The sequence below is a fragment of the Mchenga conophoros genome, linkage group LG19 (genome assembly GCF_057382185.1).
Source record: "Mchenga conophoros isolate Kocher_MC1m ecotype Shallow Benthic linkage group LG19, M_conophoros_male_GT1.1, whole genome shotgun sequence".
Taxonomy (NCBI): domain Eukaryota; kingdom Metazoa; phylum Chordata; class Actinopteri; order Cichliformes; family Cichlidae; genus Mchenga; species Mchenga conophoros.
The window spans coordinates 6980746-7462091 of record NC_140544.1 but is presented as its reverse complement, the minus strand read 5'-3'; the positions used below and the strand labels follow the sequence as shown (position 1 = coordinate 7462091).

The 481346-nt window shown below is 40.2% G+C and overlaps 10 protein-coding genes and 2 long non-coding RNA genes across 24 annotated transcripts; 4 read left to right on the top strand and 8 right to left on the bottom strand.

Moving 5' to 3' along the window:
* Positions 1–11905: 11905 nt before the first annotated feature.
* atrn (attractin) lies at positions 11906–146538 on the bottom strand. Of its 3 annotated transcripts, XM_085258069.1 has the most exons (29): positions 146066–146538; positions 133988–134071; positions 130040–130153; positions 129818–129946; positions 124831–125027; positions 122077–122245; positions 120574–120664; positions 119364–119613; positions 118817–119000; positions 117833–117987; positions 113905–113989; positions 111746–111966; positions 109219–109340; positions 106604–106742; positions 105443–105624; positions 103271–103490; positions 101250–101438; positions 99195–99440; positions 98519–98656; positions 95930–96023; positions 93371–93423; positions 90559–90653; positions 89207–89285; positions 88473–88630; positions 74864–74925; positions 58464–58542; positions 29821–29928; positions 19556–19670; positions 11906–16363 (listed from the first exon to the last, which is right to left on the bottom strand). In XM_085258069.1, the coding sequence occupies exons 1-29, from the start codon at positions 146302–146304 to the stop codon at positions 16239–16241; spliced, it is 4122 nt and encodes a 1373-aa protein (XP_085114195.1). In that variant the 5' UTR covers positions 146305–146538; the 3' UTR covers positions 11906–16238. The 3 variants fall into 3 exon arrangements, with proteins under 3 accessions (XP_085114195.1, XP_085114196.1, XP_085114197.1); XM_085258070.1 differs by lacking the exons at positions 11906–16363; positions 19556–19670; positions 29821–29928 and adding an exon at positions 32884–38344; XM_085258071.1 differs by lacking the exons at positions 11906–16363; positions 19556–19670; positions 29821–29928; positions 58464–58542 and adding an exon at positions 65585–66235.
* LOC146551586 (uncharacterized) lies at positions 77152–81260 on the top strand. The gene is made up of 3 exons (XR_014889927.1): positions 77152–77297; positions 77986–78074; positions 78272–81260. It is a non-coding gene; the product is annotated as an uncharacterized LOC146551586 (long non-coding RNA).
* Positions 146539–149736: 3198 nt separating the features above from the next.
* Positions 149737–177365, bottom strand: eif2ak3 (eukaryotic translation initiation factor 2-alpha kinase 3). Its single transcript, XM_085256359.1, has 18 exons — positions 176584–177365; positions 168263–168392; positions 161619–161813; positions 161359–161489; positions 160897–161164; positions 160595–160760; positions 160369–160494; positions 159990–160112; positions 159657–159886; positions 158171–158283; positions 156718–156840; positions 156157–156306; positions 155122–155671; positions 154832–155005; positions 154439–154612; positions 154231–154332; positions 153473–153535; positions 149737–152369 (listed from the first exon to the last, which is right to left on the bottom strand). The coding sequence occupies exons 1-18, from the start codon at positions 176883–176885 to the stop codon at positions 152187–152189; spliced, it is 3303 nt and encodes a 1100-aa protein (XP_085112485.1). The 5' UTR covers positions 176886–177365; the 3' UTR covers positions 149737–152186.
* Positions 177366–178845: 1480 nt separating this feature from the next.
* Positions 178846–186733, bottom strand: rpia (ribose 5-phosphate isomerase A (ribose 5-phosphate epimerase)). 4 transcript variants are annotated; one of them, XM_085256361.1, is made up of 10 exons: positions 186640–186733; positions 186471–186543; positions 185528–185588; positions 185260–185315; positions 185083–185142; positions 184782–184846; positions 184633–184701; positions 182140–182281; positions 180771–180870; positions 178846–180676 (listed from the first exon to the last, which is right to left on the bottom strand). In XM_085256361.1, exons 1-10 carry the CDS (start codon positions 186651–186653, stop codon positions 180579–180581), a joined length of 738 nt encoding a protein of 245 aa, XP_085112487.1. In that variant the 5' UTR covers positions 186654–186733; the 3' UTR covers positions 178846–180578. The 4 variants fall into 4 exon arrangements, with proteins under 4 accessions (XP_085112487.1, XP_085112486.1, XP_085112489.1 ...); XM_085256360.1 differs by having other exon boundaries at positions 186471–186729; XM_085256363.1 differs by lacking the exons at positions 185260–185315; positions 185528–185588.
* LOC146551582 (uncharacterized) lies at positions 185892–188001 on the top strand. The gene is made up of 3 exons (XR_014889877.1): positions 185892–186137; positions 187253–187461; positions 187692–188001. It is a non-coding gene; the product is annotated as an uncharacterized LOC146551582 (long non-coding RNA).
* A 2031-nt stretch (positions 188002–190032) lies between these two features.
* Positions 190033–293017, bottom strand: slc4a11 (solute carrier family 4 member 11). Of its 5 annotated transcripts, none has more exons than XM_085256425.1 (21): positions 292799–293017; positions 240057–240107; positions 237172–237288; positions 229609–229652; positions 225323–225551; positions 221639–221671; positions 217727–217808; positions 216116–216239; positions 213870–214079; positions 210871–210955; positions 209783–209908; positions 207990–208103; positions 206793–206925; positions 205263–205336; positions 202247–202466; positions 201714–201820; positions 198775–198940; positions 196887–197060; positions 195231–195426; positions 193947–194116; positions 190033–192906 (listed from the first exon to the last, which is right to left on the bottom strand). In XM_085256425.1, the coding sequence occupies exons 1-21, from the start codon at positions 292857–292859 to the stop codon at positions 192840–192842; spliced, it is 2583 nt and encodes an 860-aa protein (XP_085112551.1). In that variant the 5' UTR covers positions 292860–293017; the 3' UTR covers positions 190033–192839. The 5 variants fall into 5 exon arrangements, with proteins under 5 accessions (XP_085112551.1, XP_085112556.1, XP_085112552.1 ...); XM_085256430.1 differs by having other exon boundaries at positions 237172–237283; positions 292799–292999; XM_085256426.1 differs by lacking the exon at positions 292799–293017 and adding an exon at positions 262561–262684.
* Positions 293018–298100: 5083 nt separating this feature from the next.
* ky (kyphoscoliosis peptidase) lies at positions 298101–304119 on the top strand. Of its 2 annotated transcripts, none has more exons than XM_085257785.1 (7): positions 298101–298185; positions 298996–299597; positions 299973–300087; positions 300235–300352; positions 300510–300701; positions 300887–301077; positions 301255–304119. In XM_085257785.1, the coding sequence occupies exons 2-7, from the start codon at positions 299016–299018 to the stop codon at positions 302580–302582; spliced, it is 2526 nt and encodes an 841-aa protein (XP_085113911.1). In that variant the 5' UTR covers positions 298101–298185; positions 298996–299015; the 3' UTR covers positions 302583–304119. The 2 variants fall into 2 exon arrangements, with proteins under 2 accessions (XP_085113911.1, XP_085113912.1); XM_085257786.1 differs by having other exon boundaries at positions 298120–298185; positions 298849–299597.
* A 1038-nt stretch (positions 304120–305157) lies between these two features.
* On the bottom strand, positions 305158–328422 carry dnaaf9 (dynein axonemal assembly factor 9). 3 transcript variants are annotated; one of them, XM_085256854.1, is made up of 38 exons: positions 328255–328422; positions 327345–327424; positions 327078–327203; positions 326866–326990; positions 326496–326592; positions 326218–326324; positions 326034–326111; positions 324439–324540; positions 324000–324055; positions 323749–323884; positions 323198–323279; positions 322999–323035; positions 322821–322905; positions 322657–322733; positions 322506–322550; positions 321803–321848; positions 321588–321699; positions 321271–321341; positions 321094–321141; positions 320910–321000; positions 320712–320812; positions 320354–320497; positions 320033–320112; positions 319816–319917; positions 318479–318596; positions 318215–318303; positions 318003–318128; positions 317678–317803; positions 314812–314849; positions 313570–313705; positions 313136–313222; positions 312367–312473; positions 312035–312109; positions 311037–311224; positions 310859–310924; positions 310155–310248; positions 309798–309947; positions 305158–307734 (listed from the first exon to the last, which is right to left on the bottom strand). In XM_085256854.1, exons 1-37 carry the CDS (start codon positions 328308–328310, stop codon positions 309841–309843), a joined length of 3441 nt encoding a protein of 1146 aa, XP_085112980.1. In that variant the 5' UTR covers positions 328311–328422; the 3' UTR covers positions 305158–307734; positions 309798–309840. The 3 variants fall into 3 exon arrangements, with proteins under 3 accessions (XP_085112980.1, XP_085112979.1, XP_085112978.1); XM_085256853.1 differs by having other exon boundaries at positions 309829–309947; XM_085256852.1 differs by having other exon boundaries at positions 305158–307730; positions 309829–309947.
* A 1034-nt stretch (positions 328423–329456) lies between these two features.
* Positions 329457–332197, top strand: LOC146551578 (uncharacterized). Its single transcript, XM_085257789.1, has 3 exons — positions 329457–329546; positions 329678–330517; positions 330929–332197. The coding sequence occupies exons 1-3, from the start codon at positions 329537–329539 to the stop codon at positions 331639–331641; spliced, it is 1563 nt and encodes a 520-aa protein (XP_085113915.1). The 5' UTR covers positions 329457–329536; the 3' UTR covers positions 331642–332197.
* A 1095-nt stretch (positions 332198–333292) lies between these two features.
* On the bottom strand, positions 333293–335122 carry cfd (complement factor D (adipsin)). Its single transcript, XM_085257790.1, has 5 exons — positions 334997–335122; positions 334729–334885; positions 334312–334453; positions 333908–334198; positions 333293–333771 (listed from the first exon to the last, which is right to left on the bottom strand). Exons 1-5 carry the CDS (start codon positions 335052–335054, stop codon positions 333592–333594), a joined length of 828 nt encoding a protein of 275 aa, XP_085113916.1. The 5' UTR covers positions 335055–335122; the 3' UTR covers positions 333293–333591.
* Positions 335123–365858: 30736 nt separating this feature from the next.
* On the bottom strand, positions 365859–369957 carry foxi2 (forkhead box I2). Its single transcript, XM_085257970.1, has 2 exons — positions 369256–369957; positions 365859–368432 (listed from the first exon to the last, which is right to left on the bottom strand). The coding sequence occupies exons 1-2, from the start codon at positions 369857–369859 to the stop codon at positions 367843–367845; spliced, it is 1194 nt and encodes a 397-aa protein (XP_085114096.1). The 5' UTR covers positions 369860–369957; the 3' UTR covers positions 365859–367842.
* A 15791-nt stretch (positions 369958–385748) lies between these two features.
* LOC146551575 (phospholipase A and acyltransferase 3-like) lies at positions 385749–389267 on the bottom strand. The gene is made up of 4 exons (XM_085257741.1): positions 389112–389267; positions 388686–388794; positions 388298–388575; positions 385749–387690 (listed from the first exon to the last, which is right to left on the bottom strand). The coding sequence occupies exons 1-4, from the start codon at positions 389124–389126 to the stop codon at positions 387568–387570; spliced, it is 525 nt and encodes a 174-aa protein (XP_085113867.1). The 5' UTR covers positions 389127–389267; the 3' UTR covers positions 385749–387567.
* Positions 389268–481346: the final 92079 nt, after the last annotated feature.

Below are 481346 nucleotides of genomic sequence, written 5' to 3'. Positions count from 1 at the left end.
CGGCTGTAATTGGCGCCGTTCTCCATGTTTTGGGTCAACAGCTATGTGGGACAGACCTCCTGCTGTCCCACATACTGGAGCTGTTAGTTCTGTGGCTGCTGCTGCTGCTGCTGCTGCTAGTGAAGGCTGATAAAAAGCTAAAAATCTGACCACCAACGGGCAGCTAAGTACTGCACGACGTCCTAAACTGACTTCTGAAGTTCAGAAACAAATATCTGCAAGAGTGTTTACTGACTTGTGACACTTTATGGCTACTTAAACTCAACTGTAGAATTATTACATTTAAAGAGATCAAAATAGGCTCAAAACAAACTAAATGCTAAGTGAAGAAACAGATTCTCTTAAATCGGAGGTCAGCAAGCTGTTTTTGTTGCCACTGGACCATAAAATCCATAATGAAATATCAAAATAGTCAAAATCTTGCTTCTGTTGAGGTCACTGATTACTTTAATATACATGGTCAACTCAGTGACTATAAGGTGCTCAGGACCTGTGGCTGCAAAACGAGTCCAAACCATTACTCCTCTCCTACTGTGTTGAAAATTACCGTAGGATGTTTGTGCTGATATGCTGTGTTTTCACCAAATGTGGTGCAATGCATGTTGACCGAACATCTCTACTTTTGAAGTACTTGAGATACTTGAGGTACTTGAAGTAAACGGTGTTGGCAGATTCTTTTTAAAGATGAGAGTGTTTCTCCTTGCCATATTTCAAAAATAAGCCATACTTGAACATGAACTTTAACATGTAACGTGCTAACTGAGGCCTGTAGAGTCTGAGATGTAAGTTTGGGGTTTTTGCAGTTTCTGAGCGTTGCACAGTCTGAGCTCAGGATGAAGATCTAGTGAAGATTGGAGCGTTGTGCTGACGCAAACCTGAATGCTTTAGTCCAGAAATGTGTCAAAACATCTTCTTTTACAGAAGTGCTCACACTTGCTGATAAGCAATTAATCAAGTGCTTTTGATTAGCAGGACCTGGCTGCTACTTACCATTTTAAACCCTATTGAACCAGTAATGTGGAGGCATTGTAGGGAAGAAGGCTTTGAAGGTGGAGAGCTATGTTTATTTCAAATTTTGCAATTTTTCCACATTAAAAAGTTTGTTTACTTGAGGCATGTGCATACGCAGACACTTCCAAACACTTTCAGCATATTAGTTACAAGACAAAGCAGCATCATAAAGACAAACAAGCCCATGATCGATGTGAGCTGCTTCCCACTGGTCACAGAGTTGTTTCTACTCATTTTATGATGACACATTTCTGCTTGTAGCTGCTGTTACGTGTAGGTTTTCCTGTCATATCACAAAGGGCAAGTTTTATCAACCAGACGTCACAGATCTTAGAAACTTCCTCTCATCCACTGTTGCAGACATATTACTTTACTGGCATTTTGCGATACTGGCAACATCTTGGACAAGCTATCATATTAAAGGCCTTTTGTTTGGGAGCTACAGCACATGAGCAAACAGGGATTTTCCTCACATGATGGATTTATTGCAGATTGTTAATGAGTGAAGTCCTTTAACATCACAAGAGGGTGGAGGGGTGGGTATCAGCATCAGCCAGAATCTGGCAAGCCAGCATAAAGAAGGAAACTAAAGACGGACCGATGGAAGAAACTTCCCTGAGAAACATTTACTAATTGTCATAATGTGTCAGAACGACACACGAGAAGAAGGGAAAAAAGACGTCTGTGACAGAAAAACACAAATGCAGCATTTCTGAGAATTCCATCTCACCGTGTAACCTTTGTTCAGCAAATTTGAAACACGACGGGAGGATTTTTTTTTCTCTTCCCCCCCCAGACGTTATTGTCCCTGACAGCTCTGCTGAAAAACCAGCCGAATCAAAGCTGAGGAGAGATAATTACATTAGACTGTTTGATGTAAGCAATAAAGTCTGGATGACCCGAAAATGGGCAGACGCATGTAAAGTCTGCAAACAATATCTGCTTACACGGAATTAGACTCAGATGATGATGAGGAGGAGAGGGAGGAGGAGGAGGAGAGGGGAGGATGGTTTCATAAACAGCATTGCTGTAATGTGAAGGAGGAAAAAAGAAAGAGAGGAAAAAGTCTGGATGATAAAAAGTTTTATTATCATCCAGCTGCTACAGAGCAGAGTGTGCAGCCTGTCATAATGATCAGGATGGATTTAGTCAAAGATTTGGAATCAAAGGACAGCACCTAATCATCTGTTTACACCGTATAGGAGCTCCTCGGGCGGAGAGAGAACAGGGTCGGAGCAGGTAGTGAGGAGAGAGAGGTAGGGAAGGAGAGGGAGGGAGGGAGAAGAGAAACAGAGTGAGAGATGAATAGATAGGGGGGCAGAAAGGAGGTGCATTGGAGGATAGAAGAGAGAAAGGAATTAAGTGAGTGGGACTGGGAACATTTAGGACGCGAAAGAGGCAGAAAAGAGAAGGAATAAATAGAAATAAATCAGAGAGGGAACGGCAAAAGAGGACAACGAGAAAAAAAAGGATTAAGAGAGAGGCAACAGAAGACCGAAACAACGAGGAGAACAGACGTGACAGGGATTAAAAACAAGAGTAGGTGAGAGAGAGAAAGAGAGATGGAAAGGTGAGATGACAGGAAGGAAGGTAGTGGGAGGAAGAGGGGGGAGAGTGAGAGAAACTGAAAAGGAGATATAAAAAAAAGAGAGAGAGCGAGGAAAGGATTTAAGGGAAGGAAAGATTAGAGAAAAGCAAGAAGAAAGGAGCATCAAAGCGAAGAGGGGTGCCAGGAATCAGGGAAAGAGGAGATATGAGCAGAAGAGTTGAGAAATGACAGATGAACATAAGTGTGTGATGTATGGAGGAAAATAATTAGGAAGGGAAAGAATCAAAGAAAGATGGACAGCAAAAAGGAGGGGAGACAGACATGAGAAGAGAAGGAGAAAGGAAGGGAGGGGAAAGACAAACAAAAAGGGGAAGGATGTGAAAGATGAGACGAGGGATCTGTGTGTGAAAGGGAATATGGGAGGAATGAAAAAAGAGGACAGAGGAGAAGAGAGAGACGAATGGAACTGGGAAAGGAGGGGAAATGGGGAGAAAGATGCAGGGAACGTGGAGATGAAAGAGAAGAAAATGGAAAGGAGGAGTATGGAAAGAAGAAAGGAAAAGAAGGAGAGAGGAAAAAGTTGAGGGATCAAAGACAGAAATAGATGAGAAGAGGAAAGGGACACAAAATAAGGGACATGGGGGGGGGGGGGGGGGGGGGGCAACAGCAAAAAAAAATTTAAAAAATGGGTTAAATGAGAAGAGTGGATGAACAACACATGAGGGGGGAAAGGAAGAAACATGAAGATGGGCCATGACTCAAAAAAGAAAAGAAAACAGATCAGGAAGGAAGTGAAAAGAGGAGAGTGAGAGATGGCAACAAAAGGAGACATGAAGTGAGTGAGAGGGAGGGAGGGAGTGGCAGACACAGAGATTAAAGGGAGAGAAAGAATAAAGGAGAGATGGAGAAAGACTGGTGATGAATAATTGCTGGTGAGAACACAGCAGCTCAGCGACACTCAGCCTCTCCTGCCGCCGCTTACCTCGAGGGCTCGGCAACATCAACCGCGGCATTAAAAATAGGAGTGATTATTTGAAAACAGGCCCGGGGAAAAGTGTATTTACAAATAATAATTCTCAACATTTGTTTTTGTCTTACTTGAAGCAGCAGATGGGAGGGGGTGGATCACAATCTGACAACTGAACGTGGGGGAAACTTTTTGTCTTTCTAAAGCGACACTTTTAACCCACAGACACACATTGTGACACCTAAACAAGTAAAACAAGTCAGGACTAGGAACAGTAACAAATCTGTGTTACAATAAGTCGAAGTTTATGGAGCAGAGTGACATGAAAGACTGTTATGATGGATTTTCATTGCAGTTCCAGTTACTACTGCCTGCTTACTTTTGCCACATGAGGCCAGGCAATGCTGTGCACCAGGAGGAACCCAGGACCCACTGCACCAGTGTCCGACTACACTGGTGCAGTGGGTCCTGGGTTCCTCTGAGGTCTGAGAAGGACTTCACGCCAATACCTACGGGTAGTGTCTAGCACCGCCTTAAAACAGGATGGTTCTTGGGCTCGATTCCACCATGTGTCCAGGATCTTTCTGTGTGAAGTTTCCATGTTTGCACATCTGCATGGGCTCCCTCCCACAGTCCAAAGTCATCTCGTTGTTGGGGTTAGGTTAACTGGTGATTCTAAATTGCTCATAGCGTGAGTGTGAATGCTTGTGTCCCTGTGGCAGGGTCTGTGTCTTGCTACAATAGCTGGGATAGGATCCAGCCCTCCACAACTGTGAACTGAACAAGTGAAAGAGAATGGATGGACCTAATAGCAGTCACCAAACCAGCCATGCTGAACCATGTAGCAGGCAGCTCTGGGTGAACCTGCTCTTACCTGGGAAAAGCAGAGGGGGCCCGTGGGGGCCCTAATTCTTCTATGCTGTGGCAAATGCCAATCGGGCTCACTGTCAAGCCACCAAGTCTGTTTCTGATCATTTTGGAGACATCAGCATCGGTGTCCTGCTGGAGGTCATTTTGTAGCTCATCATGAGTTAAGGACCTTCCAATTTTTTTGTAGTTTATTGCATTTTTTGCAATTTATGTAATTACTATGCACTTAATGCATACATATTATTAAAATATGGGCTTTAATGGTTGTATTGATGTATAGCGATTTGAAATGCTCCCAAAAATGGCACTACAGCATGTAAAAATATAATATGAGCTCTGGCGGCCTTGGTTCTTTACAGGGAGTGCAGAATTATTAGGCAAATGAGTATTTTGTCCACATCATCCTCTTCATGCATGTTGTCTTACTCCAAGCTGTATAGGCTCGAAAGCCTACTACCAATTAAGCATATTAGGTGATGTGCATCTCTTTAATGAGAAGGGGTGTGGTCTAATGACATCAACACCCTATATCAGGTGTGCATAATTATTAGGCAACGCCCTTTCCTTTGGCAAAATGGGTCAAAAGAAGGACTTGACAGGCTCAGAAAAGTCAAAAATAGTGAGATATCTTGCAGAGGGATGCAGCAGTCTCAAAATTGCAAAGCTTCTGAAGCGTGATCATCGAACAATCAAGCGTTTCATTCAAAATAGTCAACAGGGTCGCAAGAAGCGTGTGGAAAAACCAAGGCGCAAAATAACTGCCCATGAACTGAGAAAAGTCAAGCGTGCAGCTGCCAAGATGCCACTTGCCACCAGTTTGGCCATATTTCAGAGCTGCAACATCACTGGAGTGCCCAAAAACACAAGGTGTGCAATACTCAGAGACATGGCCAAGGTAAGAAAGGCTAAAAGACGACCACCACTGAACAAGACACACAAGCTGAAACGTCAAGACTGGGCCAAGAAATATCTCAAGACTGGTTTTTCTAAGGTTTTATGGACTGATGAAATGAGAGTGAGTCTTGATGGGCCAGATGGATGGGCCCGTGGCTGGATTGGTAAAGGGCAGAGAGCTCCAGTCCGACTCAGACGCCAGCAAGGTGGAGGTGGAGTACTGGTTTGGGCTGGTATCATCAAAGATGAGCTTGTGGGGCCTTTTCGGCTTGAGGATGGAGTCAAGCTCAGTGGGGGTCTGATTTGCAGTAAAGTAGGCTGATTGGACATTCCTGCCGTTTGTATCATAGGTTTATTATCACAGCGCGTGCTGTGTTGCTTTGTAATTTCATCTGGAAATGATTGGCAATGCTTGCGGAGAATGTTGGAATATTTCCAGTGATTTAGCAAAGGGACGAGGACTCGTTATCTGGAGAAAAGGTGAGTAAACGCTGTTAAAAGCCGACCGAGTCTCTGCATCATCACAAAGCAGAAGCAGGGAGGAACATACAGCATACTGTAGATTACCACTGAGACAGCGCTACAGACACAACCTTTAAAACAAGAATATCTCACTTTAATTTGCGAGAGGATGCGCGAGCTGTGTACTAAAGTTATCTTTCCAGGAAAACGGAACATTCTTGCATGAAAGAAACAAACTGAAGGGAAAAAATGCTCCAAATCCAACCACTTCAGAAAGGACTGATAAATAAATGCATGCTGACAAACACAAATGCACATATGCACATCTTACACGTTATCTAAAAAAAAATAAAAAAAACCCCTGTTGCATTACAGGCTGAAAAACAGTGAAAAAGTTCCCATCTTTAAATTACTGTGTGTTTGGAATACAGGTTCATCATCCTGTCAGTGGCAGCTCTGCCTCAACAACTGGTCAAGGTGTACTGCCCGTAGGTCATTATCAGTCTGCACTACCACCTCAGAGCCCCCTTTGCCTACAACTAATAGGACAGAGCATGCAACACGCACATTATGTGTCATGCTCAAGTATTTTCAAGCACTGAAATCTGTCCTTTAATTGTAAAGTGATCACTTTATTACCAGGTCTTGTCCCAGCGAGAGCTACATTATGATGCATTTGTGCACCTGAGTAAGTGTTGGAGTCGTTAACAATGCCTGGAGGTATAGCTTGTTTCTCCAACCAAGTTCTTGCCACGATGACTTATGGAGCACATTATTGTTTATTAATAGGAAGCAGACTTCACCCCGATTATTTGGTTTGCAAAGGCACGAATGCGTTCACCACATTTCCACAGGCTTAGTGGGTATTGCAGGTTTTTATATTAGCTGCTTCGAAGCTCCAAAGTCCCCTCTTCTGGGAGCTGACGAAGTCGTGATTTGGAGTTGGGTGAGGTCCGATGATCCTGCTGTAACTGGAAATCCTAGCCATGTGAAATCATTAGTGTGACTTTTTGGGAGGTTTCTTTTCAGGGTGAATCCCTGAAAAGCACACAACCAGATTTTCTGCACTGTCTGCAGAACAAAGGTTGTTTGTTAAAATAAACAAATAAATTCAGATTTCTTTACCTTTTCTTGTGTTCCTAAACACACCAGGCTCTCCAGAACATGCACCTATTTTTGGAGTTTTACGCTGTAACTCAACTTCTGCTTTCAAGTCAAATGATGATGGTGCTCTATTTTAAAAAGCCCGATGGATCACAGAGCTGATATGTTCTATATGATTCGTCTTTCCTTGCATTATAGATGCCCTCTGTCCACTAGCAACAGTCCCAAAGTGCCAGAAGCCATCAGAATTATTCAAAGAAAAAAAATTCAATTGACAACTTATAAAAATTGTTCTTTTATTCTTTATACATTATGCATGTAAAATCTTAAATATATTCCATGCATTGAAGTAATAGAAGTACTTAGCATCCAAACCTTGAGTCAGTTGAAGTTCTGGTCAGTGCACTTTGTATTCTGTGGGATTTCATTCAAAAACCCGAAGTCTTATCTCAAAGAGACTCACCCTGTGTGAAAGAGGACAAAATTGGCTTCATCTCAATTTAAAATTGTGCTTGCTTTTGTTCAGGACAAGTATTTTGCTGTGGTTAACCAGCATATGTTGTCTTACAACGCACAGTCATGGTAAAAAGAAAGCATGCCTCCTGTCAACTCTAAGCTTTCACCTAACAGGGGAATATTTTACAATCCAGGGCAGCATTAACCTTAAAATGACAACGTGAAACAAACACCACGAGACATTTGACACCGTGTCGTTATTTATTTATTATTTTAAAAACATAAGCCAAACTTGAGAACCAACTATTGGAAAACCTGTGGATCGATTCAAATATCTATAGTATCAATACCAATGCTGGAGCGATACTAGCACGGTAGGATACTTTGTTTCTATCCTCTAACTTCAGTAAGTGAAGCCCACAAACCGCCTTTAGGTTATAGCAGCTGTGTTGGCTACAGTGGTCCTGTGTTTACTTGGTATCGGATCAATACCAACATTTACAGTATTGCGCAGCACTAACATACATTTTTTAAAACCATCTTTTTGCACCGATACCTTGAATTGTTTCCTGTATGACTTTTCCAAACTCCTGCATCACTGCAGAGGAATTTTGACCTACTTTTGTTTACAACGGTGAACTTTTGTTGATGCACAGCTCTCCTACAGTCCCGCCAAAGCACTTCAATCAGATTAAAGTCTGGACTTTGGCCATTTGAACAACTTGATTCATTTCTTTTTCAGCCATTCTGTTGTAGATCTGCTGCTTTGCTTGGGATCATTGCATGATAGTGGTTGGGCCAAGCTTTAGCTGTCAGACAGATAGCCTCACGTCTGAATACTCTGGTATACAGAGGAGCTCATTGTTGACAAAATGACTGCAAGGTGCCAAGAACCTGTAGCTGCTAAACAAACCCAAATCATCATCCATCCACCACCGTGCTTGACAGTTGGTACGAGGTGTTTGTGTCGATATTCCGCCTTTGGTTTTCCATATAAACAGCGCTGTGCGTTGGCTCTACTGTAATCAAAAGAAGTGTTGTGGTGTGTTCACATATAACGTTGCACACCCCGTATTAAGCAGCAGGTAGGAAAGTATTTTAAAATTTCAGAACTTAGAACGGGAGTGGAGATGAAATTTTGTAATTTTACAGCACAGGAGGAACCCCGCCTTCACTCTGATCCATCCCTAAGCTGATTTGTCATATTTTCCACAGCTTTTAAATTCATCCTGCTGTAAACATAAATTTTTCAATACCGGCTCCTTTCATTGCGAGGCGAACATTACATCCTCTAGGGGATGCAAAAGGGGCTTGTTTTGGAATTACAGCATCAAAGACAATCGTTTCAAGTTGAGTGTACTTACTTGAAAGACATCTTAGCCGAATTTGTGCACAGTCTGAAGCACCATCCCTCTGGCACCGAACGAGCACATTCAAATAAGCGTTGCAGGAGATTTCCAAAATTAATTATTCGTAGTTATCGAGACAAACAGCAATGGCTGGATTTCCACATTTAATAATAGACAAAAAAAAATGTTCTGTCATTCTTTTATGTACATCAATAATTACAAGGTCAGTAAGCTATTATCCTCAAGTTTTACATGTAGTTGTCATCAGCTTCTAGTAATGCTTGTTCATCCTACTCTGCTGTCTTACATACAAAATATGCACTGTAGTCACATTTTTAAAAGCCGAGAGAGGTTCGCCATAAATGATTTTTTTAAACCATTCAACAAATATCATTCACAATACTTTCTCATTATTTACAAAAGAACAGCAACTGCTAAATTATACATATTAACAGCCTACTTCCTCAAGATATATAATGCCTCTATACAAAAAGGAAGGAGGAGGAAAAACTAGAGGGGGTAATGCCTGAATTTACAATGACCTTATTCAGATGCTTTAACCTAGGTGTTACAGCATTTTAAGTACAGGTTAATGCAGCTAGTGTCTACTTGTGAATATTAGGAACGTTTCCAGTTACTAAACAGACTTCATGAACATGTATCTGCTGTACATTTCTACCAGCGAATACAGAGATTAATAAAGTGAAATAAGGCCACTGTAAAGTTTCAGTGTTACCCTAGTAAAGTTTGAGGCCTGGAAAGCAGAGCAAAATAGAGAAAGCTGCCCATCTATTCGAATCAAAAACAAAAAAAATGGACAGGTAAACAGGGCAGTGACAGTGTACACGCTTTAAACGTTTCCCTTTGCAAACTTCCACACTCCCTCTCAGATATTTTGAGCTGCTCAGGAGCACTTCACACCCTGGTAACACCGAATGGTAGCGGGAGGTAATCGGCTGGAAAATCTGAACTTTAGGATGCAGGAATCTTGTAATGCGGCATCAGCAGAGTGCCCACGCTAAAGTTCATGTTTACCAACAGAGCTGGGCTTTAACGCGTTTAGACCAAGGGGAGAAAGTCAACAGATTTAGCTTCGGCCTGCCCACGTTGACGTTAAAACGGAGTGTATTGTGCTCTTAGGTTTTGATTTGTCGCATCAATTTGGTCTTACAAAAAACACAGGACACATACTGGAGCTGGATTTCTGACTTTTTAAAAAAAAGGCATTTCATATATATATTCTCATGCCATGCTGGCACAGATTCCTCAACACATAACGAGGAAAAAAAGCCAGTGATTCCACGTTTGACGGTTGAAAACAAAAAGCAGCTTTCCTGCAGCTTTAAAACCTTCCTCCAAGCAATATTTAATACTAATCCACCAAACAAAATAGGGCACACTGAGGCCATCTTCCAGCTCTGTAGAGGTATAATCATTTACTATTTAAGGATGGCAAGACTAAATTAGCAAACGCAGGCCCTTTTCCCCCATAGATGCTTTACAATAAATGCCTTACAGATAGATTCAAACTATTATATTCCAAGTAAAGGTTTTGATTAAAATGTGACTCCAAAAATAAATAAGAGGGGAAGAAAATGAATGTGCAGGTATGTTTCTTAGTAATTTGAAAGGACGGTTATGTTTGACTGGTTTTAATCTGGGATGGTTAAATATTTTCCCTGTTGCTGCCAAAAATTATTTTAGCACAAATTTGAATGATTACGTTTTGTATTTACACTTGAAATTTTTCCGCTACAAATACATAACATTTTTTGAGTACAGTTTCCAGTTTTGCGCTTAAATGACTGCTAGCTTATCCTGATTGCACAGACACCAGAGTAGCTCCACCCCCACTGGTCTACAGGTGGAAACCTTTCTGTAAAGCATCGACTGCAGGACGCAATCGATTTCCATCATGAGCCGTGTTTAAAGGTACCCTGTAGGGTTTTTTTTTTTTTAATCATTAATGCTACGCATCAGCAATTTTTTTAAATTGTACACAAACACATCTGTCCCAGTGATTTGATGCTAATCCACTGGGGAAAAACAAAAGAAAAAAAAGCAGCAATGCATCAGAGCAAAAACATGCCGTGCAGGTTAGCACATTTAAAGGTGCAATATGTTTAGATTTAATTATTCCAAAGAAGTGTATGCATCACACATATCGACCGAATTTGGCATGCTAACCTGCCAACACTGACCCGTACTTTTACACAATTGCACTTTGCACTAAAGCATCCAGTCTGCACTCGGCACAGCATCAGAGAAACACCCCCCCCCCCCCCCAAAAAAAAAACCAACCCAACTTTTCTTTTATACGGACACTGAGGACCGGGAACTTTGAGCAGCAGACGGCAGACATGAGCACTGTTTGTGCCTCATTGTGAGTTTTAAAGAAAGTCAGGCTAAGAAAAAAAACAAAACAAGGCTGCTTAGGATCCAGACTAGCTGCTAACGCTAATGCTAATGCAAAAACACTGACCTTCCCACTGCCACCCTAGAGTAAGGTGTTCTACATATTGCACCTTTAAAATTTGGCTTTGCAAAAGAAAAAGTAAAATCCTTCAGTATGTTTGCAAGCCGTCAAAGGTACATGTGATGCATCTGAGGAATACTGACTAAAAATCCAAGGCGGTGCTTTTAACACTAACGAAAGGCGACTAAATGCAGACAGAAGACCACAAAAAGTGGCTAATCTCAAAAATTAGTTATTAGTTGTTCATTTATAAGATACAGGCTACGCTCACACGTACACAGATATTTTTGAAAACACAGATTTTTCTATGCGTTTGCGCCTTTCGTCCGCACGTAAACGGCGTTTTCGGTCACTGAAAACTGAGATTTTTAAAAACGCCTGCCAGGGTGGATATTTTCGAAAACTTTGTTTTTGCATTTATGTGCGGACGAGGAAAACGGAGAAAACGCAGCGTCAAAGATGTGCGCCTATTTTGAGGCTACACTGTGCGCCGCGTTTTTGTTTCGGTGAAATGAATTTCTGCCATGGTGGACTTAGACAAAATACTGTTACTGTTAATTTTACTCTCTGTAGTGTTTAAACGCTAACATATACACACACAGTTACTGTCCCTACACACATAGGACTCAGTTCTGCTTCTATGCGCCATCTTTGTTTACTCTTTCCCACCCAGGCTTCTAGACTTCTGATTGGCCAACATTTCTACATGGTTAGGAATATATCGCCACCTGTTGCTTTGGCATGTTCCTAGCAGCGTTTTCCTTCAATTTTGCATTTACGTGTGGACAGGATTTTTTTTTAAAAACAAAAACGGAAAATCTCCGTTTTCAAAAATACCCGTATACGTGTGGACGTAGCCACAATGTAGCTGAGATGAAAACAGCAAGACCTTTTTGTCCATCAGTCATCATTGGGGGGAGATGAGGTTATCATGGGGCGACCTAACTGGACAACAGTAGCTGCAGCTGGGCGTGGCTTCACCCTGCTGAGTGCAAATGAGTTTGCTGCTCGGCATGGCTGAAGCACACTAAGTAGGGCCTTTAAAGCATTAGTTGGCTGAATGGACTTCTCTTCAAGTTCTGTAGAGCTAAATATGCTTTGAATGTGCGCACAGGCCAAATTTATCCAATTACAGCATACAGTCTGGGCCACAAGCCCAGAATTATGAACCCGACAAACTGCAATTAGCCAAGACCAAGAATGAGGCATCGTGCTCTAATGATACATGAAACATGTCGTTACATTTATTATTAAAGTGATAAAAGTAATGACATGCTTTAGATATCAGGTCATACTGTCCAGCCCTACCATTAGCTGTAAGTCAGTACTGTCCTAACAGGTGCAAACGCACAACTCGGAGTCTGTACACGCCAACACAGTCCTGAGAAGATGCCTGATCGGCAAAACAAAATTAATAAAAACAGCCGTGTGGGTGGACCAGGGATGAACTGCCCTGCATAAATGTTGAAACTGCAATATTACTTCTAAATTTATCTAATTGCTGAATGCTTGGGACTTGTGTAGGAGTCCGGTGTGAGGCTGCTGACAACAAACATGTTTACAGATAAACAGGTTTCATATACATGTCAAAAATCTGGAAAAACTTTAGTCTCGTTTGGGTTTCTTAAGCCAATCATAGCACAGAGGTTAAAGACAAAAACACAAACATTCAACATTATCTCAAAGACATCAGTATCCGACACAGGATCCGTGTCGTTTGAACCATCAAGCAGAAGAAGATCACAGTGGGCTGACTGGGCATGCAGAGCTCACATCTTCTTTACAAGCTCAGTGTCTTTCTTAAAAAAGGGGAAAAAAAAAACTTCAAAGTGACAACTCGCTCTTTAATGGTCTGAACCCATCATCCCACAGTTCCTCTGCCGTCTGCATTAACCACTGCACCGCCCTGTCACCCACGGCCAAAGAAAGAAAGTGGCGACAAACCGTCCCCGGTGAGTTACAGTTTACAGATTTACCTTGGCTGCACAGATTTTACATTCATTTATAGAAAACAAAACAAACAATCTTTATGAAATTATTACTGCAGTACAGTCGAAGCAGTTGTACACCACACTCGTATGGAGAGAGTCAATGCAACAAAATCATATTTGCAATGATGAAAACGACTGCCGTTGTAGGTTTTGTCACTGGAGAGTACAGTAAAGCGATTGAGCATCGTGAACAGCTAGTATTTTATGTTAAACAGAAACAGGCCTGCTGCGGAGTGAAAACGTTAACCTGCAGAGAAATCAAAAACGCAAAGGTGCTGGCAGATCTCAGAGCTGCTGACGCTGCAGAGGAAAGACAGATGTAGTTCATGTGCCGTTCGGGCATTTTAGTGTTGGGAGCACATCGCCACCTTTGATGGCGGTTAATTGGAGTTTGCGAGCCGCGTGTCTGTCGTGTCTCTGCCACACTTTTGCCTCACAGGTTATTGTAAAGTCTCACTTTTAAGCCAAATCTCACACAAAGCGTAATTTTCTTCTTCCAATGGCCAACATAGCATGTTTTATCAGAGTTTCTTGAACTGAACTCCACCTTCAAATGGTTGGAGGTGAAAGAACTCCTTCATTCTGAGACAGGGTGGTAGGTGTTTTCAAAGGGACTGAAAAAGTACTAAATAAAAATACTCTGTGGAACTCAGAAGGACTCTTTGTGATCATCACATTCATGTAATAATAGTTGGTTATTACCAAAACGCCCTACAAGATCCAGAGCCTCAGCTTAATATAAATAATAATAATTAATATTATTTTATTCTGTAAAAACAACCCAACAAAACATCAAACTACCCATGTTGGGTAAAAAAACAAACCCTTTATTCTAGCAGAGGAAAATTGATAAAGACTGCAGGTGAAGCACTTTGATTCCTCAAAGCACGAGCACGAACGGAGCCGCTTCTCCGCGCCATGACGCTCGCCGAGCGGAGTCACAAGCGCACGCGGCACTCTATAATTACAGAATGTCAGCTTTGTTCATGCTTTCTGTTCTGACCTTTTCCCAGTGCTAAAAGTGTGCCCTTTAACCAGGCGGTGTGAAGTTCTAGTATGCTGCGCACATGTGAGAGCCAGGAACTAAACACAACGAGCTCTTTAGGGTAGAATGCAAACTATTAAATTGTTCTATTGCTGCACTTCCCAGAGAGCGGGAAGTTTACAACCTTACGAGACTGCAGGAGACGCACCATATTTCCTATAGGTTGATACACCAACAAATGTGTCGAAGGCCTAAAAGTGCTGCAGTGTACAACTTATATCCTGTATATGTGAACAATAAGATACATATATAGCTACATGCAAAATTGAACAAAGAAAGAAAAACTAAAGCAAAAAATGGCACAAACCCAAATTTGATGCTTTAGTTGTGACATCTCTGTTTTAATCTACCAATCTCAGTTTTTCTGTGTTTGCCTTGAGATTTTTTATTCTGCATTTTCCCTCATTTTCCCACTTGAAGTAATGCTGCTTTAAAAGCAGGACCGATATTTTAGATGTAGACTGTAGACAAGTGCAGGGAAAAGCAGCTGAGGGACCAGACGACAACATAAGAGACATGGAGGCCAATTCAAAAGTCCATTTTTAAAAAACGATGCTCTTAAAGAAACAGGCACTGACTCATGCATTCTGGCTGCTAACAAAAGTAAAAAAACACTGCACTTTACCATTTAAACGCTGGGGTTTAGCAGCTCCACTGTAGCCGCATCGATAAGGGCACAGACGTCGCTGCTGTATGGGCTAATTGGGCGGTTGTAGATAGATCACAGATGTGGAACGATCGCAATCGAATGGCACAATAAGAGCGGCGGAGATGCTGGTATCCCGGGGGTAGGAGGGATGCATTGCATTTTGGGAAATGAGAGCAGTAATTAGAAGGTATGGATTTCTTAGGCAACAGTCTCAGAGCTCAACAGTTGCCCTGGCAGCGGTCACTAACATCAGCCAAATCACTTCAGTCAGAGTCACGTGATCTATAGGAAGCCTGTGTCACAATGGTTTCGAGGACAATTTTTAATTGCCAGAGGTCCCCCCCCACCCCACCACTACTTCTAGCTCTGTGTGTGAGTGAGCTTTGCATGCTGCCATTGGCTTTCATTAGAACTGGAAGAGTAATTAGCTGGAAAAGTTTCAATTGCACTGGCGATCCAGCAGCCAGCCGGCCAGCACGGGTGAGGCATTGCAGCAGTCTTGCCTTGTGCGGCGGACGGCTCGGCAGCCAAATGGCCAAAGACAGAGAGACGAAGCTCCAGACAGGCCGCAAGAGTGGGCAGCGGGAGAAGACACATAGGCCGATTGAAATGTCACACACTCTTTAAATGGGCTCTGGCTACACAGGCAACCTCCTACAGTGGATCCTCATTAAAGGAAGACTGAACATGCTGTTAGCTTGCTCGGAGGCCAAACTGTGCAGGACTCCAGTGACAACAGCCCTCAGTGCTGAGCTGTGAACATGACAGCAGGTGACAATGGGCTACAAATGGGTACAAGGGCTTGCTGAAGTGTGTGTTATGCGTTTTTGTGTGTGCATGTCCAACTGAGCGTGTCCAGTTTTGTTCCTGCCTCTGAAATAACACAATACAAAAGAAAGAACAACAATAACTTAAATAAAATGCGAACATAGACGGTCGCAAAGTCTCTGGATTTTTTTTGTTTTGTTTTTTGTTTTGTCAAAAACTACGAGACAAGGATCTCTTCTAGCAGCAAGCCGTGGCCGCCTCGACTAACGAGGTGGTGTCGACAAATGTAAAATGTTTCGCTGAGGGGGAGGGGAGGGGTCAGCACCTGCTCTGTCCCTTCCTTCCTTCCTTCCTCCCTCCCTCCCCCCTCTCTGTGTCTAGTTTCTGTCGATCAGTTCGAGGGGACTCCAAGCATCAAAGTTCCTGTAGGAGGACAGGAAGGGGGAGACCTCTGAGGCTGCAGTCTGCCAGATGTCTCGGCCCCCTTCACCAAAACGTTCAAGTCCTGCGTCCCAGCATGCACCTCTCCCTGCCAGAGCGGAGCTGGTGGGAGTCTCTGAAGGATGGGGCTGAGGCGAGGGGAGGGTGGGGGAGGCTGATGGGAGAGCTTTTGGTGTTGGGATGGTAGAAGAGGACAGGGGATGCAGTCAGATGCAGGTGGATGGCTGTGCTGTGGGCTGCTGTTTACGGTTCCTCAGTCCGCCAGACTTCTCCTTGTACCCCACACACATCTGCTGAGATACATCGACCAGCGCGCTGGCCACGGCCAAACCTGCGCACACAGGAGGACTCGTTTAGTTAAAGTAAAAGATATAAAACTACAAACATGAATTACTTTTATTACGCTTTTCCTTATTTTCTGTCATATCAACCTGTGAACTTTGTATAACATATAAAACATGTCCAAAGTTTCAAACATGTGCAAATAATCACACTGCTCCACAAAAGACAAGGTACGATCTACTATGATCAGGGGTGCACATGAGTGGTCCACAGGTGTGCATGCGACATGTGCACCCCTGAATATGATCACCTCAAGCACAGAGCTTTGTTTTTCTTTTTCTTTTTTTTGCGAGAGGCAGCCAATCAGAAGACAACTTTAAAAAACCTAAAAAACACAGTGTGACCTTTAAGACAGAGGATGAACTGCGATGTTAGCACTTTTAACCTCCAAGAATACAAATGTGGAGCTGGGAATGAGGATAAATGATCAAGTTTAAGGTAGAAACTGACCCATAAATAAGGAAATCGATGCATATAAGTTAAATTAGAGGGAGGTTAAATGCTAAGCCATGTTAAAATGGCGAGGAGATCGTTTATAATTAAGGAAAAAAATTAAGACACTGAAATGTAAGCACTGGTAACAGTCTCAAAAACCCAGCATTAATTAGGCTACACTTGCAATATGAGGCTAACTTTGAATGCAGTAACTGTAATGTGGGGAAAGCTGCTGATGTGTGGAAAGCAAAACACACAACTGCCAACTCACAACCGCGTACACAAACGTGCAGAGCTGGCAATCATTAACTTACACCACACTTCATCAACATTTAATAACATTCTCTGAGCCATGAAATACCAGTAAACTCCATTTATCACCAATATTAGACGCATTTATTGCAATCAAGTAAACACTGAAGGCATAAAAAAGAGAAAACGGCTGCGCTAGGGGTCGCATGCTGAGAAATCATACAGATACTACTAGTTTCTTATTGGTTGAAAAAGAGAAAAAAAAGCAGGATGGCTCAAATCACCTAAACGAGCCGAAGATAGAAATCAGTGATAATCTGTGGTGGTGATATCCTTTTGGTTGCTATGAAATGAGCTAAAGAGTGCTGTGAGGCTGGGATGCTGAAAAACTGAAAGCAGTTTAAAGATCTGAAAGCAACACGGCTGGATGGGGAGCAAGTTAAAAGCATTATAACGGTAGACCCCCCCCCCCCAGGGCACGAGGAGATGGGAGGAACACGGCTAACATGGTCTCAACAAAAGCTGCCCAAGGGAAAGCTCCATCGAGAGCCGCGGCAGTTTTGTTATGACAAAAGGACAATGTGGTAATTAATAAGGGCCTTAGGCATGCTGATGGTCTGGGGATTGCAACTGTGGGAGGCAAAGAGCTATACAACACAGAGGAGGAAAAAAATACTGAAAGAAAGGCGAGTTGAATTATTGAGACAGTAAAAGAAAGAGAACAGGAAACAAAAACTAAGAAAAGGTAAGGGAAGCAGCACTTGGGTCTTATCAGAGGATCTTGAAAAGAAAGATAAGGAAAACAGATGAAGCATGGGTGGGAATGTGAAGACAGCAAGTGACAGAGCAGAGGATGAAAGAAAGTAATGGACTCAATTCTCAGTGCAGTCAGAAGTTGGGCAAAAAAAAGGAGGAGGAAGGGAAAGAAGGGAGCAGAGGGAAACAGGAAAAACACTAGATTGCACTTTAAAGCAACGAGGATGAGAAGAGGATAGAGAGGAATCAAGCACAGAATGAGTCTGCATGGATATAGCTGCAGTATGCTTCCTAACACACCAAGTAGATGAAGGTAGGAAAGCAACAAGCAGTCTTCATTTCGCCACAGGAAGAGGAAAAAAGGAGGGAGTGAAGAGCAGTAACTGAGGAAAACCAGGAATAGCACTGCTGCTTTCAAGCTGCAGCGTTTTTAAAAATGAATACATCCACATCAAAACGATGGTGCTACATGAAGTAATTACTGTAAACATGTTAGACCACTGTCGAGATGGATGTGCATGATTTTGCTGAGACTAAAAATCACGCAATCCCCAAGTAGCACTCAGAGGTGTGGTTGGTTCTGCGAGTAATTTACAACTGTTGTGCTGTTTTCCAAACACAGGCACAGTCAGCTGATGTCCAAAAACAGGCAGTTAGTGAGGTCGGGTTAATTGGTGATCCTAAATTGCACATAGGTGTGAATGAGAGTGCGAATGCCCCGTGAGAGGCTGGCGACTGGTCCAAAGTGCACGCAGCTGAATTTGAGTAGGTCCACCACTAAAAATCAGTCATGTGGTCAAGTAGAGCTCATGAGATCACTGTGAAACCTTGAGTGCTCTCCATGGTCCTGAAATCGCAACGGTTCAATTTGAGTGTAATTAAATTTAATATTTTACGTAAAGGTATTGATCCAGACTGACGTCCATCCAAGGCCTGATTATTGTCAGGATGGGGTCCAAAATCCACATCGTGATCCCTCCGTTCTCTCCTTTCTCCAACTGCTAAAAACTAAAGAGTGGCTGGAAGGTTTTGCTGCCGCAAGTGAGCTAATACAGGGCGCAATACATGCTTTTTTCCAGCGTTAAATATCAGTGCAAATAGCACGTCACAAATCAGTTTGCACGCTTGATTTAAATATTCTCTCCTTCCTATATTTTGAAAAAGGAACCAAGAAATCTCTAAATTCCTAATTTTTATGTCATCTTCTCACTGTGCTCTGTTTCTAAATGCTGATAGTGCTTTTTTACCTCCCACCAAAACCCAAATCTGGTCCTTGCATCCTAATTTTTTTTTTATTTAAATATATAGGCCTGGGGGAAAAAATAGATGCGTGAGCTCTCAATTATTTTTTATCCATGTATATTAAATGCATTAACTTGAAAGCATTTTGCAGGTTTATCCTGTACAAATATTAAATAAAAATTTAACTAATCTATAGATTAAGAATCAAGATCACCAGTTTCATTTTCTTAAAACTGAAGCTGGTGTGTGTGTGTATACACTGGAGGCTGGATCATAAAGTCAGTGTTGGATAACAAAAGAAAGAGGAAGTGAACCACGTTGAAAAAAGACTGAAAGGCTCAAAATTGTCATGGACCGACTAAGACCAAAGCTACAGTACATAACAGAGGGGGGAGGAAGTCAGATCAAGGAAAGATGATGTAAAAAAGTGAGGCTCAATCAAACAAACAAGTCAGGAAAGAAAAACAAGTGAAGGATTTTAAAGGCTGCGTCTTACCAGACTGTCCTGGAGGAGGGATTCCGCCGGTGCCCCTGGGTAACCGTACAAAGATGGAGAGCACGGCGGCTTTGTTGCCAAAGCAAGGCTCGAGGGCGATGGGTTTTGGGACGGACTGTGGAAAGAAAATGGGAAAAGAAGAAAAAAGTATACATCACAAGGCTCTCAAATCCTGGTGAACACACACCATTTTCAAAGCCGTGGATAACAGAGGCTTTACTGTTACTGTTCTTGTTTGTGTCAGCAACATGCACAGAAACACAAAAAACCCACCTTTCTATCCCGTGCTGAGATGCAACTACTGATCTGCAGGCACAAATTGCCCACCCCTCCAACCTTCAAAATCCCCAACTGAGCACAATTTCATGACAATGCCGCATGTGTGCAGCGTTGGCAATGAGTGGCTATCAAGCGAAGACGCCTGAATGGAGATTTGGGTCGGCGGTGCGCTCCGGTCGCTGCAGGCCGTCTGACACGCCTGACTCTCTAATACCAATATCTCCTTTTTATCAGCGACTCATCCATATGTGGGGGATGAGTCCCCCCCCCTCCACCCTGTAAACACTGTCTGGATCTGCTGCTGATGCTAGCCTCGTACAATATTTATAGTTTTACCTCGACAGAGGATATGGATATGGAGAATGCCACCATCTTGCCTGCATACAGATAACTTCCTGTGTCTCTCTGGCTTTGTGTTTTGAATTCCTGAGCCGGACAAGAAAAATTGGGCCATGGCATGGCTTCACACACTACTGACACTGCCTCTCAATGTGCTCAAACACAAAACCTTCCAAAACAGACAAGTTGAGATCCTTCCCATGGCAGTCTTTATACTCTGGAGAGTTGAGTTTAACTCCCCGAGTGGGAATGCAGCTAAAGTGACACACGCACGCACATACAGCACTAGGCACACACTCTTTTCGCCTTTTCACTCACAAATTCATCACAGCTTGTCTTTCTCACACACACACACACACACACACACACACACACACACACACACACACACACACACACACACACACAGTAAGTATACACATGGGGAGCAGGGCAGTAATGATATTCAGGCTCTGACCCATTTTACACATTTATTCTCTGCTCCGTCTCTCTGAGGCTTACCTTTCATACCAGCAGGATACACAGGCTGTCTCGCAGGTAGCTAGGGAAGTGGCACAAAGACCTGGATGCCTCTGGGTGTCTGTATGTATGTGTGTGTCTGAGTAGGGATTCAGTTCAGCTGGTGCTGTAACAGAAGGGAGTCTGTATTTGTTTATGCCCGCACACATGTGTGTCTGTCTGTTTATGGCACGTGTGCTTTCGGAGGTGTGTCTGTGCAATTGGCCGTGCTCAGGTACAACCTGACAGAGAAGGGCATTTTATGCCCAGTTATGTGCACTGTATACAGTACGCCTTAGTGGATACCATCATGCCTTCCAGACACTCCATAAATGTGCTGGTGATTTTACACGTCGGCCTCATGCATGGATAAACCATCATATCCGTTTTTCTCTAAAAGCAATGACTGCAATTTGACTGGGTAGGACACTCTGGCACTCCCGTAACATTTTCACACAGCTGTACCCTCTTATGGGAGATGTCCCAAGACGGGGTTCTTGCACGCAAGAGATCGCAATGCTTCGCAGCACTGGACGCTTGATGGACAGGCCACTAGGGCGGTGTCGTAACAGATAATCGACAGGGCCTATCTCTCTTCTACGGCCTCGTGCAACCATGCAAATGCAAACCATGCTCCTAGATTTTGGGCAAAAACCAACATGGCGGCCTGCTAGCAAACTTTCTCTTACATTTAACAGTCATTTTTACTATTTTTGTCCAGCAAAATGCACCTCTAAAAATAACACCATTTAATGCAAGAAATAAGTTAGTATTCCAAGATGCATTCAGCCAAAGCCTATGTTCATATAACAACTGGCTAAACAGAAAAACTGGCTTTACACTTTGCGCTGCGTGTGCATAACACCAATGTGTGTGTATATAAGAGCTCGCAACACTTTCTCCTCTCACATTTACACACACACACAGCATTAAAGCCCTTCCTGAGAACTGACGGGGTGTTGGCGTGTCACCCTCTGGAAACACTGCAGTCGAACCAGCAGCAGCAAATAAATTTCCAGACACTAAAGCTGTGGCCTGCTTCTCAACTCTGACACGCAATAAATAAATTACTGTAACAGTGGCACGGCTTTGAGAAATTAATCTGACTAATGTAGACAAAGAGGCCCAAAGATAATAGGATGGGTCACTGCTTTGTTTTGCATTCTCTTCTCCTTCAGCCTCCTTCTTCACCTCCACCCCACTCTTGTAAAGATATTTTTAAAAGGCTAAAATCACAGAGAGTTTATGCTTTACAATCCATATAGTGTGCCACAGCGTCTCCTTCATGACCTCTGACCCAGACAAGGGAAAACTTCACAACAGCTTATCACGGTGAAGACAGAGCTCCTTCTTCCATGTAATGTTCTCTATTAATGTTCTCTGCTTTTGCCATTTGTTTGTCTTTTAAATCGCTTGCCTCGGTGGTGCTCACTGTCACATTTCAACATCAACCCCAAGTTGTAAAAGAACATGTAAAAATGCTGAAAAATCTCACAAAAGACAAGCAAAGTTTTTTTGGGAGACGATAATGTGACGTAACAGCTGTAGAAGTGACAAGTTAACAGCTAATAACAAAAGTCTACTGTAGTATATAACATGTAGTATTATATGAATAGAAACATATGACCTGCGCTTACTCTCTCTCTGCTTTTTTAAACACGTCTCAGTGCAATACTTTGCATGTTTTGGTTTATGCCACTTTCACAGCTGTTCAGTGACGCTATTGTCTCCCCAAAACTACTGTAGTGTTTTTGTTTTATGTACTTTGTGTTTTATCCAACTCCCTGTGTTTTATTCATCTTTTGTGTATCTTTAACGTTGTCTTTGTGTTTTATTCCATTTCTGTTGTTTACTGGTGTTTTCTGTGTGTTTGACATCTGAGGGCTACCACAGCTATCACATAACGCAGCCCCTTTATATGTTTGCATTTAATAAGACTAAAGGATTTTTCTCAAAAACGAGCACTAAATGCCTCACTAAACGTGAAAAAATGATTTCCGAAACTCTTAAACAGTCTTGCCTCCCAACATCTGTGGTTACTGTGGAAACTGTAAGTGTGCTACGCTTCATCCCATGTGAGACACGAGGCTGCTAAACTCTGCAAGCTGTCAAGTTTCTGACACTTGTGTCTGAAATGACACGTATGAACCAATCAGTTTATCTTCAAGGAATTCCCCTTACACATATTACACTATTTATAGGCACAGCTCTTTCTCTCTTTCCTTTCAGTGAGTTCACGAAAACAGAGGCTGAGCAAGAATAGAAAAAAAGCACGAGTCCTTCTCTAAGAGTGGATTTCAATGGCAAATACAGACGAATTCACAGCACAGATATCATGTTTAATGCATGTGTATGATGACCTTGTCAGCTAGTGTTCTGATTTTTGAAATAAATAAATAAAAATCAGGTCTGACTTTGATTACTATCAATTTTCTGGAGCACCTCAAACACTGTATACTGTATAGAAACAGAAAATATCCAATTAAGGTTTTTACAGAGAATGAAAAAAATAGATTTAAATGAACTACACATTAATTTACTTTTTGTGAAGGTTGCTGTGGGACGCAGTCAGAGGTGTCTATAGCGCTCCAAAGGCACTTTAGAAAAGCAAAATTAAAGACTCACAAGAGAGGTGGCAGAGAACCAGATAAAAGCATCCTATTTTTCATTTGATTAAAGTAAAAGCCAATATTTTCCCCCAAGGCAACAAAGAGAAGAAGAAAAAAAACCCAACCATAATATCCCTTACAGCTTTGTGTGATAAATGAGTGATGACTCAATAACGAGATAAGACAACAAAGCACTCACTATAAGGATCATTTCTTCCCATTTTCAAAATCACGGTGCCAGAACATCATTATATTCTGCTGACACGGATTGCTAAAAAAAATGGGAATAAAAATACCGACAACTGACAACCAATACAACATAAGGTAGAGCAATACCACACTTGGCTAAGTTTGCTCCTCGATGCCTTGGTACAAGAAAAGATGAAACAATTATTTTGGCCTTGCCAGAAGCACTTCAACTAGGCTGGGTTTGCTCCAGTCCACGGGCCTGTTTTTGCCTCGGGCAGAATGGATTTCTCATCCAATGTTTTTACAACTGAAAAATAAGTGGCGCCGTGATGACTCGAGCACATCTGTATTCTGTGTAAAAATAAATAAACAAAAAAAAAGAAAAGAAGAAAAAGACTGGCAGCTTTTAATTTCACAGCTTAGAGTCCAAGTCCAATTTCCACCGCAGCAGCTGCAAGCTGCTCTTAGGTTGTGACTTGTTTTCGTGTCGTTTCTCATTTTATAACACCGGTATCTCATATTCAGACCGAAGAGGGAGTAGACACTGCGAATAAGTGTGGTATTGGAAGAGACTCGCTATCAGACTGATGTGACAATGGGATCATTTTGATTTCAACAGGCCTTGTTGCATTGTCAATTGCGGTGTTCATCAGCACTGCATCCAGTGTACAACCTCAATTTCAACTTGACGCTACTAGGCAGGTGCTTCACTTTCTATTTTTGAGAAAAACAAAACAGGAAAAACCAAAAACCCCAAAACAAACAAACACACCTAATTTATCTTCCACAACATACATTTTATTTTGTCCTATGCAGAAATTAAGGGATGGGGGGGATCAAAAAAACAACACCTTGAAAAATTCAATTATCCATCCTTTCAAACTCTTTGAGCGTGCTTTGTCTTTGCCTAAGATGTTCCCCGAAGGAGGTGTCTTTTTCTGTGGTCTTCTTCAGAAGCTGCATGTTAATAACATTCCCCAGCAGATGCCTTTGTTATATGGTGTTGAAGCGCTCTCCCCCAACTCCGCCGGCTCCCCCTTGCTCAACCTCCCTCACCAGCCGCCACTCTGGAGAGTTATCTAGAGTGGCCAGGCAGAGCGGCAAAAGGTTTTGTTAAATTACCTCCAGTAATTAGCCCAGTAGGAAGAATTGCCCACACACACACAAAAACACACATACGTTCACATTGATGTGGGCATACAAAGCAACCGCGTGCTGCTCCGCTTTCATCCACTGCATTCGTTTCTACTTTAGCAGCAGCCAGGGGATAGTTTTCCCCTAGCAGCAACAAGAGCAAGCCAGTCTCCCTGTTGTGGTGACTCACTAGGTACAGCCGCACCACTGAGCCAACTTTGAGTTTTTAGTGAGTTGGTTTCTTTCCACCAAAAATCATTTGGCACCCTGTAATGGCAACATATGGTGATGGATTTGAACTAAATCCTCCAGAGAAGTTTATATATAAGTGCAGTACTGTGCAAAAGCCTCCAACCACACATATTTCTTTATGTTTTGCTGGGCAAATAGGCAATATGTGCAGCAATTTATTCAAATATGCAATTATAAATGGAAAAAGCATGTAAGTATACTAATTAAAAGTACCTGCCCCGTTCCCAATGTAACATTTACATGTTTTCAAATCACCAAACTGGTTTTAATATTAGACCACGATGAAAATGAGTAAATACAAAACAATCTTGATGGACATTCAAAGCTCTTCTTTGAACTTTGGATGCCTTTTGTTCGGTTCTCTGTCAAGTTGATCCCGCTGAGCTTCAAAAATGTTCAAGTACAATCCGTGACTGATAATGTTCCAAAAAATGCTTTTACTGCACTTACAGTCAGATCAAGCAAAATAAATATTGCTTGGTGGAGCCAATTTGGATGGTTTTTTTCAGCATTCATAACTCAAAAAGATTCCCAGCATCCCCGGCTGAAATGCAGCCCCAAACCATGATACAGCCTCCACTGTGTTTTACAGATGGCTGTAGACACTCGCTGCTGACCTCCTCCATACATACATGAACCAAGTTTAAATTTGGTTTAAATTTGAATTTGAACCAAAACATGCAAGTATAGGATCTGTTGCCACTAATTTTCAGTCCAGTTCTTGTCTAATTTAGAGGGTTTTTTTCACTGAAGCGTATGTGCAGTAATGCCAACCGCATGCTAATTTTATTTGAAGACTAAAGACAGCGGAAGAGAACAATGGCTGTCATTTTTAATACAAACGCACGCACACACAAGCTCAAACAAACTGAGGTATCTGATGTGCTGGCCAAAACAAACAAAAGGCACATACTTTTCTTCTAGTGCTCCCTCATCTTTCAGCCCATTTCTGTTTGTTGGTTTTTACATAAGTGCCAGAACAGAAACACTGATTACTGACAAAACAACATAAAACACCTCAGGAAATATAACCTCAGACATCAAAAATGTGTAATTGCATGTAATTGTAATTCAATCTGGGAGGAAAAGTCCTTTTTTTTCCCATTTCACAATGAAATACAGAAAGGACCTAAAAAATGAGGTACACAATGAATATCTTGTCTTTCATAAAGAAAAAACAAACCCTAGCAAATAAAAATAACTGAGCACTGATCTGCGCTGATTGATTTTGCCTCATTAAGACAGAATGTGACGACCTTCTCTGTACCTTTAAGGGCAAGTATTGATAACTCAGTATATCTCAACAAAGATGTGGGTTGATGACCATTAGATTCCAGGTTATTTGAAGGGTAATTAAATAACTTCTGATGCACAACCAGTCATTTTGTCCTATAATCAGGCCTGAAATGTGGCAGACTCCACTCTGATCAGAAAACACTACTCCTAGTAGGGTTTTAATAGGTAAAGACACCAACATTAGTAGAATACGCCTGACCTGCAGCTTAGAATGACATATCATAAACACAGGGGATAGGGATAGCTCAGTAGGTAAAGTGGTCGCCCCATGATCGGAAGGTCGGCGGTTCGAATCCACTTAACGGCTACCCTGAGGTACCCCTGAGCAAGGTACCGTCCCTACACACTGCTCCCCGGGCGCCTGCTTAGTGGGCTGCCCACTGCTTCACTGAGTGAATGGGTCAAATGCAGAGAAAAACAAGTAATTTCCCCATGGGGATCAATAAAGTATCCATTATTATTATTATTATTATTATTATTATTATTATTATTATTATCATAAACACGTTAGATAAAACAATACTTTTCCCTCCCAATAGCAAACACTACTTTTTTTTGCCTCACATGTCCTGATTTCCTCTCTTCACACAGTATCTATGAATAAAAGCAAAGCAGAAGGCGTCACAAAGGTAATCATCTGCCTGCTATGCTGGGACCGCAGGCTCCATTTGGCAGGAGCTGAGTGAATATATCTCATCGGCAGAGCAAGTTTGGACTTCCCATCATGACTATAAACAACTTTAATGATCTTGAGCTTGCTGTGCGGCGCCTGGCCTCCCGTATACTCTGACTGTGGGCCTTAATACACAACTGTAGCATCCTGATAAAACAGCATGGAAACAAGGGGAAGAACCTGCTCCGAGTCGCTCAATCTGAGCTGGGAGGAGATAGGATAGCGCACACTCACTGTGAGCAGGTTAAGGCACAGAAAGCTGAGGAGGAAGATCTAAATTGGATCTCTGCTCCTGGGCTGCTCCTACCCTGATGGAGAGGAGGAGAGCAGGCTGGGAAGAATAGAAGAAACAAGAAAAAAAAGACCAGGAAGAAGAAAAGGTAATGCAGAGCAGGAAGAGTCTGATTCTGCAGCATCTTTTCTTTCTCCGCCACAGCGACACACAGGAGTGCACACAGAATGCACATAAACACACACAATAAAGGGGAAAAAACAGATAAGGCCAATAGAAAATCCTAGACAGCTGATAGGATCATTTAAGGGCTAGTAAATTAGAGGAGAACACTACAGTGAAGTAAGGATGTCAGACAGGGCACAAGAGCGACGAAAAGAAAAAGAAAAGATACAAAGCAGAGGACAGAATGAGTCAAAATGGAGAAAAAAGTGAAAATAAAGAGGACAAAAGGAGGACAAAACTGGAGGCAAAATATAAGAAGACAAGAACAGAAGAAGCAATATAAATAAAGAAATGGGAAAATATACTGAATAGATTTGAATAAATGACATGAGAAGAGAAACGACAAACGGAAGCCATCAAGAAAAGAGTAAAAGTAGAGACGAGAACCACTGCTGGGTAAAGGGGAAAAAAATCGAAATGTAGAAAATGCAAGAATGCATTAAAAGGGGAGAGAGGGCATAAAACAGAGAAAAGTGGAAGAGGCTAACCAAGGAAATTACAATGAAGAGCAGACAAAGGAAAGACAAAATAAGATAATAAAAGCCCGAGATTAACAGAAGAGATGAAAACAGGACATTAAAAAAATGAAAAGAAAGGGCAAATGATAAAGCAAAGAAAGCAAAATGAATAAAATGAAGATAGAAGAGAAAAAACAGTAAAAGATGGTAAATTACAAAGAAGTTAAAAGAAGGCGAGAAGAAGAAAGAGGGACGAAGAAGGAGGCAGTAGGGAAGGGAATATTTAAAGGAAAGGAAAGATGAGAAGAGGAGAGAAGAAGTGAGGACAGAGGAGCAGAGATGTGAAGAGGCGGCATAGTTTCTGTTCAAGCAGGGGTTTGATTAGCTGCTGATCTTCCCGAGGGGCCCCGCAGCCTTTGCTAGAAGTAACCTTGTGCTCATGATCCAAGCCCCTTGAGATGCATGGACCCTGTCAGAGCCGAGGGGCCCTGAGCTAGCCTGCTGCACAGTCCTATAATTCTGAGCTGCATCTGCATTCAGGGGTCATTCATCACAAAGCGCACAGTCACAGGTATGCCTGCCTGCGGCTCTGTGCCGTTGTATACTAAACTGCAATTTCTATAAGTGCACGATTCCTACTTTTAAATGTTTTCTGCTACTGCATCTATTCTCGGCATCTGCATTTAAATCCACTCCGACTTCTACTGCCGGCACGTTAAACTCCGCTCTATAATGAAGTCTTCTAAACCTCCATCTCTACCTCACCTTGACCTTTATGTTTAAATCTACCCTTCTACTACTTTCAGCACTTTCTCTCTACACAGATTTCTTTTCACCGTACCTATAATTCAGAATGTTGTGTGTGTGTTTGGAGGGGTGGCGGGGATGTTTTCACTCAAAAAGCCGTCAGGATAATCAAGTCACGACTCTGTCTGAAGTATTCGGTTCCCACATGTAGCACGCAACAGGAGATGGTCTGCATCAGCGGGAATCTCACTAGTGGAAATATGCCCTTTGAGTTATTTGAGAGTGTGCAAGTAGCAGGATGCAACCCTTTGGTAACAGTAAAAACACTGAATCATTACCAATGGTCTCATATAGGCACAAATTGGTGCAATCTCACATCGCGCAGACTGTGCAACAGAGCTACCGAAGTCGCTATACCGAAGTCCACTGAGCGATGATCAAACTGAAATGGACGGTATCTGTCACGGCTGAAGTGCATGCATGTGCAAAAAAACGGCTGTGCAGTCACTTGCCAGAGTACTCAAAACTGCCTTTAAGGTAGTTCCCGAATGAAATCTTTACCAGTTTTTATGCTGCACTCCAAATATGAACGAGTAAACTTGCTACCTTTATTTTCTGCTTGTCCATCAAACACACTGATGCACTAAAACAAGTGTGTTTTCTAAGATGAAGATTATGATTTTATTGTTACCCCCTAATTGTTTCATTATCTTCATGTCTGCAAACACTTTGCGTGAGAAGGTGTCAATTTTTTTTAATCAAATGAAGAATATCTCAATGTGGGAGGTAAGTACTGTCTTAATCAGCAGAACCGTATTCTTGTCTGCATGTATTTAACTCCTGGGTTAACTCAATTCATTTCCATTAGAATTCACAGGCTACCCACATAACCTGGAAATAACTGGTATAATGTGCTGTGTTACTCATTGGCAGCCCACATTCAACATCATCCAACCCTCGCACTGTCCCGGCAAATGCACACTGCATTGACCCTCATTAGATGTACTAGACCTGTAATGCACTTCAAACTCTTCTTCATAAGAGAGCTCAATTTGGCCTTCTTGGCTTGCTGAAAACTAATGAGATCTCCTTAAAAAAAAACATTCTTCAGAGCCAACATTGACGTAAAGCAGATGACGTGCAGTACATCTCTCCCTGAGCATAATCAAAAAAGCAGCCAAAAGACACAAGACTGAGCTCCCACTTGAGGGCAGATGAGTGACACGGGCAAACATAGATGGAACTTTCCTGCCTGCGGTAACCGTCAACCCAGACAAGAGAAGTAGATCTCTGGGGTTCTGTGTTGATTGCTTTAAGGAAAAGGTTGCGCTAACCTTGACGTTTCCTCCTATGAGGTCAGGCGGCTCCTCCTCAGTCTCCAAGGCGACGTTGATGGTGGCAAAAGGCCGGCTGGCCATCTGCTGCATCTCCCTCAGCAGTTGCTAAGAAAAAGGAAGGAGAGTAATGCGAAGGTCAGTGACAGATAAATACCATCTACTGTCCATTCTCCAGACAACTGCCCATCAGGAGGTGGGCTTTTTTTATTTTTAAAAATGACTTTTCACACACACAACCCAGCTAGCAGAAAACATTTAGATCGTTCACTGAAGTAAAAGAGTGAGAAGTCCACTTTGACCGCCATTAATTTAATTTGTATCCACTTGGTTGTACAGCCACGATCTGTGTACGTCTCTGTGTGTATTCTTTAGTTGTGTGAAGTTTGATTTCACACTCGGGGGATCTTTTCGAACAGTGGTTCGTGTGTTTTGTTCAGTGAGCAAATTGTAGCCACGCCACCAACAACACAAAATTGGAAACTGTCAATCTAAACACTGTGGTGAAACATATGTACGACAGTAACAAATAACAGCTAACCCTAGCACTGCTCACCAAGCTGTGAGTATTTCACTATGGAGCTGAATTTAACCAGTACAGAGGTACTCATTTTCTTCCATGCAGTGAAATAAAGGTTAGCACAATGACTTTACGTTAAATCATTGAGGCCACTGTTGTTGTGATTTGGCGCTATACAAATTGAATTGAATTGAATCCTGGTAATCCATCCTACAGTCCTGCAAATCAATCAATGCGTGTTTGACTGATCTCCATTTATCTCATCAACATCCACCTGTGAGTGTGACACCTTTGAATTTGGCAGATAGTGTGGATTAAACCTTTATTGACTGTGACATCCACCTTAATGCTGACATGTGACAGCAGACACTGAATCAGGTTTTAAAGTTCATGTGACGAATATCCGAGAAGCTTATTTCAACATTAAGCAGGCAGGGAGACACATTAATCAATCACACACAAATACAAGAACAAGACTGACTTTGAGAGAAATACCTGCCTCTTTTAAATGCATCACTATTGCACCATCTGGTTTCTAACTGTAATTGCCTGCTGCCTGGTGGATGGCCTGAACTTTTGTCCAGCGTGATTCTGTGTTTAATCAGAGTTGCATCCATCGATTCATTTGTAAATAAATGTTTAAATTTAAAAATAAATGTTAAATCAGTGGATCCTTAAGTATGGAAAGAATTTATTACCCAGACCCGGCAGGCTGGTTTGATCAATGACTTTTAATATTAAGAACTTTTCAACCCAAAGGCAGATTTTATAAAATCTTTAAACTGACATATAATGTATTTAATGAGGCAAGAAGCCTGTAGCCTAAACTATTTGTAAAGTTTGCCCGATTAGAAGGTTTCTAACAAGCTTTGTTATCCTTCAGTATAATTTATACGTAAAACCTGCAGAATACTGCAGGTAGTGAAAAGCATTTCTAAATTTCCCTGTATAGCTGTCAGAAGCACAAATTGTATGATGGTAGCCATCACTGACAAGTAGAATACCTTAAAAGTGCAGTTGAGGAACTTTTTCAGTAACTTTCCTCCACTGCAAAACAGAGGAACAGGCTCATTTTCTTCTGATTTATAGCATGGACCTTGGCCAAAGGGAAAGGAGGAGGGAGGTGATTATGAGGAATAGGAGGAGAAAAAGGACAAGAAACAGAAGCTAAAGAATGAGAGCAGACAAGGAAATAAGGAGGATTGCAATAAGAGGAAATAGGGAAGGTGAAAGATGGGAAGTGTAGCGGTGCAAAAGATGCAGACTGTGAGCAGCAGAAAGGTAGGTCAAAGCAAGGAGAGATACAGATCAAGAGGTTGAGGAAAGCAAGAGACAACAGTAAACAAGGTGATGCACCCATGTCTTCGACTGTCAAAGCAGCCAAAGCGCTACGAGTGCAGAAACAAACGGCCTCGACTGTCAAGGAACCGGGACCTGAACCCAGGCAGCAAAACCAGTGAAAGAAAAACACCTGTAGCTGTCGTAAGAGCAGGAACAACATCGGCAGAAATGAGGCAAAATAATATTAATAATGATAAAAAAAACATTTGTTTGAAATGTATTTGTTATATACAGGATATAATAAGTCAAACACCTACAACATAGCTTTGTGTGTGTGGAGTTAGAAGTTAGGCTTCTGTCTCATTACAGTGGGCTCTTGTCAAAAAAAAAACCAAAAGGTGCAAGTAAAGGGCAGGACTGAGATTCAACTAGAAAGCGCACACAGAGTAGAAATCACACATGGCGCTGGTGTGACAGGAGGATGCTGATCCTTCTGTGAACCCTTCAACAGCTTTCAATTAATATGCCGAGTGTTTTCATCCTCTCTGAGGATGTCGATTCTCGTTATTGGCATTGTTAGCGTTTTTTCCCTAAATGCGACGCCTTATAATGATATTCTTAACACGGGATACAGAAATTGCTTGAGGGAAAGTCTCTTTTTCTTTGTATAGTAAAGCCAAATGAAGAAAAACGGGCTCTAAATATAACGTCCTGGATTCTCTTTGTGGCGCAAGCCAGCTCATTAAATTCTCGTATGCGTCTGTGGATGCGTGCCCATATCCAAATCTCCTCTGCTGTAACAGCTGGGCTAGGAGGAGCTGGGATGGAGCTGCATCTTATAAGGTAATGGTTTTATCTTAAAATGGTAAAAAGTTTTAGAAATATTAGCATTCTTGCCATTTAATAAATGAGACTAACAATGTCCTACTCTCTACTTAATTTTTTAGCTCTAGCCAGGAATCAGTTACCTAAAGAAAGAGCTCCACTGATTCTGTCATGTTGAGTTTCTCAACCCATCACCTACCCCACAGCTCGTGTTTTACTGTCTATTTTCCTGTATCCGTCTTATCACAGGTAGCTTCTCAATTGAAGACGAGCAGAAAGAAAGTAGGAAGCTGTGACTTGCAGCCTGGAAATACTGTAGCAATTAATCCCCCCATAAACCATAACCTGTCCTATTTCCACTTTCCACAGTTATTATACGCAACACAAAAAAAAACAAGACAAGATGCTAATAAGTGAGCTTTACAAAAACTAGCAAGTAGATTTTCTCCTTTATTAACACTTTACAGAGCCAGGGTTTCAAATATTTATGAAAAAGACCATTTCAAACCGTCGCCTACCCCTAACTTTATATTAAAAAGACACACCTCCGTAATATATCTTTCTCATGTAACATTTACAGTCAGTCAGGGAGCAGCTGACGAATGAACAGAAAGGTTACACGATTGTGACAAGTCTTAAGAAATGCATCAAAGAAGAAAAAAAAAGTGCAATTTCCTCATCTTTGTTTTTTCCAGAGTTCATAAGTCTGTTTTTGACAAGAAAATTCTTGTCATTTTGTATTATTATAACAGGTTTTACAAATGTTTAGTTTGTCATAAAAAAAAATTAGCTGGTATGTATTAAAAAAAAATCAGTTTAATATGTAACACACATGAGTGCAAACACACACACCATATGGTGAGAACATGTGCTTTTTCAGAAGTACTCTGTGAAATGACTGCAGACGGTTTAATCTCATCTGATAGACACAACCTAACAGTTACCTGGATCCTGCCTTCATGAATGACTCATCGTTTTCCTTTTTTTCCCCTCACATTTCCCAACTGCCCACACGGTCATTCACGTTTTATGAATCGACAGTGTTGGCGCAGCTCGTTTATCATACGAGTTATCAAACAGCTTTGTTAAGAGAACTTAAAAATAGTTCTGGCAACAGGAAGTTTGCATATTAGCAAATTAGTAAAAACATTAAACTGCTTAACAAAAGGCGGTAATAAAAGGACATTTTATGGAGGAGGTACTGCATCGAGGAGGGGGGTTTATAAAAAGCTGGCAGCTCTAACAAAAAGAAACCAGAAACCAAATCAATCATTACAAGCTAAACTGCAAGAAGATCCTATAAATAGAAATGGTGTGCCGTATGATCGCAGACTGACGCCCATAAAGTATGCATGAATACAAACACAAAAGCAGATAGTTGCCTCGTTACCATGAACACAAATAAAAAGAACAGGCTTAAGCATCTGATGTGCCCAGTCTTAGTTTTCCCACTCTTCACTGCCACTGCAGCAGCAGCAGCCGCAGCCCAAGAACAAATGAGAACACAAACCAGCAACTCATTGTGCTGAGTCGCGATTTGTCATGATTAGATACCCCGCTGTGTGAAACATCTGAGAGCCAAAATATGTAGCCTTTGTGGGTGTGATGAATGGCGGGGTCCGTGGCGACGCAACGTGCGGAGAGGTGCAGAATCACATTTCACCACGCGTGTTACAGGTGCACATGCCTGTGCACATTATGAGCAGTGACAGGCAGATTCACTTTTGTTTTCTCGCGTCCTTTTTTTTGCAAAAAACAATCATTAATTCATGTACACAATATTAGGCAAGTGTTTTTAATGTGGCTGATCACAATAATGGCATGGCTCTTGTAACCTGCTGTCAAACTGTAACAGGAATAAAAAATTAAAGGTAGGTAACAGGTAGGCTGAGAGTTGTGATAGGCTCTGCCCCCCGCAACGCCGAACTGGATAGGCGGTTCTGAAAATGGACCGATGGGGACGCATTTTGACAGTTGCACCAATTTTGTCCTCTCATCTGCTCGTTGTGACAGAGTTTCGGGATGAGCGAGGGTCACACAGCTTCTTTACACGATGCCTTCTGAAGTGCAGGTAATATTTAGAGGTATTTCCTGACAGCTGCACAAGTCCAGCTAGAAACTTTGTCTTTGAAATGGGAACATTTTAGGTTTAATTAGAATGAATTGAAGAGAATGTGATCCCATTATTGGCGACAAATCAGTGAGCGATGAAAAAAAATTACCTAAACCAATGAGAGACAGCCCATTAAGGAGTGAATGACACTATATTTCCCTCATGATAACCATGTATTATTGTTAACAGAGCCAACTGCGTGCCAATTAGCCATTTAAATTAGAGTGTGCGCGCGTGTGGTTTTATTTTTTGTTTGTTTTGCGATTGTTGTTCTTGAGATTAGTGAGAGTGTCTTCTGGCTAACATAGAAAGCATTATCCAACAGTGTTCTGTCAATGGTGGGAGAAACCAGAGCTCCTTGTTTTAACAAACCTCTGCAAACTCCACAAATAGAAAAAAAAATCAATTATATTATACACTAGGGCTGCCATAATCGATGATGTTTACTATAAAAATGAGTTGAAATGTCTGTGACAAGGGTGTGGTCTCTGGCTCTGCAGCAGGCTCAAGGCCAGTGCAGGCTGATGGGGCAGGTGGAGATGATTGTGCTAACAAGGTCTCCTTCCTTTTAGTGACCTGAGATGAGAGCGCTTGGAGTGTGCAGCTGCAAAGCTGACTGCCTGGAAAAGACCTTGTTGCCAAACCACAAAGTAACATTTCTGTGTGTGAAATAAAAATGAAAAACAGTCCCCTGAACACTGTGTGGGCTCCACAGTGTCATATTCATGTAACTGCAATACCCTCGTATCATTGATCAGTCAACTATCACAATAATTGTTAGTTGCAGCCATACTGTACACTCACTGGCCACTTTATTTGTTCTTGTTAATGCAAATGTCTAATAAACCAGTCACACGGCATTGACTCACAACATTTAGGCATATACTGTAGACATGGTTAAGACGACCTGCTCAAGTTCAAATCGGGCATCAGAACAAGGAAGAAAGATGATAAAAGTGACTTTGAACGTGGCGTGGTTGTTGGTGCAACACAGGCCGCTCCAAATATTTCAGAAAGTGCTGATCTACTGGGATTTTCCCCACACCACCATCTTTAGGGTTTGTAGAGTGAGCGGCAGTGAAAATGCCTTGTTGATACAAGAAGTCAAGGGAGAATGGCCAGACTGCTTAAAGCTGATAAGAAGGCAGCAGTAACTCAAATAACCACTGAATATAACAGAGTTATGCAGACCAGCATCCCTGAATGCACAACAAGAGAAACCTTGAAGCAGATTGTGTCAGCGAAGAACACCTTCAGGGTATGGCGAATCATGGATGTGCAGCTGACAAATCTGCAGTAAATATATGATGCCATCATGTGAATATGGACCAAAATCTCTGAGGAATGTTCCCAGCAATTTGTTGAATCTGTGCCATGAAGCATGAAGCGAGTTCTGAAGGCAAAAGGGTTCTAGCATGGTACTAGCAAGGTGTGCCTAAGAGAGTGGCTAATGATTGTGCATCAACTACTTAAAGCTAATCAAACATGGCCAAGTTAAATGTAATACCCCCCTGCTCTCACACTTAAAGTAGTTCTGCATTCTGAATCAACATCATTCATACTAATGCAACTGGCTGAACCAGGCAGCAACATCATAGTCTGGATCTGCGTAGTAAACAGCATGCAGAGAAAGTGAGAATCTGCATGCAGACAACATCCTTTTTCATAAGCACAGCACACCTTGAACAGCACAAAGCAGCAGAATTGATTTACTGGATAAAAAGCAGATGGAGGAGCATCTGAATGTTGCGGTAAACAAACTTTATTCAGTCCACCTCCCTCAACCTACCTGCAAACACCCTGGTCTCACGTTTAAGATGCAGGTAACCTTTGTTTAAAAATTCACATTTACCTCAAATTATGTGGTTTTATTATTATATTCACAATTAGAATTTTCAATTTTACCCCTGGGAACTTTGCACAATTTATGGCCTTTACTACTGAGCAATGAGCTGCTGCAAGTCAAAGGATTTTTATCTAAATTTGAGAATGACAGCAGGGACAAAAGGCTCGTGTTCAAGGACAATCAGACTTCTACAAGTTTAATCAGGTCAGATTTAAAACACATTTGTTGGAAAATAGAATTTAAAAAAATTATCCTATAGACTATTAAAGCTTAGTTAGTGTTTAAGAGGGCAGTTTGTATGACCAGTTTTTGTCAAAACAAAAGTATTCACCAATTCATCATCTGAAATATTCAGGGGTTTGTTTTTTTATCTTTTAAATGAACGAGCTTTAATTATGTTTTGACATGATGAAAGTAATATTCAGTCTTCACTACTTTGCTTTGTATTTGCACTTGTTTTGCTAATGACTAACAAAGACTTGATCTGTGAGCTGCAAGAATTGTGGTTTTATGACTTCATTACTGTCACCGAGCTCAAATGATGACCAAAAAGTAGTACTGTCATTTTATACAGACCCTTAATGGACTATTGGCATAATTTTGTTCTTCCAAATCGTGTCTTTTGTGTCATCTTCCACTGCTCCCTTAGCCTGGTTCTGCCGGAGGATTCTTCTTGGTAAAATGTTTTTCCTTCCCACTGTTGCTATGTGTTTGCTCATAGCTAGGAGATTTCTCTCGATTAGGCTCTCTATTTAAGTTATTACAATATAAGTAACTATTAAGCAACTATTGTTGGGATTTGGAGCTATATAAATAAAACTAAATCTAATTACATTTGATACATTTTTAAAAAATTATTCATTTTGATCCTCCACCTAAATCTATTTTCTCTGACCTCTGAAGAGTTTCCCCATTTTTTTGTTGGTTTTTTTTTTATTGTTTTTTTGTCCCATGCCCCCCTCTCTAACCTATAATCAGGTTAAGCAGAAAGCAGAATATGCAGAATACCCATCCAGGAAGGAGTCCTATAGAAGATATAATTTGCTGAAATCTTATTATGTGCTGCGAGTAGGAAGCCGCTGTACAGCAAACACTCAGCACTCCAAAGATAACCAGACGCCAGAGGAGTTACAGTGCAAGTCGCTTACTTCTTAAATTGGCTCTTGGTTTTCTGCAGGGCAGTTAGTGTGTGTGTGTGTGTGTGTGTGTGGATGGGAGTAATATCTGACTATGGAAGAGAAAACTATGCATATATAAACCTAGTTATAGGATGAGTGCACAGAGGTGGGCACGCACAAGCATGGATGCAGACAGGTTGGAGATACGTGCACATGACCAGTCATGTATGTGTGCGTATTTTCTCAGCTGCAAATGAATTATCTCAAGCACACAGAGGGAATTTCATTCCAAAGGGACAACTGAGTAAAGCAACAGGCACTAGGATGAGTGTCAAACCTGCAAGTACTGAAACAATTATTCATCAGCTGGTCACCAACAATTCAGTTTACAAGATGCATGTCAGTTATTACTAATCATTTACTAAGAAAGGTGCAATAACTAAACAGTTATTGGTTAGATTTCTTGTAAGTTAGTAGGACAAAGCAGGGTACAACATTAACTCAGAAGTGAGTATTTTCCAGCCAAAATCTAGTAAATGGTAAATGCTTGCAGCGAGAAAGCAAAAAATATATTCTGTATAATTCTAACAAGCTTGAAAACCAACATTTCTCATGACCACTTTTATTCTCAACACAGCCTGAACTCTTTCAGGCCGTGTTGAGCTGTGTTTATAATTTCTTTAAGTAGTCTTCAGTAATAGAGTAGTTCTCCAGGCTTCTTGAACGACATTCAAAGCTCCTCCTTGGATGTTGGCTGTCATTTGTTCCATTCACTGTCAAGACGATCCCACACTCCCTCAATAAAGTTGAGGTCCAGGCAACTGCAACAATTAACAATTATAATTAGAAACAAAAGATTCAAACCTAGATTCCCCACTCCATGAGACTTGCTTTCATTGATTTTCATAATATTTTTTGTCTTATTTGGTATACCTCAGCCTTTTCCCCCTGTTTCCCTTCATTACAAATGGCTTCTTGACAGCCACCCTTCCAAAAACAATTTCTGATGAGAAATTGGTCCTGCGTCAGATCTTTTCCTATTTCTTAAGGATATGGCTTTCATGTATTTTTCATCTGCTGTAGAAAGTTTTTGGCCTACCACTTCTTTTGTCCCCCCACAGGTCCTGTTTCCCCATTATTTGCACATCATGCCAAATTTAAAAAGTACTATATTATATTATCCCTCTCAAACTACATTATCTTTGGCATTTTCCATAGAATCAGCAAAAGAAATGGGAATGATGTATATGATTTTGCAAAAAGCTGTTAGCAGCAAAGCTCTGAAAGACTTTCAGAAAGACCTATTGCTCAAGACTACAAGAGTCTGGCGTCTTGAAAGCAAAGTATAGATTTTTCCATAGTACTGTAGTTACTTTACCTTCCGTTTCTATCCATGATTCTATCCAGTGAGGGAATTTATGTCCAATATTCGCTTTCTTTTAGCCTTCTTTTGATGAGATGTGTGGCTTTTTAGGTGCTCCCACTAACCCCACTCTCTAGTTACCAGGTTTGTTTCCTTCTCTGTACTCCTCTTGTAATATATTGTGGATGTTTTTTTCTTTTTCTGAAAGCTAACTACCTGCTACAGCAAGAAGCACCACTAATAAGAGGCATGAGAGTGAACTAAAAGACTAAATTAGCAGGCTAATGAATTGAAAAGACAAACACTTCTTAAAGCTAAGGGAAACCAATGAAATGGGCTATAATTGCATTTGGATTCCAGTGAGCAAAACCCTTTTCACACTGAACAGACACTTGAACAATTGTTCGCATGCAAATAGTGAGAAGTTTTTAAAATAATCTGTTGGCTGACCAATATTGTTAAAAGATGGTAATTGCATCTCTGGAACAAAACTGTCAATTCAGAAACGCTTGTATTTGCTCGATCACACACACACACACACGGGCGTGCGGAAACTATCTGAGGGAATTGTGTTTGAGCATTTTCAAAGTGAGCAGTACTGTGCCAAAGAGATTGAGTGCGTCAGCAGAGCATGCATATATGGGAGGGAGGGGGCAATAGGAAAAAAAATAAAAGGAGGATGCGGGAGAGGAATAGAAAGAGGGAAATTAGACTAAAAAGAAATTTTTAAGCCTGTTGGTGAAGCAGAAGTGAAGTGAACGTAGAGGAGGAGGGAGGTGAAGTGAGGTGAAAGACAAAGGTGTACAAAGTGTTTGCCCCTGGGAAGAGATGGAGGGGATGGAGTGTTAGATCGCTCGAGTGCAGAGAACGTACACACAGGCACACACACTGTGTACAATCACAGATGCACATACAGTACACATGGCGCACATCTTAGAGCACTACACCAAACCGTTTATTTATTGATGCGTCTGTTTAAAAAAAGAAGAAGAAGAAGAAAAAACGCAGATACAGAGAGAGTTCTCAATCATCCTTCGGAATCACTGAAGGAAAACTGCAGTGAGCGGCATGCGGGGGAGGGGAGGGAGAGGGAAGAAGAGGAGGGAGGAAGGAAAGTAGGAAGCGGGCAGGGGGATTTCTTTAGCAACGCAGGAATGTTAGCTACTTGCTGCTTCTCTCTCTCGCTTCATCGTTCCATCTCTCCGGTGGTGAGGTGGGGGGGGGGGGAAGATGCACGCTGTGAATACTGACATGGGAGAAGGCTTTGATCCCTCTCTACATCTTTCTCTCTTTCCTGCTACCCAACTCTTCCTTGTTCCTCACTCCTGGCCTCCCACTCTATGTTCTTCTCCTCTTTGTCCATCGCATTCAAATAATCCTAAGTTAGTGTTTGCTTGGTATACTGTTAAAAACTGCACTGCTTCATACAGCGTGCACCATCAAAAAGGAACAGCCTTTCAGATTATAAATAAATAAAAGAGAAAAGGAAACTGAACAGACGGAAGCATTGGAAACCTTCAAAAGAATCAAAGGGCTGAGATTCACTGAAAGAGCATTTAACCAATCGATAAAGGAACCACACACACACCAGATCTGTTCGAAACAGCTCATGTGAACTCTCATGGTGAGGTGCTGAAACCGGACCAAAATCACAAAAATTTGTTAAACTGCAAAACACTGACTACTGCAATGAAGGGGGGCAGCATTTGATACAAGTCTGCAATAAAAAAAGCTCTAAGCCAAGTTTACCTATCAAAATGCATACAGTCACGCGCAGAAGTCCTGAGCCACACAACATTTTTTTATTTTCCGTCCAACGAGCTAAACTTTCTTGTAATCCCCCCCCTGGACACTGGCTACTTTTTCACTCATTTTCCCTTCCGTCCTTGTACCTGACCATTTTCAGAGGAATACTGACCTATGAATTGTTCAAATATAAAATGCACCTAGCTCGAGGTTTGAACCAGCACCGTATCTAGATGCAACTGACAGCTTAGCAATGAACCAATTTTTTTAGGTATTTTCTTCCTAACGACGAAAACGCATACAAATCAGCAAGGTGTTTTCCAAAGAGCTATTTGTTGACAATTATTATCTGAACGTGGTGTGCAGCGTCTCCTTCTAAAAATTTGAGGAAACCATACTGCTAGGGGACAAAAGAAGTAGCAGACCTAAAACAAAAACAATGCACAGCAAATGAACTGTGGTCCTAATCCATCTACTGTTTACTAAAGCCTCCACAGAAGTGGTCTCAGTGGAACGTTAGCTGTCAAGAAGCCATTCTTAATGAAGGGAAACACTGAGAATTAAACAAGAACTGGACTGAAAATCAGTGGCAACAGGCCTTACTCAGCGATGAATCCAAATGTGACATTTTTGTATCAAATCGTTGTCAGTGGTGTGGTTCAAAATATTTTTTGATCTGTGTATAAGCAGAGGATTGGCAGTTCTGGGAATATAGTATATCAAGGTGGCTGAGTAACAACGGGCCCAGCTCCAGCATGCCTCTGTTCTTTTTACATATTAGATTTGACCAGTAAACAACCAAATCAATAAAGCCAAGTACACCATTTAAATCAGCACAACTTGTTTTCTCTGGCCAATCTCTTTACAACTTGGCTGGCACTAAATGGGAACAAACATAGCAGCTAATTGGCCAGATTATAACAGGTCTCGTTCAAATGTAAGCAAATGTTTAATCGCAGCTAATATTTAACCTATGAGAGGCCAGCGTCTGTGGTCAGCATAAGCAATTAAAGCATCTTAAAAGAAAATATAGTATTATAATGTCGAAATGCTGTACTGCACAAGGCTAAATTGCCAGGGAAATGAAATCATTTTATTTGTAGCACTTTCAGCTCAGAGGACAAAGTACTTTGAGCAGACATAAATAAAAACAACCAATATAAATGAACAACACAATAATAGCCTAACACATGACTAAAAGCAAACCAAAACACCATATGGCTGGAAAAAGCAATCTGATTAGCTTCACTACATCACATCATCTGACAGCTATGGCGCACACAACAATGCACTGAAGGGACAGGGGAAGCAGTCGGTGCGCAGAAGTGACTTTCAGGGAGAGAACGGGAATAGTGGCATAGACAGGAAACAGGTGAGCAGAGATTTCCCAATATAGAAACAGGACGTGTCATGTTAGGAAATTATACCTTAATACAGATGCAGCAAGCTCTGTGCAAAGATGTGCTGTAGAGGGGGAGAGCATCCGAGGTGACGCACAGCTCTCTGTTTAATGAACATCCTTACTTCAGAATCCACAGTACGTATTAAAGTTGCTGACTTTAGGATGACTAGAGTAAACCGAGGTGCCTTGGAGGTTAAAACAAAGACTGCACAAAGATGGAGGAGCTGAGACAGATGCAGGAGGAAGAACCAGATAAAAGTAAAGAAAGCAAAGACAGTCTGTAATAAGATGAAACAGAATTTAAAAAGTGTAGGAGTGGCGCTTTGACAGAGGTTCTGGGCTTGTACCAGTGCCATGATGGATGGCTGAGGGGTGGGAGGGGGTGCTAGATGTTATTAGATCAAATGGGGGTCAACCACAGTGTAGTAGGGTTGAGATGCTAAGACAGCCTGTATATTGTGAGCAATAAGACACTGGCACTGATCCAAACTCTAATTATATGCACCATCTCTGCAGAATTAAGATTAGGAGGATTTAGAAGTGTCTCGGGAACACTGACAGACAAAAAAGCCTCGTGTTCACACGAACAGTCAGATTTCCTACATACGCAGAAAATGAAAATGACACGAGGGAAAAATCTGCACTGACACAGAATACACTGCTGAAATACAATTCAGCCAACCCACACACACTGATCTGGTATTCATTCGCTTGCACCCGAACACTGTAGAAACAAACGGTATCTGTTCACGAATGCAGAATATGCCCCCGGACTCATGCAGGACTTGTACAAACACACAAATGTATTATTAGTACTCTTTCACTTCTGCACACACAGTCTATCATTTGCATGCTAGTGATTTTCCTTTTAAAAACCAAAGCTAATATTTGCTCTGGAGTTGGCACGGACAGCTAAAGCAGGAGTCTTCTAACACTGTTGCAGAGATAGCTTGCTGCCAGCGCTGCAGCTCTGCTCTTGATTCTTTTTCATCACATTTTGATGAATCCGCATCCTGTCAAGTGCAAAGAAAGTCTTAGATTGACTATGTGGAGGATACCCATTAACGAGACCTTTCCTTTAAGCGGGATGTACGTTTTCCTAAATATTCTCATAATCCTCTTTGAGTGACTGTGACTCATCCTTACCCTCTCTCACCCTCATCTTTCTCTCCACCTCTCACTTCAGGATTGATCACCTCTGAAGTAGGCCTTTTGTTCTGTGCGGTGGTGCAGCGAACATTGACCTCAGGAGAGAAAAGGAGATGGAAGACATCTCTCAAAGAATCTTAAAGCATCTCTCTAGTTAATCTACAGAGGCCTTGCAGTGCTTTAAGGAAGAGCACAGTTGATGTTGCTGCCTCAGTACTCACACAACAGATTTTTCTTACATGTCCGCTTGCCCCCGGTTCGCTGCATCATAATGTGCAGTCAAAATAATGTCAATTACTTGTTGAAAACGTTATGAAGTATGTGCCAAGAAGCACTCTCTGAGACTGGAAAATTGAGAGAATGAGAAAAAAGGTGCAGAGACCTGTAGTTCATCAAATGGTCAGCGGTTGGCTCTGAAAGCGAGTCAATCTGCATAGACTCTTGTGTCAAACATAGAAGAGAAATCATTTTTATTTTACATCTTTGTGAAGAAACAGTTCCGCATAGAAAATCCCAAAAGGAGTAAAATTTTAGATAACTATCTTTGGAGATGAAACCCCCCGTAAAACTGTAAGATTAAAATTAGTATTTTAATGCATTTTAAGTACCCTATAACAACCATGGACGGGCTCTCTCCATTTCACCCGCAATGGACTGCTGACACGATACGGAGGTCAGTTACTGAGGAAAACCTAAATGTCTGTGTCAGTAAGAGCTGCTGATTTAGCTGCTGTTAGCGGTAAGTGGATCCGACTCTGGTAATTATGCTAGCTGACATGACGTTAGCTTAGAACTAGCTGCGGGCGTTGCTATTATTGGCTCATTGTCAGCTTTTCAGAGACAGAAGGGTCGCGTGTCTGATCTGTTAACAATAAGTAACTGTGGAATAAATAAGCACGAGAGGAGACGAATGAAAAAGAGAAAGAGGTGATGAAAGTCTATCATATACAGATTAAGCTAGCTTAAAGCTAACTTGTGATTTACATATCAATAGTTTCAAAGTATTTAATGGATTTCTCCTCTATTATGAAATTCTTGGGAAACTGGAGCATTGTAATCAAATTCTATTGGGATATAGAGGGTTAAAAATCAAAGTAATTTATATAAGTGCCTTTTTAATCAACCAAGCTAGCATTAGCTTAAAAGTCTCCACCTCTACAGTCACATTCAAATATGGTCATACCTGGTTTAAATAAGGGAGGGGAAAGCTGATAAAAGCAAAAAGACAGATTGAAGGCAATGAAACCATCCAATGACGTCTCAGTGGCTCAGGCCAGCCATTACATACAGCATATGTTTTTAACAGTTTACTACTTGAGGTCCATAAAAATAACATTGGTTTCCTATCGTTTTATTTTAAACATGCTGCAGGCAGTTGGATCCAAACTTGTTTCTGTGAAGAGTTTATAACTTGTATGGTATAAAATTCATTATCAGTAGTTTCAAGTTAGTCTTCTGATTAGATTATCAGGGGCAGGTCTGCAGTGCTTTCTCTGAACCGTTATTCCATATTTAGAGGTGACTCAAACAACACTGTTCAGTTACGTATGGGCAGCGAGCCTTGGTATTTGCAGGGGTATGAATGAACATAATATATATCTATGTAGGCAAATTGAAAGTATTAGGATTTATAACAAATGTTTGGGGTAAAAAAAGGACACATGGATGCTAAAAGTTGTATGTGTAATAATGTTTGTGCAGAGTTTCAGTCAAAAACCCACCCGTTAAAGAGGAGATTGGGTACAGGACATATATACATGCATATGCAGCATTTGTTATAGTATGATGCTATTTATCATAACCTAATTCCTTTTGATGTTAAATGTTTATGCTGTCTCACAAACCTAGAACAGCGCTGCTTTTCAAAAAGCAGTTTCCAGAGTTTCCAGTTATGTCTGGAGACATTTGCTGGTAAATGACTGTAATTAACATAACTCAGTATTACAGCTTTAACCCATTAGGAGACTAGTCTGGGACTTTTACATCATCTGCTCATGAAGAAACAAGGCTGCACGGCAGCAGAGAGGGAAAACGTGGTTCGGGGGTGGGGGATCTCAGCTAAGAAGCTGCTAGAGGCAGCTCTGAAGAATGCCGCCTGGGGTACTGGCAACGTGCGAGACGAAAGAAGAGAATGAGTAAGTGTGAAGAATGGTGGCATGAGAGCGGTCGGGCTGAGCAGACAGTGTGCCAGTTGGGGTCACCTTGAGCAATCCATCTCCCCACCTCCAGCAGGGATGCAGACTGCAGGAGCGGGGAGGACTGAACAGGTTTCCCCCCCTTAATAGCATTCTGCAGAGAGTGAGACAAGGCGATGCCTTCTCCCTCTCTGAACTTGTCCGGCAAGGATTTGGCCACAGCTGAACTGCTGGAAGGTGAGATAACCGGACACCCCTAACAGCTGAGACAAACAACGCGAGACAACACTAGCCGAGACAAACAACACAATTCTGTCAATGCTGAAATGAGCTTTCATTCTGTAAAAAAGGGAAAAGGTGAAACTTTGGCTTCTTTGTCTTCACAAGGCTATGCTTGCTACATAAAGGAAAAGAAGGGAAATCAAGCCTTTTATTTCTTTTGTTTCATTCTGTTGGTAGTCAACGGTGAGGAGACAAATACTCTTACAACAGAAAGAGCTATTAAACTAAAGTAGATTTATCACCTACGCAATCCTTAATGTTTCAGGAGCACGACACTCTCCCCGGAGAATCACGTGGCAATCTGCTATGATGTCAGCTGTTCACACTACATGTGTTTCTGTTTTTTCAGAGACAGGAGGAAGTAGCATGAGGAGAGACAATTTTTTCCTCGTGTGCACACCAAAAAGCAAGGAAATAAAGGGGGAGAGGGACATTTTTAACCCAAAGGATTGTTACAGTAGTCGTATGAATGCCCTCTGTATTTCCTAAAGCTGAGATACACTTCTGGAGCACAATCCCAGAGCATTTCACTCTACCACAGAGCCATAACAATGACCATGGCCTCAAAAGTCTGCCTTCAAGGGCACAATTATTCTTACTGAGAGCAGGCATGGTTGAATCCATTTTCAAGGGTACACAAAAGTAATACTAATCTACCTCTGTGTTCAAACAACGTAACAGACTTTCTTTCATCAAGAACACAGTGATTGACATGGAGGCCTTTCGCTCCTTTATTGTTTAAGTCACAAAGCTTATGCTGTTTGGAGTCTCCACAAATTACACAGAAATGATTCTACACTAAGCTACCTGAGCAGAAATCTTTAATCTTCAACCTGCCACTGACAAAAAAGTTCAGGTGGTCAAGTTTACACTGCAAAGCTGCATTTGCAAAGAGCTGCTCAGGTCAGCCACTATTCACTCCATCAGCCTTTGGAGTGGCCTAATGCTTTAATCTGAAATGAATTTCATTACCTATAAAATACCAGTTAGCACCATAGTGAGCAGGTAGTAGCTGGGGACCAGCATGACAATAAAAACACGTTCAAGCCGAAATAATAAATAAAGTCATTTCACTTGACTTCTTTTTGTCCATTCTCCTTTATCTCTGTCATAATTTGGTTCCCAAACCCTCTGCTTTTAATTTCAGTTACTGCCACATGAAGAGAGGAATCCAAATTACAAACTGAAAAGTCTTTGTTGGTTTAACATTACCAGTGGATCTTTTCCAAAGCACTGCAGGTGATCTGTACTGGAGGTTCCACCAGTTAAACTACTGATCGGGCTAATTAAACACTTTAAACATTATTGACCAAGTCAGTGGATTACAGGAGTGATACAGATGTTGAGCTGTGGATGTGCTGCTAATTCCTCCGCCTGATCCTTGCGGGGGGGGGGGGGGGGTTAACAGATGCAAGTTTGCTGGATTTTAAAGTTTTCATCCAAGTTGAACTGAAATTGCTCCATTTTTACTGAATGTCTGGGCTGATGATAAAAAAAGCTGAGCTGATTATTAATCATCTCTGCTTGTCCCCAGGCTATGTTAGTCCTGCACTAATAATGTTTAGCTGGATCAAACTCCAGCTAAACACTGCCAGCAACAGAAAAACATCTTTTTACAACTTGGGAGCGTTTACATTTCATTCCAAAATTCTCACCACAGACCTGTTTTTATATTATAATAAACTGCGATGTAGCTGGTGGCCTGTAGCCTGGCTATATCTCAAAAGGATAAACCAGCTCAGTTTTCAATGAGAGAAAGCCTTCACTTTAATAATAAACACCAACATCGGCATTAGAAATGAATATTCTTGCTGAAGCGGAACAAGATAAGAGGCTGTTCACCTTAAACCGCTAACCTTTTGCACAGGTGCCACAAAACAATAATGAGCTGAGCACAATTACTGAGAGCAGGTAGCCCAGGGTGTCTCAATAATCTCCTGCTCAGCATAAGCAAAACAGGACTTCATGCGCCCCAAACAAAATGTGAACCCATAACTTTGACAGATTGATTCAAATTTCTTGGAACAAATATGAGCAACACACAGAAAAGTAATATTTATGGAGCTAATTTCCTGCCAAAAATGAAAGAAAACATGTTTTCCAAATGCCTGATGATTCATTATCAAACTGTGCAAAACATCACTAACAAATTCATGCATTTAGTTTCGCACATACAAAACGCACCTATTAAGATTAATAGAACAACAATGCTTCATAAAAGGAATGCAGAATTTATAAAATAAACTGTATTTTTTTTTAGAGAAAAAATATGACTTTGTGCACAACCAGTGTGCTGTGAAGGTCCCAAAAAGAGCAGATATTAAACACTCAAACACAGCGATAATTTCCAGTCTGTCAGCATTAGCAGTGAATAATAGCGACGGACAAATGAAAAATTAGCAAGATAAACAAGAATGCCCGCTCATGTTGACGTTGGCGTTGCAGAGTTGCACTTCTAACTTCTGTGGGGGTAACGCACGTGTTTGGAACAACACAAACAACTAGATTATCTGGGAAAAGAGCTTAAACATGTACATAACTTCAAATAACAAATGTGAATATCAGAAAATTGGATTTTTAAATCAATAAATATTTATCACAGTTGCAAAATTCTAATGCAGACTTCATGTTTTTAAAGATATTTTTGATATTTCTGATTGCTTTCCAACATTACAACTACATGGCTGACTTGTATGTTTCTCCTCAGCAGAGACTGCATATGTAATGTGGACAGTGTAAGAGTACATAATTAAGTTTTATTAGCTTGGTCTTCATTTATTACACACTAATTATTGGATGCAAACATGTGGCACATTAAGTTGAAGCTCTGTGTATTAAAGCACCGTCAGGGGACGCGCACAGATACTCTCTGGATCGCGTTGCGGACTGCTCCTGGCGTGCAGAAGCGAAGAGGCTCCAAGCTACAGTGCATTCCCATGATTCTAAAATTATAATATATTACAGAGCATCATCGGGAAGTGCTTTGTAAGGGGGTAACAGCTGCAAGGTAAAGGTGGAAAGATAGTTTTTTCCTTTCTTCCTTGCTCATGTGTGAACCGCATTCACATCTAGCCATCTGCTTCTGGGCCTGGGTGTGTATGTGTGGGAGCTGCCATGCTAGCGGAGAGGATCCGATTTATCATTACAGATGATTCTGGAAACAAAACCGATGTGTGGAGCCTACGTGGCTCCTTGATATCTTCATTGTATTCCAGGTTTCTGCCTATTCAAATGATACGTGTGCCAATCTCTCCCAATCTACTGCGCTTTCACACCGAACCATCTGCTGCAGACCTTTTTTCGCACGCGAGGCCGGCGTGTACGAGTCAACGCAGGAGTCGGTGAGAGTGGAGCGAAGGTGGTGAGTGTCTGAGACTGTGGGCTTGTGTGGCCGCGCATGTATAACAACGAGTTGTTTTGAAAGCTTCTAACAATGACTGCATGACTGATTATGGAGATGCAATTTACAAACTTCCTGATGATGTTGTACACTAGACTGAGTTTCATTACAGACTTAACTGCCAACACACACCTTTGTGTTCTGCTTGATGTGCAGGACTGGGTTCAGAAACCTAGTTCTATATCATGAAAATGCAGAAAGCCGCCTTAGTTTACTGCAAAGAAATAGAATAGATTTTATGCATATTTCTTAAGGAATAATGTTGGTATTTCATTGTTAGCCTGCACTGCGGTACATGTACAACAAAACACAATCATGCAGTGCACTGAAAGAAAAATGACAACTGCAATATCTGGGATTTCATTCCTTCATCCAAAGCATTCCTACTCGGTACTTTGGGAAGTTACATAGAGTTTAATATGGTTTTAATGACAGTGATGAATGCCCGTATTTATTTAGCCAACACTGATGTGTAATCTTTAAACCGTGTGACAACTACGATGTAATTAAAAGTAGCCACTATAGTAGTGTTTTGTTGTTAAGCTCCCTATATATTACCTTTGCAGCAAGTATGAACGAACGATTTTTCTTCCTGAGCGACCACTGCATAGAGCGGTTTTATGGATTTTTAATACATTCTGAGGTCCTTTGTTTGTACAGTAGCAGGGTGACTGCTGATATTCAACGTGCTACGTGGCCTTAACCTCTTAAATGTCCCTCTCTGTTAGATTATACTGCAAGTCTGTGTGTGGGTGAGTGTGTGTGCTTGTGTATTCATGCACAATTCTGAAGACAAAGTGAAAGAGAGTACACAAGTGTGCTCACGTTGAAGTACATGAAGCAGCACAAGTGCAGGGATTGCTGAAAGCTTCAGACAGAGTCAGCGAAGGCGTCTGTAAAAGGTCACCGTTCTCTCCATCAACAGAGTTTGGAATGGACGGGGGCGGACCGGAGAGGAGAGGACAGGGCAAAACGAGGGGGCCCAGTGGAAAAAGTCACCCACCCAAAAATGTGGGTCAGCAGTTTGCTGTGACTAAGGGCACAACCATAAGGAGACAGCCAGGGAACCATTTAACAACCTTATTGCCGGCTCTTCATCCTCACGCCTGGCATGAGATGGCAAGGAAAGGTCCCGCGCGAGCCGTGCTTCAGACTTTAATAGTGTGCAAATATGTCAGGTGGGGAACTATGCACATGTTAGGTTAGACAGGTAAGGAAAGGGTTTAGGAATGAATCTGAAACTATTTATACTTCACACTTTTCTTGTCTTATCTGCCAGCAGTTCATTTTAAATTAACCTAATTTTGTACTGCTTCAGTGAAAACGTGACATACTGTGTGAGAGGAATCAGGAACAAATCTGACAAATCCCGTTAGAGTTTTCTGAACATTACTATAAAAGTGCTTAAGATGACTACAGGCGCTTAAACCTAAGCTAGGTATTTAAACTTTAGAAATACTCTTTAGCTCACAGCCATCATTGCATGAAAATTTACATAAATGTTGTAGGATGTAATTACCTGAAGCCCAAGGTCAAATTCTATACAGGTGTGCAAAAATTATAGCCTGCTACACTCTTGGGTATCTCAGGTAAAACTTTTGATGTGAAGCAAAAAATCTGAACGCCTGAAACTTTATGCACACAGTTTTGAACCTTTCTTATACATTTTGAATGCCACATTTGTTGCTTTTTCACATGTCAACTCACAGGTAATATCCTTCAATAAAACGAGTGAAAGGTCTTACATAAGAGATCATAGCTTTTTCACATCGTCACCTCTGGTTAAGGTCTCAGACCTCATCTCTGATCTGCTTTTTAAAAAAATAGACTTTCATGTGTGGACGGCGTACTTTCCCACTCACCGAATCATCAAAGAGATGAGGGAAACCGTGGCCATTTCAAGCAAGAAAATATGTTTATGTTTAACCTGAGTTAGGCAACCTTTGATGCTAAAATATTAGGTTTAAACGTTGTAGCCTATTTCGCAGCTGCGGTTCATTTTATGATGGGGCCTGAGCCTCGACGCCTTGACTGACATCCTTCTTTGCTTTTTCATAGTTGAGAGGAGGTAGTAGTGGGAGGGCAGCTTAATGGCTGATAATAAATATGTGAAGGTATCTAAGAGACATTTATCCCATTTCTGCTCCCTCCCTGCCTTCTTCCTGCAGGCAGCCTGCGTCTTGCGTAACGTAAATGTGGAACACAGCACAAATGATCAGGGACATTATCACATTCTGCATTTCTGTCAATACCTCAGGGTGCAATACGCGTCTAATATATGTCAAGTTATATGTGATATATATCTGAGTAAGTGCGACAGTGGATGTTGGATAAATTCACACTTTGTCATCGGGAGGATATTTTTGGGAAGCTACAGTGGAGGAGGAGGATCTCCAGGGGAATGTAACTGTATGAGATCCCAGTGATGGTGAAAAAGAGAATACTGGGAAAACTGACAATGAACATCAAAGGCTCACTCTATGCATTACAATGTCATTCAAAAGGGGCTCCATCTCTGAACATATGACTCAACTCTCACGCAGCCAGGTGCAGAAAATTCTGTCTTTCAGCCCTCCCATTCTGGCCTAAAATCTCTGCTACAATCTAGCGAAATTAGATATTCTGTCCTTAGGCAAAGAAGGGGAAAGTGGCACCATTATTACAGTATTTTGCATCATGATATATTACCCTTTCAATAGATCTGCTTGCTGGATTTTCGCTTTAATTAGCCAGCTTGCTAAAAGAATAGAAAAAAAGAGAGAAGGAACAACTTTAATCATTTGTGTCTGTCACAGGCCTGCGTAAGCTGTGCTCGAAACCTGTCTGTGACGCTGTAATTGTTGGCCGCTCAAAAGAGAAAACTGTAACTCTCATTTTAGCACTCTGTCACTTCGATTAACTTTAGGACAGTAAATATAGACATAGCGCAAAAAGATAAAAGTGAGAATCAATTTAGAACTACAGCCATTTAAGTCCTGCTGTTGCTAAAACGTTACCACAGGAATAATCAACTTGCATTAACAACGTTGCTCAAGCACTGCTTATTCTGACTAAAATGCCAGAGCCCGCTATGGTACCGGCTGTGGTGGGGTCCATCTAATGCCATCTGGCAGCTCCAGCTTCCTTCAAAGGAACTGTCAGGTCTCAAAGGAAGGCTTTGATTTAGATTCAGACACTACAGACCACACACCGCAAGCACGCACATGTATGCAAACAGATGCAGGGTGCAGACACACATGAGGAACGAAATCCATCGCAATACTTTGAAACGTGCACAAACAAGCCACACGCAGTGACCAACAGGTGGAACCGACATTCTTAGCAGGTGTTAGCCTACGCCTACAATAACAGCAACTTCAGACACAGTCCTCGAGTCATTAATACTCCTGGCACCAAATTAACACCTGGATGCCTTCCAAATGAAAAAGTTGAATTTTGGAGAACTGCGAGATTATAGTTTGTCATGCTAAAGAATAAAAAGAAATACTCTGTTTCTGCTAAAATGTTCCCTTTATATATATATAACCTCTATTAATATCTCCTAATATACATTTTTTATTAAAGTTTTTGGATGGGGTTAATAAAAATCTTCTCAACAAACCCATTTTTAAGAATAAATGTAACGTTTCAAAGTCAGTTTCACTCAACAAACATGTCATTCTAAAAAAGCTGATTTCAATCCCTGTGCCAACAGCCACATCTTTAAAAAGAAAGGGAAAAAAGTCTCAGTGACATTTGCATTATAGGGCTCGCACTAACACTGTTATCCCGAGCGACTTACAATGCCTGTGACAGCACAATGAGCTTAAACTCCTTAAAGTCAAATGACAAGCAGCCAGCGGTGGGGAATAAAAGGACTCGAGGCCATCGGCTTAAACTCCTCTGACCCTGCAATGACCACATAAAATGCAACGGCCACCACTTTCCACTGCGTCGGGCCTAAGTGGGGTGAACGTGGGCATAATTAGATGCAAATGTGTGTCACTGTACAGCTGATGCAAGCACCAAGTAACATGGAGGAATCAAGGATAAATGTGAAAAGCCAAGCCTTGAGGGACAGTGCTGAAAAGAACAGAACGGTCTCGATGTCAAGGAAGCGAACGGCTGTAACGGAGACAGTCGACCTCGTGGAAAAACATGATTAGCTTTCTGTTTGCGTGAATTGTGTGTCACGCTGTGTTCACATGGAACATGAGCATGCGTGAAAGCAGGTTGCCTGTGCTGCTAGATTAAGTCACATTTGATGGAAATTTGCCATCTTTGGTTTGTTTATACGATACTCCTTATGAACACTAGATGAAGATAAGTGGCAAGAATTTAGGAGATGGTGAGTGTGTGTATGAGCAGCATAAAATAAACTCCACGAGTGAACAGAACATGTCCAAACATTTTTAATTTAAATAAATAAATAATAATGACATTTCTATCCTTACTATTCTGAGTGGTTTTGTAGAGAGGAGGGTATTAGATCCCAAACCTGTTGAGCATTTCCCAATCCTAATTCAGTTGACATCTGTGCTTGACATCTGTGCTAGGAAGAGCTCACTATATAACTAATGTTTTGGGGGGGGATTTTCCCCCACAGTGGTTTATAAAAAGGCTGCTGAGCCAGTGATGTCATTGCTAAATTTGTGATTCTGCCTGGCAACAACTACTATCTTTATAAATTGGCTCGTCTTTCCTGCAGATTCTTCACAGAAGAATGTATGACTCGGGTGAGATGATACTCGGGGTATCATCTCACAGCATTTTACCAAAATGTGACTTCACAAATAGCACTAGGACCGAGCTTCATTTGCTCAGATTGCAACTAAAATTGCAACTTTTTTTTTGCTTTGCTTATATAATGAGTTAACTGTATAGTGTTTACCATCTTCCATTAACTACTGATTGGTAAAATATCTGTAATAGGTTTATTTAACTGTGGTTTTTTAAAAAAAATGAGATTAACCGCTAATATAGATGAATAGAAAAGAACAATTATTAATAACAAGAATACCTGGCATTTAATAAAAATGTGTACTGTATAATGGGCATAATTTATCCAGTTAACCTATCATGAATAGATGACTGGCATTACATCATCATCATATGGCTCTTTCAGAGTTATGGACGAGTTAAAAAAAAAGTTAAAAGCTTGTCACTGTTCAAAATTAATCGAGCGCTTTTATAACTGTTGCTCAAGGTTTGTAAATGTATTCAGATGATGAAGTACAAAGGAGACGTGATACACTGAGATTCTTACATAAAGACAAAAACCAAAGTTCTTCCACAGGTCATGTTTGTGACATTACCAGACAGTCATCTGACATGTATTAAAGTACTCTGAGTGAATGGGGAGAGATTTTCAACATTAGTTTCTTTCGTTACATAAAACCTGCATGTATTGAATCACAAGTCACGACTCGTTACAAAAAAAGTCGATCTTTTATTATATCTATAAATAAATATTTTATATTTATAATTGATATTTCAACTATGCATTTTCACATTACTGCAGTTTCATTAACAGATTAATTAAAAGCATTACCACGATGACCATCTCTGCTTATTCTGCTACAGCACACAAAAAACGAGGTAAAACTGACCTGTGGGCATCATCTGACACAACCAACGTCGAAAAGGAATATGGTCGAGGCATGTATCGCCTCTACCGTATTTGACAGCTGATCTGTTATGCTTTGGATGCAAAATAGTCCCTCTTAGTTAGGGTGTGCCACAAGGCTCAATTTCGGGTCCAGTCTTGTTTGCACGTCACATGTTGACACTGGGGTCTATTTTTTCCCAGCATAACCTTTTATTTCACTGATTTGCACATGACTTGCAGATTTGACTTTGTGAGTAAATACATTGACAGTGCTCTGGATCCTTTATCTTCCCATTATAAGACAAATGTTAAAAACCTCATTGTGTACCTTGATGGTTACTTTAAACTGTGTAGGCAGGTATGCAGCAGTCCATTTTCCCCATCACTTTGACATGAGCCCAGGTTTGTTCTACAAAAGTGAAACATTTTAGTAAAACCTACAAGCTTTTTCAGGTGTTGGGGAGTTTAGCACAGGCCACAGTTTTCAGGTGGCCACCAATCCTCTTAACAAAGTTCCACTTTTAATTTTGTGTAAAGGTTAGAGTGTACAGCGTCCAGATGGACAACTGTGGTTTTATGATGAAGAGAGGGCAGAGCGGGTGCAGGTAAAAGGGGGATGCTAAGAGGCACAATAGGTGAGGCTGATTACAGCACTTTCGGACGATGTTACAGGCAAAAGGCACTTCAACCGACACGACGAGTGTAAAAAGCACAGACCAAAAGTTCACATTAAGCACAACATTAGCGTGTATGCTCTTAGTCACTGACACATATGCACTCGCACACACGCACATAAAATGCAGAAACACAGTGCCACCAGTACACAACCTTTCAGCCACTCATTCAAAAGGTGGTCCAAACCCTTCTGGAAGCACACGTGAAAAAGCATTTTATCATTTTCCCAGCGAGGCAGTATTCAACATGCAAAAACTGCACTGACTTTTCATACTTCTCACATCTCGTTAGTGCTCCACATGCAGAAAGCAAATGCAATGCTTGGCAATCTGTCTGAACAGCTAGTCAGGCCAGACTGTTAGTTAAGCATTTGTTGAGTCTTAATCATGCAAACACCGAGCTTACAGAGAGAGATGTGACAAGTTAAAAGCAATCTGAATTCTTGCTGATAATTAACTAGTAAGCCATCCAACTCTTCCTCAGCCAGCTAGTGAAGGTTTATTTATATGTCTGATGTTGAACAATGATTTTGAAAACGTATTCATTTAATCCTTCTAACTGTAGAGATTACTTGTTGCTTAACAGGACACTGATGACTTTGCAATGACTTGTAACTTGCAGCATGACTGCACATTTTCATTAGTCTTAGCAGTTACTTTAAACCAAAAGGACCATTGCAATCAACACGTGATATGTTATATGTTATAATGATATAAAACCCAAGGTTAATTGAAATATGAGTGACTACACAAGTCAAGTTTAAAAATGCATTACACCCAAGATCCTTTTAATATTCTCTCCTGATTATTTCTGTGTCCTGAGGAGACAGGGGCAAGCATGACTCTAAATACTGGAGTCATAATACTGCTAATACCTGCTGCTTTATGAAAGACCACTGATGAATGTCTGCCTCAATACATTAACAACAACCAAACACTTAATGGTTGCAGGGCTGTTGTGATTCAAATTACTTAGTGTGCACATTGATAATACTAGAAGGAGCCAAGAGTTTAGCGTTGCCTGGAAGTTGCCTGTAGTGTTGATTGCTTTAACTCTTTCCCCTATAAAGACGACCTCCCCTGTATCCTTCATGATCAATTTTGACAGCTCAGTATGTATATCGATACAGATGTGGTTTGACAACCTCTAGAATAGTTTCTAGAGGATCCTGACCTCAGTCCAACACAAGAGTGGAGACCACGAACCAGTCCATCATCAGTTTCTGACCTCACAAATCCACTTCTGGAACAATGTCCAGAAATTCCCATAAACACTCTTCTAAACCACGTGGAAAGCCTTCCCAGAAGAGTTTGGCCGACATAAAAAAACCCTATGGATTAAGAACAGGACGTCCCTCAAGTTTATATGTGTGTGAAGACGGATGAGGGAATACTTCTGGCAATATAGTGCATGACAGAATCAACGCAATCACACTTCTTTGTGATTGTGGACAAAAACGAACTTGATATACAGTGGGGCAAAAAAGTATTTAGTCAGCCACCGATTGTGCAAGTTCCCCCACTTAAAATGATGACAGAGGTCAGTAATTTGCACCAGAGGTACACTTCAACTGTGAGAGACAGAATGTGAAAAAAAAATCCATGAATCCACATGGTAGGATTTGTAAAGAATTTATTCGTAAATCAGGGTGGAAAATAAGTATTTGGTCACCTCAAACAAGGAAAATCTCTGGCTCTCACAGACCTGTAACGTCTTCTGTAAGAAGCTTTTCTGTCCCCCACTTGTTACCTGTATGAATGGCACCTGTTTGAACTCATCATCTGTATAAAAGACACCTGTCCACAGCCTCAAACAGTCAGACTCCAAACTCCGCCATGGCCAAGACCAAAGAGCTTTCGAAGGACACCAGGAAAAGTATTGTAGACCTGCACCAGACTGGGAAGAGTGAATCTACAATAGGCAAGCAGCTTGGTGTGAAAAAATCAACTGTGGGAGCAATCATCAGAAAATGGAAGACATACAAGACCACTGATAATCTCCCTCGATCTGGGGCTCCACGCAAGATCTCATCCCGTGGGGTCAAAATGATCATGAGAACGGTGAGCAAAGATCCCAGAACCACACGGGGGGACCTGGTGAATGACCTGCAGAGAGCTGGGACCAAAGTAACAAAGGTCACCATCAGTAACACACTACAACGGCAGGGAATCAAATCCCGCAGTGCCAGACGTGTTCCGCTGCTGAAGCCAGTGCATGTCCAGGCCCGTCTGAAGTTTGCCAGAGAGCACATGGATGATACAGCAGAGGATTGGGAGAATGTCATGTGGTCAGATGAAACCAAAGTAGAACTTTTTGGTATAAACTCAACTCGTCGTGTTTGGAGGAAGAAGAATACTGAGTTGCATCCCAAGAACACCATACCTACTGTGAAGTATGGGGGTGGAAACATCATGCTATGGGGCTGTTTTTCTGCCAAGGGGACAGGACGACTGATCCGTGTTAAGGACAGAATGAATGGGGCCATGTATCGTGAGATTTTGAGCCAAAACCTCCTTCCATCAGTGAGAACTTTGAAGATGAAACGAGGCTGGGTCTTCCAACATGACAATGATCCAAAACACACCGCCCGGGCAACAAAGGAGTGGCTCCGTAAGAAGCATTTGAAAGTCCTGGAGTGCCCTAGCCAGTCTCCAGACCTCAACCCCATAGAAAATCTGTGGCGGGAGTTGAAAGTCCGTGTTGCTCGGCGACAGCCCCAAAACATCACTGCTCTCGAGAAGATCTGCATGGAGGAATGGGCCAAAATACCAGCTACTGTGTGTGCAAACCTGGTAAAGACCTATAGTAAACGTTTGACCTCTGTTATTGCCAACAAAGGTTATGTTACAAAGTATTGAGTTGTATTTTTGTTATTGACCAAATACTTATTTTCCACCCTGATTTACGAATAAATTCTTTACAAATCCTACCATGTGGATTCATGGATTTTTTTTTTCACATTCTGTCTCTCACAGTTGAAGTGTACCTCTGGTGCAAATTACTGACCTCTGTCATCATTTTAGGTGGGGGAACTTGCACAATCGGTGGCTGACTAAATACTTTTTTGCCCCACTGTATTTATTCCACTGGAAAATCCACAAAACAAAGCAACTTTTACAGCAGCAATAACTTTAACCAGAAATGAGTTGATGTGACTGTGGCAACTTAAAATCAATTGTAAGCATGGAGTCAAACGCTTACCTCTCGCCGCCGTGACGCCCAGCAGCTCTGTTTGATCTTCCAAACTACGGCGGCCACCAGGAGCAGGGACAGGAAGCAGCTGTGGGTGGAAAAGACAGAGGAAGAGATGAGTCCAAAATATATTAAAAAAAGAAATAAAAACAGATAAATGAAGCGATGAGAAGACAAAACCTATAAGCTTTTGTCTTTTCATCAAAAGCTATAAGGATGGTTTGATGTTAACTTTATAGGAAAGAAGTATTTGACTACGAGTTTTATTTTCTGTCACCGATAAATATATTAACAAACAGATTTTTGACATCAAACATATACATGTGTGCATTTTAAACTGACAGCAAGTAGGGGAGGAAAATAAAGCAAAATAAAACGAGGTGATGCCAGCCCACACTGAACAGCATTAAAGAGCGACAGGTCTGAAACTCGAAGGGTAACATTAATTATCATAAGCGATGAATCTGCCACAATATGCACAACCTTTGAAGTCAATTTGACACGTCACTGCAGCCTTTTCCATCTGTACTGGAAATCCAGGAAAACTGCTTGACAAATATGGGCAGCTGACAAAGTTACACAAATTTTCATTTTACTGGAATTAGTCCTTTTTTTCAAGATCAAAAGAATCAAAACGATACATTCTCAGCTATAGAAAAAGAGCTGATGATGTCACTTCTTAACGGGATACAAAGTGATCGTGCTAAACGTCAAAAGAAACAAGCTAAAAAACAAAAGGTTAGCAAAAAAAAAATGGATGTACACTTTGCGCTTTTCTTCAGATTGTTTAGGAGGGTGGTCACACATGATGATTTTCTGCTTAAATACTTTTAAACAACACACACACACACAGACGGTCTTCAACCACCATTCCATTTTATGCCCTCGAGCTCCAAGTGTTGGCATCAAGCACCATCTTTGTCATCCTGTTATGTTTCTGTTCTGTTTTACTCTACACTCGCTTCCTTTCATTCTTCAGCACTTTGTGAAATGTTTTTTCATGTTTTTTCTTGAACACATAATGTGTTTTTCTTGGTTCATTTCAAGAACCGCCCTCCCCCCTCAACACACGCGCACACAAACACACACAAATAAAATATACAAAGAATCAAAACGCTTAGCGCTATTTACGCTCTACAGAAAAACACCTTGAGGTGATGATGATTGTGGTGACATGTCTGGGTGACATGGTTTGTTAGCATCAGCGTGTGTGTGCGCGTCTGCTCTCCCTGGCTTCCAGACGTGTACTTAGACAAGATGGAGTGAGTGTGTGTGCGCGCGCGCACGTGTAAACACATCAGGGACAACATCTTTAGCACTCAGCTTCACTCTCAGCCTGTCACGGCTCTTGCTGATCTTCAGTCAAAGCTATCAGAAGTACGATGGCAAAATGCCTAAATATGAGTGATTCGTGACACAGTTTCCTCCAGGACGGGAGAAAAAGACAAAAAAAACCATCTAGCCTTAAGAAAAGAGATACGTGAGATTAAATATTAAGTCTCATGTAATTTATTTTCATATATGGGTCAATTTAAAAGTCCACATAGGTTAGAACTTTAAAAAAAGGAGCATACTCTGGTGTTTTGTCCTAGCTAAAGGCATTTCTATCAGAGACACAAAGCTGGCAAGCTTCATGGCACTATGTGTCACATCTAATTTAAAAATACAGAACAGTACAAAGTAAGTGAAGCCGTGTTTCTAGTTTACACCGTGGCATATCGGCCTCCAGGTCTCTATGTACTGCAGTATTCAACACAAGACTGAGTCCTCAATGATTAATGGGCTCAGAGCTAACTGTCTGAAAGACTGAAAACTCCTGGCTTTGACTTTCATAAATACATTTATGCTTTATTGTCTCAAGTGTAGTTTTTTTTGCTAGTGTTTATCGCATAAAGAATATTTGTGAATAAACTTTCTGGGCTTTGAAGTGGATTTAATTAGTCCACATTGAAGCGTAACTTCTTCAGACACAGGGCCTTCCAGTCAGACCCCTCGCAGGGTTTTCTCCAACGTTCTACCACTTTTTCCATCTAAATGCCTTTGCCTATTTTAATAGTGGCTGTGAAGCGTCAGATCTTCATTCATCGCTCCCGACCCCATCCGAGCCCCCGCCCACCCTGTGTGACTCTTTAAAGTGCCATTTATTTAAAAAAAGAAGAAGAAAAAAAGATTCCCTTATCTCTCTGGGCTGAAGAAGCCCCTTAAGAGATCCATCCGTTCAGCCATCTTACTGATCTGGCTTCCTGCTCATTGCTTTAAAAGCAACACGGTGCTGATGAATGACTTGCATGAATAGATATCGGCTTCACATCAAAGGCTTCCCTGCTCAGCAGGGTGGCAGGGAAAAGGAGAGAGAAACGAAGGACAAGAAGAGAAGGAAAGACAATGATGAAGAAAATGGACAGCGATGGTGAAAGACAACGTGAAACACAGACAGATTGGAAAGTGTAAGCTGAAGTCTAAACAATGGTATAAGTTTAGAGTTAAGGAGGAGAAAATGGAGCAAGAGACAAAGACTGAAGGAATCGAAAGTAACACCGGAGAGACAAACACTAAGAGAAGCAGACGGAGACCGACACAGAGAAATGTGCTTCATTTGATCTCAACCTCTGCAAGGGATGCTGGGAAAGTTAGTCAAGCTTCAGCTCCCACCTCAACCCATACGTCACACCAGCATCTCTCACTTTCAATGAAAATAGAAAAGAATATTCACCAGCAGATGCTGCCTCACCAAAGCCACTTGTGACAATCGCACTTCACCTTCACTAAAGTCTCAATAAAAGCAACTCTGAGCCAACGGATTACGGATTTCGGGGGTTATATTTATGCGAATTCCTGTACAGTTAGAAGATGGTGATCTAAACGGAGCATCTGTTTGCCTTTGTGTAGCAGACTCCAGCAATACCCTTAACAAAATGACACAAAGTACCGAACACATGAAAAACAAAACAAAACATCAGACAACTGATAGTGGGGTAAAGTTAACCCTACTAAGCTACAGATACAAATTTACATTACTGCACCCTTCAGGTTCAACGGTGCACACATACACATTACGTACAAGGAAGTTTATGTTGCCCTAACAACACAGTTGCATTAACATTACTGTTTCTTGTGTCGAGATTAATTCAAATCAGCGCAGATTGCTACTTCCTGTGAGATCTGTCTCGGTTATTTTCATGCTTTTTAAGAGCACCGAGCGAGCCAGGTAAAGCAGGTTAAAGAGAATCACTCTGATGGCATGTTCAAGGGAGGTTCCCTCTACTGAAAAATACCTAATGGGGAAAAGATCTAAATCAACTTTGTAGCAGGAACTCACCAGTACGATTTCTTTTATCCAGTTTCCTCAGATATCTAACGTGTAATGAAAAGTGACGGAATCAAAGTTTGAAAGTTTACGAAGGAAAAAATACTGACTCTCTAAACACATTAAATGATTATTTCAGTTTCCTGAAAACAAAACCGTTTGAATTTAATTAGTGCGATGAGCAAAAAGTCACTTTAAAACAAGACCCGAAACTAATTAACATTTTACCAAATATTCAGGTTAAATTAACCAGTTTCATCAAACTCATCGTATTCAGCTGCAATTAAGTTGAATTTTAAAAACAGCAGAAAGTATTGTTCTGACACTGACAGTGATTTATGGAACAGACTGTAAACTACAGCTCCAAAAACATAAAATAAAATGTTTTAAAAAGATCATTTGGTATGGATTCTTATGATATTTGATACCATGTTAGTGAATGTCCAGTACTAGTACTTAAAATTTGCTTGATGATCTGAAATTTTTTTATGAAAAATGTGCAACAAACTAAGAAATCAAGAAGAGGGAAAACACTTTTTCACAGCACCCGATGTTTAGAAAGAGTGTCAGCATGCCATTATTCACATTTTCTGGATGCTATTAATGCTTTTCCTACTTTAAACAAGATTAATTTCAGGCAAAAATATCAGACAGACATTTATTCTAGAGTAAAAGATTACTTATATCGCAGTTTTACCTTCAAATGCATTCTAAAATGAGAACATCGTGAGCATATTTCAATGTTGTTCCATTTAGAAATGTGGAATTTTCTCACTTCTAGCTTGAATTTAAAAAAGTTTAGCTGCTCAGTCCATAATAAGGCAGTCCAAAGTTTGATGGCATAACAGAAGACGCTAAAACGCTGGCAAAAAAAAGAATACTGTGTGCAAAGCTCTTGAGTGTCTCGGGTAAAAAAAAAAAAAAAAAAGATGGATGCCGTCTATTTTAAGTGGCAGAGTGGAAAGCGGAAAAAGAGCCAGGCGAAGTGTATTATAGCCATCGGCTGCTGAGGCCAGAGAGGTGAGCTCTGACGTGTCATTGGCTAACCTGACAGCAAGACAACAGCCACAGGGCAAACACCAGCACACTGGTTCTGTTGTCCACAGCCAGCTGAATACTAATCCTGCAGTCTGCCTGCTGCTGGCTTTTACTCCGGGGTGGGAAATGAAACCTGCTCACTAGCCAAACAGCATTTCATTTTCGCTATGACTGATAAGTTTTGTCCGCTGAACCACACACACTAATCAGCAGTTGCTCAGAGGTCCTATTCTGCCATGCACTTGTCGCCACTAAACCCTGCAGCGCTGCGGGTGATGGGACCCTTCAAAGAAAGGCTAACCTACCTGAAATAAAATGAGGACCTGAACATGTCACAGAATACAAATTTGGGTATAATCTGTGCAGCTCCAGATCATTTCTTTACTCTCTGCTCTAACAATGGAAGCAGCGGTTATTTTCGGTACGAGGGCAAAACCAAATACGGTCTAAGAAAGCAGAATGAGAAGCATGCAACCAAAGCCGTGGGCTGCACTTGTTTCTGGACAGGGAGGGGTACGGGCCTGAGGAGCGGTCCTGGATTCAGAGTTCGTTTATTGAGGACCCTGAGCTTATTGCTGACTTTTACAGGAGGCACCCTGATAAGCCCAGAGAGGGGGGGGGGGGGGGGGGGGGGGGGTACTATTAGGAGTTGGTGGGGTTTCTCTGGTGTGGTGTCACGGGGTCTGCTTCTGTTTTCAGCACACCTCCCCACCTACCCGAGTGGTAACGTGTCTGTTAATTCTCCGCGGTGTGCATTACGGCCAACCTATGTCTTGGATTTTGTTTGTTTACCTGTTGTCCTGTATCCTCAGCCGGATCCATCACCCGCTTACCTGTCAGCTGTTTGTGAAGCCGCATTTCCGGGATCACTACAGAGATCAATCTCAGCGTTTCTCCCACATCCCGAGAATCCTCGCCCAAGCAGCCAGTGTGACAAGTGAGCTCTCCAACTCTCCCCATGTTTATTGCCGTTTCTTACCGGTTGTTTGGCATCTCCCCCTAAAGTTTCGTTTTTCTTTTTCTCATAGATCCACCCTGCGTGCACAGGTAACCCCTTTCCCTCCGAATGCGTGTCAGCCCCCTCCCCTGGTTTCCTTCTGTTTATTTATCAGCATACATATCTCATCCCGTGTAAATAAGTTTGACACTGTAAATAAAGAGCACTCCCTGCATTTTCTGCACTTCTGTGTGTTCTGCCATAGAGTCCGTTCACTCCTCATAACAGTTTCACACAGGCCTGTTGACTTCCCCAATGCGAATTATGAATTAATTAATTAATTGATAATTAAACTGGCCACCCTCAGTTATTGTTTCATCCCTTAGAGCTTGTTAAGATGACAGGGTGAAGCTAATTAGAATTGTGCTTCTTTGAAACTGGAAGTTCAATAAGAGGATGATTAATCGTGCTGTGGAAATAATCATTTAATGTTGTACGTTTGGCCACTGGGGCTGCAATGTGAGGGCTGATATTTACTGAAAATACCAAAGCACAGAACTTGCTAAATGCAAGTTTGGGAGTGTCTTACCATCTGCCTTAGATGTCATTCGGATTAAGATGGTAGTGACAAACTCAAGGATGAAAACAAAAAGCTTCTTAGGGAATAGGATTTAGAAATTGATTAATGGAAAGGGAAGAGATTTCCTTTGAAAAAAAAAAAAAAAACCTACGCAGTTTGAGTTTTTGCACCATCGAACCTCACCAGGTAATAAACTGCAGAAATGAGAGCTATTCAACAAGTCGCATTATATTTCAGACAATCCTGAGCTGAGGCCCGCAGCATGAAAACTCCAATTCCACATCATCTTTTGTCCTGCGAGCTTTTTTGCTTTTGCTTGTATAACCCTGCCAAAACTCATTGTTATGGGAAAAAAAAGCAGCCCTGAGCGCAAACGTGCTAGACGTAGAGGAAGGGGGTAGACACGAGGCTGATCAGATGGGGAGGAGAAACAAACAAACAAAAACATTGCCCTTCTCTTGGGACTTTTTCCCCTCGTGTCGTGGCCTCGGTCACATTCCTCGTACCCTCCTCCCAACTCATTACAGGTGAGGGAAAGTGGTGAGGAGGAGGAGGAGTGTAGGCTTCGAGTCAAATCTACTGATCTCAGTGATTTATTATTAATGGGACGCAGAGGGGCTTTCAGCTTCTCACAGACACACCAGGAGGGATTTGCCACAAGGTGCTTCTTGCACTCTATCTGCTGCATCTTACACTTGTATCGCTCTCGCTCCTCACTGATGACCTGGCCTAGATGAATATCGATGCAAAGATCGCTAAGAAAGCAAGAGAGGGGTGGGAAGAAGGGGCGAGAAGTTAAGAAAACAATGCTGTGAGGAAAGGAGGCAGAGGTGAAGATGAAGAGAAGGTTAGAAATGTGGAGATAACGCAGACAGAAGAAGAGAAGACAGTAGGTAAACAGGCAGTTTTGCAGCAGCCCACGTTCAGAATATGAGAAGGCAGAAATCCAGAGACAGAAAGAAAGTGAGGACTAAAAAGCTCGGAGAGGAGAGAGAGTGTGTGTGTGTGTGTGTGTGTGGGGGGGGGGGGGGGGGGGGGGGGGGTGAGCACCGGGGGGAGGCCCCTTAGGACAGACAGGCCAGGTTTGGATGAGTGTTCAGTATCTCTCTCTGCTTCTCTTTTTCAGGTGTTCCTAAAGGGTGAAAGTGAATCTGCCTGTCAGTGCACACCACAAGAAGTAATCTGTGGGCAAACACTACACTGGGTCTGAACCAGTGTTAGTGTGTGTTTAGAGAAACACGGAAGCAGCTGGTTTCCAAACTGTTTAAAACCATACAAACAGGCACGTTTACTTTTTTCTTTTATTGATAAAAGAATGCAGACCATACAGCATCTTGACAGTATATAAATGGCCTGTATTTGTATAGTGCTTTACTCAGTCCCTAAGGACCCCAAAGTGCTTTACACTACATTCAGTCATTCACCCATTCCCACACACATTCACACACTGGTGATGGCAGCTACATTGTAGCCACAGCTGCACTGACAGAGACGAGGCTGCCCGACACTGGCGCCACCGGGCCCTCTGACCACGAACAGAAGGCAACGGGTGAAGTGTCTTGACCAAGGACACAACGACCAAGCTGGGGCTCGAACTGGCAACCTTCCGATTACAAGACGAACTGCCAACTCTTGAGCCACGATCGCCCTATATAAGCAACCTTAGTCTGTTTAACTGTTTGATATTAGTTAGAATTAGAATCTCCAGAAGTCGATTTTGTTCATCTAGACGTAGCGTTTTCAGTGGGAGAAACGTTTCGTCACTCATCCAAGTGGCTTTTTATGTCTCAGCTGACACCTGGATGAGCGTGCATCAAGACAAGTAAATCTCCAGAAGTTGATTCTGTTCATCGGACCGGAGCGTTTTTCAGCTTAACAGATGAGTCTGGACAGAGGAGGTCTGTTCCTTCCAGGACTGCCTGGGGAAACAGATGAGAAGAGCTTTAAACAAGGTAGATATACCAGACAGGAACCATCTAGTAATGCAAATAATCAATACCAATTTCACCTAAATTGCTGTACAGTTTTTACAGAACTCTGTGCAATCCTGTGATAAACTAAGCACAACCTTGCTACTTGCATAGGAATTAAGAGGGGGAGTCGCAGGCATGCTGCTAATAAAATGCTCATAAGAAACTTTCAGCAAGATCATAACTGCAGACGTTTCAGTGGTGTGCGGCTCCGAAGCATTCAGATGCTTTAACACAATGCCACTATCTTCCAACGAGTCAAGAGTCTCTACGGGCCTCTACAAAACATCTGGACAGACCCCGTTTGAACAGACAAGAACAAAGTGGAAATGTTGGGCATTGCACAGAGCCATGTATGGTGTTGTCACTTTATCGAGCATTGTGGTGGAGGGGTGAAGATTTGGGTTTGCAATCGCGGGACCTCGACACTGACTCCTCTGTACCAGCTGTCTCAATCACACAATCAAAGTGAAAACATCAACCAGACTGAAACACTGGGACTTAATTCTTTCACAGTAATGTGAGAGATTGATCAAGTTATACAGAAAGCAGCTACTGAATCATGGGGTGTGTTGTGAAAACTCGTACAGAGCGGCACTTATTCGTTTTTAAAAAAAACGAAAACATTTAAAATAAATTACATTTATGACTAAAAATTATAACATGACATCTTCCAACAAAACAAACATAAATTTCATTTAAGGTAAAATTACAATTTGTACTATTACAACTGCCATTAAAATTACAAGTTTTTTACATTCATGCAAATATGTGAACGAATTGAGTATTAACATAAAACATTAATGTGAATATGAATTAATATTAAATTAGATTCAATTAAATTAGGCAACTCACCTGGTAGTGGAAGGGCTTTAATTTCGTCTGATCCCTTTGGTGACTTTCCATTTGAATTAATGTCATTAGAAGGCGCATTTCAAGTGACGCTAGAAAATGCTCTTGATTGGATGCAGTATACAAATGGTTAGTGTTTGCCTGATTATTTTTCTAGACAGTTTAACATTTTTGTTCATACAATTATTTTTCTTCCTCAAAAACGTGATTGGTTGGAGGGTTTTGATAGAAAAGAAAAAAATGAATTGCTCCATCGCTCATTTTCAAACTTAAAGCAGAAAGCAGCCTTTGGCCTGCCGCCTACATTGTTAGAAAATGAGGGAGAAATTATTAAATCATGTGGGTAAAGATTTTGCCCACTGAGGTCCAAAGACACATATCTGACCCCGGATATTTCTGCTATATTAATATAGCTGAATATTCATAAAGGGCCTTATTACCCAGCTCAATAATTTCAGAAGTTTGCATGACCCAAGTTCTGCTTTTGCACTGCAGACTCTTCCACAATCTGTGCTTCTGTCAATCATCCATCACCCGTCCTGTCAATGCGACGCGAGACGCTCATCCAGATGGACATTTGTGTACAAACACAAACATGTGTCAGAGGGAGAGCCGAGTGCACGCTCTGCACGGTGCATATCCCTGTTGGGATCAATGTCACATTCTTTTCCAACCAATTACAGTGATCGAATCTGAAGACAGAAATGCTCTGGGCTCCACAGTGAAGCCAATGAGGACAAATGTCACAGGATAATAATGGAGAATGATTTGTCTTAAGTTAACAGGCTGCAGCTTAAATTGACATTTGGATTTGATGATATTGACCCAACTCCGTGCGCGTTCAGTCATCCGCGCGCCCGTCTGAAGCTTTAAAGATGCAGCGGACAGAAAGCGCAGCCACTCGTTGCATTGTGAGGTTTGAAGGACAATCACTCAGCTCAGAAGGCACGTAGCGCTAGTGAGCAGCCAGCTGCCTCATATATGAACAAAGAGTGCTTCTGAGTGCGTGTTTAAGGGTGAAAGACCGAGCGCGTGCTTTGAGAGACTTTCTGTGCCAGCGTCCGAACCTGCAGATGTGTTTGAGAGGCTCAATAGTGAGATGATGATCACAAAAACAGAATCATTTGTGATGTGCTGCAATCCACTTCCAGCTGCAAACATATGCAAGAGTGGCCATTAGGTTCCTATCAAAGTCTGGAGCCAACGCAGAGAACCCTGAGAGTGTGTGTGCGTGTGCATGTGTGTGTGGTTGCGTCCATAGTTAAGAGGATAGTCTTGCTTTTATTTCTTTCTGTGGCTCGCTAAACGCTGGGCACCAAAACACAGAGAAATAACAGAAATATGACGAGTTATCAAATAATACATCAACACACTTAACTCCCATTATGTGCAAGTAGGTGCTGCTGACTACAACACACATGGATCATACATTTGAGGTCCACTTCATCTTAGAGGAGTTCTTGAGATGAAAGAAGAAAGGTGTTTTTTGTTTTGTTTGCACATGGCGTCAAACAAAACATTAATAAAATATTAATAAACCTGATTACTGAACACTGAAAACACAGAACTTTAGGTACAAGAAAGGCAAGAGTGTTATTTTAGCACTGACAATGGAGGGGGAGAAAAAAATAAGAAAAAAGCAGAAGGGAGGAAAGAACAGACAAACTGGTGTGCAACTGGGACAGGCTCAGCACAGAGCCAGTGGTGAAATGCAAAGATTAGACTGCTGCGGCTTCAGCAGAAGAGAGGAAAGGCGCGACGGGGGGGGCAGAGGGAGCAGGAGAGAGTTAGTTGACTGTGGGAGCTGGTGCGACACGCAAGGTTGAGATACTGACCGAAGAGACCTGGGATTGACGACACAAATCACCTCTCTGCTTTAATCAGGTAAATGGTTTAGAACAAGGTCAGCAGGTGCAAATAACACTGCTGCCCACTTTCTGCTGCTGCATGCTGATTGTGGTAGTGCTGAAAGTCGAGATCTCGCAGTTGTTCTGAATTACTTCTGGTTGATTTTGATTTCTAGTGTTAAGATATTCGTCCAGGAAAGCAAACAAAACCTAAGGAAGCTGTCAGCTGGTGACTTGACAGAGGTACATCTGTAAAGACATACGTTTCTGATGTAGGGGAAGAAAAAAGACAGAGAGGAGAAAAAAAAAACAGCCCCGAGTGAAAGCTAGTCTTCACTCTGATGTGCATTTTCAGTCAAACTCGTCTGTCTCGCAGGAGAGAATTTAAGTCTCTTTGGTGGCAGTGGCATGATTCATTCAGCACCCACACATCCACCCAGACTTGGCCCAGGGTGGGAAGCCTGCTGGTACCCAGTCTTTTAATGCCTCAGTCCCAAGCAAATTACATTTCCCCTCTGTTAAGAAACAAATCGCTAATCATTTTAAATGCACAACCATGCTAACACACTGCAAAGTGAGGTGAAATGCGATTTTTAAAATGTGTTTTGCGATATTAATAATTAATCTCTCCGAGCATGACATGTCGCATGGGTGACTCCGTGTTGCTGATTCACATAAGCTCCATGTGGATCTGTCATCCTTGCTGCTGCACCGTTATGTTGGCAAACATTTTTAAAGTTGGGAATTTCTGTGGTGCTTTCAAAGACGGCTTTTCTTGTTAACACGCAGATACAGATTAGTCATTCTCAATACGTTCTAAGGCAAATCTTACTCTGAACGACACTACTGCAGGCTGTGGGCTGATGTGCATTAGGTGCTCTAATGAGTATTTTCAGTAACAGGGCATTTGTCATTCTAGCTAGCAATTTGTTAAGGTTATCTGGAGACATTTGCCCTGCTGCTTTACGAAGCGGCACTTGTTTGACGGACACTTTGTTGCAGTTTGTTGTCCTCCTGAAGAGAGAAATTGGCACCAATCAGTCATACACAGGGGCATGGCCATGCAAACTGAAATGATAGCTGTCCTTTTATAATTCTAAGACTTTACCGTTCTCAAACAACCCTTAACTAGCCGATGTACTACTGCGGTTTCCAGCAGTGCCAACATAATTGGAAATGCTTTTGCTTTTATTCCTGTAGTAACTAAATAGCCTTTGTGCCGTTACCAAAGTGGATTGATAAAGATATTTGATTAAATACCACTAATGACTTATAATGAATGATTTCATGAATTGGGCAGCTTGGCAGCACAGTGGTTAACGCGGTTGCCTCACAGCAGGAAGGTCCTGAGTTTGAATCCACCCTACTTGTTCTCCTTGTGCATGCATTCAGCTTTCTCCCCTTTTATGGTGAATTTAAACTTAAAAAAACAAAAACAAGGACATGTCCAGGTGACTTTACAGTAACAGTAACAGTTTAAATATGAACATGTCATTCGCTGATGTGCCGAATCATTTTTAGACAACAATGCGAGTCTGTAGGACAGAAACGGCTTGCGTCACCCTGCACAGACAAAAGCTGATAAAAGAATTTGTTACTAAAAATACCAAATATTGCCAGTCTTGTCTATTAATGTTGCTAAGTGGGCGGTTGTATCAGTGTTTTACACCTTCTAGAGCTCAAGTTTGAAAATTCTTGCATTTGTTAAGCTATTAAAGCAGCAATGAAACCCACCACAAACCTTTCATTGGGGATCTCATAGGTGGCAGAGCAAACACCATATTTTAATATGTGAAACACATGATTAGCCCCACTTAACACACCAGGTTTCCTGTCATTTACAAAATTTGTAATGTGTTTACCTCGAGCAGGACTTCCAATGGAAAGAACAGAGTGTCACTTTCCAAAGATAAGTGTGTCTTAACAAGCAATAACAAATTAGATTTGGAGCCAGGTGCTGTTGACTTTACTAGATTTGACAGGTACTTAGGATATCAATTGTAAGAAAAATGTGAACAGGTTAAACACGACGATGATTGTCTGCTCGCTCAAATATTATTTGTAACACAAAAGATGAGCTCAAAGCAGCGATTATTAGCTATACCTACACTCAGTGACTTCGTGAACTTATTCATATGCAGCGAAGGGAGCAAAGCACTCTTAGCACCAGGGTTTTAGCCTCCACTGGGAACAGCCATGTGCTAAAATATATGCAAGAAACCGTGCCGAATAGAGGTGCCCACCAGATAGCCCAAGTTATTTTAATATTAGCTATCAAGCAACAGAGATGTGTCTGTAGTCTCCCCCATGGGAAGCCAAATTTTCTAGGACATCAGGCCTGAGTGCCGCACTGACCATTATGAGGTTAAGTCGAGTTTTTTTTTTAAGAAGTAAACACCGCGCCGGGTGGACGTGCAGTCAGTGTTCTAGAACATTTTCTTCTGTTACTTTCTCGTCTCCACAGGAACGAAAATAAAAAGCAGCTCCCAGAGCAGAACAAGTGCGATCTCACTGCAGGTTAAACAAGTTGAATGTTGTCTCAAACACTTGACAGTTTCATTGCCGTGCCTTGACCTTGTTCTTTATGCCAGATTGTAGTTACTTCAAAACACCATCTCTCTCTTGTTTAGCCCACACTGCTGCGAGCTGTAGAACTCAGTGCTAACGCTGAAATATCTGCATCTGGCTGAACAGGATATTAAAGTGGTTTTATGTCATTTTGCTTATTATCTATTCAAGTACCATCAGTTCCCCAAGACACAGATGTAACCTCTGTGGGTCTTACTTCTGTACACACCTTTGCTAAACGTTTCCTTTGTATATAAGATAAAGTATAAAGAAAAAAACTTTTTGCTTTCCTTTTGCAGGAGTGAGAAATGTAGGTTATATGATGTGTAGTGTCAGACTTCCAAATAAGAAGAAGCCAAAACTGCACTAATATTTCCATGACGAATGTGCTCCCGTGTGCAAATGTTAAAATGTTGCAAATTTTTTTTGTGGCAGTTCTTTAGCCTCTTCTACTCAACCAGTTTGGTAGCCAAGAAATTTGTCATTCAGGTCACTATTACTTCAAAGACCGCTTGCTTTAGCAGCAGCCAAGTTTAAAATTAAAAACATGACAGCTAGGGAGAAAGTGAGAATACATTTTCATTGCATTTCCAAAAAAAAAAAAAAAAAAAGTTTTTATGAAATTTCACATTCTCCAGGGCTTTTCCAGGCCTGGAAGAAAACACTCAATTTGCACAGCTAGAGACAACATTCATACTTGTTAAACATTCATGAAAGGAAAAAAAGCTTAAAATTATTCAGAAATGTTGGAGAAGACCCTGACTCTGCTCCATCTGAAACGTTTGGGGGGGGTTGTCTGCTTTAAAGAGCCTAGGAAGCCTAAAGGTGAGAAAGGGCTGGAAGACTGGACACGAGTATGTGGATGCATCTGTTTGCTGTTAACGCTGATGTTTAATGCATCTCTTCTGTTCTGCTCTGTGGCTGGAGAACGCTCGTGGGGGTATCTGTGCTGGCACTGCAGATAACAGAATGGCACTACCTTCATCTGTCCCCACAGGGAACATGGCAGCGAGAGGAGCAAGAAAGAGAGATTAAGACACCGAGAAAGACTGAGTGAAGGAGAGCAAACAATTTTCACGTTAATTAGCATCCCTCTCCTCCCCCGCAACGCAAACAATGCAGAACCCACAGAACGGGAAGCAAACAGGGACACGGCTGCTGCAAGCTTGCTAACTTTAAGTCTCCTCATCTTGTGCTGAATCAGTGGCAGGCGGCAAAACACATCAAAAAGGACAGCGCTGTGGGATTAAGAGCAAGTCAGAGGGAGTGGTGGGAGGCTAGGAGTAAAAAAAAAAACAAAAAACAAAACACAAGCCAGGGGAAGGTGGGGAGGGCTGTGGAGACAGGCGAGGGAAAACTAGGCAAGGGACAGAGGGGAAAAATGGAGGAGGCAAACAGAAGGGGAAGATGGGAGAGCCAGACATGAAAGGAGAAAGACAGAGGAGAACATGGTGGGAAGGTGGGAAATGGGGAGGATAAGAAAGAGGCAGGGGACAAGAAAAGCGGGGATAGGGAAAAAAAGAAAAGAGAGCAGCTAGAAGGAAGGCGGGGGAATCTAAAAAATGATGAATGAAGGAGAGACAGAAAGGGGAAGAGTAGAGAAATAGGGAGCACAACGGGAAGATGGTTCTGTTTATGAATCGCTGTGACTCTGCTTCCTACACACAGCTGCTCTGCTGACATGCAAACACCCAAATGCTGACGCATGTCAATAAACGTACCAGCATCACAATCCAGTAACCGCGGGGTTTCTAAGTGAAAGCAGAGGAAGTGAGGTGCACAATGCCGTCCTACTGCCTTTAATGGCGAACGCATCCAAAATAAACCTCAGGAGAGAAAGGCGGTTTATTCAGCTGATGCTGAAACACGTTGTCGAACAGCCGAACGGCCGGTCAGAAAAATAAAAAAAGGATCCATCAAAGCAGCTTGATCAAATCTATCATGGCTGCCGGATCGATAAAAACAGCACGACTCGGAACAGCTGGCAATTTCTTCAACGCAATGTGGCGAGCACACAAACATGAAAAGAGTCCTACAATTCTCCTCTGGGTTGGAGGCGCGCAAACACAAACCCGCACGCTGGATACTCGAGAGAAATACCATACATGCAGTCGAGCATGCAAGGACACAGTTGTGTATCCAATTTTTGTTCCATCTCATTTTTGAATCGATAACACATTACAGCAGTTTCTGAAGACGTCGAGCACAGACTCGGGGATTCGTCCAAGCCGAACATATGCACATTTTTAGACCTGCCAGGGAAAAAAATCAAAACAAACTGCATCTCCATCATTACAAAGTAGCGCATCACTGTGCCAACAATACTCCAGAAATTCATTTTAAATTCCAGTCAAGACACAGAGGTGAGTCACTCAAACATAACAGATACATCACAGGAAGATGTGTGCAAACTCATGTGCAAGACGGCAAAAAACAGTTCCGTCTCCGTGCCATCGCACATTTTAACATCTGAGTCAACACGGCATCATAAACTGCAGAAGTAAGCCGATACAGGGGCTACTGTATGTGCCTGACTTCAAAGCAAAGCAAACATTATGAATGTGGAATTAACTCTGATTCTAACGATGCTTCTTTTGAATTTTAGGCTCATGTATCTTTTAAGTGAGTAGCTGCCATACAAACATGAGCATGTAGCTGCAGTTTAAGATACCATCAACAGAATATCTTCAATTCTTCAAATGACTGAAGTCATCTCCACTTCTTGTAAGAGTGTCTTAAGGCATATACTAAGGGTGATCTCACACCAGCCACGGCTGCCTTGCACCGTGCTTTCATATAACTGCTCCCCACTCCCTACGATGCCCTTACCAGTCCAGGCCAGAGCGCCACAGTTTGTCTCAACGTCTCTACTCCACTCTCGAGCTCACAGCTTCTTTCTCACAGACACATACTTTTAAAATAACCTTGCATTGCATAATGAGGTTCATCACGTTACATATTTTGTGGGTTATTTGGGGAAGTGGTGCTACGCTGTTTCTTTAACATTTGTTAATTGCTTAACACAGTGATTAACAGGAGGGTCAAACGAACACACACACACACAAATAGCACATTTTACTATCACGTTTGCCACAAAATAATGTTTTTACACTGTACGTCAGGCTGTGTAAGGCACAGCAGAATCAAAAATGGCTGGTATAAAAAGGGGAAAGCAGCTTTGGTAATCCATCACCATCGTTCACGTTGAACACAGGCACATGTATGTACACATTAAGGGTGAGTGCAGCAACATTAACGCCCGGCATCTCTGGTGGAGGAGCGGGCGAGTTGACAGGGGACGGCCGCTTACCTGAAGAACGTGACGAAGAACTGCACCAGATCCATGAAGTTACTATGCTGGGAGAAGGCAATCTGTTAAAACAGGAAACAGAGGGCACAGGAGTGAGTCAGAAATCTGCTTTAATAGAGGAGATTTTGAAGCAGGTCAGCGTTATACATTCAAAAAAATAAATAAATCAAGCTTTTGACCAGCGCTGACCTTGCAGATCTGAGGAGAGCAGGAGGGATGCTCCTGCTCTCACTATGCATGTTTGCATTGCATACTGTGAACCATCTATATGATCAACACTTTACAGTGTGTCTAAAACATTTATTATTATTATTCTTATCAGTGACATTTCTCCTTCGCTGAGGCTACCCATACACGGCTATCCCCAACTGCTGGGAGGTTGCCAGTCGGTTGGCTTATCTGTGCTCCCGACTACACGCCTGTCAGAGACAACGACCCAGCCGCCGGACCTCTCAGCTGCCCACAGCCTGCACAAAAAAAAGCATTCCTGCACATGTGGGCAGAAATATTCACTATGTAATCATCACAAGAGCAATTGTGCTAACATAATCCTGTCTTAATCAAGGTTGCCAGGGGTAACATTGGCAGTGAGGTACCAACTCCCCAATGCCCCCTCCTCTTCTTACGCCTACAACTCCACCCCCCACCCCCAAGCAAAATGCCTTACATCCACCTGTTCCTACAACAACACAACACTGCCTCTATCTGGCAAACCAGAGGTAATGTAGCTGCTGCCATGTTTCTGTTATGTGGGAACTTGAACCAAAACTCCTCACTGCTTATAATTTGTATGAAAAGCTGGTGCAGCATAGCATTCCTCGGAGGGTAAATATATATATATATATATATAAACAAAAACAAAAAAACAAACAAAAAAAAACCCCAACACAAACCACCTGTCATACTCAGATTAGTCCATGAATATGCAATAGGTGGGGGGGAAAAAAAACAGACAGGTCAGATTGCAAAAATATCTACAGTGTCTTTACACCAGACCTCAACCAGGCCAAAGGCACCGGGCTTTACAGTGAGGTGACAGGGGGTGTGGGGTGCTGTGGGATCGGCCTGGGGTCTAATTTACTTGTGGAGTCAGCGCCATCTGGATTGCTAATGTGTTGCCGTTGATTACTGTTGAGCACAGATTCCTCAGTGTAATCATTTTGCTCCAGACTGTTGAACACTGAAGATAAGTTCAGGGTACCAGTATAGTCAGGGAAAAGTTTTAAAACGATGACATCAGCACAGATCGGGATAGGCGACCAACACTGGAGCAGTTTAGGAATTAACCACAGAGTACTATAATGGACAATATGTGCCACTAATGCTTTAAAAATCAGTGATTTGATGTTTATCCAGGTACAAATAGGCCACTGACTGTGAGCCATCAACAAGTAATGTACGCTTTCTACAACAAATGTCTTCTTTTTCCTGTGCATCACCAGTCCCCCTTCATTTCAAACCATTATCAGTCAATAGACCGGACCCCTACCAGCATCTTTTCCCAAACCATAACCACTCCAAGCCCCGTCTGGATTTCACAAAACCTACCCAGGAAAGTTATACAAGCTGACTCAGAATGACCTGAAATGCACTCCCCCAAAGTACGGTAGGTTGACTCGGGACTGACAAAAAAAAAAAAAAAAAAAAAACCTCTCTCAAAGTGGGTCTTGTCACATATCTATTAACTTGGGACCCTGCGGAAACACCCTGTACTCCTGCACTTAGCATCCTGCAACCTTCCTGACGAGGTTATGAGCTAAAGTTTCCCTCGTTATCACCCATTTCCTTCATATCTCTAGAACCGTACATGCGATTGGCACGTGGGTGGTAATGTTTGATTTGGGGTACAACTATTCAACCTACAAAAAGTTCTATACAGGCTGATTACTTCCAGCTATTCATACTTAGTGTAATTCTGTCTAGTTACTTTTAGGGATTAAATAACTATGGATGCTTTAAGATGTGGAATCAGAACGATGCCACCTTGAAACGAAACCGGAAAAAAAAAAAATTGTAACTGAAATAAATGTACTGAAAAATCTTGTATTGAAACCGAAAAGAAATTGATAGTGAAAAACAATTAATTGAAACTAATTTTTTTGTTTTATACGCTTACAATTTTTTTTTTCAGTTTCAATCCATTTTTCAGTTTCACTCTGCTGGCACTGTTTTGGCGTCCGGGGGCGCGCTGGGAGGGGGGCGGGGATTCCGACCCGCATGTATTTGCATATATTATAATGCTGACCAATGACTGGAGAAAACACTGACGACGCGGCTGCGGTCACGGACAAACATGCACGTGTCTGTTCGGGAATGGCAGATGCAGAGGTCCAGCGTTTACATTACCGAGTATTTCAAAGTGACAGCCTGAGGTGTTCTTCAGTAAATTGGACTACCGGACAGGAGGACCTGAGGCCCCACCGCATTATTTTTGGTAAGTTAAATGTGTTTGTAAACTAATCCGTAATTTAGGTCCTTAGCTAGCTACCTAGCTAGTGCTCACCTTAGCTAGCTAAGATGAGCACTCGGCTGTCGGGGAAACGTGTTTTGTATAGTTCGTTTAGCTAACCCGTGCAGGTGAATGAATTTACCCTGACTAAAGAAATCAAGAGAAACGCACCGGGCTGCTCAGTGACTAACCACGGTTACTGTACTTTTATTATACTGTAAGAGCAACAGGCTGGACTCTGCTTCTGCTCCTGTGCAGAGCTGATTATTAAATATGTGGAAACAGCAGCATGTTTTCTGTCGCTTTCCACATGTGGAAGGACATTAACGCCAACTTTTAAAAACCTGGCACTTCAGTAACCCCACATTAGTCAATAGCTACGGATTAAAGAGCAAAGCCCGATACTTATGTACTGAAACCAAACTACTTCCGCTTGTCAGTTTAAGTTAAAATGTTACATTTTTTCCTCTGATTATTTTTGCTTTTTTTTTTTTTTTTACTGAGTTTGTTACAAATATTCAGGTTAAAAAACTGTCTGAATTATTTTTAATGAGTTATGTTCACAAAGTCACATGTGCAGTACTCTGTACAGCTTGCATCCTTTAGGACAAATAATTTGAAGCATTAATATTTCTTGTTCACTGCTGATAACACCTCCGTATGTTGTGACCAGGATGCAGCAGCAGACTGAACCAGAACTGAAACCTGCTCCATCATCTCATCTTTGCAGATGTCCATTTATAAAGCATCAACAACTCAAAGGTAAACATAATATTAGAAAATGTGTTAGTATATAAGGCCTTTAAAACAAATAAAAATAAACAGCTGTCGGCAGAACTGTAGACTGAACAACTTCAGATCCCGAGTGTGTGAGGACAGAAGGATCAGCTCTATTTCAGATTTGAGAGATAAACTTTATATTTCAGTTTGTAATGATTCTGTTCTGTTTGTGATTACAGGAGCCGTCCTCAGATTCAGACCTCAGCACCACCCAGTGACAGCAGACAGATCATCCTATATCTTCAATCTTTGTAGTAACTCCAAAATTAACTGAAGAAAACAGTACAAAGGTTAAAGTACCACACGTGCTGTCAGTGAAAGCTGCAGCTGTTTTATTGATAAAGTTAAAGACAAAAAGTCAAAAGGATTAATCACCCCAGTGTTGGGAAGGTTAATTTTAAAATGTATTCCACCAAAGATTATAGAAGTAATGTATTCTGAATACTTTATAACTACATGAATGTACTATTGCTGTGTGATTTATTACTATTACTGAAGGCTACTCGCCATACCAATACCAACTAGATGTTAAAATCTTAATATAAATGAGTAACAGTAGGTGGACATTAGGTAAGGCTGCACTTTTTGCAACGATCTCGTGTAGAAAACTATTCCGCGTGTATATAAAACAGGTCAGCGGCTCCGAACCGTAGTAAAGGGACCTCTGGCTAATACGTCGGGTTCGTGTCGGGCTCGTAGCTGAAAACTAGCTTTACTTTGTTGTCTGGGTCGACTTTGCTAGCTAGAGACAGAGAGAGGCGTTGAAAGGCTGCTCCAGCGGGACTTATTGTTTCAGAGGAAAACACGAACACAGTCGAGTCTTAACAACTTACTTACAGCTGGGCTCGTCAGGCACTCTTTTTGGCTGCAGTAGTTATTATTATATTTACATGCTTCCAGCTCCCGTTTCTGCTCCGTGACAGCTCGTACTTTTCCTTCCTCCTCACTCACAGACACATCACGGGTATGGCAGTCCATTCTCCCTGCAGCACGGACTACGCTGAGGCCTGAGGCTACATTGTTTAGGGCAATGCCTTTAACACTCTGCCTGTTGCCTTCATATTAAATCATTTTTGTATAATAATTTTTAGAGGCTCTTATTGTTTTGTTTGGGTTTCCACTGGCGTGGAATTACCAAAAATAGAGAGACCATAGCCTAACATATGAAACAGGAAAATACCGCCATGTAATCCATTTATTTCAACAAACTAACTGTATTCTCAATATCACCTATTGAACGGTAACTGTAACGGATACATTTACTCATATTTTGTATTTTAAATACGTAACGCTTCTGCATGTATTACGTTACTGCCCAACACTGCCTGTTGATGAGATCTTGTGCCGCTCCTAAAACACCGGCCTCCAACTCCTAAAGAGACACGGGTGTCCCTAAATTTAGCAGATATTAGCTTCAGGCTAGCTTGCTACGACGAATAGGCTAACACCAGCATTTTACCACAAGTTCACCAGATGTAGCAAAAAAAAAAACCTAAACTAATGTCCAGTCCAGTGGGACAGCAAGGAAAAATGACAAAAAATGATTACTTACTTGCGGTTTGTAGAAATGACTGAAAGATTAATTTGCTCTGTTTTGAGTTTTGTTCAAAAAAGAATGACTTCATATAGGGAAAAATATATATCATATGCAGGACACTTTAAACTAGTTTTTTAATTAAGCAGCAAGGCAGAACTAAATCAGGGCTGCATCAAGACACGAGGACTAAACTCCAATTCAACCAGACCCAGAACTGATCCAGAATTAAAACAGGACTACAACAGTTCAAAGTCAGGACTACTTAGGATTTAACCAAGACAGAACCAGAATCAAAACTAGATGATAGTAGCACTAAAAATCATCATAGAGCTGCACTACACTTATTTTTTAATTCTACTAAAGTCCACTATTTAGATTGAGAAAAGTTTATATAATTATTTAGCCTTGTTGTACAAACAAGCCTGCAAAACTTAATAAATATATAACTTGAAAAATAACAAACCTAAAAAGAAACGAGTACCTATGATACGGTGATACTTTTGGTAAACAACCATTTGACTAACATGTGTGTCTCACCTGCTCTTGTTCATCTCTGTTCTGTCCTCATTCTCTCTGTCCCTCTCTGTTCCTCTCTCTCCCTCTTTGTGCTGACAATCATCAAATATACAGTTGAAACCAGATATTTACAAACTCTTCAGATCAAAACACAAACACTTTTTTAATTGTAACATCAAATCAGACTAAATGTTTATTTTTTTTAGATTGATAAATATAAAAAACATTTGTTAACTTTAAGAGTAAAGAGAGAAACTGTCTGTATTTCTTAATTGTAAATGGCACCAAATTGTATTCAAACTGAGCCACACTTATGGAGCTCCACAGTTCTTTTCCTGGTGTTTTGGTTGACATCTCTTGATTTTCCCATGTCAAAGAAACAGGCTCTGTGTTTTGCCTTATATGCATCCACAGCTGTGCCACCAGTTTACTCACATGGACTCTACTGACCTATCAGAAGCTTCTTCAGCTCAGAATGGAATCGTCTGGAGTTTTCTTATTAATTAACAATAAACTGAGTGTATATGTACTCCTACATTTGATCAAAGTGATAAAATTAGAAGCTCTGTCTCTCTTTATTCTGACATTTAACTAATTCAAAAGATATTTCAATATTTATTTATCTAAAACAAAACAAGTTTACTCTAAATTGATGTTGTACAGTAAAAAAAATGTTCTTGTGTTTTCCATAAAGTGTAAATATCTGGTTTAAACTGTGAATATACTGCTGTGTATTGAAATTCCTCTTGTTTTGCATAGAAATATACTGAACAAGGTACAAAGCATAATATATAAAATACTTCCAGAGTTTTTTCTTTGAAAGCTCCTTATGTCCATTCTTCTATATCAGTACATTACTGAAACAGATTTATTTAGCCGTGGAGGGTAACAACTGAAAATATGAAATAAACACACATGTAAGCTAAGACTCTCTAAAGAAACAGCATTGTTGTTGTTCGGCTTTTCATTTCGCTATTTGTTGATTCACTTGAAGAATAAAGTAACGTAATATGGGTCAAGTGATCAGTTTAACATCAATCTTTTGTGATACACCGTCATATTTACATTATTTGTACAGTACGAATGATTTGCTTTGGTACCTGGTCGAACTTCAGTTCTCCTCTGTCTGCCTGGCTCAGTTTCTCTAACAGCGCGCAGGCAGCAGCTGCCCCGCCCCCTCGCTCAGTCACTTAGTGTCTGAGGTCGGATCATACCAATATTAGGGGGGATTTACGCACAGTCGTAAATTCCCACAGTGTGCACTATGTGCTTCGAATATTGTGTGTAGTTTTTTGTTTTATACAGTTGTCAGCCAGGCATCTAACTATGAAAAAATTACACTCCAAAAGACCCCGGGCTTCTGAAAAAACAACCCGGGCTTAAGCCCAGTAAGCCACCCCCCCGCTCCGCCACTGGTTTGGAGGGTAAAGCTGAAATTGAAGCAGCCATTGAAAGACGGGAAGAGAGAAAGATGGCAGCTTGGTCAGCACCATTGACTGTTCTACAGTCAATGGTCAGCACTAGTGGCCTCTATAATGTGTGCAAATACATGCGGGCCGGAATCCCCGCCCCCCCCCCAGCGCGCCCCTGGACGCCAAAACCGTGCCAGCAGATTGAAACTGGAAAAAAAAAAAAATTGTAAGCGAAGAATTGTTTTTCACTATCATTTTTTTTTTTTTCGGTTTCAATACAAGATTTTTCAGTTCATTTATTTTCGGTTTCAATATTTTTTTCGGTTTCGTTTCAAGGTGGCATCGTTCTGATTCCAAACTAAGAGACCAAATGTTTGAATATGCTGTTTGTCTGTTCATTAAAATGTTTGCCAATCTTTGGCAGGACACATGAACGCCTCATTTTAACTAAAAGTACAAGACTATGTTTAACTTACTGCAGTGTAATATATGTGATTTTGACATTACACAATGCAGCATTGTCAAACTCTTAGGCTTAAAATTCATCCATGCATCTTCAATAAAAACCCTGCGGAGGCATTTCAGGAAATTATTCCATTTTTAAAGAAGCCAATTAGGTTATTTGCAATTAAGAGAAAAATGTTTGGAGGAAATATTTTACTTCCTCGTCCTCATGAATGTAAAGTGGGGGTAAAAGTGAAAGGCTGAGAGAAAACGCACCGGAGAGCTTATGAACCTGCGAATTGCAGGAATTCTTTAAAGAGCGAAGCATAGAATTATCAAAGAAGCCCTGTCGGTCGGGGCACTGAAACCCAGCATGCCTTATGACAACGTCCTAACAAAGCCGTCGCATTTTTTTTCTTTTTCGTTGATTAGAGATTCATAATTCTCTGCCCCCACCCCATCAAAACCAACGCCAATTTGTCCAGCACAAGAAAAAGCAGCGACATAACTCCGTGCCATTAGTGCTTCGACTCAATTTTGAACAGTGTGAGGAGGCTGTGGCACTGGGAAGATGTGCGATAACAGTTATTGTAGCGGCTAATCTCAAGTGTCAGCAATGTGCGGTTCTCTGTCAGTGACAGGCAGGCTGAAGGTGGCAGCAGGCGGCCTGGGCGACGCTCTAGTTATGTGCCCAGCAGAGGGTGAATTCTTTAGGGATTGTAAAGGATCTCACAGCAGGGTCTGTCAGCCTGCCGCCGGGCATTAGGATTGGAAATATTCTGCCTTAATGGATTCTGACAGCTGCTTGAAGTATATTGGAGTTTTGAAGGAAAGTGTCGTTATCATTGCGAGGGATGCCTGCTCAACAGGTTCTGCTATAAAGGAAGGGGTCTGAGAGGAAAGTCATTTTAAATGTGCTGGACTGTGTAGAACTTTGGATTCTATCGTGCTGCTGTGAACGACATCTGAAAACAAACCAGCTGATTGTGACAAGCGGTCGATCAGATCGTCAAACTTACACGAATGTTGTGTAGTAAATGAAAAATCTATCAACACAAATAATAAATGTAGAAAATTGCAGAAAAGTTTATGGTAGAAATTACAAACACAGGAGAGTAATTTACATTAATTCACCAAAAACTCCTCAAAGACAGAAATTGACAGGAGATAAGAAAGTTCCTGTTTTTTCACTGTGTTTTAACTAGAGATGGCATTTTTAATATCTTGCTGCATTTAGTATAAGTTCATACTCAAGTTTAAATAAACAACAACACTAAAGCTATTCTGTTATACCTGTGTGCAAAAAATACACTGCACCCAAACTATCTCATAGTTCAATCTAATAAACTTAAACCTAGTCTATCCTCCCTATTCTGGTATTTTAAAGAGTACTTAGCAGAAATATTAAGCAACCTAACTAATAGGGTTGCAAACTCCCGGGGGGGGGAACCACCCTCCACCTCATGATGCTTAATCGACGTAATCAACTTTAATTTGATGCAGGGTGGGGAAAAAAAAATGCACAGAAATCAATTATTTTTCAAGAATAATTAAATAGATTCAACATCTTTCTTCAACAGAGAAAAAGATCCTGGTGTACAAAGTAAAATTAAATAAATTCTAACAACAGATTATCAAGCTGTTGTTAGATGCCGGTTTGGTAGCGAGGCTCCAGACCGCTGACAGTCTTGCACGCCACAGCCGCTCTATCACGTGATGCATACTGCTCCGACGTGCTACGGTTATGAGCAGAGTTACGCCATGTCGCAAGTTTTGTGAGGTGCTTTTGTGATATTTAATGGATCTGATTACATTTTTTATTTCTCTCCGATATCCGATCCAGTAATTTAGGTCAGTATCGGACCGATACAGATACGTAATTTCGGATCGGTCCATCTCTAGTTTTAACTGTTGTTCATCTATTACTTAATTTGGTGTAGTATGAATGGCAATAGGTGTTGTCACATTTTCCAAAGATGGGGGTCAAAGTGGGCCACATTGGAGTCTTTGCTGGGCCGATTCTGGCCCCAGGGCCTTATGTTTGACAACCCTGGTGTATACAAATGATGTATGATGATGTTGGTGAACTCTGGACTTTTGCTGTAACAGTACTGGAGGGTTTTCTCTCTTTCTGTTTTTTGGTGTGAAATGACTTAACCATCTAATGAATCTGACATCTTCTGAGGAACAATCAAGAGTCCAGCGCTTTGTGTTTGTGACCAAATACTTGGAGAAGTAATAATACTCCCATCAAACTCAGACTGATTTAATCCTGATACAGGGGCAAAAACAACACCACAAAAAGAACCGTCATCAACAAAACAACACTATACCTGCTAAACCTCAGCATGGCAGCTCTGTCACTGCAGCCATACACTGCAGAAAAATTTACATTTTTCTCAAAACAGCACAGTCAAAGTGAAGCCTCAAAGGTCAGTAAACAGTTTTACTTTACTGTACTGAGCAAGTTAGATTAGCTGGAAAATAATGAGTAGCTGGCTGATTTTCAATTGTACAGTAAACAACAAAATCCGTAAGTAAAATCTGTGCAAACTTACTTCAGTGTCAAATGTTTTAAAATGTTTCTGAGCCAAAACAAAGGAGTACTGCCATTTTATGAACAAGCACGATCCTTTAGAATGACTAAACTGACAAACACACACCAAAATGGAAAGTCGAGGCAACAACAATGTGATTTAAAAAAAGGGAAAGCTAAAAAAGTAAAAAGCCTAAAAGATGACTCCAAGTCACATGAACATTTGGCACGATAATCTCCAGCATGCTGCCAAAATGACAGATTTTAAAAAGAAGTAAAGCTTCTGAGCTGAACAGGAATATGTTCAAAAACATTGGGCATATTTTAAAGAGAAACACAGAGCCACACCTCCGATCACGCCAGGAGGAACTTAAAAAGGAAGAAAGAATCTAACGATTAGTCTTTAAATCTAAATTAAGACTAAATTACCTGCTTTACAAACTAGAAATGAGTTATGCAATTACTGCAAGGTGACGCAATTATCAATTTCTGTAAGTGGTATTCCTAAGGAAAGTACTTACTCCTGTTATCTTAGTGCATCTCAGATTAAGGTGTTAAACATGTAGATTTTTTTAAAGGTAGAATACTTTCATATATAACCACTATATTAATGTGCATGGTACCTTTTTAAGTTTTCATTTTCCTTTAGTTTTTATACAGTAATTTTATGTTGTATCAGTCACTGCAAAAACCACTGCTTCTGTTTTCCAACCTCTCTGCGATCACTATCAAGACACACCCACCAGGCAGCGAGGCATGGCCCAGATAAACGCTACACGGGTCCGTACAGATATGCAGAGCAGCAGTCAGCTGATAGCTACAGATGCTGCTACTCCACGGCGGGGTATTAAATTGCAGGCCGTTGTAATCTCTACCATATCATGACATGTTCACTAAGGCACGGAACAGGAGATCACAGGTCTTTAATGTAATTAGTCTGGGATTTGTTTCATTACAAACATCATTAAAATCTGATCTATTCTTCATCAGGAAAAAAGGGAGAAAAGAGGTGTGTGAGAACTCTGGGCTTACTAATCTCCCTGCAATTGATTCTGCTTTGATGATCCGAGCAGCTCGACGGTTGATGAACTCATCACGGAATTCACTCCGACCACTGGGAAAGATCTCATTTGGTAAATGAGACTAATTACAACGGGGTGTGTCCTGTAATCCAATTCAGGGCTTTTAGAAGTTTTTGATCTGATGTGAAGAAATGTGTAATAATTCCAAAAAGCTTGAACTCAACCGTGTGTTCGGACAAAGTGGAGCGAAGGTAAAACGAGCAAAAAACAAATTCCCTTCAAAATGATGCGCCTGCTGTTCGAGCGCCACTTCCAACCCTGTGAAAGCAAACAGAAGCAACCTTGAGGTGGCGTGTGAAGAGAGGGAGCAAGAGAAAGACAGAGAGCCCTGTATAGCTCAGAGAGAGAGCTTAGCTTCGCGCACTCTGAATGCAGCATGTGTTTCAACTTAACATTCCACTTTGCCCTTGCTCTTTCTAAGTTGCTGTTTATGAACCATTTTCCAGCATGCCGATCTCTGCCTGCCAACACCAGAGGACCTGCCGCCTACGGTTCCACACACAAGCGCGCTCACGTATCCAAGTGTCACACTGCAGCAGACCGCTGAATGCGAGGAGAGCGAGAAAAGGCAAAGGAAAAATCAAGAACTATTAGTCAGAAGAAGTGGTTTAAAAAAAAACAACAAAAAAAACCCAAACAGAAATTGTTACCTCGCTGACGAAGATAAAACTCCACGAGTGCAAAGTAGGGGGCAAGAAACCCAAAAAACATAGCAACAGACCTGTGTTTTAGTTTCAAAATAGGGGTGATCTTCTACATGATCCCACCCAGGAAGGCAGAAGGTGAGGTGGACCTAAAAGAGGCCGAGTGGGGTGTGGGGGGAGCTAAGTCAGCTAAGCTCTCTGCTCTGCTGTGGAGCTGCACCTCCTGAGGCTGGTTGGCAGCAGTTTGGGTGTTCTAAACTAAAAGCCCTCACAAGGCAGGATATGGTAGATGGAGGCAGGATTTTATTTTTTTCCTCCCCTACAGGAGGAGGGCGAGAGGTGGGGGAAGAAGCTTGCAAGGGGGGCAACCACCGAAAATCATTCCCAGAACTGTTTGGAGAGGCACACAGTCGGGCACAGGAAGCCAGGCCCAGAGTGACTCTCCCCCTCCAGCAGCGCGCAGTCCTGGCAGAACATTCATTTATTACACCAACAGGTTGTATTGATGCAGGAGTTTATACCACCCTGCACAAACACCCATGTACACACGGCACATTTTCAGATGCAATTTCCTGAAATGCTTTATTAGAACTCTACGAATCTACACAGAAAACAAGCCACATCCTACATCAGTGACAACTACACGTGTAAGGATGTCGATACAAAGCTGTATGAGGCGTTTCAAACACAACACAGTCGTTAAGCATAAGGCAACTGAGTACAGCTGCATTTTAATCAGGGCCGAGTCTGTGTTACAGTGTTACTTGAATCAAAGCCGCTGAGTACTGAGACGTAAAGTGTTGTATTGATTACCATTTTGATAACTATGTCAGCAATAAAGCCAATAAGAACTCATTTCAGGTGAAAAGAAAAGGCTTACTTTCTGAAAAAACAACACAGCTCCATTACATGCTGCACAATAACAAAAACGAGCAAAAATTAAACACCACTGCTGTTTTGTCTGTACAGTCAAACCAAGCTGGTTTAATTTTAATAATTCAGAGGCCTGGAACAAAGTCAGCAAACTGTCCTCTGTCCTGGTGACAGAGGAAATTTCAAATTGACATAGATAATTGTTCTAAAAGTTAAAAAAAAACAAAACTGCAGTAACCACTACAACACACAGCTAACACATAAATTACAACTCTATAAAGGTGTCTTTGGCTTTTAAAGTGTCATGTTTGTATGTTGTTTTAGCATTGCGGATACTGCTTATCTCAGAGTTGTCTAAGGAGCTTGGAAAGAAAAGCCTCTGGACTTATTTAAGTGTCTTAAAGACGTTTCACCTCTTATCCGAGAAGCTTCTTCAGTTCTAAGAGCAACAGGTGGAGAGCCCTGGATTTAAGCCCTATGGGAGTGTCCCCAACAGGGTCATGGACGCCCTGTATTGATCCGCTACGTCAGCGGTCCCCAACCCCCGGGCCGAGTCATTTAGCACTGGGCCACGAGAGTTTAGGCTCAGGTGTGAAATTTATTTTTTAAATTTATCGTTAACTTGGTTAACTCATATTGCAGTTGTGTCTTATTTTGAAAGAAATATTCACACGTTACCATAGCGACCAAAAGAGCGTTAAGGGGTAGAGAGGAGGATGTTACTTTCGATGTTGTTGGCGCATTTCAGGAGGACGCTGCTAATAAAGTTACACAATTGCACAGCAAATTCACGTTTATTATTATATTTGCAAAATACCAGTGAATTTGACTTAAAGCTACATTTGGTAAACTCGTCCCCTTTTTCATATATGTGACACAGAAACAAAGCAACCTTCTCTACCTGTCACGTTTAAGGTTTCCGGCCATCATTAATTCTACTTCCCACACTTTGTCATACACCAAGCTTCTCATTTTAACACTTTTAAATTCATATCTAACATTCTTTTCACTTTCATCAAACCAGTGAATGAATGCTGATTCTTAGATGTCACATGAATGACTTACTCTGTCTGGCAGAAGTAAATGTGCCCAGATAAGAGCACTCCATAAACTGACAATCGATCACGCTTCTTTGGCATTTGAGTCATCAATACATGTCAGTTTTTATGTAAATGTATTGCTCACAGTGGAGCTGTATCATAAATATAGAGTTACAAATTGAACAGAATTTTAGTATTGCATTAATCTGTAGTGAGCCTGTCTTTACCTCCCTGCTTTACAAATATGTATGGTAACAAAAACGGATCAGTTATCGTTAAGCGTACGAGTTGCTTACTTGGATCTTGATGGGCCACGTGAAGTTACTGACGTAGACGAAGAAAGTAATGTTGGGGCTGTTTCGGAAATCAAAGTTCTCATTGGAAAAGCTTTCTTTGAACTCTTTAATGTTGCTCCGAGAGACGATGGGGATCTCCTCTCCGGCCTGGGTGCCCGCTGGGTGACACAAAAAAGGGACAGAGATGGAGGGAGAAAATAGGAATACAGAAAATAGAAATAACAGGATGATAAAGAAAAGAGGAGAAGAAAGGGGAAAGGGAAGACAGGACAAAAATGTCAAATCATACAAAAGTTATAGATGATGGAGGAAATTATTTTTAAAAAAAAGAAAAAACAAGACAAGACAAAAAGAAAAAGGAGAATTTCTCATTTCTGCTCCAGTGTCTGGTGGAATTTTATTGACACAACAAATGTGAAATATCTGCATTACTTCACATTTGTAAATCTCCTGGTGCAGAAACTACTACAATGGAAAGACAGGTGACTTTTCATATCATTTTTAAACAGCTGTGAACATGGTGACAAAAAACAAAACAAAACCTTGTCATTAACTTGTTATTACATGAATATAAAACCAGTCATCTTCACTTTCTTTGTCTGAGAAAATCAGTAATATTTATCATTTTAAGCCTTAATTTAAACACTTGAGTGCATATTTCAATCACTGGCCAATCATTAGCTCATTGACTAATTCGTTGAGCAGCACTAATAAGGGGCTTTGTTGAGACTTACCGGTGAAGCTGGTGGCCCAGGTTACATTCAGATTGAAGTTCTTGGAGGCATTTATGAACATGTCTAGATCTCGGTTTGGCTGAGGACAGAAACACGGACAAGTCATCATCATCAGTTTACTGGTGTCATTTCCCCCACGTGCCCCATAGTGGTCGAACCGCAATTCAGTGAAGATGGGCGAGTCCGTTTTTTACTGCAGCCACCAGAGTAAACGAAAAACAAACTGCTCGTAGCACACAGACCAGGAAAGCCCTTACGTTTTACTGTAACTGCAGAGCAGCGACTTTGTTCACTCCTCCGGTATCACTTTGTAGCTGCACAAGCACTTACTGTATTGCAGACCAGAGCAAATTTGCAGAGCTAATGGGAGGCCGAATTAACAAATCAAATGTTTGAATAAGCACCGCAGCTGAACACTGTATGTATCACATTCACTGTAAGTGAAGCTCAAATAATGTCAAACGGATGTAAGCTGAGATGTAATTGATGTTTACTCACTAACTGAAAGCCGGCGTTCATGAATCAATCATTTATTAAAGAAAAAAAAGGCAACAATTAACATTTCAACAGCTTCAGGGAAGCCGGCTGAAGCTAGACGGCGAGAAATCCAGATGTCTTCACTATTTATTGTTACACATGTGCGTCACAGATGTTATCATCGCTTTGTCTGGACTTTGAAATCGTCTGCTCAATTCTATATTTTGTAAACGATCTTTTGGTTTCTGATTTACTAAATAACTGCGGAACAACTCAAACAGCTAAAAATTCAACTTCACCACAAGTTTCCTGGATTTGCTAAATATATATCGAAATATGTTGTGATTTGCTGTAAGAGTTGAGCTTCCCCTGTAGCCGATTGTGTATTTGTAAATCTTTAGTAGAAGCTTTGTCAGGGGAAAAATACCATCTGGAGCATTTAATCAGATGCTTATGTTTCAATTTTGGCCCCAGATGCTGCAGCCAGGTAAACACGACCAGACAAGCTTTTGTTTGCTGTAAAAACATCTGTGTGACTGACTCTCTGATGAGTGGCCACATTACTCTTCGCTCTGATCACCAGCTTATCAGCGAGGAAACTTTCCTGCAGGGAACATAGTAAACCAGTCGACTCAGTTTGTTGAGTGATTATTAAATACTGATTCTTATTTTATTTTGAAGTTAGTTTTGGCGTCACCGTGCTTCCTGCCTGTCCAGTACAATCGGTGTGCATGTAAACTACTGAACTACCATCTAAGTTATCCCTAAAATGACAAAGAAGTGAGCCTATTTGTTCGACAACAACTGTAAACTTTCTAATCCTCACAGAAGTGACAGCTGCTGTGGCGGTGGGGTGCTCACTGTTAGACACATACCTCCTCAGGTGTGGCCACAAAGTTGATGGCCGTGTAGTAGCGGTCGTCTTCCTGCGACAGGCTGAAGGTGAACTGGTAGTCGATGAGGAGCGTGTCTGTTTGAAGCCAGTGAGCCAGCGTGGGAGGAATGTGGTGGGGATTACAAAAAGAAGCAGAAGAACAACTCAATCAGTCTAGTTTGAAAGTCACACAAGAACATGGTTTCAGAAAATTACTCCCATTCTTTCCCCGTTTCAAACATTCGATTCGAGACCTGAGGATTTTGGAGCGTGCTCTGTGATGAAGGTCAGGACAGAGGATGGGTTACATGACAGCGTGTCAGCTAGCGGTAAATTACAGCTGAAGGTCACTTTCAGGACAGCGCAACAAAACACGGGAGACGGACGCATTCAGACGCCAGGGGTTATTCTGCAGTTACAGTTCCACTCAAATAATCTGGATAAGAGCGATTTAGATGGGGCCAAATCTCGAAAATAAGTAAACATAAAATAATCCCACCTCAACAAAAAGTTCAACAAAAAAGTTCAACTTCAGTCAAAAATCAATTTAAACAGCTGGATCACGTACTTGGAAAAATTGGAGGGTTTTATTTGTTAGTTTGTTTCCTCTCCATACAGCAAGGGTAACACTGATCAAAAGCTTTATAGATATTTGAATAATAGTACATGGTGCTGTCATTAAAAAACACTAATGTAATTAACGTCTAATGTACAGAAAACATTCCCAACTGCTTCAACTTCACATTAAAAGGAATGTAACCGGCAGACATGAGTTTATTTTTATTATTAGGTAGTAACAGGAAATGCAGCTTGTGTCAGGAACCGAGCGCTTGCCACTACTGTTCCCCACCAACGCACATACAAAACAACAGTCCCTGCTGGCATTTTTTTGACAGCAGGTCGTTTTGAAATATTACAGGGAGTAATGGGACAAGAAGGAGCAGCCACGGTGAGCTGGCAGTGACTGGCAGCACGCCTCTAAGCTCCCAGCAAGGTAACCGAACGAACACAGTGGGGACGTAGACTCATATTGTGCGAAGCAGAAAATCAGATCACCGTGGCTCACAGGCTGATTGAAAATTCCCAATTACAAATTACTGCCCGACTTCTTTATTAAAGTTGCAGTGTGTTTGGATGACGGGGGCGTTTGCTACAACCACAAATAGCAACAGCTGCTACCAAAAATAAGCTGTGTCTGAACACTAGCTGTTAAATTCCATTATAGATTAATAATCTGATGAGGAATGAATTTACAGTTGATTGATTTTTAACAAACTATCCAATTAATTCAGGGTAAATATGGATAACACTTAATGTTCCTGCTCATTTATGCCTTAGAAACATTTTCACACCTTAGCAGAATACAGGGTAATAAAAACAAATACTTTTTTTTTTTTTTTTTTTTTTTAAAGCAGCACAATGGATGACCTAGTTCCTCCATCAGTGTGAAAATTTAACACTATACAGTCCAACATGATTTATAGCTTGTTTGGGTTAGAAAGTACTGATGATTAGACAAACGTGACATCACTTTAGCCTCCATAATCATCAGATAATGAGATTAAAAATGGCAGGACCGCTGTACTGCAATCTGTCTGCAAAATGACTTATCACAGGTGCAAAAAGAGCAAGACGGTCCTTTATAAGCTTACATGCATTTTTTTGGCAATTTCATCTGCGTCTCACTTTCAATTCTTTCCACCTGCGACTTGTTTAACCCTTTAAGACCTACCATAGAACCAAGTCCGCCAGAGCTTATATTATATTTTTACATGTTGTAGTGCCATTTTTTGGAGCATTTCAAGTTGCTATACATCAATACAACCATTACAGCCTAAATTTTAATAATATGCATGCATTAAGTGCATAGTAATTACATAAATTGCAAAAAAGTGCAATAAACTTCAAAAAAATTGAAAATCGTTTTTGTTTTTTAACATATATTTCTAGTTAGAGAAATTTAAGAGGCTCAAAACTGTAAATACAAAAAAGTTGCACAAACTAGTTTCCCACCACAGGAAATTTATTTTGAGTGTCTTCATAGTTTTATTTTTGAAATACACCAATTTTTATACACTGCAGGAAAAACGAAAATAAATATTATAATGCAAATTTGCAAAAAAGCAGCATATGCATCAAAATAAACTATTTCCAGCAGTGCAATTTGAGTCCTAAGCATCCCAGAAACGACACAGAAAGTCATAAAGTCAAACATAACTTTTAAAAACATCAGTATAAGCTCATGAGGCCTTGATGGTAAAAAACTACATTTCCGCGAAAATGACGTCACTTCCGGTTTCGGGCAGGTCATGGCGGACATGCGATAGTTCACGCTGATGGACGTAGGAAGTGTTACGAACAGCTGATCGGATTGGCAAAGCGAGTTTCTGGAATATTATGTTTTTGTTCCTGCAAGCGCTTTTTATGCAGTTTTTGGCAAAGCTATATGTGGAAGGAAACCGATCGAGGACAAGCTGATGGCATAAGATGTAAGTACAACTCCTCCGGTTTCATATGCAAAAAAAATTATTGCGCTAGCTCACGTGGTCGCAGTGCTACCGGGATTTAAAAATAGTTACGCAAAACGGAGCGTGCCCGCTCTGACCGGTTTTAAAGGGTTAAAAGAGCAGCTCTGGCTCTGGATGTTATTTTTTAAACATCAAACTGCTTTGATTTAGGAGCCGTGTTGCTGTCTTGCCACTGACATGAACAAGGAAGAGATTCAGACCTCATAGTGCTCTCTTAATGTGACACCGCACACGCACGCACACACAAACCCCTTTACTGACGTTAGTAATTGTAATTCCACTTACAATAGCATGTTCCTTTGAGGGGGTTGCCTTGGTAGCGGTTCTCGACTTCACACCTGAAGAGAGGAGAGGGAAAGATGAACAAGGATGGTAGAAAAGTCAGAAAGAAAGGAAAGAGGGAAGAGAAGTGTTAACCTTCAGCCAGGAAGTAACACCACAGTGTAAAAGAATAAAAAAAAAAAAGATTAAAAGGAGACCGAGTGAGCGTGATGGGAATTCACAGGAAACGTGTGCCTACGAAATCTTTAAAGAAATTTAATAAGGCGAAAAAAAGGCCTCATTTTCATACTGATGACCAATCATTTGTGAAACCTTATCTCAACTTTTTAAATGGATTTTGGAAAACCTTCTGATAATGAAGTCCAGGGTTAAGACAAGTACTAAAAATATAGCTGCAAGCGCTAATGAACAGCTGCTGCTGCGCTGTGCCATGGTTAGAGTTTCTCATTTTGAAATCTCAACATGTGGCTTTACAGGTCTGGAAAATAACATTTCAGGGGAGGAAAAAAACCCACTGAAGTTCATGTGGTTCAGCAATTTTGCACATAAAGGTTGTCGATTACTGGAAACCCATTTCTCAATCTGCTGGTGGTTTGACAGGCTCGTTCTTGGGTTAGCTCAACAACTGACAAATACATGTATGCTGTTAATTTTTGGAGAAGTTGACTAAATCATTAAAAGGAATTCACACTTTTACTCGTCACTGAATGTTGTTTTCACGGTACACAGATTGCAGAAGCCTTGATGCCTGTGATTGACCAGTTACCAGCTTTGATCCCCAAAGTGCTGAACTACAAGCCCGTACTATCTAGGGCTGAACGATATATCGCATTTGCGATAATATCGCGACATGATCAAGTGCAATTTTCTAACCGCAAAGGCTGCGATTATACTCTGGACATGTCCAAATTCATGGGCTGCATCCTCCTGAGGCCGCATTTGTAGACCGATTACGTCACAGCGACGTGCCGAAGGCTGTCCAAATTACTACCATATCCCAGAATTCATAGCGCGGCCCAGCCAAACTCCAGTTTCCAGCAATGGCGGCCGCTACTAAGTTTTAAAATTACTCATACTAATCTTTCTGGGTCACAAAATAAACTTTTAACATATTTTCAGGCGAGAAAGTAGTTGTGTAAACATCAAATATCTGCTCGGTTTATCAAGATATCCCATATTTGCAAAAGTGCTTCGACGTTTTCAGAGGCGTCTGCTACCCACCAGCTCGACAGCTAGCCGGGAGCTCGAGGGTTACTGATGCGGCCGAGAACGGCACAACTCCCGGCACATCATTTTCAGATCACCGCGGAGTTTCGCTGCTCGGGTTAAACGTAATATATAAGTCACTTAGACAACCTAAAAATGTTATTGTTGGGCTTTTTTCAGTGTTTTGTTTGTTCGTGAGTAAATCGGTTTGGCTGAGATTAAAGTTATTAGATTAGATAAAATAAAACTTTATTAATCCCCCGGGTGGGTTCCTCCTTGGTTTTCACACAGCTGACTAAACGTCAAACAGAAAACTTATTAAACAGAAGTATGAGACAGTCGAGAATTTACGCCAGTGTCTGGTTATATTTTAGATAGCAAGAAGCAGACGGCCGAGTTTATTAAACTCCACCGAGACAGCGGTGACGCTAATCAGAACTAGACCGTCCAGTTTCACGCCTTTAAATTTTTAAGGCGTGTTTGTGTGTGTGTTTATACAATTGCTATTATGTTTGCACTTTATGTGTAATGTTACTGACTGCAGAGATCAGTAAGATGTGTGTATTTTTTATTTATTAGTTTTATTTATTTAATATTATTTTTTAATTGAATGACTGTCTAGTAGTTCACAGATGTCGAAAAACTGAGTGTGGTAAAGCCACTGATTTTGTTTATGTATATTTCTGCAATCTGCACATTGTACTGACTTTCATTTTAATGTTTACACCAGGGTTCCTTGTCAGCACTTTATGCTCAGATGTTTGTAAGCTAAAAATAAACTATTGTGTATGTTCAAATATACTGTTGTGATTGAAGAAGTTAAATAAAAATGTCAGTCATCAATTCATGCATCACCTCATGTCATCATAACAGAGGTCTGTCTTCCAGGAAAGAACAGTTTAAAATTAATGTAATATAGTATTGGCCATACTATATGATGTATTGCTTGTCTTTGTTTAATAATACAGAAGACAAAGACCTTAAAAAAATAATCGCATATCGCATCGCAATCACAATATTGGGGCAAAAAAAATCGCAATTAGATTATTTTCCATAATCGTTCAGCCCTAGTACTATCACAAAGGACCATCTTCAAGAAAAAAAATCCTAGAAAAAGTTAAAAAAGGCTATTTGAGGGTTTTCTATAGACCGGTACCACTACTGTGCTGTCAGATTCTCTGGGTGTAACACATAATGGATCTGCTGCACAGAGACAAACTAGAAAATAAAGTCTACGGTACCCCACAAGCAATCTGAATTCTAGGGGTGCAAAATATTACAGTAAAGACTTCAGACATCGCATGAGTGAAAAAGAGGACAGAGAGACAGGCGAGCATCATGAAATGTGAAACTCACAGGTGGCATCTGTCTCCTTTGATGCCCTTGGTGGTACAGAAGCACTTGCCATTGTTAGGGTTGCACATGCTTGCGTGGCCATTGCACTTGCAGGCTGAAAAAATAAATAAATAGATAAATAAATTATTTTACTTATCATTGCAGCAACCACACACAAGACTTGCACAGTAGAGTGAATATATTACACATATATAAATAATCTAATGACTGATTAACTTGATTCAGCACATTCATAACCTATAAGACCTACAGACTCCATTAATGGCCTCTTCCTGTATTAAATCATTTTGCCCTGCGTGATAATAGTGAAGCTCTGTTTTTTATCTTGTCACTTCCAGCTTGGTGGTCAGGATGAGGATTCAAAGTCCGCCGCTAATATTTCATTGGACCGCCTCTGCTGCATTAAGTCTTCTCATGTACATCCCAAAGATTCTCAGTGGGGTTAAAGTCTGCGCTCTGTGCTGGCTAATCCATGTGTGACAATGTCTCATGCTCTCTGAACCAAACAATGTGAGGATGATGAATTCTGACATTGTCATCTTGGAATATGTCCGTGATATCTTGGATGAAAAAAAAAAGAATCCATCGTGCAGTATATCCAGGTGGTCCAGCTGACCCTGCATAATAACACCGTCCCCACAGGCTGTGAGCATGAGGCATGAGGGGTGCTTCACCTCATCGGCTTCACTTCTTACCCTGATGTACAAACCACTATGGAAAAGGTCAATTTAATTCAATTCAATTTATATATTGCTAAATCACAACAGTCACCTCAAGGAGCTTTATATTGCAAGGCAAAGACACTACAATAATACAAATGACTGCATGATCTTTTCCATTGCTCTAGTGTCCAGTCTTCAAGCTTACTGGCAAACTGAACCAGATTAATATCACAGAGAAGTGCTTTTCTTAAGGCTACACACCTTTGAGTTCTCATAATATTGCGCAAGTGAAAAAGCTCTTATTTCATCTATTAAACACAGTTATGAGTTCTACAGTTGATTTTTTTTACAATATGACTGAATGTTTAACGTATCTCTGATAACAATCATTCCAGATGAATCATTACTGTCAGTGCATATAAAAATATTCTGCACAAACAGCATCCAGCACATTATTTAGTTCATTTAAACCCGGGTTGTCAAACATGTGTCCCACGAGCCAGAACAGGCCCTTTACAGGTCAAACCTGGACAAATGGATGGGAATCAGCAAAGATTCAGGATATAGTTTTTACCTTTAGACTGTTTTGCACCAGGAAGTATAGATTTTGCTTTATGTGTTGTTGTCCAAACAGTACTTGCATTAGAGCCAGAGGCCAGAATTACTGTCAGTTTTTTGAATTTATTTATGTGACCCTTGGTCTGCCATACACCAAAGTAAGGTGGTGAAGCCATACATGAACATACATGTATGTGCAACTCTAACATCTGTGCTTTAAAAAATAAAGCATTGCACAGCACCACCTCTCAGCTTCCCCATGCTGTTTAAAGCTTAACATCTAATTCTTACATCTTTTTAAGCTAGCTTGTGGCCAATAATTTGCAACGGTGGCTACGCAACGGTTTTTCCCACCACTATCATCGGATTGTGTTCGGAAGGTGTACGAAGCACGTGAGTCCAGGATTTGAAATCTAACTGAAAAGCTCAAAGATTCCCATGAGGCCGCTGCACCTAGAGACTCAAAAAAAAGGCCTCATCCTCTGAAACTATGTTAACTACACGGGCACACCAGCAGTCATGGCAATCTGGCCCATCACATCGCAACGAGGCAGCACTCTCCAGGAGAAGAACAACTTTCCATCTCCCAAGAGAGAACCGTCTTGTATGTGAACACGTGTGAAATGTCTATTAGGCTTGGTGATTTTTAAAAGACCCATTTTAAGGTGCCTGCACAAACATTAATGCGCATCATCCTTTATATTAATTCATCCTCATTTATCATTCTTAAAATGACTCACCCCTTTGGTAGAAACAGCTGTGAAATACATACAAGTCTGCTAACAGTGGGGGACTTGGAAGAAAAGAGCCACCTTATGATTTATCATCATTTAGTCACACGTGTCATCTTGATTATTTGATAATAATCTCCATTTTGAGGCACTGACTGTGTACTTTTTACTTGTCCACATAATGCCTCTTGAGTCAAACCAATTAGCTGTGAAGTAAAGCATGCCTTTAATGTCCCCGAGGGGGCACGCTGCCAAGATAGCGATGCTGAATGGAGACAGGACAGGTTATTGATTGACTGTCACAGACGCAGAACTTAATAAATATATGTACATACCAGAGGGAGGCATAAAAAGTAAAAATCACACAACATACACTGTGGCTGTAATATACCTGTAATCTAAATTAACCTGTCAAAGGAATAGACAATTGATTTGTTGTCCGACTGACTGACTGTCAGCATTAGCTGTAAAGGAGTAAATCTTTAATATCCCTGGGAAGGCTTTACGGTGCAGCGAGGAATCAGGAAAACGGCTGACATAAAAATGGACTGTAAAATACTGACAAGTTAAATGAAGTCTCGTGCCGAAATACCGACTGGCTGATTTAGCGTCATGCCGAACGGCCCACGGATACTCACGCTGGCAGCTGCCCCCGTTGGTCGGATCTCCGTAGAAGCCGGAGATGCAGCTCTCGCAGTGTCGGCCGGTTGTCAGGTCCTCGCACTTCTCACAGATGCTTTCGTTGACACACTGGCTGTGACCATTACACTGACAAGCTGCAAAAGAGTAAACAAACATACTGCATAAACATCACACCCCGAGACGAGAGGGGGGTACGATAAAGACAGAACATGAAGGAATGAGTAGATTATTCTGAGCAGAGAAATTTATGTAAATTTATGTAAAAAAACAAAACGCTGTTTGTTGTCCAGTGCTCGAGTGTGTCATAAGAGGCATCAGAGCAGCCAGAAGTCTCTTTAAAGCAGCATTTCAATCATTTTAGATGAGAAGATCACTATAGTTATTAAGCTAAGTGAGTAATTCCTTCAAATGCAAGTCCGCCTGTCTGTACCACATAATGAGGAACAATTATAAACCAAAGTGACAATACAGAAACACATTTTCCCAAAATGCAACATAAACACATACTTTCTTTGGATGCCTATTGTCTGATAAATTCACATTTAGGTTTTTGTTACAACGCAGATTTAACAGACAACCATTTTTGTAATCCCCACAACATGTGTGTGTGAAATTAATTTGCATGAATGTCATTTAATGTCACATAACTAATATCTTAGATTACGTTCCTACCTGGGCAGTGAATGAAGGACCAGTTGTACTTTGATTCGCTCGGGCACATGCTGGCGTTGAGGGCTGGCTGAGGATTGGCGGGCAGACCAGGAAGGGTGGAAGGGGCCGGGACAGAGGTCTGGAAGGGCCCGCGGTAGGAACCCTCGATGCACTGACCTTTGCCCGTGTTACTGGGGTCAGTGCACCAACCGCAGCCCGGCTGATCCAGACACTGCCCGCACGTTCTGTATCCAGAACAGTTCTCCGCTGAAGTGAAACACAACGCAGCACCAGGTGATTAAAAAGGTATTTATATTTCTGAATTCTTTGACTGTAAAAATAAAAACGGCTTTTAAAAATGATTCTGTGTTGGAAGGTACAAACAAAACCATCAGTATTTCAACAATCAGAGCTCTGAATTCTCGACATACCGGTACTCAGAAAATTGTGCTTATATGAGAATAAAACACTAGTCAGTAGCAGCAAGCGATAGCGTGATCATTTTTGAGTTAGCTTAAAATAAAGCTAAGACACTGGAACTGGAGGGAAATGGCTATAATATAATCTCCTCACACATTACAGGTTACATCATGTTAGCTCTCGACCTTTAGCAGGGTCGTGCCAGCTGGTTTCACCAGATTTCACTCTTTAAATCAAAGCTAGCCTCTTTGCTTTTAGCTTCAAAGTGGACAGCTGGATTGATCTTCACATCTATAGCCCGGCAAGAATGTGGTTGTCAAAAAATGTCAAACAGTTTCTTCAGAAAAACTGAATGTGTGTTCTATTCAAAAAAAAAAAATCTGGCTTAATTTCCACTTAATTTGGAAAGGAAGAGAGTTTCAAAAGCTATCTATAAGCTGGATAACCATTTAACATGTAATCATCATCAGTCAACATGGCACATGAATGTGTGCCTTTAATTTCCATCTCTCGCCCCATGAGCAGTTCATCCATCGATGGCTATAATAACTTGATTCACCTGCTAGGTTTCATAAAAGAAAATTGTTCTCTGCTGCAAAGACGAAATCCAAAAAGTACCAGGTTTCAAACTATCAAACCAGATTATCGATCCCCATCGGATCGATAATCTGGAGGGCAGTGGAGGGCTACAATTTTATTTGTTCAGCTAAATGGAGGTTAACCCCCCCATTTAGCAGTCCAAAGTTGCTCTACTCTACAGACCAATAATCAACAAGCCTTTTTTGTAAATTTGGTGAAGATCTCCAGAGCAGCATATGGTTGAATGATTGAGTATATTAACTGCAGCTACAGTACTACATACACAGATTTCAGATTTATGCTTTATTTTTCGCCGGGTTTTCCTCGTTTCTTAAATTGCAACTAATGAATCGTGACTGAAGGGCTGGTAGTTATACATGTAGCTGCTTGCAGCTTCAGAGCTTTAAATGAAATGCTGCAACGGTTTCAAGTGTCGGGCTCTTCTTCTAGAGTGTTTTTGCTATGGCAGAAGCTGCAATTTGTTCAAAGTAGGAGAATGACTGGGCAGCCGGCATGAGCTGGCAACTCTTAAAAGTAAACATTTTACGTGCAATCAATGGGATTTTAAATGAGAGACGCAGAGATCAAGGAGATCAGTGATGCACCGCTGATCGGAATCCAAAACATTTACGAATTGCAGCAGCAAAGACGACGGTAAGGGTGCCCAATTTTACTGCTGTGCTCTGACTAAAACATAAATTAGTCATTAAGTGGAGCAATTAGATGAAACTCCTTTACTCCCCTTGAAATTCAATTCATTACATATTTCATTCTAAGAAATAACTCTGTTAAATAAAGTATTACTAAAAGGAGATTAAGAATTTAAACTGTGAAGGGCTACATTAAACGGCTAAAGGTTTTAAAACTTGGTTTTAGCCTCAATCCCACTTTAATGTGGTTAGTTGGTTTCTCATCTTGATTGTTTGGTCATGAAATGACCCTCAGGCCAAAACTGCTTGCCAGAAGTCCTTGGGCAAAAAAGGGAGGAACAGTGAAACTATTGAGGAGCTATACTTTTATAACATGTAGGCAGATGAAATGAAATCGAATTGCAATAACGGGAAAATGATCTCTTACGTGGACAAGTGTTCATGGTGTACCACTCCATACACTGGCCAAAGGGGAAGGAGGCTACATAGGCGTTGGAGTCGACGCACTGCTTCATGTTGCTGCACCACATGCACTCTGAGCTGCTGCTGCTGGTGCATTCGCTGCAGGTGGTTCTCATGGCGCAGGGTGTCCGGCACTGCTTGGCACTGTGGTTGGCTGTAAAATGCAACAAACTCTTTTAGCACAGATGCCTCTGTGGGACATCAGCCTCTGCTGAACTCCAGGGCATTATAAAGCAGCAGCTATAAGTCTCTTAAGCTTATTTTAAAGGGTGAGAAATGAACACAAGTGAATTTTAAAAGGTGTCATTGTTACAGCAAGAGGTATAATGAGCCTCATAGCTATTCACAAATCCATTTAGGCCTCCATCTGCCTTTTGTGTACCCAGTATCAGCCTAATGACAGCCTCATCAGGCAGACATGAGGCATCTGCAACAAAAATGAGCATCAGGCATGACAATCTACTTGTGCAGCCTCAACAAGAACGGACAGAAAGGTTACAGAGGAAAAAAACCCTTTCTCTTCAGCTAGTTCTTAGACATGGCATTACTCATGCATGCAACTTCTTTTTTCTGTTATGTAAAAATACATGTGCATTAAAAGACTTTAAAATACACTGAACAAAAATATAAACGCAACACTTTTGTTTTTGCTCCCATTCCCCATGGGATGGACGTAGAGACCTAAAATTCATTCCAGATACACAATATAACCATCCCTCCCAAACAGTGGTCACAAATCAGTCCAAATGTGTGGTAGTGGGCACATCTGCTATATTGAGATAATCCATCCCACCTCACAGGTGTGCCACATCAGGATGCTGATCTGACATCATGAGTAGTGCACAGGTGTACCTCAGACTGCCCACAACAAAAGGCCACCCTGGAATGTGCAGTTTTGTCTCACAGCAAAATGCCACAGATGCCACAAGCAATGAGGGAGCGTGCAATTGGCATGCTGACAGCAGGAATGTCAACCAGATCTGTCGCCCGTGCATTGAATGTTCATTTCTCAACCATAAGCCGTCTCCACAGGCGTTTCAGAGAATATGGCAGCACATCCAACCGGCCTCACAACCGCAGACCTCGTGTAACCACACCAGCCCAGGACCTCCACATCCAGCAGGTTCACCTCCAAGATCGTCTGAGACCAGCCACCCAGACAGCTGCTGGAACAATTGGTTTGCACAACCAAACAATTTCTGCACAAACTGTCAGAAACCGTCTCAGGGACGCTCAACTGCATGCCCGTCGTCCTCATCGGGGTCTTGACCTGACTCCAGCTCGTCGCCATAACAGACTTGTGTGGGCAAATGCTCACATTCGATGGCGTCTGGCACGTTGGAGAGGTGTGCGCTTCACGGATGAATCATGGTTCACATTGTTCAGGGCAGATGGCAGCTGAGAATGTCCCAGTTCTTGCATGGCCAGCATACTCACCGGACATGTCACCCATTGAGCATGTTCGGGATGTGCTTGACCGGCGTATACGACAGCGTGTACCAGTTCCCACGAATATCCAACAACCTCGCACAGCCATTGAAGTGGAGCGGACCAACATTCCCCAGGCCACAATTGACAATCTGATAGACTCCATGCGACGATGTGTTGCACTGCATGAGGAAAATGGTGGTCACACCAGATACTGACTGGTTCTGGGTCCCCAGACCCCCAATAGCGCAAAAAACTGCACATTCCAGGGTGGCCTTTTGTTGTGGGCAGTCTGAGGTACACCTGTGCACTACTCATGATGTCAGATCAGCATCCTGATGTGGCACACCTGTGAGGTGGGATGGATTATCTCAATATAGCAGATGTGCCCACTACCACACATTTGGACTGATTTGTGACCACTGTTTGGGAGGGATGGTTATATTGTGTATCTGGAATGAATTTTAGGTCTCTACGTCCATCCCATGGGGAATGGGAGCAGTAACAAAAGGTGTTGCGTTTATATTTTTGTTGAGTGTATAAACATAGTGAGCTCACCTGGTCGTTCGCACAGGCTGCCATTCACCGGGCTTATGCAGGTTTGAGCTTTCAGTCCGGTGGCTGCCGGCTCGGCCAGGTAGCCGCAAAACCCGGCGTCGCTTGGCTCACCCGGCAGCCATTGCAGGGTGGTGTTGGTGAACGGCGACATGTCCTCCCAGCACCAGTAGGACACGTTGATTTTCCTGAGCCCTACCCACGGCGTCACAGTGGCCTTGTACTGTAAACACCAAACCAAAGGAGGATTTCACACGATGGCTCTTTGCTCTGATCGAATTTGGTAACAGATTGCTGCCAGATTTTTCTGGAAAACATCTCAAACGTAAGCATCAGTTACACTTATGCTGAAGATTAAATCAGTTTACCTAAATCAATTCCAAAACACATGTTTTTACTACAACACAAAGAGAAAATGTCAGTGCAGCTTTTCATTCATTCTGACGTGCAACACACTGCACCAGGCGCAGTGGCAATAAAGGCAGCTTTACCTCAGTTGACTTGAGAAGCTCCGTTATCCAACTCATCTCTAATCAATGGTTTTAATATTGCAATAGTAGCAAACAAAAAGACTTTTCTCTCTCTCGCAGGCATGAGAGGGATAACTGTACCTTTGAGATCGAATACAATCGCCATTTCTCGGATTGATTAAACCTGCCTGGAAACCGTTGGAACTACTGAACTGGATGAACACCATCAATACAACAAGGGAGCCTGTTCTCAAATCTCTGCGCCCGTATCATTGAAAACCAATGTTATTCCAGAGCGGTTAAGCTTCCATTATTCTCTACCCTTAAGCACAAAGATTACCGAAAAGCAACCACCAGAACAAATTTAGACCAGCAGGGGAAATCTACACGATTTCATTAGAATGGATGAAAGACACTTCTTTAATTCCAGCCTGACTTTGTGATTTAGACCCCTTTTGTCTTATTTAGCTTCAGCATTAGATTTGCCGTGTGGTGGCTGCAAGGCACTTTGCAGGATCGCTTTTTTTGCATGGGTGGCCTAAGTTAAAGGAGGCAGTATTTGCATTTGGTATGTAATTAGAAACTACATTACTTTTTTTCTTTTCTTTTTTTGTAGGGACTTCCCTGATATTACAAAATACTTTTTGTATTATCTACACATCTTCTTCTCGTCTATTTATGAATGAACTGATTGATTTCTTAATGGTTTAATGTGCAAAATGTAATAAAATCATTTCATGTCAAACATTTCAAAATAAGGGGAAAAAAAATCAGATAATTCTACTATTGGAGAAGATAAAACTTCTGTTAAATCTTCTGCTTAACTTGGTAAGATGCACAAATTTTTACAAACCTAAGGAAGTTTAACCCCAACTAACTTAAAAACTGAATTCAGACTTTACAACCCGATACCCAACAGTGCGTCCGGTCCATCCTCCGTCCATATCTGCGGATACGTGAACAGAATAAAGACGGCAGCTTGCGATGGTTGATTGATCGCAGGGATAGATTTTTGTGCATGTGCTCTAATGGAGCGAGTAAGAGATGTCTGAGCTCTGAGGAAGAGATCTGTTAATGGGAGATTTGTTTCACACTTAATGGTTCAAAAATCTCTCTCACACGCACGCACACACACACACACACACACACACACACACACACACACACACACACACACACACACACACACACACACAGAATCCAACCAGAGCTCATTCAGATTAAGAAGGAAAAGAGAAGATTTCAAAAGCTACTGAAAAGACAGCCAAGGGCAAAAACTAGAGAAAGGGCACAAGAGTCCATTTATGCTCATCAATCAGAGAAAAACATGAGAAATAAAAATCTTTCTTACAGTGGACTTCAGATGTGCTGGTCTTTTGAACCCGTGTGTAACTTATTGATTTAGTCTTCTAATGTGTCCACATCCGCTTACTTCAACAAGACTGTATATCAAGGAAGGCTCTTTGTAGACGACATCATTAGTTGTCTAAGTAGTGTATCATTCTTCAGTCATTGCCTGATTTGATCTTTTTGCTGTAATTATCCATTTTTATCTCCGGCACTCTCAGCGCATCTCAAGTCTTATCGGTATCTTTCTCTCTGCTAGTCTGATGACCCAATTTCCCCAAGGAGAATATCACATTTTCTCTAATCCGATAATTAATATCCTGGCTACTTCCCCCTCCAATCGCCCCCTTCTCCTTACCACCACGCTCATTATCTGCAGCTCCTTCAGGACAAAGTCCACCTTCTTTTGTGTGGTCAGAGAGGCCAGGACGGCGTTGTGGTTCCTGCAGGTCAGCTTGGCGTTATCGTACGAGTCCTTGGTCGTGATGAATTTCAGACAAGAGTTGCCCACCAGGTGCCAGCTTTCACCACACACGTTCTCTGCAGGGGAGAGAGTAGACGTCAATACTTCTGATATGCAATATGCAAGCTGACTGTATATCTACTGGAAAAACTGGCCACCTTCAGTTTATGTATGTCAGAAGCAGTACAGGTATTATAATAAAATACAGAACTTTTTAAAAAGCAGTTGTCTCCGTCTTGTAGACATGCAAAGTTTCAAACACGTCCATCAATGCCTCATCAGGTAACTTGTAAACTAAAACCAAGAATATTTCTGCTGTGTTTTTAATTCTATTCTTTGTTCATTTTCCAAGTTCACAACTGATTTTGTAAAATTTGTAATTTTTCTTCACAAATCTATTTTTTTATTTTAGTTAAAAATGTTTTAATTTCCAGTTTAGTTTCAGTTGGCTGTAATATTTTTAGTCTATATTTCTGTCATTCACCAAAACAGAGCTTTCATCACTGTGTAGCATGTGGCTAATTATTTTTAATAGATTTCAGAGGGGGCAGCACGGTGGCTCGGTGGTTAGCACTGTTGCCTCTCAGAAAGAAGTTCAATTCCAACATCAGGCCAGGGTCTTTCTGTTAGTGGGGATTCATAGGTAACTCTAAATTGCCCATAGGTGTGAATGGTTGTCTGTCTCTGTGTGTCAGCCCTGTGATAGACTGGCGACCTGTCCAGGGTGTACCCTGGCTCTCGCGTAGGAGTGACTTTCCTTCTGACAGACTTTATCTGATATATGAACAGTTAACTTGGGTTTGATAACTAGAGAGATAAAATTGGTGAATATCTGTTCAGCACTTCCTGCTTATCTGTGCTGTGTATCAATATTTGACTATTTAAATTCTGTTATCAGTTTTGCACCTCTAGATTTCAGAAACTAAGTATGATTCGTGTTGCCTTTTGCCTGTGTGTGTGTGTGTGTGTGTGTGTGTGTGTGTGTGTGTGTGTGTGTGTGTTGTCGTAATCTTTTCAAATTAAAACTGCTTTATTTCTTCCAAGCATCCCTGTTACCTGGCAGCGAGATGCACTCTTGGTTGCGAGAATCCCACTGACAGTTTTGGTCCACAGCACAGCTCTTGCAGCTTGTTTTCTTGTTGCACACGTACGACGGGTTGTCCTTGGGGCAAACTTCATACTCTGCTATGGCCCCCTGAGAAAAGAAACCCGAAAACAACAGACATCAACACTTTGGACTCTAAACTGCAAAACAATTACATTTCATGATGCGTAAATGATATTCATTCAGATGAAACAAAAAACAACAAAACAAAAAGAAAGGAAACATTTTTTATTAGTCACGCAGAATAAAGGGGAACAGATATATGAGGACCAGACAGATCTTTTCAAATTCGTTCAAAAAGATTTAAACTTCGGATGCGCTGGGAAAAAAAAAAAAAAAAAAAAAAATCAAAGTCTTCTTTTTCCTACAACACAGCTATTTGAATTTAAATATTCGATTATTTAATAACTGAAGTCAGAGATATTGAGACTCATTTCTCACATATTGTGCAGATAAGAGTGCTGAAAGAGACATTTGAACTGTGCGAGTCTGCCGGCGGCTAACAGAGGAGTAATCTGATCATAGATTGACAAACCAGATCCAGCAAACATGAAAATGTTTCATTAGTTGTCACACAAAGCACTGAATTCTGCTCAAGTCTATCCATTTAGTAGACATGGCTGATTATTTTAGTAATAGTATATTTGCTTGCACAGAAAGCCCGAGTCCTTTTTTCTTATTAAACAAGAATTTTATCTTAGAAACGTTTCTTCTTTCTTCCCCCCACATTACTTATATAAAACAATCCACTTACATGTTATATAAACCTTTAAATTAGCCTACATCTTACTGCTCGGGTCGCTAATGAAACACATTATATTATGTTATAAATATGGACTCACGACAAACTGTAAAAACCATTACTCGACATACCTGCTTCAATAAAAAGGAAGAAAATATTAATGTTGACCTTCTTATTATGAATAAATACATTGTGGTAATCATACAATGAAAGAACGGATGAAACGTTTTTACTTGTAGAAGCTGAGATACCACCGCAGCACATATCAGCATCACCATTTGATGAAAACACATTTTTGGGCTCCGCGAGTGCTGGGTTGAACTAAGTGCCTTAATTCCATATTGACAGTGACAGCATCACACAGCTGCTGTGAACCTCTTGTTCCACCTCACTCCAAAGATGTTCCATTGGACTGAGATCTGATGACTGCGGAGGCCGCTTGAGTACACTGGATTGAGATCATTTCAGGTTTGTGACATGGTGTGATACCCTGCTGGAAGCAGCCATCAGATGATGAGAACACTGTAGTCATAAAAGGACCACATCGTGTGCACATGATTATAATCAGAAACCATACTCTGGTAAGGCTTTGGCATCCACACAATATTCACTTGCTATGAATGAACCTAAAGCGTGCCAAGAAAATATCAACAACACCATTACGCCACACCACCGTGGTTTTAACGACTGGTTATTTGAGTTACTGTTGCGGTCCTATCAGATCGAAGCAGTGTGGCCTCTGTTCTCTGACCTCAGGCATCAACAAGGTATTTTTGCCCAAACTGCTGCTCACTGGATCTTTTACATACAAACATGCCATTCAAAGTTCCTCAAATCACTCAAACACACTCACACGCTTATGCTCACTTTGAATTTCTGCAGGTCATTTTGATCATGTCTAAAATGCCTAAATGCATTGAGTAGCTTGCAGTTATATTGGCAGACTAAGATATTTGCATTACCTAGCAGCTGAACAGGTGCAGTGAGTGTACATTATAACAGAGCTGCAAGATGGAAAGGTGTGTGTAGGGTGCTACTGACCATCACAGAAAATCCCCAAAAAGGTTCGTTTGCACGCATACATGGAGCGTCCTATTCTGGAGCATTGTTGCATGGCAGTGAGTGTAGACTCAAAAAAGTAATTTGCCATTAACATAATGTAAGCACTCAGATTCTAGGGATCAGGGTTATTTTGATTTCTTTTAAGGACACATGGGCTGGACTGAGACAGGCTGTATTTTTCCCTCTGATGTGTGTTTTAAGATGAAATAACCTTTGGAGAAAAATGGAAAAAGTTTGTGTAGTCCATTGAAAGCAACAAAAAGTTGCCAAAATTAGTGAAGCTGCACTGGAATTGGCTCCAGGAAACTATTGTGTCTGAGCATTCATTATTCTGTGCTTCAAAGAGCCTCTGACTGCTCGAGATCATAACAACACTACCTATTCATGTATTACAATAAGTTGCAAAATTGCACTCGGCTTGCGTGGCAACAAAATGTTAGTTGGCAATGTTTGCTGAAGTGAATACACATCCACGCATGTAAACATCAGATTGTGAAGTTCTGCAGCTTGCAGAAAAACCACTGGTGTCCAACAAAACCATTACTTTGTGTGTTTAATGTCCAACAAAGGGTTTTTTCTCCCCCAAGCAATGAGGTGACTGCAGGCAGTAAGCCCAGCAGGCCCCTTCTCTACAACCTGATATATCCTGCTTTCTGGATCCTCCCAGGCTTATAAGAAGCACCTCTTCAGCTCCTATATGTAACACAGTTAGAGGCGATGTCCCCAAATGCTCTGGGCAGGGTGGAGAGCAAGTTTTCTTACCGATGCAGAGGTGCAGTTACTTCCAAGAGACACGCATTGGCTCGAACACCACTGGCAGCCGTTGGTGTTGGCAGTGCAGCTGTAACAGTCGGTATACTGGTCACATCTCTCAGCATCACCGTCTGCAAAATGTAGAACAGGGTGCACTTTTTTTTTTTTAATTTATAAGAACAGAGACAGAAATCTTCCAGTCAGTTCAAAAGTCAAAGCAACCAGTAACTCTGTTTCTGCCATTAACCACAGCTCAGTCAAAACATTTGCCGTCTCTTTCGGGGTATCCAGTGTTGACTGCCAGATCGCATCCCTTGTATTTAATGTGCCGGAAAGAGATGCCATGGAGCGGTTTCCATCTGCCAGCACTGCTGTAGAAGCAAGACCGGAAAATAAGACAGCCGTGCCGAGGAGAAAGACTGATGTTTCTGGGTTTTCCTCTTTGTGTGACAACTGACAAACAAACGGAAGACAACTCTCAACAGGAACCAGAGAGAGAAGGCTGGACTGTCCTTCGTGATTACCTCACTGACACACACGCTCACATGTAAGAAATTGTGTGTGGGTGCATCAGTGTCACGAGTGTTAGCGTTGGGGGTTGTTTATAATTAGAAATCAAAATGTAATAAAACCTCAATGCAATTAAAAACCAAACAAACACATTTGCACATCACACAAAATGTAAACAAAAACAGAATCCAGGATTTTATTTGGTAGAGAAAACAGAAACCATAATGAGTGTTGAAATTGGGAAAATGTACTACTATATTAGCTAATTTTGAGCAGCAATACATCTTTAAAAAGTTGGAACGGAGGCAAAAAAAAAAAAAAAAAAGACTGGTAAAAAGTAAAAGTAAAAAAGTAAGTGGTCCTAAAATGAAACAGCCGGTGGGACATTTTGCAACTAATTAATTGAATTAGCACCAGGTCAATTCCTGTTTTTACTGCCAGAGTTTCTCAGAAGGTGGGCAGAGGTTCTCCAATTAGCAAAAAACTGTCAACAACAATCAGAATGTTCTCAACATAAGATGGTGAAGTCCTTGAATATCTCATCATCTACATAGTATGCTTGCACTAGTGCACCAGTGGCCAGTCGTGCTCCTGTATGCATTTCCCCCAGCGGAAATAATATCTCCAGTTCTAGAGAGAGTGTGTCGACAGCAGCTCTCTCTGATTCTAGTGGCCCCTTGATGGATGTGGATATAATGAGTCTTTTAGCACCAAGGCCTTGGCAGTTTCATCTCTGAAGGGACCTCCTCTCTCAGGTGGGAGGAGAAGTGGTTCATCCGCGCCCGGATCTGGCGCCTTCATGCTTACCTGCTGAGAGGTCTAATGTGATAGATAAGCAAGCATAGTAGCAACAATCTAGGGCCTCAACCAGACCTTCAAGCAATGGTGCTAGGACCGGCGCAATCCTCCATTCCAGTGGTCTATTCTGGATATTTTGACATTGCTGCAGGAGATTCAGCAATATTTGCTCATCTTATTGGTTTTGATTGGGTTGCACATCTCCTTGTCATAAGTTTTTGTAAAAGGGTTTGCCGCCCGAGACCCGTGGTTAGGTTCAGTGTCCCTGCATGGGTCTTTGGTGCTGGAGCCCCCTTGTAGACCCCTTTGAACCCACCGAGTCCATGTATACAAAATTTCTTTCATATAAGACTGCACTGGTTCTCCCATTGGCTTCTGAAAAGCGAGTAGGTGACCTTCACGCTCTGTCTGTGCATCCCTCCTGCACACAGTTCTCTCCTGATGGCCTCAGGGTCGTATTGTACCCGAATGCGGCATGTTTACCCAAGGTCATTCCTGCATCTTATAGCTCAATGGAATTTGAGCATCTGAGCTTTTGCTCCTCTTCTTTTGCATCTAAGAAGCAGAAGAGGATGCACGTGTGCTATGTACAAACATTAAGAGCACTCAGAATGTGCTTTTATGAGACCAGTTGTCTGCTTCGCTAATCCGACTACAGGTAGACCCCCCCTGTTTAAACAGAGGCTGCCCCACTGGATTATAGAAGCTATCTCACTGGCATACAGCACCAAGGATCCCGCTTTGTCCCGCTTCTTTGTGCTGGGTCTACTGCACACTGGTGATGCTGGTGGTCCGACTCCAGTTTGATGGCTGCTCTATGGGGTGCATATATATGTTCCATACTTATGTGTTGCACCTCATTCCTCTCCTTCAGGGAACAGAAGTTATAGGTATAACTGTTTGTTTCTGGATGATGCATGAGGGCCATATTTTCCACATTCCAAAACTTACCACACATACACAAACACGCACAAGCACACACAGAGGAAAACACCCAGGTGACATATTTTTTCGCTCATTTTCCCTCTTTGATGTGAGGAACTGTGTTGGCAGCCCATGACAAACAAGCCGTTTCTGGCAGCGTATGCATCTCATCGGACATCAGTGAAGCGAATGCAGATGAGTTCTGCACACACTGAAGGAAAGCATCGAGAACCCCAAATTATCTTGGATTAGCTTCACGTGTCACGTCCGTGCGGCATTTCAATGCAACTGCAGCGTCACCTACATGATCTCGTGTTGCAGGAGGGCTGCTGCTGCTGTTCAGTGCCGATAACGTCGCTTTCCCAAGGCAGACAGGCCTCCTGGGTGGCGTTCCACACGCAGTGAATTCCTGGCCAGGCCTGGCTGCAGGACGTCGGGCTGGAAAAGGCCGAGCAGCTGGGCGAGGTGTACGTGAGGACATCGCGGAGCAGTAGACTGTTAAAGCCACCGAACACGTACATAACGCTGCAGGAGAACAGAAGAAAAGAATTAGAGGACTACAGGTGAAATAGATGTTAGGAGGGAAGGGATTCAGGAAGTAAGACAAGTGAATTTCCTCCCTACTATTTTGCCCAATTTCAACCCTTTTTGCACACTCCAAGTGATCCTCCTCTTCTCTGGGCTTCAACCTGCCTCTTAAGTCTGCTAAATCCCCAACAAGCGCTCTCTTCCTGTGCAGATGGACCTGACAGGACCCCCTACTGTGCGCGTGTTAGAGTGCATTTTGATGATGGGTCCAGGTCGTTTCTGAAGATGTTTCTCCACTGGCCTATGTTCAGCTACTGGGATTACTCTGCGAGCGTGGGCCTAAGCGTATGCATGCTCTCAGACTCATCCACCAATTACCCATTCACAGGCTGCCCGGCCGGGTAGATGGGTAATTTGCACAAGTCTGATCAAAAGCCACCCCCACTCCACTGGATCGTGGAGGGCACACTTCAAACTGCACGCTGAGGACATCCTGCTGAGTGCCTAGATCGGGAGGAGGAGAACATGGTAGTCTTGCAGGGGACTACATCAGTTAACCACTTTCTTTTCTTCTCATTTAAAAGATGTGAGTCATTGTAGAGAAAAAGTCTTACGGATAGTGAAAGCGTGTGTTTTCCCTCCCAATCATTTTCTTTCAAAAATATTATGAAAACTGTTTTTTAACAGAGAATTTAAAGAAACTGAGATAGCAAGACACAGTTCAAAGGAAAGACTGTGCCAGGTTTTTTTGGGGGGGCCTGAAAGCAAATGCAGATCCTTTACTTTAAAGTTCAGACCAAAGGATGCTTGGAGAGTTTTGCTGTAGTACTTAAGTTAATGTGGAGCAGGTACATCAGTCTCTGTCTTCAATATAACAACTCAAACCTGACATTAAGGACTACAGCAGTAGAGCCTGTTTTTTTAAACCTTATTACGGCTTCTCGTAAACTTGCTTATCGTCATTTAATACATTTAAAAAAAATACCGCTCAGTTCAACTGCTGTGAACTTTTGATTGCGCTGAACTCGAACAGTTAATGAATGCATGAACAAACTTTGAACTGCTCCCAAGGAAGTGGAGTCATGAGTAATACAAGGACTGCCCCAAACAGGGGTAGTGATTAATGTTAATATTTAATGTCTTCTATACAACAGGATGTATAATGTAATATGGATCGCAGCGTCTTGCTCTGCTGGCAGAGCAGATCATATTTAGTGATGACTCATCGCTTCTGCTCGCAGCACCATCCCCATCACAATCTATTCATATTGCAGACTGATAATGAAATGTCATGTATGGATCCACACAGCTTTTCCCAAGGCAACAAGGGTTTGATTTTTCCCTGTGATGCATTGTTTGCTCGTTTTCCTTTGCTTCAAGTGTTTCCCCTTTGTCCCCGCTCTGTGCTGCCATAGTGCAAGACCATTTCCTTATGCTACACCATAAATTCAACACAATTTAAGAAGCAACAATAACCCCACGTGTGTTGCAATTGTCCCCTATCAAGCAAAGGACGTGTATTTGAAGGGTTTAAGCCAACAAAGGAACTCTGAGGACTCCCTTTTATCAAAAAGTCTGCTGCCAATACTTGAAAATCTCTTGTTCTGTTCTCAACTGTCACTCTGAATGCCAAAGCATCCATTCATGAATTCAGCTTCTCTTTCTTAACAATCCTTTTTAATCGTTTTTCGACAACAAACGGCAGCTTTCTACGTTTTTGCGTTCCTCATTTCCTCTCTGCTGATGTTTTGTGGTTGTTCCATCATCCATCTAACAAGTCCACAGCGATCATAAATAAAACAAACAGGAAAGGAATGGAGTGAAGAAGAAAAATCATACAGGAGCTCATGTTTAATGAGATTCATATATGTACTGCAGAGGATTTTCCACTTTTAATCCGGTGAGTTTTCAATTACGTAATTAATTAAAGATTACCCATCACTGAAGATTGCAGAGTGTCCGAAGCGGTTGACATCGTGGTACAGGTCCGGTCGAGGTAAGACTGTCCACTCATCACACGCTGCAATGAAAAGAAGACAGAAGTTAAACCCTTCACCTGCTCCCACTCGTTATAACATACATGTCTTCAGCTGTGGCAAACTCCGCTGACACGCTCTGGGTGGTTAGCGAGGCTCATCTTCTCGTGTCAGACAAGCTAATGGCCGAAGTGACTGAGACACTGATCACAGGTAGTGGAATGCCATAGCTGAATGTAAAGGCAGGTAAAAGGTGCAGAAGGGGACAGAGAGTCAGTGATGGTTTTGTTTGACCCACATAAGCAGACGTAAGTGACCAATTTCCAACAGTCTGATGGTTCAAACGAAGTCTGAACTGGTATCCCTGGATTTGACTTGCATGTCTCTAAGCCTGGCCTTTCCATTTTTGGTGGTGGAAACTGCAATAGGGTGTTTTGAACCTGCGACACACTAACAAGTTATTCTGGGTCCTTTCTGCAATTTGCAGGTGGAAGAATTCACAATCTGTTAAACGATTAGGCTCTCAGAAAGCTTCAGACCCACAGATTTTGCATATTCATATGCAGATCTGTCAGTCTGAAGTTACACATATGGATGTTGTTATCCGAACTAGTGCTACCCAACTTGTTTGTCTAGTAACTAATAAAATGAAGCAAAGGAGAAATGTTTCTATTCTTACTGCAACTTACCTACAGTTTGAAATTCAGCCACTGGAAAGCCGCCGTGATGTCATGACCTCTAAATTTCTGTATTGGTGTTTAGCAGGTAAATGAATAACTGAATGGTTTGATTCCTTTATGTTTGTTTTAATGGAAAGCAGCAGCAGTATGTGCAGCTATAAAATCTTAATGGAAAAAAAAGAATGAGCTTGAAAGTCAAAGCCTAAAGAAGCCAGCACAGTGACTGTGGTAAATCACATTCACACGGTACAATGCAGTGCAAGTCATCATAGTCTCCCAGAGGAGATGGACGGACATCTGTGAGAGCTCCACGTTCACGAGCAGACAGTGCCCTCTGGTGTCAGAGGATGGCACTGCAGCTGGTGTGGTGCATTGCCCCTCACGGTGGTTATGTTACAACACGATTTACCAATGTCAGGACAGTGGACAGCTCTTGAATTCTATGCTCTAATTGAGTTCAGCTTGTTAAGGAGAGACAATTAGTTCTCGGTGCGGGGTCATCTTGACTCTAATTACCACTGCGGCTGCTGACACCGACCCTACAGCTGGCTGGTGCTGGAGTAATATAGTGAGCTAGTACTTTCAGTCCAATTACAAAATCATAGAGAGGATGAGGAGTGGCAGGCAGAGGTCAGAAACAAGGAGGGGAGGGGTTGGTGGGCTTAAAGTTTATTAAATCTAAAAGTTTGGCTCGAATAATCTCTGGGGAAATCCCAAAAACAATTTGTCGCCAGGGTCAGATGAGCTAGTCTCATTTCGCCAGGCAAGACACAGCATGCGGTAACTTAAACATATGTGGCACATGTTGCCTCATCATCCGTTCTTCATACCACAAAGGGATGTCTTAGTCCGAACCTGCAATTCTCGAGAACAAAAGCTGTGAGAGATCGGAGGACGTGTGTGTGTGTGTGTCTGTGCCCCTGAGAGATAGTTTCACTGCTTGTCAATCATGATGGAAATGACACAGCAAACCCTCACATGTCCCGGGGCAATTTTCTGCCTCCGGGGAATTCTCCCATCCGGAGAGAGTGAAGTCTCTCATTAATGAGCAGCTTGCGACGGCACTGCGGAAGGAGGCAGACTCAATTTATGACAACGTTTATAGGCAGTTAACAGAATGAGGAAGCCGGGATGGTTTGTGACAAAGCTGTGTTAGCTTACATTAGGACAAAGAGGAGAACTTGAAACAGGATTATAATTAGTTCTCAAAAATCAACTCTGATCTCAGTATTTTACTTGTAAAAGGAAAGAAATCTGATTTTCTACTCTGCCAGCAGTCTGCACAGGGGCTCTGCTGTCAAGTAATAATTTACAAACCTAAGGTATCCCGAAGAATTGCAACATAGCATTCAGAAAAGAGACTGCATGAATAAACACGAATAAATATAGTTTATGTCCCCAAAGCTATGAGTAGGAATGCCCACCCTGCTTTACAGACACCCTGAAATCCTCACAGAGCAGCTTGGAGGGGAAGGTCCATAAAATTGAACTTGCTAGTTTTCAACCCTGAAGCCCAGGTTTTCCTTTATGTCACTAATTTGTATGAGAAGTGCACATCAGACACACTAATTAAAAATTGATTTAATATCATAACTCCCTCACAGCAGGTAGGTTGGAGCAGCAGGCCCCAGCCTTTGCATCACGGACCGGTTTAATGTCAGACAATGTTTTCACTGACCGGCCTTTAAGGTGTCGCGGATAAATACAACAAAATAAAATGATACGACCAAGACAAAAACTGTGGTATTTTGTAAATATAATATTAAATGCAAATTCACTGTATAATTGTGTAACTTTATTAGCAGCATCCTCCTGAAATGCACCAACAACATTGAGAGTAACGTCCTCCTCTCTCTGGTCGCTATGGTATCACGTAAATATTTCTTTCAAAATAATACACACAACTACAACACAGGAAAAGACCCAGGGAAACAGAGTTAGTGATGAAAACCCTGAGAACCATAAATTTCACACCCAAGCCTCAACTCTCGCAGCGAAGTACCAAACGACTCCGTCCCCAGCCCCCGGGTCCGGGGCTGCGGACCGCTGGGGTAGAGGATTGGATCTTACTGGGGGCGACTTCCCGTTTTGTCCAGGAAAGCCCTTAAAGCCACTCAAGAGGAGTGGCTCTTTTTTTGCAACACGAACTGCAGTAAACACCTTTGTGTGCCTTCCAGTACAATCACTGGTAAACCAGTATGACTGCGTCTGAGAAAAATCCCAGACGACAATTAACTACATATGTCAGGTGTTTAAGAAAACACAAAACAAAACCTGCTCGTGCTCACCCTTCCAGGGACGGGGCTAACACCACAGACTTCCTAATACCGTCATGTTGAAATGAGCAAAAGGAAAGAGCTAGAAGCTTCCAAATACTTAGGCGATATTATTTCAAAAGCCCGAACTTCAAGAAACAAACTAACTGTCTGGGCAAACGGACAAAGTTTGCATCCCTAGCCAAGGCAAATTCCCAATTTTCACCTTTTAAAGATGATCCAGAGCCACATCAAAACTTTATGGATCGTTTCTTTTTTTCCCCTTCTTCCTATGCTCCCCCTTTGCAGGTAGTTTTAATGAAATATCGTTTGCAGTTTTGCAGTTTTTGATCTCGCTGACAAACAAAGAGTGCGTATCGCGTACTTCTGCCAGAGCTCTCGCCTTAGCGGAGGAGTAATTCCAAGCGCCAACTCATTCGACTGGTAATTTAAAGCAAAGTGTTTCTTCTGAAACGGTGAAAATCAAAAGCTATCTGGAGGAACAATAAATATTTTGAAATCAAAACCCCACAGGATTCAGCTTTTCCAAAGCATTAAGAATTATGAAGAACAGGATTGTTATGCACATAAATAAAGTGAGAAGTCAAAAAGCACCTTCACTCTCTCAGTTAGCTTTAATTTCTCTCTTTTTATACCAAGATCCAGCATAATAATACTAGTGTGAATATGACAAAAACACCACAGTGCTGGAAAGCTTAACAACATCTCGTTATGAGTATTTATTTATTATTTTATTCCAGTTATGAATAGAAGATGCGTTTTTATTGAGTCTGCAAGTTGCAAAAATCTGACCTTCTGTTGCTCCAGTGGAGCTTCCTAGTGACAACAAGAAGCCTGCCGCTGTACTAAGCAGCTCTCAGGTGTGAATGCATGTAGATGGGTGTAAGCAAAGAGCCTTAGTGAAAGGAAAAAGTCTGTGTGTGTTACTGACCTAAATTGTAGGCCAAGAAGTCCGATGAGAAGCACTTGGCGCCGTGGCTCATGGAGGTGTCGTTGTGGGTATTTCCACCAAACACCAGCATCATCCCACTAACCATCACTGCTGTGTGGAGGTACCGGAAGAAGCCGCTGTCTCTCAGAATGGTCCTGCACAGCCACAGTTTGGATTGTTGTTAAGCACTTGAACGCCACACGGCCCTTATTTTCAGAGCACCAGCGAGTTTCATTTTAAAATGTCGTCACGTGAACGCTTTTTGTAACTCAAGAGAGTTAAGTTTGTTTTCCTTACACATGCAAACTTTGCCTTAAGTACTGAATGTTGAACCTTGGCTTGTTCAAAGATGCTTCATCCGCAGAGTGCAACCTCCTGCCATTAGCAGAGGTTTAGACATGTGAAGGCTGCGCGGCACTTCTGTGACTAATTCTATCAAAATAAGGCAAAATCTCTGCAAGGTCAAAGTGCTGATTACCAAAATAGTTTTTACAAAGGTATCAGCTGAAGAAAAAGGGAAGTCAGTAAAAGAAGGCAGTGCATTTAAGTTATTACTGTAATGTAAATGGCATTTAAGTACCTGTATATCCTTACAGTGAAAGGTTTGGAAAGTGATAATTAAAAATAATTTGGGGGCTTATCAGGTCGACATATTTTCCGCAGTTGCTGGCCAGCTCCACACGTGTTCACGCTACTTAAAAAACTTTTGCGGTACAGCGTGCACATAGGCAGGACACGTCATGCACATTTGCTAGCTGTAAATGCTCCAGACTGCTACCTGGGATTTTCACACACCCACACATTCACATCATGCCGACTTTGTACTCAGGAGGTTGTAGTTTGACTGCATATTTTCGATCCAACTGCTTGCACTCTCGCACGTAACTGTGTTGGGTATGATCAGAGGTGCAGTACATGTGTGAAAACCCTGCTACTGTAGCATTTAAGCAAGCATATTTCATAACAAAACAGAAAATCTCTCACCATTTCCTCTTGCCCACATCAAACTTGTAAAGGTCTCCTGCTAGGCCATACTTGTTGGCGCTGAAGGCTTTGTAGCCTCCGTGGATGTAGATGGCTCTGGTGCTGGGGTCAAACACACTGCTGTGGCCATAGCCCCCCTGGACCAGGGCACCATCTGTGGACACGATGCTCCATGTGTTCTTGGCTGGAGGGTCACATAATAGGATTTTACTGGACAATTAAAATCTAAATTCAAGTTTTCACAATGTAATGAAATACTCAAATACAAGAGTTTTTACTAGAGATCATTACTGCTGGGCTTTGCAGTGTGTGAAAGACGTAGCAGACTGCCATCACTTCTTATTGCTGATAGCTCAGGTAAAGATAACATCCAAGTTTAAAATGTGCTCGTCCATCAGCCACAGCCGCAATTGAATTCACCCAGTTTTCTCAGGCAGATTGCGTCTCAGATGACGACGAGACCTCTTAAGCATCTTCACTTTCTTTTCATAAACATGTATATTTTTAGTTTAGTTTGACCACATTCTCACAAGTGCCTAAAACCTACCAATGTTGTACTCTTGCACCTGGCTGATGTAACCGTACAGAGGACAGTGCCCGAACAGAACTAGCATGACGGGACCGTCCCCCTCGTGGACAGGAGGCACAATGTGGGCAGAGTGTCCCACCACGGCGTACTGCTCCTTGGCCCTGGGGCTTAAAAGGACCCAGGTCTGATTCTGGATGTGGAAAACCCACAGCTGGCTCGAGACATTTCCTGTAGCATCGATCTTTCCGCCATACATGTAGATCTTACCCTGGAGGGAACAAAGAGTGAAGCAGGATTATATGCACACTCCAAAGACTTTTTGCAGAATTTTGCTAACAAATTAAGTTAAACTTTCTTATAATTCACTGGAATAACTCACGGCAACAACACTACAGAGTCTGTATCGCTTGCATGTTACATATAAGAAGAATTATTATAATCCAGCAAATTGATGACTATTTTCATGTCTTGTTTGATATAACAAAAATAACAATACGCCTACTGCTGTTTCGCCTTCTCCTATGAATAAGCTGAAGATGGCCTGGAGGTCACACAGAATAATGGCTCTTCAAATTAAGAGCAGGCCATTTGACAGTGTTGGCTCCAGACTAAAAGTAGACATGATGAACATTTACGTAGGTGCAGCCAAGTTGGGAATTTTATTTTAATGCAGGAGCCAGTTTAGCTCAACCATATGACACGTGGCCATGTTCAAGTCCGGCTTATGGCCCTTTGCTGTGTGTCTTCCACTTCTCTCTCTCCCCACCTACCAATCTGTATTCACTGTTTTATTATCACATAAAGGCCAAAAAAATTTTTTTTTTAAATGCATCATATAATTTTAACGAAACAGACCTTTTGAGGCATCATGTGCAGTTTTCTATAAATCCGTTATGAGTAATGTCCTGAGAGTATGACGTCATGGTACATGACGTCAAAAATTAAAATGATTTAAATTCTGTTTGTTAATCATCAATGGACCTCCTCCTCTTGTTATTATTCCACCAGAAATCCCTAAAAGTCTTTTTGCAGAGAGTAAACTGCCTCATTTCTGCATAAAAACACCCTGAGATTTATTTATATCCAAGCTGCAGATAACAAAAGGTTATCTAAAAGGCATAAAGAAAGAATAGGGAGGTTGTAAGATTTGTAAAATGCACCGCAGTACGAAGATGTAGTTAAGAGCATACACTCACTTTGTGCTTTCAATGACTTTAGCTTCACATACCTCGTGCAGGGCTAGCGAGTGGCCGTATCGTGGTGTGACAGTGTTGACGGAGGGGTCGAGGCTCATCCATGTCTTGCTGCTGACGTTATACCTGCAGGAACGAAGAAGCGGCTTTGCTCAGATTTACAGAAGGATTTCCCAGCTCGCTTTAAAATTGTATATGAAAGTGTTCAAAGTCTTTCACAAAGTAACCAAACAAAGCACAGCAAAGATTCTATTAATCACTTGACTCGCTGCATGAGATTATGCATTTAGCTGATTTAAAGTGTGATCGTAAATGCCGGCCCTGCAGCAAACAGTTTAGAGTTACTGCCTCGCTGCTTTTGCCTCTGCCAGCCTTTTAAGTTCCAGTTTTACATCAATCTCTCCTTCTGTTCCTGACTTATGTTGTTGTAGTACTGGCCAAACAATGTTTTTGCAGCACGTAAGGGCATCGCAGCAAGACGGCCTTCGGAATATAAACTGATCGCTTCATTCAATCCCACGATATTTGTTTGGAATCTTGTCACGGTTCGTGACATTTTGAGTTTTGAAGAAACCAAATGTTGAATTCAAATCATTTTTTGTCATATAGAGCCAAGTTACAACATCACTTTAAGGGACTTTTACTGTAAAGCAAAGGATATTAGATGAGCAAGCAAACATAAGGCTTCAAGTCTTCACATGTTAACGTGCTTTGATTTAATAAATCTCCAAAATTCGACAGTATTTGAGGAATGTGTGCTTGTTTAGGCAACCTGGTAGTTCAGTGTTTTAGGACCTCTGCTTTGGAAACTCAAGGGTCATAATAAATAAATAATTAAAATAAGATTGCAGCACCTTTGACAGATACCAGTGTATAACAAATATCTGGATCGCCAAGGCCTGACAGTAGGCCAGCAATCAAAGTGGATCTTATGTTCAGGTATAACAATAAGAAAGCATTGTTACACTGGGTACAAGGTAACTAGTTACACTTAGGGGGATTATATATGTGTTCTAATTCAATTAAATAGGTTGTGCAAGGCGGACAAAATGATCATTTATAGTTTCACATGACCTAAGTTTAGGGAAAAAAAAGACGAAGAAAAAAACCACACCTTGGCTTACAGGCAATCTAATAAACCAAAACTTGAGCCGAGGGCATGTGTGTGATTGTCCTGGGTGGAGTTCAGGGTGATAACTTTGAGCCAGTGCTGTAATTTTATGGTTTTAATTACATGCCGTCTGTGTCCGAGACACACTGTCTGTACGGAGCTGTGTTCTTCTTCATGTCGATTTTCAGGAGGCGGGAAGTCCTGCGGCTTCTTCCTGACAGCCAAGTACAGCTTTAGCCCTCAGTACACTGGGCGTAAGTTTTAAATACTCAAATATTCTCCAAAAAAGACACTGTGTTTGAAAAGAACAAACCCTGCAGTCGCATAGCAACAAGGAGAACCAGTGTCTCGCAGCTCTTTTGGACGAGAGCTGCAGCCAATGCCTACAAATCAAAGCGAAGATGTTCGCTGGGGGGAGTCAACTTACGCTTTGACCATGTGATAGTCGGAGGCATTAAAGACGTAGCCTCCGATGACCCACATGACGCCCAGCTCAACTACAGCCTTGTGGGAAGCCCTGGCCAGCCCGGCCTCGGTGTACTCCTCTCGGCTCCAAAAAGAGGAATTGGCAGGAACCGAGACGGAGCAGTCAGGACCTGAGAGGGGAGGGAAAAACCACAGAGTTAAGGCTCCACAGGAAACTAGCCGATGTAGGAGGCTTGGTTAACTCAGGTCATTCCTTTAATTTCTACTTTTACAGGGACATAAAAAATATGACTGTACTAAAATAAAATCAGCATGAAGCAGGAAGCAGAAAACAAATTTGTTTGCTTGTTTGTTAAAAAGTCTTCACATTAAGAGGATAAAACTTCCAAGGATTTTATTCATTTAGAGCAAAGGAAAAGACATTGGGGACATGCAGAAGAATATATTTTTCCCACATTTACTCCCATCTAGTTATTTATTTGACGGTAACAGTGTGACTGTGCTTTAAAAGAGTTCTCCTTACGTGCTAATTTTTTGCCAAAACCTCTGCTTCAATCTACCTGATTGTCACAGAGCTTTCAAGAAAGAGGTTAAAGCAGGCGTGCTGCCATAAACTAGATCATAAAGTTTTTGGAGTTCAGAAAAACACTGACGTGATGCAGACGCTTTAGCTAATGGTGGAGACTATTCTTTAAGGAAACCATAACTATTAAAGCTTCATTGTTTTCACTGAAATAAATCTTTAAAAAGACAGATGGCTGTGGCCAGAGCTGCCTTCCTCTGTTTATGGACGAGAACAATATAGCCACCATAAACCGGAATCGCTCCTGAATGAAGGGAAAACTTTTCTGGCAAACAGAGACCAGGACAGGAATACAAAGATTGGCCTTTTCCTGTCAATCCTGCAGGCAGCGGCCGGGTCAGAGGGCTCTTTGATGACCCTTTTCATCTACAGTCCGTCCATCCTACCCGATGAGATGAATCCTCATCGGAATAAAACATTTACCAACCATTTAGCGCACATCGCTCTACCCCACAGCACAAACTGGATGTTCACCGCTGGACTAAAAACATTACACATGCGATCGTGTGCCAGGAAAGGAAGTTCTCTGCTTCACTCCGACAATCAAGGTCACTTTACTTGTTCTGCTTTTTGTTCAGCAGCTAAATGAATCCCCAGTAGCTAATATTCTCAAACCTCTTCCTGCAGTGCTTAAATAACAACATTACTTTCACACCACAGTGGCATTTCCATAAATAAAAACAAACACGGTGTTACCACCTTTAAAAACATGTTACTTTTTAAGTCTATGAGTCTGTGAAAGAGAGATTAAAGACCGGGGTGGCTTGACTAAACAAGCATCTGTCTCTGCTTTTTGCACTGCCTGGTGTAGAAAATGAGTTAATTTGGAAGCTGGCAGCATAAAGTACACCAAGAGTGCTATTCCTCTGCTAAAACACCATGACAGGGTAATAAAGGCTAAAGAACAACGCCAGTCTGTTTCTCAACTCCCTCAGCTTTGGTAATTAGATTGTGAGCACACTGCGCTGCTGATATAACTGCGGTTAAATTAAGCCGTTGTCTCTGCTTGTGCAAGGCAGCGCAGTGGAGCTGTTTAAGAACTAACAGAGCGGTTAGAGGGGCCATATGGTCCGGCACAAAAAGCATACAGCGGCGTTGGGTCATGACCAAATAAAATAAGTGAATAGTCATGACTCGACCAGAACTATGAGGAAGCTGATCGTGCTAAAAGTTCATTTCAAGTCCATCGGGTGACGGCAGATGGATGCCGTGGGGGCTGCAGAAACCTCAATAACAGCGCGGGAGGCTTAAAGCTTAAAGAGGACCCGGTTTGAATCACCAGATAAACAGGCAAAATCTGGACGGATGAAAGAAAACACTCTCTTTGCTAAACCTCCAACTGCTCTGCTGGAGCTGCTCAGTGCTCGACTGCACTGAGGTTTCCTCTAATTTACACTGAGTTTGCTTTTAGAAATCAACACAAATTCCTGATATTGTTAAAAAAAAAAGGTTAGAAAAATACATAAATCAGAATTAACTGGTACCTTAAAAGTCTCAGCATATAGGCCAAAGACAGTCTTTTCATTACCTATAACAGGCTAAACAACTGTCATGCAGACCAGTGAAACTCTCCTTTCTCACAGTCTGAAGTTTAGCTCAGTATTTAACTAACTATACTACTAAGTATTTAACCAAGAAGTTTAATTACTTTGGTGTAGTAGGAACAGCCATGGGGGAAGTCTTTATCCGTCCTTCTCAATATCCAAAGCTGTCCAGTGAACCGGAGTCTTTGGGTCAATTCTGGCCCCTGGGCCTTATGTTTGACACCCCCCGATTTAGGCTAGATATCTCCTTAAAATGTTGATTTATACCGAGACTATACAAAAACCAGCCTTCTTCAGTTAATGGGGGGGTTGGGTGACCAAAGAGAGAACTCAACAACAATAATCCTGCTGTGATTTGTTCATTAAGATCTAAACACAGTTATTCCCGCTTTTATTAAATGAGTGTGACAGTCTGGGTACCTGATCACACCTGACGGACATACTGTTAAGTTTATTGTCACTGTTCATTGTTGATAGCCAGTCAAAGGCTTATTTTAGTCCCTTGGGAGGATTTGGGTTGTATGAGAAAGCTGAGGCCAACTTGCTGTGGATAGTAACACCAGCAAAGCATATGTGAAGATGAAGTCGCACATCTGCTAAAGTGTTCCCGCCAAGCTGCCAGCCCTACCTTGCCACCCAGCCGTACAGACGCAGGTCTTGTCCTTGCAACTGCCTCTTTCAGGTTCCCCGCAGTCAGCCAGGCAGTACGGGATGTCACAGGCTTCCCCCTTCCAGTAATTTTCGCACTCGCAGTACACAGAAGAAGTGGAGTTCCCCACATGACACTCTCCGTGGCCAGAGCAGTTGTTAGGACAGGTGTTCACTCTTGGAAGGTAGAAAGAGAAGGAAACAGTCAGAGAGAAAAACTGGAATTTCGATCTAAAAACCCTGAATAAAACATCAGGAAACCCTTTCAGCAACTGCATTACTTCTGATTCTGTGGCCTCCGTCTCCACGCTTAAAGCTAAAATATGCAACACCCCCCCCTCAAGAAAGCAGAATGTATTGTTATTGGCATCGTCCTTCCCTCATCGGGTGGTCAAGCACCTGTCTCAACACTTGCCAGTCATCTCAGAGGGATATCTACACTCAAACAGCACTGAGCTAGAAGCTGAGGCAAAGGAAGTTTCCCCAGGCACTGCAGAGCAGATGGCAAACACACTCAGTCTGCAGTAGAACTGTAACACCGGTGCTCTCAATGTCAAACAGGCTCCTTATATTATAACAGCTCAATGACAGTTTGAGGCAACTCTTCAGTCACATCAAAATATCAATTAGTTAGGAATCAGCACTCACTCCATCCACTAAAAGTAAGCAAGTATCTCATACTGTGGCAGCTGGCTGCTGAGGAATAGACGCAAATGCCTGTCCTGTGGTGCAGAGGTATACAGTTATAACTGGATATTAGTATGCATGCTGCATGCCAGTGTATTAACAAATAATGAATGAGAATATAGTTTTAATAAGATAAACATCTGTCTTCATTTGAAGCATTACAGGTGTACACCGAAGCCTAGGGATACCACATTGTGTTGTGTGGCCAGCAGAGGCTTAAACAGATTAAATGCATCTGTACAACACAGCTGCAGATCAGTGAAATAAGCACCAAGCTCCTGCACAAACACCATATCACAAAATGAGACACTACTTAAAACACTGCTCTACTAACTGGAGGAAAAAAAATAAATAAATAAATAAATATATATATATATATATATATATATATATATATATATATATATATATATATATATATATATATATATATATATATATATATATATATATATATATATATATATATATATATATATAAAAACAGGAAGACTCAGTCCTAAGCGTAAACAAACAAGTATTACCAATCAAAGGTGGACACAGAGGCATTCGTTTCTTTCCTCCTGCAAACACACTTGTTGAGAGCGATGACACAAAAGGCGCTCGTGATTCTTTCATGTTCCTGCGGTGCCAGATAGTTTGATGTTTCGGCTCCTCCACCTCTCCCAGACACCAAGGGCTGCAGGTGGGGGGGGTTGGAAAGGGGGGCACTTTGCTTTCATCCAGCTGTCCTCAGCACAACATCAGTCCCATTGCTATGGCGACTGTAGCAGGGGTCTACTGTGCCATTTACAATTGTTTACAATGTTTAAAGCATTTCCCCCCCCCTTATAAATTTGAAGTTTAGTAATGATTAACCCACATATGGATGTGTTACTTATGCTAAACCTTCTGTCTGGAATAAAAAGAGGCATATATAAGAAGATTTTTGCTTTGTAGACAGAGGCATCCACAATATGAATATCTGTAATGGCTCGTGTCAAACAAGGGGTAAAGAGTAAGGTTAGTCATGAACGTGGATCTAGGGCTGAACGATATATCGCATTTGCGATAATATCGCGACATGATCAAGTGCAATTTTCTAACCGCAAAGGCTGCGATTATACTCTGGACATGTCCAAATTCATGGGCTGCATCCTCCTGAGGCCGCATTTGTAGACCGATTACGTCACAGCGACGTGCCGAAGGCTGTCCAAATTACTACCATATCCCAGAATTCATAGCGCGGCCCAGCCAAACTCCAGTTTCCAGCAATGGCGGCCGCTACTAAGTTTTAAAATTACTCATACTAATCTTTCTGGGTCACAAAATAAACTTTTAACATATTTTCAGGCGAGAAAGTAGTTGTGTAAACATCAAATATCTGCTCGGTTTATCAAGATATCCCATATTTGCAAAAGTGCTTCGACGTTTTCAGAGGCGTCTGCTACCCACCAGCTCGACAGCTAGCCGGGAGCTCGAGGGTTACTGATGCGGCCGAGAACGGCACAACTCCCGGCACATCATTTTCAGATCACCGCGGAGTTTCGCTTCTCGGGTTAAACGTAATATATAAGTCACTTAGACAACCTAAAAATGTTATTGTTGGGCTTTTTTCAGTGTTTTGTTTGTTCGTGAGTAAATCGGTTTGGCTGAGATTAAAGTTATTAGATTAGATAAAATAAAACTTTATTAATCCCCCGGGTGGGTTCCTCCTTGGTTTTCACACAGCTGACTAAACGTCAAACAGAAAACTTATTAAACAGAAGTATGAGACAGTCGAGAATTTACACCAGTGTCTGGTTATATTTTAGATAGCAAGAAGCAGACGGCCGAGTTTATTAAACTCCACCGAGACAGCGGTGACGCTAATCAGAACTAGCCTTCTGATTAGCTAATCAGAACTAGCCTTCTGATTAGCTAATCAGAAGGCTAGACCGTCCAATTTCACGCCTTTAAATTTTAAAGGCGTGTTTGTGTGTGTGTTTATACAATTGCTATTATGTTTGCACTTTATGTGTAATGTTACTGACTGCAGAGATCAGTAAGATGTGTGTATTTTTTATTTATTAGTTTTATTTATTTAATATTATTTTTTAATTGAATGACTGTCTAGTAGTTCACAGATGTCGAAAAACTGAGTGTGGTAAAGCCACTGATTTTGTTTATGTATATTTCTGCAATCTGCACATTGTACTGACTTTCATTTTAATGTTTACACCAGGGTTCCTTGTCAGCACTTTATGCTCAGATGTTTGTAAGCTAAAAATAAACTATTGTGTATGTTCAAATATACTGTTGTGATTGAAGAAGTTAAATAAAAATGTCAGTCATCAATTCATGCATCACCTCATGTCATCATAACAGAGGTCTGTCTTCCAGGAAAGAACAGTTTAAAATTAATGTAATATAGTATTGGCCATACTATATGATGTATTGCTTGTCTTTGTTTAATAATACAGAAGACAAAGACCTTAAAAAATAATCGCATATCGCATCGCAATCGCAATATTGGGGCAAAAAAAAATCGCAATTAGATTATTTTCCATAATCGTTCAGCCCTACGTGGATCCACAATCTAATTTTATAATTTTGTCACAGCTGTTTGTTTTCTGCATTATCAGCTGTTTGCTGATGTGTTGATCAAACCTTTTTAGGTGTGTCCCCATTACATTTGGCCTCTGCTCTGCCTCAGGTATTTCAGGTTATAATATTTAATCATGCAATGTAGCATAGTTACCATAAGTAATACAGAAACTCAACTCTGGACCTGCACACAGCGTCGATACCAGACTGCAGAGCAAAGAGCAGCATCATTACACTACACCAAATGGAGCCATTAAAAGCATGTTAAAGAGGAGAGAAATGAACTGCTGGCATAGGCCCAAAGTACTGACAGAGGCAAAGAGCGGCCTTAAAAGTTCACTCCTTTTACTTATGTATAATAATATTTGCAGTACTTTCAGCTTAAATTTGTGTTTGGTTTCCTAGAGTTGCACTGAGTCAGAGCATAAGATAAAAGATATAAAAGTCAGCCAGGGTGCTGCATCAGCATTGATGTCCCCGGCAGATATGCTGAACACAGAGGTGAGCTGAGAGGAAAACAGTTCAGTTTACAAGCCAATCCAAGCTCCAACCCTCACCGACAGCTATGAGACAGCTGAAGAAGAAATAAACATGCAAAAGATCCTGCATCTGACTCTGCTTAGACAAGCAGAGGAAACTAGGTGGATTAAAAATGGGCATTCAAGCTTTTTAATTACTTATCTCCGTTACTTTTTTTTTTTTTTTTGTAACAAATTCATTATAAATTCCACAAACGACTGCAATGCCACATACATGGAGACAGTTTAAGATAAAATAAATCAAATGGGCACCACCATAGCTCACCTGGTTGAGCAGGAAACCCATACACTGAAGGCCTACAAGCAGTTCCTCAGTGTTATTTCTCTCCTCCCACCCTCCTGTAAACCCTTTGTACTAGTCTAACAGTCTAATAAAAAGTTAAAATGCCAATAATAAATCTTAAGCTTAAATAAAATCAATGGTTGCATTACATGATGAGATGTTCAGCGGCTAATAACACGCGTGTTAGTATGGCCACTCTATCCGTCCAGTCCCTGAAAAGCAGGGAGGAACCACATATTCGTTACACAAACAAAAAGACAGCAAAAGTGCCACAGTGTGTCTGAACAATAACAGGAGTACTGATGCTGCAACAACACACTGCAGCAAATGGACAGCAGTAACCTGACATGATCCTCCGCTAAAATGCTCTCCACCAATCGTGCCAGCACACCGGCTGAATCATGTAGCGAGTGAGAGGTTTGTATGCGTCATCGTGTCCCAAGGAAGGGTGTGAAGTGGGCCCTTCACCTAAATTAATCTCAGCCAGTGAAACAGAAATGATTTGCACAGAGGCTCTCCTGTCAGGGCTCAGTATCCAGGCATTTGTCATTTAGTAGATACTTTCTATCGAGTGACTGACAACACGAACACATTTGCGGACCCCGAGAGTTGCAAACCCTGAGGCATGACAGGACTGCACAGTCAGCTCAGAGGATTATGAACAAGTCGATATGCGGGAGCTGCCACTCCAGCTAAAATATCAAATATGAAGAAGAAGAAAAAAAATGACAGACGAAGCCAACAACACATCTAGTTTCTGTATTTGTTTTGTGGTCTGGCCAGTCAGCGGAGAAACCTCGACTTCCCTGAAGCGAAAGCCGAATCCTTGTTTGTTTAAAAATAAATAAGAAAATGCAGGATGTGGTACTTTGTTTTTTCAGAGATTCTCTCACCGGTAGGAAATGTTGAAGCCGGTCAGGTTGTAGGCAGCATCGCTGAAGAAGTGCAACAGGGCGTAGCCAGATTGAGACACCACCTCCGGGACGGTCTCGTTCCCATATCGCTCAGGAACAATCAGACCGCTACAATAATAACCCAAAAGAAGAGTTTAAGGTGTTTTTATTACCATTTATACTCAAGCGTGTTGCAAGCCGGTCACATATTTGAAGCTTTACCTGAAAGCCGCCAGAAGGGGCGCATAGATGGAGTCGCCGTCGTACACGTAGAGGTGGTCCCAGCTGCATTCAGTAGCAAAGTGGTTGAACCGTAATCGCAGAATGGTGTTGGGCCTGTAAAACACAGACAAGTTCTCAGACCTCACAGCTACATACATGTCAAACCTTATGCAGAGCAGTCGAAGACAGACCAGACATACAAGCCTGAACAGATAGCCGGTCTTTTTCAGATATCCATTTCTTTGAGCAGAGGTCGGGAACTGCTCGCAAGATTTTTAGGTTAGCAGATCCAAACTTGTCTGAGCGCAAACCTTCGCCAAGGAAGCTCACTCTCTGGGCAGAATTTTTTTTACCTTTTACATATTCATCTGGTTTTCTTTGTTCTTTTAAAATGTACTTTAAGTTTGCAGTGCAGTAAAAATCAGATAAGTACAGCATGACAGATGTTTACTGTAGGTGAAGGAGGTAATGGATAAGAGGTATTAATCTGCAAATAACTGGGCATGAATTATTTCAGCCCATTATATAATATTATACCACAGTATAGTTCTAACTAACGAGGCAGCTCATTCTCTTTGTCTTAAAAATACTTTCTTTAAAGATCGAACCCATCCTGAGGTGATATTTGGATCCAAACTATAATATTATATTTATAATCCCCATATATCAGCATCACTTCCTAAATGTTGCCAATCTAAACAAAGGCAGCAGCATTAAAGCAGTTTTGAAGATAAGACGTTTGACCTTTATTTGAACTTGTAGAAGAGGTCAGAAGTCCAAAGTAACAGGATATTTAATTCCCATATATCGGCCCTGTATGCCTATATGGTGTCAATACAAAACGTGGTTTTAAAGAGTTCTACATTCCATTATTTTCACTTTGACCTTGAAGGAGAAGTCGAGAAGAGGTCAAATCTTTATACAATGCTTTCTATATTACCCTAACCCTAAACCTAACAATAACCCAATTGTAACCCTGACACTAAAACCACATTTTGAGTCTCAAAAATGCCTTCAAACTAGTGGGGACCTGGATTTTGGTCCCCATAAGGGGTGTTGGTCCCCACAAGTATAGTGAACTTCCAACTTTTGGTCCCCACAAAGATATAAATACACGCTCAATCACACACACAGACTCGCGTGTAAGAATCATAGTTCATGTTAATTTTTGACCAATAAATCAATAATTTGCCCTTGGTGGATGTGAGCCATATTTGAATAGACTGGTAACATGAGCTTTACATGCTTACAAAGTTTTCACAGAATTCACCCAAAACGCTAAGCTATCGTGTTTACAGACAGACAGAATGGCACGCACACAAACGCTGGTGGTAACGAGGCCTGTGGCGTGTCCAGTTAAAGAGCTTTGTACCTGCATTATGTTTAAAGAACCATGCAGCATTACTATTCTCAGTGCTGTGATCCCATTGCAAGATAACTATGGGTTTGTGTTGAGGCTAGCCTCTAAAAATCACAGCATCAACATACCAAATGTAAAATCGCTAAAGATAAAAAACAAAACAAAACAGGGTAACAGCAGCATTATAATCTTAAATGCATCAAAACCCTGGAATGGACTACTTAACAAGCACAAGCTGAAGGTTTTGGCATGCCTCTCACAGTGTCCTGAATTACATGTCATAAAAAAACAAAAAAGTTGCCAGACAACAAAAGAGAAGTGCATTCAAGGCCACCAGACAAAAATTAACTAAACAGGAATCATGTGACTCTTCTGGCTACAGAAAATCTCTGCAAGCTAAGATACTTAGAAAAATGGCTGTAAGTCCTGAAGAAGTAGCGCTTTGGGAACTTTGCACACTGTTATTCAAAACTGTAAAAGACAGAAATAAAGAATCAATCTTGCTTACAATTAACACAATGCACAGATTTCAATTTTAAGCCCTCTGGAAATCATCTCCTGTCTTTGGTTTTCACACTAAGAGAACATTTGACCAGAGGTGCCCCAACGTTTCCACTCCATTGCACTTAATTGTGTTTGGAAACAAACAGTTTCTCCAGGAAACGTGTAATTTTTTATTAGATAGGACCTACTCTAAGGTTTTTGCTTTGTTTAGATTTTTACATAGTTTTATTATGTGCAATAAAAAATATTTCCTTGTTGACTGGGTCACATTTAGCTTTGCACTCTTCCAACAGCTGAACTTGTGGAATGATACTTTCAGGACAATAAAAGGTGGATGATTAACTGGGTGATATGGTAGAAACAGTCACCACCTACAGCAACATTTTTACTAGCGTTTGTGTGTGGCCAACCACCAACTACACCTTTATATTCGAATCACATTGCAGTGTTCTGCACAAATCGGCTATGTTTTCCGTATCAAGTGTAAAAACCATACTGCGGCGTGCATCCCAGTTATTTAGTCTACCAGCAAAACACGATTACATCAAGCGAATTATATGGCAGACAAGTTTCGCTGTTGCACAATGTGTGCTACAGAGACAGTGAATAAACCAAGTATCTGTGGCCGGATGTTTTTATGCACGGGCAGTGTTCAGCAAAACAGGAAAAAAGCTGGCTTAATCTGATTTTGATTGAAGACATTCATGAGATCCTTTAAAAAACAAAAAACAAACTCTGCTCTAAATTTGGGGAAACATGGCTAAATGAAATCATTCAAAAGAGGAGGGAAGAAGACAAAGACCCATTCAGTGCATCTACGATGAGAAACTGAGACATACAGGATGTGTTATGAATAGTCACATTTTTCTCTTTATAATTATATTTATTAGAGTGAAGCGATGGCTCCTCCTTAATGACCTAGCAGACAAACTGGGGAATGGCAGCAGCCCCTGGGGTTCGAGTACAGAGGACTTGTGACTGGTAAATTGTTAATCTAATGTAAGCCCTTATTTTTGTAGGAAGCACTGGGACCCCTTTGAGCAAGGCATCGAGCAAAGCCACATTTTAGTAGTTATTTCATTGGCTTTCAGGAGATAAAGTCACTTCAAGCCACTAGAAATGGATTCGATACACTTAGCTGCAGAGGGAGCTTTTGAAGGTTCAAAGTGAGAGCATATCTGAAGCCCATAAAACCTCTTCAACAGTATTCTTGTCAGTGTGACGCATATAGCGGATATGTCACTACATTAACCTCTTGTTGAAGATGGGCTAAAGTCTCAAGATGGCATATAAAATGAGCCATCAGTATGTAATGAAACACTGGACGGCAGGGTGACATGGTGATTAGAGAAGCCATCCGGGAAAACGAAGGTCAGAAGTTCAAAACTGTGTAAGATGTGCACGGCGAGCAGAAGCGCGATCTCCTGAGCCTTACGTGTTCGTTCTTAGTTAGCCCCGCCTTCCCCCGAATGAGCATGCTGGCTATCTGCCTGGAATGCAAATGCAAGCGGCGGGTTTAAAGTTTGGATAAGCTCGAAGCCAAAAAATCAATTTAAAAAAATAAATTAAAAAAAATCAAGAATCGTCGCTTTAAATCGATACTCGGTGGCGTGGATGTGCTGACTGAAACGATAGAGAAAGGAGGCTATTGGATTTCTTACACTTGCTTTGCCATTCATTTTTATCCACATTACCAGGGGCTGGAGCACAGCAGGAGTCTGCAATGTATACTGTGCACAAACTAATCATTATAAATCCCGCCTGCAACATTGAGTTGCGGCCTCAGTTTGCACAATCCTAATCCCATCAGTCTCAACGTTTTTAGGGTTCCTTCCCACTGTTCCCACTGTTTCCCCTAATGGCAAAAGCTAATGATCAACAGGATTGTGCCAGTTTTCCCAATGGTTTTTTGTTTGTTTTTTTAAATCCAGGATGATATAATATATTCAAAGCTGTTAAACTTCAATTGAAAAAGTACTCCTATTGCTAGTGCTATTTAGGACGTGGAACAAATGTGTTCTGAGCTAATTAATTCGGCGCCTCTGAAGAAGAACTTGCTTTCCCATGGCGTTGTCTGTACTTACTGTCCCTCAATGAGCCAGGTGCACTTGGTCTTGTATTTGTAGTTTCCTGGACCGTCAGTCAGATAACCAGAGGGCCCCGTCAATCTGAAAGGAACAGGAAAAAGAGAGAGAGGTCCAAGGTTACTGGTGAACATGTAACTTTTTAGTAGCTGACATTTAGCTGAAAGCGCGGCTGTGCCCATGTACAGCCTCACGGAGCGCATAGAACAGCTGTATGCTTGTCCTGGAATTTGATTACTTAGGAAAACCTGCAGCTGAAAGACTTCGTGGAAAACTTCAATTGAAAAGAAGATTGCTTATCAAACAATTACTTCCATTTCTGTCTTTTTAAAATGTGAGGATTGATGTTTTTATATTGTTATAACTTTGACATGTTTGGAATTTGCTGTGAACATTTTGCTGGTGGACTTTTAACATCAGGGACTCAAGATGGGCCTGGTAATAACTCAGATAATCGTTTTATGATTGCTTTGTGTCCAAAATCCTAATTCTTTGCAAGAGAAAACATTCTTTACATCTTTTTTTTAAGACTCAATCCCTCTAGCAGCTCTTCTTTATCCTGTTGCCAACTAGTTGCAAATAACTTTTCCGTTTTGTAGCATTATTACACAACTTTCGCAGCCTTTTGCTGCCTTGTTCTCAACTTGGGATTCAAGTTTGTATAGGAAAAGTACCATATGTAGAGGTACAATTAAAAAAAAAAAAAAGTGCAGTACTAATGTTTCATGACTGCATGAAACAAGAGGTTAGAAAAGAGCCACTAAGCAGAGAGTGTGCAGTTAAACACGGTCTTCTTCAAGCAGCACCGTGGTTGAGCAAGCAACAAATAGGACAAAGACAAAGCAAAGACAGCTAATTATTGTCCGAGGCCAACACCATGAGGGGCATCCACAAGCACTAATGGTACAGTATGGCATACGGCCTGTTATTGCCAATTCAATTGCAGTCTCATGACACAGCACCGGTCGGGAGATGAATTACGCAAGGGACACTTAGATGCATACAGACATTGTATCATTACTGATGCAGGTCTCAAGGTGCGAGGAGTCTGCCAACACACCCAGTCGCTCTCTTGTTCCAAAACAGTCTCTCAGCAACATTTCACACCGACGTCTGCTGAGGAAGCTGCAGAGAACACACTGCTCCCATGTGCAGTTAAAGAAGCGATTTATAGATGTCTGCAGCACAAGTAGAACATTTTAAAAAAAGCGCTTTTAGCAAAATTAATCAATCGATACAAGCTGAGCAGTTTGACATTTTGCTACAGGTCCGAACTTGTGTCTTATAATATGAGTGATTTTTTTAATTTCATGTCTTTTTTTTTAATGGAAAATAGAAGTATTTATATCCTTTCACTTAAAAAAACAAAAACCAAAAAGCAGGATGTTCTCCTTTCAGTGTGATGTTTTTGTGTTTTTTTAAATATTCATCTCTATATTGAGAGCTTCTGGGGAGATTCCATATTGCACAACTCAGGTTTGTTTGTAGCTAGGCAACAAGAAGTGCTGCACATTACTGAAGACTTAAGCCTGCTCCAATTACTGCAGAGGTTCAGGCCTATAGTCCCAGCTGTGTGAATTGGAGGCTCATGGTCCAAGGCTAAGGGTGTTGTTAAGGGCGGTTAACAGGCCAAATGCATGACGCTATATGACAACAATGCTCTTTGTGCTGTCGCTGCAACTTGTGGATGAAAGTTTTTAACAGAACAGCAAATCTTGGCTTGATTTTTTTTTTTTTTTTTTACACTGAGTCCATGCTGAATGTTGATGGCTCACCGATTCCTTTAAGAGAATACTTTCAACACATACGGTGAGACTTGTGGCAGGTTTGCAAATGTGTACACCATGTCTATAATTACAGATCAGCCAGCGATAATAAAGCCAGGCCAACAGGGACTTTCAGCTTTTGCAGCAAGCAGACAAACAGCTTCTCCCCCCTGTGAGAGTGATAAGAAAGTCATGAACTCAACACACTGATGCATGTGCAGTTAACATACTGTACTGTTGTTAAAACACAATTATCATACTTACAAGGTAAACAATATTTAAAAACAACAACAACAACAGGAACAGATCTGCAACCAAAGGGAAACTCATCAACCTTACAGTCGAACAACATTAGAGGAAGTCAAGGGTGACACTTGAGTAACCGAGTGATAGGACTGGCTTTGTGTTATGCCTCAACTCTAAATGAGCAAATTCAGTAGTTTCAGTTGGGCTCGTCAGAAATCCAGCAGCATCAACAAGTATCTGCTCCAGACGTAAGAGTGGCCTCTAACCAGCTTGAAACTAATTCTAACAGCAACTGAGGGCCAAAATATATACTAGGATTAAGCTGCACAATTAATTGGATTTTAGGTCTGATCACTATTTTGGCTTCCAATAATTAAATGAGCATGATCGAGTATGCTTTTGCGGTTTTAAAACACAAAGCAAATCAAATGCACTCTAAATCGCTGCCCAGCCACATGCATGCATGGGCCAATCACAGTCACTCCCACACTGCACAGCAAAGTTTCTGGACAAGTATATAACAAATGCAAATTTGTGGCACAACAGAAGGCAAAGAGCTTGCCCCTTGAAGAAGATCATTACTGTTGTTTGGAAATACTTCAGATTTAGTGCACGTGAGGTAACCAAGAAGAAATCATATCCAAAGAGTGCTGTGCGTCTGCACCCCAAAGCAACACAAGTAACACATCTGAAGGCCTGAAAGACACTAATTTGGAGTCTAGCTGATGCATGAACTTTGCTACGAGTTTTAGTCACATTCATCATGTAGGTTCAGTCGAGTGAAAAACCTTATATTATTATTTGTCTGCAAAATTTAGGATAATCCAAAAGTAAAAGCAGTGCTCCTCTGATTCATTTTGTCTTACAACGATTTATATAGATCTGAAGATGTGTTATGTTTACATTTTTGTCATAAACTTAATGAATAATCGTGACAAATAATCATAATCTTTGATTAATTAGGAAAACGTCTCTCTAAATAGGATCACCGGCTATTCAGCTAGCAACCAAACATGCTAACAAAGAGAGAAAATTCTAAATTTAAATATTGTTTAAAAGCATTTCAAAGTATTTGGTGAATAAACAAATAAATACTGATTCACTGGCTGTGATGTAACATTTTCATATATTTTTTTATCCTATTAGATGCTTCTGTGAAAGCGACATACCCAGAATTAGGTTACACATTTACAGCTTATCAGCTGCACCCTCTGAGTTTGTATTATGTTGGGACTTGGAAAGGGTCATTTAGGACGCGACTGTGTACCTAAAGCATACCTGGGAGCAAAACACTGAACTGAGCTGGTAGTTGTTTCACTATAAATTCCTTGTTTTCGTTAAAGCTTATAATATACGAAATGAGCTGGTAAACTGCAACAAAAATATATATTTTCAAATGATATTTTTATACTTTAAAGTGGTGTAAAAGTATAAAAACGATATTGAGGCTCTTTAAGCCCTTAGGCACATTATAGCATGTAGTTATAATAATAATAGATTGCATTTATATAGCGCTTTTTCGGGACCCCTCAAAGCGCTTTACAATTCCACTATTCATTCACACTCACATTCATACACTGGTGGAGGCAAGCTACAGTTGTAGCCACAGCTGCCCTGGGACAGACCGACAGAGGCGAGGCTGCCATATCGCGCCATCGGCCCCTCTGGCCAACACCAGCAGGCGGTAGGTGAAGTGTCTTGCCCAAGGACACAACGACCGAGACTGTCCGAGCCGGGGCTCGAACCGGCAACCTTCCGATTACAAGGCGAACACCCAACTCTTGAGCCACGATCACCCCAGTATTAGAAATAACAACACCTTATCTTTACTTTCAGACAAAATACACCCTGATTTTAAGATTTAAAAAATCCCTTAGTGTCTGTGCTTTTTGCTAGTGGCAAAAATTGATATTAGATAAAATGCTTCATTTCACAGAGTCTATTCTAATACAAATGGTATTCGTGCAGCTGAGCCAAGTGGTCTGCAAAGGGTAAAGTGGTGCAGCTTGAGAGCAAAGCAAACAACTGCTTATTCAAAGGCGACAACAGTCCTGTTTCAGTGGTACAGCCTGGAGAGGCACGCTCAGAGCATGCTCAGACAGAGTGTAAATGCTACAGAGGCAAAAAGCTTTTTGCCTCTGTAGCAAAGAGAAGAAAGCGGCCGATTACAGAATATTAGAGGGGCGATGTCACATTTTCATTGGTGGTCATGATTTAAAAATTTGATATGACTTTGAATGTCATCGGGAAGAAATTTACCACGACATTTAAAGCAGACAAAAATCAGTAGCGCAGCAGTGTGGCCATTAGTTAACTGGAGGAGAGGTGGCTTTTGTAAAGAGGGGCTAATCGACTAATATTTAAGCTACACAAGAGACTGAACTCCATCCATCTTCACCCGCTTTATTCGAGGCCGGGTCGTGGGGGCAGCAGCCTAAGCAAAGAGGCCCAGACCTCCCTCTCCCCAGCCACCTCCTCCAGCTTATCCGGGGGAACACCAAGGCGTTCCCAGGCCAGCCGAGAGATATAATCTCTCCAGCGTGTCCTGGGTCTGCCCCGGGGCCTCCTCCCGGTGGGACATGGCTGGAACACCTCACCCAGGAGGCACCCAGGAGGCATCCTTGTCAGATGCCCGAACCACCTCAGCTGGCTCCTTTCGATGTGGAGCAGCAGCAGCTCTACTCTGAGCCCCTCCCGAATGGCCGAACCTCTCACCCCATCTCTAAGGGAGAGGCCAGCCAGCCTTCGGAGGAAGCTCATTTCTGCCGCTTGTATCCGCGATCTCGTTCTGTCGGTCACTACCCACTACCCAAACTAAAATGATCAACAACCAACACTAAGATATACGCATACATCAGCAGTGCATTAATGGAAGGGACTCTTTTTAAAGTTGTTGTTTCTTTCCCATACCTGGAAACAAAATCCTAATAGATATACATTTGAATGAATAGATTCATTCAGTCACTAACACATAAAAGGATACACTGGGCAGTTTAGATCATGACAGCTCATAAAATTGGAGGAAACCCGATGGGAGAACAAAAAAGAAAAAACGGTTTCATTTATTACAAAGCAGTTCTAAACATTTATTAAGGACATTTCAAAGGAGCTCTTTAACACACAATCAACTATTAATCTGTCGTTTCAGCAGTTCCATTACTGTCATTATTTGATGAGAAAGCTTAGCGTGAGAACGAGTGAAAAACCAAAGGACTACAGCAGGAGTTTAGGAAACTAAAACAAAGCACAGTCACTAATATCCCCCTCATTTTGCTTTTATTAGATACGTGTAGTAGAGCAAGATGTGATGAATGTGGGGAAAGCAAGCAAGCATCCGAGCCTACGTAATATATTCCCCAACTACTCCGCTATCAGTTCACCCAAATTACATTAAAGCATTTCCAGAAGCCACTTTAAAGTTGAGAAACAAGCAAGAACTCCCAAACACTGAGGGGGTGGCACTATGAGAGCACTTAGGATTCAATATGCGCTCTTTACATAAAATTATTAAAAAATAAGCAGGTAAATTGAGACACTTCCAGGTTTCACATTAATTGCAACCAAAACTGGTACTCAAACCAGTGCCAGAACATGAACAGGCATCAGACTCTTTATGCACCACCCCGTCCTGCTGCGTATGAAAACTGGTTGGGAATCCCCATTCTATGAAAAAAAATTAAATAAATTATCTCCGCAAGAATTTTATGTCATGCTAATAAAAATGTGCATTTGTGTCCAAGAGTCTTCAAACCAACAGGCGTGAAGCAGCCTTTTGTTGACACTATGTGATAGAGATCAGCCTCATGGCTACAGTCGTTAATATGACAAGCAAGGATAGTAGCTACAACTTACAGTTATAACTGTCACTTTATTAGTTTTTAAAGCTTTTTAAAGCTTCTCTAACACAGTGAGCCTGCATCCTAGTTTAACAGCTCCAGTCAGGCAGGAGAGGAAGAACATCCATCCATCAGCTACAGCAGCTAATGAACTGTTCTTCCCAATCTCTTGCTCCACTCGTTTCCTGTCAACTATTTGCTTTCATCTATTAAATGAAACCATACAATTAGCAAAATGTACAAGAGGAAAAAACCCTAGAAGCAATTTACAGTGACTGAAGGTCCCAGGTGAGCAAACAACAGCATAAAAGTAGAAATCTGCAGCCATTACAGTACTCAGAAAGGAGGCGAATCTGCCTCTGAGAACAATTTTTAAAAGCACCTTAACAAGATTCTGCAGAACTCAAGTGTTCAGAATGAAACCAGTCCTTACATGCAAACAAAGATCTTACAATTTTCTATTGCTCTTGTCTGATGAAACTACTTTGACTGTTTGGCCGTAACGGCGATCATATTGGTTGGAGAAGAAAAGAGTTTGCAAGTATAGGAACACCAACCCAGCATGGTGGAGGTGCCATCAAGCTGTGGCCTGCTTGTTGTGGGACTTGGGGAGAAATTTAATTTGAGCGGAAAAAGGTTTTTAATGTGTTTGAAATATAAAATTCTGATAAATATTTATAAGACACTTCAAATTAAAATTTCCCCACCGTGGAATCAATAAAGTCTGATCTTATCTTTTATTAAACATTAGTTTTGTCAGCATCAACAGTTATGGGGGGTTACAAAACCTTTCCAAAGACTTTTAAAGAAAATTTAACTCACTAACAGTTATTACCAACTGACAGGTCCCTCCTGATTCCAAAGGTGGAACGTAAGCAGATGTCCACATGTAAGACGTGAATTGTCGGAGAAGAAATTATTAGAAATAAGAAGTTAAAGGTTTGTGATAAAGTCTCAAGCTAAAGACTTTTTTTTTTATTATCCATTTGCTTTAATCCTCTGTGGACCTCGCACACCCAGGGACGTATAGTACAATCGTTGAACAATAGATTTTAAAGACAGCAAGCATTTGTAATTGAATGTTTTAATTTCAAATATGAAGAATTAAATAAGGAACCTGTACTTTGTTAGTGGCTATCACAAAGCCCTAAACTCAGATAGAAATTTAAAACGAAGAAGAAGGTGGCTGCCTGAAACTTTGAAGTCAACACGACCAAAGGTTAACAAAATGTACATAAACTGGTGATGCAGTAGGATTAATATTAAAGTTTCCCTGACCCAAAACAGGGGAATAACAGAATTAAATATCCATGGAAAACTAAGTTAAACTATATGTAGGAAAATGGGAAATGAGTAGTCTCAAGTTCTTCAATAGTCCTTCAAGGCTTCTCGAAGAACATTCAAAGCTCTTCTTTGGATGTTGCCTGCATTTGTTCTGTTCTCTGTAAAGATGACCGAACACTGCTACAATAATGTTCAGGTCCTTGCTCTAGGGAGGTCAATCCATAAATAAACCATTGACAATCGGATGCTTACCCAATAGTATGGCATGGATCACCAGAATCTGCCCTCTTAGATCCATCAAGTTCAACAAGATCCTCAACACCAATGACTGTAATGCAGCCCCAAACCACGACAGAGCATCCAGTGTGTTTTACAGACGGCTGCAAACAGTCATTATTGTAACTCTACACAATCGACACATGTTGAAACTTCAAATTTCGATCAATTATTCTGCAAGACCTGTTGTTACTGTTTTTAAGATAAGATAAGCTTTATTAGTCCCACACGTGGGAAATTTGTTTTGTCACAGCAGGAAGTGGACAGTGCAAATGTTATATAGCAAAAATTAGAATACAATCCGGTTGTTCAGTGATGACGCGACGAATCCTACTTCCGGGTCTAAAGTAGTCTGCGTTTAATATGGCTTTTGTGTTGTTAACATGTTTAATGTTATGTATTTTCTTCTATTTGATCTCAAAAAGCTCCTAAAACAGTCAGTGATCCCTGTTGACCTCCCTCGGCTTTTATTACCGCTAATCATTTATTTAAGCTCAGTTTTTAAAACCTTAGGATGTAACTACAGCCCAGCCCATGCAGCAGTATATGAATGACTAACCTCGTATTGTGGATGGATTATCTCAGTTGTTCTCCTGGCTGAAGTTTGGTCCTTTTACAGCATCCTGCCATGCGATTACATTTGTTCCTGACCACCGAGAACACTCACGGTAACTTTTATCGAGTGGGAAAAAAAAGTTAGCTTGTTTATATTATGCTAACGTAGCTGTGTCGCTAGCGGTCACGCAGCACATCATTATATACCAGCTAGCCCAACTTCAGTAACCCTACAAACGTTACTGCTGTTTAGTTTTCTGTCTTCATTTATGCTGGAAGTGATAACAGAGCTGTACGTTTTAATTTGTTTCCAAAACCCTGCAGTCAGGACATGCTATATTGTATTTAGATAGAAGCTAGCGAGCTAACTCCCTGCTAACTTCTAACTCCGTTAAATGTCATAAATTCCGTTTTCATGGATGCCTGGATGTTAAACTCAATTGTTACACCTGGTAGAGCAGAACGCTGATCATTTTATTAAAGATGAAAGACTTTAGACAGTTTTTCAACTCTCAGTAATGCCACAGTGATCGTTTGATATATGGACCTGCAGCGGAGTTTAGACCCAGACACGGCTAGTGACGTCAGACTGAACAACCGGATAAGAATAAAATAGTGTACATAACTGTACAGAATAGAATAATAAAATAATATATACAGTAGAATAAAATATACAATAGGATAAAAATAAAATACAAATGCTTTATACAACTGAGTAAAAATACAACTTTGTCAGAAAAAGAGTATTGCACTTAGTGTTATTGCACATGTGTGGATGTGTGTTTGATCAGATGGAAGTCCAGTTCTTGTGTCATTATGCATACCTCAGTCTTTTCTCCCATCTTACTTACAGTTTATTTGCCGTAGACAGATTTTTAGGCCTTCTTTTGTCCTGCACTAGTCCAGCTTCCTCCACATACTTAAGAATAAACAGTACACCTTGTAGAGATATGCTAAGCGTGCAGCTAATTATTGTTTAGGAATCACTTTGTTGGTGCAAAAATAATATTCTGTCTCAGTCAAACCGTTATCTTTGGGATTTTTTTCCCCAGAAGGCTGCTAGTAACAAAGCGCCTAAAGATACAAATCAAGTTTTCTGTCATGTGCAGACAACAGTAGTGCGTCCCTTGTTTTGGGTGGTTTTTTTAATACTTGGATGATTCATAAGTCAGCATTAAGTGGCTCCAAAAAAAAAAATCCCCTGAAAATTTCCATGAACAAGAACTGGACTGAAAATGAGTGAAAAGGATGTGCAAAGAAAAACCCAGAAAGCCTGGAGACCTAATGTTAAGACCACTCTAAAACAAAAGAAATGAGGGGTGCTTCAAGGCTTTTGCACAGTAGTGTATATCAAAAGAACAACAACAACGACCCCCTTCTTCATGTTGATTTTTGGCCCTCAAAGCTAGAATAGGGACTCCATTTTGGCACACCCCTGTCACAGAAAGCTGCTTTTACCAGCATTCACCGAGCCTTGTATGGCAGCATTGTCTGTATGCTAAACACGGCCTCAGACCACAGGCTCTCCGTGAAAAACTATCAGCACTTTGACCGTGTTAACAAAGTAACACAGCGCCGATTCCAAGCAAATGTGGAATCACAGCAGCAGTACGTTTACCGTTCCACTTCAAGATGATTAGCCTAGGGTGATGTGGCTTCAGTATCACTTTTAATGCTGGACCCACTGACACAGGAGCGCTGACAGCTGAACATTACACTGTACGAGAGTGGCCTGTTCTGCTATTAGCGAAGTTCACAGTCAGACAAGCAGCACCACAACCAGTCTGGAAGCACTGTGAAACAAAGAGAGATCTCCGTTTTTTTCCACTTATCAGCAGAGTTTTTCTTCTGATGCCAGGATGAAGCTTTTAAAAGAAGCTGGAAAAGACAAACGTAGCAGCCTTAGAAAAAACGGATTAACTTTAATGAGCCCCGTAGGGAGGTTCATCCTAGCAGTTGACCCCCGGGTTGTATTAAAGCAGTCCTGAAAAAGAACCTAAAGCTTTGGTATTTTGATCAAGGGCGACTGAAAGAGTATGTCTTATACTTTTAATGCATGCCAGTCAACCACCACCCTACAATAAAAGAGCGTGGCGTACAAATAAAGATCTACATAAAAGCCAACCACTGGGTTTGTCAGCTGTTTAGGACAAAATAAGCAAATTCCATTGACTTTAGCCTCTTCTCTATTACACATTACTAACTAATGAGAGAAAAATCATAAATATTAATAAACAGAGTTTAACTCCATTCAAACCCAGCGTTCTTAGAGACGGGTACCCTGAACGCAGCTGGTGGTCAGCGATGATTTCCCACACTGATAGACTGTCGAGGCTGATACTCGAGTGCAACAGAATCACAGTTTTTATTCACAGCCAAGATGAGCCATTTCACCCAGAGACCACTTAAGCCCAGTGTTCTGAAACATTAGACACTCAGCAGCCATTCAGCCTTCATTTCACCTGCTCAGATGTGCTCACCAATCGGCTGCACTAATGTGGAAATTGTTCCAGCTTCCCTTCCCTTCATCATGACCGACTTGTGAGCACGCATAACACAGCAGGCCTCCCGCTGGCTCTGCTTTATGACCTGGCAAGACTGATCACAAGCAGAGGGAGCATGACACAGTATTAAATAAAATGCTCTGGACTCCCTTTACGAAAAAAGAGACGAAAATCCGCTGCCTACAGGGTGGACCCGACTCACACGTTCTTAGCTGCACAGACACGCTAGCTCATCAGAACAAGATCACCTTGCTTAACAGCGAAAAGAAAGAAAGCAGAAGTGTAAAATTACTTCAAGAGGTCACATTTGAGCTCTGTCAAGGAAAAAAATGATTTGGGGAACAAGATGTTTTTCTAATTCGGTGCTTGCTAAATGTCATAGTTGAAGGATGAGCAGAAGGGCGCGATGCTATGGAAAGTGATCAATAATATAGTCGTGACTGATTCCGAGTGAAACTGTCATCAAGTACTGCGGGATAATTTCCAGATCAGAGGACAAACTCCAGTAATGCAAAGTGACAGTAAAATGGGAACAGAGGACGGGCACAGCGGTAATAATTGCCAGTTTACAACTTTCGAAAATGTGCAGCTTTGGCATTCACACACTCGCACACAAACTAGTGGCACTCATGGTTTAAATCAGAGTTAAAGAAAGCCAACACGGATGTGGGCAGATACGAGGGGGGTGTGGGGGGCGATTGAGAGATGATGCAATAATGGGTTTGTCAAGTGGTACCTTCCTCCCACCTCTCACTAACCTGGGCAGCTCAGCTATAAAAGCACAAAGTGCTTCAGTGCCCCCCATCCCATCCCATACTTTGACCCTGAGCTGCTGCTGTCCTGGCATCAGCACACAATATCAGTTATCTGAACGTTTCAGTGGGCCAAACATCATGCAGGCAGCTTTTCAAAGAGTCCCGTGAAGCTGAAGAATGCAAAGCGTCTCACCTACTGGCCTGAAAAAGTGGGACACTACCAACAGAACAGCAGTCTGGTTTAGTCAGAGATAAATTACTTGGTTAGATTGAAAAAAAAAAACAGAGGCTAGCAGAGAGTGCTACAAGTCAAAATGGTTTTGAGGGGCAGTCTGTCTGTCTGTGCTGTCAGATTTTCTAAAGAATAATGTCAGACTACAGAGGAAACATGCAGCCCGGCTACTCCTCATGGTTCCGTCCTTTCTGATAGGTGATCTTAGTCAAGAAACGGTGTGTACGAAAACAGGCTGATGATCTGCGTGAATGAGTGGCAAGATGTGACACTAATTCGGATTAAAAAGCTCTGAAGCTCAATGTTGGTCAAATGTTAAATACCACATTCACACAGGCATAGCCGTCCAACCCACACACTTGAATCATTCAGCAAACACATGCTGCATTTAAACAAGGAGGACTGTGGCCTTTGGGGGGAACCGCTTCGCTTGTAGCTGGGGCAGAGGTAGTAGCAGACCGGTACTTGAACGCCTCGAGTGTGGGCTGCTCGCCATCTCCAGACAAGGACTGTCAGGTCTGAATTAGCAAACATTTGGCGCAAAACAAGGCAGACGTAGACTCCACATTCAGCTTATGTCACTGCTAACAGTAGGCTATAATCTGCCAGTGTGTTTTACATTACCTGAATCGCCCTCCGCAGTGCTGGCATTGGTCCCCAACCCAGCCGGGGAAACATACACATTCGCCAGTGGCGGTGTTACACTGGCCGTTCATACACGGCTTATCGCACTCCTTGGCCTCGGTGAAGCCAGGCAAGCCGGACAGCAGCCCGATAACCGAGAGAAGGAGCGCGGTGGTCAGCATCAGCGAGCTCCGGTCCCGACCAGAGCCCGAGCAGGCCCGCCGCGTCGCCCCGTACATTCTCTCACAAAAGATGGCTGCTAGAGGCAGGCGCTCCGCTGACTTCGGAGGTAGCGAGCCGACGAGCTACCTGTTGATGTAGTTCCGTTTATTGGACCAGAGGTACGGTTTCCCTGGAGGGAAGGTTTAGTGTCTTCGCTGAACCTGGTTTCTGCCGGTTAGTTGGTTTACATCTTTCCAGTGGTTGTGTTTCCCAGCGCCGCACCAAGCCGCATATTTACATCCAGAAGTGACGTCACGACAACGGAAATGCGCAACGGAAGGAGGCAGAGCGCGCAGGGCTTTAAACGTTTATGTTGGAAGACAGGAAAAGTCCTTTCGTTTTCTCAGACAGCTCCTTAGCAGCTTTCTCTTATTATTTTTTTCTCTAAAATAATCACCGTCGTCCGTTTGCTGCTCGTGTTCTAAGCGTAGTTCGATGTTTATTTTAATATTTTTAATACAAAATAATGATATATAAGAAATATGACCTCCTTCCTCCGCTCCCACTACAGGACATAGTTCACATAAAATCAGACTATTTACGATTTAAATGTTTATGCTCTTGAGAACAGCAGCTGTTGATATTAAATTCATATCGTGGGTTTATTTATTCATTTCATTTTAACCCTCTCAGGCTCAAATTAAACTTTGTGTTGCTAATGCACAACTAAGTCCTGCAGTGGTACTTCTGAGTTAAAAAAAAAAAAACTCATAAAATATGTATGTGGGGTAATCAGGTTGTTAGTTTTTAACTGTTGCAAATAGGCAAAGCCTGCCTTGAGAGGGTTAAATCAGATAATTGATAAGCCTATACAATATTGCCTCTTAAATGTTATGATTTTATAGCCATATTCTAAGCTTAAGTTAAGTTAACCTATTTGGCTATTTAGCTTAAACTTTATAATCATGCGTCACTGAATATGAGGAAAAGTGTATACCACTATGATTGTTATAGTACTATAACTAGACTTTCCATGATGCTTTGCGCACACAACAGGACACCGTTTTTAGTTATAGCTTGTGAAACTAAGACTATTACCCTTGAATTCTAATCCGAGATGCAGAATCTCACAAATCATCTTACATGTTGTGGTAGAGAGACAAGACACTGAAGGCAGAATCCTAAACCATAAGTGAGCCTTTGTATATCTGATAAATGGTCCCAAACAAAATGCAAAAGTTTCACTTGGATTTATAATCCAAAGAAAAAGAAGTCCAAAAGAAATGTAAAGACCAGATGGGCAGAATGCCTCCTGCAAGCTCTGCTTTATGATGTAGACACACCATAATACTTCCACTTAAGCTTCTCCATTCTTTCTCTGTGTCCAAACAGCTGTACTTTTCATCTCTCATAATCTTTCTCTCGGCTGTCCTTCATGTTCTTCTGTCTATAACCTCATAGTCAATTACTGTGCAGAGTTCTAGCGATTGTGTTCTTTGAGACTACAATTCCCATCATTCACTCATGTCGTGGCAGATGTTCTGGGGTTATTTGCCATTTTTCTCTGGCTAGTATTCTTTCCAGAGTCTTTGAAATGTTCTTCTCCCTACCTCTGCCATGCTCATTCTGTACAGTGTGGCTCTCTTTGAGTTTCTTGGTGATACTTCTCTCTCCAGTTCTTGACACTTGGAAACCTTGTGATAACTTTGTATGTCCATCCCCTGCTTTCTGATCATCAACAATTCTCTTTCTGAGACTAACCTGATTTGTTTTTGGCACGGTACTTCCTCAGTGACAGCTAAAAAGCCTTGCTGAAGTTTTTATTGGAAGATAACCTCCAGTTTTAACTTGATTTTACAAGCGTTGAGGATTACAAAGCTAAAGCGCATAGTTATCCCTATCTGTAAGTGGCTGAATACATCAAGTTACGCCAAAAAGAGGCCTTCCCTTTATACACAATTTGATATAAGGGTTATCTTCAAGGTGTTCGTCCTGTATCAACACTGTATTATATGGAATGACCTGGTAAATTTTGTTTGTTTTTTTAAATCCTGTCTTGTCTGGCAGCTTTTGCAATTAAGATTTATGATGAATGCACTGTTGTGCCAAACACATTGTGTTTTTCCAAGATCAGCTGTATAAATCTCTATATGCTCCTCTTTTTCATGTATTTCTTTTATCTTTTTATTTATTCATTTCTATTTGTGTTATTTCAGTTATTACATTATGTGGTATACTATGTCTAAAGAAGGGCAGGCAGGAGAGAGAGAGAAAAGATGGGAGGAGAAAATAGGGGAAAATATAACAAAAGGATAGAGTACAAATCGAAATGCACAATGTTTCCCCAACTGCTGGACCTCTAAGAAAAAACAAAGATGAATAACCTGGAACACAAAAATATGAAAACGCACAGATACATATATCCACATATATTTAAAGCCACTCAAGGTCAAGGTATATTTACTCCCCTTACCTCAGTCTCAAAGTGTATATTTATTCTTACTCTTCCTATATTTATTGTTGTTCTTTTGCACTGCTGTAACTGGAGCCTCTCTATATACTGTACTGTATATAGCAGAGATGACAAGAAAGTTTATTTTGACTTTGACAATCTCCGTGTGGTGTGTGTGTGTGTCACAAATGTACTCGATAATGAGGTTGGGAAACCACAATAACGCCCTCCAGGGGTCAGAGGCAGACTGAACTGGATCCAGGAGGCCATCCGCAGCCCCCAAGTTTACTGAAGAGCAGATACCACACATCTTGGTGATGTTTAAATTTTGAGAACATGTGTAGCGTCACCTTATGCCATACAGAACGTTACGTCACTGGGATGGTTGGTTGGTTGTGGCTCATAGACTTACATTTGTTTATTTTAGCTAACTAGTGAGAGAATCATTAACTGAGGGGATCACTCTTGTGCTGCCCGTCTGTAACAATGAGTTTTACACTAAGAAACAGAGGATATACTGTCCACTTTTACTGTCTCTTTAGCTGTAATTGTCTCTTTGGTCAGCTGCACTGAAACGGGAAATTCCAGCTGTTCACTGTAATGTTCAGGTTTGTAAAGCACTTTATAAAAAACAAAGTGTGAAGGAGCATCATGAAATATTTCAGATGTCATACAGTTTTGTCTGTCTCAGCTTTTAAGGCTATACTGAATTCATCTTTATTGATTTACAGCCTTGCTGGCGCTTACTTTGATATAATACTCTCATCACTCTTACTCACTCTCACTTTGTAAAATGTATGAAAGCACATTATTAGATGAGCTCTGTCACGTTGTAATCTTCTATTTCAGTGCATCATATACATGTGAGAAAATATGTCAAGTAAGAGACAGCAAAATGATTTATAGGCCTGCTGCTTCAAGAAATATTCATGTTTGTGTCTGAATTTCTTAGCAGTCATCCCGACTGATGAACAGGTGATTTTTTTTTTTAAATAACAAAAACAACAACAACCCCCCAACACACTGACCCAGAGACTCCAGACGAAGGACACAAAACTTTACAAACGGTATAGAACAGTTTATTAAATTTAGACTTTTAAGAAGTCATCATATTCCAATGCACTCCATCGAATGAAGCGCATTTGTAATAACACCAACCCCAAAAGGATTGATCACGGCATCAAAAACATAAATAAAGCAAATGAACATATTTACAATTTAACATGGGAGTTGTGCACAAGAACACGCAACTACATGTCTAGGAGGAGAGATCAGACGCCGAGGAGAAGGGTCTGACTTTTCAACGAAACCATCCGGACGCCTGGAGTGGAAGGAGGAGAAACACGATTTAACAAAGCGCGAGAGAAGACCTACACTGTAATCACATTTTCTTGGATTGACAGAAAAGAGGGAAAAGCGCAGAACCTCTGACAATACTCTATAATGCTGTTTTCAGTATTAATGGTATAAAGATGACAAGCCATCTCCTGCTGTAGGTGATTACAGTCCCCATCCTTGTCCATGAATAATCACAGTTCACTCTGGAATTAAAACAGGGGACGAAACGTTTTCTCCGCTAGAAGAATTTGCCCCGAATCAAATGTCTGAATCAGATATGAAACATTTAGTCTACAAAAGGTGTGACGAAAGAACACCTTCTTTATACAGTCCTTAAAGCAATTTCCACCTCTGTCGTGGTAGGTTTACAGTTCGTTTTAATCATCGTCGAGAGAATTGGATTTGGACATGAATGGCTTGTCTTCAGTGAGCCGAGTGGATGGATGAGCAAACATCACTATGACTTCCTGTAACAGTCAGGATTTTACAGTAATCAAAAACCCTGAAGATAATCAAAAAACTGTGCTTTAAAAAGAAAAAGACAAGAGCCTTAAAAAAGTACAATCATTGAAAGCATGTTACAATTAGTGAGTGTGTAGTTACAAATGGGTCATGTGATTCAGCACTTCTAATGCACATAAAAAAAAATGTGGATCACATAACCAACATCAGGTCCAGGTCCCCCAGTACACAGTGTAGAGGGGTATCGACAGTATCGACTTATTAGCTAAATGCTATTTTTCTGCATCACAGGAGGGCTGCAGACCTCAGTATTTGTGTTTTTGTGCTTCACTGGGAACACCAGCTGGATGGGGTCGGAGCACAGTAGCACAATTCCAAAAACGTGAGGCGAGTTATCCGTCGAAGAAAAGTACACTTAACTGACTTTCAAATGGCACTCTGGTTCATGCAGATTCTCCTCCGGCAAACCCCTTCCACTTGGGTCCCCTAACGTGTGAAAACAAACACTGAGAATAATTTCAAAGAGGCAACCACCATCATCTCGTCTCTGGAGGTCACGCAGTAACATTCAGCTATCAGAGATCGTCTCCTCTTTGTTTCCTCTCTCACAGTATATCACACTATCTTACAGTAGCTTAATGAAAAAGCCATTTACAAGCAACAATATGTACAAGATTGGTCTTAGGAATGACAAAGAAAAGCATATAAACAGGGTTTTCTCTTCAGTTCTGTACAGAGAGCAAAGAGGAGGTGTTAGAAAATGATTGAGCACCTCAGAGTCATTGTGTAGAATTTACACAGATAAACTCACATTCACCCCTTCTTTTTCCTAACAGGTACATACAAAAGGACAAGAGCCACAGGCTCAGCATTCATTCAGAAGGGGCCAAAGGCCCTTTCTAAAGGCAAGTCATATCTGATGGAAAGGACTCATAAACTCTTTCTATGCAACACATCACCTTCTCGCATTAAAAAAACAAAACAAAAACAGGGAAAAAAAAAGTGGTCTCTTTTTTTTGGTCTCCCGTATCAGGCATGTTGGGTGTCAGAACACCAATTAGTGCTCGTACTAGTGACCAGTACAAATCACTAGTAGATAGGATGATCAAGCATCAAAGGCCCCTTTGGAGTGTCCTCTTGGTTTTGATACCTGAGGTGTAGTGTGAGTGAGTGAACACTGGCTGAACGTTGGGAGGAAGCAGCATGTTCTTAGCACGTGTGCCATGTCAGAGTCAGGAGAACGGCAACGCTTTAGGATAATCACAGGTAAACACTGCGAAATAAATCACAAGCCGAGTCTACTCCGAGCTGTCTGGATACAGTAAACGCTGCCCGTCAGGTAATCAGGGCTGTTTTAAAATAGCCACTGATAATTATTCGCAAGTACTAAGTACCACTCGAGCCAAGCCTGGCAGTGAACGTTACGGAACGGCTGTCGCTTTTAAAATATCCCTTCATTTGTAAGCAAGATTAAAATTGGAAGCCTAGGCAACAAAATGTAACGGCATGTGTATTTACTAAGAAACGTAGCTGTGCAGGATGTGTGCCTCACTACCGTAAAGAGAGCGCGACGCCATCCAGCACATCTGCTGTTCTTAGTGTTCAATGTGATTGTGTCCGAAGCGCAATGGGATGGCAGGGCACCGAGGGGTTTCAGTAGGGTGGCAGACCACAAGGTGGGGGTGGGGGTCACATGTTGTAAGGTTTTCAGTTAGTTGATGTCTGGCGTGAGGGGCGGCCCATCGAAGAGGCGCTGTAAGTGCGGGAGCGCTGCCTCACGGCCAATCGGCAAGGCAGCTCGAGCTCCTGGAAGAGGGGCATCCCTGTGATATCAGCCGCCTCGGGACGCTTGTTGGGGTTCGGTGACAGCATGCTGTGGACCATGGCCAGCTAAACAGGGAGGAAACAGACAGTAAAAATCTGTCAGATAACATTATCATCCATTTCTTCAACTGCTTTGCTTATAAAAACATTAGAATAATACAATACTAAATTAAATAATTAAAAAACAACAACAACAACAACAACAACTTAAATACTACGGCTCAGAACTACTACTAGCACAGTGAGATACTCAGGTAAGAAGTAATTTCCAGTGTCAGAGAATCACAGCTTATGCTCTGGGATTATGTTAATCCAATTACAAAGAAAACAGGTAAACAAGATCATAGGACCACACAAACAACAAATTACAGCCTCAGTTTGTAGTTCGGTGGTCAGTCCCATGCTTAATACAGAGCAGTAATTTAAAAAAAATGCTCATCTGTGTATTTGATTAAATAAGTCATTCTAATTGTAATTCGAGTATTAATATAAATCAGCAAATGAGTCATGCTGCTTTTAACTTTTCAGTGTGCAAACGGATTTTCATTTATTTTATAGTCTATTTAAATCTGTGACTGACTTCATTATAAGTGCTAGCGGCAACAGAAGCTATAATCCTGCATGGATTGTGCATACAGAAGACTTTCACTTAAACACTTGTAACAACATTCCCTTGGATTCTTTCGTTGATTAATTTTGACAGCTTCCTCTGTTATGATGCAAATGTATTGCAAGCTGGATTGTTTCGAATTAATTTGCCAACATTTCTGGCACTTAATAGACACTCTGGCTGTGTTGGATTTTGCTGATGTCATCCTTTGGGGGTTGCGTCAGGAAAGGGCATCCAGCGTGAAAATCTCCCAAATCAAACATGGGGAGCGACCCGCTGTTGCGACCCCTTGTGAATAAGGAATTAGACAAAAGTAACTTTTATGTGTTTGGAAGCAAATAAGCTCAGACAACAGAATCTTTTTTAGGCTTTTGAAAATGAAGCACTGCTAAAGTTAGAGTTAGGGCTCCTAATATTATTATAGAGAGCTCAAATTATGAATTGGAGTCCTGCTGGCACCACTGATGAGAAGAAACCTCCCAATCCTGTATATCTTACATTTCTGGCTCAGATGCAGTGCATATTTACAGCCACTAGGTGGCAGCAGATAACAACTCACCTCCTGAACATTGTTTTTGGAGAAAACCTCTGGGAAGCGCAGGACTCTCACTTCTGTCAGTGTCTGGAAGAAAGGATGTAAACACCTGTGAGCCGAGCTGTGCTAATGGCTTACCAGGTCCTTTGTTGCTGAGACAAAGACTTCATGGCTACTAAGAAACTGCCTGTGCATGCCTCACGTGAGCACTCGTGGGTAAAGCCAACACATAAACAAACGGCAACGACGAGAGAAATAACAATAATCAGCAATCGTGAATTCTTGATTTCTCAACACATAATGACATTGTAGGAGGCAGGAAGATAAACGGCCTCACTAGCTTACACACAATTGGCCAGCTGGGCTTCTTACTGAAGCCAAAATGAGATCATTTCATTTCAATCCGAATCATCCGGTCATTGAATCATTTCTTACGTTTTTCAAAAGTTCCACAACACATTTTATTCAAACCTTCATAGGCGCTGCAGCTCAGTAAGAACAAGTAAATAAGATGAACAGTAAATGTTTTTCATTATTTTTTAAGCTCAAAATTGTTTTTGGATGTTGAGATGTTTAACAGGATCCAGACAGCAAATATGCACAATTTGCAAAGGAACTCAAACCAGTTTTAGATCATGTTAAATACAAATTAATCCTACAATAATATTAATCTCTTGGTTGTTAAGGAAACCTAATTACAATGTAATTCACAACCCTTTTACAGATCCTAAAATAAAGTAATAATAAGCCAGGTTTATAAGGATATGTGTTTTCTGACTCACCCTCACTCTCTCCATCTGAGTCCTGAAAGGATACAGCAACTCAAACAGGATCAGACCCAGAGAGTATATATCCACTTTATGAGAGTAGGAGTTTCCAGAGAGCTGCAAGGACAAAAAGGAAAGCACATAATTAGTCTTGACTGCAGAAGCAGGAAACCAAGAACTAAATGTTGTTGTTTTTTTTCTTTAATGAACGGCGCTTCCTCACCTGCTCTGGGCTCATGTAGAGTTTGGTGCCGACCTGGCCCGTGTGGCGGGTGAGGAGTGGGGCAGGCGTGAGGGCGCTCGGTTCATCTTCATCTTCCTCCTGGTCCATTGCCGTCACCAGGCCGAAGTCTCCCACTTTCACTACGTCGTCCATGGTGAAGAAGATGTTGGAGGGCTGCAGGATCAGCAGTTACAGGTTACATCACGCGCACCACACAAAGAACGACGACAGCAGAGTGGTTTACAAAGCTCTACTTCACATGCTGCCCATAAAACAAACACAGTAACACACAACACTCTAATCCAGTCAAGTCTGAAGGAAAGTTTTTCTTCCTTAACTGAAGCTGCAGAATTTAGATGGTCACACACGCACAGACAATGTGTACATGTTCACCTTGAGGTCCCTGTGCATAAGCCCCTTGCTGTGCAGGAAGTCGACAGCTTCTGCAATCTGCAAGAAGATGTCCAGACACTGGTTGTGCTCCCTTTGCTCCAGCAGGCAGCGCTGAGCCATCCAGTCCTTCAGGTTCTCCTTCCGACAGAGCTGCATCTGGATGTACAGGTAGACCTGGAGACGGGGCGAGAGGATTCACCACATTACAATTTCACACTGCACTCTTAAAAACAGTGGATATATTGTTAAAAAAAAAAACAAAAAACAAGAACCCAAAACTATTCACAAACCTTAGGTGAAGGTTGAACCCGCGGATTTGGAGGTGTTGTGGGGAGAGCCAGGGCGAGCGAGGTTGGCCGAGGAGGAGAGGAAGAGACGGGGGGGACAGATTCCTGTCGTCTGGTGTGTGACGAGGACGAACTGTTCTTCTCCGTCACCGTGCCAGGACTGGCTGGGCCAGAGGCAGAGTCCGTGTCTGCGTCGGCATCTCGATCGCAGCCCGAATCCTCGAACACAATATCAAAGGAAGAGGAAGTGCAGTCACTGGGACCGCGGGGAGGGCAGAGCTCGAACGAGTGGGGGGTGTCTGACGCGTCAGGGTCGGCCTGGCTGTCCCTCTCAGACATTAGGCTGTCGTGGCCCAGCAGCGGGGGGAAGGACAGGTTGGTGCCAAAGCCCACAATGCTGCCTGTGCTGCTGGAAAACAGCACATGATCTTTGGCTGATGCTTCATGAGCATCTCCTTGAGGGTTGAGGACAGGGGACACTGAGCTGGACACGGGTACTTTGACTGACAGAGCCTCCATGTGATCGAGGAAGCTCATTGGCCAGTCAGTGGTACTGAAAGAGAAAAAGGATTGTTGTTTCTCCCAATATTGATGCAAGACAAACAGAAGATGTGTGCCAATCATTTCAGCAGTTAAATAAGGACTCATGAACAACAGGCAGAAGGTGCTTTCAATGTAGCTCTTTCAGATTTTTGTCATGTGAGCTGTAAAAACAGCACAGTAGTAATATTACATGTGTAGTGCACGGGGACATGGTTCTAATCAATACATATCCACCAAAGCAATTAAAAGCAGCACACAGCAGACATCAAATTAAATTTTAAATACTCAATTTTAATGCGCACAAGATTTTTTTATCCCGTGGCATTTTAACATCTGTGAATCAAATTAGCCAAGTGGGATAAAGATGTGTGGTGCACCATTTGTCACAAATGTCACTAATTAATGATTCCAGAGGGGACAGCTAGATTTTCATTGGATGTCCGCACGCTGGTTCGGCCAGCTGAGCTACAAAAGGTTTAAAAACATCTGGCTCACCTTGCATCTTTCAGCCACCTCTGGTCCATTTCCTCCTGCCAGCCCTCAGGAGGGCTCTCTTGCCAGGCGTTGAAGTAGCGAATGATCCCCGGGTGCTCCAGCTTTGCTAAAGCCTTCACCTCTCGCATCACCTTCTCCCGGGCCAGCTCCCTGAACGACAGAAAAACGAAAAAATGAAAAAAAAAAAAAAACCCCACTGAGGTTGTAATAAGCCACAAGTCTCCACCAAAGGTTGAATAAGCACAGCAGGCCTGAAAATAATTAGCCCCTTTCACACGAGGATCAAACTATAATGCCACTTTTGCTTATTTATGTAGAACAAAAACACACAGAGCTACTGCAGCTAAACATTTATTACCCATGCTTGTCAGCATAAATTATAGCGCACAGATAATATTTGTTCTGAAATGTCAGCTTCCTCTGCATGGGTTTCTGTGTTTAGACCAGTGGGCTGCTGCTTACATAACTCAGTTTAACAGCTTTAGAGAAAACAGAGATAAAGGAAGAGCTAATAGCCTCCAGCTAAGGAAGTCTGGCGCAGCCTAGCGAGAGATGCGCTACCTATTGGGCAAGCGGATTCTTTTGATGGCGTAGTTGCAGTCGTCCACTTTGTTGCGGGCTTCAAACACGACGCCAAACCCCCCGCGGCCGAGGCACTGCACTGGCTCAAAGTCTGTCAGGTACCTGAGGAGAGACACTTTGGTTAGCAGTGTGGAAAGACGACTCGCGGCCCTCCAAGTGCTTTAAAATTATCATCTGGATCTCTGATAATTTAAAAAAGACCAAGAAGGAGGCCTTTTAAATTATAAATCCCAATTATCAGAGAGGGAATTACAACCAGTGTGTAAGATAAGTGCTTTGTTTTTTCACTGCCTTGGCCACACTCCACTTTAAGGTCAGCAAAAATACATTTCTACAAACCAAAGAGAAACTTTAAACTTTATGACTTTCTGGCAGGTTTACTTCCCACTTAATCTCTTAAAGAGAAGACATTATTTGCAGTTGCAGAAGTTTTCAAAAGCAAGCATAGCTTGCCTTTAAACTAAAGCAACAGCTGTCACAGTGTTGCATATTACATGTATCTCACGGTTTGGCACGTCAAACAGTTCCAGCAAGGATCATTATAAAGTTCTTTTTATGCAAAATCATTGTGTTTACTGCTGCGTAAGACACAGGCGCACACCGACTCCATCCCCTCCACCCTGTCAAAACATCCCTGCTCGGTTTGCTCAGGGGGATTAAAAGGCTCTTATTAGGATGTGTGTGGGCAGCATGCGATTCAAGGTTCCTGATCCCAATCTGCCTCCTAATGATCCTGACTCATGCCCGCCGCAGCTGCTGCAACAGCCGCCGGTTTTATTTAAGGAAAGTTGTTCGGCAAAAGTGATTTGCATGGACTGCAGAAGCAGCAGCAGCTTTGAAGGAAGGGGAGGGGGTGGGGTGGGGTGTTTGTCATTTTCGGGTGGATCAAAAAGAAGAGAATGTGCAAGTGGTGACACCAAGAGGACAGAAATTTGCAGATTAAAATCAGTTTTCACTTCTGTTCCAGGAGGGTGAGGCTCACAGATGTAAACACGCAAAAACCCTCATCGATCACACTGCGGGAGGGCAGCGGCAGCCCATAAATTACGGCTCCTGATCATATTTAGAAATTCTGACAATGTCCTGACAGTGATGTAAAACGACACTCTGACCCTGAGGCAGATGCTGCTGTTGTAGGGTGCGGTCTGAGGGGACCGAGGCCATTTTCATTTGATGCCAAACAGCTGAGTTACCCAATCATGAACTACTACGATTCATATCGCCCATCTCTGCCTTGTCCTATCAAGGCAGGTTGGAAGACCACTGGTCACCATGGTAACAGAGCCGAATCTGTAGCTACACCTTGAAAAAGTGATGCTGGCATCTGACTGAACTGTACAGAGCACTCCCGGCACATTGCTAAGTGAAGTTCTCCCGAATCATTGCAAATATTTTTGACACGGGACACGTTTTGTTTAACGGTGCGCCTTACCTGGATACATATTCGCTGGAACGGGTCTCCATGGCAACCGGCTCTTTGGATTCCACAACTTCAAGGTCAAACTTGCTGTCTGTCTGGCACTGTGTCTCCGACTCTTTCCGTTGCTTTTAGGGACAGGAGGATGACAAAAATGACACGTTACAAACACGACAAACAACAAACAAACAACAAGTTTACCTTGTTTGTGGCGTATTGGGCAAGAAACACTTAAAGATTTAACAGTCGCAAGAAAAAGAAGGTGGAAATGTATACAGCTAACCCCTATAAACATGAAAACAAAAAGAAGTATCCCACATAGACACTAGACCCTGTTTCTTGCTTTCGGATGGCATGGATGGGGATCGTGAGTGAACAGCTGGGTTCAGGTGTTAAAAGTTCGACTGGGATCAAATCAGGCCTGGCAGAGAAACATTCATAGAGTAATCAATGATGTTGACTGCAAGTTTAGGATCACTGTTCTGTTTAAAGGCGAGTTTCAAGTCAGGTACGAGGCCCCACTAAAGCAAAACTAGTTTTCTTTCTTGAAAGTATCGCTGCCCTTTGCACAGTTTAGCTTTAGTTTTCCTGTCATTTCTGCAGAAAAACAGCCGTGAAGCACATTGCTGCCACCACTGGGTTTACCTGCTGTGCTACTGTTGATGAACTGGTTCAGATTGACAGAATTGAGGTCAGTCACATTTTCAATCTTGTGTCTTTCCACCATGACAAAATCCCTGCCACTCACTGCAGCACTCCAACAATCATTAAAAAAATCCTGATTGGTGGAGTGCTGCAGTGATGATTGTCCTTCTGATTTTTCTCACATTTTCACATAGGATCACTGGAGTTCAGACAAAGTGACCTTCAATTTCTCCATGAACTCTTTTACCAAGGCTCTTCTCCCCCACTGCTTATTTTTTTATCCTTTTAAATATTCCTCTTGGGATCTTTAATCCAGCTGAAACTGCATTGCAACATTTCCCAGATCTGTGTGATGACACAAAGCTGTCCATCAGCTCAGCAGGCTTTTCTTTCAAACTAATGACTGGCTTTTTGCATTTGTGAGCCTATTAGACAGCAAGGTATCTGACATCCAACGAAATGAATTTCCACAAGTCTACCTCAATAAACATACAGTGATTCAGAGAAATTAAAAGGGAAGATAATCTTTTTTAGATTTCATAAGGAAGTCTGAACACTTTCTGATCACACAGTAAAACTAACAGTATCCAGTTTTTGTTTGAAACTAACTTTTTAAGCAATCAAGCTATCCATCCTCCAGCCCCTGGGAACCCTGAACTAGATAAGTGGAAGAACATGGATGTTTCCTGATGAAGAAATCATTTTGTCATCCATACCAGCTCATTATTGCAACAGTAATTGTGAAAAAAATTGAGACAAAAGATCTAAAATGTTACAAACATTACACAGCAAACATAATGACCAGTAGGCACCGTCGGTGCGGCATTAATGTTGCGGACTGTGTCTTGGCTCTTACCCTCACGTAGGCCACAGGAGCAGGAGGGTGGAAAAACTTGCGTACAATGTAAGTGGTGGTGGCAATGCAAAAGATGATGGTGCCCAGAATCTCCTTCCACCAGGGTAATAGCAGCACGGGATCCTTTCTTCTTCGATTCTCACCTCCTGCCCCGTTTCCATTTATGAGACTTATGGCGGTGTCACGCTTCTCTCGGTAACGCTTGCTGTAGGGGAAGTAGTAGCCATTGTCTGGAGCAAGAAGAAGCAAAAATCCTTCAGTCCACTTCAAATCATTTCAACTTTAACAGCTAGAATGTGCGTACGGAGTAACATTGCACAATTAAACTCTTACCGTATGGATACTGGAGGATGGACAAGGCTCCATTGCTGTATTCGTCGTGGGAGAACTTGTCGTTATTTAGACACTTGTCGAATTCATCAGAGCCGACCAGAGCTGGTGTCCGAGATGGAGAATCTGCATCAAGGACAAGATGAATAACTTCTTGTATCTCACAAGAAAGACTGATCAATATGGAATAAAAGGTTTTGGACGATGAAGAATGAAGGGCAAAGCTTTGGGCTACAGGGAGCATGGTGATAGATTGTGTCCACGTGACATCAAATACTTCTTGGAACATGGTGTAACTTTGTTCTTAAAGATGGGCTTTGGCCGTTCTGCCCTGACTCTGCATGTAATCATGAATTTAGTCCCTTTGGTGCTGCAAACTTACGTATTAGAGGCTTCCATTTGACAGTGGGTAGTGGAATTATGTCCTTCTCTGAACCGATGGCTTTGGAGGGAAATTTTTCCGTGATTTTTACCGATGACTGAAGGTAGAGCTGCCCCTGAAACATCCCTAAAAAAAAACCCCAACAGTCAACACGGTTATCCACAATCACTGGTTCCTAACCCTTACAGGAATAGTGAAGCATCTGTATACATGTGTAAGAAGTTACCTAGGTAAACACTGGACTCTGCAGATTCCCGCGCTTTCTCTGGATCTTCGTCTTCCTCGTCTTCCTCTGTTTTGGACTGGCTGCTGTAGGTGGTGTCGTCGAACAGGCTGATTGGCGTAACTTTACCACCCCCCACCAGCCAAGCTGAGGCGATGGGAGTGCAGAACTACACGACACACGTGAGAATGAGTAGAAATACTTTAATGAGCTCCACAGTCAAAGTCATGAAGCACTGAACTCCATTAAAGCACTAAAACTCGCTAATAAATAAGTGACCAGAGGATTTATTTTAAGCATCTAACCTGATGTTCCCAGACCAGCTGTGCATCAGGCCCGGTGCTGAAAGCCATGACCTTCCAATCAGGAACAGACACTTTGATAACTAGGTCCAAATGCTGGTTTTGATTCTGGTGGTTCTCGGCCTGCCGTTTCTCTGTTGGCTCATCAGCGATGACCCGCTGACTCTCCTTCCAGCTGTCACCATTTGCTAGTTCGCCCTCCAGGAAGTTAATTCCAGGCTGCATCTCCGGAACGAGTTTCAGCTCAAAGTTTCCGACACTAAAGTTCCACCTTGCACAAACAGCGAAGATGCATGATTTAAATAAAAATCCCTGCCTTATACGTTTCTGGTCTTTCATGTTACCCTGTGGTTTCCTTCTACTTACTACTGCTTGTTGTTCACTACTGTTAGTGACTAAATAGCCAACTTTGTTAATAAAAACAACGTCAGTAGCTGCTCTGTGAATTAGCTTTGATTGACTCACTTCTCCATCCCCGATCGAGGCCTGATGGCTCGCACAGTCTTCTGAGTCCTCTGCAGCAGGAGCACATCTTCGGTCTCCACCTCGTCCTCTTCCCAGCGACTGCAGCCCCCCGCAGAGCAGATGTACCGAAGCTGAGGAAAGCAACAGGGGGGAAATTACAAAAGTCGGTTATCCTACTGCGCCGGACTGGTTAGTATGCTAATAGATTTGACACGTGTTAACCTGTCCTATCAGGTTGTTCTTGAAATTGTTTCACAGACCTTGCCACTGTAGGCCCCCAGGCCATAGGTGGTGAGGGATTTCCCCCCGACCAGGACTGTGTCCTCTCCAATGCGATATGACGACTCCAGCAGGGACTCGACGCTGAAAGGCACTGCCTCCATGCTCTCTCTGTCCCGGTTCCACTGAAACAAGGCACCATCCAGGGAAGGTATTACCATCTTATTGCCAAACACCTGCAACAACAAAAAACAAACAAACAAAACGCAGAGTCAGGTTAGTTTTGGTTTCTAGAAGAAGACCGCTCTAAATAAAATAAAAGGAACTTCTGAAAACAGAAAAGATGTGGCAATGACTTATATTGATATTTTTTAAAATAAGCATCTTAAATTCAGTCTCTAAATTGCCAGGTCAGCGTTGCTAATCAAAATTGGGACAATGTTTATATTTGTTATGAGTTTGGCAACAAAATAACTGCCTGTGAGCCCCCACAAGTGGCAGCTGTATAAAACCACAATGAGCGACAATTTATCAAAACGCCACTACCAATAAAACAAACTAAAAAAAAAAATTCATTGGGGTTATATGTATAAATTTTGTTTGTTTGTTTTTTACAAATACTATAAAAGCTCTAGAGCTGCTGCATAAGTTACCAGCACTCCTCTAACATTGTGTTTCAATGCCACACAGACAAATCACTAAAAACAAAATGATTCATTAGGAATGTTGTTTTTTTGGCCCACGCAGTTTTCCTTTCGTACACACGGCTGTTTTAAACTAGCAGTTTTTATGTATTTCTTTATTTCTTTTCTCCCAGCTTAAAAAGACAATCCTTAAAAAACACAAAAACACTTTGCCACACAGACAGTGCTGGCCGACACACATCCACCCACACAGCAGCAGCTCCGGCCTCCACACGCTTGGACTCAATCCACAGACGTGGAACCATTATACAACTCAAAGCCGGAGTAATTAACTCAAATCTTTATAAAAGTGTGCTACCCTCAACTCTGTGTGTGTGTGTGTGTGTGTGTGTGTGTGTGTGTGTGTGTGTGTGTGTGTGTGTGTGTGTGTGTGTGTGTGTGTGTGCGCGCGCGCGCGCTCTATTAGGTGCTGGTTCAACAAGGATGACATCATTGCCAAAACCCTGAGCCTAATCCTGATTTAACCTCTGCAGATTTAGCTGTCAAAAGAGAGTCTTTTTCATTCGATGTCCAACTTGTGACTCACTTCTATCAACAAACTCACGAGTGACATAACAGCAGTTTTGGGTCCAATTCTTGGCCTTGTTGATGCTAAACAGGTGCTATTGAGGTTAAAACTGCAACCAATCAGTCAGTAGCCTTGCTTCGGAAATCCTATCAGACTCGAAAAAAGTCAGAGCTTTGTGGCGGATTAAGAAAAATGCCAGCGGGGAGCAACGTGTGGCAGTTTGATTTATTAGAGAGCACAGGCAGGAGAAGCGGTGATGTCATCTTTTCTTTCAGAGGGAGGGGCTGGTTTAGACACAAGATGGGGATAAATTTAGCAAGTGAAAGGAGGAAGGGTTAGCAATCTGACCATCACATCACACCACACTGGTACTACTGAGGAGCTATACAGCCGGGGGTGGGGGGTATTCTTATAGCCGTGGATGAGTCATCCTGCTCCCGATGGTTTAATCCATCTCTCTGATCCAGCCCAGTTAGCTTCATCTCAGCTGTTCATCTTGTCAATGTCCTCTAAGTCAGAAACACGGTCCCCATATGTACTCTGAGTGACTGTCCTACAAACCACGAGCTCAGCAAATTACTGAAAGTCAATCACATTATCATTATCTCAGACTTATTGTAAAACTTTCTCCAGTGGCTTTTACTTGTAAATAACTTTTTTAAAAAGTGCTTAAGCATATTTTTTTCTGCATTATCACAGTAAATTTAGCTTTAAGGACCCAGCTGAGATGCCTAATTATTGTTTAGAAATGTAATTATTTATTTAACTAATATTTAACAGGGCTTAAAAATCATTAGATCTCAAGTGGTATAGCTTTAGAGCTCCTTCGGGGTTCCTTTATCAGGTATCACTGAGTGTGCACCTTGTGTTTCACTCACTTTATGCACCATGCTACATTTAATCATTTGTTATTATTAATCTCTGGCTGCCAGAGGTTCCTTCCTGCTAAAAGGGAGTTTTTCTTTCCCACTGTCGCCAAAGGGTTTGCTCATAGGGGCCATCTGATTGTTGGGGTTTTCAGTGTTTTCTCAGTATTAGGTGTAAGGTGTTATAGGGTCTTGGTCTAATAACCTAAAGTGCATTGAGGCAACGGTTGTTGTGATTTGGCACTATATAAATAAAATTAAACTGAACTGAATCAGGAGTTTTGTGGTGTGATTTACTTTGACAACTCTCTAATGATGAACGCCACTTAAAGCTGGCAGTTAAACGATTAAGACGAGTTGAGCTGAGTTCTTAAGGTATTTACAGCTAAGTGACTTTGCTAACAGCTCTCTTTTTATTACTGGGGTATGCTGCCTACAATGATCTGAAACTGTACATTTTAATGTATTTGTAATTTTTTTTTTTTTTTAAATACGCTTTCATTATTTAATTTGGAAATATTCAGATTTAGATGAACACACGATGTTGATAAGGGAAGCTTCCTACAAACCAGCTGGCAGTGTCACAAATTTTGATGTTTTTGGCAACAGACCCGCATAACATTATCAGAGATTCATGGTATTACTCACCACTCAGTCGACCTTGATATATATTTGTTAGGAAAATTTGCCAATTAAAATCTGAGCCATAAGGATTACAGAGATCTCGCTATAACTCACAATATGTTTGATTGAAATAACAGTCTGTCGCTCTACAGTTGGAATTAGATTATTCGAAAAGTAAAAAAAGCTTTAAGGATGGGAAAGTAATTTTATAATCTGTGCCAACTCGTATTTGATTATATGATCACCAAAGTATAAAGATATCAAGTGATGCTTATGAACATCCCACCTCCACAATCTGTTTTGTTCCCATGTCTTTGTCTGCTGTGTTTGCCCTGGTCTATTTTTGTGAGAGAGCTTCAGTATCTTTTATAGTCAAACTATTGGTTATTAAAATAACAAGGTCTTAGATTAAATGCATTTAATTTGTAGGATGTGATAAAATATTCAAGAGTTAACTTAAAAAAAAAAAAACCCAAAAAACTGACTTCTCAGCACAAACGTTTTCCTTCTCTTTGTGCCTCATTTACTATGAATTTTAAGAGCTTATTAATCTTTAAAGAGCTATAAGACAGACTCATTCAGGAAAAATATGCACCATTACTGAGAGACCAGAGCCATTCACTTATTTAAGATACTCATCTACTGGCTAAAAGAAACATCCAGCCTCCAGCGTGCACGCTCAAATTATAGTTATCATTTTTCTTTATATAACCACTTCTTCATGAAGGCATTCATCCAAATGTGCTTGATGATTATTTGATGTCACTGATCATACCATCATATTCCACCCCCGGGGCGTGGGGGGCAGATTAAGGGTGGGGGTGGGGGGGGGGGGAGTGTGGGGAGCCGTAATGTGCGCAATTGTTTGTGTGTAAGCTGCTGCCTACGCTCCGGTGAGCCTGTCAAACAGTGTCCCCTCTTACCCACCGCTAATATGCCATGTTTGGTCCACGAGGCTACTGCTCTACTTCAAGGTGGCAGACCGACCGCGCGAGAGAAACGCTAACACCGCGGGTTCAGATAAAACACACGAAGCAAAACAATCAAAACTAAATCAGAGCAGCTGGAAGGCGGCTCTGGGAGATTTATTGCGAGTATTTGTCCCCGTGTTGTAATCAATCAAATTCTCCCAATTCATTCATTCGCACTGCATGCCAGCAGAGAGAGTGTGTGTGTGTGTGTGTGTTGGAGTGAGCATGTGTCTATTATGTGATGACATCATCTCTGCTCTGAGGCATTACCTCACCTCCCTAATCACCCAACCTCTTCTTTCTTCATTCCTTTAGCCCCACCCCCACCCCCCTGTGTGAGTCACTCCACATTGGCACCGACTCTACTGTCTAATGTGCCCACACCCACACACACACACACACACACACACACACACACTTGAACCCCCCTCTAAGCTCAGGGGTAACTTTGCTTTTTGAAGTGATGGCTGCTTTTTCTGCAGACAATGCTGTTTGTGGGTCTGTCTCTCATTTTATTACTTAAAGAAAAAAAAGACACACTCTACAAGATGCAGCAGGCGACTGGTTGTTTCCGGCCCGGTGTGTGGAGGCCAGCCAATAGTATAGCATGAGACCCAACCCCCCAGCCTCTGATCACTGAGCAGAGTGGTGTCTCAGGGACCCGGCAAGCACCACCGAAATTCTTGCTTACTGCTCAGCAGGCAGGCGGGGTGGGGGGGGTGGGGGGGGAATAGAGGTTGCAGGAGCAACTGGCAATGCTTCCCACCTGCCTTTGCCCCCACCCACACCCCCTCACCCCAGGGTAAGAGAGAGAGGAATCACAGGTAAACAAGGACAGAGAGGGTAAGGCTGGATTAAAACTTAGAAAGTATATTAGAAAAAACAAACAACACCAACACACACACACACACACACACACACACACACACACACACACACACACACACACAAAAACAAACGAAAAACAAAACAAAAACACAAACAGCCCACACTCGACAGATCACAACAAGTGACGTCACATCGCAGCAAGTCACCGAGTTCAGAGCTGACAGGCATCTCTCCTCGTTCCGCTCCGTCAGCCAAATGAAAGCCAACAGGTGAAAAAAGAAAGCACACAAACACACACCATACTCCATCACAACAGAAGCACACTGGAAGATGACAGGAGGATGTTACATGTGTGCATGCCCATGAATTTCATGACACTTCTTATGAAGTGTCAGCATACTGTTATAGTGAGTATAACTGCTTTTAATTCTTTATATTTAGAAAAGTTTGCATTCATTTATGAGAGAACTAAAAGCCTTTGTAACTGCGCAACTCATTTAATGTTGTAAACAATACACGTTAAACCAAATTAACATCATACATCGTCAACCCAGCTGGAAAACATTCTTTACATAGTTTGCCAGTTTCTGAGTTTTATAAGTGAATAATAAACAATTTCGATTTAAAATTTAAATTTAAAAATTGATTCTCCTCAGCGTGCAGAGAACCATGCAGGACATCGAGTCATTTAAATTTAAAAGGGTTGATTCCGATGACGCTGGTGGAGAAGCTATCTTATGCATACTGTACATACTGTATGTGCATCACAGAATCTCTAGAGGTTCTCCACACTTGCAAGAATCCCAGATTTTGAAAGAAAATGGTAATGAAGCTCGATTCATTTTCCAAATCTCACAGACGGCACGTTTCAACCACATGCCCACGAGATGCTCGAGTCTAAAGGCTGCCTTTGAAATGCAACCCAGCATTATAGCAGCTGATTTCAGTGATTAGTTCCCTTCTTCTAATTGTAGCTTTACTAATCAATGAAGTCAGCAGCTGTAGTTTTAAAAGCTGGAACCAAAAAGAAAATTAAGCATGTGTCATTCAGACTTTTCAGGCTGAATGACACATGCTTGAGTATCACTTCACCCTTCATTATGAAAGGTCCTTAAATATTTGAATGAAAGTCTCCCACAGTGAGTAACTCTGAATTGCTATTTTGGGACTGCAGCTGCTTATTTTACACTTTCATTTTATACACACTGTTACACCAGTTGTATTTCCTTTATCATTTGGTGAATAAATACATATATATATCTGTGCTATACACCACATAATCAAAGAAATTTCTAGGAAACATTTACAGCAAACTGCAACGCGACCCCTAGAAAAACAGGATATCAGAAATGTTTTAAACTTAATGAACTACGTCTGGATCGCTCTGTTATTGTTACCTCAGTAATGAAGCAGTCAGAGTTCCTTACATTCAGACATGCTCTACCAGCACCAGCAGACTAACATTAAACTGATCTCAGCAGCCACCCAGACCCTTGTTAGTATCAGAGGCTTTTTCCCTGAGGCAAAACTCTCGCAGAGAGCGAGTCCACATCAAAGTGAACCATGGGCATGTTTCTAGCATGCAACACTCTGGTCTCGCTCTGGGCTCCACTTCACTTTCAGCACGTCTGTGTGGGTGGTTTAAGCTTCAGTATACATGTAGAGGCGAGGGTCTTGCTGTGCTTGTATGTGTAAACTACTACAGTCAACAAAGAGGCTAATCCTCCAGGCGAATCAGCTACTCTCAGATTTACGCGGGGGTGTGAAGCATGTCTGGTGTCTATTGCGCTGTGTGTGTGTGTGTGTACATATGAAATGTATGTAAGCAACAACAACCCTTGCTTGACTGTTTAAAGTGCAGAGAGTTCAATTACTAGTCTTGGAGTCTGCAGAGAGAGAGCCAGGAGGGACAGTGTTTGTTTTGAGGAAGAGACAGAGATGAGACTGCATCCTTAACCTCCCCCTGACATGTAGATTTTGGAAATCATCTTTTAGTAGATATTAATAACACAAACAAAGGTGTTTTAACCTGTGTAAGTGGCTTAAGTTGACCTTTGCTTATTCCTTAAGGCTGGTATTTAAATTTTAATTCCTGCAGTGGCATTTAGTCAGACTAAAGCTAAGTTTTCCTCCTATTTTCCACTGAAATGAAAAGAAAGTAGGGAAACAAAGACATGGATTTACCTCAGGTTTGCTGAGGCTGGAGGACACTAAGGAACCTGAACCGACATCTAGGTCCCACTGCTTCCTGCCCTGGTTGTGAGGATCTAAAGCAGAGATCCGTCCATCCAGGGTACTGATGATTACCAGAGACCTGTGGATAGAACATACACATACTTTGAAATACTTTCCAAATGAGGGTTCATAGAGCTATCACCGCACATCAACACAAGGGCGCCGGTATACCGCTGTTGAAAAGACTGCTTAAGGCTCGTCTGTGCACTCATGAGCACTCTGCGAGCTGATTTTAAATTTCAAAAGACATTAAAGCCGACGTTGCCCTTTAATGCAGTCCTATAAGTGTGTGTGTGTGTGTGTGTGTGTGTGTGGGGGGGGGGGGGGGGGGGTGTTTTCTAACCCCTTCACAGATAAGACACTAAAGGGCAAACTGTGAAGGGGTGTCTTCTCTTTTCTAGTCTGCACTTGTTTAGGAATCAAGGTGACCTTCAACAGCAGCTAACAGCACATCTGTGCCATGACAAACCCCTTTGTTTTAGTTTTTGGGGGGTGGGGGGCATACTAACTACAGAGGATGATCACCATATGTACCACACACACTGTGACTGTGTGAAACCATGAATTTTCAGTTATGGTTTATCATATCTATCAAGTATGTCAAAGGGGCTAAAGTCTTTCACCAATAGGAGAGAAGATTTTATAAATTATTGTTATGATAGTATTGTAATCATCCCCCAGCTCTATAGCTATACCAAATTACTTTATCTAAGGTAAGAAAAATAATAATAAAAGTACTTTTATTCCCCATTGATGTGCAAACGCAGCAATATTTAATAACAACTCTGTTTTCTTTTTCCTCTCATTTTCCTAGTAACAGCCTGACTGAAACATTATTGAGACATCCCGCCCCACCCCTCCACTCGGTTCTTAGGTCTTCTGCCGCATTGCTTGTCAATCATGTCCAGAGCTCCGGTGGGGGCAACATCCCAGCTATTGATCTGTATCAGTCTCGAGGAGCTGCTGTCAACAGGGCATTTAGCTTTATTTAACTGGTGAGGGTCTGCCGTGTACACATGCAGTTTCTGAGAACCCACTGCTCTCACATCCACACAGCTGGGACCCAGGCAGCTTCCCTCTGTTGGCCACCAGAGCACACTGGGATTTCAACCATCTCCCTCAAGGGCAACTAGACAGAAGTTGCTGAGGGAAACTAGTGAATACAATATTACAATATTATGTGTTCACTTTCCCGTGTTGCGCTGTCACATCCAGTTTGGTTCATTTACATGCACAGTGACATCTATCAACTAGCTTGAGTACATTTAATAATAGCATCATCCACTGCATCTATCACTTAGACTGCTAATGATTGGCCATAATGCCTTATTGATTTCTGCTATCGAACAGTCTTCAGTCATGAAGGGGAAGGAGCATGTTGGAGGATGTTAAAGCTTTTGGACAACTTACAAATTGATTGTTTCTGAGAGTGCAAATCAATTTTAGGAAGGTTTCTCTTCTGTTACGCCGCAGTCGCTGACACATTCACGGGGAGCTGCACGCGCCGCTGTGGAGCAGCAAGACTGCAAGTCTGCATAAAAATGCAAATAAGATCACTTAACAGTAATGGGCCATGTGTCTTTCAGGCCTATCGAAGCCAAGATTATCTCCCCCAAATCTGCTCCGAGCATTATCAGCTTCGCCACTTGCGCTCAAGAGTAGCGTACTGAGAAAAACATTGTTTTTTTTCCTTTTCTTTCTTTTCTTTTCTTTTTTTAAATCCTCCAAGCCACCAATAAAAACAGAGCGCTAAAGCCCGCTCTCACTCTCTCAATTGGCTGCGAGACCCTGCCAAAAATATTTGGCTGATTGGTTGTTGCTAAGCAGTCGAGTCTCTGAGAAGGCGGAAGCTTTCGGCGGCCTTCGCTCGGCCAGACCCGCCCCCACCACCACGGAGTCATGCTGTGAATGTAGAAAGTGATGAAGAAGTCGCTCAAGTTCAACTTCAGAGATGGAAGAAGAGTAATCAGGAGATATAAGAATTTCACTCGGCGAGGGAGATCAAAGGCTTTTGTGGACTCTTTGTACTCCAGATAAAGGATAAGAATGAGTAGATTTGAGGGTGCGGGCTGGGGGAGGCACTTAATTTTACAACTTAGGTACCAGGATAGAGATGGAGAAAACGAGCTGTGGGGGAGGGAGCAGCTACGAAAATAGCAGTTAACCAAAAACTGTGACACAAAACAAATAGCCCTACTGTATCATTTAGAGCTGGAGGCAATTTATTTTCCACGTCTGAGCCCTGAGACGCTGCAGCACTGCTCATCACCAAAGGGATAACATGTAGCCTGTGGGGCTGCTGCTGCCAGCTGTGACAGACGCAGGCGGTGGAGACACTGAAGAGTATGTTTGAATGGAGACTGAGCAAAATAAAATAAAATTTAAAAAAAAGGAGAAAAAAGGGAAAGAGAGTGTTGTGAGGCTGCCAACACACTGGGGGTTGTTAGTGTCCTCGCCTGTAATGTTGTCAAAAGTGTCATAATAGTCCTGACTGCTTCTTCAATCACAGAGCGTATGGCGGAGCAGGGAGCCAATTAGCCTCACTCTCGCAAGACTCTACTCCTCAGAGACGCTCGGCCTCAGTCTGCTCACACCGGCAAAGCTGAGCTGCTGGTAAACACACTCCCATTGAAGGAAACAACCAGGATGTTTACACAGGCTGAGTCTCCAAGGATGCGAGGAACCGCCGAACCGGGCCAATCTCAGCAAGCCTGCCGTGTCCCGGCAGCCAATGGAAGCTCTGTTTTTCCCTGCTCGTTTAGCCAATGGGTGGCGAGCTCTGCGGACTTCGAGCCAATGGCGGAGCACGGATGCTTGTAACCATGCAACAGCAAAGCAGCCCGGGCTGTGGAGTTCTGCTGCCGCGCTGCTGCCGCTCAGCCGAACTCACAGCCACTGAGAGGCAGAGAAAAAAAAAAATATGAGAGCATGGGGAGCACGTGGTGAGAAAGTTATGGATGCAGCTCTGAGCCGGCCGCACCCAATACCAACACAGCTGCACCAGCAGGAGGAAAGGAAAAAAAATGGGTCATGTGCAATCCTTTAAACAGTGCACTGTCTGACGGGCAACGCCACAGAAAAGCTCTAAATATGACATTGTCGATTACCACGGCAATGCAAGCAGAGCTGGCCGCTTCAAAAGAGACAGCAAAGGGTGTCGCAAATGTGCTTGACATGACATCAAAATGCCACTTACCCTAAGGTGACATCTTTCATGAAAGGTCACATAACACCAGAGCTTAATCACAGATTAATGTGATCTGAAGGTTTACATAACTGTCCCTGGACCTGCTAAATAAACAAGTGATCATGTTTGTAGGTCTTTGTCCCAGCAGGAGAAAGCCTTCAGTGGCCTCAAGTGGAAAAGCTGTGGCGAATAGTTGGCCATACATGCATGGCGAGTGCAGCACAGAGAGCACAGGGTGTGGTTTTTTAACAGAAAAAAAAACAACTTCTAGTACAAGCATAAAAACACACACACACCATTTAAAAGTGTCACTATCTCTCTCCTCCTCTTTTCTCTCCTGCAGAAGTGCGCTCTTCTCTCCAGCCTCACACGTGGTAAAATATAAACTCTATGGCGCCACGCTCCTGCCGCCCGATTGGCTGGGGCGCAGCTCCGATCCGCGGATGTGATTCGTTGTTGCTAAGCAGTGAGGAGCTGTTGAGAGTGAAAACAAGACAGCGTGGTCCTGCTAACTACCAGCCAACTCTGGAGTTTTCATCCTCCCCTCCCTCCTTTTCTCGCTCCCGTTCTCTCAGAGTATCGCACCTTTTTTTTTTTGCCTCTGCCCCACCCATACTGCAGTGCTGCTAGACGGGGGTCCTGCCGACTTACCGAAATAGCCACTGACCTAATAAATTCACTCATTCTGATAATCGGATTCGAACAACACTGCTGTCAAGCAGTCACACGTTCAAAAGACTGTTTACAGTTTCTACCTCTGTACATGCGAGCATCTTCTATGATCTCGGACTGTGTTCATCAAGTGCAGAGAAATTCAGGAGGTCAGACACAAAGACTCTAAAGGTCAGCATTAAAAAGCACCAGGCAGCACTTAAAAAACAAAACATGGTTACATAAGGAACGGACAATGAGGATAAAACAGGTAAAAAGATCTTATATAAGCTCGTTTAAAGCCACTGTGAGCTTGGTAAGTGGAGTTATATATTCAGACCTCTGCAGGAAAACAAGTGCCGGGTTTAAAGAAGCCAGTTTTGAGCGATCAATTACGAGCTTCTCCAGTGATGGAGTTCAATCAGCTTCATCGCGACCTGTTATTTTTGGGGACAGTAGTGTCTATTATTAAAACGCACTCAGCAGCTCCCTGGTTACACAGAGCAGACTAAAGATACAATGTGAGGAAAATGAAAAAAAATAAAAACTCTTCACTTCATCCTTTACCTAACTATAGCCAGACCCGTGCAGTCAACTCAAATTCTGAGCACCAGCCCGTCTACGACGCAATTGGCCGCCAAGTCGCCCAGCTTGGCCGATTGGCTGTTGCTAAGCAGTAGGCTGGTGGGAGCCAGCCTGCGAGCACGGCGGCCCAGAAGAGCTGTTGCAGCTACGGGGCCCTGAGGGTGGGTGGGGCGGGGAGGGGGCAGTCGGGGGAGCACGTTCAAACAGAGCTGCTGTCCTCTCACCTCCAAGTGCTCCCGAAGGTGCTGAAGGGCCCCGTGGAGCACTTGCTGGCAGAGGCTTTAAACTTGGCAGGGCAAACACACACACGGTTCGCACATATACACACACTAAAGGGTTAAATCCTATATGTACACATATACGTGTGCCGAGACAGACGTAAACACCACGTCTCCAGGGCGACGTTTACAGCACGAGGATGAAAGCGTTAAAGGTGAAGCGACAGCCGACACAACAGCAGGCTCGTCGCACGCTGAATGCCGGATCAAAGCAAACATCTACAATATTTATAGATTACAGGATAGAGAAGTGGAAGGAGGGGCTTTTATAAATGACAGAAATTGAAAAACGCTGACATCTGAGCGCTGACTGGTTTTCAAGAGTTTGCCTTTGAAGTGCTCGACTCCCAAATCTCAATCAGAAGTAGAAGAAAACAACAACAACAAAAAGAAAAGCAGGTCTTTACTCGAGATCTATTATACTTTATATAAAATGGGATCCAGATGTGAGAGTTATGATGTTCTTAACAAAGCACTAAAGTTACTGGGATGCTTGAAAAGTAGAAAGAGTAGTTAAATCCAGAGCAGTACAGGGTGCCACTTACTGCCACAGGGTCTGTTTGACTTGGAAAGTCAAGCAGGTAAAAGTCCCAAAAGGTCGCAGAATGTTTTCAAAAAGCTGACCTAATTAACGGTGGGAGATGTTCAACTTCACCGTTTCACATTCATTTTAACCAAATACAAGTTCACTGTCGCTATTATAAATATAAGCAACACATTTCAAACAACTTCCTTTAAAAACAGGCAATTTCCACGCTTCCTGAAAATGTGTTTTCTGACATTTAAGGCGCCTCTTATTTGTTTATTTTTTTAGTTAAATTAGCCCCTTTACAAGAGAAACCTACCTAAAAATCACTCTTTTTTGTTTCTTGTGACATTTCTAAAGTTCAGCAACAACTCTGTAGGCGGACAGATGCAAATGGAGCACTCGGCAGTGTATACTCAAGGGATGACATTAAAAAGCAGCGTGTGTGTGAGGATAAGGGGTGTCAGAGAAGAAGCAGGGGGAGACTTAAATTCAAGGGCGAGAGACAAAGAGAATAAATGCAAAGGAGAGACTGGTGTGGTCGGGCTTGCTGCGCTGTAACCCTGGAAAAACAAAACCTTACAAACAACAACTACTAAAGTCGAGAGACCATTAGTCCACAACTTCTAAACATACTGCTCAAAAGACTTATTTATATAAGGTGACAAAAAAACAGAAAAGAAAAAAGCCGGTAGTTTGTGGCGAAAAAGCCTGGAAATATGTAAGAGAGCGAACAGAAAGCAAGTAGAGAGTGTGACACGGCAGGGAGAAAGCGAGCAGTGGAAGGGTGTGACCAGCACCAGGGTGAACGCTCAGGAGTTTTCCTGCAGCAGCTGAGGTGGCTGGCAGGGGAATATTCTGCTTCTACCTGTTAATTACGTTCATCTTGATATTGTACGGCAGATGCCAGGCAGGAGCTTTTGTGTTGCCCTCGTGCCACGAGTTTACCCTGGTAAAACTGTGGCTTTGTGCAGGGTGTAAAAAAAAAAAAGAGTGCGGCAGTACTCTGAAAGATTTTGGGAAATCTTTCATTTTTCCCAACCAAGTAACTACACCTCTTGACTTGAGTATGGCGGGACAGACTACACAGCATGCCGAGTTGCCCCCTGCTGTGAAAGAGCATTGTTTATATAGCACCTCGAACACCCAGGGCTAGCACGCGGTGCTTCGGGTCTTGTCAGAAAACTTTAAAGTGAGCCTGGGGTGTAAAAAAGGTTGGCAGAAAATTGGCGGCACGCTGCGTTTCAGCTGTCAAGTAGATACAATGGCAGCAAGCTCGAACATTAAGGTGATGAAACGACACCGCGCATCTTCAAAAGGTTCGACTCTAACAAGGTTTTCGATGTTATGACTCCCTCAGGAAAACAGACAGCGTATTCAGAATAATACATAGGGAATAATTTATTACAGGACCTCAGGACCTTGGATACCTAAAGCAAGAAAGCGTGCTGATATAATCCTGATTCAAGGAGCTATATTACACTCAAAAAGTGGGTGTAATGGACTTGTAAAGGTAAAAATAAGATGAAAGAACAGAAAAGGAACACACTGCGCCAAACATCTAAGGTGGGCGTCAAACCTACTGTTTACCAAGGAAGACAAAATCAATGCCCTCCCCACTGTGAGATGCAGCGAGAACTGCATCTCACTTTGGGCAGCAGCAGCAGCAGTAATCTAACAGGACTGGGTAAACATGTGGTCTGTGTCAGACTGTAAACTTTTCACTGGCGGCATCCAGGGGACTTTCTCAGCAGTGCCGCATGCCTTTTCAAGGTGTTATGTGAAAATGTAACTGCGCTAAACACGTTAGAGTTGTATTTTATGTCTGAGGTTAAAGCACTGACATGCAGCATGGTCTCAGGTGCGTCTGAGACACCGCCCTCCCTCCCACAGCAGCAGCAGCAGCAGCAAGGTGTAGCAAACCTGAGCTCCTTCTGTCAAACAAACAACAGCTTGTCATTTTGCATACTTTTACATGTATCTTCTCCGGGGCCACTTTGCTACAGCTTTAAACCGCTAAGATCAACACAAACGCTTTATGCAAAGTGTCCAACTCAACGGTTAAGAGCATAATAAACAGACTGGTGCATGTAAATGTGATGCAGATTATCTGCAGACAGGAGGGGGACGTCACCAGTTACCGCTGTTATCCTGCTCTATCGTTTTATAATAAACGAATCTTGCATTTTAAATCTGCAAAGAAAGCAGCAGCTGCATCTTCACTTGGAACATAAATTCCATTCAATGTAACTTGGGGCTGCTTTCAGATCGCTTTTCGGATTAACTCAACCGGGTTTAGGACGGCAGAGCGCATGTGCTCATAGTTGCCTGTATTTCTCCGCAGAGAGAATCAAAAGTTCCAGCAACCATGGCATTTCAGCTCATAACGTGTTCCCCTTTCGCGGTTGGAAAATAACAACAGACTATAGAAAAGCCACTTTCTCCATAAACTGCAAGAAGAAGCTATTCGTCGTACACCAAACTTTCCTGTCAGTTATCTGGGGCGCGTTTTGCCCTGACATGTAACCCACATGTTAGCAACTTACCTAAAACTGCCGACACCAGATAAATACATTAAAACAGCTAGCTCTAGTTAGCGGGGCATTAGCGCATCTGCTACGGTGTGCGTCCATTATCGGACACGAAGCCAAACTCGCTCACAAACGCTTCATTTTCCTGTTCTGCGCTGTGACACTCCACTTAACCTTTCTGTCGCATTATTTTCTTGGCACCGTTTGTAAGGCTGCATATTATAACACGCAGTAAAACGAGGTTTATGAGCAAAGTGGACACAAACAACTAGTTCCCCAGCAACTTCGGAATGCGCCGCTTCGGCGGAGGAATACTAAACAAGAAGTGTCGCTTGACAAAAAAAGTAATAAGTTTAAAATGACTTTACAAATACATTGGGGGAGGGAGGCGTTACTAGTTTGTGTGTTTGTTATTTTAGGGGTCGTCTTTATTTTGTAGGCGCTAGAGTGGTGTTGCGATATAATTAATGTGTAGTTACTTACTATCAGTTGGCAGCTGTTTCTATAATTACCTCGTCTTTCTGACGCTTCCGTTACTTTCTCCATGTGATTCGTCTGCCTCTGACCCATTGTCGTCGTCCTCCACGGTAACGTCTGCTCCAATGACCGAGGTGCCTACGTTCTCCAAGCCACGCTTCATGACTCCTGCACCATCTTGCCCCGCGGTCGAACCTGAATCCCCGGTTGTGGACAGCGGCACCCTCCCGATGGTGGAGCCCTGAGCTTGCGAAGTCCCAAATCCGATAAGCGCTTTCAGCAACAAGAGGAGCACCAGGGAAATGCTCACGTTTCCAAAGTGAAACCCCCTTTCCATTTGTGAGACTGGCACATTAGTGATTAGATTTACATGCCACTGGCCTTGTAAATCTTAACATAAAAAAAACTTAAGGTCCAAAAAAACCTGTAGTTAAAACAGAAATCAAAGCTGTGTCTTCTAAAACGCCCTTTTCGGAGATGTTCTTTAAGTAAACATAAACAGCCACTGGGAAACCATGTTATTGCCTTTATACTGGACTCGACTTGCCTTGGTAACGCTGAATCCCGCCTTGTTTCTACTCTAGGATTGGTTAGTGGAATCGCCGAGTTTGTTAAAAATTCATGTATCCGCCTCTCGTTGGATAATTTGCTGTCAATCATCTAGACTCGCACACTAAGCAGAATACTATTGCACTACCCATCTGTCACTCAAAGAGGTGGGCTCAGGAAGTCCCAGCCTCCCAAACAGTGTACTGCATTGGCTAATCCGCTGTCTGTCACAGCCACGCAGGCGCATTGACGGCTGCCCGACGACCAGAGCAAAAGGTGACGCAAAAATGTCCTCGATGGCGAATTCCGTAGCGGAGCTGTGATTGGTCCGAGTTGACGTCCTCTAACCAAGAACACAGGTTGGTCTGACAGGCAGGGACGTTATTGGTCAGTTTGCGTCCTGGGTGACTGAATGGAACAACTAGATTCGACATTTAGGCTGTCATTCATGAATTGTTGTCAAGACAGCCAACATGAAAGCATCAACGTGGCTATAGAAGATCGGTGCAGTTCCTGGTCCTGGTCACGAGTTATCGTTCTCAGTTTCATTTACACAGAGATAACAATGACATAATGTCTATAACTCAAGTCACAGGCGAAAAGCTCAAAGCTCTCCATGACATTACAGAACATTTTTTTGTGTTATAAATATATATTACACAAGTTATTATAAACATGTCAAAGCATTTAATATACAAAAGACGAATTTAGCTATGTATTGTACATAAGGGTATTAGCGCATAATCTGTATATAGAACATTTTGTTGTGCTGGCATTAAACTACCTTAAGTACACCAAGCAGATTGAATATCTAGCGCCTCCCTGTGGTCAAAAAGGAGGGTGGTACTTTCCTGCATTCTGCACAAACTCGAGCACAGCTTGTTATATTCATTCCCGTGTGCCCAGTGACTAAACTGCTCCACCGAGGACACCATCTCCTCTTCTCTTTACTGAAGCCTGCACACCTGGAAAACACCACTCTGAGCACTTTGCTGTTCACGCTGATGACTGACACATGACCACCAACCACACTATGAAGTTTGCGGGCAATGCAACAGCAGTGGGCCTCATCAGGGATGACCACCTGGCTTACAGAGAGGTGGTATAACAGTTGGTGTGGAGTCAACAACCTGATCCTGAACGTCGGACTTTGAACATGGTGTCACTGGTCAAGAGGGCACAACATTAGGCTGCACTTCCTGCGCAGGATGACGAGAGCCCCCCTAGTCCCACCCATCCTCACTACATTCTAGAGCGGTACCATAGAGGGCATTTTGACCAGCTGCATCTATGTGTGGAGTGGCTGCTGCAGTACCTCTGATTGGAAGACTGAAGAGAGGCGAGGATGGTGGAAGAAAATCACTGAGGCTCGCCTTCCCTCCATTTAAGACACTGCACCCAAGCGCTGCTTGTTTCGAGGCACAGACATCATCACTGCATCCTCATCCCTCTTTCATGCTCTGTTGTCCCAACCCTCGCATGTTACAGGATTTCTGCTGCTATACAATTTTATATTTCACAATATTTCACCAACTGTAATGAAATTTTGTTCCTTGTATACCTGTTGTACAGTGACTGACAAGGTCAAAGTCAAATAATGTTCAGAAATCACACATTGGTACGGATATCATCTTAATATTTTAACTATTATTCAATTTGCTATTTTGTTAATAGCTTTAAATAAAGGGAAATAAGTGTCAACAAGTATGCTCACACTAAATCACAAAAAAATAAAACAAGACATTGAGTTATAATTTTGGTCCTGTATTGACAAAGAAATTAGAACCTTTGCAGCAAAAATAATAATAATCACAGTCAACTGGTAAAGAAAAGAATTGAGAAAAATACCATGCTGGTGCAAAAATATTCCAAACACATTCCCAGATCGCTTAACCTTTCATCTCCAGGCCACTTGAATTTGATTTATGAGACTGGAATAACATTAGAACAGGATCCAAGTGTGTGCACTTCACAGTGTTTTTTTTTTTTTTTTAAACATATTTGCCAACTGACTGCATTTGCATGACTTGATCTTGAATTTCGCAGCTCTGCCCATGTCCAGAGTCTCTCAGAGTTTTACATTGAAACAAACACATTCACAAAAATAAAACCACAGTGTAAGGCATAGTAAAGTCGAAGGAACGGCTGAATTTGAAAACCATAAGAACAACATGTGATGGCTGATGCAGGCAGAGACAGTAACTTGGCCACAAAATAACATAAGGGATCATTTCTTCAAGGGACAGACTCCATGCTATAAACTGAACTACGAAGATGCAGTTTCACCAACACTGACAACGCTTTTGTCTTAAACTAAAATATTTTAAAGGCATTCAACTATGAAAATGTATTAACTTTTGCTACTTGAATCATAAAGAACATTCTATTACTTTGGTATTACAAGACACAAAATGTACTCATGGTTCTAGTGAAACTTACATAATCTACAGCACGCCAAAGTTAAATAGCATGGCTGTCTACCATCATTACCTACTTCAAGTTACGTTAGTGGGAGGCGTTCAGTGTCCAGATGACTCGTGTAAAGGATAAGTAACGGTCATGCAGGTGACATACAGGCACAAAAAGAACAGAGACAGAGGAAGGAGATGTGTACGTGCATTAGCTTTGCTTTTTTCCTGGACAAACAGCGAGGCTGAGGACTTTAACCTTCAATGATTAGTCTAACTTTACAGGAGCAGTTGTGAAACCTCAGAGGAAACCACATATATTTCCCCAATCTGTCCTCATTCAGGACTGTTGTGTCATGTTAGGCTTCTTCAACAAGGAAACTTGCATTACACTCCACCTTTATATTGTGCATCTTTGTAACACATTACCAGAGGCTTCATAGCTGCACTAGATCATTTTATGCCTCTTGCTGCTTAAATTGGGATATTCATTAGTAGTTCTTGCCATCCCTCCAAAAGCAGGGAGACTAGTGCTGACTGCTTACAGGGTTTTTTTGGTTTTGTCGGCCTAGCAGATGTTTTGACATATAATTATGATATTTATTTTATTATTATTTTATTTTTTTAAATGTGCCTTTAAAAAGGTCTTCTTTTTTTAAATCTCAAGGCACTCCTTAATCTGGCTGTGCAGCACTGCAGTGGTTCACCTTAATACTTGAGAACCACAACTCTGCAGAGACTCTGTCAAACCTGCTAACTGCAGAAGAGCCAAAATTCCCAGTGTGACCGGGAAGACAAACTGGGGACATTACAGGCTAAGAAAGAAGATGCGACGCACTTGATTTTACTCATCAGGCACTTTAAAACTCTGAAGCACCACCAGCAGGATGAGAAAACCAAGTGATCTTCAGTGAGATCCTAGTGAGATGTGTGAAAACTGCCTTGCTTTGCAGGAGGTGCAGCTCAACCCAAACAGTAGGGCACCTGGAGGAAATCAAGACTATGGCACTTGTGGGAGCGGTGAGGTCATTCGGAAAGATGAGCAGAGAGAGATTGTGTTGATGGTGGAAAACTCAGTTGACCGCGGGATCTCGAACCTGCACGCTTCCGTCCTCCATGCCAAAGTAGGCCCTTTCGGCCATCCCTACGAAGAGCCCGGTCTCTACCACACCTGTAAGCACACGGAGACAGGCTGAGCACTCTGAACACTGATGGATGGACCAATATACTTACAACAACAATGAGACACGCCCCAAGCTCCTCACCCGGGATCATCTTGATTGCAGTGTTCACTTCCTTCCAGTTCTGAGCATGCTCAAACTTCCAGTCCAGGATGAAGTTGCTATTATCAGTGACCACGGGACCCTGAAAGCCACAAATACATAACCCAGTCACTCCAGCAAAGTACGGGAACACACGCAAAGCTTGTTATCTCAGGCGCTGGAAATATAATTGTTCTCCTTAGCAGTTTACAAAACGCTTGAGTGTGGTCTGCCACATGTAATTACTAAGTGATCGTGCGCGATTATAAAGGAAGTTTTAATTAAATAACAGCATGTCTGATCGTCAAGGATCTGTGAGTAAACAAACTGTCCCACTCATTAGCACTCAAAACAGTTTCCAGGCTCAACAGCATAAAAAAGGAAAAACAAAAAAAGAGCAATGAAAACATTAAGAGCTGGAATAATAAACAGAGGCTCCCGTCTCTCGCTGGATGTTGTTCATTTGAAAGAACAGAGTAGGAGGCAAATCATTAAAGTCTGCAGAGTGTTAATGAGGCAGTTACGGCGCCTGTGTAGGCGGCTTTGCCCTCCGCTTTCAGTGTAAACTTTCCTCAGTTTCACACAGTTGTCACAAGCCTCTAACGAAGCCGACTCACGAGGCCACGCAGTTAGTTAATTGCACTGGATTGACACTACAGGCACTGCAGCCAATGAGCTGGTCCACAGCAGCACTAAGTCTTCCTCAAAGTTACTCAAAAACCGTTTAACTATGTGCTCCTCGCTTCACCAAGTTCAGTAAACGACTTATAGAAAAATGTAAAGTCCCGGTTATTGTTTGTGGGTTCAACTCCTTCATGTGAAGCCCAGTGTAATGCTTCACTGTCACTGATGAGGTAGTATCACCATCCATCATCACATCCTTCAATTTGGACACACTTAAAGATAAAAATACTAGTAGGTAGGATAAGTGAAATGAGATGATCAGAGGGTAAAATCACCTTTTACACTGAGGCCAGCTACACAGGCAACATCAGGCTGATATACACGGCAGCATTTTTGATTCTGTTTTATGGGAAGGGTTAAAATGTTGCTAATAAAAGTAGAAAATGGGGCTCAGTGACTGCGGTGTAGCACCTATGGAAGTCTGGTCGGGACAAACAACAGGCACAAGTCCCCAGAAGCAAACAAAGGCTATTAACCAATATGCTGCCACTGAAATGTCTCTTTTATGCACAGCCTATGGCTAAATTTAAACTTAAATTCTTTTTTAACTGTTGATTAACGCTAAAAGTTCAATGGTAAGTTTGAGAACCACTGAATGAAAATCCAGGAGGAAAACCAAAGCAAAGCTGTGAGCAATGAAACAGAGGTGCAGCTGAGATGTCACAGATGTTAGAGTCAGTCCACTTACTGCTTTGCTGACAGCCATTCTTAAGTTAGCCTCGCCTCCAAAACGCTTGGCTATTGTTCTGGAGACGGGAACATGCGCCATGGGGATAACCTCAACGGGAACTCCTTTCTTCCACTGTTGGCCCAGAGCTTTGGAGTCCTTCCTGGAGTTGTGGAGAAAGGGAACGAATCAAATCTGGACGAATGATCCTCACATAGATACAGATCAGTCTAAAACCTGTTTTTATTTTAGTAAAAGAAAATGAATACAAATATTTAATACTTAAAGTGTCTTATTTTGTACCCGATGTGGCTGTGATAGCTGATGTGGCAGCAGCGAGTGTCAGTTTACTTAGAATGAAAGGACACATTTCCATCACTGGTTCAAAGCTGTGGTAAAACTGGTGCTGTCTTGGAATTACAAGCACTCGTACACGGTAACGCTACAAACACACTTTCCTATCATATTGAACCGTCTGCCAAAACATAACGATTAATGACACCTCAACAGATCTCTGAATTCTACGATATTTTAATAAACAGTAGGATTACATGGTTCCTGAGGCCAAAGTCACCTGGATTTAAACTTGTCCAAAGATTTTTAATAGATTCAAGTTAAATTTGCAAACATGGGTTTCCACACCACTCACCTGCCTGGCAGGGTGGCCAGACCCCATCACCCTAAAAAGCCCAAGTGTGCACCTTTAATTATACCCAGATAGTCAAGATCTTCATATGAATAATTTTTCATGTCCTGTACATCCTAAAGGTCGGGTCAGGTTTATATGGTGGATGTTTGGAATCATGCACAGGTTAAGTCCAGTGCAGTTCATTTTTTCTGTTGTAACAGAGTAATTTAATCAACCCTGGTTTTAAAAAAAAAAGTACACTGCTGAGCAATGTTCCCTCTAATTTTTCATGTGTCTGAGCGAACACACAAACTCCCTGAGCGGTCCCTTGGACCCCTGTGAGCAACAGCAGACGTGTGCACTGTGGTCACGCCAGCATCGAATCCATCCAAGTTACACGGTTTATTAAAATAATCAAATTACAGCATTTACATTTATGTTAGACTACTTTATCCCACTTACAATGAAAATAAAAATCTTGTTCATGATCTGTGTAGTATGTTAACACTATTAGATAGATAGATATATCTATCTATATCAAACTGACTTGTATTACGAGTCTGTGGTCTGGGAGAGAGTCTGTAACTCTCTCTCTGCAAAATGCAGTATATAATGACCAATGTTGGGCAATTAATTATGTAGTTACTTCTTCAAAAAAGTAACTGAGTTTTGCAAACAAAGTTTTTGCAGCTGTTTACCTAAAAATGCAGCCAAGGCGTTTTTTAAATAAACATTTCAAACTATTTACAGAACAATCAGCTGTTCTGCATCAAATTTGATGCCACACAAATTATTTGTGCCACTCCAAAAAATAATTTCTGTCCACTAAGAGATAAAGGAGAACAACAGCCTGATACCTGCAGGCCTGACAACAGGAGCTGTATCACTGCTGTAACACCTGTAACACTCAGCAGTCGCCTCATTGTTCTGACACACACAACAAAACTAGTGACTACACTACACACTAACTACACAAGATTTGCGCTAAATGTCGGAAATCTCTCACATCTCAAAACACACCATCACTCCTAAAACTTCCCCCTTCCTAAACAACTAAATGCAATGTTGCCATGTCATTTTTTGATTGGTCGACATGGTACATTTTTCCACCAATAGGAAAAGGTGGGGTTTTTTTGCTCATAGGCTTTCGAGCGTTTTCCTTATAAAACGCAGTTTTTAACCATTTCCTCCCGCAGTAAATAGAAACAACGATAGTATTCAGGAAGAAAACCAAACATTGCAGATATATTTATCATAACTCTGGTTTTACGTGGCCGATCAACACAATTCAAAAACTGGTATAAAGTCCACACTTTTTCCCGTCAGTTGTTCCGTCCGTCCTGCTCACATCTCCAATGGTTGTACACGTTGTCATTAACGTGGCTTCACTCCACATCAGCCGGTGTCGGCACATAAGGACGCTGTCATAGCCTGTCAACGACGCTGATTAGCTGCGTATATACGAATGTGAATCGCATCATTGGCTGGACTATGGGATAAGGTGGCATCTTCTAATCCCATACGGGAGCAGCCAGTCACTTATTGACTTACACTGCAAAACAGAGTTGTTAACGTATTAATTTTAATTTCAATTAAGCGTAGATTTTTTTTTTCTGTGCACAACGCAGATTTTCTGTGCACAAAGAGCGTGCCAGCAGTGCGCAATTGCGCATGCGTGCAGCTTAGAGGGAACATTGCTGCTGAACTACCCGCTTTCATTTCCTTATATTTTGCTAAGAAAATGGAAACATACAACATTCAAAACAGCATGTCAACACAGCCTTAACTCTTAGGCAAGATAGGCCATGTTTAAAAGCTCACTACACCTCTGAATGACCACACCACACTTTCTCTAACATCTGACATTTAGGTTCACTGATACACACCTGTAATCGGCAATTACAACAAAATGTTTAGCACAGCCGGCTACAATCTTCTCCTGAGTCAGGCAGCCACTGGTGAAGAAGAAGAAGAGGATGAATGAGAGAAAACACGACAGATGCTGCTTGCAATCAGACATCTGTACTGTACTCACCCTCCACCTTTTATCAGCGTGAGGTCTTTGTCCACTTCATCTGCTCCGTCAATTGCCACGTCCAGCTGCAAAAGCAAAGGCGGTGATTTTTTATGCAAGCAGACCACTGAGCACAGATACCGGTATATACAAAAGAAACTCCTGAACCATTCCCTAAATGTAGAAAATGCTATAGTCAGCTCTCCCAATCATGTTTTATTTATTTGGTTGGGCTTTGCCCCCTTTTTATTTTTATTGATAGTAAGTAGAGATAGACAGGAAATCAGGGCTTTCAGATTGATTTCCAATGAGCTCATCATACCTCGGGGTGCCTGTCCAGATCTGACAGAGTGAGGCCATGCTGTAGAATCAGCTGACGAGCCTGTGGGACAAAAAACAAAAGAAAAGCACAGAGGAAAGAAAAACACAGTTTTAAGTAAGGGGAAATGATGTTTCAAAGCCATATTGCTCCACACTGTTGTGAAATATGCAAACCAACCTGGAAGGAGGTGGGAACACAAACAATATTGAGTTTCTCCTGACGCACTCTCTCAGCTAGAAGAGAGAGGGATAAAACACAAGGGCCATTAGTGCTTCTATTTTATGAATTCTAATAAAGACCCAAATGGTGCTGCATTTAGGAATTTGCTTGTGTTGTTAAGACAGAAAAAAAACTGTGCTCTGTGTCACAACTGGAGCAGAGCTTCAAATCTTCCTGTAGAGCTCAAAGTTGGTGTATTATCTTCTGACGTACAGGTTTCCCTCACCTAATCTATCCACAGCGTAGACGATAGTTGACCCGCTGCCCACACCAACAACCTGATTATTCTAGAAAAACACAAATAAAGTCAAACAAATGCAGTGAGGCTAAATATCCTGAGGATGTGTGGAGAAAAACAAACAACATCAAAAGATGCATAAGGGTTTAATTGACTGCAATCATAATAACAATGATCATATCATGAATCTACTTTGTTAGGACTGCTGAGTGTTTAATTCATGTATCGGCATACTAAAAATGACTAAAACACAAGATACCAAGATTTTAGGTTTCAGCAGGTAGAAAGCTCTCTCCTGTCTCATCTAAGCCCCTCCCACTAGAAGAGCCTGGACACGTGCTTCAGACCTGCTGGTTTGGGCTCTTCTGTTCAACCCAACGTGCAGACAGCTCACTTCTTAAGCAGACTTGTTTGCTCTGTATTGCTCAGCAGCGTTTTGCTTCATGAGATTGACTTTCTAAACCCTGAACACAGAGGCGATCGGAGGTGCAGGAGTGTACATACAAATCGTAATTGCACAACAGTAAAAGGTTATTATGGACGCCCCTCATCATCATCGGCCCAAATGGATACCGGAGAGACTTTAATGTGACATTTGGTGAGCGGTCATGCCGTGTTAAATCAGCAGTGTACGGCTCTGTCAAATACAGCGACCGCTTAGCTAGCGGCTTACTATGTGTTGCAACATGTAACATGCACTGCTTAATGCTAAGCAAAGTTAGCTAGCTAACTCAGCTAATTCGCTTCCAAACCGTGCAAGTTAGATAACGGTAACAAATCACTAAGCTGGTCTTCTAGCTGTATATTTAGCCAACTTTACTAGCACGCTGTTATCTAAACACGCAGATAAGACTATATACTGCTGTTTCAAATCCTGTTAATAGTAAGCGACAAACTAGCAGAGAGTGAACGGTAACAGAACCTGCTGTACCTGAATGTGGTTATCCACGGCGGCGTAAGCAGCTAGCTTCTTCGCCTCCTCTGCCATGTTAGCTGCAGACTGACTGAAAAGACACACGTGCTTATAGTTATTGGGAACCGCCAGCCTCCGGGATGCTAGATACACAAATCCAGCTGCGTGTTTCTTGAAGGAGACCCACCCCTGAAGTGTCATGACCCGGCCCACAAGACACGGAGACAGACAGGTCCACCAAAGACAGCGCCGCGGACAGCTTTCCCCTCAAACAACATAGATCTGCAGTATAAGTCATAAACCCCGCCTCCTCCGTGTTAGTGGATAAAATACAAATTTCTCCTCGAACTTTTGTTTAGCAAATATTCTTTCTTTGATTATCAATATTTATCATCATTTATATTCAAGGGGTCTCCTTTCCCATAAGTTTGATTCTAATTACTACTATAATGCTTTTAAATTGGGGTGCAACGTCATCATATCAACTTTGACTGGCAGCTGCAATCACGGTGAAACTTGTGAAAACCTCTGTATATATATATATATATATATATATATATATATATATATATATATACGTATATATGTATATATACATATATATATATATATATATATATATATGTATATATGTATATATATATAATATACATGTATATTTACAGAGTTTGTTTCAAATATTCAGGTTAAAAAAACGAATCTGAATTCATGTTAATGGTCACAAAGTTATATGTGCAGCACTCTGGACAGCTTACATCCTTTAAGAGAAATAATTTGTAGCATTATTATTTGTTTTTCAGTACTCAGGCAGCAGCTTTAACATTGCTGTATGTCAGTGACCACAATGCAGGAGCAGACTGAACCAGGACTACAAACTAAAAACTGCATTTCGTTGCCCTGTACCTGTGACATGTGCAATGACAATAAAGTTGAATTCTATTCTATTCTAAACCTGCTCCATCTTCTCATCTCTGGAGATTTCCATTTACAAAGCACCAACAACTCAAAGGTAAATATTATATTGGAAAATCTGTTTATATATGTTGTTTATATAGTATGTATGGTATATAAGGCTTTGGCCTTTTTTAATAAGCAGCTCGTATGTCAGCAGAACTGTAGAACTGAAAGAATGCAAGAGTAGAACTCTGTGAGGACCAAGAAGGATCAGCTTTATTTCATATTTGAGAGATAAACTTTATATTTCAGTTTGTGATGATTCTGTTCTCTTCGTGATTACAGGAGCTCCCCTCAGACTCAGACCTCTGTACCACCCAGTGAAAGCAGACAGATATCCAACATGTTCATGTTAACTCCAGAATTAACTGATAAAAAAAAAACAGTACAAAGGTTAAAGTACCACATGTGCTGTCAGTGAAAGCTGCAGCTGTTTTATTGATAAAGTTAAAGACAAAAAGTCAAAAGGATTAATCACCCATGTAACCGTGTGTGTCACTACATATCAGCAGTTTGGTGTTTCAGAAAGCTGCTGATCTGAGACCTGCAGAGGTTCTATTTTAAACACTGAATGCACTCAGACACAGGAAGAGCACATGAGATTTTCTCTGACACAATTAAATAAAACCTGATGACTAAAAACTAGTGATCTGGAATTCTTTCACTGTGGGTTTTTTTTTTGCCAATAGTGTGTTATTTACCACAAAATAATTCAGAGTCATTCATACCAGTGACCAGAGAGGAAAATAAATAAATATATAAATAAATAAATATATATATATATATATATATATATATATATATATATATATATATATATATATATATATATATATATATATATATTTATATTTCTACAAGACTGAATATAATATCTTTATGTAAGAGTTCAGTCCAAGTATTTATAACATTAAACAAACCAAAGGTCTCTTCTGGAGTGGGCCTACAGTGGAGTTCTGAAGATTTCTCTGTAAGGGAGCTGGTGGTGAAGATCATGAGGTCCTCCTTGATCCCTGCGATGAACTTCAGTTCTTCTGATGTTTCTGAAATGATGCCTCTCTCAGTGGGTCAACAGAACATCTGGATTTCTCCAAACCTCTAGACCCAGGAAACCCAGCTTGGTCCTGATGGTCTCTCTCACCAGTTTCTCCCATGGTGGGTGTAGCTGGTAATAATTATGTGGACTCTATTATTAAATAAAAAGAACAAATTACAATACACTACTGAAACCTTCTGCTGCTGTTGTTACCAGGCTGTAGAGTGCTCTGAAGATTTAAACAGTTTTAGATCCATTACACTCACAGTCTTCTGTTAAAATCTCAAAGGACAGCATTACATTTTTGATATTAACAGTAACTCTGGGTCTCTGTGGAGTATGCAGCTGATGTCATCTGTTAAAAAATGGATAACAAAAACTAAGGAATCATTCAAAAATACAGACTTTGCGGTCACGTCCAGCGGGTGTGTGGGTGGGAGCGTGACGCAGTCGCTCCACCTCAAGTCACTCCTCCGCACTCTGGCTCCAAAAGCGCAATATGGCAGCTTCCACGAGGGGAATATTTTGGCTTCATTTTTGCACCATGGGAGAAAGTGCTGTCGCGTCGTCCATCGTTTATACAGTCAGAGCTCCGCACCATGCAGCCCAGAGCGGCAGAGCGACTTAACTGATTTAACGCGACTCTGTCCGCGTACCTTTAATAACCCCACAGAGCTGATCACCTGCACTGCCAGGTTTCTTATGACTTAAGAGATCTGCGGTCATCTGCGCAGGTGCAGTGCAACAGAGACGATGTTATACTCTAAAAATTGATATTTTTTTCTGCCTATACATCAGTTCGAGATAAATATTTATTAAAACACGTAATTACTCATTCAGTAATTATGGTACCAATACACACAGGATCCCCTTTCAGTGAAGTTGGGAATATAAAAACAGTCCTGAAGGCGGCGCTGTAAATACATCTACTGGTTAAAGAGCGGTTGAAGCGTTTTATCCCCATGCGAGGATGAATGTCAGTAACATTGATAATAGCGCTTACACCGAGGTTTGTTTCAATGGAAGGATGATACTTAAAGCACCAACAATGCCTATTAATTCCCCACAGAGCAGGAAATTTATAGGTGAAATAACAGATAACTTAAAATTTTTGGAAACGTGTTAAGATACATAAAAATCTCTCTCTGTAATTTATAAATATAGGAGTGGGTTTTTATTTTTATTAAAACAAGATTGTGACAAAAAAAAAAAAAATAGAAACATAAGTAGAAATAGATGCATGTTTGCAGCATGGAGCTGTATTTCACACACGGTCCTACAGCTGCATTACTTGGCACAACCCAGAAGTTATTTTGAGTCGATTACCTTCTTACTTCCACAGCAGATTAGCATACTGAAAATACACTGCATTCTTTATGTAACCATGTGGCACATAATGTCTTGACCTTTTGTAATATCCTCTAAATGAACAAGGCTGCTGAGGGGAACGTTTTGTCCTGGTAGTGGCCGTAGATAAATGGTCAAGGTGGTCAATAACATTAGAAGGAACCTTTGTCTAAAGGGCACTAATATAAATATCAAACATTACGACAATCTGATCACCAATTCACAGTGAGCACAAGCACACACTTATTTACATCACTACTACTTTTTATTTGGCAAACAGCTTGAGATAATCTCTCTTTTTCAGCGTAGAGTGTGTGTGTGTGTGTGTGTGTATATATATACACATATATATATATATATACACACACACACACACACACACACACACACACACTATAGTAAACCAACACATTCTGTTTTGATAACCATTTTTTCTCATTTTACATCTTACAGCTTACAAATATAGCTGATCTTTTTGACAAAATTACAGATTCTGTTTGACACCTAAATTAGTATGCTATATAAAAATCCACACATCATACATTCATGATTAGAAAAAGTAGGCTATATGAAATCAGAAAAGAGGGGTGGTTAACCTAAACAAAACATCACAGTACGCAATTTCAAACAAATCCAATTAGGAGGAAGGGGAAGTCAAGGTTTCACAAACTGAGTAGTATCTTTCATCCCAAATCCAATATCAAGTCCTCTGAGAGAAGTTTGCTGCTATTCCAAAATGATCAGTACAGTGAGGATATCAAGGAACAACAACAGTACTGTCACATAAGAAGAAGAATCAGTAAATCTCAGTCCAAAGTTAGAAACTAATACCTTGCGTTGGATTATAATGGATAGTTAATAAAAACTAAACTTTGCATTGCAAACTGTACATATTCCTTCATACCTCACAATCTCATCCTGCTTTCACCAGTGCTGTCTTAAGGCTTAGTCCAAGGATTATGCAAATGCTTGCAGGCTTTTATGCCTTGCTATCTCAGCATGAGACATCCATCTGCTTAAATTGGACATCTTTCTCACATCTGTAAGACAAAGTTGAACAGAAGTGCGGGAGCTGCCATTTGGATATTGGGAAAGCAACAAAATCTGCCACTGTGGATGCCTCTTTGACAGGCAAATATATATATATTTTTTTATTTATTTTTTCCTCTTGATGTGTAACGTAATCAAATCAGCGCAGAGCAGCGTTTGTACCATGAGGATGGACTGAAAAGGTGCTGTTGTAAAAATACAGCTGGCCTGTCATTGCTTCAGTGATGGGTCCGCCTTTGCTGATTCACCCCAATATCACTGGTGAAGTTCTGCTTTATACACAGTATTGCTAAATATTGAGCATTGCATTCGTTTTAATGAGAAGTTACTGTTTGACTTGCTACTTTTTTTTCTCATGTAGGATACATGTCCATTGGCATCACATTGTATTAAAAACCCAGGTGACATGCTTTAAGCAAATCAGTGCTTAGAATCTTTTTTTTCTTTTTGAGCTGTAGATAACAATATTAATCTCTCCAGACACCTGGATTATTACATGACAACATCTGCAAGCACTGATCTAATCATAACATCTAAATAGAAAACAAGACTTGGTTATTCTAAAACTCATTTTTGAACACTTGATCACAGGAAAAAAAAATGCATTTTGTTCAGTCCAAAGCTCTCAGATGCTTTGTTTTGTTTTTTTTAACCTGACTTTACTAGCAATGCACCAGAACTGTGACATGGAACTGGAAGGGACTTTGATATGTAAACTGTGGGAGAGTCATATGTGAGACACACTCTGAATACAACATTTGGTATCTGTGGGATGAAAAAGAGCAAAAAGAGAACAACAGGTCAGGGCAAACACACAAAATGATCATTCTCCACTTGACAAACGGTCATCATGATAAATAAATAATCCTAGATTTGAACAATAATAAGTTTTATATACTGCCATAATATATTCTAATATATTCATAATTTCATAAAGACTTTACTATATGATTTGGTTTGTGCTGTCTTTCTAAATAATTACACATAATATATACCCGTGGAATGTATTTTTTAAAATTCATCTGAGCACTTAAATTCCACCTTAAAAATTCGGTTTTCTAAGACCCGGCAGAAAGCTAGATGATGGCGCACACACGCACACACAGACGCACACGCACACACACCTTAATGAATACTAACGTTTTTGGAATGACTTAGAATCAAAACATGTAAGGACGCACGTGTCCTACATAGATAAAAGGGAGGATCACAGCTAAAAGGTGTAGGAATGTGAAGGTTTTAACACTGCACAATGATTAAGGTAAAGATTTTCTTTACAGTGGCCTAAACGCGGTATTACTTTCATGTAAGTGGTCCATGGAAAAGATTTTCAATACTTAACACAGTGTACAGATGGCAAACCTCCCTGTATGGCAGTGTAAAAACACAATGTGAGTGCAAAGTGTCAAAAATAGATAATGTTCATACTGACATTGTGCCATTACACCTTTCTAATTAATACGCAATTTCCACTGGCAGCAGTTTTATTACTTGAGCAGTATTAGTGAATACTTGAAGCAGTTGCCCACAGGTTAAAACACAGATGTACACACTGCAGTAGGATATTGTAAAGTGTTACCATAGAAAAGTAAAAGGTGTGAATGGAGAAGATGGAGGTATATGGCACTGAACAATCTGAGAGGGTCAAACAGAAGTGAAACAGGGAGTTCTGGATGGTCCCGTTTTATGTTTCATTTTTTTTCCTCCTTCCTTTTTTTCGGTAGAATTTCCCCTTCAGAGAGATGCTGTCCGTTTAATGTTTGGAAAATATTTCCCACGACTCTCGTCCCTCTTCACATGACTTGCCACTTTTCCAGTGTTTCACCTAAAAGAATGTTCTTATCGGATACAAAAATCAAAACAGTCGATATATATTTCCTTTTTGCTTTCCATACAGTTTTGCATTGAAAAATATGTTTTTGTTAATTTTCTTTTTTTTTTTTTTTTTTGTTTAAATTCCAGATGTCTTTATGTGGATCCAGAGCTTATTCCATCTGTAGCTACATGTGTTGGGCATCCATTATGTCCAAGTATTTGGCCTCAATGATATGAGGGAGCACGTTGTTCCTAAACACAGAGCAGAGATAATTCATGTCAGTTGGTGCTTGTTAGAGCAGAAAGAAAGCATAAGAAGAAAATAAACCCCAAAGCCTTTACAGTGTCTGATTTTACCAGATAAAACTGACCGCCTTCTTATCAGTGCTACCAGTGATCAAGAGCGCATTTCTACAGTGGCTAATTTACGAGCCCCCAAACTTTAAAAGATGCACTTTATGGTTTCAGGATATTATTATTTTATACACATTTACCTTCATGGTGATTAAGTGTCAACATTTGCACTATAAAATCAGACTGAAAAAAGAATGACTGAGAATTTTCCCCCTATATTTTTAACTCATTAATGTAACCTGATTTTTATTACAATCCAGTTGGAAAAACAAAGTTGGAGGGAACCAAAACAAACAAGTGAAAAGGGGAATATTGAATTAGCTCGCACCCAGTAACCTGAAGCACAACTTTGCTGAATATCAATGCTGTGTCGTGTCTCAAGCATATGTGTAATACTTCTTCCCCACACAAAAATGTACTAATGCAGGTCACCTCATGAAAAATGTATTTTTTCAGTGTATTTATCCACTGTGATCATCTAATAAATAATTGAAACTTTGTTTTTTAAATTCAGGTATTTCCAGTAGGCTTGTATGCTGTGCTTTAGTTCTGCATCTGATCATTATGGTAAAAGCCTCCATACAGTGTGTTTCAAAGTTTTATCAATCTGATCAATATTTGGGTATCGTTCAGTCAGACGTTGCAGTTTTTTTCCATTCCACATTATTCTGTTTTTAAACTTTAACATTTAAAGATAATCCATCATCTTGTCTACTTTATTCCCCATAATAGCACTTTTTAGAGAGATATGAAGATTTTTGAAAGAAAAAAAAAAGACAGCAGAAACCAGACTTCACTGTAATTTAAAGCTTTTTTCATCTAGAGGGCAGATTTAGGTCAGACACAGCTCTTGTTATTACCCGTGTGGTGCTGAATGTCACCCTGGTTTAAAGCACCCGAGAAAACAATTTTACGGGACAAAGTGGTCACAGTCGTACCTGATTGGGATTAGGAGGATCATGACCAGAGGGAAGATCATTTTCATGTACGGTATCGGGTACATGCCAAATGTACACAGCACCAGCAGCTGCATCATCTGCAGGAAGGTGAAGTAGTGGATCTTCCTCTGGGGCACTTTGCGGATGTAGTGGGTAGGTGGGTAAGACGTCTGCAGGAGGTGAGAGGATCAAGACAGATTAAAAAACAATCTCCCCTGTGGCTCTTCTTCTTCACTGTCCTCAGGTCTCCTGCAAACTTAAAGGAATGACTAAGGGAAGTGGGCAACCCACACGCATTTAAGAAGTGCACTCTGGATTTTAAATCACAACGAACATTTAGCATTCATTCCTACAACGTACAATAACTGCATTTATAGTATCTCCTGTGTGACTGTATACCACAATAACATTGATTGTTGGTAGGACATGCAGTCCCAGTCGAGCTGCAGCAAAAACTAATTTAGCTCCACCAACTGATCTGGTGTATAACAAACAAAGAGCAAATAAATTAAAAAAAAAAATGACAGGACAAATCTGCATCTTCTAAAGCTTGGTTGGTACCTGTACAGTCAGTAAATTGGAATTATCTACAGGTGAGGACAGAAAATGTATTTATGTGAAGAAGAAAACAGACAAAGATCTGGATTTCATACGAAGCAAAAAAAATGTGGTCATTAAATTGAACAATGTTTATATGAGATTTTTTAAGGTTTGGTTTTACTTTTATTTAATTAATACATTTATTTTATTTTCAGTTTAATCTTTGCATGATTGTATATGTACATGAGCATAAATGCTTCTACAACACTAAGATTTACACTTATGCAGGCTTTCTACACAGCGAAACCTGTAAATTTTGAGTCATTTCCTCATATCGTCATTAGGAGGCGCCAGTGTGTGACATTACCAAGCGTAGGGAAAAATGGCAAGCCTTGCTTTACATCTTTACTGAGAGAGAAGGAAGGTTAAATCGGACACAAAGGATAAAACACTCAAGACAAACAATCAGCATTCTCTTTTAGTATTGTTATGTGTTTGATACACTATACTAGAATAAAAATGTTAATTTATCAGCTTATCTGTCTTAATTCACTAAACACTACCCACCTCGTACTGTGAATATACGAGCACAAAAATTATATTTGCAAATACCATTTCACTCGTGTCTGGTCCTCCAGCACCGGGCACACAGTCAACCGTTTGATCTGCAGAGCCCTGCTATCGACATATGGACACGGACACACACATTTATTCAACTGTTACTTCCACCACACACTTTCTGACCTGCTCCTTCAGAAGGAGAGCCATTCGGTCGCACATCTGGTTTCCGTCGATGGAGGTGAGGGCGATGTAGAGGAAGAGGCCATAGAGGACAGGTTTGGGTATCCACTGCAGCGGGAGAGGCAACAGCAACACTGATATGCCAATGAAGATGTTGGCAGCCAGAGACGTCAGACGGGTCTCCTTAACCTGGACGATACTGAGAAAACGCACACAATAACATACAAATGAATGGTTACTGGAAAGCCCCCAATTGATTCATACAATGCAACAGACAATGTATTTTCTGGGATTTTGTTATCAGTATTGCAGCATATTTTTTCATTTGAAAAATCAGGAATTTTCCAGACCCACTTCCCAGAGTTTAAGGGGCCTGAGCAGTGGGGAAAAGACATGCTATATATTTTTTCCAATATCTCATTAACAGATCCTGTTTTTAAAACCACAAAAAGGATGAAGATTTCTGCTATTACTGATAACTCTCTTCTTACAGATTAAAAATATTAACCACTCTTTTTGAACAATAAAATAACAAAAATGATCAGGACTTATGAGTCGCCTGTGTGATAATAAGAACATCTCTTCATCCGCATTATGAACAAACACAAGTTTAAATTAATAAAATACAAATAAGCTTTTTGCTAGAGTATAGTTGATTTAAAAAATTTGCAGAGTTGTTTGGAAAAAAGTAAGGAAAGCCCTAGGCTAATGACATCTACAAAAGCTAATTGAAGTCAGGCACCAGCAATCCTGCACTCCAATTAATGGAACATGATTGGAGGTGTCGGCTAGACTTAAAAAAAAACAAAACATGTGAGCATTTTGAATTTGCTATTTAAAAATGCATCTGCTTTGCAAAGTGAAATATGACAAAGATTACTTTTGATTTGTATAAAGCTGGAAAAGCTTTAAAGTATTTAGTATTAATCAATAAGAACCTGCACAATTATATATGTTTTCTGAAGTTGAAAATGGACCTCACCATCATTTTAAGGAAACAATCAAAGCAACGTGAGGGATTGCATCTGTGACCTTGGAATGACCTCATTTGGACTCTCAACCTGTGGAGCTGAAACCTCACATTTTTCTCGTTGTGTAATTTTTATTTATTTTACCTTGTGTTTATCTTATTCTTGAGTCTTTTTAATTTAATGTCACCTGTTCAGGACTAGTAAGCACCTCCTAATAAAGATGCAATAAAAATACTTTATGTAGTACACCTTCAAAAACACTGGAAATAACAGCTGTTCATAAACAGTCAGTGATACTAATATTCGAAATTTTCAGACATACACACTTTCAAAATTCCTGAAATGGCACACTTTTCTCCAGCTTATATCTCTAATTAAATCTTCTGAACTTATATAAGACCGTCCCCCCTAGTCTCCATTAATCATACTCAACTACTTTCTTAATCCCGAATATATGCAAACTGTAATTTTGCACATATCTGTGTGGCCAGAATGATGAACATAATCCTCTCATCTATTAAAAACTCCCTCACCTCTTCCACCCCGAGGGAAAATCTTTAGTTACATAGTAATCACGCAATCAGGGAAGAACAGGATACAACTCAAGATTACAGTCGCCACACGCTCTGAAGACGAGCTTTAATTAAGAATCTGATTAGCACTGGAAGTGAGAGGGTGGGTAACTCACGTCTCGTAGAGGTGCCCCCCCTCAACGCGCTGCTCCACAAAAGCCAGCTGGCGCACATGGAGGGTGGAGTGGGGAAAGGCGGCATGCATCCAGGGCAACCCCAGCACTGACATTAGGATGTTAATGAGCCCAGAGAGCATTAGGTCCCAGTGATATGCAGTACCCTTCAGCAATCTGAGGAGTAACGCAACCATTACAGTCAACAGCATAATGCAGCACAAAAACAGGTTAAAGCTGCCTCTAAAACCATAAAGGGACAAATTACATACAAATGTAAAAAAGCAACAGAGTACATTTACCATAAGTTCTATAAATAGGTTTAAAGGCACGCACAAGAAAACTGCCATACACAAATTTTTAGAAGTAAGTCCACGTGACAGTAGTCTGCCTGTACACTCTACAACTACTAGTACACTTCTGCTAAAACCAAAAAGGGCATCTTTCTCCTAAGGTCAGTGATGCCCTTCGACAAACCTCGCTCACGTTTCACTAACTTTTTCCCATTAAACATAAAAGAAAAAATCCTGTACATTTTTGTGGATTCGTTCTCTTTTCTTTTTTTACAGAATGAAAAGCACAACCAATATGTCACTGATGATGACATCATAAGCCGAGCATGACATTACAGTAATGTTACACAAAAACAAGGCTGAGACCTTTTTGATGCCACCAAACTTTTTTTTTGCCTCTGTTAGTGAGGGATCACTGCAATGCATCATCTCTGAGGTGGTATGAGGGGGACTGTGTGTGTGTGTGTGTGTGTGTGTGTGTGTGTGTGTGTGTGTGTGTGTGTGTGTGTAGCCTAAAACTGTAAATATGCTGCCTGAAGGCAGACAGCAGCAGTGTTGTAAAGAAATATGAACACACTGATCACTAGTCGTGCCTCCTGCTCTATGCCCTTGCATATGACATTGGCACCGCTGCATACTGTAAATTACAGTGCATAGGAAACTTTAGGTCATCAAGCATAAATCTAAGTGAAAGAGGATTTTATTGGTGAAGAAGCCTTTAGCTTCATTTTCATTTATATCCACTCAACAACCATATATATAACTTTGTAAGTTGGGATCATGCTGAGAGCCTGTAAAGTCTTTATTCATTTTCAAAATGTTGTCATATTTTTTAAACTAACACGACTGATGGAATCAAATATCTGTGCGGGTGGGGAAAAAAAGTTCAAATGCTTCAAAAAAGATGTAAAGCAAATAAAGGAATGGACCAGATAAAATAACACAAAGAACAAAGCTGCAGCAGAAATAGCTTCAGCTGTTTGGGACTCTTTTATTAATGACATATGAAGGAAGACATGAGGTATAAACAAAGTGAATTCTGTTTACCACTCTTTTTCATCTCACAATGAGTCCCATTTTTAGATATCTTTAATTCTTTTTCTGAATTTTGAGGACTAGTGGATATCTGCCCTCTGGGGAATTCTTCCATATTTAGAGCAGACATTTAGATCCAATTAATCTCTGTCCAACAAATGTACAAGCTAATGCCAGAAATTCCATCATTATATGTTTTCATTGTAGGGCTGCTAGATGGTTGATGGCTCTAAATTGGCCCATCCAATGGAAATTTAGAAGAACTGGGTAAAAGCTCACATTGTGTTTTGGCTCCGAGGCTTCTTTAGAGCTCTCTGACTGTGACAATTTGACTTCCACCCTCCCCAACAGACTGGAAAATATCCGGTTGAAGCAAATTCCAAAGTGGAGGAGTGGATCTCTAAAAGTCTGACAGCATTCCGAATGGTCACAGGAAGAGTGCTAAGCAAATACTAGAATCAACTCAACTTTTCCCTTGGTGTTGTTAAGCTATTTTCAGTGAAGAGAGTTTTGCAATCATATCTCTTAGATGTCCAACGTCTGCTCAGCATATAAGGATTTACCTGTTTTCTGGTGCGTTCGTCAGTGAAACGACGATGTTCTGGTCGATGAAGATAAGGAGGGCCAGGAGAAAGCCGAGTCCCATGGCGCTGACAACGTTCATGGGCGACAGCCGCTCAAATGGTGCCACGTTGAAGGTGGGCCGGTTATGAACTTTAAACACTGGAACTGTTTCAAAGGAAGAAAATTAAACAAAAAAAAAAACAACCACGAGTTTAAGTTTATATTACAAAATGATGCCTTAAACCGCCATCATAACTCATATTTAACTTTAGCCTGGGACATGAGAAACATCTGCTTCCAACAAGATTCTTGTATGTGTGAATATACTGAAATTCATTAAGAATATTCTCAAGAAAAGAGCTGTGTAAAATTCATTAGCATTACTCCTATCTCATCACATTCAATCATTACAAACACGACTGTCTCTTAAACTCCTGTAATGACTCATGTTTTTTTCACACCAATAATCATAAGAGAGGCTGGATTTTTTTTTTTCCAAATGCTGAACATCTTTTTTGGCACACTCTCCTGTCAAAGGCGGTTGAATTAAGTGCAGTTGGTTAAATTTAGGAAGGAATGACAATACAATAATGGCTCTATTATCTTATGACTTATTGTCTCTGGAGGTAAAGCACTTATATTTAAATTCATTTGAGGGTTTGGCACTGATCTCTTTGTTTCTATGTCGACCTCTAGAGAACAGCTGCTGCCTTGGCAACAATGAATGGGGACACAAAATGATGCTAAACAATAGAGGATAAAAATTGAAAATCTCCAATGTGTTTTGGCCTGTGCCTTGATTGGGGAACATAAAAAGACAATAAAGGCGTTAAATAAGAGGGGCCTCGCAGTTAGAAAACATGTTTTGGAAATAAAAAGGTTATAAGTTTGGGAGTATCTTCAAGTAAGTTTAGGATATCTTCAAATTCCTTAAATGGAGCTCAAAAAATACCACAGTATGTCACAAAGTAAGAGATTGAGCAATCACTGTTTACACTTAGGTTGCTTCAACAATTTTATTTCATAATTGTGTAAAAATGTTAAATGTCTATTCCTGACAAACCAGATGCTCAAAAAAGCTCTCAAGAGTAAATTATTAAAATATATATTTATAGATGCATTCAAGAAACGATTTAATGTCTCAGTTATCTTCTATTAAAATGCCGTGACAGACTATAGAGATAAATAAAGTTTTCACAGGCCTTCATAGGAATTAAGAGGATAAGTAGTAGCATAGTGCTGCAAATCACATGCACTTGATTATTGATCATCCGCATGTGCGAGCTCCTCTCTAAAAGCACAAGTTTCGACAGTTTGCAGGTCTGGAGTATTCATGTGTTTGTTAACACAATGCAACAATCCTCCCATGAGTGACCGTCCCAGCAAATTCACCCCAAGGTCAGACTGCAAGACTGCAGAGATACTATTAAAAGCAAAGAGCTACACTGCAGACTCTTCAGGGCTCCATTAGCCATGTTAAATATTAAAGTTAATGACAGTACAATTAGAAAAATAATGAAACCTCTTATTTCTAAAAAGAGCATGGTAGCACAGGTTAAGAATAATGCACAGCGCCTGTTTTGGCAAAAACCACAACGTATCAGGACAAATACCTTCTACCAACTTTCTAGTATGGTGACAGAGTGCTGATGATTTGGGCTTGTTTTGCAGTCACTAGATCTGGGCAGTTTACAGTTACTGAGTCAACCATGAACTCTGTAGTGGACTGTATCCTTATGTTAAATATGAAGCTGTCTGTCTGCCGGCTAAAACTTGGCCAAACAGTCTCACTCGACAGGATGGTCATCTCAACAATACCAGCAAATCTACAACAGAAAAAGAAAAGAATCCTAGTATTTCAATGGTCCCTGACACAGCCTGACTGAAACGCTATAGTGAGACTTGAAGGGGGTTGTTGCCATTGCACATTGTACTTTTTTGATGACAAATATAGGTTGTTTTCTCAGGCTTATATTATATTATTTTGGAGTGTGTATGTGATGTGTTGGTTGTCTGTTTGTTTGTTTGTACGGACATACTGCAAATCAATTTCCCGTTAGGGACAATAAAGTTACCAAAGTAAAGTTACCAAAGAAGAGAGCTACCTACAAACCTCAATCAAGTGAAACAGCCCTAAAAAGAAGACTGAGCCAAAATTTCTCCACAACAGCGCGAGAGACTGACAAAGTCAAAGTAAACAATTACTTCAAGTTATTGCTGTTGAAGGTGGTTCTAAAAGCCAGTGAATCATGGGGTGTACTTATTTTTTCACAGAATTGCATAGAGTCCTGTGAACACTCACTTTATCACATGATTATGTAGTAATTTGAAATGGAATTTGTGTGGGCATTCAAGGTTTAAAGAGTTTTAAGAACATGAATCTCCCCTTACTAAATAGAAAAAAACATGTGCAAGGTTTAATAAATACACAATTACTGAGAAAAGAGAAAACTAATTAACCACTAACCAAGTATTAGGGACAGTTTCAAGTTTTATTTTGGGGTCTCTTTTGAATGAAGTGGACATTATATAGCTGTCGAGCTATACCGCAAGTCTTCCACTAATCACACAGACAATTGATGGTTTAGTTCTTGACTACTCGCAGTAACATCCTTGACCAAGGCAATGAACCTCTATCGCTTTGCGTGTGTGAGAATTGCAAGATACGTTTTCCTCCACCTGTGTCAATGACTTGAATTTACTGGTACAGGCCAAAGTCACAACACCTTCTCCAAAATAAAAGTGTTAGAAATAGGGTGAAAAAAAAGTGCTGCACGTGGTCACATTATTCAAACATTTTTAGTTTTAAAACAGTTTTAAAGTAAGAAACACACTATATTACACTGCATAGTATTATTTATAATGAACATCTCAAATGCACTCTATAACTGCAATAAATAAATTATATTAACACTACCAAGCAATAAATGATACTGACGTTCAATGTCACTGAAAATGTAGGAGCCGATGAAGGAGAACATGAGCACTGAGATTGGCAGGGCACAGTCCGACAGCACCTCCCTCACTTTGGCATGCAGGAACGGACTTGAAGAGAGAGAGGGAGAAAGGAGAAGGGAGTGAGGAGGGAGAGACAAATAATAGAGGAATACAATTACTGTGGACAAGACAAGGACAATGGCTGCAATCCTGACACTGCTTAAGTACCTTGGTCCGCCTTTTACTTGCACAATTGAATCGAGCTTTGAGGTTGATTTGATTACTGGGAGCAATCAGAAGTAGAATATTAATGCTTATTAAATCACAGGCTGGAACAGAAGCTTCGACTGAAAAGTGAGCTTTGTAAGAGCTGTCTGGAAAGTTCCTGTAAGCTCTGTCACTCCTGCAATCTTTAGAGTCAAGGCCCTACTCAGCGGTATTCATGCTAGCAGGCAGTGCTCCAATCCAAACACAATTTAAACTTCTCCAGTGATTTATGTTAAGACTGCTGCAGCACTGCAGTGCTGCACATACCTCCTTTTGAACTGGTAGAGAGTATAGCCCATCCATAATGTCCCGAGCATCAGCAGGAGGCAGAGGACAGGTCTCTCTCGACTGCACTGGATGAAGGATTCAGTAAGTGCAAACCCCGCGACCACCTCACTCCTGTTTCCCCCCAGCAGGTCTCCACCTTGAGGAAAGTCCCCTATGCTTCTGTTGGCCAGTGTTGGAGCGTGGTAGTACCTATGAAAGACTGAAATCACATTCACAGTGTTTAGCTATAAACAGTGTTGGGGAGTAACGAAATACATGTTCTGGGGTTACGTATTTAAAATACAAAATAAGTAACTGTATTCCATTACAGTTACCGCTTAAATTGGTGATAATTACAATACAATTACTTTGTTGAAATCAATGTATTACACGGCTGTCTTTTCCTGTTTCATATTTTAGGCTATGCCCTCTCTATCCCCTCTCTAATTTTTGTAATACCACGCACTGCCGGAAACCCAAACAAAAGAGGCTCTAATGCAAGCGTCCTGTTAATGTTGGTGGTGTCAGTTACACAATGGACCCGGAGCCAGCACAACAGAGCCAGCAGTGCACGGGCAGGAATGCGTTTCTTACTTGGAAATTCCAACACCACTTCACATTTAAAGAACAAAGGGATGGGCGAAATCTGACCGTGCAATGCAAACTCTGTTTATCAGCAACCATCTGGAAGTCAGTTTGTTTTTAAAAACAAACGTTAACCTACTGCAACTACCTTGTTTTAGTTGTGGTAGCTACCTGGGTTATGTGCTACTTCAGTATCGTCAATGTACTATTGCTGTGTGATTTATTACTATTAATGAAGGCTGCATTACAATCTGGTAGCTAACAATGTTAGCTCGGTGGCGAGTATTCTTCAGTAATAGTAACAAATCACACAGGAATAGTGCATTCATGTAGTTGTGAAAAGCATGACAATATATCAAGTAATCCAAAGTATTCAGAATACATTACTCACATTGAGTAACTTAACCGAATACGTTACAAACTACATTTTGGGCATGTATTCTGTAATCTGTATTGGAATACATTTTAAAAGTAACCTTTGCAACACTGGCTATAAAATGCATCGTTAGTGCCAACAGATTCCATGTGAACCATCAGAGATACAATGAACGGAAAATAACAACAAGTATGCTGCCAAAGTCTGGTATAGTAAATGAAGCAATATCACAGATCTCAAATGAAATCCAAAACTTACAGCTGACATATTTATAATCCTTTAAAAAAATATTGATTGGATTCCTATTAAACAGGAAAATCTTGAAATCTTTCAAGAAGCCTTGTATATAACCTAACCAAAGCTACAAAAAAATGTCCATCATGCTCAGGTTGCATTGTTCATGTTGCAGTCAACACAAAAAAGGCAAAGAAACAAGTCTTTTAATAATGTTTAAATCTTTCATGAAGAGACACGTGAGAGTAACTGTCAGTACTGCTGGGGATAAAACTTTGAAAGCGAGATAAATCTCATCTGAGTTATGCCTCTACACTGAATGCCCATCAACCAGGCTGTAAAATACTCAAGGTGCTATTTTTCTTGTATGTTTGGGTGTTTGATGCCAGTGTTCTCTGTCCAACCACTAAATGAACCAGTAACCTTTGTGATAATCTAAACTAATCAAATTTAGCAGAATAGGCCGAGTCTGGATTAGGGGTGAAATGATGGGGAAACAGCACAGAATACGTTATCTACACCTGCTTTAACAAACTCTGCCTAGTTTGCTTAAATCAGTCTTTGCACCCATAAGGACTGCAGAATAAATAGCTCACCAACTGTAATGTGTGGCTAAAGGCTGGGATTTTAAGCTCAGTGGAGATGGTTTTCCTGCCATTGTGACTTAGAATGAATGCACAACTTTGTCTCTATTAATTTCATAATGAGTGCAACATAATACCTTCTAACATCACTTGAGGAATAGTGTGCGAGATGACTAGCTCCCTCCACAGGTCTTTTCATCAAACAGGGATAAAGTTACAGGCTAGGCGAGGTTGTGCAGGTGACTAGATACAGCCCCAAACTGTATTCATTTGTGTTAGTGGAAAATATTTTGGAGGAACAGTGTCAGCAAAATAGCATAGGTTAATGTTATAGTAATGGCATATGAGCTCGGAGCGTATTTTACAAATGGCTTCTGAAAATTGAACTACTGCACTGGCAATCTACAAAACAGGAGAACACTGCATTCAAAATAAATTACATTCAGCTATCGTCATCTCATTTTTGTGAAATTAAATTGTGTAAAATATTTATGATATGGGACCATAGAAGCTGGGGTGGTATAATATAGCTGCAGATGGGGTTCAAAATCTGGACTGATTAATTTCTAAAGCCTCTCAACCTGCTGACCCACAACAGTAACAAATGACCTCGTATGGTATTTCTGTCTCCCTACTATTTTAAAAGGTAATATTTCTCAACATATGCTTGTTTATCTAAATTTACTAATTGAGATCATATTATTATATTACCCGTGGTTCACTAGTAAGTCATTTGGCAGGTGACTGTCTAACACTCTTTTGGTCTTTTGTTTTGCTGTCAGGGTATTAAATATAAGTCTTTAGCTGTTATTATGAAAGAATTCTATCTGGCCTCACCATCACAATAAACACAGTTTGTTTCTTGATAAGTATTCGATTTTAAGAGGTGCAGAGGACTGCAGAAGGAATATAGAAACACTGGAAGAAACTATTTGACAGTTTTTAATTAAAAGGACTAAATGATTAGTTGAAGAGATCTTATGACTCTCAGCTGCCCACTTAAATGATAATCTCAAAATTCACTTACACATAATAATGTGTATGTATGTGGCAGTGAAGGCCTTTATTTTCTTTATCTTTCGGGGCTTAGAAATCACATCAGACACGAGCTTGCGGCAGATTCGACAGCAGGTGTGTTGAGTTAGCCGACTACTTGATTTGATTTTCACCACAGAAAAGCAACGTGTAAACAACTCACAGAAAAAAAAGATATTTCTCGTGTGTGTCATGAACTTACTTTTGACTGTGCCTTTCACAGCATCAACCACAAAAGCAATGGAAATGAACAGGGCAATGACCTCCTCTGTTGACCTAAACACATTACACAATTAAGACCGTTGTAAGACAGTAAAAACTAATATAAATACATATAAATAAAAAGGACACCCATAATAAAAAAAACACATAAGAAGGAAATGAAAATTAATGAATTAACAAACATATTTTCAGAATAAAGTGTGCATTACTGTTTTCTTATAATTGATACTTTTTTACAGTCTTGTGTTTTTAGGGTACATGAAAGGGTTTTCTTGTATTAGCTGCATTAGTCCAATTAGAGATCATAGGTGGCGCAGCTGTGGTTACCAAGTTTCTTTGTTAACCCGGGTTTTCATAGAGAGCTCAAATAGAACGGCTGTTTGACGGCTTGTTTGAACCTCCTTCCATAGAAAATGCAGCGACTATTCAGTCAAGAGGAACACGTCACAGAGCTCGACTATGACACAAACACGCATTGTCTAAAGGCAAGACAGGAATGTCGCAAACATTGTTAATGTTATAAATTCATTAGTTAAATATTTATTTCAACACAGAACACACTATCAGCATTGTCATTTAACCTTAAGGTTCCACATTAGAGCTTATAAATACTTCAAATGGAAGCTCAGGAATACTCAGGAAGTCCATTTAAGTCTGACACTGACCAATAATGCAGAATAACCCTCCATGGAAATTACTTTAATCTCTGGCCAACATGAAGTTAATTTCACTGCCTATATAAGACACTGTGATAAATACATGTAATTCATTTTATAATCTCCATTAGCTGATATACTGGCAGTATGACACCAACTTTGCAATAAAATACAACTATAATGCATCACCAACTAAATGGATGCGGTTCCTAAGATAACACAGTAGCAGGATTTACAGGTCAGTATCATAAAACCAGCCGAACAGCAAATTGCTGCAAGTCCCATAACGAGAGTTGGCGCTGTTAGCCAAGTACCGAGTGGGAAGTGCATTACAGCTGGTAGGTGTTTGAATGCATGCTGGTCTGGCAGAATTTGAGTATAAATATATTTATTAATCAAAATTATGGACTCTTATGTATGGAAATTTCAATGCAAGATATTTCCCAATCTGTGAACCAAAACAAAACTAAAAACTGTGTTTCAAATTTACTCAAACTGTGTAACACATACTTTTTTCAAATTAACCAGAGTTGCACTGATTGCAATGTTATGCCACACATGCCTGGAGAGTAAACATAAACTACCTTTAAAATAAGTAAATGGAGCACATAGCAGTTAAAACTACTTAAAAATACTAGAATATAATAATAATAATACATTTCAAACATTGATTGTGTGCATTCTTTAAAAACATCCTGCTGTCCCATAAAGTTTTCTGTTGTTACAAGACAATTTAAAACATTTTTCTATATGACAGAAAGCAACCAAAATAAAAGGAAACTCAAAGTGATTAAAAAATTGGACTTTAAAAATTAAAATACTCCAACATATAAAATTAGGAATATGAAGGACACCTTTTGAAGAGCTTCATGAGCAGACTGACATTGAAGATTCCTCCCAGGATGAGAAAGAGGCAGTTCCACAACCCAATGCAGGCGTAGAAAGCTGGGAAATCCAGGTTGTAGTCGTCACAGATTCCTCGGATCACTGTGTTCCAGTTGCACATGTGCACATGTAAACAGACAGACAAATAAACCACATATAATAAATACACATTATGAAACTAAGTAACACAACTGCTATGCTAATTTTGTGATAGTGAGAAAAAAAATGTTACAAAAGAACTTCATTACAGATTTCTCTCCCAGCAAAGACTGACTTGTACACACACAAGTACAGACACATAAACAATGACTGGAAAAAAATTAAATTCATTCAAACATGAAAGGACAAAAAGAACTGTAATAGGTTTGATAAAACCATAACAATTTTAGTTGTAATCTTGAGCAGATTTGTACGCAGATGAGTTACAGCTTTACAAACAAGCCATTGTTCTGCTCAGACAGGCTGCTGGAAATGTGCTATAATTATGCCCATGAGAATGCGCATAGCACAGTTCTAACCCATTTACTTCAAAGATCATCACACCACAAACCTAACAAACAGCCTTGGTATTAAAACTACATCTTGGCATCGGAGTTGCTGCTTTTCCTCATCATGGCCTGATACTGCAGCTTCCAGCCGTCAAGATCGTTTAAATTCCAACCAACAAAACATCGCTGTTGGGTAAAAACCATGTAACAGTTTATGCGCTGTCTCTCTCTGAACTGAACCTAAAGTTTACATGTTTGTGAATGCGATGAGTGACTCTCCTGACCCGCAGGCCCCTGGAACCAATCATTACATAACCACAGTGCGCAAAAAAAAAAAAAAAGTTCTGCTCCTCATTCTTGAAAAAAAAGAAACAAGTTTTTGAAGATTTGTGCTTTTTGCTTGACTGCACCAGGAACACTCATTAAGGGCACATGTGTGAGCTAACAGCCTAATTACTCTAGCGGTACCGCTTTCTGGTAAAAGCAAGAGCAGATGAGGACAAGAGTTTTTGGCTGGTGTTCGACATGGTTGGGTGCTTCTTTTTCTTGATTTTTGACGTAATCTTCTTAGTACTCCACCCACTCTCAGCCTTCCATTCAAACTGGCTGTCAGCAGAAACTGTGAAAAGATAAGTGCATCTTGATTGAGATGAGCTGAATGACAGCGGGGAAGCCTACCGCTGATGAAAATGGCGAGGGGAGCTGTGGTTAGAGGGATGACTAGAGGAGAGCCGGCAAACAACGAGTAGATGACCCCACCGATACTCTGGCCAATGATGGTCTTCCGAACATCTGGAGAGAGATGACACACAGAGAACACACAGCGTGAAGCTCTGATTAATGTGCATGAGTGACTGCTAGGGTTCCTTTGAAGCTGAAGTAAGTTACATATTAATTTTTCAGATAAGATACGTTAACTTTGGAAATAATATGTATATTTTTTCCCTTTTCGTTTTTTTAAACAAAACAGCTAACGTGATGCCTTTTCCACCCCCACCGAGTACATAATTATGTGAATATTTTCCAAAAAAGAGGCTTCAATGTTTCACTGTTTTACTATGTGTATGGTCACCTGAAACTTGCAAGTACTTTTGAACAATCATCAGCTCACAACTATATGTCTTAAACTCAGACTTAAAACAGAAAAAAGTGAAGGTCAAACATACAAGAGAAAAATACTTAGTAAGGAAAGTGCTTACTCATATAGCACAATGAATAAAGGAGAATTACTACTAGATTTTGGCACTACTTACAGAGACCAAACGTAGCCCTTTCTGGTCTTATCCAACAGTATCGTGCAACAGTCTTGAGCCACTACTCATTTGTTTAGATTTTTCTCTCAAGGAGCTAGAAATTCTTGTGATTTAAGAAAAAAAAAAAAAAAAAAGTAGTCTTACAAATTGGCACCATTGAGTCTATTCTGTATTTCCCCATATGTCTGCATGTTTCGATAAATTACTGTAAGTTTTTCCAATTTTCCTAGCCAAATATAAAGAAATAAGACTTGAACACTAATGTGTTACTATTTAGTAACTCAGTGCATTCATTAGCCATGTTATCAGCTAGAAGGTAAAGAAAGTAGCTAAATCACATTTTTCTGAGCTAAAAACGTAAAAACTGGGTATTGTGAATTTTAAACAGGTGCTAATATTTGCTTATTACTTGTCAACTATGGAAATAAGGAACTGCTTTGTTTATTTTGAAATGTCCAGTAGTGGAAAGTTATAAAATTAATTTTTTTTTTAAGTGATTGGCTGTTTATGTTCTCTAAATATTTTTGTACAAAAGGAAGATTATTTTCAGTTGAATTAATTTTATTTATTTAGCGCAAATTCACAACAGTCACCTCGTGGCATTTTACATTGTTGGGTAAATGCCCTAAAATACTAGACTTGCTAACCATGTCATAGGTCTGTTGTGGGTGTGTGTGTGTGGGCTGTTCATTGCTTTGTGTGTGTACTGAACTGTTTGACATTCTTTGTTAAAACTTCATTAAAATTATTTTTAAAAAAATGTGTACTGTGTTTCATAATACTGCCTCAAGGAATTGTTTATCATGTAAAAAAGTGTTTTAATGTGTGAAAATACCCCATATACATGAAATGGAGATTATCATATAGATATGATTCAAAACATTGCAGTATATTCTAATCTATGTAGTAAAATACTGTGGTCAGTGGTTTTGCACTGAAGTCTAGCAGGACAAGCACAGAGATGACAGAGACCAAAAGAAGATCATTGGCAACCTTAATTAATGCTGCTTCTGTGTTATAATGAACTCTAAATCCTGACTAAAACTCTTCTTTCTAATTTTAAACTTTTATTTTTCAACAGTTATTTTCTTAAACAATTGATAAAATAGCTGTTTTTACACCCAGCACTTGATACTGACATGGAAAAATTTGCAGGAGCTCAAGAATCCCAATCTGAGAAAAGCGTTCATGTTTCTAGATTTAAGTACATGTTCATACCGATCTCGCCACGTGTGCTCTCATCATTGAGGGAGCCGAAAGCAATGGCAGGGAGGAGGATGGCAATGTAGAGGAAGATGGCTGTGGTCATGTACTTCAGCAGGGTTTTATTACTGCCAACTATACCTGAGGGGAGACAAACACAAACACATGAGTCATATTCCCCTCATAATGGAGCGGAGGAGGCTGAACACTTTAATTTCAAAACGGCAAGAACATTAGCACAGTTCATCATTCAGTGCCTCTACATCTATAAACACCCAGTTCATACAGTAAAAATATTCTACGGAGGATTACGCTACCTGCTGCCCTTTTAAAATATGAGTCATTTGTTTTGGTTTCGTGTCATCCATCATTTTGCAAGAGCAGTTACCCAAATGATGGATAACTCATTTTGGAATAAAACACTTTAATTGGGCTCTAATGTGATCACAACAATTTTGGTCCTGTGACCTTCATCAGATAATCATTCTCTGATGACGCTCACAAGACAGAAATATCTTGATTTTGTTACTGCCCAGTCAATGTGTTTGGTTGGTGTGACACGAGGAAAGACTGAAAGAAAACAGCTGAAGAGGAAATGCTCCTAGAAAACTCTTTACTCTGTCGGCTTTTCTTTACAACAGACAACCATATTGAATTACACAGATTAATCTAAAATATTTCTACACAAGCTATTCTAGCAACTAATTAACTAACATTAAAAAAAAAATACTCAACACTGAGTAAGATGTACATTTATTTGACTTGAGACACAAAAGCTCTTTCATATTTGGCAGCAGTGTGACTTGATGAGTCGATAAAACCACCAGCTGGATGCGTTTGCAATGAGAATGTATAGTATGCGACGTGTGTGAAAGTCTCGTGTCTGATGACTGAATACTGGACATATGGAAACATATGAGAGCAGTAAGGCATCCGAGATTTTATGTCATTTTAGCAGGAGATGACCCTAGACGTGACACAGATGCAGCACAGATGTAACTGAGGCAAAGGGTGACAGACAAATGAGGAGCTGCCAGAAGTACCACAGTGTGCCATAATAAGCAAGATGATTCATTTTCACTACAAGTTCAGGTCCAGCCTACCATCTGTGAAGTCAGAGGGGTAGAAAGGCAGCCTGCGGCAAAAGTCCTCATAAATTCCCCGGCCAGCTTTGAAGAAATCTTTACACTGTGAAGACAAAAGATTACTTTTTAAAAATGAGAAATAGTCTCACTGATGGAGTCCCACCTGCACCACCTTTCGTCAGGAGAATTACGTATCACACTGTAGAACAAGAGCAAAGGAATCAACGCTGTGATATAAAATGAAATAATGTTAAACAAACCAACATATGTTCCACATTATAGAAGAAAAAGCCACTCTATGGCTTGATGACGACACACTAGCGGCAGTATCTTCACGATGATGTGAGCTGGGATGTTTTCCAATGAGAACTGTACCTTTTTACAACGCAAAGTATCAGACACTTAGATGAAGATGCCTCTCATACAGACCACTTGAAGAAAGGAAGACAAAGAGTTTCCCTGCTGCAGAGTTTAAGTTCATTAGAGTTACCAGCTTTAGAAAGCAGCAATTAACAGCAACTCAGATTAGTGCCAGGAGTTCAAATAGCAGATACATCTCAGCATCAGCTGCTTAGAGGAAAACCTGCTGCACAGACGCCACTATTGAGGAAGAACAATGATAAGAATTTGGCTCAGTCAAGGAGCACAAGGAGTAGAAATCTTTTTTTTTTTCCATCCTAGTCCGATTACGATGTCAACTAGGTGAATCGTTGGTATCTGACATTAAAGAAAAGATGGTGGCACAGGGGTCCAACGACTAAAGGGGTCAAACGACTAAAATCGGCCAACACACAACCCCAGGGAGATAGGGGTTGTGTGGCTGTTGATTTACAGGTCCAGGCTGGTTACCTAATGGCCAGATACTGTTTCTAATGAAGAAGCAAAACTGATGGAGTGACTTTTTCTCTGTCGAATCTGGATTTGGGTGCACAGTAAGATCACTGTATCACATGTAGGTCGTTCTGCCAGTATTATTTTCCCTGTCTATAGGAGGCATCGCCCCAAAGTAGCTGAAACTAAACGGAGATGAGCATTTCAATTAAACCCATAATCTTAAATTATGTCCCTCTTGATGCATATGGCTCTGTTTTGCTTTTAGGCATTTTGCTAATTTAGTCTGCCTTATCCACAGTGACCTTGAAGAGTAATAAAAGCCAGAGGCTGTATCCAGCTCTGAAACCTCGTTTTATTTTAAACACGCATTGCAGTGGACAATGACACATTTAGATTAAAAGTTGCACATTTGATGATTCAGCTAAGACGCTGGTGATTCCACTGGGGGGGGATCTTTGAAAGATCATTTGAGTCATGACCATTAATGGCGTAGTTCTTAAAAATCATATAATCTAAAACATAGCAAGTAAAGCAGCATATTTGGATTTGGATGTACATTTAATGGGATCCCCGTGTCTCCAAAAATGACTGGGAAAGACAGAGAGACGACAGCATCAGTGACGGAGAGAAGTATAATTTTACACAAGACAGGAAGAGAATGGTTATAAAGAGCCATGTGATTTAAAAGGAGACGTGAAGTGTTTCATTTTAAAAGATGAGCTTTCAGGTTACACCAGACAGGGAGTAAATGTGTAGCCCTGATTAAGCTTATTAAGCAAATTATCCAATTACCCAGTGTTTCATTTTCTTGTTGAACATAGTATTACGCAATAAAGTGGAACGGATGATGATAGGGGGTGGCTGAGTGGGAAAAGCTCCCAGGAAAATCATTCTGGCCTCATTTGTCATCCTAAAAAGTTTGGATGGTCTATGACAGATCAAAGGTATTTACATCACATGTAAACAACTTTTTTTCTCCAAGCTGGCTAGTTTTAGCTACACATGCTTGCTCGACAATGACTGTTCATTCATTAAATCCCTATACATCATGGAATTATTTATTATTGCAAGGAACAATGTGTGTGTTTGTGTGTGTGGGGTGAGGGCGTTGCAATCACCAGCTTTTGGCTCAAGTTCGATAAACAAAAGTCTCAGAGAGGAATTACCGTCCACCTGTTTGCCATTCGTTCTGATGGAGTGAGGCAACAGAAAGGAAAAACATAAAAACACAGCAGCAATTTGACCTTTTTTCTTAAAGTACTGGAAAGTGGTTTGCTGTTGCGGGTGGTCCAGTGTCAATTTTGGATGTGGAACAAGGAGAAGGCGGACTGGCTGGCTTTTTCCCTGTAATTTTCTTTCTTATTTTATCATTTTCCGTTTCCTCTTTATTCCACCTGCTCCCCCTCCCCCATCACTTCTTTCCCTTTTCACTCCATCTGTCTTTCCCCATATAGCCCTCTGTCTCTGAGTGGCACTGAGCCTTTCAAGCCCTGGGATAAACACCTAACAAAATCCTTTGCTGTATAAAAAACAAACAAAAAAAACAAGGGGAAATGTCTAGGAGCTGTGGCATGCCAGTGGCAACATTAGGAAGAGATGTCGGTCCGTGGCATTGAGCAGAGCCCCTCTGGAGGTGTGTGTGTGTGTGTGTGTGTGCCGGCGAGCACATGCACATGTAACTAAGGCGTGGGGAGTTCTGACAGGACTGTGAGAGATGTAAGGTCATTTACCCACTGAGGAGGCCTGGCAGGAGTTGATGCTGATTGATTAGGGGGAGAGAAAAGATTGAAGAGTCAAGCCAGTCGAGCGAGGAGGAGAGGAGGAGTGAAGGGGGAGGAGGAAATGGTGCTGAAGGTTGACGAAGGGAGAGAAAGAAAGAAATACAAAAGAAATAAAAATAATAATAATTGTACTGTATGTGCGCAGTTCTCTGTTCTATACACAATCATAAGGATGTGAGATGATCAAGAAATAAGCGAAAGGTAAGGGGGGATGAGGCAAACGGAGGAAAGGAAGAAGACCTCAAATATAACATCATCACAAGTTCTAACCAATCACAGGCACCATTTCAGGGCACCAAGCACGACTCATAATGCCTTCACATCACTTCAAAATGTGCGGAAACGTGTCTAATCACCCAGCACTGACACACACTCGCACACTCATAGATTTTCCTTGCTGACCTTGAGGGGTTTATGACTGCGAGGGTCAGTCTCCTCCTTCCCCAGAGCCGTTGGCTTCTGGTTGGCTGCCGTGAGCTGGTGCCTCTGGAACACCAACGCTTCCTTAAACTCCTCCTGTGTCTTTGTCTCCAGGAGCTTCTGCCTGAAGGAGATGTCAGAGAAGAGGGTGGCGAATGTGCGACCCAGCTCCATCGCCGTCTTGGTACTTTTCTACAAAAAAAAAAAAAAAAAAAAAAAATGCAAAGTGATACAAAATGTAAATCACGAATACCTCCTACATTTCTTTGCTGATCATCCGTTTGTTCTATACAGTTGTTTGTATACCGATCAATCACTACATGTGTAACTGCCTGTTTAAAAAAAATATATAGGTAAATAGAAAGGCAAAGGTGGGCGAGGGGTGGGTGCATACTGTCTTTAACTAGATTATTTTAAAACTGTGTTTGCGACATACCAAATATTAGAATTAATACCAGCTGCAGAGGTGTTATTGATATGTTTTTCTGTGATGCACTGCAGATATACAAAACTTCAAAATCTCTTTTACAAAGGAGAGACTTTTTCATACTAAAGAAATACTTTTTAATTGCAAAACATATTTAAGTATTTAAGGTCAATAGTTTGCCCATGCCAACTGGAAAAATGTGCTTGTAGAAATTGATGAGCACCCTGCTGCCAACATAAAACTCAGAGGGCAGCATGTCAGACAGGCAAAAAGCTAGAGGAGTTTCTTTGAGGGTAACATTACATGAAACAGTTAATGAAAACAGAACTTTTTTTTAAACAAGGGTCATGTCTTTATACCATATTCAGTCTGGTTAAAGAGAGGAAGGAAAAACAGGGGGAAACAGTTTCTAGACAGCTCTGTAAATGGTGGTTGATGGAAACGGTCCATTCTTACACATGCTAGATCACATACATTTGCCAACCAAAGGAATTTCTATCATCATTACCATCATGCCCCTTCAAAGATTTTTCTCTGAGAAGCATTCACCATCAAGGATAATTGAGGCATAATAATGCTTTATGTTTACTTGGGGCTTAGATTAATGTCTCTGAAAATACCATTAGTGGTTCTGATTGCTGCCAATAAGACTGGCGAGGAGGGTGCTGTAGGCACCACTGAAAGAAATAAACATAAATGAGGGTTCATGGGAAAAGAGATAGAAACAAGCAAATATACAGAAAACATAATGCAACAAGCTGAAGCATAACCGATAACCAGGTTTCCTCTTCCTCGACTGACCACCTACCCAGTGGTGAAAATTACATACTTGGGAGGATACCAAAGTAAAAGTGAGGAAAGCATGAAATCTCTCTTCTTCCCAGCAGGATGGGGGTTGGGAAGTCGAGGGTTTTCACCTGGTTTGGGGCAACAATCAGAGTCAACTGAAGGAGGGAGTGAAGTGTGTGTATGCGAGTCGAAAGCTGAGGATGAAGCAGTGGAGGACAGAAGGGATGAGTGGGTTGATGGGAAGGAGAAAGAGTTCATGGTTTTGATGGGAGGGAGGGACATTACAGGATATGTGTCTCTCCAGAAGCTCTTCAGAGCTGAAGAAAAACAGCAAACACAAACACAACAGTGACCCGAAAAGTTCAGCAACAGAGAGGCCCTTGAACTGATTTCAGTTCAGGAGTCAATTTGGCCATTTAGCAGTTCTGACATCATATCTGTCAGTGTTTCAGGTATTTTCAGATACATATCTAAATATATGTATATAACGCAGAAATAGACAGATTATATCTTCACAAATAACAACCATATAGACCCTAAACATCATGCGGCCTAACCAATATTTAATTTGTGGTGCTACAATTATGTAACATTATATAATAATATAATAGATTTGTGGTTTCTTCTGCTTTGCATTTTGAATTAAAATAGCAGAAAATCCTTTAAAGCCAATCTGTGCATTTTTTGTACAAAAAACAAACAAACAAACAATAAAGATAAGAATTATACTGATTTTATAATTTTATTCAAAAATGAATTTGCTTTGAATTATTTTTTTAACCTAAATGAACAGGTTGACGGGCAGCTCACAATAAGTGATTTTGCAAGAGCAGAATAATAAAACAGATTTTTAATTACCAGGAAAAATATTTTGTTAAATCACACTGGGCTACAAGTGAACATGAAATGAAATAATCAAAATGAATAAATGAAATAGGAACTAATTAACAAGTGACTAACCAGCGAAGACATAAATCTCATGTATCATTCCCTATGCCTGTGGGTTAGTTACCATTTTGAGAGGGGCCAGTATCAGGATGACATAGCGGACCTCGCAGCAGTTCTCCCCCCAGTTTTGTGGCCTCTCCAGGCGGGAGATGCACACATGACGTTTCTGGAGATGCTTCACGTTGCAGCTGGAGCACAGAGGGAAAAGAAGGAGGTTTTATAAATGTCAACACCTCACTTCACCGCCAGCGCCCTTCATTTCCATAGATTAACCTCTTTCTCGACAGCAACACTTAGACAATATTCAAATATGCCAGGTGAGCTTGCATTCACATTATAGGAATGCATGTGAACATACATACATAATATTTAAATATCACGTCATGCATATTTAAACATGGTCAGTGTAAAAAGGCTTTTTAAAGATTCATATAATTTCCATGCTCAGAAAACCACTCAGTGATGCTTCCTGGCTTATCATCCTCAAATATGGCACTCCCATGTGGTAATGTTTGATCATAATATGACGGGTATCACTCAAAACTTTGCATTTCTGTTTATTTTACTTGCCCCCTTTCCTCTAAGAAGGAAAGTATACAAACCACACCAGTGAAAACGCCACCTAGTTCCCAAGATCCCTACCTTACTAAATTTTCACCTCTCAATCCTAGTCTCAGTCGCCTGAGGTTACTTCTTCCTTCCATCCTTACGAATGTCTTTTTCACAGATCTAAATCCAAATGTCACTTGAGTCACTAGTCCCAGTAAAACACTAGCCAATTGAACAGTCTTTGTTACTGAAACTCCTGCCATCTGTTCCCCCCAAAATGAACACACTTTCAAAGTCTCTTAGATCTTTTCCTCTTGGCATCTTGATACAAAATCAGAATATGCTTTAGCATTTTTAGACCTGCAACAGAGAATGATTGGATATCAACTGCCTAATTATAACAAGCGGCACACACGTGGAAGCATCTGCATTTCTGTGTTTCGCCGTTTGTTCATTTATACTTTTTTCCCCCTGATTTGTTACTCGTTTGTATTATTGACATTTATGCACAGCTGACCCTGGATACATTTTTTTAAAAAGAGATTATATATTATTTCAGTTGTACTTGATTTGGTGATGATGTCATCCTTTCCTTTGCATTACGTTTACCACCAGGAAGCCTGTTAACATGACACGAGAAGAAAAAAATATCCACCTGCAGTGACTGAATGCTCCAGAGCGCACTTTGCGATTGTTCTCTGCTTCTTCAGCGTGGAGATGACCACCAATTTGAAAGGTAGGGAAGTAAGTGCAAGTAATTTACTAACTTGCACATTCAGTCAGATAATCGACTATAGGACAGAGCAGAGAAGGCTGTGTTGCAACACAGGTAGGGTGACTTCATTCTCTATGAAGGACACCATACCGCGGCAGCTGTATTCAGCACTTATTGTAATATGCTAAAATCAAAATCTTGTTTTCAATGTGAGTAGTAATGTATGTAACATAAAATACACCTATAATCTATAGTGATGATGAGCGTGAATGTTAAAAATAATCAATTTATAACTACATAAAAGCATAAATGAGTAATAAGAGAAAGCATCTTATAACACATTATTATAAATACAACTCTTTCTCTCGGCTCCCTCACACACATGTACATACACACATATATTTTGCTTACAGGATGCAAAGCCAGGACTGCTGGTACTGGACCCCTGTGGCGGTTGCTGTAACTCCCTGGATCGTCTCTGAAAGCAGGTGAACTGCAGACCAAAAAGTCAGAAGTCAAACAAATGATCTGAGATCAAGTGTCACATACTCGAAGCCCCCCTGAAAAGTGTTTAACTCCTGTGTGTGCGCGCGTCTTAGAAATCCATGTCAACCCTTAAGAGTAGCTGACTGTAACAGTGTTAAACTCTATAAAAACGCGTCACCACATTAATAGGAGTACCTACTGTTTAAGTTTACAAAATTCATGCATTTGAAAACACAAATTAGCTTAGATTTCATTTTTTTATATGGCCCAAAAGGCATCATTTAAAAGCCTAAAAACATTCAACTGAAATCTTGTGCCTTTTCTGCTGCGCCAAACCTCTCGATGTGTCGTCTACATCAGAAGTGTCTAACAAGCTCGCCTTCTGGTTTAGACAGTATCGCCAGGCTGCGCTGTGTGCACCAAGACAAGCTAATAAGGGTGTCCATCCAACCTTGGAAAACACCACGCTCATGTTCAGATTAAAAAAAACATTTCATTATGCTGCCATGTTTACAGAGCACAAATCATTAAACATGGGCAACTGGGGGCACTGCTGAAGCCAGCTCATTGCTTCCTAATAAGAGGAATCTCCCTTCCGCTGTCTCCCGCTGAGAGTGATGAATAATAGTGTTTTGGGGGACATTCTTCAGCAGCCCCGAATATCCCAAACCCCTCTAGAAGATTCAGTATGTTTTGCTTCGCAACATCCTCTTCAACTCATTAGTACTGAGAAAATTACAGGGTGGAAATGTTTTGTATCGTAAGCAGCGGGGACGATCATTTCCATATCATTCTGATTTTCCCTGCCAGTGGTTTTTCCTCTCTCTTATTCCATCTGTCTTTGTCTTTCTCTCCATCACTCTTCTTTTCTCTCCCTCTGCCTTGCCGTCTCATCAATAAAGTATCCTCCATTCATGCCAGAAAATGATGGGCGTCACCATGACAACAGTATCACAGTGCTCAAGGAGTGAGAGAGCCAGGAGGGGAGAAATGGGGTGGGGGGGGGGCAGAAAGATACACAAAAAGAGAGAGAGAGAGAACGCATGTAGATAAAGAATAAGGGGGGAAAGAAGTCTTTAGAGACAGAATGACAAGGATGAAAATGAAACCAGCACGTGGTGAAGAAGAGCGAGAAAGAGGTGTAGGAAAAGGAAAAACAAGGGGCAAAGAGAGAAAAAAGAAAGAAAAGAGAACAAGAGAGACGATGCATGCAGCAAGAAGGCATTAAACTCTGAAAGAAGAAAATAAAAATAAGTCATACAAAAAGTAAGACTTAAACGAAATGACAAGAAGAGCTTGAGACAGAGGGAGGAAAAAGGGAAGGAGAAGTAGAGGAGATGGACTGGGATTCAATTCAATTAATAGCAGTAAGCCTGACAGCCATGTAATAATCAAAAACCATCCAATTTCTCATTGACGTCAGGGATGAGAAGAGGAGAGAGAGACAGAAAGAGAACAAAAGAAAGATTAAAAGATAAAGAAAGGGGGATGAGGATAAAAGCAAGAAGAGAGAGGTAACAGAAGAGCAAAAGACAAGAAAAAAAACAGAAAGAGGTAAATGTGTGTAGTGAGGTTATCTGTTGTCCTCTATATCGACAGACTACGTTGTCAATGTCATGCTAAAAGAAGAGAAGCTAATGGCTAAATCTGCTAGCTGCAAGCCTCAATATCACATCATCCACTTCAGTGTGTTTTGTTTTGTTAGCTGCATATGCCTTTTCCAACAGAGGCTGCTGCAGTGTAGAAGGAATGGTCATCTTTAGAGTTAAATGCAACAACAGCTAAAAGTATAAAAGCTCTATACAATTATGAGCAATGCAAGTGGTCAATGAGGTGCGTTAAAGAAGGCATTTTTATGATAAACACATTAAAATAGAAGATTGTGTAACATCTATGACTTAGTCTAGGTCATTACTGGATCAGATGATCTGCAAAAGTTTATATATTAGAATAACTACCAGCTGTGTAATGAGTGACAGCCAGTCAGAAGGTGTACACTGCACTCCCTTTGCAGAAGACTGTGACACAGAATTAAATATGACCAGAAAGGCAAGCGACGGCAGGTCACTCAGTGCAAACCAAAATGAATGGGGAGCAAAATGCGATGTCATAGTTCGTTCAGTTTGTTGATTATCTCGTAGAAGCAGAAAAAAAAAAAAAAAGATTAAGTGTAGTGCAAGGGAATAAATTGTGTCTTATGTCTCCAGCTCAGGTGATGACAGGAAGAAGAGAACAAGTATTTGTGAGTGATTGCTGACATGATCAGGACAGAGACTAATTAAGAGATGTACATTTGATACTTGTCAGTTATGTGAAGATTTCTGCACGGTTTCATCAGCTTTTGCTATGCAAACACTTCTATTTCCACACAGAAAAGAAAAAAAAACCTGATTCTTACACGCAGCATATCAAATGTGACAAACTTCAATGGAAAATGAGGAAAAAATATGAGGAAGGCAAGACCGGATGGCTGGATTGGTCCCTTTGATCTTTCTGTATTCTTGGTGAATTCTTTAACTGTGTTATTCACAGTTTGGTTGGAGGGAGAAAAACAGATTGCAATTTCTGCAAATCACATGAGGATAAAGCCGTCTGTCATAAATAAGGGAGCGAGGAATCAATAAATATGCTAAACCAGTGAAAAAGATGTGATATTCATATTTTTTTCGGTTTATGTGACAGAAAATCTGCAGAGATGTGCAGGTACAAAAACGCATCGATTCATTAGTTTCCCAGTTGATGTCTGAAAACGGTACAAGATCTTTTGGCAAGGTGACTCCTTGCATTACGCTCAGAGGTGACCTCCAGAAAGCCTCCTCTGTCTACGATGCCTAAAAGATTAACTGTGGTCTTAGCCACTGGTAGACTCGCATCATACATACACAAAACCCCTCAGTCACACACACTAACACACAAAGAGAAAACGATTGGTTTCCTTCAAAGAGTGTGAATGTTGCAAAGGGCACTATGAAGGAGGTGATGAAAACATATAGGTATCCATCACAGCCAATCACAAGGCACAAATGCTATGGTCACATGGTGAGGAAGGGGCCACTAGGACTGGGTCAATAGTGAAACTTCATATTTAGAGAGATTTAAATTGCAGTGATTTCTTTGGATAGAAACAAATTAAATGTGCAGTAAAATAATTAGTTATATAATTAGCTTATTAATTAAAAAAAATACCTGAATATAAAACCTCTGAAAAATAGGTCATTTTTTCCTAGCAAGGACATAATGTCTATTCTAAACTAAAAAATTTTAATTATTTTGATTTTATGCTTTAACCTCGTAAGACCCAAACTCTTTCATGGCATGCATTTTTAATTTCTCTTTGATATTTAGGCATATTTTTACCTGATTTTTGTACGAAGAAAAATGAGAGCCACATATGAGGATATTAGTTTAAAATTTTGATAAAACAGAGGCAGTATATTGTCCTCGTAAGTGGATATCAGGCCCTTGTAGAGCAAAATTTAGTATTTTGGTCTAGACAACCCAAAATGTGATGTCCACATATGTGGACACCAGGTCCTAGGAGGTTAAATCTCATTTAGATGTATGAATTATTCGATCACTTTACAGAACTATCAGTTTTCTTTTTACGCAGAACTGATAACTGCTGATTGGACCCAGCGTTGACTTGAGGGGCCAATGAAGAGGCATCGATATCTTGCTGGTGTCTCTAATCATTTGATGACTCAGTGGATCGACCCAGTCCTGAGCACGGAGAGGAACACAAACGGAATACTGATGGTGATTGGTACAGGAGCAAACGACTGATTGCAGCCTCACGGCGGCTGATGCTGACATTTTCATCCAATTAGCACAGCTTACCGTCATCAAAGAAAACGAAACTTTGAGACTTGTCTGCATGGGGAGAAGGAGGAAGAAAAACCAAGAGGAGAGACAAAGAGTCAGTTCAGTCACCTTTTCTGGGCAACAGGCTAGCAGTTTTCAGCAAGAAAATGACACGCATACACACACTTTCCTACCGAGCAGGCACACACATAAATATCTCTACTGAACAGAAGCTTCATTTCCTGCCCTCCTTTACCTCATACATATTAAATATCATTTTCCAGAGAAAATCTCGTCTTTGTTAGGCACAGAGAGATCCCATCTTGATTACCGTCTACAGGCTATTAACAAAAATTGGATTTTATCTCCGATAACGGTCGTGTGTTCAGCTGGTCCAAGAAGCCCAAAGACGTCACTGATGAGATCAAGATGAGAAAACTGGCATGTATGGCCACCATATATCATGATAAGTAAAGTGGTTAAATTAATGGTTTCAAATTAGTATTCTGATCTTTCCTGAAAAATGTGCCACAATGAAAACTCATGTGTCTTGCTGTGATATAATAAGGGTAAAACAAAGTCCAAAGGAAAAGCAGCATTCATGGCAGTACTCTCAGGTTAAAAACACGAATCTGTGCAAAATATGTTCTTTGCAAACACACAAAAAAAAGACAAGCAGTAATAATCCCCTCCTGGTTGAACAGATGGTCAAGTATTTCTGAATTTCTGAAGAGTTTAAGGGTGACAAAACTCACAGCGTACACAGATGGAGATATACATTTAAATAAGGCACTTACAAAAAAACAAAAACAAAAGAGAGAGACCTACCCTAAGTTTTCGTACTTAAAATAATAAATATGTTGCAGTCTAAATTCAACTGGCAGAAAATAAAAAATACAGCAACACAGGAGGATTATGCAAATCGAGACCAAGTAAAGAGCCAGCAAGATCGATCAAAGGTGACAGCAATTTAGGGAGAAATTATGCTACAGTCATCACAGACAGGGCACACAATCAGCAGCACACAGAGCACTGTGGCTATGAACATCACAGAGGAAGAGGGGAAAATATATTTATACATTATCATACAAAACACTGTCAGTTATTCTGTGGTAGCGGATCATCATTTTGGTCAGCATCCTAAAATCATTTAGTTCTTCAAGTACTCCTAGTTTGTCAAAAAATTATACATTACTTTTAAATTTTGGTGTACATATTAAAAGCGGAAGTAATATTATCATGCGTTGCATCATCGTCAGCGTTGTTCATTATTCCTCTGCACAATCCCGCTCTCCATCGCTGAATCCCAAGACAAAAGCAAAGCAAAAAAACAAAAAAACAGCTCAAGTTGGCCTCCAAAAAGAAAAATACTCCTCTGTACAAGTAGGAGCAGGACTAATTATCTCTGTGGGCTTTCATCTTTTTCATTTCTGTAATTCTCTGTTCTTTCGGTGCCTGTTATAATCTTGCCCTGTTCTCTTTATCTCACAGCTGTACAGTATTACACTCCAAATGAGCTGGTCTGCTCGCCAGCCGTAATACCCCACTGTGGCAGAGGGAACCTTGATATGGCAGAAATTAATACCTGAAGAGATATGTCCCGTTGATAACATACTTACGTGCAATATGAATGTATTCCCCCAGGAAAAGCCTTTGTTCCTTCCCAAGAGATATTTTTTCCCCTCAGCGCTGACACGAGTGTTTCACTGGTGAATTCAGGGATTCTACCAGCAATGTGAAAATTCAAACTTTGTTTGAAATGCACCGCTGAACCACTGCCATTGTTATTAATTTATTAGGACAACCAAATCAAAGAGGTGAAATCCACAGACTACTTGGTAAACATTGTGTAATGCATACTTGAAAGACTAAACTAATTATGAACATTTCTGTATGTTCACATCCTTCTTTGAGCATATTATAGTAGCCTCTGTAAAGTTTTCGTGTAAATGTTTTCTGAATAGCTTCACTATGCTTATTATTAATGACCCCCACAGTTCAGTCTATTATTACCCTATTCTGTCTGCTGCAACTGATGCGTCCCTGCTGCGTGATGAGTTTCAGCCTATTTTTAAAATAGTATTTTGTGTCGCATAATAAAACAAAGAAATTATTGATTATTCGTTGTTTAATTCATAAATAAGTTCAAAAAGAATGTAATACTGACTGCTGCTACTCTGTTTTCACAATCAAGCATCACTTGAACAAAATGTCATCCCTTCATTTATGTATTTTTTTCATTGATTTTAGAAGCACACAGCCCAGACTTACAGAGGAATCATTTTTGTCAAGATGACAGCCATAAAAAAAGGGAAACAAAAAGGGAAAAAACCTTCCTTAGCCTCTTTGTGGGATATTCTTGAAGAGCAAAAGTGAAAACGCAGCTGCAGTGACCACAGGTTGAGAGTCTTGGAAAGCCATTTGAAAAACTAAGTGAGTGATCGATGACAGAAGTCAATTATCACCTTGCGGATCTGTCAGAGGCGGCTCTGCAGGGTGAGCGTCACACACCGCCCACCTCTGACTATCCATCAACAACTGCAGACACCAGCCCAGCCAGACAGGAAAACACTGGACACCGAGTACATGACAGGAAGCCCTTACACTAGGATTACCTCCACATGCTCTTACAGTGGTGAAATCCCACTTATATTTACTCCTATATCGGCACGGCATTAAATCGAATGTACTTAAAGAAACCATTTTCCACGATTCTTCACGACTTTAACTAGATAGAAAGCAAAGTTTCATTTGCCAAACAATTACTTTTGTGAATGTTCTGTACAGCTTGCGGCAGAAAGCAATGCTTCAACAATAGCTACATATTATTATGTAAGAGGGCGGATTTCTCTTGCTCTAATGGGCTGAAGAGATTCGCCTTAACCAAGAGGCTTTGCTACTCAGCCAAGAGGACCTGTGCTGAGGGGACTAAACTAATGTGACAGGGATCTGTAAGCTGACAAATGGGCACCAAACCTAGAAACATGGGTACATTTACAATTGCATTCATGCATTACAATATAATATTTTAGGTACAACCGTTACTGAACATAGTTTCAGGTCAAAATAGAAAAAAAAATGTTTAAATGTATGTGAGACTTAATAAAGCTGTTACTTTTTTGCTTTTGCTTCCCCAATTAATTCTGCACTTCGAAACTGTAGCCTTCCCTTTAATATTTAATTGCTTTAATATTCAGGAGGAAAAAAAGCGAACGCCTGCTTTAAATTGCACAAAAAAGTAAAAACGATAAAGCTAAACTACCTAAAAATAAAAAGGAACATTGGTGTCTGTGTGTGCAGTATATGGTGGTGTGTTGAAGTGTAAAACATCCACTTTTCGCCACGCTGAGTGCTATTTTTGTCCACCTAAAAAAGCTGTGGGTCAAATTGGCATCCTTGGTACAAACATCAAAAACGTTCCTTTGGGTATTCAAAGCTCCTTGAACCATTCTCAAGTCTATCTGACAATTCTGCTGCAGAGCCTGAGGTACAGCTTATTTATTTATTTAATTTTAGGTAGGCGATGACATGTGCAGACGTCAGATGTTTTTAGGTCAAGTGTCAGATGCTATGGGTCCTGGTCTGATTGTGGTTAGGCACAGATGATGCATTGTACTTCTCCATCTTGTGGTTTGCATATCTCTGTATCAACTGTATCTCAAAACAAATTAGACAACATATGACTGTGTTTACATGCATGTCGACAGAATCCTTGCTCACCGTTGACCTCCTGTGCTCCTGCATCTGTGAAAAGCATGCTCATCACCTCCTCGAAGTTGCACCCGGGCTCTAAAGCATGGCTGTCCTGGCCCACGTGGTGCAACATTCTCTTCAGAACATCGTCCAGGGACGCGGCTGTCTCATCCAGCAAGATGCTGGCCCTCGCCAGGAAGCCATCCAGGTCACGGTGTGCCCGAACCTCCTCCTCAAAATTCATCAGCTTCACATACTGTGGAAAAACAATAATTATTTCAAGTCTGAAATAGTTTTAAACGAGATCCCGTGTTGAGAATGCAAATAAGTTCAATTATAAAAGAGAAGAAAACAGTGTCAAAATGCATCTAGCCTAGTTTCTGCAGAATTGTACCCAAAGGAAAAAAAAACTAGATTTAGTTTTAATGTTTATATGGCAGGGTTTATTCTCTAAGGCAATTTTCAGTTTCAACTTTATTTATATAGCATCTAACCACAAGTTATGTGAGTACACTTTACCAAGAAAGCTTGAAAATTGTCAAGGTAAACTGAATATCAGGGTAAACCCTGGCTATAAAACTGAGCTAAGCGTTCTTTTTTTTATATATATATATATATATATATATATATATATATATATATATATATATATATATATATATATATATATATATATATATATATATATATATATATATATATATATATATATATATATATATATATATATATATTTTTTATTTTATTTTATTTAATATCTTAAGATATAAAGAAATTAAATTTCTAGATATAATATCTAATGTTTATCAAATTACATTTTTGACAATCAAGAATACAATAAATAAGCCTTTAAGGTGATTTTAGTTGTTAAAAAAACAAAACTGTATAACTATAAAACTGTTACAAACTGTTACTTTAAAGACAAACTGCTGAACCCCAATTTATTTTAGAATTAGATCACATTTCTTACCTATTTCAGAATGAGGGCAGATGTAAGATCTTACTGACTTTTTGGATTGCAGTCAAATATAAAAGAACCCTAATAGGTTTGAGTTTATTGCCTTAAATCCTTCTGAGCTCTTCAAAATAGCAGAACACTGCCAACAATCAAAATTTTATCAAAACTGTACTAGTGCTGTCCACGATTCAGCTCAAGGGAGACGGCTGGACAAAGAAACCAACACAGCTCCATTAAGAGCCCAGACACCCACCAGTCATTGATTGTGTGATTGACAGAAATTCTGAAGATGAGTGGATTTCCTGCTGTTTCTTTTAAGCACCAAGCAGAAAGTCTCCGTGCTCTTTACAGAAAAAAAACATGTATAGGTATTTCTGCAAAGAGCTCTCTATATAAATTTGATTTTGCTTTGTTTGTGCAATCACAGAAAGCATCGGTCCTGGGGCTCTTATGCAACTCGAATGAAATGATAAAAAAAAAGTAAGAAACAAATAGAGTTCATTTTGCACTTTTTAAAAGAAATTATAAAGCGAGTCATACAGGGCAGAATGTGTGGTCCAGTAGTTCATGTGTTAATTCAAAGGTTATATTTTAAATTGCTCATGAAGGAAGTGAAAAATATCCACCTGCAAGCACAAGCATAAATGAAAATCTATTTATGGACCATTGCAAATAAAAAAGATCCATAACAAAATTCTTGGCTAGGACTTAAGGACGGGAACATGTGAAATTAATAAAAAGCAGAGGGAGAGAGCAAACAAACGGAACTGTGATACAGAATGAGGAGATTAGAGAAAAGAACCAGGCAAGCTGTTGGTAGGAATGAGGCACAACAAACCGAAATCTCTGACAGGCTCATAACGGGGAAGACTAACTCTTGACAGGTTTGGTCACCAGTTCAAACTAATGCCCTCTCGGGGTTGCTTTAAACCCTTTTACCTAATTGGCACAGAGACATTTGTTTACTGCATCACTAATGATTTACAAACCTGTAGTAATAGTAATCTTATTCCCCTAAATTTTGTAAAAATACAATTTTTCTTATACATGTAACATATGTGCCTCAACTGTGGGACTCCTGCACAAAACAATGCCGACGATAAGAGGCTACATTTGTGGTCCAAACTTTACATGCACTTATCATGGGCACGAATGACACAGTAATTTGGGGGGGTTTAATAATTTCTTTCAACTGTTCTACTTCCAGGGTGGAATGCTTGTACAGCGTACATCTTTAAAAGCTTTAAAATGCAAATTTCATCCAATTTGCATGTGGTCAAAAACATGCAGACTCAAATATATACATACACTCACTTAAATCTTTTAATAAGAAGTGCTGAAGGTTTTACTCCAGGTCTCACCTTCACAAGGCCAAGAACTATTAAATTCTTGTTAGGGACCATGATTCACTACAACTGGTAGTTTCTCTTTGCAAACATAAAAATGATTTGTTTGACAGCAGCCTGGAAATAGAACAGTTCAAAGAAATCATTAAAAGTCACAAATTACCATGACACTGATGCCCATGATGAGTACACATACTCTATGTGCCACAACTGCATCCTGCTACTACTACATTCACTGTGTGGTTCTCATCAGCCCATAATTTTAACAGAAATCCATCAACTTATCAAAACTGATTGGTGAAGGGAACTGGTGAAGATTATCATTCTCCGCTTTGAAATTTGTGTCTAAGCATTCATGTGAATAATATTAAGATGTACCACCATTGTTCAGATTGTTCAGAACAAACCCACCAACCCATGGCAGCAGCACTGTACAGCAGCTATGGTCCTCCCCAGCATGACAGCATGACAAAGCACAACGTCCCACCACAAAACTGCTCAAGGGTGGCTTGAGGACGTCAAAAACGTGCTCCGAGTATTGACCTGGTCGATGTAACGACAGATCCCTGCTATGAAAATATGGACTAACAAGACTGCTGCCAACTTTTAACTGGGGACAAACAAAATTAATCAGGTAATTCTTTTAATCAAAACATAAAATTAAGGTTTTTGGGTTTGAGTCCTTTACAAAGAGGGCTCATGATGCCACATGAATGAAAACGTCTGGCTTTAATCCAGTGCAAAAATAAAGTTTGCTGGAATTCGAAAAGAATGACGCACAAATAGATGAATGGTAAAAACAAAGGTCCTCAGGCTAGCCATCACATCTACAGGATCATCAAGCACAATAAAACCATTACAGATGTTTCATTTAGACCCTCTATAGCTGGAGAGCAATTCTTAATATCCCGAACTGCCTCGGCAAATAATAATTGCAATTTCCTTCCTGCAAGATCCATATGTGCATTATTCAGTTATTTTATGTTTGAAATGATTGCAATAATTCATAATTGCATAATTTACTTTAGCCCATCACAACATGTAGCTATTGTACAGGTATAACACTGCGACTCTCTAAGCAAAACCCCAAAACTAACCCGTAACAAAATGAGTGAGCCAGCAGTAAAGATGCATGAAAAGATTAACACTAGCAGTTTTACAGAAAATATTCAATATAGCAGAGCTATTCATTTATCAAGCACATCTTACACAGATTGGATTGTTTTTACAAATCTTGGTGTACTTCGAGTGTGCTCAGTGGAACTGTGGGCTGTTAAAACACATAGGAAAATAAGCGCAGCACGTTTTGGTTCCATATAGAATGAGACTCAATATTAAACCAATCAGGAAAAGATGTTTATTCTTTAATTTACTGCCCAAACTTACTTTAATATAAAATCATCTCTGTACCTTTATGCACAGCCAGCAGTGGGTAAGCAGGTATTTCAAATGCCTTCTTCAGTTGTTCCTCATTCAGTTTGACAACTGAGATTTTGGTCCTGTGTATATTCATAGAGGTCTACATACACTAGGCTTAAAATTTTAGATCATATTTGTTTTTCTTTCTTGATAAAAGCACTGGGTGCATTATATGTTGCTGACCCGTACTGCTAAATTACTGAGCCCTTAACTGGAAAAAGAACTGGAAGTTCTGTTGCTTCAGAACAAGAACGTTCTCAGTTTGAATCTTCTGGTCATTTTGGGGCCTTTCTGTGCAGGGCTTGCATGCTCTCCTCGTCGCTGCAAGTATTTTCTCTGGATGCTTCAGCTTCCTCTCTCAGTCCAAAGACATGTAGATTAAATCAACTGGTGAATTTAACATAGGTGTGGATGTAAGCATGACAGATTGACTCTCTACGTTAGACGTGTGATCGGCTGGTGACTTGCTCCGGGTTTAATCTGCCTCTGACGCTATACTCTGCAGCCCTGACAGATGGTTAAAAAGGTCAAATAGATATAATAAATAAACAGTAATATCAGACTTCTAGTTGATAAACATCCATCCTTACCCTTCTTGATGTATTGAGTAACACACAACCAGAATCGTCAGTTTCTGAGAAAGAAATAAAAAGCGATATAATTAGACACTCAAAGTGTACATCAATAAAGACTTGACATGTGTTTATATTAAACAGATTTATCCACAATAAGGGTGAACACATATATATCTGCTCAAAGGGCTTGAACCCATAAGTGCACTCTGCAATTGATCATCACAAATGAAAAATGAAAACGCAAACTGCTTTAAAAGATTAGAGCCAACATTATGTAGTTCTAGCAAATTATTTTACTTTATATACTTAACCTCCTAAGACCTGAACTCTTACATGGCATGCATTTTTTATTTCTCTTTGATATTTGGGCTGATTGGGGCCCGATGAATGTAAAAACAAAGAATTACCAGATTTTTTTTTACCTTATTTTTGTTTTTAAGAAAAATAAGAGCCACATATGAGGATATTTGTTTAAAATTTTGATAGAACAGTAGCAGTATAATGTCTTTGTAAGAGGATATCAGGCCCATGTAGAGCAAAGTTGAGTATTTTAGTCTAAATAACCCAAAATGTGATGTCCACATATGTGGACGCCAGGTCCTAGGAGGTTAAAAAAAAAAAAACTAAGAAATTACAGAACTGACAGCAAAGGTGAAACAGAAGATGAGACATTGAGTGATGAAGAATTACAGAACATGAAAGCAGACTTTGTTTTGAACCATTTCGTGTTCAGTGTCTTAAACTCCTGGGCCACTAAATATCAACATTTCCTTCGTTTGAATAGACTATGTTAAAGTTTTAACACCAATATGGTCATTATAATGTTCTGTATTTTCAGGACAGGCATTAATTCTGAAATCACAAGTAACAGCCACTCGAAGAAAAACAGCCTGAGACCCCTTTTTTCTAAAAGTGATGAAAATGTCAAGAGGCATGTCTTTAAATGCTCTCATTGAATAAGGATTGAAAATTCTCTTCTGATAAGGCTTTAATATGCGCATGTGGAGCTAAGGCAAGAGCTCAGATAAAGTACAAAGGTTTGGATTTTCCCAGTGTTGGGAAGAGGGGAAAAACCTTTTATGTTAGAAAACAATATAGGGACAAACGGAGGGAATGTGGTTTTCAACACACTCCCGTCCCTTAACTAGCAGACTGTCAGTACCCTGCTGACTCTCATAAAACAGTCCGCCACCACAGATACATAACACGGTTATCGCCGTTTACTGTGGGGACAACATTATTAGGTTACCATGGGCTTTCCTCCTCTGCTCCACGTGATGCATACTGTCGACTCGGTCTGGAAATCAATCAGTGCTTTAACTCCTCCCTCCAGCAACAAAGAAGCAAGAACACCCCCCCGACACACACGCGCGCACATACACTCTGACAAGCCAATAAGCCTTAGGAAAGTGCCAGGATATTATAAATAATCCTGCGACGAGTGAACGCGTTTGAGTGTGAGTCTGCAGAAAAGGGTGAGGGGCTTTGATCGAAACACCAAACACCTTGCCACAAAAACCCTGCAGGCAGTGTAGGAAAAAAAAAAAAAAAGAGCCCCAACCCCTGCCTTTCTGTCTCTGATGAGACTATAGCAGGGGGCACGTGTCATGTGCAGTGGATTTGGTTCATCAAAGCCGCACAATCAAAAAGCACACGGCCAGGCTGATCTGTTCCCTTAGGGGAGAGGAAGCTCCGGCTCTAATTGCTGTCAGGCTGTAGCTGTAAGGAGATATTCGAATATTCATATTAAGATTACCTCGTCCCCGATGATCACCTCCTTCTAATGGACTCTGTATGTCTCAATATAGCTTAAAGTAATCCAGAAGAATTTCATTTTCTTTGGATTAGGTAAAAGAAGTGTTAAAATGTGTTCTTTATTTGAGCAATGTGCCACTATGACTGAGGATACCAGATTAACAACCTTGTACTTAGGCTAAGGTTGGGGATCTCCCATACTCTGCCTTAAACATCCAGTGTTTTTGCACCAGATGAAACTATAAACCTAAAAAGGATTCATGGATTACATCTGCATCTGGCAGATTTTACCCACAGGTCAACAATCTTACAGATTAAAATGAAAAATATTCATTATTTAACTTCTTGAGTTTTGAACAAGAACACTTGGCATCAAACTGGAAATTAGTATCAGATGTTACTCTTAGTTGAGTGTCTAAAAATGTATTTATCGCAGAGTTTCCTTTAAGAAACCTCATGGAAGCAGTGACAGTCAATAAAGAGGTGGAAAACAAGTGGGACAATAAGGTTTGATTATAGTGTAAAGGTACAACAGTATTTTTAGCTGTTGGCTTCAAAAGGCATTCAACAGTCCCTTTCAAAAGCAATTATAATCCTTCAAACAAATATGACCAGTACCTATTTAAGAGGCTTTGTTGCGGGTATTTATATTTAATACCTGAAAAAAAACCTGAAAAATAATATAAACCTAAAACGACGCCTTAAACATTAACCTAAGAAAACTAATGTTCTTGCATGTATGTCATTACTGTTAATACCACATGAGTCAGCGTCTCAGGCAGGTCTTACTCTTTCTGTTTATCACACACCCCAAAGGTTTTTTTCTTAGGGTTTTTTTTTCATGAAAATGTCCAATTCCTACCCAGGTCTTAAAAGAAGTTGCACTATTACTTCTGTATAAAAGTATTAACTATAAAAAGATTAGACTGACTACCTTAAGACAGTCTATACCCAAGTTAGAAAACATAGCATTACCTCTGGACTCTTTTTGCAGATATCTCATCCATAAATAGTCAAATCTTTATAGTAAAAAGAAAAGAGGGGAAAAAAAAAAAAAAAAAAAAGTATTTTTGTCAATCCCCTCTCCACACTCATCATACATTCATGAAACTAACTTCGCTCCAGGTTATCAAGGTCAAGTCAGGACCTTGGTAAAAACCAAAATGTCTTTTCCAGCGTCAAAGACGGCTGTCCTTCCTCGTGACTTTTCCACATCAGCATTCAGCCAAATTGATTGAAGTGAAGTGGAACTGAGCCCAGCGCTGGCTGAAAAATGTATAATCAAGATATCAATTGTATTTATGGAGGGAATTTGACAGCTTTATGACAAAGAGAGAAGAATGGATGAGATCATGTCAAAGTGATATAATAACAGAAGGAGACAAACAAACAAGTCTGTATTACTGTGATACAACAGTACTGGTAACCTCTTCATTTTCATATCTTTAATATTCCCTTCAATAACCACCATCAGTCACCTTTTTTGATGTTGCTACAGCCACGTTGAGACAGTGAGCCTTCTTCAGATACTTTCAGTGACAGTGTATACTGACAGACTGGGCAGATAACTAACACGACTAACACTCTATTCTCACTGGGGGGCTGCAGCTATATGCTAAAGTCACAATAATGGCACAGCAGATCTATAATAGGTTTGTTTTTCTTGTTTATTGTTCCAGTTTAGCGTGCCAGCATTTCCTAATTAGCAATAAGTCACAACTTACAGATGATGAAACCAAGGTACTGGACATATTTATAATGTGGGCTTGACACAAAGCCACAGGATCACCCGAATTCTTAAACCAACTTGAATCTACTGACAGATTGACGAGTCCCTCTTTGGTTTACTCTCCCTGAGGCACTGCTCAGTAAAGAATCACTTTTTGTACAAGAAAAAAAAGACTAACTTTTGAAAACACCCACCTATTTTCAAAAACTCAGACACTCAAACTTCTAAATCTATTTATTTGTTTTAGCTAAACTTCGTTTAAACCTTACTCTACTTTTTCAATGAAAAGGGAGTCTGTGGAATTTGGCCCCTTCTCTTACATTAGAGATAATGGAGCGGATCATTCAGTTTGTAGTACAAGGAGGAATAATAGTACCTCAGAACCGACAGAAAGTGCACTCTCTTTTTACCATATCAGGACATTCATTACCAGGAATCAGTATTAGAAACAACAGCACACAATGTCAGCTGTTGTTTGGGGTTTTTTCTTTCGTTTTGCAAAAACTATGAATTGAAGAAAATGAAACAACTTGTAGAACCACCTTTAACAGCAATAACTTGAAGTAATGGTTTTCTGTGTGACTATCGGTCTCTGCAAAGTCATGAAGCAAGTTTAACCCACCCTTCCTGCTTCAGTTTTTTGAAGTTTGCAGACATTATTATTTATACACAGATCTCTGCACACCCGTTCTGTTGTAGATTTGGTGCTGTGCTTGGGTCACTGTCCCGCTGATTGACCCAATTTGGTCAACCTTTAGCTCTGCAATGCTTTGGTATACAGAGTTCTTCTTGGTGGACTCAAGGTGCTCAGGCCCTGTGGCTGCAAAACAAACCCAAACCCCATCCACCAGATGCTTGTAGATAACTTCAGTGTTTGCAGTTTCACTGAGCGTTGTCTGACCTTGGAGTGGGTTTGCTTGGACATCCAGTTCTGGGAAGATCAGCAGCTGTCTTGAATGTTTTTCATTTGAGAACATTTGTTTTAGTTGGTGATATCTTTCTTTCTTGGTTTTGTATAAATGCAGATTTGAATACTCCAGAAGTGCAAACTGCCAAAGCGTTTTTATAGAGGCGGTCACTGCTGCTGCTGATTAATTCGAGTGCCATCAAATATCAGCACCTGGCTCACTACACATTTTCTGTATTTTGGCTTAATTTTTGCTAAATAAATAATGACACAGTGTAATATGTCACGTTTGTTATTCATTTGACGTTTTATTTATGTAATTTTAAGAACCGGGTTATTTGTCTTATGTCTTGGTATGTAAAACCTCAGAACTGATAAAGGGTTTTACTGATAAAGGCCACGTTTGTCAGTAATATTCTGAAACCAGGCATGAATCAAGAAAGGGGAAATAAAAATGAAAATAGAAACCCCTCCTCCTGCAGCTCTTGCTCTTTTGAGATTAAGCACAGCACATGCCTGTGCCCGTGCTTAATACACTTAAAAATAAGAGGACTTTTTCATTGTTGACCTTTGGCCTCACATGGAATTTAAACCCCACTCTCCAAGATCAAGATCCTCTGCTTAATTCATTGTGCTGCCACATCCAACTTTCTTTCTGACTTTCATGCTCATTATACTGCTTTCTGCTGCTCATCTCATCTGGTCTAAAGACTGATTGGTAGGAAGGTAGAAACGGTCTAGTTAAATATATATAAAAACATATAATGGTGAATATGGTGGAGTTACACACAATTGAATGCTGTCCTAGAAAACGGGCTGGAAAGATACATTTGAAACAAACATTTTCTCATGAATTAATTAAACAGACAGATGTTTTTAAAATTAGATTAAGATAGGAGCTGCTGTCTCTTGGTATGACGTAATCACTGAGTTATTTGCTTTTCCAAACCACTGCTTGTTCAGGCAGACAGGATGTGATTAAAAGTCTTAGTCAGTCTTAGATTAATTTGACATGGTGGACATATTCCACAGTGGTCTGTGATAATTTGTGACACAAATTAAAAGCAAAAATAAGATGCAAACAACTAATGATACTGGGATCAAATGTATGTGACAGCTACACTTGTGAGGCTGGGGGCAGCCAGGAACGAAAACAAAACACTCTAATCAGCATTCAGCTGTGCTGTCAATGAGTAATGCACTGAAAATCTGTGAGCAGGAACTGCTGTGCATGACAAACATTCTGCACCTGCAGGTGAGAATTTTGACAGCAGCGAGATTTCAACATATTACAGCTGTATAGAGAGAGAGGAATATTACACAAATCACTGGAGCTCAGGATGTGAACATACTCACTGAGATTAAGGATGAACAGGAAGACAATTACATAACTTGAGATTATATCAATTCATCCTACCCTTCCATAGACTTACCTATACTTAACTGTAGCATCTACCCCCTTGCAATAATTCTTGGATGTTTGGGAAGGCTGTCAGCAGTTTTATAATTTACTGAAGACACTGGATATAAAGTTAATTTTTTTCAATCAATTCCATAAATGCTTCCTGTTTTGTTCATCCTGATAGTTCATTAGTCTGGAACTGACTGTCACACTGGCGTATAGACAGATACAAAACCGATAATTGAGGTGAGTAAAAATGAGGTATTTTATGCTTTTATTTTAGGCCCGACATAAGTACAAGCTGTTCAACGTGAAGAGCAGCATTATCACAGCCGTTTTGTTTTTCTAACTTGTCCCCAGCTTGCACCACTACAGCTCTCTTGTCAGATGCCTTAAGTGTTACTATGTATGGAGACCCAGCCTAAGTGGCATGGTCACCTGTCACATTCAAAGCAAATGGGCATCTCTGTCTTTCCTCCTCTCCCTATGGTGCACCTGGGACTGTTACCATGGCAACAATAACCTGGGTTGACCCACCGGGATTGTGGTGATGGGGTCAAAATCATCTGCACCTGCAGCTGAGTAGCCGTCCATCAAGTCAACACCATCATGCCACCGGTCTGTGGAAGGGCAGCGCCCACCAGAACTCCACAGAAATTATTGAAATGTTTCTCACGCGGCTTTATTCAACAGGTTTTCTTTTTCTTCCTTCCTATATGATGCTGTATTGATTATGATTATGCTGACTGGAAGACAGTGGTCTCCTTTAAAAAAAACCCACCTATCCAAGTTTATTTATTTCATGTAAACTTCAACTTTCATGTAAATGTTTAGCTTAAAAGATGAAAAAAAATGTTCCTTGTCATAAAATGCTAATAGATAACATGTATTATATATGTATGTACTCTGTATCTGACAGTTTATGGATGTAATTCCTTATGCATGTAGCATTTTCAAGCCCTAGGCAAAGTTTGACAGCACCAGATTCAGAATGAGTTTGATGCTGGTGACTGTATAAACAACATTAGTCAGTGAGACAAGATGTTAACCCTTATGAAGCTTAATTGTCTCTCATTTTCTACCTGTATGTCCACCTGTATCCATATCAACTTACTAACAACTTCAACAACATATTGGCATTCACATAGATTCATGTGTCCGGCCAGTTTAGCACGTGTCATGATTGCTATAAGACTCACTTTAGCTGCTGTTAGTTGTGCCACTATGTTTTTAGAAGGTGGTCTCCGACTCTGTTTTTTGCTATCTGGTGCTGGTAAAAGGGCACACAGCTTTTTTTCTAAAACATGATGCTTGTTGCAGCTGGTAATGATGTTGATGTGAGTGACAAAGAAACCAAAAGTAAACTAATGGCTGCAAAACTAAAAGAGAAAGCTCAGCTGAACACGAGCAGAAACTATTGCAGGGGACTGCAGATTATCCTGGGATTTGCCTGTGGGTTCAGTATATTCGAATCTTATATGTACAGTATTGTTTAAACCTAACAAAAGTGTTAAATTAATATTTGATGAGGTTTAAGTTAATCTTTAGCATTTTCTTTCTAACAGTTTGTTTTACAGATTAAACAACAGATCAAGCTTTCAGCTTTTCTATAAAACCAAAGAATTATTTTTATTTATGGAGTCTATCGCCTTTAATTTCCAACTCACTTAAAAATCCTTATCAGTGGCTTCATCAAGTTTATTTTTCTTCCTCCTTGTCCAGACTGCATACTCTAACCCCTGCTGCCCTCTCACTTTCTTTCCCTCTCTCTCTCTCTGTACTGACCTGGCCCAGGGCTGATCTGGTTGTCATAGAGGTGGATGTCATCTCCGCAGGCGATCGGCGAATCTTGTCCCTCCTCTCGGCCCTCGCTGCCCTCCTCCTGCTCCACCTCCCGCTGCTCTGGGGACACAACAGCACAGGGTCACCTCCTGGACTTCACCGGCTACCAGGCAGGGTAGCAAACTGACTTTAATTATTGTTGTTATCCTCAGCCAAAGTCACAAAATCCAACAGTCAAATTTATTTTAGTGCTTTGTAGATGTTTATGGCACACTTTCAAAATGAGGAATAAATAAAAGAATGTGAAAGGAATAAATAAAATTTCTGAGTGAAGTTTTTCACAAAATAAATCTAGTCCAAAAATCACTCAAAAAAGGTAAAGCTTTAGACAGTGACAGGAAATTATTACAGCAATTATGCTTCTCTGTGACAACTCATCTGACAGTCAGTGAACCATCCAGACTGTAATAAACATCTGCTGCTTAAAACAAAAACCCTGAAAATTATAAGAAAATATTGCTCAAGTGTCACCTGAAGTATGACTAGAGAGCTTCTATCTTCCAGACAGTCTCTTTCATTGTCAGATGATATGGTTGAGAATGACAGTGTGTTCAAGTGAAAAACAGGAAAAAAAAAGTTATGTCTAGATATTATTAGACATAACTAGTCGTATACATGTCAGTGTTTTAAGGTGTAATATACACCTTAAAACACTGACATGTATACATACTATCAGTCTAAATACCAAATACTTCTCCTTCCTCTACATCTTTTAAAATAGGCAAACTATGGACCTAAAATTTGTGTCGGTGTACATTAAGAGATGAATCTAACCATTTTCGGATGGACAATGTCCAAAATATCCAGACTTAGTCAAACAAAACCAGTGTACAGGATGTGCCCTTTAAGGTGCAAAAGCTGAAATTTGTTTTTTCAGCTCACGATTCCTCTCCTGTTCATATGAATACATAAGAGTAGTGTTTTAATGTCAATGGAAGCAGCAACAACTACTAAAAGGTGCTTTCAATTAGTGTAACGCACAAATAGCTGCAAGCAGCGGTCCTTTATGCCTAAAAACCTAAAAATGCCACAAATTGTCAAAGAATATTAAGAAAATTAAGCTGTTAGACAAGTGAGACATGACGAGTCTTTTATGAATCAGCAGGTAAACGCTGTTTTTCGCAGGGTTTTGGTGTGTAACGGTCAGGACTTTGCATGTTGGAAAGCATCACAGGACTGAGCCTGGAGCTTGTTTGGATGACTCATTCCTTTCCCTCTTCCCGAGACAGCGGCCCCCTTAAATCCAAAGCTCCAGTAACTGGTGGGCTCCCAAATATCATCCAGCGATCGGCTTGATGCGACAAGAACAATATCTCACTTGCTCTTTATCTGCTGACCTTATACGTGAGGAGCCCCAAATTTCAGTTCATTCAGTTTGTCTTGCATCAGGATCAACCCTCAGCATTTGACATTATTTGAACTTCACTGTGTAGTTGCCTTCCCTGCATCCCTCTGTGCCTCAGACTTACCAGCTGGGCTCTGACTTTCAAATCACCTTGGAGGAGAGAAGCAACTGCTAAACTGCAAGCACTAAATTAGAGGGTTAAAAAAAAGGAATGGCATTAATTTTAGGGAAATGTATTAAAACTTATTTATAAACTAATGCATGAAAAATATTCCAATCTCTCCATGTAGCAATCATGTAATTTATCTTTATATAACATATAACTAGAACTCCAAGTATGCAAAACGTCACAATTAGAGCTTCTTGTATTAAAAATAAATAAACTATGATTGAAATAAACGAATCACTGCTTCCTAAATGTAAAGCTATGCTGCCCTGCAGAACTTTGATCGGTGAATACAACATCTAGAAAGAACAAGAGCTAAGGGACGAGGAATGTTGAAAACGTTAAACGATTGATGTGCATCCTTCAAACGGTGTGCAGGGTTTTGCTGCTGCCTTTGAGACGCCGTGGGACATAAAGAAACAACAATCACACGGTAGCATGTTCGGATCATTAAAAGAAAGTTTGGAACTTTCTTGCTTCGTGTTTGGAGAAAAAAAAGATACATAACTGCCATGTTTGGTGAATAACACCACTGTGTCTCAGTAACCTGTTCACTTCTAACACCACAGCAAAGAACTAAATGACACAGATAGCATATGCACAGCAGAGCTGCTTCTGCAGCACAAGACACACTTCAAATATTGTTTACTGTGCGACCGTGATTCACCCTTTAATTGCAAAGTTCACAACAAGAGCACTGACGTTCCAAAACAACCTTTGCTAATGAACCACTAAAGATAACAGTGGTTTGTAATGCCTACTTGCCAACAGTATTGTAATTACATTAATATCTGATAAAAGGTCGCATAATAAAGACATTTATGTTGAGCTGCGGCAGGGGGTCTTCTGTGAATGTGCCGAATGAGACGGTGTGTTGCAGGAGGGGAATAATTGGCTGGGGGAGACGGGGAGATCCAATGCAAGTGTATTCTGTCTTGACTGCCTGTGCTGCACATACTAATTGGGAGCTTCTCCTTGGCTTGAAGGTAATGAAACTGCCGTTATCATAACACAAAGTTTGTTGTTTATATCCAAATGGAGGAGAGTGTGTAAGCTGGGAGAGGTTTGGGTTGTTTTTTTGTTTTTAATTTTACGTGTGCTGCAGCTCCAATCTTTAAATCACATCTTTCACTCTAAATATACCTTACACAATACACATTACTGGTAGGAAGATGTTCAAAGACATCGATGACAGCGGCTATATTCACTTTGAGGATTAGGCTTTTAGGTTCCATGCTTTTCTTTCCATTTTTAATACACAGTGGAAGAGGAACAAATGTTGAAAATTTTGTCCTTGTGCTGGTGGTTCACACTCACCCATTTCTTGAAAGAAGTATCCATTCTTGGACATCCCAGAGGGAGGCGCCTCTGTGAGAGCAAAACAGAAAGACTGTAATTACTGAGCTGAATCTAGGCAACGGTAACAGGCCCGGCAGGGAGCAATTACTCGTTATTATTTTTACACAGCAATTGCTGGTATGAGAAATGTTATGAATACAAATACGCATCATTTTCAGACCTCTTTGTCATTCAGGGTTATTATACATGGAAAAGATCTATGCATTTAAAGGTAAAACACAAAGTAATCCACGGATTATTTGCTTACAAGCAAAAGTATTTGTTCTGTAATGGCCGCTAGAAGATGTAACAATGACTTCTTATAACACACTGCATGCGCACACGTAAATAACCCAGGAAGGCCTAAAATATGTTTGTCCTTGACATGAACTTTATCCTAACGAGTGCGGTCTATTTATTGTAAAGATGATCCACCCAGTCATCAAATATTTATCTTTTAATTAAACTATAGCTCTGCAGTATTCACAGTTAAAAAAAAAAAACAAAAAAACAAACCACATTTAGCTCTTAATGAGCCCATCTATTCATTCTCTCGATAAAAAGAAAAAAAAAAAAAAGAAAAAAAAAAGCCCTGTCCATCTAGGTCAGCTGTCTCCTGAAAGTCTATCCCTTGCATTTGGTACTTTATTAATCATTAAGTGCCAAACCAATGTCCTATTATTTTGCATCTTGCTTTCAAGAAACAGCAGGTACTAATACATTCATGGTACCCACAGGATGAAAAATACAGCAGCGTTACATTAAATGAAATTCCACGCATCACTAGAAAATATTTTAGAGTTGCAATTTTGATCTTGACATATTTTGTTGATGGTTATACGTACGGATTGTTATAAAGCACACTCTGTGTACATTTACATTTTAATTCAGTCTGAGCACATATACCAGGCTGAAAGCTGCATAAGAAAAAATACGCTGCTAGACGCCAGAAATAAAATACGCTGTACAAAAGTGAATGACGGAAACACTTTTGTTTGCCTACTGCAAGGAGAGCCATGAATGCAAATGTGGTACAGATGAAACAAATATTACCATTTGGGTATGGGTGTGGGAACCAAGGAATACAAATAACAAAAATTTGTAAAACTTATTTTAGGTATTGTACAGACTTGAGGTTTAAAAATGCTTATTTTGACCATGAGGAATGGTGTATAAAAAAATTCCAACCCCAAAAAACTCAACCCCTGTATAACACATCAGTTTCATTATTTTCCCATTACTTAATTGCCTCATCAGCACAAACATGTGTATCTCTGTTTCTTGTGTACATAGATCAACTTGCAATGAGACCTTGTAATATAAGATTTTGATAGCAAAATTTTCCACTCAGTGCAGGACAATGATCAGACTAAAAGTGAGCATAAATTGGATGACCATGTAGTTCAACCAGAAGGCAAAGAGTTCCCCTAAGGAAGAAACATTATCAGTAAAACGCAAGGGCTTCCTTCATTACATCTAAAACATGTTAACAGGCAGTGATTATGAGCAGTGCACATCCTTTCATCAGCAAAGGTCTTGACTTTTCTAATACATTCAGCGATAATCCACATTGAGTTTCGCTTCCAGGCCAGCACTCATTTTGCATTGGTGGTGTGCAGCATTTTTTAAAATGGTGGATATCTCATTTTGGAATTAAACTTAATCTGGTGAAGAGCTCCACTACAAATGCACTGAGGGAATTTAGAGTACAACATTTCAGAGTGTTTGTCACGCGGCCCTGTGGATGTGTGCAGCATGCGGATTGCGCAGAAAAAAAGAGAGATATGGAGCAGGGATACTTTGAAGGTTATTGAGACATTGTGAAGGAAGAGAGGTGGCCCTGCCATGCTACCAGACTTCAGTGAGGCTCTTATTGAGCATTAAGCAAACATGTTTACATACTCATCCCATAACCACAGATCAACGGCACGTCGCGCGGGTAGTTTTCTGATTTGACTACTAAAAATCACAGCATCCTGGACAAAGGGACACACACTGGGAAAGAAATTGCACAAATACTCACAGATGTGCACAAGCACATACACAACCACTTTCACACAGACAAAAAAAAAAAAAAAAAATCATTATACAAGAACCGAGTGCCTCTTTTAACATGGCGACTGTCATAGAAGAGGGAAGTAAAGACTTACAACAGCTTTCTCTTCTGGAAAGGATTCTTTGATGTGACAACATCTAGCATACAAATACAGCATGCAACTTTAATTACACAAAATGCTCTTTCACTCTTGGGATAGGACACACAAAGCAAAACAATTTCAGAGTTAAAAGACCCAGGGATTCATTTATCCTCAAAACAATCAACTTTTTTTAATCCATACAGGTTCCTGCCTCAGTCTGCCACACATGCATACATTCAATCTTCTTAAGATTTCACCTCCTGCACTTTGACTGATATGGTTAATGCTGTGTTGATTTTTTTTTTTTTTTTTTTTTTTCATGATTTCAAATAGTTTCTAAACCAACCGTTACCTGTTGAAAACATACAAAAGACCACTGATACATTTTTATACCTTTAAAGTGCAGTGAAGCTACAGTACTGTGCAAAAGGTTTTAGGCAGATGAGAAAAAATGCTGTAAACACAGAATGCTTTCAAAAATGGGAGTGTTAATCCTTTATTTACAATCAACAAAATGTAGCAAATGAACAAAAGAGAAATGGAATGAATAAAATCAATATTCGGTGTGACCACCCTTTGCCTTCTTCTAGGTACACTTGCACACAAGTTTTGAAGGAACTCTGTTTCCGGGTTGTTCCAAACATCTTGGGGAATCAACCACAGATCGTCTGCGAATGTAGGCTTCCTCAGATCCTTCTGTCTCTTCATTAATCCCAGACACACTCGATGATGTGTGGGGGCCATACCATCACTTCTAGTACTTCTTGTTCTTCTAGTACTTCTGAAGATAGTTCTTAATGACTTTGGCTGTATGTTTGGGGTCGTTGTCCTGCTGCAGGATATATTTGGGGCCAATAAACAATCATTTATATTTCTGGAAGCATTCTTTGTTTACAGCATTTTTTCCACACATGCCTAAAACTTTTGCACAGTACTGTAAATGGTTGGAAATCATGGCTCAAGTTGACCAGATAAAGCTTTGAATCTCAATTATTTCATTTAAAGCATGTGTCTAACTATCTTGCTTCACTTACTAAGAAATAGTCACCAACACAGTATATCTGACAGATTAACTAGTGGGTCTGTATTTTCAATAGTCATGCTGGTATTGGCATTCATAAAGGCAGATAAATGAAAATTTAAAAGGTAAATAAGACGCCGGAGAATCACCCTTCGCCAAGTTATGAGTGTCGAAACTGCATAATTTATCCACCCGAAGGCACTCTGCAACTTCCCTGTTGGCAAAATATGTGCAGAAACACAACAATGAGCTGATCTAAGCAAAGCGTAAAAGCAAGTAAGCAATTACACAGAACGAATGTTAAGGAAATCTTATTATATTCTGTATGTCTGAAAGAAAGAATATCAGCTGTATACATTGGTCGCTAGCACATACACCCTCTTAAATCTACCTTGTCCTTTTTTATGTTTAGCTTTTCTAATAATCGTTATTTGCTTTTCAAGTGTTGGCAGGCATATAGATTCTTGTTTACATGCGGACAGAGCCACAGCGATAGCTACCCAGTATTTGTGTTATGCTAAGCTACTCTTGCACTTCTATACTGCTTCAAAATTTATGCCATGCAGCTGGTTGTATGATAAATGTACACATACATAAAATGTCTTTTTAAGAAGATATTTACACATTTCCCATAACTTTTCATAACTAAAAAATACAAAAAATAAATAGCTCCCTGTACTTCCTTAGAAAACCTGCATGATTAAAACCTATCGGTTACTAATGTAAGATATTTTTGTGATTTCTTATGATAACTGTCACTGCACAAGAAAAAAAAAAAGAAAAATCGGTTGTGACAAGTCTGCTTATCGGAACATTTTTGGTTGTGTTTCATTCTGATGCATAAAAGAAGTCAGCAGAAGCAAGTTTGTAAAACTAAACACCCTAGTGGTATTTATTCTCCAGGCTTTCTTTCTAACACTTTATCCTCAAGCATTAGGGGGGAAAAAAAAATCAGTTCTGTCATCTGAGTTTTTTTGTGCTAAAGAAAAAAAATGTATGTGGCATAATTCACCAACATCCTGCTACTGAACTATCCTCTGCTTCTCCAGGGTATGTGTTGGATTGTTATGGCAGTCATGCAAACATTATTTTTCTCATCTTTGTACCCAACACACACATATGCATCATCCCCATGCAGCCCGTTTATCTGCAGCTATTACATCAAACATATCTTGAATAGCAGACGACGAACATGGATGCACTGAAATATGTAGCTTTTATATTTTTGCATAGCCAGCTTTATTTCAGCTTAACTGTGACATCTGTTATTTTTTCTACTGTTTAGTCATTTTACATGTGCAGCAAAATAAACCCTGTAAACACAGACATGCTCACCGCTTAGCAGCCTGAGGTGGTGCTAGTATTCCTGCGTCATAATCTGCTCCGATCCAAATCATTTTTCTTTTACTCGTCTTCGCACATGCGTCTCTCTCCTAGCTATAATGAAGATAATGATGATGATGATAATGTAACTATCATTATGGCTTCATTAACCTTCTTTTAGCCATAAAACAACAAGCCTTTTTATATAAACGTGACGTTAGTCTCATAACTGAGTAAGTACAAGTCATAGGTGTCAAATAAAAATGGGAAAATTCATCCGATATCACTGTATCTCTAATTTATGCACAATGACATCAGTGTACTAAAGACCAGCTACAGCAATGTATAATACCTAGAGGTTAAAAGGGTGAAAGATATACATCCTACTTGGAAGCTTAGTGTTTCTCATGGTTTCACTTGGCATTCAGTCCTAGATTTGTTTCTCGCATTTTTTGTGTTTCCCCCCCCCAACTTTGTACAAATGGAACCCCGACTTACGAAATTAATTCGTTCCCGACTTCCTTTCGTAAGTCAAAAATTTTCATATGTTGAAGCACCCATTGGGCCTTTTGAGTGAACGATAGGCTATAGGCTAATTGCTAACTAACGACGTAACAACAATACGTCGTTCAAGTGGAACAGCGAAGCGCAAGTACGAACGCCAAGGGGGTTGTTTATATTTTTATGCAGTGTCTGGCTTCACTCCAATAATATGATCAATAGCAGAAAACCCTGTAATATATTATAGTTGAAATTAGTAGCACTAAGGCCATCTATAACAAAAACGATTCATGAAATGCATATCAGCACAGACAGAGATGTTTAGAAAATTATTGAACAAAGCCAAATCTTTTTTTTCTGTATCCTGGAGGGTTGCTCTGTTGACTGCTCTTTTATTTATGTGTCACATCATGCCAGCCTCCTGTGGATGCTGTGCTTCTCTGAACTGTGTCTTACTCTGAGTGTTGTGATCAGGAGCAGCATCATGAAGATTCATGTGCTCTGCTTGTATTGAGCTGTTTGGCACTGACAGATGCAGGAAGAGATTTAGAAGGATTGGAGGGAATGCACGTTATCCATATTGCCGGCTTTGCTAGATCAATGAAAATACACCAAGAAGATTTCTCTGTTGTGAGACACTAAACTTCCCTTCATGATCAAATAGAGGGCTTTGTATCCAAATATAACCCTGTTTCCCCAGACAGCTGAAATCTTGTGTAAAATGTAAAGAAAAATGAAACCTCAGTAATAAGAAAATAATTTAAACACTTTCATGTTTGACTATTTTCAGTTAAAGACAACTAAAGCTGAGAAATAAGATGACAGATATGTGATCAATTTGAATATGACACCAGAAAAATGTTTAAATCTTTACAGAACACATGTCCCAAAATGTATTTTGTAACGTATTCTGTTATGTTACTCAATGAGAGTAATGTATTCTGAATACTTTGGATTACTTAATACATTATTAAGCTTTTTACAATTATATGAATGTACTATTGCTGTGTGATTCTTTACTATTACTGAAGAATACTCGCCATACCAACACCAACTAGATTTTTAAATCTTAATATAAAATGAGTAACAGTAGGGTGGACATTAGGTAAGGCTGCACTTTTTGCAGCGATCTTGTATAGAAAACTATTCCGCACATATATAAAACAGGTCCGCGGCTCCGAACCGCAGTAAAGGGGCCTCTGGCTAATACGTCGGGTTCTGTGTCGGGCTCGTAGCGGAAAAATAGCTTTACTTTGCTAGCGGCAGGCATTTAGTCTCTTAATGCGTGTTTTGTTCCAGCGTGGAATTATCAAAAACAGAGAGGGCATAGCCTAACATACGAAACAGGAAAAGGCCGCCGTGTAATCCCTGCATTTCAACAAAGTAACTGTATACTAAATACCACCTTTTTAAACAGTAACTGTGACAGAATACAGTTACTCATATTTTGTATTTTAAATACGTAACGCCGGCACATGTATTCCGTTACTCCCCAACACTGTCTATGCATTGTAGTAGTGCTTTACCTTGCATGCATGGATGCACCAACAAATTTGTTTTTAAATGTCTCTCCGAGCCCATGCAGTGATTACATACAGAAGTGTTTTAGTACTGTCTGAGGCCCTAAAGATCATGGATATTCAATACTGTTTTCAGACTCTTATTTAGAGGAAGTTATCTGAATTCCTGCACTCTTAATAATATTATGTAAAGCAGATGACAAAATTATTTCTTTGCAATTTTAAATTGTTGCATATTTCTCCAGCACCCACTCATCTTTACTTCTGAAAAACAGAAAGAATGATGTCTCTTTTCTATGTGAATTTTTAAAATAGGGAATTATTCAGTTAGACATAGGGGTAAAATGATTTGCACAGCCTTTTTTGTTGATTTATATTTTTATGCAGTGTCTGGCTTCGGTATATCTAACTCTAATATGATCAATGGCAAACCCTGCAATATATTATAGTTGAAATTAGTAGCACTAAGGCCATCTACAACTAATCTATAAATTTGAATTATTTGTTATCATGAGCTAAAGACACACACATGTGCTGTCAGATGCAACTGATTTAGAGCCAGTGGTCCTTTAGGGACAGGTTTATTAGTCGTCATAAAGGTTATTTTATTGTCAAAGAACATGAAAGTGATATATTTAATTTGTGTCAACTCAGACCGATAAGTAAAGGTCACTGAAAAAAAAGATGAAAAGATGCAGCAGGTTCATTCACTGCCCGATTCCATGTATGACTTCCTCATTTTGCACTTTCATAAACAACATTAGTTTCATAATCATGAAATGTCTAACGTGTGATGTCTTAAAAATAAAAATGCTAAATATATTTAGGGATATTTTAGAGACTGAGGCTGATCTGAAACCTAAACAGGCTCAATTCCCCCCCCCCCCCTCCCAAACTGGTGGCGGCAGATGGCTGGTTGTGCCAGAGGTTTCTTCCTGTCAAAAAGGAGTAGTCCTTCCCACTGCCACTAAGTGGTTGCTCATAGGGGGTGGCCTGATTGTTGGGGACTTTACCCTGAAGTATAAAACACAGGTTGTTGTGATGTGGTGCAAAATGAATGAAACTAAACTGAACTGTATACCACTACAGAACAACAATACATAGTAAATTATTATATGTACACAACTTCTTACTATAATGATCATAGTTTATGTACATATGCACCCCGTCTCCTCCTTAAAAGGTGAGCCAACCTAAAAGAAACTTCGTCACACAAAGATTTATTATTTTCATTTAATCTTTTCTCTGCAAATGCAACGTTATGCTCTCCATTTCCGGGTCTTACGTGTCTCACATATGTTTGTTTAACAAATTCTGTATCCACGTAGAATTTTGTTCCCATCATCACTAAATACAGAATAAAGACTTTAAAAAAAGCAACACAGGCCTGGCTAGTATTATACAGGCACGAAGAAAAAAATGGAGGTGTCTGTATGTGTATTTGGTGGTTTGTAGTTCTATGGTACTGAGTGCCAGTCACTGACAAAATATAAGCTCTAGAACAACAATTATAGCAGATGCGTCTTAACTTTGAGTTTTGTAGATCAAATGTTGATATTAACATGAAAATATTCCATCTTTCCAAAAATTACATTACTTATGAAAATGAATAATAAAACTACTCTATATGATGAGAAGGTATGTCAAGATAAAATTAAGCATGTAGCTGGTGAAAAAGTGCTGTTTGTTTTGTAGTTGAGAGTGAAAAGAGTAAAGACAGTTTCATTTCACCAAAAAGGTAGAGAGTATAACAAGACACCAAAGACCTTCCTAGAAAATACCACAGCAGATACAAACAGCAAGAACTGTTCTGAACAAGTGTAGATTTGTGAGGACAATGTAGAAAAACATGTCTAACTGATAACCTTGATAAGTCTGAAACAAATGCGTCGGTGCTCAGCACACTAAGATCAGTTAACAAACAAGGCATTCGTGGGTTACTTAATACATCCCACTCCTGACCGAGAAGCAAAACAAGGGTCGGCGGTGATATATCAGAAGAAATTCTGAAATGCTTGCTGGGTGATAGGAGACAGTTTTGCAGAGTGACAAAACAAAACAGGAACTGTTTGGCCACATGGATCACTGGTTTGTCTAGCAAAAGAATAGCCTGGAGCAGCCTTCTTAGGCTGCAGATTTCGATCCCAAAGAACATCTTTGGTGGGATTTAAGGAGAGCATTTGCAGCACGGAAGCCATCAACTTCAATAAGATGGAAGCTTTTGGAAGGGAACAAAAGGCAAAGACTTCACAAGAGAGACGTCTGAAGCTTGTCTTACCAAAAAACGCTCATTAGAGGTCAATCAAGGTCTATGGAGGTAAAAAGGAGCTTCAGGAGTGCTGAGGTTGGGAGCTGAATACTAGTGCATGGGGCGTTTTTATTTATTTATTTTAACTTAAACTCAAAATGTCAGCTTATGTTATTAAAATTGCTGTTGCATGAATACATATTACGTCTCCATTTACTGAGACTTCATGCATATTTGTCTATACACATCAACATGATACATATTAAGGTGAGAGGATTTGAATACTATTGCCTCTCTGCATAGTGTATATAGAGATCCGGAACATAACATGAATGCATGTTTTTGTTTTGCAAGTTTATCTTTTCATCAAAGCATCAAAACTGTTACCAGAACACAAAAATGCACAGAAACAGACCTAAAAACAAGCCCAAACTGCTGTTTTAAATACTATTTTCAGTATGGCCACATTTATAATTAGTGTTAGGTGTGCATTAAATATATACAAACAGTGCTTAAACAGAAGTGACTTTCAAAACCACTCTCACAGGAAGAGAAACATTTAAAAAAAAAAAAAAAAAAAAAAAATGCCTGATAACATTCTTCAGAAATCAGGAAGCTGTCGACTTGCAAGCAGGAAGTCAGATCTGGTTAGCACAGTATCACACATACGCCTCATCACTTTCATTGATCTGCTGCATGTGCATTTGTTTGTGTATGCGAGTGTCTTGTTTAGAGTCAGTGCTTTCATCATTGCCCAGCATACACATGAGGGAAATATCTGTCAGTCAGCTGAGTTTACATGTCACAAACCCACAAGCAAGGCAACATCTGCTCTGCTTGACACTCGATATAACGTCTTATATGTCAAATGACAAGCTCTCTCTCTCTCTCTGATAAACCAAGACCTTGGACTGATACTAGCTATCTTAAAAAAAAAAAAAAAAAGGGTAGAAAAAAAAGATGGCAGGCAGCTGCTTGTTGCCTTTGCGATTGTGGGTTAGCATCAGATTGAGGACGACTGACAAAGTAACAGCTGTCTGACAGAGACAGACAGAGGGGGTTTCAGCAGGGAAATTTTTTTTTACTTGCGATCCTCTTATGATTTTTATCACCAGAACAACAAATATCCCTGTGGGTTTTAAATCAAAACACCAGCCGACCTTTACTACTTCTTTGAATTCTCTTTTTTGATCTGGTTTTTAAAGAGAAAAAAGTGAAAGGAACGTAACTTCCCACCATTCTTTCCAGGACAAAAAATTTCTTAAGGTAAATTCACGAGATGACTTTATAATTTCCATGTTCTAAGATGAACCCCTGTGGCTATATGCATGTGCACACAGTTAGTAAGATCTACCACTTCTCTTATCAAGTCACAGAGCACCATTGCAGCTGAAAACTGCGGGAAACCCAGCTCTTCCCTACCAGGCATGACAAACTCACAGAGAGAACAAAGCTTGTTTCAGTAAACAAAGCCTACTGAGAATTCTCCAAGAAGAGCTGCCAATGCTCTTTGCTCAAAAAACAATTGGGCAAGAAAAATATTGCAACTATATGCTATAGGTTTACAATTTCCTGGGTGGTTGGTGTGCAAACCAAAGCCAAAGAAGAAGAAAAAAAACCCTGAGGGAACAGGTTTGTGTAATTTCTTTTCTTTTTTTTCCCTTTAACCCGAGTCACAAGTGCCATCCTACTGAAGTATGACACAATCTAAAAGAGGCTAAAGCAGGATGAATATATTGTTAGTAAGAAAAGTATCAGCAGGTGAAGTCGGGTGGAGCTTAAATAATGCCCATTACCATTAATCCCCTTTTAAAAGAAGCACCAGCAGCAGGACAAATACTAATATGAAGCAATCCCCAAAGCTTGAAAAGTTGAATTAACATTTCATGAGAGATAAGTTCAAGTCTGCAATTTTACATAACATCATTACCGCTTCACATTTACTTTGTTCCATTTATACTCACTCAATTCATGCCCCAACTGTTTTAGTTCACTCATATTTCATTATATTTACATGTGCACAATAGTGACATACTGAGGGGGCAACAGGCTGGCTACTCAATGTCAGAAATACATTATTTCTCTAGCAGGGAGAAGGTAGGCAGTGCACCACTAAAAGGAAGGAGATATAAACACATCTTAAGATGCCTCCATATGTTGGCTACAGGTATTTAATCAACTGCAAGGGACTGATGCATTCTCCGCACAGTTGTGCATGACTTTATAGGTAAGGATCACTCGTTATTCTAATCTGGTACAGATGCAGCCTTTATTTCTGTCTTGATGTGAATTCAAAATGCTTCAAGACAAGAGGAAGTCAACTTATACGACCCTTTATGTGTCTATAAACTGAGGCAACCCTTTTGTCCATATAAACTGAGCTAACATTCCTCTACATGTAGGTTGATATATTGTACAGCTGTGTGCTGCAGGTACATGCAAAACAAATGCCAGAACCCCCAGGAGGGACAACCCTGGAATTTACAGGAGAGGTGAGGCTGAAAGTCTTAAGTGAAGAGGGCAAGAGATTAAAAGGAGCTCCTGCTGCGTTAATATGGGAATCTACGAGGTCTGGGCCAGCACAGGAGAGGAGGCCGGGCCTTTTGTTGGCTAATTGTGCCCACAGGCTCTTCTGGCAACCGTCCACTGGATCTGTGGTCGCTGAGAGAGCCCAGGCAGAGAGGGAATTCCTCCCGACGCTCTGCTCCGGGCAAACAAGCTTGATCATATACACATTTTAAACAACATGCCAACATTTAGCCTCTCTGTTTTTAAATTTTGCAACAAATTAAATAAAACTTAAGCCAGCAGACTTTTTACACACACACATTGTAAATGATAATTTCCTGTATATGCTGGCATTTTGCTTTCCAAGAGAAGTGGTGGCATGCAGGTAAGAAAGCACAATGATGCATTTTGTATTTTTAAACCATACTGGAAGCATAAACTTTGATGCATCTCTTTATTTCATTAAGGTGAAGTTCATTTTCAATATGAGACTTTTATTTTAGTAACACAGGGAACAGTTTCATGACATTCTTTGAAATTTCACTTATGAACTTTCTCAATCTACTCTTCTACAACTCCCATATGTTTCTTATATAGACTATAGATGACCCCATTGAAACAAAGGGCTGAAAGCAGTCAGTCAACTTTGCATATGGCAGAGCCTAAGAGTACAGCACTAGTGTGCTCATTCAAACACCATCATTCTATTTCAAATGGTGGTCTTTGACAGCAAACTGCAGTTTCAGTGGCTATATTAGAAATGCGAGAAGCCACCGCAGCATTCTACAAGGAGTATAAGCGGCTGCAGTAAACAGAGCCATTTAAGACAACTACAAGGCATAGAGAAGATTCAAACCAAATGTCATTTGTGTGACGTAATATGTGAAGAAACATGATTTGGCTTGATAATTAAACTCATCGCAACTTTACAAGGTCACAGTCAAGTTCAATCCCAGCTCCATCAGGACAGGTCCTCTCTGGTCTCTCACCAGATTCACACACTCACACTGTGAGTGCAATATTCCACTCAGCTGTCAGCTTCACTCGTCAACAAAAGCCTTCATGCAGTTTTCCCACGCAGGAGCCACAAACCGAGTCAATAAAATCTTTCCAGAGGGAACGCATTTACTGTATATGTAAGGTTGCAATTTTCAATGAATTTTCAAAATCTGAATATTTATCCCGGTGGGGGATAAATAGTTGGAGCTTCTACAGTTTAAGGTTTTCTGTGTTATATTAAAACGTATTACCAGTAATACAACACATAAAAAATGTAAAGATCTAAGTCAATCTTTAGACTGAATGTCACCGCATATATATTATGGAGGAGATTTCATAATAACGTGTTTACCAGTACTGATTCAGCAAGCTTCTACTGCACAGCTGTCCAGGTGGTATCCTGGATAAATCACATTATTTGATGTTTTTGTCCAATGGACCTTGAAATACAATGAGTTACATCAGAAGAAAAAAAATCTATTTTTTCTTTTGGTTTCCTTGAAAGAGATTGGTAGAAATCTCGTTATTCTAACTTAAGGATATAATGGTCTTCATGTTTCCATCAAGCTCTCTCTGTTGTGTTTCACCAAGTCATGCTGCTCTAAATAAATAAATAAATAAATAAATAGATTCACAGGCATTTCAGTTGCTACACTGACAAGTGATCGAGAAAAAAAAAAAAAAAAAAAAAAAAAATCACAACTATCACATTTAAGTTTGAAGACTTCTTTCTGTATCTTCTTGCAGCTTTAGATCCAGATTTCTTCACATCAAGTTATACTTTTCTAAATAGCTGCAGACAGCTGTGTCCTCAGGCTCTTGTCTGACGTTGATGATGTCACAACAGACCCTTGACTGCGAGGCTCGCTACGGCCAAGCTGTCTGGCAAGCAGGTGGACTGTGGCTGTGTTGATGCTGGACAGCAGTGTGCGTGGGTGCACTCAGCCATATGCTCTTGATGTGTGTGTGTCTTTATATGTATCTGTTTCAGCACCTTTTCACATTAATAAATTAACATCTATAAATTGTCTTTTTGCTTTGGGGAATCTACAGGTGTTTTCATTTTGTGTATGTGTGTGTATAAGTGACTCGCCTTGAGTACCATTTGTTCACATGTAAATTTAGCAAAAGAATATGTGGAAAGCAGAGTTACTTCAGGCTGATTTGCAGCAAAACAAAATGTTCAAGAAACATTTCCTGTGTTTAGAAATAAAGAAAATAACCTGACGAAGCTAGCAACAACAAAATACAATTTTGCAAATGAAAACTCAATTAAATTTATTTTGAATAATTAGTAGTAGTAATTGAGTTTATACACACACACACACACACACACACACACACACACACACACACACACACACACACACACGAATTGAATATTTAACTCTTGGTGTAAGGTCTGTGGACCGAAAAGCTGTGTAGTAATCCTCTGGTCTTTTCACCAGAGAGGGATTGATGGTTACAGTGAGCTGGCTGGTGTGGGTTCACGTACTCTGCGGCGTGGCAGAACAAGACATCGTGACTGAGGTTAGGCACAGGAAGAATCTACAGTCTAAACCTCTCCACCATTTCATCATTATTTCACCTCGTTTCCTCTTTCTGTCCATCCACCATTTGTTGCTACATCTCATTTTCCATTTTCACATCTTTCTCTCTTCCTTTTCTTTCTTCTCTGCATTTTCACCTGATTTCCTGGTATAGGATTAAGCTCAGGTGCTGAAGCACAGACACCCTGTGTGTGTTTATAGGAAGCCAGGCAGTGAATGAGCAAGTTAGTGACTGAGGATGTAATTCCAATATATAAACAAAACACACACACACCAGCCAACCACTCGCTACAGAAATTGGCTGCCTCGATTTTCATAGAAGGGGGGAATGAGAGAAAAAAAAAAAAAAAAAAAAAAAAAAAAAAAAGGGCCAGTGCTCGGGGATTCCTGCTAATTGCTTGCACATTCCCTTCTTCCTCTGGCTCGATTAAAGCCAGGCCACCATCTCCCTTTCAAGTCTGCTGTTCTCCACACAGCCATGTAGGCTGCTCAAGCCTGCCCACTATCCGACAGCATATCTCATTGCCTTTCATTTGTGGTGTTCCCCCACGGAACTACTCTGACAGTTTCAGACTTAATCAACGTGAAGCAGCAAAAGAGAAAAAAAGTCCATTACATTATATATGCAACATGCTTTAAGTTTACTTGCATCAAGTCTCTTCATGTTTACACAGTATTGTGTGAAATATTATTATATTTAGGATTTTTTACCTACAATTAACATACACTTAGCATTTTAGTGGGTAAAGTGTAAAATTGAATGGCTGTTTTAATTAAATAAGCCTTTAAAGCTGTCCGTTCACCCCCCCGGTGAGAATCAAACCACTAACCTGAGCAGTGTCAGTGGCCTGCCCTGCTCTGCTCACTAGCTGTCTCTTTGCTTAGCTCAATTGCATCCTGCAACACATTGACAGAATTTAAATTATGCAACCTTGGATCTGCATTGTTCTCCTCAATATTTTTTATGCCATTACTCACTTCTAGCCATCTCGTTTAATCCTCCATCTGACACTCACTGTAGATTGGGTTTGTGTAGTCCTCTGTACGTTTTATTTCTTTAGCTTTCTTCATTGCAATGCTGTGAGACCTTTTGCTCTTCTCATTTACTTGTTATGCTTCTATACGTCTCTGAACAGGTGCTTGCCATTAAGTAACTGTCCAAGTTTACTTACAGTTTAGGCAGATCCAGCTTTCTAGATACTATATGTGCAAAAATAACGACGCAATTTTGGTGCTGCAGCACCCGGCCTTTATGACTTATACGGTTGCATGCGGCAAGGACAAAAAGGACATTAGACACAGGGTGAAGGAAGTGTGCAAAAGAATTCCAAGTGTAATCTCTGCATTTAACAGCTGTATGCAAACAGCAGCATGGCACAACTAACCTCAGCATGAACAGGGAGGAGGAAACTATCTGCAGTACTCATCGTGACGCAACCTATTTCTGCAGTTCTCTATACATCCTGTCTCAGCTGTGTGGGTCATACATGACAGGACATGCGCTTGTGTGTGTGCACATGTATGGGTATCATTCAAATTATAATACAGTGAAAATAAACATTCAATCTAGCTTCCATGCAAGCCTACAATACAGCTTTGCATATATAATGCTACTTTTTAGCATGCTGATGTTTTTGCTCACTCACATCAAAAGGGAAGGTTTACAATCAATGTTCAGGAATTCATCAACATGGGTATCTTTAGTAATTATTCCAAGATGTCTTTGTTGGAGAAGGGGTGTACATATCAAGAGGAGGGGAGGTGCAGTATAGCAGCATTTCTACAAGTTGATTCAGTTTTGTTTGCTGGTTTTAAATTAAATTCACTGCAAAGGAGAAAATACCCTGCACAGTACAAGCTGTTCTGTGCTGCGGAGCCTGTGCCGTCTTGGTTGAATATACAAAAGTGATAATAAATGGGAACTGAAATAAATGCCTCGGCCGTGCTCAGTACTGCTTCCTGTGTTTATAACCTGAAAATATCTCTGCATATGCAGAATGTGCAGGCAGCGGTACCAGAAGGGTTTGTTCCCAAAGTCATACTGTTATTACTCATACTATTATTAGTTGTAACAGTATGAGTAGTGTTAACTAATCATGTTTGACTACATGCAGGGAAATGAAAAATGAAAAAAAGCTTTGGCCAGAATGTTGTTGCATTTTGCTAGCGTGTATCTGCATTCTTGCCCGACTCTAAACAAAGACCAGCACTTGGAACAAGAGGTCTTGGCCTGGATATCGATTATCTGTTAGTCTGAAAACTGCTAGATTGTCTGTGTTATGACATGTGGACTAATCCTCTGTTTTCCGTGTATGTGTGTACAGTCTGAAGACTGTCAGCACCAACACCAAAGATGGGAGGAGACTTCCAGTTCTGTTTTTTCTATTTTCGAAATTTAAAAAAAAGAAACGGCTCTATACAAATATGTGGGAGATGATGGCAGCTGACAACTGGCTCCGAGTTAAAAGCATCTATTGTGTTTTGAATGAGATTAAGTCATGCCCTCTGTGTTAAAAGTGGATCAAATCTGCACTAAAGAGCCGTTAATATCATCTTTGACTTTCACTCTCTGAAAGCCACTTATACATCATCATGAATCCAAACATACAATCTGCTACTAAAAACAAAGAATACTTGAGTAGAGAAACAAGGGCTTTACATCCATTTTTGAGAATAAAATGAGACTTCCCCATAATTGCCAACGCCTGCGAGACTTCCCGCCTTTATAATCAGGGTTAAAAATATCTCCAAATGGTATAAGTAGATTCAGCTTCACTTGATATGCAGCACACTAGTATTTACACCCATTTTTATCTGAACATTGAAAAAACTCTTTAGAGATCTTTTTCATGCTTCCACATCTGGGCTGCTATAAAGCAGTGAGGACATGTGAAATTAAAAGATCTGCAATTGTAACATGAAAAATACCATGTTGGGACTACAGGGCTTTTTTTGTACAGTGCTAATGAAGCTAATAGACACAGCTGCCTAAATAGCTTGTAAATACCACATTAAGGTCCTCCCTAATGTGGAATTTACAAGCTAGCAGACTAGATTTAGTTCATGTAGCATGTTGTGCCTACTATTAAAAAAAACATAACGAAATTCAAAGCTTCAAAGTATCAGTCAAAAATCTCAATTTGACTCAGATTCTTTATATGTGATATATTTATTTATATATATTTGAAAAATTATAGTAAATGATCATATCATATCTGACTGCTTATATTTTGATTTGTGGAGGTGAGGGCTGGACTAATAGACTAGATTTTGTTAACAAGCATAGTAAGGTTGCTTTATTCACTACTGTTTGGCTCGACGCTTTTAAGATATACACGAGTACTTGAGTGTTTTATTTATCCTTTTCAGGTCTCGTAATCCAATTTAGTGAACTGATGTTTGGCTAACGACATCACTAAAGTGAGTAATTTAATTTAGATGTTAAAAGGAATGCAACAGAGCTTGTGTTAAAGTATCAATATGTTCTGCTCCTTAGACCTTAAGTCCACATTTGAAAATATACGTCCTATAACTTAGCTTAGTCCTGACCTTAAAGGACAAAATTCAAAGAAGGCTGTCAGAGGGTTTTGCAACATACAGTAGGGCTGCACGATTTTGCATAAAATGAGAATCACGATTTTTTGGCTTAGAATTGAGATCACGATTCTCTCACGATTTTCTTTTCCAGTATAAATATTTATTGCGCTTATTAACTGCACATCAACTTCGTAACAGTTGAGACTGAACATAAAAACAATAAATATAAAAACAATAAATAAATATAAAAACAACAAATGTCTCACGTTTTGTTGTTGCCGCAAAATGTTGTACTGCTTGAAATTCCGTCTCCACCGTTGCTCGACACTGCGTGTATAGAGCAGGTAGTGCAACAATAGAAAAATAGTTGCGGGACGGCACTGTGTAGCGTTTGTCTAGGGTGTTGATCATTTTCCTAAATCCCTCGTTTTGCACAGTGTTGATGGGAGCCATATCTTTGGTCAGGTGATAAGTGATAGCCTCCGTAATTTCTTTGTGCCTGCGGGAGTTCGACGGGTATAGGGAAGCGCTGTATAAGGTTCCCGTTATTGATGTTTGGGTGGTTGACCGGGACGGATTTTCTCCTGTCACTCTCTCGTCATCCCTGACGTGCTCTCCGTTGTTTTTTCCCTGCTAATGTTAGCATCACACGGCACAGCTTCTGTATCACGTGGTATAAGGCTCCGCCCTTGTCATTTGTTGAGCAGGAAGAGTGAGCGCTTGTTTTCATGCAGAGTACGTCCCGGATCAAAATGCGGTACAATCGTCGTTGTCTTTTTTTTTTTTTTTTTTTTTTTTTTTTTTTTTTTAAATCGTTGTCATTTGGAAATGAGATCGCACATAAGTATGAATCGAGATCGCGATTTTCTAACGATTAATCGTGCAGCTCTAACATATAGTATAGCAAAATTAATTAAAAGAAAAGAAAAAACAACAACAAAAGAAGAATTTGGTCGGTTGCTGTTAAACACTTCCACAAAGGCAAGTCAAGGTAAAATTACATCATCAGTGTTGCCTCACTGTTAAAAAATTATTGCAAGCTAGACCATTGGTCTTGTTGGTGGATACCACTAAATTCTTTTTTGTTTCTTTCTTTTTTGCCTTTTTTAAACCACAAGATCTAGTTTAAATGGGTATTTAGTATTTAATTTAATACCCATTATGCTGTAGAAAATGTAATGGCCAAGAGGTGTGAGGTGCACCTGATTAATTTGAAAACGCAGTAAGGTGCTAGGCCACACCTGGTACCACATCTCATTTTGTAACGTTGGCCTGAAAATAGCAAGTTTTGTTAAAAAATAAAGAATAAAAAAAATAAAAATCTCACAAAAGCCACACAGATTAAAATTGCAAGAAAATATAAAATCTGCAATACGGATTTTAAAGTCATTCATTTTTCCCTGATTGTTTCCCAACTGCAAAAATATCCATTATAGCATTTTCTAATCTCAATCTAAGTATAGTAAATGTCAGCAGTTAAGTTCTCTTAGCTTTCTTAATACTACTTTTAATGGCAAACAGAGTTTTTTTTAGCTTTCTATTTTCCAGTTATATATTATTTCCATTTCATTTTGATTTTTGTTTTTAATATTTAGCTTTTATTAGTCTTTGAAATTACAAAGATTGTAAGGTAATTTGTCAAGGACAAAGATTAAGAAATGACAATCGATATTAGAATACAACACCTGAAGACAGCTGACCAACAGTGATGTATATATTTTAGTATAAATAAAAAAATATCATCTTCTTCCCCCAAAAATGCACACCTACCCATTGTACAATTCTGCAAACGTGCCTGCATATTTTATGGAATTTAACATGCATGTAAAAGGAGTGCATATACGTGTGTGTGTGTGTGTGTGTGTGTGTGTGTGTGTGTGTGTGTGTGTGTGTGTGTGTATAAACTAACAAATGTATGTAGATGCATGTAGATAAGATGAATTGTGTATATAATTATGTGGAGTGCGTGAACATTATCTGACATAACTGGTATGTGAGTGTACTTTAGTGTGTGCAAATACACAGAGCGTGCGTGAATTTTCAAACGATGCCTATGTGTGACAGCGCTGCATGTGTGGCTGTCTTGTCGTGTCTTGCAAGGACGTGTTTTTGTGACATTTCAGTGCTTGTGCGTATTAGTATTTGTATGTGTGGTACTGTATAATAATTTGTATGTGTGTGTCACTGTGTGTTTCTCCTCTGCCCAGATGGCTGTGCTCAGAGGCTGGAGCTTCTGAGATCTGTTGCCAGCGGTGAATACTGATCAGAGATCACTGTCACATCTACAGCACAAACACGCACGCATGCACACAGGAACACGTCATCCATCTTCTTCCCCACACACCTCCACTTCCACATGGTCGAACTACTAATTCACACATCCACTGTGTGTCCTCCATGCTGATATCTTCTGGCACTGCAGGTCACGGATGCAACACTGATTATCTGACTCTGTCCCACCTGAAGATCGACACGCTACCAGCATGACTCGAGGTTGAGTTTTAAGTCACGGTTATTTGTGTTAAAATGAACTGTTTAAAAACACAGCAGACATGAGCATTTCCCTGTGAAGGCTGGACTTACAGGTCTTAATAATTTGTTTTGCAAATCAACTGCAATGTTTTTATTCATTCATAACAAGTCACATATTAATGATGTACTTAATTTATCCTAATGCAAATATGCTGAGCTTCTGTTCTAAATTACGCCAACATATTTTAAGCTTGCGCTGGCTGAAATGATGCTTGTAATTTACTAATAAAAACATTTCGTATTCCAAAAGTCACATAAGAAACAAAGAGGATGATTTTGAATGGAACTTGCATACTGCATGCATATTGCTTTTGCTTGAAGAGTAGCATGTTGGGTTGTCTCAACCACTGTATTGGTCATGGACCAAATTATTAACTGAAAAAAGTCTACAGAATACCTTTTAATAAAAATACTTTTCAACTGCTGTTCTTTTTGTTTAAATCAAAGTATTCCTGCACAAATTTAAAAAAAACAAAAACAACTATAATACATTTCAATTTATATCACCATCATATCCGTCATCATTGCACCATTCTGCATGCTGTTAGACTGCACTCCTACAAGCTGCAGGAATTTGCTAGCGTGTGATGAACAGGGAACAAAAACCAGTGAGGTTAAACTATGCCTCAGTATTGAAACCCACTGCAATATGTCCACACTGTGCAATTAGATTTGGACGTTCTGTGGTAATTTACTACTCCATAAAGTAAAAATTAATTTCTGAACTCTTTTATATAACAGTTTTTTTTTTTTCTTTTCTTTCAACTGTCAGCAGTTTGCCACTGATAATGACACAATTTGGGTGCTTACCCCAAACTACGCAGCAATAGAGCTTTGTTAATGCTCACATAAGACAAAAGCAATATAAAGGTCTGCAGTCAGCTTCAGACGAACATTATTTTGGACTCCATGTTCCTGTTAAGTATGCTGAGTTTTGCTGCATGGAACAGCTTGCTCTGCTTTATTCAAAAATACAGAGGGCAGTAAAGTGAGGGTTGAAAGCAAGAAAGAAAAATCCTCTGGAAAGGTAATTGTTGAGTCACCAGTGGAGCTAAATATCTGCTGTCAGATTTCTGAACATGTACCTTTTTGACAGCATTTTTGATTCCTGACAGAGATCAATAATGCTACCAAATTTTTTATAAATGTACAGTTATGTTTAGAGAGGTTTTGTTTTATTAAAATCTGCTGTTAAAGCCAAGGTTACATTACACAACACACAAACACAAAAGTAATTTCCGATAAGCCATTACTATAGCAGACTTTCTCCTATTAATACCCGCAATTTTTAAAAACCTCTCCCTCTCCCTAGTAAGAAATCTTTTGAATACCTTTATGTTCACACCACCAAATTGTTCTGCTGTAAGAATCAAATCTGCCCTCTCTGCCTGTAATCAGCTAATGCAAATTATTTTTTAGAGGACAAGCCACAGCAGTGTCCATCACACCCCAGCACATACTCAGGGATGTAGTTAGTGTGCAAAAAGCATGTTCACTCGTGTACGCACAAACACATATGTAGACACAAAACACATCTGAACTGTGAAAAACACAAAAATGAGCGCCCCCCCCCCCCCCAAAAACAAAAAAAACAAACAAAAACAACACAGCTATATAAATGCATTCTTACAAAATACTGTAGACTACAAACAAAAACACACTGATATACACGCTAACACACAGATTCCCACACTTGTATTATCCTCAAAACATCCTATTCTCTCTCTCTCTAACACACACACACACACACACACACACAGCATCCTGCTCCGTCTTCCCAGACAAAATGAAAGTGAAGCGGCAGCCGCATCACACCTCCAAATGGGCTATGGACTCTCAGAGGACTTTCAGTGAGGAGAGAACTCGCTGCTCTCCTGTGGCTGTCACCAACACTAATCTGTCATTCTTTATCTCACACACATAAACACACGTTTCAAGAGGCAAAAAAGAGAAAGAAAAACACATGCAGGCACTACACATGGATCCATGCACACACGCACACATGAATGCAAATGCACACAGTCTTACATTCATGAGCCGCACCAGTGCAACACTGAGAAAGTGCATTGTGATCCCAGGTTTCCTCTGCATGCCTTCTGTACATGCTCGACAGGTACACTGGCTTTCTATGGGTGGGTTTGCAATGCGATTGTTTCTCAAGGTTCAGTTCCTTAACTGATAATATACGACACAGGAACCTCTTGTGCCGCATACCAGACATAAACAAGTACAAGACAGAAAACCCCCCACAAATGCATACCAATACAAAAAGGCAAAAAAACAAAAAAAAAAAAAACAACATCTGCGATCTGTCTTCCAAAACCCCTCCTCCCCTCAGAAGAAAATAAAAAATTAGATTTCTGTCACAAGTGGAACATTGCCACATTCCTAAGTACACAGAAAGGGCAAACACGAAAACAAGTATGTACAGTAGAGCACATGCACAAAAACATCTGCCATCCCTCAGAGCAGAGGTGGAAGTGGGCTGCACATGTTTTGCACAAGGGGTTCTCAGGTTTCACTAGGTAGGGAACCCCAAGGTTCTCCCAGTGAACGATGTGTCGTGCACAGCTGAGAAGCAGCTTTCGGAGCTTTGATCCACTTACCCGAAGGCACAAAATGAAGAACTTTGTTGGTCTCCATAGCTGAGCAAGTGGTGGCGAATGCACACTTCCTCTCTCCAACCGCCCCCCCTCCCCCCAAGTCAACCCATCATGGTTGTGTTATCCTGTGCTGATGAGTGTGAGATCACCTCTGCTCCCTTGCTCTGCTCTGTTTCTGACTGCCTCTCAGACACATGCAGTGACTCAGCCCCACTCTGCCTGCCTACTCACTCACTTGTCTGGGTCCTAGTGCCTTCCCCTTTACTCCTTTACTGCTTTACACCAGGCCCACCAGTCAGCGGCGTATGGCAGGGCATCATGCTGCAAGGCAAACCCAACATCAGGACACACCTCCTCAGCACAGTTCTCTTAACAATAACACAATAACAAATGGCTGACAAGCCATCTTGTCAGCCATTTGTCCCTACACTTTCACAGAGCTTAAAATTCCCAAACTAGTTTCATAATGAATGTGAGATATTGCTTCACACTGACGTATGCATGTTCACTCACAGTGGCTGGTGTTATTAAACCAACAGTGGAACAGTGATGCAACAAAACCATCATGCATTTTTGCTGTGTGATCATTTTGATAAGCCAGTATTAAAGCTTGCTGCTATATTTGATTTCCTCAGTTTTCACTAACAATAAAGTATATTAAAATCAACTATAGCTATACAGACACTAGTATCTATGGGGAATGACTGTATTTGCCCAGCAGAACACACATTTATAAATCTCTCTTTCAACATGCTAAAACCGCTTTTTGCCAGTTTCAGTTTTTCTTCCAAGACATAATTAAAAGCATATAGAAACAACAATACAATTTAACTTTTCCCCCCCAATGCGAAATATTATTTTCATAATAAATTAAGTACAACTGTAATTACAGGATCTTCTCTTACTAAAACACCTGAAAATAAAGTGCTCTGCTACTGGAAAGAGGTACAAATAAATGAAAAATAAATCAAAATGATTTGCATTTCCAATACTTTTAGACCATGTCTTTAACCTCAGTCTTTTTTTTATAAGATTATAGTTTTATGATCTGGTAAAATATTCTGTTCTGTTGTTGATATTTTTTATTTTGTGATTGGTCACATAGTGTTTAACGCATTAGCTGATGCTAGTGTAAGTAAAGCCAGGTAAGGAAAAGGTATCCTGGTCATTCTGAACCTGACTGCCGCAACTAAAAAAAAAAAAAAAAAAAAAAAAAAAAAAAAAAAAAAAAAAAAAAAAAAACACACAACAAAAACATATGTAAAGACAGCCTTTTAAAGGTCAAGCTGAGTTCTAACTAATAATTTGTATATATTTTCCATGTTTTGAAACAAAATACTATTCAGACATCATATTTATATATCTTCTATTTGTGTTTTCATTTACTAATATCAGCTTGCAAAGCTGAATGCATATTACGATTTTTAACATATCTGATCACATGCAAATGTACTGAGGTAGTTACAAAAATAATGAAAATACATTAAAAAAAAAAAATCACCATACAGATTTGCAAATGATTCTCTTTATTTGTTTAAACTGTATCCCTTAAAGTTTTTACTTCATTAACAGTTGGGCTTTATGAAAGAAATGGATGCATGTCATGCCCATCTCTCTCTTTGCATGTTTTCAATAAGTAGCTGCACTGTGTTTTAGCATTTTCTTCTATAGTTGACAATCTCAGTTGCTACCCTGATCACATTTGACTCACAATTAATTTTGCCTTGGTATGAAAGAAACATGATGGCACAGATGTGACGATGTTGGGAGTCAGAAGAAGAAAGCAATTGTGATAAAACAACTGAAGAACAAAAACTAGGTGCTTGTGGCTAGATAAAAAGACAGAGCCTGGGACCAGATTTGTGTTCACACCTCTTCATTCAGCAGCCGTCATCTTTGTCCAGAAAACAAGCTCCTGCTAAGAGTATGTGACCTTTCAGATCCCTGTTCAGCTGTAAATACTATAATGCAAAAACTAAAAATATGCTAATTTAATCAAGTTTTTTTATTTAAAGAACACAAACTGAAGACGTGCTTGCACATTTGGGTTCAATTTAAAAGGCAATCAACCAAGCTCATTCCTTTCTTTTTATGAGTTGTTTTCACTCATGAGATTGTCCTCACAAGTTGCATACAGCTGATCTTGCAAGATAAAATCCTACGACTTACAAAAAAACCCAACCAAACAAAAAAAACTAAACATACATTGATTTCGATGAGGCTGCTGCCTCGGTTAAGTACAGCCTCCAAGAGACAGGACAACTTCTTGCTCATAGGACTCAAGCTAAAGTCACAGTGAAACAAATAAGGGCTATCGATAATCACATGGACCCACATAGCAAAACTGGTATGGCCCGGATCTGGCCCACACAATGTGCTTACACATGGCCTACATACTGCAAAGAATGACGGCCCTTTGGTGGCCCAGATCTGGTTTGCTAGATGTGGCCCACACATGGGCGAGCACAAGGCCAGTTGCAGGCACTGGTGGTCCTGTGCTGGCCCATGTGTGGATTACCTCTGCTAAACCTACCTTAATCAAACCATGTATTAACAACATGTGGCAGAACATGCAAAAGTTTTATAGTATTACAACATGGCATTTAGGTCTTCTAACTAAAATAGGAACATAAATAGTACCATCATTGTCAGACCTGGCACACATCTGGTTGACATACACCCTGCCTTGACACCAGTCAGTCCGAAGTGCCAGCTTGATGCCACATCCAGGGAAGACCTGTTTTCTGTGGGCCTGGGCCTCATACACCAAACCATAATCAGGCCAGATATGGCATACCATTGCATAAACAGTGGCGTCATTGCCAGACATGGCGCACATCTGGTTGACATACACTCTGCCATGACACGAGTCAGTCCGAAGTGCCAGCTTGATGCCAGATCCGGGCCAGACCTGTTTTCTATGGACCTGGGCCACATGAACCAAACCACAATCGAGCCAGATGTGGCATGCCATCACATAAACAGTGCCACCTATGCCAGGCCTGGCCCATATCTGGTACATGTCTTATCATGCCAGAAGTCAGCCAGCAGTGCCGACTTGATACCAGATCCGGGCCAGACCTCCTTACTATGTGGGGTGTCACATAGAATACAGCAGGTTAAAAACGATTGACTTCATTGGATGTCATCGTTCACATATCCACCCTAATTGAGGTAAACTGTTTAGTTGTGCTAATCTCACATGTGTTGATTTTTAAGCTTACACTATTGCTTTTTCACTATATACAAATGTATGGCAGGTAACATAATGAATGCACATAACATGAAACAGAAAAAGAAACATTTTTAAATAATTTAATGAGCAAATGAACTGAATTGAAAGTCTTGTTCAAAGTCTCTTTTCATCCCTGTGAACTTATCATTGTAACAAATGTAACAATGCTTATTAAAACTAGGATTTTTAATAAGGAAAAAAATAGGTACAAGGAAAAAAAACATTTAACTTCATTTTAATTTTATTAATCTGACAGAAACTACTGAATAATAATAATAAAAAATAAGAATTCTTACCGTGATGTAAATGTTCTTTGAAAGGTCATTCATTTGCATAAGTCTGCAAGTACAACATCCCTATGTGTGGTATGGCCAATGGGTCTGTTTTGCATAAGAACTGTTACACACAGTTAGGGCAAATGCATCACTTTGTGAGCCAGAGCCCTTTCTCCCCAGAGGATAATTCGTGTTCTCACCAAACCCGTGTAGCACAGGTGTAAAGACATGTGTATTCTACTTAAACATCAATGTGCACAGCTACCTTACATGCCTATTTTTTGGTTATCAGTAAGAGTATATAAATGAAAGCCTACAGTACATAAAAATAAGCTGGTAGTGTTTGGTACTTACAGCACCATGAAGACTTTATTCCTGCTTTATCAGTTTTTTACCATTTTGTTACACTTGCATGTTTCCAATGAAACAAATTTTAATATCAGACAAAGATAACCTGAGTAAATCCAAAATACCATTTTTAAATGGTTTCATTTATTAATGGAGGGGAAAAAAGCTATCCAAACTTACATGACCCAATGTGCCAGCATGAACCGCAATAAAGTATTTGTGATGATTGGCAATGAGTCTTTCACATCAATAGGGAGGAATTTTGGCCCATTTTCCTTTGCAGAATTGTTTTATTTTAGCCACTTTGGAAGGTTTCAGCATGAACAGCCTTTTTGTGGTCATGCCAAATCACCCCAACATGATTTAAGTCCGGACTTTAACAAGGCCGCTCCAAAACCATTTCAAAACATTCATTTTGTATTTTGAGCCAATCAAATGTGGACTTGCTGGTGTGTTTTGGATCATTGTCCTGCTGCATAACACAGCTTGCGCTTGTGCTTCATGGTACAAACCGATGGCCGGACATTCTCCTTCAGGATTTTGTGGTAGAGAGCAGAATTCATGGTTGTATCAATTACAGTAAGTTGTCCAGGTGCTGAACCAGCAGAGTAAGTCCAGACTATCCCACTACTACCACTATATTTCACTGCTGATATGATGTGGTTGGTTTTAAGACAGACATAACAGGACTCAAACCTTCCAAAATTTCAACTTTTGTCTGGTCAATCCTGGGAATATTTTCCCAAAAGTGTTGGGGATCATCAAGATGTTTATTTTGGCAACTGCGAGACGAGCCTTTGTATTTGTGTTAAAATCAGCACTGATTTTTGCCCTGGAACTCACCCAAAGATACCAAATATGCTTAGTCTCCTTCTTATTGTTGTATCATGAACATTGACCATACCTAAGACAAGTGAGGCCTGCAGGACTTTAGATGTTGTGGCGTCTTTTGTAACATCCTGGATCTTTCGTTGTTGCGCTCTTGGAGTATGGCATTAAGTGTTGCTTTTTGAAATCCTTTACCTATTATCTATGAATTTTCTCCACAGGTTCAATTTGAGTGATTTCTTGATTAAATGGGTCTGGAAGTAATCAGGCCTTTGTGTGGCTAGTGAACTCTGCTTAAAAAAAAGAAAAAGAAAAAAGCTAATCATAGTTAATTCATGATTTAACAACAAGGGGGATTACCTTTTTTTAGCATAAGGCCAGGTAGGTTTGTATAGCCGTTTTTCCCTTAATAATTGAAAAGCATTCGATAACTGCGTCTTGTATTTACTTGGGTTAAATTGGTCTTATGTATTCGATGTATTCGCTGATCTGAACCACTGAAGTGTGCCTAAAATGGGAAAATGTATGAAATCAGGAAAGAATCAGGAACACTTTTTTTTTAATGGCACTGTATATGTCCTTGAAATGATCAAAAGTTTGAAGGTTCGATTTAGATTTGCTTCCATCTTTGTCACCAAAGTCAAATCTCATTAACATGGTGCCTCCTGGGTGCACCTGGGGCGTTTTGGGTACGGTGTCAAAATTAGATCAAATGAGTGGAAAGAAAAGAAAATATTTTAGATTAAGAAACAAACACCTGAAAACACAAAATCCATTTTTAGAGTTTTATTCTTGCTTTTCAGCTTCTCTGTTCTTACAATTGGTGAACCCGTTTTGATGTTGAGGGTCAGCTTTGTGCCTACAGCCACAATGTGATATAGGTCATGTCAGACTTGTCCCACGAGTTTTCTACAGGCCATGTTTTCTGCTTATTTGTTTTTGTAGTTCTTATGTAGTTCAGCAAACTTCTAACAGCTACACACCAATAAAGCTGCACTTCAAAATACAATGGGTAAAAAAATCTAAACCTTTAATATGACTTATAACCTGTACAATTCAACTGAACAAACACCTTTTTATAACTGGGGAGAAGTGTTAAGACTAGTTTTTAGCACACACCTGTCATCAGTTCCAGTGAGTTCATAAAAATCAAATAAAGTTAAATTGTTGCAGGAAGGACATTTACTCAGACATTTTAGTCGCCTAGGTCAGCGGTCCCCAACCTTTTGTGCGCCACGGACCGTTTATGTCTGACAATATTTTCACGGACCGGCCTTTAAGGTGTCGCGGATAAATACAACAAAATAAAACCAGTACCAGTACCCAAAAAGAAGATTTATTCATAACACCAGTGTTGGGTAAGTTACTTTCAATTAGTAACTTAGTTACATTACTAGTTACTTCCATCAAAAGTAACTCAGTTACTTCAAGTTACTTTCAAAGTAACTAGTTACTAGGGAACGTAACTTTGGTTTTACTCAGACTTCTCTTGTTAATGTGTTGCTAACTGGATACCCAGCAAGACTGCCAGTCTTCTAGCTTGCTTACTTGCCACAAGTGCACTGTGCCACCTACCAAAGGAAAAAATAACGTGCATATTTCCACGAGAGAAATCCCACGCCTGGACCGTCGTTGACCGCCGCCATGATTCTAGCCTACGTCAGTGTCATGTGCGCTTTTTACATCCAACACAAAAACTGCAGTCGTGGTGCTTTGATTGTACTCAGAACTCAGAAATTCTGCCTTCTGAATAGGAAGATGTAGGCAACACCAGACTGCAGATGAGCTGCATACAGGGCTGGACTGGGACAAAAAAAAAAATCAGCCCGGGCATTTTGACTAGAGACCAGCCCACTATTATAGCAAAAATCATAAAGCCTTTGAATGAAAACAAACACTGTTGTGACAGTGATGTTCACTGTTCTGATGGTATATATATGCATCAATCTATCAATCGTTTGTTGTAAGATTCAGATAATTATTTTTTAAAAGCGAGACATTTTAAATGAGAATAAGAAAGTATTTCTTTGTGCCCCCCTCTCCCTGTTAATGCCCTACCTGCCCCCTGGCAACACTTTGCTAGATCCGCCCCTGCACAGTTACCAGCTGTCAGCTACCTAAAAAAGGATCCTGGTGTTATTTGTCTCTCAGAAACAGTTCATAACTTCAACTCATTCATGTCACCTAAAAGGTAAACCTGTTTCTCCATCACAGCTCTGATGATTCAGTAAGGACATCTCCTGGTTTCATCTTCATGTTTCCCTCTCACCAGATAACCAAACGATATCATCACCAGCAGCTTACAGATGTGGCTCCAGCAAACATCAGCTGATACTAGAAATTAATATTAAATAAATTCTAACAACAGCTGATCAAACGTGCTGCTGTTGTTTAACGCGACATCCGCTGGTTTCCTCTTTCTGGCGCAAAGTGGACGATAAATAAACAAGAGAGCCGATCAGCTGATCATTGATCAGTTTCATGATTGAAGTAGCAGCAGGAGAGGGAGGGGAGAGAATGAGAGAAGAAGAGGCAGCTGTGCAGCGTAAGGACAGAATAAATCCAGCTTTGTGTCTTTTTCATTGTAGCTGAAGTCCGGGACAAACTGTTCCTTTTCACCTCAATACGAAACGCGTAATATTTTCTCTGAATACGAGACGATTCTGTTTTTTAGGGAAACGGTTGGCAACTCTAATAATTAACCTTATGAACAAAATAAAGTTCAACAGCATTAACATCGTAGCACCCACCCAGCTGTATAGAAACCCCGTCATGCTAGCTAGCACGCAGTACGAAAAAGTCAGCCCAACGAAAATAAACTCCACCTAAACTTGGTTTATATCTGACTCAGACTGCAGGTCATAACTTCTTACCTGAAGTTCAGTTCACCTGACACTCGGACCGGCGGCCGCTTCGGGTCTCTCATCCTCCTGCGTCCCCTTTCTCTCATCCACCTGCTGGCCTCCACCACTTGCTAATGTTACTGAATCTGTGGAAGCTCCGCGATAGCCACCACACGAAGTAACGAGTAATGACCCTATCTAAATCCCAGTAACGAGTAACGCGTTCCTGATTTTGGCATAATAACTAGTTACCGTGCTCGTTACCACAATAATAACGTAGTTACTGTAACCCGTTACTTAATAACGCGTTAGTCCCAACACTGCATAACACACAGGAAAAGACCCAGGGAAACTGAGTTACTGATAAAAAACATAATGCTAAAAACTGATAAAAACCCTGAAAAGCATACATTTCACACCCAAGCCTTAACTCTTGCGCCCCGCTACCAAACAACTTACCGGTTCGTGGCCCGGGGGTTGGCAACCGCTGACCTAGACGAAACGCTACGGTCCCCAAGATCAAAGGGAAAGTTATGTTAGGAAAATGATAACAAAAGAATTTTTCAGGCATTGGAGATAAGGTGGAACACAGTGAAGACAGTCACGTGGAGAAAATATGGCACAACAGTGATATTACCAAGAACTGGATCCCAGAAGTTGCAGAAATTTTTTTGCAAGACCTCGTTATGTACTACATGCGACATTCTTCATATGTCAGACTATGGGGTGGGATGGCACGACAGAAAGAATAGAACACAATAGAATAGAACTGAAAAGACTCAAATACCAACTGTAAAACTCTGTGGTGGCAGCATCATGGAGTTTTAAGTGGTGGCCTTTATGAACAATTCCAAACCGTCACATCTGGCACAAAACATTAACCCCTCTACTAGAAAGCTGACGACAATGATGAATTTCCCCTTTGCGCACAACAACAACCTAAAACATATATCGTAATTAACAAAGGAATGGCTTCACCAGAAGAATCTTAAAGTTTCAGAATGGCTAGCCCCAAGGCAAATGAAAATGTGGGGGGGGTGCCCAAAAGAGGCCTATCATCAGAGAAGTCCTTGCAATCTGAGATTTGGCATGCTTGTGCAAGGGAGAGTGGGAAACTGTGGCTAAGTTAAGATTTGCATAACCCAAAAAGACTAAATACAGCATCAAAGTCAAAAGAAACTTTCAAACTAATTATTTTATGAGACTTCTGAAATGATCGATCTCCGTCTTATTTTATTACATCTGGGAAAACTCCCATTTTAAGAGAGGTTTGCAGGATTTTTAAATCCAATTTTGAAGCCCAGCTGATATTGGATTGATAATACCGATACTAATACTGATTTTAAAATTTGACGATTTAAAAACCTGATATCAGCCAATATTTATTTTCTTCTGTCGAGAAACATTAATCAAACAGACTTGCCAACCATTTTTTTAAGTGGAGTTATTACTTATTTATGCTCTGCCTGATTCTGCTCAGATCAGCTGGTGGTTGTGTTTGTGGCCTTCGAAACACGTGTTACCAACAGAATAAATTGCACTTCCTCTGATGGACAAGCTACGCGATACTGATAGACTGGAAAATGGCCATTATCGACTCTAATCTAGTCAAATTTTTAAAAAAAGAATTTAACAGGCTGGCAGGAATCTCAGTGCTAGCCTCCTGTTGCAAACTGATTTTGACACTCACTCCACCCGACCTCCAATCTCCTTTTCACCTCATGGTATTTAAACTCATCGTCCTTCACTACCACTGCTCCTTCCATCTTTACCTTTCCACCTGCTACTCTCTAATTCACACACATATATATTTTGTCTTGCTTCTAATGACTTTCGTTCCTCTTCTCTCCAGGGCATACCTCTACCCGACCACGCTCTCTTCCACCTGCTCCCTACTCTCACTACAGATTACATCATCTGCAGTATCATACTCCATGAAGACTCCTGCTTGACCGCATATGTCAACCTCGCCATCAATATCATAAATCGGGGGGGGGGGGGGGGGGGGGGCGGCTCCGAGCCAATCCCTACCACCATCTTGAACCAGTCTTTCACTCCAAATGCACACCTCAACACTGAGTCATACATGTCCGTCACCAGCCTCACATACTTCTCCACCACTCTTGAAATCTTCATACCACATCTCCCAACTTTGCCACCCCTCTCCTTGCTGCCTCCTGTCTATTTCTTTTTTTAAAATCTCCTGACTATCCCCATTTCTCTTTGCTTACCTCTTCCTTTGAATGCTTTCCTCATTCTACCACAAAGTCTTCTCGTCTTCTTTCATTTGTCCAGAGGATACACCAAGCACCTTCTTGGCAGTTTCTTCTCACCACTGCAGCTGTACTTTTCTATAAATCTGGTAACCCTTCCCTACCACTCAAGTCTGTGTCAACTCCTCACTGAACTCTGCTCAGTTGTCCTCTTTCTTCAGCTTTTAACATTTAATCATCGTCTCTGTCTGGACGTGCTTCCTTTTCTTGACTTCCAAAGTCATCCCACAGACAAGCATCAAATGGTGCCTACCTACTTTGCTGTGAAAAAGTCTTTCCCCTTTCCAATTTCTTCATTTTTTGTCTATTTGTCATATGTTTTAGATCAAACTAATGGAAATACTAAACAGAGATTGCATTCTGTATTTAATTGGGCTGTTTTTAAATGATGATTTAATTTAAAGGGAAAACAGGCCTCCAAACCTTACTGGTTCTATGTGAAAAAATAATTGCCCCCTAAACTTAATCACTGGTTGTGCCACCCTTGCCATCAAGAAGGGCAAGCAAGTATTTGCAGTAACTTGCAAAGGTGGGGAGTCTTTCGTGTCACTGAGGAAGAATTTGGCCCACTTTTCTTTCCTCCACTCTTACACAGCATGTCTCACCATTTCCATCTTTTTTACTAAATTCACTACCATCTGTTTTTAGATTAACCAGATAACCTAAACCCACTACCTGCATGTCTTAGGACAATGGGAGGAAGCTTGAGAACCCAGAGAGAACCCAGGCAGACACGTGGAGAACATGCAAACTCCAATGACTGGAGAAAACAGTCTTAGATACTGGGACACACAGAGCAGGAAAGAGTCCACAGTAAAGGGAGTGAAAGAAAACATTTGCATTTACCGTAGTGATAATCTGAAGGGTATCAAATGTTGGCAATTGATTTTGGTAAACTGTCAAACTAATATACAGTTGGTATACGTATCTGCCTTCCTCCTGCGAATGTGAACATGGTTGCCTAAAAGGCATTTATGAAAAACCGGTTCTCAAAAATTCATATGCTTTCATTTCGTATTTGTGTGGTTCAAATGTGCACAGTTTGTACTGCATTTACTCATTTTATTTCTGCAGTTGTTTTTTTTTAATGTGTTACATTTCAGTTTCTATATTTCTTTTCCAGGTGTTTTCACATTGTTTTTGTATTTTGGGACAAAAATTCACACCAATAATACTTTAATACTATAATTATAGTATACTTATATATAGTACAGTATAGCATATGCATTGTTATAGTGTAAAAGAAGCTGTTGTCAGCTCTTCTTCCTCTCACTCTCTCAGGTTATACCCTAGTTTCCAGCTGAGAGGTTGAAGTCAGGTCCAGTTCTCATTTCTGCTCAGAGTCACACATCTAGCAAAAATGCTGTCTCGCTTTACCAGCTAATTGGCATGAAAAGGTAGTTCCACCACACACCTAGAATGGGAACTCTCTGTGCAAGCCCTATCATCTGAAACTACAAATTTGTTTCATTTTTTTCACACAGAGAAGCATATGAAATGACCTGCAGCTACTCTCTGGGTAGTCATCAGCTGGTGCTATGACGATGAAGGCGGGAATGGCCTTCAGTAAGCTCACAGCTTGGTGTCTGTGTGTGCACGTGCGCGTGTGTGTAATAGTGAGAGATGAATCACCATGTGTGAACCGCTTTAACCACTAAAAAGCAATAAGGTGAACAGAGTGAGTTTAGTGGTTAGGACTACCAGCTCGTAACCACATGTACCTTTCAGCTGGCCTCTGCCAGAAAGCCATACCTACTAATCAAGTGTGAATTACAAAACACTGGCACTGCAAACAAACAACAAAGCGAATCCAAATGGCAGAATATTTAGAAAGTAAGAAAAAGGTTAAAGCCGTTGTTACATGTGACAGTTTGTTCTGGATCCCAGTTGTGGGGTTTCTAACAATATTGAGATAATCAATGAAACGTATCCACCCTGAACTATATTGTAATATGCTTTCATCAGACAAAAAACAAACAGTTAAGAGCATGTGGCACACACCTTATCTAAACAACAGAGCCGGAGCTGACTTAAGGTTTAACAAGTCCCACAGTGTAAACAGCAGAATGTCAACACAGTGGTTGTTTCATAAAGAAATATTTAACATGAGCTGAATAGTCTGAAGAGCAAAGAATTACAGTGGGAATAATGTTATTGTTGGTATATCCATTATATCAAAAAGAAAGCCACAAAAACTCAAGCTCAAATAAATGATAAGATATTAAACTTGGTGTTCAGTGTCTTCATGAAGGACACTTTGGCACATAGGAGTGACCGGGGATCCAACCACCACCTTTCTGATTAGCTGATAACCTGCTTTACCTCTTGGCTGCCTTGCACTTTGGTGCATCATGGTACTTCAGCATCTCTGGTACCGGTCGGTTACAGAGGAGACATGGTGTTGGTGATGTTGTCAAAATTCACTAACAGACCTCTGCCTTGTATACAAGCTTTATAGTATCTTAGTATCTCAGCCAGACACCTTGTGAAAAATCTGCTGGTATCTTGTTGAATTCAGCTGGCTAAACCCACAAAGAACCATGAATATGAGAAACAGCAGGACAAATTATGTGACTTATTTCTAAGTAATTTTACCCATGCTGCACCACTATATCCAATCTAAGGGTTCCACCACCAGCCAAATCCCCCTTTAACCCCTGAGAATATCCCCAATAAAATGGCACCTAGACTACTATCCTACCCTATCCTAGGCTATAGTAAACTGAAGGTTTTCCTTCTTGTTGCCCCAAGTGGACGAAATTCGATTTTTATTTGTTTTTGCTCTTGAAACTGACAATTTCTCCTGAGGAGACTCCACACTGTCACAATGTCCCAAATTAGCAAGAGTGACATTCTGGTGTCTGTGTTTTCATGCTCCCAACTGCAGGAGAGTGTCAGCTTGGAAACTGTTTTCTCTGAAAGCCTTAACCTAAAAAAAAAAAAAAAAAAAAAAAACTACACAGGCATAGTCCTCAGATCAATCCATCAAGCAGAAATGACTTCTGCATAAATTATGCAGATCTATAGGGAAGAAGATCATAGAGGTCTCTTATTAAGCTGAATTTGATTCCTTCCATTTCACAGAGTTCCCCTCAGATGAGTTTGCAATGTTTTTTTTTTTTTTTGTTTTTTTTTTTAAAATTGTACCAAGCCCAAAGCAGAATATGCAAGCATTGCACAATGAAAGCATACCCTTGCCTGCACTTTTGAAACATATTTAAAATGCTTCAATTGCTAACAGGGTGTGATAATAGTTCACTCACATTCCCATGGCCCTGTCGCTGGTTTACCACTGTTCCTTCCCAGTCATCGGGCCATCACATTTTGGTCCTTGTCAGACTCACTCAAATAATTCCAGGATAACTGTAGAACCACTTTAAATTTAAAATACATGAATACATGAGGTTCCATCATAGTTGCTCTCCCCATGGTGAAAACCAGACACTATGACTGCTTTTCCTAGATGCGGCTTTGACTACATCATTGGTGGGTGGAGGGAGATCATAGACCAGTAGAAGAGAGCCAAGGATCGGTCAGCGATCTCTCTCGGTCCTGTCACCAGGCAGCCATTTTCACTAGGTGAATCTACAGGAACGTTTCGGCTGCTACATTGTTAGCAGAAGATTTGGGTGCCAAATTAAGTGAGTGATGGTGGAAAAACTGAAAATATTTTTGTGTAAAAGTTCTTTAAATGGTCTGTTTTTTAAGGGTTAAAGGCTTTGTTACCTTTTGGATGTGCACACTTTTGTTTGAATCTCAAAAATCTGTTAATTTGTGCACATAAATTTTAGTTTTCTTTGTCAAGTATGACCATTTTGCTAGATACTGGAATATGCACACATAGAAAGCCAGGCTGAAATCCTGTGACAACTGATTTGTAGTCTAGTATTGCACATGCTGCTGCATTTTATGCTGTGTCCTTTTGTCCTTGTGCCAGATGTCAGGATGTGGTGTACGACTCATTAGGATGCCAACTTGCCTCTGCATGGGGGTTAACGTTTTTCACTTGGCTTTTTAAAGCCTGATGGAAGATCCTGCTTTATAGAAGTTACAGGGTAAGATAGCTGGATCTGCAATAGTGTAGAAATAATGGTAATACTGCATAGCAAGTAATGAATCGCAAACAGCAACAGCTATTGCCTCAATGAGTCATCAATCAGTGAGGGAATCCTGCTCCCTCCTTTTGACTGGGAACAACCATCATTAGCAGCTGTGTGTGTGTGTGTGTGTGTGTGTGTCTACTGTAAGTATGTGTGTGCTTGTGCATTAACCACACCTCAGTGTCTGCATGTGTAGGCGCTGATCTTGTCTGTCTATGTGTAGGAGTCTATTTTGCCTTTCTGTTTGTATGCGTCTATTATCTAGTGTGGTTGTCAGCTTTTCCATGTGTGTTTATTAGGGGAGGTCCCTTTCTTTGTTGTTGTTTTTTATGCTGGCTGGCACAGGAAGAGAGACAGACAGTAATATTCATAATAACACTCGGGAATAAAGAACATTGCTGAAGGAAATGGAGAGAGAAAGAAGGCGAGGAAGACAAAGAAGATGAGGGTAGCAGCTGGTTGTCGTTACTCTGCTGCCCATACACTTCACTGCAGGAGCTATCAGTATATACAGTAGGCTCCAGCAATCCCCTCTCTATGGATACAAGTAACTGTGTGTGTGTGTGTGTGTGTGTGTGTGTGTGTGTGTGTGTGTGTGTGTGTGTGTGTGTGTGTGTGTGTGTGTGTGTGTGTGTGTGTACACACTTTCAGTAGCTGAAAGCATTGCCAAGGGGATGAGGTTATATTTCAGGTCACAAACTAGCTAGAGATTTAATTTGAAGAAGAACAACTTGATTATGTTCTCTCAGGCAAAAACAGCTTAAGGAAATATAACTAAGATGACACAGGTGAACACACACACACACACACACACACACACACAGATTTGGCAACTCATTTGAGCTTTTTTAAAACATACGTTTATCCAAAAGAACTTTGTCTTCCACTTTTTTTTTGAAGTTCAATCACTAATAATCAGCCAGACCTACAAAAAAGCCAGGATGCTGTTGTGGCAGTCTTTGATATCGTCTTGAGTCTATCACCCTGCAGCCCGACAGACTCTAGCATCACCATCTTGGACTGCAGGAGGCAATGGTTCTTCTTAAACCTCGACTAAACTTTCCACATCTGCGAGTCCATTATGGTTCAAGTGACGCATATTTTGTCATCAGAATGTGAATGTGAAGGGGTTTGTTTTTCCTCTGATCCGTTGAGAATTCACATTACAGTGCACCAATTATAGACACATCCCACGTGGCGGACTTCAGTAAAGTATAATGCCAGGTCTCCAGTTGTCCATGTCAGTCTAACTAGAACCTGCAGCAGGTGGAGAATTGTTTCATATGGCTGAACACCAGCCTCACCAAGGTTGCAGAACAAGCACTAATCATAGCCCTACCATGCAACAAGAGACTCACTGGAAAGGCAGTTGAATATTATTTATTTGGCATCATGTATCTGGCAATGAAAATATTTACTAAGGAGCACTTAATAAAGGGTACCGTTAACTGTGCATGAGTCCATGCAGAGACATACCCCAATATTGCAACAAATAAAATTCAAATCTGCAGGTAACACTACAGTGTTATCTGCATGCCCGAATTAATCCCTGCCTTCTTCATTCAGCTCCTCTCTTTAGAGTTCACCACAGCAGATCATCTGCATCATATCACCCTATACCAGGGGTCTGCAACCTTTAACACCCAAAGAGCCATTTGGACCCGGTTTCCACGCAAAACAAAAACACTGGGAGCCGCAAATACTTTTTGACATCTAAAATGAAGATAACACTGTATATATTGTTTGTTACCTTTATGCTTTGTGTGAACAACTAAGGTGTGTTGCTTATGAAATCCATGAAGTGCTACAGAGAAAATTACATTTTATTTATGTAGTTAACACATTTTGAACTCTTAAAGAAATATAACAAAAGGAAAGACACCAACATGAACTAAAATGATCCATGTAGCAAAGAAAAACTGTTGTGAGCCGCCACCCTCATATCGCCTTTGGGTTTTTGGAGCCTTGACCTGACTTTTAAAAAATTATTTGAAAAAAAGCACTATGCTTTTAAAAAATGAAAAATATATATTTGCAAAATTCTGCCTAAATATGTATTTTACCTGGTTAATGTGTTTGGCGGGGCATCGTCTGCAGCACTGCTGCAGGGGAGGCGGACGCACCTGAGCGGCACCCGCAATCACGCTTCGCCGCCTTAACGTCTGTGCTATCTATGCTGTTGTTGGTATGTGTCGGGCTGTGAGCTGAAAAGCTACAGCCGGCTGTGTGCGTACAGCAACCGCGTGTGAAAAGTGGTCAATAAAGACCTGCTGAAAAGCATGTTCATGCAAACATCGTCAGGTCTGCCGTCGTATGTTTACAATGGGACTTCTGTGCACAGCGTCTGCAAATCGGGGCTTTAATCTTTACGCAGGACTGTAAGCTGTCGCATGTGAGGCGTGAGCGGTGTTTGTTTTTAACATAGATCACGGTGGAGAACAGCTGCCGACATAATGTGGATCCGAAGCTCCATAATTGGCCTACCTGGGGTTGAAAGTCTCGATAAATGCACGGCGTTTCGTACACCAGCTTCCGCGAGTGTGACGCTTATTTTGAGCGATGAAAAAAATATATATATAATTATATTTTTATATCTCAATATCACAATAATCTTCCAATTTAGAACTACAAGTTAAAAAAAGAACTAACATAAATAAAATACACTTCAGCTAAATACTCCTAATTTATTTTCCCAAACCACGCGGAGCCGCACTATACGGACTAAAGAGCCGCATGCAGCTCCGGAGCCGCAGCTCCGGAGCCGCAGCTTGCCGACCCCTGCCCTATACCTAGCATCCTCTTTTATCAGACCAATCCTCTGCATATCCTCGTTAACTACATCTATGAACCTTTGAGGCCTTCCTCTTTTCCTCCTGCCTTGCAGTTCCATCTTCAACATCCTTCGTCCACTATCCACTATCCGCTCCTTCCTCCAATAACCTTGCTTAACTAACTTTGACTGCAAACTGCTCAACCTGAGCTGTTTTTTTTTTTTTTATATATAGGACCAAATCACAACATTAGTCACTTCAAGCCACTTTATACTGAGAGAAAACACCAGCTATCAGAAAACCACTATAAGGCAAGCACTTGGCGACAGTGCGAAGGAAAAACTCCCTCCCTGGTGTATCCATTTATAATTCTGCCCTCCTGGTCACTCCCAACACCTCCTATCCAGTCTTTCTGTCACCACCACAGTCTCCAAACTATACACATGTCCTTTCAATCTTGCTGTGGTCACAAAATACCCCTGACACTTTTCTCCACCCACTGACTCCATCCCGCCTGAACTCTCCTCTTCACCTCTCTTGTACACTGTCAGTTGCTTTGGATGGTTGACTGCAGGTATTTAAACGTATCCTCTATTCATTACAGCTGCTCCTTCCATCTTCACCCCCCCCCCCCCAATTTGCACACATCTATTCTGTGTTCTGAATTTCATTCCTGTGCTTCCACCTGCTCCAGACTAGATGGACACTGACTGTTGCACTAGATGGCTGCCACTCCCATACAACGATGCAGCTGGGAGTCTCTTGTTTAACCGAGATTCTTCTTTAATGCCGTTGTCTGCAGATGGAGGTTCTGTCTCTAATTCTGCAGTCTTTACCTTATAAAATAAAGCACCTTGAGACAGCTGATGTTGTTCTACATAAATAAAAGTGAACTAACACAAATGGGTCCAGTAATACATCAAGTGAGGGTAAGATGCAGCTTAGAAGCTGACTTGCAACCTTGCACTGCAAAGGCTGATATGATCAGAGACAGGCAGTATATAGTTTGATAATATCATCTATGAGGACGGGAGAGAGCAGTTCGGGGAAATAACTTTAAGAAAATCATGTTCCAAGATCAACAGGAAGGAGTGAAAAACAAAATCCAAAACCCAGAAAAGTAGAGGCTAGGAAGACGCAAAAGAGAGGGAGACAGCATATCTGAAGGAGCTTTTAGAGTGACATCAGGAGCTGGGTATCATATGTGAGGAGAGCAGAGCAGATTTTCAATCATGGGTAGGTGAAAAGGAGAGAGGACATAGTTTTTCACTGCAACCTCTGTGAGTACACACATTGTGCACTCGAGGAGAAAGCACTGAGCGTGAGGCTGCCAAAGAAGAATTGAACATGCAAAAAGCCAACTAAGTGTTCTACAAAAAGATTTATACTCAGCCCTGGACAGCCAGGGACCTAGAGACCCCACCACTACACAGTAGAACTATGTGGTGGAGCTGAAATTGGTTGAATTATAAGTTGCTTTGAAGAACAAAGTCATTCTGAAAGTTTTGAATATGTTCAATTCAGAAGAACATTATTCAAGAAAGGTCTCTCAAAAAAAATTACAAAGTATTAAGACCTCCACTGACTAATGCTTTCCAAACAGAACCATTTATTTCATCTGGTTAACATTTCTGTATTCTTTTAACAACACTATCCATCTGTCTGTCAGTCTATAGATAGGAGAAAACACAATTATTGTAATGTCAATTTTTTCCAAATGTGTTCCAACTTCATCTATATGGTTTGTTTTTGATTAAATCTCTAGAAAATGTTTTATACTGGCTAATAAAGCTGAACTCTTAAAAACACATCAAAACCAAACATTGTAAGCACTGTAAATGCAAGCACTACCAATTTGTCCTCAAGTGAAAATAAATATACTGCCTACTTATTGAATCACACAAAAGATAAAAGTTTTGGTAATGACAAAAATATTTATGTGTCACATGCTTTGTCACTTCAACATTCAAAGACCTTTACAGGGTCTGTATAGTAAGATTTTTGCCTTTCTGCAAACAACAAAACACTCAGACACTAAAAATTACTAATGCGTCAGTAAAGCTCCAATTTCAGCAAAATTAACACAGTAAACAATTATCATAAAGGCTAAACTGCCTGGTGCAAACATTAGTGTTAGCTGTTTAACTGTTCCTAATCACTCTATAGCCACAGTAGTCTTCTATAGAGCAGGGCGATATGACCAAAAATATTTATCACGATATACATTTGAAAATTTGCGATAACAATATAACTGACGATATAACTGACACCAGACAAAACACTTTACAACTCCACAACTTTATTAGTGCAAAAAAAACAAAAACAAAACAAAAAAAAAAAAAACAAACCCCAAAACAGAACATCACTGTATTTTCACTTAAACAAGCAGCTGTTTTTTTTTTTAGTTTTTTTTTTATGTGCATTAAAGTTACATAAAAATTTAACAGGCAAATGCAAAAAAAAAACCCAAAACAAAACAAAACACCCCCCAAAAAACTGTAACCCCCAAAACATAAATCAAAAATCCAAACATGAACTCAGTAATGAGTAGCTCCACCGTTATTGTTGATCTGTTCAAAAATTCATTGAGGCATGTTTGATGCAAGTGGCAACATTTCTCCAAGTGGTGAAGACGGTCACATGAAGGCCATCTACTGTCTGAAACCGTTGTCTATTTTTGTAAACTTCCCTTGCCATCTATCCCCAAAGGTACTCAATTGGATTTAGATCAGGGGAACACACAGGGGGGTCCAAACGAGTGTTTCTATGTTATTCTTCTGGAAGAAGTCCATTGTCCTGCGAGCTTTGTGTACTGTAGCGTTGTCCTGTTGAAAAGCCCAGTCATTACCACACTGACGAGGGCCCTCAGTCATGAGGGATGCTCTCTGCAACATCTGGACATAGCCAGCGGACGTTTGACACCCCTGCACCTCCTGAAGCTCCATTGTTCCACTGAAGGAAAAAGCACCCCAGACCATTATGGTGCCCCCTCCACTGTGGCACGTAGAAAACATCTCAGGTGGGCCCTGCTTGTCAGTAATGTTGGAAACCATCAGGACCATCAAGGTTAAAAACTTTCTCATCAGAGAATAAAACTTTCTTCCACCTTTCAATGTCCCGTGTTTGGTGCGCTCTTGTCCAAACGGTCAGTTCTGTGCTGTTCAAGGAGACGAGGCCTTTGAAGACGTTTTTTGTTGTTAGTCTCAGATGCTGCCCGATGGTTATGGGGCTAAAGTCGGCACCAGTAATGGCCTTAATTTGGGTCGAGGATCGACCAGTTTGATGGATAACCAATTGGATCCTCTGGTTCAGTGCTGGTGAAATATTTTTGAGTCTTTCTCTTGACTTTTCTGTTCCATAACCCTCAGGATCATTTAAGAAATTCCAAATCACTGTCTTATCACGGTCCTACCTCAGCAGTGATGGCGTGCTGCGAGAGACTGATTATGCAATTCAACAACGTGACCACGTTCAAAAAGGGAACCTTTTTTTGCCATCAGAACTTCATGACAGCGTGACTACCTGACTGAAAAAACAAAAAACCTTGAATCCACATTTTTGCACAGATTTGGCCTTTTAAAGGCACGGGGACCTAAACTTTTGATCAGCTGTCAAACAGCCTGTTTCAGTTCAAGCGGTCTTTTCAATAAATTCCATGTTCAAAATATGTTTTGTCTCACTCCCATTTCTTCTCGTTGCATGTTGAAGCTCTACTTGGAACCTTGTTAACATCCAACCATGCAAAATATGATTTTTTGCCATTTTTCCAAGTGGTCTTAAACTTTTGATCGGGACTGACAATCCCACTGCAAATTACACCTTTACATAAATAACTAAATAAATAACATGGTGCAGAGCCCTACTGCAAGTAAGTTACATTTCCTGTGTCTCTGTATGTCTTGTTATGTTCAAATTTTTTAGATAACTACAGTACTTTCTCTGGCCTCATACAACTCTTACACTCTACAATAGAGTTGGAGACCATTTACTATTTCAAAGGAAAAATATTTTTGAATTACCAAAAGGTATTCTTGGTGCGGTTGGCAGGTTGCCAGCATGACATCTTCAACAAATTGTTTTGATGATCAGACATTAAGTGGTGCAAGATTATGCAAACTGCTAAATGCAAGGATACTTCAGTATCTGGGGCTGTGGACCTTCATGTAAGATAGCGGGCCAAGGCTACATTAGCCATTACTAGCAATGCACACCGGAGAAAATAGTTGGCTGTCAAGTCACATTCTAATGAACAGTGTACTCTTTTTAAGAATGTGGTGAAGGAGAAGAGGTATTTTTAAAACTCACTCAATTTTAAAGAGGTACTAGATGAGGTATTCTGAGTGTATCAAGTCAGTATATAACTTTATAATACCATAACCTAATACATAATAAATCTAGACATAATCACAGTACATGAGACAATACTGACATTATTATCTGACTCCATTATACCTCTTGATTACTCATATTGTCAAAATGATCAGCACAAAAGTAATTAACTAATGAATGCTGGGTAGCCATCAGCGAGACGGAATCAGCCCAATAATAGCCTTCACCCAGGCACTTTGAGCAGCAACAAATCCCTCCCCTCCACCATTAATGTAAGCTGTCCTGGAAACCTGAATGACATAACTGACAAAATTGTAAAATAACAAGTGTAGTGCAACAAGCACAGAGGGAATGTTTCGACTCATTGAATTGAAGAAGGCTGCCTAAGCACACACACACACACACTTACTAGCACCTTTTTGCTTGCAGCCACAGTCTCCTCTATGCAATGGTCTCTTCTGCTCAAAGGTAAGCGTTTCCTATTGATTTTCACTACATAGACCTTCGCAGTGGCTGAAGTGATTAAACCAGCAAGCCTGTAACCCCTTCACTCATAATATTTATATTAATATTCATACCACTGACCAAAAGAAAATATCATCAACAAAGAAAGAAAAGAAAGCTGATACATCACAACCTTATAAAAAAAAAAAAAAAAAAAAAAAAAAAAAAAAAGGTACAAGATACATTTTTCCTTAAATGCTTGAGTATGATTTGGATATTGCAGGCAGCATACAGAGTCTTTTTCATGTGTGAATAAATGCACAGTGACAATTATATGACTATTATTTTCTTATTTTTATATTAAAAACGATTTCCTAGTGATACAGGAGCACATACACACTGCCCTCTGCTGGAAACTGTAGAGGCTGAAAAAACAATAATGATAATGGATAATAATGGAAAAAACATCTACTATTGTCAGTTTTCTAAATATATTTCTATTCTGCAGTGTTTTCTCAGACGCTGTTTGTATTTTAAAATGTTTAAAATCAATTAGAAGGCATACATGTATTTATGTGCAGTATTTGTCTGTAACAAATGAAGTATTGTCTGATCCAGATGCACAAATGTGCAGAGAGGAGAAGCAACACTGAACAGAAGATTGTAGAGGTGCCCTTTAACTCCAAATTTCCCCTACATATTTCCCTCTTCACTGTGATACTCTGTACCCACGCACGCGCACACACACAGGAAATGTTTTTGTCTTTATATTTCCAAAAGCCCTTATGGGGAAGCAATGCTGACACACACACTTTTTAACTTTGAAGTAAGTGAGGTAAATGGTCAAATCAGCAGCATGGATTGTCCTGCCTCACTTTAAACCGCTCTCTTTAAAAGAAAATCCAACAAATTTATTTGCATATTATAAAAGGGAATAAAATACTAATGCAGTCATGTGAGTCATAATATTCCCTGAACATTACTAGTGGTTGGGTGAGTCATATTTCGCCCTATCCTAAAGCCAAAATGACAAAAGAGTATATGTGCTGAATGTGATATGTGCTTAAAGAATGTGTCAAAGCTATTTTGGGGGGTAGGAATATATAATGGCATCATACTCATGATTCAAGATCCAGTTTGCAAAATTGCTTCATTTTATCAGCTGAACTACAGTCTCCTACTTTGTGCTATTAATATTTTGCAAGACTGCATGTCACAATATCAAAATAGATTAAACCGTCTCATTTTGAAATGAAGCCCTTCCCTTTGCTTGTCCTGAAAGACTTCAGCGAGAGAGAAAAAAAGTCACTCTGCAGCAAGCTTTAAAATTCTGTGCACCTACAGAGCACATTAAAACGCTACAATAAACTGCAAAGGGCACCTTGTTGCATTGTGCTCCAAGCAGGAAGACAGCAAAGACGCAGTTAGTGGACAAACACTGGGTGGGATTTCCTTTCCTCTTGGCTGCTGCCTTACATTGTCTGTTTCCATATGCTGGCCAAGGGCCGCAGACATGGACAATAACAAATTGTGTCTGTTTTGAAACTACAGACAGACACACAAAGATATTCAAACAAAATAAATGCTCTCCATCATGTGCGTGCATTCTGACTAGGATTGCAGCCAAGGTAAATCAATTTCTAACACTTATCTTCAACATCGACGGTTCAAATGTTAACCGGGCTGGTGCGTGCCTTAATGTTAACTCTTTAACTATTAGCAATTACCCTGTAGCCACGCGAGTTGTATATTGAAATTACCATTATGAAAAAAAAAAAAAAAAAAAAAAAGGACACACCTCTTAATTTTGTCAAGAGACATGTAGTATTGAAAATGGCATTGGGTATCAAGCATTTTTATAGGTATCAATATTGAGCATGAAATTCTAACATGGTGACAACCCTGCTCCAAACTTAAACAATCATACTGTACAATACAATAATCATAGTTTTACAACTGTTTATTAATACTCACAATTGTATATTTAAAATCTGTATAGTTTTCAGTGATAATATAATTAGAATATAATTATTTTTTGTGAGCTTATACAAGAACTATGTTTCTGCAATAGCCACATAAAGTTTGTTATACCAATATGTCTGGTAAGACTGTGCTGAATTTGGCAGAAGAGCTAAAAATTTCAGCGGTATAACTGTAAGTCATTTGGTACCAAATTTTAAATTTTTTATTAACCGATCTGTCAACAGATTTCTTTTACTTTTAAAATGTATGAAATGTCCAAAAAAAAAAAAAAAATAGTAAATAATATCTATACTGTTTCGCCGGAATTCAAACAAATGATTAATTATCAAAATTACTGATATTTTCTGCAATTATACTCATGTTCATCACTATACATGTGATGACCAAATTATATTTCCAAAATCATTAAGTAGCAGCTGTAGTTGAGTGTTTAAGTGGTCCAGACTGTTGAAATCCTGTGGAAAGCAGTTTCATCCATGTCCTGTTGTATGTTTGCTTACATTTTAGAAAAATAGATAACTACAGTATATTTACAATCATACTTTTTTTTTTTTTTTTTTTTTTTAAATGGACTGTCAATCAGCAGTCCATTTCCAGACATTTCACTTATTACATAATTGTCTAATATATAAAGTAAATATATTACCTTGTTCAACATATGCTCAGCCAATTCCTTGTTGGTAATCTATTGGTGGATATGTATACTGGATGTATATGATTGGTTTCTATGTTTTTCTCTACTAGAAACATTTTTTCCACACAAACGTCTACACTGCAATATGTTTTTCGATGAGCCTAATGAAGGCCTGAAATACATTGGTCATGTAATAAAGTGGTTATTCAGAAGCATTGCTAAAGTTTCAACCTCTTAACATACAGAGTAGGGCTGTGCGATATGACCAAAATCTCATATCCCGATATAAGACATCTATTGTCCCGATAACGATATAAATCACATATATATCGTTATATCGAACAGCCCTAATACAGAGATACAAAAGACAGAAATTTTTCTTTTACAGACAAGTTTGGTAGAATAGTGACTGTCAGGTTATACTACAATGTGTCCTTATCACATGATATTTAAGGCTGTATAAGGAGGTTTCAGCTGGCACAGCTGGCCCATGCAATGCCATCAGAAGGTCCCACAGAGAGTGTGGCTCTAATCATGCATGTATTAACAAACCTACAGTGAATGCAACCCACTGAACAAACGCGGTTACCTGCTAAAGCTAAATAATTATGGCTATTCCTTTGACATTACATGTATGTAGTATAAACCATTAAAAAAAAAAAAAAAAAAAAACTAATGAAAACAACAAAGATGAACTGCTAGTTGCTGATCACTATAATTTCTCAGTTACAGGTTTCATAGCCTCCTGATGTCCTTCATGCAGTTACGTATTTGTAGCCTAAACATTTTAAACAAGTCTATATCAATTTAACCCCCACACAATAATGTGCCTAATTAACCTGACAAATAAAGGGCTTCCAAAGGCAGCTGAGGGAGCTGGAAGTTAACCGACTGTCCACACTTGCTGAGGTGATTGATTAATAGCTTCACCAGGAGCTACTTGATTCCAGTGCAGTTCTGCCAGACAGCAGCTAATGAATATCACTTAACAAACAATTAACACTGTTGACCAAATTCCCGTGCGTCAATGAATACACCACTGACCTAATTTGAAGTCAGAATGAAGATTGAGAAAGAGTTTTAGGCCCTCAGATAATAGATAATAGTTCAAATAATGTTTGTTACTTTATATTTTTAGAGAGAAATTATTAAATTTTGCATCCATCCAAGGGCATTAATAGTTACTGACCAATATTCAGTTGTTAATTTTGAAAATATGTTTTTAATGTAGTCCAGAATATTTACAAAAAGCAAACAGTATTTTACATCTTCCCTAAATCAGACATCTATGTGACAGTGAAGGGAACTAAAATGTAAGAGTAATAAAATTTTGTCATGGTATGCACAGTCTTTAAAGAATTTTGTTAAGAAAAAGGATAAAGGCTTCCTCTTGGCTAATTCAATGAATTAAATACAAAAATAAAGAAAATTACATAGATAAAAACTGCCATAAAGCTGTCCTGCTCCTAGAAGCCTAGAATAACCACAGCTGTTTAAGATTATCAGAAGAGACAAGCAGCCATGAAAGTAAAAGAACTGACAAGGGGGCATGTATAAAGCTGATAATCTTGTTTCAATACAATATTGCGCTGGAAAACCTTGAGTGCTGGGATGAATATCGATGTTACTTTGACACGTACCACCCACGCAAACATTGTGGCAAAACAAGCACACCCCAGCAGCCCCATGAAAATACAACGCCTCTTCCCTGCAGGACAAAGATTCCTGCTCCAAACTCTCCACATCGCAGTCTAATCAAGCAACCACCAAATGCAATGCAACAAGCCTGATGAACAGGGGACCCACCTCACAGCCCAAAGAACCCCCATCAAGGCCCAGTAAAACCAGACACCTTCATACAAGCCCCCAACGATTAAAATTCTTTTAGCAGCACAACAAATATTAGGCAAGGGGTATAGGTAGTATATTCAACCACAAAACACCAATATTCAGTGAACACTACACTTTTTTCCCCTCTTAATGTGACCTGTACTGTACTAACAGGGTTATGGGTGTATTCTCGGGAGCAGGTCAACATGTAGAGCATGGTGTTAACAGCATCAGAGAGAGAGGCTCAGATCCCACTGGAAACAAAACAGCATGTATGCACACACAAGTCTGGGAGGAGCTCAGAGTGAAAGTGCCAGCCGGATAGCATATATATATATATAAAAAAAAAAAAAAGTGGTAATCCTGATAAAAACAGACCGTTACACAATACAGACAGGATGATGTGGGGGGAAAAAAATGATTGTTTGGGAAAATTCAAGGTCAAACCAATGTCTTTTTTTTTTTTTTTTTTAAATAAGGCTTTGAACTTAGAGGTTTCTCAACTATAAAGCTTCTGTTTTTCAATAGCCAATTAATATTACAAGATAAGGCAAAGGAGGGTTCAAAAGGCTAATTGTGTGTCTTTCTGTGAATTGTTCCATTTACAAGCACCTTGATTTTATGATGTAAGAACTGCTGTACTAAGAGAAGACCTAAAATTCAACATTCTGCAAGCCTACACATAGAAAAACAGTTTTATCTTTCCCTATTTATGTTATTATTATTATCATCATCATCATCATCATCGTTAATTTTCACATGGTGATTATTTAACATGATTACTCATTAAAAGTTGCCTTTAGCTGTTATTTTTGTGCTGTCATTAGCTGGCCTAATTGTTGTAGTTTTTAATCTAAAAATGTATTAATAAAAATAAAAAAAAAAATAAAAAAAAAAAGCAGGGTGACTGGCTTGCAGAGGAAACCCAGCATAACAAACCTGGAGCAAAATGTCATGAACTCAAGCTAGGCGATCAAAACTGTATTCTCTGTCAGTATGTGATGCACTTTGGCTAACTGTTTTGACAGATTGCATGTGTTTCCTCCTTTACACGTAAAAGGCTTGGTACACTTGAAATGAGCACACTCAGCATTTGCTGCAGTTAAGCATAATCACTCTTAAACAGCCCTCATGCAAACTCTCAAAGAGAGAGATCTCTCTAGCAAACAGGAAACAGATTATGCATCACTGACAAATTTGCAAATCAGAAACAAAAAATGTGCAAAGATGTGCAAGATTACATTCATGACAGTAATAAATATGAATTGTATACTGTAATTTCTCCAGTGTCAGGTCTACAACCAGAAATCTTTTTAATACTCCATGATGAGAGGGTCAAAGACAAAGCCACTGGATGCAGAGATCTACCAATCAAACTTTATTATAGCTCTGACTGACCGATTCACACCACTTTTAAATTAATAGGATTTATTTCTCTGTCTGAGAAAGGATTCCTACTTAAACAACCCTTATTTCTACCAGCATCTTTCCGGTTGCAGAAATAAATTGCTTTCTTTTTCTCGGCCCAAAAAGTTGATTCTGTCTATCTAGTCTAGTGTTTTCAGTGGAAGAAATGTCTCCAGTCTCAGCTGACTGCAGGTTCCCCAACTTTATAAACAGTATATTTGCATAATGAATGAAACTAGCAACACTGACAAACAATGGGCTGTGAGGTCCGTTTCTGGATTATTTATATGCAAATTATCATTACTATGAGTACCAGTTACACAGAGTTGGGGAACGGCTGCAATCACAGCATTGTAAGATGTATCCTTAGGCCCCTTACTCGATTTAGGGATGGCCTCTTTGACTCCCCGCTCGAACCAGCGGGGCTGAGAATGGTCCTTTTTTTGAGTTTGGGGTCATCCTGCAACCTCTTACGAACGACCTCAACTGATTCAGTGGCTGGAACACAAGTGAAGAGAGATGAAACAATGGTTTTGTACGATGTTACATCTGCCTCCATAATGACATCTCTCACCTTCTCAACAAAATCCAAAGTGTTCTGGATGTGGTGTTTAGAGCTGCCTACCAACGGGTTGAGGATCGTAGCCAGAAACCTTGAGATGTTATAGGTGACCAAGTTGATCATGCAGATTTAGGTATACAGATTTGTCTTAAAGGTACACCCTGTTTATGTATTTTCGATCATCATCAGTGGTAGTTGATCAATGGTCAAGAAAACTTCTATATTAGTGATCAAGAAACTGACCTCACAGTATATTGTTCATCAGTGGTGCTAGTTTCAGTCATTATGTAAGTCTATAGTTCATTAGGTTGGGGAAACATTGAGTTACCAAATTAATCTGTCCCATAGATTAGCCCATTTCCACTGATACCCAATCCAACTTTCTGAGTCAGGATCAAACCGATATACAAACCAGTCAGATAGATGTATCCCTACATAGATAACAAAGGAACTACTTGAGAGACCACAATGTACCTAGGTAATGCTTGGACTGAGTACAAGAAACCTACAACTTAACACTGCATAGATAGAGTGCTTGCTACTATTCAAGGGTAACAGGACGCTGATAGCCATCACCAGGAACACAATGCGGCTGTGAAGGCAAAGTCCACGGCCACTGCAGAAGCCACATCAAGGGAGGCATTATCTGTACTAACAGAGTGCATTGTCCACAATGCTGTTCATGGTTCACAGTCATCATTGTTCAATCTCAAAAGGTAAGTGACCATCAACCACCTCATATACAAGATGGAATAATTTATGAAACTCTACTGATAAAAATGAAAAACAACACTGATTTAAACTAATTTCCTTGAAACCCTTTTCTGATCACATGCATGTTTATCTGCAATGCTTAAGTTTCTCCACTATATCAAAATGGCAACAATTTAACTCAAATTTAATTGTGAAAAAGAGGACAAGGTCACAAAGTAGCATAGCAACAAAGAGAGGAAGCATGGTACAGTCATACTGTCAGTTTCCCCTGACAGTATGACTGAGGTTCACGCAGACAACCCTGTGGATCTCTTCAGCCACAACAAGGATGCTCTGGGTTATATCCAAGTCTGAAGCATCACATGTGGACTTGAACAGGGCAGACTCTTCCACTGAAAGCTGCTACCCATGCACAAGTTTAAGAGGTATTACAACAGAGCAATATCAGCTGGGAGTGGTGCACAAGTACATGAGAAAATGACAAATGTGAAAATCAGCCAAATTTGAAGCAGGTTAGGTCGATTTTTAATTCATGATGTCTCACCTAGTACAATTATGATGTCAGGCTGTATGCCAGGAGTGAACAAGACATCCACTCATTGATCCATTTCACCAGGATCAATGGCTAGAAGATTGGAATGTCATTCAAACTGGATATATCCAGTGGATGGTGGCAAAGAGAGGGAAGATGTTAAGAGCTCCAAACAGACAAGCTGCCACTGGCCAACCACACATACTGATGGTTGGAAAAGAGCAGAAGACTAGATGGAGAGTCTTCTTGTCATGCACAGAGGAGCATGACAAGGTTGCAATAACAGTGGACACATCACAATTTAAGATCAAAGTTGTTATAAAAGCTAGCCAACTCCAACTACATCTGAGAACCCTGTCTGAAAAAAAAACACAGCCTTAGGAACATCTAAAGTGTGTAAAATCCTCAAACTCCCTTAAGATCAGATGCTCTGCTGGAGGATCAGAGCTTGAGAAAAAAACATAATACCTCTCACATGGTGTTATAATTTTAAAAAGGTCACAAAATCAGTGAATGACTCTAAAATGTACTTAAATCATCTTATCAGTGTGCCTCACCATTGAACTTGCTTAAAATCTTAATGATGTAGAAGGTAAGGCCGATTCTGCTGTTCTATATTCTTGAAGACTGAATGAAATAAATATCAGTGTTTATGGTTGCAGATATTAGACGCCATATTTCGCTTTTGTTAGACTTAAAGCTGCTTCTTTGCATGTGTTTTGGCGCCAATGACAGTACTTGCCTTGCTTGTGTGTTCGGCATGTACTCCATCCATTTATAATGAGTTCTGCTGAGAACTGAGGAAGCCAATTGTATTTACACATATAATAATTCCCTCCCAGCCTAAACCATGTCTTACAATGACAGTACAGGTAGTTGTTATGACTCATTTAATTAAAACAATTATTATTGTTAATCATACACACCTGTCAGGACTGAAGCCAAAACATATTACTGAGTGTGTTTAAGATGAAGACTTGTACCACACTCTTTAAGTTCGCCATCCGCGTGCCTTGTTTTTAACTCCGGTGCATAACAAGTGACTAAAATAAGAAATACAGTCCTTATATAAGGTGAACTGTCACCTGTGAGGGAAAACATTAGCAAAAAAGTTTTATATTTCCACATCTTACCTTTAGTAAAACGATTCACTGACGCCGCCCTCACCTTTCCATCGTCCTTAACAGTTTTCATAATGTTCCCGGTCTCCAGAAAATGTCGAGAATATATTCTTTTCTTCTTCCTCCTCTTTTTAAAATAAAGAAACCGAGCAATAACGAAAGGTTTGACTTTGTTTTCTCCGGTCGCTACATTTAAAGAACTAGAGAAAGTGTCATCAATTAATTAACGGTGGTCGTCAGGTGCTGATGACCGCACGCGCCCGCCGAGTGCCTGAACACCAGCCCCGCCCACCGCTCGCGCTGCGCTGCGGACTGTCACATAACAGTATCCAGAGCGGGAAAAAGCTGACTGGCTACAGTGTTCCAATTTACTGAAACCAGTCATTGAATGCGACACCTGCTGCCCCCTGATACAGCGCGGATTTTAGATTTTATACTGTGTTTCGATTACACAGCAGAAAAATGACAACTGCATAATGTAAAACCTCTTATCATTTTTACTGATTGACAGGTTTTTGTTTTTTTTTTACTAAATTATAAATAGAAAATAAGGAGCGGGAGGGGGGCTTACTGAATATTATTAGCATTTTTGTATCACAGTCTAATTATGTATTATTTTATATTTAAAAATAGCAAGCCAGAGAGCAGAAATACAGAAAACTTCCTCGAAAATCATCTACCTTGTAAAAGAGTAGGTAATGATTACTTACTGACTCTTATTACTCTTACTAAATAGTTAAATTTTATTTATATAGCACCAAAGCACAACAACAGTCTCCCCCTGGTGGTTTATACTGTAAAGTAGAGACCTTACAGAGAGAAAGCCCCCAAAAAACAACAATCCACATACCATCTAGGTCAGGGGTGCCCAATCCCGGTCCTCGAGAGCTACCGTCCTGCAGCTTTTAGATGCATCCCTACTCCAACACAGCTGAATCAAATGGTTTGATTACCTCTTCAGCATGCCATCGTGTTTGGCAAAGGCCTGATAACAAGCCATTCATTTGATTCAGCTGTGTTGGAGTAGGGATGCATCTAAAAGCTGCAGGATAGTAGCTCTCGAGGACTGGGATTGGGCAGCCCTGATCTAGGTCATGCTTCTGGTAGCATTTGCATGCATGGGTTTCTGTCTGTGTGGTCTGTGTTATTAACATATAGAAACTACGTTTAAAATATGTCACATTTGACCTATGACTTTCAAAGTAATCAAAGTAATGTTGATTTCAAGGTCAAAGTAATATTAAGGTTATATAGAGTTCCTTACGTGACCTTGGTAATCTGACCTCTACTTGAAGGTCAAATAATCCATGTCCAGGTATTTACAAATCAGTACCTCTGATCCATTATCTGCTTCAACATAATGTTTGTGTAATCAAAGTAAACATCTGCCACGCTGCCCTAATCGGATTTTTACTGCCCTAGAAAATTATTAAAGTAGGCTTAAAAAGAACAAAGAAACAAAATGATTATATAGAAAATACAGTATTATTCCCTTGAAAGTAAATAACGCCCAGAGAGTGAGCTGCCTTGGCAGAGGTTTATGCTCTGTGAGTGCTTCTTGTTCGGTGCTGTTATACGCTGGATTTTGGTTAATTGTATAACCCACAGAACTGATTTGCCCCCAGTATTTGTATCAGCAGTTTACCATAGCTTCTATGGTATTATCACAGAAGGGCTTATTGCCCATTGATGTTTTTTGGATTTTTTTCAAACTAGACATTGTTACAACAAAATTGGAATACATAACTGACTCATTATTAATATTATTTTTTAGAAGCCAGCTGTCCAGATTATGTGGTTTTTACACCACATTTACCAGCTGTTAAAATGCAGAATTGCTATCAGCTGAGTACTCTGAGTTCTTAGCTGCAGCTGGTAAGTTATATTGCTCTGCAAAGTTTTTTAATTATTTCCTGTCAATACCCCTCAGGTAGATGTGCTATATAAAGCAGTTATTAGAACACATTCACAAAGGTGAACATAACAGAGACCTTTTGTGATCAAGCGTTTGTTTGAACATCATAATAAACCATTTCTTGGGTTTGCAATAGAAACTAAAGCCCTAAGTTAGAAATAGTTTTTGTCATATTGGACTTAGGTTGTCACTCTGGCTGTCGCATCACCACAGCCTTGCCACAAATATGACTAAATCTGTCTTTTAGAGTCTAAAAATAGCATAAAAGAGAGGTCTCTTGTCCACGTGGGATTTAAAGCAACTGATTTTTGTCTTCACCTCCTGCGGGGTGCAACACTCTCACTCATTCTTGATCTTCTGAAACAGAACACGTGTCGAAAGCTACATGTGGAATAACTAGAAAGACAACTGAGCACCGAGTTAGTTATAGAATTGATTATTGAGGGCTTCCGCAGTTTCTTAGATCACGTAACAGCAAAGGCTAACATTTGTTTGATATGTTTGAAGAATACAAACCCAGTCAGTCCCTTAGATCTCATCGTAACAGCTTTTTTTTGCCTGCGGTCATAACCGAGCTGCACACACACCCACGACCCCCCAGTGCGGTACCACAACTTTCAAGTCAAATTTGTGTTCTTTTTAATTCCCCTGCTTTTGTGTTATTTGATCCACTACATTTCTTATGGCGTTTATTTCTCCATGTATGTGTGTGGGGTTTTTTTTGGTTATAATTTCAAATTTCAGTATTATCACAGAGACCATTTGGGGCTTTCAAAGTTCTGTGTAGTGGAAACTATCATTGATCTCGAGACAGTACCTATGGGGAGGGCTGTATCAGCCGGAATAAAGTTTTAGATGTTAATTAATGCCCATTTGGACTGAAAGCACACAGTTTATTACACTGCAGAAGAATCACACACAAACCTCCTGCACCCAAAAGCGAGTGGGATACATCTCTTCTTTTTCAGCCTGTGGTTATTTCCTTCATTTCTCTGCTGCATCAAACATCTCTCCCACCAGTGCGTCTCACCTCTCTGTGAGGTGGAGAGAAACCCCCACAGCACCCAATCCCGCTCCTCCACTCTCCCTAATAAGCCAGGAAGAGATTCCTTGGCAGACAGCTGTTCCAGATGGCATTATTACTCTGCACTTTCCCAGTCATCTGGTCCGGGATCCAGCACTGGCAGAGGTGGCGGTCCCTTTGCTCTGCCTGCGCATCAATATCAACACCAACATATGGCAGTGTTATATAACACTGTATCTGCTGGGTGATATGTTTCTGTGATAATCCAACAAGTTCTCTTTCTTTCTTTCTTTTTATTTCTGTGGCGGGTTCAATCGTCGTTCAAGGACCACTTCCCTTTTCTGCAGTGTTTATGTACACAGACGAAACGCACAGAAGATGACAGAGTGTTGTGTTGAAAGTAAAAGGTGAGAAAACCTCGATGCTCTCAGCTCCCTTGGCATGAAAACAGCCTGAAGCCTATACTTGAAAAGCACAAAATTGGTTTAGCTTAAAAGTTCAAAGCGTCCATGATGTATATACCAGATGATACGCGGACTGCGCTTTTATTAAAACGCATGGCAGTCTGACTCTTGCTGCTGCATCCTTTTCTTTAGTTCAATTTACCCCTTCACTCAGCTTTATCTCCACCATGTTTTTGATAGCGTTGGGGTGTCTGCGTGCCACTGAACATGATAGCTCGAAAAGTTTTGAATGTGTTCTCATAAAACTTTGTAGGGGTGTAGAGTAGGGTCATGTTAACAACCCATTAACATTTGGCTTACATCTACCAAGGTCAACTTAGTGATTAATAGGTCAAAAATATACAAAAACCTTTAGAACATTGAAACTATAATTCTTACAAGTGTGGTGAGTATTGTCAACATATAGAGAGCATCATATAAAGAGGCAAAATATGTCACATTTGACCTTTGTGTAAGAGTCAATAGGTTGATCTGAAGGTCAAAGTGACAATCCTATATAGAGCTATTTAAAAATAAATTTTTATATTTCTTACTGCCATTGTTTGTTTTTAAAACATAATGGGAAATAGGGATATTGTTCCAAACTGGGATGCTAAAGAGCACAGTACTTTGGACCTCTGGTCTCAAGGTCAATTAGACTCAAATTGTCATAGAAAGTCTTTTATCTATGAAATTAGATAAAAGCAACATTAGGAAATTATTTATGAGGATTTTAAAAAATCACATTATAGTTTGCATCCAAATATTAGGTCACATTTGATTTCTGGCCTTTCACTTTTACATTTCACATCTGCCAAGAGGGTCAATATATTAAAATAGGTTCACAAATACCAAAAAACAAACATCTAAATGGGCATTTAAAATGAAATAAATATATCCGAAATACAAATACTATTCCTTTAAAAGTAAATATTGCACATAAAGTGAGCTGTCTTGGCTGACTTTTGCACTCGCAGTGTTTCTTGGCTTGTATGCAGAAACGTTTTGTTACACTAATGACTTTCTGGTGTTCCCACATCAATTGCACACATATTTTTTTTAATGTAGTAATTTTTTTTCTTTCAATTTTTCTTTTAATTTTTGTTCAAATTGCTGGTTGAAATAGTTTCCTTTGGTCCTGAAAGTGAAAAAAACAAAACAAGGAAGTTACTTCATGAGTCAACAAATGAGTCTAATATCTCACATTAAATCACACCTTATCATTTTCACATACAAAGAAGATAATAACTTGGAGAGTAGCAAGATTTAGAAGTGGAAGAAAAACTGTTACCTTCAAAACCGATCAGACAGATAAAGGCTGATGCAGATCTTATCCAACTGTTGTCTAAAAGGTGAATAAGAAATATTTCCAAAATATTTTCCCCACCTGTCTGAGGAGCTGTTGCCTTTTCCTTGTCTCCTTAACTGTGAAAAAACAGCTATTTGTGCTTATGTGCACCAGAAGCAGTCTTTAACGTTGATGTCAACGTTATTTTATGCCAACTCTCTGAATCCTGCCCCTTTGTCACAATCAGCACATGCTCAAACATTAACCCTTCCACCTGCCTGTTCAGCAGGAATGGATCCAAACATTAACACTGTACAAACCTGCACATTCAAAATTTACACGGATACACATGCACAGACTGACACAGATGTCCAATAATTTACACTCACTTGTGTGTCCAGATATGCCGGCGGTGGTGGCGGTGTTATTAGCAAAAGCACGTACCAAACACACACAAGCACATCCAAACATACATTTGTAAGCTTTACAAGCGCTTACAAATACACACACAGACGTCACACACTTCTCAGTTGGGGCTCTCTCTATTGGCTGGTCTTAACTGCTTTGTAGTATTTTTAGGCCTGTTATTCTGGGGTCTGTCCTGGCAGGCCAATAGGAGAATATATAAGCCTCCCACCCTGCAACTGGGGACCACAAAGAACACACAGTGGAAACATCTCTGGTCGATACTCCGGCAAACATCCGGCAGGCTTTTGAAATCCTCTCAGGGTGAGTATAAGCCTCACTAACATATAGGGATGTAGGAGCAGTTAAGCCTACACCTTTTAAGTGTAAATCAGGCATAAATCAGTATTTTGAGAGCTACTTTCATCCATGTTTTTATTTATTAAAAAAAAAAAAAGTACTATTCTTAAAAACTCGAGCACACCTAATTATTTTAGGACCATGGATTAACTTTGACATGATAGGGGCTAGCTTTACTGTCATCTGAAAGTTTTGCTTGAATTGCTCCTCAGGAAGGGGTCAGGGTTAACTGCTACGCAGTGCACACAGCTGATAGGACCTGGTGAGGGACACTTGAGCAGGGCAGATACATGCCACGTGGCTTCAAACAGGTCATCTGGCTGAAGGACAGCCGCTGTGCCAGCCTGCTGCCCTGTCAAGAATAAGCAGTTTTTCCCATACGTTGCTTATTTTAAAGAGATGAATACGGCCATCAGTGTGAAGGTTCATCACGTACAGGAAGTTACGGGGTCATGTAATATGACGAAAGATTTATTTCTGCTTTTAGCTGAGACAGTGATTAATGATTTTAGCTTTTGCATTCATTTGGTTATGAATAGACATGATATAATTGCCAATTCATCTCTGTCTTACACACAGCGCACTGCACTGTATAGAATAAGCTCTCTGCTTCTGTCTTCCGAACAGCTTGCGCACGAGGGATCCCTCAGCAGTTGTGTGTCTCACTCTAAGCAGAACAAGATACTGAGTCACTATCTGCTCATGAGATTAAGCTAAAAATATCTTACAGATAATAACTGAATTTTACATTTTATCCACCTTGTCTCTGGACAGGATACCATGCATCCAGCATAATGTCCGCTGAAGTTGCAATTCAAAAGTTTTCTTTCCCGTTTGTCCGTGCTGCACACCTTTCTCAGGAAAACAATGTGACCCGGAAGGGATGCATACAGGTGAAAACCCTGGAGCTTCGTGAGCTTCAGGACAATCCTGTTTTAAGCAATCCAAGCTCAGTTAGGGTTATAGGAGCTCAGGCACACAATGAGAAGCAGGCACAGGAGAGTCTACCAGAGCTTCCTCCTGGACAAGACGTGGCAGCAGCACAGGTCCTGGTCTGTGGTGAAGCCTCCAAGAGTACTGTGCTCTCCAGGCAGTGTGTGTTTGAGAAACTGATAGTGGAGAGCGAGGACCAGCGTCCCGCTGCAAAGAGACAACTGTCGTCTGAGAGCGCGGCTAGAACCATCACGGTGGTGAAAAAGAGTGCTGTGAGGAAGGAGGCAGATGAACCAAGACACTTGCAGCAAAAAGCACAGCTGGGACAGAGGCCGAGAGTGTGTGCTTCAGTAACAGTGACGAGAAAGCACAGAAAGGACCTCTTCACCAGCTCAGACGTGTTCCACAGGGTTGACTCACATGCTGTGAGGGCTGGAGCAGAGGTCAGAAGTACTTTTGTGTGTGTGTGTGTGTGTGTGTGTGTGTGTGTGTGTGTGTGTGTGTGTGTGTGTGGGTTTTTTTTTTTAAGTGTCTGCAAATCTATCTGCCATTTAGTGCTTAATCTTAGTGCTTTAGCTTCAGCAGTGAGTCACACTAGAACACTTTCCATATGCCAAGATGAACAGAACTGCAGTTCAGTCAGTTTCAGTATTTGGTTAGTTCAACACTAGAGAGACACAGGGACACAACGCTGTAAAACTATAAGGAATTAAGTCATTCCAACTCCATGAAAGTTTGTGACTCCATCTTTGCCTATGTTAGTTACCTTTAAAAAGCTGTGAGTTCTAACAGTGCATATCGTTGTGTTTGTTTTGGAGCTGAAAGAAAAGTGCGTGTACAATGTGAAAACAATTGTACAAAGCATCACAAAGGAAGCCAGAACTGAGCTGGAGAAACTTCGTGCCATCTGGGTCTGGCTGTGCCACAACATCGGTAACTACAGCCCACACAAGCCCACTAGGTTTAGCTAATGAGACATATTTTTGAGTTTAAGGTGGCGAATCCATCTATGTTCAGCAGCATTCACTCATACAGGTGTCATTCATCCTACTGTGAATAAAAGGAAGGTTGCTTTCACAGAGTATGATGTGAGCGGGTACCTTGGCCACTCGGAGAAGCTGAGTTCACCAGAGGAGGTGATTGCGGCTGGCCGCGGTGTTTGCTGCAGCTACTCCAACCTTTGTACGGAGATGTGCAGGTAAACACAACACCTCCGAAAACAGCTGTTGTTGATTTGTGATCGCCAGTTTATTAACTGCTGCATTAAAGGCCTTCTGAGTTTATGAACTCGAGTTTGAGGACATGCGATATAAAAACAAAAAGCCATGAGCATGTTGTTTGGTTTGTGTTTACAGAGAGGTGGGCATCGAGTGCCAAGAAGTGCCGGGCCACAGTAAGGGCATAGGATACCGCCAGGGCCAAAGCCTGAAGCATGTGAAATCTGATCACCTGTGGAACGCTGTGCTTCTGGGAGGACAGTGGTTCCTATTGGATGCCTGCTGGGGAGCGGGACGAGTAGATATGGAACATGAAAGCTTTGTGAAAAGGTGTGAAAAGGAAATGATTTCAACACATTCACTATTTAGCGGTTAGGTTGCTGCAAACAATACCACAATGACACGGTGGTACGACAATAATGACTGAAGTTTAACAGCTGCTTATTCGAATAATCCCATGACAGGCAGCAGGTTGAGTCTAAAACCAGCACACTGTCTCTATCTGTTCCTTCAAGGTTTGATGATTTCTATTTCCTAACGGACCCGGAGGAGTTCATCGATTCGCACTTCCCTGATGAGGAGAAATGGCAGCTCCTAGGCATACCCATCTCCCAGGAAGAGTTTGAGAGAAGGGTCTTCAAGACCTCAGCCTTCTTCAGTATGGGGCTTAGGCTGATTCGGCCACATCACTGTCACATTGTCACAGGTTACCTGACAACTTTTTTGTTTTGTTCTTCTGGTCAGCTTTCTTTTTTTTGGTTTAGTCTTATTGTTGAATGTCATTATGTTTTAATCAAGAATGCACTCATATTTATTTTTAACATCTATCTTCAAGTACGTTAAAAAAAACAAAAACAAACGCTCTCTTGTATTTTCTGCTCAGATAATGGTGAGGCAAGTGTGTCCCTTGGCTTCTCAAAGCCAACAACCTTTACCTATGAGATCACCCAGCACCAAGACCTCCTCCACTGTGGTGCTTCAGAGCAGAAAGAGTCTATCAACTCTTCATTCGGTATCCTAACTGTCTCCCATCGGAGCATGAAGTTGCAACTCCTGCCACCCGCAAGTGGAATGTACGATGTGAAGGTGTTTGCTAGACCCGAGGCAGCTGCCACGCCTCTGGTTTGGGTTTGCTCCTTCACAGTCGAGTGTCCTACCCCCAGAGCGATGGAAGAGATCCCAGAGAACCCCTTCTTGTCTTGGGGGCTGCAGCCAGTTGCAGGATCTCTTGGAGTCACAAGCAGCAGCCAGAGCAGCGAGGTTGCTGAGGTGGACGAAGGTGTCTTTGATTTGGTGCTGAAGACCTCCAGGCCTCTGATGATGCTGTGTGAACTGGTTCACCCAGAGATGGATGCTGCCATAGCCAAACGCTGCCTGGCTACTCAGATTAAACCAGACACCCTGACGTGCCACGTCCTCTGCCCTTTACATGGCTTCTACCGGCTGTCGGTGTTTGTGCGGGATTATGAGAAAACGGAAGTCAAGTTCCAGAACACTGCAAACTTCCTGTTGCACTGCAGGGGGAAGGTGGTTAGTCCTCATGAGCTCTTCCCTCCTAACCTGGGCTCAGCATGTGGCCCAGGGACCCGGACGTCAGAGGCGGGACTTTCCAAATTCAGTCATACAACAGCAGTGGTGGTTACCCAGCAAGGCAAATGCAACATCACCTTCCACAACCATCGCGACCTTGAGCTTCACACTGTGCTCAGCAAAGAAGAGAACAAATCAGCAGCTTTTCCACTTTCCCGCTACTTGTTCTGCACATACACAGACACAAAAGTGACAGTGAGCATCAGCCTGCCTGATACTGGGGTATATCGGCTGGGCCTCTACGCTAGGATAACCCCTGGTGGAGATTTTAACCCCATGTGTGACTTTATCCTAAGGAACATCTGCGATCAGCCGGGGATCCCTTTCCCTTGTGTCTATTCTGCCTGGAGCAAAGGCTGCGTTCTCTTTGAGCCTCGTGTGGGCCTACTGGAGCCCGCCTCATGGGTTCGCTTCAGGGTACGGGTTCCAGGGATCCAGAGGGTAAGCGTGGTGGGAGAGACACGGACTGACCTGAAACTTAATAAAAGCAGAATCTGGGAGGGTGACGTTTTCAGTGGAAATGCTCTTCAGGTACTAAAACTGGCTGTCTCCTTGGGGGACTCCAGTGACATGGCTGTTTTGATGACCTTTGACATCAAGCAGCAGGACAAAGAAGTGTGAAATCAAAATGCGGGGGTGTGGGGGCTACCGAAGCAAATCGCACTCAGAATACTTGCAAATAATTCAAACTGTGAGCTCAGATCTTCTATGTTTATCTGTATTAACAAAGTGCAGATGGCGGTATGTTAAAGCTTGTCAAAATGAAGCATACAGTAACAGGTACAACACTGGAGATTTTCTACATTTCTGAAGATATTTAAGTGCATGCACAAGTCTTGAAAGTAGACAAAAAAGAACAAAATTAAATAAATAGCATGGAACAAAAATTAGACTTGGTCATTTGGTTATTGGGAGAAATGGTCAAATAGTGCATAACTGAGCGGCAGAAGTATGTAACCCTCTAGGATTAGCAGTAAATGTAATGGTAAAATCAAGAGTAACTGGAGACACTGATCTGTTAATAACTGACTTTCACTAAACATATTTAGGGAAGTGACTCAAACCACAAATTATAATTCAGAGTATGCCAAAGGCAGATTCAACAACAATGTTCAACAACCCTTTAGAGGAGAGGTTTACCTGCACTCCAAGAATGAAAGCTGTGATAGCTTGTGAGGCCCCAGTGGGACCCTGGGTAGCTCCTTAGCGACAGAAAGACTCTCTCACAATGGCTAATGGTCATGTAGCTCATCTCAATCATTTCACCAAGAACACATTGAAAAAATGGTGTGCAAGATGAGCAAGTAGAAAGCTACTGTTCTCCAAAAAGCACAATGGTGCTGTACAGGCCTTGGTGCCCTTTGCACTAAGTTGGATAAGCAGTTTAGTCATTTAAATATTTTAAATGAGAAGCATTGTGTTTGGACAGAACCTTTTCCACCTGTGAAACATGGTGGTGGTAGTGTCATGGGACTCCTTGCTGCATCTGGATCAGGACAGTTCTTGATTAAAGCTACAATGAACTCTTGATTGTTGATTTTTAAAAAACAACAACAACCCAACAACACAGAGATAATTAGCAATAATTAGCAAGACAATATCAAAAGTATCTAACAGTAGAAGAAGAACAAAAACATATTTTCAATCAAATTTTTTTAACTTTAACAGAAATAATTAAAAAAAAAAAAAAGAGCGACCCAAGCAGGGAAACTTACCAAATATTGCAGTCGAATGAGCTAAAAGTGGGTTTTCGCCATCTAGTTTTCAGATTTCTAAGTCTAAACATGTTTTTGGCTATATTTATGCAGGAAAAAAAAACAGTTCAAAAGGTTTGCAAGCTTTTCTTTCTCTTTCCTGTAACTCTATAAGAATTGATCTTAAATTATGTTCTTGCAACTGTATAAGCATTGCAGCAGCGTAGTATTATAAATACAATCGCAAACCAACATGACATTTTTATTTGAAAGCTATTATTTGATGCAGGTAGTATTCATCACCAGCAAACCTTCAAGCTTGACAATGGTGCTCAGCTGTGGTGCTCAGCCGTGATATTAAACTGATCAAGAGAGCTGTGTGTATTATTATTGTTGTTATGAGAAACAAAACTGCATTATGAAATGACGGTTGTCAAAAACTGTGCAATAAATATATACAGTGATGATGGTATGTCTTTTGTTTTCTGCAGTCACAGTCACGCAACGTTGCAATTTAAGTCTCCAAATTATGTTAATTATGCAACAAAGGCCTGTCAATGGTCGTTTTACAATTGTCTTACTTACACTGATTTATCTGGTAGCTTCTGGAATACCTGTCACAAGTTCTCAAGATTTATTGTGAAGATTTGCTTCACAGGAGTTCTAAATTAAGACAGCTATTACTTTACTGGCCTTAAAGTACAAACAAAAATAAATTCCATAGAATTTCACTTTGTAAAATTGAAAACATCTAGCACAGTGGTCCATTGTTGTAGAGACCTGGACCCACTCAGCAGGCTTTGGCAGACACCAGCAAGAGCGATGAGTGTTTACATGTGGCCCTTATAATAGGCCACAAATAGCCTCAGTTCAGCTCCTCGGTAAAAATACAACAATAGAATGGGTGGGGAGGAAAAAAAGAGCAACTAATGGTGGAAGAGATATGGCTAGAGCGTGTTTTGAGTGTGCTAAGTGTATCTGGGCGGGTAGTCTTGCCTTGAGTCGCTGGGGAGAAACTGGCGGCACAGTGGTGGCAGAAGAGAGGCGAGGAAACACTGATGTCAGAGGTTAGCCATGTGAACGAATGTATCTGCCTGGCAACAATACAAGGACACACAGACTATCTTCACACAGCATGAGGAAATAAAGGGATCTGTGGGGCAGGATTCCTCTTGTTCTCTCTGTGCTATTCCAGCCGTCATTTCTCAAGTCCATCACACATAAGTGTGCGACGTAACTCAGACCTTCAACCTCCTAAGACCTGAACTCTTTCATGGCATGCATTTTTATTTTTTTGCTATTTGGGACCTGATGAATGTAAAAACAAAGAACTATCTTTTTACCTGATGTAGTTTCGGAGAAGAGGATATCAGGCCCTTGTAGAGAAAAATTTAGTATTGTGGTCTAAACAACCCAAAATGTGATGTCCACATAGGTGGACGCCAGGTCCTAGAAGGTTAAATTCCTACATGTTGAATGAAATGATAAAGACAACAAACTCATTAAACTTATAAATATTTAATGTATTACGTGGTGCAATAAATACAACAATTAGTTAATAAAAGCATCAGTCACAGGAAGAAAAACAGAAGTTACAGTAGTTTTGTGCAAATGCAATTTGTTTTTGCTCACTTTCCGTGAACACTCTTAAAACAAGACGTGGAAGTCAGTTTGGCACTTTTAAAGTTGTTTTTTGCTTCCCATCACAATACAAAGTTATTTTTTCCCCCTTTCGCTTTGGACGGCCTGTATAGGGAAGAAAAAGATTGAGCCCTTTGCTGAGATCTAATTCTGCCATCATGAAATCAAATGTTTGCCAACTTGAATCGCAACTGTTCCTTAACATAAATTACAACATCCTCGTTTTGTATGCGGCCGTGCAGCCTGTTGCTATGTAGCTACAGACCCAAGACATTAACCACAACTTCACCTCCATCTTTTTCTTTAAAACTTGAGTTTGTAAGGGCAAATATGTAACCTCGGGCACAGAAATAATAATAACTACACCTGAAAGAACTCCTCGCCGTCTGTAAGGACTGAGGAGTGAAGAGCATGTGCTCAAATTTAACCTTCTCGGAACAGAACGCCTCAAACAATTAGTATCAACGGTCCCCGAGGCCTGAGAAATATTTGGTCAGTCAAAAATCCATTTGCGAGCTGCATTTTTTCTAATAAGCGCAAAAACACCATAAAAAGATCCACTTCCACTTTTAGAGGGTGGCCCCTTTTTTGAACACTGGAGCCAAACTAGAAAAGAACAGAAAAACCTTTAACACTGCATTATCACACTGCAGTATGAGAACGTCACATTTCCGTCCTTCCCAAATAACCAATTAACACCAAACTTTGTTTTTTTGTCCTATAACTTCAGCTACAAAATAGCTAGTCTCCACATACAGGATGAAGACACCAGAGTGCTCAGTCTGCCAGAGAGCTACGTAGCAGTCACACTGAGAGGCTTGTGGAGGGCTCTCTGGGGGTCCCATGTGCAAGAAAGAAGGGACCACCCAACTTTAGTCACAAACTAAATCCTCTTTTTTGCTTATTTCATAGGGGTGGGGCATACTCTGATGCAAAGCTTTACATTTTTGTATCCCAGCTTGTGCTAGGCACGTATCCTAAAAACATATGAATGAAATTTTCTAGATCTTAAAAGAACTGAGACAAAAATGTACGTTTCATTTAAAAGACCAAATGAACTTGAACGAAAGACACAAAACAAATGTAAGTGTGAACATAAATCAGAGTTGCTGTGGTGCCCTGCCCCTTTTACACCATATTTTTGGTTTGTTAGTGAGAATACCTGAATTATCCTGAGCCAGCCAGCGGCCTCCCTGTGTGTGACCTTGACTACTTTACCCTCTGGCTTAGTAAAAACACATTGCTTTAAAGAACGACTCCATGGATTCCTTTCACCAATACTGCTGAAGGACAGATCCTCGCCTGACAACACCTCCTCCCCTGGTGAAAGGGAGAGGGATGGAGTTCTGAATGCAGCTTTAATCTCTGCTTTTCTTAGCTGTAGCCAAGGCACTGCTGGATCTGAGAAACCTGATGTCTCACAACTTATCAGATTCTCAAGTTAGTTTGTTTTTTCTACAAAAAATTTGCATCTGCTTTTGCTTTTTGAAGCTTGTGCGAAAGGAAATGTTTTGTTTTGCACCTTGAATGCTCAATTCACGGTCTTACAAAAATACTATTTGTTGCTTAGAGGTCATTCAAATTCTCAGCAGATATGTAAAATAAATGCGATTATTTTCTCTTTGCTGTACCAGTTTGGTGAAAGGCAATTGTGTCAGAATATATGTCGTGGTATATTCACGTGACATCTCAAACATGCAAAATAGTGTAGACACATTTGTAGCAGTAATTATAGCGTACACTGTTAGTAGTGCTTTCATTTAAAAGTCACAAACATCTTACATAACCCTCACTTCTTTAAGGACCACTTTATGATCTCTTAGCCAATTAAGGTTACAACATCTCTGCTCTTGGACATAAAGCAGCTTTCAAAATGGTCTCCCATACATATTCCCAACAACTATTTCACTGTCAGTCAAGGCAACTCTCTGCAGTATTACATAACTACAGAATGACGGCAACTGTTGTTGCAAACAGACGGCTTAGAGTGCATCTCTGAAACGCTAAAAAGAACATCCAGCTTAAACGATAGTTATCATTTTGTCACCAGAGGATTTAAGTTATATATTATCCCACTCCATTAAAAGAAGCACTGTAATCTGTGTGCATTTTGTTGTCCGTCATTTGTAAGCAGAGGTAATACCCCCCTGCCTCCCCTCCAAGCGGCATTTAATGTTGCACCAAACCCTTGACTTGTTTTGTGAGCACTTGAAAGTGAGTGAAAATCAGAGACTGAGAATTTAGCAGCTCATTTGTTTCCTCAGTTATGTCCTTAAAGAGCTTTTTGAGGGTACTGTAAGTAGAATATATAAAAAGACAAAGAACAATTGCACTTCTTCATAGAATAAAAGAGAAGAACATCAGGAGAGGAGCTAATGGAATGACTAACTTGGGGTGAGCTCCTCCCTTCCTTGTGAGCCCCCCTTTTTTCTGGCTATCTGGAACATGTCAGAGCAACACATGTTAGAAGATGTACTTCACCGCTAGGTTATGTGCTATTTTAAAACTACGCATGATCGCTCCACACCTAGCACACCTAAGACTATATGGCTTGTTCAGGTCAAAGTGGATGGATGGGGCTAGCAGTGCTGGATCACTTAAATCTGCACAGACAGAGAGGTCACCTGGGGAAAAAAACCCAAAACTTGCTAATGATGTAATCACACTGTTTTTGTCTGAAAAGGAAAAAAGCACCGTCAGACAGTTATCCAAAATATGAATTATGAAGGGTACCCATAACACACTGAGGTCTCCACTGATCTAAAAATATGTTTTTAAAGGAGATTATAACAGCAAATGTTCACCTCACTAGCAAGCGTGCCCTCCATTTGAGGAAAATTTTGATTGTAGACTTGAAACGTAGACTGAACAGAAACATTTTTCCTCACTTATCCGTAAATCTCAAAGTTCTCACTGATTACAGACATTTTTTTGGTACAGCAGCCACTGCAATATATCATGCAATTATAGCTGCAGCAGTATTTCTTAAAAGCATATTAGTGTATTGGATTGCACTAATATACTACACCGCTAACCCCATAATGAATGAAAGCCACTGAATCTCCAGATACTGAAGCAGGGTTCCTACACATTCTGCACCTCAAAATTTCATATCTTTTTGACGCAGTTATACTGAAATACTTGTTCAGTATAAATATTATAGATTAGTGGCTCTTTAAATATGCAGCTGTCGCAGCTTTTCCCAGAGAAATGACTGCCTATTAAACACATTTTCTTACAGGTCACAGAATTTCCAAACCTGTGTAGGAACCCTGATAAAAGGAAGACGTGCATAAAACATTAGTGTGACACACAATCGCAGAGCAAACAGTGGAATAACTCATTTAAACAAGACTGTTCTCTGCAACATCACACCACTGATACAAAGCCTTATACCTTTTACTAATCACTTTACTCATGTTAACCCTAATCTAGCCAATATTTAATAAAGCAGTATTTTCCCCCACTTTATTTCATTTTCCCTGTCCTCCCCAAATGCTGCCACTCAAAAGAATCAGGGGGATGTGTGAATTTTCAGCAAATAGTGGCATAATGAATGATCCACTTCTGGCTGTCTAAACTTTTTGTTTATCATGTGCTGGTGTAAACTAACTAACATTACAACAAACAGAACACAGGGCTATGATGAAGTTTGTGGAGGACCTCGGTAACCCCAGTAATTCAATATGTTTCATGACAGCCTCAGCTGTTTTACAACACTTTGCTGCTGGAATTGAAATCTGGTTAATTGCACTTTCATAAGATTCCCTTGACATGTCTTAAAATAAAGCACTGGGACGGTCTATAGCTATGCGATTAATGGCATCATTCATCAGTTGTCTGTTGCCAACAGGCTGTCCAATGTTTACAGCTCAATGATCAAGTCTTCCTCTGCTGCTGTGTGGCTTACAGACAAGCTAACAGGTGGACCATGGATTGGGTGACAACAGAGGAGGAGCGATTCTTGAGAAACCCCACCAGGGAGCCCACCAGAATCACACGGCTATCCACGCCTGCCCAGAAATAGAGGCATTAATTTGCCAACTGCGATAAACAGAAACGCACAAGGAGTGTGTGGCCCTTCCCTTCAATTGTGAAAGTCGCATAGCTTGCAGACTCAGTGGTATAATCATACTGGTTTAAAGGTGGAGATTTGTGTGGTGCTTGTTCTGATTTGTCTACAGCTGTGAGCAAATTGCATCTCTTGACAAACATGTCTTAATCTAAATTAGCTACCATAACAATGAAACCCAACTCACCAAAGTGCTAATGCTAGCGTAGTCTACAGCATGGCAAACAGCCATACAATTACATAACCACCTTTTCATTGATGATTGAAGGCTCCAAATAAGAAATAAAATGATAAAGTAAATAAGAAAGGACTTCCAGCAGAAGCGGCTTGTGAAGATACATGATGTGTGACCACACACTGACTGCTCTAGTGGAGTGTTCAGCACATATCCCCTTTGCCCTCCCTCACCCCCCACAGTGGTTCCCTTACAAGGTAAATACGACAGATGGAGTGAACATACACGAAGATTCTATCATGGCTCAAAGAGGTCGGGCTGTCCCTGCGATTCCAGCTGACAGTTGAATTGCTCTATCTCCTTGTTGGCCTCAGCGATATACTCTTTAATGAATTCCTCCATGTCTAGGGTAGCAGCAATGTAAGGAAAACTGCAACACATGCACTCCACACAGCAGTATATAAAGATGCATCTCAGTATTTTTCACTGTTCTTCTGTGTCAAAATCTCAGTCAGTCAAATCAAACTGACTCATGACTATTTCAGACTTTTGTTCTCAAGCCTTAATGACAGGGACATACAGTTTTACAGTAACCCTTGTGAAAAGGATACTGGGATGGAAGTTTGTTTTATCTCCAAAGATGTCAACATATTGGTAACCATTGTAGAAGTAGCCTGGTGGAAGAGGTTCCAAATGTCTGGTCATCTAAACAGAAACATACGATCTCAGGTTCAGTCAAGATTATTGATAAAAGCCACAAGTCCCTCATTTAGCCCAATATTTAAGAATTAGCAAAACCTGATAAATAAAGAACAGACCACAAAAAAGAACAATGGCACCCATATTTAACATCAGTTAGAAAACTGTCTCTATCAGCAAATGTTAATGGTAACCTTGGGAGATTTTTGTGCATTCATTGTTTATCAGATGTGTGTATAATCCTTTGATTTCATAGATGTGGTTAGTGCATCCTAATTTGTAAAATGTTTTGATTTTATTTAGAAACTTCAAACAAATCAAACTCCAAAGATGAGCAATGATTTTGTTCTGGAAACAAAAAACTGGTAAACATGAAATTCTGTAAAAAATATCTAAACGTGAACACACTGGCATGTATGTAGATCAAAAAAAAAAAGAGGGCGTGCTTTCATCTTTAGTTTCTACAGTCTGCAGCATATGTGTCAAAGTACTCCTGCCTTTGAGTATTTCTGCTTGTTTAGAGCCTTTTATGAAATATTATGTATTGCATGACAATTATCATCAATTATACCTATAGTCCCTATAGTTCTGAGCATGTTAGAAAGTGGAGACTCACGTGGATGCTCTTGATTTCTTGTGGTGAAAGGGTACTTTTGGTCTTCTTAGTTTTCTTTGCCTGCTTCTGTAAACGTAAAAAAAAAAACAAAGAAAGAAACAACACGTTATTTTTTTAAAACCTGACTGATGTTGTGTGATAACATGGCTATACATGAGTGTCAGTGTTCAGTGTCTACCTGCTTGGCGCACAGTCTTAACCAGTCCTTCAGTCCATCCTCAGTGAGACCAACACCATCAAAGAATAGGAAACAGGAGGTGTTGGTCTCTTTGGGACCCTGACTCAGAGGGTCACTGTTGTCTTCAGGGACAATTCTCAGGTTCCCACTCAGTGCATTGTAGCTCACTTCCATCAGCTGGTCTGAGTCTGGAGGTTTCACAGATGAAGAAGCTCAGATTTGAGTCTCAGTAAAGTTCACACCTTGTCTAACACCTGCTACAGCAGCTTCATATGTTACCAGCATGCTGTTGGTGGAGTGTTAATGTTTTAACATCCATACAGGGCTTCTGTTCCCAAAACGGCTCACAGAACCCGTGTGTACAAAACCAGATAAAAGCAAGATAAATACGTCCCACTTCAACAATATGTGTTGGATGTATATCAGCTAAATCGAAAAACTCAAACAAAATAACTACATGGATGTAAATGATACACTACCCAATAGGCAGCTACTAAAATATACATTAAGGGAAAGTCGGAGTCTCAGACACCACACTGGTTTCATACTCTATCTTCCCAACTATACAAATATATTCACACTCGCTGAACATCTCCTCACAGGCACCTGCACTTTCTCCTCATGCAACAACTCTACACACGTCTTAAAATAAAAAATAACAAAAAGAGTGAGAAAATTATGTGAAGCAAACCAAACTAGTGGAATATGGGCTGAGTTCTAAGCACCAGACACCAGAGCAACAACCAAGCAAAATTCCTACCGTCAGGAGCTTCTTTCCTGCCTTGAGAGAAACCTTTTGTCTAATGATTCCCCAAACTGGGAAATGCAAATGTAGATTAAAATATTTCCCAAGGAAAGAAGTCACATTTGTTTTTTGTCATGTTTTTCATAAGCAAGTTCTTCAAAGTAGGATCTGAAATTTTTAAAAGTTAGCAGAAGTATATTGCAAATATATTTTATAAAGAGTAAAATCAAAGGGAAAAATATGTGAATCCTACCAGAAAATCTGACTTTTCCCCAAACATTGTACATATTTCCTTGGAAGGGGCTTGGCCGTAGCGATGACTTGATTGCTGCAGAAAAACAATGCGAGTTTGATCATTTAGTATTGTCGAGCAAATTATGTAAAGTGAAAATTTCCTAGAAAGCAAGTTTGTGACAAGACTCTAAAGCCATCCTTTGGGAGTACAGATGACTTCAAAGCAACGGCTGATAATTACTTCAACACCTCCATATTCGGAGGGAAGGCAGCTCATGTAATCACAACCAAATCCTTCCATCTCATATCTAGAGAGTCTGTCACGAGGCAGGGGGCTTCTTTCCATCTCACCTTTACAGTGGGTGACAAATAGAGGCCTCTCTAGGGGCCGGTTAAAAGCCACGCGCTGCTGGGTGAGGACCAGAGTCCCAGAACCAGAGCAGAAGCGCCCTTTGCACCTGGAACAAAGAACACGTGAAAGTTAAATCTAGACCAAGCCAAATGTTTGTGCTACATTTTGTCTTTGGCTGGAAAGCTGTTTACTCAACCAGCTGCTCACAGTGAAGAGGCCAGTGTATGTGATTTGCTGCTAAAATGCAAGACAAATTTCTAAATGCAGATTCTTTTAACAGCAGGTATAAACAAAACAAACATTTCTCGCTCCTTGATATGAGGGCATCTAAGAAGAATCCCAAACACACCCCAATATACACAAACTGTACAAATTAAAGGCTGAAGATGAGCAAATTAAAACGGGCCACACTCTGGCCAGATACTGTGTATGATCTGAGAGGAGGATTTAGCAGCAGTTCATATTAGGCTGAGCATTGAGGCATGAAGACTGGCTGGACATAGTCCAAAGGAAAAGAGACCCCTCTGTGTATATGGCAACTGCATGGCCAACAGCTTGTTACTGTGCTGCCAGGAGGCAACTGGTGATAGAACACGAGATGCCCTGAGGGGCTTCATGCCAATCAGCTGCCGATACACACACCACTGTAGCTGAGCAGCAATTAAACTGCAGGGAGGCAGGACTGAGGAAAGCCGAAGCAGGAATCAATCTGTCATTCAGCAGCCAAGAGGTTGTGTGTTGACACAGGAGGACATATGGGTGCCTTACCATCCAGGGTAGAGGACGTAACGGGCTCTCAGCATCTGTGGCTCATTGAAGCTGCTCTCAGACAATATCAGATTCATATCTTCATCCCTAATTAGGGAGAAAAATAATAATAAAAAATAGATATTTAACATCTAATATTCTACTGTACCAGTAATCGGTCTGTAAGTGTTTGCATTTTGAACACCAAATGTGACAAAGGAGTACTTTGATCTGTAGCAGACTGTCAATCACAACGATAAAATATTAAGTATAGAATGCATTGGGGAGTGTTCATTACACATTCAGGAGTTAAGTGAGCCGTGCTCTGACCCAGAAGATTTAAACATAGACTCAGAGAGTGGAATAAAATGTAGCCTAGAGTGAATATTTTAGGCAAAGATAAAAGCAGTGAAATGACTGTTTGCAGCATTGATCATGATTCTGTGGGCGCCTACCTGGTGACAGCTCCTCTCTCTGCCAGTATGAAGGCAGCAGTGGGGTTGGCAGAGCGTACCAACTGCTGAACATGCTGCATGAGAGGGTGCTTCTTCTCTGCTGTCAGCCCAGTGAACACCACTGTACTCACAATACCTGACATACAACAAGGCACAAAAAAAGAATGAAAATTCCACAAGAAAATGGATCACTTTCCCAAAAAATACAGAATCTCCTCAGTTTTGTCCCTGCTGAAATACCGTATTTCACACTACATTTAATTTATTGTCCATACCACTGCTTTTTTTCTGCCTGAAAGCAGAATATGCATTTTGATCACCTCACATGAGCTGACTGATATAAAAGGGAACGACATATTTTTTCCCTTCACAGTTCCATGTTTTTCCTCCGCACTGCCCCAAATTAGGATCCAGTAACAAAGATGGGAAATATGATGACAGTAAACCCAAAAATGTGAAAATTCTCACTTGAGAATGTGAAATGGAAAGTAAACCATCTCAAACATACAGTAATGTTTGCACCAATGAGGTGTGAAACGTTTTTATAGCTCCTACTGTATGTAACAACATCTCTAAAAAACATTATTTAAAACTTACTATGTCACAAAATAATCTGTATTAGTATTGTTGCTATTTTTACCTCCATCACTAAGTTGTACTTACAAAACACTTTAATTAAATGAAATTGTTTTATTTATATAGTGCCAAATCACAACAGCATTCATCTTAAGGCGCTTTAGGTTGTAAAGAAAAGATACTACAAAAAACAGAGAAAACCCCAACAATCAAAAGACCCCCTATGAGCAAGCACTTGGTGACACTGGGAAGGAAAAACTACCTGTCACCTAGGCAACAAGAGCCTTTTATGTCCATTAAGTGGTGATGTGTCAGCTAGAAAGTGATGCACAACGAGCATATCGTTTTATATAAATGGTGCTTAAGAACTAAAAGTTTTTACCTCCATATTTATTATAAAGCATCTTACATGTCAGCAACTCTAAGGTAAAGAGCATCATATTTCATAAGTCAACACTTTCTAGTACAAACAATACAAAACTTTGGTTAATTGATAAATGGTCTGTAACAATTTATAATGCAGCTACAGGCCGATAAAGAAGAGTCTAGCTTTGCTGCAAACAAAAGAAAATTCTAACTATCTATCGACATGGTCCTTCCTCAGCATTAAACATACTGTGCTGCTGGACAGGTGAATGAAAGTGCAGTGAAACAGACTAGACTAACCTTGGCTGAGCTGCTCCAACAGCTTAGGAAAAGCAAACCTAAAAAACAAAATGACAAGAAGAAATGAGAGAGGAGAACTATAGTTAAATATTAAACATATTCTAGAAACTACCTAATGCAAATTTTATTTTTGACTGAGACGCTTACTGCTTGCACTATAGGTTCCATACTCAACAACACACAAGAGGTGTATTTAAATGTATTCACTTTTCTGCCCTCTTTATTTTGCCCATGTCCTGTGTCACCACATCATCCTTAATAAGAGCTCTATTTCTGACTAATGAATGCATACCAGCGTTGAGCAGCAATAAACAGACTAATTCCACATTGTGGGCCTTGGCCATAATGTATGACATCAGGACTTTGACTGGCAATGGACCAATGGAACATCTTTCTGTAATTTAATTAATTAAAATTCATTGTAACAATGTATCCGGAGTTTTCATATCGATCTGTGTTATACACCACTTTCTGAAGTCTCCTTACAACCACTACCCTTCTTTGGGAGCCTGCAGGCTTGGGGATCAGCAGTTTGAAAGGCATTTATCTTTCCTGTCCTGACGTAATGAACTGTCTGCATCCATCACAAAGAATAGATCATGACTGACTGATGAGCTTCGCTGAGGGGGGTTGCTGGCCACACATGTGGATCTGGGGGATTAAAGGGCTATGCTGAAGCGGGTGACAGGCAGGTCAGACCTAAGCTGGGCTAACCGTATCCAATTAGCGCCATAGTAGGGGTCCACAGACCTCCATACAATCTGTGGCAACAGACAGGGACAGGAGGCTTGATGAAGATGCCTCAATTGGAAAAGTCACTGCTAACTGCATTGTTAGCTAAATTCTTATTACACATTTTCCACTCCTGAACTAAGTAGGTACTGTGTTTAACTGAAAAGGTAATCACTGCATGATTAATGCATGCAATTCAAGACATATTTCATAAGCCTACCTTGTGACACAAGCATGGACCATTTTTAGAATTTTGCTCATGCACATCTCCACAGTGGACACAAACAACATCTAACTGAAGTACAGACTTTAAGATTTACTTTAAGGGGTTTACCAAAGTTTTATATATAGTCCCAGATTTTCATAGACTCAGATTTAGGTGCACAACTGACTGACAGGCACTTTCATGGTCATGAGAGGCCTAATCGCTCATTAATTCATGACAAATGAAACAAATAAAATATCTGGAACTGATTCAGTTTTGAACTTGTAGCTGGTAACTGTTCACTGCAACTCTCAGCACGAGGTCCAAAGAGATATTTGCAAGAGGACAGACTCATAAGGTTTAAAATAAAAAATAAAGCTATAAGAGACATAACAAACACTTTAAAAATGGCAAAATTACAATCTGGTGTATTCTTATAAAGAACGAAAGCATTGACCAGCTCAGCAACAACAAAAGACATGAAAGAAAACAGAAGACAACTAAAGTCCATGATTACATAATTCATCACATGGTTCAGACCCCTCACAACACCTCACAACTCAATAACACTCACGAGGAGGCAGACATGCTACTGATAAAGTCTATGATCCAGAGATGCCTTCCTGAATGTAATTACAGTGGATTCATAAAAAGGTGCAAACCACTGGTTACACTCAAGAAGCCCTTAACAGAAAAATTCTTTGGACAGGTGAAACCAGCATTAACCTGTATCAGAATGATGGGAAGACAAAACTGTGGAGCAGGAGAGAAACAGCTCATGACCGGAAACATACCACATCATGTGTCAAACATGGTGGAGACAATATTATAACATGGGCCTTTGGAATTAAGTCTCTAGTGAATGGATAATGACCCAAAGCATGCTGTAAAACAAATCAAGACTTTCCTGAATATAATGATGAAAAACAATTACGGTATTTAAAACAGTAAAATTTGTGCAATTACTTTTCAGCCTCTGAAAATGTTTTTTTTTTTTTGCATAAAAATGACTTTAATTCCTAACCAGTACATGGAATTTATATGTGTAGTTAACATTTGTAAAGCTTAATACCCAGAATCTAGTTACTATAGCTTAACTAACAAAGGATGTGTTATATAACGTCTATTGATTTTTTTAAATGAAAGTTCTGATGAAGACAGATGATGGCACAAGTTTTCAAAGCATGCAAAGACTACACCCTTTAGACTGGCCTTGTGTGTATGAAAGCATCAGGGGCTTGGTCAAGCTTGGCCTGCTTTGGAAAAACAGCCTATCAACCGGAGTAGTATGCCATATTGTGTTGAGCTGCTCAGTAAATCTATGACAGTGAGAAGCTCTGTAAACTCCATCTAAAGCCTGTAACAAAAGGAGAGTGAGATTAAATGTAGAGCTGATCCTCTCTGTAAAAAGGGACCCAGCCTTGAGTTTTAATAGCTAAAAGTGTCATGTAACCTTTTCATGGAAACCTCCAGCACTTTAACAATTTATGAGCATCTCCTGTCTGTAATTATCTGGCCTGTCCATATGTTGCTTGAAAATATACCTAAGTGAAACCCTTAATACTGGTGCGTTTGACCTCACTGAAACTCTTAAACTTTGCACAACAAACTGAAATGTGTGTCATTTCAGAAATAATCTTCGTTGGTAGCAAATTACTTTATTGCACATCTGCTCATGTGCTAGAAAAATCTATGGTGGACACACGTGTTTCAGGAAACTAAGCACACAGAGAGGTGAATGGCAAACTATACAACAAAAGTAATATACAATTTTTCATCGTTAACCTGGATCAATGAATTGACTTTAACTGCTGTGAAACTGAGCTGACTGCACTTTCAGAGTCATGGTGATTTACTTACCACTAGTTACTATAATCCAAAATTGTTTTATATCTTAAAAATAGCAGAGAGAAATATCTCAAATCGTACCTGTGCTCGATAAAGGAGGTGAGAGGGTTCACACAGGCAGTAACTGCACCAATTGTGAAGCATGCCTGAACAACTGGGTCAGGATGGAAGAGCACAGCCTGGACCACATCTAGAACATCTGTATATCTGTAAGTAGGAACATTCACAAATGTAAACAATATTGATCTATTCTATACTCAACATCCTGCATGTTTTAATAGTTTCATATTCTAAGCTCTTTTATATTAGATGAATACATCTTTAATATTAAAAAGGTACAAGTCTTATGACTGGTCTGCTTTAGGTCTAAAGCACAAATTAGTCTTAACTGCTAATTTTTTCTTACCCCGGTGTGAGCACCAACAGACGGGGTTTGCCTCTTGTACCTCTTTGGCTCTCCAAGAAGCTGGACAAATACTTTTGGAGATGAGAAGCTGAGAAACTTTCCGGAGCAGGCTCATAAACCACCCACCTGTGAGTGTAATGATTGAAAAACTTGTGTATATTTGGTTGTGTTATAAGTCTGGTATTTACTATGTTATTTGAGAAATGTTGTACCTTTCACATTTGTGGTTTAGCTGGACTGAGAAGTTGCAAAGTATCTTCTTATGGCTTCCTGGCAGTCCAGTGATGATGGTGATGACAACCTTTTCACACATTAAAAAAGCCCACATCAGATATTCATTAAATCAGCTTTATTATAATTAAACTAGGTGCTAGATAAGAAAGCAATCAGAAAATGATTTACTATGTCTACAATCTTTAAAGAGAGAGGGAGAGAGAGAGAGAAGGATTCACTGCATCCTAAGACAACATACTCACCTTGTCTCCCTGACAAGGGGGTATATTCCTAAGCTCTGCAGAGGGAAAGAGCATCCCCAGGTGGTCATACATAATGGGCTCTTGACCAATGCTACTAAGAGCAAAATGCTGAAGAAACCTGGTACAGGCCAGAATACAGGAATCAGTGAACAGAAATGTGGTTGACACAGACCGACATGCCTAGACAAACCTATGATTGCATTTACTGTATTGTGTTTACATGCCATTACTGTCTAAAGAAAACAGCAATTGAAATTACACTGATAATACAAAATAACACTATGGACAGTGAGTATTATGGAACAACGCACAGGACGCTTATTTTGGGTGCAAATGCTTAACACTAGAACTGCGAATGGGGTCATTTTGAACCCTTGGCATTTTAAAAATCATGTAACTCTGTTACATTTCTATTCAACAACTAAAACATTTTGGGATTTGTGGGCTCAAAATGTAAAAAACTATATGATCACTAGAACTGCAGAGGACATTACTTTGACCCCATAGAAATTAATCCAAAACCACTACTGCAGCACACTGAGTTGGCTAGCAACACGACTGTTTACACACATTTTAATATGAAAGCTGCTATAACACGAGCAAAAGCTTGCTCGATGTGATCGGTAAATTAATATATAGTAGAATGTAGTTAGGTAAAAGTTGAGTGCCCGGGTGGGTTTGCTGGCTGTTCTGAAGAGCAAGGGAACTGTAACTGAGCTGAGCAGAGTCCAAGTAAAGAGTGAAATCCAGCAGTTTCAGTTCCTTAGTTTATTTTTATGTTTATTAGTTTACTCTAATTTGAATTTTAACTTTACAACCTGTAATGAAACAATCTAAATAGATTATAAAACAAATAAAAACCTTCTTTAATACTTAAAGTTTGAGAAATTAGATGATAATTAACAACTTAACTTCTTCAAGAAGTTAATTATTTGCCATCAATGCTGTTGTGGCAGGACGAGGTCAAAATGACGCCTCCTGGTGGTTTTGAGGACTTTGGGATTCTGGCAGTTCTAGTTTTGAAGCAGCTGGAGTTTTAATTATACGGGCTAACAAACAAAACAATGCAAAATAAGTGCTTTATGCATGTTTTGGCTCTAGCTATGCAGACTGGGGGAAAAGAATGCATTTCTTATTTTGGCTCTTTGATCATATATACTCTGTGTCAGCATAACAGACCTAAGAAGTGTAGACGGTCAACACTGATTGAAACAGTGCAACACAGGCTTAAAAGCTATTTTGGGAGTGCATACTCATGATTAAGCAACACCTAGCATCAGGTTTTACTACTTGTTTGATCCAGTTCTGGAGCACTCTGTTGCTACGTGTGTACTAACATTTCCTGTCCTGGCAGCTGACAGTATGAAGTCTTCAGGCTGCCTCTGCGTTTGGCCATTGGTGGCTCCTGACTGTCATGCAGCTTCTGCAGCTTGGTGTGCCTGAAAGAGGAAAACAGAATGTCTACCCTGAAACAAATCTACTTATCTGTCTACCTACTCAAATGATCATACTTCACAATAGCTGAAACTGGCAAAGCAAGCACTGTTTGCTTACATATTTTTCTGGTTCCACGTCAGGTTGTCTTGGTCCAAGAATTGCAGAGCGAGTCCAGAGCTTTTCCACACAGACAAAACCTACAAAAATAAGATAACAGGTTTATACAAGTACAACTGTGGCTTTAATGGGAATAATATAAAGAGAAAGGGGGCTAAAACACATTTTAGTATATAGTAGACAAATAAATAATGACATTCTTGTGCCAACAAGAGAAGTGTTAATTGGATATTCTTAATAATTAATTAAAATGATAAATTCACCAGAAAAAACAAACAAACTTAATGGACAAACTTGCTAATGAGATTTTACCCCTCTCACCTTAGAGTAGAAGGCCCTCTGGCTCTTAGACCTTGGAAGTAGAGCAAAGACCAGACACCTATCAGAGCTGTGGAGAGGGAATGGAAGGTGGGGGAGCAAGCTGTCCTCATACTCTACAAACAGAGAAGCCACAGTGCTGTAGTCCTGGTGATAAAACGACACACAAAACACAAGAAGTAGGAATGAGAAATCCAATATAATATGTTTTATCATACTTTTACATGGAAGGTACTGAAACTCTGAATTTTAACTGTTAAACAGATGTTGCACAGAAATATATAGGTGTGTAAAGATGAACTACCATATGAGAGCTAAAAATGTAGCTCTCATATGATAAAACGAGTAGTTTTATGCATACCGGATTGTAAAACTTGACTTTGTTGATGTGATCCTTGGAAATAGTGATGCTTCCATATTGAGAATGGATAAACAGTCCCTCAGAAAAGAAAATGATCTTTCCTGAAATCAAAATTTGAATAAAACACAGTTTGAATGATTGCAGGAAAATCAAAATAGAAAATGCTAAATTCCTCCCAGGTTTTTCAACAATGCTCACCTTCTTCAGGAGCTGAGAGGTGGCTGCTGGACAACACATATGCAGCATCTGCTGCAGTCAGAACTTTTCCCAAACAAGTACCATCGTCATCCTGTTTAAAACAAATAATGTAGATCATCAGGTTGTACATGAAGGACTTAGACAAGCAACCTGTAGTGCTATGAGCAGAGGCTTTGGAACCTACCTTAGTGAGCTGCTGAGCTTGTTCAGACTGCTTGACATCAGATTCCATCTGAAAACAAAATGACAATAAAAAATCAAAAGTCAAAGAAAATGCTATGTTTATATCACAGATTCAGCATAGGTCTGTCAGATTACTTCAAATATTGGTCCTGATTTCTACATTCAGTACCACACATACCAGCCAGCAGGCGTAGCGAGGCACTGTTGCAGTCAAGATGGTGTAGCAGCTGTCTGAGGACACAGTGCCATCTACAGGAGAAGAACCAGACATGTTTAACGTGGGGAAACAAAAAACAAGCCAAAGAATGACAAACACAAGATGTACAACAAACACAACCCATGGCACGGAAAATAAGATATCTTTGTACTACTGTGATGACTGTAGATGACTTTCAGCTTTTTATGTTTGCAGTGGATTTGTAATGTTAATTATGTATATCAAACTTCCTTTGCAGATTGAATCAGCAATCCATTCAAATCTAATCTGCACTGTACCTCTCTGTTGAATGTTGATACTGGACTCCAAGAAGGATTCAGAGAAGACTACAGATCCCAGTTCCCCCCTGTCCCACTGCAGGTCTGGGATGTCATGGACAATCAGGGAAGCCTTAAGGAACATAGAATTATTGCAAATGTAGAACATTGTGTACACAAATAATTTTATCAAAAACCTTTGATCAAACAAGTTATAATGTGCTTCTCTAACTTACTGTTTTTATTACGTAGCGGCTGTCTTCATTAGTGAGAGGAATTATCCTGAAAACAAATAAGAAAAAAAGTTTTAAGAAAGCATCAATTTGGGATATAGTTTTCAGATAACACAATGAAAACACTGTTCACTGACTTCCCCATATTTGAATGCTTAAACAGAGGTTCGGGGCAATACTTCAAAATGTTCACTATCATCGTGATCTATATTGCAAAAAAAGGGCTGTAACGATAATCCATAACACTGACCTACTTCCTGATAATATTCTAAAACTGTTATTTAAAGGAGATGGAGAACACAATTTGAGGGGGAGTTAAATTCAAATAATTTTTGTGGTTTTTTTTGCATCTCTGTATTTGGAGTAAAGCTGTGGAACAGACTGAGTGATGAACTGAAGCAAAGTCCAAAAGCAAGGTACAATGAGGAAGAAGGGCTTTTATTGGGTGTTCCCACCCACAACTTAACCTATATGTGTGTACATGTGCTTGTATACGTATGTGCATAATTTGGCAAAAGAAGGATTTATGTTAGGACAGAACATAAAAAGGAAGTAAAGAGCTGACTATTAGTTACTAAATATGTTAAATTATTTACTGATTATTATTTTCCTCATGTTTTTGTCCTTTTGTTTGTATTTCTGTATATCTACAAATCTTTGTATATTAAGCCACAAGCAAATTTGAGAACGTGCAGATAACACCCACATTCCTTGCTTATTCACTGCTTGAATGGTGAATTCACATTTGGACCTGTAGAGAGCAAACACAAGAGCAAAGGGATATAACATATACTTTAAACCTTTGATCAAGGTCTGACACAGTTGATGATTGAAAAAAAAAAGTAATCAATTGCTACCTGAGAAAACTGCGATACTGGCTTAAATTCATCGAGTCCAATGACATCAGAAAGGTGTTCTCAGCCACATCCTTAGCCTACAAAGGATTACACAGTGAACAACTGTATATGCTAGAGTACATGCTGTAAAGCCAATGCTAAAATCTGTGTACTTTTTCTCTAACCTTGGTAGCGCTGGTGGTACAGGAGTAGCATTTGATTCCCGACAGAACTGCTTGAATGGCAGCTGAATAAATCTGTGACAAAACTCTGAAGAAAAAGAAAAGTTTTCGTTAGATATTCTCAAACGTTTGACACCCAACAGCTTAAAGGGAAATGAAAGATTAAAAATTAAACACTTACAAGACGTCTGTCTTCTTTTGCTCTGTGTTCTGATTTCCTGTGAAAAATACAAGGGGAAAATGTTATTACTGCTTTAACTATGGGTTAATATATCATATATTGCAGTCTCTGAAGTACTAAGGACAACAAAGTAAATATAAGATGTTCTAAATATGCAACAGATGAATAGACACAAGTAAAGTCACACAATAAACTTCACCAAGATATGGGTTGTGGGTAGTCCCAAAGAAATAGGTCCGAGCGCAGGCTAGAGGTCCTTTGGGAGCCACACACTGGAGAATCTAATGGGGTAAAAGGTGTTTTGTATGAATGACATGAACAGCAGAACGTTCCCACTTTACAAACAACACAAGTAACAATATTGAGACCCAGAATTTGCAAACTGACCTACATCTCTTATTTACAGGAGGACATATTAACAGACTTAAGTGCTCCAGATGACTTATCAAAATGCTGCCCAGTAGATGGTGCTGCAGCTAATTTTTTCTCTTTTAATTGAGTAATTTGTTTTATAGCACATTCATTAGAAGTGGAAAAAAATCCACTCCATTTGAAATAGTGGAGTCTTAACAGAGGTCTTTGAACCTAATAATCACTTTGGCATTTGTCCAGTCATTACCAAATGTTTTATAGTAATGGGTGTAGATGTAGGGTTATATTATTTATTGATGATTTAAATGTCTGCTTCGTACTTGCTCTCTGCTCTACCCCAGAGAAGTTATTATCCTTCACTATGCTGCTGTTCCTCACCATGTGTCTGGCTGCAGAACCTTGAGGCCCTGTGTTGCGGACCTGATGACTCTCTGAGGGAAAGTTGAATAAATAGTTCTCCAGATCTTCTAAGGCAGAGTGTTTCCCAAACAACACATAGGGCTGCTGGCATTTACTGAAATAAAGAAATGTTTCACTGAGAAAAGGTGTGTGTTTATTTCATTCCATGCCAACAAGACCACAGATAAACATCATTTCAATATTTACACACGAGTGAATACAAAGAATACCTTTTATCTGTGATTTTTCTTGAGATCAGTCCATGAAGGTAATAGGAACGGAATGCCTGCAGATTGTTGAGAATACACTTTATGCTCATACAGGTACACTCTACTTCTGTTAGACTGATAAAACCCCCTGCTGTCTGCAAATACTCTTTGCATTTGTTATAAACTGCATAACATTTGTGCAGACAATCTTTTTTCAGCTGCTACTCTTTGCAACAGAACTGGCAACAAAGTCTGATTAGTCATTCAATATTATGACTAATTATTATGACAATATTAAATAATATTTAATATTATTTATCTTTTCACTGTGTAAAAAAAGCAGTTGATGTCTCTTTTTTGGAAAAAGTATATCCAGAAAAAAATCAGAACAATTTAAATTACTCCAAATATCACACAGCAGTTATTCTAGTTTTGTGAGGATATGAAGGCATAAATGTACCTCCCCTGCTTGTGCTTCAGAGAGCTCCAAGATAGAAAGATGACTTTCCAGGTCCATGCCCGAGAAGAAGCCATTCCACTGTTTCTCAAAGTTGACCAGGTCCTAAAACAAAACCAACAGCACTCAGGTAATACGACATATCTCTTTATATACAGTACCGTGGAGTCCCTCATTCCTCTGTTTTTCTTGGAAAATGGGAAATAGGTGCAGGGATTTAATAAAACATAGTTTCTAGAATTCTAATGAGCTTGAAAGTCAATATTTGGTATGACCAGCTTTATTATTCAAAACAGCATAAACTCTCTTAAACAAGCTTTCCTATAATATGCTAAAGTAATCTTCAGCAATAGTCCTCAGGATTCTTGAAGGAAAGACTTTTGTCCTGTTTCTCTGTCAAAATGATCCCACTGCTTCAATAATGTTGAGGTCCAGAATTTGGGGAGGCCAATACATGAGTGATAATTTTCCAGTGTGTGGTTTTCTACCCAGTTATGCTTTCTTAGGATTATTCACGTCCTGAATAATAAAACTGTCACCAAGCTGTCATCTAGACACTTTCTAAATGTTAATGCATGGCGGATCAAAATCTACCTGTGCTTTTCTGCATTCATAACATGATCAGTTTTGGTAAGATCCCAACACCACTGGCTGACATTCAGTGCTAAACCATGACAGGGGTTCCAGATGTTTTTACAGATAGTTGTAGAAACTCACTGTTGTCAATCTCGCTCTACATACAGTATAGACAACAATTTTAACCAACAATTTCATTTGTACTCATCACATATAAGAACTGTTGACACCGTTTTTCAGTCTAGGTCTTGCACATTTTATGAGTTTTTGACAGCCACTCTTCAATCAAGATAATTTCTGATGAGGTTTCAGTGAACACTAGATGGATCAACTAAAGGACTGGATTCATCTGTCAGGTCCTGTGTCAGGTATTTGCTGATATGACTTTCAAATACTGTTCATTTGCCATAGATAGTTTTTTAGACCTACCATTTCTTCTTTTGTCCTCTACTTGTCCAGTATCCGCATTTTGTAAGTGACAATGTCCCCAGTTAATACGTCTTTGGCTAATAGCGCTGTAGGAATCACTTTGTTGGATCAAAAAATTTTTTTTTGCTTGTCAATCTGTTATTTTTTTATATTTTTTGTAGATTCAGTTATGGAAATCAGCACAAATTATGTGTTCCCATGATAGGCTGTTAGTGAAAAAGTGGCTAAAGATACAATTGGAAATTGAATTGGTGGTTATTAATTGAACTGAAAAAGTGAAAAAGCAGCCAATGTCAAGAAAAAACCTTTGAATGATTGCTGAAGACCACGTCAGCAATTACAAGAAAGTCTAGCAAAATACAGATTTAAACCATTTCACAGTACTGTGCTTACTATGACTTGTAGTTACCAAATAATGATTTATATATTAATGGCTAGTCCAAAAAAAAAGATTCCTAATAGCGGCACTGGATTTTTGGCAATTTAAAAAAACTTCAGATGTCAGATGATGAAGTACTGTAGGCCTCGCCACTAAAAGTAACAAGAAACTTTCAAATTTGGTAAAGCTGACAGAAAATTAAACTCATTGTTACCTCTGTGAGGAGATTATCCAGCGACACTGGGTCGAGTCTGTTGTAAACCTGCCACAGATTCTCACTCATGTCCATTAGCTGCATAAGTAGAGATACATAAAACAAACAAACAAACAAACAAACAGAAGCATAGGATCCTAAGAACTTTCTACATATTGTAGTTTCTTTTGCTGTTAGGCTTTACCTTGTATTTCATGGTAAAAAAGCTTCCTCCACCAATGCCTTCCAGAGCAAAAGCTTGAAGCAGAGGCCATTTTTCCACCATAAACATATCGAACTTCTGGATTTGTCCTAAAATTAACAGAAACTAAGTTTAACTAGGTTTTGTTAATTGGGAGGTCTCATTTCAGAAGTAGATCAAACTAACACAACAACATGAATTACAGTTTAAGAAGACATTTTAATTTCTTTGAAAGACACAAGTAGTAAATGATGGGGAAATTAAAATGTAAAAACATGTACCTTGCGAGCTGTAAGGTACTCCAATGTGATAACAGTCCTGCACCATTGCAACAAAACTGGAGATTTTAAATTCTTCTGCTGCTTCTTCATCTTCATACTGCAAGTGGAAGGAAAAAACGACAGTAAATGTAAGCTTTAGAATAGAATAACAGAATTACAAACACTGCTACAAAGAAACACATTTTAAAGGAAAATCCTCTTTATGTCATTGATGACAATAAATGCGCTATCATTGTGCAGTCAATGAGTTAAACATGCAACCTGTTAAACCTAAGTACTTCTTAATTAATCGACTAAACAGGAACTGTAATAAAGTGAGAGGTATAGTTTTTTTTCTCCTTCTTCTTCTTATTTATCTATTTATTTTTACCTCTGTTTCTGTCATGCAGTACAGGTGTAGGTTTCTCCAGTGGGACACATAGGGCAACAGGTAACTGTAGTTCAGTGGGTTGCAGTACAGGTGAACACAGTCCACCTTAATCAGCAGGATTACATCTGACACAAGGACAAGTGATGTGTCAACGCTGATAAAAACTAAAGCATGCACAAAAATATGACATGCATATGGAGACCCACACTCACCATCCAGCATTTCTTCAGGAAATTCCTCAAGGCCATGCTCCAGATTCACCTGGTTTTGTTCATATAGTCCATAGAACAAGTATTTTGCCAGCTCAGTGCACCCCTCATTATATCTGCTATCAATTCCTAAAATAGAGAAAAATACAATAAATAAAGTTTATGGCTTTGGAGTGTCCAGAGAAAATATTCAAGTCACTTTCTATTCTGCTTAACAAACTTTGTTTTAGCCTTAACAACTGACACATCAAAGTTTCTGACTTAACATACCGAGAGAGCACAGGATGCCATCAGGAATGGCAGTGCCACTTCCACAGAGCAGAGCCTGAACTTGACGCAGACGACAGCAACTGAAAAGCATGATAAAAAACAACAACCCATAAATAAGTACAAAGTCATGGCTTTCATGGTTATTGATGATGCATTTTAGATAGAAAAGTAATTCTTCTTTTTGGAAAGATAGAGCTTTTGTTATGCCAAATTTACGGAAGCTAATGAAGTTGCATGTAATTGGCAATTTGAGCCCATTTAATTGCAGACTGATATCAGACTGACTGTTGTGTGGCTTTCCTGACAGTATGCTTGATAATCTCATTTTGTGGCAAAAATAAAAAATAAAATAAGATAAAAACAAAGTGATAAATTACAATATACGTTATTGCAATATTCAGTATATCGCAAAACGTTAAAAATCGCCACAATATGCTACCGTGAGTAGTATTGTCGTGTTGTGGGGTGTCTGGTGAGTCCTACCTCTAGAAATAATATAGCTGTAACACAGGTTCACCTAATAAAACACTCAATAGTATCAAGCATTAACTTATTTAATAGGATTCGCTTAGATAATTTTAGAATTCTTCGTTTACTACGCTGTTAAAATTGTAACAACATAAACTGCCTCCACTGGGATGCATTGAATGAGAAATCCCCGGCAGGGGATAGCAAAACTATTATGCAGCTTGACCAGATGTTTTTATTAATAAAAAATATAAACTTCAGCTGGTTTGAAACGTTGATAATGTGGGCATTACTATACGCTATTCAGTCAAAATTAATAACGATAAATGGCGTTGATACGTCGACTAGTAACGGAGAGTGGTTCTGTCTAACGTTAGCTACGTTAGCATGGCAGCTACGGTGAAGCATTTTCTAACAAAACACAACTCGATTCAAACATCACCTCACGGCTGGGTTGATTCCAGAGAATTTCCCGTTAACTTTCCTTATACTTGACATTGTAATTGTTGTCACCGTTCACACAAAACCGACAAAGCGTTGCGTATTTTTCCGTATCGGGCCGTGTAACTACATTTTCTTCTCCATCACCCTGGAGAGTGTCTACAGAAGATAGCATAGCAACGGAGCGAACGATTTCAATAATTGGGGGGGTTACTAAACCAGCATATAAGTACTTCCGGGCAAACTTTACAATATAAGATTATGATTTGATTTACTCCCGACACAGTTTTATAGTATTTCGCGTCGTGTCGGACACACCAATCCATTATAAGAAATAAAATTTTCGGGTTTTAACAGACGATGCCCCCGTTGTCACGTCTTAGTACGGTCTTGTTTTGGGCCGTTTTGACAGCAGCTGGCAGTTTCACGCAGCTTCTAGTGATGCTGCAATCCTTCTGCGATCACGTACGGGGGAAAACAGCTGCATACTGTAGTGTGTCTTTATTCTAACGTGGCGTGTTATAATATAGCTATGTGTTATTACTGCTCATTTAATGGTTTCTTGGGGATTTTCTTCCTTGGAATTTTTATTAGTAGTAATTCATCGGAGATGAAGTGTTCACAGGCTGTTGAACCACAGTATATTTGGCATGCCATGACTCCAAAGTAAACTTATGTTTCTTGACGGTCTGCAGTGTGGCTGATTCAGCTGTTATCCAGATTAAAAAAAACAAAAACAATTACCGGATGTCTTGCAGACTGGCTCCATGGTGCAGAGGGCAGTAAATGATTAAAGTAGGAAAGGGAAACCGGATCAGGCAAGCTGATTATGTGTTTGCAAATTCCCACAATGGTTCCATTTAAAATGTTCACCTTGTGCAGACACTGACATTATGAGCGCTTCCATCTTAGGCGGAAGCACGTTATCTTAGGCCTGTTGTGTTAAGATCAAGTCTTTACTGAATTTTAAAGTTTAGCATGGAAAACTGCTTTGTGCACCAAAATTATTTGAAGTAATGCTTTTTTTCTTTTGTATTCTCAAACCTAAAGTGAAGCACAAGGAAAATACATGTTCATCCAGGCGTGAACGGTGGAATGCACTTCCTTGACAGTTGAACTTGTAGTGCCACATGTTGTAATCCAGAAGCATCCTGTTTTACCTTTTACCTGTTTTACCTTTTTCCTTTATAATGCTTGTTTCAGAGCCTGAGTGTCTAGTTTCAGGTGTTATCTTGAGCTGACAAGAATCTTAGTGCAGACTTGCTGGAGCACCTGCAAAAGACATGGCTAGGAGTGAGTAATCGTATTTTTCTTTTACTATGAGGTCAAATCATTGACTAAATAGTTGCAAATTATTTTAAACGTTAGATCCTAAGGATGTGTTGGTTTGTGTACTGAAAAGTTGTTATTGTTTTGTTTGACAGAAAATGTAACAGATATAAGAGAGATGATGGTGGTCATATCAATGATGGAAGAATGGTCTGCTCTGAAATCTCTGGCTCAGGATAGCTCTGAGGATGAAAGTCACAAGTTAAGTTTTAGATCTGTGGGATCAAACCAAGTCTGTGATTTGACTGTGGAGGATCGTTCGATCAGCTTGCACTATGCAGAGTTAAAGGAAAACATGACAGAGGAGAGCATCTGTGAGACAATCGATAGCTGTTTCAAGTCTTGCACAGAGGAAATCAGAACATTTCTGTTGCTGATCCAAGGTGGCTGTTACACAATGAGAGAACAAAGACTGACAGGGATCCTTCAGGCCCACTTTGGAGCTGAGGCTTTAAAATACTTAATTGTCCTCTCTGTGGAAGATGGAAAGGTTGTTGACACATTAGATGACGCCCTGCTAGATTTGATAAATGTATGTGATGGCAGGTACTGCCGAGTTAGGTCCTCTGCTCCGGGTGGCGGGCTGCACACCCTGCTCGAGATGGTTGACTACCTGATGACTGAAAATGGCGTCACAGGTTACACTGAAAGCATGCTAAGTGAATCCATGAAACGTAGGACAGAAGACTCGGCCATGAACATGCTGAAAATGAAAGTACGCGAGGCAGAAGACAAGGAGCAAGCTTTCATGCAGCTACTTCAACAACAGGAGCAGAGAAGAGCCAAGGAGCTGGAGGAGCTGAATGCAAAGCACGATGAGGAAAGAAAGAAGGAGGGAGCTGAACAAAAGCAGTATGAGGCAAAAAGAGAGAACCTTGAGGAGGCTGTAAGAAGCCACAGAGCCATGTTGCAACTTCAGATCAGTACCCCTGATGGTAAGAGCTATTTCCATTTGTTCTGGTGTTTTAAAACTAAAGTTGTCAAGATGAATAAAAATACAGACCTATAACTTCCCTGTACACCAAAGAGTGGTGAATACATCGTCCAGCATCTACTGGAAGAGGTAAAAGTGATGTTAATTGCCCCTAGGGGGTGATAGAGTTACATTTTTATATGGATATTGTTATAATATTTAGTGTTACAATTCAGTTTGACACATGTAAAACCAGAAGAACATGATATAGACCCCAACAGGGTAAATGGCCCTCCACAAGTTATAGATATTATAATATTGGGGCTGTAGCTAGTGTGTAATCATATTTTCAACATTTTCATAAGAGTTGTATGGTCTAATTTTCTGTAGGTGTTTTCTAACAGTCATTTTCCATTTCATTTTTGGCTTTCAGATGATGAAAAGAATAAGATCTCTGTGATCTTTCTTGGTCTCAGTGGCAGCGGTAAGTCTTCTGCTCTGAATGTAATCCTAGAGAGAGCAGGTAGCCAGTACTCAATTAACGGATCCACTCATGAACCGGCCCTACTGACTGTATTTTGCGAGAGAAAGGAGGTATACGCAGCAGGGAGGAAGCTCATCCTCGTCGACACCCCTGAGCTGTGGGATGAAGACGGGGTGGAGAATGTAGAGCTGGTGAAGGACTGCCTGGCTCTGGCCGTACCTGGGCCCCATGTTTTCCTGCTGGTGCTCCAGGTGGGACGCTTCACCCAGGGAGAGTGCGAGATGTTCGGACACCTCCAGAAGATCTTTGGACGAGAATTCGCAGAGCATGCCATCGTGTTGTTCGTTCAATTCGACAACAACAAGTGCAGGCCTCAGAAAATCAACAACTATGTTGCTGGTGCTCATTCAGCTCTGCAGGATCTTGTCCGGAAGTGCGGGAGCCGTTATTATGAGCTAAACATTATAAAATCCCAGAATGCTTTGAGCTATCCTCAGGTGAAAGATTTGCTGTCTGGGATCAGTAAACTGGTTGCCTCACATGGAGGACACCCCCACATAGTGAAGAGATTTTCTTTGCAGGAGCTGCAGGAACGAAACAAAGTGATTGAAGAGAGGAAGGAAGGAGCACTGGAAGTGAACTACTTATTAAGAGAAAATTAACTTCTCTTTCTTATAAAAAGGGGAACACTGCAGATGGAAAAGCAGTACAATGATGTACCCTAGAGCCTTGAACCTTTCTTAAACTTCCTGTTTGGTAAAAAAAAAAGTGTTAGTGTAGATGTTTTAAATTGGATTGAATTACATTAAACATTTGTTTCCTTTATTTGATACTCATGTGGTAGTATGGTTTGCTTTTGAAGGTTGAATCACTTGCAGAAAATGTCCTTGTAATCTTTTTTATTGTCTTTATAACCTTTGTATTTTAAGTTAACTAGCTATGAATACCTTTAAATGACTGTTAAGATGTACTGTCTTTTAGAAATGTGAGCCTCTTGGTAGAACACAATGGCGGGGGTGATGGTGTGGTTTTGATCAAGCTAAACAAATCAGTGGAGCATGTTGGGAACTACTCACATACCTGCTTGTCTGCACAGACCAGTGAAAGGAGGAAAAGAAAAAGTACATGTGCTCTTTTTATTTGCTTTTGGACTTCCTCACCACTGGTATGAAGACTGGAAAGTTTATGAGATCTGTTGTTGTTGTTGTTGTCTTGATTGCCTGAGACTTGAAGACAATTTTACAAATGTTTCCACTTGCCAATAAGCTGACACACATGTATTAAAATTACAACAGTGATGCATAAATTGTTTAGATGACATCTTGGTGTTGTGTTCCAACATTGTAAACTTTGGCTTTTAACCATATTTTCAGTTAGTCTGATCTATTATTGTTTGTCTTTCTACTCACAAAGTACATTTGGAACTTTATTGCCAATAGCACAACTTACAGGTAGTATTAAACAAAACTAAACAAGAGGAAAAGGCACCGACTGACTTTCAGGGTTGGCTTCATTTGAAATATAGTTTAGCTACAAACAGATATATAAACTATTGATAGAACAAAGCTGATAAGTGACAGCAATGATAAGTGTCCATCTTCTTATAAGTTAAAGTAATTAAAGCTGTATAATATATCTGGCATTTTCTGATATCTCTGTCACTCACTTTTTAAAATACATATATGTTTTATTGTTGGAATACGTAGATAAAATCATAATTCGATATTGGTTGGATCCTTTTTCAGAACGCCACAGTCAGTGTGTTTAGTGATGTGATGTCTAATTTTTAGATGTCTATACATAAGTCACCTAGGAGTAAGCCAATTATTTTTTCCTGGAGTAGATAATGTGAACACGTTTCCATCAAATAATTGGTTTATTCTTAACTTTTGGCCTATCTTCTATTAAAAATAACAAGTACAGAGGGGGGACACTTGATATTTCCTAGTGAACAGTAAGCATGGTCCATGACCTGCTACTTTCCCCTTTAATTGCATGCACTGCATTCCATACCTGCAGTGTTTGTTTAATCCGTGTATTACGTTAATTTTCCTCTGAGACTGTTGACTAAGACATTGCACTGTAGATATTAATATTCCTGGCATTCCTGGAGTTCTGTTTAACATAACCAATCTCTTCATCTCTACTACTGTTCTGAGCTGGGATGCCCAGTAATACAATCTTATTTTAGGTAGAATCAATCAATCAATCAATCAATCAATCTATCTATCTATCTATCTATCTATCTATCTATCTATCTATCTATCTATCTATCTATCTATCTATCTCTGCAAGGTACAGGTATAACACGAGACATGTACTACGTTTTTATTAATTCCATAATACAGCAAAGTGCTACATTATGTGATTGTTATGATGATGCTAGAGAGGGTAAAATGGAGGCAGACAATTCCCTATGGCGACGCCCATAGAGGGAGCAATCAGGAGCAGTAGAAAAAAATAAAGACGTTTACATATGTTTTTGTCATTTGCCACACATTGATGAACTGCTCCTACAGACATGCATTAATCATATATGTATATATAAAAAACACTGTGACAGATGCATAGTCAGCTGTAGCTAAAAACTTGAATGTAACATCTGCTTTCATTTATGCGCTCTGCTCTTCTGCTGCGGCTGGCTGTGGATTCATGATGTTGTCAATCCATTGAGTGTAGTGAGAGATGATAGTATAAATTCCAGGCTTTTTTGTTTGGCCGCACTTTTTTCCGCCATTTGAGGTGATGCCCACCACAACGCCATTATAGAGCAGAGGACCCCCAGAGTCCCCCTGAATGACCACAACAAAGAAGCAGGAAAAAAAAGCACAAGTTTAGGATCAGTAATGCAATCTAAGCCAGCTGTCTAACAACTGTTTTCACGTTTCATCATTTATGTTTAGTAGAATAAAAGGAAGTAAAACTTACATCACAACTGTCCTCATTCTTATGTGGTTGGTCACAGGGGTTTGCGCATACTTTATGTGCACATATCATGTTAGTGGTGAACTTTCTACCAAAGTAGTCGCTGCGTCTGCACCGATCTGGGCTAATCACCTCGACAGTCACCTCTTTGAGTTTATCTGGTCTGGCCCCCAGGTTGTCAACCGATCCCCAGCCAGCTGTTTCGACCTCGTTACCGGTGTCGGGGTTTGTGCCTCCAGCACGCAGAAATTCCACCGCTTTAACCGCTTCGGAAATGTTAAATGGACGATCCAGCTGCAAAAGCCCCCACAGATAATGATTCCAACTATATCACTGTTTTGGTTTACTATTATAGACTCTTGTTTCTGAGTATTCAGATAGTATAAGGGCATAGCATATGCACTTACCTTAATTAAAGCAATATCATTGTCATAATTACTTGGGTCAAAATCTTGGTGATTGTGAAGTTCCAAAATGTCAAAGATTTGCTTTGTCTCTTCAGGTTCACTCAGAGAATGGACACCGAGCATCACCTTCCTTCCATCTGGTCTTAAAAAAGAGCACAATAGTGTTATATTATTGAATAATCATCAAGAAAAAGAGTTATCTACTACATAAAAGCAAACTCTAAATGCTTTTGTAGAGCCATTGAGCAAATTTAAACATGAAACTTGAACAAGCACAGGAGAGATTATTGCCCAAGCAAATACAAACAAACACAATCCAAACAGCACCAGCTCTAAATGGAAAATATCATGCTAATATGATTCTGATCTTGCAAATGTTTCCATACATTTGTTACACTGTAAAAAATGTTGCCTTACCCGTTAGGTAGACAGTGCACTGCAGTCATCACCCACTGATCTGCTACCACAAAGCCTCCGCATTCATGTTTCAGATTCTCCCCTTCTGGCACCTGGATGGAGGCCATGTAGGGCCGAGAATGCGGCGCTACCTCCCTGCCTCCGATTATGCCCGCACCTGAGATGAAGAAGCATATTTTTCTTTTACAGACGCGCAAAATATTAATAGCAGAAAAATAACATCTGAAATGTTGCACCAAAAAACACAGATAAAGCAGCACAAACGTACTCTCTGAAATGAGGGCGACAACAAAAACAGCAGCACCCACGAGCACCTTTGACACCATGATGTCGCTTTAACTGATACAGAACGAGCATGTGTGCTGTTTTTAAAGGCTTTCATTTGGAACAAAGGAAGCCAATATTACGCAAAGCACAAGGGGGAGTCGGACCATCCTCCCATTCTCTGTTTCCTGGAATGAAAAACAGGAAAACATAAAACATGTTCTTGAGGTCGTTACTTTTTTGCATGGCTTTTATTTTTTTGCCATTGTCTTTGCTTGGAATTCCTATGTGTGACTTTTCCTGATACAGTCATATTATTGAGTTGATCTTTAAATGAAGATGAGCAAAGTATGTAGTATATAGTAGCAGTAGTTTTTGAAACTCATGCTTTAATTGGCTTCTTATAACTTCAGGTTCATAAACACAACACTCAGAAGAAAACATCGTGTTCCTCTTTGATTTCTGTAAGAGATGCAGGAAAATATGGCGAGAAAATGCATTGCAAAGCAGTTTTTGAGGCAGGAATTCCAGCATGTGTTGAAAATATGCGCAAAGCTTCGGCATCTTGGCTCAGACTTTAAACATACCCACTGCAAAAAGACACAATTCGTAATTTACGCCCTTACCAAGGAAATCCTATATGCAGAGGCACAGTATTGCAAAAATATAAATCAGAAACAGAATGGATGAAATATCTTTGTAGGTTTGAAGATGCTTCGATGATTTAACACTTTGTTTCTCAACTTTGAAATTTACGACATGGCGAGCTGAGCAGTGCTGCTTTCAATGAAAAAACATTTTTTCAAAAAAACTTGGCTGTACTGTGTTTAGAATGACAGTCTAGGCCATTTCCTGTACATTTTGACTCAACTCACAGTTAAGATAAGTCTGTACCATCAGCACCTAAGGAGACATTAACCCTCTCCAAGCTTTAACAGAAAGGTAACAGTAGATTGATAGTGATAGTGAAACTCAGGAACGTGATACTGCTATTTACAGTAAAAGCCACTTGCAATGGTATGTAATTGTGTCTTTGTGTGATGTATGATGCCGCCTAAAATCAGCAGAAGCACAATCACTTCGATGTTGTCAACACATGGTTCACATCAGGATGTCATCTGACACAGAGGTTTGTGTACTGTGCACACAGAGAACTAATTGTAGTTTTCTTAACAAATCCCCTCATATATCAGACATAATTAGGTGTTTTGCTGTGATTATTGTCAGACATGGGCCCACTGAAGCAAATTCCTAACGATGACATGGCAAAAAAGTATTGAATCCTTGATCTTAATATTACACTTATGTTTCTAGTTGTATTTAATTGTTTTTTTTTTCTTTGCATACTTGTCCAGGCTCTCGGTTGCTTAAATTTAAACTCCTACTGGGTGGAGTTTGGACAGAATTATCCTGCTCCGAATGTCTGGGAACGTTTCTAGTTGGCTGATTTGGGGGGAGACAGTCAGGCATTATAGACAGGGAAATATACTGAGGTTTTTCGTTTCAGCAAAGGTCTTTAGGACCTGGTAATTAGGTTGTAGTCTGTGTCCCCTCAAGCTTATTATGTATCATTACTCCTTAGTCAGCAGCCTGTGTCTATGATCTTCACTGGACTCTATGCCTTATGCTCGTAAAGAACATATTGATTTTTACAATTAATGTAAATAAATGTCTTCATATTTGCACTGTAAGTTTCTTTGGCTAAGCATACCCTCTCTGCCACATTCATCTACTGTAAAGGGAATTGTTTTGTGATTGTAAGTGTATTAGTAGTAGAGCTTTGTGAGTCTGGGCCTTGGACAACATCTGCTATTCAAAAGGTCACATATTTATCATCACGCTCTGTGATCCCATTAGACATTTCCTTTGGAGGAAGTATTTACAAAGTGTGCAGCTGGATGAGACTAAAATATATATTCATATATGAAAATCTATATAAAATTTCACATATATGTAAAACTGCACACTTGATTTAAATGTAACTGTAACAGTTTGTACTCCAGACCAGGGTATTCGAGTGGCCCGTCACTAATTTGAAAATTTATAAATACATTAAAAACTTTTGCCAATCTACAACTCCAACTCCAAAAACAACGGGATGGTGTGTAAAATGAAAAAAATAAAATAAAATAAAAATAAAACAGAATGCAATGACTTGCAAATTTCATAACCCCATTTTTAATTTACCATAAAACACAGAAAGCACATGAAATACTTAAACTGAGGTTTAACGTTAAAAATAATACTAACAATAGGATAATTTTGAATTTGATGGCACCAACAAATCTGAAAACAGTTGAACAGCGATGTTTACCATTACATCCCTTCTACTTTTAACAACAGTCCATAAACATCTGGGAACTGAGGAGAGACCAGTGTCTGGTCCCATTTTTGTCTAGTATAAGATTCTCACTGCTCAAGCCTGAGACTTCTTAAAACTTGAAGCATAAATAGTGTTGTAATAGATGTAGTAACAGGTTTGCAAGGTCTTTCCTGACATCATCACCTGGAACTGGGGCATGTTGTGTTAAACCTTGTATATACCTTTCACTCTTACCTGACTGTGTATATTTCTTCTATCTTTACTATTTTGATTTTTTAAATTTTACTTCTGCACAGTTTTCATGGAGTACCCATAATTTTATTGTACATGAACAATGACAATTAAGGGCTGTTCTATTCTACCTTAAAAATAATTTATATATTCTGATAAAATAATAATGTAGAAAATAATGTGCTGGTGACACCTTTTTGCTACCTGGAGCAAAGACAATTCGGTTTATTGCGTTAAATTTTGAGAATCCGTGTTGAAGTGTCACGATTTACCACTATTGACACGCAGAGGGAGACAACGTAACAGTTTGTTACTTTTTTACAATTGTAGGCCTGCACTGCCCTCTGCAGGTACAAGCAAAAACTACACGACCATGTTTTAGAAAAACAGAGACGCTCATCAGTGAGGATAAAAAAGTTTCAGATTTGGCTGGAAGCGTGAATGTGTTACCAAATGTTCATTTTAGGTTCTGAAGCACTTACAGTAAATGTAAAAATGTAATGAATGTTAAACAGTAAATTACATGAACAAATGTCTTGCCATATCTAAAATGTTAGTGTCTATTGACTGAACAGGATGACAATTTTATATCATTAAGGCCATTTTCTCTGAAATAGACCTATTATGGTAATTAAAGTGCTTACAAATGCTTACTAAGAGTTTCTTTTCCTTATGTCTTCGGGATCTGACTGAAGAGTGATCACGTGGGTTCATTACTGTAAAGTGGGGAAATAGCATGCATGGAGGATTTTTTCTCTCTCCTTATAACATTTTCCTGCTCCTCACCAATTAAGTCATGAGTCATATTCTCCCAATTACAAGTTAGGAAGGATATAATAGTTAGAAATTACAGGTTAAAACTGACTACCCACCTTGGATGATGATGAGTTAATTTAGCTACAGAAATGTTTGGTATATCTGCAGAATCTGTGAGTAATTCACCCAACAACATTCTGAATATTAAAAAAAATTATATCACCACCTGATTTGGTTATTGGACGTGCAATGCATTTAATGTAATTCAATAGTTGCATATTTACCAATTTATGGTTACTACAGAATAAAAAGATTATTAGACTTTAATTAGCTTTGAAGAATTGTTCCAGTATTTTGATTGTCAGCCATGAGTCGTTGTTGTTGCGATGGAGACGAATTACAACTACAACTGTAGCCTCGAGCAATCGAGCCCACCCATCCAGGTATGCAGTGTGTGTATATGTGTGTGTGTGTATGTGCAGACATCTATATCTGATCGTCCGTGTGTGTGGTCTGGCACTGAACCAGTTATCAGAGGTAAATTAACACAGTCATTTTCAACTTTATGTTTTCTAATGTTTCATTTCTCTCCCTCTCTTTCTTGCTCTCTGCTTCCCTTGCTTGCTCATTCCACCTCTGCCTCTCATTCTCAGACACTGACTCAGCGTGGCTGTCAGTCTCAGTCTGTCTGGCAGGCTTTTCTTTCAATCAATCAGTCAGTCAGTCAGTTTGACTGTCTGTTTATGTCTTTGATCTCTCCTTGCTATCGGCCTCATGGGTAGCATGTTATTTTCTTTTGGCTTTTGAGCTTTTTTTTTATTTTATTATAAAACATACAGACAACATTACACAATTCCACATTAGAAATGCAAATAAAACCAGAATAAAATCAACTACTGTCAGTAAATCTGCCTCATAGTACTAACTCTGCTTGTAATATTCATAAATATCGTTTATGAAGTACAGAAAAAAAAACTGCTATCCCTTTTAAGGTAATACTACAGAATGGATCTTTAAAGCAGCAAATTGTCCCACAACATGTAATCACTGGTGTCACACACATTAATGTCACTTGACACCCTGAGTTAATGTGTTATGCTTTGTTTTAAACTAGTGCTTGATTTACAGGTCGATCACGAGCACAGAATCCAAGACACAAAAGAAACAGAACAAACATAATCATCCGACATATATGATTCTTACAAAAGTGAACTTGTATTGTTTTCACACATAACATGAAACACTATGGCAACTGCATTTCTATAGTAAAAATAAACTGTCAACATCAATAAGAAAAATTTGACTAGACATTAAATGAAAAACACTTCTGTTTGAATGGAGTCTTACATATACCTGCAGTATAAGTAATTGTTACTGTGAAGGCTTGTTTTCTGGCTTGAATATTGAACTGCTGCCTGTTGCTGAGGGGAGCCGTCCTACTGCTGTCTGACTCAAGTTTGAATCTACACAAAGTTAGGATTCCTCTATCAGCTGGCGTGAGTGTGGCTATGGCAAAAGGCTGCGGAGAATAAATAAATCTGTTTCAGCTCTGTTGACACAGATACCACCTCATGCCCGCATTTAATTTAGATCTAAGCTCCTGGGGTGCTGGTGTCGCAAACTGGTTGTGCAGGCTAAATGTAGTGGCCTAGGTTTGATTCTGATGCAAGGCCCTTGTTGTGTGTCTTACGCCAGCGGTCCCCAACACCCGGGCCACGGACTGGTACCGGTCTGTGAGTCGTTTGGTACCGGGCCGCGAGAGTTGAAGCTCGATTATTTTTTAAATCGTTTTTATCGTTAACTCAGTTTCCCTGTGTCTTTTCCTGTGTGTTATTAATAAATCTTCTTTTTTTGGTACAGGTACTAGTTTTATTTTGTTGTATTTATCTGCGACACCTTAAAGGCCGGTCTGTGAAAATATTGTCGGACATAAATCGCTCCATGGCGCAAAAAAGGTTGGGGACCGCTGCCTTACACCACCCCCAGTGTCTCTCTTTCTCTGTTTTCCTGTCTCTTTTTCATGGCACTACTGACTTAAGGTGAAAAGTCCCCCAAAGCCTGGTTTTGCCAGTAGTTTCTTCCTGTTAAAAGGGAGTTCTTCCTTCCCACTGTTGCCACGTGTTTGCTCACTGGGGGTTGTGAGATCGTTGGCCTTTCTTTGTCTTGTTTGCTTAACTGTATAAAGTTCCTTGAAGTGACTGCTGTTGTGATTGGGCTCTATATAAATAAAACTGAATTGAATTGAACAGAATCATCACCTTACAAAGACACCAGCCAGTGACATAAGATGACTATAGGCCTTAATTTTGTACTGACTAGTGTGGGGGGCGTTTTTTTTAGGTGATTTTGCAGAAGAACTTCACTTTGTAGGTGCAGTTGTTGGTTAGAAATGCCAACTGAACATCAGTGACAGGAAAGATTAACAGTAACTTTGACCAAAGTCATTTTTCCTTTGTTAAAAGTAATTGTGCCTGCATCTATCCATGAATGAATCAAACATATAACATCCTGTACCCTAGTAGTATAACCCCCACCAAAAAATACAAAATTAATTAGTAAGACACGGAGCCTAGTGGCTCAAAAAGATAACAAACATGACAAGTGTCAGGAATGAAATCGACATCTTCTCTTCACGTTTCTCTTTTAAAAGCTTTAAAACAAAATGCACGTGCTTTGGTACGTGACTTATTCTCCGAGTCAGCTGCAGCATTCTTTCGTGAAAGTTGTAAATCTTTTTAAAAGTGTGGACTCTCCACCCGGGACTGTCTCTCTCTCCTTGTTTTTCTTTGTTTCTCCAGTCGAACGGAGGTCTTCTGCTCTGCACTGGCATCGCTCCAGAAGAGGGGGATTACTGTTAAACATGTATAATCTCTCCTGTTTCCTCCATCAGACCAGGCCCATCTGATGGGAGCTGGTGTTTAGAAGGGGCTCCACAGGACGAGATACTCTTTAACTGTAATCTCTCTAATCTCGCTTCTTACTGCAGGCCGGGGTCCCACAGGACTGTCATCTTTACATTTTGTAACTCACTGTCATATTTCTTCTAAAGCCATTTGACAGAGCCTGTATTTTTAGTTGAGAAAATATAATCATTTTTTTTCAAATGCAAACTCATAAAAAGTAATTATGGTATTTTTTTTCAATGCAGTGTATACTTAATGACAATAAATCTTCAGTTAATAGGTTTGGGGAGTTTTGCAAAAAAGGTCACACAAGCTGTTTAGGCACTTTTTAGAGGCTTTGTGTCTTTTCTAATGAAGCGTCTGTTGTATTTAGCTATAAAAATGCATTATCTATAAAACAGACTGTTTACAATTCAAATAAATGCTTCTGATTCTGATGCATTATTTGAAAAAAATGTAAATTTATTTCATAAATCGCTCTGTTACAGTAAAATGAAATATGCACATTAAGTAATTAATGGTGCTTAAGATGTCAGGATACAAATGGTGTTTACAAATGCTAACTAGATGTATATATATTTATCTAAAGGTAAATTAATTTAAGGGTTTTTTTTCCATCTAATTCGTTTTTGCACATTTACATTTTCTATTCTAGAGAGGATGAAACTGAGGGTCAGATGTTTATCTATATATGTCTGTGAATGTGTTTCCCAGCATTTTCCCATCAAAAGCTGAATCCTGTAATCTGACAGTTTATCAGTCTGTATGACCGTGCATTACTTTGCATTTGTATAATCATACCTGCCAGTTAGACCTTGAAAGAAAGGCGACTACAAGTTTGAGGGTGTCTTTGACTGTGTGAGGACAATCTTCTCAGGAACGGTCAAATATCTACAATTATTTACCTTCTTTTCCCAGTAAACGTGTGTGAATGTGCGTCAGTACCTCCATGTTTCCCAGGAGAACACTGAATCCTGTAAATCTGACATTTCTCTTCCTGGTGTTGGTCCCAGGAGGATCAGCGGGAGATTCCACCTTTCCCACATTGCTCCTTGATCCACCTGACTCCTCCTCGCCTCAGCCGTAAGCCTGGCTTTTGTACCCATCTGTGTGCAGCGCTCAGTTTGTTTGTACATCCAGACATCAGGGTGAGAATGTGCGACAGTCCCACAAAATTGAGAACCAGGAGCTCACATTCCCACAAGGGAATAAATGTGTCTTGAAACACATTCATAAAGAAGCTCGAGCAGGATATATGTGTAATTACAGTGAGGGGTTCAATATTAATCCCTAAATAAGCAACTCAACTTAGAAAAAAAAATCTCAGGAAAAAAATGATATTATCTTAAGGTCAAGGAATGTACGAACTATGAAAAGAAAGAAAAAGGAAAAAGCTGAAAAAACAAGAAAGCCCCCTAAAAAACTTAATGTTTGAGATCGCTTCCTGAAATAGGTCCCAGAAAAAGAAACAATTAAACCTGTTTGATGTTCTCTGTGAGTCCAAAAAAAATGAAAGAACAGAAAACGGAAAAGGAAAGAAATGTTTTGGATGAAAAAAATCTTTCTTTCATGATGGAAATAACACTTTATGACAGAAATATCACCCATTCTTGCGAAATTCTGCAACAGAACACACACCAAGACAAATAATTGATGAACTGATCAACTGAAACTATTTTGACATTTAATCTGTTGATATTTTTTTATTTGCAAAGTCCTAAATTTTCCGTTATTTTAGCTTTTCACTTCACTGAATTGTGTCTTTTTTGATGGTCATTCTTTGGTACAAAAAGGTCCTTTAAGGGTCATATTAATCACTTATGAATTTAACTGAAATTTAACTGAGTGAAAAGCTCAGATTGTCCGGCTCAGGCAGAAACTTGTCTGATCTTTCAGTTCTGCGACAGATCAGCATTTTTGTAAATGTGTGTTGGGTTTTTTTGACAATAGAAATACAATTCTGTTAAAAACAAGCAAGATTACCACCATGAGGACTTAACAAAATAACAACAAAACAGATAACAAAGGCAAAAAAACAGTAAGTGAAAAAAGGAGGGAACCAAAGAAAATATGAGCACGCAGACACACACAGCGAGGATGATCTATGACCGCAATCCTCGTCTGAACATGCAGGAAAAGTGAGGTTTTCAGATGCTGTAATTTACGCAGATTCAGATTCTGATCCTGATCCAGATCCAGATCATTTTGGCAGAATATGGGACCACCTGCACTTCAGCTCATGTGAGCAACTTCCAAACTCCTGAGAGGAAAGACATGAATCTGGTATTTTACAAAAGCGTGAGATCTGAGCCCAGCACCAGCTCTCAGTGCTCCTCTGACACTCTGATATCTCCAGTGTGTTTGTAGACGTGTCTGTTACTGGGTAGAGGTATTCAGAGGATTTGAAATAACTGTCAGTGCAATGGAATCAATCAATGCATATTGGAGGCTGTCAGCGGGATTGAAAGAATGCATGTGCAAAGCAGGTGTCAGAGTAAAGATGCAATGAGTGGAAGTAGTGATGATGGAGGAGCTTAAATACCTGGGAGCAACCATAGAAAGCGACGGACAGCACACAAGAAAAAGGAACGCAGTGAGGGTGGAGTGGGTGGAGTGTCGGGGTGATTTGTGGCAGAAGGATAGCAGTAAGATTTACAAGATAGTAGCGAGACTGTGATGTATGGTTTGGAGAGAGCAGCATCCACAAAACACAGGAGGCCGAGCTGGAGGTGGCAGATTTGAAGATGCTTAAATCTGGGAGAGACCAGGATTAGAAATGAGTAGATCAAAGGGACAGTTCAGGTCGGGTGGTTTGGAGACAAGGTTAGAGAAGAGATGGTTTGGACATGTCTGCAAATGTCCAAACCATCTCAACTCTGTGGATATATGCCAGGTAAGAAGAAGACCACAGAAAAGCTTTGTGGATCTAGTGAAGGAGGACATGCAGAGGGCTGTTGTGACAGAAGAGGCGATAGGTGATAGAGATAGAGGCAGATGATCTGCTGTGACGACCCCTAAAGAGAGCAGCTCTGGCTTATTGATGTATGATTCATACATCCCTCTATAATGTTGGTAGTATAGAGAATAAAGCACCTTGTCTGGCACAAATAGGAGAAAGATTTTATTATGATGACTTAAAGGTACAAAATAATAATAGTCTATTAATATAAACTATTATTATTCATGTTAGAGCAGATAAAATATGATATAATGGACTGAATAAAATCCAGACGCGTGCAAGGGGGGTTGGAGGAGCTGGGTGAAGCTAAATTGCTATGAAATTATAAGTCTAAAATATTAAATGGCAAATGTGGGACTATTCGGCCTGTTGAGAGTAACGTCTGAAGAATTTATGTCACATCTCTACTGCTCTGTCTTTTTTTCCGGTTACTTCAGTACAGTTTATGGAAGCTAACATCTAGCACTCAGTTAAACAATAGCAGAAAAACCCCAACACACTTGCTGGTTGGTGAAAATCACATTAAAATATACATAAAAGTCTACAAAAGTAGACTTGTGTATATGAAATTTTACAATAGTATTTGCAATATGAACACTCTCGTCTCTCTTGACTTTATAAATTGCATGCACATTTTGCAGCTATACCAATTTCACTTTTTTCCCCCCTTTGCTTAATCGTTGTGGGTTTGAAGACCATTAATCTAACAGCTGGAGATGTTTTATTTTATTTATTTATTAAAATGCCAAAGAAAATCACTTAGAGCTTGTGGGGGCCTTGCTGATTTAAAAAACAAAAAACAAAACGCTGGGCAAATCTCGACTGACAGGTCATCCATTTAAAGTTGCCACATCAGTAGCGACTTACGCAGACACATCTGTGCACAGTTTGATTGGCACAGATGTTGACCGTGCGTCTTTGAAGTGCAGGGTGTGACGGGCTGCGTCCTTTGAAGCTGCTGCGAGTGAGTGTTGGAAGCAGACGCTGGACAATCACAGGAGAGAGGGAATAGCTGCATGGGTGACCGGCGGGCACTGACCCTTCCAACCATTTCCACACAAGGCTGAGAGTCACTCAACGGGGGGAGACACTGACTAAATCTGCTGATCTTTGATCCTGGTTTCAGACGCTCTCGCACGCTCAAACACACCCAACGGACAAAATAAGTAAGATTGTGACTATCTGATGATGAGTGCCAGAAAACAGTCAAATTGTGTACTTCTTAATCCTACAGGATACAACTGATGCCAAAAAACTGTTTGAAAATACAGTGCGACCCTCTGGCAATTGCACACACTCACTTACACAAACTCACACACACAAACATCAGATCTGATGATTCAGATTCAACTTGGAGTGGGTGTCATCTGCTGTGCCCATTCACAGCCACAGCAATGAAAACAAAATGCTAAATCTGAAGGATCCGTGCTGTCAGTCTGATTAAAAAAATGGTCTCTTTTCATTTCAAGGTGTGTAAACAACCAGGGAATCTTGGACTAATTTGTTGAACATAGTTACAGTTGTCAAGGTAAAACCTGCCCCATTTGAAGCTCCTCTTTCTGAAGTGTTTATGTTGGAAGTGGTTGATTCCTCTCCCTCTGGCGTATTATGGCTAGACAGGGTCGATTGTCAATAACTGTCACCCACAGAGGAGAGGAAGAAACGGGGCTCATTTGCCTTTGCCTGCCGTGTAATTAGCCCTAAAACAAAATGCTTTGTGCTGAAATGCAGAAACGGGCACCCCTGCCAAGCAAACATAACATCACCTGGCCAAAGAAAACATCGATGTGTGGCATGATGGAACATAATCACCTTTTTCCTACTCACGAGGCATGCAAATAGTGCAGATCTCCAATGCAAAAGCGCTATTACGAGCTAATTAAAAAAGACCTGAATTATGAAATCCATTCTGCAATGTTGTCTCCTGGTGTGTACTGGTTTGTCCAGACACAGCGAGGGAAAAAAAATCCACCTGTTCCCCCCAGGGCTCAATGCTAAACAAGCCCTCCTGAAAGGAGGAGAGGCCTGCAATCCAAACTGGTAACAGATATATGTGAATATTAAAAGCACTTCATTTTACCCCCTCCCGTATACAAACCCCCCCAAAAAACAACTGCGCCATTGTGCTTGGTGCCAAGTTGTGTTTTCCTCGGTGGTTATTACTCATGGGAGTGATAAATGCAGCCCTCTAAGTGGCTTCCCTCTGGATTTCCCGCAAACAGGACATCTCTGCCAGATTCTTCCATGCTTACTCGATCAGCGAAACACACCTACAACAATTTACACATGCAGCGTTAATGCTTTGATAGTAGTTGTTATATGCTGTGCTCCGGTTGTTGAACTTCAAATAGATGATGTGTTAATTCTGACTTGCAAGGTTTTTATTCTGTTATAAAAAAAAATAATAACAACATAGACGGTGCAGACGTTGCGGTCCTTGAAATGTTTAACTCTTTAATTCTGACTTCATTACACAGCAATCAAACACCATAACAGCTAATCAACGCAAACCAGAGAGATCACAATGATTCCACCTGCCTTACTTCACAGGATCATAATTAAGCATCCAGTCAGTCATAACTCCAGAAAACAGTGGCAGGATTGTTCAGCAACATCACCACAAGGAATTTAACCCCATTTACACAGACAAATCACTGAAATCCCCACCAAATAAAACAAATCCAAGAGTGGCTTTTCATTATTGTGATGCCACAAGACTGTTTTTAAATAATTATTTCAACCACCAGGCTGTCGGACGTAAATTATGAGCAGCCGAGCAATTTGCATCTCCAGCGAGTGGAATAATACTGAGGTTAGTGAGCTGTTGTTGGACAAATGAGTTAAGGGATGCCTAACCTAAGTTTTGAGCTGATGTGTCTACGTGACGGCTATATTCGCTTTTTCACAAATATTCAGTATTTCATTTCAATCCAGACCAAAAAATTCACTTTGAATTTAATTAAGACTTCACTTTGTTATTCCCGAATTTAACTGGATATCTTTTGAATTTGAAGCAGCCTGATTCATAAATAAATACCTGTGCAACAATTTGCATTCTTTTTCATAATTTAAATATTACGGTAATTCTCGATAACAACATCATATCTGACAGGATATCACTATAATGGCACATAATATGCATGGGCACATGAGCATCGGTATCATTATAATAATACTAATAATAATAATAATAACACATGTCTGCATTGGCAAAAAATAATAGTATAATAATGTAATTTAAAATTTTAATTCCTTCTCATTTTAAAGTTACAGTCTCTAAAATTTCACCATTAGACGCTCTTGTTGTTTCGCCAGTTTGTTGCTAGCTGTGCAGAAACGGGAGGTCTGCACGTCTAATCTGCTCACAATAAGTAACTGTGACAATATCAGGAATACACAAGCATGTTTATTGTTACTAATTAATGGATAGTTACTGTAGGCTACATCTCAAAAGGCAATGTTGAAGTTCTGATTTAACACTGAATACAACCAAATGAGCAGCAAATAAGGTGTGTGTATCTGTGACAGAGTGATAATCAGTGATGACAAATTTTCAATCTAAACTAACCTAAATCAAACTTGTCTGTCTTCTACTGGTCTACTGATGGCTATCTTAGCTTGCATCTTATAGGACCTGTTTGCTCAAGCCTTCTTCGAGCTTGTCAGCAAGCACAGGAAACTCCTCCCGTCTGCTCTTACCCCACTTTTGTCTCCTACTCACTCTCCCCATCCATCACCATCACCGCTGCCTTCCCCGCCTCACTCACCTCCCCTAACGCCAGTTTGATTTATGGGCTAGCTGTGCTACCTGGCCCAAGACGACAGGCTATTTCCATTACTGCTGGGATTCTCTGTAATAATGGGATCTGAAGTAATGGCATAGCACGAAGGCCAGCTGTCTTGTCCCAGCTGAGCAACAACAACAGACCTCCAGAGAGCGAAAATATTCATACACTTTGCTCGAACACTTGATGTTGTTGCATTTATCGGTGGAAACATGTGTTTTCAACTATGTTCTACCTCGAGCGATGCACTGTTTTGTAATCTCGATCTATAATTTATGTTTGAGTCATAAAATTCAAATCCACCACACACAGTTGCTTACGCAGGCAAGCAGCTAGCAACTTGTTCACATCTGCCCAGAACAATTCGCTTCTGCATACAAACATATAAACAACATGGCAGTTCTTGGAATATATTTAAAATGTGTGTAAGAGGGTGTGAGTGATCCCAGAGGAGTGACTCCGACCTGAGAGACTTTCATGGCTCCACCTCCACTGAAACGTCGCGTCTGTCAGCAGAACAGACAAAGTGTCCGGCCTCTTTGATTCTGGGCTCAGAGTTGTTTTTGAATCTCCTGGGTCAGCATTGCATCACTTCCCCTCTGAGGTAGTCTCAGACGAAAAGTGTCACTCGCTTGTTTTTATCTAAGTCGCTCTGACAAAGGCAAGTTCACACATTACTTGAAAGCTTGGTGCCTCTAACAGTTTGATGAAGGGTTGCCTAAAATGACTTTAGCTTTAAAGTTCAAGAGACAGCGCTGCTTTTTTTCCACACGGATGTTGTTGTGGAAACCAGAATAATTATTTATTAAGGCAAATACTTTTTCATGTCACAGTAACTTTAATTGGAAATGAAAGAAAAAGGCTTTAAAAATACATGATTTTCAGGAGAGGTTTTTAAAGAAGCTTTAGCCACCTGGATGCTGGCAATGTGTTGATAAGCACTTACATAGTGCAGAAGCCAGTTGATGACGAATAAGACTGCACAGCTGACTATGCTTATCAGTCATACAAGCACAATGACAAACTTCTCTCTTAGCTTCAAAATCAATTTAAAGGACTGGTAAGTCATCCTTTGAGTTTACTTAATAGAACGATATACACATAAATATACATTGATTATGTATTCCAACAAATTGATGCATTCCTATAAGCTTAGAATTGTTCCATCAAAAAATATGTAGGTGTGGGCACCACTTTGCGGAAAACACCTTGTTGACCCACAATCTTGAATGCAGTGACCAAGATGGACACTTTGCCTAATAGCTTTAGAAGCAATTGCATGTAGCTTGAGACTGGCCACAAAAGCAGTATGCCAAAGGCGGAGGAGATTAGAAAATGTAGTTGGGAAGGACAGGGACAACACAACCAGCATCTGGATACAATCTCATACTCTTCCTCACCTAAAGCCTCATGTCCTCCCATCAGGGCTCCAACGCCAACAAAAACGTGCACAAATATGTTTATTTATTCTCAAGACGGTCACATTTACTTACTGTCAGCAGATTAATAAAACACAGTGCTTCTGTCTCCAGACAACTGCCAAGAACTGGCTAAACAACAACAGCTGGTTATATGCTAACATTATGCTAGCTAATGTTAGCCTAAAGGGCCCAAAAACACGCTTTTATTTGCCAAGTATCCAAGTCCAACAATATCAGAGCTAGTTAAATAAAAGTTTCCCTGTCACCTGCTAATAGCAGCTAACAGTGGTAAAAACAGCAGTGCTTACTGACAGAAAGTTCAGGAAAGCCTCAACCAATCAACTCGTCATCGCCGTCATCAGTTAGAAGTGAGCTTCAGCGACTCATCGAGTCATATCAGACTCTTTTCACAAAGTTTTACAGCTTTCTCCAGAGTAAATAGGTCAGCAGACTGGCAGCCCACATTCACTACAAATGTACGGTAGCCAGAGTTGTTTGTCCTACAGCAGCCACTGTAGCTAGGTTTTAAATAAGGACAGATCATTGGAAGGAACTGAACAGAGTTTTTGATATACAAAATTTTAGTATTTGGTGATTACACTCAAATGACCCATCACGGCAGAGTAAAATGTCTAGACGCTGATGGTGGTGAAGATAAGATGGAGGGTTGGATGGAGTGTCTTGCATGAGGGGGGGAAGCAGGCTGTATTTAGCAGTCTGCAAGGGTAACATGAGAGTTTTATTTAAAGTACGCAGAGTGGAGGCTGATTGGCTTGAAGAAGGGCGGGTAGAAAGATGATTGGACTATGATTGATGACGATGATTAAGTCTTACAGACTGATGGAAACAGCCAAATTACCAGGGAAAGCAGACAGATGAGTAAATAAAGATCTTTCTTATTAAACTTATGTATTAGCTTCATTATGCACTTCAATTGGGAGGTGTAAAAGACAGAATTCAGTTGAGCGCAATCTGCAGTCTACTGACATCTAGTGGTTAGTTTTTCCACACTATAACTTTAAGAAATGAGTACTTTGGGTAATAGCAAAAAGAGTATAACTTTGAGTGCTTTTGACAGTATCCCAGTTTTTTTGTTTTTTTTAAAAAAAAAAGAAGCAAAAACCAAAAAAAGAAAAAAGACTTCATTAGGAAGTGTAAGATGAATTGACAGATGTTTGGCCTGTGCTGCTGGAAACAATGCCACACACCAACGTTTTAACTCAGCTCATGCATAAAAAACTTGGCAGCAATCAACTGTAGACCGCAACCCCCAATGAATCACAGCAGTTAATGCCGAATTAATAATGGGAAGTTGTTTATGACCTTGAAAAGGTAGATGACTTATTATTGTCATCAGGCTGTTGACAGACGATCTGTCTGCTCTGTCTGGCTCTCCATTCATACAACATTCATTAGCAACTGAAGCATTTGTAAACACACTAAGTGTAAAGGTAACCTGAGCTCACAGCAGGTTTCATTAAACAGGTAGACTGTTGTACGTGTACAAATTGCAGTTGTAGTACCTACTATGGCTATGCTATAAGAAGGGAAAAACACCTAACACCATGGCACACTCCCTGAGGTCTATGTTTCACGCTCTGATGAGGCAGACTATGAGGAGATCTACATAATGTTAGGGAGTTGGTTTTAATCTTTTGCTGATCTGTGGACTTTCCCTCCTTCTTTAATTTCTGTATCAAAGACTGAGTTGACATGATAATATCAGTTTGCTAGTGTATTGCATAACCCATTCGGGTCAAAGAGTTCTAAGTGATAATGTGAATTAAAGGTCCTTGATTAATTACATGTCAAAAATTATGCAACATGGATCTAAGTTACAAAGAAAAACAGTAACAGCATTTTCATAATGAGTCTGGTTTCAATCATAATTATCAATAAAAAGTCCTGTGCAGAATACTGACAGGTGTACTGCTTTAAAATAGACCAAACATAAACAGTATTAAAGTGCATTAGGGCATCATAAACTGGGCATTTAATCCATGCTACTCCATTATTTGTATAACACTTCCACCGCAACATCAAAACCACACCTTGTGCCACTAAAACAGTCCTAACCTGCTGTCAAAGCAAGGACCTCACAAGACCTCTGAAGGTGTACCGCTGCATGTGCTGTGTACTATGGCACCAGTATGTCAGCAGCAGATACTTTAAGCCTTGTGAGCTGCAAGATCTCACTTGATTCCCACCAACTTTTATCATTGTACTCAAAGCATTCCTGAACAACGTCTGTAACAGAACTTACCCTGCTGAAAGGGGACACTGCTATTAGGCGTAGGTTATTGGTACATATCAAAGTGATACACACAGAGACTGACGGGTTTCTAGGAGCACATTGCTCAAGGCTTCAAACTGCCTCTGCCAGCTTGCAAAAGAAAACGTGATTCATAAACCAGGCTGTCCTCTCTCTATGGTCCAGTTCTGCTGCTCATGTGGCTATTATAGGTGCATAACAAGCCAGCATTAACATCCAGTATATTCTACAGTAGCTCTCTTGGTTTGGACCACATGGGCCATCCTGTGGTTCACATATACTGAACAGCTACCTACCACCAGTTGCCTTTTTTAGACTGCTTTTTGTAGACGCCACAGCATGCTGCAGACTGAATAATAACAGAATTTAGCTCATGTTACAATCTGTTATATTGTCATACTTAGCTTTTTCCTACACACCAGTGTTGGATTAATTTGCCGTCTAATATATATATATTCCTCATCCCTTGATAGGTGCCATCATAATAACATAATCAGTGTTATTCACTTCAGCTGACAGTGGTTTTAATGTTGTGGGTGAACTGTGTTTACTTACCACAGAGTCCAGGAAGCAGCTATTCTGCAGCTTTCAGTCACATCACATGATTTACCTCATGTTTAGATTTCAGTCTTCAAAACCTACAAAAATCTGTTTTCAGCTGCAAGCTGTAGACACAATCAGGAACATATTGTTACGTAGCATTTCTGGTTCAGTCGTATCTTTTGTTGTCTCTGATGCATATTCTGTGAACGGGTGTATAAAGTGTAGTGTTTCCTCTAGCTAAGGTCATCTTTACCTTCCTCAGCCTTCTTTAAAGCCGGGCTCGGTGAGGCCCACCTGGCAGCGGAAGGCAGGCTGGAGGTGGAGGGGGTTGGTGGTGGGGCGGGGAAGCGTTGTGGGTGTTCTGCAGCGTCTGGGCTGGACCAGGCTCGCGCTGTCGGGTGTGTGTTGTGTAACCCAAAGCCGCGGATGGATCGCCCAACCCCCACATGAACTGTCAACTGACTTACTGACTGAATTAATTAAATTAATTCCCACTGTGACAGTTTCCTTTATGAGGCAAAAATAAATACTATATCGTCAAACTGGAATCACAGAGAAACAAGAGACTGCTGTGCGTGAGTTAAAAGACTTTCTTTTGCCTCAGTAGTTTATAAAAGCAGCACTTCGGAAATACAGAAACAAACACACGAGCAACAAAACCCCAAACCTGATGTTGTTGTCATTTCTTTTCCCCCCAGTTAGATCATACTTAGTGTAATCTAACCTATAAAGACTTTATTACTCATAAAAAAGGTGTACCTGTAAATTAGAAGGTGTTCAGCTAGATTTATCCTTCATTACATGCCGAAAATTTGACTTTGATGTTTAAGGGGCAAAGGTGTGTGAGTGAAACCAGAGATGCAAGTGGGTTTAAGAGTGCTTCTTTTTGCCACATAAACTCTGCACGGGAAATTTGATGCATGCAAAAACAGTTGCATAGATGCAGATTTTACTTGCAGCTCTTTTGCATCCCCTCCTTTTTCCCCAGATGAGACTCTCTCACGCGCTCAAACAGGCGATGGTTGTACAGTTGTACTGAAGAGAGGAGGAGGGGATAATTTAAAGGTGAATTAGGGCCTTTTATACTGATACCATATTGTCAACATGGCCTGTAAAACCTCCTCCTTCACTCCTCTTCCCTCCCTTCCCTTCCCTGCCATTCTTTCCTCAGTTCCTCTTTATTTGTTCTAATTCCAGGGACCGGCTGGGTCTTGCCTGGATTTGGAGAGTGCTTGGTTTCAAAGGGTAATTGACACCTTACCTGTAATTTCATGGTTTCACTCCACCTGCCTTTGATGTCTGGGTCTCAGTTGGGGTTGGGATGCGTAGGAAAGAGGCGATGTCATTTTGCTGCTGTAAGCTCCACCGCGAGTCTCTTCCAGCTTGCCTGGGTTTTTTTTTTCTTTTCTGAACATGAATGGCATCTCATGCAAACCCGGTTTATTAAAGCAAGGCGTGAGGGACGGGGAGGGGCCGGGGTGCTTTTCTTGTGGTGACAAATAGGCCTATAGATTTGTCAAGACTGACTAAGAGACAGAGGGATAAGAGATGACTCAGTGGTAGAGATGATGACTTCTTCAGTTTAAGTGCATCAGATGAAAACCACATGAAAATCTGTGGTAACTTTTGTGGAATTTAAAGAAGAAAAATTGGACTCACTGTAAAGGTCCTGATATAATTGTTCTTATTTTACCCCGTTCATGCGTACAGGGAGCTAAGAGGAAGTCAAACAGCTTAACAAGGCAGCATCTTGTTGTGCATGGTCTCTTCCCAAAGTACATACTGTGTGGGACACCTCGTAACAGAAGCTTTGCAGTATTTTTTTGTCCACTTATTAATTATCGTCATGATTAATTAATAAAAAAAATACCACTGTTAAGTTATTCTTAGTGGCTGTGTTTATATTAATGCAGTCATATTTGTTGTTGTAATATTTATTATAATTTTTGGGCTTTTTACAGCAAGTTGGCATAAATAATATCCTCTCTCTCTCTCTCTCTCTCTCTCTCTCTCTCTCTCTCTCTCTCTCCTTCTTAAAGGTTATTAGTTAGTATTAATTAGTAGTTAGCAGAAAACTAAACCGTAGAAATATTCTGTTAAAATACAAAAAGAGTCTCGTCGACCAGGTTTTTTTTGTCCTGTGGCAAATGTCAGCTACTACAGTCTGCTAATCCCACGCTGTTATCTCTTAAATCTACTCGATTATGAATGAAAAAAAGTTGAATGACTTATGCATTATGCCTCACTCCTGACTGCATGCTCTCACATGCACGCTGACAGGATGAAAACTGGTTAGATCACACATTTGAATCATCTTTTTTGTTTGTATGCAGCAAATAATAATAATAATGATGATGATGATGATGATGATGATGATGATATTCATGATTTTTTTTTACATGAGGGATGAAAGAAAGTGCAAAGTGTACAGTTTGTGCTCGAAGCTTGAGAGCTGCTAAAAGAACCATTAGATAGAACATTAACTGAATTAATGGAACTTTTCTTTTCTTTTTCTACGTTGGGGAAATGTGTCTCGTTAGCACAGCAGAGATGCGCCGTGCAGGGGTGGGAGGAAGGCTACCTGCATATCCAGGCGAGCAGCAGTGAGTGATGAGAAGGGAGTGACAGGAAAATTGCATTTGTGCAACCATGAATCATTACAAACAACCCTTTAAAAGGCACCCCTCACTGTAATTACCTCCTCTGCGATGCTCTATTACGGGGTACTTTATTACCTTCTATTACTTTGCTGTGCTTGCCTTGGCAGATGTAGACCTCACACTGACTAACAAAGCCTGGCAGGTGAATCTACAAGACTTTATCTGTTTGAGGGCAAAAATAGAGACACGCACACAAAAAGAGCGGTATGGAAACAACCTTTAAAGTCAGATTGTGTAACTGGCTCTGATAAATTATGTTATTTAAGGTAACTGAGCTGTCCATGCACTCTTACACTGCTAGTTTTTTGGAGTGTAAAACTGCACTAATCGATCTGTAATGACTGTGGAGCACATTTACTAATGGCTATGACTATCTGTATTTATTAAAGAGGCCAGAGTCTCAGTTTTGTCATTGAAAGGCATGGACACAGGTGTTTTTGCAGCTGGCCTTGTGTATTCCGGTTTCAGAGCAAAAGGTTTTGGAAGTGGAAAGTATTTAAATGATTTGCAATTTACTGTAAATTAAATTGCAAATCATTTAAATGCTGGAAAAATAAAAGCATGCCATATTTTGCACCCAGCATAGTTTTTATAGTTTCCATTAGGGGTGTTAATTTATTTGGAAATGGAGTGGGAGTTTATCGGAAGGACTGCATAAACGGTGTGGGTGGATGGATCAAAGCTGTGAGCCCAGGGCCTCGAGCTTTGGCTGTGCCATGTAACGGCTCACTGAAGTGAACTTTGGAGGGTGAAGGAAAAAATCCCAATGCAAAAAGTAAAAAGTATATGAGTAAGGATTGTCAATGTTTCACATGCTTAGTCACTGTCTTTTAAAATGCAACAATTACTGAAACTGCATGTTAGATCAATATGTGAATATCACAATATAGAATATTGACTTTAATCAATGTACGCTGCCTCACACACACACAAGCACACGCACACATACACAAAAAGAAGTAATGATGCATGCATTTACTGAGCAGGTGAAAAAGTAACAGTAACTTTGGCTGTTACGTTGTTTCCACCAGCTAATTTACACTGGTTAAATTCAGGTAGTTAGTAAAATGAGCTAGCTGTGGTTTTGCTTAGAAATGAATCCATGGTTAGTAGATCTATTAAAACTATTGGCTCCCTTATAAAAGGGGACTTATATATAGTGTTAAATCTACAGTGTAGGCCCATCATAACAATTCAGAAACCCTAAGCTGTAAGTTGATATCTCTAGAAGTGTAACTGCACATTGCTTTGGTGCAACTGTGGTCATTCAGGTATTAATGCTGGTCGCTTGTGTGGGCTACATCTTAGGATCTACTTGAATTCCCCGCTTAAGCACAAACTAAAGTTAACTGCTGCAGATGTATTGCATTAATTCTGTGGTAATTTTGGCAATTATAAAAACAAATTTTAAATAACAATCTCCAAGTCACCTGCAAATTAAGGACATAGGAACCATAGTCAAGGTGCTAAATATACATATATTTAATTATGAATTTTTTTTGTTCATTCAAACGTTGCTTTTGTCAAAAACTATGTGGAGGTAATCTGGACCCAGTGCTTCCTGAAGCACCCACCACATATTCGATTGTTGTATGGACACTTTTTTTAGGAAGCACGCTATGAAGCTGTTATCAGAAAAGTTGGATTTGAACTGGAAGTCCAGTGTCTCCACTGGCCCCAATACTACAGACAGAACATCAGGTGATAGTTTGCTCTGGATTATTTGAAGCTGTGCTTTTGGCCCATTGCTCTGTTGCAGGTGGAAATTAGTGTCTGTCTAGCACCACAACATACATGCACACACCTGTATGCACATCATCATTATTGAGAGCCCCTTTATATGCACAAGGAGTGCTAAGGGTGTGCAGTTTTTATGCCTTAACAACAAGCTATTTGGAGAATTCAATGCTTTATCAGAAGGATTTTCTTATTTTTTATCTTTAGTACAGTTTCTGCAACAAAACATTTTGGATTTAGGGAAACTGTAGGCTGTTTTTAGTAAGTATCAACTATCACACATCTGTGTTATTACTGCAGTAGTTATGTCAAAGCAAGCCTGTCCTAAATGTTGTGAATAGGAACTGTACTATGCACTCTTCAATTGTTAACAATAGAGCTGATGAACCGTCCCAATGAGCAGAGACAGACTAAGCTGATCACAGAAAAGTAGATCAGTGCAGCGAGAGATCAAGAGGTGGAGGTGGGAGTAGAGGGGGAAATAAAAGACAAGCGAATGAATGAATGAAAATATATTGGTCATCCTGAGTTCAGCCCCTATTTGCCTGCTCTGAGTCTCAGTTGTGGGCTGCTTCACCGCATCTCTGCCCAGGCTCTGCTTTGCTGTTGGGCAGAAATCCAGTTTTCTGTCCAAATTACCAGCTCTGCTGCACGGAAGAAGGCATGCAGGGTGAGAAGATCTCATCCTCCACCCCCCTGTCTGAACCCCTTGCTGGCCCGGTGTGAAGCTGACGGAGCGTCGCGGATGGCCCTGTATTGCACCTGCGCTGGGGGCTTTCCAGTTCTTCCCCCATTTGGTTCACACACACACACACACACACACACACACACACACACACACACACACACACACGGAGCATAACCCTGTTTGCCTCTATGTGTGTTTGAGTCAGGTGGCCTACAAGTAGCTGTCTTTTTAAAAAGCACACACTTGTTATGGAGAACTGTGCTGGATAGTGAGACGTAAGCATTTTGTTATTAAAAAGTGATATATGGTGCATCTTATAGTTAAACACTACACTTTACTGTTTTTCTCAATAGTGTCAAATGTAACATGGTGGGCACTCAACACCATTTACAAAACGTGAGGTTATCCTTGAAATACTCGATGACTGCTGATGAAGTCACCCAGGATAAAACTGCAAACAAGCACACTCGTCTTCGGTGTTCACAGCATGCTGTGTATCAGTCTTTACGTTAGCGCTCTTACTAAAATATTCCCTACTGGGCGTACGAGCTATCACGTGTCATAGCTATGGGATGCCTTCTTGGTCTGGGTGATTGTCCTGGCCTTGCCTCAGGGTTGAGGGTTGTGTTTACCTCATAACAAAAAGCAACAAGGTTTTGATGCACTGCCAGAGTGCTACTGTGTAAACTGTAAACAATACACACACACACACACACACACACACACACACACACACACACACACACACACAGTCAGCTATCAATGATAGGACATTTTGTTAACTTCCATTTAATGTGGAAACCCTAAATCATCCCAACTCTAACTGGAACCCCAACTTGCCTCATTAGGGTTGGGTCTGGGCCACATGAGGACCACTGCTCCCACTCTCTATGTAAAATCTGAGTGAACTAATTGTCGGAGCCATTTTCTGTTTGCAGTTATTTGTCTTTAAACTTTTGACAATCAACTGATGCTTTTTTGTTTTGGTTTAACAATTATGAGCAGCAGGAAAAACAGAAAAAGTAGAGCAGCTTCAGGTCCTGCCAGTTAGCAATGATTTAAGGGTGACCATGCAATCCTGCAGCATGTTGCACATGTCTTTATAGTTTCACATCAGTTTTAGGTGTAAACTACATTATCAGTAGATAAAGAATAACTTTAAATTTTGAATTTAGATCATTTCCTGAAGCAGCCCCTCTGTTGTTATAACTTACTGATAATTGAACTTACTGACAAAAACTGAATTATTTAAAACAGTGAATAATAAATTTTGAAGGTTTACTAATTTTCTATAAGGATGATCTTAGAAATAAATAAAAGCAGTTTAGAAATGCTTGGTGAGAAAAAAGTTAAGAATAAGTTAATTTTCATATAAATTTTACATAGGTTTACTGTTATTTTTAGATACATGAAATATCAATAAAATAACGCACAAAAAAGATTGAACTACCATATTGAACTTAAAATATATTTAATTTGAAGCATATTAAAATATTTAAAAAACATTAAATGATAATAACAATAACTGATTTCATTTTTCAAGGGAAATGTTGTTACATCATACACAAAAACCAGTGCATTAAGATGAGTTGTCATTGATGAAAGCATATAATCAATTCGGTTATGCCTCTCTGAGACCTCCTAAAATGAGATTTTAGCGTTACTCCAGACAGCTACTTCTCGTCTTTCCCTCCAAAAAATATGCGATTTCAGACAGCTGGTATGGCCTGACCAGAAGCTCAGCTGTGACCCGTGAGCAGACGTTCAGAGCGGTGAACTATGACAAATGTGGAAGAAAAAAAACCCCTCAGAACCAGTGAACCTCCAACACAACTACATGCATGCACACACATTCATCATCAGGAATGATGCCCTCTTACAGTCCCCTCCATTCTTACACACACTACTGCAAACTCATACACACATCCCACACCAACCTCACTGAATGCCTCTCTAGCCCCAGCTTTTTGCCATGGAGGTTGATTCCGCCCTCTGGATGAACTTTTCCTGAGGACCCTGGGCTCAGAGGTGGTGGCTGGATTAGAGGTTGGAGGCTGGTAGGGTGGGTGAGTGTGTGCACATGTTTCTGCGTGCATGTGTGTAAGTAGAAGAAGGATCTTGATAGATAGACACAGATTGCGGCGTATAAAAAACTTTTTTGTAGCAATTTATTCTTTTGCTTTTAATTACACACATTTTGCTAATGCAAACCTGTTTTTATTAAAGTTAACAAATTTTACTCAAAATGTGAAAAAATTGTGGTCAAAGTGAAGAAAACTTAATAAAGTAAAGAAGAAGTTTATCCCCACTCCAACATCTAACCACAAGCCAGACTCACATAGTAACTACAGGGACTCGCCTGCCTGGACTCCCCCTGTTGCACCTGTTCACACCTCAGTCCCAGCCTGCCCTCCAGCATTCCACCAAGCGCGCGCGCACACACACACACACACATGCACAGACTCTCTTAAAAAACTCTTGATATCTTGCAAAATAAAATCCTAAAATCTATCACTATTTAGCTTTCCAGCAGGATAAATCAACAGACCTCACATTTGATTTACCTACTTGTATATCAGTTCTGCAGCAGGAGTTCAGAATTGACTCCTGGTAACAAATGAGTGCTTGACAATCTTCAACGAATCTGAAACATGTATATCTCCAACATAAAATACAGCTCTGCTTTCTCCCTGCCAAGTCTTTGTGCAAGTATTAGCGCCTCAGACGGTCTGCAGTGCCAAGGCCTCGTCTAACCCCCTGATTTTCCGCCTGGAGGTGTTGAGACATGTACAGGAGCTGTTATATGGTTGAGGAAAGCTCCTCTCCATTGAGGCAGGCCCAGAGACTTCTTATCTAAAATGTTTTTAACAAAGGTTTTGTGAAATAAGTAACTACACAATTTGATTACAAATAAACAACATTTGTGATATTTATTACGAATGTGTGAAAGCAGCACAGCGCAGTTTTGTACGTTTGTGGTTGAACTGTGGGTGTTGAAACGTGAAATGGAAGAAGTAAAGAAAACAAAAGTGTCATGTTTGCCAAGCTAACCTGTTAGACCAACCTGAGAAAACAAAATATTGTAGTAGACCAAACCTCTGAGCACCCCACAATGAAAAGATGCTCCCAATGCAGGATTGCCATTTCCCTTCATGCTGATTTTTATGTATTTTGTCATGCACCACGTGCCCAACACTTTGCAATGTGGCATACAAAAACAAAGATTAAAAAAATGTATCAAAAAAAAATCCAGGAGGTAAAGACAGACGGAAAAATACACATTCCAGAATACTTTCTGGATAAACTCGAGGTGGTAAAATACGCAATGAATAAAATCTTCATTTACAAGTCTAGTATCAGCATTTTTCTAACAGGCGCTCTGCTCTTTTAGGACGAGGTAGAAAGTCATATTTTTGTCAAAGCAGGATGGCTGAACCAAAGGTGTGACAGTTTGTTTTCGCTGTTTCCTAGGGGGGTAGCGAGAGTGAGTTCACCTCTCCTTGATCTCCTCCTTCTGTTTACTTCTCCCTCTCCTCCCACCTCCTCCCTCTGTGAGCCAAGGCATGGGCAACCAGGGCCTTGAGGTCCAGCCAATAACAATAGCAGGACTGTGATGTCCTGAGTACCAGTCCTTCACAATGGCCATGTCCATGTTGATTAGCGTGGGGTGGCTGTGGAACCGGGTCCGGCTGGGGCTAATAGCTTATTACGCAGTGTAAAATGACAGTGTGATCTGGGGAGGTGCCAGAAAAATGGGCCCAATTAAAGGAGAAAAGAGAAAAGAAGGGAGTGTGTGTGTGTGGAAGGGGTGGAGGTGGGAGTATTAGGGAGGGGGTGAGGACGAGGGCAACGATGTGCATTCCACTGAGCTTTTGGTCCAATTTGCCCATGACGGGTTCCCTAGGGACTGACACCCTCCTCCACTGAAAATATTTGAGTATCCTCCTGTTCTGTTGTTCCAAAACACACCTAAAATAAACCCCAAACACACTCGCAAACCATGTTGCTGCTGCACATTTTGGGGTAAACAATGCTGTTTACTTGTTGATACAGTCTGAGAAATGGGACATGGAGAATATGGAGGAATAATATTGTTATTGACACCACTACAAGAGTTGTACAGCGAATGTGGCTGTGCAGTTAATAACACTCTAGTTTAAGCTGGTGTGATGAGTTTGAATATTAGCAGCAGTGTCATGTTTAACCACAAATTGGTCTCAGACAGCAGACCCAGACAACCGGCAGCAGCTTTACAGATTTTATTGTAAAAGTGGAATCGGTATTCAGAAAGCAGGCAAGTGGTGTGAAAGGGATTTCTTTCAATAGGAATGGGACTGTAGCTTCTGCTGGAGATGAGGGGAGAGTGTCCAAAGTAAGTTTGATAAGGTCTTGCAGAATTTGTAAATCGATTTGAGACCTTACGTATTTGTATCATGAGCAAACACCTTACGTATTTGTACCCCTCACCTGGTTCTGCTGGAGGTCTCATCCTGTGAAAAGGGAGTTTTTCTTTCTCACTGTCACAAAGTGCTTGCTCAAAGGGGGCCATCTGATTGTTGGGTCTTTCACTGTATTATTGCAGGGTCTTGACCTTACAATGTAAAACATGTTGAGGTTACTGCACAATGTAAACTGAACTGGTACGTATTTGCCAACAGAGACCCTCCAGCGAAGGGTTTTCAACGAACACAAACATCCTCCCATCCAGTTTTCAAAGATTCCAATTGCACATTGCTTCGTGTGGATGATGCTGTGCATCGATTGAGTGCTGATTGGTTGAGAAAAATGCCTGAAAAGAAAAGAAGGGGCAGCAGAGTTGGGAGACGTTCAGTACAGACAGAAGTACAGACAGTGGCTGCAATGGGCACTTTTAATTGTTATTAATGCTCAGTTTGATTTCAGCTTTTAAGATGATGGACCAACAACAGCACAAGAGTAGTAACACATATTTTCGACTCTACCCTCATCTGACAATAGACAGAGGGCTAGAAGTGGATGGTTTGACTTCAGACATGTGGGATGATAGTGATGATTCTCATAGAAGCAGACAATTTAAAACAGTCTGCAGATGAACTGATTGATTTCTCCATTTCAAAAGGACCAATAAATCTATGAGAGAGTTTCTGGGAGGAGTATGTTAAAAGAAAATGTCCTTGGAGCCAAGCCTTCTGACCCGGGGAGCACTGCGAGGCTGAGGGGTTCCCCTTTTGTTTGTCAAACCGTGGTTTTGAGGAGGGCGGCCTTAGCCTTTTTCCATACTCAGTGGCAGCAACATAGATGGAGCTGGATGGATGAAATATCTTCCTCTCGTTCTTGAGCTGGAAACAAAGGCTTGGTAACCAAGGCAGGCTTCAAAAGTACCTGTAGAGGTCAATGTATTATTGGCATACTCAATCCAGGGCATAAATAGAAAACAGAAAGACCACAAATCACCAGTCACCTTGCTGTGAGTGAAGTGTGAGGAAAACGCAATTAATTCTCAATATTTTAAGGGATTTACAGGCTAGCCTCAACAATATCCAACCAAGAGCTGGAATTATTTTGTTTACACATCACTAAGCTAAAATATGATACCTGTGTTGAAAAACCAAGTTATTAACTTTAAGTACTTTTTAACGTTTAGACACCTGCCTGTTGTGAGTAACTCCACACCTACCCACTGGGTAGGCCTTGCTGCTGTATTTACAGTTTGTTGAATGTTCCCTGTTTCGGATTAAAATAAATAAACAAAAGTGACCAAAAAGTTAAACATTCATTAAAAAATAGTATCTTTAGTTCAACTAGTTTTGCATATACTTATATAAGACTAAAGCCTTTAGTACAATCACCACCAGTGTGTAGTATTGGTAAGAAGAGCTATCCAAACGTTCCCAAACCCTCACAGCGTTTGGTTAGGTCACCAAACAGCTTAGCAGTGAAGTTAAAGTGCATCCCCACTGGTGAGTGGACAGACTGGAAAAAGCTGTTGCAACAAAGTGTTGCTAAAGTTTTTCTCAATGGGATGTGGATTCCGTCAGTTCAATGTTTAAGCTCTAGGAGGAAGAACAACAGAAGGGGTTAATGTAATCCATTACATTGGCGGGGGCCTCTAATAACTGGTCTCTCTCTGCGTCTCCATTGGCCCGCGGAGTTTCCATTGTGCTGGCTGGTGCAGGTGTGGGACATGCTTTGTTGATCATAATCCCCTCGGCAAGGGGAGAGGCTTTGAGTGTGTTTGACGTACCCCACCGGCAGGCCCTTTGCTCCTCGGCCGCCGAGCAGCCACCGTCTCCAGCGGCCACTCATGGGATCCGACAGGCGGAAAAATAATGAACAACATCTCAACCCGGAGCTGACCTGGCTCCAATTCACCAGCTCCACACGAGGGGTAAACGAACCACTTAATTGAGCCTTCCAGGATCAAATCATGCCCAAGACCCCCCCAAGCCACCCTACTACTTCAACCCTCCCCACCTTCCCACTTCTACAGTACGCAGCCCACCAAGATTTGTTTTTCTACACATGCCAAAACTATTATTCTCCTTTTTAATTTTAGAATTAAAAGTCAGAATGGTGTTCACAGGTAACGTAACTTGAAGCATTTACTCTCAGATTGAGTGGTGCATGGCTTCTTCTTTAAAATATTCTCTCTTTCTGCACAATTATGACCAAAAACATCATCAAATATAAAAAAAAAACACCAAAAATTGACTTTGTTATCACTTTATTGAAGAAAAGCACCTGTAACCTTCTATAGTTGCTAAAGACAAGCCAGAAAGCAACAAAAAAGAGCACAATAATTTGTGCTATCCTTCACATTACTTTTTCCTTTATTTAATCTTATTTGTTAAATTGACTATTTATCTCCACAAGACTGTAGATGATCATAATAATGAAGTAATAAAATTGTTTTTTAAGGGGCACTGATGCTTCACAGACATGGTTTGACCTTTACATCAAATTGAAGTTAAGGAGCAAGGTCAAATTATAAAATACTTGACCTAATAGCATGAAAGAGTTGCTATTGTCAGACATGGGGAAAACCTGTTTTGTTTTCGTGGATCATTCCGGGACATTGACAGTCCCGTGTCCTGAAACGAGCCACCGGCCCGACGCAGCATCACTCTGCTGTGCTTATTTAACATCGCAGTCAGGGATCCTTGATGAAGTTGATCTCCGGCCCTTCATGTGAAACATGCTGACGAGACTGAACAGTTGTTTTCTGTGCTCCCTCTAAGATGTTTCTCATTAGCGAGGCGTCACCTCTTCCCTGTCTATTATCAGAGGAACAATTTGGGTTCGGGGAGAGGAGAGGGGGGGTGTCTTGTGGGGTCGTTTTGGGACTTGAATTCGGCCTACACTGTACAGTCACTGATCGAAATAGCACCAGCAGTCTAGTATTTAACCTGCTTCCCAGCTGGCCCAACAATGCTGCTTTTCAAATGTCACCCAATAGGGCCGCGCGAATGCCAAATTAGGACGGGGTGCCAAATGTTCCAGGCACAAAAGAAGGTGATCAAACAGAGCCTGGGTCAGTGGATCCTCTCTAATTGAAAAGTTCACACTTGGCAGCAGGAATGCTCATTCACGGACAACTCTGGAGAAGTCCACCAGGATGGGAAAGGCTCCGGAACCGTCTGCTCGATGTACATTGACATCGAAGGTCAGATCTAGGTAATCTGACTGTCGCTCAGGAGTCGCCGCAGCGCTGGAGAGGAGCGCAGAAGAAGAAACACGACGTGCTAACTGATCCTTGCTTTTACAGATTAGATCACACTGGAATGACTCTTTGGCTACGAAGCTGCGATCGTGAAAAGCTACATTAATAGGGCTTAATTAGTAGGTCAGATTTTTATTAATGAAACAAGGGTCACACAAGTGCATGGCATGAGGTGAAATGCTTTTAAACAATGTTCTATTATTACATTATGACAATATTTTTTTCCCCTTTAATTATGTTTGGATCCTCTAAATGGAAACGATACGCCCTCCCACCCCCACGCCCTCCCCTGCAGTCTGCAACCATTCTCATAACCGAGGGCCAAAAGAAAGAAGACGCAAATCCGAGATAATAAGAAAGTACAGTCATGTCAATTTCACGGCACAGTGCTTAAGTACCTGGACACATGCATGGTGTGAATTATAAACAGTGAAAACTAAATAAATCATCACATCATTGTCCCTAATCTGCACAATGGGTGGCAAATATTTGCAGAGGGAATTTCTCGATGCATCGTTTCTTAGCAGGAACAAAGGAACATGGCCTCCTCTCAGTTTGGGACAAACACTGCTGGAGAATGGAGACAAAGAGATACTTAAGGGGGATATCTTCACCTCTCTTCAGAGAGTCCCTAATTGATACATGGGGACCGGCATAAAGGACAGAGCACAATGGCTCTATTGTTTCACGTATTCTTTCTGTATGAAGTCGTCTGTAAACTGCTGAGTCTTTGGACCGGCTCCAACCTTGAACTTTCTTTCTTAATTTTGGTCAGAACTGAGCACAGCTCGTCTCTGCCTGTGGAGCATATTTAGTATTAGAAGTAGGCGCAAAAATATTAATCTGCTGTTCCCTTTGAAGTGGTAAATGTTGCAAACGTGACAGGAGAAAGGAAAAGTTGCACACAGAGCAGGCTGTAAATTTAAAACAAAGCATGTTTTCGTATCATGAGGGTACAAGTTTAATCTCTTTGTAATGCTGTACAGAAATATTGACAGAACAATAATATAGAAAAAAAAACATACTTCAGAAATGTACGTGTTGAAAGTTTCGAGGATTAATTTTCCTCAGAGAAACATTTCGTTTAACTCCTTACTGGAAACTTAACTCGCCGCGTTTTGATTTCCTCTAGATGAATATCGCAATCTGGAGATCAGCTGACACTTTAGCCTTGTCAGTAATTCACTGGAGGTCTTTCACTGGAAGTTTGAAGTTGTCTCACTTTTCCTTATAATTAGTACAAAACTGCATAGTTCTTTCTGGGGAATTTCCCAAATTCTAAGGAAATGTGAAAGCATCCGTGTGAACTTTTCTTAATTTTAGGAACAATTTTTGTTTTGGTGTCATTTTATTTTATTTTTTTTACGTATTGAACATCATTAGCAGTGGCAGATAGAGGCAGGAGGAGGCCCGGTATAAGCAGGCAAACTACCTGGTACTAAAATTGTCTTCTGAGAGCAAAAACCACCCGACAAACACTAATCGCTGATCTGAAAGTAAGAAAAATGGACTAAACAGAATAAAAGAGTCGTGCTGTAAACTTGACTTTAAACCACTACACTCAAGCCATAGATTCTTGTTAAACTCTGAGTACAAGCAGAATATTTATAAAGCTGGAAAAGGAACTTGAAAAGACCCACACAATAAAAATAATATGTAAATAATAGGTGAACATGACATACTAAAAAAAATGTTCATAGTATTTTTTTTATGCAAGTTGTTTGACTTTACAACTGATTATTAAATTAAAGTAAATTCATGGGGAATACATTTAAATTACAATGCAGACCTGAATGCACCTCATGCCCTGTTTAAAAGGATGCATGACAATACAGTAGATAGCACACAGCATTTATTTGTGATGGTAGATGAATCTGCTTATGTGCTGAATATAACGTATAAAGAAAAACAAAGGCAACAGAAGATACATAAGCCATTCAGTGATTGTCACATTGAATCCTGAGTGAAACCATAGTATAGGATATAGCTTTAGTGTACAGATCTGGGGGTTTAGTGAGAGCATTTCTTCTGCGTTTTGCAAAGCTAATATTCTGCTTTAACCAAACTATGTTCAGACAACAGTAGATAAAAAAAAGCCTATTTGCATAAATAGCATAAATAGTCACCAACTACTTTCATAATTTACAAAAATACATATTTATAAAGCACACGCGTATTTAAATGAGCCTTAGTGCTGCGGTTTTAGTCAACATGGAGATATTAAAAAAATAAGGCAAGCTCACGTTTAAGTTTACTTGTCTGTGAAATCAGTTATTATGTGTCTAAATATACAAAGAAACCTGTCATAGTATTGGGCACTTTCATGTCATGTGATTGTTGTTTTGAGGTAATGGCGGTCTCACGAAGGCAACTTTGGCAGATTTGCATTGACTGCGACTCAACTATGTGATCTGATAGAAGAATTTGGCTGCTCCGGAGAAAAATGGGCCACACTTGGCAAATGCATGTTTACATCTTAAGCGGTTTTATCTAAAAAGCAAAAGTAACATTCAAATAAAAAAAAAATAAAATAAAGTTTTTCAGTGGCAGCCTTTTTTTTTTTTAAAAAACCACTGAGAGCTTTGATATAGTCATGAAAAAGAAGAAAAAAGAGAAGTGCTTCATTTTTGTTACACTTTCAGGCTGACCTTTCCACCGTTTTAATGTTAAAAGTTAAATTAACTTAAAAAATATTTCGTGTTCTTTCTGGCATGTTGATCGGTGAAGGAAGTGTTGTGTTTTTTTATGTGGTGGAATGCAACCCAGCCTGTACTTAGATCTCGCTGCAGAAATAAATGCATGCAAGCATGCGTTTGAGTCATAGAGCAAAAATAAGTCCCTGCAACAGTGTGACGCTGTGGTTAAAGCAGGTCCTATAGCTCAGTGCCTTCCCTGGGATAGATCAAGCTGTTGACACTGAAACTGTTATAGAAGTGACTGTTGAACTGTCCGCTCTGCCCTCCGCCAAACGTGTTGTAGTACACTCCACGGTTAAAATGCAAGCTCTCGCTGTGCTCTGATGGCCCCGTGTCCTGCCCGCTGTGGTTGGGGTGGTATGGGCTCAGGGCGGTTATGTTCCTGTTCGAGAGCTCGTTCACCAGTCCAAGGGACCCCTGTCGGCTGGGGCCCCCCGAGCTGAGCGTGGACATATTGCTGTAAAAGTTATTAAAACAAGGAGCAGAGGAGGCCAGTCCAGGCGGGGACGCAGATGCGGATGTTTTGTGGTTCTCGCTCATCACTTCCATCTCTGGGGAGGAAGGCCCCAGGAGCTGAGGACTGTCTGAGGGTTTCAGTGGGGCAGCCGCTGTCGGCCTACCATCCTCAACCTTTGTGGCACCCACAGCTGCTGCTGCTGCTCCTCCTGCGCTGCTCTGATCCGATCGTCTTTTCCTTTTCCTGCGGAAATTTCCGTTATCAAACATCTTCTCACAGTTTGGATCCAACGTCCAGTAGTTCCCCTTCCCTGCAAGTGGAAATGAGAGACACATCACAGCTGAATTACTTCAGTTTTGTAATATTGAAACATTACCTGATCAGAATTTGTCTGACTAAATAAAATCCTAAATTTCTTTCTGATGCCATTTTTTAAAGCTTCCCGTCAAACTTTACAGAACAAATCAAAGCAATGTGAATGAACCTTAAAAGAAATGATCTATAAGAGATGTCTGTGTCACGGAAGCTAAGATCCAATAGGTAAAAATGTACTGTATTATACTGCCATCCCTAGTTTCCTATTATCTGCACTACTGGACACTTGGGAGTTCTCTTGGCACCTCTTCCTGAGCTGACTGTCTTTCTAGTCTAGACTGAAGTACAGGTTAGAATGAAAAACAACATTCCAGTCATAGTGTACAATACAAGCACTGCTTTAAAAATACTACAGTAGACTACTGAAGGTAGTGCAGAGGAACATAAACTGTACTACATTATTGTATACAGTCTGCTAATATTTATCCGTCTGTCTATATAAAGTAGTGCTACTTGTTTTCCATTGCAATATGAAAAGCACATACCTGACCTGATCATATTGACTTATTGGCAGTAAAAAAAAAAAACACTTTACAAAGCATCAACCAGGGTTTTACGCACATATCTGCTTAGGCACTATAAAATGAAGTTATTTAACTATTCATATTAATTTTTAAAAGTTTCAATTTTGATTGATTGAACGAAATTTTCTATTTAACTGATCACCACTGAGCCCTCCCGATGAGTAAACTCCATGTATTAAACGCCTCAACACTTTTGATGTACTAATAACGTTTTCTGTGATGCGTTCACGGTACCTGGATCGTCCTCGTCCCTCGGCACTTTTTTGAAACAGTCGTTGAGAGATAGGTTGTGCCGGATAGAGTTCTGCCAGCCCGCTTTGCTCTTCTTATAGAAGGGGAAATTGTCAGCCACGTACTGGTAAATCTGACTCAGGGTCAGCTTCTTCTCGTGCGCATTCTGGATGGCCATGGCGATGAGCGCCGAGTAGGAGTAGGGTGGACGGACCAACTTCAGCAGCTCCTCCTGGCTGGCGATGGACAACCAGCCCAGGTCGGGCCCGCCGAATCCAGGTGAGTTTGTTATGAACTGCCGCTGCGAGCCGTAGGAGGGCGGGATGAACGACGGGTTGTTGCCGTGCAGGTATGAAGCGGACGAGTTGACGCTCGGCCCGTTGAGCCACAGGTAGGGATTTGGAGACGACGCGTAGTCCCCGAGGCCGTAGCCAGCGGGCCTTTGCGCACCTTGGAGGCTCGGCTGGTGGTACATGCTGCTGAAGTTGTCGCAGTAGACAGCAGCCGCCATATCCGGGGCCTCCTGGGCGCCTTTGGGTGGGAGAGAACCGACGGTAGGGGAGGTGTGGTGGTGCTGGTGATGGGACTGAGGATCGATGGAGTTCATCACTCCCCGCGGGAAATCCTAAAAAGAAATGCTGAAGCGATTCAGGTGTCCTCTCCCCGGTGGTGCGCGCACAGCAGCAACAAGTGTCAGGGAGGATGGAGGAGTTTGGGGAGTTTTAATAGTATAAACCCTTGACAGAAGCCACATGCGAGCGCTTTTCCCAACAGCCAATAAACACACACGGTGAGTAAACGGGGGTGTGGTCACGCTCTAGCTCATTCATCAGAGAGTGGGTCAGTGGTTCTCAAAATGTTTCCCCTCCTTAAACCTCCCGGAGAGACACAACAGACACCCGCTGGGTTCAGATTTTCTCCGAGGGGTGGAAGCTGTGACCATTTAGCCTCAGTCAACAAACAGCGAACGTGGCTCAGACTGTAATAATCGCTTTTAGATGGGATTTCCTGGCCTGCTCACTTAGACCTGCACTAGAATTTACTTTTTTCAAGCCACCGAATGTCCCTTTCCCCCCTTCCTTCACTAATATTAAGTACTGTAAACGTTATTTTGGTTGGATTGTAAATACCGAGAGCTGACAGCAGATCTTTGGGCAGGCAAACCCATCACCCGCAGCCATCCAGATTTCTGCCACGCTACCTGTAACCACTCAGCAATCCACATAATGGGCAGCTGTGCAGTTAGAGACATCCCCTGAATGAGATGATTGGTTTTAAGTGATTTTAATTAACAAAAGTCTAACAATTAGTCATTATAAATGCAGGAAATGAATAAAGTATTTTGTAGTATCCATTAGCTGAATATGCAGTCATGGGGACTATTAAACCTCTCTTCATCTCCAATCAATGAGACTCTTTTCAGGTACTTGAAAAAAGTATCCCTTAGCCATGCTGAAGTGCCAAAGCAAGTGTGTGGTTAAAGGATGGTAGTCATTATGTTTTCTATGTGTTTTTACTTGGATTTATTTATTTATTTAATTTATTTATTTTTAAAAAAGCAGTGTTACTGAAAGATAGTTTGCTTTTCAAATCAGTGAATTTCAGTATCTCATAGCTCATAAGACAATGGGAGTATCCACACACCAAAACTCTTAATATTTTGATGAAGCAAATCATGCAGGACTAATATTTAATGTTTGATCTTCCGGGAAATGAGATGAAAACCTCAAGTAGATTAAAGGAACTGCAGTGGATTAAATCCTTCAAGTACAGCAGCTCCTTGGTGTGAGCAGTAGCACTAGTATTGTATCTGTAAAAACCTTATTTCCAATATCCTAAATTTATTTTGTACATTTACTCCTACATACTGACATGGTGTTTATTTTTTTTAAAACACAGAACATGGTGAACTTTGACTCAAGGATCCTCATCAAAATAAAACAAACCTTAACCCTTAAACCCAGATTTAAGCACTTCAGTGTGGTTCTGATGGAAATGGAAGCAAAGGCACAGACACACAAACTGTGTGTACTGTGTATATGTACCACATATACATAGATTAAATATATGTAAATACATGTTTATGACTCTGTCCTTGACCCTGTCATACTGTTTTTTTTTACAATAAAGAGATCCCTGTGAGGAGCAGTGATTTGAGCACCCACAATGTGAATATATATTCAGAGAGGAAAAAACTCAGTAAGTCATTTTAATAAATAACACTACTTTCGATATGCATTCTCATAGCGCTCTTTGCTTTATTTTATTAAGGTTTTTGTGATGCTTCACCGTTTATCTCTAAATTAACTGTTCCTGTCTAACTTTTATTCACTCATCTGATGTGAAATTCATGAATTAGATCCTAGTATGTAAGAAAATGATGCTCTAAAATTTTCATATACTCCAGTTAATATGATTTGTGAAGCTTGAAGAATAACACTTCCCAAAGAGGACTTCCTGTTATTGTTCATGTGCCTCGTAAAAGCTGCAATTAAACTGCACCTATTAATATTGTGAACTGTCAAGAAGTCTCAAGCGAAAATTGCTCGGCGGCACAAACATTGTTGCCCATAGGCAAGAAATAACAAATCTGTTTGTTTGAAGAGTTTTTAAAGTTGGTTTTGTGGGTAATTAAGGTGTCTGGAGAACATTCGGTTATTTGTTTTGTCTTTTAGTCAAAGCATTTCCTCTGTTTTTTTTTTTAAGTTGATGAAATTTCTTTCATTTTTCAAAATAAAAGATCAGTATATTTTGAACCTGGAGATTAATAAATAACAATAAAAAAAAAAATCAGTGTGATTGTGAGTTTATAGGACTTTAAATCTTGTTTTTTGGGTGTTAATAAATGGATTAAACCCCTAGTCTTGTTACTTTTGCTGCTATTGCTTCAAATCCCTCTGTGAAAGTTAAAGGTCGACTTCATTCAGTATTTTAAAAACAAAAAAGTTTTTCTCTATAGTGACACTGCCATACACAAATTACATTTCTCTGAGTCATTAAGAGATTTTGTTTGTTTTATTATAATTTGATATATTAGTCACTACATCAAGAATTACAAACCTTTTTCTATTAAAAATAGCAGTAAACCAAACTATTCTGAAAGGACTTTTACTTTATGAATGCTTATGCATGCCCTGGCTTCGGACCGTCAATCAAAACAACCTTATACATGTTTTCACACAGTTTTTCCAAACTTCACCATAAGTATTCCACAGCCATGGGAAAGTTTTGATACCTTCCAGAAGGGGAAAAAAAGAGATGTTCGATGAGTTTAGATAACATGTCATGAAAGATGAGCTTAAAGTAGAAATTTGTGTTTACAATATTGAACACCGAGGTGCGCCGTATATATGAAACATGTAGCAGGAGGACATGAGGGGCCACAATGATAAAAAAACACAGTGGGAGCTGCTTTGAGGATAATGAGATGGCAGCTTTTGTGGTGCTTGAGGAGGATTAAGTCCAACAAGTGTTCACAACTTGACTGATGAGAGAGCTCCACCTACCAACTGTCTGCTAAACTAAAACACACCAAACTGAAATGTAGTGTGAACATAAAGATATCATCTAAATAAGACCCCCCCTCCTCACCTCGCCAATTGTGGCTTATCATGAAGATCGTTTCTGGGGTGTAATTATTATTTGGACACAAGCATAAACATCATTATCTACATATTACTGGCTTTAAGTAATAATTTTCCTCTTCTGAACACACTGGGAATACTTTTTTTTAAGGTGATGCTAAATAATGTTTGTAATCATTTTAAATGTTTTTAAACTATTATTACAGTCAAACGAAATATTAAGTAAACTAAATTAAACAGAAAATAATAAAGAATATTGTCTTTTTCACCTCTTTATTTCATTGTTTTATGTATACCTCTACATAAGTGTGTGTGTGCGCATGTGTGTGTGCTCTCCATCTCCAACAGCACATTACACTTAACACCCTCGACCCCCCAAAAAACACATAACCCCCCCCCCCCCCCCCCCCCCCCCCAATTTGTACATGGGAATGATTTTAGCTGTTATTTCTTAGAGGATGTTGTCGTCATGACGTTGTTTGCAGGTCTGCGGGTTATATGTAGCTGAAGCTGGGAAAGATAATGGTGTGGTACTGAAACAAACTTTAACTGAGACTGGGCTGCGTGTGTGGGTTTTTTTTTTTAAATGTTTTAAAAATTTTACAACTTTTTAAGCCATTTATGTATTAGCTCATGCATTTCTTTTATTATTAAAGTGGGCTTAGTAGGCCTGCGTGACTTTATAGCTACTCTGTTTAAACAAAGGCAATGATAATCAGTGACAATAGATTTTTTCTCTACATTGTTTCAGTTTTATTGGTAACAAACTCAATAGAAAAGTAAATTTTTTCTGTTATATTTGTTGTATAATTACATATATATATATATATATATATATATATATATATATATATATATATATATATATATATATATATATATATATATATATATACACAACAAAACATAACATAGTTGTACAAATACAAATGCAACATTAAAGTACCAAATAATCCTAAATAACCCTGTACAGAGTAGGCTGATGTGGTAAAAGATTTTAATTATATAAACCTATTAGTAACGTTGATATGTTGTTTGTTATTTAATAGGCTGTGTCACCATCATATAGATTTTTTTTGTTAAAAAAATTTGCCAAGTTGTCAAGTTGTCTTTAAGCCCCAGTCACACAGGCCCAGAGGGTTGATGAACCCCAGGCAACCACTGGCTGTGTGTTCCTGAATACTCGCCACCCACTGAGTCTCAGTAGTTCTTATTCAGTGGGTGTCTGAATAAGAAATATAATAATGCTAATAATGTGAATTGTTTTTGCTGTTTTTTTGGGTATTTTTTTGAATCAGCTCTGCAAACACGGATAGCAAAGTAAAAAATTTAAAGACCACAGCAAGATCACTGTTTGTTTCTGCAGTCCTGGTCCCTTTCTTTCTGCGACTGGCTCAAATCGTTGAGAGAAGAATCACTTGTGGAGCCACACTGCCACCTTGAGATGCCATTTTTCTATGGCAAAGATAAAAAAAAAACCTTTTCCTTGACTGTTTAGAGTTTTCTCTAGGATATCATACTCGCCACTAGATGGAGGCAGCACATTGCTCAATGTAGAGACTGAAGCCACAGCACAGAGTATGTGGCACCCACAGAAGAGAGTCATACTGCTGTAAATGTCTTTAAATGAAAGCTCTAAAGAGCTGATGAACTCTTTAAAACTGTGACCTACATGGAAAAATCATTCCATGTGAACTTTAATGACTTCTTCTGTCTTTGAAGCACATAGAGCATGCTTTCCACATCAACAATTCTTCCAATCAAGTGTCCAGCTTAAGACTAATTATATCCAAGATACCCTGCCTCATGATGTTAAAACAAAACATTTGACATAAATGTTTCTTTAACCGGAGCCTGTCTGCATTTTTCTGGAATCCCATAAGTGTTACATTTCTTCTTGGAGAGGAACTTTCTAATAAAGTGGAGTCAGACCCCTTCTGAGCCCCGCTGTGATTACTTTGGTTGGTATTGACACATTATTTGCCAACACTTCCCTGTTTTTTCTGCATCTGAGACGGAGGTTTTTCTCTAATGCAGCTTTTCCACTGGGATCCAGGCCGCAGAGTAATTGTCCGCGCAGCACCAGGAGTCGCTCTGTCTGACTGTAATTCTATAATATTGGGGTTGGCTATGACAATAATCCCTGGGCTCATCACACGTCGCCAAAACTGTTTCACAAACTCAAATGTATGTATGAGAATCTGAGATTGTGGAAAAGGGAAGACTCGCTGGCTCTGAAGCTTCTGTCAGCAGAGTTTTTTAAAGAAGAAAGCTTTCTGTGAACACACAGCATCTTGGCTTCACGAGTGGTGCTTTTGCTTTCTGAACTAAAGAACCCAAAAGATGGAAAGCAGAAAATGTGGATCTGCGGCATAACTGTGGTCACGTGAACGCCTATTTGTCATCCATTACTGAGTATATTATCATTTCTGAAACTAATTTAACTTTGGCTCCCCATATAGCACAAAAAAATTAAGGAAATGAAGCAAAGAGGACAAAATTTTAAGCTCCCAACAACAGAAGAGGGATCATTAGGTTGCTGCATTGCTACCAATATGTCTGGTTTGTATTACTTTTATTCAAATATCTCCATATATTCACTGTGTCTGTGGGTGTATGATACAAACTGGGATAAGGATGGTAATAGAACAACATAACAGGATGAAGGATGCAAAAAAATGGGCAGATGGTGTTCTGCTGTGCCCGGCTTTTGCAGCTTCACAACACGGCGTCAAAGTATTTCGCTTTTAAATCATTAAAGAAATGTTCAAAGACGAGAGAAAGCATCAATAGTTCACAACTTCCATGCTGATATCATGTACAGTATGCGAGTTATTACAGCACAGAACCATGGCGCTTGCTCAGAATCGCGTCTGAATAATACATTTTACATCGGCTTGTTTTAGCAATACTGAAAGAGGTTGCACTCAAAGACAGACACATTTCACAAACAGCTGAAAGGATGGCATTTTAATGCTACATTTCATATTTAACACACATGTAATTACAGACAAAAGGCAAAAACAGGAATGAGACCAGACAAGATTATTCTTTTTTGTCGCTCTGTTGTCTATCTTGTTTTCTCATGACAAGTTGAGAGTTTGTGTACACTGCTGTCAGCAAACTGCTAAATTTAACCAATAAATAAACCAGAGTCAAGTGTCATTTTCAAACTGAGGCGAGGATGCAACTTATAGAGAAGTGATAACTCAAAAACACATTGCTATTTCTTTGTCATCAACCCTGTAAAGCGAGAATGATGAAACAATTGCCAGAAAATTGATTTTTTTAGTTGTTGTTCATACTGGAGTGTTTATTGTGTTTAGCAGTTTGAATGTCAGAGTTCGAATTAGGCTGAGAGATACGGTGACGGGTTCGGCCATCAGGAAGGGGCTCAGATTAGAGCCGCTGCTCCTCCACATTGAAAGGAGTCAGTCGAGGTGGTTCGGGGATCTGACAAGGATGCCTCCTGGGAGAGGAGTTCCAGGCATATCAGACTGGCAGGCCTTCTCCCCTTAGGCTGCTGTCCCTGTGACCCAGCCCCAGATAAATGGAAATAGATGGATGGATGGAGTTCGAATTAGTAAAACAATAGGGACAAAAAATCACACTCATGGTGCTGAGGTTTTAAAAACTAACATATTAAATATATTTTGAAAATGCATGATGGGGACCCGATCATACGTAGCTGAAAAATACGCTGACTGTTCTTGGCTACCTGTTCAAAACAGAAAAAGGCATGAAACCACGATAGTCTGCTTTTAGCTTGCTCTGGTTTTTTGCTTTTGCCGGTAAGTCAAAGCAAAACATGTTATGTTAAAGAAAGAATATAACTTAAACATGTGCAGGTTTATTTTTCCACCAAGCCAAAACTAAGGCCACCTAATACAGTCCTGCAGTGAGTTAACATATGGGAATCTCAAATCTACCCAAGGGTTATTCTTTTAACGTGGATGTCCAGTGTCAGAAGTCTGCATTAGGAGGCGGTTGGATTAATGGATGCGATCAGACAACATCCAACAAGAAGGGAACCAGACAAGAGTTTGGTCTCCTTATTGACTATGCCTTTCAACTTGTTCATCCCTTGGGTTTAGCCTCACACATTAAATTATGTGACATAAACATATAAGGGCCAGATTTGCTAAGAGTGCAGAGGCAAGACTGCTTGTAAGAGGTGGAAATTGATGCTGTTGCATATGCATTTCTGGGAGTTCCTTTCTCAAGGCACAAAATCTAAGGAGGCAGATATTTAAACTAATATCCTAAAGTTTGCAACATGCAGTCTTTACATTTATGATCTTTTCCCCCATGAACTTAAAGGCACTTCTACATTGGCTTGATTTTATAGACCAGGAAGCTATGTGCATCTTTGATATACAGTATTTCTCTTTATTACTTTGTTCAAAATGGTTATACATCCCAAGGCGTTGTTACCCAGGTTCCCATTGCATCTGTTTCAGACACCCGGGAACTGTTAAACTTGTAAAAAAAAATTGTGCCAAACCGATACACAATGTGAAGCTGGTGGGTTATTACAATGTAACAACCTGGGAGTAAGAAGATATTGGACAAGTGACCCGTTTTACCACTTAGAGATGGAAACCTTAGCACGTAAAGATGAAGTTTAGAGCTTGAGAATTTCTTTACTTCCCAAAGATGAAGTTGTCATAGCATGTAACATTTGTAGGTGGTCTGATGATGAATGGCAGTGACTTATAATCCTTTACTGTAATAATAGGGGCTAAACATGGAAAATGAATGGATAAACCACACTCTTGGGGAATTATACAGTTAACGAATGATTAATGTGTGGTTGTCATTTTTTCCTCCCATCACAGAATAGTTGTACTGTATATAATCAATAAAATCCTCACATAAACAGGTAAACCCGTCAGACTTTACAGCTTTACCGCTGCTGGTTTGTGGGGGAGGCTGAGCCGCGAATCTGTGGATGCAAGACTTATTTACTCCTGTTTCAGAGACAGTCGGGCCCATTCAGTGACTGCACAATCTCCACCATTTAGCTACAGTCTATTTCTGTGGCATATTTATACCCATGTATCAGGCCCCATAAATCTACCTGTGTTAGGCTGAGCAGGATCATTTACGCAGGAAGCCTGTGGAAATAAACATTTGCACACATTAAGTGTATGTTGCATTCCTCTTTGTGCCAAACACATGGACAGACTTACATGTGAAGGCCAACCGATAACAACACGTATACACATAGACACAGAAAGCATTCATAGTGGGCGGTAATAACATAGTGCTGCTTTTAGGAGGCCGGCCACAGTTCTGTGGGCTGAGAGGGCACATACAGGAGATGTTATTGCACTATATGTTTATAACGCTGCCATGGAAAAATAAGAGGCTCGGCCACAGGCATTTCCTCAGTTCCTCTCTCTCTTCAGTCACCCCTCCAAACCAGCACTGGGGGAAGGCAGTCAGCATTTAGATGAGGGCTGAGCATATGTCACACTTCATCATTTTCAAAAATAGGCATTCTAATTGTTTCTTTTTGCTTTTGCATATATTTAATCACAAACCCCATTCACCGCCCAGCTCTAGTTTCTACCCAACTCAGCTATTTGTTATGTCTCCTGCTGAGATTCTTCCCTGAAATTGTCTTATTTACTTGAGATGTGGATTTAGTGTAATGTTAGAAACATGGGACTTCAGACATAAATATTTTAGATAGACTATCTGGTGCATTTATTGTTTGGTTTGACCCTCATATTGCCCAACAATGACTGCTTAAATTGCAGACCACCAAGTGCTTTACGTTTATCTCACTGCTGACCTGTTTGAAAGTTGCTGTACATTTTAAAAAATCTAAATGAATTGTTTTTTTTTTTACTCTTTCTAAATGTTTTTCCATGTAATGGTCATGGAAGTAGCAGTCCCTGTAACTAAGGTTGTGACAAAAAACAATGTTTACCCTAAATTAAGTACATATCTTTCTTCACAGCCTGTTCTAATGAGTCATTATTCAAATTTCTTTAATTTACTAAAGCAAACCTATAGAAATATAAAGTATAAAAGTTGCTTGCAGTTACACTAGGAGCACGTAGGGCAAATAGAAGGTCCTTAACCCATCTTTGGGGGCCAGTATCTGCTCCTTTGTGCAAGGAGGAACTGCCAGAGCTACAAAATTACCTCCAGCAGGCCACTAATGGGAATATCTCTGATCAAGTCAGACCCTGTGATGGTGCAGTGGGTATGGGTTCCTCCTGGTTGCGACAAAGCCCGGCATCATGTAGCAAGAGTATGCAGAATGAAGGAATTGACACTGGCCTCCATGCTCGCCTGACCTAAGTCCAACAGTGTTAGATCGATCCAGTCCCACCAGGCTACACCTCAGACTGTTCAAGAGCTCAGTGATGCTCTGGTCCAGATCTGCGTAGTGTTTTGGATGTCGTTATAGGCTTAATATTCCTGGTTAAGCCACAAAAGGAAACCATTTCTGATATTCGATGTGAATTTTACTCATTTTAAGAGTACTATTGAAACAAACTAGCATGTTACAGTATAAAGTCACCTGAATCACGATGATCTGATTTTAATTGGCAAAAGGTTGATGGTGGTGATTAGTCTTTCCAGATACTCAATTTATTTAAATTCTGTATTTGGAGCTTGTTATGTTGGTAATTTAAAAAAAAAGACAGAGACAAACTAATTTTCAAAATGTTAAGGCCAAATGCGGTCCATAACAAGGCATCACTAAGCACTTCCTTCAGTCCAACTTTCATTTCTTTTCCAATCACATCTCTATTAAACAGAACATTCAAGGACAAAGGAAGCACAGGAAATGAAACTGATTCTACTGTTGCCCCATGTCGCTCTAAATGATCGTGTCAGCCTGTAATATAAATGTAAATAACAGCTGGAATCATGTCGCGTCTAATTATTTTCAGAAACAGCCATCTTCTGTTCATCTTCTGCAACTCTGAAACCAGCTTTCTGTTTGTGATCCAAACGATAATTAAGCCTCGGAGCACGGCGGTGAATGTTTGGTCTCACTCAGCCCGGCTTTAAAGAGAATGCTCCTTTTGGATGCTGCACTATGAGCATATATGGGCCTTAAAAAAAACCCAGAACTCTAGCTGCTCATGCCTCTGATGTGCCATCCAACTTTAAAATACAGCTTTGCGAGCTCGGTCTTCTTCAAAGCCTTCTTTTTCTTTGCTCTTTTCCTCCCTCCTTTGGTTTTTTCTTTTTTTTGCCCCCTTCTGCCAGCTCCAGCTCTGCTCTGCCTTCTGCCTCAACATGATGTGTAGAACTGAGTAAAGAAGTCAGGTGAAAAGGCTGAAAGGAAGTGCAGCTAATGCATGAAACACGCCACTATTGCATAAGTTAAAAAGTAGCTATAGCTGAGAGAAAAATACTGAGAACCTGCCATAAAATGAGACACTGAGCGACTGGTGGTCTGTGTGTTGATCACCATTCTGTTTAACATTCGCTGCAAGCAATCAGTGTGGAAAAAACACCCCTTTCATTCTCTTTGACTCAGAGGCCTAATGGCTTTTTTAGTAATGACTTTGTGTCTTCAGTGGCACAAACATCATTAACCCGGGCCATTGTTATTCTAATCTCTCTCTGTCAGTGGTCTGAGAGGCAGAGCCCCTGTCCTGCTGAAACAGTTTCCTCATTGTGAACCTGGCGAATGGGGGTAGATAGAGGTATTTTAGCTGCTGCCACCTGAGTGTGCATCAGCAGCCAGGAAGCCGTACATTTAGGGTGGTCCAATCCACCATCTCCCAACCGCGTCCTTCTGGCTCTCGTCTTTATGTGGTCCTAATTCTAGCTCCCCATCCTGCCTCCCTCCAGCCCCCTTTCCCCCTTCTCTCCACACAGCCTCTCTCACAAAAAGCCCCTCACACGATGAACAAAGTTTCACTGGCCCTCATTTGTTGACTTATCTGGCATGGCAGCAGTTTGCCTTTTGAAAAAAAAGGAGAAAAAAAACTTGTCCGGCTAGTTTTTGGGAGGTGGTGGACTGTTGTCGCTTAGTCGGACACAGAGGAAGACCTTCTGCCGCCTCTTCCATGACTTCAGCAGGTGCAGAGACAAACCTCAATGACATCTTTGTATCGGATGGAAGATTTCGGGTCGTTTTTAATGGCTCTCCTGGCCCAAGCCACGTCCTCCACGTTTGCCTTTGTGGAAACTGAACGTGAGACATTAGCAGTGACAGAACCCAGAGGGGGCAACCATATATCCTCAAATGACACAGACACCAAAGGTAGTTGATTTTTGGCCTCTGTGGCTGCCTGTCACGCTGCATTTATCACCAACTGCTCTTTACTGGCTGTACTTATTCATGTTGGTTCAGTGCTGCCTCCAAGCCTAGTGTACAATAGAAACTCACAATAAGTCCCTTTTCAGTCCATTAGGCTCCAGGATAAAGCATCTCTGAACTCATTTATCTTACTATTAACCAGGGAAGACCTATTATTGATGTAAAGAAAAAACCCATTACTGAACCATTGTTGGCTTTAAGTTTACTGCATCCCAGATCATCACAGGTAAACATTCAAGCTGTGCAGTCGGGCAGTTGTATGGTGGAAACGGCAACAAAGTGATTTCCGTTGCTGGCAGTTCTTAGAAAAGTACCCCAGATTTATGTCCACTGGGAGTTATCCAGAGCTCTGCATCCACCTCTAACCACATGTTGCTATCAGATGTGACTATTCCATGATGTAATTCTCTCTGTTTGCTTATTTAAATGCAGTTTATCCCCCCCGGTGCTTGGAGTTTGTACATTATTGTGCCCACAAAAACATTTTCATATTTATGGCCAGGGTAAACTTGAAACAAGCCAGTTCATACAAACTATCTATTCACATTTCCGAGTGTTTATAGCTGCAGTTTATAACACCAAATTCAAAGGAAACCTAACAGCCTCCAGCTACAGGAGGGGGCACGATGTGTCGTACGTATGGTGGGAACAGTTCAAACTTCTAAGTGGGGAAAAAGAGGAAGCATGTTCACCCCCTGCTTAATATCTCAGCTGTGTGCACTTAATCATTTGCTATATGAGGTAAGGTTTAGTCAGGTCACAAGTTACTGCGGTTACTGAGATCAGATGATTTGAGGAGGAAGTTAAGATGTTGAACTTTGATCTTTACCAAATGTTTGTTGTCTGTAGGAGTAGGTATCAATGTGCAACGCTCATACATTATTAAAGGTACAGTGTGGAAAATCTCACCACTAGATGTCAGTAGATTGCAGTAATTCTGACTTGATTTGTTCAGGATATCCTGCACTTTTCTATTTTCTTTCTTTCTTTCTGAAGTGGATCTAACATTGCTGGACTTGGACAATTAGCAAATAACATCTCGTACTATGTGAGTATATAATCAAGCTGTTTATCAGAGGGGAAAGTGTGATTTTTAGGACACTTGAGCTAACGTAACCTAGCATGAAGTTAGATCATTAAACTGCAGGAATGTCTTAGAGACATAAAGACCTGGATGACCTCTAATTTTCTGCTTCTAAATTCAGATCAAACTGAGGTTATTGTACTCGGCCCTGAAAATCTTAGTAATATGGTATCTAACCAGATTCTTACTCTGGATGGCATTACCTTGGCCTCCAGTAACACTGTGAGGAATCTTGGAGTGATTTTTGACCAGGACATGTCCTTCAATGCACATATTAAACAAATATGTAGGAATGCTTTCTTCCATTTGTGCAATATGTATAAAATTAGAAATATCCTGTCTCAGAGTGAAGCTGGAAAAACTAGTTCATGCATTTATTACTTCCAGGCTGGACTACTGTAATTCTTTATTATCAGGATGTCCTAAAAACTCCATGAAAAGCCTTCAGCTAATCCAAGATGCTGCAGCAAGAGTACTGACAGGGACTAGAAAGAGAGAGCAGATTTCTCCTGTATTGGCTTCTCTTGATGGCTTCCTGTTAAACCCGGAATTGAATTCAAAATCCTGCTTCTCACATACAAGGTTTTGAATAATCAGGCCCCATCTTATCTTAATGACCTTATAGTACTATATCACCCCCATTAGAGCACTTTTCTCTCGTACTGCAGGCCTACTTATTGCTCCTAGAGTATTTAAAAGTAGAATGGGAGACAGAGCCTTCAGTTTTCAGGCCCCTCTTCTGTGGAACCAGCTTCCAGTTTGGATTTAAGAGACAGACACTATCTCTACTTTTAAGATTAGGCTTAAAAGAAACCCCGACTATTATGACAAGCTACTCTAAATATGTTACAAATTATCTCCACTACATAAAAACATACTTAAGAATAACTAAATTTTTTTTTGTTATTCATTAAATCTTTGTTGTTTAAAACTATTTTGGAGCCGTGGGAGTGGCCATTTTTTTTCTGGCACTATGACATGTATTGGTTGTCGTCAGTATAGGCGCTTTTGTTCAGCTAACCTGTTTTGTTGTTTTGCAGTGTAGCAATGGTGTTAATTAACTTGCCTATTAGTAACCTGGTTACGACTTAGTAGACCAGCACTATACTGGTCATGGAGACTAACAAGGGCTGCCCAAAGAACATCTGGATTAAGACATATGGCTTCAAAGTTTTGGTGCACTGTGTTGCATGGAGAATTGTAATTTTTCATAATTTCACTGTATAATAAAAAATAGAATTCTATTAGTGTTTTTATCATGCGCTTATGCGTTACCATGGGTAGCTGCTGCCATAAAATTGAGCTCTTTACAACAAACACTCTCAGTAGCTGCATAGACACCAGTAGTTTTCCCTCACTCTCGCGTCCTCGTGTGACGGATTGTTTTCATCTTCATCTAAACTAAGTACTGGTTGACTATTTTATCCTCTCCCTCGGTTTGCTCTGGTTCAAACGGGAAAAGTCGAACAGAAGCCATTTCCAGTGCGCTGCTAATTGTGAACCCGATGCGGTGCAACCATGTGACGTCACTACCCAGAGTGCATTGAGAAGAAAATAACAAAGGCGGCCTACTGGTAAATCGGTTTTATATAAAATGTAAAAGGAAAACATTTTGCGTATTTTCTACATATTTTGAGTCTGAAGGTGCAGACATTAATTCAAATTTCCCTCCAGAGCCCGTGAACACCTATGAGCTCTGTGTTCAAGATGGCAGGACAACATGGCAACTTCCAACAATCTGTTCCTGTGTATTTTTCATGAATTCATTCTAAGTTTATGAGAATGTTTTCTATTAGCTTGTAAACGTCACTTACATTTCACTGACAGCAGCCCAAACCACTGTGGCTAAAATTACAAGGCAAAGAGCTCTGGAGAGTGTAAAGAAAAGTGAACAAATGTACTATAAAGTGCATTTCTTAGCTAAATTAACTGTGAAAAAAATATTTATTCATGATCAAATATCGATTTATCGGCCCTGGATTAGACGGATGGATCAATGAATGGATACCATCTAATTAGTGATCATGTTTGAGGCTGTGACTCACCATCTCTCTGTAATCATGCATATTATTGGCATGTCTTTTCTATCATTCACAGAGTGAAAATGCTGCACATTTGTTATGCATGGTGATTCTGAGCCTCACGATCAGCCACCATTAACCGTTCCATCAGACTCCCAAAGCGTGGACGGTGTGAGGCTTTATTATTGCTGGATTCTGTCCCATGACCAGAGTGTTTGCAGACTGCAGTGGATTCCATGGAGCTCACAAACGGTGACCTCAAACAATGTGGGGTTCTGTAGTAGGGTTGCCAACCGTCCCTTAAAAAACGGAATCGTCCCGTATTTAGAAACAAAAGTACACGTCCCGTATTGAGCTAATAAGGGACGCACTTTGTCCCGTAATACAGTGAGAATCAAAAGTAGTCTATAACTTTTAATGGAATTAACACTTTGTTTGAAAACATAATTCCCAGCCCCTCTCCTGCTTTGTGACCAATGAGCTGACAGCACACTTATGACAATTCGAGTATGACAAGTCAGATTACCGCTCATCTCATTGGTTGAGGAAAGGTCGCTTACGGAGAAAATACCGGAAGACAACCGATGACCACAACAAGAAGCATGGCCAACAGGGGAACAAACGCCGACACTGCGGTGCAAGTCTTGGACGGCACACTGTGCGTCCATAAAATGAAGGTTATAACAGAAAATCTGTCGCTCGCTCTCTCTGTCTTTCACTCACACACACACACCACCACATCAACTTTGCTAAATTGCTAATGAAAAACATTGATCAGGCAGCTGTGATTGAGCAACAGTGTAAATCCAACTATTTTCACGGTTGTTGTGGTCGTGATAATTTTGTGATGCCACATCGAAAAGGCTCGGATGAGCTTTCCAAAGTTCTACAAGTTGTGCCTCCATCGCTTGTGTCCAGATCACACGCTGCACAGCTGTGCTGCTCCATCTTTTTCACCGACGTTTACGTGTTTGCGCGTGAGCAGCTGCGGTGACACCCTCACGAGCGATTGATGATCGGGAGCTGGTCGTGAGGTGTTAATCGCTTCTCGTTACCCCACGTATACTACACGACGCACGATGAAGGCCAAAATCGGGCTGATCACCAAATCCGTCGCACGACTCAAAAATCGGCTCAAAATGGGCCAAAAATCGCACAGTGTGAGCCCAGCATTAGAGCAGCAATGTTTGTTCGCTCAGAGAAAGAAAAAAAAAGGCTGCAAAAGTACAGGGAGGAATGGGAAAAGGAAAACACCTGGCTGGAAAAGTGCACTATAAAGCGCACTGCACTGTGTGCTGGCGCACTTTTTCCATAGGCACGCTTCTATTGGTGGGCACATGAAGAACATGAGGGGCGTGAAAGCTCGGGGAACCCTTTACCAATTTTTTGTCCGCCAGGCCACGGCAGAAGCAGATATGGTATGTAAACACTGGTTTGTTTTTTTTAAACCCTCTGGTTAAGGTTAATATGGGCATGTGCAGTGAATATCAGGGCTATGTGGCCAGAAGTGTGATAATATAATTTATTTTGTGTAATAAACAAATGCAAGGATAGATGATTACAACAAATAGATGACTAATACATAAAAGTAATACATAGATGAATAATGATGATGAGTTAAGATGCGTAATCATGGGAACAAGCGGGTTTACAAACAGGAGCAGCTGATTAGCTTTAGAAAAGCTGAAATAATACCTCAACTGAAGCCAACTGTACTAAATGCACTAAATGTGCACTGTTACAAGAATATTTTTCGTTCTATTGCTTTCTATTAATTTATATAATTTTAAGTTAAGTAGGACAGAGTTCTTTTAAAGAAAGATTTACTTATATTCTCAAAAGTTAAGCATGACAGGCTTCTGTTTAAGAAAGAGACCTGTTTTACTGTGTTAATGTTGTCATTGTGAGCTAAAAATAAATGGCTAAATGATCATTTGTTTCCCATATGGTCATATCACAAAGAATATGCATCTGCTTAAATCAAGTTCAAGTCAAATGGTTAAAAAATAATTTCACACACAAAAAAAGAGCTACCACACTGGGAAGGGTGAAGACAACTGGGTTGCCCGGCCCTGGCCACGAGGTGTCCCTTATTTATTTTTCAGGGAGTTGGCAACCCTATTCTGTAGTGATTCTGGGGCCTAAGCAAGCCCAGCTGCACCCACCTGCTAATCCGATTGTTCAGTCTGACGTCACTAGCCGTGTCTGGACCTAAACTCCGCTGCAGGTCCATATATCCAACGATCACTATGGCATTACTGAGAGTTGAAAAACTGTCTAAAGTCTTTCATCTTTAATAAAATGATCAGCGTTCTGCTCTACCAGGTGTAACAATTGAGTTTAACATCCAGGCATCCATGAAAGCGGAATTTATGACATTTAACGGAGTTAGAAGTTAGCAGGGAGTTAGCTCGCTAGCTTCTATCTAAATATAATATAGCATGTCCTGACTGCGGGGTTTTGGAAACAAATTAAAACGTACAGCTCTGTTATCACTTCCAACATAAATGAAGACAGAAAGCTAAACAGCAGTGATGTTTGTAGGGTTACTGAAGTTTGGCTAGCTGGTATATAATGATGTGCTACGTGACCGCTAGCGACACAGCTATGTTAGCATAATATAAACAAGCTAACTTTTTTTCCACTCGATAAAAGTTAACATGAGTGTTCTCGGTGGTCAGGAACAAATGTAATCGCATGGCAGGATGCTGTAAAAGGACCAAACTTCAGCCAGGAGAACAACTGAGACAATCCATCCACAATACGAGGTTAGTCATTCATATACTGCTGCATGGGCTGGGCTGTAGCTACATCCTAAGGTTTTAAAAACCCAGCTTAAATAAATGATTAGTGGTAATAAAAGCCGAGGGAGGTCAACGGTGATCACTGACTGTTTTAGGAGCTTTTTGAGATCAAAAATAAGAAAATACATAACATTAAACATGTTAACAACACAAAAGCCATATTAAACGCAGACTACTTTAGACCCGGAAGTAGGATTCGTCGCGTCATCACTGAACAACCGGATAGCTTTACTGGCCTGGCCCAGTGCTCTGACCTCCTACATTGCAAAAAAACATCCAAAGCATTAGATTGTATATTTGTCTGTACGGTGATATGGTCAAAAAGCCTAATTTCAAATTTCCAAATCTTTATTTAGAATTTAGGCAGTACAAATTTAAGCGTTCTAAAATCACCCACAATTCCAAAAATATCTTCAATCCTAGAAATCCTCACTGTGATTAACTTATTGTTTCTGCTGACCTTGTTACACCAACAAACTATTTCCTTCCTTTTTACTGATATTAATGATATCAGTCACTGCAATCACCTATAATTTCTTCTTCTTTTGTTTTCGTCCGTGTTGAAGGAGGAAAACAGCGCGGCACCCAAAATTGCAGCGGCTACACCTGCCACCGCGACGCCTCCAATCACAGCTGCTGTTTGAACCTATGGAAAAAAACACAATAAAGAGAAAAGCAGTTGTGCTGGTTGTTGGAGGGAAAGCAGTTATTGCATTGTTGTTGAGGTTGTATTTCAGTGCTGACTTCCACAAGGCTGCAATAATAGACAGTAAAAACAAAATAAAAAATAATGACCATGTTTACATTCATTAAAAATTGAGCGGCTGCCATGTTGCATTTTCTGATTGAACACTATGAAAAAGAAGTTTTTTTTTTATGCATCTCAGAGAGCTATTTATGGCAGCGAAGGTGACAAAACGGGTTGACTAAGCAAGCTTTTTTTGGAACTTGCAAATCAGCTAATCTGCCGTTTGATACATAATCAAAATTTATTCAGCACCACATCTGCTTCTAATCATTCATAATAGATTGTGTTACATCTTTGTATCTTTACAATAAATGAGGCGCTTAGATGATAAACACATCCAGCGCAGGTGCAGACAAACACTTTGATAAAATCATTTCTCACTGAAACAGCAATAAAGTGTTACTGTTGCTCTTCACTGTTGGTTTAAGCCATGTTCAGCTTAACACAAGAGAATTTACAACCCATTTGATCTCACAGACTTTTCTTTTAGGTAAAAATCCCTCACCTGTCGGGACTCTGGCTTTCCATAACGTAGCTCTGTGACAAAGTGTTCACAATTCTGAGTAGCGATACAGTAAGGCAGCTCTCGACCGACCATCCTGCAGGCATCCCTCACAATGGCAAGAGGCTCACGAGGACTGTACTCATCATCCAGAAGATTATTGACCTCAAATTCGCTGGAGCCGACAACTTCCCAGATCTTCTGACGCCTCACCTGCGCCTTACCGCTGTCTAGTAACGTCAGCAGTTCACCGAAGGATCCCAACTCACCACCTGGATGTGCTTTTTTTGGAAGAGGAAAAAGGAGGTCAGAGAGACACTAAAGCAACATCTGTGAATTATGTAGGGCACGTTAATGTGTGTTTTGTGCAGGTCAAAAATGTAATACTCACTCGGAGGCAGTAAATGAACAACTTCATTTCCTCCAATGTAAACAGCCCAGTGTTTATATGCCCCCCGAGAGATCTCGATAAGGTCCCCTGGCTTTGGCTCTTTGTCAAACTGAAAATAATGAGAAAAGGCAGCACTCAGTATAAACAGACAAGTGAGCTAGTAAAAGCTGACTAGAGGAAGAACAAAAATCATAACGAGGTGAAAATATGAGTCGCCTAGTAATTTTCAGATATTGTAATAATGTATAATATATCAAAGTTGTTTGAATCTCTTTGCTGTGGCAAAGAAAAAGGTTAGCATAAATTCTGAATTTTCATATATCTAAAAATAATTAAAATTTGATCAAGTAAAAGCACACAACATACCAATGTAGTCACAAAAATGTGGACTTAAGTAATAGTAAAAGCAAGGAGAGGATCACTCACCAGTGTTGGTGCCATGGCTTCACCTCTTCAGTCAGCTGGTGGGCACGACTGGTAGCGAATTTACTCTGACTGGTACTGAAACTTATTAGCTTACATTTCAGATGGAGAAGTGCTAATATGCAAAGACAGATTAGATAAGCGCATTGGTAAATACCACATGGAGGCTACATGGCCTAAATTTGCAAATCATTAACTAGAAAAGCCAATGAGACTGTTGCTGTTAAGCAGCTGCCAAGCAGCGCGCAGTGCGAGAAAGGGTAAGTTTCATTTCTTGTGAACTGTTCATTGGATTGAGCCTTCTACAATAAACCAAAGTTCATTGTAAAGAAGGTGAAAATCTACAGCAACAAGATAAAACACTCCAACATCAGACAGATACAAGACAAACAACTATTGTAAAGACTTTAAGGTCCGTCTTAGTTCTCAAATTATTTTTACTCATAATTCAAGAAAAAAATCAATATCCTGTACATGTCAATCTGGGATTTTATTTAAAAGACCTCTAGCTTGTTGACCTCAAGCTGACGCTGACTCAAAGGAACTAATGAAATGTTATTGTGGAGTAAACTGACTGAATACAGTTGTAAATGTAATGATTTTAAGTGTTTATTTGTGGTTTATGGTCTTTCATGCCTTACAATTTATTGACAAAATAAACATTGTTAACATTGGTGCAAAGTTAGTTTGTTCCATAGTGTGGCAGTTAATGCATTTGCTTGGAAATTTGAAGGTCCCTGATAAAATTCTAGCCCAATGCACAAAAACCCTTTGTGTTTGCGTCATGAAGGGCATCGGTTATAAAATTCTGCCAAAGCAAACAGCTGGAGCAACCTGCTGTGCTATTTAAGACAAGGGAATTGCTGAAAGTAGCATTTATTACCTTTAGTGGTGTGGTCTGTTAAACAGCAGCTATATATTAGCATTTATTTGGAGGCAGGTAAGCGTACTAAGAGTCCAACATTATGATCTGTAGAAACTCTTGAGCACTGCGTTCACTAATGTGTCACTAAAATTGACAGTCTACTGTTTCAGATTAATATTATCTGATCAAAGATATTCTGACACAAGGCTAATGTGTTAGCCCCGATAAGGATAAGTGGAAAGAATGAAGGGATGGATGGATGGCCAAACTAGAAGTACTGACAACTGCAATTCCTCAAATGGCCACTTGAGGCTGACTCCAAGTGTAATTGACCCCCATGTTAAAATGCCTAACTTCAACCATCTTTAAGTCCAGGTACAGGTTTAGTCTCTAATTTCTCCCTACATAAAACTGATCTCAGCTTGCACACTAGTTATCCTATCCTGATACATCACTGGGCCATTGGTTCAGCTATGTGAAAATGCTACATCCAGATGAACAGAATCAGCTTATTGAATATAATATGGCATGCTATCTTCTTGTAGGAAAGCATATCAAGTGAAACTGAAAGTGTCCAAGTAAAATTTTTATATTTCATTTGTGTGTTACTTTGTCTTAAGGCTCCAAAATGACAAAGTAGGGAAACTGCAGCCGAGTCATTTTTCCTCTCTCTGGTTTTGCCATTATTAGAAATCTCTTTTTTTTATTGCTTTCCTTTTCTGCATTTTGATGTAAGACCCTTACTGAACAAAATTTAAAACTGCACATGTACAGCAACAGCAGGTGTTTGGTAACATCATCCAGAAGAACCTGGAAAAAAGAAGCTTTGTTTCATTATTATTGTCCAGAAAGCATCCAAGTCAAGAGACCTGGAAGTTAGATTTTTCCCCAGTTCCTCATTAAGTACTTAAAACAGGAAACCCTCAATCAGACCAGCACAGGGAGCTCCCTGGCCTTTTAGCTTTACAGGATGTTTGGAGGAATTCCCCACAGTATGATCAATGCAGCACTTTTTTTCATTAAATACAGCTGTAATACACTATGTCCTGCACTGTTGCCAAGACGAATTTTTTCAAATTTTTCTTTTGCTGTTCTACTGTCTTCACCTCACTAACAGCAGACAGAAGCCAGAGGAGAGATTTGACACCAGACACTGAACTCCTTCCTCGTCTGTTAGTTCTGGCTTTTAACGTGGCTTGTATACCTCCCATTTATTCTTCTGACCACCATACCTATACTTTTGACCTTTGTGCTTTCTCACTGAAAAAAATCATGTGTTATATACTGGGTTTAATCAGAGCCCGAGGCAGAGAGGAGGGCTCTCATCTTCAACATCTGCCCCCTAATATTCTTCCTAATCCCTCTCTTGTGATGGTCTCATCTTGTGTGACTGATGAGCAGCAGTAAAACCCTCAGTAATCTTCAACTGTTGGACTTTTCCCACCTTTCCTCCTGTACAGTCAAACCCTTTTCTCCCAGTGCACACCACTTATGGAAGGTTCAGGCAGGCCCTTGTCAGATGTTGGTCTTTGATATGCTAATGCTGCTCTCTTTTTCATGGCTTTTTTAAGTATTGACTGTTAGACTTGCAAGCGCAGCACGATCTTTGGCCTGTTACAGTGAAAGAGGGAGGAGATTTTGTTGGGAGCGGATTGCTAAGTCAGTGATTTGCGCTCCTTTCCCTCACCGAGTCTTAAAAGGAGAAACCACCTCAATCAGCTGCAGAACAATGAACGTTCAGGAATTGGTGGCGATTGCAAGGAGTGGCAATCCCACGGCTGGCACGCAAACGTTCACGGTGCACTCGGAGAAAAACTTGTCCCCTTTTGTAAAAGGCTTAAGTTTAAGGTAACTAAAGTGCGTTCTAAAGTGAGCAGACCTTTTTTTGTGAAAATAAAGAAGCACCAAAAACACATGAATGACTTCAGGTCACATACAGGACAAGAGAAAAATGCACATACCGATTTATTTACTTACTAATCAATAACATATGCTGCTGCTTTTAAATCAAACATACTAAATTGGATTACATGGCAGAGAATACATATAAATATGAGGTTCTTTTTTTAAATTTTGTTCCAGAATTCTGAAAAAACAAATTGAAAACATGTTCTGCAAATAATTGTAACTAAGTATTTACTTTGAAAGGCTAGAGGGATAAAAAAGGTTCCATAACATTTAAAATCCTTTAGGAGAGTGTAGTCTCCTTGTGGAGAATATTATATTTTAATATAATATATTTTGGAGAAAGAGAGAATTTCAAAATGCCTGTATTTTGGTGTCTCATATATCATATTAAATTCTGGATTGCAAACTCAGCCTGAACTACTTTCTTTCTTAACAGAACAAGCTCAGCTGAAGTTGCCTCCTGTGCCCATATTCAACCACAAGTGGATCGTAAATCACGCCGACTGTTTGGCAGAAGCCATGGATCATTGTACAATGGTTAATTAAAGCCAAATCAATTTCAGTGCCAGTGGTCTTTTTTACACTGTTTCTACAGAATGCAGTCCCACGGTGGAGTCAGGAGGAGGAGGATGACGAGGACCATAGCGTTTGCTCAGGGCTAGAAAAGAGCCTGCCACTCATATTTGTACAGAAGACAAAGCCTCGTGGGTTCTCTGGCACTATATGAAAGATGTGTTTTCACAGCGCATACAGCAAATACAACTGTTATTTTTTTTTCTTTTCTACTCTTTTCCAAAAGCGATGGTCACATTTCAGGAAAATTAGTTCTGTGCCAGTTGCCATGGGGACTGGTCAGCACAGTTGACAGAGGCTAGTTGGGGGCGGCTGGAGGCAGAGTTCACATCTTAGTTTCTTATTGCTATAGTGGCAGCATATTGTGTGTAATTACCCTGCAAGAGAGTTTAGATACTGCAAAGAGAACAATGATGAAAGTGGAAAATTTAAAATGTGCATTTCAAATAGTGACACTACTTAAATAAGTGTTTACGAACTTAAGGTCAGTTATGCTTTAATCACCTCATTTGTAAAGTTAGATGCGACTTTCTCCTTTGAACTAAGGGCTGAGACTGATTCATCCTGCCTCCATCTACCATGAACAGAATAAATATTTCTTGAAGCTGACTCCAGAGAATTCAAATGTACAGCAAGTATTTTTTTAAGTTATAAAGTATATAAAAAGAGATTACTGTACTCATATATATAAAATAAATTCCCCACTCGCCCCTGCGGGCGGTCAATCCTTCAAGCTCAGATCCTCTACCAGAGGCCTGGGAGCTTGAGGGTCCTGCGCAGTATCTTAGCTGTTCCCAGGACTGCGCTCTTCTGGACAGAGATCTCCGATGTTGTTCCTGGGATCTGCTGGAGCCACTCGCCTAGCTTGGGAGTCACCGTGCTCCGATTACCACGGGGACCACCGTCACCTTCACCCTTCACATCTTCTTGAGCTCTTCTCTGAGCCCTTGGTATTTCTCGAGCTTCTCGTGTTCCTTCTTCCTGATATTGCTGTCATTGGGAACCGCTACATCGATCACTACGGCCGTCTTCTTCTGTTTGTCTACCACCACTATGTCTGGTTGGTTAGCCACCACCATTTTGTCCGTCTGTATCTGGAAGTCCCACAGGATCTTAGCTCGGTCATTCTCCACCACCCTTGGGGGCATCTCCCATTTTGACCTCGGGACATCCAGGTTATACTCGGCACAGATGTTCCTGTACACTATGCCGGCCACTTGGTTATGGAGTTCCATGTATACCTTGCCTGCTAGCATCTTGCACCCTGCTGTTATGTGCTGGATTATCTCAGGGGCATCTTTACACAGCCTGCACCTGGGGTCTTGCCTGGTGTGATAGACCCCAGCCTCTATGGATCTTGTACTCAGAGCTTGTTCTTGTGCTGCCATGATTAGTGCCTCTGTGCTGTCTTTCAGTCCAGCTTTGTCCAGCCACTGGTAGGATTTCTGGATATCAGCCACCTCCTCTATCTGCCGGTGGTACATACTGTGCAGGGGCCTGTCCTTCCATGATGGTTCCTCGTCTTCCTCCACTTTCTTGGGTTTCTGCTGCCTGAGGTATTCACTGAGCACGCTGTCAGTTGGGGCCATATATATATATACATACATATATATATATGTTGATTAGCGTGTGATTAAGTCCAAATAATTGATGTATTCTCATAAACTTTGATGCTACTGACTGGCCACATACGTAGTAAGCTTTATAGGTTACTTATAGTTTAAATTCACAAATACCCACTAAAAGTGTTTACCTTTCTCTATATGTCTTTCTCCTTCCCTGCTTCTCTCTCTCCTCCCTTATTTACACCTGATCCTTTTCCTCGTTATCTCAAGCCTCATCTCTTGAACTAAAATCGGGGCTCTAACAAATTTAAAAAAAAAAATGCATAAACATACTTTATTCCTGATATTGTCACAATTACTTATTGTAAGCAGACTGGCATCTGACAACAAGTTGGCTAAACAACAAAAGCAGCTCGCTAAAAGATAACATTATGCTAGGCTAAAGTGTCCTAAAAGAAAATCACACATTCAAACACACAGGTTAATTACATTGTCACATTATATGAGACTTCATTTGTTAATCACCTGAGTCCACTTCAAAGGAATGTTCATAATGCCAGCTAATAGCAGCTAACAGTAGCAAAAACAGCATAGCTTACCAATAGAAAAGTTTAGGATATCCTCAACAACTAACTGAGTATTGTTGTCATCAGAGATATTGGACTGCTTTCACCAAGTTTTACATTCTCCTGCAGAATAAATAGACCTGAATACCTGGCATATTGAAACTATAGCCAAATTGACAGCTAAGGTACAAAGCAGACTGATAGCTATGGCGTTATTTTTGTGCCACTATTCTGAGCGCACGTAAAAAATTTTTGCAGGTGCAAGTGTTGCATTTTGAGGAGAAATTTATTTTGAGCCAACAAAAGCTAAATTTGAGTGAACAAAATTCGTTGCTGCGTGCAAAAAAAACGTGTTTGCTATTATCCATACACACACACAATAGCAGCCCCTCTCGGTCAGTTTTTGTATTTGCACTCGCTCGCAATGTGTTGCTTGCGCTCTCAACATTTCTGCCCGTCCGGGTTCAACTCTTTCTGCACACCGTTATATTTGTGCCACAAAACCAGCCAATCACAGACTTGGATGCAAAAAAAATCTGGTTGGCTGATTTTTTGGTCTCGAAATGACAAAATGCAATATCCCAGAACTCAAAACTCAAACGAGGCAGTGGCGGAGGAACACAGAGTGGCGGAGTTTGAAATATTACTCTTTCTGGGTCACAAAATAAACTTTTAAGATATTTTCATGCGAGAATGGTGCTGTGTAAACTTCAAATATCTGCTCGATTAACAAGACATCACATATTTGCAAAAGTGCTCTAACGTTTTCGGAGATGCCTGAATTATAGGAAAACTTGTGGCGTCCATTGTATGTGATTATGTTTGCAATGAAAATTAGTTCTCTCAAAAAATTTGAGATAAAAATAAAGATGTACTGATTTTGATGAATGAAGGGGGGCGTAATCCTAAATTCCTCTTCTTAAAGGAGGGACAAACATCCAGCAGTAGTTGCATATGTGATGCAAAGTGGGACTGCAACAACTGTAAAAACAAACGCTTCTTATCTGTCCTAACTGCTTCAGCTCTTGCTCTGGCCCTTTCATCTGCCAAGGATTTTTCTGGGATGAGACGTGAGGCGAAAGAAGAAGAGAGAAAAGATGCCAGTTACTGTAGGGTTGTCATCTCTGAAACTCAGATGACATGCCAATGAGCTTGCTGCAGCTCCGGCCAGTGAAACTCAGAGCAGTTAGCAGCATGAGATGATGGGGGAATTGAAAAGAGTTCTTGGCCTTCTTTGCCGACTTCCTGCTCTGGGCCAGTCAACCACAACATCTCATAACACACACACACACACACACACACACACACACACACACACACACACACATATTTTTTTTCCTTTATTTTTACTACTTTCTACATTGTTGATACATAGTGAAGACATCAGATATATGAAGCAAGATATATGAACTTATGTAGTAAAAAGAAAAGATAAATAACTTAGATTCCTCAAAGTAGCCACCCTTTGCTTTGTTGACAGAGCTGCAAACCCTTGGCTTTCTCTCAATGAGCTTCGTGATGTAGTCAACTGAAATGGTTTTCACTTCACAGGTGTTCCTTGTTGGGGTTTATTTGTGGAATTTCTTGCCTTTATGTGGTTGGGACCATCAGTTGCGTTGTGCAGAAGTCAGCTTGGTACACAGCCGACAGCCCTATTTGACAACTGTTAGAATTCATATTATGGCAAGAACCAATCAACTAAGTAAAGAGAAACGACAGTCCATCATTACTTTAAGAACTGAAGGTCATTCAGTCCAGAAAATTGCTAAAACTTTGAATCTGTCCCCAAGTGCAGTCGCAAAACCCTTCATGTTCTATGACGAAACTGGCTCACATTAAGAGGACCCCAGGAAATTCATTCAAGTCACCAGCCTCAGAAGTCGCAGAGTTCCAGTAGCAGACACATCTCTACATCAACTGTTCAGAGGAGACTGCACAAATCAGGCCTTTATGGTCAAATAGCTGCAAAGAAACCACTACTAAGGAAAAGCAATAGGCAGAAGAGATTTGTTTGGGCCAAGAAACACAAGGAATGGACATTAGACCAATGAAAATCTGTGCTTTGGTCTGATGAGTTCAAATTTGAGATCTTTGGTTCCAGAAAAGGTGAACTGATGGTCTATACATGCATGGTTCCCATGCATGGAGGAGGAGGTGTGATGGTGTGGGGGTGCTTTTGCTGGTAACACTGTTGGGGATTTATTCAAAACTGAAGGCACACTGAACCAGTGTGGCTACCACAGCATCCTGCAGTGACGTGCCATCCAATCCGGTGCGCGTTTAGTTGGACGATCATTTACCTTTCAACAGGACAATGACCCCAAACAGACCTCCAGGCTGTGTAAGGACTATTTGACAAGAAGGAGAGTGATGGAGTGCTGCATCAAATGGCCTGCACTCCACAGTCACCTGATCTAAACCCATCTGAGATGGTTTGTGATGAGATGGACCACATAGTGAAGGCAAAGCAGTAATCAAAGGGTGGCATTTTGAAGAATCTAAAATATAAAACATGCTTTGAGTTATTTCACACTTTTTCATTTGTTATGTGATTTCATATGTATTCACTCATTCATTTTGATGCCTTCGGTGAGAATCTACAATAAAATAGTCATGAAAATAAAGAAAAAAACATTAAATAAGAAGGCGTGTCCAAAGTTTTGACTGGCAGCATATGTATATCTTTTTGTGTGTGTTACGTGCCTCTGTATATCATTGTTTTCCCTTGGGAGAGTGTCTGTGCTGGAAAAGAGAAGAAGGAAGCAAAACTCCTCAAAGTTCAGTAAAGTGTCAGAAGCAGCAGACAGCAGGTGGATGATGATTCACAGAGAGAAGAAGCCGCCTTCTGCTCACCCTCTGTGGTCTCCTCTGAGATCTCCTCCATGCGACAGAAAGAAATGGTGGATATTTTCACCAGCAGGCAACAGTTGAAAGGTGACCAACTGCTGGTGACTCATTCAAAACATACTGCTTTTACATGGCTGTGGAGATGGAAATTATGCTCATGTCAATACAGGAGGAGAAATAGTGAAACACTGCTGCGGCCTTTTTCAACTTTCAGGCATGAAAGTAAGAATCTTCTTTATATAAGAAGTCTGTTTTGCTCACAGGAATTTGATCTGCGGTTAGTTCACAAACGTTTTCCCGTTTTGTTTGCCGTTTATATGCAGTGGATGGTACTATAGCTCAGTATGGCTTGGAAATAAGGTAACTTTGTTTGTAAGGAAGAAATAGATAGTAGTGGTGAAAATTGACACTGACTAATCAAACAAAGTAACTAATTAAACAAAGACAGACGGTCATGTATTAACTGTATGGCAGAGTTGAAAGGCACGTGGATTTTGTTAAAGGGATTTAAGTCATTTTAATTAATTTAAAAAACCGAGAGAGAAAAAACATCAGAAATATGCAAACTTCATCGAAATGGAGTTAAAAATCATTTTAAAGAACTATCTGTTATTTGCCTGTAATCTGAACACAGCCTGTTCTTATTCCCAGCGTCAAATATCACCTTCTGTCATAGTCACTAACAGAAGGCGTTCTTAGGTATTGGTGGGTTATGGTGGGTGGGGATTTATGCTTCAGTGGGAAATCTACTGTAGTTACATTGTAACCTCACACCCCTCTGAAACCCTGCCCTGTAACTTATGCTTATAAAATGTAACTACACGCCTCATCAACACATCCTCCTGTGCATTTCCAGCTGCTTTTCCACTGCAGTTTATTAAATATTTTTACCCTGTACCTTGGATATTTAGATTTTCAACCACTGAACAATATTATTAAAAGGCCTTCTGATTGGTCTCTGGCTCAATAGCGGGAAAACAAAGCCAAACATACAGCAAGAGTCATAAAGAACTGTCTTTGGTGAACGAGGACCTGAGCTCATACCATAAAGAGTCACTCTGGGTGAATCTGAGGCAGACTGAAAGAAAACAAAAGAAAATATTTATTTACTTTTTCTATTGACTATTGCCTGCACTTTGCATGGAGTTAATTAGACGTTTAATTGATGTGACATGTGAAAGTTATGCGCCGCGCTGCACAATAGTTTAATTCCCCTTTGAAAACTCTTAGAAGCAAATCTAAATAAACTGTTAATAAAACTCTAAAACCAGAAATCCAAACAGAATTATTTAAGCTCTGAGAGGTTACTGTCAGCACCAACCCACTGACTTAGAGCAGAAGAAAAAATACATTATATTTAATCAAAGAGCAGTGTGTCATTTTCTACAAATGTTTTTTACTTAAAACTGTGTTAAAGGTACCAAACAAATGATGAAGAAAGTTTAAGGGATACGACCAATATCATAAATTACCAATATCATCAGTCTATCAGGCTAATGCAATGAAAACCTCTTTATTCAGATTCAACTCAAAGCTTCAAGCATCCCAGAAAGGATCATCCATGTAACTGTAAGTAACAAACTGTGCATAAGAAACAAAAAATGCTGCTTATTTGGTTCAAAGTCATTACCGCTCTTTTTTTGAATTACACAATATTTTTTAATGAAAATTATCTGGCAAAGTTCTGGATTAATCCAACTTTTTAAAAACACGTGCATCATCATCGCTTTCCTGCAGTGGCGCTGTTGGATCAAGAAAACACACACCACAGCTGCTGATGAAAGCCGTTTCCATGTTTGCACAGATGTGGGAAGAGCACTGGATAGTTTTAGCTACTGTAAACGGCAGTTCAAACATAGATACGAGTCAGTCTACCTACTGTACTTAATACCAGTTAGTATTAAGCCGGTTTTCACTCAGGGGGAATGGAATAGGGTGTTACTGTTGAGCAGACCTGTTTGTGAGAAATCAGATCTATGTTAAAGCATTTGACAGGACTTGCACCCTGCTCTGAAAGTCATCAGCTGACTTTGGCCAGTTCTTGCTGGACTGACACATCCTGACACTGTTTGCACAAGGACTGGCCATGGATGATTGATTACCCCTTATCTACCCTGGCAAATCAGAGTCTTAACTGAGCATGGTTTGGTTACAAACCCTTTTCTCTGTCCATGAAAGGCTTGGCCAGTGCTCTGGGTTCTCCCTCGCAATGAATGGCTGCATTCTGGGCCAGACCATGCTGTGGGCGTGCCTTTGTTTCCCTGACTGATGGGTTTGGGTTGTTGAACAGCTTCCAGGAGATCGTTACTGACTTGATCTGACAGTGTTGGTGACTGCCAGGGCCCAGTAGCCTCAGCTGCCAGCAGAGACAGCTGCAAAGAGCGGGAGGCATCTCTCAAATACACTGACCCCTGCTTGTATAACTGACCTACCACAGCAACTTTGGTTACATGGCTGAAATTATTTAGCGCAGCAGATGTGCCCCTGAGCAAGGCATTTAATAATCCTTAATTACTGAAACTCTGTGGTCACGTTGTTTCACAACAGCGCACTTCAACATTTTCCTCTGATGCATTTCAATGTGCCTTTTGATTGCCAAATAGTGTAACTTATTTGCAAGTCTTTGGAGCAACCATTTATTGACCACACCAATATGACTTTGAATACCTTCAGTATTGTACTGGCTGACTGTTCAATGGGCTGCACATACTACTAGGTTGGATCGCTTTTCCTTTCAAAACTGCCTTAATCAATTTCTCATGGCACACATTCAACAAGGTGCTGCAAACATTCCTCAGAGATTTTGCTCCATATTAATGACATAGCGTCGTGCAGTTGCTGCAGATATGTCAGCTGCGCATCCATGACGCCAGTTCCATGATGATGTGAGCTCTGTCAGACGGCACATTATCCTGCTGGAAACTGTCACAAGGTGATTGCTAAACTGTGGTCAGAAAGGGATGTACAGTGGCCCCTAGAGACAAAGCACGTACAAACTCCAAAACACAACGGAAGTGCTCCAGGACACTAGGAGCAGTCTTCAGCTTTTTTTTTTCTTTACCTAGTGGCTACACAAACCAGGAAGTACCAATGACCGGATCTGGTGTGTGGTATAACAGGTAAATGAACATTTTTTTTAAATTATGTGAATATATGTGAGTGTGGTTGTTTTTGCAGGTGTTTTCCGCTAGTATCCAACTCCATGTGTTTGTGGAAACCATCCGTCCTGGAGTACTTCCGTTGTGTTTTGGAGTTTGCATGTGTTTTGCAGTTTATACGTGCTTCGGAGTTCGTACGTGCTTTATCTCTAGGGGCCACCGTAGGGATGGACGTGTTCAGCAAAAATACACAGGAAGGCTAAGCAATGCTTAGTTTGAACTAAAAGATTAAAAGTGTGCATAAAACATATCCACTACACCATTATCAGCCGGCATTGTTCATACATCAAATTCTAACCCTACAATCTGTTTGTTGCAACGGGAAGCAATTAGTGTGGTGTTCTGCTCTTGCAGCCCATGCTCTTCTGCATCCTGGTTGTAGCAATTCCTATTTAAGTTACTGTTGCCTTCCTATCAGCCCCATGCAGTCTAGTGATTCTCCTCTAAACTCTTTCATCGGCAATGCATTTTGTCCCAGAGAACTGGACATTTTCTTTTTTCACACTATTCTCTGTAAACCAGAGATTGACAGCTCATTTTTCCCAAGGGGCCATATTAGGAAACTACAGATGTTCTGGAGGGTTCTGCTCAATAATCATTATAAACTGGTACTGGTAAGAGTATGTGTTACAATTAACCAGTTAATAATAATAATTTCCTCTGGGATTAAGAAAGTATTCTGATTCCGATTAAACTGTGAAATGGGCCTGGTAGAAACACCAGCATTTCATCACTATTTAATCAACACTCCCAAAAACAAATGTGAACAAATTGTGCATGTCTTTTGCAAAACGTCAAATACTTTTAACTCTGTATTTGACGTGAACATACGCATTAAAATCAGGTTCAGGATGTCTGAGGTGGAAAAGTGAAATACGATGGACAAGTGATCCTCACTGAGAGAGGATCTGCATCTGGACTTATGTGGAAGTTCCTCCTTTTTGAAAGAAGAACAAAAATCCAGCAGGGCTTGAAGTGCTCTGCCAGTAGTGCAACAAACTGTCTGTGATTCATTGCTCTTAAGGTGTTCGCTATAACATCAACAACATGGTTAATTTTTAGCACTGACTTACACAACACCTCCTGGTGGATAACACAGTACATAAATGCCGATTTCCCAATGCCGGGTTCTTTTCAGTCATTTTATCTTTCATCTGCTTCAAAAGTAAATCATTTCCCTTGTCAGTATTTGAACAACCATTAGTTGTAACACCTGCCAGTTTGCTGCATTTTCAGTCGAAATCTATCAAAGCACACAGGTACCTGTGTTGTGAACATCACAGCTTTCATCCAGAGCCAAGGAGAAAATGTCAGAACTGTCCACTTTGCTTTTCAGCTCCAGATTTGTCTTGTTACACTTTGAATGGAGAGGGGTACGTTCTCAAATGTTTTTGTTTTTTTCATATTTCTGCATATTAGTGGATAACCTCATCATCAAAGAAAGCCTTACTGTGTTTGCAGTTTTGTGGGAAATCACAAACCTGCCATTGACTGCTCCATATCTGAAAGTGTAACACTTTTCCTGCATGCTTCATCTCATAATTGTGATTAAAACTATAATACTTAACAAAGCACTCTGCCATAAACCAAGCACATGGCCTTACCACTGACTAAACCTCACATCTCATGAACTTAGTTCATTTACATTTACAGTGAAGCTACAATTTGCTTGCACAGACACATGTACATTTTCCAAAAAAGCAACAAAGCTGTATTATGATCTCTCACAAAATTGCACGTTCTTGATAGTGTCTACATGCCTAAATTCATTGTGTTTGCAATAATAGGTAGTTGAACAGGTATACCTAATGTATGGGCTTTGTTAGCATCCCACTATATTGTGCAATAGATCTACTGCCATAAATAGGGTCAGCAGGCACATTTCTTTACCTGCTGGTGGTCCAAAAGGTGTGTTAGCATTCCACGGGTAAGCAGAAGGCAACCCAAGTTATGTGGTACACCTCAAGTGGCCATCTACCCGAACAATTGTCCTTAATTTCTGTTCAGCAAGATATCACCATAAGGCCATAACTGTCCACTAAGCTTGCTAGTATTTGAAGCAGGCCACGTACAAGCACATGATAATGGCCAGATGTTAATTTGATGGGCTTGGGAAACTGGAGGATAGACTATAAACGGCTAATGTTACCCATTTTATAGCAAAGTATAGCTTAACAATGAAAAGACTACGTTAGTGCTGTTGTTTAGCGAAGAGATAATTCAGACAGCGAGGGGATGAACAAACAGGCTGCTGCTGCACTTTTTAATTGCTTCCTTTGCCTTACCTTTTTTTTTTTTTTTTTTTTAATTTGTTACCTCACAATTGGGCTTTGTTCAGAGTTTATCTATGGAAAACAAAAGCTGAACCTTTTAAAGCCAGGTCAACAAGAGAGTGTCAAAGTCTGTTCTCTCTCTGATGAAGGTCACTGACAAAGCTCAGAGACACTTTGTTTTCACAAGAAAAGCTGCATTCACTCCCACTGCAGTATCTCGTCACTTCCCTTTCACGAGGTTATCCGGTCGGCACCTCTGGATAAACACGATTTAAAAAATGCATAGCTGCTGTTTTGTTTGTGCTCTGACTGTAATTAATGGTGAGCTGGCCTCATTTGGGAAGAAAATCTAAATAAGCAAACTCGAGAAGAAATTTAAGCTAAACATGTCACGCTCGGTGAACTGCGTAAGGTTTTCTGTTTCTTTCTGTGGCTCTTTGCTAAACATACAGCGTGGGCTGACGACATCCTCTCGATGCAGGGAAAGGGATGAGAAAAGCTCTGCTATTCCATACACTTGATTCTGGAAGTGAAGAGAGACAAAAACCAGGCTGGGCCCGCTGCACTGACCTCAGCTGAACTCCCCACATCACAGGAACTGATTCCGGTGCTTCCCTGAAAGAAAAATCCCTGAATGGTAACCAGCCTCACCGCATTTTACATTTGTACAGCTGTATGTTTAATGAGGTGGCGGTGCAGGTTAAGATTCAGGTTAAGTGCAGAATGCACACACCAGCGGGCAGCGGGGGCTCTCTCGAGACCTGAACCAATGACCCGCTCTTCAGCGGCCGCTTTATCCTCCCGCTAATTGATACAGAGATGCCACCGCAGCTTCATATCTCAGAGGCTGTGATTTTAACACACAGGAATGCTGTTTTGTGGCGGGGGTTTTGTATGCATATATAAAATTGAACACCTGCTGTTTTAAAAGAACAAAGTGCAGAAGAAATCAAACCGAAGGAGGAAAATGCAGAGTGGCAGGGATCTGTGGTTCTGTTGATGTTTTGTCTTTTACAAACTTTGTGTGGCTGCGACAGAAAGCAGGCACACGTCAAAGAGAGCCAGCATCCCTGCTGCGGCACCATGTGAACCCCCCCCAAACCACATCTGTTTTATAGTGATGTTTCCATCACCTCTCTCACCTGCATTATGAATCATGAATGGAATTAGCAAGTGTTAGCATGCTAACACATCAAAGGAAGCTATTGAATATTGAAGATATTCTACTTGACTAATATGTTAACCGCTTCAAAAACAGTAGTATGAGGTGACTGGTTTAAAAATGTATTGCATATTAATGTTAATTTCCTTGTGAGTCTGTACACAAGCTAATTAGCCCATTAGCATTTAGCTCAAAGCACCACTGTGCCTATCTCTCAGAGGTGCTCACAGTGTCAAACATAAGGCCTGAGGGCCAGAATTAGCCTGCCATAGCTCCACCCACTAATGGATATCCGGTTGTTCAGTGATGACGCGACGAATCCTACTTCCGGGTCTAAAGTAGTCTGCGTTTAATATGGCTTTTGTGTTGTTAACATGTTTAATGTTATGTATTTTCTTCTATTTGATCTCAAAAAGCTCCTAAAACAGTCAGTGATCCCTGTTGACCTCCCTCGGCTTTTATTACCACTAATCATTTATTTAAGCTCAGTTTTTAAAACCTTAGGATGTAACTACAGCCCAGCCCATGCAACAGTATATGAATGACTAACCTCGTATTGTGGATGGATTATCTCAGTTGTTCTCCTGGCTGAAGTTTGGTCCTTTTACAGCATCCTGCCATGCGATTACATTTGTTCCTGACCACCGAGAACACTCACGTTAACTTTTATCGAGTGGAAAAAAAGTTAGCTTGTTTATATTATGCTAACATAGCTGTGTCGCTAGCGGTCACGTAGCACATCATTATATACCAGCTAGCCCAACTTCAGTAACCCTACAAGCGTCACTGCTGTTTAGTTTTCTGTCTTCATTTATGCTGGAAGTGATAGCAGAGCTGTACGTTTTAATTTGTTTCCAAAACCCCGCAGTCAGGACATGCTATATTGTATTTAGATAGAAGCTAGCGAGCTAACTCCCTGCTAACTTCTAACTCCGTTAAATGTCATAAATTCCGTTTTCATGGATGCCTGGATGTTAAACTCAATTGTTACACCTGGTAGAGCAGAACGCTGATCATTTTATTAAAGATGAAAGACTTTAGACAGTTTTTCAACTCTCAGTAATGCCACAGTGATCGTTTGATATATGGACCTGCAGCGGAGTTTAGGCCCAGACACGGCTAGTGACGTCAGACTGAACAACCGGATTCCTACCCAATGGCCATTCATATTACACCAAAGTAAACAAGTAACAAATAAACAACTGAATGGCAAAAAGTTACAGGTTTTTTTTGTTTTTTTTTTTACAATGTATTATAGAAATCTATGATTTTTACAGTGGGTTCACAGTAAAAAAAAATCTTTCATAATAACATTATAGTTATTATAAAACTACACTTCTTTGTGTCATATTAAAAATATCAGAGGGATTAAATGTGTAGTTAAACTTCTTTCCAGTGACAGAAAATGGAGACTGCTCTGGCCCACTGAGGCTCAAGATGGGTTGTATGTGGCTCACAATGTAAAAAAAACTCTGCTGTAAAATGTTTATATTATTTTCCCTGTATTATTGAACTGTATCACTAGAAAAATGACCCGATAAGCAGGGTTTCTGCATTAAACAGCTCCATGAAGATCATTCAACTTCATACTATACTATCAGATTTTTTTTCCAGTAACCAGACATTTCCAGTTTAGACAAGTAAAGAACACATGAGATGAGGCTCAAACTTTATTAGAGCAGGCCGCTGCTATAAAACATATTCACTAGGGCCCGATATCAAACATGGTGGTAGTCTGTGTGTTTAAAGCTCAAGCACGCCAACCAAATGTAAATCCGCCCTGCCCTCGCTCTCACTACCACCTCCCTATTTCCCACTGCTGCACCGAGCACCTGTCTCGCTAAAATCACAACAGCGCACGAGAGCCCCTCGTCTCTGGATCGTTAATTCGCTGTGACTACGTACAGAACAGTTGTGAGCGTTAGTGTAAACATTAAGTTTGGCCGGGGGCCATACAATCCTGCCATCCAACAGCTGAAGCTAAACAGAGGCTGAGCTAAAGCTGATCCCAGAGGGACGATTTCCTCAGAAAGAAGCTTTCTATCTGTTCCTGATAATCAATCATGGAATCAGACTGACAGATCCTCCTGTTTCACAGGCATGTTTGTCACCCACATATTCTAAAATCACTTGCTAGCTTTTCCTGTAAGTATAATGCCACTGTTGAGAACTGTGATGAACATAGGTTTGAAGAAATAATTTGTAATTTTTTTTCATCTATATGGGATAAAACGATCGAAATGAAAACTACTGTTCAGTTTAGCTCCAGAGAATTGAACACTGCAAATCTTTGACCCTCCTGTGTGTCCCCATCATGAAGAAAAAGAGAACAAAAATAAAAGGTTTCCTCTTCCCACCCTCTCCTCTGGACTGTGTAGATAATAAAGATTTAATAGGTGACACTGGAGAGAAGGGGTTGTTACTATGTGGCAGTGGTAGCCGTACATCTCCTCTTGCAACAGTCCAAACAACCTCTCTGGGTACGGAGTGCTCAGGACCGTCTCCAAGAATAGCCCAATTCTGGCATCACTCAAGGCCTTATAAAGCCAGGTACAGACTCCGGATGCCAGGGATCGCACTGTCCCTGGGCTCGAACGCCAAGAGTGGAGTTGAAATACTGCAGGGTTTCTTCACTCTTTACAGACACTCCATGTTTCTCTCCCTTTACCCCCTAACATTGACAGGAAGCTCTGTGATAGATCAGGCCTCCTCAGTGGACTGTCACAGAAAGACGGTATGTGGGGCTTCCTTTATTGCTCTGTGGAGGATCCATATTGTTAGAGGGCAACATATAATCTTAACTTAATGTTGAAAACTTTGCGACCTAGAATTTGTATCTTTGCCGGCTTCTAGCTGTGGTTAATTTTTGTTGTAAATTTGAAGTTAAGGTTTCTTAAAACACAATGTAGTGTGGATGTAGTATCAACTTTAAACTAGCCACGTTTTTAAACTTGTATGTTTGATTTTAATTACTACATGTAATGTAGTTAGACACAGAAGACTGCCGGCGCTTGGTGACGCTACTATTTTACAGGTACTGAGAGCACACATGCAAGAGAGGCTGCAACACTAGTACATGTGGACCATTACAGATGCTGAGCAGATACAAAAACTCTTCTCCTCACAGTGATTGTTACTGTGGCTGTGATACACTGTTCAGCAACACATCTGGGGAATTTCTCTTTTCCTTCTAATAAAGAACAAAAACACACCGTTTTGTAAAGGATGGAAGAAACCCCTGTTTGCATTAATTGCTTATCCGATTCAGGGTTTGAGGAGCATGGCCCAACTCACACTCACACTTACAGCCAATTTAGAATTGAAAATTAAAAAAAAAAACAATTGGACAAGTGTGGGTTTGACTAGCGCCAAATTGTGATGGCTAGATGACTGGGATCAGAGCATCTCCAAAACTGCAGCTCTTGTGGAGTGTTCCCAGCCTGCAGTGGTCCAAAGAAGGAACAGTGAACCAGAGACATGGTCATGGGTGCCCAAGGGTCACTGATGCATGTGGGAATAACGGCTGGCCCTGGTCTCGTGAATCACGGTTTCTTTTACATCATTTGAATCGCCTTGTCACGTCGGGGTACGCCTACGCCTAAGTTTTCTAAATGGACCCAAAAGCAGACACTGAAGCGAGGAACTGCAGTTTAAACCAAAAGTGAGCCTTTTATTGTGGCTGGTGAGCAACAAACTGAGGGCAAAACAGGAGCGACAACTAAACAGAAACCTAAACTGGAAAAACGACGAGACCTAGAGGGAAACAGCTGACTAGATTGAACATAATGATGCCAAAGGGGAAGGGAAACTAAACACAATGCCAAAGACACACAGGACTCTTTCAAAATAAACCAGGAAAAACTGAGAAAATAACATTAATCAAACAATAAAACTAAAACACACAAAACACTGGATCTTAGTAACGTGACACGCCTGGTGGGTCACCTAACTGGGGAATACCTGGCATTGAGTTGCACCACCGGGTCCCTACAGAGGTCTATAGTGACCCCATTATCTTTAATATTCATTTATTCATACATTTTCCACTGCTGGTTTTATAGTCCATGCAAACTGTACATTCATATGTAGTTAAAATGATAACATCTGTAGTTTTTATTAAGCCTAATGAAGACAATAGTGGATTTCTCACAGGTTACTTCATCAACACTGACAAAATAGTAAGATAGCCATGACTAGATTAGTTTGTCTCAGAGACCCTTGTTGCTAACCGAGAGTTTTGGTGGAGAAAGAAAGAAACAAGACCTTTGAACTTCTTTTTTTATCCCTGCAAAAACTCAAATAATCATCTGCTTTTTGTTTCTTTAGTCAGTGCGTATAAACTTTATCTCTGTGAGAAGGTTCCTTCTCTTTTACTGATTTCAGGGCACAGCAGTTCTCTTTACTTGGGGCCGGAAGAGGAGGTTGACTTAGACGCAAGGTCAGAGTGACCTTAGCGGTGTGATAGTAAGAAAAAAGAGACAATGTGTTTGAGGTGATTTCTAATGATGTGGGAACAGGGTGCTTAACACTGCTGGGTTTCCTGCTAAACATATTATTTATCTCAGTGTCTCCCAGTCAAGGACTGAAAGTAAATCATCTTCTGAAGGTCCATGTGGGTTTTTTTACTGTCAGATTCTGAATGTTTTCATCTAAATTGAACTAGGGGGAAAACTGATGATGTTTGTGTCAGAATAATTGGAATGTACACAATGGATCTCTTATCTTCATCCTGGTGCTTCCAGTTTTTTTTTGTTTATGAATGGGAATTTTGTCTTGTTGTTCAGCACCTGTTAGAACACTGGAAGCAATGCATCTCAAACTGCTCATATTTTCACACGTTAAAGCCAAACATAAGCGCGGTAGTATCACACTTCACAGCTTACTGTACTGATATTAACAAGTTCAGACTGGCTGCTAAAGATAAACAGCAGGCTGGTTGATCTCCTAACTGATTTCTGCTATGAGGGCATAAAAAGGAAAAATAAGTAACATTTTTCTTCTCTTTTTCAATCTTTGTTAATCTAATTTTATTTTGCATTTAAAACCGTGTCCTGGTTCAGATGTATTACAAATCCCCCATTACATTAAGTTATACCTTTCCATGGTCATTCGGTCATTTTAAAAATGACTGACAATTCATTGCTTAAAAATGCATTGTGCAATTTCTTTAGGCTTATAACCAGAGATGGGCAGTAACACGTTTCATCAATGTAAATCTTTGATTTTATTTATTTTTTGCTGTGTTTCCCTTGCATCTATTTGAAAGAGTGAGTGTAAACACAAAAAATTATTTGATTTTATATGCTGGAATATGTAGAAAATAGGTTTAAATCTTAAACACATTTCTTCAAGTCAAACACTGTTGCATATACTTATATTTTTCATTTGATGCAATGTGCATAAATATAAAAGATTAAAACTAATAAAAAAAGTTTTAAAAAAGTAACTTTTTCATTTGATTCAATTTTATATGATGGATTATGCAGAAAAATTAGAATTGGGCTGAAAGGTCTATTGCTTTATTACACATTCAGGTTATATATCATATTTTTAAAAAGTAACTAAGTAATAAAGTAACTAATTACTTTTGAAAATAAGTAATCAGTAAAGTAACAGGATTACTTTTTTGGAGAAGTAATCCGTAATTAGGAACTAATTACTATTTTCAACTAATTTGACCAACACTGCTTATTACAAAAGAACCCAGAACAACATCTGAAGAATTACAGGTCTCACTTGCCTCAGTTAGAGATCATGCTTCAACGATAAGAGAGAGACTGGGCAAATATACCATCTATGGGAGAGTTCCCAGGCAAAAACCACTGCTGACCGAAACCCCCCCACAAAATATTAACCAATGAGACAAAAGTTGAACCTTTTGGATGGTTTGAGTCCCGTGGCATCTGGAATAAAACTTCAAGCATGGTATGGTAGTGTTATACACCAGGACAATGATAGGAAACACCAGCAAGTCAGCCTCTGAGTCACAATTTCGATTGAGATGCTTCCCCTTAAACGGGCCATTTATGCTTGAAAACCCTGCATTTTCTCTGAATTAAAACAATTCTGCAAAGACGAGTGAGCCAAAATTCATTCACAGTGATGTGAAAGCCTCACTGACAGTTATGGCAAATGCTTAATTGCAGTTGCTGCCAAGGGTGACTTAACCAGTTATTAGGGGGAATTACATTTTCACATAAGGCCTGGTAAGTTTAGATAACATTTGTTCCTCAGTAAAAAGGCTATTATTTTAAACCTTGTATTAGATAGGGTTATCTTTATTTTGTTTGATGATCTGAAACATGCATTTGTGCTTTCAGTGGCATGCTGAGTATATATGTGTGCAGCAACCTTTACTTTTCAAGGTATTTCATTGTTGTTTGCTGTTATCATAGCTATATGTGTTCAAAGCAGCTGGTTCTGGCACTGGTAGAGGAAAAAAGGAGAAACAATTCTGACAACTGCTTTAATCTAGTTTACATATTTCTAGCTTTGGTGCTACAAAAGAAGCATCAGTAACTGTTACACGGAGGCATGATCAACACTGTAGAGCCTGTAGCTTACAATATAAACCACCTTTAGGTGACTTTTGTTGTCAACTGGGGCTATAGCAATAAAACTGAATTGATATGAATTGAAGTCTATGAACACCAGCTGCTGCTGTGCTACATTTAAAAAAGATTGTAAAAAAAGTGATCAGTTTATGATCATAGACTGGAAAATTTTGAACTGCTGAGAGTTATGTATGAGTAACATGACTATGAGTCCTGAAAGTGAAGAAGTCAAAGGGGGATAGTGGAACAATTAATCTGTGTCAAACAGGCTGTAATTACTGCATTGTTACAGACAGAAATAGAGTATATGGATGTTGTTTAAATGGCCTTTTTAATAGCACAGAGGGGTACTTAGTGATTTCTAATCATCTGTGGCAGCAGCGGGTGTAATTCCGCTCCTTAATCTGATCTCATTAGTAGGACCCCGTCTGCAGCTGTGATTTATATTGATCGTCAGGACTTGTGACTCACACACTGGAAGTTAATTAAGTGATAAACTAGGAAACAAATTAGCGAGTTCTAAATGTTTGTTTTGTTGCACAGGGAACTCCTGCCAGGACAACGAGGAAACTAATGCAAACAAAAAGAGTCAGCCACACTACACACACAACCACAATCTACAACACCCGGCGCTCAAGTGGCACCTCAACACACTTACCTGAATCTTGCTTTTCTAACCTGATGTTCTGATAAACAAACTATTAAGTTTAGAAATTGGTTAAAAATATGAAAAAACTGAATTTAGTTGAAAATATTAAGACTACTATATATACGTGTTTTGTTTTTGTTTTTAAATATATGCTGGTTCAAATACGAGGGAACTTTCCAAAAATAATATGAAGGTGCAACAAAACGTGTTTATATCCATTCTTCATCTTAACATCATAGTGAATGCAGGGCTGCAGGGCGATGAGATTATATTTAAATTGTCAAAGGATAAAAATCAGCCTGTTGCAGGGCCAACATGGACAAACAATCATTCACGCTTACATTTATACCCGTGGCCACCTATTCTGTCTAACAAGCATGTCTGTGGACTGTGGGAGGAAGCAGGGATAACACTGTATGTGTTTAGAAAATTTTAGGATCTAGTCCCCCAGTAGTGAATGCAATTCGCTGCGCTCAAAAATGCAACTTAAATAATAATAATATTAATACTGACTCAAAATGATAAATGTCAATTATGAAGAATGTAAAGAAAAAAAATGCTCCCTACTCTGAGCTCAAGCTCTTTGCACACTTTAGGATGTACCTCACAAATATATAAAGAGTGTACTGGTATACTGTAGAATAGAATAGAATAGAATAGAATAGAATAGAATAGAATACATCCGGAGAATGTAAGAATATACAATCCGGTGTAAAAAAGAAAAGCGAAAGTAAATATGTAAATAAATGGTGTTTTGTATATACAGTTGCAAATAGGATTTAGTATTGGACAGGGGTGATTTATAGAGGGACATGGGAAAATTAGATTAGATTAGATAGAACTTTATTAATCCCTCGGGTGGGTTCCTCTGGGAAATTCGATTTCCAAAAAAGCACAGCACCGACAGAAGTTACAGAGTTACAGAATATTTTATATATATATATATATATGTATATATATATATATATATATATATATATATATATATATATATATATATATATATATATATATATATATATATATATATATATATACACACACACACACACACACATATATATATAAATACAGAGACAATATAAATAAAATATACGAAGGGGATAAATAGAATAAATAGGAATAAAAATAAAAATACAAGTGAATTGCACATTTCAAGTATTGAGTCTATTGCACCGTTGACTATTTACAAAAGTATTGCACAAAAGGTATTGCACAGTGAGGTGAAGAGGCACTACAGCTTAGTTGTTCCCCCCTCCTTTGTCCTCCTGTTTCCCCTCCCTCTCCCCTCCCTCTCCCCTCCAGGGAGGAGGGAGGGGGTGGAACTGTGTTTATCAGCGCATGTGTGAGTTTAAGGTGGTTATGGCCTTTGGGAAGAAGGTTCTCTATATAAAGGTTCTGAAGCAATATTTTTTTTAAGTGAAGGACTTGCTTATTTTAACAATGCAATGCTAAAACGCATTCTGCATGTATAACAATAGCAAAACACTTTGAGGTTGTATGAGGTACATTTCCATGCATGTTTTCGATTTATTGAGTGAAAAAATTGGATTTCAGTTGCAATGCAAAGAAAAGGTACAATAGTAAAAAAAATTTGTATTTATTTTTTTAAATTTGCCACACGTTTGTCTTAGATGATTTTGGAGTGAAAAAATGGGCCATTTTTCCGAGCTTCTGTTGTAATATTGTGAATTTCTCTTAAAATTTATGGCTTGCACATAACGTGGTCTTTAAAAGGAAATATAATATTTGGGAATTCATAAAATTTTAATGCACTGCAGCTTTAGAGTCATGAGGTACACACTGTGGAACCTGACATTTGTGACATAAGTAAATGTCAAATAAAAAGAGATAATGAGACGGCAGAAGTGTCATCTGATAAAGTAGCGATTGAATGTGAAAGAGAGAGAGAGCACTTACTAACGTCACTGGAAAAGCTACACCCTAGAGTTCCACATAGTAAGCACGCAATCTTATGTCTATTGATAACATATAAAAATATTTTTATAGCACTAATAATTATTTTTTGATGCATGATCACATTGAAAAGGATTTAACATTTAGGGAAACTATTTGTTGTTTACCTAAATTGTTTTGCTGGTAGATGCCAATGGCATTCTGTAAGGGCAAGCAAGGCAATCAGTGCTTGTCCAGTAACATTTTAAAACACATCAAAGTGAAAGCAAACACACTTCTTGTATCTCAAACATCCATCAAAAACCTTCTTACCTGCTTGCATCCATCCTTTAAGTTACTGCCATCTTGTGTCTCCAGCTGGACATTGTTTCTGGAAAGAGGCTTAACTCTGCTTGGCTTGGATTCCTTTGGAACTTGTCTGGGGCTTTCATTTTGATGTTGGTAACAAAAACCGTGCTGAGTAAGGAGAGAGACAACCTGGCACTGGCACTGATTTTACTGCTCTGGAATCAGTTATGAGGTAATGATGTTAGTGTGAGGAAGATTTTCTATTAACTCCTTTGGGACATTAACAAGCAACCCTTGATGGGAGAGGATGTTAGCTATTGTCATATCTGGTTTATTAAAACAGGTAAGTTGAACACGTACAGGCTCCAGCAGCACTTTCAGATTACCATCTCAAAGAAATAGTTTTATCACCTGAATGTATAAAGTTTAACTAGATATTTTTCTAAAACACCACCTTCACTTTTTATTAATATTTGAATCTTTTCATTTAAAACTAGATCTTTTAAATCAGCAGTGATTTTTACAGTGTAGTTCATTTTTATATGAAGATGTAGGCTTGTTTGTAAGATATTTAGTTATTTTAGAGATACAAGAACAGATACTTCAAAAATCTGACTTGACAGAATATAATTCATTACTGTAGATTCAACAGACTATAAAGCATTTTAGATTACCTTAGCCTTAAAAATCTGTAGCAGTAGTATTAAATCCTATAACACTGATGGGGGTATTACTTTCGATACCTTATGTCAGAGGTGGCCAACTACAGTCCCCGAGAGCTACTGTCCTGCAGCTTTTAGATGCATCCTTGTTCCGACACACCTGAATCAAATGAATGGCTTGATACCAGGCCTTTGCCAAAATCGATGCTAAAGTGCTAATCCAGCCATGTGATTCAACTGTGTTGAAGTAGGGACGCATTATGCCTTATGTAAACTCTGCCTACAATACACAGATGATGTGCAATGTGTTTTCATATTACTACTTTTACCAAAGGAATGGGTTTAAAAACACGTCTCCTAAAGGTCATTGTTGTCTAATGGTAAATACTTTAAAGATAACAGTAGAAAAAATAATGTGTAATGATAAAATTGTTTTATTTTGGGTCATTTACACAACCCTTAACTAGCAAAATCAGAAGTAACGAGAGTACCTTAGCAGGCAACATGCATGTTCCTGAAAAATGAAGAGGAAATGATCTTGTTATTACAGTTAATTTTTTGGAAAGGCTTAGAAAGGGCACTTGTAGCAGAAAATGCTTTAACAAGCTATTTTAAAGTCATTTGAATGAGTTAGAAGAAAATAGTTTTTGGTTGCTTTGCTGTAATTGTTTACGTCACTGAACACTTGCATAATGGTTTCGTACATTAAAAAGTATGAATTTGAAGTCCTTGTAAAACCTTCATCCTTGTGATGAAAACAAAGGAGCGGACATCCTTCTGGTATTTATTATCTCTTCAACCAGACACACGGCATTCATAATGACGTTATGACTTTGTGAACAGGGAACAGAATGTAAAGGACGTTTACACTGATCGGTGGAACTTTTTACTCTTTTCGACGGAAACAAACCTCACATGTTTTTTTTCCCTCCTTCCCAATTAATTTCCATCTGCATAAGCAGAAATTCTGCATTAGCCACTGGGTTGTGATGCCGTGTTGATACCACAGCCAATGAGAGTAACCTCAAGAGAAGGACAATCTGGAGTAATGCATGCACCCAGGAGAAAATAATTGAATTTTTATCTGTTTTATACTATAATGAATCCTTAGACATTAGCACGGATTCAGCTCTGAGGACGTTGCAAAGCATGGATAATTAGTGGGAGCTGAATCTATGGGGTAGTCACCGAGAGAGAGGGAGAGAAAGAGAGAGAGCTCCAATATATTGTATACTGATTACTAAAGAGGCCACAGTGCTGGTGGAGGCATCTGTTACAACAGCCACCCAGTTATCTATTGTCTGGGAGCACAGGAGCCAAAACATTCTTCATTATCAGATAAAAGAATTAATGTACACTCCAATCAGCTTTTGTGAGATTGTGAGATTATTTATACAGTGTGGCAGGACTACGTGTGAGTGATTATTTAGTCCATTTGTTTGTGTGTGATTGTGGGTTTGCTGTATGTTTGTGGTCTGAGTAGTGGCTCTCAGAAGCAGATTTGTTAATTAAAAACGATGAAAAGAAGAAACTGTAGGCTGTTTTTTTTTAAGTTTGATTTGTAAATGTACAGTTTGTGGAATTAATCTAAATAGTTCATTGTTTTGTAATGATGACTGAGTTTCATTTAGGCCATTTTAATTATTTTGTGTAGAGTGTGAAAAATGAAGACTTCCTCCTCACTGTGTTTACATGTAAGGTGCTTTTTGCTCTGACAATACATTTGTGTCATCCTGCATTTTTATGCATTTTTAGAGTGAGATAATTTTCTCATTGCTACTCCAGTGATTGTGTTTAATGACAGCTACAATATTTACCAGAAACTAGCTTTTCTTTCCTGAGCTTGCTATTTACTTCTTTAGGGGTGATAATCACAACAAGTAAAAAGAAAAAGAAAAAAGAAAAAAAACTCTTAAATGTGTTGAAACTCTGACCTCTAGACTAGACATTAAATTACTGATCATAAGCCAGATCATAAGGTTGGGACTGATTGGGGGGAAAACTGTACGTAATGTGTAGAAATGAAAATAGAAGACTCTTTATTTTCATTTCAATCTGGCAAGCCAAATATTTACCTACAACTTTACTAATGAAATGTAGAGCTGGTAGCTGGAAAAATAGTATTTATTTTATTTATATCTAATCTAATCTAATCTATTATGGAAAATTGCAGCATCGGCCTCAGAATCAACATAAGTTTCTCCGTATTATACTGAGTGTGTGTGTGTTTGTGTGTGTGTGTGTGTGTGTGTGTGTGTGTGTCCTATATTTATTCACTAAAACTGTGAGTAATGCTCTCCTTTATGTTTTTGAGACTGGGTGTGGCTCTCGTTCTTATGTTTTGGCGTCCTATGTGCACGAGTGCAACAATGTCTTATATATGCGATTGTACGCATCTGTTGGACTGAGCTCATTGTTTGCACTGAAAAAAAAGCTTCACCAGTTAGTTTCACAAACACAACGCATCAGTGGAGAGGAAAACACTGCAGTGTTTCTTTTTTCTTTGAGTAGTGGGGGCCATTGCTGCCCAGTCAACCATTTCTTATAAAATCATCACCTAAATCTCCGCAGATACGCAACTGTTGTCAATGGACTCATCGGCCTCTCCCCTTTCCCCGCCCCTTGCCCTCTGTTTCAAAAGAAAAGGCCTTGTGCTCGCGTTCCCTCCTCCTAGTATTTGAAGGGGATTAAGACGAAGGTCCCAAAACGAGATGGCCAAAGAGCAGCGTCATGAAGAGTCTATTTCACACATGAGTGTGCCTCCATCTCATGCTGTTGGCCATTCTTTGAATGGGCAGAAGGAGAAAATGGAGGGGTGGGGTGGGGTGGGGTGTGGGCTGCCAATTGATCTCTTTAAGCCACTGGGACTTACTTAACTTATCCAGGAGCAGGCATTCTGTTGAAGGTATCGCCTAGGCCTCACTTTGCATGAGAAAACCAGGATTAATCCAAATATTTATCCATGCTGAGAGAGATGTTTTCCCAGTCTTTACATCCCCAAAGGAATTCTGCATATTTCTTTCCTTTGAAATGCTAAGATTAATACACTCTTTCCTGCCTGAAGTCTAGTCTGTGTTGCATCTTGTGTAAGAAAGTCTATGCAGTGAATTGGAAAGTATGGCATTAATATTTCACACAGGGAAAATTCATTGTCTCCTGCCTCTGGAGTGGGCTTGTGGCAGCAGTGAAGCTGATTGGAAAGTGAGAATGTCTCACGGAGGCAGCGCTGATAGGAGTATGTGTACGCCGCAGTGAACTTGGCTGCCGGAATACCTGCAGACAACAACAGCTCCGCTTGTGAGACGCGTCTGATGTCAGAGCTGTCACCGCGGTTACAGACGGTTACAACGTCATTTGACAATTCTCTCAGAAGAGATGGAGAAACTCCCCAGGAAACCCATCTCTCCGCTATGAGGTGTCCATGGCAACCACAAGCAAGCTGTCCTCCTTTCCCCCGCAGTCTGCCACTCTCAATCAAACCCTCATAACACCTCTCTTCCTTTCTCTTTTATCTTTCTTAATGTATCTAGTTTTTGTTGCTGTGCAACTTGTTATAAAAAAAATTGTCTGTAATTGTAACAATAATGTTCCATTCTTCTCTCTTTCTGATAAATTTGTTTCCAGGAAATCTCTTTATATAAAAAAAGGAAAACGTAAGAAAGAACCAAGAACTTATTATATGTGACGATATATGATTTTGTTGCTGCTTCTCATCTAACTTATTTTGAGAAAATGACCTAACATGTAATTAAAGTCCAGATCTAAACCAAACAGCTGTACTCTTTGTTTTGTGTGGTCCAGGCCACTGCAGCTGAAGCTTATCCAATACACAAGTTACAAATATCATTAACAAACCAACAATTTTCTACAGAGCTCCTTATATAAGCCTCAACATTAGACACATTTTGAAATCTGTTTGCACTTTCAGTGAAATTTTGTTGTAATGAAGATTAAACCACGCTATGACACTAAGAATCAATAACCAAGCAACATTTCTCAATTTGAAAAAGTATTTTCTTCTCTTTCAGTGGAGTCTGTTTTTTTTGTTCTACACGCTTGTCTTCATCACAGTCTCTTATTCACATGTCTTCCTTTCTTTATTCCCACTTTCTTCTGTTTCTGCTTCTTCAGGTCTCTCCGCTCCTGTCACTTTCCATCTCCTGCTTTTACTGTATCTGCCTGCGCCCTGCCTCCTCTGCTTTCTCATCTTTTGTTATCATTTTTCTTCCTCTCTGTCTCACTATCTTCCCACCTCCCTTTCCCTTTCTTTAAGACTTTCCCTTGAAGCATTTTTTCCCTGCCTGCCTGTATGATGGCTTGTTCTTGGGAACCACTCTTTCTGTGTAAACTGTTAGCTTGGCTCCAGCAGTATCTCAAGCTCAACCATAAATTGTGCTGTCAGACAAACAGACAAGCACTGGGTCAACACGGCAGCGCAGTTTTCTTCTGTCTTTTTTTTTTTTTTTTTTGCTTTTGTCTTGGTTGTCTTCGGCGAAGGGGGGTGCGCTGACCCTTCTTCTCAGCCACAGCAGGCTCTGGGTTTTCGCTGGCCTGGCAGTAGTGGTGGTGTTGGTAGGAGGGTGATGTGGAGGATGAAGGGTCCCACAGACATGAGGGACTCTGCTGCAGACCCTGAGACAGCTCAGAACTCCTCTAGAGGAGTCAAACAGAGCTATTGAGACAGGAGAATAGTTAGGCTCGGCCAGAGGGAGGGCCGAGTCCAGCCCACGCAGCGTGAGACATGGTATCATGGGAAAGATAAGCAAAGGGAAGCCATGAGCTGATCCACCTTTCTCATACAGACTGCAGTGTCAGAGACAATGTAGCCTTCTCCCTACTCTCTGTATCCTGCAGAAATGCATCTGTGATTCCAACAACACCATGTATTGTTTCAATCTCCGGTGTCATTCTAGACATTTATCAGTGTTTGGAAGGAAACCATGAGTATCTAAACCGCAGACAGATTTACATTTGTGTTTATTTTACGTTTTTGTCCTTTGATTTTGTGTTTCTTTTTTTGGTGAATCAAGGTCTAGTTTTGGGGAACTTGTGGGTTTGAAACCCATAAACAATTTAAATGTAAAAATGGAGATTTTCTGTCTTTTTTTTGACACACAGGTTGCAGCATTATTGTCCTTACATTTGTCTTTTAAAGCAATAAAATTCAAATTAAAAAAAACATCTATTAACAAAACACAAACAAAGCAACCAATAACATATTAGATTTCCCAGTGGAGTACTTTAAATTATTTGAAAAAATACTGAAAAAATAAGTAATAAAAATAGGCTGATTGTATGTTATTTTAAAGAAAACATTTGGTAGCTGTTTAGGTGGATGTGTGACCTGCTATGGCTTTCATGAATCATCATAACTGTGGCATAGATACTTCTGTAATGCTGTTTTGCAGTAAAGTATACAATAACATGAAAATTCATCTACTTTAATTACTTGTTTATGTCAGGCACATAATGAGCACATGATGGATGGCTGGAGAATAATCGGTTACCCCAGAATAACTTTTTTTTTCTCTCGTATTTCTAAATAGGGAGGCAGATACGCTGCATTTGTGGGAAACCAAGACTGCCGAGAGACTGGGAAACCATTAAAAAAGTGAATTTAGAGCAAATGTTAACAAACAATGACCTAAAGATAGCTTGCTCTGATGTGATTGCTTTCCTCTGCATGAGTACCCACTACTTCAGACACCTTGGGGCACAGCTCTCACCTGCCCCCACCAGTAGAGGGCACTTGAGTCACACTTCCTCAGGTAAACATATACAGGCACTTTCAATACAAATCAGATCAGATTGATTTACATAGCGCCAAATCACAGCAAGTCACCTCAAGGCGTTTAATACTGTAATTTAAAGATGCTTCAAGAATCAAGCATCTCTCTGGCAGCAACAGTGGGAAGGAAAAACTCGCTTTAGACAGGAAGAAACCTTCAGCAGATCCAGGGTCAGCGAGGGGCCTGTCACCTGTTGGGTGAAAGAAGAAAAAGAGGAGGGAAAAGAAAACAAGAGTATAGTAAGACAGGACAAAACACAAAGTCAGGGAGACAGAAGACAAAAAATGAAATACATAGAGTGGTGTAGTCAGTGTATCACAGGATGTCCTGCAGCAGTCTGAACCTATAACAACACAACAAAGGGTTCAGAATCATCTGATTTACTCCTGATGCTTTATCTGTCTGTCTGTCTCCTGAATCCAAACAGGAAGAAGCTGAAAGCTTTCGAATTTCAGAAACTCGAGAAACTCCAAGTGCTTTGTCAGATGATTTTGACATATGACAGGGCCTGATCATATGAAATCACCACACCCAAACCTGCTTATAAGACAGAAGGTTTTACAGAGGGTGTTACAGCGATGAGGCCTAATTTTAAGGCTGATAGACATGGATGAAATTGCCTCTCTGGGAAATTTCTCTTTTTAGAAACACAGACAGGAAATAATATTTTGTCTTAATTAAAAATTGATGGTCCCTCTGTAAGGAGCTAGCCGTGCAATCACTAATTTCTCTCCAGTGTCATCTGCTTTATTTCATACACTGCATTTATAATATAGATCATCACTGAAATTCATTAAAATTAAGCTCTTATTAATCATTTAAATGAAGGTAGATTCTTGCTTTTGCTATAAATATTCCACACACACCCTGCGCTGAAATTCATGAAAAGTATATATATATCATTAAAGGCTATAATGATTTTCTGCCTGGAGCTTTTCTTAGCCAGGAGAAACAAATTCATTTGAGAAGACAATAATTACAAAACAGGACAAAAAAATAAAAGGCGATTGAAAAACAGCCATTAGGCACAAATAAAACTAAAGTAAACATTATGTTTAAGTTGCCACAAAGTCAAAAGCAGCCAAAGGGTATGAGCTGTATGATTGGAAGATCATTTACGGTACATTTGTTGGGCCATTTATTAAAGGAAACATCTTAATTCTGAAAATGCGACAGCTTAACTTCTAAAGGAGTCATTTAGGTTAAAAATCTATAAAGAGATAAAACATTGATTTTAAGATGAGACTGGAGATTTTTCCACACTGGAAAAAGTGTGATTGTTTCATTAGATCTCAGTGTCATAGTTCATTTAGAATCAGATCAACAATGATTGTGACAATCACATAAAATGTAAAAAAATACAAAAGCTTTTTTTGAGATAAAAAAAAAAGTATTCGCTGTCTGCTTTTAGTGGCTGGCTCTGATTGGATAAAACTTTCTAAATTGTATACTTGAAGTTCAATATTACAGAGCCAGAAAAATACCATGCAAACAAGTTGTTAAAGTCACACAATTGAAAATAAATTGGCAAGCGATATGTGGTCCACCGAGAGGCTGATGTCTCACTCTCTGTGTCAGGTCTCTTTTGGTGGGAACATCTTCATTTCGAGGGGAGCAGAAAGCTGTTACACAGCAGGCTCATTCACTCCTGCCTCAATGGGACAAGCACAACAATAGGCGTGATCAATGTACGCAGGGCCAACAAAGAGCAGATAAGGGCTTTCTCAAGGATCAACAAGCCTGGTTTACCATCTATATTGCCCAGAAAAGGGCCCTGCTTAAAAAAACACTGGCTGAATCTGATAGAGCTAAAGATCAGATCAGTATTCAGCTCGACAGTCTTTCTCTGGTATTCACTTTCAGCGGTCATCAGATTGTGGCTCTTAAGCCACTTTTCAGCCAATCAGATGCAGCTTGTGGGATGTTTAAAGAGCAAAGTGGAGTTTGTTCTCCACTGAGTGTGGAACAGACGGCTTTCCTCATCAGTGTGAATAAAAGAAAAATTGCTTCAAGTCACATTTGTTCAAATTCATTCTGGCATGGATGTAAATTCTGGACAATCATCACTCCCATGGCACGTATTTTATATTTAAATGTAATCACTGCTGTGATAATAACATAATTTTGGCACCACATCTTTTGGCAAACTGGGGTTTTGCATGTCCCGAAATGAGGCGCAACATAGGATAGATTGCCAAAAAGCTGACAGGACTGATCTGGTGGTAATGTCTCAACTGAATCAAAGGTCAAAAAGGGGCACATGTCTTCATTTAATTTTCTCTAGAGACTCCCAGACCTTCCCTCTCCCTGACCACTTCCAGCTCATCTGGGGACACACCAAGGCATTCCCCAGCCAGCTGAGAGATATGTATCCTATTCTGGATCTGTCCTGGTGCCACCTCCCGGTAGGACATTCCCAAAACACCTCACCTTGGTAGCTTCTTGAAAGCATCCTCACCAGATACCCAGACTGCTTCAGTTGCTTCCTTTCAAAGTAGAGGAACAGCAGCTTCACTTTGAGCTGCTCCCCAATGACAGAGCTCGTCACCCTATCTCTGAGGGAGAGCTCTGACAGCCTTTGGAGGAAGCTCCTTTCCATTGCTTGTATCTGTGATCTCGTTCTTTCAGTCACTACCCACAGCTCGTGGCCATGGGTGAAAACAGGAACGTAGATAGACCAGCAAACTGACAGCTTCGTATTTACTGTCAGCTCCCCATAATGGGCTGCAGACGCCACCACTAAAACTCTAAACCTCTTTACTTGAAGTACATGTAAAATGCTTGTGAAATATTTTTGAAAATAACACAAAAGGACAGCTAACATCAGGAGCTGTTGATAGAAAATGTTAGCGATGGTCCAGAACAGTCTCAGTCTCAGCAGCAGCAGATTCAGAGCAGGCTCTACAAACAGTTTAGGTCAACGATTTGGTGATGAGTGAAGAGGTGAGCCGGAGTTAGATACTGCACGTAAGTGACTAATGAGGTACAGGTGCACTACCCAGAGCCTGGAGAAGCTGTGCTTAATCTGGGAGTTCACAGTTAATGAAGCACACGCACACCCAAACACACCACAGAGGAACAGAAACGTGGAGCGAAACGGGGAGAGCAGAGAGGCGGCAGGTCGGCTCTTTGACCGCAACAAACTAAGAATCCCTAATTTAACATGCACGTCTCTGGACTGGAAGGAAGACGCTACTCAGAAAGAACCCACACAGGCACAGGGAGAACATGCAAACTCCACACAGAAAGAACCCAGCATACTAATTAATTCACCACTTAATTAACACTGTCATATATCACTGTATGGTAAAAAGGTCCCTACTGTACACGAGTGAGGCACAGAACTAAAACCTGCTGCTTGGCCCTCCATCTGGAACATATGCAGCTCTGCCTTATGACAGGCACTAAATCTGGATACTTCTGATTATGTACTTTGATGCAGTACACTGTACACACTATACTTAATCTTTATATAGGGTAGTGTTGTCTCAAATCAAGTTGCGAGCATACCCAGACTGCAGTGTGTGTCTGCAAAGCCTCTGACCATGCATAACGCTTAATTCATTGGCGTCAATGCTGAAGACGCATCCACCAAAATTATTTGGTGTTCTTCTCTTTCACGTGTAGCCAAGATGGTGAGCACTGGATAGCTCTACACACTTAACTTTTTGACACACACAAACCAGGTGCCTATAGTTTGCTCTCAGCGGTATTACTGTTAGGGCTGGTCCGTTTGTACTAAGAATCATATGCAAGCGAGATCTGACCTAAATCTTCTATAAGCCAGTCAAAGTTAACTTTCTCATACAGGCTTTTTCACTGCGGCGTGCAGTGGGAAAATTTGACGAGCTGCGGGGACAGCCATGGGGCCTGCAGCACTCGTCTGCTTTAAGTCTATTTCTCTGGGAATTAGCAGACACTAAGGCCTAGGGGGGCAACCACATGGAGGGTCTGTGGATCTCAGCACACTGATGTCTTATTCAGATGCTCATGTCTCATTGTGATGAGCTCTGTCTGTTATCCCAGCTCTCTGGGATAATGACTTATTAACATAATTCAGTTACCCAAAGCCAGGAAACTACAAGCTAATAATGTATCTCTTTTAATCACCTCAGATTTCTAACCTAATCTTCTCTCTTTGTTCTTCTTGCTCAGTGCAAACCAATTTTATTTACATAACTCAAGATCACAAATACGTTTCACCACAAGGGTCTTTAACATACGTACAGCTCCACCTGCTTTCACACATTTCACTACATGTGATTTTGTTAAGACAAAATAATGACACTTCATTATTTGAACAGATTCATGACTTGATCAACTGCAAGTCAGTCAAAGTTTTGATTCATACTTTGGAAATCCAATAGCACGGTATATCTAAAGTCCTTTACAGCAGCGGTCCCCAACCTTTTTTGCGCCTCGGACCAGTTTATGTCCGACAATCTTTTCACGGACCGGCCTTTAAGGTGTTGCAGATAAATACAACAAAATAAAACCAGTACCGGTACCAAAAAAAGAAGATTTATTGATAACACGGGGAAAAAAATAACAATAAAAACCGATAAAAACCCTGAAAACCATAAATTTCACACCCAAGCCTCAACTCTCGCAGCCCAGGACGGGTTTGGGACGGCTTCTTTACAGTGATGGAAAAACATATTCATTTATCAAATAAAAAGAAAACTAAGAAATAATCATCATGCAAAGTCATTTTAAAAATTACCCATTGCATTATACAGGATTTGTACAGGAAATTTCAGTGAACAAAGCTGAGCTGAGAGAGTTCAAGGTAGACAGCTGAGGCAGCAAATTGTAGGAAGTCCCCCGTTTCACTGTTTCACCGTCATTCCTGATTATACTCAAAGAAATCAAAGTGCCTCTCTAAAAAACAAATGTTCCTTTATCCCAGTGTTGTCTTTGATAACAGAGTGATGTTGTTGTAGCAGTCAGCCTTGCCCAACACGGCGTTCCTCAATATTCAACTACAGTCCCTCACTTGTCAGCAGACAAGTAGGAAAACACAAGTGGGGCCTGGTGTAAGTGCTCTATCAGGAAAACTGTATCGAAATCGTTCAGCTCTAATCTGCAGAGCATGTTCCATCAACCAGGCTGTCATGTGGCGATACTGAGCTTAAGTGTCAAACGGCACAAAAGGTTGAAGAGAAACAAAGTGTTTCTGACCTACAAGACTTATTCGTGTATTTATTTCGTAACATATCATTTCAGGATGACAGAAGACGTGAATTTAAACAAATTTATTGCAAGTTTTACTACGTTTGACTTGTATGCATGGAAGTGTAAGAAAGGAGGGTATGTCAAAGTCAGCTCCTCTGCAGCCATTTCACATTCCACAAAAGTGGTTTGCTTTTTAACAGGGACCATAAATTAAATATATGGCTTCTTTATTAAATCATAGCTGCCGCCAACAGCCAAACATGCAGGAATTCAGTTTATCATGTTGATGATGAAGGAAAAGATCAGAGGTGATGAGTGTTTTTGAAGAAGAACCCATCTGAGAGGTGGTTACACTTGTATCTGAGGCGCTACGTCAAAGGGTCAGCAGGTGTTCAGGTGTATTTATATTGCATTACAAGAGAATAATGAGACAAAACCATCATTTGTATCCGTGTTTATAAATGGCAAAAAGCCTCATCGGTTGGTATTGAAAGTAATTTAAATATTAAATAATATATAATTATTAAAAAGCTTCACATTTCTTAGTTAGTGAAGTGAATCTGCACGTCAAATCCCATGAAAGCGCGTCAATCACGACAAAGAATTGATCTCCTTTATGTTGTGATCCCACAGTTGAGTGAACGGGGCTTGCCGATCAGTGTGCTGTGATCCTGGGGAGGCTTTGGGGATCAGGCGTGACAGGGACAGTTGTCTCATTGTGTTTGTAACTGTTGGACAGCTAAATCCTCACCGACTGAGAGGTTGCAGATGCAGCGCCGTGAAGAACGTCCTCTCGTCATTCCCGGATTAACCCCCACATACAAATCAGAGGTTATCTGCTGAGAGTAAGAAAAACAGGGATGATCATACCAGACGCACTCCCATAGCGGTGTAACTGGCGCTTCAGCCGACCACACTCCCACTGCATACACACACAATCCCCACTCTACAGCGTGTGAACTCCCCACACCACGTCCATCTCTGTCTTCTCAGAGCGCTGTGATGTCACTGATAGCTCTGATTGATCTGAACTCTGCAGAGGATCAAAGAATTCACCAAAGTAAAGGGATGGCTGGAAAACCCACCCATCTCCCTTTTGGTTTTCATTTCACACAATTATATCTTGGAGTGCGATCATGGCGTTTGTTTGTTTTGGTCTTTGGTTACAAAAGCTACAAAAACCTGGGTGGATGTCAGTTTTTAGGCGGTACCACCCTGCTTACGACTATAAAGTGGCAAAACAAATCCCTGAAATGGGAATGAACGGGCACAGGTGGGAAATTAAGAAAGAAAACAATTTGGATAAAATAAAAGTAATTTTAAGGATCAGTGACACAGCAGGGAACAGGCAGTGGTTACTGGAAAGGTTCTTAGAGTTAATGGTAGCACTTTATATCACAGCACGGTAATAGTAGGGTAACACAGAAGAAACAAGAGCAAAATAATGTGGTAATTTCTAAGTTAGAACTATGCAATTATCAAAGTAATAACCATGTACTATCATGGTAGCAACAGTGGTTACAGTTGAGTAATATTACCCTGAAAGTTATGTAAAGTATAATAAAAGCCCCCAAACTGGGGCTAATAATATGGAAATACAGCTAAAAATACTACAAAAATGCCTGTTTCTCTTCAATAACATATGAATAAAGTTTAAAGCTAACTTTAGAAAGTGTGTGATTATTACCTGTGGTAGGTTCTGTGTAATAAGCATCAATAGAAACAGCCTGCAAAGAGCCGACTCCTACCTAGTTAAGTAAACCTAAATTAAAACTAAATAATAATTATAAGTATAAATAATAAAATGAGCATCTCTCTATGGTGACTACAACATTGTTCCATTATTGTCATCTGACACCGCAAAAGAAACGCTTCTTTGAAATGTGGTAAAACAAGAAACTTAGCTGCTCCTGAATGCAAATATAAAAGAAGTCTGTAGAAGAACATATTGATAACTTTTTGATAAGAATGTAACAACTGACGCAGTATTTAAGTTTTCAAAAACTTCCAGCTTCACTTCCTGGAACTGTAGGTTTTAAAGGTTTTGCTTTTTGTACAATTTAGCCTGCAAAAAGCCAAAAAAGTGTATCTGTCTCTAAGAACCAAGAGTGCAGAAGATGTTTGTTTTTTTTTTAGAGCAAGTAAGCATTAGAAACAAATACCTTAAATGTCACTTTTATCTGCCAGCATTTGAGAAACTGTAAAAAAAAAGAAGAAGAAGAAAATCCTGCTTTTTGTAGTTTTCTACAGAGGAGGTACGAAGCTTGTGGTTTTGGCTTAACTTCTAATCATTTTTTCAGTCTTTTAAACACTTTTCACCAAGTTATACATTTTCTTTTCCTTTCACTGAGAACATTTCAGAGTTACTTATCCTGCATCTTATAGAGCTGGCTCTTTGTTCAGAGAAAGAGTGAAGCTTCCAAGTTTCCTGTGAGATGCAAGTGAATGAGCAGTTATAGAATTCCCTTTTCCTTTGGCATCTCAATGTTGCTATGGTGTGTTGCATCACAAACTGCTTGCTTTATACTACAGTCACACTAATGGAGACCACGGCACTGAAACGTCCACAAACATTTGCAATAAACTTGCGATCTGCTAAAGGCTTGTATCCACTCTCAGTTAGTTTCCATCTTCAAATGACTCTGGTGTGTCCAAACAATGATAATACGTCAATATGACATTAGCCTTTTGTCAGTTTGTGACTCAATAGGATCAAGCTAGATAGGCAGGTACATGCAGTCTGCAAACCTGTTACCATCCATGGCTAATCTCTTTCTGTTTACACACACAATTCACATTAAGCACCTGCAGTACCAGTTTTATGCTAGTTGCAAGACTGCCACCCTGCTTTTATTCTAGGGAAATAATACCTTACTGATACTGCAATACGTAAATCAGCTACCAGAACAGAAAACAACCCAGAAAAGATGCATCAGCTCCTGTTTAAAACTATATAATCACTGTCTCAGGTGTAGTGGACCTGGATATTTGTGGAAAAAATGCTATTTTGATTTCAGGATCTATTGAAAACTACAGTGGAATAAAATTTAATTCAGCTCAGTTGTATTCTGTTGTGTTTACATCGCAATCACACCGTGTGTCAGTCATTTTACATAGTAAAGTCAACACCTTAGACAGAAGCCAATTCTCTCTCAAATAAGCACCTGGCAACAGGTGTTGTTTAAAGGAAGGTAGGCGACAGTCTCCCTCGACTAAAAAGAGAATAAACTGCTAATGTTTATGTTCTAATTTTTGTTTGTTTCTTTGTTTCTGTAAATTCAATCCAAATCTTAATATCTTATTCAAATTTCCCTCATTATCTTCTTGGCAGCTGGCAGATTTGCTTCCTATAGATTTACATTCCTCTGCGAGTCATTATCATAACCAAACGAGACTGCGGGGACTTTCAGCTTTAGATTAACTCCAAAGTATGGGATACCTGAACCCCTCGGGCACGTCATGCCAAGTGGATGTAATGGCTCATTGTCAACGCTGGTGTGATGATCATTTTCACGTAATACACCACATTGTTCCTCTGTGTTGGACCCTGACACCATGTTGGAAATCTCTTTAATTCTTGTAGTTTGAGTGGAACCTCTCTCTCTGTCTTCCCCCAATTACAACCCTCTGCCGCTCTGGTCCCCTGACAGCCAACCAATTATGTATTTTTTTTAAAGCCTTTTCAACATACCCGTCTCTCGCCTTGCCTGAAACTCCTCTCTCTGAAGTGCATTAAGCCAGAGTTTGCCGCAGCTTCGAAGGTGTGAGGTTAATCAAAATAAGCCTCTGCATGCCGGTGCTGACCCAGAGCTCCATTAATAGAAACACCTACAGCCTAAGTGATGTCGCTGATTGTTGGAAGGGAAATGGAGGGCGAATGCTCGATTGCCAGAATTCCCCAAAGTCTCCCAACACCCCTTTCTCCCAGAGAGAGCAAAATGAATTAAAGCCTGTTTTCATCCCTGCTTGCTTTCTTTAATTCAGAAACCAATTACTTCAGATTTTCCACTTCAGGAGAGAGAGTGTGAGCAGCAAAGATAGAAAAAAACATGGGATGAGAGACAGACATGGAGGCGAGAAGAGAAAAAAAAAGCACAAAGACAATCCTTCTCGGAATTAGTTTCATACGGAGATGCCAGCTAGGAAAAAAATATCTATACACTTCCGTTCCCTCGCTCTGCACCCTGGATGACAAAATTGCATGATGAAATACCTCATCCCCACCCAAAAAATTAAATAAATTAAAGATTACACCCACTGTACAGCACAAAGTTTATCCAGAATAAATTCATCCCTGATTGAACATGGCATACTTATTGCATCTCCATTAAAAATGGATGTTACCCTAGAATCTAACTAGTTTGGCTGAAATGTTTCTTCATATCCCAGTTGAGAATTCATTCCACCAGTGCTGGGATGATTTCACTGGAATGGCGTTGTTTAAACACACTGAAGCAGCAGCATTGTTTTGTGATTCTGTATCTGCAGAATAGTAAAAAAAAAAGGATGTTGCATTATTTATGACGCCAGGAGTAGATAGACATCGAACATCACTCTGAGATTAAATATCCTCTCAGGCTTCCTCCTCTTCTGTGACCCTGTGATCTACACGAGGAAACCCCAAACTCCAATCCTGTCTCTTCTCTCTTCTCATCCATTCCCCTCCGTGCCTCCCTCTAAACCTCTCCACAGCTGGAAATGAGACATTTCACTCAGGCAGCGCTACTGCTGTTGCTGCTTTGGTTCAAATTTACCTGAGAGCACTTGCCAAGGAAATTACACAAGTACAAGGAAACTGCAGATCACTTAAGCTACTCGAGCGCTCGGTTACATGGAGAGAAGTACTCTGAGTTCATCCTTGGAATATTGAACCGTGGAGTACAAGCAAAGGACTGAATTTGACTTGTTTTTTGAGAATAGATTCAGAAGATGGTCAACAGCAGTTATGCTGAATTGACGACATGGTTTGATCATTTCTTTCAACCGCTTTGTGAGTATGTGTGTAGAGTGGAGGGGTCTGTGTTTGTGCATGTGAGGGATTGATAATAGGTGTAAACTTTTATGTTTCAACACAAAATAAAATTCAGTCTCCTGCCTCATGGACACGGTTTTAATCTTCTGTTCATGTGTAGTCACACAAAAAATGCTGGACACAGTCTGGGAGTGAGTGTTTCATAGTTCAGTGCAATTCAGTTTTATTTATAAAGTGCCAAATCACGACAACAGTCGCCTCAAGGTGCTTTATATTGTAAGGTAGACTCTACAATGATACATACAGAGAGAAACCCAGCAATCATATGACCTCCTAAGAGCAACCACTTTGGCGACAGTGGGAAGGAAAAACTCCCTTTTAACAGGAAGAATGCTGACGATATTTTGTTAGTTCACACATGCATGAATTATCATTATCAATCCTAAAGAGCAAAACCTTATGAGGAGGTGTGGTGGTAGCAGAAGCAGATTTGTGTTAGAAATTAAAGCTCAAATTGAACACGAAAGAAAGGTTTTACACAGTCACTTTTTAACTTTAGTCTTAATTATTGTGTGTTTAAGCACCAAGGTAGTTAATTACTTTAAGAACGGAAAGCAGGGTTTGGTCTAAAATGCAACATTTGCTTACAGTGAATAGATGCTCAGGCAAGAATCTCCTTTGTCAATCTAACTTTAGCTGTTGAGGACACGCATTTTATTGCAACACCTAATTAATATGGGGTTAACTCCAGGACTGATAAATGGGATTAGAGATTTTTGAAGTGGTCGTCCACAAAAGTCCGCTTTAATCCTGTTTTATCTGATGAAACCATTGTTAATACAGGAGCCCATCAAGGGTCTGTTTTATTACCACTCCCATTCTCTGTTTATATATATGACATGCACAAATAACATTGTTTTCAGTCCACAGGCTATATAACAGGTCTTTCATTTTTTAGACAGTCTGTGGAAATTTAGCTTCAAAAATCGAGCAACATATGACAAGATGAACTGATTGATTCCATCTACAACACAGCTAGTCAGAGATTCTTACTTATTAGGATGTTGAGAGGCTTTCAACTTAGCCAAAACATTTTGTAAAGAGTATATGTCAGCTTGCCTGAAAGCATCCTTATGTTCAGCGTCTGGTGTGGTTACCACAGCAACAAAATAACTGGTTGACATTAGAAGCTCATTAGAAAAGCTATATCGTCCCATCTTAAGGAAAGACCGCTCTATTGCTGCTGACCAAGAACACTTGTGTTTTTCGCATTTTGACGACATTATGGGATGTTTCTTCCTGGTAAAAATGTGTATAAGGGCGCATTTGTGTGAGATACAGTTATTATCCTTAATAATGAGATAGTTATTGTGATGTATTTGTATAGTCTTATTGAAGTTTTATGTATGTCTAAGTATGAATGTGTGCTGATTATTATCAGCATTTTTTAAATGAATTGATATGTGACTTCAAAGCAAAAACAGTTTTCCACTAATGTAGACAAAGTTATTCTAATTTATCGCTTGTTTCAAAGCTTTTTATTCTCACTTTGCTTGGAGACAAGTCAAGTAAAAGGAGATTTCAAAGAACACATTTAATGTTATTTATTTGTATTATTCTATATTATAAACATACTGTACTTACATTTTTTTTTAATTATGTTGAATTTTTTTCACAACCAAAAAAGTCAACATTTGCTTTACTTTGTCACTATTTTATATTTTGTCATGGCGCATGGATATTTGGCTCTACCCCAAACAGCTGACCTGCTGGGATGATCTGAAACATCTGCTGGTATTCTCTCCTAAGTGGGCCAGAGTGCACCAGCATATACATATTATTGTTTAATTTAACCCAAGTTTACCAAAAATTATTGACTTTTAAAAAAAAAAAGATTTTGTTAAAGGTATTCATTTATGTATCAAACTATCATTCACCAGAAATAACCTCTTTCTGACTGTCCTTTTGTTGAACTATATTTCTAACATTTATTCATAAAATTACACAATATGATATTATTATATTGCATAATTTCTATGGCAGAGGAAATGCTAGTGAAGAAAAGGAAATTGTAAACCAATTCATTGCACTAACAATTAGTATTTTTTATTTTGATTTAAAGCATTTACTAAGCTTTTCTTATATATATTAACATTATAGTCCATTTTTAAACCATAGTGGTTACAATTAATATTAGACACATTTGTAAGACAGACAGAACAACGTGTCACTACATCTCTTGCTCTTCCTGTTTTAATTTTTATATCTGGGAAGCTGAGCAGAGCAGCTGTGAAAGAAGCTCTGTGGTGCCAGAGCGATATTAAGACTCATTCCCAGAAACTGAAACCTAATGTACAGCTGGCAGTGAATCTGCGCTGTTCGACAGATAATTGGATATTGTTCTATCATCAGTGATTGTGGGGTAAATGGAGAAACAGTGTAGCAATTTCACAGACGCAGCCTGTCCCTCAACTAACACCATACTTGACTGAAGAATTCTGTGTCAGCATGGGAAACTGAGGATTGGGAAATTTACAGAAAAGTCTCCCCTTGGGCCAGAAGCTGGGTCCAAAGCACTCTTGTACAATGTATCCAAGAGGCATCTGTGCACTCTGTTGCTTTATTTTAGCATTAGACAGGTGGAAAGAAGCTACGGCAACTGACAGAGAGTATTTCCTCTATCACCATCTGCCAAAACGGCTACTTCTTTCAATAATGGCCAAAATAGGATTTCTATTATGAGCACATTGTGTGCGGCGCAGTGGTGCTAGCACTGTTGCCTCACAGCCAGAAGGTCCTGGGTTTGAATCTCCATATTCTCCCAGTGCTTCCATTGGTTCTCTTAAGTACTCAGCCTTTCTTCCACAGCCTGAAGCATGTTAGGAGATCCAAAATTAATTGTAGGTGTCACCAGTCTGTCACCAGTCTTTACAGCCAAGACATGATTGCATCAGTCATCTCAAAGCAACTATAGCAAAAGCTCAATCGTCACAAATCCTCCCACTAAACTCTCAAAGCAGTTACTGGTTCAGTTTATCTGACATGACATGGCCCATGCAACACTTCTCTATATCTTGTGTGACATATAAGACTTTAATATTTAAACCAATGGTTATAATTTATTTATTGAGTCCAACTGGATGAATGTAACAACTTTGAAGAAGGTCCTACACAAAATTCACAAAAATGGAAAGTACAGACAGAAAAATCACAAAACATGACGCCTCTCGCCATGACTGCCATCATCATAAGATAAGATAAGATAAGATAAGATAACTCTTTATTGGCATTGCACAGTCATACATAGTACAGTAGTACAATGAAATTGGAAAACTGTCCTACGTCGGCACTACATATAACACAACACGACACGATATGACACATCACAACGCAACAAACAACACAACACAGTATATTAACTTAGTATAAAAAAGAAGAATAAGTGTATGTGTATTGCACACTGTTATTATTGCACATTAATTATTATTGCACCTTGTTATAAATATAAATATTGTATGTATATTGTATGTATATGCAAACCAAAATATATGTTTGACCAGCATTTTCCTGGACACAGAACAGGAAAATGTTACTCTTAGACAAACTGAACATTTATATCAATATGATTTGAATAGTAGAGTAGAGGAAATCAGTAAATTTATAGCCCAATGTGTTTTTTTCTTTTCAAGGATGATAAAAGGGCATTACAGAATACTGTCCAGACTTTTTCCCAGCCTTTAAGGTGAGAGGATTTAGGCTGTTTTAGTAAATCTGGACTGGTCAAAGATAGAAGGGTGAAAGGTCACTATTGGCATTCTTAAAGCTTGAAGCTCACTATTCAGAGACCTCCAGGCAAAGTGACTGAATGCAGGAAAGCCTGGTGTCCAAGGTAAACCTAGATGAGGCTGATAAAAGAGAATGTTTTTAAGGCTTGTTTGACCGGCTAAAATGGACCTGGCCATTAGAGATCGAAGACGTGTCGTGGGCAGTTGGGGGACTGGATATACGAAGATATTAAAACTCTCATTCCTATTGAAACTTCACGATCTAACAGAGTTCTTGAAAACAAGCATTGAAGAAAACACTTTATTGGTTAAGAATCTAAAGAATCTTATAATCTAAATGAAATATGAGACTAAAGCATTTTATTCTTAATCTATATTTATGAGAACGAGCTGCCGAATGAGCATATCTCTTTCTTAGTTTTTACAATGGATTCAGAAAATTTTCAAGCCCCTTTACATTTTACATAGTTGCAAAATCGCACATTAAACTGTTACATTTGCAGCAATTCAAACTTAATTGTTCTCTGATTTTGGAAAGCATATGCTTTATGCTTTAACAAAAGTAGTTTCTGAATTTTGCAGATTTTTCCAAAGTTGAACTGTGTTAAAGCTACACTGGAAAGAACCAGATTCAAATGTGTTTTGTCACATTGCTTCACTACAAATGTACTGCGAGTTTGAGCTGGTTCTCATGATATAGCTGATTCTTTGGAAGCTTAATGTAATCCTTGTTATCCTTTCTCTAATAACACTTGGTGCCTTTTCATGAAATATGCTGACTGGTGGTATTTTGTTCAAGTTAATGCCGGTTGGCTCATAATGTGAACATTTTCTCTTTGGCAGTTGATGTGTAATTTCAATGAAATGTGTCAAAACTGACAGTAGCTTAAGTCGGTCTGAAGAGGTTAGGTTCAGGTTGAACTGTTGTAAAAATAAACAAATGTTTCATCATTGGAGATGGAGGCTATTCATACTGATCTTTCTTATGACCCCCCCATAAAGGGAGGCAAAAGAGGTCATATATGATAAAGTGAACCATATACAGTATACAATAACTGACTGATGAGCTGTCAAATCAGCCCAAGAACTAAATGCCAGGAGACATAAAACACAGACGTGAAGAAGAAACTTCTGCACAAACATGACAATAACATTTCTATTTAACCTCCTTTACATTTTGCTTCCAGGAAGCTGTTTTCTTGTAATTTTTCAAGTGGTTTTGTTTAATTGTCCTGCAGAATTTCACAGTTTTTCTTTGGAAATTGGCTGGGTTTCTTTTTCAGTCCAGTCCTTATACCGGATCATTTTCAGTAAAAAATATTTGAGGAAACTCAACAAGTGGGCAAGGTGAAGTATGCCAGATTACACAAGAACTGAATCAAAATGTGACAAATTTGGTTCAAATAATCATCAGCACTTCAGAAGAGAGAGTTTCCAGCCATCTTTAATATAAAGGCGAGGCTCTGTCGTGGTGTGGGTCTGCATTTCAGCAAGTGATCTTGGTGATCTTCTCAAAATTTATGAAATTATGAACACAGAAAAGTACTGCCAGATTTTGATCCACCATGCAATATCATCTGGAAAACATCTGATTGGCATCTGCTTTAAATTTCTGGATGATAATTAACGCCAAACACGCTACCAAGGAACACTATCGTCGTAGATTGGCCTCCCCAGAGCCAGGACTTCAAAATTCTCACAAAGACAGAGAGAATAACATCTTTATATAAAACATTAAAGTTACTTGGCAAATGACAGCGATTCCCCTGGTGGTGTGGACAGTGTTTTTCATCAGAATGTTATGTTGGTAATGCCAGTGACAAGTCCAGGAATGCTCAAGCCACAGACCCACAAACAATGCTGAGACGTTAAATAAATGAAATAGCTCTGAAACCACAAGCAGCTCATAGGGTCTATTTGGGTGATTTTATCTGTGTTGTCTAAAGCCCAGGGAAGTTAATTGAGGCAATATAAATGTGTTGGACAACCACAAACTGACCTGGAATGCAGTGTAATTGTAGTTTACAGTTGGGACTTCGTGAAGAGTTTTTGGCAAGGCAAGTGTAGATTTCCACTTTCACAGAAATGAGACAGCTGCAGTCGTCTCTCAATAGCTAAAATTATTTTCAAATGTAATGCTTTACATACAATATGATTTTTAGACATTCTGTGAACACACCCTGTGTTTACCTTCTAGCACTATGAAACGTGAGTGAGTGAGTGAGTGAGTGAGTGAGTGAGTGAGTGAGTAGGGTCTGCAGGGAGAAATGCTTTTCTAAGGATGTATTGCCACCAAAGAAGAGTACCATACATTGAAGACACAAGTCCCTGCAACATGGCACTGGTGTAACAAGCCCTCGCTTCGTGAAGTGGACAGGACACGAGAGTGGGTGCAGAAAAGTGGAAGACAAGCATGAAGGCCAGGGGTGTCCAACTCCAGGCCTCAAGGGCCGGTGTCCTGCAGGTTTTAGATGTGTCCTTGATCCAACACAGCTGATTTAAATGGCTAAATGACCTCCTCAACATTTCTTGAAGTTCTCCAGAGGCCTGGTAATGAACTAATCATTTAATTCAGGTTTGTTGAGGCCTGGAGTTGGACACCCCTGATGTAGGCCGAGCCAATAACTAAGCTAAAGGCTTGCATAACCTGCACAAACTCTGAGAACGGTTGATAACGAAATGTCGACGGGTCGGTGCACGAGCTGCTCTGCCTGTGTGGCATCAGTTTTATATTTATGATATCAATTTCTGATCACTATGCTATCTTTTGTTGTTGTGCTTGGTTCACATTTATTGGTGTCAGTAAATTCTTTGTTTATTCTTTTCTGTTTTAGAGCTTTGAATTTTTGCTCATAATTTTGAAGGCTGAAAGGATCGTAAGAAGGTATGAAAATGGGCAATTTGCACCTCGTACGAGCGTGACTAGAGATTGGAACATTCAAATCTGATCAGTGGTCGTTGAGATAAATTAACTTGTACTGGATTAACTAATTAAAAAATAAAATAAGAGTTTCAAAATCTCTTGATTGGAATCAATCACCAAAGGAGTTTTTTTAATGAGTTGCAGGTTGCTACTCTATGCTCCATCCTTTCTTCCCCAAGATAAAAAGGGACTTACAGTCTAAAAATAGACTGGACCGTTTGCTTTGATGGGACATCACTGCAAAAGGAAACATCTAATCCACATAACTAATGTCCAAAGCGGAGAGGAAGATTGTTTTGGACCATCATCAGAGCAAATCCCACCAATCCAAACCCCTGCAAGGAGAAGACAGAAAAGGGGATATAAAGGGAAAGAGAGCATCCAGCCATGTGCTCCCCATATGCTTCACACAAAGAGTGAGGGCTTTGGATTTCTGCTGCGATGCTTCAAACAGGCAAATCTCTCACCATCATTCTTCCACTATCAGCTCCTTTCAGTCTAATCTAGGAATGTGTTTGTACAAGTTAGGTAAGCAGAGGTCAGACGATTTTCAACCAGATGAGAGAGACATCAATAAAGAGAGTAAGATGTGAAAGTGAAAATCTAAAACGATCTTACTATAAACTTGAATGTGTAACAAAAGCCACATATTTTAGGTAACAAACGCAGATTTGGCTACAAATATGAAGACTCAAAAAATGACCAAAAATAAAACAAAACACTTGAAAGCATGTTCCCATTTACATTTCCCAGGAATCACTGGACAAGCTCCAGCGTGGCTATTATTTTAGACCACTACCTGGAAAGGTAGTGTGTTTATTGCTACTATAACTATACTATGCGTACAGATATGTTTTAATATATCAAATTTAGTGGATGACTAAGTAACTAATGACATTTCCATCAGCTCAGCTGTAGTTTGCATTTATTACAAAACCAGTGTGTCTACAGGTTTTGCACTAATTTGTAGGTGTTGCCACTAATTAGCCATTATAGCATATCTAGCTACAACTAGTTACGGAGCATTCCCGAAAAAGTCAGAATTTCCGAGTTCCCAGTCGAAATTGAATCTGAAATGTCCACCAACAGTCCAAGATGGCAGCAGGATACGTAAAGAGCAGTAAAACAGTAAAAGTTTTGTGAATTGTGACTCACTAAATAAACCATATGAAGAGCACTGAAAAGGCTCTATGCATGATTGTGCTGCCGGGTGTTTTTAAGTGCAATCTAAAGACTCTACTTTGCTAATAACCAAAACAAATCCTGTTTCTTCTCACTTTTTCTGGAACCTGCTAACTTGGGAGTGATGTAACTCGCAGCTTTCGACATCTGAGTTCCAAGATTTCGGGAACGCGTAGAGAAGCCAGCATGGCTGCAGTCTAACTGAATATTAAAGCTGTTGTACAGTTTTTATTTCAAACACAACTTTTTATATTCATATCTAAGTAAGTTCTTGTAAGATCCTTGAGTCTGCATCATTAATACACCGTAGATACAAAATAGATTATTAATTTATTAATTAAATAAAATGAAACAATAAGCTCATCACAGAGCTTTCTTTCTCCTCCCCTCTCACCCTCTGTCTGCAAGGCCCCGTGTGGTTGGGCAGCATGCCTGTGTACCATGTGACCCCTGAGTATCAGCAACAGGATTAAGGTTGTTGAAGATAATTTATTAGCAGAGATGTTCAGCAAGGCAGACACTTCATAAGAGCTGACAGAGGCCACAGTGAGCCTGAAACATGACGAACACAAATGTTCTTTCATATTATGGTTTATCTGTAAGTCTGTGTGTCTTAATACCAAAGTGTTATTGGTAGGCAGGTTAGTGATACCAGCCCAAAAGGTTCGTTCCACAAGTATCAGTCTGGACAGGTAGAAAAATCATATGTTTTCTGACATCAGTGTGACAAGCTCACTGATTAAAAGGCAAAGTAGCTGCTATTTCCAATTCAAGATAAAAATAAATAAATAAATACAGTATAACTTTTTGTTCTGTTTTTTTATTGTTTTGGGGTTTTTTTGTCTGTGAGTTGTGTGCTCATTACAGGCTTTGGTTTTATACACGAGTGAATCGGGTGCATTTTGTCGACTCGTTTCCTGTAAAAGTATAATGAGCCCGAGTTCCTGGTGTTCTTGGTCACAAATGTGCCAAGGTGGCCAACGGCTGAAGTGGCAGCCCTCAAATTCCTGCTCCAGTTAACGAGTCAGTCCCTCATCTGTTTGTTCCAAACAAACCGGAAACATCGCTTCAAAAACAGCGGCCACAGACTGAAACATAAATGGATATTTGTGATTTATTGCTGTACTGGATGTTTCGCAGTGGCGTGAGTGAGTGACTTCGTGAAACTCACAGAGAAAACAGTAACGAAAAGATTAGAACCATGTAATTAAAAGTCACTGACTCATAATCTATCATTATTAGCCATGTTTGCAGGACCTTGCAGAAAAGTTTCATCATCTCAATACCTCATATTATTCTTCTCACAAAATGAGCTTAGCTACAACAGCTCGTATCACCCTCCGTGTGTGTTCTGCATCGTGACCTTGATGTCATTTCAGTGGAATATGACATAGTGAGACGTGAGGTTTGAAGGAAATGAACGAGACAGAGACACATCAAATTAACAACATTCTTGATATATATTTAGGAGAGAATTTTATTATTTCCTAGTGGTAATCTTTCACAGCTGCTCCAGTGTCGGTGGTGAACAAACCAGGCAGACATAAATTTGATCTCAACCTAGGGAAGTCAACAAAACAAGACGAAAACAGGTCATCGCTGAGGAATGTAGGAATTTTCTAGGAACCTCATGTGGGAGTGTGGTGATAAAGTGTAGTATTAAAATCATGTTTTATGAGCAACGGGATTATAAGGATGAGCATGTCGAAGGGGAGTGGAAGCTAAAATATTTATTGTCTGGAAAATTTATTTTCCAAATGGTTTAAAGAATTGTGTAATTGCTACATAGCATAGGTGTAAATACAGCACCGAGTCACTCAGAGACTCAAGTGTCCTCCTGTTACTGATTCCTTCTGCACTATATTTCACCAGCCCTCCACAAGCAATAAAAGCTATATCTCAAAGTGAGGCTTACTAGTGTGTGTGTGTGTCTGTGTTGCACAGTGCAACAACATAAAACCTTTCTCCTTGATCTTTTTGTGCAACATTAGTGAGCAATCTGAGATGTGATACTCCTGCACCTACACACGTGTGATTCATTGTCATCTTGGGTTCCATGAGCTTAAGAGAGGGGCTGAAAACTGGGGGCTAAATGTTGGAAGAGCTGGAAGTAGCCTTAATGTATTGCAGTATTTGTGTGGGTGGAATATATATGTGTAAAAAAAGAAAACAAGCAAAGAGATAAAATGAGCCACTTCCATTTTATGCACTAGATCGTTGGTCATTTAAGCTTTATTCAAGCAACTAGTGCACTGCCTTGTATTTCTTGTCATATGCACAACAGCTATGTAACACTCACATATGATAGATAGATAGATAGATAGATAGATAGATAGATAGATAGATAGATAGATAGATAGATAGATAGATAGATAGATAGATAGATAGATAGATAGATAGATAGATAGATAGATAGATGCATGCAGAAGGGTTTTTGAACATTTGAACAAGAGCGATTTAAAACTGAGCAGAAAACTGGCAAAAAATACCTAGAATAAATAGAAAACCTGGAGCACATGGTCAGAAGGTTTTCTAAAACATGCTTGCCAAAAAGCTTAGTGTGATATATTTCGAAATAAAAGCGTACCTTTGTTCACTGTAAATTGCAACAATGTCACAAGTGTTTCCTTTTAGCAGCAGAATGTCACTATTAACATTAAAAATGAAAAACAACCAGAAACCGATGTGTTTGTTCATCCACGGCACTTCACAGACGACTCCTGCATGAAGCTGGATTTTCAGCTAAATATTAAAAACAAAGTTGTTGCATCTGTAAAGAAACAAAGAGTCAGTCAGAAAATGAACTAGTAAAGTTGTAGTCTAGGAATAAAAGAAGCCAGTGTGGCTGACTGTGTCTTATTTCCTACACTGCGTGTATTCGGGATATGTTGTTTATAGAACTTTACCGTTATTCATGCAGTTTGTTCAAATCGGTAATTTAAAGCTGTTTTCTTTCCAAGTGTTTGCGACTTTAGTCTTCATAACTGACACGTCATTCATCAAGTCTATTTATTCTGTGATTGTAGGATCACTCACCAATTGGCAACGCAGAGATGTGCAGTTAACCTCCTCGGCCTGCTGCAGCTGCTTTTACAAAAACTGTTTTCTTTGTTCATATTTTGCAAATTTCTTTTTTCAGTGCTGTGAGACTAAGGCTTTGCCAGGGGCTGTGTCTGTCATGCTTGTTGAGACTGCTCAAGACCATCACTTCAACAAACACAAAAATGCACAGCTTTCTTAAATGAACGGTTAAAGCTCACATAAACGTCCCGCCTGAAATGCATTTAATATAATTTCTCTGTGACGCAGACCTCTGTGTCGGCTAAGACGTCTTGTAAAAGTTCAAGGAAAACTCTTGAATGGCTTTAAATTTATGTGGCCAAATTATTTTAGGACTGAGACTTGATCATGTACTTAAGAGCTCTATTGTTTCCAGTATAAACAAAGCCACAGAGTAGAATACGCTGGATATTGCTCTCTGTCACGCCACTAACGTCTTAAGCACACGCCAGCGAAGACAAAGCAGGGAGCAAGAGCAGAGCTGATCCGATTTGAGAGGAGAGCGACTTTGTCAAAATGGCTCCATAAAGCATAATTCAGATGAAATGTGAGCTCCCAGTCGCAGATTCTTCTTTTGTTATTTTTTTGTATTTTACGTCAAACGCAGGGAAAGTTTGCGGGTGCATGTGTGGCGGTGCTTTTGCAAATGCAATCCGTGCGATAGAGCACAAACCTCGTAAAGAAATAACAGACAGAAAGATCTATGAGTCTAAGATCGTATGATAGGAGAGAGGTGAGCGTTCCTTCACACTGTAAACACGATGAAATACCCTTGAAGTAATACAAAAGAAAAATATATTGCATTACATTTTTTAAGAAAAAAAATCTCCTCTTTTTAAATTTTAAAAAAGTTGTTTTATTTTTCAGTAGCATAACTAAATGAAATGTTGGTAAAACTGGCAGATATAAAAGAAAGCTTCAAACATCTGTTTTGTCTTTTTTTATGCTCTAAAATATAAAGTGTGTATGTAGATATACCAACAAAAAGTGGACATATGATACAATGTCACTTTCATTTTTTAGAAAGCTTTGGCTGCAGATAAACCGTCTCCTGCGTGGTTTGTTTGTTACAGATATTGTAAAAAGTTATACAAATAAAGTAATTTTGTAAACTATGCAAGAAGGAAATATGACAAATCTGTAGCCTACGTTTGCTGGCCCGCTGCACAGTCTACTCATTCAATAAAGCATCCATTGATACACAGAAACAATGAACATTCATTGCAAATCATTTGTCATGCTGTTCACTTGTATGAAAACATTCTGGATCAGCTCCATCACTCATCACTCTGTAAAAGCTTTTCTCTTCAGCGTGAAATAGTTTTTGTTTTTCTTTGTTTTTCTTTTTCAGTTTTGATACATATTCAGTCTTGATTTTTTTCCACCTACCTCTCCACTAGAAGGGATAAAAATGGATTTGTTAGCGGCACAGTTTCTGGAATATGGGCTGATTTGATTAAGAGGCAACTAATTACCGAACACCTCCTGTGGTACCTGCTGGGATTTTGTAGTTTTTTACAAAAACAATCCACCGAGAATGCTTTTGTGAATCATCCCTAAAATGTTTGCCAGTTCTAAATATTTGAGTTTTTGCCAACTAGTATTTGTTCATCTGGGATCTTTTGAAGTTCAACGGGGACTTTGTTAACTAGCGTGCTCCAACTTGAGTCATATGACGCAGCTTTCCTAAAGTCGTGTAAGTCAGAGCGAGATTATAGACTATGACAAGTAATGAAAACTTGATATTAACTCTGGGGAAACCTCTGGAAATGTTTTGGAATTCAAATGTAAAGTAAGTGTGGGAACTCTGCAGACACACGGTTTGGGAATACTTAGAGCAGCCCCGACAAGGAAAGTTTTCCTTCTGTTCTTCTTGCACAATATCTACCAAATCCGAGATCACGAAGCTCATGTGAGGTTTAAACTCAGACGGATTCGTTCAGCCGCTGCCAGAAATTTCTGGCTATCTAATTTCTTGGCCCTAACGAGTCTGTGATTGATGAGACTTCAACGGATGGCAGCGGAGCACTGAAGCAAAAGAAGACCTTCCTCAGCCAGCCTGTGACCAGGCTTGGGTGAGAAACTATTCCAAATACCTCTCCATATGGGATTTATATTTTTTGGAATGACAGGGAGATGGCAAATCAGGACAGTTTAAAGAATATCAAGCGAGCTGTCAGTCACAGTGAAGTCTAAATCATTAGCTCGGTCACTTTATTGAGATTAATAAACTATTTGGCGCTTTGTTGCAAAACTATCTTTCACTATGTAAAAGAGTCAACCCCATCTGGCGCCTACATTGGCTAAAACAAACCACAGACATGACTTGCAAATAGTTTTTCATCAACGTCCAGTGAACTCTGACAACCTGATTTTTTCTTTAACCTAACAAGCAAGTGATTGATGACATTTCAGCTAACAGCAGCAGAGAAATAGGCAAAGAGAAGTCTCATGCAGCAGAGCAGAAGAAAAACATTTAGATGTAAAATCTTTCATCTGCAGCCACTGGTGGCACATATCCCTGCGCATATGTGTGTCTGGGTGGAGGGAAAAGTTCACTCTGTGTGTGGACTCTGAGTCAGACCTGGGCCATGAATGTATGTGCAAAGATTTTTTTTTTATTGTAGTTTGATTTAGCCTACTTTAAAGCCAGATGGGTGGGTTTTTCACCACATATGACAACAACATGAGCGCCAGAAAGTTATTCACCAACCACAAAAGAGTGTCGAACTTCATGCGATGCTGTTTGCCGTGACTGACAATTTATCTAACAAAATCTGATGCTATTAACTCCACCCAACTAGTGCTGCAAGTAAATGAAAACAAACGCTTTATGTAAGAATCATTTGCAGATAGCATTAAAGATTTTAATTCAGTGAATGTGTGTGTGTGTGTGTGTGTGTGTGTGTGTGTGTGTGTGTGTGTGTGTGTGTGTGTGTGTGTGTGTGTGTGTGTGTGCAGCAGGGGATGTAAGTCTGTGAGGAGCAGCAGAGGAGCGGTGTGGTTTTAATTAGGCGGCTGCTGCAGCGTTGCGGGTTGGGACGCGGTGCCAGGACGTCCCGGGAGAAACAGCGCTGACGCCTTTGAGGCCTGCCAAGCACGGCCACAGCCTATCCCAGAATGCCTCTGTCACCGTCACCGTGGGGAATGGCGGGGCCACAGAACATCTGAGAAAACAATCATTTTCACCCCACCATCGCTACGGAAACACTCCCATTTTTCTGCTCTGGGAGACCGGGGAAGGCAAACAGGCTGGGTCGCTGTCTGTTTGCTAGACGTTTGGGTTCTCTTCTCCGACAAGCTGCAAAATGATACGTCACATTTGATTTCGTGCAGGCTGGGTGCATCGCATTCAGAAAAAACGTGGTGAAAACAAGAGGAGAGCTTTGATTCCTCATTGAAGGCTTGGAAAAGGGAAAATTTGCTTCCCTTATGTTCATGCATAAATATTTTATGAATATTCTGTAGTCAAAGTTGCTGAAAAAAGGACTGCTTCTGTTTTTCCAAGTTGTCGACAGTTCTGGCAGGTCCGCTGATGTCAGTGCTAGCCCACTTCAGCTGATGATTCAGCTGATACACGACTACCAACTGGCAAATCTCATATAGGACATGCTATTTAAGCTGCAAGCTGCTTGGCAACCCAACCACCCCAGGTTGTCTTTGTCATACTGTGTCTGACTTAATTGGTGTCATAATATTTGTCACTTGTGCCTTCACTCTTTGGTACTCGGGTTTTTGCTGCTTCTCTCATAAAGCCATACCGCCAAATATACACTGCTGCAGATGGAAAGAAACCAGGTCCCATTCAGCACCAAATGGCTAACAGACTAAATCTGTCACAAAGTCACAAAGCAAAGCCATGTCAGTTTTTTAAGGTTACGTTGTGTCAGATTTTTGTGGCTTGTTCTGGAAGACTTGTGCGTGTAGCTTTAGAAAAAACCCCACGTCTTTAGAAGAAGATACTGTCGGTTTGTTCCTTCAACAAGGGGTCACTATGCATATCTGATCTGGCAGAGTTTTTTGCCTTTCCTGATGCAACCCCAGTGGGGATGTCCTCCAGCTGGAATCAAACCAGCAACCTTTTTCTTGCCACACAAATCTGCTAACCTCTATGCATGCATCTTTAAAGTCAGCTTACTTTGGAAAGTAAGGAACATAAAAAAATTTTTTTCATCTTTTTACTTGGAAGTTAGCTAAAAAGTCGAGCAGCTGTTAGCATAAAGACTGCTAACAATGCAGGCACATGCTACACATATATTGCCACAGATATTAATAAAAATAATCTCTTTCACTGATGCATGTAATTGGCACATATTTGAATATGAATGAGACTCAAACACTGTTTTAATAAACATTTACTGTTTGTTCAGTGGCTTGAATGTTGCTGTCCACTGCAGTGATTCAGTCTTGTTCCTCCTGCATGATGACCTCTGAATTACTCATGCTGCTGTGACAAGTTAAAATAACAACAAATTCATGGTCTTAGTATTGATATTCTGTGATTTATTAGATACGTTTAAGACTTTTTTATAATAGTAAAAGAACTCATTGTGTAAAAATAAGGGGGTGAAACTTAAAAGCCTATAAGTGATTTGTTTATTTTATCCTTAAGTTAATAAGTGTTATCTGTAAACTATGAAGTGGTCTGACACAGGTCATCTGGGATCGATTACTTAGCTAGGGGAAATCACGATATTTTCCTCATTCAAGTAAAAGTACTCAGTGAGGAAACACCAGCTCGTTACTTTTGTGATTTTTTTCTCCTCTTTGACACACTAACATACAGGAAACACTGTTAAAAATAATTCATCTACTGATCAAGCTTACCTCTGCCTTTTCTTCATTCTCTCAAAGCAGTCAGGCAGAAGAACACACAGGGCCACGAGTACCTTTTATTAGTTCCTGAAGGGTAAAACAGTAGGTAGAGGGGTGTTTTTTATTTTGCTAGTAAAATGTATGTATTTATTGATTGATATTCATGGTGTGTGTTTATTTTGGGGGCCATTTGGGGGTTTCTGTTGATAAATCGCCGCAGATCAGCAGTTGCAAAACTACCCTGACCAGTCCGCTTGACAACAACAAACAAAAATGCCACATTCAAAGTCCCTCAAATCACCTTTCTTCCCCGATTCTGATGCTTGGTTTGATCCTCAGCAGGCCATCTTGACCACAGCTACATGCCTAAATGCATATTGCGGCCACGCGACTGGCTGATTAAATATTTGCATTAATAACCAGTCAGTATGGGTTTCATAACAACCAATAAGACACTTTCAGTTGAACAATAACATCTCAGTCGAGTGAATTGTATTCATTTTTCAAATAATCTAAATGAGATGGCTGAGTAGAGTCAGTGGGTGGACTACATTGATTTGGTTCTTTTGGATGCTTGATTAAAATCTCCACAGAGCTGACATCACTCTCAGATGTCACCCATCACTGCCTGATGATGACACCACTGCATCGCCTTGAAAGCAATCCTCACTCAGGCGAGCCCCACCTGCCTCGCACGCTGTCATACACAAAACCGAAAAATGCTGTTTTACTGTAATTTTTCAGCTCTGTCTCAACATACATCACTAACGCTGGGAGTTCTTGCAACAACAAAAAAAGAAAGAAAAGAAAAAATCACAATATGGACTCAAAGTGGAGCCATTTGTGGAGCACTGCAATTACATGACGAGCAGATGGGGTGGGGGGCAAAGAAAATGGGGCCTGTGGGTTGACTAATGAATACCCTGGGGGATTCTCTCTCATCGGGGCGGAAGAATGAAAGTATGATGGTGCAAACGACATTCAAGCTTTCTTTTATGTGCGACAATTCCCCCTCCCTCTCTCTGAGTGAACATTAAAGGAGGATGAGGCTGAGCACAGAAAACAAATAGGCAGCCCTTGACTGTGATTATATGTTTGAGCAAATTGGAATCAGAGTACAAAGGAAAGCCACTCTTTGTTTGGGACCTGTAATAGATTCTTCATGGAAGTGAGCATTCATGGCTGTGTCTGCGTGTATGCGTCCGAGATGACAGCACCTACCAGGAGGCCGGTATAAACTTTAGCCATCACACACTGACTATAATTGGCCCTGAGAAAGAAGGAAGCAGATATTCAACATTTGTTTCCATCTTCCCACTACACATGATCAGTCCCACATCATAAGACAACTGCTCTCAGCTGATGCCCTTTCAAAATGTACACAGGATAATTGGGTAATCGCCTCCTATCCCTTTATTACCCACATTTTCTGTATGTCATTCCCCCTGACACCCACTATAAATATAAAGGCCCAAACCAAAACTTAAAAAAGATGATACTTACCTTTCAAAATAAATGCATCAATCATGGCGGATGGCTCTATCAATGAACAGCAAAATTCGGCTCTCACATGAATAATACATCTGCTGTGGGAGATGCTTTACTCAGGTACAAGCATGTATACCAAAGTCTCACAATACTCTGTGACAAGTAAGCTTTTGGTGGAGGCAGGCAGGAAAAGAGGGGTTAAACGCCAGCGTGCCACTGTTTAATTTATTCTCTGATGAATATTTAATTGCTTCAGCAGGATGGCCGATCTCTGCAGCTGAGGTGGGAAAAGGGAGACTCCACCAACGCTCGCGTTTGATGGAAGTTCAGCTCGCTTTCATCACGTTTCAGGCGCTTGTCACAGCCCCGCAGCTGGAAGCTGGCGCTGAGGTAACATCACAGGATGGTTACAGTAAATTTCTTAAGTAGAACGCACACGTGTGATTATGCATCTATAAACCAGCTTTTAAGGCTACGGGGATTTGAGGCGAACGAAATAGTGGACTCTAGTCTTCGGCGACATCGGACGCAAGTTTCAGCGAGCATCCCCTCTTGTCATCAAGTGCAGAGATAAGCTTGAGCATGAAGGGATGACGCTCTGAGATCAAAACTAGATTATGTCACTTTGTCGGCGCTGCGATAAAAGCACACGCTACATTATTTTACAAGTCTAATTAGCCCTGCTAATTACCATCCCATGTGGATTTTTGCCAGTGTGACGCCCGTCCCCATGCATGCATGATTAGGGCATGGTCACAGGCACTCGCTTTAGCAGAGGTTAATAAGGGTGGGTACTGTAGGAATTTTAGGAGGCGGGTGGCAGGCTCTTACACGGTGGATGGAGAGAGTGCAGCGGTACATCGACTCTGTATGTGTGCGACGTGAAGAAAAATGAAGAGCTGAAATAAGCTTCCAGAATCCAGCTTTTAATGGTATTTCTGCTTCATTGGATAACAGAGCTGAGAATGACAGGAATCACTGAGGAGAAAGACTCAGTGTGTGATGTGGGTCAGGCATCAACCTCCCAGCAGCACACCCACTAAACACCCAGTTTTGCAGAACACTTTTTTTTTTTTGCAGAAGTACTGTTAGATCCCTAATATATATTTCTTTAACCTCCTAGGACCTGGCGTCCACATATGTGGACATCACATTTTGGGTTATTTAGACCAAAATACTCAATTTTGCTCTACAAGGGCCTGATATCCACTTACAAAGACATTATACTGCTACTGTTCTATCACAAGTTTAAACAAATATCCTCATATGTGGCTCTCATTTTTCTTAAAAACAAAAATAAGGTTAAAAAAAAATCTGGTAATTCTTTGTTTTTACATTCATTGGGCCCCAATATGCCCAAATATCAAAGAGAAATTAAAAATGCATGCCGTGGTAGAGTTTGGGTCTTAGGAGGTTAAGGATTTTTTTTTAAAGCATTAATGATTGGGGTAGCAGCAGTTTCTACCCTTCTTTGTAGATGGAATTAAGACACTCGTTCATGATGCGAGAGCAGAAAAACAGCAGAGAGTGGAGATGCTGGCAATCATTTTTCTGTCAGAAGCAGTAAACTGTGCAAAAAGGCGCAATGGGACGGTGACGGGCGAGCACGTAGCACAGAGGGCTGACTTAAACTAAATGAAGGAAGAATGTAGCACTGACCAATCACACCTGACAACTGTCATGTAGTTATTTTAATATTTTAAATAAATGTAAATTGCTGCTTGTTATTCCTGTGAAACTCTCCAGTAAGAGGTACCTCCTGAACTCATGCGTATCAGCGTGAGTTGAAATAGCAGCAATTGCAGACGCATGCAATAAATTGCATCCGGGTTGACATGCAAATGGATCCAGACTCGCAGGTGAGAGATTTCAGGGGTTCCCTGCTGGCTTAGCTGTGCTCTGGGTTTCTACATGAACTTCACATGAGTGCCTGATGACTGAACAGTCACATGTCTTTTAAGTCCCTTTACATGTGGACTGTGCCAAGGTTTCATCTGTGGCTGATTGCATCGCGTTTGCTTCCTACCTCACAGGACACATTCAATCAAGTGCTCTGGCTTACAATTAAAATATGATAATTCTTCATCTATCTAATTTCAGTTTTATTAACTGTAAGATGGAATGGGACTGTCAGAGAAAACCACAGTGTTTAGACCTCATCCATTCATTTATATGTTGATATAAAGCACAAATATTGTAGACCTTTGGTTCACCTCATCCTTAAGTCGATAGGGAAAAAAATGCAACATCCACATTTTGATCTCATTTCCCTGTGGTTACACTGAACATGTGACATATGCAGAACATTTGTGGAGTGGATGCTGCAACACTGTACCTCTGCTGTGGTAAATGAACCTGGTTACATCATGCATGAGGTCAGAGTATGAGCTACACGTATCTGCTAAGCAATACATTAAAAATTCAAGACAAACCAGTCTTCCCTTTGGTTCTTTTACATAGTAATGGTACAGAGGATCTGAGAGGTCAAACGTACTGCAATTTAAGAAGACTCCAGCAAATAGAAAAATACTGCAAAGACACACAAAACACAGCAGAAGTTGAATAAAACATGATGAAAATAGAAAAACAACCTCAGAAGTGTTTTTTGGGGCAACAATAACGTAACAGAGTAGCCATGGAAGTGACAAGCTAACAATTAACGGCTTATAGCAAACTTGTATCTACAGTATTATAAGAATAATGGGATTAAAACACACATTACCTTGCGTCTTTTTCTTCCTCGCAACACTTCCACCGACACTTCGGTTATGTTTTGTGTGCTTTTGCAGAGTTGCATTGCATTTGACCTCTTGGGGCCACCGTATAATGACTTAGAAAATGTTCTCTCATTTATTTTTAATGAGGCTTCCAGAAAACATGACTGCCATGGCTTTATTTTTTGCCAGAACCAGTAGTAGTTGCTCATTGATCTCATCCCTGCATGCTGTAGCCTGTCAAAATTAACTTACCCATATTCCATACGCTGAGTAAAAAGTACCTTCATCAGCTCTGTACTAGTTCAGGAAACTGAAGACACAACACAGTCTTGAAACAAATTGTCATAATTGTGTTTTGCCTATGTTTTAAACAGCCTTTATGATACACATATTGCCAAAAATTAAAAACATATATATTCAGTGAACGTTTCACATATCCTAAATGTTTGATGTTGCCTAGTCCTTAAAGTGTGCTAACCCCTGAATCCACTTTAAGGACTAATGCACATCAGCCATAATGACCTTGCAGGTGTGCCGCTAACAACCCGCCAAAAAACTGTTGTGATTTTAAAATGAAAACCAATTTGGAGGAATTGTGATTGAACACCGAAACCAGGAAGGACAAGCAGCTGGTTTCCCCCATCTTGAAAGGCTTCGTTTTAAAACGCTATCCATTTAGCCAAAACGTGTCACCAGATGGTGACTCTTAAAGTGAAGAAAAACACATAGTTAAATGTAGTGTTGCACCAGAAGACGGCGGGAATCTTTAATTGCGTGTCTTGTCTCCAAGCCAGCAATCGGTTTGTCAGACGAGATGGCGAATCCGTTTGGTTTCAAATGAACCTCTGAGATTTTTCTTTATACCTCCTGTTGTGTTTGGGCTTGCAGTAGTTCTAGTGGATGAAAAGGAGGTAGGTTGGGGTGGGGTAGCTGGTAGGGTGCGGGGGCACCCCAACAGTAAAGGTGGCATTAAGAGACAGGAGGTGAAATGGAACCCACACACTGAAAGGAGATGAGAGCCTTGAGGTGCACAGTGGGCTTTTTTTTTCTGTCCCATCACACCTGTTTACAAGAGGAAATGGTGATGTCACCCACTTCACACTTTGGGACAATGGTGGCTGGAAGAAAGCAACAGGTCGAGAAGGGCGGTGGGAGTAGGGAGAAGGAAGGGAGGGGTTGTCAAAGGGGCTGAAGAAGCTCTCTGTTTTATTTACCATGGATACTATGTTTTGGCCCCTCTGCTTGAGCACAATAACACTCGCCGCTTCAAGTTCCTGCCCTCCCTCTATTCTCTCTTTCCTTCCTTTAATTCTGTACCAGCCTCTCCTCATACATCATATGGCTTGGGCTCAAAGACATGAATTTCCCATCTATTGAGACTTCTCTGTAATTACCTTGAGGGGAGAAGGTGGGGGTGAGGGGGGTGTAAAACGGGGAAGTGAAGACTTGTTGGGGGGGGGCACATATTAAAAGTGCCTGAAAAAGAAATACTCTGCATTCTTCTATCACTCTTCACAAATGCAATAAAAGAATGAAGAGGAGTTGGGGAGGGGTGGGTTAGTGGGTGAGCGGGTGTTGGGTATAAGTGTACATAAAATTGGGGTGCGTTCCAGGAGAGTCGGTCCCCAGAGGGATTCTGAATAAATTAATCACAGCGATTGGCTTTCCCTCTCTCTCTCTCTCTTTTTTATCCACCTCCTTTCCTCTTGCGGAATGCTGTCATCTAATTGGGCCTTGCATCTGCACGGGGTTCTGATTGGCCGAGAGGGATTGTGAGAACCTGAAGACCCCGGCCAACGAGGCTGACAGGGGCTCAAAGGGCAGCTTCTCTCCCTAGATTGAATATAGAGAAGTTGGGGGGGGTGGGGTTAGAAGAGGGGACACTATTATACGGCTACTAATGGAGCGGCGGATTTGGAGTGGGATAATTAAAACCAATGGAGATGGTGGGGGTGTGGGCTGAGAAAGTGTGTGTGTGTGTGTCTGTGTGTGTTTTTACGTGCGCAATGTTCACATGTTTGTAGGAGAGGAAGAAAGAGCGAGAGGCCATGAGAGGCAAAAGACTGAGAGGAGCAAGAGAGGGAGAGGGTGAACCCCACCAACAAAAGCAGGGATGTGTCCCCCCTGCCTGCTGTGGGCTCCCAATGGCCAGACATCTGCCTCATTATAGCCTGCACTTCACTGCATGCTGCCTATTGTCTGCAGCCATTCTGTTTGTGCACACCATTCTGAGGCCTGCAGAAATAGCTGCACAGCCACAAGTTCTGTTAACACAGAGTGAGTGGTGGCATGGAGGAAGTGTTTTGTTTTGAAAAACCTTCCTTGAATTAGTCTATTGCTAGAGAGAGAGAGAGAGAGAGAAACGGACAGTCGTGCATTGGAGGGAAAATGGTGAAATCACAACAGCTTGCTAAGATGCATGTACACCGATTCAAGGTTGTATTCAAAGCTCAAATTCCACACTGCCTATTTTATTAATTAACAAGCTTTTAACAAAACAGAAAGAAATCCAGAATAAATTACAGAGAAAGGCACTTAACTCTCAGCACTTGTAAAGAGCAGTTCGGTTTTGTTCACATTTTAATGTTTTCTTTTAAAGCAATTTAAAAAAAAGGACCGATAGGAGGAAATGGAGTCCTTTTTCTTCTGTTTCACCTTTTCCAAGCTGTTATACGGATTCAAAAATGAATAAATAAAATCCCCAATACAAGCGTAATCCACCTGTGCACGTGATTACACTTACTTCCACTAATTAGACAGCTTCTTGTGACTCTGTAGATGTGCTGAGGTGAGCCTGCTGGGCGTTTGTTTGCACCTGTTTGTAGAAACTAACAGGTGTTAGTAGGACAGCTTGTATCTCTGTGTCGTGTTTTTAGACTTGCAAGAAGATAAAAAGCACAGGTGTAATAAATGATTTACATGATGGCTGTGTTGCATTTAGTTACATCAGTCCCAGCACTTCAATATTGCATGCTGGCTCTTTGACAAGTCTTATTGGGGTACTGAAAAAGCACAGACTCATCATTAAAGTGTCGTTAAACAGACATGTTTTTGCTGCATGGTCATTATCCACATATAATCATATCCATCTGCATGACCTGCAGTCAAGGGGTGACTTTCACCTCTACAAAATTAAGCGAATACGTAAAATTAGGTTAACTGTAACAAACATATAACTAACAGCTTAATACAGGGGTGTCAAAAATAAGGCCAGGGGGCCATAATCCGGTCGTTAAGTGATGACGTGACGAATCCTACTTCCGGGCCTAAAGTAGTCTGCGTTTAATATGGCTTTTGTGTTAACATGTTTAATGTTATGTATTTTCTTCTATTTAATCTCAAAAAGCTCCTAAAACAGTCAGTGATCACTGTTGACCTCCCTCGGCTTTTATTACCGCTAATCATTTATTTAAGCTCAGTTTTTAAAACCTTAGGATGTAATTACAGCCCAGCCCATGCAGCAGTATATGAATGACTAACCTCGTATTGTGGATGCATTATCTCAGTTGTTCTCCTGGCTGAAGTTTGGTCCTTTTACAGCATCCTGCCATGCGATTACATTTGTTCCTGACCACCGAGAACACTCACGTTAACTTTTATTGAGTGGAAAAAAAGTTAGCTTGTTTATATTATGCTAACATAGCTGTGTCGCTAGCGGTCACGTAGCACATCATTATATACCAGCTAGCCCAACTTCAGTAACCCTACAAACGTCACTGCTGTTTAGTTTTCTGTCTTCATTTATGTTGGAAGTGATAACAGAGCTGTACGTTATAATTTGTTTCCAAAACCCTGCAGTCAGGACATGCTATATTATATTTAGATAGAAGCTAGTGAGCTAACTTCCTGCTAACTTCTAACTCCGTTAAATGTCATAAATTCAGTTTTCATGGATGCCTGGATGTTAAACTCAATTGTTACACCTGGTAGAGCAGAACGCTGATCATTTTATTAAAGATGAAAGACTTTAGACAGTTTTTCAACTCTCAGTAATGCCATAGTGATCGTTTGATATATGGACCTGCAGCGGAGTTTAGGCCCAGACACGGCTAGTGACGTCAGACTTAACGACCGGATTGAGCTGGCAAAGACTCCAATCCGGCCCACTGCACAGTTTTGGAAATTGTCAAAAACTGCATAAGTGTTTTATTTTTAACTGTATTTTTACAGCTTATTACAGGTTAAAAACCTTCTAAGGAAGTAATTAAGGACTAAATGGCAGAAAAGTTCCACTTTTTTCTCTATCTACTATGGAAATTTCATTTTTTTGCGACGCATCCACAGTAAAAAAGAAAAAAATTTTCTGTGAAAATGTCTGTTTTATCATTAGAGGACATTCTGGGGAACGAGCTACCTTGATAAATAGTTACATAGTCTCAAGTTCAGTTAACACAGCGTGAGTGGTGGCATGGAAAAAGTGTCTAAAAAGTAAAAGTATTCACTTTTAAGGGAACAGTATTGTATTTTTATTCATTTTTATTTATTTATTTCTCTGCTCTTTTTTTTAAACATACATTAATAAGTCTTTGTGCAGACTTCTGTTATTTGCTCTGCTGAAACCCATTTTAATATGGCTCACCTATTCAGTATAATTATTTTTATTCATGTGGATGTCCACCTCTTAAGTCTGACATCATCTTCTTCATCTCCCAAACTCAAACAAACACTGTGGTGTCTCTAAGAGTTAAAAACTGACACAATTCTTTCATCTTCAACAAAAACGATCAGTGTAGCTGCTCTCCCAGGTGTCATAATAAAGTTTCATGTCCAGGTAGCCATGTAAAATTGGATTTACAGGGTTTAACTGCATTTGAACATAGCTTGCTAGTTTACATATAAAGATGACATACCATTTTCCGACTGATGGATTAAAAAAAACAACACAATAAATATTAAATGAAGTTTTTGATCACAAGTATATTGTTTTTAAAAAATGACACTTATTTGGAAACATTGTACATGTATTCAAAGGTTTATGTCTTTAAACATGTTACTGTAACACACACAACACAGTTGTAATAAAATGAATCAACTATGCTTGATTGACTTGATTGACTATACTTAATTAGGTATCCCATTCTAAATAGCTCTATTATTACACTATACAGGACCTGTCACCTTGAAGGAGTAGTCACAGGTCAAATGTGGCATAATTTAAGTCATTATACTGTACTTTCTACAAAACACACCATAGTTGTAAGAATCATAGTTTTTAAGTTGTGAGGGGTTTTTGACCCCCACTACTAGAACTTTAGCACATGTTGTGAAACCGTGCTTCATATGTGCTTTTGCCTTCATACCGTAACGTTTCTCCAAACTACAGGTGCTGAAAGCAAACAGGGGTGGCCTGAAATGTGGCGCTTTTCCAACGCTCATAATTTCTTATAATACATGATCAAACTGCAGCGATATCAATTTCAGCCCACTCCAAGTGTCACAGAATGAAAAAGAACTTTAACACTGTGAAAATACATTTGAAAGTTTCTCAAATAAGCACTGAAGGCTTAGTTAGTCCTGTGATGGTTACATTGGAAGATTATTTTGACAAAGAAGAAATGACAGCTAGATCATCCTGACCAGTCACCCTATCTCCATGGTGACATCACCCTTAAAATGCACTTTTTGCAGTTTTCTTTAGTGAATTATCACAAACTACACAAATGGCAGGGTACCAAGGTTTGATTCTGAGACTGTGTCCTACCCAAAAGCCACAATATATTTAAGGATACTGATGCTCAAAGTTGGTTATAGAAAGAAAATCATGCAAAACTAAAATGTGACTTTAAAATTTGACAGTTGGAGTGGTGTAAAATTGATTCAGCTGCACTTTTTACGAGTGCTTAAATGTCTCTTTGAGTCATGAATATTTCATGTAGCTACCTCCTGTACTTCAGAGGTCATGAGGGCTCAAAAATGCAAAAATACATTTTTTAAACAACCCTTTGTAGTTGTACCTTAGGGCCTGTTTTTTTTTTTTTTTTTTTTGGTTTTTTACATAGTATGAAGGGAACATTTAGCATGAATTTATTTATACTAAAGTTGCTAATTAAAAAACCTAATAAAAACAGTACCACTGAAAGAGTATGAATGCCAGTAATTGCTGTAAAAATGTTCAATCAATCAAATATTACACGATTCCTCCTGCATCTTCATCTCCAATGAAAAACCAGAAACATTAGTGATTACTCCTGCTACTTTTAAATCTCTTCCATCCCCGCTACTTGCACGTGCGCGTGAGACAGATCACAGACTTGCACCTTGTGCAGAGTAATTAACATCAACTTCAGTGTCAGACTGACCCAACTTTCATGCCGAGGACCATTACTGGTCATAAGAAATCAATCTTCTGCTATGACTCAGAAAACAACATTTTTCAAAGGAAGAGCCCATCGAGTCCAAGTCAGAAGACATCACATCAGGTGTCAGGATGTTAAGGCAGAGTTTCATGAAATTTTGAGGGGTCTGTGTGAGAACTTTGAGGAGGATGTGCACCACTTTTCTTCCTCTCACAGAAGGAGGCAGGATTCTGTGCCTAGCTGTTGCATAGCTGCTCCCAAATGCTAAACTACTTGTTTAGTGTTGAGCTATTTGGTTGTATACAGTATTGCTTCAAGAGCAGCAAGGCTTCAGGTAGCTGATGTACAGGGTGAGCCATTTATATGGATACACCGTAATAACATGGGAATGGTTGGTGATATTAAAGTCCTGTTTGTGGCACATTAGTATATGTGAGGGGGCAAACTCCTCAAGATGGGTGGTGACCATGGTGGCCATTTAGAAGTCGGCCGTCTTGGATACAACTTTTGTTTTTTCAATAGGAAGAGGGTTGCATTGACAATCCAACACAATGGGCAGCACATTGAACACGTTTTATAAGTGGTCAGAAACTTGTAAATAGCTCATGAAAGAATAAAGTTACGTTGAAACCAAGCACACCATTGTTTTTCTTGTGACATTACCAATAAGTTTGATATGTCACATGGCCCTCTTCCTATTGAAAAAAACAAAAGTTGTATCCAAGATGGCCGACTTCTAAGTGGCCACCATGGTCACCACCCATCTTGAGGAGTTTGCCCCCTCACATATACTAATGTGCCACAAACAGGACTTTAATATCACCAACCATTCCCATGTTATTACGGTGTATCCATATTAATGGCCCACCCTGTAGAAGAGCTCCCAGCGTGTGGCGAAAAGTAGGGCAGCCGCTGTTAGTTCAGACTTTACTGTTCAGGGATCACTTCATGTGGAAATATAGCAAACTACATCAAGGCTTTCTATCGATCTGTATTTCATGTTGACATGGTTACTCTATTGTTTTAAAAGCACACACTCCTGATGACAGTTCTGGCCAAATTTAAAATCAGCTGAGCATTTTGATGCTTTATGAAAAGCCTTTTTTATTATTATTATTAAGAAGCTTTGAGTAAGGACAGCTCGTGGATTCACTGGGCGGTTTCATGCAGACATTTTGACATGCCACAGCAGGAAAATCACATTTGGCTGCATTCCACAGGTCATCTATTGTGTATGACGGTTCACTGTCGTGGCTTAATGGGACGTTTAATGGAACTGAGTCATTATTATTAATTTTCTGCTGCTTTAAATGGTTGAATAGAAGAATGAATACATACACAAATAAAAAGTAACAGGCATGAAACCATCAAATCCTGCACATCCTTGTTTCTTCAGGTATTGTTGTCAGTTTGCTAATCGTTAAAAGCACTGGAGACATTGTGCACAAGTCGACGTGTAGCCGACGAGCACTTCATCATTTTATTTATGCTACAGTGGGCGGGGATTTAGCCAAATGGGATTAGTAGCTTATTCTAAACTCTAATTTTCATAACAAGCTATGACAAGATAATCTGACAGACTGTTGCTAATTTTCTGCACTAATTACATTTGCAAGGTTTGCGTGTTAAAGGTGTTAAAGCGTTCAGATAATTAATCACTGCAGAAGACTCCCATGCTCTGCGCTCTGCTTTACACATGCAAGACAGAGGGAGATGTGAGACCACACAGATAAGACTGAAACCAACTTTGTAACTTTGTTTTTTTTTTTTTAGCCTTTTAATCCAATTTTCATTTTAACTGTTGCTGGAAGGGGAAGAAGAATACAATATTTAAGCAAATACCTTTCAATGTGGACGAATGATGAACAAATCACTTTAATCTGAATATTTAAAGAGTGGAAATTATTCCTTTAGTAATTCTTCTGTTTTCCCCCCAATATCATCTTTAATTTACTTCATGTTTCATTATCTTTTCACACATCTTTCCCTGTTAAAGATTTAGCGTTCATTCAAAATCATCGAAACTCTGAATGCCATCTTAATTTGAGAGGAATGCAAATGCCTTTCGCAAGAAAGTAAACAAATAAAAGCACCCGAGACAACCTTCGCCTGCCTGCACATACCAAATGGGCACTTAGTTTCAAAGTAGAGCTGGCCGCTGTGGCCTGCATACTTTCATATACCGTGGTCCCTTTCTCCTCAGGGCCTGAGGTGAATGTGGCCTTTGAAAGTGGAGGGAAAGCAAACATGTAGCCAGCAGCTCTGGCCTGGGAAAAGAACATCCAAACTGAGTGGGCTGTCTTCAGAGCAACAGCCTGAGCAAACAACCTGAGAGGGCTACATGAGAAATGCGGGGGGGTGCAAGGGGTTTCATGGAGCCACCTAATCTTTCATACAGCAGGGACTAGATCTTATTTGGGTTGTCAGTAGAGTGACAGATGATGAGACACGATGATGAGAACACATGAATCTGCCAACAGATTGTATTCAATTAAGATGCCAGCAAAAAATAATCACGATTAAAAACCCCACACCGTTAAGTATCAAAGACTTTCAAAGAAAGTTTGAGTAATGACTCCATGCAGGAAGTGATGAAACTCAAAAGCTGTCAGATTTGATCGGCACATATCCAGACTCCTCAAAAAAGATTTTTTGGAGTCATCCCCTAAAGCTTCGATTACACTCCACAGACAGCTAGAGAGCCGTTGGCTGGTTAGTTACGTCTTTGAAGTCTTCTTCAAATCGGCCACCTGGGGCGCATGCGTGGTCGGTGCATTGTCATGTAAATCTTTCGTGCATGAGTCCTGGTGTTCACACAGACATCTCTAGAGACCCTTGTCTTTACACTCAACCAAATTTACACTAGGGTCCACTGAGAGGAAGCGATTGGACCCCAGCTTATATGAACAAAATAAAGCCCCAATGAAAATCAGCCACTTAGATTTTTAGTTTGTACCATCTGCAACCATTATACTAGAAGAAATCCTCTTCGAGAGGACTTCAGATTTGGTCGGTTTCACCTGAAAATATTTGCAATGCAAAGTTAGCAAAATTTCTACTATTTACTTTTAAGTGATTTGCTGTTTAACAGCGAGGTATCATTGCATTTCTTTGTCATGAATCTATAACTGTGTTAAATTCAATAAGCAGATTTACTTATAAATATGTTGATACAGGTGTTACAGAGGTTCTTTAATTATAATCACTGTGCATAATCGGCGCATAAAAAGAAAAAAAGAAATCAAAAGCTCTCTACACACACACATACATTCTAACAGTGCATATTTGAAGTGATGTCAGACTCCTTAATGAAATATCCAATAAGAGTCCAGGACTGAAGACATCTGCATGCCTGAAGAAATGAGGGTGCAAGGTCTGATCACTGCTGCTTCTAGTTTTAATCAAAAGATACCTCTCGCCAAATTACAGAGAATACATTAACCAGAAAGTTACAGTCATGTTCAATTCAGATTTATTTATAAAGTGTCAAATCACAACAGTCGCCTCGAGGTAAAGACCCTTCGATAATCAAGAGAAAACCCCAACAATCAAACGACCCCCTTTGAGCGTGCACTTGGCGACCGTGGAAAGGAATTTTATTATTGTATGTTAAGTCATATTAAGCCACAGGTGATAATCTATTTGCCATTGCATTATTTTGCATAAATTCAAAGGTCTGCCCAGTTGTTTGGCACGTGACATTTTACTAGCAAAAAAATAAACAAAACAAAAAAGATTAAAAAATAAATAATTGTTAGGGTCAGAGTTTAAAGACAATTTTACCAACCAGGATACCAGATACAAAATCATCCTATCAGAGCTCACTGTTATTTACAACAGTAGAACCCAATCAGAAAGAAATAAGTAGGCGATTCTTGCAAGTGGTCCAGCTTTTTGGAACGTGTGTGTATTTATTTATTTTATTGATGACCTTATTGGCTTGGAACTTAAGTTGGGCATTCCCTTCATTATAGAACCGTTGAGTATTAATTAAATTACGTTAATTTGTAGAGTTCATTAATACTTTTGATTTACAGCCAACAGATGAAGAGTGTAAATGCAGAGAGATGTGATTGCGCCAGCACCCCACCCCCAAGTCGTGACTGCTGTTCACATTGAGCGGATCAGAGCTCACAGATCAGGGCTTTCAGTGTTTAGACTGTGGATTAACTATTGTGTCCGGCTAGCACGATCACCCCTGACTCAAACTCTCTTTCACCACTCTCCACTCTGAGCCCACGATGCACACCTGGCTTAGAGGTGGGTCTAAGTCTGTGAAACCAGATTATCCTGTTGGTCACTTTAAACCACTGTATCTGCTTTCAGAAGTTATATATTAATTGGGAACCTCATGCATTTAATTCAGTTACTATTCAGTCAGTCTGAAACATAATAAGCCAGTCTGCTGACTTAGCCTCTCAGGGCAGCAGCATATTTTTCAGGGCTTCCATCATGAATAGCCTCTTTCATTCTGGGTATATGTTTGTGTTTGCCAGTCATTTATCTATGAATCCAAATACATTTTAAAAAGCCAATCAAGAGTGAAATTGTTGTCAGACAATAGCCTATAGCAGGGGTCACTAACAGGCGGACCGTGGTCCAAGTGCGGACCCAGTGACCATCCCATATCCCGTATTAAATTATATTTAATTTTGACGGGGGCGATTCAATTTTAAGCTGTAACGTTACATTGAATTAGACCAGGGAACATACAAACCAATTGTGTGCGACCCACGTGACACTACTTAGCCAATCACATCTGCGCATTCAAGGCGATCGCAACGCTGAGTGCAGACACAGACAGACAGAGGAAAGAGACGGTGAGAGGCGAATGACAAGCGAGACGATTAACGATACAGTGAGACAAGACGTGAGTGGGATTCACAAGAGGTAAAACAACTATGGCGCTTTCAAAAAAGAGAAAAGTAGACACCGAAAATAGAACTTTCAAGACTGAATGGACCGACGCATATATGTTCATTTTTACGGCCCCAAGCAGCAAACCAGTGTGTCTCATATGTTCAGAAACCGTGGCACTGATTAAAAGTGTCAAACGCCACTATGAGACAAAGCACAAAGCTTTTGAACAGTCATACCCACCCAAGTCTGAAGTCAGGTCCCAGAAAATTAGCAGTCTCAGAGCCCAATATGATCAATCCCCTAGGATCTTAACCATTTCTTTCACCGCCCAAAAACGTGCTCATGAATGTTCCCTCAGAGTTGCTTGGATTTTAGGTCAACACAAAAAGCCCTTTGCAGATGCAGGTGTTGTCAAAGAGTGCATGAGTGCAGTAGCAGAAACATTACTTGAGGGTAAACAAAAAGAAGAGCTTTGTGACAAAATAAAGCAAATACGTATGTAAGCATCAACAGCCACAAAGAGAAGTGAAATATTAGCTCAGGATGTGCTGTCCCAGCTGGAAGAAGCTATTCATAAGACACCATGTGTAGGCTTGGCTGTAGATGAGTCCACTGAGGTGTCGGACAATGCTAAGCTGTTAGTTTATGTAAGGTTCTTCAACAACGATAAGAAAGAGTTCTGTGAAGACCTGCTAGGTGTAACTTCCCTTCACAGCACTTCTCCAAGCAGATGTGGCCCTGAAAGAGCAGTTTGGAAGAACTGAACCTGCCACTTTCTGGCTCCAAATGGTCTCTGAGACAGCTTTCCCAAATCTGAGGAAAGTAGCCCTGTACATCTTGACCATGTTAGGCTCCACATACCGCTGTGAGGCAGCTTTCTCCACAATGAACATAATAAAAACTAAATATCGTTCCAGGCTCACCAATGAGCACCTACACTTGTGTATGAGAATGGCCCTGACACCATTCCAGTCCAGTTTTGAAATCCTGGTAGGGCAAACTAAAGCTCAATTCATTTTAAACAGCAGCCCTATATCTAATGTAGGCCTACTGTGTGTTTCAGTGTTAACAATAAATTTTGTTGAAATGTTTTTAACTTGTATTTTCATTGATTTGACAGTCTATTGTTCATACGTTCAGATATTAATTTGAAAAAAAAAAGGCTGCTTCTCTATCACGATCATAACGTAAGTTAGACATTATGATGTCCAGGACCTCTGCTTGAGAAGATTTTCTCCAACCGGACCTCCTCAAATTTTAGTTTAATACCCCTGGCCTATAGCTTCAAGGCTAATGTGTAATTCCTCTTTTACTCTCCACTCGAATTGTTTACCTGCACACTAAGTCTGCCTAATGCTGGAGTCACACTAAAGAAAACAGTCATTGGAAACAATGGCATGGTCAGATTTACTGTGACTGTGATGCAATAAACCTGAAGATGAACTTTGAAGGTGAGGACTGGCTTTGCAACCACACGAAGCAAAGTGTCGTATTTAAAATGAAGCTCATGTAAGGAAGATCTGTGAACACTCATCTGCCTGCTATCCTGGGTGTGCAGCTGCACTACCTGCTTGCCACACTGTTAAACTCAATATTGTCGTCATTACTCTAATCCAGTCTGCTTTCTTTGAGCCAATCAGCCTCCACCCTTCATGGTTTGTGCTCTGTGCTCTCCATCATTCTCACTTTCAGACTCGCATTTGTGCAACCCACATCCTCCCTGTCCCAACCTCACAGACACCACAGCTGGAGCTCCATCCAAGCCCCAGTCTTCATCTTTACCACTCATCTACACTCCAGGCGTCCTGTCCTAAATCCTATCACCGCTTGGATTCCTCTGTGCCATAATGGGTCAGCGGAGTCTAATTGTCAAATATATTAATTTCTCTATGTCAATAAATCATGTTTAAGTCTTTCTGAATATCTTTCCTTACTGAAGGAAGACAGTAAAAACAAAAAGCAATAATATGGAGTCCGTCTGCTATCAGTTTACAGTTCAATGAGGTTAAGTTGGCACTCTGTACTTGCGATCCATGTGTGATAATCTGGTGATCAACTGTGAAAAATTGTCAGAAATCGCACACACATACACAGAAATTTGCAATAAATACAAACTGATATTAGCTAAGCTACATAAAGTTTAACTCCAACCAGAAACTCAAAGATTTGAAACAAATTCTTCCAGAAATAGTTACAAAGTTGCTACAGGGTGGGTTTACTACTACAAGCCACAGGAGCTAGAAGCGCAACCAGCTGGCAACTACTCGAGTGCTCTTTTGCAAAAAGATATGTTGTAGATAAGTTGGATCATCTGCACCGACAAAGTCAGACTGATGCTGGCAATCAGTCAGTGTTCCTGAGAGTGATTGCAGTCAGTCCGAGTCGGACCACAGTTCTTTGATACAGGCTGCTTCTTACCAGGCGACCTGTGCAATCAGCTTGCAATCAAAAGTAGTCGTTGCAACTACTTGCAATCATTCTCCAACAGCCCAAATAATTTAGTGCAAACATCAGATTTTTTCCTGGTCACAAGGAGGTTGGCATCTAGCATTACTAACTTATAAACATGATTGGTCATTGGAACTACAAGTTTTAGCTGTATACACCACTATAGTGGGTTTTAATTGAGTAAATCAACACAGCATAATGTTAAATATAAAGATTGTTTTTAATACTTCGATGAAAATCCCAGTCAGTTGTTTGGTTTTTTTACATTGCACATATTAAGGTTTGCAGAAACAGTACCTCAGGCTACGTGTTCTTTCAGTTCTCAGTGGTGTTGCACCACAGCATGCGTTGGGCCTGCTGGTCCTTCCAAAATAAAATTCTGGAGGAGTAATTTACTACCAACAAAAACACTCAGTGGTGCACTCTGAATATTAGTGTTATTGAAACTGAAGTTCCATAAAAAAAAGAAAAAACAGACATTCAGAATCAGTTCAACTTAAGCTTATTTCTAAATACAGAAATGTCACACTGCATTGAACAGATGTTACTGTAAACAAGTAATTTGATATTCTGAAGTAATTTTATATATAAATAAAAGTGTACATCAATTAGGAGATTTGTTTCCTAGATGAAATGTGACATTGCATTAAGATTGTTGAGCCAGCATCCTGCAACACACAGTGGCTCGGTCTACATGATGGTCTGTGTTTTCAAAAGTAAAAGTAGAGTATTGCTTTTTTACCACTAGAAAACAACATACGATTATATTATAGCCAGTTTTTTCCCAACAATTCACTTCTTAAAGGGCGAATGCCTACATCGTCCTTTCACACAACACTGTGGTGCTTCATGTGCCAGATACGATCCAGCAGGTAATGGCTTACTTGAATGACGGGGGGAAACAGATGGTCAACAACAGCCCAGGAGAGACGTCTTTGAGTGGGCCACAGCACCAGGAGCTGCCAACAAAAAGCTCTTCAATCCAAAGTCCAGGGAGGGAACAAAAGGCCAAACGCAGGGTGAGTCAAGCCTTATTCACTCAGCAGCTGGCTGGGAACCAACAGGTCAGCAAACCCAGCACTTCTCAAAGACAACAAGAGAGAAACTCAGTACAGTGTGGCAGAGACGGATGGACAGCACATCATGGGAGAACCAGTAAAATCACTGATTGTTAGAAAACGTAAAAAATGGGAAATGTTAGATGAAAATTTGTAAATCTTGCAGGATTTGAATTTGCAAAAAGCAGAAACACATGCTCCTGATGAAATAATAAGGAATTTTTTCTCGCTCGTGTTTTTGAATGCAACCCAGAACTTAATTGACTGCTATTTGCTCTCATGCGGATACGTGAAATAGATAGAAATACAAATCGGTCCATTTAAATGCATTTTGAGTCAAAGCCGAAGCCTCGTAGGGCATCAGAGTGTTCATTCCTGCTGTAATTCATTCAGATTTTGATAATTATTTCTCCTGGGCAGAGATAACCACTACCAGACAAGTGAGTGTTTAATTTAATCTGTGCATTTGCAGACCCTCAACCGCAGCTGTGATCAGTGCCAGTGTTTACACTGAGACAACAGTGCAAACAGCCACCTTGTATATTTTAGAAGGCTTGTGGCGTGATTTATAATACAGTACAGTAAGATTGGCTGTAACTGCCTGTCTACCTGCCTGGCTGCCTAATTACATTTTTTCTTGTCTGTCTGTCTCGCTCTTTTCTCTTTTTTTGCTAGATTCAGTAGCCTGACTGAGCCCTGTTAAAGTTAATAGCTCTCCACAAGCACAGACGCCCAGACAAGCCAACACTAATAAAACTCAAGCAAATTATATCAGAGAAAAGGAGGCACCGAGGAGTCATTTTGTTATTGGGTTCGGCATTCCTCAGCTTCGGAGAGGGACTCTTGCGTCATGCAGAACTCGCTCCGAAACACTATAAAATAACAAAAGGAATAATGCAGACTGTGGGATTGAATATGCACATGGACTCGGAGCATGACTGAGACATTGTTGAGGCCTGGCAGCAACATCCCGACAAGGTGAAAAGTGTGCTGGCAAAGCTCCTGTCCTCTTAGCGTCTGTCATACACCATATCCTGTGGCAGACTGCTGGTATTAGACATCTGGCTTGTTACTGTCTGCCAAAATACAATTATCACAAAGGTCAGCAGAATATAAATGTTAAGGCAGCACCACGTTCACTGTGATTAAAGCAGGTTGAAGCCAGGTAATTTGATTAAAAATTATCCTGGAAGCTTGAAATATAATTTCTCCTTTTGTTTTTTAAGCCATTGTCTGAGGTATAAAAATAACATATCAAATAAACTCACTGACTTCTATAAGTATCCTTTCATTTTGTTTTTGTGTTTTGGTTTTTGTCCATTAATCTGTACACTTAGCTCTGCATCAGAGCAGTCTTCCAAGGAATTACATTCACACTGGGCAATAATACAAGATGGTTTGCATCCAATTCCATGTCCAACGTCAGTGCAGGAAGTAGTGTGTCCGGTGCATGGCAGGGGAAACACGAGGTATTAAGCCTACAATGTTGAACAGTTCCAGAAGTCAGCATCTGCATCAAAACTACTGGAACTACGTCTTTTTCAGATTATGAAAACCAAAGCAGAAAGTCCAAGAGGTCATAGATTATAATTACTCTTGACCACAACAGGAATACATTATTTATGAGTTTTTTGGGTTTTTTAAATCATGCTTACGCTTTGTTTGATGCAACTGTTCATATGTTTGAATTTTAGTCATCTAAACCTGTCCACTCAACCTGTTCGTGAGTGGCTGCTGGAGATTGCTAGCAGTTGCTGTGGATTTGATTGCTAAACCACAGCCACACAAGGCTAGAGACTAGTCAGTGACCAACTGGTAACCACTGGTTGCTAGTGAAAAATGCATATTGCTCAGTTGGTGAGTGGTTATGGGAGGTTACTTGGTGTCTTTAAGTAAAATTTATGGCAAAGAGGTCTAAAGGGCTGCACTGAAATCTCCTTGCTATTATTTAGTTCCCTAACCGATTGCTACTGCCATCTTTAGTTTGCATGGAAGGCTCTTACTCTTCTCCAAGCACTCGTCAATTACTCGCTAAGCGGTAATAAAATTAGCTTCACCGCTTTACCATGTTTCAGCATTAAAGCACAACTTTTATTTTGAAAGGGAACATTCTAGTTGCACTAATTTGAACTTTTAATACAGTTTGGAGATAAAATGGCGAGCGTGCATACAAGTTGGCGTCATTCATGCACACTGTTTGCCAACCTGGCGACCAAGCTATCTGCTAGCAACCAAATATTTTTGTGCTACACCCTCTTTGGCAACAGCCAGCAAACTCCAGCAAGCATTCACCAACCAGTCGGGGTATCCACATTTTGCAGAGAAAGGCCTATAAAGTGATTTATCATAAGTGACATTGGTTCCAAGTGAAACTGGATACAATACCAGTAGTAATGCAGTTCTGTTCAACTCGCAGAGCTTCATGTTGTGGCGCTGACACACAGTTTGGCTCACTCCCCCAGCCTGGCTGGCGGTGTGTATCCCTGTCTGAACAAGAAAGACTGGGTCCAACATTAGTCACTGATTCAACAGAGATTAGCGTGTACCAGAAGTGTTTATACAAAGAAACACTGTATATGAATTGAAAAGTTGAGAGTGTAGCTGTCTGTGACCGACAATGAAGCAGACACAAAAACCTGTGGTTAACTCACCGTGTAAACAAATGACATATTCACAGCTACTAGTGGAGCGCTTTCTCTGTGTAATGAGAGCTCACAGTTCACCGAGGCCCAAAACCTCGGGCAGAGGCTCTGCCAGGCAGTGTAAATATTTAGGGTCACCTGTCGCACAATGGAAAATATAAGCCATGACTTTCACTGCGGTGTGTACGTGTGTTTGAGTGTGTGTCCAACAGAGATAGAGAGCCCTTAGCATGTGTGTGTTTCTCTGTTAGCGTATATACTAGAATCCACGTCTGTCTGAATTGCGTGTACGTGCGCGCATGCACGTGTGCGTTAGGTCTCTGTGGACAGAAACCAACAGCAGACACTTGCACATGTTCGACTAAAAACTTTGATTCCCCCTTTTTTAAACTTTTCAGCTCTTCCCTCCTGCTGGTACTTTGACAGGAGGCAGAAAACAGTTTGTGTGTGATGTGCTGCCTCTCCGCTTAACATAAACACCATCCTCCAGAAACAGATCATGACACATCGTAGTGCTGAATGCACCAATGCTCGCTTTTGTTTCGTCACTCAGCAGCTTCCGTCCTTTGGCTCTCGTTTGAACTGGGAATTTTTACCTTGTATCTTTTTCTTGTGCATCTTATCATTTATTAGTCCTCTGGCGGAATTAAAGTGCCTTTTAGGTGTTATTAGTTAAAGCTGTAAGGCTCATTTTTTTATTTCTGTTTTTTATTGTTTGATCTGTTATTCATAAGTAGATTCAGCACATGATTATGTTTTACCAATAAAACACCTTACAGCTATGCTCAGATACATATGCACATAACCAGCTCTAATAGCTCTGCCATAATAACTGCCTTAGCTTAGTCAACAATTTTATTTGCAGATCATTTGGTTTGTGATTCCTGAGTCTTTTCCTCCTTTATGATTGTCTGTCTTGCCATCATCGGCTCCACTTCATTAGCTTTATGTATTTATACTCCTCCATTTCTCCTTGGTTCAGCGTGTCAGTTTTCTCTTTTGTTTTCCTGGCTGGTTAGCTATATGTGCTCCTTGCATCTTCTTTTATCTATGCTTCTTGTGTCGTTTGGACTGTTCTGGATAATTACTCAAAAGCCCACATTTTCAACTTTTCTGCCTCCAGGGCCCTGCGCTTGGGTCTTTATCTTTGTAACCCATGACAAAAAAAGAGGGTGAAATTGAATTGATTAGCTCATCCTTCACTGATGCTTTCACCCTTCAACCCCCAGAAGATCCCAGCATGGTGGGCAGCAGAACTAGATTTCTAATAAATCCTGCATATATGCAGCAGCTTTCTCACAGAGCAGATTTAAGAGCAGAAGGTTAAGTGAACAAACTGGGGGAAAAAACTGCAACTAAAGTTGAAAAAGGCTTGACATATTAGAGCACATAATACAGAAGCACTGTTAGTTGGAGGCGACGGCTGTGATTTGGGAGGACGGGGGCGACTTTCAGAATAAAAATCCAGTGTTGTCAGGGAACAGGGTTACACTAGGAGCATTTATAGGTGCTTTGAAAAGAGCCTCACAGCCCTTGCGACGAAAGAAAAACTAGCTGGAGACATGGGGGGATAAATATAACTTTGTGTGTGTGGCCTGCGGTGGATACCCTGCTCCTGTTTAACACCGAGCCCACAGGGCTCATTCGCTCGCCGAGAACAGACAGCTTTGACCCCACAAGGAGTCACGGCAACTCTGAAACCAGCAAGTCATAATGTTATCGTCACTCTGCCGTTTTACAGGGGACAGAACAAGGTTTCAGTCTCACATCTGCAACAAATTGAACTTGATAAATAAACTGCAGAATCAACACATGTGTTTGTTGCCTGTGTAACTATCCTGAATGGTCCATATTCAGTTTATACCTTAACAGGTCTGCCTTGTTCTGCGCTGTGCCCGACACTCCCAGAGACATTCACCCGGTTGTGATCCTCTCAGTCATAAGCAGAGGTGGAAAGTGCCTGATACTGGGAAGTTCTTTAGTTAGTCATCCTCCAGGATGGAAGTAAAGTGTATTTATATAGCACCTTTCTACTGTATATAAGGGTTACAAATTAATTCCCAAAAACAAACAGCAAATAAAACACAAGTAATTAATGCAACAATCAAGCAGTATCCACAAGTTATTAGTTCTGTTTAATACTGCTCAAGTTCAATACAGGTAATTTCAACTAACTCAAAATAGCATTAATCAGTATTTTGGCAAAAAATGTAGTTTTTGGCTAAATGTTACAATATTATATTTAAGTAGCTGCTGCTCAGACTACAGCTACACTAATCTGGATAAATCTGAAATTTTTTCAAATTTTCTATCGTTTTCATCCACTCTGAAAACACCTACGTTCCTGTACTGTGCATGCGTGAAATGTAATTTTGACCTGCATCATTTCTGTCTGCCGTTTATTTACTTTCCAGTTCTTTGAAACGTCACGGCAAAATGTCGAGGAAAAGTGCCGAGTTTTTTAAATGGACTAACAATGAGGTGAAGTTGTTGCTGTGAGTAACACAAGAGTAGAAAGCTGCAAAAGCGAGCGAGAATATAGACTTGCTCTCTCTCTATATATGTATATATATATATAACAAAGCAACTGCTGTACAGTGCCGTCCGCCATCTTAGTTGAATTGGTCACGACTGCCTCATATGACTAAAATGCGTATCGTTTTCGAAAGCCTCCGTTTTCACAGTCCACACTGCGAAGCGGAAAAAGCGTTTTCAAATGTATCCACTTTGAAGAGCTCAAAAGGAGAGAAAAAGATGCATTTTCAAACAAAAACGTCTTAGTGTGGACATGGCCTTAGTTAACATCACACCTTAGTTATAAACAGGAAGTTTGGGGGTTGCCTGAATTTCTTTATTCTGATTATTTGCATCCAAACTGAGATCATCCCCCAACAAGTCACGGCAGATGGCTTCTGGAGCTTTCTTCCTGTTAAAAAGGAATTTTGCATTCAGGCGACTGTTGTTGTGACTCTGCAATATACAAATGAAACTGAATTGAATTGAATGACTTACTTTCTTGATCATCCCCACTCCATAAACTCCATAAACAATCCCCATCAAATTGACAAAAAGTTGAAAATATAAATCATTCACCTCTGGAAATATCAAAGTTGTCATTCATTTCCAGTGCCTGGCATCTTTCAGGCTTCTCACAAGGAGTTTTAAGCAACTGTGACATAAAATATATTATCTGCAAAAGCTAAATTAGACTCGGGTGGAGATGCAGAGATACATTTTTCATGAGTTTCAGCAGACTCAGCTGTAATTTAGGTCATCCCACATCATTCTAACTGATTGGAGGCGAAATGCAGCCTCTGTGTCTTTGTCAGCAGCTTTCTTGCTGTAGCTGAAAATGAGAAGAAGCCTGGCAGCTTTGATGACTGATCAGGTTAAAGAGTCTGGAAGTGTTAAGAGCAGCACTGATGCGGAAAGTGAAAACTGTTTGACGTCATCGGACTTAAATACTGATGTTGAAGCAATGATGTAATCTTTTTTCCATTGTCATTTTGAGAATGTGACATTTAACACATTAATACGAAATATATATCTGAAATATCATCAGTTAGAAGTTTGAAACTTACCTTTAGCCTCTGGATTTGAGCAATGTTTGCATGAGAGATTTCAATTTTTTTCTGGTTAGTCTCAGTAACCCTGATTAGTGTTACCAATTTTTGGTATCGTTTAAAAAGATATATCTATAGATATATGGATTACCTTCCTTTACTAATTAATTCAACTAATTCAGAACTAGTTAGGGTAAACACCACTTTTGTAATCATAAAATTCTGGACCTGTACCCGTACTGGTAATCGCCAGTGCCACCCTTAAGAGTCCTAATAGACACACCTATGGTATCGATTTCAAAATCCTACGTTGCTTTGTTCTGAAGTTATCGCATTCACAAGAGTTTCAGAAAATTTACTTTGACCTTGAGGTCAGTGAGATTCAAACTCATCCAAGATTTTTAGCAGATTCACATCCGATGCGATCAATTTCAAGTCCAACGTCGCCGTGTTCTCGAAGTGTCACAGTTGCAAAATTTTCAGAAAATTCGACACCCGACCCTATCCTGGATGTCCTCTTCTGGCCAGTTGTGTTTCTGCCGTCCACCATGGATCTCTTGCACTTGTCAAAATAGCGACCGTAGAGCTGGAATTTCATTTAGTCAAAAAATGCTTTTCAGGAGTCACTGAACTTTCTGATTGAACCTCACAGCTCTCCTTTATCAACTCACCAGGTGTTAGGCTCTAAATAAGTCTGTGAGGAGTGGAGAGCCGAAACACTTTTGGAGGGGGGCAAATCTAATCAGCTCTTATGCCAGGGGAGATTGATGAGTCCTCGCAAAAGGAACAGATCTATTTCAAATACTAATAGCGGTTCAGCCTGGATTTGTCCATTAGACAGTGCCGCGCTCAAGTCTTCTATTAGTTTTTAGAGAGAAAATGTAAAGAGTCTGCAATATGGATTCACTTTAAAGAAACAGGCTAATATATCAGTCAGCCATTTAACAGGGGTGTGAATCAACATTAGTGACTCAAAGATTACTTTGGCATGTTGAAACGTCTGGCTTTAAAAATTCTAATCTGTTCTGCAACAAATGCTCCACGCCTGTTTTGATTTTTGACACGTAACTCAACAGCAACGCCACCCAACCTTTTGACTGGTGATTTAACTGGCTGTGCACAAAAAAATAGCCAGCTCATGTCTCTCTCAGTAAGTGTCGTATAGGTTTAAAAGAGGAAACATGCGAGGTGAGAAGAAAAGGCACCAGTCTAGTGGTGAGGAGTTTATGTGCAACAAATAGATCTGCTGATGGATTTCAGTATGAAGCATTACTCAGAGCATGAATGAATGAATGATTGAATCAAAGTAAATGAGCACAAGATGACAACTGAGGGGGTTTTTGTACATTAACGCGATAAATCAACTGTCATTACAAAAATCACCAAAGTCAAATTTATTTATCACATGTGAAACAACAAAGATTACCAAAGTGCTGCACATTAAAAGTATATAGCCCCAAGAAAAATGACACACAATCCAGAAAAATTCAAAGACAATAAATAAAATAAGATAAAAAATAAAATCAGCCAAAAGGATGTCACACTAGACCCAAATGCCAAGAAAAGTAAATGTGTTTTTAATAAAGATTTGCGTGTACCACATGCACTGTGTGGATATGGAAAGGTCGCCTTGATCGCCTCTCTGCTTTGAGCACCACTGCAAACAGCAGGTAAAAACCTCTGCAGTCCCTTCAGTCCGTATGTTGTCTATTTATAAAATAATGTTTTTCAAGATGGACTCTAATTTTATCCTTTTATTTTCATCCACTTATCCAGGGGTCGCGTGGCACCTATCCACTATGTCACCATAGAGTGAAAGGACTGGTCGCCAATTTGTCAGAGGGTAGCACGGGGAGACAGACATAGCTTTAAACCTAATGCCAATTTCAAATCACTTAACCAGTTAAAATGCACGTTTTTGGACTGTTGGATGAAGCTGGAGTACCTGGTGAGAACCAACGCAGTGCTAACCAGTGTAGTTCCAGTTAACGACAAATTCAGATTCATAACAAACCGTGTATGACAGCTTTTTCATGTCTCTAAATAAATGTTGGTTTTTCAAATGGAACTGTTCCTTTCTAATGTGTCCTTTCCTCTTTGTTTTTTTTTTTGTTTTATTTTATGCCAACTGTCTACAAGTCGGTACATCTGCTGTAGTGGCCTCGCAGTGACTAAAGTTAGAGTGTTTTCCTTTTCTCCAGCAGCAGAGGTCTTTCACCCTCTCTAAGTTTTACTTTCTGGAGCCACACTATATAATTTTCTCTAAGCCAGCTGAGTCTCTATTTTTTTCCAACCACTAATTAATTATAATTCAGCGCAGTTTGATGCAGTCAGGCCAAAGGAATGCCGGAGCCTGCAAGTCGAGTTGGAGAAGAGGAGGTGGCTGACAGAGGGATGGATAGAGAGTGGGAGGGGAGGGAGGGAGTTTGTGGTTTCTATCTAGCTTGAATGCCCGGCCCATTGAAGGGAATTAATTACTTATATGACCAAAGACTCAGAGGCAAGCACATAACATACTGCTGTCTGCAGAGGTGTGACTATCGCGCCACAGACGATTACCGAGCCTTGTCTAACCTCGAGCGCTTAATTGCTCTAGTCCCGAGCTGGTGTTTGGATAAACCAGAAGAGCTGAGGAACAGACACTTAGCAACAGGTCTGAACTCTGACAAAGCCACTTAGCTGCCACAATACACTGTGTATGAGATTCATGTTTCCAAGCAATTATGGTGGAATCAACACATGTAAATGGACAATATACATATACATATGTATATATATGTACACGATTAATCCAAAACTGGGGAAATTTACTTGTAAATTTGAGACAGAAGAATAAATAAATAGAAAAATAGACACAAAAAAGCAAAAATATTGTACAAGACAAATTAGAGTTACAAAGTTACTATACACAGTAAAGTCCACTAGAATACATGTCACAGAGATTTTTATATGGACATAAAGTGCAGTGGATTAAATACACTTTTTTTTTTAGCAGGTGTTTATCAGATATGGTATTTTACAGTCTGACTGCTGTTGGTTCTACATCATCTGTTGAACCTTTAATCTAATGTGACGTCCCATGCCATGGATCAAACATAATTTACACAGTGATACCAGAAGAGAAAAGGTAAGAGTTTGTGTGTTCTTTGGCAAACCTTAACATTGCAATTTTTTTTCAGGTGTATTTCTCTCTGCTGACTTGACGAAACTGACGAGACTGCAGTTATTTCACTCATGTTACTTAGGACATCAGCTCCAGGTATGCAAACAACCCACCTGAATGTCAGGCAAGAACATCAATATTGACAAAAAAAACACCAATAAGAACTCCACATTACAGCATATGATTGCATTTTGTATGACCAAGGGCCTGCTACTCTTTTTTAAAGTAAAATATAGTCTGCAGGACTTGTGTGTTGAGAAAAATGATAGATTTGCTTCTTAGAACAGTGGATCAGTGTGTGATTGCAGAAAATGTGAAAAGCATGAACAGTGTGCAGCTGAATTGTGGAGTTAGACAATTCAAGTGTATTAAACAGTTTTGTTTGAAGAACTTTTTGGGCTGAGCAGAATCGGTCCACGATAACGTCCCAGGGTTGTTTCTCTGGCATGACCCGCCCCTTAAAACTATAACGTTATAAATACCAGAGCGCATTGGCACCAGTGGCTCCCGCTCCCAGCTCGACTACACGTATCGTTTACACGTCTAAATGTTAGCATTGGTTGACAATCATCAGGTGCCAAATCGCCCACTGAACTTTAATTCCTATGAATTATAGGCTGGATATACTAGTCGCAGTGACATTGCCAGTATTTCATTTCCAAGAGCAAAATAATGAGTGAGGAATACGATGTAAAAAATGGTGCGATGACCCACAGCAGAAAACAGATGTTGTCAGCTATATGTTCTGACACATTGATTTTGAGTTTATTTCCAACAAGATCTGAGTCAGTATGATTTGGGGAAAAAACATTTGCTATAGGTTTAAAGAGCAAGCATCCTTTAATACAAAAAACATATGTCCATTTTTGCAGTGCTTAAAGTGGTAATTTATGGATTTGATTTACTGGAAGACGATATTAATGAAATGGGCCGCTTGCACTGAAGTGTGAAACCACAGCGTGGACTGTTGCACATTCTAACTGCTCACCCTGAGAGTGCAGTCAGAGAGGACGTGAAAAGGGAGAGACGCAGTCCACGTGAGCTCTTTTCTCCTCGTCAGAAACAAAAAAAAATTGCATCTCCAAGAACCTACAGTAGCAAATTTTCTGTGATTTCTTTTCTCTGCACAGCCACGGAATCAGCAGTTTGCCAGATCTTTCACCAAGCACACGTGTCCTGTTCTGCTCAGTAAAAGCTCTGGCTGCTGTTTGTGCACGGTAGCAAGAAGTACTAGCTAAATAATAAATATTCAAACCCATTTAAGGACCCTCAAAGCTGATGATTGAAATTCAGATGTCTGAAGGATGTGCTCATGTGTTATTCAGAAATATGGCCAAAGAAGGTATTCCTGCATGATGGAATTAGTGCTGTCAAAATTAACATTATTGTTTTATGTACTTTTATTTGTATCACTATATTTTATTTATTTGCCAGTGTTGATGTCTAAAGTTATTTTCTTTTAAGAATTAAAACACAACTGTGAGTACTGCCTGGAGGACCTATATAATCTTTTAAAGAGGATGAAAATAATTTCTCTTTTTAAATGTTTTTGAAAACGTATCACTGAGGGTGTCAAAGAACAATTTTTAGATTTTGGGAGTTGCTGATGGAAGAGTTTTGGTTTTTTTTAACACCTCTGTGTTCCCACAAAGCAAATATCAACAGAAAGTCTTGATGTTCCAGAGCAGTTAATGATACATTAAATTTCACTTTGTCATTTTCGTGCAGTCCATTAGAGAACCAAAAATGCCCCCATTTCCCATGTTCTACATTTCTGCGGTAAGTCTTTGTGCGTGCACTTACACAGCCTCAATAAAAATTTCCTCATTGATTTAGCAGACGGATCTCAGCTTCAGCCTGCTAAATCAGTGAATTTGCTGATGTAGGCCCGTGTGGGTGGTCTGGCTATTCTGTCTTACATTACGACTTGTTCTACGGGGCCGACGATGTCATCACTGCCTTGTCTGCATTGAGTTCACACAGTCATCACATACTTAGGGGTTGAGGAATATGATGAGGAGGGGGGGAGGATGATTTATGAACACTTTCAGTGTGTTCCAGTTTGCTTTCACACTGTCACTGACTGTAGTGCATTCAAGCTTGAGATACACATTATTCATCTTTCGCTCTGTGTTCATGAGAAGGGCAGCAACCAAAGCAGAACTTAGCCGCAGGGCACTTTGGTCAAAGCAGACTTTAAATTGAGCAGAAGATTCTGCTTTGCAAATATTTTGTGAAGCTGAAGTGAAGTTTAATGAGACGCCTGCAGATCTTTGCTTTGTTTAACTGTATGTCAGGTGGGAAAAAAGAGAAATCAGCGCCACCGCAGACGTGGACCAGAATCCCTGTAGGAGAGCTGGGTGCAGAGAATGGGAGTGGATGAGATGGAGCCTCCTGCTGAAAGATCAATATTCTGAGCTAGAGTTGTCACGATAGTCACAGTTATTGTGACCAAAAGAATTCACAGAAATTCACAACTCACAAAAAAAGTCAAAATTATGCTTATTTTTTAGTTTCTTTGTCTTTATTAATTCACTATCCGGTCTTGAAGTGATGACGTGATGAATCCTGCTTCCAGGTCCAAACTCTACTCTGCGTTTATTAAGGCTGTTGTGTTGTTAACATGTTTTAATGCTTTGTACCTTGGTCTATTTAATCTGAACAAGTCCCTAAAAAAGGCAGTGATCACTGTCGGCCTCTCTCGGTTTTTATTACAACTGTTCATTTTAAAGCTCAGTTTTTTAAAACCTTACGATCTAACTACAGCCCAGCCCATGCATAAATAAAAAAAATTATAGCCTGGTATTGTGGATGGATTATCTCAGTTGATCTCCTGACTGAAGTTTGGTCCGTTTACAGCATCCTGCCATACAACTGCATTTGTACCTACCACTGGGAACCCTCACGCTAACTTTTATCAAGTGGGAAAAAGTTAGCGTTCATCCTCCAGCTTCACTGTGCAATGTGTTTATATTATGCTAACCATAGCTGTGTAGCTAGCCACCACGTAGCACATCATTATATACAAGCTAGCCCAACTTCAGTAACCCTACAAACGTCACTGCTGTTTAGTTTCAAGTCTTCATTTATGTCAGAAGTGATAGCAGAGCTGTATGTTTTAATTTTTTCAGAAATCTCTCGGTCAGAACATGCTATATTATGTTTAGGTGGAAACTAGCGAGCTAACTCCCTGCTAACTCCGTTAAATTTCATTGTTTCTCATGGATGTTTGGATTTTAAACTTAATTGTTACACCTGGTGGAGCAGTAACAAGGTGAATTAACATGTCTGTTTTTTAATATGTGAACAAAGCAAACAAGCCCCACAAGGCAGTTTTTGCTATTACTGCTTACCCGTAAACTTTGTTATTTTTCATTTTTGTCTCTTGTTCATGCAGGTTATTTCCTGAATAATTTGCTTACTTGAAATGACTTGAAAAGAATCGATATGATTGAAATTCTTGATCTACAGGAGGCCCTTCACTTCACAGAATTAATAACGTGTCTGACCTTTCTAACTTTACAGCAGGGCATCGGTAACAGTGGGTTGAATCCAGTAAAGTAGAGCCAGTGTTTTGGTCAGAGGTTACGGTAAGAAGCTCCCCGAATTGCCGTCCAGTTATAGCTCAGCAGTCTGAATAACATGCTGCCCAAATAACCCAACATACACACATAACACTCATAGAAAATACATGGTTAGCATCCTGAAAAACAGCAATATACTTTCACGCAAGAACCAATGCAGCTGTTTTACTCTCCCATTTTGGGGAAAGGCAGCTGTGCCGTGGGCATCTTCACCACAGGGTGGTTGTTTGCAGAGACCAGTTTAGACCTGTTTGTCTCACATCCATCCCTCCGGGCCCTCGGGTGGAAAAATTTCAGCCCCGTCCTATTACTGTTCAGCACCACAAAACCTGTACCCAAGTGCTTGATCGTAACTTCTTTCAAAATGAGCCCAACAAGAGAAATGCTTGGACGCGGAAGTTTGAGATCTCTGACTCAGGCTGGGTCTTCATAAACACAGAGCTGTATGTTAGAGAAAGACTTTATCCGGGATTATTTTAAACTTGAGTTTACCAGAAATTTCCGTTGCTGGACTGTAAAACTTGCCGTTATCCTCGGCTCTGTCAGACAGGGCATTTAAGGGTACTGATTTGTTTCTGGCAGTGTACAGAGAGGACTTTATTTGAACACCTTCATTCACACTTGTCCACATTTCTCTGACGTACAAAATGTGCACTCTCCCCCCCATTTCTTTCTAATTTTTTAATAGATATAAATACACACCCAGTTAGTCTGTTGTAAACCAGTTTTTAATGGGACATAAAACTTTTTTCCATCAACACCACGCAACTGCTGCTGCACACAGGAGCATTTAGGAGGTTTATACTTAAATACCTCCACTCAGGCTCCAGAGGAATTTGTCCATCACAAATTCACAAGAATTCCTGCATCACAATCTTCTCATTGTTTTCCTGACTGGCTCCTCTGTGCTTAAACTCTCCTGGAGCTCCAGCCTCACTTTCCCTGCACAAATTACGCATTTAACCTATGAGAAGCGTGTCCTAAGGAAAGAAGGGAGAAAATAGAAGTTTGGCAAGGAATCAAGGAATGTCAGTGCAAACAGTGGTGTTGCTCTAGGCGAAACAAGGTGTGGCAATACAAGTTTCAGATTAAGATGATACTATAAATAGATCTAGCTTTAACTCTGATTGCTAATGCCAATCATGTGGGAAACCTTCAAAAGACATTTCCCACCAGAAATGGATTTTTTTTTCAAGTGATCAGACTGTTCTGAGCCTTTTTTAACTGACGATACGTGGACTCTGTGGAATTGCTTTTGCAGGATAATTCAAGAAACCCTCGCAGAACTGTTTAGTACTGAATCACCAGTAAATGCATTTTTAAAAGGATGTTAAAGGGAATCTTGAGTTGCATACAACTTGATCAGTTTTAATTATGAGTGGCAATTGGGGAAAGAGCTATATCGTGTCTTTCAAGGTTACCGAGGAGCGTCAAAAAACTGACCTTGATGTATATTACCAGACCCCCGTCATCAACGAGTGCCCAGTGGAGAGAGTGGACAGCTTCAAATACCTCGGAGTTCACATCACGCAGGACCTGTCATGGTCCTGTCACATCAACACCATGGTGAAAAAGGCCCGACAGCGTCTCTACCACCTCAGACGCTTGAGAGACTTCCAACTGCCCTCCAAGGTGCTCAGGAACTTTTACTCGTGCACCATAGAGAGCATCCTGGCGGGAAACATCTTAACCTGGTTCGGGAACAGCACCATGGAGGACAGACGAGCTCTACAGAGGGTTGTGCGGTCAGCTGAGCGCACCATCCGCTCCGAGCTCCCTGACCTGCACTCAATCTACAGCAGGCGGTGCTGGACCAAGGCCAGGAAGATCGTGAAGGACCTCAGCCATCCCAACAACAGACTGTTCTCTCTGTTGAGGTCAGGAAAGCGATTCCGCTCCCTGAAGACCAACACAGAGAGACTGAGGAGGAGCTTCTTCCCGCAGGCGATACGGTCTCTCAATCACACCACCACACAGTACTGACCCACACATACAGTTCTTACACACACACTGGACTTTCTGGACTTTGGTTTTGCACAACACTGGTCACTATATTCTTCATTTCCGGTTAATACTTGTACAGCTGCTGTTATTGTGTATATATTTATTTATATTTAGATTCCTTCATACATTCTTATATAGTTCTATATTGTGTATTGTGTATTTTGTTGTACAGTTATTTTATTTTCAACTTTAATTTATATATTTATCTTTATCTTATTCTTCCCAGTTAAATTTACCCTTCATTCTAATTTGTGTTGTACAGTTATTTCATTTTTAACCTTAATTTATATTCTATTCCTTCCTAGTTAAATTTACCCTTTTTAATTTTTCATATTTATTTCCTATCTTATTCATAGCCTTTTCCTTTTTTGTTTTCTTTAGGTCACGAGCAGTTGTCCAAGCATTTCACTACATATCGTACTGTGTATGACTGTGTACGTGACAAATAAAATTTGAATTTGAATTTGAATATTCGCCATACCCAGTTTAAAACCAAAACCAAGCTCAATGGTTAATGACTTTTGAAGTCAAAAATTGTAAAGCGGTGAATTTATTAATCACTGACTTTTGATTAAGTCATTATTCAACGAGCACTCCTGTGAAATGCATCAGGAAAATGTTTACTGAGGTCACAGAGAAACAGAGCCGAGGGCTGTTAGACCTCCACACAACCCAAAGTGTGCTTGCTGCTGGAGGAGTTGCCCTCACGTCTGCCCATTAAAAATAATCCAGGTTTAAGGCGCTTTATTGTTGGCTTCTCTTTACTGACCCAGAAAGCTACATTATATTGCTATTCAACTAGTCGCGCACATCCCCAGTTTATAATATCTTGAACCATGGCTTTGTAAGTAGCCACAGGATAGCACCTAGCCCAATTTCAACAACCCTAAAACATTAAAACATTCAGTAACCCTAATGGAGTTTTCTGTGACAGAGTCAGTCAGAACATGGCAATTTATCTTTAGGTGTAAATTGGCAAGCTAACTTCCTAATAACTTCTTACACCATTTAACATGGTAAATCTTCTTTTTTGCGGATGCCTGGATGTTCAACTGTATTGTAATACCTGGGAGAGCAGCCACACTGGTCGTTCTCTTACAGATGAAAAAATTTGGACTGTTTTTATCTCTCATTGATGAACTCTGTTGCAAAAAGCATGTGTTTGATTGTGGAAACCAAAGAAGAGTTTGGACTCGAAAATGGCTGATGAAGTCAGACTTAAAAATCAGACACTTCAGTATCTCGGCCCCTCCTGTACCAGATTTGTCCAACATGTTGTTGTTGGGTCTTTTTTTAAAGAAATGTATCCTGTGTCCTGTTCCGTTGTTTTATCCATACTGTTACTTTGTCATTTTAATCCAGTTGACGATAGCTTTTTAAAAGTAAAAAATAAATGAAGGCTAGTCTTAAACAAAAGGTTTGATAGCTGTCATCAGGATGTAGTGACCAAAATATTAGAAAGTATAAGAGAATTGCCTGAAACATAATGACTACAGGTGATGATTACATATTCAGCACAGTGGATGTTCATTTCCATATGACGCGGCATGCACTGCACCGACCGCTAGCTAGAGCGAATGACCAATAATCTGTGTTGCGCTGGTCGCTGCGCTCTGCTTGTATGTCGTTGTTTTTGTGCCTGCCCTATGTGTACTAGATGTCTCGTAAAGAAGAAAGCTGTGTAACTATCGCTTTCCACTATCAGCAAAGCGATAGGAATGAATGGG

Coding starts and splice junctions, on each gene's coding strand:
- atrn (XM_085258069.1), bottom strand. CDS start 146,304: ATGTACGGGGCGACGCGGCGGGCCTGCTCGGGCTCTGGTCGGGACCGG. Junction 93,424..95,929: donor AAAGGAGACAGATGCCACCT/GTGAGTTTCACA, acceptor TCCTCTCTTCAG/GTGTGAAGTCGAGAACCGCT. Junction 19,671..29,820: donor TCATAGGAGGAAACGTCAAG/GTTAGCGCAACC, acceptor TTCTTTCCACAG/TCCGTCCCAAAACCCATCGC.
- eif2ak3 (XM_085256359.1), bottom strand. CDS start 176,885: ATGGAAAGGGGGTTTCACTTTGGAAACGTGAGCATTTCCCTGGTGCTC. Junction 168,393..176,583: donor GGAAGCGTCAGAAAGACGAG/GTAATTATAGAA, acceptor TTCTATCCACAG/GTCTCTGGTAATCATCAGTA. Junction 161,814..168,262: donor CCAGCCTCAGCAAACCTGAG/GTAAATCCATGT, acceptor TTGTTGTTGCAG/GTGTTTGGCAATAAGATGGT.
- rpia (XM_085256360.1), bottom strand. CDS start 186,653: ATGACACTTCAGGGGTGGGTCTCCTTCAAGAAACACGCAGCTGGATTT. Junction 185,589..186,470: donor CCGTGGATAACCACATTCAG/GTACAGCAGGTT, acceptor GTGTTTTTCTAG/AATAATCAGGTTGTTGGTGT. Junction 185,143..185,259: donor GTGTTCCCACCTCCTTCCAG/GTTGGTTTGCAT, acceptor TTTGTCCCACAG/GCTCGTCAGCTGATTCTACA.
- slc4a11 (XM_085256425.1), bottom strand. CDS start 292,859: ATGAAAACTGTTAAGGACGATGGAAAGGTGAGGGCGGCGTCAGTGAAT. Junction 229,653..237,171: donor CCAGATCAGCCCTGGGCCAG/GTCAGTACAGAG, acceptor TTTCTTTCTCAG/AAACTGACGATTCTGGTTGT. Junction 198,941..201,713: donor CATTTTCAGTGACATTGAAC/GTCAGTATCATT, acceptor CCTTTGAAACAG/TTCCAGTGTTTAAAGTTCAT.
- ky (XM_085257785.1), top strand. CDS start 299,016: ATGTCCGCTGAAGTTGCAATTCAAAAGTTTTCTTTCCCGTTTGTCCGT. Junction 300,353..300,509: donor CTTTGTACGGAGATGTGCAG/GTAAACACAACA, acceptor TTGTGTTTACAG/AGAGGTGGGCATCGAGTGCC. Junction 300,702..300,886: donor CATGAAAGCTTTGTGAAAAG/GTGTGAAAAGGA, acceptor TGTTCCTTCAAG/GTTTGATGATTTCTATTTCC.
- dnaaf9 (XM_085256854.1), bottom strand. CDS start 328,310: ATGTCAAGTATAAGGAAAGTTAACGGGAAATTCTCTGGAATCAACCCA. Junction 327,204..327,344: donor TGGCATCCTGTGCTCTCTCG/GTATGTTAAGTC, acceptor TCTCTATTTTAG/GAATTGATAGCAGATATAAT. Junction 314,850..317,677: donor ACCTCCTTTATCGAGCACAG/GTACGATTTGAG, acceptor TTTGTTTTTTAG/GTTTGCTTTTCCTAAGCTGT.
- LOC146551578 (XM_085257789.1), top strand. Junction 330,518..330,928: donor TCAGATCAGTACCCCTGATG/GTAAGAGCTATT, acceptor TTTGGCTTTCAG/ATGATGAAAAGAATAAGATC.
- cfd (XM_085257790.1), bottom strand. CDS start 335,054: ATGGTGTCAAAGGTGCTCGTGGGTGCTGCTGTTTTTGTTGTCGCCCTC. Junction 334,886..334,996: donor TGTCGCCCTCATTTCAGAGA/GTACGTTTGTGC, acceptor TCTTCATCTCAG/GTGCGGGCATAATCGGAGGC. Junction 334,199..334,311: donor ATGATATTGCTTTAATTAAG/GTAAGTGCATAT, acceptor GGGCTTTTGCAG/CTGGATCGTCCATTTAACAT.
- foxi2 (XM_085257970.1), bottom strand. CDS start 369,859: ATGAACTCCATCGATCCTCAGTCCCATCACCAGCACCACCACACCTCC. Junction 368,433..369,255: donor GAGGGACGAGGACGATCCAG/GTACCGTGAACG, acceptor TTCCACTTGCAG/GGAAGGGGAACTACTGGACG.
- LOC146551575 (XM_085257741.1), bottom strand. Junction 388,576..388,685: donor TGTTCATTTACTGCCTCCGA/GTGAGTATTACA, acceptor TTCCAAAAAAAG/CACATCCAGGTGGTGAGTTG. Junction 387,691..388,297: donor GAAAGCCAGAGTCCCGACAG/GTGAGGGATTTT, acceptor TTTTTTCCATAG/GTTCAAACAGCAGCTGTGAT.